Genomic DNA, 544,951 nt, shown 5'->3' on the forward strand with positions numbered 1-544,951 from the left:
CCCAAATCAGACTGAAAATTTATTTGCCTCTATAAAATTCAGAAAACCAGAATGAGAAGCAGCTACTTTTTAGACTTGAGACATTATAAATTTACAATTCAATATGAGATTTGGGCGGGGACACATATCTAAACTATATCAATACTTATGAAGTCCACCTCAGATCAATTACACACATTTTTTATCATTCCCAGTTCCCTGTCATTCGCAAAGTTTACGAGCATTTTTTATGTTCCCTCAAGCCCCAGATATAAATGTAAGACACAGCTTTGTGCCAGCTAACAAAATCTTTCATATATGCCCAAATAAATCTACTCTTCAGTGCCCAATGGTATTTTAATGGCTCGATAGAAATGTTTTGTACAAGGTTGTGAAGGTCTTTATGAAAGGATAAGGGTTTTTTTTGTTTTGTTTTTTGTTTCTGAGACAGAGTCTTGGTCTATCGCCCAGGCTGGAGTGCCATGGCGTGATCTCAGCTCACTGCAACCTCTGCCTCCTGGGGTCAAGCGATTCTCCTGTCTCAGCCTCCTGAGTAGCTGAGACTACAGGCGCCTACCACCACACCCGGCTAATTTTCGTATTTTTAGTAGAGATGGGATTTTGCCATGTTGGCCAGCCTGGTTTCGAAAGCCTGACCTCATGATCTGCCTGCCTCGGCCTCCAAAAGTGCTGGGATTACAAGCCTGAGCCACCACGCCTGGCGAAAGGATAAGGTTTTTAAAAGTCTTTTAGGATGGTTTTGTTATCAGGCATATAAGCTTAAGAACACTTTCTTCCAGCATCTGTATTTGTCAGAGTTTTTATGACATTGGTGATTTCACTTTGATTCTAAAAATTTTCATACATCTCATTCTGAAGCAATTAGCTTGTGTTCAGCTATAAAGAAGACTTTTGTATAGTATCAGAATATATGAGGTGTACTCTTACGTACTTGGGCAGCAGAACTATAGCATTGCAGTGACCTCATAGTTTACCAGTTTCTTTCCATTTCCTGTCTCTGAAATTGTCTACACCTGGTCATTGTGCTCAAGCTCACTCCTTCAGAGCCCAAATTGGCTGATCCACCTCCAGGCAGTCAAACCACATTCCAAACAGCAACAAGGAGAAAAATGTGAAGCTGATAGGACATAGGGAATTTTATTAAAAACCAGTGTTTTTTAATTCAGAGAAGGCCAACCTCTTCAGGCACTTCTCTCTGAATCTCATTGAGCAGAACACTATCACTTGGCCACCAATATAAGCAGAAACATTTCTCTGTAGCACAGCAGAACACATGAGAACACGACTGGGAGTGGCTGCTGCTACTTGCACTATCATGAGTTCTGACAAAAAGGCTATTTACCTTGTGCACTGGAACAGGGTGTTATGAAAAAAACCTCTCAAATTCAGAATACATTCATCCCAGATTCACAATTATGTATGCAAATGGAATGCTTATTCTTTACACATATAACTAAAGAGCTGTCTCATCATTTGATTACTTATGACTTTGTAATGAAAATGATCAAACACAACAGTGAGAATGTAGTATTCAATCCCACAATCAAACATAACCTGTTAATCTTTTGTAATGTTTTACATTTTGATAAAATGTTCAATAAATTACAGTGCTTTAATTTGCATTATGATGATGTGACACATAAAAGTGATTTACTTGAAGGGTGATCCCAGGAACAGAAGGAAGCAGTGAAGGAAGATAGGAAAGAGAAAGAAACCTATAAAGCCCGTGTTGTCAGTCAGACCTATTTTTGTTCACATATTTTTGGAGTTTTGAATCCAACTGTAATGTTACCACATGTGTATGGTGTATTCCTAGTATGATTACATTAACTCAGGATAAACTATGGCTTAGGTACTGCAGAGGCTGCTGCACGTAGAATGGACTGGAGCCACCTGGAGGGCTGTAGGATAACGGGTTGCTGGGCCTCTCCTTCATGTTACTCACTCAGCAGTCTGGTCTGCTTTTGTTGCAAATTTTTAGGTGTTTCCAAAGCTGCTTGTCCAGGGAAATGACTTGAAGAACTTGTCTGGCTGCCCAGTACGATGATGTTCTCCAGTAAAGACAGTGGCCCACATGGGATGCAGTAAGATACACAGTGATCATGAATGCTTTTAGGTGGACTCTGGTCTTGTTTATCCAAATGTGAGAAATGAGGTCATGTGTGTTGGACTTCTATGGTTTCACCTTGGAAGCCTGACGACCGTTCAAAGTCTACAGTAGTCAGGTACATATCCATTCCGGGAATACACATGTAACCTGGGCTAGGATCTGAAGTCTTTCCTCTGGAATCTGTCTCAGATCCTAGAGACCTGCTCTGTGTGAACACACCTGGAGGAAACACTGAGATCCAAGAGGGGAGATAATTCAAAAATAGGGTCCTTTGGGGGTTGTTTTTAGAATTGTTCCTGTTGCTTTGGGGGTGATACGGGGGAAGATGTGGAGAAGATGGTGGTGGTGACAATGGAGGTTTGAGGGGTATGGGACCACACCCAGGCCTAGAATACAGCCCTCATTTCTCCTGATTCTGCTTTTCACAGCCAGGATAGCATCCTGGGTAATTTACCTAATTAGAAGAATCTCAACCAGGGGACTGGGCTTTTGATTTTGCCATTTCAGGGAAGGATGTGCATCATACCACACAGATCCTTGAGGCCTCCTTCAGCTCTCCTCTTCTTTTACCTCCTTGAAAATTATTTTTCATTGATAGCCTCGGAAATGTTACTGAAATCTTTACTACCCATTCGCTAGGTGAAATTATCTAAATGAATTTCTCATTCCAAATCTAGTCATATTTCTTAAATTATGAATATGGTTGAGAAATTTATTTTTAGGCAATCTTTTTGTTTCATATAATTTGCTCATAATTGTTAGTTTTGAGTATTCTCTAAAATGAATTATCCCCATGACTAAATTATAATTTGACTGTTTAATTTTTCTAAAAAAAATTAAAATATGTCATTCTAAATAACTCGTTAAGTTTTACCTTGTATTTATAGAAGCCTTCCCAATTACTCACATAAAAATCTTATGCTGGCCAGGTGCAGTGGCTCACGCCTGTAATTCCAGCACTTTGGGAGGCCAAGGCGGGCAGATCACGAGGTCAGGAGATCGAGACCATCCTGGCTAACACGGTGAAACCCCGTCTCCACTAAAAAAAAAAAAAAAAAAAAAAGATTAGCTGGGCATGGTGGCAGGCGCCTGTAGTCCCAGCTACTCCGGAGGCTGAGGCAGGAGAATGGCGTGAACCCACTGCACTCTAGTCTGGGCAACAGAGTGAGACTCCATCTCAAAAAAAAAAATCCTTATGTTGTATTTGAATACATAATTTATCTATCAGTTATATATTTTTAAATGGCCTTTAAAGACTGATTTTATCCTTATAAAATGATACATTTAGTCACTTCCTAGTTATAGACCTGTACTATTTGGCTGTTATATTATACCTAAAGCTGTTAATTTCACTTTTTAAAGCAGTAATGAAATATGCAAACTATAATATTCCCCCCCCCCCCGACTTTTTTTTTTCCGAGACAGAATCTCGCTCTGTCGCTCAGGCTGGAGTGCAGTGGTGCAATCTCAGTGCACTGCAATTTCCATCTCCCGGGTTCTGGTGATTCTCATGTTTCATCCTCCCAAGCAGCTGAGACTGCAGGCGTGCACCACCACACACTACTGATTTTTGATTTTTTGGTAGAGACGGGGTTTCACCATGTTGGCCAGGCTTGGTCTCAAACTCCTGACCACAATTGATCCACCGGCCTCAGACTCCCAAAGTGCTGGGATTACAGCAGTGAACCACCGCACCCGGCCGAGTTTACCCACTTTTGAGTGTACATTTTAGAGGCATTAAGTGCGTTCACATCATTGTATACTCATCACAGCCATCCTGAAACTCTGAAACTATTATGAGAAAACATAAGGTAAAAGTACCATGACAATAGTCTGGGCAATAATTTTTTAGATTTAATGTAAAAATCCCAGGCAACACAAGTAAAAATAAATGAAACTTCTTTCAACTAAACAGCTTCTATTCAGCACCAGGTACAATCAATGAAATAATGAGACAACCAAAGAATGAAAAAATATTCAAATTATATGTCAGATGGGTTAATATTGAAAATACATAAAAACTTAAACTATATAACAGAAATATATTAAAAATGGGTAAAATATCTAAATATGTTTTTCAAAAGACCTACAAATGACCAACACATATATTTTTAAATGTTCATCAATAATCATCAAGGAAAGGCAAATCAGAACTGCTATGAGATATCACCTCACTCTTGTTAGAATGACTACAATCAAAAAGACAGAAGGTAAGTGTTGGCAAAAGTGTAGGAAAAGAAAAATGCTAGCACACTGTTGGTGTGAATGTGAACCAATACAGCCACTGTAAAAACCAGTATGATGATTTCTGCAAAACAAATTCAAAATAGAGCTACTATATGATACAGCAATTTTACTACTGGATATATATCTACAAAAATAAAATCAGTAGGTTGAGGAGACATCTTTATTTCCCAAATATTGAAAGAAATATTTCCCAAATTTTGAAATATATAATACTTGGGACTATTTGGGAAATAAATGTTTCTATCTTTCTCATAAACTCAGTGGAAAAGACTCAAAAATAAAGTTTTTGTGATGTTTTGGCTCTATTAGTCCGTCATCAGTATAGGAACTCAGGTACTTACCAGTGTGCTCAGGGCCTAGCACAGAACATGGGAAGGACCAAAGTATTTTAGAACTGTTACTTTAAGCTTGGGGTACCTGGAGTTGCTGTTCCTGATGGTGATGGTATAGAAAACAGTAAAGAAGCTGGCAGTGCTAATGGTTCCAATTTGGCTACTGTAGAAACATAGAAAAGAATTTAGCACCCAAAATCACTGAGGAAATGTTGGTTTGTTTTTTTTTTTTGTTTTTTTTTTTTTGTTGTTGTTTTTTTTGAGACGGAGTCTCGCTCTGTCGCCCAGGCTGGAGTGCAGTGGCCCGCTCTCTGCTCACTGCAAGCTCCGCCTCCCGGGTTCGCGCAATTCTCCTGCCTCAGCCTCCCGAGCAGCTGGGACTACAGGCGCCCGCCACCTCGCCCGGCTTATTTTTTTGTATTTTTAGTAGAGACGGGGTTTCACCATGTTAGCCAGGATGGTCTCGATCTCCTGACCTCGTGATCCGCCCGTCTCGGCCTCCCAAAGTGCTGGGATTACAGGCTTGAGCCACCGCGCCCGGCCTGTTTTTTGTTTTGTTGAGACAGAGTCTCACTCTGTCGCCGAGGCTAGAGTGCAGTGGCACTGTGTTGGCTCACTGCAACCTATGTCTCCTGGGTTCAAGCAATTCTCCTGCCCCAGCCTCCCCAGTAGCTGGAATTACAGGCGTCCACCACCACGCCTGGCTAGTTTTTATATTTTTGGTAGAGACAGGGTTTCACTATGTTGGCCAGGCTGGTCTTGAACTCCTGACCTCAGGTGATCTGCCCGCTCTTGGCCTCCCAAAGTGCTGGGATTACACGCATGAGCCACCACGCCCGGCCGAGGAAATGTTTTAATCCAAAAGCTACCATGATCTCTGAGATGTCTTTAGAGTGAATGACCAAGCAGTTGGCTAGTTAGGTGATTAAGAATGAAGACTATGGACTGTGAACTGCACCCAGTGAAATATAGGAAGAAATTAAAAAATTTCCCAAGATTGCAAAAGTAAATCTAAAAGAAAGATTATTTCACGCCAGGCGCAGTGGCTCATGCCTGTAATTTCAGCACTTTGAGAGGCTGAGGTGGGTGGATCACTTGAGGTTGGGAGTTCGGGACCAGCCTGACCAACATTGAGAAACCCTGACTCTACTTAAAATACAAAATAAGCTGGGCGTGGTGGCGCATGCCTGTACTCCCAGTTACTTGAGAGGCTGAGGCAGAAAAATCACTTGAACCCGGGAGGCAGAGGTTGCGGTGAGCCGAGATCGTGCCATTGCACTACAGCCTGGGCAATAAGGGTGAAACTTCATCTCAAAAAAAAAAAAAAGAAAAAAAAAAGAAAAAAGATTATTTCAAATTTTAAATCCACAGAAGTCATTCTATTATTGCTCAACATAACGTACACATTTAAAAATAGGTTCTGCATGGAAACATAAGGTGTGCTATAAGTGTTTCATGGAAAATTAAATTCAAAATTATCCATTTATTATTAACTCTCCTTAAGAATTTCTAAGATACATTTGCTCTTCAGAGATTTCCAAATTCTGACATGTTTATTTACACAGCGCTTACAATACATAGTCCAATGTTATTAAAGCTTGGCCTATTCTAATTAATTATATATTCACCATACTTTGTGTCAGGATTTTCAAATATTTTCTTTTAACAAACAAACAATGCTAACTGCCCGATTTAATTCTCTGGCCCATGGACAGTGCATCCCTCTCTTCCATTAAGAGTGTTGCTTGGCCAGGTGTGGTGGCTCACGCCTGTCATTCCAGCACTTTGGGAGGCCGAGGCGGGCGGATCACGAGGTCAGGAGACTGAGACCATCCTGGCTAACACAGTGAAACCCCATCTCTACTAAAAATACAAAAATTAGCTGGGCATGGTGGCGGGTGTCTGTAGTCCCAGCTACTCGGGAGGCTGAGACAGGAGAATGGCATGAACCCGGGAGGCGGAGCTTGCAGTGAGCCAAGATCATGCCGCTGCACTCCAGCCTGGGCGACAGAGCGAGACTCCATCTTAAAAAAAAAAAAAAAAAAAAGAGTTGTGTGTGGCCGGGCGCGGTGGCTCAGCCTATCATCCCAGTACTTGGGAAGGCTGAGGTAGGGGGTTGCTTGAGCGCAGGAGCTTGAGATCAGCCTGGAAAATACAGTGAGACTTCATTTCTACAAAACAATAAAAAATTTAGCTGGGCGTGGTGGCATGTGGCTGTACTCCTAGCTACCCAGGGAACTAAGGTGAGAGGATAACTTGAGCCTGGGAAGTTGAGACTGCAGTAAGCTATGATCACAATGTCAGTTTTGTAACACATAAATGACCTCAAACTCTCCAGTTAAAAATCAATCTATTGGCTGGCCACAGTGGCTCACGCCTATAATCCCAGCACTTTGAGAGGCCAAGGCAGGTGGATCACCTGAGGTCAGAAGTTCAAGACCAGCCTGGCCAACATGCAGAAGCCCCATCTCTACTAAAAATACAAAAATTAGCCAGGCATGGTGGCACGTGCCTGTAATCCCAGCTACTTGGCAGACGGAGGCAGGAGACTCGCTTGAACCCAGGAGGCGGAGGTTGCAGAGCCAAGATCACACCGCTGTACTCCAGCCTGGGCGACAGGGTGAGACTCAGTCTCAAAAAAACAAACCAACAAAAATCTATCATCACATTAAAAAATTTCAAATTTCCAGGCCAAGTGTGGCTCATACCTGTAATCCCAGCACTTTAGGACGCCAAGGCAGGTCAGTCACTTGAGCTTAGGAGTTCAAGACAAGCGTGGATAACATGGTAAAACCTCATCTCTACTAAAAAAAAATTAGCCAAGTGTGGGGGTGTACACTTGTAGTCCCAGCTACTCAGGGGGCTGAGGTGGGATGATTGCTTGAGTCTGGGAGGCAGAGGTTGCAGTAAGCCGAGATTACACCACTGCACACCAGCCTGGGTGACACAGCGAGACCATGTCTCCAAAAACAAACAAACAAACAAAAAACAAAAGAAAAAGAGAAAGTCTAAACTTCCTGTTAGAATGTACAAAGTACTATATAAAATGACATATTGTGTGGAGAACAGTGAGAAAGTGTAGCCATAACACAGGTTTTTATGAAGAAAAAAAAAAGGAAGAGAGCTAGAATACGTAAGTAGTTGAGAATAAAGAAAAAGAGACCACAAAAAAAGAGATAATTTGGAAATAAAAGCAGAATTCCTCTTTAGAGAGAGTCAGTTGTGCAGCCTGGGTACAGAAGTCCTTTCTCTGCATGCAGAATCAATGCCAGGTCTTCATCCTGGATATTTCCAATCTCTTATCTGGAGCCACAAATTCACTCCAATAGGAATATTTATTGCTAATTATGGAGCATCTATTACATATTTAGCACTGCCCTATGTTTCTTCACTTCATTTTTATGTCAAAATAACCCTATAACTTATAAAGCCTCCAAAGTGTTTACCTGAACAAATTGCCCAATAGAGTCAATAAACTCAATTACTGCAATTCAGAAAAGTGGAAGAAACGAACAAAAAAAGGTTGGCTTGAATAGTGTTCTCTAATAATGGAAAAATGGAAAAGTATTAATTAAGTACAATGAAAATACACGCACTATGGAATTACTCACATCTTAAGATTATTTTGGAAGCACCAATAAGTTTCATAAAATCATTATTATAATCCCTGAGATCACGTAAGAAATTCTTCATGAATTTTGGAACAAGAAAATTATATGTTAGCTCTAGCATGAGCAACATAAAAGTAAAAACAGGATTTTCACAGGGAAATTCTGAAAAAGGTGCAATAAGATTTTAGAGAAATGCATTCAATACAAAGCAGAGAAAACAGATTTGCCTTCAACATTTTTGAGGTTTCTAGTTTGCTAATAAATTATCCATACTTTAAAAATATGTTTGGTTCCAACATTTTTCTTTTATTCTGAAAACAGGTATGCACTTACTTCAAACATATTACTTGCTTCATAATTTCTTACACCTAACAATTATCTTCAGAGTAATATATTTATATATTTATCTCCATATAAACCAAAACTAAAAGTATGTATATGTTTTGCAAGCCAGAGAGGTCACATGTTAAAAGAAAAATGTAAGATAAAACTTTGTTAATAGTCCTTTAAGATTCAGAAATATATGGTCTTTGATTATAATCCTATATAGGCTTTATTATAGCCCTAATAATGACACTGTCACTACAAAAAGAGCAAACAGAATGAGAGTGTAACTTGTGGGAACAATATTTTTCAAGTTATTTGAAGTTTAATGCCACTGGGAGAAGGGATCATTAGAGATACTACTCCACCATGTCACCCACTATTGTATTGTTACCTTTAGTCACCCACAACCATAACACTAAGGTGAGATAGGTCAACGCTGGTGGCAGGATACACATCACTTAATATACAATGGCCTAAAGACAACTCAAATGTTTCTTTCTTAAATATAATGAAGAATATTACTCTGAAGACCTATCTCATGAATCACTTACAACTACCAAGAGCCTCTCCGGTTACATTTCTTCAGGAAGCTTAAAATGCAATGTCCATAATCTTCCAAAGAAAAGGAGATGAATGATGCCTGTCCAAATATAGAAGAAACTCTCACGGCTTTCATGTAGCAACAATAGGCCACATGCCTTCACACAGACACTAGAAATGAAGGCATGGTATCAAGTGATTTCAAACTTGAATTACATAAATATGTGCTTTTCAAAAAATCTAAAACTCTTTCAATGCACAGAGTATACTTTACTATTATTATGTTATTATTATTATTGAGACAGCGTCTTGCTCTGTTGCCCAGGTGGGAGTGAAGTTGCAAGATATCAGCTCACTGCATCCTCAACCTCCGGGCTCAAGCAATCCTCCCACCTGAGCCTTTGAAGTAGCTGGGACAACAGGCATGTGCCACCAAGCCTGGCTTTTATTTTACTTTTTGTAGAGATGAGGTTTTTGCCATGTTGCCCAGGCTGGTCCCAAACTCCTGGGCTCAAGCAATCCCCCCACCTCGGCATCCAAAAGTGCAGCAATTATAGGAAAGAGCCACCATGTCTGGCACCAAAAGGTATACTTTAAATATAATTAGAACTTCCCCGAAAGGTAAATCTCCTACTTATTTTAACTTTACTTTGGATTATTCTCTATAATAAACACTCAGATTTACAGTAATATCTGAAAGTGTTAGTGACTTAGTGCTTTTTACTGTGAATTCTTGGACATGTTTTGATGTAATTTTTGATTAGTTATTTTTTCACATTTACTGCATCTGGAAAGTAGTTCTTAGTGTGAACACTCCGGTGTTTTCTAAGGTATATATTTTGAACAAATGCCGTTTCTGCATTTATTACGATTGTAGGGTTTCTCTCCAATACAAAGTCTTTGAAGTTGAATAAAGTTTGAGCAACTGGAGGGTTTCCCTACAGTATAAATTCCTCTGTGTACAATAAGAGCTGTGATATCAGTGGAGGTGTTGAACTGGTCTTTCTATTTGTATTGTTCCTAGCCTGAACGTTTTAGTGCACTCAAAGGCTTACAGTTTGTAAATGGACTTTTGACAATCTTTACATTTGTAACACTCTTATTCAGTAAAAATACTCTGCTGTGAAGTTGTGAATAGGTATTAAAGACTATGCCATATTGTTTAGATTTGTAGGATTTTTCTCAGGTGTGAACTTTCTCATGTATGGCAAGTTGTGCAGAGTGGTTAAAGGCTGTGCCACATTCCTCACACTTGTATGGTTTCTCTCTGGTATGAATTGTCTTATGTTTAGAAAGGTGTGAGCTCTGGCCAAAGGCTTTGCCACATTCTTCACATTTGTAGGGTTTCTCTCCAGTATGAATTCTCTTATGATTAGTAAGATATGAAAACCAGTTAAAAGCTTTGCCGCATTCATCACATTTGTAGGGTTTCTCTCCAGTATGAATTCTCTTATGTTGATTAAGGTAGGAGAACCAGGTAAAAGCTTTGCCACATTCCTCACATATGTAGGGTTTCTGCCCAGTATGAATTCTCTTATGCTGAATAAGGTATGAGAACCAAGTAAAAGCTTTGCCACATTCCTGACATTTGTATGGTTTCTCACCAGTATGAATTCTCCTATGTTCAGTCAGATGTGAGCTCTGGTTAAAGGCTTTTCCACATTCTTCACATTGGAAGGTTTTCTCTCCAGTATGAATTCTTTTATGTTGAGTAAGGTATGACAACAATTTAAAGACTTTGCCACATTCTTCACACTTATAGGGTTTCTCTCCACTATGAATTCTCTTGTGTTGAGTAAGGTATGGGAACAACTTAAAGGATTTGCCACATTCTTCACATTTGTATGGTTTCTCTCCAGTATGAATTTTCTTATGTTTAGTAAGAATTGAGCACAGGTTAAAAGCTTTGCCACATTCTTCACATTTGTAGGTTTTCTTTTCAGTATGAATTTTCTCAATAATAGCAAGACTTGAGCAAGACTTAAAGACGTTATTACATTCTTCACATCTGCAATGTTGCTCTCCAACATGAATTCTCTTACAGTCAGTAAAGTATGAGCGCTCATTAAAGGCTTTGCTACCTCTTTTACGTTGGTAGGGGTTCTCTCCAATATGGATTCTCTGCTGTTGAGTTGTTATTAAAGACATGCAAGAGACATTGCCACATTCTTTGCATTTGAATGGTTTTTCTCCAGTATGGCTTATCTTATGTTTATTTAGATTTGCAAATTTACTAAAACCTTTCATACATTTATTGCATTGAAAGTTTTTGTTATGAGTAGTTGCTGAGCATAAGTCAAGTCCATTATAACTTGCCTTCTGCCCTTTCCACTCACCCACAATTTCCCAGTCATTCCTTAAGCGTAATTTCTCAAGACAACATCTTTCATATCTTCTCAGCATCACTTTTTGGAATGAAATTTGCAGGCCCTGCTCTGGCAAAATGTCTTCAGTAAGATAAGAAGACAAAGCTGGAAAAAATAAAAACAACAAATTATTCCACTTACTAGATAACATACTTTACAAATCTAAGGCATAAAATTATACAAGCACATTAGCAAGATAGCATAATGAAATACTACAGGCCCTTATTCCTTCATAGTCATAATCCTAACAAAAATATACTAAACAAAATGCCATTATGTGAACCCTAAAAGCAGCCGAAGGGGGAAAAAAAAGAAATAACATACAATGAAGCTCCAATATGCCTCATCGCAGACTTTTCACTGGAAACCTTACAGGCCAAGAGAGAGTGGCATGACATACTTAAAGTGCTGAAAGAAAAAAACCTTTACCCTATGATATTACATCCAGCAAAAATATCCTTCAAACATAAGGAGAAATAAAGATGGCCAAACAAAAGCTGAGGTATTTCATCAATACCAGACCTGTCCTACAAGAAATGCTAAAAGGAGTACTTCAATCAGAAAAGAACATTAATTAATAATAACATCATCTGAAGTTACAAAATTAACTGGTAATAGTAACAACACACAAAAACACAAAATAACACTATAACTCTGGTGTGTAAACTACTTTGGTCCAAAGTGAAAACATTAAATGAAGGCTGGGCACGGCGGCTCATGACCTCACTTGCAGCACCAGACAAACCTACTAGACAGAAAATCAACAAAGAAACATAGCGCTTATCTGCACTATATGCCAAATGGATCTAATAGATAATTACAGAACATTTCATACAACAGCTGCACAATACACATTATTTTCCTCAGCACATGGATCATTCTCAAGGAGAGACCATATGTGAGGTCACAAAACAAGTCTTAAAACATTCCAAAAATGGAAATAATACCAAGCATTTTCTCTGACCACAATGGAATAAAACTAGAATGAAAAGAGGAATTTTGAAAACTATATGAATACACGGAAATTAAACAATATGCTCCTGAATGACCTGTGAGTTAAAAGAAATTCAGGAGGAAATTTAAAATTTCTTGAGACAAATGATAACAGAAACAAAATACACCAAAACCTATGGGATACAGCAAAAGCAGTACAAACAGGGACGTTTATAGCTATAACTGCCTACATGAAAAAAAAGGGAAAACTTCAACTAAACAATCTAACAATGCATCATACAGAACTAGAAAAGCAAGAGCGAACAAAACCCAAAATTAGTGGAAGAAAAATAATGAGGCTCAGAACAGATATAAATGAAATTAAAATTTTTTGAAAAATGCAAAAGATCAATGAAACAAAAAATTAGTTTTTTGAAAAGTTAAAATTGAGAAAAACCTCGAAGACATTAGTCTAAGCAAAAATTTATTGAGCAATACCCCACAAACACAGACAACCAAAAAAAAAAAAAAAAAAAGGACAAATGGGAACATATCAAGTTAAAAAGCTTCTGCACAGCAAAGAATACAATCAACAAAGTGAACAGACAACCCAGAGAATGGGAGAAAATACTTGAAAACTACTCATTTGACAAGAGATTAACAACCAGAAGTTATAAGGAGCTCAAACAACTCTACAGGAAAAAAAATCTAATAATCTGAGCCAAAAAATGGTCAGGATATGTGAATAAACATTTCTCAAAACAAGACACAAATAGCAAACAGGCATATGAAAAGGTTCTCAACATCACTGACCATCAGGGAAATGCAAATCAAAACTACAATGAGATATCATCTCACCCCAGATAAAATAACTTATATCCAAAAGCCAGGCAATAACAAATGCTGGTGAGAAACCCTGTACACTGTGGGGATTTAAATTAGTACTACCACTATGAAGAACAGTTTGGAGGTTTCTCAAAACACTAAAAATAGAGGTACCATATGATCCAGCAATCCCACTGCAGATGTATATGCCAAAGAAAGGAAATCAGTATATCAAAGATAGATGCACTTCTATGTTTGTTCCAGCACTATTCACAATAGCCAAATTTTGGCAGCAACCTAAGTATCCATCAACAGGCAACTGGATAAAGATAATGTACTACTTATAGGCCAGGCGCAGTGGCTCACAACTGTAATCCCAGCACTTTGGAAAGCCGAGGCGGGCGGATCCCGAGGTCAAGAGATTGAGACCACCCTGGCTAACACGGTGAAACCCCGTCTCTACTAAAAATACAAAAACAAAACTAGCCGGGTGTGGTGGCGGCGCCTGTAGTCCCAGCTACTCGGGAGGCTGAGGCAGGAGAATGGTGTCAACCCGGGAGGCAGAGCTTGCAGTGAGCTGAGATCGCGCCACTGCACTCCAGCCTAGGCGACAGAGCAAGACTCTGTCTCAAAAAAAAAAAAAAAGAAAAAAAAGAAAGAAAGAAAGAAAATGTACTACTTATAGACAATGGAGTACTATACATCCTTAAGGATGAGATCCTGTCATTTGCAACAACATAGATGGAACTGAAGGTCACTATGTTAAGTAAAATAAGCCAGGCACAGAAAGACAAACATTGCATGCTCTCACTTATTTGTGGAATCTAAAAGTCAAAACAATTAACTCATGGAGATAGAGAGTAGAAGAATGGTTATCAGAGGCTGGAAAGGGTACTGGGTGAGTGGGTGGGGGAGGTGGGGATGGTTAATGGGTGTAAGAAATTACTTAAAAAGAATAAGACCTACTATTAAATAGCACAACAGGGTGACCATAGTAAAAAATAATTTCAGTTGTACATTTTAAAGTAACTTAAATAGTATAATCTGATTGTAACTCAAAAAATAAATGCTTGAGGGAATGGACACCCCATTTTCCCTGATATGCTTATTTCACGTTGCATGCTTGTATCAAAATATCTTATGTACCTCATAAATACATACAATTAAAAAAAAATTTTTTTTAAAGCCTTTCTGAGAACTCTAAAAATCAACGAAGGGTTTGCAGCACCCCAGGTGAGCACAATGCCATAAGCCCCATAGAAGTGGAAGGAAAGTGTGTTCCATTTACCCACCACAGCCCTTCCTTTTCCCCAATATGGTATGGTGCCCTTAGGAGTAAACTTCTGACTTCTCCCTCATAAAATAAAGAAAATAATGGCACATGTGTCCATACTTTTGGGGGCTTGAAAAAAACTGGTTTCTGTCTTCTATGACGGAGTACTGAACAGGAATGATGGTATACTTCGACCGGCAGGTTGGTTGTTTTGAAACCAATAATAAATGATTGTTACAGCAGACAAGAAACTGTAGTACCGGAGATGGACAACAGACATAACAAGTAATTACAGCCTCTTAAGAGGAAACATGTGAAAACCTCCGTAATTAAGAAAACAGCCGGGTGCTTGAACCCAGGAAGCAGACGGTGCAGTGAGCTGAGATTGCACCATTGAACTCCAGTCTGGGAGACACAGCGAGAGCCTCTGTCTCAAACAAAACAAATCAAAACACCATTCCAGAGAAGACATATCCCAAGAACAAGTTTGAGAGGCTCCCATAATCTCTAGCCTGATCAATTGGTGTCAGAATTTCCCAGAACAATGCCACTTTATAAAGATTGAAACAGGTGGTTTTTCGTTAATTTCAAATCTGAACAAAAGATTACAATGTATACAAAATATCAGGATACTTGTGGCTCCAGAAAGGAAAAAGAAATATCCAGATAGCAACCCTAAAGAAATGGAGATACATAAATTATTATTATTTTTTTTTGAGATGGAGTCTCACCCAGTCTGGAGTGCAGTGGCGTGATCTCGCCTCACTGCAAGCTCCGCCTCCCGGGTTCACGCCATTCTCCTGCCTCAGCCTCCCTAGAAGCTGGGACTACAGGCGCCCGCCACCACGCCCGGCTAATTTTTTTGTATTTTTAGTAGAGATGGGGTTTCACCGTGTTCGCCAGGATGGTCTTGATCTCCTGACCTCGTGATCCGCCCGCCTCGGCCTCCCAAAGTACTGGGATTACAGGCCTGAGCCACCATGCCCGGCATAAATTATTTTTAAAAACTCAAAATAACCATGTGAATAATATTAATAAGTGAAATAAGAACACAGACAACTAAATGAAATCAGGAAAATGCAAGATCAACCAAAAGATAAAAAGTATAAAAAGAAATAGAAATTATGGAGCTCAAGAATATAAGGTAAGCAAATGCTGAAAAAGTCATCAGTAGACCTACCCTCAAGAAATGCTAAAGGGGCTGGGTGTGGTGGCTCACACCTGTAATCCCAGCACTTTGGGAGGCCAAGGTGGGAGGAATGTTTGAGGTCGGAAGGTCGGGACCAGCCTAGCCAACATGGTGAAACCCTATCTCTACTAAAAATACAAAAAAATTAGCTGGGCCTGATGGCACGAATGTGTAGTCCCAGCTATAGGGAGGCTGAGGCACAAGAATCGCTTGAACCCGGGCGGCAGAGGAACAAAATCGTAAAAATAATTATAAATATCTGTTCATATAAAAAGATATGATCAATGACATCAGTAACCTAAAGTTCAAGGCAGTTGTACTGAGAAAAAAAATTTGTATGTAACTGAAGACACTACCAGTTTAAAATATATTGTTGTGGCCGGACACAGTGGCTCACACCTGTAATCCCAGCACTTTGGGAGGCCGAGGTAGGCAGATCACCTGAGGTCAGGAGTTGGAGACCAGCCTGGCCAACATGGCAAAACCCCGTCTCTACTAAAAATACGAAAATTAGCTGGGCGTGGTGGCACGTGCCTGTAACCCCAGCTACTCAGGAGGCTGAGGAAGGAGAAATGCTTGAGCCCGCGAGGCAGAGGTTGCAGTGAGCTGAGCTCACACCACTCCACTCCAGCCTGGGTGACAGAGCGAGACTCTATCTCAAAGAAACAAAACAAAACAAAAACCAAACAAACAAAAAACCAAAAATCAACAACTCAAAGGAGACAAAAAAGACAATAAATAAAAAGGTTTTGTTCACAGAAAACCTATAACAAATGTATGTCTGTTTGTGTATTTATATCTACATCTGTGTCTCACCAGGGTTTACAATATATAAAGCAAATATTTACAGAAATGAAGCAAGAAGTACACAGGGAACAGGGGACTTGAAAGCACCATAAAACAATGACAACTGGCCGGGCACAGTGGCTCACGCCTGTAATCCCAGCACTTTGAGAGGCCGAGGCGGGCGGATCACGAGGTCAGGAGATCGAGACCATCCTGGCTATAATGGTGAAACCCCGTCTCTACTAAAAAAAATACAAAAAAATTAGCCAGGCGTGGTGGCGGGTGCCTGTAGTCCCAGCTACTTGGGAGGCCGAGGCAGGAGAATGGCATGAACCCCAAAGGCAGAGCTTGCAGTGAGCAGAGATCAAGCCACTGCACTCCAGCCTGGGCTACTGAGCGAGTCTCAAAAAAAAAAAGACAACGACAACCAACAGACATCTAGAGAACACCCTAAACAACAGAATCCACAATATTCTCAACAGCTCAGAAAACATTCTCCTTGATAGACCACCTGTCAGGCCACAAAACAAGTCTTAACTAATTTTTAAAAATTGAAATATTATAGATTATTATTTATGACCAAAATGGAATAAAACAAGAAATTAATAACAGAAAGAAAACTAAAACATTTGGCCAGGCGCGGTGGCTCACACTTGTAATCCCAGCACTTTGGGAGGCCGAGGTGGATGGATCACAAGGTCAGAAGATTGAGACCATCCTGGCTAACACGGTGAAACCCCGTCTCTACTAAAAAATACAAAAAATTAGCTGGGCGTGGTGGCGGGCGCCTGTAGTCCCACATACTTGGGAGCTGAGGCAGGACAATGGTGTGAACCCAGAAGGCGGAGCTTGTAGTGAGCCGAGATCGCACCACTGCACTCCAGCCTGGGCAACAGAGTGAGACTCCGTCTCAAAAAATAAACAAACAAATAAATAAGTACATAAATAAATAACTGAAACATTCACAAATACACGGAAGTTCAACAACATACACTTGAGCATGTGCTTCTTCATGGGCTGGAAGACTTAATATTATGAAGATGTTCATATCACCCAAGTGACCTACTGATTCAGGGCAATCCTTTCAAGTTTACAATTTCATTTTTACAGAAATAGAAAAGGTAACCCTAAAATTACACAGCGAGTGAAGGAACCATGAAGAGAGCAATAATCTCCACAAAGAAGAACAATGTTGCAGGTATCATACTTTCTGATTTTAAAATACATTATGGCTGGCGCTGTGGCTCATGCCTGTAATACCAGCACTTTGGGAGGCGGAGATGGGTGGATCAACTGAAGTCATGAGTTTAAGACCAGCCTGGCCAACATGGTGAAACCTCGTCTCTACTAAAAATACATGCTGGCACATGCCTGTAATCCCAGCTACTCGGGAGGCTGAGGTTGCAGTGAGCCGAGATCGCACCACTGCATTCCAAGCTGGGTGACAGAGCTGAGACTCTGTCTCAAAAAAAAAAAAAAAAAAAAAAAAAAAAAAAATTATGAAGTTGTGGTAATTAAAACCATTTGGTATTGGCACAAAGGCAGACAATTAGGTCAATGAAACAGAATACAGAACACAGAAATAAACCTCCACATATATGGGCACATGAAAAGTTACCCATATTTATTGCAACATTATTCACAAAAGCTAATAAGGGAAAACAACCCAAACTTACCTCACCAAATGAATGGTTAAATATAATTCAGAATACACAAATAGGCTGGGAGTGGTGGCCCGTGCCTGTAATCCCGCACTTTGGGAGGCCAAGGCGGGTGGATCAGCTGAGGTAAGGAGTTTGAGACCAGCCTGGCCAACATGGCGAAACTCCATCTCTACTAAAAACACACACAAAAAATTAGCCAGGCGTGGTGGTGCGCACCTGTAGTCCCAGCAACCCGGGAGGCTGAGGTGGGAGAATCAGTTGAATCTGGGCGGCGGAGGCTGCAGTGATCTGAGGTCAGGCCATGCACTCCAGCCTTGGCGACAGAGAGAGACTCCTCACAACAAAATTAACTCACACTAGCACCACAGACTCCCAAGAAATCGAGATGTCTCAAAAAAAAAACCAAAAAAACAAAAAAACCCACAAACAATGCAATATTACTCAACTTTTAAAAAGCAGGAAATCTGGTAAAATCTACAATAAAGATGAATCTTTAAGTAAAGCCCTTTGTCCTGATGTGATTATTATGCATTGCATGCCTGTATCACAGTATCTCATGTACCCCATAAATATATACACCTACTATGTACGCTTACAAATTAAAAATGAAAATCTTGGTGACATGCTAAACAAAATAACCCAGTCCCAAAAAGATAGAGACTGTACGAATCCATTTATATGAGATATCTGAAACAGACCCTTAAAAACAAAAAATAGAATGGTGTTTCTAAAGGGCCAGGCAAATACACACACACATGTCATAAAGAAAATGTCCTGGCATGTCTATTGCCAGTACATTTATCTGTTTGCCTGTAACATTTATAAAGGCAAACCAACTTATAGATAAATGTACTGGTAATAGACAATGTGACTGTTGCATTATTCACTTTTGCACCATAATGTCTTGAAGTGTACAGAACTGAGTATGTTCATAAAAATTATAAAACATAAGTAAAAACTGTTCATGTGTGGTGGCTCAGGCCTATAATCCCACCACTTTGAGAGGCTGAGGTGGAAGGATTGCTTGAGGCCAGGAGTTTGAGACCAGCCTGGATAATAGAGTGAGAACCCATCTCTATAATAAATAAATAAATAAATAAATAAATAAATAAATAAACAAATAAATAAAAACTCCAGGCATGATGACTCACACCTATAATCCCAGCACTTTGGGAGGCTGAGGCAGGTGGATCACTTGACGTCAGGAGTTCAAGACCAGCCTGGCCAACATGGTGAAACCTCGTCTCTACTAAAAATGTAAAAATTAGCCAGATGCGGTGGTGGGCACCTGTAATCCCAGCTACTGGAGAGGCTGAGGCAGGAGAATCTCTTGAATCCAGGAGGCAGAGGGTACAGTGAGCTGAGATCGCACCACTGCACTCCAGCCTGGGCGACAGAGCAAGACTCTGTCTCAAGAAAAAAAAAAAAGAAAAGAACTACCATACAAGGCAGCAATCTCACATCTGTGTGTGTGTTTGTATAAAATCAACAGAAATAAAATCAGTATCTCAAATAAATATCTGCATCCCCATGTTCATTACAGCATTAGTCATTATTTTCAAGATATAGAAACAATGTAAATCTTTGTGAATGCTGAATGGATAAAGAAAATGTTTACATATACGTAATAAGAGTATTATTAAGCAATAAACATAATGAAATCCTGCCATTCTAACAACATGGTAAGTGAAATAAGCCAAATACAGAAAAACAAATACTTCCTGTTCTTCTCACTCACATGAAGAATCTTAAAAGGTTGAACTACAAGCAGAAGACAGAGGTGACTGCCAAGGGGGTAGGAAAATGGAAGATGTAGCATTAAAAGGGCACTATAAGCTTTCAGTTATAAAATAAATAAGCTTTGGAAATCTAATGAATAGCATTATGAGTACAGTTAATAATAATGTTTTGTAGGCTTAAAATTTGTATTAACACAGCAGACAAGTGTTTTCAACATAAAAATATGTGAAGTGACAGGTGTGTTCATTAACTTAACTGTATTAATCATTTCACTATATATAGATATCAAATCATGACCCTGTACACAATAGTTATCCAATTTTTATTTGTGTAAAAAAAATCCACATTATACACATACATATATACACACACACATATATAAATGACACAGACCCACGAAATTTCATACCAAACAAGAGAAAATTATAAAATGACAGTTATTTTAAAGGAAGGTAACAAGTGGGAGTTTACTATGTAATCGGTAATGTTCTACACTCCCCAACGACCCAGCGTATTTAAGAAATCTAGGATGTGAGTGGATATATTAAACTGAGAACAGCTGAGAAATTTGGGCACATAGGGTTTAAATTACAAATCTCAGTTCACACAAAAGAAATAACATTTTTAAGTAAACAACATTAGATTTTCTTATATTTAGGGAGATGCTTAGTCTTCTGATAAAATTACTATCAATTTCTGTAGAATCACATTTGAAATCTCCACAGGGTAAGTCATAAAGGAGAAAACATAACATCTGTTGTGGGATTTCTGAACCAAATACCAATATCACCATTACTCTCACATGTTCCAGATGCAATGCAAAAATATTTCAGGCTGGGCACGGTGGCTCACGCCTATAATCCCAGCACTTTGGGAGGCTGAGGCAGGTGGATCATGAGGTCAAGAGATTGAGACCATCCTAGCTAACATGGTGAAACCCCATCTCTACTAAAGTACAAAAAAAATTGGCTGGGTGTGGTGGCAGGCGCCTGTAGTCCCAGCTACTCGGGAGACTGAGGCAGGGGAATCGCTTGAACCTGGGAGGCAGAGGTTGCAGTGAGCCAAGATTGTGCCACTGCACTCCAGCTTGGGTGACAGAGCAAGACTCCATCTCAAGAAAATTATGTGTGTATGTGTGTGTGTGTGTGTGTGTGTGTGTGTGTGTATATATATTTTAACATAGAGTTCCTCAAAAATACGCAGACAGTTCCATGTCCCCCAAAGCAATGGAAGAGCAGTCAGATCATGCAGTCCCCTATGACCTACGAAGATGACTGTGACGCTCACTGTGAACTTTGAAGGAAAATCACTGAAGGGAAGTACAGTCCTTAGAGAATTTAAGAGCATGAGATAGAAGATGCCCCTATGTGAGAGCAAGAGAAAGAAACCCAAGCTTCTCAGAAGCCATTTCCATGGGAGTAGAGCTTCCCAAACCACATTTTAAAGTCTGGCTTCTTCCTTGATCCTCAGACCCCCTACGTATGTTTGCTTCATTCACTCCCACCTACCTGAGTGTTTGGCTGTCTTCTCTGTGTTCACCTTCCAGGGCTCTTTCCTTGCCTCCAGACAGATGATCAGTTCTGGCTTAGACATAGCAAGACCTGTTTTATTAGAAAAAAGGTGCATGATTCTTGTGGGGATTCTTGAACTACCAACCTTTCACTGTGCTCAGTAGAGAAGAGAAAACATCACATTAGATCCTAGAAAGTTAACTCCAGAATACTGTTTTCTGGCAGAGCCTTTAATATATTCAGGAAGTGTTTTAAATCTGTGAGTCCTCAGCTCTGATACCACGAACTATAATAACTGGATCAAAAATTGGTGGTGGAAACTGGATTTTGAAGTGGAGGCAACCATATTTGATACTACTGAATTTCCAGAATTACCACCAATCTAGAGCAAGGATGTACATCAGCTGAAGAGAAAGGTTGATGTCAAGGCAAAACATCTTGAAAGTTTTGTTTTCTACACCAAGGAATCCCCAAGGTTTTCTTGAAAGCAGGGATCTGAAACTCATTCATGCAAATCAGAAACTCCCAGAAAACATTCTACAAAGGAAAAAGATGAAATCCTTACGGTGAAATAGGAATTGCATATTGAAGTGATCCTCACCAAGGGAGAATAGGTTTCTGTAGTTCTCTAACATCACATCCCTGTACAAATTCCGCTGGGCAGGGTCCAGGCATTCCCACTCCTCTGGAGAGAATTCTAGAGCCACATCCCTGAATGCCAATAGTCCCTGAAAAAGAAAACATTTACCAAGTGGCCATGGCAGAGTTCGACTCCAGGCAGGGAGACACAGTGAAGAGAACTGGCTCTGACTTATATGAGTGACTAGAATTATCAAATAAGATAATTTTTAACACAGAAATATACTCTAGGCCAGGTGCAGTGGCTCACGCCTGTAATCCCAGCACTTTGGGCGGGTGGATCACCAGGTCAGGAGTTCAAGACCAGACTGGCCAACATGGTGAAACCCCATCTCTGCTAAAAATACAAAAATTAGCTGGGCATGGGGGCGCACGTCTGTAGTCCCAGATACTTGGGAGGCTGGGGCAGGAGAGTTGCTTGAAGCCAGGAGGCGGAGATTGCAGTGAGCAGAGATCGCGCCACTGTACTCCACCCTGGGTGACAGAGCGAGACTCTGTCTCAGAAAAAAAAAAAAAAAAAGGGTCGGGCGTGGTGGCTCACGCCTGTAATCCCAGCACACGCCTGTAATCCCAGCATTTTGGGAGGCCAAGGTGGGTGGATCACGAGGTCAGGAGATCGAGACCATCCTGGCTAACATGGTGAAACCCCATCTCTACTAAAAATACAAAAAATTCGCCGGGCGTGGTGGTGGGAGCCTGTAGTCCCAGTTACTTCGGAGGCTGAGGCAGGAGAATGGTGTGAACCTGGGAGGTAGAGCTTGCAATAAGCCGAGATCGTGCCACCGCACTCCAGCCTGGGTGACGAAGCAAGATTACGTCTCAAAAAATAAAAAATAAAATAAAAAGGAAATACACACTAATGTATTCTCTAACTCTGAGGAAACAAGATGGCTTAGGAGCCACAAAACCACCGGGCACGGTGGCTCACACCTGTAATCCCAGCACTTTGAGAGGCCGAGGAAGGTGGATCACGAGGTCAGGAGATCGAGACCATCCTGGCTAACATGGTGAAATCCTGTCTCTACTAAAAAATACAAAAAAAAAATTAGCCAGGCATGGTGGTGGACGCCTGTAGTCCCAGCTACTGGGGAGGCTGAGGCAGGAGAATGGCGTGAACCTGGGAGACGGAGCTTGCAGTGAGCTGAGATCGTGCCACTGTACTCTAGCCTGGGGGACAGAGCAAGACTCCATCTCAAAACAAACAAACAAACAAAAAGATCCACAAACCAGTGTAGATACTCTACTTTTGTGCATAACATAGTATAAAATAAGGGCATCAACTCAAGCACTGATATATTCACATCCTACAGGATAAGTTGTGTATTGTTCTCACGTGGAGAAGTCAGGGTGAGTTAGAAGGTACTTCTCAAATTTTAACAAGTATGTCAAAGAAGTAGAAATCTTGTTAAAATGCAGGCACGGGCCAGGTGCAGTGGCTCACACTTGTTATCACAGTACTTTGGGAGGCTGAGGTGGGTGGATCACCTGAAAGTCAGGAGTTCGAGACCAGCCTGGCCAACATGGTGAAACCCCATCTCTGCTAAAAATACAAAAAAATTAGCCATGCATGGTGGTGGGCACCTGTAATCTCAGCTACTTGGGAGGCTGAGGCAGGAGAATTGCTTGAACCTGGGAGGGGGAGATTGCAGTGAGCCAAGATAACACCATTGTACTCCAGCCTGGGCAACAAGAGCGAAACTTCATCTCAAAAAACAAACAAACAAATAAAATGCGTGCATGGTGGCTCATGCCTCTATTCCCAGCACTTTGGGAGGCCAAGGTGGGTGGATCACTTGAGTTCCAGAGTTTGAGACCAGCCTGGGCAACATGGCGAAACCTCATCTTTACAAAAAATACAAAAATTAGCCATGATGGCCCATGCCAGTGGTCCCTATGACTTGGGAAGCTGAGATGGGATAATTTCCTGAGCCTAGGAGGCAGAGGTTGCAATGAGCTCAGGTCACACCACTGCACTCCAGCCTGGGTGACAGAGTGAAACCCATCCCCCCCCCCAAAAAAAATTCTGTTCTTTTAGTGTAGACTTTGATTCAACAGATCTGGGATGAAGTCTGAATTTCTGACTTTCTAACAAGCTAGCCAGCGGCGCCTATGCTTCTGGCTCAAGAAGAATATTTTGTCAAACATCCAGTAAATGGCAGAGCCTACATTCATCCCAGTTGATTTGACCAGTAAGCAAACATGAGAGCCTTCATTTTCTAGAGAAAGCTGTATGCAAAGAGAATCTAAAGAGAAAAAGAAGCTTCCCGATTGTGATTATTTATGTACATCAATCAGTAAATCTCCCCAAAATACTTATTAATAACAAAAGGAAAAATAATTAACCCTATGGTGGAAAATTCCGGCAGACAGTGTTGTGCCCAGTCCATTTATTCCCTGAAGAAGACCACCGGAGTCCAGAGTCGAAGCTAAGCAGCAAGGATCTTTATTACAGGTTCGAACCCGGAACTCTCACTCACCCTCAGCATGAGAGGGTCCAGAGAGAGTTCCCTCCTTAGAGTTTTACACAGTATTATATAGTCTAAGAAAAGTGGTCATTGAATCATTATACAGATCAGATGTATGATTGGCTAGTATTTAAACAAGGCGATTTGGCTAGTTATGATTGGTTCCTGCCATTTTGGGTATTTCAGTTCAACATTTGGGACGGAAGAGCAGTTTCTACACAAAGGCAGTTAATCATATTGCGTCAGATTGCACAACCAGTTTATGGCAGCAGGGGTTTATCTTACTTAAACGTGTCTTGTGACCTAACCCCCGGGAAGAAAAACAGGTACTTACAGAACTTTCGAAACCTCTGGTGCGTGCAGAGATAAGAAAGCAGAAGCAGAACAAAGGGTGTAACCATAGGGAGCAAGGGAGCAAGGGGGTAGGTAAGTCTTTGTGTTTTTGTGTCCTTTCATTAGCACTTTATTCAAGTGAATAAAATTAACATAAATTACAATAGGAAAATCGGCATGGTGTGCTAATACACACAAGAGGTACAACATCACTGCTGCTTTCTTGGCCAGTAAATTATTACTGAATATAAATAAATAAATAATTGCCCAGTAAATTACTGAAAAAATTACATAACAATTACACAAAAAGTTACATTAATTAAATTACAATCGGCTGGGCACGGTGGCTCATGCCTGTAATAGCAGCACTTTGGGAGGCTCAGGTAGGTGGATCACGAGATCAGGAGATGGAGACAATCCTGGCAAACACGGTGAAACCCTGTCTCTACTAAAAAAATACAAAAAAATTAGCCAGGTGTGGTGGCAGGCGCCTGTAGTCCCAGCTACTCAGGAGGCTGAGGCAGGAGAATGGCGTGAACCCGGGAGGCGGAGCTTGCAGTGAGCTGAGATAGCACCACTGCACTCCAGTCTGGGCCACACAGCAAGACTCCGTCTCAAAAAAAAAAAAATCACAATCTGAATATAATCATTAAAAAAAAATCAGCTTTATGCAAAGTTCAAGCTCCAGATCTCTCCCAGGTTCAGGTTTTGTAATCTCTAATAATGTAAACATCCTAGAAACATTCTAGGATCCTTTTAGCATCCTAGAAAGTAAGTCTTTTCCAATTATTCTTTTGTTCAGAACTTTCTGAGCCATTCTTGGTCACTGATACCATCCTTTTTGAATGTGTGTTTCCTTACTTCCGTTCTGCATAGAGGTGAGGGAGCATCCAGATGAACCCTACACAGCACATGCTCCCCTTCCTCACCAATACCTGAGTTCCTGACCCTACCCGCACCAGAAACCTTGGGTGTCCACAGATTCCCATGTTGATCTGTCACTAAGGAAATATTTACAATAGTGCAGCTCATACACTCACGGTGAGATGTAGGTCAAGGCATGTGAGAATCCTGGATGGACAGAATGGAAAGAAGGATCTGGGCCAGGCACGGTGGCTCATGCCTGTCATCCCAGCACTTTGGGAGGCTGAGGCAGGCTGATCATGAGGTCAGGAGATCAAGACTATCCTGGCTAACACGGTGAAAACCCTGTCTCTACTAAAAATACAAAAAATTAGCTGGGTGTGGTGGTGGACACCTGTGGTCCCAACTACTCAGAAGGCTGAGGCAGGAGAATGGTGTGAACCCGGGAGGCGGAGCTTGCAGTGAGCCGAGATCGCACTGTTGCACTCAGCCTGGGCGACAAAGCAAGTCTCCGTCTCAAAAAAAAAAAAGAAAAAAAAGAAAGAAAGAAGACTCTGGAATATAGGGGAGAAAGAGTGTACAGAGCTCACTGACTATCACAATAAAAGGTTCGGGGGAGTAAGTTAGGCAGGAACATCAGAAGTAGAGACATATTTGTGGCTTCTAAACACATGACATTCCACAAAAAAAAAGGGGACACAGTCTCTGAATCGGGACACATTCTGCTGAGAACCAGCCGTTTCTTCGTCTTCCTCCTCCATTTCTGGGATTCCTTCTCAGGTGAGAGTCTCTGGGCCAATCACACCTGCATCCTGTAAGCCTTTAAAAGGGTCGGCACAACCCTTTCACCTTCTACCACCACATCCACAGGAAGAAAATCCTAGAGGTTCATAAAAAGTACACGTTCCCTGTCCTTTTATCACAGGAAAGTCAGGAACAATGAGCTCCTACATAAACATCGAAATGTGTGTTTCTTTGTTTTCAGGTGCCCTTGTCCTCCAAAGACTCCAGCAACTGCCACTGCAGCCACGGGAATACGGGCCACACTGACCCACCTCTACCAAACCCAAGCAGAGCACGCCCTGTAACCTTTCTTTGGAACAAAGGCTGAACCCAACTCTCATGACTATATCTGGGAGCCCTCATGCATGGCCCTGGCTTCACTTAGAATCATCTGGAACACTTAAAACAATATGAATGCTCCCACCCAGACCAACAGACAGAATCGGGGAGGGAAGCACAGAAGTGACAGTATTTCTTTAAACTGGCCATGTCATCCTAATTGAAGCCTGGGGTGAGAGCCACTTAGCTAAGTAAATAATTTGGTATTCCAGGCCCTAGTCTAAGTAATGTGATTCCAGAGGTTTAGAAGGGGTCTACAAATTGGCTTCTTGCATGCTGATGCTGCCTCTCCTAGACCATTATGGTAGCACTCAGCTAGAGAAAGCAGGCACAGCACTGAGTCCCTTACACTCAGCGCTGTGATCACAACACAAACACTTATGGTACAAAGTGAAGGTCACAAATCAGCATCCTTAAACATGGCATTTTCTGCTGGCCCTTATCAAGCTGGACCCCTATGGACTCCAGTAGGAATGGCATCATGTCCAACAGACCAAAGAAGAGAACTGGAGCCAAAAAATGAGACATAGGCTTTATTGAGGGGGACTGATATACACGGATGGTCCAGTGGTGGTGGGATGGACAGAAGAACCATTACTACTCGCAAAAACATGCAAGGAGAACCACAACTGCTTGCAAAAAGCAAGCAGTTCATATAGCATTTTCACTTAACACCCTCCACCTGGCAACCCCCACCTAGCAACCCCCATTGCTGTCAGCTACATCTGCCATACAGGCTCATTCTCAAGGGAGGCTTACGTTTAGCTGTTGCTGTCAGGTGTGTCTGCCATACACAGGTGCATCTACCATACACTCCACCCTCCAATACCCTTGAATACCCTCACATTCTTTTCAGGCCATTCTTTCATGATTTCCCTGGGGGCAGGTATATGGAGGAACATTGTGGCCAGATGCCACAGCAGCAATAGAAACTGTAACAACAAAAACAAAACCACAAAAAGGAGTAACAATCACACTGCATAGAAAGTCCTCCCAAGAGCTTGCAATTGGATCCCGAGTGCATTACAGCAAGCCTGTGGTGGTGGAGGAGGAAGACGGCAGCCCTGCAGACACAATAGTTCCTCCTGCTCCGGAGAGAGGCCACCATCTGCACCTGGTTAGCAAAATGGTTTTACTGCACACCATTCACCGGTGGAAGGTGCTGTGCTGACTGCCCAGCCTCTGTTTGCCAAGTGAGACAGCAAGGTTTGCAAGCTACGTGTGCCAGCTGGAGAAAGACTCAGAGGCCAACACGATATGCGATGAAACCCATGTCCCCACCCCGCCACCAGGGGCAGTCCATCAACCGGGGTCTGTTATCCTGTTACCCGAAGTTCCTGACAGACAGTGGGGTGTGTGAACATCCCTGAGGCAAGACGGTAAAAGGCAGAACACACTGTAATGTTTGATAGCAGAAAAGGATGAAAATACCCAGAAACATCCCAGGCGTGTACACTCCTCTCCCAGAGGAGACAGGGAGCCTATATTCAGCATCCTTAATCCATTTCCCATTAAAAAAAAAAAAAAAGTGCAGTCGTCTGCCAGTGCTCATTCAGTTTTACATAAGCACACTCCTTGAGGCTGAAGTAAATCTGACTGATTTTCTTTTTTTTTTCTGAGACGGAGTCTCCCTATGTCACCCAGGCTGGAGTGCAGTGGCACGATCTTGGCTCACTGCAAGCTCCGCCTGCCGGGTTTATGCCATTCTCCTGCCTCAGCCTCCCGAGTAGCTGGGACTACAGGTGCCCGCCACCACGCCCAGCTAATTTTTTTTGTGTTTTTAGTAGAGACGGAGTTTCACCGTGTTAGCCAGGATGGTCTCGATTTCCTGACCTCGTGATCCACCCACCTCGGCCTCCCAAAGTGCTGGGATTACAGGCGTGAGCCACCGCGCCTGGCCAAATCTGACTGATTTTCAATGTTAAGATATAATATAAAAACTGTCCTTGGAATTATTTCTAACTTGTCTCTAATCCTAATGCAACAGAAATATATATGATGTTACATTAGGATCAGAGACAGGACAGAAATGCAACGGAAATGTCTATGATGTTACATTAGGATTAGAGACAAGAGTATTCTCAGGGCGAATGAGAAATGGGTTAAAGAAAACAAATTTCAACCAGGAATTTTGTATGTAGCCAATCAAAACTTTGTAAGTGAAGGAGAAACAAAATTCTTTCCAGACAAGCAAATGCTAGGGGAATTCACGACCACCAGACTTGCCTTATCAGAAGTTTTAAGAGAATGCTGGCCGGGCGTGGTGGCTCACGCCTGTAATCCCAGCACTCTGGGAGGCTGAGGCGGGGGGATCATGAGGTCAGGAGATGGAGACCACCCTGGCTAACACAGTGAAACCCTGTCTCTACTAAAAAATACAAAAAATTAGCCAGGCGTGGTGGCAGGTGCCTGTAGTCCCAACTACTTGGGAGGCTGAGGCAGAAGAATGGCGGGAACCCGGGGGGCGGAGCTTGCAGTGAGCTGAGATTGCACTACTGCACTCCAACCTGGGCAACAGAGCGACGTCTCAAAAAAAAAAAAAAGAGAGAGAATGCTAAATATGGAAACAAAAGACCATTTCTGGCCACCACAAAAAACACACTTAGATACACAGACCACTTATACTATAAAGCAACCACACAAACAAGTCTAACAACCAGCTAACAACGCAATGACAGGATCAAATCCACACATATCAAGGCCAGGCATGGTGGCTCATGCCTGTAAGTCCAGCATTTTGGGAGGATAAGGCATGAGAACTGCTTGAGCCCAGGAGTTCAAGGCCAGCCTAGGCAAAATAGTGAGACCCTGTTTCTATCAAAAAAAAAAAAAAAAAAAAAGGTAAGAAAAAAAGAAAAAAACACGTATCAGTATTAACTTTGAATGTAAACAGGCTAAATGCCCCACTTAAAAAGCACAGAGTGCAAGTTGCATAAAGAAGACGCAACTCTATGGTCTTCCAGAAACCCATGTCACATACAGTGACATCCATAGGCTAAAAGTAACCAGAAGGAGAAAAATCTATCAAGCAATGAGAAAAGAAAAATGAGCTATTCTTATTTCAGACAAAACAGACTTTAAACCAACAATAACGAAAAAAGACAGGCCAGGAGCAGAGGATAGCATCTGTAATCAGCACTTTGGGAGGCCAAAGTGGGAGACTCACTTGAACCTAGGATTTCAAGAGACCTGCCTGGCCAACACAGCAAAACCCCGTCTCTACTAAAAATACAAAAATTAGCCGGGTGTGGTGGCATGCGCCTGTGATCCCAGCTACTCGGGAGGCTGAAGCAGCAGAATCGCTTGAACCCAGGAGGCGGAGGTTGCAGTGAGCTGAGATTGCGCCACTGCACTCCAGCCTGGGCGAAAGAGTGAGGCTCTGTCTCAAAAAAAAAAAAAAAAAAAAGGCAAAGGACATGAACTGACATTTCTCAAAAGATAGGCACATGGCCAATATGCATATGAAAAAATGTTCAAAATCACTGATCATTAGAGAAATGCAACACAAAACCACAATGATGCTATATTACACCATTCAAAATGGTTATAATTAGAAAGTAAAAAAATAACATGCTGGTGAGGTTGCAGAAACAAAGGAATGCCTATACACTGCTGGTGAAAACGTACATTAGCCACTGTGGAAAGCATTTCGGAGATTTCTGAAATAACTTAAACCAGGGCTGCCATTCGACCCAGCAATCCCATTACAGGGTATACACCCAAAGAAGTATAAATCATTCTCCAACAAAGACACATGCATGTGTACGTTCACTGTAGCCTTTTCACAATAGCAAAGACATAGAATCAACCTACATGCCCATCAACAATGGACTGAATAAATAACATGATGTACATGAACACCAGAGAATGCTATGCAGCCATAACAAACACAAAATCATGTTCTTTGCAGCAACATGAATGCCGCTGGATAATTTAATTAACACAGAACAGAGAACCAAATACTGCATGTTCCCTCTTATATGTGGGAGCTAAATATTGAGTAAACATAGACACAAAGATGGGAACAAAGACACTGGGGCCAACTTTAGAGTAGAAGGAAGGTAAGAATAGAAGCTACCTGTTGGATATTATGCTCATTATCTGGGTAATGAAATAAATAATTTGTGCACCAAACCACCATGAAACAAAATTTGCCAGTATAACAAACCTGCACACATACTCCCTGAATCTAAAATAAACGTTGGAAAAGAAAAAATAAATAAACTGTAAATAAATTATAGGGGAAAAAGTTTCTCTATCTTTATAGTTTTGGTAAACTAAATTCAGTGATGGATATTCATTAAATATCCAGATAATTTCCAAATAAGATGTAATGCTAAGATATTTAGCTACTAAATATGAGTTCATCTTATATATTTTGGGCTTTTTATTTCAGAAAAACAAAATATATTTAGATGTTGGTAAATACGTTATGTTCCACACTGAAACACTGTTCAATTAGAACTATATTTCTAAAAACGTGTATTCATAAATTCTTAGTATTTCAATGACAGTTAAAATTTCTTCTTAGGGCCGGGCACGTGGCTCACGACTATAATCCCAGCACTTTGGGAGGCCGAGGCGGACAGATCACCTGAGGTTAGGAGTTTGAGACCAGCCTGGCCAACATGGTGAAACCCCGTCTCTACTAAAATACAAAAATTAGCCAGGCATGGTGGTGGGCGCCTGTAATCCCAGCTCCTCAGGAGGCTGAGGCAGGAGAATCACTGAACCTGGGGGGCGGAGGCTGTAGTGAGCTGAGATTGCACCACTGCACTCCAGCCTGGGCGACAGAGTGAGACTCCATCTCAAAAGAAAAGGAAAGAAAAGAAAAAAACAAAAAAAGTGTATTCATAAATTCTTAATGTTTGAATGACAGCTAAAATTTCTTCTTAGGGCCAGGCATCTGGCTCATGCCTGTAATCCCAGCACTTTGGGAGGTCAAGGAGGGCAGATCACTGGGGGTTAGGAGTTTGAGACCAGCCTGGGCAACATGGTGAAACCCCATCTCTACTAAAATACAAAAATTAGCCAGGCATGGTGGCGGGCGCCTATAATCCCCGCTACTCAGGAGGCTGAGAATCACTGAACCCGGGGGGGAGCGGGCAGAGGTTGCAGTGAGCTGAGAGTGCACCACTGCACTCCAGCCTGGGCGATAGAGCGCGACTCCGTCTCAAAAAGAACAACAACAACAAAAAAAGAGCACTCACGATGACCACGTGGGATTTATCCCAGGGATGCAAAGATGGTTCAACATATGTAAATCAATCCATGTGACACATCATATTAACAGAAGGAGAAAAACCATATGATCATTTCAACTGATGCTGAAAAAGAATTTCATAAAATTCAACATAACATCCCTCAATGATTAAAAAAAAACCCTCGAAAAACTGAGTATAAAAGGAGCATACACAGTAAAATCATAAATGACAGACCCACAGCTAGTATTCTGAAGAAGGAAAAACTGACAGCTATACCTCTAAGATGTAGAACAAGAAAAGGATGCCAACTTTCACCAGTTATTCAACTTAGTATTGGAAATCCTAACTAGAACAGACAAGAGAACAAAACAAAGCTCTCCAAATTCGAAAGGAAGAAATGAAATTATCCTTGTTTGAAATGATATGATCTTCCACTTGGAAAAACCTAAATGCTCTACCAAAAAACTATTCAAACTGAAAAGCAAATTTGGTAAAGTGGTAGGATACAATACTAACATACGATAATCAGTAGCATTTTTATATGCCAACAGCAAACAATCTGAAAAAGACATGAAGAAAGTAATCCCACTTATGATAGCAACAAATAAAATACCTAGGAATAAACTTAACCAAAGAAGTGAAAGATTTCGACCACAGAAACTATAAACCATTGATGAAAGAAACTGAAGAGCACACAAAATAACTGAAATGTATTCCGTGTTCATGGATTGGAAGAATCAGTGTTGTTTAAATGTCCGTAACTCCCCAAAGCATTCTACAAACTCTGTGTAATACCTACCAAAATACCAAAGACATTCTTCACAGAAATAGAAAAACTAAGCCTAAAATTTTTTTTGGAATCACAAAAGATTAAGAATAGCCAAAGTCATCCTGAGCAAAAAGGAAAAAACTGGAGGAATTACTCTACTTGACTTCATATTATATTACACAGCTATAGCAACAAAAACAGCATGGTACTAGCATAAAAGAAGACACATAGATCAATGGAACAGAATAAAGAACCAAGAAAAAATCAGTACATCTACAGCAAATTCATTTGTGACAGAAGTGCCAAGAACATACTCTGGGGGAAACAACAGTTTCTCAATAAATTGTGCTGGGAAAACTGGATATTCATACGCAGAAGAAAATTTGACCCCTTGAACCCCTTGGCCGGGTGTGGTGGCTCACACATGTTATCTCAGCACTTTGGGAGGCCAAGGCAGCAGGGTCACTTGAGGCCAGGAGTTCGAGACCAGCCTGGCCAAGGAGTCTGACCAGCCTGTCCAACATAGTGAAACCCTGTCTCTATTAAAACACAAAAATTAGCTAGCTGTGGTGGCCCCGGCCTGTGGTCCCAGTTTACCCGGGAGGCTGAGGCATGAGAATCACCTGAGCCCAGGGGACGACAGAGTGAGACTATCTCCAAAAAAAAAAAAAAAACCAACAAAAAATAACAACAAAAAAAACTTGGCTCCCACCTCTCGGTATATACAAAAAAACCAAATCAAAATGGATTAAAGATTTAAATCTAAGACCTCAAACTATGAACAGAAAACATAAGGAAACTGTCCAGGACACTGGCTGAGCAAAGATTTTACAGCAGAGTGTCAAGTGATTATTCTCTGCTTTCTTCTCATGTGAAATGTTCAGAAAAGAAAATATTTTTTAAAAAGCCACTCATGGCCGGGCGCGGTGGCTCACGCCTGTAATCCCAACACTTTGGGAGGCCCAGGCGGGAGGATCCCAAGATCAGGAGATCGGGACCATCCTGGCGAACAGCGTGAAACCCCGTCTCTACAAAAAATACCAACAATTAGCTGGGCGTGGTGGGCATAGTGGCTCACGCCTGTAATCCCAGCACTTTGGGAGGCCGAGGGGGCCGGATCATGAGGTCAGGAGTTTGAGACCAGCCCGGCTAACACGGTGAAACCCTGTCTCTACTAAAAATACAAAAATTAGCCTGGCGTGGTGGCGCCTGCCTGTAGTCCCAGCTACTCCGGAGGCTGACACAGGAGAATCGCTTGAACCTGGGAGGTGGCGGTTGCAGGGAGCCGAGACTGTGCCACTGCACTTCAGCTTCGGCATTGGGCAACAGAGTGAGATTTCATCTCAAAAAAAAAAAAAAAAAAAAAAGGACAAATAGTTGATAATGTTGTGCTTGGAGAGGGGAAATTAGCATTTGGGAATGTAGAAAAGAAACTGGAGGCGGGGCGCAGTGGCTCAAGCTTGTAATCCCAGCACTTTGGGAGGCCCAGGCGGGCGGATCACGAGGTCAGAAGTTCCAGACCAGCTTGGCCAACATAGTGAAACCCCGCCTCTACTAAAAATACAAAAAATTAGCTCGGTGTGGTGGTGTGCACCTGTAATCCCAGCTACTCGAGAGGCTAAGGCAGGAGAATCGTGTGAACCCGGGAGGCGGAGGTTGCAGTAAGCCCAGATCCCGCCACTGCACTCCAGCCTGGGCAACAGTGCGAGACTCCGTCTCAAAAAGAAAAAAAAAAAAAAGAGAAAAGAAAAACGAAACTGGAAACAAGATTTCCTTCAGGCTTTAAAACAGGCTGGGGGAACAAAGCCCTGGATTTGAGGTCCTGTTTGCCATACATTTGAAAAATGCTGGGAAAACCAGTTCCCCTGTGAAGTGTTAGAATAATTAAATGGCAGGCAATTAGACTGAGTGGCTTTGATGTCCTGGGATTCTATCTAAGGAATCCTAGCTAACTTAAATAAATTTCTTATAAATTGTAAACTTGGAGAAAAACAAAACGTAGGCTTAACTACCATCAAATGCTAATAAATCTTATTACAGGCGGGCGCCAGCAGTCCCAGCTACTGGGGAGGCTGAGGCAGAAGAATGGCGTGAACGCGGGAGGCGGAGCTTACAGTGAGTCCAGATCGCACCACCGCACTCCAGACTGGGCGACAGAGGGAGACTCCGTCTTTAAATTAAAAAAAAAGAGGAGAAAGGAACCCACAGACTACAGCTCCTCCCACTTGTCAGGCCTCTGAGCCCAAGCCAAGCCATGGCATCCCCTGTGACTTGCACGTATAGGCCCAGATGGCCCGAAGTAACTTAAGAATCACAAAAGAAGTGCAAATGCCCTGCCTCGCCTTAACCGATGACATTCCACCACAAAAAAAGTGAAAATGGCCGGTCCTTGCCTTAAGCGATGATATTATCTTGTGAAATTCCTTTTCCTGGCTCATCCTGGCTCAAAAAGCTCCCCCACTGAGCACCCTGTGACCCCCCGTTCTGCGCACCAGAGAACAACCCCCTTGGACTGTAAAGCTCCTTTCCCAAATCCTCTAAAACGGCCCCCCCTTCTCTCCCTGCGCTGACTCTTCGGACTCAGCCCGCCTGCACCCAGGTGATTAAAAAGCTTTATCGCTCACACAAAGCCTGTTTGGTGGTCTCTTCACACGGACGCGCAGGACACCACTCAGGAACCTTTCACCGCAGTGGGAACTCTCCCGACAACCCCCGCCATCAAGGCACAATCCAGGGGAGACGCCGGCGGCGGGCGCGGGGCTGCCCCGGGAGGGCTCTGGGCCGGGCGGAAGTCACCAGGCAGAGACCGGACAGTCACCCAGCGGCCGGAATCCCGCTGCCGGCCCAGCCCCTACCAGCGCGGACGGGACTGAGGGCCGCGCACTCCGGGGCCCTCCGCGGGGACGCCGGGGGTCGCCAGCGCTGGTTCCAGTCAATTCCCGCCGATTCCAGTCAGACCCCTCTCCCTTCTCGGGACACCCTGCCCCGCACACTCACCATTTCCCAGCTTTTGGGTGTCCCGCCGGCCTCCCTATAAATCTCGCAGTACCTGCAGCAGTCACCGGGGACTCTCCGGCAGGCAGCCAACGCGAGCCCAGCACCCCGTTAGCCGCAAGGAGACAAAGGCCCCGCCAGATCCCCAAGGCCGCCCCTTCCTCTCTGGCTGCACGCCTGATTGGACAGTTCTCACACTGGTGCCGCTGATTGGATGGAGCTCCAGGCCCCGCCCCCTCAGGTCTTGAGTGACAGGAAGGGCGATCAGACACTGGGCTGAATGAAACCAGAGCCCCAGGTTTTGGGGTGCAGGCCTTTTGAGGCGACATTCCTCACGGCACTGAGACCTGGACGGACCTGCCTGGGTGATATTCGCATTTAACCTTGTATATAAGATTATATCCATTTATAAGTTTTATACACACACATATATATTTCACAAATTGAAACAATAAATGATCATTAAAGTTTTTGATTTCATAACCTTCCCGGCCTCTGGTCTTTTGACCAAGCAGCCGGAGCTGTGGAAAGTGAGGCAATCCACTCAGGCAGCAACGTGCAGTATAAATAAAACGTGAGCCACGCGTGTCATTTAAAGTTTTCCAGGATAGGCCGGGCGCGGTGGCTCACGCCTGTTATCCCAGCACTTGGGGAGGCCGAGACGGGCGGATCACGAGGTCAGGAGATCGAGATCATCCCGGCTAACACGGTGAAACCCCGTCTCTACTTAAAAAAAAAAAAAACTAGCTGGGCGCGGTGGCGGCGCCTGTAGTCCCAGCTACTGGGAGGCTGAGGCAGAAGAATGGCGGGAACCCGGGAGGCGGAGCTTGCAGTGAGCTGAGATCACGCCACTCACTCCAGCCTGGGCGACAAAGCGAGACTCCGTCCGAAAAAAAAAAAAAAATTTTTTTCTAGGATCTGGCGGGTCGCTGTGGCTCACGCCTGTAATCCCAGCACTTGGGGAGGCCGAGGCGGGAGGATCACCTGAGGCCAGGAGTTCAAGACCAGCCCGGCCAATATGGCAAAACCCGGTCTCTGCTAAAAATACAAAAAAAAAAATTAGCCAGAGTGGTGGCGATCGCCTGTAATCCCAGCTACTCGGGAGGCTGAGGCAGGAGAATCGAGCCCGGGAAGTGGAGGTTACAGTGAGCCGAGATCGCATCATTGCACTCCAGCTTGGTTAATAGGAGCAAAACTCCGTCTCAAAAAAAAAAAAAAAAGATCAGCTGTGAAGACATTTCCTCCTGCAGAAATTTAGCCAAACAGCTGAGTATGTCTTGAAGTCACTCTTTGTTTTTTGTTTTTTAACAGGGCAAAGCTATTTTCTAAGACCTAAACCCTGGACTGGCCATGGGGCAAACTCTCACAGCACACATGGAATTCATGCCCAGTTAATGCATCTCTTACCATAAACCAGCGGTTGCTACTAATTTTGTTTCTGATTCAGCCCAGTTCTACAACTGCCTGATATGCACAGGGCACAGTACTAGCTGTCCTGGCCTTAGGCTTAGGGTTAGGGTTAGGGTAGGACTTGGCCGGAAAACAGTTGCACCCCCCCAAATTGAAACTATTCCGCTTTCCAAATTGGAGTAAAACTAAAACTGAAAAGACCTGGGGGGTTACCCAAGGGTTACAACATGAATAAATCGCTCAGAATATTCAAAGCCATTTGATGGTGTCATGGGTGAGTGTCTCACTTCAAACACAATAAAACACTACTGTTATTCTGAGATTACAAATTAGGATTTATGTAAAAATATATAATTTTTTTTGATATACAACACACATACAAAAAAATACAAAACATTCATGTAAAGCTCTGTGAGTTATTACAAAGCGAATACAGTTGTGTAACCAAGAAATAGAACCAGCATCACTCATGTCTCAACAACTACTATCTCCCTCCCTTGTCTACTTCCCAAGTGGTAAGATTTTTTTTTTTTTTTGAGACCAAGTCTCTCTCTTGTCCCCCAGGCTGGAGTGCAATGGTACAATCTCAGCTCACTGCAACGTCCGCCTCCCAGGCTCAAGCGATTCTCCTGCCTCAGCCTCCCGAGTAGCTGGGACTACAGGCACCTGCCACCACGCCCGGCTAATTTTTTTATTTTTAGTAGAGACGGGGTTTCACCATGTTGGCCAGGCTGGTCTCAAACTCCTGACCTCGTGATCCACCCGCCCCAACCTCCCAAAGTGCTGGGATTACAGGTGTGAGCCACCGTGCCCGGCTGCATCTGATTTTCTCATGTGATTTTGCATCCTGCTCCTTTCCTGAATGCATTTATTAGTTCAAACAATTTATTGCTGTGGTCTAGTGTTTTTTTTTTTTTTAACATATAAGGTTATGTTGGGGGCGGGGCTCAGTGGCTCATGCCTGTAATCCCAGCACTTTGGGAGGCTGAGGCAGGAGGATCACCCAAGCTCAGGAGCTTGAGGCCAGCCTGGGCAACATGGCAAAAAACCCATCTCTACAAAAAATGAAAAAGTTACCTGAGTGTGGTGGTGCCCACCTGTAGTCCCAGCTCCTCAGGAGACTGAGGTGGGAGGATCATTTGAGCCCTGGAAGTGGAGGTTGCAATGAGCCAAGATCATGCCACTGCACTCCAGCCTGGGCAGGAGAGCAAGACTCTGTTTCAAGGGGGGAAAAAATAGATGTCATACACAAATAGCAACATTTTTACTCCTCCTTTCCAAGTCAGATCGCTTTTTAAAAAATTGGCTAATTACTGTGGTGCAAATTTTCAGTAATATATTAAAATAGACATATTGAGAGTGGGCACCATGTAGCCTTACATGGGTATCTGGATGTTTGAAGGAGCAAACATCTCCAGTTTTTATAAACCAGTTTTATCAGGTAAAGACCTCTTGCGGGGTCCTTGGGCTGATAGGATCTCCTCTTGAATTGCACCAAAGAGAGGTTATAGCTGGATCACAAGGCTGCTGCTGGGTCTAAGGTGGGGTCTGCCTTTGGTGTGCCTGTTACCAGGGACTTGGGAAGTCAAGGATCCCGTCTGGTCCCTGGGCAGACTGGATTGCCTTGAGAACTTTGATTTTTATAGGGCAGGCTCAAGGGCAAGGTCCTGCAGTTGGATCCGGGTGGGCCTGATGCCTGGTGCATGGATGGATTTTGGCTCCCACTAGGTAGTTAGCACCTCTCCTCCCAGTTCACTATGTCAGCCTCTGGGTGTGAAGAACTGGCCATGGATTGTAGCTGTGTGGGCTGGAACTGCGTCACAGTGCTTCTTAAGGGACTACAGCTGAGGCCAAGGTCTGTGGGCCTGCCTGCATGGCCACAGCTGTGCGTGTCTGCCCAGCTATCTCAATGGGCAGGACTGTTTCTGGATCATGGCTAAGAGGAGTCTGAGAGGGTTACCAGGTTGCTTCAGGATCTTCAGTGAGACCAAGTTCAATAGGTTATTTCCCGGTCTTTAGTCAGGACCTTGGGTCCTCCAGTGTGCCACTAGGTGGGGGCCTGTTCTCTCACAATAGTCCCCCTTGGTCTTGGGTGCGGCTGCAGTTTTATAAACCCAACTGTTGGCAAGCACCATTCTACTTTCTGTGAGTTTACTACATAGACGTGGAATCATACACTCTCTGGCACTTTGTTAGTGTCTTCCTTCACTTATAATGTGGTCAAGATTTATTCTTATTGCACTGTGTTACAAAGGTTTCCTTGTTTGAGGCTGAATGATATTCCATTCTGTGCATATGCCTATGTGCCACATTTTCTTTCTTTTTCTTTTCTCTTTCTCTTTTTTTTTGTAAGACACAGTCTCACTCTGTCACCCAGGCTAGAATGCAGTGGTACAATCTTGGCTCACTGCAACCTTTGCCTCCCAGACTCAAGTGATCCTCCTGCCTCAGCCTCCTGAGTAGCTGGGACTACAGGCCCGCGCTACCACACCTGGCTAATTTTTGTATTTTTGGTAGAGACGGAGTTTTGCCATGTTGCCCAGGCTTGTCTCAAGCGATCTGCCCCTCAGCCTCTCAAAGTGCTGGGATTACAGACAAGAGCCTCCATGCCTGGCCATATGCCACATTTTCTTTCTTCATTCATTCATCAAAGGAAACCTGGGTTGCATCGACCTTTCGGCTTTCAGGAATATTGCTGCAATAAACATGGGTGTGCAGATGTTTTTCAGGTCCTGCTTTGCATATTTTGGATGGATATCCAGAAGTGGGATTGCTATATCATATAATAATTCTGTTTGGGAAACCTCCATATGGCCGGGCGCGGTGGTTCACACCTGTAATCTCAGCACTTTGGGAGGCCGAGGCGGGTGGATCACCTGAGGTCAGGAGTTCGCAACCAGCCTGGCCAACATGGTGAAACCCCATCTCTACTAAAAATACAAAAATTAGCTGGGCATGGTGGCGTGTGCATGTAAACCCATCTATAGGGAGGCTGAGGCAGGAGGATCACTTGAACCTGGGAGGCAGAGGTTGCAGTGAGCCGAGATCACACCATTGCACTCCAGCCTGGACAACAGAGCAAAACTCTGTCTCAGAAAAAAAAAAGAGAAACTTCCATACTATTTTTTGTAGTAGCTGGATCAATAATTCCCCACCAGCAGTGCACAGGGGTCTCAGTTTCTCCATATCCTAGAGAACATTTATGGGTTCTTTATTTGCTTGATAGTGGCCATCTAATGGGTGTTAGCAAAGGAAATCTGGTAGATTAGCTTTGCATTTTTATTTTATTTATTTATTTATTTATTTATTTACTGAGGCAGGGTCTTACTTTTTCACCCAGGCTGGAGCAAAGTAGTGCAATCTTGGCTCACTGTAGCCTCAACCTCCTAGGCTCAACTGAACCTCCCACCTCAGTCTCCTGAGTAGCTGGGACTATGGGCACATGCCAACACACCCAGCTAATTTTTGTATTTTTATTATAGGTGTGAGCCATTGCGCCTGGCCACTTTGCATTTTTCTAAGGATTTGCATATCACTGGTCAGTTTTTTGCCCATTTTTAAATGGCATTATCTGCTTTTTCTTTGTTTACTTTTTGGAGTTGTTTATATAGATATCCTGTCAGATATCTGCTTTTCAAATATTTTCTCTCTTCCTTAGGTGGGATTTTGATTCCACTGAAGGTTTCCTTTGACGTGCAGTTTTTTAAGTTTAATGTAGTCCATTCTTTTAGTCTTTTTTGTTGTTGTTTATATATTTGATGTCGTAGACAAGAAAATATTGCCAAGACCAATGTTACCATCTTTCCCCTTATATTTTCTTCTAAGGATTTTAGAGTTAGAGTTTACTTCTGTTTATTTATTTATTTAGAGATGCAGTCTCACTCTGTCGCCCAGGCTGGAATGCAGTGGTGCAATCTCGGCTCACTGCAACCTCCACCTTACGGATTCAAGCAATTCTCCTGCCTCAGCCTCCTGAGTAAGTGGGACTACAGGCGCATGCCACAACGTCCAGCTAATTTTTGTATTTTTAGTAGAGACAGGGTTTCACCATGTGGGCCAGGATGTTCTCAGTCTCCTGACCTCGTGATCCACCCACCTCGGCCTCCCAAAGTGCTGGGATTATAGGTGTGAGCCACCATGCCTGGCCTAGAGTTACAGTTTTTATGTTTAAGTATTTAATCCATTTAAGATGGTTTTTGTATATGGTGCAGGGTAAGTCTCCAGTCTCGTTTTTTTCCCATGTGGATATCCAGTTTTCCAACATCATTTGTTGAAAAGACTGTTCTGGCCGGGCACGGTGGCTCACACCTGTCATCCCAGCACTTTGGGAGGTCGAGGTGGGAGGATCACGAGGTCAGGAGATTGAGACCATCCTGGCTAACACGGTGAAACCCCGTCTCTACTAAAAATACAAAAAATTAGCTGGATGTGGTGGCAGGCACCTGTAGTCCCAGCTACTTGGGAGGCTGAGGCAGGAGAATGGCGGGAACCTGGGAGGTGGAGCTTTCAGTGAGATCAGGCCACTGCACTCCAGCCTGGGCAACAGAGCGAGACTCCGTCTCAAAAAAAAAAAAAAAAGAAGCATTCAAGAGTGTGTTGTTATCTTTCACATACTAGTTTTGTCAGTTTTGCTTCAGCATTAGATTTCTAGTTTTATTTCACGTGGTCAGAAAAGATACAGTGTATGAGTCAATCCTCTCAAAAATGATGAGTTGTTTTGTGTTCTAACAGGTTGTCCTTGAAACAACTACCCATTTTCTCCTACCCCCAGCTCCTGACAAAGTGTATTTTACTTTCTTTTTCTAGGGGTTTGACTACTTTAGATATCTCACATAAACAGAATCATACAGTCTTTTTTTTTTTTTTTTTTTTTTTTGAGATGGAGTCTCACTCTGTCGCCCAGGCTGGAGTGCAGTGGCAAGATCTCGGCTCACTGCAAGCTCCACCTCCCGGGTTCCCGCCATTCTCCTGCCTCAGCCTCCCAAGTAGCTGGTACTACAGGCACCTGTCACCATGCCCGGCTAATTTTTTGTATTTTTAGTAGAGACGGGGTTTCACTGTGTTAGCTAGGATGGTCTCGATCTCCTGACCTCATGATCCACTCGCCTCAGCCTCCCAAAGTGCTGGGATTATGGGCGTGAGCCACGGTGCCCAGCCTAATTTTTGCATTTTTAGTAGAGACGGGGTTTCACCATTTTGGTCCAGCTAGTCTCAAACTTCTGACCTCAAGTGATCCACCCACCTCAACCTCCCAAAGTGTTGGGATTACAGGTGTGAGCCACTGCTCCTGGCCCAGTATCTTTTTTGTTACTTGCTTATTTCATTTGGCATAATGTCTTCAAGATTTATCTCTATTGTCAATATAACAAACTTTCAGCTTTTAAAAGATGAATAATATTCAGTTATTTGTGTTTTTCAAATTGTCTTTATCCATTCTTTCACTGAGGGAATTTGGGTGCCTTCCACTTGTTAACTTTTGTGAAAAATGCTGCAGTGAATATGGGTGTGCAAATAACACTTAATATGACCATATATGCAAGGGTTTGTTTCTGTGCTCTATTCTGTTTCATTGGTGTATTTGTCTTCCTTTATTCCGGTACCAGACTATTTTGATTACTATAGCTTTATAATCTGTTTTAAAATCAAAGCATGATGTCTCCAGTGTTTTTTCTTTTTGACAACTGTTGGGCTCTTCTGGTTCCTTAAATTTCATATGGTTCTTGGAATTGCTCTTTATATTTATGCAAAACATGACACTGGAAACTTTGATAGAGATTGCATTGGATCTGTAGATCACTTTGGGCCTAATATGGCCATCTTCACACTGTTAAGTCTTTTATCCCTTAAATTGCAGCATGTTCAAGAGTTTGTTAATTGTTATTTGAATTTTTCAGAATTACTTGTGCTTTTGGTTTCTAGTTTTATTTAACTTTTATCTGAAATCATACTTTGTAAGATTCCCACTTTTTAAAACTTGTAAAAACTTGCTTTGTGTCTTAACAGCTTATTTTCAATTAATTAATTTTTTTTCAGATGAAGTCTCACTCTGTTGCCCAGGCTGGAGTGCAGTGGCCCAAGCTCTGCTCACACAACCACTGCCTCCCCGGTTCAAGCGATTCTCCTGCTTCAGCCTCCTGAGTAGCTGGGATTACAGGCATGTGCCATCAAACCTGGCTAATTTTTATATTTTTAGTAGAGATGGGGTTTCACCATGTTGGCCAGGCTGGTCTCGAACTCCTGACCCTGTGATCCACCCGCCTCAGCCTCCCAAAGTGCTGGGATTCCAGGCGTGAGCCACCATGCCTGGCCGGCTTAACAAATAGTTTATACCAGAGAAGGTATTATAAGCTTATGAGAAGACTTGAGATTTTGATTATAATATGTCTGGTTGTGTATGTTTTTGCGTGTATTCTAGTTGAAATTCACTGAGTTTCTTGAATTTTTATGTCTAAGTTTGAGAATTTCTTAGACATTATTTCGTTTTTTTTTTTTTGTTTTTTTTTTTGTTTTTTTTAATTCTTTTTTTTTGAGACGGAGTCTCGCTCTGTCGCCCAGGCTGGAGTGCAGTGGCCGGATCTCGGCTCACAGCAAGCTCCACCTCCCGGGTTCACGCCATTCTCCTGCCTTCGCCTCCCGAGTGGCTGGGACTACAGACGCCCGCCACCGCGCCCGGCTAGTTTTTTGTATTTTTTAGTAGAGATGGGGTTTCACCGTGTTAGCCAGGATGGTCTCGATCTTCTGACCTCGTGATCCGCCCGTCTCGGCCTCCCAAAGTGCTGGGATTACAGGCTTGAGCCTGTTTTTTTTTTTTTTTTTGAGACGGAGTCTCGCTCTGTCGCCCAGGCTGGAGTGCAGTGGCGCAACCTCAGCTCACTGCAAGCTCCGCCTCCTGGGTTCACGCCATTCTCCTGCCTCAGCCTCCCGAGTAGCTGGGACTACAGGCGCCGCCACCACGCCCGGCTAATTTTTTGTATTTTTAGTAGAGACAGGGTTTCACTGTGTTAGCCAGGATGGTCTCGATCTCCTGACCTTGTGATCCGCTCACCTCGGTCTCCCAAAGTGCTGGTTACAGGCGTGAGCCACCGCGCCCGGCCGGTTACTTTGAATTTTTAAAAATTCTGCCATCATGCTCATGTTCTCAGCTTGGTATAATTTTATATTCGATTTGTAAGGTATACTCTACTAAATCCAGTAAGATAATCTGTTACATTCATTTCTTTCAGCTCTGTCATCTCGTTACAACCAAGCCCTTTCACCAAAGCAGGGCACGGATATTTTGTTTGGAAAAGTAATAGTGGGAAGCGATGAAGCTGTGATCTTGAGAATTTACACTTAAGGTAAAAGTGTGAAGATGCGGGTGGAGGTAAAGGCCAAAAACAATGTTATAATGTGTATCACCAATGGGCAACAACTACTCATAACAGAAATTTACCTGCCACAGGAGACCAAGAGCATAGAACATCTCAGAAGAAACCTCAGCTTACATCAGCTGCTTCTATATAGAAACATGTTTCTATAAATAAATATCAACATCGATTTTCGAAATAAACCTTTTGTAATGAAACTCAGAAAAACTTTAACCATCACTCAAATTCCAGTAAACATCAGAGTACTTCTTTTCCAGATAATCATTACAAATGTGACAAATATAGGAAAGTATTTTAACATTCCCCAAAACTTACCATCCATCAGAGTATCCATAGTCAAGAGAAGCCTTACAAATGTAAGAAATATGGGAAAATTCTAACCAGTTCTCACCACTTACTCAGTATCAGAGAATTCTCACTGGAAAAAACTCACACAGATGTCATAAAGGTAGAAGAGTCTTTAGTCAATCATCACATCTAAATATACATAAGAAAATTTATATTGGAGAGAAGTCATTAAAATGCAAAGAATGGCAAACCCATTAACTGCTACTCGATCCTTGCACATCAGGGAATCCATACTGTAGAGAAACCTTTGAAATGGAAAGAATATGGCAAAGCCTTTAATAGGTGTTCACACCGTACCAAAAATTAAATAATTGGTACTGGATAGAAATCCTACAAATGTAATTATTTTGGAAAGACTTTTGTCCAAAATATACACTTCAGAGAACACCACAGTATTTACCCTGGAGGGAAATTGTACCAATGTAAAAGCGTTAGCAAAGCCTTTAACCGATGCTTACATTCTGCTCAACAGAGAATTTCTATCGGAGAGAACCTCTACAAATGTAATAAATGTGGAAGGACCTCTACAAATGTAATAAATGTGGAAGTGGTGTCCAAAATACACCACTTAGAAAGCACCAGAAACATTACAGGTGCAGTAAGTGTGAGAAAGTACTTAGTGAAAAATCAAGTCTAAATGAAAATTAGAGGACTCGCCCTAGAAAGAACTAAGGTACTAACACTTTTAGACATTACTCTAAATCAGCGCATTTATTATAGAGAATAACCCAAAGTCAAAACAATTAGATAATTTAATTTCATGTTTCAAAGAAGAGAGACTGATAGATCAGTAAGTATAATTCTATTTAATGTATACTTTTTTTTGGTAATGACAGTATTTAAGATTATTTGAGCAAATATGATTTTATTTTTTATTTTTTGAGATAGGATCTTACTCTGTCACCCAGGTTGGAGTGCAGTGGCAATATCATGGCTCACTGTAGCCACAACCTCTTGGGTTCAGGTGATTCTCCCTCCTCAGCCTCCTGAGTAGCTGAGACTACAGATGTGCCCCACCATGTCTGGCTAATTTATATATATATATATATTTAGAGATGAGGATCTCACTGTGTTAGCTCAGGCTACTCTTGAACTCTTGGAATCAAGGTATCCTCCTGCCTTGGCCTCCCAAAGTGCTGAGATTATAGGTGTTAAGCCACTGCATCTGGCCTGAACAATTATTATTTATGTAATTCAACTTTCAAATTATTCAATGCTATTCTTTATTCCTACTTTGTATGCAAAAGCACGTGGTCAATGGTTGCTACCTCCAAGCTATGAGGTATATATTATGTGGGCATCATTCACATAAACTCACAAAAATGGAAGATGGAGGGCACTGAAATGTAGCACGTATACGGAAAATCTAGATTTCGCCTTCCTTTTGTTTGACTTATAACTGTTTTTTAAAAATTTAATTTAAAACACTCCTCAGCAAATGCAAAAGAACGGAAATCATAACAGTTGCTCAGACCACAGTGCAATCAAATTAGAACTCAGGATTAAGAAACTCACTCAAAACTGCATAACTACATGGAAATTGAACAACCTGCTCCTGAATCACTACTGGGTAAATAACAAAATTAAGGTGGAAATAAATAAGTTCTTTGAAACCAATGAGCACAAAGATACAACGTACCAGAATCTGTGGGACACATTTAAAGCAGTATTTAGAGGAAAATTTGTAGCACTAAATGCCCACAGAAGAAAGCAGGAAAGATCTAAAATCGACACCCTAACATCACAATTAAAAGAACTAGAGAAGCAAGAACAAACAAATTCAAAAGCTAGCAGAAGACAACAAATAACTAAGATCAGAGCAGAACTGAAGGAGATAGAGACACGAAAAACCCTTCAAAAAAAATCAGTGAATCCAGGAGCGGTTTTTTCTTCTTTTTTTTTTGAAAAGATTAACAAAATAAATAGACAACTAGCCAGACTAATAAAGAAGAAAAGAGAGAAGAATCAAATAGACACAATAAAAAATGATAAAGGGTGAAGGGGTGGCCTGCCCCTCCACACCTGTGGGTGTTTCTCGTAAGGTGGAACGAGAGACTTGAGAGAAGAAATAAGACACACAGACAAAGTATAGAGAAAGAGAAGCGGGGGCCCAGGGGACCGGCGCTCAGCTTACAGAGGACCCACGCCGGCACCGGTCTCTCAGTTCCCTTAGTATTTATTGATAATTATCTTTACCATCTTAAAGACAGGGGAGTGGCAGGACAATAGGATCAAAGAAAAAGAGGAAATCGGCAGTAAGACATATGAACAAAAATCTCTGTGACATGAATAAGTTTAAAGGAAAATGTTGTGCCTTGAGATGCATATGCAGACATCTCCATAAACCTTTTAGTAGCATTGTTTCAGTCTATCACATGGGGAGAAACCTTAGACACACCTAGCTTTCCTAGGCAGAGGTCCCTGCGACCTTTGGCCGTGTACGTGTCCTTGGGTAGTTGAAATAAAGAGAATGGTGATGACTTTTAACCAGCAAGCTGCCTTCAGGCACTTGTTTAACAAAGACACATCCTGCACAGCCCAAAATCCATTCAACCTTGAGTCACCGCAGCACATGTCTCTTGCAAGGACAAGGTTGGGGGTAGGGTCACAGATTAACAGCATCTCAAATACAGAACAAAGAACAAAATGGAGTCTCTTATGTCTACTTCTTTCTACATAGACACAGTAACAGGCTGATCTCTCTTTCTTTTCCCCATATTTCCCCCTTTTCTTTTCAACAAAACTACCATTGTCATCATGACACCGAGATTACATACTTCACAAAGTAATCAATCACAAGGCAAGTGGAGGCAGGACGAGATCACAGGATGGCGTTAAAATTAAAAATGAAATTTTGGGCATGCATAGTCATTGATAACATCTTATCAGGAAAACAGGGTTTGAGAGCAGACAACCTGTCTGACCAAAATTTATTAGGTGGGAATTTCCTCCTCCTAATAAGCCTGGGAGCGCTACAGGAGGCCGGGGCTTATTTCATCCCTTCGGCTTCAACCGTAAAAGGCGGCACGCCTCCAAGGGGGTCGTTTATAGGCCTACCCTCAGAGCGCATTCTCTTTCTCAGGGATGTTCCTTGCTGAGAAAAAGAATTCAGCGATATTTCTCCTATTTGCATAAGAAAAGAGAAGAAATATGGCTCTGTTCCGTCTGGCTCACCGGCGGCCAGTTCAAGGTTGCCTCCCTTGTTCCCTGAACATTGCTGTTATCTTATTCTTGCTTTCAAAATGCCCAGATTTCATATTGTTCAAACACACATGCTCCACAGACAATTTGTGCAGTTTAAGGCAATCATCACAGGGTCCTGAAGTGACATATACCCTCCTCAGTTTACAAAGAAGATGATGGAATTTAAGAGATTAAAGTAAAGACAGACATAAGAAATTATAAAGGCATTAACTTTGGAGAACAAATAAATGTCCATGAAATCTTCACATTTTATGTTTTTCTGCCGTGGCTTCAGCCAGTCCCTGCATTCAAAGTCCCTGACTTCCCGCAACGTTCTCCCTCCCTTTTCCTCTATATAAATGTGCCATGGCGATGAAGGCTTGTTCGTTCTCTCGATTCTGACGCAGGATTCTTCGACTGGTCCGGCACACTAAAAACAAGCCGATTAAACAGAGACACATAATTCCAAAATTTACTGCAGTAGAGTTCCCAATAGACTTAATCCAAGTCGTGGGGTTTGATCCATAAAGATTTTTTGCCACTTGATCTAACGCCTCAGCTCCAGGCACAAGATTTAAGTGACTTTGAGAGGCTTCAAAAATTTGTTCTTTTAATTTAGAAATGTCTAAAGTGAGATTATCTTCTCTTCCCTGAAGATGGCGTCTAACCATGTCCCAGTGATGTTTAGACTCATTATAAACTTGGGGTGTAATACAAAAATCTGACGTATTCCAGTCACACTGTAACTGGAAACGATGTTCCAAGCTCATGAGTCTATCTCCCATCCAAATGACAGTTTGTCTAAGATCATTAATTTGATTTGCCAATTTTTGATCAATGCCAGATTGTGAATTCCACAACCTTGTGGAATTCTTTTGCCAATTGTCAACAAAACTTACTGTCTGAACAGAAGAGTGCAATGCAACTCCTGCCACAGTGGCTGTAGCTGTGACTGCAATTAATCCCATAATCACTGCAATTAAAGTAAAAATGAATCTTTTGGATCTATTTAAAACGCCTTTTAATACTTCAGTCAAAATATGGATAGATGGTGAGGCCTCCCATGGTCGGTCCATGGACACAGGGATCCACACGCCTTCTCTTGCTCTCACCAGTAGAATACGGTGCTGCCAATCAAAAGTCGAATCAATGCAAGTAAACAATCTGCAATTTTCACAAGTTATAGTTTGGGAGTCTGGTTTAATAACTATATTTCCTATGACTAACATATAAAGGGGCTTTACACAACTTTGTAAAGGAACTGTTAGACTGGAATTTAGGTTGATAGAGTAAAATGGCTTATAATCTCTTGTTTCTATAGTTTGATTTCCAGACCAAATTCTAAGGCGGTATGAAGCCACAGTAAGCCTCCATAATTCTGGATGTTCAGGACCAAAAACAGGACTTATCATTTTTGGTCTTGGAGTAGAGATTCCTTTTTCTCCCCATATCCAAGGGTAGAAAGACTGTAATTTTTTGTGCTTCTGTTTGTCTAAATTTTCCGTTAAGTCACTATCAACAGTTGGACTCACCAGTGCACTGGGACAGAATTGATTTTGTCCTGTGCAATTGTGGTAGAATTGACCTCTAGGTGCCCAATCTATAACAGTTCCAAATGAATTGTTTTGTAATATTACCGCACTATCTGCCACACATTCTTCCCAAACTAAATCTTTTGATTCTCTGGAAATCTCCTTGGGGCAAGGTTTCCCTTTTGGCCTAAATTTTAATGATTTTTGATAAGAGAAGTCTTGTAAATAGTTTACCTGTGGTTTGAGTGACATTCCGCTTACCATGTGATAAGTAAATCTACTGGTGGGACTGACAGTAGGTACTTCTAACCAACCAATTTTGAATAGCAGGCATTAAACATCCTGGTGCTCTCCCTAGGCAAATAGGAGGATAACGATACCCAATGGAAATATTTATCATCATTCCTTCTTCCTCCGGTTTGGCAGGGCAACGATCATCTGTGGGACCAAGTACCCACACACTATTATTAACATATACTTCAATAGGATTATCCATCCATGTGACTGCCCGAATTAAGGGCGGGAAAGGCACATAGGCCCAATAGGTATAATTAGTTGCAGCTGCTCCTGCAGGCATGGGGAGACTTACCACCGTTGATACAATCATTAAAGCTGTAAGCAGCATTTTTTCTGGGGTTTGTGTCACCTTTGTGCTAGCTAGGCTTTTTCCAGCTAATGGTGTCAGCTTCTTTAACTGTGCCCAGGTCGGCAGCTCTGCCTTCTTGGTGCGTGGTGACTTCATCTGTTCTTCTGATATCATCACTTGGTTCATCATGGGAGTCAATGGTGCTCGATTGCAGTGTTTCCGTCTCCGTGGAGGTGCTTTTCTTTGCATCTCCGATGGGTTCATTGTAGAACTTCAAATGTCTAGTGGGTATCCAAACAGGAAGCTGATTTTCTCCTGGTGAAACACAAGCAAAACCTCTTCCCCAGGTTATCACCTTCCCTATTTCCCATGTCTTATTTTTGTTGTCTTTCCACCAAATCAGTTTTCCTTCATGTGGACTGTTCTTTTTACCAGTAAGATGTTGTTCTGCAGAAGTAGTAGTCTGATTTCTATAAATGTTTAAAAAATTTAAAGTATAGAGTGCTAGATTAAGCTGCATCTGAGGAGTGGTACACTCCTTACTGTCTCCCCCTTTTTTTTGTTTAATTAACTGAGTTTTGAGTGTTCTATTAGTTCTTTCAACTATGGCCTGTCCTTGGGAATTATAAGGAATTCCTGTTGTATGTGTAATATTCCACTGATTTAAGAATTTTTGGAAAGCTTTACTACAATAACCTGGTCCATTGTCAGTTTTAATTTTTTCTGGAACTCCCATTACAGCAAAACAAGATAATAAATGTTTTTTAACATGGGAAGTACTTTCTCCTGTCTGACATGTTGCCCATATGAAATGTGAATAAGTATCAACTGTTACATGAACATATGATAATTTTCCAAATGAAGGTACATGGGTAACATCCATTTGCCATAATGCATTAGGACACAGACCTCTGGGATTAACTCCTGCCTCTTGAGTGGGCAGGTGTAGTACTTGACACTGAGTACAGTGTTGTACAATATCTTTTGCCTGTTTCCATGTGACATCAAATTTGTTTTTTAATCCTGCTGCATTTACATGAGTTAAAGCATGAAGTTCTTGTGCTTTTAAGAATGCAGAGGATACCAGTAAGTCAGCTCGTTCATTTGCTATAGTTAAAGGTCCTGGTAAATTAGTGTGTGCTCGAATATGAGTGATATAAAATGGGAAATTCCTTTTTCTTACAGTTTGTTGTAATAAATTGAACAACTGGTTTAACTGATCATCCATGCTATATTTAATTAGAGCTGTCTCAACATCCTTTGTAGCCTGTACTACATATGCAGAATCTGATATAATATTAACAGGTTGATTAAAATCTTGTAACACTGTAATGACTGCAACCAACTCTGCCCTTTGAGCTGATTGATACTGAGTTTTGATTACTCGCTCTTTTGGTCCTGTGTAAGCTGCTTTTCCATTGCTGGAACCATCAGTAAATACTGTCAGAGCATTTTCTAAAGGCTCATGTCTGGTAATTTTAGGTAAAATCCAAGTAGTCAATTTTAAAAACTGGAAGATTTTTGTTTTTGGGTAGTGATTATCAATAACTCCCACAAAATCAGCAAGGCCAATCTGCCATGCACCAGAATTGATAAAGGCTTGTTTAACTTGTTCCTTGGTTAAGGGAACAACTATTTTGTCTGGGTCATTACCACATAATTTTATTATTCGTAATCTTGCCTGACCAATTAATGTAGCTATTTGATCCAAGTACAATGTAAAAGTCTTAATTGTACTGTGAGGAAGAAATGACCACTCCACAAGATCAGTATTTTGAATAATGATGCCTGTTGGAGAATGTGTAGTAGCAAAAATTAAAAGTTGGAGTGGGGCTAAAGGATCTATTCTACTTATTTGCGCTGACTGAATTTTTTCTTCCACTAATTTAATTTCTTTTGTTGCCTCTGGGGTTAATATTCTTTTACTATTTAAGTCTGGATCTCCTCTTAGGATAGAGAACAAATTTGACATGGCATAAGTAGGAATGCCTAGAGTTGGCCGAATCCAATTAATATCACCTAACAATTTTTGAAAGTCATTTAATGTTTTTAATGTATCTTTTCTTATTTCTATTTTTTGTGGCTTAATTTTTCTATTTTCTATCTGCATCCCTAAATAATGAAAAGGAGCAGAGGTTTGGATCTTATCAGATGCTATTGTTAGTCCTGCGCTGGCAACCTCTGCTTGCAGAAATGTGTAACAGTCAATTAATTTTTCTCTTGTTTCTGCAGCACATAAAATATCATCAATATAGTGAATGATATAACAATCTGAAAATTTTTCTCTAACTGGTTGAAGGACTTGACCCACGAAAGTTTGACAAATAGTTGGACTATTAAGCATTCCCTGAGGTAGTACTTTCCACTGAAATCTGGTGGCTGGTTCTTTATTATTTATGGCTGGTATAGTAAAGGCAAATTTTTCACAATCTTGCTCTGCCAGAGGAATGGTAAAAAAGCAGTCCTTAAGATCAATTATAATTAAAGGCCAGTCTTTTGGGATCATGGCCGGAGAGGGCAATCCGGGTTGAAGAGGCCCCATGGGTTGAATTACAGCATTTACGGCTCTTAAGTCCATTAACATACGCCACTTGCCTGATTTTTTCTGAATTACAAATACAGGAGAATTCCAGGGTGAGAATGAAGGCTCAATGTGTCCCTTTTCTAATTGTTCCTTTGCTAATGAATGTAAAGCCTCCAGTTTTTGCTTCGGTAGCGGCCACTGATTTAAAGCAATGATAGAGATATCCGCTCCAGTGTCCACCAACCCTTCAAACTGTTTTCCTTGAATAATGGCCTTACACACAGGTCTGCTCTCAGAGACCAGACTTACCCAATATGCAGCCTTTCCTGTCGGATCAGTGCTTCCGAACCCTCCTGTTCTTTTTATCTCACTGTTTCCAACTTTAATATAAGGTAGGAGTAATAATTGAGCAATCCTGTCTCCTGGACTGGCACTCCAAGGAATAGAGGAACTAATAACCAATTGAATTTCGCCTTTATAGTCTGAATCAACCACACCAGTATGAATTTGAACTCCTTTTAGATTTAAACTTGATCTTCCTAAGATTAGTCCTACAGTCCCCTCAGGCAATGGGCCATATACCCCTGTGGGGATTTTTTGTGGAGGCTCCCCTGGAAGCAAAGACTGCTTGTATGGTGCATACATCTACTGCTGCACTGCCTCTTGTGGCGGGGGATAATTGCTGTATTGTGATAACTGGCTTATTCCCTGAGACACTTGTGACAGTGGGGGTTGTTGTTCCTGAAAACCCTGAGGAACAAAGGGCTGAATTTGGAATGCCCCAGTTTGTTGCGGGGCCTGAGGCTGGCCCCTCCTCTCGTTTCCCGACAGTGGTTGCCCATTTTTATCAAATTTAGAACGACATTGATCACCCCAATGTTTTCCCTTTTTACATCTTGGACATAGGCCAGGTGGCTCTTTATCTGTTCTTGTAGTAGCTTGAGTAGTTACATTTTGTTTATTTGAGACTAGGCAATTCTTGTTTAGATGACCAATTTGACCACAATTATAACATCTTCCCCCAAATGTTCTAACCTGTCCTCCTAAAGCAACTCCTGTGATTGCTTGAGCCATGAGCATAGCTTTATGCATAGCTCCTCCAATTCCATCGCAGGCTTTAACGTACTCTGAGATTACATCTGATCCTGCGGGAACCCTTCCTTTTAATGGCTTAATGGCTGATTGACAATCAGGATTGGCGTTTTCATATGCCATCAACTCCACTATGACCTTACGGGCATTTTCATCAGTAATTGACTTTTGAGCAGCATCTTGAAGTCTTGCTACAAAATCAGGGTAGGGCTCTTTAGAGCCTTGTCTTATTGTATTAAAGGAGGGGCAGGCGGTTCCTGGGTCTTGGATTTTCTCCCAGGCCCTAAGGCAGATAGCCCTGATTTGCTCAATGGCCTCATTTGGCATTATTACTTGTTGGTCAACAGTGCTCCAATTTTGACCTATTCCTAATAGTTGATCTGCATCTATGTCAATTGGAGGATTGGCAGTCCTATTTTTTCGGACCTGTACTTGTGCCCCATCAATCCACCAAGTCTTAAATTGTAAAAATTGAGAGGGTGAGAGAGAGGATTTTGCCAGAATCTCCCAATCATAAGGAATGAGTCTATGTCCATGAGCAATGGAATCTAATAATGTTCTCATGTAAGGAGAGTTGGGTCCATACTGTTTTACTCCCTCTTTCATTTCTTTTAGCATTTTTATAGAAAAAGACTTATATCTGGCTTCAGCTACGGGAAGCTCTCCCTCTAGGGCTCCTTCTCCAGGTGGTCTTGCTTCTAATATTACTGGGAATTGCCACGCCTCAATATCTCCTTGTTTTCTTGCCTCATCAATAATTTTATGTAACGTACTACCCTGTGTACTAGGCGGTGCTGTAGGATTAAGTCTCATGGTGGGCGGCTGAGGATATGGCACCCTGCCCTGTGGCACTGGAAATGTTCCTGGCTGTCCATACTGATTTTCTGGGGGCTGCCGATACTGCAGTTCAGCTGGCGGCCAGTATTGATAGGCTACTGGCGGCTGGGTCTTATTTTCTATCAGCTGATATTGTGGACACTGCATTTGGATTGGCATTGCCATGACAGAGACTCTATCTTTTCCTATTTGATCTTCTTTTGGAGTTAGTACTTGTTTAACCTGCATTTGAGGTTGTAAAGTTACAGGCATCTGAGCTGCTGGAAGAGGAGTTGGCCATCGTGGTTTAGACTCTGATGGCTTTGCTAATTCTGGATCTTTTTCCTCTAATTTTAACGTTTCAGGATATATTACCTCCTGTAATTGATTATTGTCAACATTTTGCGTTGACTGAGCCATTACCGGCTCTGATACACATTCACAGTGTGAACTTTCCTTTCCTTTCCAGGATTCTATCCCTGCCTCTTTTTCACAATCTACTGCACAGCTTTTAGGGACATTAGAAATTGGAACGCTATCTTCTTCTGTTTGAAATGGTTCTAAAGCTACTTTAATAATGACCCAATCATTCCATACTGTAAGCGGAATGTTTTTACCTTCCCTACTTGCTTGTTTTAATTCTTTGCCAATTTTTTCCCAGTCTTTTAGATCTAAAGTTCCCTGTTCTGGAAACCATGGACAAAACTGTTCTATTGTTTGAAATAGCGTAATTAGATTTTTGGTAGAGACTTTAACTCCCCCTCTCTTTAAGAGAATTTTAATAAAGCTGCGATAAGAAGCATATTTACTCTTAGTTTGCCCCATTGTTACCCTAGGTTCTTCCGAGCGCACAAGCTTACCGCAAGGCTGACTGTAGACGTACTCGGGAGTCTCTCGTCGACTTGTCCTCAATGACCACGCTCCAGCGTACCTTCACCTTAGAGAAAAGCTTCCACGTTGGGCACCAGATGAAGGGGTGGCCTGCCCCTCCACACCTGTGGGTGTTTCTCGTAAGGTGGAACGAGAGACTTGAGAGAAGAAATAAGACACACAGACAAAGTATAGAGAAAGAGAAGCGGGGGCCCAGGGGACCGGCGCTCAGCTTACAGAGGACCCACGCCGGCACCGGTCTCTCAGTTCCCTTAGTATTTATTGATAATTATCTTTACCATCTTAAAGACAGGGGAGTGGCAGGACAATAGGATCAAAGAAAAAGAGGAAATCGGCAGTAAGACATATGAACAAAAATCTCTGTGACATGAATAAGTTTAAAGGAAAATGTTGTGCCTTGAGATGCATATGCAGACATCTCCATAAACCTTTTAGTAGCATTGTTTCAGTCTATCACATGGGGAGAAACCTTAGACACACCTAGCTTTCCTAGGCAGAGGTCCCTGCGACCTTTGGCCGTGTACGTGTCCTTGGGTAGTTGAAATAAAGAGAATGGTGATGACTTTTAACCAGCAAGCTGCCTTCAGGCACTTGTTTAACAAAGACACATCCTGCACAGCCCAAAATCCATTCAACCTTGAGTCACCGCAGCACATGTCTCTTGCAAGGACAAGGTTGGGGGTAGGGTCACAGATGAACAGTATCTCAAATACAGAACAAAGAACAAAATGGAGTCTCTTATGTCTACCCCTTTCTACATAGACACAGTAACAGGCTGATCTCTCTTTCTTTTCCCCACAAAAGGGGATATCACCACCGATCCCACAGAAATACAAACTACCATCAGAGACTACTATAAACACCTCTTCGCAAATAAACTAGAAAATCTAAAAGAAATGGATAAATTCCTGAACACATACACCCTCCCAAGGCTAAACCAGGAAGAAGTCAAATCCCTAAACAGAACAATAACAAGTTCAGAAATTGAGGCAATAATTAATAACCTACCAACTAAAAAAAGTCTAGGACCAGACGGATTCACAGCCCAAGTCTACCAGAGGTACAAAGAGTAGCTGGTTCTAATCTTTCTGAAACCATTCCAATCAATAGAAAAATAAGGAATCCTCCCTAACTCATTTTATGAGGCCAGTATCATCCTGATACCAAAACCTGGCAGAGACACAACAAATAAAAGAACATTTCAGGCCAATATCCCTGATGAATATAGATGCGAAAATCCTCAGTAAAATACTGGCAAACTGAATCCATCAGCACATCAAAAAGCTTATCCACCATGATCAAGTCAGCTTCATCCCTGGGATGCAAGGCTGGTTCAACATACTCAAATCAATAAATGTAATCCATCACATAAACAGAACCAATGACAAAAACCACATGATTATCTCAATAGATGTGGAAACGTCCTTTGATAAAATTCAACAGCCCTTCTTGCTAAAAACTCTCAATAAACAAGGTATCAATGGGACGTATCTCAAAATAATAAGAGCTATTTATGATAAACCCACAGCCAATATCATACTGAATGGGCGAAAACTGGAAGCATTCCCCTTGAAAACTGGCACAAGACAGGGACACCCTCTCTCACTACTCCTATTCAACATAGTGTTGGAAGTTCTGGCTAGGGCAATTGGGCAAGAGAAATAAATAAAGGTATTTAAATAGAAAGGCAAATTGTCTCTGTTTGCAGATGATATGATTCTATATTTAGAAAACCCCAGGCTGGGTGCGGTGACTCAGGCCTGTAATCTCAGCACTTTGGGAGGCTGAGGTGGGCAGATCCCAAGGCCAGGAGTTTGAGACCATCCTGGCCAACATGGTGAAACCCCATCTCTATTAAAAATACAAAAAATTAGCCGGGCGTGGTGGTGGGTGCCTGTAGTCCCAGCTACTTGGGAGGCTGAGGCAGGAGAATGGCCTGAACTCAGGAGAATGGCCGTAGCTTGCAGTGAGCTGAGATCGCGCCACTGCACTCTAGCCTGGGCGACAGAGCGAGACTCCGTCTCAAAAAAAACAAAAACAAAAAAACCCAAAAAAACCATTGTCTCAGCCCCAAAACTCCTTAGGCTGATAAGCAACTTCAGCAAAGTCTCAGGATACAAAATCAACGTGCAAAAATCACAAGCATTCTATACACCAATAACAAACAGAGAGCCAAATCATGAGTGAACTCCCATTCACAACTGCTACAAAGAGAATGAAATAACTAGGAATACAATTTACAAGGGACGTGAGGACCTCTTCAAGGAGAACTATGAACCACTGCTCAAGGAAATAAGAGAGGACATAAACAAATGGAAAAACATTTCATGCTCATGGATAAGAATCAAAATCACAAAAACGGCCATGCTGCCCAATGTAATTTATAGATTAAATGCTATCCCCATGAAGCTATAATTGACTTTCTTCACAGAACTAGAAAAAACTAATTTAAATTTCATATGGAACCACATACAGCCAAGACAACCCTAAGCAAAAAGACAAAGCTGGAGGCATCACACTACCTGACTGCAAAGTAAAATTTAATTTAATTTAAGATCTGGATACATGTGCAGGACGAGTAGGTTTGTTCCACAGGTAAATGTGTGCCATGGTGGTTTGCTGCACCTATCACCCCATCACCTAGGTATTAAGCCCTGCATGCATTAGCTATTTATGCTGATGTTCTCCCTTTCCCCACCCCCGACCATCCACAGTGTGTGTTTCTCCCCTCCTTGTGTCCATGTGTTCTCATTGTATAACAGTGTATTAAGTCACACATTAGTGGTGTTAATTCTTCTGTATTAAAGTGTGAGACAGGGACATTCTGAGTTTCAGAAGTGAATAGTTTTACCAATTACGCATAAAAGAGAAAAGTCTGGGTTGGGCGCAGTGGCTCACGCCTGTAATCCCACCGCTTGGGAGGCCGAGGTGGGCGAAGCACCTGAGGTCGGGAGTTCAAGACCAGCCTGACCAACATGGAGAAACCCTGTCTCTACTAAAAATACAAAATTAGCCAGGTGTGGTGGTGCATGCCTGTAATCCCAGTTACTCGGGACGCTGAGGCTACTCTGGACGCTGAGGCAGGAGAATCACTTGAGCCCAGTAGGCGGAGGTTGTGGTGAGCCGGGATCATGCCATTGCACTCCAGCCTGGGTAACAAGAGTGAAACTCCGACACCCTCTCAAAAAGAAAAAAAGAAAAAAAGAAAAGTCTGCTTAGTCCATTAATATTCTGATATATCTTCATAGTAGCAACAGTTAGAACTCCTGAATATTGATTGGTATGGTAGCAAGAAAGAAATCTTCACAGATAAGAGATAAAAGTACAGATAGGTCAGGCATAGTGGCCTCACACCTATATTCTCAACACTTTGGGAGGCCTAAGCAGGAGGATTGTTTGAGCATAGGAGTTCAAGACCAGCCTGGGCGACATAGTGAGATCTCATCTCTACAAAAAATTTAAAAATTAGCTAGGCATGCTGGCATATGCCTGTGGTCCCTGCTACGCAGGAGGCTGAGGTGAAAAGATATCTTGAGCCCAGGAGGTCGAAGCTTCAGTGAGCCATGAACACACCACTGCACTCCAGCCTTGGTGATGGGGCAAGATCCTTTCTCAAAAAGTGTAGATAACTCCTCTCTAGTGGAAAATAAATTTATTTTGAATTCAATTTTTTTAAATGCTTAGCCTCAGTTCAAAAAATAAAGGAAGCTTTTTTTTTTTTTTTTTTTTTTTTTTTGAGACGGAGTCTTGCTCTGTAGCCCAGGCTGGACTGCAGTGGTCGGATCTCAGCTCACTGCAAGCTCCGCCTCCTGGGTTTATGCCATTCTCCTGCCTCAGCCTCCCGAGTAGTTGGGACTACAGGCGCCCGCCACCTCGCCCGGCTAGTTTTTTGTATTTTTTTTTTTAGTAGAGATGGGGTTTCACCGTGTTAGCCAGGATGGTCTCGATCTCCTGACCTCGTGATCCGCCCGTCTCGGCCTCCCAAAGTGCTGGGATTACAGGCTTGAGCCACCGCGCCCGGCCGCAGGAAGTTTTTTTTTTGAGATGGAGTTTCGCTCTTGTTGCCCAGGCTGGAGCACAATGGCCTAATCTCAGCTCACTGCAATCTCTGCCTCCCGGTTTCAAGCGATTCTCCTGCTTCAGCCTCCCGAGTAGCTGGGGTTACAGGCGCCTGCCACCATGCCTGGCTAATTTTTTCTATTTTTAGTAGAGACAGGGTTTCACCATATTGGCTAGGCTGACCTCAGGTGATCCACCTGCCTCAGCCTCCCAAAGTGCTGGGATTACAGGCGTGAGACACTGCGCCCGGCCGCAGGCATATTTTTTACATAGATCACGGTATCAGAAGAACAAGAATGCTCCTTGAGTGTAATCTGCATTTTGGCCATTGGGAAAACAGTGGATTTTGAAATACTTTTTTCAGTCTCTTTGTAAACTTAATTTAATAAAGGAAATGGAATGGTTTTTACTGTTAACACTGTTGTATATTGACTGACATGTTACCTTACCAAAAATGTTAGCGTATTCCACCTTGCTCAAGGTCCTAGGTAGCAGATGGTTACACTGTACTATTGGGTAATACATGCCAATCGTCTCTAGCAATCCTTATTCCTAGTGGCATTACATCCCAAATCGTTTGGAGAATATTGATCTCATAAATTATATTTTTATTCTTTACTTGTGTGACTAATGAGATATTATGATGGTTATAATAAACATTTTAGGGCCAAGAGGTGTCACTCACGCCTGTAATCCCAGCAGTTTGAGAGGCCAAGGCGGGGGGATCACGAGGTCAGAAGTTGGGGACCAGCCTGGCCAACATGGTGAAACCCTGCCTCCAAAAATACGAAAATTAGTTGGGTGCAGTGGTGTGCGCCTGTAGTCCCAGCTGCTCAGGAGGCTGAGGCAGGAGAATCGCTTCAACCCGGGAAGCGGATCTTGCAGTGAGGGGAAATCGCGCAGAGTGAGACTCTGTCTCAAAAAAAAAAAAAAAAAAAAGTTTGATAATAAACTGTATCTTCCCTAATCTTGAATTTTACCGTCATTTTTTTTTCACAAGCCATCCTTCCAGGCCCACAAAACACATGCATATTTTGGGTTTTGATTTACATTAACAAATATACAATTGTATCAATCCAAAGATAAACTTTAGGGCTGGCTGCAGTGGCTCACGCCTGTAATCCCAGCACTTTGGGAGGCCGAGGCGGGCGGATCACAAGGTCAGGAGATCGAGACCATCCTGGCTATCACGGTGAAACCCCGTCTCCACTAAAAATACCAAAAATTAGCCGGGCGAGGTGGCGGGGCCTGTAGTCCCAGCTGCTTGGGAGGCTGAGGCAGGAGAATGGCGGGAACCCGGGAGGCGGAGCTTGCAGTGAGCTGAGATCCGGCCACTGCACTCCAGCCTGGGCCACAGAGCAAGACTCCGTCTCAAAAAAAAAAAAAAAAAAAAAGATAAACTTTAGAAGTATGAGAACTATGGAGAGTGTGTGTGAGAAAGAGGCGGGAGAGAGAGGAAAGATAGAATGCCTGTCTTTATAAGGAAAGGAAAACATTAGAAAAAAACAGATAATTTCAGAAAAAAAGAGTTGAAGGTATGCTAACAGACTAGAAACCTCACAGATTCTGTAAATCATCCCCCCCTCTTTTTTTTTTTAAGACGGTGTCTTGCTCTTATTGCCCAGGCTAGAGTGCAGTGGCGCAATCTCGGCTCACTGCAAGCTCCGCCTCCCAGGTTCCCGCCATTCTCCTGCCTCAGCCTCCAGAGTAGCTGGGACTACAGGCGCCGCCACCTCGCCCGGCTAATTTTTGTATTTTTAGTAGACGGGGTTTCCCTACGTTGGCCAGGTTGGTCTCGAACTGCTGACCTCAAGTGATCCGCCTACCTCAGCCTCCCAAAGTTCTGGGATTAAAGGTGTGAGCCACCGCACGCGGGTGGCAAACCTATTTTCTCCACACTGAATTGATTTCTCAAAATATCATGGCTTCTGGTCCAGAATCTCTTCATTCAAATACTGATTTTTTTCTGCTTTTTACTCATGCAAGAACTATTACATGATTTACTTATTTCAGCACTCATGAAATATCGTATATATGATATGCTTATGAATTTTAAGAATGTTTTTCATGAAATTTAATGGTGTTCAGAAATTTATCCAAAGATGTGAATAATTTCACAGTGAGTGTATTGTTGTTTTATTTAATACACTCCGTTTTTTTCTTCTCGATTGAAGAACTCTAAGCAAATTCTAAAAAGTTACTGTTCCTTTCCCTTTTTTCCTTTCAAAATAGCTTTATTGAGGTATAATTGACACACAGGAAACTACACAGTTAAAGTGTGTAATTTTATAAGATTTGACAAGCGTGTACACCCATGGAACCGTCGCCTCAGTCACGATGATAAATATCATCCCCCAAAAGTTTCCTTGTGTCTTCCTGTGATCCCTTCTTCCCGGAAACCTCCCCTGAACTCTCCCGCCTGCCCCTGTTGTCCCTGATCTGCTTTCTCTATTTACGGATTTTTTGCATTTTCTTTTTCTTTTTTTTTGAGACGGAGTCTCGCTCTGTCGCCCAGGCTGGAGTGCAGTGGCCGGATCTCAGCTCACTGCAAGCTCCGCCTCCCGGGTTCCCGCCATTCTCCTGCCTCAGCCTCCCGAGTAGCTGGGACTACAGGCGCCGCCACCGTGCCCGGCTAGTTGTTTGTATTTTTTAGTAGAGACGGGGTTTCACCGTGTTAGCCAGGATGGTCTCGATTTCCTGACCTCGTGATCAGCCTGCCTCGGCCTCCCAAAGTGCTGGGATGACAGGCGTGAGCCACCACGCCCGGCCGGTTATCACGTTTTTTCAGTGAGAGCATCCGAGCTCCACCGCTTCTAGTCAGCCATCTTGGCCTCGCCCCCCAGAATTCTTCACACAGAAGTAGGACAATGGCGGCTACGTTCTTTACATGGTAGACCAACTAACTGAAGGTCTCTGATTTTACGTTCTGAGGTTTCACTGCTGACACGTTTGGTGCCTAATATCTTATTTTCACCCTTATGACTCACTTCTCGAAAAGGCAAGCCCAGGTGCTCCCTTATTTGGTGCCAGCATGAAAATCGAACTGCACCATCTCCTGCCGGGGCTCATGTAAATACACTCTCTCACCATGGCCCCAAACAATAAACCTCTAAAAATGAAAATACAGGCCAATTTCTTTCTTTTTTTTTTTTTTTTAACTCAAACCATTTTGCACCTACTTGAGAGGCCTGGTCTCTAAATATGTCAATTACGAAGGTAATAAACACTTTATACCCTCTGGGTGCATAATTAGCATCAACTAGATGATGTGTACATTTTAAATACATTTTGCAAATTTGTTCTATTAATCAATCCCATAGATCTCTGCATATCAACGAATGCTGCTGCTCATTTTTATATAGGTGTGTGTAGTGATGACGCTATGCAACTGTTTATTTAGAAAGACACTTAAAAATGGTTTCTAATCTTTTGCTACCAAAACTTATGTTAACTCATGTTAAGATGGAGCAGGACATAGTAAAAATATGTTCTTTTAAAACTTAGTATTTTAAATGTATTGAAAGTGAAAATAAACCTTGTCAAAATTTCTGGGATGCAGTGAAAACAGTGCTTTGAAATTTAAAGCACTGAATATGCAAATATTTAAAAAATAAAATTAAGAATATTTCACTTTAAGAAAATAAAGGGCCGGGCGCGGTGCTGCTGTAATCCCAGCACTTTGGGAGGCCGAGACGGGTGGATCACGAGGTCAGGAGATCGAGACCATCCTGGCTAACACGGTGAAACCCCGTCTCTACTAAAAAATACAAAAAACTAGCCGGGCGAGGTGGCGGGCGCCTGTAGTCCCAGCTACTCGGGAGGCTGAGGCAGGAGAATGGCGGGAACCCGGGAGGCGGAGCTTGCAGTGAGCTGAGATCCGGCCACTGCACTCCAGCCTGGGCGACAGAGCAAGACTCCGTCTCAAAAAAAAAAAAAAAAAAAAAAAAAAAGAAACTAAAGGAAGAGCAATGTAAACCTAAATTAGTCAAAAGGAAAATCAAAACAATTGCACCGCAAGTAAATGAGACTGAAAATAGAAAATCAACAGAGAAAAATCAATAGAATGAAAACTGGTTGTTTGAAAAGACTAACAAAATTAATAAATATTAAGCCAGGATAACCAAGAAAAAAAGATTTAAAAAAAAGACAAATATAAAAAATGAATGACAGACCAGCATTGCTGACCCCATGGGCATTGAAAGGATAAAAAAAAAATACTATACACAGCTCTATTCCCACAAATATAACCCAGGTCAATGGAACCAATTCCTTCAGACATAATCTACCAAAACCCGCAAAAGGAGAATACATCTATTAATGAAATGGAATCAGTATCTACCTAGTAACCTTCGGAAAAACTTATGTTCAACCATGTTAACTTATTTTAACTAGTGGGATTCAGGGACTCCCTCTTTGTCAAGAACATGTAGGACTAGCAAACAATTGTATTACTCATTGGATCAGGGAATCCATGTCAGCTACGGTCTATTATAGCACAATGGGTGCTATGACTATGGAGAATTTAGGCTACATGATACTTGTTTTTTGATTAAAAGATAGCACACCTGTTTTATATACAGTAATTCCCTCTAAGATCATAGGGGAACCATAAATTTTGTGGCATCACCAGGTTTAATTCTTTTGTAACCTATATCGATTAAGGACATGAAGGTTTCCCAGTTGAGGCATTTCAACAGAGTTTTAAATTAATTCACAGGCCATTTTGCAGAAGCATAAAACCCAATTGGCACCCACTTATCTAGTTTTATATGTTATTTAGTAACCCTTCAGATTCCCAATCAGGTCAAATTGTAAAACTTTTTCTCTTGGGTAGGACCTCCTTTAAGACCAGTGGGTGAATGCCGGTGTACCCTATTTATATTTATAAATGTATTCCTCCAGAAAGGATAAAACCAACATTGTCATTGTTGCACGTCTCCTACAAGGTAATAGTTGTGTTGTGGGGTTTAAGAATTCTAGGTTTGGCTGGGCACCGTGGCTCACGCCGGTAATCCCAGCACTTTGGGAGGCCAAGGTGGGTGGATCACGAGGTCAGGAGATCGAGACCATCCTGGTTAACACGGTGAAACCCCGTCTCTAAAAAAATACAACAAAATTAGCTGGGCGTGGTGGCGGGCACCTGTAGACTCAGCTACTCAGGAGGCTGAGGCGAGAGAATGGCGTGAACCCAGGAGGTGGAGGTTGCAGTGAGCCAAGATCGCGCTACTGCACTCCAGCCTGGCAACAGAGCGAGACTCCATCTCAGGAAAAAAAAAATAGTAATAATAATTCTAGGTTTATGTTTGAATTAACTCCTTTGCTGTGTCATATGGGTGCCACGGTTGTTTCTCCCCAAAGCAGGCTCACTGTGTACTGTTATCAGCTTGTCTGAGGATGAGGAGAGAGAACACATTCATGCACATATTACATAAGTTGATTTATTATTTATAAAGGCATCAAAGAAGATGAGAAGTCTAAAATTCAATGTGGTGTGGTCCCCTAAGGTTCAGAGAAATTGCCTGGAAGGATGGAATTTTGGTTCCATGTGCCCCACTTGCAACACAGTTAAGAGACTCCAGAAAATAGCCTAGCCCAGGTTTTACAGCCCAGGATCACCTGACTCACTGAGCAAAGTGTTGAGACATTGTATTTCCCGTGAAGACTGTCAGTCTGGGCTGTTCTACCATTCTCTCCCGATTTCAGTAATGCTGCATTCCCAGCACATTCTACACTTATTCTTGAGAACTGCAAGTAAGAAAGAGGGTAGAACTGGGCCAGTCCAATACCACTTGGAGGATAGTTCTCAATCCTTAACAGTGAGGGATCAGGATATTTGTTGCGATAGAAACATAGGCGGCAGCAGTACAGAAATTTCAGTGTCCTAGTGGCCCATCTGCTATTAGGTTTCTGGACCAGAGCATGACACATGACTGCTTTTCTCTTCTATGAAAACTGCTTCAGACGACCTTTTAATTCTCATGCAAAGGAGCAGCATTTGATTTATCGTTAGTGTGGGCAATCTGTGTGGTTAAAGAAAACAGTTCAGGAGTCCATCAACCGACACTGAAGACCACCAAATCCTCCAGTGAGTGCCATTCAATCTTGCTGGTGTTAGCAACATACAGTAAGGTCATTTTGACTAAGGCCATCTAGGTTGCAAGGTTAGGCCTTTGGCATGCTGATCAGTAGTGCTAAAAGAAGCCCATACACTAGATGGAGGTTCTGCAATGAAAGAGGCTAATGCCAAATGCTGCTTCCCCTTTTCTTGACTCATCAGTGCCTGGACCATGAGGCACCATGGATGTGCACCTCATCAGAAGAATGCACATAAAAGCAGCAGCACAAGAAACACTCAAGGCCACTAGTCTTGCACAAGTCATCTTGTTAGACAATTAGGTGACATGCTTAATTCTCCCCAGCATGGGGACATTCCTCCTTTCTGCAACTTCACACACACAAAAGCCCTGGCGCTGTCCCAAGTGTGCACAGTAATAATGTTCACATGACTACTCCAAGCATCCAGTGATGGTAACCAAACGAGATGCAGCTACCACAGAGCAATAGTCTGACTTTTGATAATCAGGAATGAAGAACCCAGTGGTGAAGGTGCTGGATCACTGCCTCAATGTGGGGTACCTTGGAAACTGCCTGCCAAACACAGGTCAAGGTGGAACATACATCCTGCTGGGGAATGGCCAGTTAACCAATCACATCTAGGAGTTGAGAGTTTTACTGTGGGACGAGGTGGCAAATGCTGATAATGCAAAGTGCTGTGTAGACCAAAGTGAAAGTCCACCATCAATTGCTGGTTCTAATTTGGGTGATTTCTGTTACATTATGGAACCAGTTAGACAAAAGCAGGTAGTTAAAGCTGAAAAGATATCATCAGTCATTGTTGGTTCATTCTGTTGGTAATGCCAGTTGTTTCCACAGTCTCATTGGTGACAGAAGAACTAGGACCCTAAGGCTACTGGGAAAAACACGTGACACCCATGACTGTACAGATAAGATTGAGAGCAGTTATCAGTTAGATATACTCATAGACAAAAGAGGGAGGGTACTGTCAATGAGGCTGATCCACACAGGACTTGCACTGGCGAGCAGACAGAACAAACAGGGTGTGAGGGGAATGCTTTGTAGTATCTAGAACATGAGATGCTTCTTGGTTCTCATGAGGATGCAACTGGTTTGCTTAAATGAATATGTGGAATGGTAGGCAACTGAAATATGTTAGACTACAGACTGGTAAGAACAAAACAGTATAATGCCATAATCCTGTAATATACAATTTGTTGTAGTGCTAATTACATATAATATAAACTAGTTATGCAAAATTCATACTAACTTACAAAACTCTACTATACTACATATTACATAGCTATTTATACACATATAAGTATACATGTAGACATTCTATATATACTACATGATGCTATACTATATGGTATACTAGGGCACACCAATTTGACTATAAATCCAAAAGGCCCCAACAATACACTAGAAAATTGAATGTATCAACATGGATTGAGTGTTTCTTATCTGAAATACTTGGGAAGGGAAGTGCTTTGGATTTCAGACTTTAAAAATTTTTGGAATATTTGCAGAAAACTTTCTGGATGAGCATCCCTAATCCAAAAATCAAAATCCTCTAATGAGCATTTCTGTTGAGCATAAGGCTGGTGCTCAGTTTTTGACTTTGGAGCATTTCAGATTTGGTAGTTGGAATCTGGGCTTTACAGACGTTCAACCTGTAGATCAAATACTTATATTCCATGATGAAGACAGATTTCACCCCAATGACCATATTTGTATCTGAAAGCCAGTTAATGTGATAGACTATTAATACAATGCCAAAAACCATAAATCATCTCAATAGATGCAGAAAAAAACATGTGATAAGAGTTCAATACTCCTTGACCATGAAACAATAAATAAAAAACACAAGAAAACTTCCTGAGCCTGTTTGAGAATATTTCTGAAAAATCCACAGTATGCTTGATGGTAAGACTGAATGCTTTCACACTCAGATTAGACAAGCATACTGTCCAATCACAGTTCTCTCTTCTTAATTCAAAGTAAAAAGTAGGCCTCATGTCAGTACCCCCAACATGTGGAGAGGCTGAGGCAGAAGGACAGCTTGAGGCCAGGAATTCAAGACCAGCCTAGACAATACAGCGAGATCCCATCTCTGTAAACAATTTTAAAAATTATATAATTAGCTGGGCATGGTGACATGTGTCTGTAGCTCCAGCTACATAGGAGGCTAAGGTGGGAGAATCACTGGAGCCCAGGAGTTTGCAGCTGCAGTGAGCTATGACTATACCACTACACTTCAGCTTGGCTGACAGAGTGAGATCCTCTCTAAAAATATAACATTTTTTAAAAAGTGAACTATGCAAATAACAGCCAATAATGACAAAGAATAAAGGAAAGAAAATGAAAATAATACTGTACATGAGACTATATAAACTTCACATACACGCAAATTAATAACAATTTTTTATTAGCAAAGAAAATAGAAGAAAATCTTTACAACAAAAAAGTAGCTTTCCCATAAAAAGGTAGAATAAATATATAGATACATATACACACACACACATATATAAAATGGGGGAGGAATAACCAAAACTTGCCACATAAGATCAGTAAGAAATTTCCAACAATTAACAAGAACTCATTTTTCAATGGTCCATTAATCAGAGAACAATTAAAACCACCACATGGAAATTAAAATTGCCAACTATTAGAAATACATTTCAACTCAGTCTAGGGATCCAATACATTTTTAAATGAATAGACAAAAATTATGTTAACTGATGAGAAACAAAACAAAACACAGCCTATTAAGCTCATGTACGATGGCTTATAAAGTATCTATGAAATTGTCAGCTCCATGATTCCTTGCAAAAAATTGAAAATCTAAAGTATAGACACCTTCTTTAACAATGAATCACTGATAAAAATATATTTGTAAGTGACTGGGAAAATGAAGTGCTTTAACACATTTTTGGTATTTTATGAGGTTTTTTCCCAGGATGGGTTCTTCTAAGTTTTAGAAGGGAACTAGGAAAATTGCAACATTCTAATCTTCCTTACATGTGTTGGATTTCTCTCTAGTGTGAGTTTTTAATTTTTTTAAAATTAAAAACTCTGTTGCCCAGGCTGGAGTGCAGTGAGTGGCACGATCTCGGCTCACAGAAACTTCTGCCTCCCTGATTCAAGTGATTCTCCTGCCTTAGCCTCCTGAGTAGCTGGGACTACAGGCGCACGTCACCACGCCCGGCTAAGTTTTGTATTTTTAGTAGAGATGGGGTTTCATCATGTTGGTCAGGCTGATCTCGAACTCCTGACCTCGTGATGTGCCCGCCTCAGCCTCCCAAAGTGCTGGGATTACAGGCGTGAGCCACTGCGCCCAGCCTGAGTTTTTAATTTTTTCACGTGCTCTAATGAAACTAGAGTAACTGAAAGCTTTAACACACTTCTTACATTCACAGAGGTGTTTTATTGTTTTTTTTTTTTTTTTACCACATATAAGCTCTTTCATGCTTTCGAAGGGAACTGGAACAACTGAAGGCTTTACCACATTTCTTACATTCATAGGGTTTTTCTCCAGTATGAGTCCTTTCATGGCTTCGAAGGGCGCTGGAAGAAGTAAACGACTTACCACATTCCTTACATCCATAAGGTTTCACTCCAGTGTGAGTTCTTTCATGCTCGCATAGGTTACTAGAATATTTGAAGGCTTTACCACATTGTTTACATTCATAGGGCTTTTCTCCACTGTGAGTCCTTTCATGGACTCTGAGGACTCTGGAACATCTAAAGGCTTTGCCACATTTTATACATTCATAGGGTTTTTCTCCAGTATGCGTTCTTTCATGTATTCCCAAGTAAGTGGAACGACTGAAGGCTTTGCCACATTCTTTACATTCATAGGGTTTCTCTCCAGTGTGAGATCTTTCGTGTTGGCGAAGAGAACTGGAAAAAGTGAATGATTTACCACATTTCTTACATGCATAGGGTTTCTCTCCAGTATGAGTTCTTTCATGTTCACGAAGATAACTTGAATAATTGAAGGCTTTATCACAATGTTTACATTTGTATGTTTTCTCTCCGGTGTGAGTGCTCTGAGGCATTTGAAATACACTAGGAAAATCGAAAGGCTTCTCATACACTGGACCCTTATAAGGCCCATTACTAGTGTGTGTTACCATGTGTCTGTCAACACTGGTAAGAGAGATAAAGGCTTTCCCACATTGTTTGCATTGATATAACTTCTCTGGACATTCCTCACACTCAAATAGTTTGTTTCCAGTGTGAGACAGGATGTGCCTATGAAGGGCTGAATGACATATGAAGACTTTTCCACACACACTGCATTCACATGGTTTTACTCCAGTAGAAACTTTCTTATTCAGATTCAAATTTGAATCCTGGCTGAAGGTTTCTCCATATTGACTGCCTTCTTTAATTTCAAACAATCTCTCTACCACATGACTGCTGTAAAAATGATAAACACATCATTAATGGTACATTTATTCATGGTTTACATTGCTACTAACACCAGGGAAAATGCAAGTTTCCTGCCATGTCTAAATTGTTTTAAAGTAAATAAATTAATTACTGTTTAAGACATGGGCCCCCCATAGCTATTATCATTATTATCACAACTGTGATAGTCACATGTACAGTATTTTAGTGGTATTTCCAAGTAAAATATTCTGAAAATACTGAACATCCATGTTACATTCAGGTGTGTTTTTTGCTAAGACTTTTCTGGAAAAAAAACAAAAACAAAAAACAAAAACAAAAAACAAAAAAACAAAATTTCTAGTGGTTCTTATTTGTTTTGTCTGTTTATTATTATTATTATCATTATTATTATTATTATTTTTGAGATGGCCTCTTGCTCTTGCTCTGTTGCCCAGGCTGGAGTGCAATGGCGTGATCTCAGCTCACTGCAACCTCTGTCTCCCGACTCCAAGCAATTCTCCTGCCTCAGCCTCCTAAGTAGCTGGAATTACAGGCACGCACCACCACACCCAGCTAATTTTTGTATTTTTAGTAGAGACGGGGTTTCATCATATTGGTTAGGCTGGTCTCGACTTACTCCTGACCTCACAATCCACCCGCCTCAGCCTCCCAAAGTGCTGGGATTACAGGCGTGAGCCACCGCACCCAGCTGTTTTGTCTGTTTTAAAAACTTATGACATGCTAAGATTCCCTCAAGGGGCATTTTTTGCTCTTGTGAATGCAAATTACCTTAGATTTCTCCCAGGATTTTTGAAGTCATCTTGGATATTCTGGTCTTCTGATTTGTTTCCTAAAATGTACATCCATAAGATTATTACAAATGATTAGAAACTTGAAAAATTGCTAGATTCAAAGTTCACTATACACTGTGACCATGTCTAATTTTTTTCACCAAAGTATTCCCTTTCCACATGCCAAATCAGGAAACATTCATGACAAAGAAACACTTGTTTTTTCTTTTCTTTCTTTCTTTTTTTTCTTTTTTTTTTTTTGAGATAGAGTCTTTCTTTGTTGGCCCAGTTGGAATGCAGTGGCTCAATCTCGGCTCACTGCAACCTCCACTTCCCGGGTTCCAGCAATTAACTTATCTCAGCCTTCTAAGTAGATGGGATTACAGGTGCTTGCTACCACGCCTGCTAATTTTTGTATTTTTTTAGTAGAGATGGGGTTTCGCCATGTTGGCCAGGCTGGTCTCCAACTCCCGACCTCAGGTGATCCACCTACCTTGGCCTCCCAAAGTGCTGGGATTACAGGTGTGAGCCACCGCGCCCAGCCAAAACACTTGTTTTCTAATCAACTACATGAAAAAGTGTTGTTATTCTTACCTATGGAAGCCAGGTTCCTAAAGATTTCTTGCATCACATCTCTGTAGAGATTCTTTTGAGAAGGATCCAGCAAAGCCCACTCCTCCTGGGTAAAGGCCACAGCCACATCTTCAAATGACACTGAATCCTAGAATATCACACATATGCGGAGAGAAGGATGGCTTAGACAGACATGAAGAATCTATATTCATCTCATAAAATCATAACATAATTCTGCAGACTTCAAACATTTCTTCCATGACTTGGTCATCAGAACTTTACTCTCTGTCTGCACTTACTGCTTCCCACTCAACATTCTTCATGCTAAAATGAACTATTCAGAAAGTCAACAGCATAGTAGGAACACCTTTCTCATTGGCAGGTGGAGGGAATAAACTGTGCTGTAAGAAATGAGGTCACCCCTAATTTCTATGTGTAGATTTTATCTTGAGGGCCTCTTACAAAAAAGTCATGCTATCTGTTGCGTATAACAGTTAGTGTTAAGTCTTAAGACTACATATCCTTAGAAATACCTGCTCACAAAGTGAGTGTGAGAAAATAAGATTTTTTTGAGGGATCTCATCACCCTATGTGAACAATATGTAAACAATCTTATGCAAACAATATATTTATTATTCGCTGAACTCTGGCTTTGTTTTGTTTCTGAAAGCCTACTACTTCACTCCATTCTTGCAGTGGTACCTAGGGTATCAGCTCTGGAAAACACTCTGGGCATTAAGTCTCTAACGAGCATTCTTGGTAAACAATATTTCTCATATGCTGTTATAACTTGTTAATTGGAGAAATGAGGCATCAACGTGATTATAATAAGAAAATATTTGGGCTGGGAGCGGTGGCTCACGCCTGTAATCCCAGCACTTTGGGAGGCCGAAGCGGGCAGATCACGAGGTCAGGAGATCCAGACCATCCTGGCTAACACGGTGAAACCCCGTCTCTACTAAAAATACAAAAAAATTAGCCGGGCGAGGTGGAGGCGCCTATGGTCCCAGCTACTCGGGAGGCTGAGGCAGAAGAATGGCGTGAACCTGGGAGGTGGAGCCTGCAGTGAGCTGAGATCGCGCCACTGCACTCCAGCCTGGGAGACAGGGGGAGACTCCATCTCCAAAAAAAAAAAAAAAAAGAAAATATTTGGAAGCTTGCAAGTAGTTTACTCCAGACCAAATTAAATCTAGTTGTAAATAAGACTGATAATTTATCTTTAATAACACAAAACAATTTTAAAATTTCTATCAGATAACAACAAAGTGCAATGGAGTAAGCAGAAAGATAGTACATGTGCTTAGAAGAAACTCAATGTCATCAAGATATCACCTCTTTCAAATGGCCTTAAAAAATTCCATCAATCCTCAAAACAGACACTTTATTAGCAACTGAAAACTACTTTTCCAAACCTAATAAAAAAAAAAGTCTAAGAATTGTTAAAGTCTTCCAAACAATAGGGCAATGGCTTCCTCACCATGTATCAGAAATTTTCAAACTATAATATTCAGGACGGCATAGCATTAACATGGAGATAAACAAATAGTCCAAAAAGGAAAAAAGTTTTACATAAGCAGAAATTTTATATGTAAAGTTTACTGATGATAGAGCATTCCAGAACAGTGGAAGAAATCAAAAGCACTTTAGAGCAAACTGGTACTAACTGAAAAAGTACACTGCATTCCCCTCCATTCCATGAACAATAATCAATTTCTTTATTTCAAACGTGAAAGACAAAACTAAAATACTTGCAGACTTCAAAGGAAAATAGGAGTATTTTTGGACAGAAAAATGGGCGGAATTCATTTAAATAGAAAAAAAAAAGGAACTGACAAATTCAGATATATTAATACTCAGGAAATTAAAAGGCAAAAAGCAGTGGGAAAAAACTGTAATACATGCAATATAAAAGAATTAGTATGAAGTGTAAAAATGAACATGATTTAAAAATGAGAAAATAAGCAAAGCATACTTAAAAGAAGATGAAAGACCATCTATTTTTTAAAAACTCAACTTCCTTGGTAATGAGAAAATAGAAAATAGGTGCCTGACATTTGAAATTGACTAGAAGAAGAAATCAACTCCATGTGAGGAGGGCCATGGCAAATGGGTTACTCAGGAAGAAAGGAGGAGTCAACTGATACTCTCCGCTGCTCTAATTTGAATTTACCACAATGTGTAGCCCATTAATTTTTCTAAAATGTCCAGAGAATTTACTGTGCATCTGCACTTGGAAATGTGGCATAAAATTATAGGAGCATTATTTTTCCAAAAAAAGCAAAAAAACAAAAAAACGTGAAAAAGCCCTAACATCAGAATCATTAGAATGCACGGCTGAATTCAATGGTCCACAGCCTCAGGCACTAGCATGTGTGCAACATAATGACACAAGGAAATCACCAAATAAACCTTTTTGTTTTAATTCCATTCATACTCATTTACAGAAAGTTCCAGTAAAGCAAAATGGAACTGAAAAATTACAGATGATAAAAATGCAAAAAAACAGCCAAAGATTCACAACAGTGGTGAACTAAGAGACAAGTCCAGGTGAAACTATCAGAAAACTCCTAAGGACTGTACGGGGCCCAGTGAAGAATCAAAGTTGCTTCAACTATTATAACTAAAACTCCTGACAAATATTTTACTCATTCTTACCGTATTTCATAACAGAAAACTTCAAAATTAATTAAAGTTTAAAAGAGCGCAATTTTTCTGTTTCTTTGCCTTATAACATGGTGATCTGAGTGGTGATTTACAGATTTCACAGAAATCAGTAAATCGAGCGGCACAGCTCACAGTGCTAGCTGCTTAGTGAGCAGCTCGAGTACATACCAGATCCCAGGCGGCAGAGCCGATGAGCAAGTCATTGCAAGAGAAGACAGAACCACGCGGTGGTGGGCAATGTCTGAACATTCCGCTAGTGGTACTAAGTGCGATGGTCAAGTGCAGCGATGTGTTTGGAGAGGGGAGGAAATTATTACTCAGAAAATTGACCCTTGTGGATCCATCAGGTCAGGCCTTTCAAGGTGGTTTGATATGGTTTGAATGAGGTAAAAAAGGAGCCAGGCCTGTGTTTTCTGTTGAGAGTAGGTGGAAAGCTAGGGTGAGAATTCAGTTTCAAGGTAAAAGATTTACATAGTTTCAATCTGCTGCCAAAACCCAGAGAGAGCACCCAGGCTTGTTTTCACCATATCCTGATGTGAGGTCAGAACAAGAACAAAGAAAGTTTAGGATTAAAAGTTGACAGCAGTCAATTAAAAGAAAAAAACGGAGACAGACACTTCTGATTTTCAGTCGAGCAAGTAGGCATAAAAGGCAATGGTCAAGCTTCCTGGGTTGAGTTCTGAGCTCCACGAAAATGTCTGACCCCACCAAGCTGCCTAAGCTATTTAAACGTTATTACCAGAGGCTCTTTCCCTATTCTCTGTACTGTAACTGGCTCAACTACAGCAGCGTGGTGAAGAATTACTCCCAACGCTATGGATTTCATTCACATTGAAAGATGACATTTACATTCGATACCAATCCTTCAACAACCAGAGTGATCTAGAAAAGGAGATGCAGAAAATGAATCCATACAAGATTGATACAGGCACAGTATATTCCCACAGACCCAATCAACACAATACAGTGAATCTGGGAGCTTTCCAGGCTCAGGAAAAAGAACTGGTGTTTGACACTGACATGACAGACTATGACAATGTGAGGAGATGCTGTAGTTCTGCAGATACATGTTCTAAGTGTTGTATCCTCATGACAACGGCCATATGCATCACTGACACAGCACTGAGGGAGGACTTTGGATTTAAGCATCGTCTCTGGGTATATTCTAGAAGTAGGGGGGTATATTGTTGGGTCTGTGATAAATCAGAAAACTGTCTTCGGTGGTACATTCTGGGATAGTTGAGTATTTGAGCCTTGTAAAGCATGGTCAAGATGTTAAAAAGAAAGTTCAACTAACTGAAAAAATTCACCCTTTTGTCAGAAAATCTATAAACATAATAATAAAAACTTTGAAGACTATGCCTTCGTTAATCAAGATATTCTCAAAAACAACAAAAGCTGGGATAAGATTTTAGCCCTTGTTCCTCAAACAATTCAGGTTGAACTTCAACAAAGCTTCCAAAAGTCTCACAATTCACTTCAGCACTGGGTGCACCAGCAGATGTCAGAACAACATCCAAACTGAAAATGTGGACCTGGCTGGAGTGGGAGATTATGCTCCAGGACTGTTTCCACGACGGGGTATCAATGTCAGCAAAGAAATCAATCATTTACCGAAGAGCCCTTTTAGTGTTCATCCTAAAACAGGTCACATTTCTGTGCCTACTGATTTGCAGAAAGTGGATCGCTTTGATCCACTTACTGTTCTAACCATAAACCTCATCTGCCATGAACTGGATGCCTCTTCCACTAATGAAGAGAAAAAAGGAGAATTAAGCTGAATCAGATATTAAATATAGAACCAGAGATTGTAAGACCAGTCTAGTACCTTATGTGAAAGTTTTTGAACAATTTCTTGAAAACCTGGGTAAACCCTGAAAAAGAGAACTTCTTAAGAAGAGTGATTTACAAAAAGATTTCGGAAGACAATGCTCCTCAAACCAATGTGGGTATCTTCTGCCTTCAACCAAGGATCAAATGCTCCAAGAGTCATTTAACAAATACAGCAGAACTACGTATGTGTCTTAATGCTCAAAGTAAATTTTCCTTTGCTTGAGAAATAATTTATGTTGAAAAGATTTCCTGAGACCACCAAAGGGAAGTGTCAAGGTTCATGGAAGGAGCAATAAAAGGAGAAATAATTGGGGGGGAAAAAAAAAACCCCAAAAACCAAAGGCAACATTCGGGCTATTAAAGAGTCTTTAACAGATAGTGGTGAGGTAGCGCAGAAAATGGAGCACCTACACACTGCTGATGGGAATGCAAATTAGTTCAGCCATTGTGAAAAGCAGTTTGAAGGTTTCTCAAAAAACTTAAAACAGAACTACCATTTGACCCATCAATCCCATTACTGGATACAGACCCAAAGGAATATAAGTTGTTCTACCAAGAAGACACATGCACCGGTATGTCCATCACAGCACTATTCACAATGTCAAAGACACACAATCAATCTAAACGCCCATCAACAGTAGACTGGATTTTTAAAAAACTGGTACATATACACCATGGAATACTATGCAGCTATAAGAAATTAAATCATGTCCTTTGCATAAACATGGCTACAGCTGGAGGCCATTATCATAAACAAATTAACGTATTAACAGAAAACCAAATACCACATGTTCTCATTTATAAATGGAAGCTAACTGTTGAGTATACATGGACACAAAGATGGGAGCAATAGATACTGGGGCCTACCTGAGGGGGAGAATGGGAGGAAAGTGAGAGTCAAAAAACTACCTATCAGGCACTATGCTCACTATCTATGTGACAAAATCATTTGTGCAGCAAAACAGAAACATGAAATTTACTCATGTAACAAATCTGCATATGTACCCCCAGAACACAAAAGTTAAAAAAAAAGCAACATTCACATTCACAATAAAAGGCAAATAAATTTAACTAAACAACTCTAACCATTAAAGAACTGAGTTCCCAGTAAAAACTACCAAGCAAAATATAGAGAGACCGAGAGGCACATCCAGAGAATCAACACTCAGTTGATGAGAAAACTGTAAGAATCCTCTGCGAGTAGCAGTACATGTACAGGAAAAACCAAACTGAAATTGGTGAGCTGCTCAAGTTCGAGGACATCTCCTGGGTGCCCAGGCTTAGGGATCCCCACTAATGTATGAGTTTTACATCCAGAAACATTACCAGTTGATATGGTTTGGTTGTGTGTTTCCTTCAAATCTCCTGTTTAAATGTGACCTCCAATGTTGGAGGTGGGCCTAGGGGAAGGCATTTGGGTCATGGAGGCAGACATCTCATAAATGACTCAGTGCTGTCCTTCAAGTAATGAGTTCTCTGTTGGTTCACAGGGGAGCCGGGTATTTAAAAGAGGCTGGAACTTCCTCCTCCTCTCTCTTCCTCCCTCTCTCACCATGTGGCTTGCCTGTTCCCCCTCTGCCTTCCCTCTGAGGCATCACCAGAAGCCAAGCAGCAGATGGTGCCACGCTTGTGCAGTCTGCAGAACCGTAAGTCAAATAAACCTATTTTCTTTAAAACTACCCCGTCTTAGGAATTACTTTATACCAAAGGAAAAATGGAATAATACAGAAAATTGGCACTGCGGAGTGAGGTGTTGCTATAAAGATACCTGAAAATGTGAAAGCAGCTTTGTAACTGGGTAACAGGCAGAAGCTGGAAGACTTTCAAGGGCTCAGAAAAAGACAGGGAGATAAGGGAAGTTAGGACTTTTTAGAGAGTGATTCAATGATTGAAAGCAAAATGTTGACAGAAATACGGACAGTGAAAGCCAGGCCAATGAGGCCTTAGGTGGAAATGAGAAAGTTTCGGGGAGCTTGAGCGAAGGTCACCCATGTTACACCCTAGCAAAGACTTGGCTGCATTGTGTCCATGGCCTAAGGATTCGCAGGAGGTTTAATTTAGGAGTGATAACTTAGAGTCTCCAGAGGCAGACATTCCTAAGCAGCAAAGGATTCAAGAGGTGGTATGGTTGCTTCTTTGCTCCCACAATCAGAAGTGATTTAAAGTTGAAACTGATTAAAAGAGAAGCAGAGCACAAAAGTTTGGAAAACGTGCAACCTGGCCCTGTGGTGAAGGAATCCAAGCAGCCTGTGGAGCAGCCTGTGGAGCAGTGACTTGGAAGACAGAGTTGCACAACTAAAGGGGAACCAGGTACCAGCAGCCACGGCGCTAAGACAGACCTGTGATGCATTTCAGGAAACTCCGTGGCGGCCCCTCTCGCCACAGGCCCAGGGGGCCAAAAGGAAAAAGTCTGGGGTACCAGGTCGAAGGCATCACTGCCCTGTGCAGCCTTAGGACACTGTTCCTTGCATTCCAGTAGCTCTGGTTCCAGCTTTGGCTAAAAAGGCCCCATATACCACTTGGGCCACAGCTCCAGAGGGCACAAGCCATAAGCTTTGGTGGCTTCCACTTAGTGTTAAGTCTGCAGGTGCATAAAACACAAGAGTTAAGGAGGCTTGGTAGCTTCACCTACATTTCAGATGTATCAGGAATGTAGGTGCCCAGGTGCCCAGGCAGAAGCCTGACACAGGGGAGGAACCCCCATAGGCAGCCTCTACTAAGGCAGTGCCAAGAGAAACGTGAGGATGAAGCCCCCACACAGAGTCCCCACCGTGGCACTGCCTAGCGGAGCTGTGGAAACAGAGCTGCTGCCTTCCAGACCCCAGAATGGCACAGCCACAAGCAGCATGCACCTGAGCCTGGAAACACTGCAAGCATTAGACTCTAATATGTCAGAAGTCACATGGGCTGCACCCAGCAAAGCCACAGGAGTGAGGATGCCCAAGGCTTTGGGAGCCCAATCCTTGCATCAATGTGCCCAGGATGTGCAACATGGAGTCAAGGGAGATTTATTTGGAGCTTTAAGGGTTAATGTCTGCCCTGCTGGATTTCAGAGCCTGTTACCCTTTCTTTTGGCAAATCTCTCCCTTTTGGAATGGGAAGGTTTAGCCAATACCTGTGCCACCACTGTATCTTGGAAGTAAATAACTCTTTTTCTTTTTAATCTTACAGGCTCATTGGTGAAGGAAACTTTCCTTGAGTCTCAGATGAGAATTTGAACTTTTGAGTTGATGCTGGCAAGAGTTAAGACTTTGGGGAACAGGCTGGGTGCAGTGGCTTATACCTGTAATCCCAGCTACTTGGGAGGCGGAGGCAGGAGAATTACTTGAACCTGGGAGGCGGAGGTTGCAGTGAGCCAAGATCGCACCATCGCACTCCAGCTTGGGGCACAAGAGCAAAACTCTGTCTCGGAAAAAAAAAAAAAAAAAGACTTTGGGGAACTATTAAAAAGGGATGAGTTTTGCAAAGTGAGAAGACATAAGATTTGGGGTGCAAAGGGTGAAATTAGGTTTAGATGCATGTGTCCATGAAGTCTTGCTTTGAAATGTAACCTTCAGTGTTGGAGGAGGGCCTGGGGGAGGTGTTTGTGTCATGGGGGTTGAACCTTCATGAATGGCTTGATGCTGTTTTCATGGTACTGAGTGAATTCTCACTCTACTAGTTCACATGGGAGCTGGTTGTTTAAAACAGCCTGGAATCTCCTTCTCTCTCTCAGCATGTGACATACATGCCCTCTCTGCTTTTGGCCATAAGTAAAAGCTTCCTGAGGCCTCACCACCAACCAAGCAGATGTTGGTGTCACACATGTACAGTCTGCAGAACTGTGAGCCAAATAAACCTCTTTTCTTTATAAATGACCCAGTCTCAGGTTTTCCTCTATAGTAATGCAAAACAGACTAATACACCAGTGAAGATCACAGAAAAATCAGTCTCAGATTCCAGAAGGAGGAGGAAGAAAGTAGACATTTTTATTCACACCCAAATAATTATCTTCTTAATATTTCTGCATGCAAAATAAACAATTTCTCAAAGGCCTAACCAAATGGAATTTTACCAGAGCTAAACATGCTGTGGTAAGAGAAATACCCAATTCCATCCTCCTCTTACCACCTCTATTTAACATGGTAAAGAAGGTGCTACCGGAAAGTCAGTTAGAAAAAAAAATTCCAGAATTTACAAAGCGGATACAGACAGTACCCAGACATGCACCGCAACTGCACATACAGGTGGGAACACCCACACACAGACACACAAGCTCGCTAACCCTCAGAGGCAATGGCCCAAAGTCACCAATGGATTCTGAGAGAGAGACAACCAGCTCAGGCCTCTGATCGCTTCACCACCTTTGCCTCTCTTTTTAGCAAGACCAGCCTCTGAATTATTTTGTATATTACTTGTATCTTTCCTCTCCTGTTTCCTAGAACGTCAGTCGCAAGTGGACAGGGATGTTTATTGAGTTGGATTCACTGTCACACTTATTAAAAGGTCTGTTACACAGCAAGACATTAATACTTGATAAATCATGGCTCTCAAACATACAGATACGCATACACACTGCTTTGACAAAGACCTTATAATCAGCTCACTCTCACTTAAGTTTCACAACGTGAATTGTTCTCAACTCCATTCATGTCATAGAGAAGATATCTCCTAGAAGCCAAACCAATTCCAAAAGTTTTACTAAAATGAGTTAAAAATATAGATCCATACATGGTAAACCCTGTCTTTACTAAAAAAAGATACAAAATTAGCCAGGAGTGGTGGCAGGCGCCTGTAATCCCAGCTACTCGGGAGGCTGAGGCAGTAGAATCGCTTGAACCGGGGAGGCGGAGGTTGCAGTGAGCTGAGATCACGCCATTGTACTCCAGCCTGGGCACCAGGGCGAGACTCCATCTCAAAATATAGATATAAAATATAAATAAATAAATATGTTCACACAAAAACCTTCACAAGGACATTTATGGCACCATTATTTGTAATTTTCAGAAGCTGGCAACAACCAAGATGATGTGTTCACCAAAGTCAGAGGTAAAACACACAAAACTAAATTCCACTTCTATACTTGAAATATATGAAAATTCGAGTAAAGGAAACAAATCATTTACAATAGCACATAAAGAATAAGTACACAGAAATAAACTTACAAGAAGTAGTACAAAACTTCTACTCTAAAAACAACAAACCTTGTTGAAAAAGCTGACGATCTAAATGAATGGAAACTCATCCCATGTTCATAGCTCAATAGGCTTAATATTATTAAGATGGTTATACTCCCCAGAACACTCCATGTATTTAATACAATCCCTGTCAGAGCTCCAGGCAACTACTCTGTAAAAACTGAAAACTTGATGCTCAAGTTCATATGGAATTGCAAATGACTCAGAATATCACAACAATCTTGCAAAAAAGCAAAGTATGACAACTCACACTTTACAATTTCAAAACTGCTTCAAAGTAACAGTAAACAAGATAGACTGTGGAAATGGCACAAAGAAAATCATATAAATCAATGAAATACATCAGAGAGTCTAGTAAGAAAGAAGGCAGCAAAATGACAGAGCAAGCATAGCTAAACACCTGTCCCTCCCCAAAATATTTAAACAACAGGCAGAATTGTTAAAAACTTCTCAAAATTCTTAAAAGCCATCAAAGGCTTTGTAGCAAACACGCAAATACAGAATAAAACACAAAAACAAAAAGCAAAAAACCACAATGCCAAAAGCAGGAAAGCCTGATCAAGATTTTACTTTTCCTTGCTCCAATCCCTCCCTAACGTGGTGCCAGTCATGAAGACAAAATCACAAGTTTGCAGTGTGGAACCTTGGTCATTGGTTTTATAGGGAGTAGAGATGAAATATACAAATTACTGCATGGTTATGATCCAATTTGGCTGGAGGCTGCCAAATCTCTAAAACAAGACTCTCTTCTCTGTTCCAAGTAAGGCAGAAAGCAATCTGTGTGAAAAACTGGAAAGAATTACGTAAACAAAAAGTATGCTGCCACCTGAAACAACAGATTGTGCCTGACACATACAATAGACCACCTACAACCCAGGAAAAAGCTGGAGTAAAAATTTCTTTCAGAGAGTAGAGTACTAAAAAGCACAGGTATACTAGGGAATTCAGGAAACTGTGTGTCTGCCCAGAAGAACACATAACTTTTAGAAAAGATCTGAGAAAACCCTATTTTTAGCACCACATAATCTTTCTTTTGTGCTGTTTTTAACTTCAGTAGGTTTTGGGGGAACAGGTGGTGTTTGGTTACATGGGTAAGTTCTTTTGTGGTAATTTCTGACATTTTAGTATACCCATCAACCAAGCAGTGTACACTTACCCAATGTGCAGTGTTTTATCCCTAACTCCCACCCATTCTTTCCCCTGAGATCCCAGAGTCCATTACATCATTCTTTTTTTTTCCTGAGATGGAGTCTCGCTCTGTCGCCGAGGCTGGAGTGCAGTGGTGTGATCTCGGCTCACTGCAAGCTCCGCCTCCTGGGTTCACACCATTCTCCTGCCTCAGCCTCCCAAGTAGCTGGGACTACAGGCGCCCACCACCATGCCCGGCTCATTTTTTGTATTTTTAGTAGAGACGGGGTTTCACCGTGTTAGCCAGGATGGTCTCGATCTCCTGACCTCGTGATCCGCCCACCTCAGCCTCCCAAAGTGCTGGGATGACAGGTGTGAGCCACCGCAGCTGGCCCATTACATCATTCTTAGGTATTTGCATCCTCATAGCTTAGCTCTCACTTACAAATGAGAACATACAATGTTTGGTTTTCTATTCCTGAGTAACTTCACATAGAATACTGTCTCCGATTCCATCCAGGTTGCTGCAAACGCCATTATTTTGTTCCTTCTATGGCTTAGTATTCCATGGAGTGTGTGTGTGTGTGTCTCCACTCAATGACTGATGGACATCTGGGCTGGCTCCATATTTTTGCAATTGAGAATTATGCTGCTATAAACGCGTGTGCAGAAGTGTCCTTTTCATATAATTTCTTTTCTTCTGGGTAGATACCTCGTAGTGGCATTGCTGGATCAAATGATAGACTTTTAGTTCTGTAAGGAATCGCCACAGTTTTCCATAGCGGTTGTACTAGTTTACATTCCCACCAGCAGCGTAAAAATGTTCCCTTTTTACTACGTCCCCACCAACATCTATTATTTTTTCATTTCTTAATTTTGGCAAATTCTTGCCAGAGTAAAATGGTATTGCATTGTGGTTTTGATCTGCACTTCCTTGATCATTAGTGATGTTGAGTATTTTTTCATATGCTTGTCGGCCATCTGTATATCTTCTTTGGAGAATTGTCTATTCATATCTATTGCCCGCTTTGATAAAATTGTTTTTTTCTTGCTGATTTGAGTTTCTTGTAGATTCTGGATATCAGCACCTTACTGGATGCACAGATTGTGAAGATTTTCTCCCACTCTGTGGGTTGTCTGTTTACTCCGCGGATTATTTCTTTTGCTGTGCAGAAGCTTTTTAGTTTAATTAAGTCCCATCTATCTTTGTTTTGTTGCATTTGTTTTGGGGTTCTTGGTAATGAACTCTGCCTAAGCCAAGGTCTAGAAAAGTTTTTCTGATGTTATCTTCTAAAATTTTGATAGTTCTATATCATAAATTTAAGTGTTTAATCCATCTTGATTTGCAAGGTGAAAGAAAAGGATCCAGTCCCATTCTTCTACATGTGGCTTGCCAATTATCCCAGCACCTTTTTTTTTTTTTTTGAGGTGGAGTTTCACTCTTGTTGCCCAGGCTGGAGTGTAATGGGACAATCCTGTCTCACCACAACCTCCACCTCCCAGGTTCAAGCAATTCTCCTGCCTCAGCTGCCCAAGTAGCTGGGATTACAGGCATGCGCCACCATGCCTGGCTAATTTTGTATTTTTAGTAGAGATGGAGTTTCACCTTGTTGGTCAGGCTAGTCTCGAACTCCTGAGCTCAGATGATCCACCCGCCTCGGCCTCCCAAAGTGCGAGATTACAGGCATGAGCCACCGTGCCCAGCCTACCATTTGTTGAATAGGGTGTCCTTTCCCCACTTTATGTTTTTGTTTGGTTTGTGGAAAATCATTTGGCTGTAAGTATTTGGCTTCATTTCTGGGTTTTCTATTCTGTTCCATCAGTCTATGTGCTACTTTGATAAAAGTACCATGCTGTTGTGATGACAGCCTTGTAGTACCGTTTGAAGTTGGGTAATGCAATGCCTCCAGATTTGTTCTTTTCACTTCATCTTGCTTTGGCTACGTGACCTCTTTTTTGGTTCCACATGAATTTTAGCATTGTTTTTTCTACTTCTGTGAAGAATGATAATGCTATTTTGATGGGAATTGCATTGAATGTGTAGACTGCTTTTGGCAGTATGGACGTTTTCACAATACTGATTCTACCCATCCATGAGCACGAGATGTGTTTCCATTTGTTTGCGTCACCTGTGATTTCTTTCAGCCGTGTTTTGTAGTTTTCCTTATAGAGGTCTTTCACCTCCTTGATTAGGTATCATCCTCAAGGTTTTTTGTTTTGTTTTGTTTCATTCTCTCAGCTGTCAAAAAAGGTTGAGTTCTTTCTCTTTATTTTTTGAGACAGAGTCTTGCTCTGTCGCCCAGGCTGGAGTGCAGGGGCACAATCTCGGCTCACTGCAAGCTCGCCTCCCAGGTTCATGCCATTCTCCCATCTCAGCCTCCCGAGTAGCTGGGACTACAGGCGCCCGCCACCATGCCCAGCTAATTTTGTTTTTTGTATTTTTAGTAGAGACGGGGTTTCACCATGTTAGCCACGATGGTCTCAATCTCCTGACCTCATGATCTGCCCTCCTTGGCCTCCCAAAGTGCTGGGATTACAGGTATGAGCCACCACGCCTGGCCAAAAAAGGTTGAGTTCTTGATTTGATTCTCAGCATGGTCACTGTTGGTGTATAGCAGTGCTATGATTTGTGTACATTGATTTTGTATCCTGAAACTTTAATGAATTTATTTATCAGATATAGGAGCTTTCTGGGTGAGTCCGTAGGATTTTCTAGGTATATGATCATATCATCAACAAACAGTGACAGTTTTACTTCCATCATGCCGTTCTAACAATCCCCCCAATCTTAACTCATTCCAGCATTATCCCTTAAGTCCAAGTCCCAAAATCTCATCTAACACAAGGCAAGTTCCTTCCATCTATGAGCCTGTCAAATCAAAAGGAAGTTAGTTACTACCTAGATAAAATGGGGGTAGAGGCACTGGGTAATATACCTGTTCCAAATGGAAGAAATGGGCCAAAACAAAGGGGCTACAGGCCCCATACAAGTCCAAAATCCAGTGGAGCAATAAAATCTTAATGCTCCAAAATGATCTCCTTTGATTCCATGTCTCACGTCCAGGTCATGCTGATGCAATAGGTGGGCTCCCATGGCCTTGGACAGCTCCACCCCTATGGCCTTGCAGGGTACAGCCCCATTCCTGGCTGCTTTCACAAGGTGGCATTGTCTGTGACTTTTCCAGGTACACACTGTAAGCTGTCAGTGGATCTACCATTCTGGGTCTGCAGGAGGGTGGCTCTCTTCTCACAGCTCCACTAGGCAGTGCCACAATGGGAGCTTTGTGTGGGAATTCCAACCCCACATTTCCCTTCCACACTGCCTTAGCACAGATTCTCTACGTGGGCTATGCCACTGCAGCAAAATTCTGCCTAGGCGTCCGTGTATTTCCATACATCCTCTGAAATTGTGGCAGAGGTTCCCAAACCTCAATTCTTAACTTGGCTTTGTGTGGGGATTCCAACCCCACATTTCCCTTCCATACTGCCTTAGCACAGGTTCTCCATGTGGGCTAGGCCACTGCAGCAAACTTCTGCCTAGACATCTCAGCATCTCCATACATCCTCTGAAACCATGGCAAAGGTTCCCAAAACTTAATTCCTAATTTCTCTGCACCCACAGGCCCAACACCAAGTGAAAGCTGCCAAGACTTGGGGCTTAAACCCTCTGAAGCAATGGCCTGAACTGTACATTGGTCCCTTTTAGCCACAGCTAGGACACAGCACCAAGTCCTAAGACTACAAAAAGCAGCAAGGCCCTGAGGCCCGGATCATGAGACCATTTTTTTCTCCTGTGCCTCCAAGCCTGTGATGGGAGGGACTGCCGTGAAGACCTCTGACATGTCCAAAAGACATTTTCCCCATTGTCTTGGCAATTAACATTTGACTCCTCATTACTTACATAAATTTCTGCAGCTGACTTAAATTTTTCCTCAGAAAATGGATTTTCTTTTCTATCACATCGTCAGGCTGAAAATTTTCCAAACTTTTATGCTCTGCTTCTCTTTTAAACATAAGTTTCAATTCCAAACCATCTTTTTTTGAATGCATAAAACTGAATGCTTTTAAGTGCACCCAAGTCACCTCTTGAATCCTTTGCTCCTTAAAAATTTCCTCTCCCAGATACCTAAATCATCTCTCTCAATTTCAAAGTCCTGCAGATCTCTAGGGCAGGGGCAAAATGCTGCCAGTCTCTTTGCTAAAGTATAGCAAGAGCCACCTTTGCTTCAATTCCCAAGAAGATCCTCACTGCCATCTGAAACCACCTCAGCCTGGACTTAACTGTCCATATCACTATCAGCATTTTGGTCAAGGCCATTTAACAAGTCTCTAGAAAGTTCCAAACTTGCCCACACCTTCCTGTCTCCTTCTGAGCCCTCCAAACTGTTCCAACCTCTGCCTGTTACCCAGTTCCAAACTAACTTCCACATATTCAGGTACATTTATAGCACCACCCCACTCTCTACAGTACCAATTTACTGTATTAGTCCATTCTCACATTGCTGTAAGAAAATACCTGAAACTGGGTAATTTGTAAGGGAAAGAGGTTTAATTGACTGACAGTTCCACATGGCTGGGGAGGCCTCAGGAAATATAGTCATGGCGGAAGGTGAAGGGGAAGCAAGGCACCTTCTTCACGTGGTAGTAAGAAGAAGAATCACTGAAGGAGAAACCTGCCACTCACCAAATCATCAGATTGGTGAGAACAATTACTTCCACGTGGTCTCTCAATTCAAGGTGAGATACTGGGTGGGGACACAGTCAAACCATATCGCCATCTCCATGCTGCTCCTTGTTATCGGTCTGTGTAGAGTTTCTATTTATTTCTTATTTAATCTAGGAGAGTTTCACAATTCCAGGAATTCATAAATCTCTAGGTTTTCTAGTTTGTGCACACAAAGGTGTGGAAAGTAGCCTTAGTAATCTTTTGTATTTCTGCTGTATTGTTTGTAATATCTCCTGTTTCATTTCCTTTTTTTTTTTTTTTTTGAGATGGAGTCTTACTCTGTCACCCAGGCTGGAGTGCAGTGGCGCAATCTCAGCTCACTGCAACCTCCACCTCCCGGGTTAAGTGATTCCCCTGCCTCAGCCTCTTGAGTAGCTGAATTACAGGAATGCACTACCACGCCCAGCTAATTTTTGCATTTTTAGTAGAGATAGGATTTTACCATGTTGGTCAGGCTGGTCTTGAACTCCTGAACTCACAAACCGCCCACTTCGGCTTCCCAAAGTGCTGGGATTACAGGCATGAGCCACCATGCCCAGCCCTCCTGTTTCATTTCTAATTGAGCTTATTTAGATTTGCTCTTTTCTTGGTTAATCTCACGAATGGTCTATACATTTTGTTTATCTTTTGGAAGAACCAGCTTTTTGTTTCATTTATCTTTTGTAATTTTTGTTTGTTTCAATTTCATTTCGTTTTGCTCTGATCTTTGTTATGTTATGCCTAGACCGTTTGTTCCTCAAAGAAGACCACCAGAGTCTAGTGTCAAAGCCAAGCGGCAAGGATCTTTATTACAAGTTCGAACCTGGTCCTTCCATTCTACAGCATACAAGAGAGGGCCTTGAACAATGCGAGCGTTTGCTTTTTATAGCCTGAAAGTTACAGGGGAACAAAGAAATTCTTTTGGTTCCTGCGCTTTCAGTAAAAGTTTGAACGGCTGTCTCCTTATTGGAGGCTTTCCAGGTGGTGTTTATACTGGGCTCAGGGAGTTTGAGACATATATGGCGATATGTGGTGGGATGGGAGGATGGAATGTGTTTGTACTAGGCTCAGGGAGTCTTGAGCCCGGGGCTGAGGAATGTGCCCAGCTCCTTTCAGTTACTTCTTTTATTCTGCTGGGTTTGGGTTTGGTTTGTTATTGTTTCTCTAGTTCTTTCAGGTGTGACCTTAGATGGTCTATTTGTACTTGTTCAGACTTTTTTTTTTTTTTTTTTTTTTTTTTTTTTTGAGATGGAGTCTTGCTGTGTCACCCAGGCTGGAGTGCAGTGGCCGGATCTCAGCTCACTGCAAACTCCTCCTCTCGGGTTCACGCCATTCTCCTGCCTCAGCCTCCCGAGTAGCTGGGACTACAGGCACCCACCACTTCGCCCGGCTAGTTTTTTTTTTTTTGTATGGTTAGTAAAGACGGGTTTCACCGTGTTAGCCAGGATGGTCTCGATCTCCTGACCTCATGATCTGCCCGTCTCGGCCTCCCAAAGTGCTGGGATTACAGGCTTGAGGCACCGCGCCCGGCCTTGTTCAGACTTTTTAATCTAGGCATTTAATGATATAAACTTTTGTCTTAGCACCACCTTTGCTGTGTCTCAGAGGTTTTGATAGGTTGTGTCACTATTATCATTCCATTCAAAAAGTGTTTAAATTTCCATCTTGATTTCATTGTTGACCCAAGAGTCTGTCATTCAGGAGCAGATTATTTAATTTCCATGTATTTGCACGGTTTTGAGTGATCCTTTTGGAGTTGATTTCCAATTATACTCCATTGTGGTCTAAGGAAGTACTTGATATGATTTTGATTTTCTTAAATTTATTGAGACTTGTTTTGTGGCCGATCATAAGGTATACCTTCAAGAATGTTCCATGTGCTGAACAGAATGTATACACTGCAATTGTTGAGTAGAATGTTCTGTAAATATCTGTTAAGTCCATTTGTTCTATGATATAGTCAAGACCATTGCTTTTTGTTGGCTTTCTGTCTTGAACTGTCTAGTGCTGTCAGTGGAGTATCAAAGTCCCCCACTGTTATTGTGTTGCCATCTATCTCAATTTTTAGGTCTAGTAATAACTGTTCTATAAATTTGGGAGCTCCAGTGTTAGGTGCATATAGACTTAAGACTGTGATAATGGCCGGGCGCGGTGGCTCAAGCCTGTAATCCCAGCACTTTGGGAGGCCGAGACGGGCGGATCACGAGGTCAGGAGATCAAGACCATCCTGGCTAACCCGGTGAAACCCCGTCTCTACTAAAAAATACAAAAATCTAGCCGGGCGAGGTGGCGGGCGCCTGTAGTCCCAGCTACTCGGGAGGCTGAGGCAGGAGAATGGCGTGAACCCGGGAGGCGGAGCTTGCAGTGAGCTGAGATCCGGCCACTGCACTCCAGCCTGGGCGACAGAGCAAAACTCCGCCTCAAAAAAAAAAAAAAAAAAAAAGACTGTGATATTTTCTTGTTGGATTTGTCTTTTTATCATTACATAAGGCTCTTCTTTCTCTTTTTTAATTGCTGTTGCTTTAAAGTTTCTTTTGTCTGATATAAGAATAGCTACTGCTGCTCCCTTCTGGTGTCCATATGTATGGAGTATCTTTTTCCACCTCTTTACCTTAAGCTTATGTGAGTCCTTACGTGTCAGGTGAGTCTCTTTAAGACAGTTGATACTTGGCTGGTGAGTCTCACTCTGTCACCCAGGCTGGAGCAGTGGTACAATCTCAGCTCACTGCAACCTCCGTCTCCCGGGTTCAAGCAATCCTCCTGCCTCAGCCTCCTGTATAGCTGGGACTATAGGCACGCACCACCATGCCCAGCAAATTTTTGTATTTTTAGCAGAGACGAGGCTTCACCATATTGGCCAGGCTGGTGTTGAACTCCTGACCTCGTGATCTGCCCGCCTCAGCCTCCCAAAGTGTTGGGATTACAGGCATGAGCCACCATGCCCAGTGGTAAATTCTTATTCATTCTGCCATTCTGTATCTTTTAAGTGGAGGCATTTAGGCCATTTACATTCAACGTTAGTACTGAGATGTAAGGTACTCTTCTATTAATCATGCTACTAGTTGCCTGAATACCTCTTTTTTTTTTTTTTTTCATTATGTTATTGTTTTACAGTCCTGTGAGGTTTATGCTTTAAGGAGGTTCTATTTTGGTATATTTTGAGGTTTTCTTTCATGATTTAGAACTCCTTTTAGCAGTTGTTGTAGTGCTGGTTTGGTAGTGGTGAATTCTCAGTATTTGCTTGTCTGAAAACAATTTTATCTTTCCTTCATTTATGAAGCTTAGTTTCACTGGATACAAAATTATTGGCTGACAATTATTTTGTTTGAGGAGGCTAAAGATAGAACCCCAATCTCTTTTAGCTTGTTGGATTTCTCTGAAAAACCTGCTGTTAATCTGACAGGTTTTCCTTCCTAGGTTACCTGATGCTTTTGCCTCACAGCTCTTCAGATTCTTTCCTTCTTCTTGATTTTAGACAACCTGATGAGTATGCATCTAGGTGATTATCTTTTTGTGATAAATTTTCCAGGTGCTCTTTGAGCTTCTTGTATTTGGATGTCTAGATCTCTAGGAAGGCCAGGGAAGTCTTCCTCAATTATTCCCTCAAACAAGAATTCCAAAATTTTAGTTTACTCTTCTTCCTAAGGAACATCAATTATTGCTAGGTTCGGAGGCTTTGTTCTTTTTTCTTTTTTTTTGTCTTTGTTGCATTAGGTTAATTTGAAAGCCTTGTCGTCAAGCTCTGAAGTTCTTTCTTCCACTTGTTCACTTCTATCGTTGGAACTTACCAGTGTACTTCGCATTTCTCTAAGTGTGTCATTCATTTCCAGAAATTGTGATTGTTTTTTATTGATGATATGTGTTAGGAGATTTTTTCGTCCATATCCTCTATTTTTTTTTTTTTTTTAATTCTCTCAAATTGGTTTCCACCTTTCTCTGGTGCCTCCACGAGTAGCCTGATAATTGACCTTCTAAATTCTTTTCCTGGCAATTCAGAGATTTCTTCTTAGTTTGCATCCACTGCTGGGGAGCTAGTGTGATTTTTAAGGGTGTTAAAGAACTGTGTTTTGTCATATTACCAGAATTGTTTTGCTGGTTCCTTCTCATTTGGGTAGACAATGTCAGAGGAAAGATCTGAGGCTCAAGGGCTATGGTTCAGATTCTTCTGTCTCACACGGTGATGCCTTGATGTGGGGCCCTCCCCCTTACCCTAGGGATGGGCTTCCTGAGACCCAGAGGGCAGTGATTGTTATTGTTCTTCTAGGTCAAGCCACCCAGTGGAGGTGCTGGACTCTGGGGTGGAACTGAGGAGTGTCTGCAAAGAGTCCTGTGATGTGATCTCTTTGGGTCCCTTGGCCTGGACACCAATATCTTCTTCACTGATGTAGCAGGGGAGTCAGGTGGACTCTGTGAGGGTCCTTGGTTGTAGTTTTTTGTTTTTTGTTTTTGGTGCATTGTTTTTCTTGAATGCTAATTATGCTAGCAATGAACTTGTCATGTGGATGGACTCAGAACCTCTGGTTAGCCAGGATGTTACAGGTGGTGGAATTAGCTGTTGTTTGCTTCTTTCCTGGAGCAGGGTCATTCCGTTATGAGTTGCTGTAATGGCTTGCATGGGTTGGCCTCCAGCCAGGAGGTGGCACTTTCAAGACAGCATCAGCTGCGGTAATATAGGGGGATACCAGCCTGCCCTAAGGTCACCTGAATAAGTATTCAGGTTTCTCAGGTGATGTGTGGGGTCATAGAGTTCCCAAAAAATTGTCTTTTGTCTTTGGCTACCAAGGTGGGTAAAGAAGAACCATCAGGTTAAGGCAAGGTTAGGTGTGTCTAAGCTCAGACTCTCCTTGGAAGAAGCTTGCTGAGGCCACTGTGGGAGATGGTGGTGTGGTATTCAGGCCAATGGAGTTGTTTCCAGGGGCACTATGGCTGCCTCTGCTATATCATACAGGCTGCCAGGGAAGTGGGAGAAAGCCAGCAGTGACAGGCCTCACCCAGTTCCCAGGCAGCCAGAAAAGCCAGTCTCACTCTCACCATGCCTCACCACCAGCATCCAAGCTTATATCCAGGAAGCCAGTGAGCAGGGCTGAGATCTTGCCCCAGGCTACAACCCTCCCCACTGAGAATGCAAGTAGGGCTTTTAGGCCCCACTCCACCCCATCTGCTGTGACTTCTGTCCCCGTATCCGCACTTCCCTTTCACTGACCCCCAGATTTTGCCCATGAAAGTTCATGCTCAGTTGAAATTATTATAAAGTTCAGGCTGGCGCAGTGGCTCACGCCTGTACTCCCAGCACTTGGGGAGGCTGGGGCGGGCGGATCATGAGGTCAGGAGATCGAGACCATCCTGGCTAACACCGTGAAACCCCATCTCTACTAAAAAAAATATAAAACATTAGCTGGGTGAGGTGGTGGGCACCTGTGGTCCCAGCTACTCAGGAGGCTGAGGCAGGAGAATGGCGTGAACCTGGGAGGCGGAGCTTGCAGTGAGCCAAGATCAAGCCACTGCACTCCAGCCTGGGCAACAGAGTAAGACTCCGTCTCAAAAAAAAAAAAAAAAAAAAAAAAAAAAAAAAAAAAAAGAAAAGAAAAGAAAAGAAAAAGGAATTATTATAAAGTTCAGCTGGAAGTTTTCTTCTCCCCGTGGTCTTTCCCCCATTCCCCTGGCAGCCTAGCCCAAGGACTCCCATGAGACAAAGTAAGAAATAGCTTCCCTGAGGACCCGGCGTGCCCACAGGGCTCTTCTCACTGGTTCTTCTACCTTTTATATTTCACTTGGCTCTCTAAATTTGCTTCAGCTCTAGGTAAGGTTAAATCCTCCTCCTGTGATCTGGATTTTCAGGTTCCTCTGTGAAGATGTGTGATCAGAGATAGGCCTTGCCCCTCTCACACTATGGGCACTCACAGTTTTTCGGCTGTCTCATGGAGCTTGCAGTGGCAAGCCACTTCCTTCAAAAGGTCTGTGAATTCTTTTGGTTTTCCCGGTATGTGCCTGTGGTGGTTCCTGGATCAAAAGTTCACACTGTGAGCCTCCATGTGCTGCTCCATCCATCTGAGTGGGAGCTGCAACTTAGTCCTGCCTCCCAGCTGCCACTTTCCCTGGTTATCCTTCAGCACTGGATCACCTTTAAGCTTACTTCAGTAAGCCTTAAAGGCTGAGACAGAGTTTTAAAATGCCTAGCTACACATTAATGAAATACCCCAGGAAACAGACATATACAAAACATGGGAGACTGATTTTTGTTTCTTCTCCTTCTTTTACAGCTCCCAGCATTCAAGGAAATCTCTGCTAAAACACTGGCTATGCACGAGCTAAAAAAAGAGGAACTTCGGTGACTACATACAAAAAGTAGTACAGTCTCCTCAAAAATACTTTGGAAGAGTCTCTAAACAAATAACTACAGCCTTGAACAAAAATGGCAAACACTGGACGAGGGGGAGAAACCGATTTCCAGGGTTACCTCATTATAATATTCAAATTTCAACTTTTTACCAACAACAAAAACTTACAAAGAATACAGAGAAACAGAAAAATGTGGTATGTCAATGGGAACAAATGATGAGTTAAATCATCTCTGAGAACTTTAAACATTAGACTTACTAAACAAATACTTTTTAAATCAACTCTTATGTCTATATGTATGTACCTAAGACAGAAGGTTAAAACACATAATGCAAAAACATTTAAAACAGCAAAGAAAAATAGAGAAATCAAAAATCATAGTTGATTTCTATGCAAACACCTCTATATGTAACTGATAGATCAAGAAGGCAGAAAATTAGCAGTACTATAGTTTAAACCAAGAGTACATCTATCACATGTATTTTTTATTTGTAAAATGCAATAACAGCAGATCACACAAAAATTTGGCAGGATCAGGCCGGGCGCAGTGGCTCACTCCTGTAATCCCAGCACTTTGGGAGGCTAAGGCAGGTGGATCACGATGTCAGGAGATCGAGACCATCTTGGCTAACGTGATGAAACCCCGTCTCTACTAAAAATACAAAAAAAAAAAAAAATATGCCAGGTGTGGTGGCGGGTGCCTGTAGTCTCAGTTACTTGAGAGACTGAGGCAGAACAACGGTGTGAACCCAGGAGGCAGAGCTTGCAGTGAGCCGATATGGCACCACTGTACTCCAGCCTGGGCGACAGAGCGAGGCTCCAAGCCCCCACTCAAAAAAAAAAAATTGGCAGGATCACAAGATCTATTTACCAAGTTGGGTCACATTCTGAGAAATAAAACAGATGTTGAAAAATTTAAAAACAAAACAAAACCAACAAACAAAAAACCCAGTAAACAGGACAGTAGAGGAAGATGGCCGAATAGAAAGCTCCATCTGTCATCCATGCCCACAGGCACAACAAATTTAACAACTATCTACACCAAAAAAGAACATTCATAAGAACAAAAACTCAGGTAAGCACACCTGCTTTTAATTTCTTATCACTGAAAAAGGCACTGAAAAGATTAGGCAAGAGTCCTGAATTGCCAACACCACCCTTCTTCCATTACCTGATAGCAGACGCATAGCACAGAGAATCTGTGTGACTGGGAAAGGTAGAGCACAGCAATTGTGCCACTTTGCATTGGAATGTAGTGCTGCCAACACCAGGCAGAACTCAGCTAACTTCAGCAGAGGAAACATTTAGACCAGTCCTAACCAGAGGGTACTTGCCTATCCCAGTGGTCGGAATTTGAGTTCTAGCAGGCCTCAACACCAGGGGCTAAAGTGCTCTGCGGCCCTAAATACACTTGAAAGGCAGTCTAAGCCACAAGAATGGCAACTCCTGGTGTTCAGCTGGGCTCAGAAGCAGAGGACTTAAAAGGCACACAATCTACTGAGATGCTGGCTGGCAAGGCTAAGGGCTCATACCACCGCTCCTTCAGCCTCAAACAGCACAGCTCCAAAAGGGAACCCCCTTCCACCTGAGGAGAGGCGAGGGAAGAGTAAAGAGGACTTTGCCTTGCAACTTGGATAAGAGCTCAGCTCCAGTAGGATAGGGCACTGGGCAGGGTTGTGAGGCCCACATTTTAGGCCGTAGCTCTTGGAGGACATTTCTAGGAATATGCTGGGCCAGAAGGGAACCAACTGCCTTGAAAGAAAGAACCCAGTCCTGGGAGGACCCATTACTAGCTAATTTAAGATGCACTGGGCCCGGCCGGGCGCAGTGGCTCCCGCCTGTAATCCCAGCACTTTGGGAGGCCGAGATGGGTGGATCATGAGGTCAGGAGATCGAGACCATCCTGGCTAACATGGTGAAACCCAGTCTCTACTAAAAATACAAAAAACTAGCCGGGCGAGGTGGCGGCGCCTGTAATCCCAGCTACTCGGGAGGCTGAGGCGGGAGAATGGCGTGAACCTGGGAGGCGGAGCTTGCAGTGAGCGGAGATCCGGCCACTGTACTCCAGCCTGGGCGACAGAGCGAGACTCCGTCTCAAAAAAAAAAAAAAAAAAAAGATACACTGGGCCCTGATTAACCACAACTGATATACAGGTAGTAAGCCACGGGCCTTCGGTGACATTCTGAGATGTGCTAGCTTCAGGTGAGACCCAGCACATTCCCAGTTGTGGTGACAACAGTGACAGACTCCTGTTTGAGAAAGCAGAGTAAAAAGAACCCAGGAGGCGGAGATTGTAGTGAGCCGAGATCGCACCACTGCACTCCAGCCTGGGCGACAGAGTAAGACTCTGTCTCAAAAAAACAAAACAAAACAAAACAAAAAACTAAGTATAATTGGATTATTTGTAATACAAAGGGTAAATGCTTGAGGGGATGGACACCCCATTCTCCATGATGTAATTATTACAAATCGCATCCCTGTATCAAAACATCTCCTGTACCCCATAAATATACATACCTAGTATGTACCCACAAAAATTAAAAATAAAAAAATTAAGAAAAAAAAACAAGGCCGGGCGCAGTGGCTCAAGCCTGTAATCCCAGCACTTTGGGAGGCCGAGACGGGTGGATCATGAGGTCAGGAGATCGAGACCATCCTGGCTAACACGGTGAAACCCCGTCTCTACTAAGAAAATACAGGCCGGGCGCAGTGGCTCAAGCCTGTAATCCCAGCACTTTGGGAGGTCGAGACGGGCGGATCACGAGGTCAGGAGATCGAGACCAGCCTGGCTAACATGGTGAAACCCCGTCTCTACTAAAAAATACAAAAAAACTAGCCGGGCGAGGTGGCGGGCGCCTGTAGTCCCAGCTACTCGGGAGGCTGAGGCAGGAGAATGGCGTGAATCCGGGAGGCGGAGCTTGCAGTGAGCCGAGATCCGGCCACTGTACTCCAGCCTGGGCGACAGAGCCAGACTCCATCTCCAAACAAAAAAAGAAAAAAAACATCGATTAAAGACTTAAACGTAAAACTTGTAACTATAAAAACCCTAGAGGAAAACCTAGGACATACCATTATGGACATAATTCTTGGTAAATATTTCATGACAAAGTCTCCAAAAGCAATTGCAACAAAAACAAAAATAAATAAGTGGGACCTTATCAAACTAAAGAGCCTCTGCACAGTAAGAAAAACTGTCAACGGAGTAAAAAGACAACCTACAGAATAGGGGAAAATATTTGCTATCTATGTATCTGACAAAGGTTTAATATCCAGAATCTATAAGAAACTTGAACAAATCAACAAGGAAAAAACAAACAACTCCATAAAAAAATGGGCAAGAATATGGACACTTCTCAAAAGAAGACATACACATGGTCAAGAAGCGTGTGAAAAAATGCTCAACATCTCTAATCGTTAGAGAAATGCAAATCAAAGCCATCCAGTCAGAATAACCATTACATAAAAATCAGAAAATAACAGACGTTTGTGAGTTTGCAGAGAAAAGGGAATGCTTACACACCACTGGAAAGGATGTAAATTAGTTCTGCCACTGTGGAAAGTGTTTTGGAGATTTCTTAAAGACCTTAAAACAGAACTGCCATTCAACCCGGCACTCCTATTACCGGGTATATATCCAAGGAAATATAAATCAATCTACCGAAAAGACATGCATGTGTATATTCACTGCAGCACTATTCACAATAGCAAAGTCATGGAATTAACCTACACGCCCAGCAACAGTAAAATGGATACAGCAAACGTGGTATATATACATTAAGGGAATATTACGCAGCCATAGAAAAGAGCAACATCATGCCCTCTGCAGCAACATGGATGTAGTTGGAGGCCATTATCCTAAGCAAATTAACACAGTGGCAGAAAACCAAATACAGCATGTTCTCACTTACAAGTGGGAGCTAAATGATTGTCCGGAGCTGCGCGCCCCGGCCATAGCGAGTAATTATTGACGATTAGACGCCTGAGCGCTATTCATTTCCACCTCTCACCTCCTTCCCAGATTTGTCTTTTCCCTGTATTAAATACCTCGCACAAGATGGCGCTCTTCCTGCTTCTTCTTCACCCATCTTTCCCGCGTGCGCGAAAATTGTTACTTCGTAGCAAAATTGTTACTTCCTAGCGCAGGCGCAACATGACGACCGACCGTTGAAACCGAAACCTGCCTGGCCGCGCCCTCTGAAATGAGATCATTTCCGCCTTGGCCCAACCCCTTCCTCTCCAAGTGTATATAAGGCACTGCATTACTGCCATTAAACGAGACTTGATCAGAGCACTGTCTTGTCTCCATTTCTCATGTCTCTTGTTCCCCAAATTCCCACTCCCTCCTCCAGGGCCTGCTTCGACGATCCCGCGGGCCGGGATACGTGGCGCCTGGACAGGGACCTGGAAACGAGGGACTCCGTGAGGAAGAGGACGCCAAAGGACGGTCGACCGCTAACAAAGACAAAAGAAAGTGAACTCTTCCGATCACCGCGGGAACCTGCCGCGTCAGAATCGAAGGTAAGTGACGCGTCCGAAATGGGACAAGAATTAAGCCAACATCAGATCTATGTAGGACAATTAAAAGAGGCTTTAAAGATACGAGGAGTAAAGGTTAAAGGTAATGATTTGTTTAAATTTCTTGATTTTGTAAAAGATACTTGCCCTTGGTTCCCACAGGAAGGAACTATTGATATTAAAAGATGGCGTAGAGTAGGGGATTGTCTTCAGGACTATTATAATACTTTTGGGCCAGAAAAAATTCCTGTGACCGCCTTCTCTTATTGGAACCTCATTAGAGATTTAATAGATAAGAAGGAGGTCGATCCGCAAGTCATGGCTGCGGTCGCTCAGACAGAGCATATTTTAAAGGTTAGCTCCCGCTCTAACCTTACAAAGCCTCCGCAAGATACGGAGGAGGATCTCATTTCCCTCGAAAGTGATCATGAGGAAATCAAGTCTCCTTCTGTAACAGATAAAGAAATGCCACACGAAAACAAACCAAAAAAATACCCAATTTTACAGATGCTTCAAAAAGAGGAGGAAATGAATAAGCCTAATCAATCAGACATAAATTGGGATGATTTAGAGGAAGAGGCGGCTAAATATCACAACCCTGATTTGTCTCCCTTTACTTCATACCCGCCCCCATATAATAAGACACATAATGAGGCTTCTGCGTCCATTGTTATGGCAGCAATAGATCCCAAAGAAGAATTAAAACAAAAAATTGCTCAACTAGAGGAACAAATTAAACTTGAAGAGTTACATCAATCATTGATAATTAGGCTCCAAAAGCTAAAGACAGGAAATGAAAAGATACCCAACTCAGACGCTATGGAGGGTTCCTTGCGCCCACCTCAGCGGCCTGGACAACATGTTCCAAAAGGGGGGTTAGTTGCTAGCCGACATAGAGAAGACTCCTCCCCCAAAGACGTTTTTCCGGTCACTGAAACCATAGATGAACGGGGACAGGCTTGGAGGCATCATACTGGATTTGACTTTACTATTATAAAAGAGTTAAAGACTGCTGCCTCTCAGTATGGGGCTACTGCTCCATATACTCTTGCTATAGTGGAATCTGTAGCTGAGAATTGGCTCACTCCTACAGACTGGAATACCTTAGTTAGGGCAGTCCTTTCTGGGGGAGACCATTTAATTTGGAAGTCAGAGTTCTTTGAAAATTGTAGAGACACGGCTAAAAGAAATCAACAGGCAGGAAACGGTTGGGATTTTGATATGTTAACTGGTTTAGGTAATTATGCAGACACTCAGGCCCAAATGCAATATGATCCTGGATTGTTCTCGCAAATCCAGGCTGCCGCTACAAAAGCCTGGAGAAAACTTCCCGTTAAAGGAGATCCAGGGGCCTCGCTCACAGCAGTTAAACAAGGACCCGATGAGCCATTTTCAGACTTTGTGCATAGGCTTATGACCACGGCAGGTAGAATCTTTGGAAATGCAGAAACGGGTGTAGATTATGTTAAACAGTTAGCTTATGAAAACGCTAACCCCGCCTGCCAAGCGGCAATCAGACCTTATCGAAAGAAAACAGATTTAACAGGATACATTCGCCTTTGTTCAGATATTGGGCCCTCATATCAACAAGGCCTAGCAATGGCCGCCGCTTTTAGCGGCCAAACAGTAAGAGACTTCCTCATTAACCAAGGTAGAGATAAAGGGGGATGTTTTAGATGCGGTAAAAGGGGACACTTTGCAAAAGATTGCCATGAAAACCAAAATAAAAATCCAGAAGCAAAAATTCCAGGCCTTTGCCCAAGGTGTAAAAGAGGAAGGCACTGGGCAAACGAATGTAAATCTAAAACTGACAGTCAAGGAAATCCTTTATCCCCTAGGCAGGGAAACAGGATGAGGGGCCAGCCTCAGGCCCCGAAACAAGCATATGGGGCAGTCAGCTTTGTTCCAGCCAGCAACAGCAATCCATTTCAAAACTTAGTAGAGCAACCCCAGGAAGTGCAGGACTGGACCTCAGTTCCACCTCCCACACAGTACTAACACCTGAAATGGGACCACAGACCTTAAATACCGGAATATATGGACCTTTACCACCTAACACTCTTGGGCTGCTTTTGGGAAGAAGTAGTGTCACCATGAGAGGCTTACAAGTCCTCCCTGGAGTTATCGATAATGATTATGAAGGAGAAATTAAAATTATGGCCAGAGCTATTGATAGTATTATTACTGTCCCTCAAGGAGTTAGAATAGCTCAGTTAATCCTGCTACCTTTGGTCAAAACAAATAATAATATTCAACACTCTAATAGAAATATAAAAGGTTTCGGATCATCAGACATATATTGGGTGCAACCAATTACAAATCAAAAACCCTCTCTAACCTTATGGTTAGACGGGAAGGCATTCACTGGACTAATAGACACAGGGGCTGATGTAACTATCATTAAACAGGAAGATCGGCCCTCTCATTGGCCTGCTACAGAGACTTTAACTCACTTGAGAGGAATTGGACAAAGCAGTAATCCTAAACAAAGTTCTAAATACCTAACATGGACAGATAAAGAAAACAATTCAGGCCTTATTAAGCCATTTGTCATCCCTTACCTACCTGTTAACCTTTGGGGGCGAGATCTGCTCTCTCAAATGAAAATTATAATGTGTAGTCCAAATGATATAGTTACTGCACAAATGTTAACTCAAGGATACACCCCTGGTAAAGGTCTTGGAAAAGGAGAAAACGGTATTCCACAGCCTATACTGGTTTCAGGACAACTTGATAAAAAGGGGTTTGGAAATTTTTAGCTCAGGCCACTGACATACCTGCACCCCAAAGGTGCGCTGACCCCATTACTTGGAAGTCAGATGAGCCCGTTTGGGTTGATCAGTGGCCTTTACTCAATGATAAACTAAGTGCTGCCCAACAGTTAGTGCAGGAACAACTGATAGCAGGACATATTGCGGAAAGTAATTCTCCTTGGAATACACCTATTTTTGTTATTAAAAAGAAGTCTGGCAAATGGAGACTCTTACAAGATTTAAGAGCGGTAAATATCACTATGATCCTTATGGGTGCCTTACAACCAGGATTGCCTTCACCAGTTGCGATTCCTCAAAAATATTTTAAAATCATTATTGACCTTAAAGACTGCTTTTTTACAATTCCCCTTCACCCTGCTGACCAAAAAAGATTTGCCTTTAGTCTTCCATCTACAAATTTTAAACAACCAATGAAGCGCTATCAATGGAAAGTCTTACCTCAGGGTATGGCCAATAGTCCTACCTTGTGTCAAAAATATGTAGCTGCTGCTATAGAGCCAGTCAGAAAAACATGGACACAAATGTATATTATACACTATATGGATGATATTTTAATAGCAGGGGAAATTGGCGAACAAGTCTTACAGTGCTTTGCCCAACTCAAACAAGAGTTAACAGCAGTCGGACTACAAATAGCCCCAGAAAAGGTACAATTACAAGATCCATACACCTATCTTGGTTTTCAAATCAATGGGCCTAAAATCATTAATCAAAAGGCCGTTATACGTCGTGATCATTTAAAAACTTTAAATGATTTCCAAAAATTACTGGGAGACATAAATTGGCTTTGGCCATACTTAAAACTCACTACAGGAGAGTTAAAACCTCTTTTCGATATATTAAAAGGAGACTCTAATCCAAAATCCCCCAGGTCCATTACTAAAGAAGCATTAATAGCACTCCAACAGGTGGAATATGCCATTGCAACACAATTTGTTACCAGTATTGATTATTCTCAGCCCTTAATATTCATTATTTTTAACACAACAATAACCCCTACTGGCTTCTTCTGGCAGAGCAATCCCATTATGTGGGTACACCTGCCCTCCTCCCCTAAAAAGGTTTTGTTGCCTTGTTATGATGCCATAGCTCATCTAATTATCTTGGGAAGAGAAAACAGTAGAAAGTACTTTGGAATAGAACCCTCTACCATTATACAGCCCTACACTCAATCACACATCCATTGGCTGTTACAAAATACGGAAGCCTGGCCAATTGCTTGCGCTTCTTACACTGGCACAATTGACAACCATTACCCACCTAACAAACTCATTCAATTTTGCAAACTTCATGCATTTGTGTTTCCCCATATTACCCATAAAGAACCTCTCAATGACGCATTACCAATTTTCACTGATGGATCTTCCACAGGACTTGCCGCTTACACCTACAATAATGTAGTCGTTAAATTCCAGACCACTTATACATCAGCTCAGCTAGTCGAATTGCAAGCTATAATTGCAGCATTATCAGCTTTCCATTGTCAGCCACTTAACATTTACACAGACAGCACCTACCTGGCTCATTCAATACCCCTCTTAGAGACCGTGCCTCAAATTAAACATATTTCAGACACAGCTAACTTATTTTTACAATGTCAACAACTTATTCAAAAAAGGACTACTCCCTTTTTTCTTGGGCATATCAGAGCACATTCAGGATTACCGGGACCTTTAACACGAGGTAACGCAACAGCCGACATGGCAACAAAAACCATAGCCACAGTCACTACAGACAATTTACAACAAGCGCAAAAAGCACATGCCTTACATCATTTAAACGCCCAAACCTTAAGACTCATGTTTAAACTTACTAGAGAACAAGCTCGACAAATAGTTAAACAATGCGCCAACTGCATAACGTATTTACCTGTTCCTCATTTAGGAATTAACCCCCGAGGACTCATCCCCAACGAAATTTGGCAAATGGACGTTACTCACCACTTAGAATTTGGCCGACTAAAATATATCCATGTATGCATAGACACCTATAGTGGATTCATTAGTGCAACTCTCCAAACAGGAGAGGCCACCAAACATGTCGTAGCTCATTTATTACACTGCTTTTCTATTTTAGGAATACCCAAACAAATTAAAACAGATAATGGCCCTGGTTATATAGCCAAAACCTTTTTACAATTCTGCAATACCCTACAAATTAAACATACCACAGGCATTCCCTACAATCCCCAAGGACAAGGTATAGTAGAAAGAGCCCATCTGTCATTAAAAACTGTTATCACAAAATTAAAAGGGGGGAGCTGGTACCCCGTGAAGGGTACCCCCAGAAACATACTCAATCATGCCCTGTTTATCCTTAATTTTTTAAATTTGGACAGTCATGGAAAATCTGCTGCCGACCGTTTCTGGCATCCTGAATCTCAAAAACAGTTCGCAATGGTAAAATGGAAAGATCCACTTGATAATTCATGGCATGGCCCCGATCCAGTTTTAATTTGGGGAAGAGGCTCAGTATGCATCTTCTCACAAAAGAATGATGCAGCCAGATGGCTGCCTGAAAGATTGGTAAGACAAATAAATCATAACCATTGTCAGTCCAGGGAAGATAAATCTCCCTGAGAAGTTTCTTCCTTTTTGCTTTTCAGGAAATGAAGCCTAACATGAGATTCCTTTGGAGAATAATTGCTCTATATAACATAGTGACAGTCTATGCAGGTTTTGGTGACCCTTGTAAAGCAAGAGGATTACTACGAAAACAATACGGCCAGCCTTGTGACTGCAGAGGGGGACAAATATCTGAACCTCCGTCAGACAGAATCACCCAGGTGACTTGCTCGGGCAAGACAGCGTACTTAATGCCAGACCAGTCGTGGAAATGAAAAGTGCTGTTTTTACGCCAACAAATCCGGAATTGTCAGAGATAAGATAAAGACTTTACAAGAAGAACTAGAAAAGCGCAGAAAGGGCCTGGCCGCCAATCCATTGTGGACGGGACTCGATGGACTTCTCCCCTATCTCCTGCCATTTCTTGGTCCTTTACTTACTCTTCTACTCTTCCTCACTCTCGGGCCTATAATCCTTAATAAGCCTATGGCATTCATCAGACAACAAATCGAGGCCTTCCAGGCCAAACCTATACAGGTCCATTATCATCGCCTTGAGATGACTGAAAATGGTGAGTCTTATTTACCTCAATAAGACCACCTCCCCTGTGTGCTGAACTGGACAGTCAATGACGGGTAAGAGGACACTATCTCCACCGGAGCCTAAGACAGGAGGGCCGCCTTTGCTGCTGCCTTATCCCATGACGGGCCTAGAAGGTGGGGATGAGTTGACCCAACCTAAGACAGGCGCAGTTCCCCGGGGGGTCGTTTTCTTGTCATAAAACAATAAAAAGGGGGACCTGTCCGGAGCTGCACGCCCCAGCCATAGCGAGTAATTATTGACGATTAGACGCCTGAGCGCTATTCATTTCCACCTCTCACCTCCTTCCCAGATTTGTCTTTTCCCTGTATTAAATACCTCGCACAAGATGGCACTCTTCCTGCTTCTTCTTCACCCATCTTTCCCGCGCGCGCGAAAATTGTTACTTCGTAGCAAAATTGTTACTTCCTAGCGCAGGCGCAACATGACGACCGACCGTTGAAACCGAAACCTGCCTGGCCGCGCCCTCTGAAATGAGATCATTTCCGCCTTGGCCCAACCCCTTCCTCTCCAAGTGTATATAAGGCACTGCATTACTGCCATTAAACGAGACTTGATCAGAGCACTGTCTTGTGTCCATTTCTCGTGTCTCTTGTTCCCCAAATTCCCACTCCCTCCTCCAGGGCCTGCTTCGACGATCCCGCGGGCCGGGATAAATGATGAGTACACATAGACACAAAGAGGTAAATAAACACTGGTCATACTTGAAGATGAACGGTGAAAATAGGGTGAGGGTCTAGAAACTACCTATTGGTTACTATGTTCACCACCTGGGTGATAAAATCATTTGTACACCAAACCCCATGATGACATCTGACCCATGTAACAATCCTGCACATGTAGCCTCTAAACCTAAAATAAAAGTTGAATAAGAAAAACAAGAAATGGGCGAATGATGAAGGTCTGAATATGAAGGTAATAAATTCCATGCCTTAAAGTAATATGAAATCTTTTATGTTCTGTTATCTTTTATACTCCATTATTTTTTAATTTTGAGTTATCTCTTTTGAATTTTCATTAAAATGTAAGAACTCATTTATAAACTGAGTGAAATACCTGTTCCTAAATATTTGTATTTCCTTTCACAGTTTTATTCATTCTTTTTTTTTTTTTTTTTTTTTGAGACTGAGTCTTGCTCTGTTGCCCAGGCTGGAGTGCAGTGGCGCAATCTCGGCTCACTGCAAGCTCCGCCTCCCGGGTTCATGTCATTCTCCTGCCTCCGCCTCCCGAGTAGCTGGGACTACAGGCGCCCGCCACCACGTCCACCTAATTTTTTGTATTTTTAGTAAAGACGGGGTTTCACCGAGTTAGCCAGGATGGTCTCGACCTACTGACCTCGTGATCTGCCCACCCTGGCCTCCCAAAGTGCTAGGATTATAGGTGTGAGCAACTGCTCCTGGCCAGTTCTTTTCTTTTTTTTAGACAGGGTCTCACTATGTTACCCACGCTGAAGTGCAATGGTGCAATTACAGCTCACTGCAGCCTGGAACTCTGAGGCTCAAGTGATCCTCCCACCTGAGCCTCCCAAGTAGCTGAGACCACAGCTCCCCACCTCCATGCCTGGCTGTTTTTTTTTTTAAGTTCAGGCAGTGCCTCGTAATGTTGCCCAGGCTGGTCTCAAACTTCTGAATTCAAGTGATCCACCCACATCAGCGTCCCAAAGTGCTGAGATTACAGTGGTGAGCCACTGTGCCTAACCTTATTATTTCAAATAAAAATTAATATATACTTAAAAAAAGAAACCATAAGCTGGGCTCGGTGGCTCATGCCTGTAATCCCAGCACTTTGGGAGGCCGAGGCAGGAGGATCACCTGAGGTCAGGAATTTGAGACCAGTCTGGCCAACATGGTGAAACCCTGTCTCTACTAAAAATACAAAAAAATTAGCCTGGTGTGGCAGTGCATGCCTGTAATCCCAGCTAGTCAGGAGGCTGAGGCATGAGAATTGCTTGAACCTGGGAGTCGGAGGTGGTGGTGAGCCAAGATTGTGCCATTACACTCCAGCCTGGACAACAAGAACAAAACTCCATCTCAAATATATATATATATATATAAAACATATAGTATATGTTATATGTTATATAACATATAATATATTTATAATTATATAAATATATACTATATATAAAGAAATCACACAAAAATATCTTTTCAGCACAATATTTATGGTATATTAATAGTAACATTAAGCTACTAAAAACTCAAGAGGTAAAACTATGCAGCCATAAAAAAAGAGCAAAATTCTGATTCATGATAAATAGACAGTTAATCCACAAAGAATAAGAAAAAATAATCAGACCCGTGGTCACATCTCTGAGCAGAAGTTAGAAAAGATCAGAACACCAGAACTGTACAAGGTCTGTTTATTCACCCGGAGAGGGAGCCCAAGACCTTATAGTCTTATCATTTAAACTTAGCATAAAACAATTTATTCCAAGAATGATCTATGATTTTTTCAGGTCATATCACTCAGTTCACTCGTTTTCAATCAAGAGAATCAAAATCTCACATTCAAATCATGGAATAAAATTCTTAAATACTTGCCCAAACTGGAATTATGTCCCAGCAAGATTTTATAAAGAGGAATCCCATACTCAGTAGGTTAAATACGTTCCAAGCTTGGGGACCACTCTCAAGGTGGAGATACAGCCCAAGGTGGTTCATTCCTAGGGAATGAGTGAAGGAAGCCTGAGTGATTGGAATTTAATTCTGGGCGCTCCACACACCCATTTATCCCTGCAGGTGAGGAAATGCTCTCTTCTCCAGGTCTCAATTCTCACCAGTGACCAAACACTCTCCCAGAGTCGGGTGAAGGCTCTGATCTGTGAGTCCTTTTTCTGATACCAAATGTGTGGACTTTGCTGAACACCAACCAATTCTCCAACACCTACTAAGTGTCCAGCAATTAAATTCTGACACCACTCAGAGTCAACGCGTACCCCACAAGCTCACAGATCAGTGCCACAACACTGCGCACATTGCATATGCCAGCTGCAAGCCTCAGGGGCCCATCTATCCTTCTGAGTAATTGCTTGTAAGTCAGAGGTTCCCATCACCCCTTCCTCAAGTTTGATAATGTGAAAAAAAACTATGCTCGGAACTCGGCAAAAACAAGTTACTGATGTTTACCAGTTTATTATAAAAGATGTGACTCAGGAACAACTCAATGGAAGAGCTGTAGAGGACAAGGGAATGTAGCCGGTGAAGATGGGGTGAGTAGGTAATCCTGTTAAATATCTGCAACTTAAAAAACAAACAACAACAAAAACATTCTTTGTGTTCTTCGGGGAACAGCTTAGTGAAAACAAACACCTTCTCATTATGACTTAGATGATGCTTCCTTTACGGATAATAAAGCCAGAAACAGACTTTTTTTTTTTTTTTTTTTTTTTGCCTCTTAATTAGCTGACTAAATTTGTCTTCAGTGGTCAGAACAAAATACTTGTTAACCAAATTTTACTTAAGTTTCCCTCCTTCCCTCAGGCCCCTGAACTCTGATACACCCTCAGCCTGAGTCAACATACAACCCTGCTTTATTCCTCTCCTGTGAACAGGCTGACAGGCTGACCTCAGGGTGAAATGTTCTCTGATCTAGAATCCATCTGGCCCTCTTCTTCTCCCCTTTTCTTCTAATCTAGTTTGCCTCTTCCTAAGAAAGCAAGCCCTTTTTTGCCTAACCTTTAACATGCTTGCCGCTGTTATACGTGGTTTTTCCTCATTGCGATACTTCAGAATAAACTCCCTTCTCATATAACTCTGAATTTACTTTATTGCAGCAGTTCCCCACCTTTCTGGCATCAGGGACCAGTTTCATAGAAGACAGTTTTTCCATAGATGGTGGGGATAGTTTCAGGACCACACTGTTCTACCTCAGATCATCAGACATTAGATTCTTGTAAGCAGCACACAACCCAGATCCCTCCCAGGCACAGCTCACAATAGGGTTCATGCTCCTCTGAGACTCTAATGCCACCACTGATCTGACAGGAGAAGCTGCTCAGGTGGTAATGTTCGCTCACCTGCTGCTCACCTCCTGCTGCATGGCCTGGATCCTAACAGGTCACCTACTGGTACTGGTCCATGGCCCAGGGGTTGGGGACCCCTGCTTTATTGAATGATGTCTAGAAAGAATGCCAGGACAATGAACATTACACCCTTAAAAAGGGGATCCCATCCTTCCCATCCAGGCCCAACCACATCCACTCGTGAACACCAGATTTCCAGAACTCTGTAGCTTCTCTCAATATAAAGAGAGCTCCTTTCATGGCTGGGGTGAGCAGGCTGGGACATCTGTAAAGGCAGGCTCCCAAGGAAGAACTGAGTAGGCCTTCCATGATCTTTTTGCAGGCTTCAGATTGGCCTTCGCTGGCAGTCACTGAGCTCAAGCTTCTGTTTCTCAGTCAAGGTTATTTGGTTGGTTTAATTTTTTAAAAAATAATATTTGAAGAATCCAGAAAAATAACTCAAACTCAGTGTTCATGTTTATAGGAGGGGAGGAAATTGTGAGGCACTTACATTTAATACCTCAACTGGAAAAGCCAAAGTATCTATCCCTATCATACAATATGTCATTTATTTATTTCCATGACAACAAATCACCTCCAGGAGCTGCCAACTCCTATCCCATAAAACTTAGCATTAAACTCCAACTTCCAGATAACAAGATACAGAACAGGGTTCTCCACTGTTATAAATTCTCCACCCTGCAAAAAGGAGGGAGGTACTGATGTTTTGATAAGTATCTGTAATTAACCAATTTATCTACAACGCTTGCTTGTGAAAATGTAATCATTTTTCTGCAGCCATAATGAAAAAGAGATTTTTCATGTTTTTCCCTGGTAACATTTTGGTATAGTTTGGCTGTGTCCCACTCAAATCTCATCTTGAATTGTAACTCCCACCATTCCCACATGTGGGAGGAACCTAGTGGGAGGTAACTGAATCATGGGGGCAGGTCTTTCCCATGCTGTTCTTGTGATAGCGAATAAGTTTCATGAGATCTGATGGTTTTAAAAACTGGAGTTTCCCTGCACAAGCTCGCTCTCTCTCTGCCTGTCGTCATCCACATGTAATATGTGACTTGCTCCTCCTCGCCTTCCGCATGATTGTCAGGCTTCCCCAGCCATGTGGAACAATAAGTCCTTTAAATCTCTTTCTCTTATAAATTGCCCAGTCTCAGGTATGTCTTTACCAGCAGCATGAAAACAAACGAATACACATTCCCAAAGCAAAGCCCTAGAATTCCCTTTCAAATCTCCCTCAAAAAAGAACAGACTTGAGAAACTTACTACACTCACTCTTGGGAAGAAAAAGGTTAACAAGAATTTTTTTTTTTTTTTTTTTTTTGAGATGGAGTCTTGCTCTGTCGCCCAGGCTGGAGTGCAGTGGCGCGATCTCAGCTCACTGCAAGCTCCACCTCCTGGGTTCACATCATTCTCCTGCCTCAGCCTCCTGAGTAGCTGGGACTACAGGCGCCCGCAGCCTCGCCCGGCTAGTTTTTTGTATTTTTTAGTAGAGACGGGGTTTCACCCTGTTAGCCAGGATGGTCTCGATCTCCTGACCTCGTGATCCGCCCGTCTCGGCCTCCCAAAGTGCTGGGATTACAGGCTTGAGCCACCGTGCCCGGCAACAAGAATTTTTAACAAATGGAATATGAATAGATTTCCCCCCCCCCTGAAATCCACCTCTTTCTTGTCTCTTTGGAAATACTTTTTTTTAAATCTTTCAAGCTCTATGAATAAAACATTTTAAGGTTAACGAAAAACTGAAACTGAACTAAGTGAATAAATCTTTTCAAGGCAATAAACTCGGGGGGGGGGGGGGGTCAGGCTGACAGAACGTAGACATCTCCGGGTCAAGTGTCAAGTCGGGACACTTTATCACTTTGGATATCCTCACAGGCCCATTCTCCTCACAGAAATACTCAATGATCATCCTCCCAGGAGACACTGTACTGTGACCCATAGTGTGCCTGAATTTTTTTTGTTTTGTTTGAGACGGAGTCTTGCTCCGTCGCTCAGGCTGGAGTGCAGTGGCGCGATCTCAGCTCACTGCAAGCTCCACCTCCTGGGTTCACACCATTCTCCTGCCAGAGTAGCTGGGACTACAAGCACCCGCCACCATGCCTGGCTAATTTTTTGTATTTTTAGTAGAGACAGGGTTTCTCCATGTTAGCCAGGATGGTCTCGATCTCCTGGTCTGCCCACCTCGGCCTCCCAAAGTGTTGGCATTACAAGCGTGAGCCACCGCACCTGGCCTGTGTGCCTGAATTTCTAAGCCCTTTTCTGCCTAAACTTTAACATGCTTGCAGCTCTTATACCTGGTGTTTTTCCCCCATTGCAATACTTTAGAATAAACTCTCTTTTTTTCTTTTTGAGACTGAGTCTCGCTCTGTCTCAAAGGCTGGAGTGCAGTGGCACCATCTCAGCTCATTGCAACCTCCACCTCCTGGCCTCAAGCGATTCTCCTGCCTCAGCATCCCAGGTAGCTGGGATGACAGGCATGCACCACCAGACTGGGCTAATTTTTGTATTTTTGGTAGAGACAGTGTTTCGCCACACTGGCAAGGCTGGTCTCCAACTCCTGATCTCAAGTGATCCACCCCCCTTGGCCTCCCAAAATGCTGGGATTACAGGCGTGGGTCACGTCCAGCCAACTCCTTTCTTACATAATTCTGATGATGGTGCTTTTCTGGTTCTTGCACCACCTCACTGGGGGAGGGGGGTATTCCTTGTCCTTTGAGATAGTTTTTCTCCTTTTCCAAGTCCGAGAAAATCCAGAGGGCAGGAATCATTTCTAGCTTTTTCCCTTAATACCAGCGTCTGATTGGCTGCCTATCAACATATCTCCAAGGAACGATGAAAACTGGGGTTGGAGGAAGAAAATCCTAATGCACCAGGGACTTGTGTTTTAAACGAAGAGTATACTAGGAGACGTCTCTCAGCTCCAGGGCACCCAGATGCTGCCTAGAGAGGCTCTACTCCCATATTTTAAACTGTCCTCTGGGAGGAGATGACCCAGGAGAAGGTATTCATTAGATACTCCAAGAGATCTGGCCGCTAAACAGAGGACCTCTAAGAAAAGATATGAGGGTGGCTGAGGACATATCACCCTCTAACGTTTCCAAAGGGGAACTTCACCCCAAAGATATTCTGGTAAGATGTGCACACTCAAAAAAGATAAAACTAGGAGATACACAAAGACTTTTTTTTTTTTTAAACAATTGTCAGGTGATTATCATCTGCTTTCTACTCAGGTGTAACGTTCAGAAATATTTTAAGAGTGAAAACAAATATTTTCAAAACGACTCACTACTCTAAAAAAAAAAAACTGCATCTGTATGAAATGTACAATAAAAGACAAATACTTGATAATGTTGCATTTGAATGTAGGAAAAGAATTGGAAATTTAGGATTTTACTACAAGCCCCAGAAGAGTTGGGCTGTGGGAACACGGTCGTTGATGTGAGATCCTGTTTGCCATACACTTAGAAATGTGGAGTGTTATGTTAAAATAATTAAACACAGGTACTAGGGAGACTGAGGTGGGAGGATCGCTTCAGCCCGAGTCCGAGACTCCATCATATATATGTACATACACACATGAATGAGTAACCAACCAACCAAAATGTAACTCATGCTTGTCTTGTAAATTAATAACTTAAAGGCAAACAAAACAGCCTTAAACCACCACGAACCCACCAATTAACCTCTGATGACATAACCAGGAGGTATCTGGCTGCACAGTCTATGTGGGGTGACTACACAACTGTACACAATCAATCATTTAATTGGGTTTGCTTCTGGGTTCCTTATTAGAGCTCTTCCTTCCCCAAACCACAAACCACGCTGGGCGGCTTCCTAACTCACGACTCTCTGCTCAAATAAACCTTTTAATATTTTAACAGCGCTTCAGTTTTATTTCTAACAGGAGAAAGGAGGTTTTGGAGACTTCACCGATCACAGCTCCTCCCACGCAGGAACCCCGAACCCCAAGTGGGGACTCTCCCCTGCGGACCCTCCCGTCGGCTCCGCACGTTCCGAGGGGGACGCGGGTCTGCAGGCGCAGAGCTGTCCAGAGAGGTTCCGGGCCTGGCCGAGGCGGCGGGGCAGGGACAAGCCAGGCGGCCCGGGGTCCGGCTGCGGGTCCAGCCCCCCATCCTGTGCCACTAAGGCCGCGAGGCGACAGCGGAAACTCGGGTCGGCACCGCCGGGAGGTCCGGGTTCGCCACAGCGCTTCCTGCCGGTTCCCGCTTCCCCCTCCAGACACTGGCGGGGACACTCACCATTTCCCACTCTCCGGTGTCTCGGGTCTTCCCTAAGGACCTTCCAGGACCTGCAGGTCCCAGAGCCACAGAGGCTGCCGCGGAACCACTTGGACCTCCCAGGGATAAGGGGAAGGAGCGGCGGAGACACACCGAGCTCGCCAGAGTCTCGCTGCCCAACACAAAAGCCCCGCCAAGGCCCGGAAGTTGCCCCCTCCTTTCGCCGTGCGCTTGAGAGAACAGTCCCCTTCCCAGCGCCCGATTGGACAGGGCTTTAGGCCCCGCCCCTTCAGTCCTGAGTGACCGGAGCTGCCATCAGACAAGGCGCGGAGTGAGGCCAGTTCTTTCCGTGCAGTCCTTTTCCAAGGCGTGGATTCTGCCCCGTGCTGAGACCTGGCGCCCCCTGGGGGACTTTTCCATTCAACCTTGTACACAAGGTTATGTCCATTTATGAGTAGTATTTGTGATATTTATGATTGGAAACACTATGATGACAATTATTCTAAAATTTCAGATTTCGGCCGGGCGCGGTGGCTCAAGCCTGTAATCCCAGCACTTTGGGAGGCCGAGACGGGCGGATCATAAGGTCAGGAGATCGAGACCATCCTGGCTAACACGGTGAAACCCCATCTCTACTAAAAAATACAAAAAATTAGCCGGGCGTGGTGGCAGGCGCCTGTAGTCCCAGCTACTCGGGAGGCTGAGGCAGGAGAACGGCGTGAACCCAGGAGGCGGAGCTTGCAGTGAGTTGAGATCCGGCCACTGCACTCCAGCCTGGGCCACAGAGCGAGACTCCGTATCAAAAAAAAAAAAAAAAAAAAAAAAAAAATCAGATTTCACAACCTTCCTGGCCTCTGATCTTTTGAGGAGGCAGCCTGAATTTTTTTTTCTTGTTTCTAGTGGGATTAGAGGCAGCCTGAATTTTGAAAAGAGAACCTCCTCTCACGTAGCAATGCCCAATAGAAATAAAATGTGAGCCACGTGTGTTCTAGTAGCAATAGAAAAGAAAAAAACAGGTGAAATTGATTACAATGATTTATTTAACCAAATATAGCCAAAAATATTGTTTCAATCTATGATCGATGTTAATTAAGCTCGCGCCTAATTGAAGAGACTACCCAAACAGGTTAAGTGTGAGCAACAAGGCTAGTTTATTCACTCGGGTGCGAGCGGGCTGAGTCCGAAAAGAGGGTCAGCGGAGGGTGGTGGGATTGGAGTTAGTTTTATAGGTGAGGGGTCAGCAATGGAAAGTTACAGTTGGGGCCGTTTATTGCGGGCAGGGGAAGAATGTCACAAGGTACATAGTCACAAGAGGGAGGGGTCACAGTGTCACTAGGCTGACTGGTCAGTTAGGGTAGTGCACGTCACAATGGTAGAATGCTGCGAGGTTGGCTAATCAGTTAAGACAGAAACTAACCGTTTTTCTTCCTTTGTGGTTTTCCTGTTGTCCCAGACTTTCTGGCTCCGGAGACCTTCTGGGTGTATACATGTGGGTCATAGGGGTCACAATGGCTTGACCATGGCGCAGCCTGCTCAGAGGACCTTACAATCAATATATTATTATTAATGAAGTTAATTTCGGTGGGTGCTAAATCTTTCAGAATCACTCTCTGTATTAAGCTTCTGGCATGCTTCAATTCAGACTGCACATTTGGATACACGTGTCTGGTTTTACCACTTTATTTTAAGGTTGTTCAATGGGTCCAGGAATGTCTGCCTGTTCCTTTCATATAACTGTTCATTATTTATTGATTAGTATTTCTTAATTTCACTTATCTCAGGGAGAGTTGCCAAATAGTGGTTTTCTAATTATTTTCTCTACAGGTATTAGTTCTCATTCTTCTATTAAGAATTGCGTTTTCTCATGAACTCTCTCCATTACATTAAAAACTAGTCTATTAGGAAAGGAAGAGTGAAAGCTTGATTCTCCCTTTTATCAGTTGTCATAATAATGACGGTGTGGCCTCAGCAAACAAAAAAAATGTGAGTGATATTTTTTCTAACCTTATTTTTTGTGCATTTAATGAGATTTCATACACTGCAGTCTATTATTTTTTTGAGCTCAAATTATCCCCCCCTCTTTTTTTTTTTTTGAGACTGAATCTCACTCTGTTGCCCAGGCTGGAGTGCAGTGGTGTGATTTCGGCTCACTGCAACCTCTGCCCCCCGGATTCAAGCGATTCTCGTGCCTCATCCTCCTGAGGAGCTGGGATTACAGGCACCCACCACGACGCCTGGCTAAATTTGTATTTTTAGTAGAGACAGGGTTTCACCATGTTGGCCAGGCTGGTCTGGAACTCCTGACCTCAGGTGATCCACCCACCTTGGCCTCCCAAAGTGCTGGGATTATAGGCGTGAGCCACCACACCCGGCCAAATTGTCCCATCTTAAGTGAGGGCCTCTATACGTTGCCTCCTTTATCCTTGTATGGTATGTTTTGAGAGCTTTCTTATTTTCTGGAGCAGACGGAAATTGTGTGCTTCCCTTTTTCTGTTATATAAGTTGCAAAGAGATGCCCATTTGGGATTTTCCTTGTTACTTGGCTTATGGCGTTTCCTAACACGCACAATATTCTGGTTTTATATTAAACTGATAAAGATAAAAAATCTTTATGAATTTTTTAAATTAATATTTCTTGGTTTGAGTCATGAGCCTGATTTATCCTCACAGCTTGTAGAAGTATTTATCAATGTTTTCTTCTGTTTTTATGTTTTCTTTTTTTTTTTTTTTTTTTTTTGAGATGGAGTCTCCCTCTGTCACCCAGGCTGGAGTGCCGTGGTGTGATCTCAGCTCACTGTAAGCTCTGCCTCCTGGAATCACGCCATTCTCCTGCCTCAGCCTCCCAAAGAGCTGGTGAGAGGTGAAGCGGGCTGGGTTTCTGGGTCGCGGTGGAGGGGGGAGGGGGGGGGAGGCGGTGGACTTGGAGAACTTTTGTGTCTAGCTAAAGGATTGTAAATGCACCAATCAGCACTCTGTGTCTAGCTAAAGGATTGTAAATGCACCAATCAGCACTCTTTAAAATGGACCAATCCGCACTCTGTAAAATGGACCAATCAGCACTCTGTAAAATGGACCAATCTGCACTCTGTAAAATGGACCAATCAGCACTCTGTAAAATGGACCAATCCGCACTCTGTAAAATGGACCAATCAGCACTCTGTAAAATGAACCAATCAGGCAGATGTGGGTGGGGGCAAATAAGCCAATAAAAGCAGGGTGCCCGAGCTAGCTGGGATAAGGCCCTGGGATCCTTTCCCAATCTGTGGAGGGTTTTTGCTCCTCATAGTAAAGGTTGCAGTTACGCCGGGCTCGGTGGCTCAAGCCTGTAATCCCAGCACTTTGGGAGGCCGAGACGGGCGGATCACGAGGTCAGGAGATCGAGACCATCCTGGCTAACACGGTGAAACCCCGTCTCTACTAAAAAATACAAAAAAACTAGCCGGGCGAGGTGGCGGGCGCCTGTAGTCCCAGCTACTTGGGAGGCTGAGGCAGGAGAATGGCGTGAACCCGGGAGGCGGAGCTTGCAGTGAGCTGAGATCCGGCCACTGCACTCCAGCCTGGGCGACAGAGCCAGACTCTGTCTCAAAAAAAAAAAAAAAAAAAAAAAGGTTGCAGTTACTCAGTGTGGGTCCCTGTTGCCTTTATGAGCTGTAACAGTCATGGTGAAGGTCTGCAGCTTGACTCCTGAAGTCAACAAGACCGCAAACTGACGGGGAAGAGCAAACAACAACAGACACACCACCTTTAAGAGCTGTAACACTCACCGTGAAGGTTTGCAGCTTCACTCCTGAAGTCAGCGAGACCACGAAGCCACTAGAAGGAAGAAACTCTGGACATGTCCGAACATCAGAAGGAACAAACCCTGGACACACCATCTTTAAGAACTGTAACACTCACCGTGAAGGTTTGCAGCTTCATTCTTGAAGTCAGACCAAGAACCCACCAATTCCAGAGACACTGGCACTACAGGCGCCGCCACCACGCCTAGCTAGTTTTTTGTATTTTTAGTAGAGAAGGGGTTTCACCGTGTTAGGATGGTCTTGATCTCTTGACTTCGTGATACTCCCGGCTCGGCCTCCCAAAGTGCTGGGATTACAGGTGTGAGCCACGGCACTGGGCCCGTTTTTTTTTACCATTTAGATTTTTCCTTCATTTATTGCTTATCTTACTATAGCTTGTGAAGAATTAATGAATTTTAATCTTTTTATGGGCATGTTCAGTTGCCAAACACAATGTGTTAATAAAGGCTCTGTGGATTTTGTTGTATATCTTATGCGTTTTGGTGTATTTCTGATTTTTCTACTGCCCTGGTCTGTTCACCTAGTTTCACCACAACATCGCACTGCTTTAATTAAGATTGTAATGTATTTTAATGTTTTACAGAACCAGAAACCTTCACTGTGTTTCGTTTTGGCTATTCTTACATGTTTGCTCGTTCATATACACTTTGCAAAATTGTTCCTAGCTTTAAAGAATGATAAAATCAAATACAATGTTGACGTTAGCTTAAAAATAACCTCTAGTATGTTTTCCATGAGTATGAAAAAGACTTTGCTATCTTTGGGAAAAAAAATCCAAGTACTATTGTAGATGGTTTTAAATTAACAGCAACACATGCTAAGTTCTGCTAGACATTTTTGCATAAGCAGACATGATCAAGGGACTGTTCTATTTATCAGTATAAAAATGATGAACTTTATCAGTTGACTTCCAAATATTTAATCACTCTAGAATTCTAGGTATAAATTTCATTTTGTCATTATATGTTGTTTTTAATAATAAATTGGAATGTGCTAGTATTTTACATATATCTGTGTGTAGGCAGAAATGAGATTTTTCCGTATTATTCTACTTTGTACAACATTTGGAAATTTTGGGTACCAATGTTCTGTTTGATCTTCATAACCTATTTGGAGGTAATACTTCCATTGTAATATTCTTAAATTGAGTTAGAAGCATTGGTTTATGTGTTATTTGAAAAGACTGTAGAATCTCCCTGTTAAACTACTTGATCCCGGAACTTTATTTGTGAGCACTTGTTTTATAAACTTATCTACTCCTGTGGATGTTACTCTGTTTAGACTTCTAAACAGGGGTCTATACTGGGAAGAACTATATATGTTTTTCGCCAGGAAAATTCCATATCATTTTGCTTTCCAAATCAATGTGCATTAAGTTGTACTAATTATTCTTTAATGATTTTAATATAAATTTATGACAGCATAGTCAGTCTTCTACATCTAATCCACGGAGGCAATCTTCTTCATTCTTCTTAGTTTCTTCATGTCACCTTCTTTATCTTTTATTTTTATTTTTGTCACCCAGGCTGGAGGGCAGTGGTGTGATCTCAGCTCACTGTAGCTTCGATGTCCCCCGGATCAGCTGATCCTCCCATCTCAACCTTCCAAGTAGCTGGGACAGCAGGAACATGCCATCACGTCTGGCTAATTTTTGTATTTTTTGTAGAGACAAAGTTTCACCATTTTGTCCAGGCTGGTCTCAAACTCCTGGACTCAAGCAATCTGCCTGCCTTGGTCTCCCAAAGTGCTGGGATTACAGGTGTTAGCCTCTGCACCTGGCCTACCTAGTTTCTTGAGTTCAATGCCCACCAGGATTTGATACTCCCAAATCATGTCTCTTACTCTTTCATTTTTCAGCTTACACGCGCGCGCACACACACACACACCTTTCTTTTTGAAGTACACTCTTAAGAAGTTCCTGTTAGTAACCAAATTATTCAGTGTTTTCTCTTTTGAAACTGTATTAATTCCCCTTTTTTTGTTAAAGGTGTGTTAGGTAGGTAAGGATTCACTTCTTGCTTACATGACAATTTCTCCCAGGTCTGTTAATATTTATTTCATTATTTTTGGCTCTCCTCAAGCTGTGGAAGTTTTGCTGTCATCTCTGTAAATTATCTTTTTTTTTTTCCTCTGATTTTTAGTGTTTTCCTTCTCTTTGGTGTTATGCACCTTGACTATTATTTCTTTTAAGTAATTTTTTATTTTTCTTTTTTTTGACACATTGCATTTCTGAATTCAAGGATTTATGTCTCATGTTCAATTTTAAAAACTTACAAATCACCAACTCTTTGAGTACTTACTTGAATTATTTTAATATAGTCTAGAAGAGCAATTAGATTTGTTTTATTCCCTCTCATTTCACTTCTATGTTTAATTATGTTTGTATTTTATATTTTTTCTCCTTCTACTGTATTTATTTTGCTCAATATACCAGTTTTCATCAGCTCAGAATAATTTTAACATTTAACCCATATGTTGCATATTAAGCATATTAATTACATTTTCAATTATTTACTTCATATTTAGCTCTTTTCCAAATATGGCTTGTCAAGCTTCGAGTTTCTTGTTCTTTGCACATCATTATATTTTTTCTATTTCCCTCATTGTATTGAAAAACATTTTATTTTATTTTATTTTATTTTTATTTATTTATTTTTTTTTTTTTGAGACAGAGTCTCGCTCTGTCGCCCAGGCTGGAGTGCAGTGGCCGGATCTCAGCTCACTGCAAGCTCCGCCTCCCGGGTTCGCGCCATTCTCCCGCCTCAGCCTCCCGAGTAGCTGGGACTACAGGCGTCCGCCACATCACCCGGCTAGTTTTTTGTATTTTTTAGTAGAGACGGGGTTTCATCGTGTTAGCCAGGATGGTCTCGATCTCCTGACCTCGTGATCCACCCGTCTCGGCCTCCCAAAGTGCTGGGATTACAGGCTTGAGCCACCGCGCCCGGCCGAAAAACATTTTAAATGTAAGTTCTATAGCTGTAACATAAGTTGTAATTTGAATCTCCCATATGGGCACAATCACTTTCGAAATGTCTGCAGTCGGGTTATGGATTTTTCCATTTGCTTTATGGCATTGGGCAATCCTCATGGATGTGGTATATGTTTGATCACCAGTATGTAAAAGAAACACTTGCTTTTTTTTTTTTTTTTTTTTTTTTTTTTTTTTGCATTTTTAAATTATACTTTAAGTTCTAGGGTACATGTGCAGAACATGCAGTTTTTGTTACATAGGTATACACGTGCCATGGTGGTTTGCTGCACCCATCAACCTGTCATCTACATTAGATATTTATTTCTCCTAATGCTATCCCTCCTCTAGCCCCCTATCCCCCGACAGGCCCTGGTGTGTAATGTTCCCCTTCCTGCATCCATGTGTTCTCACTGTTCAACTCCCACTTATGAGTGACAACATGCGGTCTTTGGTTTTCTGTTCTTGTGTTAGTTTGCTGAGAATTATGGCTTCCAGCTTCATCCATGTCCCTGCAAAGGACATGAACTCATCCTTTTTTATGGCTGTGTAGTATTCCATGGTGTATATGTGCCACATTTTATTTATCCAGTCTACCATTGATGGGCATTCGGGTTGGTTCCAAGTCTAACATCACAACAGAATACTACTCAGTGATACAAAGGAACAAAAACAACTGAAGAGCATGCCCTAGATGAGCCTCATGAATTTGCTGAGTGAGACAGCTGGACATAGTATCTTTTGTATGATTTCAGGCAAAGTAAACCTGTGGTAAGAAAAAAGAAAAATAAAAAATCAGGACAGAGGCAGTTCTGTGAAGAATGTCAGTGTTAGTTTAATGGGAATAGCATTAAATTCAAAAATTCAAAAATTAAAATGTGGCCATTTTAATTACATTGATTCTTCTTATCCATGAGCATGGAATATTTTTCCATTTGTTTGTGTCATCTCTGGTTTCTTTAGCAGTGGTTTGTAGTTCTCCTTGTACAGATCTTTCACCTCCCTAGTAAACTGTATTCCTAGGTGTTTTATTATTTTTGTGGCAATTGCGAATGGGTGTTCATTTATGATTTTGCCCTCAGTTTAACTGTTGTTGGTATATAGAAATGCTAGACATTTTTGTCATTGATTTTGTATCCTGAGACTTTGCTGAAGTTGCTTATCAGCTTAAGAAGCTTTTGGGCTGAGACCATGGGGTTTTCTAGATACAGGATCATGTTATCTGCAAACAGAGTAGTATGACTTCTTCTCTTCCTATTTGAATGCCCTTTATTTCTCTCACTTGCCTGATTTACCTGACCAGAACTTCCAATAACTGTGTTAAATAGGAGTGGTGAGAGAGAGCATCCTTGTCTTGTGTCAGTTTTAAAGGGGAATGCTTCCAACTTTTGTTTATTAAGTATGATGTTTTCTGTGGGTTGGTCATATATGGCTGTTATGATTTTGAGGTATGTTCCTTCAATACCTAATTTATTAAGAGTTCTTAACATGAAGAGATGTTGAATTTTATCAAAAACCTTTTCTGCATCTATTGAGATGATCATGTGGTTTTTTTCTTTAGTTCTGTTTATGCAATGAATCACATTTATTGACTTGTGTACATTGAACCAAGCTTGCATGCTAGGGATGAAGCCTACTTGATCGTGGTGAATAAGATTTTTGATGTGCTACTAGATTCAGTTTGCCAGTATTTTGTTGAAGATTTTTGCATGGATGTTCATCAAGGATATTGGCCTCAAGTTTTCTTTTTTTGTTGTTGTATCTCTGCCAGGACTTGGTATTAAAATTTGTATTGAACCAAAAAAGAGACCAAATAGCCAAGACAATCCTAAACAAAAAGAACAAAGCTAGAGGTCTTGTGGAACCTGACTTCAAACTATACTACAGGGCTACAGTAACCAAAACAGCATGGTACTAGTATAAGAACAGACACACAGACAAATGGAACAGAATAGAAGGCCCAGAAATAAGATCACACGCCTACAACTATCTGATCTTGCACAAACCTGACAAAAATCAGCAATGGACTGGGTGCAGTGACTCATGCCTGTAATCCCAGCACTTTGGGAGGCTGAGGTGGGCAGATCGCTTGAGGTAAGGAGCTCGAGACCAGCCTGGCCAACATGGTGAAACCCCCATCACTACTAAAAATACAAAAATTAGCCAGGCATAGTGGCAGGCACATGTAATCCCAGCTACTTGGGAGGTTGAGGCAGGAGAATTGCTTGAACCTGGGAGGCAGAGGTTGCAGTGAGCCGAGATAGTGCCACTGCACTCCAGCCTGAGCAACAGAGCAAGACTTCATCTCAAAACAAACAAATAAACAAACACCTGGAATAACTGTCTAGCCATACACAAAAAATTGAAACTGGACCCCTTCCTCACACCATATACAAAAATTAACTCAAGGTAGATTAGGGCCGGGCTCGGTGGCTCAAGCCTGTAATCCCAGCACTTTGGGAGGCCGAGACGGGTGGATCACGAGGTCAGAAGATCGAGACCATCCTGGCTTATATGGTGAAACCCCGTCTCTACTAAAAAATACAAAAAACTAGCCGGGCGAGGTGGCGGGCGCCTGTAGTCCCAGCTACTCAGGAGGCTGAGGCAGGAGAATGGCGTAAACCCGGGAGGCGGAGCTTGCAGTGAGCTGAGATCCGGCCACTGCACTCCAGCCTGGGCGACAAAGCGAGACTCCGTCTCAAAAAAAAAAAAAAAAAAAAAAAAAAAAAAAAGGTAGATTAAAGATTTAAATGTAAAACTCAAAACTAAAAATCCTGGAAGACAACCTAGGCAATACCATTTAGGACATAGGCACGGGCTAAGATTTCATGACAAAGATGCCAAAAGCAATTGCAACAGAAGCAAAAATTGACAAATGGTATCTCATTAAACTAAAGAGATTCTGCACAATGAAAGAAACTAATAACAGAGTTAATAGCTAACTATTAACAGACAACCTATGGAATGGGGGGAAATTTTTGCAAACTATGCATCTGACAAAGGTCTAAGGAATAAAGAATTTTAGCAAATTTAAATAAGGAATTTAAGCAAATTTACAAGAAAAAAAAAACCCCATTAAAAAGTTGGCAAAGGACATGAACAGAAACTTTAAAAACTTTTAAGTTCCAGGATACATGTGCAGGATGTGTAGGCTTGTTACATAGGTAAATGTGTGTCATGGTGATTTGCTGCACCTATCAACCCATCACCTAGGTATTAAGCCCAGCATACATTAGCTCTTTTCCCTAATGCTCTCCTTCCCTGAATCCCATCTCCTGACAGCCCCCAGTGTGTGTTGTTCCCCTCCCTGTGTCCATGTGTTTTCATCATTCAGCTTCAATTTGTAAGTGAGATCATGTGGTGTTTGGTTTTCTGTTCCTGCGTTAGTTTGCTATGATAATGGCTTCCAGCTTTATCCATGTTCCTGCAAAGGACATGATCTCATTCCTTTTTACGACTGCATAGTATTCCATGGTGTATATGTGCTGTATTTTCTTTATCCAGTCTATCATTGATGGGCAACCACCTGAGCCCTCCTGCCCTGTTGTACTCACACCTGCAATTGCCCCCCTCACCTGCATTCAATACCAAAGCCCTGGCCTCCTCACAGCTCCTGGAATCCAAAGAGCCCTGTGCCTCACTCTCCTCATCTGCAGCATGAGTGTCTCCCTTCCACCTCCAGCCTGGCACACAGACCCCAGGGCCAGGGACCCAGAGCCATCTTGATGGCCCAGCCCCTCTTTCATCCTGAGGTGACCCAACCCTGGATTTGACCCCAGGGAGGTCATGCCCCAGGCCTCAGTCCCTCACCTGCCTGTGGAGCACAGGGCTTGGGTGGGAAGTCGGCCTCACCCCTGGCCAGTCTATGTGCCTGGAATCTGGTCTCCCCTGTGTCTTAGCCTCATCCTCCCATCTTCCTCACCTCCCGAGGATGGAGCAGCTGCAGGGCAGGAGAGGGTGCGAGTGGGCGGGGGCCCTGAGGCAGCCCATGCCCCGGTGCCTGCTGCTTCTCAGCTGGGGAAAGGGACTTTCACCCAAAGGGCTCAGTCTCTGACTTGTCCCACAAGGACCCTAGGCGCCCCTCACAAGTGGGAATGGAGCCCCTTGGGCAGAACCTCCTGGGGGTCCTCTCCTCTCTACCAATGACAAGCAAGACCTTCAGGGTAGGGTCATGGCAGCCACACCTCCAGAGACCCCTTGGCTGCTCCTGGACCACACAGCTGCTCAGGGAACTTTAACCTCTGGCCCCCTCCACACAGCCCGGTATGACCCCCTGCAGGCACTCGCCTGTCACTCGCACACAGAAGGGCACAGTACACACAGCCTGGGGGAGCCGCTGCCAGCAGCTGTTGGCCTCAGCGCTCTCTCGAAGGCATTGAGCACAGCAGCCACTGGGACCTCTTCAGAAAGCAGTTCAGGACACCAGCCCTGCCCCAACCTTGACCCAGACAGTGGGTGCCAGGGGACCACCTCAGGGTGGGTGGCAGCTCAGCTCTAAGGTATCCCTGCTGCCAAAGACCAACTGTTCCTGCTAGTTTGAATCTGGCCACAGGGTCTCTGTTGATGAGACAGATGACCATGAGCAAGACACCCTGAAATCTAGCACGACAGAGCTCAACGCCCCCATGAGAGGCACCATAGCATGCAGACTTTGCAGACATACTAGCGAAGGCCACAGCAGACCCTGAGTGGGGAACAATCTGACCAAGATCCTGGGGTCCTGCCACACAGCCCTTAAACCAGGGACTGGAAACTGTTTCCCTAAAGAGCCAGGAGTCAGTATTTTCAGCTTTGCCAACTGATCTTTGTCTCAAGGATGCAACTCTGCCATGGCTGCACGACAGCAGCCTTCTGCAGGTGGCCTGTGAAGAGATGGGCATGACTGTACCCCCATACATCTTTACTTATGGACATGGAAACTTCTCAGTGTCATGAGGTGTTACTTGTTTATTTGTTCAACCATTTGGAAATGTAAAATCCATTCTTGATTCACGGGCCACAAGAGCAGGCAGGGACAGGCTGCCCCTTGCCGACCTCTGGAATGAGCTTAGAGAAGGAAATGACAGGCTGGGCCAGCGCAGCCTCTCACAGCAGATTCGCTGCAGGAGGGTCCTTCTTAGCAACCACTTCTCATCCTTCGTCTTGGCTTCAAGTGCAGTTCAGGTGGAGAAAGAGAGAACAGAACCGGCCTCAGCAACAAGAAGGAAGGAGACGCAGGGTCAAGCAGCCCTGTGGATCGATCACACGTAACATTCACACCAAGCGGAGCACAGGCAGGACCAGCCCGGGGGGTCGAAGTGGAGGCTCTCTGGGGTGGGGAACCTCTGGGTGGGCAAGATTCTCTACCTAAAACTCATATAGAAGATCTACACAGCAGTAGTTACAGAAAACACACACTAAGAAAAAGGCCAAAATAAAAATAGGACACCAAGTTTGGCCGACTGGGTCTTACAAGCCAGTAGGTAAGAAAGCCCAGGAGAGCCCACCAGAGGAGCTGGGGGTGGGTTCCTGCCTGCAGGGGGCCTGGGACACCCCATTCCCACAGAGGAGGACCCAAGTTTTGGGGAGGAAGCTGTCAGAGTCACCAGTGAGCTGATCAGAGCTGGAGTCACAGAGCAGGTGAGGAGCCCTGGCCATGTCCCTGTGCAGGCTGAGAAGCGGGGGTTGGGGGCACACCCCCAGGGGCAGATGCAAACAGTGGACCCTGGGCCTTCCTCCTGCCCAGAGGATGCTCAGCTTCCAAGGGACCACCTAGGCCTGGAACCCAGGGACACACCACCTGACCATCATGTCCAGGCCTCCTGGACCAGGCAATGTCCAATACAGGCAGGCAGTCTGGGCTTGGGGCCAGGACAGGGGTGGATGGTCCTGCTAGGCAGGCCTCCTTCTCCCTACCAGCTGGGCTGGTTGCACTGTAGTTTTGGTTCAGGCAATATATTGCTGCCCACTTTGGCCACACCAGTCCCTGGTTCCCTGGCTAGGCCCGGTGCTGTCCAACCCACCTACACAGGCCCCACATACCCAGTGCCCACCAGGCTCCTGTCAGCCAGGAGGACCCATACTCATCCTCTGAAGTATCCGTGGGAGCCTGCATCCCACAGGGACCCACGGCTCAGGGCCAACCTCCATGGGGGCCTCTTGGTTGTGGTGGCAGGGGCAGGGGGGAGTTGACCTCCAGCCCTCCCATCCTGGCCACTGTGTTCTGTGGGGATCATTCAGTCCTGGGAGCTTCCTGGGGACCCCAGAAGGAAGGGAACAGGGTGGCCATGCAGCCTCAGCCCCAGGCTCTGGGCCCAAGAGCAACAGAAGGAAGAGAACAGTGTGGTCATGGCAGCCTCAGCCCCAGGCTCTGGACCCAAGTGCAACAGTCCTTTGATTCTGGTTTGATCTGGGTGATAACAACAGGTCATGTCATTCGCACAAGGATTGGCTTCAGTAAAATGCATCAAGGGACTGTGGAGGACACAGATCAGCCTCCAGGCCAGTTACACCTGGTGGCTTAGCCAGTGAAGGCTGGGGAGTAGAAAAGCTGACCCCTGACCTCCCCACCTACCCTGCCCTCCAGATGCCAGTAGCGGCCAGGGATCCCTGACTTCAGGCAGAGGCAGGCAGCACAGTTACTTCCTCCTTCGATCACATCCCACGGCCCACAGGGCCTGGAGAAACCTGGCAGGGGATGAGTTGGGAGAATCAGGCAGGGGGATGCCAAGTGAAGAATGTGAGGGACTGGGTATGAGGTGCACTAAGGGCACAGGGTCTGCTTCCCCTGGGGAGGTGGCCGCAGGACATATACTAGCCAAGCCTGTGCAGGCCCCACCCTGCTGCCAGGCACACGTGGTGCCTATACCCACCCCAACGGCTGCAGGAAGGTTCTTCATCGACAAAAGGGAAGAGGGCCGGGCACGGTGGCTCAAGCCTGTAATCCCAGCACTTTGGGAGGCCGAGGCGGGCGGATCACGAGGTCAGGAGATCAAGACCAGCCTGGCTAACACGGTGAAACCCCGTCTCTACTAAAAAATACAAAAAAATAGCCAGGCGCGGTGGCGGCACCTGTAGTCCCAGCTACTCAGGAAGCTGAGGCAGGAGAATGGTGTAGACCCGGGAGGCGGAGCTTGCAGTGAGTTGAGATCCGGCCACTGCACTCCAGCCTGGGCGACAGAGCGAGACTCTGTCTCAAAAACAAAACAAAACAAAAAAACAAAACAAACAAACAAACAAAAACAAAAGGGGAGGACGCACCCACACCCATATAGGCATTGGTACCCACACATATCAGAGAAGAAAATTCCTGCTGTGCCCAAGGTGTGGGGAAAGGGGCAATGTCCCCTTCCTCCCCATGGTGGGTCCCAAATTACCTGCTCCTGCCAGCACCCCTACCCCCAACTCCACAAGCTGCTGACCTCCACCACAGTGCCATGCCACGTGCCAACACCCCAACCCCAATTCCACAAGCTGCTGACCTCCACAGTGCCATGCCATGTGCCAACACCCCAACCCCAACTCCACAAGCTGCTGACCTCCACCACAGTGCCATGCCACGTGCCAACACCCCAACCCCAACTCCACAAGCTGCTGACCTCCACAGTGCCATACCACGTGCCAAGAACAGCTCAGCGGTACATCCTAAAGGGCGCTATCCTGGAGCGGCTGTGCTGGATGAGGGACACGTTTCTTGTAGTCACAGAGGTTTTCTTTCTTTACCGCTCACCGGCCCTGTGTCTCGGTTTCCCCCACTGTGGCACAGTGTAAAAATCCCATCTTGAAGGCTAGGAACCCAGAAAGGTCACCACACCTGATGAAATGGGGGATGAAACTCCCTGCCTTGGACCTCTTGCTCCAGGACTGATGTCCACTGGGACATGGCCAGGCCAGCATCCTGGGGAGGGCTGCATTCCCTGCCTGGGGAACCTTGCTCCCAGTTAGGGATCACTGGAGTTGAGGCTTCTAATGGATTGGGGGAGGCACAGGGGTAGAATGGAGGTAGCCCCATCATACGGGCCTGTGTAGACCCCAGAAAACAAGCATCGAGTTCAGACTCTTGTCTGAAATTGGCCACCTGAAAGTATTTGGGCTTTGGGGTGTGATGAGGGCCTGGGGTCAGGGAACAAAGTTTTCTGGTTTGGACACGCAGGAGGTTCTCTGCAGCTCTCTCGGGTATAGGGTATGTTGCTAAGTATATGCTTTTAAAAACCCTAGGAGGAGGGGGCATCCAGAAGGGGCCCTGAAGCCGAGGGCAAGGTCCAGCTTTTCCACTTCCCCAGCTGAAGACAGGCTGGAGGACAATTCTCCAGAGTTTCATAACAAAGAAGAGAAAAACGAAATCTAAAAGACCTGGAGGATAGGCAAGCTAATGAGGGCTTACTGGGATTACCCTACCTAATCCTCAAAACAAGCCTTCCCTATCTGTCATCTGGGCCAGGTGAGGAAACAGGTCACAATAGGACATTCAGACCCTGGGCAGGCAGCTTGCAGCCTGGAGCCCAGGAGGTCCAAACAGACTGCCCCAACCCCAGCCCTCAGCCAGGAGAGGCTCCGCCCACAGCTCATTCACTGGTAAATCAGGCTGACTGGGCTGCCTGCCCTTCCCCAATCCCCCTCGCTCACCAGGCCACAGCCTCCCTGCTCATGCCTGCCAGACTGCGGATGGCAGTGCACGCCCCCTTCATTCTGGCTTCTCAGCTGCCCACCAGGCCACCCCTCTCTGCCAGGCCACCTGGAGCCCGGCAGTGTGCATGCGGGGTGGACAGAACCTGGAATACTTGGGCCGGCTTGGCTGGGGGCTGCGGTTCCTGTGCAGGGTGGAGTTAGCGCCCCATCCTATTCCCTAGCTCCATGGCCCCTCTGAGAAGACCCTCCACATACTGCCAGGCCTTGACCACCAGTAGCCCCACATCCAGGATGCATCGACGTGTTCACCTCTGATTGGCAGTGGGCATGCAACCCTGGGGCAGACCCCTTAGAACCCCAGGTATGAGAGAGCTAGGTGAGGGCAAGGGTGGCATCAGAGAGAAGGGGGGCTGCCCCTCCACACCTGTGGGTATTTCTCAAAAGGTGGAGACGAGAGACTGAGAAAAGAAATAAGACACAGAGACAAAGTCTAGAGGAAGAAAAGTGGGCCCAGGGCACCTGCGCTCAGCATTCGGAGGACCCACACGGGCATGGGTCTCTGCAGTTCCCTCAGTATTTATTGATCACTATCTCCACTATCTCGGCAAGGGGGGTGTGGCAGGACTACAGGGTAGTGGTGGGGAGCGGGTCAGGAGGAAAACGTGTGAGCAAAGGACTCTGTCATAAATAAGTGTAAGGAAAGGTGCTGTGCCTCGATGTGCACATCGGCCAGATTGATGTTTGACTTTACACCAACATCTCCGTGCAGTAAAGAGCAGTATTGCCTCCAGCATGTCTCACCTCCAGCCGTGAGGCGGTTTTCTCCTATCTCGGTAAATACAATGTATGGTCAGGTTTTACCCCGAGACATTCCATTCCCAGGGATGAGCAGGAGACAGATGCCTTCCTCTTATATCAGCTGCAAAAAGGCCTTCCTCTTCCACTAATCCTCCTCAGCACAGACCCTTTACGGGTGTCGGACTGGGGGACGGACAGGTCTTTCCCTTCCTACGAGGCTATATCTCAGGCTGCCTCAGTGGGGAGAAACCTCGGACAATACCCAGGCTTTCTTGGGCAGAGGTCCCTGAGGCTTTCCGCAGGGCACTGTGTCCCTGGGTACTCGAGACTGGAGAACGGCGATGACTTTTACCAAGCATACTGCTTGCAAACACATTTTTACTAAGGCACATCCTGCACAGCCCTAAATCCATTATACCTTGAGTCAATACAGCACATGCTTCTGTGAGCACAGGGCTGGGGCTAGGGTTACAGATTAACAGCATCTCAAGGCAGAAGAATTTTTCTTAGTACAGATCAAAATGGAGTTTCTTATGTCTTCGTCTTTCGTCTTTCTACATAGACACAATAAAAGTCTGATCTCTTTCTTTTCCACACAGAGTGTCACCACTGTATGTCAGCCACTGGGGGACAGGCTTCAGCTTACACCCACCTTCCGAATTCCACCCTCTCACCTTGGCAGAAGCTGGCCAGGAATTGGGGCCGATGGACGGGTGGGGTCTGCAGACGACACTATGTTCAGGTCCCCATGACGGTCTCACACATGGGCGGTGGCCCTGCAGCTCCAGGTGCCACACACATGCCAGCCCCTGCTCGGGCCCTGATCTTTGAGGAGGGGGAGCAGCAGAACCCGGGCACTGACCCCACAGTGCCACTCACACCCACAGACGATTCACCACACAGGCATCAGGTCTCAGTCCTGGCCACCTCCTTCTGCAGGCCCTCAGCTCTTTCCCAGGACTCACATGGTCCTTCCTCACATGCGGCTCTGGTAGGATGCATTGCTCTGTACCCAGGGGCTCTGAGGTGACAATGGCCACGGTCATGCACAGTGCAAGGGCACAGGCTGGGTGCTCATTGTGGGGACCCTGACTGCAGCACTCCCAGACAATCATCGGGCATACTGGCCCTCAGGCTTAGCTAGGGCACCAGCGGTAGGAGTGCACTGCTCTGGACTCTGCAGGAGGAGGACAACTGTCACCATGTCTTTATGTTCTCCTGCTGTTGTCACTGTGCTTCTCATCTCCTTGTTGTAGGATTCAGGGCAGACTCTCTGAACACCTTGTGGGAAACAGCAGAGTCCAGCAGAGGAGAGGAGAAAAGCCCAGCTGCAAAGTTAAAAAAATGGCAGGTGTGACATGGGCCCCCATTCGGATTCTGTATTTAAATATGGTCTTCCGGAACATCTCATTGGACAATACTTCAAATATACATACATATATACACATATATATGTGTGTGTGTGTATATATGTGTGTGTGTATATATATGTGTGTATATGTGTGTGTGTGTATATGCGTATATATATATATATATATATATTTTTTTTTTTTTTTGAGACAGAGTCTCGCTCTGTAGCCCACGCTGGAGTGCAGTGACATGATCTCGGCTCACTGCAACCTCCGCCTCCCGGGTCCCGGTTCAAGCAATTCTCCTGCCTCAGCCTCCCGAATAGCTGAGATTACAGGCACGTACCACCAAGCCCAGGTAATATTTGTACTTTTTTTTTTCTTGAGACAGAGTCTTGCTTTGTCACCCATGCTGGAGTGCAGTGGCATGATCTCGACTCACTGCAATCTCCACCTTCTGGGTTCAAGTTATTCTCCTGCCTCGGCCTCCTGAGTAGCTGGGACTATAGGTGCCTGCCACTACGCCTGGCTAATTTTTGTATTTTTAGTAGAGATGGTATTTCACCATGTTGGCCAGGCTGGTCTCGAACTCCTGACCTCGTGATCCACCCGCCTTGGCCTCCCAAAGTTGCTGGGATTATAGGTGTGAGCCATCTTGCCTGGCCAGTTTTTGTATTTTTAGTAGAGACGGGGTTTCACCATGTTGGCCTGGCTGGTCTGGAACTCCTGACCTCATGATCTGCCTGCCTCATTCTTCCTACTATGTCTCACGGTTTTTCTTGTTTGTTTGTTTGTTTGTTTGTTTTGAGATGGAGTCTCACTCCATCACCCAGGCTGGAGGGAGTGCAGTGGCGTGATCTTGGCTCACTGCAACCTCCACCTCCTGGGTTTGAGCAATTCTCTCGCCTCAGCCTCCTGAGTAGCTGGGACTACAAGCGCCCGCCACCACACCCGGCTAATTTTTGTATTTTTAGTAGAGATGAGGTTTCACTATGTTGGCCAGGCTGGTCTCGAACTCCTGACCTCGTGATCTGCCCACGTCAGCCCCCCAAAGTGCTGGGATTACAGGCAGGAGCCACCGTGTCCGGCCACTATGCCCTACCTCTACACAAGGTGATAAGCAAGACTGGGTGCTTCCTCTTTTGGTGCCAGCGGAAAAAGCAAACTACTACACAAGGCTCTTCTTCGGTACATGCATATACAAACTCTCACCCTGGCCCCAAACTAATCTGAACAAAAACCTAAGCTTCTTTTCTTACTCTCTCAGGCCACTTTTCGCCTGTTTGAGAGTCCTGCCCTGCTCTCCCCAAAGACCAATTATGGAAGTAATAAACACTTTCTATTATCTTGATGTATAATTAGCATCATTAATCTCAACATCTGGCTCAAACTTGTGGCTGGGGGCCACCTGCCTCTGCAGATGACCATAACAGCTGTAGAAAGGTAGAATGGTGTAAACATTGTAATATACTTTGATTATTTTCAATTGACAAATCCTGCAAATCTTTTCATATCAATAAATGCTGCCCCTCATTTTTAAGTGTGTATGAGTTCATCCAAACCTTTCTAAATAGACACTTGAATTATTTCTAATCTTTTGCTATCACAACTGTGAATTAAAACTCATACTGTCATATCACAGAACAAACAATTGTTCCTTTCCACTTTTATAGTGCTTGAAATATATTGAAAATGAAAAAATATACATATACACACACACACAAAGCACACATGCACACATACACATCTAAAAGATGGAGTCTCGCTCTATCACCCAGGCTGAAGTGCAGTGGCACGACCATATCTCACTGCAGCCCTAAACTCCTAGGCTCAAGCAATCCTCCTGCCTCAGCCTCACGCGTAGCTAGGAGTTAAGTGCGTACCACTATGTCTGGCTAATTTTTTAAAATTTTTGTAGAGACAGGGTCTCTCTATTTTGCCCAGGTTAGGCTCTAACACTTGGCTCCAAGCACCAAGCAATCCTGCCTAAGACTCCCAAAGTGGTGGGATTATAAGCATGAACCATGTGTCCAGTCTGAAAATAAAAATATATCAAAACTTCTGGAATGCAGTGGAAGTATTGCTTAGAAATTCACAATGTTGAATGCATACATTACAAACAAAATTATACACTCAATGATGTAATCTACTTTAGGTCACTAAAGAAAAAAGAACATGGCCGGGCACCGTGGCTCACGCCTGTAATCCCAGCACTTTGGGAGGCCGAGGCAGGTGGATCACGAGGTCAGGAGATCGAGACCATCCTGGCTAACACAGTGAAACCCCGTCTCTACTAAAAAGACAAAAAAATTAGCCGGGCGTGGTGGTGGGTACCTGTAGTCCCAGCTACTTGGGAGGCTGAGGCAGGAGAATGGTGTGAACCCGGAAGGCGGAGCTTGCAGAGAGCTGACATCGCACCACTGCACTCCAGCCTGGGCGACAGAACGAGACTCCATCTCAAAAAATAACAAAAAGAAAAAAGAACAATATAAACCAAATTCACTCAAAAGAAATAAAAACAAGATGACAAGTCAATGGCACTGAAAACAGAAAATCAACAGAAGAACTCAATAGAACAATAGCTGTTTCTTCATAAAGATCAACAAAATTGGTAACTATCAGCCAGGCTAACAGAGAAAAAAAGAAATCACACAAATTACTATAAGGTGAGTACAAAAGTAATGGCAGTTTTTGCATTCTTGGAATTTGCTGTTTGATACTGGAATACCCTCTGAAATAAATGTGGTTATGTTATATATCATTTTAATGGGCATTTCTTGTCTTTTTTTTTCTTTTTTTGTGCTAATGACTTATTACTTATTTATTTTAGACTATGGAAATGATGGCAGACAAAAAGCAAATTCAAGCGACTTTCTTATTCGAGTTCAAAATGGGTCCTAAAGCAGGGGAGACAACTCACAACATCAAAGCATTTGGCCCAGGAACTGCTAATTAATGTACAGCGCCGAGGTTCAAGAAGTTTTGCAAAGGAGGCGAGAGCCTTGAAGATGAGGAGCGTAGTGGGCAGCCACCGGAAGTTGATAACGACCAATTGAGAGCAACCACTGAATTCGATCCTCTTACAACCACATGAGAAGTTGGCAAAGAACTGAATGTTGACCATTCTATGGTCATCCGGCATTTGAAGCCAATAGGAAAGTTGAAAAAGCTTGATAAATGGGTGCCTCATGAGCTGACCAAATATTTTAAAAATCATCCTTTTGAAGTGTCGTCTTCTCTTATTCTATGAAACAACAACGAGCCATTTCTTGATCAGATTGTGACATGCCACGAAAAGTGGATTTCATACAACAGTCAGCTCAGTGGTTGGACTGAGAAGAAGCTCCAAACCACTTCCCAAAGTCAAACTTGCACCAAAAAAAGGTCATGGTCACTGCTAATCAGCTGCCAGTCTTCTGATCCACTACAGCTTTTGAATCCTGGTGAAATCATTACATCTGAGAAGTATGCCAAGCTAATCGATGAAATGCACAGAAAACTGCAGCACCTGGAGCCGGCACTGGTCAACAGGAAGGGCCCAGTTCTCCACAATGCCTGACCACATGTCATACAACCAGGCTTCAAAAGTTGAGTAAACCCTCATCTGCCATATTCATCTGACCTCTCACCAACCACCTACCATTCAAGCATCTTGACAACTTTTTGCAGGGAAAACATTTACACAACCAGCAGGATGTAGAAAACGCTTTCCAAGAGTTCATTGACCCCTGAAAGCATGGAATAAACAAGTTTATTTCTCATTGGCAAAAATGTGTTCATTGTAATGGTTTCTTTTTTTTTTTTTTTTTTTTTTTTTTTTAGACAGAGTCTCGCTCTGTCGCCCAGGCCAGAGTGCAAATGTGCGATCTCGGCTCACTGCAACCTCTGCCTCCTGGGTTCAACTGATTCTCCTATCTCAGCTTCTTAAGTAGCTGGGATTGTAGGCACATGCCACTATGCCTGGCTAATTTTTGTATTTTTAGTAGAGACGGATTTCACCATGTTGGTCAGGCTGGTCTCAAACTCCTGACCTCCTGATCCACCCGCCTTAGCCTTCCAAAGTGCTGGGATTATCGGCGTGAGCCACTGCACCCAGCCCATTGTAATGGGTTCTATTTTGATTAATAAAGATGTGTTGCAGCCTAGTTATAAAAATTTAAAATTCATGGTCCAAAACAACAATTACTTTTGCACCAGCTTAATAATATAAGAATTAAAAGAGGCCTTTATATTAGAGAGCCCATGGATGATAAAATAAAGAATATTACAATCTCCATAACCCACAAACTTGGTAACTTAGACCAACTGGATGAAGTAAAAGACACAATCTATTAATACTAAAACACAGGAGAAATAGGTAATCTAAATATATTTATATCTATTAATAAAATGGAATCAATACCTAATAACCTTACAGAGAACTTATATATTCCAAAAATCTGACATTCTCTCATGTTATTCTAACTGGTGGGATTCGGGGATTTCCATTTTGATAAGAACATAGGTGAGTCGCACACACATAATTTTAGAGCTCATTGGTCAGGAAAGCTAAGTCCACTATAGGATACTGCAGAGCAATGCGTTATGGAGAATTTAGGCAAGATAATAGGATTTTTCAGAGTTAAAGGAAGACAACCTGATTTATGTACAGTAATTCCTCATAATATCATAGGGGATACCATATTTAAACTTTGGGGTATCCCCAGGTATAATGCTTATTTGAGCCACATGTGAATTTCAGACACGGAGGCTTCCCAACTTTGGTGGCTTTCAACAAACGTGGAAGTTAATTCACAACCTATTTTGTGGAGGCATAAAATTCAATGAGCATTCATTTAACCTTTTATTTTAAATATTATTTTTGTAAACTTTGCATTTCCAATTAGGTGAAATTTTAAACGTGTTTCAGTTCTTATACATTTTTTTTTTTTTTTGTCCTGAGACAGAGTCTTGCCCTATCACCCAGGCTGGAGCGCAGTGGCATGGTCTCGACTCACTGCAACCTCTGCCTCCCACATTCAAACGAGTCTCCTGCCTCAGCCTCCCAAGTAGCTTACAGGTGCCCGCCACCACGCCCGGCTAATTTTTGTATTTTTAGTAGCGGTGTGGTTTCCCCATGTTGGCCAGGCTGGTCTTGAACCCCTGACCTGGTGATCTGCCCACCTCGGCCTCCCAAAGTGCTGGGATTACGGGCCTGAGCCACCGCTCCCGGCCTCTCCACTCTTTTTAGGCGGAGGGGAGTAAGGGTTGCTTTAAGTTAGGAGGAACGCCCATGTACCCAACCCATTTGTGTAAATTTCTTCCTGCAGAGTTCTTCAAATCAGCATCACCATTGTTAAAGGCCTCCCACATGCTAATAATTGTGCTACAGGGTTTTAAGAACATTAAGTTTTTGTCTGGCTGAATTAACCTCTTTGCTGTGGCACAAGGGGGCCATAAGTGTTTTCACCAATTACGAAAGAGGGTTCACTGTGCAATGGCTACCAACTTTTCTGAGTACAATGAGACCAAACACATTCATACATAAATCCCATGAAGTGAATTTATTACTTACAAATAGCAAACAAAAGACAACAGAAGTCTAGGATTCAATATGAACCGCTACCACAAGATCAGGAAGGCTACCCAGAGCAGATGGATGGAGCTTTGACTGTAAACGCTTCACTTGCACTACAACTGAGGGACCCCAGAAAGCAGCCCACCTTGGGTTTTCTCCCAGGATGTGGTTTCCTGGACACAAACGTTAAAGGCCGTTCTGTTTCGAGCAGGGCCTATAACAGAGCCCGGGCTGTTCTGACCAATGGCACCTGATTATCAGGATATTGCTTTCCCAGCATATCATACAGTTATCTCGAGAACTACCAGTAAGAAAGGGAAGAAAATGGCCCTGCACCCTTAAAACTGAAGGATCAGGATATTTGCTGTGACAGAGGCACAGACAGTAGCGACAGAGTGTTCTTGTGAGCCATCTACTAGTTCTCTTGACCGGAGCGTGGCACCTGACTGCTTTTCTCTTCCCTTTCAATGGAAACTGTTTCAGAATATTTTGAGTTTCTACATCTATAGAGTTGTGGCACATGATCACTGGCAGTGTGGACTCTCTGCATGGTTAAAAGAAAGTGTTCAGGAGCCCATCAACCCACATTGGAGGAGACCACCTAATCCTCCAGAGAGTGTCACCCCATCTTCCTGGGGTTAGCTCCACATGCAGTAAGGCCATTATGTCTAAGGCCGGCAAGATTTGCAGTCCAAAGATAAGACTTCTGACATGCTGATAAGCAGCAGTGATAAGAAAAACCCACACACGGGCCAGGAATTTTTCAGTGAAAGCAGCTGAGATGCTTCTTCATATGCTTTGGCAGGGGCTAAGATCAAACTATTTCTTCCCATTTTCTTTGCTCATCAGTGCCTGAACCATGAGGCACCATAGATGTACACCTCATCAGGAGGGTGTATGGGACAGCACCAAGGGGAGCAGCAGCACAAGAAACAAACAAGGCCACTACTTCTGCCTACATAATAACTATTGTCTCGGGAGTGTACAATAATTAACAATGTTCACATGGCTGCCCTACGCATACGGTGATGGTGACCACAGTAGATGCAGTGACTACAGAGATACAGCCTGATTCTTGCTAATCAGGACTTAAGTGTCGGCTTATGTGCTGTGCTTTTGTGCATTAATAAGCCAGGGCCTCAAAACTGCTGGCTAAGCACAGGCCAAACGTCATGCTGGGGTGCAACTGAACATTCATGTCTAGGAGATGACAGCATTTTAGTGTGGGAGAAGATGAAAACACCTGAAGACCACAAAACACTGTGCAGACCAAAGGGAAGCCCATCGTCAGCTCACGGTTCTGACCCAGGTGACTGCTGATGTGTTACGGAACCGTCAGTCGACAGCAGGTAGGTCAAGCTGAGCAGGTGTCCTGCATGAGGGCTGGTCCATTCCATTTGTGCTGCCAACTGTTTTAATAGCGTCTCATGCACCCCACTGGTAAGGAAGGAATGAGCACCCTACGTTTACCGGCACCGTTAAATACATGACATCTATTACTAAACAGATAAGCTAAACATCAGTTATTAATTACATATAGGAGGATGGTGTAAGCTCCCACAGGCCCAAACAGGGATGAACTTGGGAGCAGAGAGCGGTATAGCATTAAACAAGTGAGGATGTTCCTTTTTATTTTTTTGAGACGGTGTCTTGCTCTGTCGCCCAGGCTGGAGTGCAGTGGTGCGATCTCGGCTCACTGCAAGCTCCGTCTCCCGGGTTCATGCCATTCTCCTGCCTCAGCCTCCCGAGTAGCTGGGACTACAGGCGCTGCCATCACGCCCGGCTAATTTTTTGTATTTTTAGTAGAGACGGGGTTTCACCATGTTAGCCAGGATGGTCTCGATCTCCTGACCTTGTGATCCGCCCGCCTCGGCCTCCCTAAGTGCTGGGATTACAGGCGTGAGCCACCGCACCCGGCTGAGGATGATCCTTTGTTCCTAGAAGAGTATGTGATTGGTTTGTCTATTGGCTGGTAGGGAACTGAATCATGTGACACTGACTGGTAAGACTGTAACACTGTAAAATACAATATATAAACTATAATACCATAATGGCGTAATACTATCTACTACAACACCAAAGGCATCGATGAAAAGTCCAATGCTATCATATGTGACTGAGAGACTTGATGCTTCCTCCCTCAGATTAGTGGTAACATATTGTCCTATCACAGTTTTCTCTCCTTCATTCAAAGTGAACGATCCAAATAACAAATAATAAAGAATAAAGGGCAACAAATGCAAAGAACTCACGAGATGATACTCTATGGTAAACTTTATGTACTTAGGAATTAACACCAACTCATCATTAGCAAAAAGTAAACATCTCTACATCAGGAGTAGTTTTTCCTTTAATAAAAAAAGGTGAAATGTGTATAATGGACAAGGGATAATCAAAATTTGCCAAATGAGGCTAGTAAGAAAAATTCCAACAATTAACAATCAGTATTCACTGGTCCATTAATCACAGGACAATACATACAAATTAAACTTACCTGGCCGGGCACGGTGGCTCACACCTGTAATCCCAGCACTTTGGGAGGCTGAGGTGGGCAAATCATCAGGTCAAGACCAGCCTAGCCAACATGGTGAAACCCTGTCTCTACTAAAAATACAAAGAATTAGCTGGACGTAGCGGTGTGCGCCTGTAATCCCAGCTACTTGGGAGGCTGAGGCAGGAAAATCGCTTAAACCCAGGAGGCGGAAGTTGCAGTGAGCCAAGATTGCACCACGGCACTTCAGCCTGGGCAACAGAGTGAGACTCCGTCTCAAAAAAATAATAATAAAATAAAAAAATTAAACTTACCTACATATTAGGAAAACATCAAAATTGAACCATGAATTCAGCACATTATCAAATGAATAGACAAAAATTCTACCAACAAACTTAAGAAAATATCATTACCTATGAAATTCAAGTACTACAGCTCAAAGAGCATTTACAGAACTCTCACCTCAAGGTTTCCCTGCAAAATAAGGTGAAAAGCATACTCAAGACTCTTTAAGAATGAGTCACTGATAAAAACAATATACTTGTAACTTGTGTAAGATTTCACACATTTTTTTCAAGCACTGCACGATAATTTGTATCAGACTTTCCAAATTAGAAAAGCTTCACTTATAGAACTCCTTTCCAGTGGGAGTTTTCACATGACTTTTCAAGTAAATGTTAAAACTGAAAATATTCTTGCAGTTTCTAAACTATTAGAGTTTGAATCCTGTGTACGTTCTTGTATTTACAAGGTCCAGCCAGCTACAGTGTGCATTTTCATATGTCCTTGAGTGGGTATGAGAGAAATGAAACACTCCCACATTCTGGACATTCATAGGGCTTTTCTCAGGAATGAGCTGATGTCTTCAGATGGAACTAACACAACTGAAGGCCTTACCATAAATTTAAATTCAAAAGGCTTTTCCCCACTCCGAGTCCTCCCAAATCTTCACAAACAGGAACATCTGAAGGCTTGACCACACTTCCCACATTCTTAAGGTCTCTCTGCAGTGTGAGCTCTTTCGTGTTTATGAGGGAACGGGAAAGAGTAAATGTTACCACATTTCTTACATGCATGGGCCTTTTTCTTTTTTTAGACGGAGTCTCACTCTGTTGCCAGGCTGGAATGCAGTTGCACAATCTCGGCTCACTGCAACCTCCGCCTCCCGGGTTCAAGTGATTCTCCTGCCTCAGCCTCCTGAGTAGCTGGGATTACAAGCATATGCTACCACACCCAGCTAATTTTTGTATTTTTAGTAGAGATGAGGTTTCACCATGTTGGCCAGGATGGTCTCGATCTCCTGACCTCGTGATCTGCACGCAGACGGCTTCCCCCCAACCCCCCATGGCTTTTTATGTCCTTGAAAAAGAACTAAGACAACTGAAATGTGCCACCATGCCCAGCAATGATTTTTTGTTGTTGTTGTTTTGAGATGGAGTCTCACGCTGTCGCCCAGGCTGGAGTGCAGTGGTGCAATCTCGGCCACTGCAAGCTCTGCCTCCCGGGTTCACACCATTCTCCTGCCTCAGCCTCCCAAGTAGCTGGTGTGAGCCACTGTGCCCGGCATTATTTTATTTGTTGTAGAGATAGGGTTTCACCATGTTGCCCAGGTTGTTTCACATTGTTTTAATCCAGGCTGGTTATGAACTCCTGGGCTCAAGCAATACACACACCTTGGCCTCCCAAAGTGCTGGGATTATAGGCTGAGTCACTACACCCAGCCTCTATATCATGACTTCTTTCATGGCGAGTAAGGTGACTGGAACGAGTGTAGGCTTTACCGCATCTCTTACATTCATAGGGTTTTTCTCCAGTATGAATTCTTTCGTGGAGGTGAAGGGAACTGAGGCGACTGAAGGCTTGGTCACATTGTTTACATTCATAGGGTTTCTCTCCAGTATGAGTACTTCTATGGTTACAAAGGGAACTCAAACGACTAAAGGCTTTGCCACATTGTTTACATTCATAGGGTCTCTCTCCAGTATGAATGCTTCCATGGTAACGAAGGGAAGTGGAACAGCTGAAGGCTTTATCACATTTGGTACATTTATAGGGTCTTTCTCCAGTGTGAGTCCTTTCATGTGTCTTAAAAGAACAAGAGAATCTGAATGTTTTTCCACATTCCTTACATTCGTAGGGTTTCTCTCCAGTGTGAGTTCGTTCATGTATTAGACAAGAACCGGAAACAGTGAACGCTTTACCACATTGTTTACATTTATAGGGTTTTTCTCCTGTGTGAGTTCTCTGATGTCTTTCAACTGAATTGAGAAAATAAAAAGCTTTCCCACATATTGTACATTTATAAGCTGGATTTCCACTGTGCATTATCATGTGTCTTCTAACACCTGGAACAGAAACGAAGAGTTTCCCACACTGTTCACATTTATATTGCTTCTCTCCATATGGTTTGTATCCTGAGTGAGCTAGGATGTGCCTGTTAAGGAGGGAATGACGTATAAAGGCTTTACCACAAATACTGCATTCACATTGCTTTAATCCAGCAGAAATGTTCTCATTCAGATCAAGATTTGGAATGTGGCTGACAACCTGTCCATACTGACTACCTTCTTTGCTTTCACACGGTCTCTGTACCATATGATTTCTGTAAAAAAAATGACAAGCACATTATTATTGGTTGGTTTAATAACTTTCTACTCATTCATAGGTCTTCGACTTACACTGCTACCAATACCAGGGAAAATGCATTTTTTTTTTTTTTTTTTTTTTTTTTTTTTGCCATGACTGAATTATTTGAAAGTAAATGGGTTACTACTGAAAACACAGCTACCACCTGCATGGCTATGACCAAAATAGTAATATTCATATACACAATTTTGTAGTACTATTTTCAAGTAAACTGTTTTCCAAACACTCACTGCTACACTGAAGTATGTTACATTTTGGGTGAAATTTTTCTAAAAAGAAATAAATTTCAAGCGACTCTTATTTGTTTTGATTGCTTGTTTTTAAGTTCATGACATGCTTAAGAAGACTTTTATTTCCTCTTCTCAGTGCAAATTACCTTATATCTTTCCCAGGTTTTTCGAAGTGATCCTCAATATTCTGGTCTTTCCATTTGTTTCCTAAAATGCAGACCCACAAAATTATCATGAATTATTACAAACTATAGAAACATTACTAGATTTGCCGGGCGCGGTGGCTCAAGACTGTAATCCCAGCACTTTGGGAGGCCAAGACGGGCGGATCACGAGGTCAGGAGATCGAGACCATCCTGGCTAACACGGTGAAACCCCGTCTCTACTAAAAAATACAAAAAACTAGCCGGGCGAGGTGGCGGCGCCTGTAGTCCCAGCTACTCGGGAGGCTGAGGCAGGAGAATGGCGTGAACCCAGGAGGTGGAGCTTGCAGTGAGCCGAGATCGCCCACTCACTCCAGCCTGGGAGACAGAGCGAGACTCTGTCTCAAAAAAAAAAAAAAAAATTACTAGATTTAATGTTCATTGTACACAGTGCCTATGCCTGATTTCTTCACCAAATCATTCCCTTGCCACATTCCAAATCACAAATAGCACTGATGATAGGGAAATACTTCTGTAATTAAGTGAAATGTGTTGTCATTCTCACCTACAGAAGCCAGGTTCCTGCAGGTTTCCTGCATCACTTCTCTGTAGAGATTCTTCTGAGAAGAATCTAGCAAAGCCCATTCCTCCTGGGTAAAGTTCACAGCCACATCCTCAAAAGCCACGGAGTCCTAGAACATTCCACACATGTGGATAGGATGGGTGAGACTGACAGCACTGGGAATGTACACTCAATTCATAAGCTGTTTACATGATTCTAAAATTTCCAAGCATTTATTCTATGACTTGATTGTCACAACTCTTACTCTGTTCACACATACTCCCTCCCACACAGCAGTACTAATGCTAGAATTGAACTATTCAAAAAGGCAACAGCAAAGTAGAAACACCCATCTCATTAGAGAATCCAGGGAGTAAGATTACGATATGCTGCTAGGAGTTACCTTTTAACTTCACTTTGTACATTTCTAGTATCTGTCATACTAAAGTCCTACCTAATGAGCGTAAGTGAGTTAATATTATCAGTCCTGAGACTCTTAGTCTTAAAAATGCCTGCTCGCAAAGTTCAATCTTTGTTTGTATTAGTAACTTACATTTTGAAAGGGATTCCACCAACCCAAGTAATAAGAATGACTCACTGCATCTAAACAGCTTATGCAATATATTTGCCAAAACTTTTTCTGCTGAAGGTCTATTATTTTATGTCACCGCAGTGGTGCTTATGAAACCAGACACCAAAACACAGTCTGAACACGAAGTGTTCAATGAGTTTCCCTGGAAGACAATATTTTACATGTGCTGTCACTTGTTAACTGGGGAGTTGTGCCCATTCCATGTGATTACACCAAGAAAGAATAGGCTTATTAAATTTAATTTAGTAAATAAAACCAATAATTGATATTTAACAATACTAATACAACAATTTTAAAATTTTCTATTGCACAATGTCAAAGCAGAAAGGAATAAGAGGAAATATGGCACATGTTTTTAAAAATGACATTAATGTCACCACTTCCAGATGCTATTCTTATGAAATCACATAAATTCCCAAATCAGGCTTTTTTAGGCAAGAAAAACTACTTTTTCATACCTAGTAAAAATGACCAATGTCTAATGATTTTTAGTCATCTAAAAAAAGAGTGATGGCTTGCCTAACATACTTCCAAGATTTTCAAACAAAAATATTCAGGACAGCACAGTATTAGCAGAGAGATGAACAAGCACAAGCAGACCAAGGCAAAAAAAGTCTTAATGACCCAGCATTTATATGGAAGGTTGATGAATGATAGAGTAGGCACTGTAGAATAGAAAAAGAAATCACATGCACTTTAAAATATGAGGCAAACCAGGCTGGCATCTACTTGGGAAAATGCATTGCATTCTTCTCTATTCCATGAATAATCAACTTATTATATATTCAAATATGAAAGATAAAGCCAGAACACTTTCAGAAGTCACAGGAAGATTTTTTTTTTTTTTTACGAAGGATTAGGCAGAATTTTTTTATGGAAGAAAAAAGTGATAAAGGAACAGACAAACTCAAACATATTAAAATTTAGGGAATAAAAAGCAAACAGAGTGGGCCAGGCATGGTGGCTCACGCCTGTAATCCCAGCACTTTGGGAGGCTGAGGCGGACAATCACCTGAGGTCAGGAGGTTGAGACCAGCCTGCCCAACATGGCAAAAACCTGTCTTTTTTGTTTATTTGTTTTTTGAGATAGTCTCGCATTGTCACTTGGGCTGGGGTGCAGTGGCAAGATCTTGGCTCACTGCAACCTCCACCTCCTGGGTTCAAACAATTCTCTTGCCTCAGCCTCCTGAGTAGCTGGGATGACAGGTGCCTGCCACCACACTCAGCTAATTTTTTTGTGTTTTTAGTAGAGACAGGGTTTCACCATGTTGGCCAGGCTGGTCTGGAACTCTTGACCTCGTGATCCACCCACCTTGGCCTCCCAAAGTGCTAGGATTACAGGCATGAGCCACCATGCCAGGCCTAAAACCCCATGTTTACTAAAAATACAAAAATCAGCTGGGTGTGGTGGTGGGTGCCTATAATCCCAGTTACTCGGGAGGCTGACACAGGAGAATCATTTGAACCCAGGAGGCGGAGGTTGCAGTTAGCAGAGATGGTGCCACTACACTCCAGCCGGGCTACAGAGCAAGACTGCGTCTCCAAAAAAACAAAAACCAACAACAACAAAACCTTCAGATATCCACGTAAGAGGATACAGATGTGTCCACTGTCATAAATTCTTCACCAAGCTACAAGAGGGGAACTGACATTTTGGTGAATCTTTGTAAATCATCCATTTATCTGTCACACTTTTATTTCACCAGTAGCATTTACAAAGCTAAGTCCTACAATTCCATTTGAAATTACCCCTAAAAAGAACAGACCTTTAAAAGTTACTACACTCACCCTGGGGAAGAAATAAATACGAATTTTTAGCAAATAAAATAAGAACAGACCTTTAAAACTTACCACACTCACTCTGGGGAAGCAATAAATATGAATTTTTAGCAAATAAAATACATCATTTTACCTTGCCTCTTTGGAAATAGTATTTTTATCTTTCAAGCTATACTGACAAAATGTATCTCACAGTCAATGAAAAATTGAAACTGAAATAAGCGGACAAGCCTTTTCAAGGTAACAAACTCAGGGAAGCAGTGCTGACTCCAACACAGACCTTTCTAAGTGTCACGGCAGGCCATTCTATCCCTCGGGACACCCATCCTGTTCAGTAAAGTACTCAGTGACCACCTAGGAGGCACTGGCACTGCTCTTTGTCCTCCTGTGTGCCTTGAGTGCATTTTCATATTCAGGTTCTTGCACATCCTCTCTGGGGTGGGTTTTCCTTGTCCTTTGGGACGGTTTTTCTCTCTTCACAAGTCTGAGACAAGCTAGAGAGCAGAAATCATTTCTGCCTTTTCCTCTCAATATCACCATCCCATTGGCAGACCATCCATGTGTCTCCGAGGAATAAAAGCTCCGGCTGGAGGAACAATTTTAATGACCTAACTTTAATGACATTACATTGTATTGTCCATTAATTTTAATGTCCTAAAATTTTAATGACCCTAAAGGGTCACCATTTTAGATGAAACTATATGAGGAGATTCCTCTAAGGCCAAGAGCATCCAGCTGCTCCCCTGAGAGACTCTACCCCCTACCTCAGGCTGTCCTTGGCGATGAGATGACCCCGGGGCTGATACTCACTAGACCCTCCAATAGACATGGCCACTGTGGGTATCCTGGGTCATCCCCAGACAGTTCTAAAATGCCAGGACTAGGAAAAGACAGGAGGGTGTCTGAGGACACAACACCCTGTCAAGTTTTCACGGGGGGACCTCAACCTAAAGACATTGAGGTCATACATATGTACACTTAGGAAAGATGAAAAGAAGAGAGGCACCAAGTTTTTTTTTACAGTAGAGTGTCAGATGATTTATTCTCCGCTTTCCTCTCATGTAAAATGTTTGGAAACAAAAATATTTTGGCCAAGGTGGTTCACGCCTGTAATCTCAGAGCTTTAGGAGGCCGAGGTGGGCGATCAATTAAGGTCAGGAGTTCGAAACCAACCTAGCCAACATGGCGAAACCCTGTCTCTACTAAAAATACAGAAATTAGCTGGACGTGATGGTGGCGCCTATAAGTCTAGCTACTTGGGAGGCTGAGGCAGGAGAATCGCTTGAACCCGGAGTCAGAGGTTGCAGTGAGCTGAGACTGCACCATTGCACTCCAGCCTGGCGACAGGGCGAGACTCCGTCTCAAAATAAATAAATAAATAAATAAATGGTTTGCTTCCTCATTGACCTTATCAAAGCCTCTCATTTACGCCCCTCCCGTGGACCCCAAACCACAAACCATGACTGCGGTACCCGTTTAAGAATCGCGTTTGCTCAAACACACCGTTTAACGTTTTAACAAAGCCTCAGGTTAATTTTAGGGGGAGAAAGGTGGGACTGGAAGCTCCATGAACCACAGCTCCTCCCACGCTGGAACCCCGCACACCGGGCCGGGCTCTCCCGGATCACCCTCCCGTGGTCACCGCACTAACTGGGTGGGGGAGGCGCAGGGTTCCGGAGAGGGCTCCGGCCGGCGGAAGTGGCGCCCACAGGTACAGACAGGACGCAGGGGTCCCGCTGCCCGCGCCGCCCGGCCCTGCGCAGAAGGGGACTGAGGCCCGGCTGCGCCTCCGCGACTGGGTCCGCAGGTTCCGCAGCCCATGGCTGGTTCCAGCAGGTTTCACCCAGCCCTCTTCCCCACTTCGGGAAGCCAGGCACAGTCCACTCACCATTCCTCGGCTTCCCTGGTGTCCTGGCGTCCGCTAGGGATGTCCCAACACCCGCAGGTCACAGGGTAGCCGAGGCTGCTGCCGAGCTACCTGGGCCTCCCAGAGCCAAGAAGCAGCAGCGGAGACTCACAGAAACAGCCTACGGTGGCGAAGGCGAGACAAAGCGCCCGCCAGCCAAATCCCGGAAGCCGCCCTCTCCTTTCCGGCGGCGCGCCTGATTAAACGGTCCCCACCCCCAGCTTCCCTGATTGTATGGGGCTTCAGGCCCCGCCCCCTCAGGCCCTGAGTGACAGGAGATTGCGATCTCACGTGAGGCTGGATGAGGCCCGAATGACCGTTTTGGCCCAGCGGTTTGTAGGGCGTGCGTCCTTCCTGCGCTGGGATCTGACCATGCAAGGAGGACATTCGCATTTAACCTTGTATACAAGGTTATAGCTATTTGTGCATAATATATATATAAAATTGCAAGCAATATAGTGACAATTCTGTAACTGCCCAGTGGGTTCACCTTGCCCGCTACCTAGACAGAGCCGATTTCTCAAGACGGGGGGAATAGCAATAGAGAAGGAGTAATTCACGCAGAGTCGGCTGTGCGGGAGATCGGAGTTATTTTATTTTTTGAAACAGAGTCTTGCTCTGTCGCCCAGGATGGAGTGCAGCCTCGGAGTTTTAGGATTATTCAAATCAGTCTCCCTGAGCATTTGGGGAAAAAAGTATTTAGAAAGTTTATTTTGCCAAGGTTGGGGATGCTTGTGCATGACACAGCCTCTGGATGTCCTGATGACAGCTGCCCAAGGTGGTCAGAGCACAGCTTGGTTTTGTTGGAGATAAATGCTGGGTGAGGCAAAGTGAAACCAGCACTCAAGCGAAAGTTTTCTCAGCAACGCAATTTACCTCTGCGGAAGGGTGCTGCTCGCATCAGTCACAATCGCAAGAGCACACGGAACAAAGGAAAGCAGGGGTTTTTATTCCTAATGCAATCCCTACCTCTGGCATGGGCTGGGCCCAGACCTCAAGATCTAAACTGACCCCGTTGGCTTTTTGTGACTATTTTCCCAAATAAGGAAGGGGGAAGGGGGTTGTAAGTTACAACGGTGGAACGTGTGGTTTCGAAGGGAGAAATGGGTGCAGAGCAGGTAACCAAGGGAACAGATGTGAGTGATTGATTAGAACTGAGGGGAAGGTTGTTTACAGTAACTAAGGGCAAGGAGGCTTGGAGAACAAGAAAGCTGAGTTCGAGAACGAAACACAAGAACTGTTTTGTTAACATGCCAAACCTTGGAAGCGAAACTGACTGTATCTGACAGTTTTACACATTTTAGGGAGACAGGAGACATCAATCAACATATGTAAGATGTACACTGGTTTGATCCGGTACAACCTGAAGCAAAAGCGGGTCAACTCGAAGCCAGGAGGGGGCTTCCAGGTCACAGGCAAGTAAGAGAGGAACGGTTGCATTCTTCTGAGTTTCTGATGAGCCTTTCCACAGGAGGCAATAAGATATGCATGCTTGTCAGTGATCAGGGGATGACTTTGAATAGAATGGGACGCGGGTTTGCCCTAAGCAGTTCCCAGATTGACTTTTCCCTTTATCTTAGTGATTTGGGGGGCCCAAAATATTTTCCTTTCCAATTTCCCCCTTTTTGTTTTAAAAATATTTTGGAGAAAGCTTTTCAGAAGGAAATCAGTCTCTGGTGGCAGGTTTTGTCTGACTTTTCATGGAGTAGCTGAGATTACAGGCGAGCGACACCACACCTAGCTAATTTTTTTTTTTTTGGTAGAAACGGGGGTCTCCCTCGGTTGCCCAGGCTGGTCTCTGGTGCCTACCGGGGGGCTCCCCGTAATCTCTACAAATAATCCAGTAAAGGAACACCAGAGCGTGGAAAGCGGAGGACGACCGACAAAGGACTCCCGAGTAGGTTTTCACTTCAAGCTCTAGGGTAAGTGGGCGCTCGGAGAATTCCAGGGAAACCTCGGGAAAATGTGGGTCAGGCTGAGAGTAAGTTCGCTAATTACTTAAGCCTTGTGCAGCACTTACTGCGCCGCGGAGGGGTAATTGTCAGTACCCCAAATCTCACATCTTTGTTCCGTCTGGTAGACAAGTATTCTCCTTGGTTCCCGGAACATGGAGCCATGAATGTAGAAGGTTGGGACAAGGTCGGATCAGACTTAAAACCAGCACAACAAGAGGGCCGCGATATTCCCGTCTCTGCTTGGTCTGTGTGGTCGTCAGTTAAAACAGCCCTGGAGCCCTTCCACACTGAGGAGGAGAAGGAGGAGTTCCAGGATGACATAGGAAAGTCGAATAATCAGGAGTCTAATTTTCAGCAAAGTGAACCATCATAGTCTAGTTTTAAAAAGGGCGAGAAACGGGAAGGTATGTATGCTAATCTCCAAAAACTTATAAAAAAACAGGGCCACCTACTGCGCTTTTAGGGGAAGGTCTGGAATGGCCACCCCCAGGCCAGCCTTAGGAATTTTTGGAAGGGGAGCCTGAGACGCGCCTTGCTGCTCCCATTGTTGCAGGCCCCGCCAGTAACTATGGCAAAGGGAAGCTTCAGGCTTGTCCAACAGCCAATTAGGATGAGGGAATGATCTAGGCTTGCCCACCTGTTAATTACGGTAGAGGAGTGCTGCCAGCCGGTCGGAATACAAATTATGGCACAGGGACAATCCAGGCATCCATTCGCCAGGCACAAGAAATGGGGGATTTGAATGTTTGGCAGTTTTTGGTCATTATTTCGCCAGCTGAGGAGGCCAGAGAACTTGCTCAAGCAAGCTGGGAGCCATTTCCTTTTAAAATATTAAAAGACTTAAAGCAAGCAATTGGACAATATGGGCCAAACTCTCCTTATGTTCATTCCTTGTTACAATGTGTGGCTTATAACAGACGTTGAATACCTGTGGATTGGGAGGCATTAGCCCGATCCACCCTGTCCTCCTCTGAATTTCTCCAATTTAAAATCTGGTGGACGGATGAAGCAACAAATCAGGCACGCAGAAATGCTCAAGCCCAACATCCTGTTAATATCACGTCTGATCAATTGCTTGGAATCGGACAGGCATGGGGTACTCTAAATCAACAGATGGAAATGGGTGATGAGGTTGTTGATCAGCTCAGAACTACATGCCTAAGAGCCTGGGAAAAAATTCACGACCCTGCTACTGCTTATCCTTCTTTTAACACAGTTCAACAGGGTCCAAGGGAGCCTTATCCAGATTGTATCGCCTGTTTGCACGATGCAGCTCAAAAGGCTATTTCCGATTCTCATGCCAAGAAAGTGATCCTTCAGCTGCTTGCTCATGAAAATGCTCAAACAGAATGTCAGGCAGCAATTAGACCTATTAAGGGAAAGGCAGATCTAAATGAGGAAAAAACTTTAAGTGAATACATTAAAGCCTGCGATGGCATTGGGGGGCACTTATATAAGGCCAGCCTCCTTATATAAGGCTGGGGGGAGAGGAGGAGAGGGGTGGCTATTACTCCCCATATCGCGGGGGGTGCCTCACCCCCCTGCGATGTGGATCGTAATAGCTAGGCAGGGAGAGGGGAGAACAATATTACAAAGGAGGTGTATACTTCCTGCGATATTGAGAGTAATATTATGCTCTCCCCTTCGTGATATTAGGAACAATATCGCAGGAGGTGTGTACAACCCCTGCGATATTGGGAGTAATACCATCCTCTCCCCCTGAATATAAGAAAAATCTTATTGGTCCTACATTCCATTCCCACCACTGGTTAGGCCTGTTACACGGTTAGACACCCCAGTGGAGGTTTATGTTAATGATAGTGTCTGGATGCCTGGACCAACAGATAACTGAGGTCCTGCTCATCCAGAGGAGGAAGGAATGTTAATGAATATTTCTATTGGTTATCGCTTTCCTCCCATCTGCCTGGGGCCGGCAGCGGGATGTTTAAATTATGATACACAAAGTTGGATGGCTTATGTTCCTGCACATAATGGATAAAAAGCCTTTATTCATGTAATCAGTGGAAGAACATTTCAATCTTTGGACACTATTAAATACCTTGAGCATGGCTATGTTATGACACATCGCCAGATTAATACATTTAAACCTAATAAGAACCTCCTGCCATTAAATGGCCTGAGAAGCTAGAGGTGCTAACCTCGGAAGATTGTATTGCAAACAGTGCTGCTGTACTGCAAAATAATTCCTATGGAATCATCATTGATTGGGCCCCTAGGGGACACTTTGCAGTAAATTGTACCGGACAGAGCAAAGATTGTAGAGTGACTACTTTTGCAAATGACTACCCAGATAATGCACCAAAATTACATAGAAGAATTGAAACAAATTACCCTATTAAGTGGGAGGAGAATGGTATGGCTCCCCCAAGCCCAAAAATGAGTGACCCAATTAAAAGTACAGAACATCCAGAATTGTGGAAATTAATGATGGCTCAAACCCCAATTCGGATTTGGAAAGGAGAATATAAAACAGAGACCCATAGTAAAAACTTCAATTTGTTGTAGCCATGACCTCTAATCGGACGGTCCCATTGCAGAGCTGTGTTAAACCTCCTTTTATGTTGGCAGTGGGAAAAATTAACATCCTACCTGACTCTCAAACCATATCATGCCTCAGCTGTTGTCTTTTTACCTGCATTGATTCTACCTCTAATAAAAATCGTGGTTAGGGCCTGAGAAGGAGTTTGGGTACCTGTTTCCCTCAATAGACCTTGGGAGACCTGTCCCTCCATACATAGTATCACCGAAGTACTAAAAGGAATACTTAGTAGATCAAAGAGATTCAGATTTACTTTAATAGCTGTGATCATGGGCCTTTTAGCTGTCATAGCTGCTGCTGCTGCTGGTGTTGCTTTGCACTCTTCTATTCAAACTATGGGCTTTGTGGATAGTTGGCAGAACAATTCTTCTAAGCTTTGGAATTCCCAAAGCCAAACAGAACAAAAATTGGCAAATCAAATGAATGATCCTCCCCGTCAAACAGTAATTTGGATGGGAGATCGGATTATGAGCTTGGAGCATAGAATTCAAATGCAATGTGATTTGAATACTTCTGACTTTTGTATTACTCCTAGCTCTTATAGTGCCACTGAACACCACTGGGAGACGATTAGATGTCACCTACAAGGAAAAGAAGATAATTTAACATTAGATATTGCTAAACTGAAAAAACAACTTTTCGAGGCATCTCAGGCTCATCTCAGCCTGTTGCCTGGAGCTGATATTCTTACTGGAGCTGCTGATGGCCCTTCTAACACTAATCCTTTAAAGTGGATTAAAACCATAGGTGGATCAACGATTGCAAATTTTATTTTGGTTTGTGTCTGTTTATGCTGTTTGTTTTTAGTCTACAGATGCGGACGCGCCTTGGGAGAGAAGTCAGGCACAGTGAAGGAAATAGCCACGGCGGTTATTAATAAAAAAAAAATACATATATATAATAGAGACAAAAAGAGGGGCACATGTGGGAAACAGAGTTTCTGGAATGCCAGATGAGTTGATCTCCCCTGTGTGAGACATTCATGGGGAGCCATGGGCGGTCTCTGAGGAGAAAAGTCTCCTTATTGCCTCCATGTCTTTATGCCCCACAGTGTAACAGCTCAGCCGCATGCTACAGGTGCTCGGGGAGATGACACTCCGTTGAAGTGGAGTATAATCATCTTGGCTCCTCCTGAAACCCACTCCCACCCATTTCAGTCCCAATCTTAAGTTAAAGATCTTAAGTAGTTTAGACACGCGCCTTTGCTCAAGGAAAATTCGCAGAAACCGCCACTGCTATACACCTTATCGAATGACTCACGAGTTCTCCTTCAGTATTTAATCCTTTCCCTCATCGCTTCTTACCCCTCCCATTTGCCCTAAGCACAAAGAGCTTGTTAACCAACAAATTGGGTGGAGGCCGAGAGCTCGGGCCGTGAACTAGCCTCCCACGTTCCAGTCCCCCGGACCCGCCTTTTAACTCTTATTCTGTCTCTTTCTAAATCCTTTGTCTCCGCTGGACTCGGGGTACCCGCCGGGCGGGGCGGGGCGGATTTCCCCAACGGGGCTTGAACTCGTGGACCGAGGCGCGCCTCCCGCTTCAGTCTCCCAAATTGTGGGGGTTACAGGCTGAGCCCCCGCCCGGCCAAACGGCCACACAGGACCGACTGTTTTCCCGACTGCGCACCCTCGTCCCGCACCCCGCGCCGGACCCGGGCCTCGGCCCCAGCGGGGGGGTGGAGAGGACGCGGGAAGGGGGCGCCCTGTGGGTCCCGCCGGGTCGCTCGGCCGCACTAGTGGGTCCCCGGGTGGGCGCGGGGAGGACTCGGGTTCACAGTCGCTCCCGCTCCGGAAAGTGTGCGGCGGCTGCCCGGGAGGGACCTCGGCGGGGAGGAGGCGGCCGGAGTCGGAGGGGTCCGTCCATTGCCGGAGACTGGGAGCGCGTCCTCCCCGCCTGCCGGGCCCGTGGTGGGGGCCGCACCCACCGCACCCACCGCTGCGTGGCCGGGACCGTCTTGGCTGGCGCCGCCTTGGAGCCGGCCGGCACCGCGCGTGGTCGGGGGAGCGGCGGGGGAGGAAGGACCCGGCGAGCCCGGGGAGGGCCGGGGTCCTGCAGAAGGAGGCGCCGGGGCAGGGTGTGGGGTCGGGGCCCGCGCGGCGCTGCTGCTGCTCCCGAAGTTTGCGGTCGGTCCGAGCTGGCGCGGCGGAGCGTGTGACCCCTGGAGCCGCGGGGCCACCCCGGAGCGCGAGGCCGCAGCGGGGAGTCCCTGGGCCCGTCTCCGGGACGGCTTTGGCTGAAGCAGGAGGACGGCGTTTGGAGGAGGGTGGGGTGGACGCGTCCTCTCAGCGGCCGGCCTGGACTCACAGCCTCCGCTGCGCCCACGCTGCCCTCGTGCCCAGGGTTCTAAGAAGTCCAATGCCAGGCGGAGGCGAGGGGCAGATGGCCCAGGGTTGGGAGGCCGCTGGCGGTCCAGGTCCCGCAGGAGGTGAAGGGTTTTCCAGGAGGGCCCAGGGCCCAGGGGCTGCAGGCTGCACAGGCGCACCTTGCACGGGAGCCACTGCCCGGGCCTTAGCTGGGCGGAGCAATTCCGGGGCCGCCGCTCCTTCCCTGCGCGGCCAGGCTCGGGTTCCAGGCAGGCTGCTGCAGGGGGCCTGATCCGGGGGACAGCCGGCTACCCACCCCGGCAAGGGCGCCCACCTCGGCCGCTGACAGCCTCGCAGGGAGGCCCCAGCGATGAGCAAGGGGGCTGGCGGGAGGACGGGAGGCCCAGCCGGCCTGAGTCCTGGACAGGTGATTGACAGGTGAATGAGCTGGAGTGGAGCGTGTCTGGCTGGGGGCCAGGGAAGATCTGCCAGGACCTCAAGGGCTGCAGGCTGCCAACTGCCCGCCCCAGCTCTGGATGCCCTACTAGAGCCTCAGTTTCCTCACCTGCCAGGAAGGACCCATATGTCAGGGGTGTTTTGACGATTAAACTGGACAATCCTGGTAAGCTCTCGTGAGCCCTCCTTGGCTGCAGATCTTTTTTACTTTTCTTTTCTGACTTCGCTATGGAACTCTGGAATGCCTACAGGTGGGGAGGCAGCAGGCCGGACCTTGGCCCCTGGCTGCATTGTCCCTTATGGGTGCCCCCACTCCTTCTAGGCCCTTTTAAAGCCCATACCTAGCGAAACATCTGGACCTCAGAGAGCTTCAGAGAACTTTATGCATTTCCAAAACCAAAATGCTTTCTTCCCTGACCCCACGTTCTCATCTCACTCCAAAACTCAAATTCCTTGGGCAGCCAACTTCAGAAAAGGGCCTCAATTTGATGCTTGTTCTCTGGGACCCACCCAGGGCCCTTTTGATGGAGCATCATTCCACCTCCATCCGCCCCCGCCCCCCAACGGGAGCTTCCCCCAGTACACTGGGGGCTCTTAACTGTAGCGACCTGGATCTGGCCACTAGACTTCAGAGGCAGGAGACAGGGAACACAGTCCCCCCAGGAGACTGGCCTGGCCATGGCCTGATGCACAGTGATCTCTGGGCAAGAGACCCAGGACAGGAAATATCTCCGCCCTCTGCTTTCAGACCCCCTAGCCTTCAGGGTGAGATTACCTTTGCCACAGTGGGGAAAACTGAGGCACAAGGCCAGTGAGCAGCAAAGTCAGGGAGACTGTGACTGGGAAACATGCCCAGGTCCTGAACAGCCCTTCCAGGTTGCCATAGCCTTTGGGCTGTTCTTGGCATGTGGCACCCTGGTTGGGTCAGTACCTTGTGGGGTGAGGGTGCTGGCAGGAGCAGGTGCTGTGGGACCCACAGCAGGAGGGGAACATTTTCACCCTTTCCTGGCACAGCAGTTTTGTTCTCTGATGTGTGTGGACTCCTGTGCCTATGTGGGTGTGGACTGGGCCCCTTTCTATTGATCGAAAAAAAACCATTCCTGGAGTGGCCAGGGGAGTATAGGTACCATTATGCCCGGCAGCTGGGCAGGTGGCAGTGGGGGATGTGGGGGCTTGGCTGCCCCGTGCTCCACTGCCACCTCCCCAGGGGGAGCCAGACCCTGGCCTTAGTGCCCATTCCTGCCCAGTTCCACACATCCTTCACTCAGCATTCCCCTGCCTCATTCCCCCAACTCGGGGCCCTGCCATGTGTCCCCAGGGGCCCTGGGGTGGGCTCACAGGAGGCAGTAACTCTGCCGCCTGCCTCTGCCTGAAGTCAGGGGTCCCTAATCTGGCCCCTAGTGGGCTGAGAGGGTGGGCAGCTCAGGGGTCAGCCCTTGGCTGAACATGGAGTCTTTTCCCCCACCCCTGCTTACACTGGTGGGGCTGGGGGCTACTGTGGGTCCTCCCCAGCCCCTCACTAGGCCAGTTTGAAGGAAATACTCGTACGGATGGCTTCACCTGTTGTCAGTTGCCCTCACCAAACTGGAACCAACCAGCTGTTGCCCTTGGACCAGGGCCTGGGCCTGAGGCTGCCATGAACAGTCAGTTTTCTGCCTTCTGGGGGGTGGCATCTCCCAGCTCTGGGTGGTCCCCACAAGACACAATGTCCAGCACTGGAGGGAAGAGATCAGGGCGGGAGCCCCTGACCACAGGACCTGGCCATGAGCTGTAGGTCCCTGTGGGATGCAGGCTCCTGTGGATGCTTCAGGGGGTGAGTGGGGGTCCTTCTGGCTGGCAGAATCCTGGTGGGAACTGGGCATGTGGAGCTGGCTTAGGCAGGATGGGCAGAATTCGGCCTGGCCAGGGAGCCAAGGACTGGCGTGGCCAATGTGGGCAGCGGGGCCCTTGGATCTAGGCCCAGTGTCAGCAGAATGGCAAGTTAAAGAATCGCTGGTCCAGCTGGATCTGGGGAGAGGCTTTCCCAGCAGAACCACCTTGTCTGCACTGGGTATTGTCTGACCTTGGCAGAGGCCTGGGGGTGATGGTCTGCTGGTGCATCCCTGCTATCAGGCCTTGGTGGCCCCTGAGGAGCTAGGTGCTCACTGGGCAGGGGGAGGGGCCCAGGGGCTACCTGTGTGTATCTGCCCTTAGATGTGCCCCCACCCCAGGTTCTCAGCCTTCAAGGTTGGGGCCCAGGACTGTTTACCTGCTCTATGGCTCCAGCTCTGACTAGCTCGCCTGGTGACTCTGACAGTTTCCTTCTCCCAGCCTGAGTCCTCCTCTGGGAGACACAGGGTTCCAAACCCCATGCAGGTAGAGTTTGCTATTAGCCACTCTTATGAGCCCACTTGGGCCTCCTCACTCCACTGGCCTGTCAGACCCAACTGGCCAGACCTGGTGTCCTGTTTGTATTTTGCTTTTTCTCAGGGTGTGTTTTCTGTAACTACTGCTGTGTGGAGCTATCATATGAGCCGCAGGGTATAGAACATTCCCACCCCCGAAAGCCCCCACTCTGGGCCCCTTGGCTGGTCAAGCCTGTTTGGCTTGGTGTTGACAGCCCCTGCAGTGTGCACTGTTGAGTGGATCTGTCCACACGGCTGCCTGGGCCTGCATCTCCATCCTTGGTGCTGAGGCCCGTTCTGTTCCCCAACTCTCCACCTGAGCTACTCCTGAAGCCAAGATGAGGGATGGGGAGGGGGTGCTGACAGGGACCCCTCCTGGGTGAATCTCTACTGTGAGGGGGCTGGGCTTGCCCCATCCCATCATTTTCTCCCCTGAACTCCACGTCAGCCAGAGGTCAGCCAGGCGAATCCTGTCCCCACCTGCTTTTGTGCTGCCCATGAACTGAGTGAATTTTATATCCCCAAGCAATAGGAAAAAAATCAAAAGAAGATTAACACTTTATGACACTTTCCAGTTAGAAGTTTCCATGTCCATAGTGAAGTTTTCCGGGAGTGTAGCCTTGCCTGTTCATTTACACATTGTCTGTGGAAGGCTGTGGTCACGCTGCAACTGCAGGGCCCCGTCCTTGGGACGGAAGCATTGACAAAGTTGAAAATATTGACCCTCCGCTCTTTAGGCAGTTTCCAGCCCATGCCTGGTTTTGAGCACTGTCTGCTGAGACCCCAGGCTCTGGGCCGGCTCCTTCCTCACTCAGGGCTCCAGTGGCCTCTGCTGGTGTGTCTGTAAAGTGGGGGTGCCACGGGGCCTCCCTGTGGGGTGTTGAGTCCTGCTGTGCCAGGTTTTGGGGTGCCTGCATCAGGCTGACTGTCACTGACAGAGATCCCAGTGCCTGATTCTGGCCAGTAGGAATATTTACTCTTAACCAGGGGGACACCTTGGAGCTGAGCTGCCACCCACCCAGCGGTGTCTGGGTCAAGGTTGGGGCAGGGCTGGTGTCCTGAACTGCTTTCTGATGTTCAGCAGTGGTGGCTGCTAGTGCTCAATGCCTTCGAGACAGCGCTGAGGCCAACAGCGGCTGGCAGCGGCTCCCCCAGGCTGTGTGTACTGTGCCCTTCTGTGTGCGAGTGACAGGCGAGTGCCTGCAGGGGTCATGCCGGGCTGTGTGGAGGGGGCCAGAGGTTAAAGTTCCCTGAGCAGCTGTGTGGTCCAGGAGCAGCCAAGGGGTCTCTGGAGGTGTGGCTGCCACGACCCTACCCTGAAGGACTTGCTTGTCATTGGTAGAGAGGAGAGGACCCCCAGGAGGTGCTGCCCGAGGGGCTCCATTCTCGCTTGTGAGGGGCGCCTAGGGTCCTCCTGGGGTGAGCCAGAGACTGAGCCCTTGGGGTGAAAGTCCCTTCCCCCAGCTGAGAAGCAGTAGGCACCGGGGCATGGGCTGCCTCAGGGCCCCCGCCCACTCGCACCCTCTCCTGCCCTGCAGCTGCTCCATCCTTGGGAGGCGAGGAAGATGGGAGGATGAGGCCAAGACACAGGGGAGACCAGATTCCAGGCACATAGACTGGCCGGGGGTGAGGCCTGCTCCTACCCAGCAAGCCCAGACCTCAACAGGCAGGTGAGGGACTGAGGTCTGGGGCATGACCTCCCTAAGTCGCCTCAGGGTGGAGGAGGAGCTGGGCCACCGAGATGGGTCTGTATGCCTGGCCCTGGGCCCTGGGTAGCAGGCTGGGGGTGGGAGGGGACACCCATGCAGCAGATGGGGAGACGGAGGCGCAGGGCTCCAGGAGCAAGGAGGAGGCCAGGGCTGGCCTGTGGGGACTTTGGTGTTGACTCTGGGTGAGGTGGAGCCCGCAGATGTGACTACAGCAGAGCTCAGGTGGCTGCAATGCGGTGAATGGACCCAGGCATTAAGGGCACCAGCAGATGACTGCCACAGCCCAGTGCGGGGGAGGGTGTCTATGGGGGGCTGTAGATTAGTGCCAGCAGGGTTTGGGTTTCCCAGCAGATGGCTGTGGGTGTGAGACAGCAATCAGGGGGACAATGCCCAGGGGTTCTGGCTTAGAACAGAGGCAGGTGCACTTTGCTCAACTGTAGATGGGGGCAGTCACACAACCTGGGGACCAATGGCGCATGGGCTGAGCCCCCATGCCCGCTGGACTGGAGCAGGCAAGGAGGTGAGGAGGAGCCAGCCTGGGAGGTGGAAGGTGGAGGTGGAAGTCGGGGAAAGCCCAGGGGGACCAGAGGCCAGAGCAGTGAGTCCTGGGATAGGACGAGAATTCTTTTGGCTGTGCTGTCCCCATGGCCCCTACTCCTGATCACATAATCCAGTACTCTTGCCCTGAGTCCCTGCTTGCCCCTGCCTACCTGACCATCCCAGGTAGGAGTTAGGCGTTTTCATCCCCTGTGAGCTTGGGCTGTGAGGGTCCCTGGACAGCAGCATTTCAGAAGGCATTGTCTGGCCGTGGACAGCACCGTTGAGTCACTGTAGTTGCCTGATCCTGAGAAAGAGCCCCTGGTGCAGTTTCCTAGGCTCTCACTGTCTTCTGGGGTCTCTGTCCCCCACCCCGGGAAGCCTGGGAGGGCAGCTTAGAGCTCTGGGAGGTGCCTCTTCCCAGCATCTGTCCATACTGTGCCCACCAGTGCCTTGGCATCATCCCCTGAGAGGTGGGCATATGTCTCTGTGGATGGGTGACAGCAAGGTCATCACAGGGAGGGGGCCTGTCCCTGCGGGTGGGTGACAGTAAAGTCATCACGGGGAGGGGACGTGTCCCTGTGGGTGATAGCAAGGTCACCATGGGGAAGGGTGTGTCCCTGTGGGTGACAGCAAGGTTACCATGGGGAGGGGTGTGTCCCTGTGGGTGACATTAAGGTCATCACGGGGAGGGGCGTGTCCCTGTGGGTGACAGCAAGGTCACCATGGGGAGGGGTGTGTCCCTGTGGGTGACATTAAGGTCATCACGGGGAGGGGCGTGTCCCTGTGGGTGACAGCAAGGTCACCATGGGGAGGGGTGTGTCCCTATGGGTGACAGCAAGGTCATCATGGGGAGGGGACATGTCCCTGTGTGTGGGTGGCTGCAAAGTCATCACAGGGAGGGGGCGTGTCCCTGTGGGTGGGTGACAGCAAGGTCACCTTGGGAGTGGGCATGTCTCTGTAGGTGGGTGACAGAAAGGTCATCATGAGGAGGGGTTATCTTCCTCCTGGGCTCCTGGTGCCCCCAGGGGAGAAAACCATTGGGCTGAGGGTAGAGGCTGCAGCAGCCCCGGACACCAGAAGGGGGCAGAGGCAGGGCCTCCTGGATGCCATCCTCACCTGGTACCCACCAAGCCCTGGAGCTCTACAGAGGGAGGCCTAGCGGCGCAGACTCCAGTGGGCCATCGCTGCCCAGCCGTCTCTGAGGCTCCCAGTTCTCCAGGCAGCCGGATTTCCCCTTCTGGTAAACTGCTCCCAAGGCCTGTCCTGGTTCATGCACCTAGCTGGGTCCCAGGTCTTCTCCTGGTGGGCCTGCCTCAGTGTGCTTCCTTGGGCAGGTGGGTACTCCCCTGGCAGATGCCCTTATGACCTGAAGGCCCCAAGGCCAAGGGGGGCACCCCGGACCTCTCGGCAGGAGCTGCCAGTTGCAGGAAGCAGATGGGGAGGGGACACATGGTCCAGCTCTGAGAAAGCCTGACGTGGGGGAACATGATGTCAAGGCTCCTGGGAGCCTCATCTACTTAGGCAGGGGTCTTTGAAAGGCCAACACTCCCTACACAGGAGGAAAAACCAAGATCGCTGGCGTGGGCAAGGGCAGCTTTGGAAAGGCATCGGGTCAGATGGGCCTCTGCTCCCCACCTTGGCTATGGCCTTCCCGTGCACTTCTGCCAGCAGGGACCCCACTGGACTCAGCTCCAGTGGGTGGACAGGAACCAGCTTGTGGTGCCAGACACCAACACCATTTGCTTCTGATGCCTGACCGCGGGCAACTCTATTCCCTCCATCTGGCTGAAGAGCCAGAAGAAGTTCCATGGAAAGCATCACACGCGAGCATCAAGGTGGGCCTGGAGGGTGGTGGGGGCAGGGCTGCCATCCTCTCTCCCGCCCTTCCACTTGGAGCTGAGGCACCAGCAGTAGAGTCTGGTTATGAAGAGTGCGGTGCCTTCAAACTGCTGTTTTCCACCCGTGTCATGAAGAACAAGCTCAGCAGCATTCAGCAAACTTACATGCTGGACATGCTGTGTGGGCTGTGGCCTTCAGGCAGGGAGCATGAAGTGAAGTAGCCCTAAGCCCAGCTGGGCCCCTCAACGTGCTCTCCTCACCAGCCCCTTCTGCTGGGCAGCGAGGTGCAGCTCCACGGCAGGTGTACAGCGCCTCAGCACATGGAGGTGAATGGCAGCAAGGCAGGCCTGGACAACACACTCTACCTCATTGCTCCCAAGGTGGGCACCACCCCCAGCTAGGTACAGGGTGGACAGCACGCCCTACCTCACTGCTCCCAAGGTGGGCACCACCCTTGGCTGGATACAGGCTGGACAGCACGCCCTACCTCACTGTTCCCAAGGTGGGCACCACCCCTGGCTGGGTACAGGGTGGACAGCACGCCCTACCTCACTGTTCCCAAGGTGGGCACCTCCCCTGGCTGGGTACAGGGGAATGGGCAGGCTGGAGGCCTGGCTTCACTTAAGTCTTAAGTTCACTGGTAGATTTCATTGAAATCTACTAGCATTATAGAATTTTTGGAGTAACCTATGAAAGACAAAATTATGTTGGAAGGCTGAAGCATGAGGATCACTTGAGTCCAGTAGTTTGAGACCAGTCTGGGAAATGTAGTAAAACCCCGTCTCTACAAAAAATACAACAGGGCCGGGCGCGGTGGCTCAAGCCTGTAATCCCAGCACTTTGGGAGGCCGAGACGGGCGGATCACGAGGTCAGGAGATCGAGACCATCCTGGTTAACATGGTGAAACCCCGTCTCTACTGAAAAATACAAAAAACTAGCCGGGCGAGGTGGCGGGCGCCTGTAGTCCCAGCTACTCGGAGGCGGAGGCAGGAGAATGGCGTGAACCCGGGAGGCGGAGCTTGCAGTGAGCTGAGATCCGGCCACTGCACTCCAGCCTGGGCGGCAGAGCGAGACTCCGTCTCAAAAAAAAAAAAAAAAAAAAAAACAACAAAATGAGCTGGGTGTGGTGGCACGTGCCTGTAGTCCCAGCTACTCGGGAGGCTGAGGTGGGAGCAATTTTCCCACTTGAGCCCTGGATGTCGAGGCTTCAGTGAGCCCAGATGGTGCCATTGCACTCCGGCCTGGAAGACAGTGAGAGCCTGTCTCACGAAAAAAAAAAAAAAAAAAAAGGCACCAGCAGGAAACAAAATCCTGTGCACTGAGTAGTTCTCTAGAATATGAAGTTGTTGGTTCATATAGAACCTGCTATGAACCAAAGTCCAAAATTAGATGTAGTTTCCCCTCAACAACGTGTCAATTCATAAAAGTGGGAATCACTCCTGTGACTGTCTCTAATAGGTTCAAAAACATTTGCTTTTCTCTCTGCAACTTTGTATATTTTTAAATTAATTAAATCTCTTTACTATGATATGTGTATTTATCCTATTTCATCTTGGGTTTACCTTGATAATTTGTACCTAATGAGATATTTATTCTTAATTTGTAGTATTCCATAGTATTCCATGTTTTTAGGTTTTCTGGGCAGTCGACATGGAAGATTTATGAGGGTAAGGCTTTGGTGTCATCAGTAAATGACCGAGAGTTTTCTTCTCTTTTTGTTTTAAGAGACAAAAATCTTGCTCTGTTGTCCAGGCTGGAGTGCAGTGGCGTGATCTTGGCTCACTGTAACCTCCACCTCCCGGGTTCTAGCAATTCTCCTGCCTCAGCCTCCTGAGTAGCTGGGACTACAGGTGCATGCTGCCATACCTAGCTAATTTTTTGTACTTTAGTAGAGACGGGGTTTCACTATGTTGCCCAGGCTGGTCTCGAACTCCTGAGCTCAGGCAATCCACCCGCCTTGGCCTCCCAAAGTGCTGGGATTACAGGCGTGAGCCACCATGCCCGGCGACCCAGAGTTTTCTCTGTTGTAGCATGACAAATATAAGGATAGCTGATATACTTAAAACTCATTTTATTGTGTGAGTCGAATAAGTTACTGAATCTAAAGGAAACCAGTGAAGCATGCCATCTGACTTTGGATTATTTCAAGACAGCACTGAAACTGAGCCCACCTCCACTGTTTCATTAATATTTAGATAGGACAGAAAAGCAAATGTTGATAAGAACAAATACTACACCACTTAATAAATTATGAATGGGATGAACAATGGAAATTTGATGAATCAGAGTGATAAGTACTTATTTAGTTTATACAATGTGTTAGTCATTATTATACCTATACACTTAATATGTAACCGTTTAACATGTATAACACAATGATTTATGGAGAATGCACATTGATAATCATATTAGGTGGCATTAAAACCACAGAAATAAAAATGTTTTGGTATATAACACATAAATGAATATAGGAAAGTTAAGTAACTTGATTAAAAAGTGTGACTTCAATAGCAAAGACACGGATTCAACCTAAATGTCCATCAACAGTGAAGTGGATAAATGCCCATCAACAGTGAAGGGGATAAAGAAAATGTGGTACATTTCTTTACCAGGGAATACTATGCAGCCATAAAAAAGTGAGGTCTCCCTATGTGTCCTAGGCACTGGAGTGCAGTGGCTATTCACAGGCACACTTCAGCCTCAAACTCGTGGGCTCAAGCAATCCTCCTACCTCAGCCTCCCAAATAGCTGAGATTTCAGGTGTATGTCACCATGCCCAGGCTGGGAGTTTTGTAATAACACCCTGTTGAAGTGCACAAGGCAATGACCTTTATGTCAGATCTTTCAAAACAGTTCAAGTAACAACGGCCATCCCCAATTACGTTCTCATGTGTTCCACGGTGCTACAGGGAGATGTTTCTGCTGATGGTGGCCACATGGTTGAGTTGTGATCCATGAGACTTAGAAAGAAGTGCCTGGGGAGGATGGTCTTCTCTAAATTCAAAAGCAATGGCTGCCAACCTAATTCCCCATGACCTGTCAGCTTCATGTTTCCTCCTGGTTGCTGTTTGGAATGTGGTTTGATACCTGGAAGTGGGACAGCCAGCTTGGACCATGAAGGAATAAGCATGAACACAATAACTAAGTACAGCCAATGTCAGAGAGAGAACATAAGAACAAACTTGTATCTCATAAGATCACTGGACTGTCTCATCAATCGTGGGCTGCTACCTTTTCAACAGTGTACATGACACACAATACACACATTATGTTCCTATGTATACAACAGTCTTTTTTGGTGTAATTGAACACAAACTATTAACTACAGAATGAGATCCGTTATTATATTTCAGTTGCACCAATCATGTGTGAACATAACCTGATACCCAAATTTGCTGTGTCTATTTCCACAATTGACAATTAACTTTCCATTACAGACAGGCTGGGGAAGGAACATGGGCTGTGAAAAACCATGGAAACTTTCCCGCGAAGAGCTACCAGGTGAAGTATGTGAGGTTGAAATGCTCACTGCATCTGACTGGCCAACTTCTCCTCTGCCTTTCCCAGTGCCTCTCACAGAGCCAGGACTAGACTGAGCAATGAGCAGAGTGGAAGTGAAGGAGGTAGGTCCCTGCCACCTGTGAGTCAGCTTCCCCGGAAGGTCACCCACATACAGTGAATCAAATCCAAGTTGGGGTTACACTTTGTGCTCAGCCACTGGGACACTGGAGTCGTGTAACCACAGCTCAACATCACTGATCATTAGAGAAATGCGAATCCAAACCACCATGAGATACCATGTCACAGCGGTCAGAATGGCTCTTATTAAAAAGTCAAAAAATAACAGATGCTGGCAAGGTTACAGAAAAAAAGGGAATGCTTATACACTGTTGGTGGGAGTGTCAATTTCCAACCATTGTGGAAAGTAGTGCAGTGATTCCTCAAAGACCTAAAACCAGAAATACCATTTGATCCAGCAACTCCATTACTTGGTATATACCCAAAGGAATATAAATCGTTCTGTTACAAAGACACGTGCATGCATATGTGCACTGCAGCACTATCCACCAGAGTGAAGACATGGAATCCACATAAATGCCCATCAATGACAGGCTGGTTTATATACACTGTGGAATAATAAACAGCCATAAAAAAGGTTGAGATCATGCCCTTTGCAGGGACATGGATAGAGCTGGAGGCCATTATCCTTAGCAAACTAACACAGGAACAGAAAACGAAATACCACGTGATCTCACCTATACATGGGAGCTAAACGATGAGAACACGTAGAAACACAGAGGCGAGCAACACACACTGGGGCCTCTCAGGGGGTGGAGGGTCGGAGGATGGAGGGAATCAGGAATAAGTGACTAATGGGTACTAGGCCTAATGCCTGGGTGATGAAATAATCTGCACATCGAAGCCCCATGACACACGTTTATGTGCGTAACAAACCTGCACATGTTGCCCTGAACCTAAAAGTTTATACAGATGGCAAATAAGCACGTGAAAAGATGTTTAACATCGTTATCCATTAAGGAAATACAAGCTTAAAATCACAATGAGGTACTACTGCATATCTATCAGATTTCTAACTTAGAAGACTCATCATGTCAAGTGTTGACAAGAGTGTGGGGGATGTGGAGCCCTCATACACTGTCGGTGGGGGAGCGGACTGATGAGGCTGCTTTGGGACATAGTTGATCAGTTCCTTAAAACGTTAAACATACCTACCGTGTGATCTAGACTTTCCAACCCTGTGTATTTACCTGGGAGTGGGGGAAGGTGTATGTCCATACTGGGGCTCATGCACGGATGTTCATGTTCATACAAGCTTGTTTTTTTTAATTTTTTATTTATTTTTCTTCTTCAGCTTTACTGAGGTATAATTGACACACATAAATTACAGCAGCTTTTTTTTTTTTTTTTTTTTTTGAGATAGGGTCTTGCCATGTTTCCCAGACTGGACTTGAACTCCTGTGCTCAAGTAATCCTCCTGCCTCAGCTTCCCAAGTAGCGGGGACTACAGGCACGTGCTACCCCACCTGGCTTGCAGTTTATTTATTTATTTAGAGGCAGGGTGTCACTCGGTTGTCCAGGCTGGAGTACAGTGGCATGATCATGGTTTACTGCAGCTTCAAACTCCTGGGCTCAAACGATCTTGCCGCCTCAGTCTCCTGTGTAGCTGGGACCACAAGCACAAGCCTCCAGGCCTGGCTCATTTTTGAATTTCTTTGTAGAGACAGGGGGTCTTGCTATGTTGCCTAGGATGGCCCACCTTGGCCTCTCAAAGTGCTGGGATTTTTAATGGGCAAGAGCCGGAACCAATCCAATGGCCAATCAACAAATGAATGCGTGGACAAACTGTGGTGTATTCACACAATGCAAGGAACTCAGTACCTGAGCCATTTTTTGGTAATAGCTTTATTGGGATATAATTCACACACATAAAATTTAGCCATTTAAAATGAATGACTGGGCCGGGTGCGGTGGCTCACGCCTGTAATTCCAGCACTTTGGGAGGCCAAGGTGGACACATCATCTAAGGTCAGGAGACCAAGACCAGCCTGACCAACATGGAGAAACCTCGTCTCTACCGAAAATAAAAACGAGCCAGGCGTGGTGGCGCATGCTTGTAATCCCAGCTACTCCGGAGGCTGAGGCAGGAGAATTGCTTGAATCTGGGAGGTGGAGGTTGCGGTGAGCCGAGATCCCGCCATTGCGCTCCAGCCTGGGCAACAAGAGCGAAATTCCATCTCACGAAAAAAAAAAAAAAAAAAAAGAATGATTTTGTGACTTTTTTTTTTTTTTGAGATAGAGTCTCGCTCTGTTACAGCCCAGGCTAGAGTGCAATGGTGCGATCTCGGCTCACTGCAACCTCCGCCTCCCAGGTTCAAGCAATTCTCCTACCTCTAAGTCTCCTGAGTAGCTGGGATGATAGGCGCACGCCACCACACCTGGCTAATTTTGTATTTTTAGTAGAGGTGGTGTTTCACCATGTTGGCCAGGATGGTCTTAAACTCCTGACCTTGTGATCCGCCCACCTCGGCCTCCCAAAGTGCTGGGATTACAGGCGTGAGACACCGCGCCGGCCCTGATTCTGTGGCTTTTAGTACCTCCACAGAGTTGGGCAACCACTATCACAGTCAATTTGAGATGATCACCCCACAAAGAAATTCTGCATCCTGTAGCAGCCAACTCCTTTTCCCCCAGCCACCCTTACCCCAGCCTATGCAACCACTAATCTACTTTCTGTCTCTATTTGCCAATTCTGGACATTTCATATAAAAATAAAATCATGCAATATGTGGGGTTCGTGTGTGTGTGTATGTGACTTCTTTTGCTTAGCCAAATACTTTCAAGGTTCATTCATGTTGTAGTATGTATCAGCATTTCATTCCTTTTGTTTTGTTTTAGAGACAGGGTCTCGCTGTCACCCAGGCTGCAGTCCAGTGGTGTGATCATGGCTCACTGCATCCTCGACCTCCCCAGGCTCAGGTGATCCTCCCACCTCAACCTCCCAAGTAGCTGGGACTACAGGCACACACCGCCATGCCCGGCTTTTTTTTTTTTTTTTGCATTTTTAGTACAAACGAGCTCTCATCATGTTTCCTAGGCTGGCAACTCCTGAGCTCAAGTGATCCACCTGCCTAGGCCTCCCAAAGTGCTGGGATTACAGGCATCAGCCACAGTGCCCCTTTGTTCCTTCTTATGGGTGAATAAGGTTCCATTGCAAGGATGGACCACATTTTGTCTATCCTCTGACGGACACTGGAGTCTTTTTCACACATTGGCTATTATGAATGATGCTGCTGTGAACATTTGTGTACTAGCTTTTTGGTGGATGTTTTCATTTCTCTTGTGTGTCTGTACCTGGGGGTGGAGTTTTGGTCAAATGGTACCTCTACGTGTGAATTTTTGAGGGGCTGCTAGATTGTTTACCAGAGTGGCTGCACCGTTATGCAATCCCACCAGCAGGGTGTGAGGTTCCAATTTCTCCGTATCTTCACCAACACCTGTTTTTGTCTGTTTTTTTTTTTTTTGAGATGGAGTTTCGCTCTTTCGCCCAGGCTGGAGTGCAATGGCACCATCTCCACTCACTGCAACTTCCGACTTCCGGCTTCAAGTGATTCTCCTGCCTCAGCCTCCTGAGTAGCTGGGATTACAGGTGTCTGCCACCATACCCGGCTAATTTTTGTATTTTTAGTAGTGATGGGGTTTCACCATATTGGCCAGACTGGTCTTGAACTCCCGATCTCATGATCCGCCTGCCTTGGCCTCCCAAAGTGCTGGGATTACAGGCCTGAGCCACTGCACCCAGCTGTCTGTCTATTTATTTCATTTTAGTCATTCTACTAGGAATGCAGTGGTATCTCACGGGAGTTTTTGGTAACAGCTTTACTGAGAGAGGATTCAAACAGCATATGATTCACCCATTTAAACCACATACAGCAATGTGGATGGATCTCAAATTAACTAGTCCAAGTAAAATAATCCAGATAAGTCTAAGGACATTTGAATAAAAGCTATTTTAACTGGGGAAAAGTAAATATTGTACAATTGTATTCATCTAAAATTCTACAAAATGCAAAATAGGCCAGGCACGGTGGCTCACGCCTGTAATCCCAACACTTTGGGAGGCCGAGGTGGGCGGATCATGAAGTCAGGAGTTCGAGACCAGCCAGACCAACATGGTGAAACCCCATCTCTACTAAAGATAAAAAAATTAGCCAGGCTGGTGGCGCATGCCTGTAATCCCAGCTACTCCGGAGGCTGAGGCAGGAGAATCGCTTGAACCCAGGAGGTGGAGGTTGCAGTGAGCTGAGATTACGCCACTGCACCCCAGTCTGGGCGACAGGGCGAGACTCCGTCTGAAAACAAAACAAAACAAAAAACATAATAAGCATGTGAATCCTTCACCGGCAACCAAAGTATTCAGGTTCTCTCATCAAAATTGCCTAGAACCATGGCGTGCCCCACGGACAGAGGGAAGAACGATGTGGTGCCCGCGGCCCATTTGAGAACATGCGGGGAAGGGGCACCTCCTCCCCCAGCCAAGGGAGGCGGTGAGTGACTGCGCTACCCAACCAGGGAAACTGTGCTATTTCCATGGAGCTGTGCCACCCACGGACGGGAAGATCCCACTCGCAAACCCACGCCACGGAGGCCCAGCGGCCCAACCCTGGAATGCCCGGATTCTTACAGCCATTCAGCTACAATCTACTTAAGCCCACCCACCTCCCGGGGGGAGGGGCAACCAGCACTGGCTGCTGCCTGCTGTCCAAGCCCTTTGAGCTCCTTGGGGGAGGGGCAGCAGCCAGCAAGGGGACTGCAACTGCCTAACGTGCGAAGCTCCCTGGGCGGGAGAAGGGTGGCACCCATTTCTAAAGCTCCAGGCTGCACTTTTCCCTGCTTCAGCCAGGGAGGCGGGGCAGCTCGGTCCCAAGACCTGTCCCTACAGCCCAACACAGGGCTGTGGCAGCCTAACCCATCCTTCCTCACTGGGCGGGGCTTCCCTGAGGGTCTCCAGTAACTCCAGCCAGAGGCCCAGGGACAGAATTTGGATCTCCCTAGGCCTGAGCCCCTAGGGGGAGGGGTGGCCGCAGTCTCTGCAGACGAGCAGACTTAGCCCCTCCTCCCGGTAGTTCTGAGGAATCTCAGCAGCCCAGATGAGTGGGTTTCCCCCCAGCGAAGCACACCCTCTCCACCAAGGAATAAAGTGCTTCGTTAAACGGGTCCTTCTCCCTGTTTCCTCCAACAGGGGTTGTCAGGCACCCCATTCAGGAGCGATCCTACTGGCATCTGGTTGGTGTCCTTTGAGGTAAGACGTCCCAGAAGAAGGAGCAGGCGCCCATCTTTGCTCTTCTCCAGCCTCCTTGAGTGGCATCTCCAGGCATGGGAGTGAATCAGATGAGTATGGCCTGAAGTGAACCCCCAGCAAACTGAGGCAGCCCTACAGAAGAGGGACCTGACTACTTAAAGAAAAACAAACACGCAGAAACCGACAGTGTCAACAACAACAACAACAAAGGCCCTCACAAAAACCCCATCCAAGAGTCAGCAGCCTCAAAACCGAAGCTAGACAAACCCACAAAGATGAGAAAGAATCAATGAAAAAATGCTGAAAACCCAAAAGGCCAGAGTGCCTCTTCTCCTCCAAACGATCACAGCATCTCTCCATCAAGGCCACAGAACTGGATGGAGGATCAGTAGGATGAACTGACAGAAGTAGGCTTCAGAAGATGGGTAATAAACACTACAATGAGCTAAAGGAACATGTTCTAACCCAATGCAAAGAAGCTAAGAACCTTGATAAAAGGTTAGAATAAGGGAGGAGACCACCCCTCATATTGTCTTACGCCCAATTTCTGCCTCCAAAGAAAAAAGTAAAAATTAAAAGGCAGAAATGAAATCCACAGGCAGACAGCCCGGGCACTGCGCCCTGGGCCTGGTTAAAGACCGACCCCTGACCTAACCGGTTATGTTATCTATAGATTCCAGACATTGTATGGACAAGCGTTGTGAAAATCTCTGTCCTGTTCTGTTCTGTTCTGATTACCGGTGCAGCAGCCCCCAGTCACATACCCCCTGCTTGCTCAATCGATCACGACCCCCTCACGCTGACCCCTTTAGAGTTGTGAGCCCTTAAAAGGGATAGGAATTGCTCACTTGGGGAGCTCGGCTTTTGAGACACAAGTCTGCTGAAGTTCCTGGCCGAATACAGCTCCTTTCTTCTTTAACCCGATATCTGAGGAGTTTTGTCTGCGGCCCCTCCTGCTACAAGACGAATTGTTAACTAGAATCACCAGTTTAAGGCCAGGAGCAGTGGTTTACGCCTGTAATCCCAACACTTTCGGAGGCTGAGGCAGGTGGATCATGAGGTCAGGCATTCGAGACCAACATAGTGAAACCCCGTCTCTACTAAAAATACAAAAAATTAGCCGAGTGTGGTGGTGAGTGCCTGTAATCCCAGATACTTGGGAGGTTGAGGCAGGAGAATCACTTGAACCTGGAAGGTGGAGGTTGCAGTGAGCCAAGATTGTGCCACTGCACTCCAGCCCGGGCGACAGTGCGAGACTCTGTCTCAAAAAAAAAAAAAACAGAAAAAAAAAAAAAAAAAAAAGAACCAGTTTAGAGAAGAACATAAATGACCTGGTGGAGCTGAAAAACATAGCATGAGAACTTCGTGAAGCACACACAAGTATCAACAGCTGAATTGACCAAGTAGAAGAAAGGATATCAGAGTGTGAAAACCACCTTACTGAATAAGACATGCAGACAAGAAGAGAGAAAAGAGAATGAAAAAGAATTAACAAAGCCTGCAAAGAATATGGGACTTCATAAAAAGACCGAACTCAAGGACTGATTGGAGTACCAGGAGAACAGGAAGAATGGAAACAAGCTGGAAAACACACTTCAGGATATTAGCCAGGAGAACTTCCCCAACCTAGCAAGATAGGCCAACATGCAAATTCAGGAAATACAGAGAACACCATTAAGATAATCCACAAGAAGAATAACCCCAAGACACATAATCATCAAATTCTCCAAGGTCAAAATGAAAGAAATACTGTTAAGGGCAGCCAGATAGAATGGCCAGGTCACCTACAAAGGGAAGCCCATTAGACTAATGGCAGATAGCTCAGCAGAAACTACAAGCCAGAAGAGATAGGGAGCCAATATTCAATATTCTTTTTTTTTTTTTTTTTTTTTTTTTAAGATGGAGTCTCACTCTGTCACCCAGGCTGGAGTGCAGTGGTGCGATCTCAGCTCACTGCAACCTCCGACTCCCAGGTTCAAGCAATTCTCCTGCTTCAGCCTCCTGATTACCAGGGATTACAGGCATGGCCACCACTCCTGGCAAATTTTTTGTATTCAGTAGAGATGGGGTTTCGTCATGTTGGTCAGGCTGCTCTCGAGCTCCTGACCTCAGGTGATCCATCTGCCTCGGTCTCCCAAAGTGCTGAGATTACAGGCATGAGCCACCGTGCCCAGCCTCAACATTCTTAAAGAAAAGAATTTTCAACCCAGAATTTCATATCCAGCCAAACTAAGTTTAATAAGTGAAGGAGAAGTAAAATTCTTTCCAGACAAATGCTGAGGGATTTTGTCACTAACAGGCCTGCCCTGCAAGAGCTCCTGAAAGAAGCGCTAAATACAGAAAGAAAAAACTGGTACCAGCTACTGCAAAAACACATCAAAATATAAAGACCAATGACACTATGAAGAAACTGCATCAACTAACAGGCAAAATAACAAAACAGGATCATGATGACAGGATCAAATTCACATATAATAACAATAACCTTAAATGCAAATGGCCTAAAGGCCCCAATTAAAAGACCCAGACTGGCAAACTAGATAACAAGTCAAGACCCATCAGTGTGCTGTATTCAGGAGACCCGTCTTATGTGCAAAGACACACACAGGTTCAATACAAAGGGATGAAGGAATATTTACCAAGCAAATGTAAAGTAAAAAAAGAAGTAGGGACTGCAATCCTAGTCTCTAACAAAACAGACTTTAAACCAACAAAGATCAAAAAAGACAAAACAGGGCACTGCATAATGGTAAAGGGAACTATTCAACAGGAAGAACTAACTATTCTAAATATATATGCACCCAATACAGGAGCACCCAGATTCATAAAACAAGTTCTTACAGACCTACAAAAGGAATTAGACTCCCACGTAATAATAGTATGAGATTTTAACACCCCACTGTCAGTATTAGATCAATGAGACAGAAAATTAGCAAGGATATCCAGGACTTGAACTCAGCTCTGGATCAAGTGACCTAGTAGATGTCTACAGAATTCTCTACCACAAATCAACAGAATATACATTCTTCTCCAGTGCCACATGGCACTTATTCTCAAATCAATCACACAATTGGAAATAAAACACTTCTTAGCAAATGCAGATGAACTGAAATCATAATAGTCCCTCAGACCACAGTGCAATCAAGTTAGAACTCAGAATTAAGAAACTCACTCCAAACCACACAATTTCATGGAAATAAAAAAACCTGATCCTGAATGACTGCTAGGTAAATAATAAAATTAAAGCAGAAATCAAGACGTTCTTTGAAACCAATGAGAACAAAGAGACAATGTACCAGAATCTCTGGGACACAGCTAAAGCAGTGTTAAGAGGAAAAATTATAGTACTAAGTGCCTACATCAGAAAGCTAGAGGCAAAAGCAAACTAATCCAAAAGCTAACAGAAGACAAGAAAGAACTAAGATGAGATAATAATTGAAGAAGACAGAGACACAAAAAACCCTTCAAAAAAATTCAACAAACCCAGGAGCTGGTTATTTGAAATAATTAACAAAAGAGACCCACTAGTTAGACTAATAAGAGAGAGAAGAATCAAAAAGACACAATAAAAAATGATAAAGGAGGTTATCACCACTGACCCCACAGAAATAAAAACTACCATCAGAGAATACTATAAACACCTCAATGTAAATAAACTAGAAAATCTAGAAGAAATGGATCCATTCCTGGATTCCTACCAAGACTAAACCAGGAAGAAGTCAAATCCCTGAATAGACCAATAACAAGCTCTGAAAATGAGGCAGTAATTAATAGCCCACCAACCAAAACAAGCCCAGGACCAGATGGATTCAAAGAATTTTATCAGAATACAAAGAGGAGCTGATACCATTCCTTCTGAGACTATTCCAAACAATTGAAAAGGAAGGACTCCTCCCTAACTCATTTTATAAGGCTAGCATCATCCTGATACCAAAACCTGGCAGAGACACAGCAAAAAAAGAAGACTTCAGGCCAATATCCCTGAAGAACATCAATGCAAAAATCTTCAAGAAAATGCTGGCAAACTGAATCTAGCAGCACATCAAAAAACTTACCACAATCAAGTTAGCTTCATTACTGGGACGCATGGCTGGTTTAACACGCAAATCAATAAATATAATTCATCAGGTAAAGAGAACCAAACACAAAAACCACATGATTCTCTCAACAGATGAAGTAAAGGCCTTCGATAAAATTCAGCATCCCTTCATGTTAAAAACTCTCGATCGACGAGGTATTGATGGAACATATCTCAAAACAATAAGAACTATTTATGACAACCCCACAGCCAATGTCATATTGAATGGGCAAAAACTGGAAGCATTCCCTTTGGAAACTGGTATAAGGCAAGGATGACCTCTCTCACCACTCCTATTGACACACACAGACTCAAAATAAAGGGATGGAGAAAGATCTACCAAGCAAATGGAAAACAACAAAAAAGCAGGGGTTGCAATCCTAGTCTCTGATAAAACAGACTTTAAACTAACAAAGGTCCAAAGAGACAAAGAAGGCCATTACATAATGGTAAAGGGATCAATTCAACAGGAAGAGCTAACTGTCCTAAATATACATGCACCCAACACAGGAGCAGCCAGATTCATAAAGCAAGTCCTTAGAGACCTACAAAGAGACTTAGACTCCCACACAATAATAATGGGAGACTTTAACATCCCACTGTCAACATTAGACAGATCAATGAGACAGAAAGTTAACAAGGATATCCAGGAATTGAACTCAACTCTGAACCAAGTGGACCTAATAGACATCTACAGAACTCTCCACCCCAAATCAACAGAATATACATTCTTCTCAGCACCGCATCACACTTATTCCAAAATTGACCACATAGTTGGAAGTAAAGCACTCCTCAGCAAATGTAAAAGAACAGAAATTATAACAAACGGAGACCACAGTGCAATCAAACTAGAACTCAGGATTAAGAAACTCACTCAAAACCGCTCAACTACATGGAAACTGAACAACCTGCTCCTGAATGACTACTGGCTACATAACGAAATGAAGGCAGAAATAAAGATGTTCTTTGAAATCAATGAGAACAAAGACACAACATAGCAGAATCTCTGGGACACATTTAAAGCAGTGTGTAGAGGGAAATTTATAGCATTAAATGCCCACAAGAGAAAGCAGGAAAGATCCAAAATTGACACCCTAACATCACAATTAAAAGAACTAGAGAAGCAAGAGTAAGCACATTCAAAAGGTAGCAGAAGGCAAGAAATAACTAAGATCAGAGCAGAACTGAAGGAGATAGAGACACAAAAACCCTTCAAAAAATCAATGAATCCAGGAGCTGGTGTTTTGAAAAGATCAACAAAATTGATAGACCACTAGCAAGACTAATAAAGAAGAAAAGAGAGAAGAATCAAATAGACGCAATAAAAAATGATAAACGGGATATCACCACTGATCCCACAGAAATACAGACTACCATCAGAGAACACTATAAACACCTCTACGGAAATAAGCTAGAAAATCTAGAAGAAATGGATAAATTCCTAGACGCATACACCCTCCCAAGACTAAGCTAGGAAGAAGTTGAATATCTGAATAGACCAATAACAGGCTCTGAAATTGAGGCAATAATTAATAGCCTACCAACCAAAAAAAGTCCAGGATGAGACAGATTCACAGCCGAATTCTACCAGAGGTACAAGGAGGAGTTGGCACCATTCCTTCTGAAACTATTCCAATCAATAGAAAAAGAGAATCCTACCTAACTCATTTTATGAGGCCAACATCATCCTGATTCCAAAGCCTGGCAGAGACACAACAAAAAAAGAGAATTTTAGACCAATATCCCTGATGAACATCGATGCAAAAATCCTCAATAAAATACTGGCAAACCAAATCCAGCAGCACATCAAAAAGCTTATCCACCATGATCAAGGGGGCTTCATCCCTGGGATGCAAGTCTGGTTCAACATACATAAATCAATAACGTAATCCATCATATAAACAGAACCATAGACAAAACCCATATGATAATCTCAATAGATGCAGAAAAGGCCTTCGACAAAATTCAACAATCCTTCATGCTAAAAACTCTCAATAAACTAGGTATTGATGGGACGTATCTCAAAATAATAAGAGCTATTTATGACAAACCCACAGCCAATATCATGTTGAATGGCCAAAAACTGGAAACATTCCCTTTGAAAACTGGCACAAGACAGGGATGCCCTCTCTCACCACTCCTATTCAACACAGTGTTGGAAGTTCTGGTCAGAGAACTTCTGGCCAGAGAAAGAAATAAAGGGTACTCACAAATGTCCATCAGTGACAGACTGGATTAAGAAAATGTGGCACATATACACCAAGGAATACTATGCAGCCATAAAAAAGGACGAGTTCATGTCCTTTGTAGGGACCTGGATGCAGCTGGAAACCATCATTCTCAGCAAACTATCGCAAGAACAGAAAATGTTCTTGTTCTCACTCATAGGTGGGAAATGAACAATGAGATCACTTGGACACAGGAACGGGATCATCACACACCGGGTCCTATTGTGGGGGTGGGGGGAGGGATAGCATTAGGAGATATACCTAACGTAAATGACGAGTTAATGGGTGCAGCACACCACCATGGCACATGTATACATATGTAACAAACCTGCATGTCGTGCACATGTACCCTAGAACTTAAAGTATAAAAAAAAAAAAAAGAAAGAAATAAAGGGTATTCAATTAGGAAAAGAGGAAGTCAAATTGTCCCTGTTTGCAGACGACATGATTGTATATCTAGAAAACCCCATCGTCTCAGCCCAAAATCCTCTTAAGCTGATAAGCAACTTCAGCAAAGTCTCAGGATATAAAATCAACGTGCAAAAATCACAAGCATTCCTATACCCCAATAACAGACAGAGACAAATCATGAGTGAACTCCCATTCACAATTGCTTCAAAGAGAATAAAATACCTAGGAATCCAACTTACAAGGAATGTGAAGGACCTCTTCAAGGAGAACTACAAACCATTGCCCAACGAAATAAAAGAGGACACAAACAAATGGAAGAACATTTCATGCTCATGGATAGGAAGAATCAATATTGTGAAAATGGCCATACTGCCCAAGGTAATTTATAGATTCAATGCCATCCTCATCAAGCTACCAATGACTTTCTTCAGAGAATTGGAAAAAACTACTTTAAAGTTCATATGGAACCAAAAAAGAGCCTGCATTGCCAAGACAATCCTAAGCCAAAAGAACAAAGTTGGAGGCATCACGCTACCTGACTTCAAACTATACTACAAGGCTACAGTAACCAAAACCACATGGTACTAGTACCAAAACAGAGATATAGACCAATGGAACAGAACAGAGCCCCCGTAAATAATACCACACATCTACAGCCATCTGATCTTTGACAAACCTGACAAAAACAAGAAATAGGGAAAGGATTCCCTATTTAATAAATGGTGCTGGGAAAACTGGCTAGCCATACTGGATCCCTTCCTTACACTTTATACAAAAATTAATTCAAGATGGATTAAAGACTTAAATGTTAGACCTAAAACCATAAAAACCCTAGAAGAAAACCTAGGCAATACCATTCAGGACATAGGCATAGGCAAGGACTTCATGACTAAAACACAACAAGCAATGGCAACAAAAGCCAAAATTGACAAATGGGATCTCATTAAACTAAAGAGCTTCTGCACAGCAAAAGAAACTACCATCAGAGTGAACAGGCAACCTACAGAATGGGAGAAAATTTCTACAATCTACCCATCTGACAAAGGGCTAATATCCAGAATCTACAAAGAACTTAAACAAATTTACAGGAAAGAATCAAACAACCCCATCAAAAAGTGGGCAAAGGATATGAACAGACACTTCGCAAAAGAAGACATTTATGCAGCCAGCAGACACATGAAAAAATGCTCATCATCACTGGCCATCAGAGAAATGCAAATCAAAACCACAATGAGATACCATCTCACACCAGTTAGAATGGCGATTATTAAGAAGTCAGGAAACAACAGGTGCAGGAGAGGATATGGAGAAATAGGAACACTTTTACTCTGTTGGTGGGACTGTAAACTAGTTCAACCATTGTGGAAGATAGTGTGGTGATTCCTCAAGAATCTAGAACTAGAAATACCATTTGACCCAGCCATCTCAATATTGGACATATACCCAAAGGATTATAAATCATGTTGCTATAAAGACATGTGCACAGGTATGTTTATTATGGCACTATTCACAATAGCAAAGACTTGGAACCAACCCAAATGTCCATCAATGACAGACTGGATTAAGAAAATGTGGCACGGGCTGGGCACGGTGGCTCAAGCCTGTAATCCCAGCACTTTGGGAGGCCGAGACGGGTGGATCACAAGGTCAGGAGATCGAGACCATCCTGGCTAACACAGTGAAACCCCGTCTCTACTAAAAAAAATACAAAAAACTAGCCAGGCGACATGGCGGGTGCCTGTAGTCCCAGCTGCTCGGGAGGCTGAGGCAGGAGAATGGCGTGAACCTGGGAGGTGGAGCTTGCAGTGAGCTGAGATCCGGCCACTGCACTCCAGCCTGGGCGACAGAGCGAAACTCTGTCTCAAAAAAAAAAGAAAATGTGGCACGTATACACCTTGGAATACTACGCAGCCATAAAAAAGGATGAGTTCATGTCCTTTGTAGGGACATGGATGAAACTGGAAACCATCATTCTGAGCAAACTATCGCAAGGACAGAAAACCAAACACCACATGTTCTCATTCATAGCTGGGAATTGAACAATAAGAACACTTGGACACAGGGTGGGAAACATCACATACCAGGGCCTGTCATGGGGTGGGGGGAGGGGGAGGGATAGCATTTGGAGATATACCTAATGTAAATGACGAGTTAATGGGTGCAGCACACCAACATGGCACATGTATACATATGTAACAAACCTGCACATTGTGCACATGTACCCTAGAACTTAAAATATGATGATTTAAAAAAACAAACAAACAAACATAGTATTGAAAGTTCTGGTCAGAACAATCAGGCAAGAGAGAGAAATAAAGCATGTTCAAATAGGAAGAGAGGAAGTCTGTTTGCAGATGACATAATTTTATATTTAGAAAATCCCATCAACTCAGCCCAAAACCGTTTTGAGCTGATAAGCAACTTCAGCAAAGTCTCAGGATACAAAATTAATGTGCAAAAATCACAAGCATTCTGTTACACCAACAATAGGCAAGCAGAGAGTCAAATCATGAATGAACTCCCATTCACAATCACTACAAAGAGAATAAAATACGTAGGGATACAGCTAACAAGGGATGTGAAGGACCTCTTCAAGGAGAACTACAAACCACTGCTCAAGGAAATAAGACAGGATGCAAACAAATGGAAAACCATTCTATCCTTATGGACAGGAAGAATCAGTATCATGAAAATGGCTACACTGCCCAAAGTAATTTATAGATTCAGTGCTATTCCCATCAAACTACCATTGACATTCTTCACAGAATTAGCAAAAACTATTTAAAATTTCATGTGGAATCGGCCGGGCACAGTGGCTCATGCTTGTAATCCCAGCACTTTCGGAGGCCAAGGCAGGTAGATCACTTGAGGTCAGGAGTTTGAGACCAGCCATGCCAACATGGTGAAAAGAAATAGGGAAAGGATTCCCTATTTAATAAATGGTGCTGGGAAAACTGGCTAGCCATACTGGATCCCTTCCTTACACCTTATATCCAGGCATGGTGGCGTGCACCTGTAATCCTTGCTACTGGGGAGGCTGAGGCAAGAGAATTGCTTGCTCCCGGGAGGTGGAAGTTGCAGTGAGCCGAGATCATGCCACCACACTCCAGCCTGGGCAACAGAGTCAGACCCATCTCAAAAAAAAAAAAAAAAAAAAAAAAAAAATGGAATCAAAGAAGACCCCATATAGCCAAGACAATCCCAAGTAAAAAGAACAAAGCTGGAGGCATCATGCTACCTGACTTCAAACATACTACAAGGCTACAGCAGCCAAAATAGCAAGGTACTTGTACCAAAACAGACATATAGACCAGTGGAGCAGAACAGAGACCTCAGAAATACCACCACACATCTAAAACCATCTGATCCTCGACAAACCTGACAAAAACAAGCAACGAAGAAAGGATCTCTGATTCAGTAAATGGTGCTAGGAAAACTAGCCAGCCATATGCAGAAAACTGAAACTGGACCCCTTCCTTACACCTTATACCAAAATTAACTCAAGATGGGTTGAAGATTTAAATGTAAAATCCAAAACCATAAAAACCCTAGAAGAAAACCTAGGGAGGCCAGGCACAGTGGCTCGTGCCTGTAATCCCAGCAGTCTCGGAGGTCAAGGTGGGTGGATCATGAGGTCAGGCATTCGAGATCAGCCTGGCCAACATAGTGAAACCTTGTCTCTACTAAAAATACAAAAAAAAAAAAAAAAAGAAAAAAGAAAAAGAAAACCTAGGGAATATCACTCAGGACATAGGCGTGGGCAACAACTTTAGGGCAAAAATGCCAACAGCAATTGCAACAAAAGCAAAAACTGACAAATGGGATCTAATTAAACTAAAGAGCTTATGCACAGCAAAAGAAACTGTTCTCAGAGTGAGCAGGCAACCTACAGAATGGGAGAACATTTTTGGAATCTATCCATCTGACAAAGGTCTAATATCCAGAATTTACGAGGAACTTAAACATATTTACAAGAAAAAACAAGTAACTCATCAACAAGTGGGCAAGGTATATGAATAGACACTTCTCAAAAGAAGACATTTATGCATCTAACAAACACATGAACAAAAACTCAACATCACTGATCATCAGAGAAAGGCAAATCAAAACAATGAGATACCATCTCATGCCAGTCAGAATGGCGATTATTAAAAAGTCAAGAAACAATAGATGCTGGTGAGGCTGTGGGGAAATAGGAACACTTTTACATTGTTGGTAGGAATGTAAATTAGTTCAACCATTGTGGAAGACAGTGTGGCGATCCTTCAAGGATCTAGAACCAGAAATACCATTTGACCCAGCAATCCCATTATTGCGTATATACCCAAAGGAATATAAATCATTCTACTCTAAAGACACATGCACAGGTATGTTTATTGCAACACTATTTACAACAGCAAAGATGTGGAACCAACCCAAATGCCCATCAATGATAGACTAGATAAAGAAAATGTGATAGGGGCCGGGCACGGTGGCTCAAGCCTGTAATCCCAGCACTTTGGGAGGCTGAAACGGGTGGATCACGAGGTCAGGAGATCGAGACTATCCTGGCTAACACGGTGAAACCCCGTCTCTACTAAAAAATACAAAAAACTAGCTGGGCGAGGTGGCAGGTGCCTGTAGTCCCAGCTACTTGGGAGGCTGAGGCAGGAGAATGGCGTAAACCTGGGAGGCGGAGCTTGCAGTGAGCTGAGATCTGGCCACTGCACTCCAGCCTGGGCCACAGAGCGAGACTCCATCTCAAAAAAAAAAAAAAAAAAAAAAAAAAAAAGAAAAAGTGATATATATACACACACACACACATATATATACACACACACATATATATATTAAAAACACTATGTAGACATATATAGAACACTATGTAGACATAAAAAGGAATGAGATCACGTCCTTTGCAGGGACATGGATGAAGCTGGAAGTCATCATTCTCAGCAAACACAGGAACAGAAAACCAAACACCGCACGTTCTCACTCATAAGTGAGAGCTGAACATTGAGAACACATGGAAACAGAGGGGGAACAACACACACCAGGGGCTGTTGGAGGTTGGGGGGTGAGGGGAGGTAACTTAGAGGACAGGTCAATAGGTGCAGCAAACCACCAAGGCACACGTATACCCATGTAACAAACCCACATGTTCTATACATGTATCCTGTTTCTGTTTTTTTTTTGTTTGTTTTAGAAGAAATAAAAGAAAAAATAAAAATTCTGTTCTAATTTAAAATGAACAATTCTCTGATCAACCATATGGCAAATCCTTGCCCCAAGAGTGCAGAGAAAGAAAGGTACATACATAGCCCCAAAACTTACTAGAGTAGAAACTCATGAGCACAACGTCTTCATGAACCAGTACATCTGCAGGAAAACTGAAAAGTGTAATTGGCAAATTGTTTAAGGCTGAGTGTGAACATGATTGACAGTAAGAAATAACAGGAAGTGTCAAGCTGGGAACTGCTTAGGGCAAATCTGCCTTCTGTTCTATTCAAAGTTACCCCTCTGCTCACTGAGATAAATGCATATCTGATTGCCTCCTTTTGGAGAGGCTAGTCTGATACTCAAAAGAACGCAACCATTTGTCTCTTACCTACCTATGACCTGGAAGCTCCCTCCCTTCAAGTTGTCCTGCTTTTGCTTTGAGTTGTCCTGCCTTTCTGGACTGAACCAATGTTCATCTTACATATGTTAATTGATGTCTCATGTCTCCCTAAAATGTATAAAACCAAGCTGTGCTCTGACCACCTTGGGCACATGTTGTCAGGACCTCCTGAGGCTGTGTCATGGATGAGTGTCCTCAACCTTGGCAAAATAAACTTTCTAAATTAACTGCGACTCATCTCAAGTTTTCATGGTTCACACCACTATGTAATACCCTTGTCAGTTTAAATCTTTGTTGGTTTAAATCTGTTCTGTCAGAAACTAGGATTGTAACCCCTGCTTTTCTGTTTTCCATTTGCTTGGTTGATTTTTCTCCATCCCTTTATTGTGAGCCTAGGTCACTGCACGGGTCTCTTGAAGACAACATACCATCAGGTCTTGCTTTCTTATGCAGCTTGCCATTGTGTGCCTTTCAAGTGGGGCATGTAGCCTGTTTATATTCAAGGTTAGTACTGACATGTGTGGATTTGATCCTGTTGTGTTGTTAGGTGGTTATTATGCTGGCTTGTTTGTGTGGTTTCTGTATAGTGTCACTGATCTGTGTATTTAAGTGTGTTTTTGTATTGGCTGGTAGCAGACCTTTCTTTCTATATTTAGTGCTCTTTTCAAGATCTCTCGTAAGGCAGGTCTGGTGGTAATGAACTCCCTCAGCACTTGCTTGTCTGGAAAGGATCTTATTTCTCCTTCACTTAGGAAGCTTAGTTTGGCTGGGTATGGAATTCTTGGTTGAAGAGTTTTTTCTTTAAGAATGTTGAATATAGGCCCCCAGTCTTTTCTGGCTTGTACGGTTTCAGCTGAGAGGTCTGCTGTTAGCCTGATGGGGTGACCTTTGTAGGTGACCTGCCCTGTCTAGCTGCCTTTAATAGTCTTTCTTTCATTTTGACCATGGAAAATCTGATTATAATGTGTCTTGGAGATGATTTTCTTGTATAGAATCTTACAGGGGTTCTCTGGTTTCCCTGAATGTGACTGTTGGCCTCTCTACCAAGGTTGGGGAAGTTTTCGTGGATGATATACTAAAACGTTTTCCAACTTGTTTGCCTTCTTTCCATCCCTTCCTGGGATGCCAATAATTCATAGATTTGGCCACTTTACAAAATACTGTATCTCTCAGATGTTTTATTCATTTTTTATTCTTTTTAATTTTTGTCTGTCTTATTTCAGAGAGCCAGTCTTCATGTTCTGAGAGTCTTTCCTCCACTTGGTCTATTCTGCTGTTAATACTTGTGATTGCATTATGAAATTCTTGCAGTGTGTTTTTCTGCTCTGTCAGAACCATTAGATTCTTTTTTATCTCAGTTATCTTGTCTTTCAGCTCCTGTGATTCTTAGTTTTTTTTGGATTGGGTTTTGCATTCTCCTGAATGTTGACGATCTTCATTCCTATCCATATTCTGAATTCCATTTCAGTCATTATAGCTAGCTCAGCCTGAGTAAGAACCCCTGTTGAAAAACTGGTGTGGTCATTTGGAGGACATATAACACTCTGGCCATTTGAGTTACTGGAGTTCTTTCCATGGTTCTTTCTCATCTCTGCACGTGGGTGTTCCTGTAACTGCAGTGTAGATTGAGTACAGTCAGTACACTTTTTTCTCCATGTTTTCACAGAGCCGAGGCTTTGTGCAGCACCTTCATTTGCAGCTGACTTGTCTTTGGTCTCACAGAGGGGAATGATAGCAAGGTGTTTCTGGTGTTGGAACTTTGGGATGTGATCCAGTAGGTGGTGCTTAGGCATACTGGTTAGTTGGTGGGCTCTTGCTTGGTCATGTGGCTCCCCTATATTTTCTGACAGTTGCAGTCATGCTCCTCTCAATGTTCTGAAAGTGCAGGCTTCTCTCCCACTTGAATGCTGGCTATAAGTTGCAGCTTGGCACCCTTGGGTTGCCCACCACAGCTCTGGGGCACTCTCAGGGTTTATGTTCCTCCTCTGGCTTGGAGGCAGCAGAGGAAGGGACCTTAATAGTGGTTGTGGCCAAAGGTCTTTTGCTTGTCTCCTGGGGGCTCCACCCCAGAGGTGCCAGTTAGCAATTGCTAAGTGCAATCAGCCCAGGATGGAGGGTCTGTGCTGTGGGCCCAAGCCCAGGGTTTCCTGTCTGGTGACAACCAGGGGTGTGGGTGGAACCCGTGGGAGATGAACTGGTCTCCTCTCCTTGGGTCAACTGCAGTTTGTTGTAGGTGTGGATAAGGCACTTATGGTATTTGTTCATTCATTTGTCTGAGGATAGCAAGGGCAGTTCCACTGAAGTGGTAGAAAGGCTTTTGGTTGCTCCTGGGGGCTCCACCTCCAAGAAATGCAGAACCACAGTTACTGGGGGTGTTCAGCTGGTGGGTGGGGCAGCTGCACTGCTGGCATAAGCTTGGGGTTCCACTTGTTGGGGAGCAATGGGATGAAGGCTCACAGGGAGAAAGACTAGTCTGCTCTCGGTATGGTGGCTGTAGTGGTGGCTGTAAGCTTGGCTGTAGTGGTGGCTGTAAGCTTGGCTGTAGTGGTGGCTGTAAGCTTGGCTGTAGCTCACAGGGAGGAAGACTAGTCTGCTCTCGGTATGGTGGCTGTGGTGGTGGCTGTAAGCTTGGCTGTAGCTCTCAGGTTCTTTGTTTCTTCCCCAGACCAAAGGCAGCAGGGATAGAACCATTACTGTGGCAGTGGCAGAGGGGCTTCCATATGCCTCTCGGAGCCTCTCCATGGGGAAACTCTGGGCCACTACTGGTGGGTACGCTCAGCCAGGGGAGAGGTGACTGTTCTGTGTTCATGAGCTGGGGGCCCTACAGCAGGAAAACTGAGCAGACCTGTGATGCCTGCCGTAGTGGATCCCCGAGGGTCGGCACTGGGTGCAGCAAGCAGCCCATATCTCAGTCCCCAGGAGATCACCTGCTGCCACTTCTGAAAAGCCTGATGACCTCTATGCTAAGTCTGAGGCCACTTATCAAGACCTAGCTCAGACACAAGCACAGTAGGTCCATTCTCTGATGACCTGGGCGCAGCTCTCTTAGCTCGCCAGCTCTGGGGGCCTCTGTGCTATAGTACAGATCGTCTACACCATGGACTCCCAGGTGGCCTGTGTTCCCTGCTGAGGGCTGGGAATCTCAGCCACACTGACTTGTCCCAGGGTCCAGCCCTGGCTGGAGAAGTGCAGAGTTCCTTCTGGGAGAAAGACAGGCCCAACCCTTTTTTGGAGCGAAGGTAACTCAGCCTATCTATAGATGAGAAGAAGCTTGACCTGGGGGTCTCCTGACCCTATTCAGCAAAGAAAACAGGTCTGGGAGTGAAGACAAAGACTCGCTGCTTCTCAGATTCTTCTGGATGACCAGCAGTGACAACTTTAGACACACCATGTTAATAACAGAACCTGAAGTGGTTGTAGAAAAGGAACTTGAACAATACACTGAAAATGGTAAATCCAGTTTTCTTTACGGCTGATTACTGACAGATTTTGTATTTCATATAAGACATCTGATGTCTTTTGGCTGTCTTATGACAGTCACGCATTTCTGTAAATCAGAAAATATATTAGGGTGTAATCATTCCTATGTGTTTGTATATTAAAAAGAGTAGCAAAATGAATATATGTTTATATCCTCCCCACTGGAACTCAGAAAAGGGTATAGCTCTTCACTCTCCCAGGCCGAGTCCTCAGAACACTGATATTCACCAACCTTTAATAGCATATTCTCCCTGGAGAAATGCTTCTATTTGTTCAGTTTGATGAAATCACCATGCCATTGTTATTTACTTTTCATTTTCTTACATAGAATCTAAAACAAGGTATATTAAATGCTTATTGATCCTATTCGTCACCTGGCTTATATCATTTGCCTAATTTTATTTTATTTTTATTTTTATTTTATTTTTTATTTTTATTTTTTGAGACAGAGTCTTGCTTTGTCACCCAGGCTGGAGGGCAGTGGCCGGATCTCAGGTCACTGCAAGCTCTGCCTCCCGGGTTCACGCCATTCTCCTGCCTCAGCCTCCCGAGCAGCTGGGACTACAGGCGCCCGCCACCACGCCCGGCTAGTTTTTTGTATTTTTTAGCAGAGACGGGGTTTCACCGTGTTAGCCAGGATGGTCTTGATCTCCCGACCTCGTGATCCGCCCGTCTTGGCCTCCCAAAGTGCTGGGATTACAGGCATGAGCCACCGCGCCCGGCCCATTTGCCTAATTTAAAATTTTCTTCTACTCTAAAAATTTCAATTCATTTTCTTTTAATTATTATACTTCAAGTTCTAGGGTACACATGCATAACGTGCAGGTTTGTTACATATGTATACTCGTGCCATGTTGGTGTGCTGCACCCATTAACTCGTTTCAATTCATCTTATGTATTGTAGGAGATTTTAAATCAAATACAGATACTGTCTTTTGTTTTTACATATATTCTATTGGCATTTTACACTGGGATCATGCAGTATTTCATTATATAAATTATTTAATTTTTATGTAGAAAAAATAAAAGTATTTTGGTGTTTGTTTTGTTCTTTGTTCTATATTTCCATTACACACTGATTAGATAATTTTTTGAGTATTTTACATTTTAGGTAATTATGCATTTTATCCATAAAGAATCTGCATGTGGGATAGAGAGCTGTTTTCTCCTCTCTTCTATTTCATCTCCATCCTGACCTCCCCAGAATCCTCAGCTCTTGGTGTAGTTGGAGGAGAGCAGTTGATAACTCCAGTAAATGGGCCTAATTCAATATACCACAAATCAGTCTGAAGCAGGACATGCCTTCAAAACACACCCAAATGCCTACATATGTATAATAATACCAATTTATAAGTTACAATTGATGTGAAAAATAAAATTACAAAAGGATTGTAAAAGTAAATTCAAAGGGAAATCAGGCCTAAAAAAATCCCTGAGGAAATGTGTGATCAGAGGCTTTCCCAGGCATACGCTGCTCTACAGCCCCACCGCACAGGTTTAACCAAGAATCTGACCCCAGAAGGTGACTCAGGAATGTGTGTCCTGGTATTCTGATCTACAGAAATCCTGCCCTCTCTTCGTGATCCTCTTAGTGATCCATCCAGAGCTCTACGATCGTTTCTAGATTTACTTACTACACACAGACTGGAAGCTTTTGACAGAAGCTTTGAACTGGGACCCTGCCCTGTTCCCCCAGCTTCCCTAGAATACAATGTTCTAATCACTCCTGAGAGACTCCACCTGAGGGGATCTCTCTGCGCCAACAAGATTTCAAATGAGAAGAGGAACAAGGTAAGAGTCGGACTATGTCTAGGGTTCCCTTACCTGATTTATGTCTTTGGTTTACCCAAGTATTGACAAGATTCGTCTCTAGATGGTAGAAACTAGATGGAGGAGCTCTAGCTCACAGAAGTAGACAATGGGATCAATGCTCCATAGACCCAGCTTAAGCTCGGCCATGAGATACTAAATCTCTCAGAAAAAAAAGTAATAGTTCCCTATCATCTACACCTGTAGCCTCAGACAGTGAGGCAGTGAGCATGCATGCTCAATAAAACTCCACATCCACATCACAGAGAGACGGAACAGTCCCAAAGGACCCTGAAGGGTGATGTGGAGAGACCAAAAGGATATGAACCCACAGCGCCTGCCCTACCACCTGCTCCAATACTAACCCTGTCCTTTCCCAAGATGATTTCCAGATTTTTCTTTGGCCCTCACTAAGGGTGATTCAGAAAGACAAAAAGTTATTAATGCCCTCCATTCTCCGTATCTCCTGAGGTCTGAGTTGTTTACTCTGCAGGTTTTGGGTAGCTATCCCTCCCCAACTACATCCACAAAATTAGTGTATCTCATTCCAGCACCAAGAATTTCACCTTGATTCTGGTCACTTCCTACCTTCTCCTAGACATTTTATCTAGAAAAGCCAGATGAAATAGGGACAAAAATGTTCACATAAAACTCAGCCACAACTAAGAGTATCATAATCCCACTTTGGGCTAGGCTGCCAGTCAGCCTACTACAAACTAGGCTTGGAGCAGTTAGGGGAAAGCTAGCGTTTAGTTAGAGCTGATGTGGAAGTCAGCGAAAAGCTTGTTACAGAGCTCCTGTCAAACTGAATCCTAACCCAAGGAGGACTGAGGGCTGTGTAGCTCTATATTCCACTTTTGAGGTGGGTCAATTGGAACTCTATGAAAGGCTGCAAAAGACTAGCTCTAAACCCTAGTCTAGTACGAACTAAGCTAGGGTTGCATTTAGGGGAAAGGAAGATGTATTCTCCTCCCCTTCCCTCCCTTCCATTCCCCTCCCCTCCTTTCTCCTCTCCTCTCTCCTCTCCTCCCCTCCTCCCCTCCTCTCCTTTCCTTTCCCCTTTCCTCTCTTCTTTCCTCCTCTCATCTCCTCTCTCTTCTCCTTCCTTCTTTCTTTTTTTTTTTTAATTTTTGAGACGGAGTCTCGCTGTGTCGCCCAGGCTGGAGTGCAGTGGTGCGATTTCTGCTCACTGCAAGCTCCGCCCCCCGGGTTCATACCATTCTCCTGCCTCAGCCTTCCCTGTAGCTGGGACTACAGGCGCCCACCACCACGCCCGGCTAATTTTTTTTGTATTTTTAGTAGAGACAGGGTTTCACTATCTTTCCTTCTTTCTTTCTCTTTTCTTTTTTTCTTTTTGAGATAGAGTCACGCTCTGTCTCCCAGGCTGGAGTGCAGTGGCCTGATCTCGGCTCACTGCAACCTCTGCCTCCCGGGTTTAAGCAATTCTCCTGTCTCAGCCTCCTGAGTAGCTGGGACTACAGGCCTCCATCACCACGCCTGACTAATTTTTGTATTTTTAGTAGAGACGGGGTTTCACCATATTGGCTAGTCTGGCCTCGAACTCCTGACCTTGTGATCCACCCGCCTCGGCCTCCCAAAGTGCTGGGATTACAGGCATGAGCCACCGTGCCCAGCCAGTAAGATGTATCTTTTCAAGTCGTCAGTGTGGAATCTCAAATTTGGGAAACAGATCTCTACAGCCCTCAACCATTTCATTCTTACCCTGGAGGCAGTCAAAAAGAGATTATTCCTTTTTAGAAAGAATTACATTCAATCAACAAATTGTAACATATGGATCAGAAGGAAAAGATGGTAAAACCAGTCAGCCAATTTCTAGTAGATTTGATGATAAAAGACACAACGTTGTCAGAGTGCAAAGGGTTCTGAAATTTGAAAAGGTGACAGAGATTAGTTTTGAGGGACACACGGTGTGTCTGGAGTCAGTTTTTATGCTGACGGTGTGAGCAGTGATGAGGTATTAACGATACCTTCCGAAGTGAGTCAAAAGGTCGGCGAAGTCATTCTGTTGAGAACAGTCGGGGGCCTCCCATATTGTGAGATAGAAAGATCACCTTTCACCAAGAACCACAAGTCTGGCCGCGGTGATGCCCTCGGCATTAGACATGGATTCAGACTCAACCCACAGCCTGGTTACAGTCAGACTCTTCAGAGAACAGGCTCTTATTAAAAACTTCTGCTTTTTTCTTTTTTGAGACGGAGTTTCACTCTTGTCACCCAGGTTGGAGTGCAGTGGTGCATTCTTGGCTCAGTGCAACCTCCACCTCCTGGGTTCAAGCGATTAAGCGATTCTCCTGCTTCAGCCTCCTGAGGAGCTGGGATTACAGACGCCTGCCACCATGCTTGGATAATTTTTGCATTTTTAGTAGAGACAGGGTTTCACCATGTTGGCCAACTCAAACTCCTGACTTCAGGTGATCCACCCGCCTCAGCCTCCCAAAGTGCTGGGATTATAGGCATGAGCCACTGCGCCCGGCCAAAAACTTGTAAATGAGTGACCTGACACAGCAGTAAATCAGTTGCTGAGGTTATTTCCAATTTGCAGTCTGAAAGATTTCCTTTTTTCAGACAGTCTATAGTTTTTAATGCAAAAGTCCAAACAGCTAGAATGTGAGCAATGAAACCTGAGTTCTAAGCATTGAGTGGTGTGACCACCCCACTCAGGTTCCGCATGGCTAGCACTGAAGTTCAAAAGCCACCGTAGACAGTAGCTCAGTGAACACCATGAGGTATCAGTTTCCCCGACCTATTGGTAAACCAGGGAAGAAATTTAGGGAATACTTAGTGAGGTGGGGGCCCCACAGAGCCAGAAGCTTTGCTCCAGATAGTGTAGCAGGGCATAAAATTCCCACCAGAGAGACTCCGATTTTCCCTTTAGAACTACTTCTGTGCCAGTCCAATTTCCTTCTAGAATACATTATTTATATTTAACAAGTAGTGTTTTGAGGTCTTTCATAAGCGTTCAAATGGACCCACCTCAAAATTGGAATACAAAGCTAGGCAGCCCCCAGCCCTCCTTGAGTTGGGATTCAGTTTGACGGGAGCTCTGTAGCAAGCTTATAAGTGACTAGCACATTAGTGTAACCTGCAGTCATGTCAGGGTGGCTATGAGTCAAACACGCCAAAGAATATGTTTAGGTGCAGACTCTTTTTGTCAAAGGCTCCAAATGGCAAAGTGATCGCGTTTTTCTTGACTGTTGGAAGAATTGAGCAATGAAAATATGCCCACTTAGCTTCACTAAACTTTATTTGGAAAGCAGAGCTCTGGGTTTTTTTCAGGTCTTCTTGTTATTGAGAAAACAGGGCTTACTACCCAATATGCTAGGGGCCAATACATTGAGTTGTCATTGGTTTTTTGTTTTTGAGAAAAGTTTTATATTGAAAGTTCATTCCCAAAGAGACAGGAGTCCCAAGCTGGAATCTGTCTCCCTCTGGTGGCATCACAGCAGAATTTCTACTAGAAAAGGTACGGGGGCAGCTTCTGAGCTTAGGAGGCGACTAGCAGATGATAACGGGAGGTCTGGAACACCCATGGGCATGCCCAGTTCTTCATGCTTCCTCATGGGGCATATGTGCAAATTTGGGGGGAGTTAGTAGGAAACGTGGTAGAAATCCAGGCTATGATGTCAGCAAGCTCACTCTGTGCACAGTCCCGTTGGTTATATTTGTTCAAACCAATTTCAGCCAGTTACTTTATCCCATAAGTGGAGGGAATTTCAGTGTCTTAGGAAGTTGTGTGTGTGTGTGTGTTTTGTTTTGTTTTAATTTGCCATCCTGTAAACTCAAGGATTTCTGTTCGTCATTGGCTTAACTTTTTTTTTTTTTTTTTTTTTTTTTTTTTTTTTTTTTGAGACAGAGTCTTGCTCTGTTGCCCAGATTGGAGTCCAGTGTCCTGATCTCGGCCCACTGCAGCCTCCGCCTCCTGGGTTCAAGCCATTCTCCTGCCTCAGCCTCCAGAACAACTGGGATTACAGGCATGCACCACCACACCGGCTAATTTTTGTGTTTTTGTTAGAGATGGGGTTTCACTATGTTGGCCAGGCTGGTCTCAAACTCCTGACTTCATGATCCACGCGGCTCGGCCTCCCAAAGTGCTGAGATTACAGGTGAGCCACCGCGCCTGGCTGCTTCTTTAACTTTCTGAAGCATAGTTTCAATTATCAGCTACATCTACTAGCAGAGTGATATTACCATTCTAGACAGGAGCACTGAGACAGACACCTCTGTCTTTGCAGCTAACAGCTCATGCAGGGTGAACATTTTGGACATCAGAGTGTAAAGGTTCTCATGATAAAGACTGACCTGCCCTCTGTGGCAAATGGAGAAGTCTGTCTCTCACCCAGACTGGAACAATCCCCGCCGGCACTCAGGGGACAGGGAAGCACACACACAGGTAACACAGTTCTAACTGTGAAGTTTGGTGTAGAAACACAGAGGACATTGAGTTAGCCCCAAAGGCTTCACCTCCATTGTTCTGTGGCATTTCTGCCCTCATGGTGAACCTGCCCAAGCCCTGCCAGTGGAGTTTTGGTATCAGCAAGTACATAGAGAGACTCTCTGCTTATAAGCAAGGTACCAACACCCACATTTTCTTTTAGTTGCTAGCAGCCTGTTGACTGCTTTCAGCAAAACCACAAGAACTTACAATATTTTCTATTTATCCTAAGTCTTCTATCAGCTTCGGGGACTCCTCATTGTTTCCTACCTTGGCTAGGAGAATGAACATATGAGGCACATTTAGACTGCTCCTTTCAATTCTCCCTCTCACACAACAGCCTCGCTAACAGGTTGGAGAATGGAGGGATCTTACTCTCACTTCACTCTCATTTGGGTGAGAGAATTTGCTGCTTGTTCCAGGAAGCCTTCTCATACGCCCTGGCCAGGTCTATGAAGAATCTTTCTACTTTCCTCTTATACAAAGTTATAAGGTTATAGATCTCTCAGAATCAATCTCATCATCATCCAAGCTGTCAAAAATGTGAACATTCTTGGATTTTTTTTTTTCTATTTACAAGCCAAAAAATTAAGACTGTCAACTTCATGGATATTAAAAGAAGGCATGAGATTCCTGGGCCTGATGAAAATATTTGATGATTCACCACACAAACGAAAGCAAGAACTCCATCTTTGCATTTGTTCCCCATTCCACTCCAAGTGACAGGGATGATACAAAGAGACCCAACTGGATACTTTCTGCACAGCAGATTTTGATCACAGCTGAGGCATCTCAAGGTTAAGAAATCCCAGTGCTTTAACATGTGTTTCAAAGAAAACCTGCCAACCAGTGCCTCAGAGAAAGGCATAATCTTTATTCAATTGTCCAAGTATTTATTTACAGACCTGACGAGACACATCCTTCAAGTCTGTTTCTTTCATTTAAAAAAATCCTGAAAAAGACAGCCCAGAAGAAACGCTTACACAAGATGTGGGAAAATGAAGTGAGAGATCCATGAAGAATTGTCTCCCAAAAGGGAGCAACATTCCCTTACATATATGAGAATATTGATACAGTCCGTATAAAAAACAGTAAGGCGGCTCATCACAATATTAAAATAGAACGACCATATTATCCAGCAAGCCCACGTCTGGGTATTACATCCAAAGGAAATAAAGTCAGTATCTCAGAGACTTCTGCAATCACAGGTTTATTGCAGCATTTTTCACAATAGTCAAAGACACGGAAACAACCTAAATGCCCATTCATAGGTGAATGGATAAAGAAATTGTGAGATGTACACACACACACACACAATGAAATATTATTCAGCCATAAGAAAGAATAAAGTCTTGTCATTTGTGAAAATATGGATGAAGCTGGAGAATGTTAAGTAAAATAAGTCAGATACAGAAAGACAAATGTTATATGATCTTACTTATAGATGGAGCTTAAAAACATTGAACTCATAGAAACAGACTACATAGTGGTTTCCGGGGGCCGGAAGGTAGGGGATATGGGGAGACATGGCTCAAAAGGTACCAACTTTCAGTTTTAAGATGAATAAGTTCTGGCAATCTAATGTACAGCACGGGTGGCAACAGATGTTGCCTCAGTCCATTCCTGCTGCTTTAACAAAATACCTGACTAGGTAGTTTATACGTGACGTAAATTCATCGCTCACAGTTATATAGGCCGGGAAGTGCAAAATCCAGCCATTGGCAGATTGTCTCTGGTGAGGACCTTGCTCTCTGCCTTCAAGATGACTCCCTGAATGTTACGTTCACAGATAGCAGAAGGGCAGAAAAGGCAGAACTCCCTCCCTCAAGTTCTTTTATGAAGTCATTAATCTCAATGATGAGGGCGCAGCCTTTGTGACCTCACCACCCGCTAAAGGCCCCACTTCTTAATATTATTGTTTTGGAGTTTAAAGTTTCAACACGAATTTAGGTGGAGGACGAACTTGTAAGTCACGGCAGACATTGGTTTTGTAACAATTACCACACAATGTGTCTTTGGAGATATCTTGAATATACCCAATATTATCTGTCAACTAATATTTTAAAATTAAACATACAAATAAAATATGAAAATAATTTATCCCTTGAGCAAAAAAGGCCCACTAAAGATTTCTGACCAAAACCACCACTGACTCTGGTGCTGTGGGGCTGCTGAGAACTGAAAGATGAAGAAAGGAGCAGGATTATATGTCTTCACCGAAAAGCCAGTTCTGAGGGTGAGATGATACTAACTTGGGTGAGACAATGACAGGTGACAGCAAATAAAAAAGAATTCATTATATTTTGTTAGCTTATTGGAAAAAAATTCCTGGCCACAAAAAAAATCTCAATTCTGAATAAACTGCTAAATCAAGTTTTAAATATACATCCTGATTAAAAAAACAAAAACATTTCTGTGGCCTTAAAATAGAGAAATATTTCTTAAATAAAACAAAAAAATTTAATATGCTGGGGGAAAGAACAACATTCTATTAAAAGTAACAACTTATCAAAATACAGAATAAATTATATTTTGTTAGTTTACTGGAAAAATTGAATTCCTAGCCACAAAAACACTAAATTCTGAATGAATTGCAAAATAAAATTTTAAATATACATCCTCATTTAAAAAACAAAATTTCTGTGGCCTTAAGAGAAATATTTCTTTTTTTTTTTTTTTTTTTTTTTGAGGCGGAGTCTTGCTCTGTCGCCCAGGCTGGAGTGCAGTGGCTCTATCTCGGCTCACTGCAAGCTCCGCCTCCCGGGTTCACGCCATTCTCCTGCCTCAGCCTCCCGAGTAGCTGGGACTACAGGCGCCCGCCACTGCGCCCGGCTAATTTTTTTTTGTATTTTTAGTAGAGATGGGGTTTCACCGTGTTAGCCAGGATGGTCTCGATCTCCTGACCTCGTGATCCGCCCGTCTCGGCCTCCCAAAGTGCTGGGATTACAGGAGTGAGCCACCGCGCCCGGCCGAGAAATATTTCTTAAATAAAAAATATTTAATATACTGGGGAAAATAACAAATACAATTTATTAAAATTAAGAGCTTATCAAAATACAGAGAGACTGAGAGCAATACCAAAGAAAGGACTCTTACCCAGCTTCATGTAAAGAACCACTATAAATCAAGAAGAAAAAGACCCCTAAAATAGTGGGAGATGAGCAAAATAAGTCTTCAAAATAGAGGTTATCCAATAACTGAAAAGTGTGCTGAAATGTTCAAGTCTGTTAGCAATCAGAGAAATGTAAATAAAGCCTGCGACCATCACACAGCAACCAGAAGACTAAATGAAAACGACAGAAAATACCATGTGTTGGGCTGGGCCCGGTGGCTCACGCCTGTCATCCCAGCACTTTGGGAGGCTGAGGTGGGCGGATCACGAGGTCAGGAGATGGAGACCATCCTGGCTAACACGGTGAAACCCCGTCTCTACTAAAAATACAAAAAAACTAGCCGGGTGAGTTGGCGGCGCCTGTATTCCCAGCTACTCGGGAGGCTGAGGCAGGAGAATGGCGTGAACCCGGGAGGCGGAGCTTGCAGTGAGCTGAGATCGCACCACTGCACTCCAGCCTGGGAGACACAGCGAGACTCTGTCTCAAAAAAAAAAAAAGAAGAAGAAGAAAAAGAAAATACCATGTGTTGGCAAAGATGTGGGTACCCTAGTAAATTCATACATTACTTGCTGTACACCATTTTTTTTTTTTTTTTTTTTTTTTTTTTGAGACGGAGTCTAGCTCTGTCGCCCAGGCTGGAGTGCAGTGGCGCAATCTCGGCTCACTGCAAGCTCCGCCTCCCGGGTTCACGCCATTCTCCTGCCTCAGCCTCCCAAGTAGCTGGGACTACAGGCGCCTGCCACCGCGCCCGGCTAATTTTTTCTATTTTTTGTAGAGACGGGGTTTCACCATGGTCTCGATCTCCTGACCTTGTGATCCGCCCGCCTCGGCCTCCCAAAGTGCTGGGATTACAGGCGTGAGCCACCGCGCCCGGCCTGCTGTACACCATTTAAAGTGTCCCTGCAATGTATTCATCACTGTTATGATGAGCAGCCATGTAGTAACTTTCTATTCTTCACAAATCTATGAGGTAGGTGCTGCCATTATCAGGATGAGAACTTAAACATGGAGACGGTAAGTGATTTGTCTAAATTCAGACACTGGGCAGGAGTAGAGTGGGGACTTGATCCTGTCTGGACTGAAGTCACAGAGTGCCTTTAACTGACATGCTCTATTATGATTGGTGAGTCATCTGCTATTAGATTTTTGGATGTGAGCACATCACATAACTAGCCTTCTCCTTTCTCGCTATAACAATTGCCTTATAACATTTTGGATTTCTACTCATGTAAAGTTACAGGTTTCAGGTTTCAGGTACAATCGCTACCTGGTAACAAACAGTGTAGACCATCTGTGTGGTTAAGGGAGAGTTCAGAAGCCCGGCAACCCACAGTGGAGAAGATCAGCTAAGCCTCCAGTGAGGTCTACTATATCTTGCTGAAGTTAGCGTCCATAAGAAGGTCATTTCGTCTAAGTTCATCAAGCCTTGTGGTCACAGGAGAATGCTGCTGAGCAGCAATGCTAAGGAAAGCCTACACTTTGGCTAGGAGTTTAGTATTGGGAGGGGTACTCTCCCATACTTTGGGAGGGAATAATATAAAATGATTATTTCCCTTCTCTTTGCTCATCTGCACCTAAACCATGAGGAACTATGCATATGCACCTCATCAGAAGAGTGCACTAACAGCAGCAAGAGAAAAAGCAGCACAGAAAACACAAGGTCACTAAGTTTTCCTACACAACAATCACTTGTCAGGCAACTGTCTGAGATGCCTAATTCTCCCCAGAGTGGATGTCTCCTTGTACACGCACACGTGTGACACACACACAGATACAGTTTGGCTCCGTGTCCCCACCCAAATCTCACCTTGACATGTAATAATCCCCATGTGTCAAGGGCAAGACCAGGTGGAGGTAACTGAATCATGGGGATGGTTTCCCCCATGCTGTTCTCATCGTGAGTGAGTCTCATGAGATCTGATGGTTTTATAAGCATCTGGCATTTTCCCTGCTTGTACTTCTCCTTCCTGCCACCGTGTGAATTTGTGAAGGTGCCTTGCTTCCCCTTCACCTTCTGCCAGGATTGTAAGTTTCCTGAGGCCTCCCTACCATGCTGAACTGTGAGTCAATTAAACTTCTTTCCTTTGTAAATTGCCCAGTCTCAGGAATTTCTTCATAGCAGCGTGAGAATGAACGAACGAACTACATATATACGAAATAATACTACATAGTACTATATGGTATACTATACAGTATACACCACTATCAGCTACGCTAGGGTACCCAAATTTCTTTCAATACAGATGCAAAAAGTCTCAAAAGATACTACAAAACTGAATTTACCAACACATAAAAAGACTTATACTTCATTACCAAGAGAGATTTAATCCCCCAAAAAAGCAATGTTGTTTTTGCATCTAAAAGTCAATTTGGCTGGGCACAGTGGCTCACATCTGTAATCCCAACACGTTGAGAGGGCAAGGCAGGAGAATCACTTGAACCTAGGAGTTTGAGACCAGCCTGGGTGACAAAGTTAGACCCAATCTCTTACTTTAGAAAGTCAATTAATGTAATACACCATGTTAACAGAATAAATTTCAGAAACCACAAGATCATTCCAATAGATGCACAAAAACCATGAGAAAAACTTCAACAATACTTGACAATGAAATATTCAATAATAATGGACAGCAGGAAACTTTCTCAATCTACTTTAAGAAATTTATTTTAAAAATCCTCAGCTAACATCATACATGATGGTAAGACTGGATGCTTTCTTTCTCAGATTAGACACAAGACACTGTTCGATCACAGGTCTCTCTCCTTAAACCAATGTGACCGGTGCAAATAGCCAAAAATAATGACAATGTAAAGAACAACAGATGAAAATAATAATTCACGTGAGAATATACTCTATAATAAACTTTACATACTTACAAATTGACAGCAACTCTATTAGCAAAGAAAATAGACTCATTTATCAATTATTAACAAAACAATTAACCTACACATAAGTTAAACCTACATACATATTACAAATACATTTCACACATCTACTATGTAACCCACAACAATTTTTAAAAAATATTTTATATTTTAAATATTTAAAAAATATTTTTAAAAATGGCTATGCAAGAAAAAAAGGAAAAGAAATACATTTCAATTTACCCATATATAACCAACATACTTTAAAATGGGGAGAAAAAGGAAATTTATTTACTAGCTTAAAAAAGAAGAACACATATTAACTCTTGTACTACTGCTTGAAGAATACTTACAGAAGTCTCGCCTCGGCTGAGTGCGGTGGTTCACGCCTGTAATCCCAGTACTTTGGGAGGCTAAGGCAGGTGGATCACGAGGTCAGGAGATCAAGACCATCCTGGCTAACACGGTGAAACCCTGTCTCTACTAAAACCACAAAATATTAGCCGGGTGTGGTGGTGGCACCTGTAGTCCCAGCTACTCAGGAGGCTGAGGCAGAAGAATGGTGTGAACCTGAGAGGTGGAGCTTGCTGTGAGCCGAGATTGTGCCACTGCACTCCAGCCTGGGCGACAGAGTGAGACTCCATCTCAAAAAAAAAAAAAAAGATGTCTTGCCTCAATGTGTTTTTTTTTCCAAAAGAAGCGAAAATCTATATTCTAGAGACTCTCTTTAAAAATTAGCAACTGATGGCCGGGCGCGGTGGCTCAAGCCTGTAATCCCAGCACTTTGGGAGGCCGAGACGGGCGGATCACGAGGTCAGGAGATCGAGACCATCCTGGCTAACCCGGTGAAACCCCGTCTCTACTAAAAAAATACAAAAAACTAGCCGGGCGAGGTGGCGGGCGCCTGTAGTCCCAGCTACTCGGGAGGCTGAGGCAGGAGAATGGCGTGAACCCGGGAGGCGGAGCTTGCAGTGAGCAGAGATCCGGCCACTGCACTCCAGCCTGGGCGACAGAGCGAGACTCCGTCTCAAAAAAAAAAAAAAAAAAAAAAAAAATTAGCAACTGATATATTCAATTTATTCATAGCTCCTAAAACATCTCATTCACACAGTGAATTTTCTTGAGAATTGTACTATAATTATTTTACATAAGGTTTTCCATAATACTTACATTTATAGGATTTATTTCCAGTAGGAGTTTTCACATGACTTTTAAAGTAATTGTTAAAATTCAGAATTTTCTGTATTTCCCAAACTACTAGGGTTTCAATCTGGTGGGCATTCTTTTCTTTATAAGGTCAAACTGCAGTATGTGTTACCATGTGTCTCTGAGTGAGTTATAGGATAAATGAAGGCATTCCCACATTTGATACATTCATAAAGTTTTTCTCTAGAATGAGTTATTTTATACCATCAGATACCACTGGAACAACTGCAGGCCTTACCACATTTTATACATTCATACGGATTTTCTTCAGTGAGTCCTTTCAAGTTTTCAAAAAGAAATGGAAAACTGAATGCTTTACATTATTGCTTATAGTCATAGGGTTTATCTCCAGTTTGATTCCTCTCATGTATTTGAAGAAATCTGGGGAAATTAAGTACTTTCCTACACCTTACATTCAGAGTTTCTCTCAAGTATGTGATCGTTCATGTTTTTGACAAAAATTGTAGTGATTAAAGCCTTTATATTTTTTTACATTTATAGGGCTTTTCTCCAGTATGAGTTTTTTTATGCTTCCAAAGAGTACTAGCACGACTAAAGGCTTTACCACATTTCTGACATTCATAGGGTTTCTCTCCAGTATGAGTCCTTTCATGGTCACGAAGGGAACTGGAACATCTGAAGCCTTTACCACAACTGTTACATACATAGGGTTTCTGTGCAATATGAGTTTTCTCATGTTTCTGAAGGGAACTGGCATATCTGAAGGCTTTCCCACATTGCTTACATGGATAGGGTTCTTCACCAGCATGAGCCTTTATATGTCCTTGCAAGGAACTGAGACAACTGAACGCTTTGCCACATTCCAGGCACACGTACGGTTTCTCTCCAGTGTGAGTTCTCTCATGGTAGTGAAGGCAATTGGAATAACGGAAGGTTTTCCCACAGTGCTGACATTCATAGGGTTTCTCTCCAGTGTGAGTCCTCTCATGGTCTCGAAGGTGACTGGAACGACTGAAGGCTTTCCCACACTGCTTACATTCATAGCGTTTTTCTCCAGTGTGAATCCTTTTATGTCTATTAAGAGAACGGGAAAAACCTAAGGCTTTCCCACATTCCATACATTCATAGGGTTTCTCTCCAGTGTGATTTCTCTGATGCATCTGAAATGAACTGGGAATATTAAAAACTTTCTCACACATTGTACAACTATAATGTCCATTTCCAGTGTGCATTACTGTGTCTCTTTGAATGCTTGTGACAGAAAGTTTTCTGACACCGTTTACATGTACACGGCTTCTTTCTGCATTCCTCACACCCATATGGGTTGTTCCAGAGTGAGATATGATGTGTCTATGAAGGGATGAATGACGTACGAAGAATTTTTCACACGCACTGCATTCACGTGGTTTTACTCCAGTAGGAATTATTTTGTTCAGATTAAAATTTGGCATCTGAAAGTTTTTCTACACTGACTTACTTAATTTTACATAGTATGTCTATCATATGACTTCTACAAAAAATGACAACCCCATCATTAATGGCTTACTAGTTATTTTCTTTTATTACTAAGTCTGAACTTACACTGCTACCAATATCAGAGAAAGTGCAGGTTTTCTAACATAAACAAATTGAACATAAATGGATTGATTAGTCTACAGCATGGTTCCCTCCCCTATAGCTATTAACAAAACAGTAATATTCTTATATGCAGTTTCTTAGTATCAAATACAGTTTGAGCATTTACTCCCTTCCAATTTCATGCTGAAATTTGATCCTCATGTTGGAGGTGTGACCTGGTGTGAGGTGTCTGGGTCATGGGAGCAGATTCCACATAAGGAGTGACTTCTCACTCTAGTAGTTCCTGAAAGATCCGATTGCTTTAAAAAAAATAAAAAATTGGCTGGGTATGGTGGCTCATGCCTGCAATCCCAGCACTTTGGGAGGCTGAGGTGGGCAGATCACTTGAGGTCAAGAGTTCAAGAACAGCCTGGCCAACATGGTGAAATGCTGTCTCTACTAAAAATACAAAAATTAGCTGGGTGTGGTGGTGTGTGCCTATAATCCCAGCTACTTGTGAGGCTGAGGCCACAGAATCGCTCGAACTTGGGAGGCGGAGGTTGCAGTAAGCCAAGGTTGTACCACTGCACTCCAGTCTGGATACCAGAGTGAGACTCCATCTCAAAAAAACAAAACAACAAAAAACAAAAACTTTGGCACTTCCTTTCTCTCTCTCTTGCTCCTTCTCTCCCCATGTGACATGTCAGCTCCCCTTCCCGTTCTGCCATGACTGGAAGCTTTCTGAGGTCCTCATCAAAGGCAGATGCTGGCTCTATGCTTCTGATAAAGCCTGCAGAACCATTAGCCAAATAAAACTCTTCGTAATAAATTACTCAGCCTAGATATTCCTTTATAGCAATGCAAGTAAACTAAAACAATACTGTTTTCAAGTGAACTATTTTTGCAAACACTTAACATCTATGTTACATTGACGTATGTATTTTTGGTAAAAACTTTGGGAATAAATTGATGTTGTCTTTAATTTATTTTGTTTGCTTGGTTTTTTTTTCCCCCGAGATGGTGTTTTGTTCTTGTTTCCCTGGTTGGAGCGCAATGGCGCAATCTTGGCTCATTGCAACCTCCGCCTCCCAGGTTCAAGCGATTCTCCTGCCTCAGCCTCCCAAACAGCAGGGATTACAGGCATGCACCACCACACCAGGCTAATTTTGTATTTTTAGTAGAGACGGGCTTTCGCCATGTTGGTCAGGCTGGTCTCAAACTCCTGACCTCAGGTGATCCGCCCACCTCAGCATCCCAAAGTGCTGGGATTACAGGTGTGAGCCACCATGGCTGGCCTTGTTTGCTTTAAACATATGATTATACACTGAAATTGTCCCCAAAGGGGACTGCTTCCTCTTGTGAGTGCAAATTACCTTAGATTTCTTGAAGAATTTTTGTACTGATCTTCAATGCTCTGGTCTTTCCCTTTGTTTCCTAAAATGTAGACCCAGAAATAGATTACAAATTATTTGAAATGATAGAAAAATTACAGATTCTAGGTGCTATGTTGGGGATATGGTTTGTACCCACCAAAATGAATGCTGTCATTTGGTCACCAATATGGCAACATCGTTCATGTTATGGGTACAGGTTCCTTATTAACAGATTAACGTCCTTGCTTGGGAATGCATGTTTTCTCTTACTCCTGCGAGACTGAATGAGCTGCCAGAGGGCAGGCTGTCACAAAAGCAAGTTCAGCTGCCAAGCATTGCTCTTATTTTCTCACTGTGTGATCCCTTTGCAGATGCCCACTCGCTTCTGCTTCATGCCCTGAGCTGAAGTAGCATCAGGTCCTTACCAGACACAAACCTGGACTTTCTAGCCACTAGAATCATAAATCATTATAAAACTATTTTTGTAAATTACCCAGAATCAGGTATTGTTATAACAATTAAAAAACAAACTAAGAAACAAGAGTCACTGCACGCTGGGTCCATGCCTCATTCCTTCATCAGCGTGTTCCCTTTGCATATTCCAAATCATGGAATGACACTGCAAACCATGAAACACTTATTCTCTGATTGACTAAGTAAGGAAATATTGTGACTCTTACCTATGGAAGCCAGATTCCTGAAGGTTTCCTGCATCACATCTCTATAGAGATTCTTCTGGGAAGGATCCAACAAAGCCCACTCCTCCTGGGTGAAGTTCACAGCCACATCCTCAAAGGCAACCGAGTTCTAAAACATTTCACATTTTTGTAGAGGATGGATGAGACTGAAAGCACTGGAAATCTGTAGTCAATTCATAAGATGTTAACCTGATTCTGCGGTGAACACTGATTCCACAATTTGGTCCCTAGAACTATGACTCTGTCTACACTTTTCTCCCACACAGCAGTCCTTTTTTTTTTTTTTCTTTTTTTGAGATGGAGTCTCACTCTGTCATCAGGCTGGAGTGCAGTGGCGTGATCTCAGCTCACTGCAATCTCTGCCTCCTGGGCTCAAGTGATTCTCCTGCCTCTGTCTCTCAAGTAGCTGGGACTAGAGGCACGCGTCACAATGCCCAGCTAATTTTTGTATTTTTAGTAGAGACGAGGTTTCACCATGTTGGCCAGGATGGCCTCAATCTCTTGACCTCGTGATCCGCCTGTCTGTGCTGGGATTAAAGGCGTGAGCCACCACGCCCAGCCAGCAGTTCTTATGCTAAAGTTGAATTATTCAGCAAGGCAGCAGCAGAGAAGGAACACCCTTCTTGTTGGTGAGTCCAGGGAATAATATTTGCTGTTATGATTTTTCTTTATAGAATATACCTGTAGCGCATATCATAACAAAGTCTTATTATCTGGTGTGCATAAGAGAGTTAATATTAGCAGTCACAAGATTACTTATCCTTAGAAATACCTGCTACAAAGTTCAAACTTTGCTGGTATCAGGGCACTTACATTTTAAGAGGCATCCCAACAACCTAAGTGATAAAAGTGGCTCACTGTTGCTCAATGGTTTATCTAAACAATCTGGAATTTGCTGAACTCCTGTTTTCCTTCCAAAAGTCTATTATTTTGTTTTATTGTAGCAGTGGTGCCTCACTGAGGGGATCAGCCTCAATAAACAAACGAAAACACACTCTGAGCACTGAGTATCTGATGAGCTTCCCTGGGAGACAATATCTCATATGTGATGTCACAACTTTTTAATTGGGAAATTGAGCCCAGTCTATGTGGTTACACCAAGAGAAAACGTGTAGAAGCTTATAAGTGGTTCACTCAAGCCCAAATTTAATCAAGAGGTAATTAACACTAATAATCAATATTCAATAATCTAAAAATAATTATTTTACAATTTCTATTGAAAAATGTCAAAGCAGAATGGAATAAGTGAAAAGGCATGCGTTCAAAGAAAAAAGCTCAATGTCATCTAGATGTCACCTCTCACAAATGATATTCATGTAAAATTTTGTAGATGCCTGAAACAGACTTTCTAGCAGTTCAGCAGAAACTACTTTTCAAAACCTACAGAAATAATAAATGCTTAACAACCGTCAAAGTCTTCTGAATAACAGTGTGATGACTTGTCTAACATCCATCAATGATTTTCAAATGTAATATTCAGGGCAGTGTAGTACAAGCAGAGGATAAAGAACTAGGCCAAGAGAAAGGCATATATAGTCTTTAACAAGCTGGAACTGATACAGGAAAGCTGACTAATAACAGAGGAGGCATTGCAGGACAGGAAAGGAAGTACCAAGCACTTTAAACATGGAACAAAGCTGTTATTTAATTGGAAAAGAAAAATGGATTGCATTGCCCTCTGTTAGGTGGACAATAATCAATTTGTTGTATATTCAAATGTAAAAAGTACAAATAGACCGCTTGCAGAAGTCACAGACAAGGTTTCTTCTGACAAATGAATAGGAGAAAAGGAGCAAACAACAGAGACCGACAAATTCTTTTTTTTTTTGAGACAGAGTCTGGCTCTGTCGCCCAGGCTGGAGTGCAGTGGCGCGATCTCAGCTCACTGCAAGCTCCGCCTCCCGGGTTTACGCCATTCTCCTGCCTCAGCCTCCCGAGTAGCTGGGACCACAGGCGCCGCCACCTCGCCCGGCTAGTTTTTTGTATTTTTAGTAGAGATGGGGTTTCACCGTGTTAGCCAGGATGGTCTCGATCTCCTGACCTTGTGATCAGCCTGCATCGGCCTCCCAAAGTGCTGGGACTACAGGCGCCGCCACCACGCCTGGCTACTTTATTTGTACTTTTTAGTAGAGACGGGGTTTCACCGTGTTAGCCAGGATGGTCTCGATCTCCTGACCTCGTGGATCCGCCCGTCTCAGCCTCCCAAAGTGCTGGGATTACAGGCTTGAGCCACCGCGCCCGGCAAGACTGACAAATTCTAATATATTAAAATTAGGGGAATTAAAAGACAAAAAACAGTAAAATAAAAATCTGCAATACATGCAATATAAAATAAATTAGTGTGCACAGTAAAAATGAATGAAAACATGATTTAAAAATGGGGAAAAAATAAGCAAAAGATACATAACAAGATAAAAGACCATTTATGGAAAGAGATCCATTTTCTTGGTAATAAGATAGCCAAATAGTATGGCATATAGATAATAGTTGACATTCTTTAGAAGAATGAAAATTAGACAATCTCAAGTGGTGATTACCACACCAAATAAACACGCAGAAATGAAGGCCAAGGCAGTGGATAGACTCCATTGCTATTTCCAGTAATTTGAACTTTATCACAATCTACAGTCCAGTAATTTTTCTCTAATGTCCAGAAAATTTATTGTGCCTTATCCAGGTTTATATTCGGCATTCTTAAGGAAAAGCAATTCCAACCATGAATTTCTCATCCAGCCAAAATAAGCTTCATAAGCGAAGGAGAAATAAGATCATTTTCAGACAAGTAGCTACTAAGATAATTTGTTACCACTAGCTCTGCCTTACAAGAGGTCCTAAAGGGAGTGCTAACTATGGAAAGGCCATTACCAGCCACCACAAACACACATTTAAGTACATCGACTAGTGACACTATAAAACAACCATACAAACAAGTCTGCATAATAACTAGCTCACGACACAATAACAAGATCAAATCCACACATAGAAATAGCCCAGGAGTTCCAGACCAGCTTGGACAATCTAGTGAGACATTGTCTCTACGAAACAATAAAAAATTAGCGGGGCCTGTCAGCACATGCCCATAGTCCCAGTTACTTGTGAGGCTGAGGTGGGATGACTGCTTGAGCCCAGGAGGCAGAGGCTGCAGTGAGCCGAGATCGTGCCACTGCACTCCAGCCTGGGCAGAACAAGACACTGCCTCAAAAAAATAAATAAATAAATAAAGTGAAAACAAAACAAAACAAAACAAAACAAAACAAAAAAACCAGATGCTTGTAAGGTTGTGGAGAAAAGGGAATGCTCATACACTGCTGGTGGGAATTCAGTTCACTCATTTTGGAAAGCACTGTGGCGATTTCCCAAAGACATTAAAACAGAACTCCCACCAACCCAGCAGTCCCATTTATTGAGTATATATCCAAAGAAACAGAAACCACTCTACCGTAAAGAAATGCGCATGCATAGGTTCACGGCAGCATTGTTCACAAATGTGTATACACCACATCTTCTTTGTCCAGTCTACTGCTCATGGGCATCTAGGTTGATTCCATGTATTTACTATTGTGTACATGTGCCCCTGAACCTAAAATAAACATTTACAAAACAAGCAGAATACATAGACAAGAAGAGTAAAACACATAATAAAAGAAATGTGTGTCTTAAATCTTCCGTAAAAAGTCTCTAAGGGCACACCAGCAAGTTGGATAACATTGATGAGGTGAACAAACGTCTAGAAATACACAGTGTACCAAGACTGAATCATGAAGAATTAGGAAATCTAAACAGACCCACAGTTATATGATATTGATGTAGTAATCAGAACCCCTAAATTATAAAAACCCAAGACCAAATTGTTTTACTGACAACATCTATTGAACATTAAAAAAATTAATACCTGGGCGCGGTGGCTCACACCTGTAATCCCAGCACTTTGGGAGGCTAACATGAGGCAGGCAGATCATGAGGTCAGGAGATCAAGACCATCCTGGCTAACATGGTGAAACCCCGTCTCTACTAAAAATACAAAAAAAAATTTGCTGGGCCTGGTGGCGGGTGCCTGTAGTCCCAGCTACTCGGGCGGCTGAGGCAGGAGAATGGCGTGAACCTGGGAGACGGAGGTTGCAGTAAGCCGAAATTGCGCCACTGCACTGCAGCCTGGGCGACAGAGCAAGACTCTATTTCAAAAAAATAAAAAAAAAATTAACACCAAGCCTCCTCAAACTCCTCCCAAAAAAATGAAGAGAAAGCAACACTTCTAAACTCAGTCTATAAGGCCAAAAATTTACACTTACACTAAAGATGGACAAAGACACTACAAAAGCTACAGATGTAACTATAAAATACAGTTATATAAAGTACAGTTATAACTACTAACTCAGAACTCTTCACTTAAGTACTAATGCAGAAATCCTCATTTAAGTACTTAATGCAGAAATCCTCACTTAAGTACTAACCATATTTAGCATCATAGTAAAAGGATTATGCACCAAAACCAAGTGAGATTTATTCCTAAAATAAAATGGTTCAATATATGAAAAATCAATCAGTGTAATACATAACATTAGCAAAGTGACTGAAATATCATAACTATTGCAACTGATGCAGGAAAAGTATTTGGCAAATTGTTAAGACCCATTCATGATACATACACAATAAACGAGGACTAAAAGGAAACTACAATATGAAAAACCAGCACTAACATCACCATCAATGCTGAAATACGGAAACGAACAAGTAAAAAACCCTTTTCTCCCAAGATGAGGAAAGAGCTATAGAGAACACCTGCTTTTATCACTCCCATTCAACACAGTATTGGAAATCCGGGGCACAGTGATCGGGCAAGATTGTTGTACAGATTTAGCATTAATGTGCCAAATGCTGGCAACAGAAAATAGCACAGACTTATCCACTCTAACAAATTCTTCATCCTGCAAGAAACAAACTGATGTTTTGGTTAATTTTTGTAATTCACCAATTTATGTATCATACTTTTGTGTGTGGAAACGTATTCACTTTTTGTAACCATAAAGGAAGAGAGATTTTTCCTATTTCTCTTCCCTAGTAGGATTCCTGATTAAAAGCCCTAGAATTTCATTTGAAATTACCCAAAAGAAGAGACCTCAAAAAATTACTACATATGCTCAGGGGAATGAAAATAACATATATCAAAAAAACTCTTCTAAACATTGGCTTAGGCAAAGAATTCATGACCAAGACTCAAAAGCAAATCCACAAAAACAAAAATAAACAAATGGCACCTAATTAAATTAAAAAGCTTCTGCACAGCAAAAGAAATCATCAGCAGAGTAAACAGACAACCCACAGAATGGGAGAAAATCTTCACAAACTATGCATCCTACAAAGGACTAATAACCAGAACTTACAAAAAACTCAAACAAATCAGCAAGAAAAAATTCCATCAAAAAAGTAGGCAAAGGGCCGGGCGCAGTGGCTCACGCCTGTAACCCCAGCACTTTGGGAGGCCGAGGCAGGTGGATCACAAGGTCAGGAGATCGAGACCATCCTGGCCAACATGGTGAAACCCCGACTCTATTAAAAATACAAAAGTTAGCTGGGCGTGGTAGTGGGTGCCTGTAATCCCAGCTATTTGGGAGGCTGAGCCAGGAGAATGGCTTGAACCCGGCAGGTGGAGGTTATAGTGAGCCAAGGTCATGCACTCCAGCCTGGCAGAGGAAGACTCTGTCTCAAAAAAAAAAAAAAAAGTAGGCAAAGGACATGAATAGACAATTCTCAAAAGAAGGTATACAAATGGCCAATAAATATGAAAAAAAAATGCTCAATATCACTAATTATCAGGGAAACGCAAATTAAAACCACAAGGAGATACCACCTTACTCCTGTAAGAATGGCCATAATCATAAAATAAAAAATAATAGATGCCAGGATGCTGGTGTGGATGTGGTGAAAAGGAAAATCCTCTACACTGCTGATGGGAGTGTAAACTAGTACAACTGCTATGGAAAACAGTATGAAGATTCCTTAAAGAACTAAAAGTAGAACTACCATTCAATCCAGCAATCCCACTACTGGGTATGTACCCAAAGGAAAAGAGGTCATTATATGAAAAAAACATGGCTGGGCGCAGTGGCTCACGCCTGTAATCCCAGCACCTTGGGAGGCTGAAGCGGGTGGAAGACCTGAGGTCAGGAGTTCGATACCGGACTGGCCAACATGGCAAAATCCTGTCTCTACTAAAAATACAAAAAAAAAAAAATTAGCCGGGCATGGTGGTGCATGCCTGTAGTCCCAGCTACTGGTAGGCTGAGGCATGAGAATCCCTTGAACCCACGTGACGGAAGGTTGTAGTGAGCTGAGATGGTGCCACCACACTACAGCCTGGGTGACAGTGAGACTCCGTCTCAATTTAAAAAAAAAAGAGAAGGCAAGAAAAAAACACTTGCACACGCATGTTTATAGCAGCACAATTTGCAACTACAGAAATATGGAACAAACCTAAAATGCCCATCAACCAATGAGTGGATCAAGAAAATGTGGTGGAATACTACTCAGCCATAAAAAGGAATGAAATAATGGGCTTTGCAGCAACTTGGATGGAGTTGGAGGCCATTATTCTAAGTGAAGTAACTCAGGAATGGAAAACCAATTATTCTATGTTCACATAAGGGGGAGCTAAGCTATGAGGATACAAAGGCATAAGAATGATCCAATGGACCTTGGTGATTTGGCAGGAAGGGTGGGAGGGGGTGAGGGACAAAAGATTACATACTGGGTACAGTATACACTGATCAGGTGACAGGACCAAAATCTCAGAAATCCCCACTAAAGAGCTTATCCTTGTAACCAAAAACCACCTGCTACCCCAAATTTATTGATATAACATTAAAAAAAATTTCTAATTAAAAAAACTATATATATACAAAGTGGATATAAAATATTGACATATGTGTATATAAAATACCTACATACAAATGTAGATATTTTAAATCTACTTCTTTCTTTGCCTCTTTGTAGATATTTTATCTTTAAAGCTCTATTGATGAAATACATTTCACGTTTACCTAAGGCACCAATAAATGAACAAATCTTTGCAAGAGGACAGCCCAGGAAGAAGCAGTGCTAACTGGAACACAGGCATGTTTGACTCACATGTCAAGTAAGACCATGACTAAAACAGGAGATTCTCTGGTCCCGTTCTCCTCGGAGACTAGGTACTCAAGGACCACCTTCCCAGTGCACTGCGCTGTGGCCCACTGTGTGCCTAAGGTGCAGTTTGCTTGGCAGGTTTTTGTGTCATGTTCCCGGGTATCAGTGGAACCCGCCCCCGATAATTCAACGTGAGTCCTTTTCTATTTTCCCTAAGTGTCGGCCGGTCTGAGAAATAAAGGGAAAGAGTACAAAAGACAGAAATTTTAAAGCTGGGTGTCCGGGGGAGACATCACATGTTGGCAGGTTCTGTGATGCCCGCAAGCTGCAAAACCAGCAAGTTTTTATTAATGATTTTCAAAGGGGAGGGAGTGTATGAATAGGGTGTGGGTCACAGAGATCACATGCTTCACGAGGCAATAAAATATCACAAGGCAAATGGAGGCAGGTTAAGATCACAGGACTGGGACAAAATTAAAAATGCTAATGAAGTTTCATGTCCCACTGGGCACGCATTGTCATTGATAACATCTTATCAGGAGACAAGGTTTGACAGCAGACAACCAGTCTGACCAAAATTTATTAGGCGGGAATTTCCTCGTCCTAATAGGCCTGGGAGCGCTACGGGAAACCCGGGCTTATTTCATCCCTTATCTGCAATCATAAAAGACAGACGTTCCCAGAGCGGCCATTTTAGAGACCTACCCCTAGGAACGCATTCTCTTTTTCAGGGCTGTTCCTTGCTGAGAAAAAGAATTCAGCAGTATTTCTCCTATTTGCTTTTGAAAGAAGAGAAATATAGCTCTGTTCCGCACGGCTCTCAGGCAGCCAGACCTAATGGTTATCTCCCTTGTTCCCTGAACATCGATCGCTATTATCCTGTTCTTTTTTCAAGGTGCCCAGATTTCCTATTGTTTAAACAATTTGTGCAGTTAATGCAATCATCACAGGGTCCTGAGGCAACATACATCCTCAGCTTACGAAGATGATGGGATTAAGAGATTAAAGACAGGCACAGGAAATCACAAGAATATTGATTGGGGAAGTGATAAGTGTCCACGAAATCTTCACTTCATGTTCAGACACTGCAGTAAAGACAGGCGCTAAGAAATTATAAAAGTATTAATTTGGGGAACTAATAAATGTCCATGAAATCTTCACAATTTACATTCTTCTGCCATGGCTTCAGCTGGTCCCTCCGTTTCAGGTCCCTGACTTCCTGCAACACTGGGAAGAAATTTTCTTGTTCTTTAAAGATTGTTTTTCTCCCTTCACAGGTGTGAAAGAATTGAGAGGGCAGGAATCATTTCTGTCTTTCCCTCAAAATACCAGCACTGGATTGGATGACACCAGTGTCTGTCCCAGGAATAAAAACTGGGGTTGAGCCTGTATGCCCAGCTCCAGTGATAATGCACACCTGGAAAGAGTGAAACAGGAGACTCTGAAAGAGGTGAGGAACAATGCACAAAGTCGAAGAGGAAGTAACTGAAGGCTTTGTGCAGGAGCTGAGGAAGCGGATTCTTCTTGACCACAGGGATCCAGAAGACCCGCATCTCCTTTCTGCACACCCCGCCTGTCACCCTGCTTTCCTGCCTCCCCTGGACTTGAAACTGGCTGAAGACTGCACAGGAATGCATCTTCCCCACACCCCATTCCACGTGAAAAACCCTAAGTGCATGTGGGTTTCCTGGCACAGCTGCCCACACTCATACTGGCTGCTGATTGGCTGGGGACTGGTACCCTGCCCACACTCATACTGGCTGCTGATTGGCTGGGGACTGGTACCCTGCCCACACCCATACTGGCTGCTGATTGGCTGGGGACTGGTACCCTGCCCACACTCATACTGGCTGCTGATTGGATGGGGATTCCTCACCCTTTGCTTCCTTCCCTTCTGCCATCACCTGGGGGCTGGTCCCTGGCTTAGGATGCACCAGTTAACCCACAATGACGGGGAAGGAAGGAGGGAATTTCACATTTTCTTGTTCCAGAATCACTTTAATGCTTAATGCTTCCAAATTTGTTTTGTCTCAGAAAAAAAAATTATATACATGTTTGTGTATATATATACACACACACACACACACACACATATATAATTTTAAAAATTATATATATGTATATATATACACACACACATAATTTTAAATATATATTTTTACATATATTATATTTTTTACATATATATATTTGGGTCTCAGAGAAAAAGGGATTTTTTTTTGTTTGGTTTTATAAAATGGGCTGTGGAGTTTTTAAATGCTATAGGCCCGCCCCATTTGAGGCAGCTAGTTAAGGGGAGGGGGTGTCCCACCAGCTTGGGGTACCTCCCCCAACTCCAGGGACTCCCTTTCCCTCTGGCTCCTCTCCCTTTTCTAAGTGAAATTAAAATGCTGTAACATTTTGGAACCTCAGTTTCTTCGTGTTTTTTGTGGGGTAGGTTTGAGGCTTCAGGCCATTTGTTTTTTTGTTTTTTTTTTTACCTTGTGGAGAAAATAAGATGAGGGAGAAAGGAAAAGGGGAGGAAACTTCTCTCTCACCTTCAGCTTCTTGAAAATGGGCCCCTGTGGAATAAATCTGCCAGTTTTTATTTAAAAAGAAACAAAAAAACAAAAAACACAAAAAACAGGTTGAGGAGAGACACTCGAATTGTCCTAAGACATGAGCTTCTGAAATGAAGGGCACAGCAGCTCCAGGGCCTCCAGATGACCCCCTGTGAGGCTCCACTCCCATCACTCACCGGTCCTTGGAGATGACTCACGGTCTGGCTTCCCTGGATGCTGCAGGGTCATGGCCACTGTGGGCTCCTGGGACATCACCAGGCAGTTCTGAAGCCCAGGACCATGAAAAGACAGAAGGGTGGCTGAGGCCACATCACCGTTGTAGTTTCCAAAAACAACCCTCAACCCAAAGACATTCTGATAAAGTATCTGCACTTAGGGGAGATGAAAAGAGGAGAGGCAACTAGATCATTTACAGTGCAAGAGTGGGAGATGATTCTCTGCTTCTCCCGCATGTGCAATGTTCACAACCAAAAAGCAAATCTTAAAAAGTAACATCTACTATTTAGTGAAAAAATAATAAACAATTAAAACTATGTCTGTGTTTGAAATGTATAATAAAGGACAAATAGTGGATAATGTTGTGAATTAATGAAGTCTAACTCAAATGTAACTCTTGCAAATTACTCACAAGAAAATTCAGGTTTAACCAACCACAAACCTCCAATTAATCTCTGCAAATATCTACGGAATAGTCCAAATAAGAGGACTACATAACTGCAACCAATCAGCCACTCTGTAAAAGCCTTCCCATCAGGCCCCTCTGATGGACCCTCAACTCACAAACCATGACCAGGAGCTCCCTCAAATCACAAACCATGGCCAGGTGCTCCCTCAAATCACAAACCATGGCCAGGTGCTCCCCGATGTATGAATCACTGTTTGTTCAAATAAACTCTTGAAAATTGAAAGGTGCTGTGTTTAATTTTTGACAGGAGAAAGGAGCGACTGAGAATCCCAGGAACCACAAGCTCCTCCCACACATGAACACCCCTCCCCAGCAAGCAGGGACTCTCCCCTGATGACCCTTCTGTTATCCTTGCAGGATGCCCAGGTCCCCACTGCAGACCCAGTCCCCGCCCTACAGCCAGGGGATACTGAGGCCAGGCTGCACCAGCAAGCAGGAGGGGCTGCAGACTCCGGAGCTGACTGCAGGGTGGCCTGGGTCCTGCTACAGCCGTTTCTAGCAGGTTTTACCCACACCTCGCCCACTTCTTGGGAGGCCTGGCTCTGCACATTCCTGGCTTCTGGGGTATCCCAAATTTCTTCCTAGGGCTCTTCCAGTTCCTGCAAGTCACGAGGTGACAGAGACCACAGCAGAGTCACCTGGGGCTTCCCAGAGCCCAGGAAACAGCCACGGAGATCAGACCACAAGCTCAGCGGGTAGAGGCACAAAGACAGCGGCCCAGGCAGATCGCCTCCTCTCTCACTGTGCTGCTGACTAGACAGTTCCCAACTCAGTGCCCCTGACTATACAGGACTCCCGGCCCTGCCCCTCCATCTGTGAGTGACAGGGGATGCTACCAACCATGTGACTAAATCAGGTCTGAACCCCAGGTTTTTGGCTACAGCTCTACTCAGGCAGGGCTTCCACCTGAGAGCTGGGGGAAGGGCCCCAGCCAGGGGACATTCGCCTGGAAGCCAGACTTGGCCTTGGCTTTCCACAGTGGGCCGTGTCTTCCTGCAGTCCTTGAACTCTTCCTGCTTCTTCCTCCTGAACACAGGATCCCACGTGTGCACAGGGAAGCACAGACTCAGTGACCAACAGAGCCATCCTGACCTAAGGAAAGGATGCTTGCCCGGACCAGGCTTTTAATTTGGGAGGAGGCTGCTGGCCCATAGCCAAGGCTTCCTCAAACCCCATTCCTCAACCTGCTCATATTCGGCCGCAGAAATAAAAAATAAAAAGACACTGACAAAGAACTAAATGTATGAAATATATGGAAAAACTAGAGTTATATGGCAGCAACAGTCTATACAGAAATTAAAAGAGAAGAAAACCAAACGTTTAAACTGGCTCAGAAGAGGACTCTGCTTCACCCACAGTTCACAATGAAAACCCACATTTGGAAAGTTAAATATATTTCATGCTTGGAAGCCAGACCCTGACTTCAGTGGGGACTGTTCCCTGGTGATGAGGCACGGAGACCCTAAGAGTTAACTCTGGGAGCTCAGCAAGCCCTCCTATCTATCAGGTTCTTATGTGAGAAAATAAAGCCCCAAAGAAAAGACTGACAAGTTTGACGGTTCTAAAATTAAGAACTGTCCATCAACTTATAGAATGAAGTGAAAAACAAAATGCAACCTAAGAAAAAGTATTTACAGTCTTTACAAATGAATATGGATTAGTGTTTGGAGTGTGTTTTACAAAAACATACACACACACAAATGACAAAAGCAATAAACATGCAAACAGGTAAAATGTGAGAAAATGATGAAAAACTATTTCAAAGAAGATGAAAGACCACACACACACAAATGCTCAAAGCAAATGGTAATTAGCAAGAAGCAATATACAACCACACAGAAATAAACAAGAATAATTTTTTTTAAAGACGAGGTATCTCCGTCACCCAGGATGGAGTGCAGTGGTTCCATAACAGCTCACTGCAACCTCAAACTCCTAGACCCCAGCAATCCTCCTGCCTCAGCCACCCCAGTAGCTAGGCAGGTGCTGCCATGCCAACTCATGTTTATTTTTAATTTTTTTGTAGAGATGGGGGTCTTGCTATGTTGCCAGGCTGGTATCAAACTCCTGCCTCCGTCTCCCAAAGCACTGAGATTACAGGCGTGAGCCACCACATCTAGCCTGAATAAATACTGAAAAGGAATAAAAGCACAGGCATGAATAGTCAAGCAGCAAATCTGTACATTCCACTGGCAGTTCTTAGTAAATCTGAATGTATCCATCATCTACAACCCAGCAATTTTTTCCCAATAAGTAATATATTTATAAACTGTTAGCACTTGGGGACAAAACCAAGAATAACATCGTCACATTAAAAACAAACTTGAAACAACTCAAGTCCCGTAAGCAACGGAATGGGTGAGTAAACTGGTTGACCCCTCCACCCTCAGGCAGCAGTATGTGTGCAACAGATTGAGGCAAAGAAACCACAAAAAGAAGCCACAAAGAATAAAAAAAGAGGCCAGGCATGGTGGCTCACACCTGTAATCCCAGCACTTTGGGAAGCTAAGGCGGGCAGATCACCTGACGTCAGGAGTTTAAGACCAGCCTGACCAACATGGTGAAACCCCGTCTCTACTAAAATACAAAAACTGGCCAGGCGTGGTGGCGGGCACCTGTAATCTAAACTACTCAGGAGGCTGAGGCAGGTGAATTGCTTGAACCCAGGAGGTGGAGCTTGCAGTAAGTCAAGATCACACCACTGCACTCCAGCCTGGGTGACAGAGCAAGACTCCCTCTCAAAAAAAAAAAAAAAAGAAAGAAAAGAAAAGAATAAAAAAAGAATCAGGACCGCGATCACCTCTGTGGGCAGAAGACAGGTGGGATCAGGGAGACACACCAGAACTGCCCAGGGCCTCTTTATTCCCCGGGTGCTGAATCCATGACTCTTCACATTCTTATTATTTGAATTTAGCATAAAACAATTTATTTCAATAATTATCTTTGCTTTTTCAGATCACATCTATTAACTTGATTTTCAAATAAGAAAATACGAATCTTATATACTCACGTTCATAAGCGTAGGGCTCACCCTCACTGTGGGGAGGCAGCCCGGGTGGCTCACTCCTAGGCAGTGAATGAGGAAAACTTGAGCAGCCACAACATTCAGTGCTGGGAGCTCCACACTCCTGACTGTCCCCTCCTCACAGGGTGAAAATGCTCCTTCCTCCAGGGTCTCAATTCTCACCACTGACCAGTCACTGAGAGTCAGTTCGAGGTTCTGACATGTGATGTCTTTTCTTCTGACACTAAATGTGTGAAGTTTGCTGAACACCAACCAATTCTCCAACACAACTGAACGTGCAACTCAATTCGGAACCAGTGGGGTCGGCGCAGACTCCACCTGTTTGGGGCTCATCCCACAATGCTCCCCCCACTCCCAAGCCCCAGGGCCATTTGGACTTCTGAGCTACTATGAACTACAGACTTCCATAACCCCCTCCTCAAGTTTAATAAATGGACAGAACTACTCACAGAACTCAGCAGATCACTTTATTTATATTTACAGTTTATTATAAAGGACACAACTCAGAAACAGTCAAAGGGAAAAAATGTATAGGGTGAGCAAAAGAGGCAGGGAAAGGTAGGGTGGGTGGGTAACCCTGGTGAACAGCTGTGATTAAAGAAATCCGCTATCATTTCCATGTATCAAGAGCAGCTTACTGCAAACAAACATCCTTTTCATTGTGACTTAGATGATGCTTTCTTTTTTACCTCTCACAAAGCCAGACACAAACTCCGCAAATTCTTTTTTTTTTTGGCCTCATAAACAATTAGATGAACATTTTTCTCTTCAGTAGTCAGAACAAAATACCCGTTATCCAAACTTTGCTTAACTTTCTCTCCTACCTCCAGACCCCCAAACTCTGACTCTTACTTAGCCTCAGTCAACATATAACCCCTCTTTACATCCTTCCTAAGAATAGGCTGACTTCAGGGTGAAACAGTCTCTGATCTAGGATCTGATTTTGCCACCTCCATCCTGCTGTCTCCCTCCCAACTCCTTTCTAATCATGTTCGCTCCTCCCTATGAAAGAAAGCCCTCTTCTGTCTAACCTTTGAGATGCTTACAGGTCTTATATTTGATCCTTTTCCATATCGCAATATTCCTTTAAAGTTACTTTTAACCTAAATTTGAAATTATTTGATAAGTAATAAGTTAATAATGGTGTAAATAGGAGAAGGGAAGCTGGAGTTTGAGAGTGTGGGGAAGGAACCGGAAATATAGAATTTTACTGCAACAGTCCCAGGACAGTAACAATTATACCCTTAGAAAGGGCATCACAACCCTCCTCCTATCCCAAGAGCAGCCACATCTGCCTGTGGATCCTCAGCTCTCCAGGGCCTTGTAGCTTCTGTTAGTATAAAGGGCTCCTTTCATGGTTGGTGTGAGCAGGACAGGCTCCCCAGGAAGAACGAACAGGCTCTTCAATAGCCTCCTCCCACAGGCTCAAGATTGGCCTTAGCTGTAAGTCACTAAGCTCAAGTTTCTGCTCTCCCAGTCAAGGTTATTCATTTTTTAAACCATAATAATAATTATATTTAATAATACTGTTACGTTAATATATCAATATGTATATGATGATTTAAAAACAATGATTATGATTTAAAAGAATTGTTATTATTCTTTATTATTATATTATTCTTGAGACAGGGTTTCAATATCACCCAGACTGGATTGCAGTGGTGCAATCATGGTTCACTGCAACCTCAGCCTCCTGGACCCAAGCAATCCTCCCACCTCAGCCTTCCAAGTAGCTGGGACTACAGGCATGTGCCACCAAACGTGGCGTTTTTTCTATTTTTTGTAGAGACAGAATCTTGCTATGTTGCCTAGGCCAGTCTCAAACTCCTGGGCTCAAGTGATCCTCTTGCTTCAGCCTCCCAAAGGGGTAGGATTACAGGCATGAGTCACCACACCCAGCCCACATTTTATTTATATTTTATTTTTTCAGACGGAGTCTTTCTCTGTCACCCAGGCTGGAGTGCAGTGCCATGATCTCTGCTCATTGCAACCTCTGCCTTCCAGGTTCAAGTGATTCTCCTGCCTCCGCCCCCCAAGTAGCTGGGATTACAGGTGTGCACCATCACACCTGGCTCATTTTTGTATTTTTAGGAGACACGGGGTTTCATCACGTTGGTCAGGCTGGTCTCCAACTCTTGACAAGTGATTCCCCCACCTCGGCTTCCCAAAGTGCTGGGATTACAGACGTGAGCCACCGCGCCCGGCCCCACATTGTTTTAGATGAAAAAATACTCAGTGTTTGAAGAGTCCAGCAAAATCACTCAAACTCAGTTTTTATGTTTGTTGGAAGGAATAAAATTGTAAGGCACTTACATTTTATACCTCAACAGGAAAAGCAGAAGTATTTATTTCACACAATAAACAAGTCACTTAATTATTTCCATGATAACAAATTATTTCATAAAGAAATTATTTCTATGTTAACACATCTAAAAATGCCAAGTCCCCACCCACAGATTTACCATTAACTTGGACATCCAGGTAACAGGAAACAGAGTCATCCACTGTCACAAACTCTCCGCTGGGCACAAAGGTGGAACTGATGCTTTAGTGAGTGTTATTCACTAATTTATCTACTATACTTTCTTGTGAAAACGTATTTTTCTGCAGCAACAATGGAAGACAGTGTCCCTATTTTTCCCTGGTAGCATTCCCAAAGCTAAGCCCTGGAATTGGGGTTGAAACTATCCCCTAGAAAAGAACAAACCTGTGAATCTTACTACGCTCCCTCTGGGGAAGATAAAAGGCATTTAAGAATTTTTAACAAATGAAATATATGACTAGATATGTAATATTTTTCTGATATACACCTCTTTCTTGGCCTTTTGAAAATATTTTCTTCTCTCTCAAGCTGTACTGATAAAATGTATTTTTCAATCAGTGAAAAACTGAAGTTAAAATAAGTGAACAAATATTTTCAAGGTGACAAACACAAGGAGTAGCAGTACTGACTGACACGGACATGGCTGACTCAAGGGTCAAGTCAGACCATCTCATCACCTGAATCCTCCCACCCCATCCTGCTCAGGGAAGTACTTAATGCCCATCCTCCCGCAAAAAGCTGCGCTGTGTCCCCACTGTGCCCTCCCACCCCATCCTGGTCAGGACAGTACTCAATGCCCACCCTCCCCCAAAAAGCTGCGCTGTGTCCCCACTGTGCCCCAAATGCATTTTGCTTTTTAGGTTCCTGCCTCACTGCGATGGTTGGCGGGCGGGGAGGGTGTTTCCTTGCACTTTGGAATAGCTGTTCTCCCTTTACAAGTATGAGAGAACTCAGAGGGCAGAAATTCTTTCTTCCATTAATACCAGTATCTGATTGCCTGACCAGCATTTTGTCTCTAAGGAGTGATAACAGGGGTGAGAGAAAAAAAAAATCTAAGACCCACTGGATTAGCTTTTTAGAGGAAGAGTATAGAAGAGTATCCCAGGAGACTCCTCTCAGTTCCAGGGGATTCATGCCATCCAGCTGTTCCTCTGAGAGGCTCTACCCCTAAACCTCACCTTGTCTTCTGGGAGAAGAGGACCCAACGGCTGACATTCACTATTTATGACACTCCAAGAGACATGGCCAGTGTGGGCACATTAGTCATCCTCAAACAGTTTTTGAACCCAGGACCCAGAAAAGACAGGACGGCGGCTGAGGACACATCGCCACGTCAAGGTTCCAAAGGGAAACCTCCACCCAAAGACCTTCTGGTAAAGTGTGTGTGCCTAGGGAAGACAAAAGGAGGAGAGGCACAAAGAATTTTTTCTAGTGGACTAGATCAGGTGATTATTCTGTTTTCATGTGAAATGTTCAGGAACAGCTCCTCACTGCTCAGTGAAAACATGATAAACCATTAAAATACTGCATCTGGTTCAAATGCACAATAAAGAACAAATAGTTAATAATGTTGTAAATTGGAGAGGGGAAGTTGGAGTTTGAGAGTATGAGGAAGAAACTGGAAATTTAGAATTTTACTCAAGTTCTAGAAGAGAGGCTGGGGAATACGGTCATGGATTTGAGACCCTGCTTGCCATACATTTGGAAAATGCAGGGGAAACCAGTACCCCTGTGGAAATAATTAAACAGGAAGAAATTAGACTGAAGTTGTAGCAGGACAAGCTGCAGACAAAACCCCTCAGACACCGAGTTAAAGAAGGAAGGGCTTTATTCCGACGGGAGCTTTGGCAAGACTCACCCAGCTCCCCGAGTGAGCAATTCCTGTCCCTTTTAAGGGCTCACAACTCTAAGGGGGTCCGCGTGAGAGGGTCATGATGGATTGAGCAAGCAGGGGGTACGTGACTGGGGGCTGCTGCACCGGTAATCAGAACAGAACAGAACAGGACAGAGATTTTCACAACGCTTGTCCATACAATGTCTGGAATCTATAGATAACATAACCGGTTAGGTCAGGGGTCGGTCTTTAACCAGGCCCAGGGCGCCGCCCGTGGATTTCATTTCTGCCTTTTAGTTTTTACTTCTTCTTTCTTTGGAGGCAGAAACTGGGCATAAGACAGTATGAGGGGTGGTCTCTTCCCTTAAAGTGACTAAGGTGCCCTGAGTTCCTCACCGAGAAAACCTAAAGGAACTTCATGCCTTCGTTGTAAAGTCACTTGAAGGGAACCAAAACTTAACCAACTCCAAATCATCAATTTACCTCTGATTACATAACCGGGAACCATCCACCGAAATAATCCGAATAACAGAACTACATAATTACAACCAATCAATTATTACATTGGGATCGCTTTGGGCTGGGCAGGGTAATCCTAGCACTTTGGGAGGCTGAGACCAGGAGTTCAAGACCAGCCTGGGCAACACAGAGAGACCCCCCCCCCAACCCGCCCAATCATTAAAAGAAAAAATAAATTTGGTTTGCTTCCTTACACACTTTAGAAAAGCCTTTCCATCAAGACCGTCCGGTGGCCCACAAACCAAAAACCGTGGCTGGGTGCTCCCCTACTCATGAATCGCTGTTTGCTCAAACTCTGCAACGCTTTAATTAAACCTCAGTTTAATTTTCAACAGGATTAAAGAGGGACTGCAAACGCCAGTGGCCACAGATCCTCGCAGGCGCGAGTTCGCACCCCGCGCTGGGCCTCTCCCCTGAGGACCCTCGGGTCTCACTGCAGGATCCCGGGGAAACGGGGCTGCGGGTGCCGGGCTGGAGAGGCAGCGGATTCGGGCAGGACAGAAGTCGCCATGCAGAGATGGGAAGGGAGCCCGGGGTGCCGCTGCCCGCCCAGCCCTGCCGGGCGCCAGAAAGGACCGAGGGCCGCGCCGCGCCAGCAGGGACCCGGGTCCTCCCTCGGGAGCCGACCGCTGGGAGCCCGGGGCCGGGGGCCGCCACAGCCCCTTCCCTTCTCCAGACCCCAGGCGGCGCAACTCACCATTTCCCAGCTTCCGGGGTGTCCCGACATCCTCCCTGCGAATCCGCCAGTACACGCAGGTCACAGGAGGACCCAGGCTGCGGCAGAGCCTCCTGAACCCCCAGGAGCGAAGGAGAAGCGCCGGCTACTGACCGCGCCACGCACGTGCGGACACTAGAGACAAAGGCCGGGCAGACCCGGAAGCCGCCTCGGGTTTTCCAGCGGAGCGCCTGATTAGGCAGTCCCCGCCCCGGTGCCCCTGATTGGGTAGGGTATCAGGCCCCGCCCCCTGAGGCCCTGAGTGACAGGTGACACGCTCCCACGCGTGTCTGAAAGAGGCAGCGTTTTGGCAACAGCAGTTTTCGGGGAGGGCTTCCTCTCTGGGGCTGGGACCCAGCCTTGCCTAGGGGACATTCATTTATACACACTTAACCTTGTATACAACGTTACATTCATTTGTGAATAATATATATGATATTTAAAATAGGAAACAATCTAATAATAATTCTTTTAACATTTCAGACTTACTAACCTTCATGGCCTCTGGTCTTCTGAGGAAGCAGTCCGAGGAGCCCGAGTTTTGAAAAGGGAAGCAGTCCTCCAAAGCAGCAATTTCCATAGAAATCACATGTGAGACATAGGTGTCATTTTTAAATTTCTAGTAGCGAAAGAAAAGAGGAATAAACAGGCAAAATTGATTGTAATACTTTAACTCAATATATACAAAATATTATAATTTAAATATATAATCAATATAATATTAATGAAGGATTTTTTGTCGTTCTTTGTTTTTTGGTACTAAATCTTTCAAAGTCACTCTGCGTTTTAAACTTCCAGCACGTACCAATTCAGACCAGCCACATTCTAGGTGCTAAGTAGACCCCTGTGGGCAGTGACTGTCACACTGAAGTGCAGTTTTGAGGGCTCTGGCTCCCCTGACCTCAGGCAGTGAAGGGCCCGAACCCCTCTTTTCTGCTAGAGGTGAGGGAACGCCCTCTTTCTGCTAACATCTCTCCGCAGGCCTAAGGGTGGCAGAGACAGTGCCCAGAGAGAGAAGTAGGCTGCAATAAAGAAGTATCTAGAGGGAGTCTACGATTTCCCACCTGCTCTTGCCAGGGGCCCTGCCTCTTCTATAGATAAGACAGTGAAAAAAGACGAGGCGCCCCGGGAGAAGAAAACCCATGTCTTCAGATTTGTCCACAGCCTTAACCTCAGGACTTTAGATGTGGAGGGAACACCTTCAAGATAAACTTCTCAGTTTGCAATTTGGCTTTGGCCCTAACGGGCAGGCTGTGGTTTTCTGTTTCCTCCTGTGGTGTGGAATTTAAGTGTGTGAGTTGAAGCACTGATCACATGCATGCATGTCTGCATGCACTTCTGTATGGCTCAACACTGTCTAACCAGAGATCCAACTTTACATAAAGGGAAAAGGAAATCAGTGCATACAGGGTGCCATGTGTTTGCCTCGTAACTTGTCATCAACATGTCACTGAATCCTGGCATCCTGTCTGCGCTAGGTGTACATATTACCTATTGCTTCATAGTAAAACTCCCCAAAACTTATTAGATTGAGCTGGTCCACCTTCTAGGCTGGGCTCAGGTGAGCCATTCTTTTGGTCTCAGCCAGGCCCTTTCAGGCACGTGTGGTCAGCTGCTGCTTGACCAGGCAATGCTGCTTCTGAGGGTGAGCTGCCTGTCAACTGTGGCACTTCAGTTTCTCCCCTATAGTATCTCATCCTCTAGCAGGCTGACAGGGACTTGTTATCGTGGAGATGACAGGGTTCTGAAATAAAAAGCAGAAGCATCCAAGAACTTTTGTGCCTCGGCCCCAAACTGGCACGTGGTCATATTCACAGCTTTCTACTGGCCAGGGCAAATCAGGCCAGTGAGATTCAAGGTTTGGGAAAGAGATTCTGCCTCTCAATGAAAGCAGCTATAAAAGCATATCACAAAGGGCATAAATACAGGAAGGGATGAAGAATTGCTGTCATTTTTGCAATCAGTGTCATGCCTTTTCTTGCAGATGAGGTTTACATAACTTTCCAAGACAAGGAAATTGTCCAAAGCCTCACAGCTACTAAGAGGCTGGGCTGGGCCTCAGGATTAACTTTTCCTGACTCCAAAGCCCATGCACCTCTGTAAGCCACACAAATCAAGCAGCTTCTCTAAACCTTTGAAGTCCTGGAAAGTAATCTTCTGCAATAGAAGTAAGAATCCTGTGAGATTCTGATCCATCTAGTACTCTTCACCATTTGGAACAGTTGCCTCCAGAGAATGCTTCTGAAGCATCTTGGAACAACTTGAAATAATTTGAGGAAATGGTTTATTTCCTAATTTAGGAAACCAACGTTCGATATATATTTTTTATTTAAAAGCAGAGATGATGCCCTCCACATGAACACAAATTCTATTCATCCCTTTTTGTTGTTTGTAGGCTATTTTCAACAAAGACTAAATCAAACCACTGTGTCTGAAATAACCTCTTACTCTGAAAGCAAGTGACATAAAAATAGAGCTGCTGAGAAAAATTTCTTCCTGCTGCCATTTAACAAAACAGCTGAATACAATTTGAAGCCATCCTTTGATTTTTTTTTTTTTTTTTTTTTTTTGAGACAGAGTCTCACTCTAGTCGCCCAGGCTGGAGTGCAGTGGCGCGATCTTGTCTCACTGCAAGCTCTGCCTCCCGGGTTCACGCCATTCTCCTGCCTCAGCCTCCCGAGTAGCTGGGACCACAGGCGCCGCCACCACGCCTGGCTAAGTTTTTTGTATTTTTAGTAGAGATGCGGTTTCATCATGTTAGCCAGGATGGTCTCCATCTCCTGACCTTGTGATCAGCCCGCGTCAGCCTCTCAAAGTGCTGGGATGACAGGCGTGAGCCACCACGCCCGGCCCATCCTTTGATTTTTAACAAGGGAAGGTTGTTTTCCAAGACCTCAAATAGATCATGTGAGTGTCAGGGCTACTGTATTGGCTCAGAAGGTGGACCAGATCCTCTGGAGATGGAGTGGTGAGAGCGCCTGCACCAGCAGGTGAAGGCCTTAGGTCCACAGGTGACATTCATTCACCAGGTGTGGTGTTTTAGGGTCCTGATGTTGATGACAAAAGTTATGTGTATATTACTAAAAGTAAATTGTAGAACATAACAAATAATCATATATAAACCAAAAATGTCGACAACTACAATTATTATTATGCATCATTATTCTAAGTATTTTTACCACAATTAGAAGTAGTAGCCGTTGTTGCTGCTGCCACTGCTGTTGTAGGAATGGTGATGAAAACATGGAATAAAGCTCTGCTGCCTCATCATGCTGCTGCTCCTGTGGCTGCAGATTTGCTGGTTCTGTGCAGACTTTGGACTTCTGTTGTGAAGCTGTAACTTAAGAGACTTTCAGTGCTCTGCTGCGGCAGGAAAAACGTTTGAGTCAAGACAGAACAACAATTCTGTGAATTTGAAGGTGGAGGCTAGGATGGGTCTGGGGTGCAGTTGAAGGGGAAGAAGCACACATCACTGAATGAAGGGGTGGAAGCCTATGGCGAATGGCAGGGCTTGGCCGTGAAGCAAATCAGATGTGGATTTTAGGACTGGTTACTCAGTGAAACGGACACACCTGCAAAGCGGGAAATGGAGGACAAATAAACAGGTGATGTGTCCAGCAGCAGACAGGAGGGTCTTCTAAGAACACACCTGCTCCTTCCCCCAGAACTTCTTCCTACAGCTCCAGCAGACATTCTCGTGTAGAAAACCACCATGTGATTTCACCACGTTCTGACTCCACGTTCTGACTGGTACAGTATCCTTTTCTCCATTCTCTTATCTTCCCCTTCCTCATTCCATTATTGCACATAAAGCATCTGGGGTAGGCACACAAGCATATTGCTGTTTTTGTGTGCTTGTTTGTACTAAACGACACGTGTTGATCAGCAGCCAGATGAGATGGGGCAGAAAAATACTGGCCCTGTGAAGACTGTTTCTCTACCAGTGGCTAGTCATTCGGCTCTTATCTCTGTATTTCAGGACTTTAACAACGATAACAAAAAAAAAAAATACCCTTGCATAGATTGTTCGATTGGTGAATTTTAATGTTTTTAATATAGCATTGTAACACCAAAAACAATTTCATAACTTTTTTATCTACATAGTTGCTACACATAGGGCGAATCTGTTCATACACAGGACTAAATGACATTTGAAAGAAAAGAATGAACCTCAAATACTTTTCCCTTCAAATCCAGTGTCTGATTGTTTAAATATACATTTTACATGTAATGAAAAAAATATGTAAAAATTAAAATGTACGGTTTATCTCACCATCCAGTATATCAGTTGGACCACAAGTGAGGAAAAAGGGGCATCTGTCTGCAGGAAGTTCTGGATTCTCCTGGGAGCCCCAGAACCACTTGCACCTCCCAAGCGGACCCCGTCCTTGGCCTGTTGCCACTGGCAGGGCATCGTGGTGAGGTTTCCATATCTTGGCCCAGGAGGCACAGGGAGGGTAGGAGGTTGTCTGTCTCACAACCAGGCCAACATCCCTGACCAGGGCCCTCTGGAAGAAGATTCCCAAGGTCCCCGTCAGCTTTCAGAAGGGTTATGCCATTCTAGAGAAATTATAAATGTTCTTGGGGGTTGACCCGTCGGTGAGCTGGGCATCCCTGTGCTCGTGGTAGCTGGAGCAGGCAGGAGCCCCATCCTCCTGGGCGCAGCCGCCACGGCTGCAGACCCAGGCATCGCTGAACTCTGGAGGGCCCAGGGAGGTCCCCCTCACCCCCACAGGCTCAGAAGTGCTGCTCCCACTGTCTGGCTTCTCCTCACTGTTGGCATCCACTCCAATCACAGAGAAAAGGGGAGTCTGGGCCCATGCACCTATCAACCCACCACCTAGGTATTAAGCCCAGCATGCATTAGCCATCTCCTCTTTGACTTTTAACGTGAAATTCTTATAATCATTTTATGTTATCAATGACCAGTCATAGGTTTTAAAATGCTGGCTGTTACTTGCATATAATAACAATGACATTTTTATTAATAAAACAAAACACGGAATACTTTTATTATAAAGATTATATTCTTAAATGACCACAATGATCACCGTACAGTCATTTATAAAATGACACCATCTATCACAAATAACAGTAAAAATTATATATTGTGATAGAGTTGAGGAGAGAGTTCTCAGCAAACTTTTTTTTTCAAAGAACACATTAGTTGCATGTAAAAGTTGCCTGTAAAATTGCTTCTGGATTTGTGTAAATGGCTTTTTCATTCTAGTATGCTCCTCTTTTCTTCAGATGTGTCGATTAAGCTCACAGATTTTATCATCAGTCTCTTGTGTCTTGTTCATTTAATGGTAAATTTTTCCCATCATTATTCATAATTACGTAAATACCTGGGACTTACAATACTTCGAATAGTCTGAGGTGAAAGCCAACGTGAGGATGAACTTGATCTGCATTATCTGTTTCCTGAGAGGCCTTGGGAGCTTCACCCTCAGCCCCAGCCACCCATGGCTGTCACTTCTCATAGGGAGGGCTGAGATGTGCATTAAATTGATCAGTTTTCAATGTATCATGTAAGACCCAATAGTCCTTTGCACTGTGATCCACCTAGAGATACGCTCTCTGCTTATGTTCTTCTATATTGTTTCTCCCAGCTCAGTACCATATTATTGCAAATCCTGGGATTCGTAGTGAAGTTGCCAGATTCATGAAGTAAAAAATAGGACAGAAAATGAACTTTAAAATTTAAATAAATAAATGATAATGACTTTTGGGTGCACATACATGTCTTTGACAATGATCAGCAGTTAGAGTCTGAGAGATAAATTTCCAAAAGAAATAATGAAAATAAATACACTTTAGCTGTCAATTCTAATCCGCAGGATTGTGATCCTTTCTTGTGTAGTCTCAACACCAATGACCTCAAGAGACTTGTTGGAGGGACTCCATCTGGTGATTCAGCAGATAAAGTATTTTTCAGCATGTGATGGTTATTTGTAGAGAGAAGGGTGTGAAATATGTGGAGTGAGCTAAATATATCTTAGGGTAAGAGAATAAAACATCAGATTTCCGATTTTATCTCTTTTCGTTATATGGCTTACATGTGTTTTATTAACAAAATTATGTGGACATGTAGTTTATAAATAATTGCACATATATTGATAGTCCAAGTCCAAGTATTCTTTTACTGGAGCTATACTCCTCCAAAGAGAGACCATTAAGCCTTTAAATCGATGATATCCTGGCTCTTTTCCTGGTGTTATCACGACAGCAAAACCAAGTTGTGCTGAGGGTAAAGGTGCATGTTCGTGGAACTGTCCGTTGTTTGGTTCTGGAAGTGTGTTCCTTTACTAAGATTTTGAAGAATTATTAACAATCATTTCAACAGATAAGGTTGAAATGATTAGCTCATACATATGAGGTTGTTTTAGAGAAATTTTCTACCTTAACCATTAATTTCTGAGTAAGAGGCGAAAATACTAATTGTCACCATTTCTGCATTGAGATATCTACATCTATCTAATCTATCATCTATTGCTCCATATATACATGGGATGGTACTGTGATAAGTGACCTTTAAAATATAATTTTGACAGCTGTCATCTCAGAAAAAAACTGAGTGGTGTGGAATGGTTTTCTAATTTTTTGTGTCATTAAGTTGACTTGTTCTAATCACTAGATTAATTTGATAAAACAATTATGCCTGCATCTTGGCCAATAACATTAGAGAGTAATTTCAAAATTGCTCAGTGAAATTATGCCAGGTGTTCTGATATTACAGGTGTCCTAACAAAACTAGAGGGAAATTACCTTTATTATTGGAGAAATAAGTGTTTTCAAAGCAAAAGAGGGGATCTGTCTATTAGGTGGAATCTCAAGAAAAGGACCAACATTTGATCATTTTGATGCAACTTTATGGTTGTCATAAAGTGATTACAACTAGTGTTATTCTATTGACAATTCACAGCTGGACATTGGGAATCCTCTGTTGAGACGTAGAAAATTTATTTTTGAGATGGAAACTAAACTGTAAGAGAGCCAGAGCCATTTTTATGTGATACAGCTAATAGGGTTTGGTAAGCACAGTAATGCCCTCCAAAGGTGCCCCTGTTCTAATTCTCAGATACAGCAAATATACACTTCATGGCAATGGGTATAAGAAGCTGCACATGGGATCAAAATTGCTAATTTATTGGCAAAAAATAAGGATACTATCCTGAATTACTATGGTAGGTTCAAACGTCTAATCACAAAGATTCAAAATGTGAGAGACAAAGAATTAAAAGCATTGAAAGGTCAGCATGTCAGAAAGACAACTAGATATTATTTTTTCAATTGTTTTGGTGATTCTTTTCCTATTAGCATAAATTTTATTCAGTTGCACTGTGCACATATGATTGGGTCTTTTTTTTATTTGTAGCATCAATGTGATAAATATAAAATGAGAATGCAGAACAAAGATACAATTTCTAGGCCGGGCACAGTGGCTCACGCCTGTAATCCCAGCACTTTGGGAGGCCGAGACGGGCGGACCACGAGGTCAGGAGATCAAGACCATCCTGGCTAACACGGTGAAACCCCGTCTCTACTAAAAAATACAAAAAAAAAACTAGCCGGGTGAGGTGGCGGGCGCCTATAGTCCCAGCTACTATAGCGCCTATAGTCCAGCTACTCCTGGCTGAGGCAGGAGAATGGCGTAAACTCAGGAGGTGGAGCTTGCAGTGAGCTGAGATCCGGCCACTGCACTCCAGCCTGGGTGACAGAGCGAGACTCCGTCTCAAAAAAAAAAAAAAGATACGATTTCTAAAGAGGGATGCCCAGGTACCATGGGTAACTATACCCAGGAATAGATAGATACATAGTGTGCATCTTATAAGAAATGTGTTGGTATTTCACATACTAATTGGTGTAGAAAATAATGCAGAGGCTGGATTATCAATATTTATATGAGATAGGGCTTATCAAGATTAAGAGGGTAAAACAATAAAAGTGATTTGTGATAATTTTCACTAATGCAGAATTAACAATGATGATGTGAGATCTTTTGGGATTTTTCTGATGTACAAAGCCAATTTCTGGCCAGGTGAGGTAGCTCACACCTGTAATTCTAGTGCTTTGGGGGGCCAAGGTAGGAGAATCACTTTAGGCCAAGAGCTCAAGACAAGCCTGGCAGCATCGCGAGACTCCAACACCACTACAATTAGCTTCACCTGGAATCCTGGCTGTTTGGGAGACGAGGCAGGAGGCCACTTGAGCCCAGGGGGCCCAGAATGCAATGCGTTATTATTGTACCACTGCACTTCAGCCAGGGTGACAGACCAAGACCCCGTCTTGGGAAGAAAAAAAAAAAAGTAAAACATGAAAAATACATAAAGTTCATTATTAAGAACACTTTATTTTCAAGCTGGGACAATGACTGGACATTGCAGTCCCAGTCAACACCTTTCTCCTTTTCTTCTTCATCTTCACACTCTTGGATCACAGGCCAAAGCACACAGACCTGATCACCTGTCACTTGACTTTTGTTCACTCAATGACGCACCCCACTCTAGTGGATTTTTTTCTCTTTAGACAGTGTTTGAGTCACTGCATTTTTGGGAGGACCTCAAATGTCAAGCACTATTCTACATGAACAAGGTGATGAGGGGTCTGGCCATCACCACCACCTGCCTCCTGAACATGCTCCAGGCCATGACCGTCAGCCCTCGCATCTTGTGGTAGGTGAGACTTAAACAAAAACATAAATTATCTTCCAGTAGTAGCATGATCATCTGCACTGTAGCTTGTTTCAGTGTGACCCAGACCAATTCAATTTACTGAGTGTCAGTGACTTCTGCTCACTTTCTCCAATGAGCTCCATTCTCAGGGGACTGTTTTTTATTCTAATATTATTTCAGAATATTTTCTTTGTAGGAATCATGCTGCTCTCCAGTATGTACATGGTCATTCTCTTGTTCAGGCATGAGAGGTGATACCGGAGCCTTTGCAACACCAGCCATTCCCCAAGAGCCTCCCCAGAGAAAAGGGCCACGCAGACCAGCCTGTGTCTTCTGGTGAGTTGCTCTGTGGTCATGTACTCAGTGGACATTATTACTTCATCCTCCTTAACCACGCGATGGGTTCCTGGCCCAGTCATCCGGGATGTCCAGATGCCTGTGGTCTCTCTCTGTGCCACTGTCTGTCTTTTGGTACAAATCAGTCCTGACGGAAGAATCATCAATATTCTAAAAAATATTTCTATCAAAGCGCCCCACCCATTTTTAACAAGATTGTACTGGGACAAAAATCTTCTGAAGAGAAATAGATTTTTTTGCCACCAGTTAAACTATGCAAATAGTACAGGATTTGTTAACTGACTTAAATGCAATCAATTAAATAGCAATTGCATTATATTTAAATAGTTTACTTGATGCTGCCAAAGTCTAATTTCTTTAGTTCAGTGTCCATCAGGGTTTGATATTTCCAAATCAAGTCTCTGACACTTTCTTTTTCTTTTTTTTTTTTGAGATGGCGTCTCGCTCTGTTGCCCAGGCTGGAGTGCAGTGGCGTGATCTCTGCTCACTGCAACCTCCACCTCCTGGGTTCAAGTGATTCTCCTGCCTCAGCCTCCTGAGTAGCTGGAATTAAAAGCGCACACCACCACGTCTGGCTAATTTATGTATTTTTAGTAGAGACGGGTTTCACCATGTTGGTCAGGCTGGTCTTGATCTCGACCTCGTGATCCACCTGCCTCAGCCTCCCAAAGTGCTGGGATTACAAGTGTGAGCCACCGAGTCTGGCCACACTTTCATTTTTAATCTTATACACAAAACATTATTTTTTCTTCTTGAAGTACACTTTTAAAAAGCTCCTATTGGTAAACAAATCACTCAGGGTTTTAAAAATATATTTTAATTTACCCTTTTTTGTTAAAGGTATTTTAGCCTAGTATCTACTTCTAGCTTTAATAAATAATTTCTCTTAGTGCCATTCCTATTTATGTTTTGAGATTTACAAAAGCTGTAGAAATTTTGCTCTCATCATTACACTGATTTTTAGTATTTTTCTTCTCTTTGGTGTTATCCAGCTTATTTCTTTTAAGTAATTTTTTTTTTTCACTTTTTGACAGACTGCATTTCTGAATTCAAGGATTTATGTCTGGTTTTCGTGTAGAAACTTACAAACCACCAACTCTTAAAGGCATTATTCAAATTATTTTAATATATCCCATAAAAAAAGAGATTTGTCCTATTCCTTCTCATTCTAGCATTCTAGTCTTCATAGATATATGTATTTGTTTTACGTTTTCTTTTTTTGAGATGGAGTCTTGGAGTGTCACCTGGGCTGGAGTGCAATGGTGCAATCTTGGCTCACTGCAACCTCCGCCTCACAGGTTCAAGTGATTCTCCTGCCTCAGCCTCTGTAGTAGCTAGGATTGCAGGCGCCCAACACCACACCCGGCTAATTTTTCGTAGAGACAGGGTTTCACTATGTTGGCCAGGCTGGTCTTGAACTCCTGACCTCATGATCCGCCTGCCTTGGCCTCCCAAAGTGCTGGGATTACAGGCATGAGCCACCATGCCTGACTGTTTTCCTTCCTTCCTTCCTTCCTTCCTTCCTTCCTTCCTTCCTTCCTTCCTTCCTTCCTTCCTAAACAAATATTTTAGTCTTATTTGTAAATCATTTACACATATTCTTATGAAGAAAAATAAATTTCAGAAAGGAATCTTGGGACCATGATAGTTAAAATATACATATATATATATGTGTCTGATCATTAGCCACTGAAGACAAGGCAAGAGGCTTAGCAGTCATTTCTGGGGGTTAGTGTATCTCCCCTTGCAGGGGACAATTGAGAGGAATCCAAGCTGCTGCCTCATTTTCCCTCAGTTTTCACCTTCTGAACACAATATGGGAGAAGGGGATTTTCTAATGCTTTCCCCTAGAAACATTTCAAGAGGTACAGCAAAGGCTTATGATAACACTGAACCTGCTCTTTACTAGAAATTTGGCAAGATTGCAATCTCTGAACCAACCTAGTAGAAGAGTTAGCCCAATTCCTATTCACAGGTACTTCTAAGAGGAGGAGGGATTGCTGCATTCATCACACCCCCTTCCCACTTGCTCTGTTCTCCCACCAAGGACCCAGAATGGAGCTCTTGATATCATCTGATCTAGTCCCTCCCCACTCCCACCCAGCCTCATTTCACAAGTGAACCTTCCTCCCACCCCACACCCAGACAGTCTGTAACAGTTGGCCCTGGCAGCTCCTGAGGACTGCTGGGATGACGACACAGCATTTTTGCATCAGCATCGTACTCACAGGGAATCGGAGCTCAGCCAGGAGAGGTCCAAGAATGACAGAACTATGAGCACCCCTACCAAAACTCAGCTCTGCAGAGCCAAATAAACAATTCCATCTGACAGGCCAACTCCTAACACCTGATCCCAGACAGTCATCATTAGAGGCCACAGCAGATGAAGCTCCTACTTACACTGAACTATTACCAATTCCCAGTAACAGTGGGGAAAGGAGAGACATGACGCGGTAGACCCTATCAGAAATGGCAGTTGATGACAACAGTTAGCCTAGATCATTGGGTCCTCCCCAACAAGCATCCTCAAGAATGATAAGCAGAGAGCTCTGTAGCTGGATGTACAGCCCTTCAATTATGAAGGGACGCAGAGAAAACAAGCTGTGTTTTCCTATGATTATGTAGGAACTAGAACAGCTTCTGAAAGGCCTTACCACTTAGGGTCATCAGCCTACCCGCTTGGTAGGTGCATTTGGGGAGAGGGACTCACATCACATCCAGAGGGGGGAACTGTCTAGGCAGACACTCACAGGGCAGCCCATCCCACTGTCACTGGGGCAGGCTAAACACGGTTAGGAGGGTGGACAGATCCCGGGCATCAGCCACCCCACAGGCGTCGCTCTGGCCCTAACACAGAAGGCGAAATGCAGGGTGCTCCAAGTGTTCTCTGACATGGCACCTCATTCACCCTGAGGGCCCTGGCTTTTCTTCCACATGTTCAGGGCCTCCAGAAAGTGCTCTGCAGCCTGCCAGTGAGCCCCAGATTGATGCAGCTGATGCCCAGGTTACAGTGGGACTGGATACAGCCAGGCTGGAGCTCAAGGGCCTGGCGGTATGCAGTTACTGCTTCTTCACTCTGGTTTCCATTCCACAGCAAATAGTCATTGGGACGAACACTGAGGGTAGCTGTGAAGCAGTTCATGGCCTTGTCATGCTCTCCACTCAGGTTGAAAAGGACCTGCAAGCCACACTGCACACTGGGGTCAATGGATATAGGGTCCAGTTGCACAGTTGCTAGGAAGAGCTCCTTCATTTCAAGAAACAGGGAGTCAGACAACAGAGATCCCAAGATATGCTTGCTGGTGCCCAGTCCTGCCCCACCAGCCCCTTCTTCAGCAGGTGTCACCAGATAGGCACAGGCTGGTGTGTAGCAGGGTTTCACAGGCCTGCTGCTGCAGGGGCTCGTTGGTAAAGCTTGCAGCCAGCGCCATCAGTGCTGTCAGTTATCTGGCTTTAGCTCCAGACACCTCTGCAATGCTCTGATGGCTCACAGTTCTTGTTCATTCTCTACCTGGGTGGTACCCAGGTACTGCCAAGCTTCCATATTCTTAGGATTCTGCTGCATAGCTGCCTCAAAATGCAGCATAGCATTTGGCAGGGACTATTGGGGGAACCTGTCCCTGATAATTCAACATGAGTCCTTTTCTATTTTCCCTAAGTGTTGGCCAGTCTGAGAAATAAAGTGAGAGTACAAAAGAGATAAATTTTAAAGCTGGGTGTCCAGGGCAGGCATCACATGTTGGCAGGTTCCATGATGCCCCCCAAGTCACAAAACCAGCAAGTTTTTATTAGTCATTTTCAAAAGGGGAGGCAGGATACGAAAAGGGTGTGAGTCACGGAGATCACATGCTTCACAAGGTAATAAAATATTACAAGGCAAATGGAGGCAGGGTGAGATCACAGGACCAGGCGAAATTAAAATTGCTAATGAAGTTTCAGGCATGCATTGTCATTGATAACATCTTATCAGGAGACAGGGTTTGAGAGCAGACAACTGGTCTGACCAAAATTTATTAGGTGAGAATTTTCTCATCCTAATAGGCCTGGGAGCGCTACGGGAGACCCGGGTTTATTTCATCCCTTATCTGCAACCATAAAAGACAGACGTTCCCAGAGCGACAATTTTAGAGACCCCCTCCTAGGAACGCATTCTCTTTTTCAGGGCTGTTCCTTGCTGAGAAAAAGAATTCAGCGGTATTTCTCCTATTCGCTTTTGAAAGAAGAGAAATATGGCTCTGTTCCGCCTGACTCTCAGGCAGCCTGACCTAATGGTTATCTCCCTTGTTCCCTGAACACCGATCGCTGTTATCCTGTTCTTTTTTCAAGATGCCCAGATTTCCTATTGTTTAAACAATTTGTGCAGTTAACACAATTATCACAGGGTCCTGAGGCGACATACATCCTCAGCTTACAAAGATGACAGGATTAAGAGATTGAAGTAAAGACAGGCACAGGAAATCACAAGAATATTGATTAGGGAAGTGATAAATATCCATGAAATCTTCACAATTTATGTTCAGAGATTACAGTAAAGAGAGGTATAAGAAATTATAAAAGTATTAATTTGGGGAACTAATAAGTGTCCATGAAATCTTCACAATTTATGTTCTTCTGCTGTGGCTTCAGCTGGTCCCTCCGTTTGGGGTCCCTGACTTCCCACAACAAGGCCAGCTCCTGAAGTCACTGCAGCCCTTCTTTGAAAGGCTGAGGGTGATCACGTGGGGGGTTCTCCTCCTCCAACTGGTACCCCTTATCAAAGGAAGCTGATGTGAGGTCATCATAGTCAGAAAGCCAGGGGTGAGCGTCAGCATCTCGTTTTGCCATCTCCTCCAACTCCGCCTGCAACTCTATAGCTGACTTGGCGCGTTCAAACTCCCTATCAAGGGCAGTTGTGTTTACTGGTCTTGTGAATGGTCAACCCAGGCATCTGATGTACTCAGAATTAGCCAATTTGGAGTCATCCCCTTTGGCCACAAAGTCATTGGCCATGTGCTGCAGATCCTTCTCAGGATGACATTCATGGTCCAACAATCAGCAGCTGCTGCTCCCTTAGGCTCTCCCAACCACAGCTTCTCCCCTGATTGCTCCAAATATGCCTCTGCCCAATAGGTGGGGAAAACAGCCAAGGGGTCTGTAACTTCAGAAATGAATGAATGGGACCAGTCTGTCTCATTACAATCCTGAATTACATCCACAGCATCTCCAGCTGCAAGACACTCTGGGCCCAGTTCTCAGACAAGGCCAAGTCGGCCATACCAGGGGCTCTCTGGGGAGGCTGGAGGAAGTTTGACTGTTCAATCTGCTGCATCTCAGCCAGTTCATCCATCGTGAATGTCTGAGGGGCATGGGATACAAGGGGTACATGGTGGTCCTGCAGGAATTCAACCACCAACTCATCTTCAGAAGCTACTCCCAAAGGCTTGGAGACTGCCTCAGAGGCTAGGGCTCCGGGCAGGGATGGGGGGCGGGGGCCAGGCCTTAGACCTTCTGCTGAGGTCGGGGGCTGTTTTCTCTTTTTACTGTATTTAACTACATTAATCATGCTCAGTATTTCGGTTCACTAATCTCATCAGCTGAGACTAATTTAATATTTAACTCATACGTTGTATGTTAAGTAGGTTGTTTGTATTTGGCTTTTTCAAATATGGCTTGTCAAGCTTGTAGTCTTTTGCTCTGTAATATATATATATATATATATTTCCTGTTTTTCTCATTGTGTTGACTTAAACATTTAAAAAATAAGTCCTATAACTGTGTGTAACATAAGTTTTAACTTTCTTTTCACTTATGGGAGATATTACATTTCAGACATCTGCCGTTTGTGTCTGTTTTTTAAATTTGCTTTATGGCAAGTTGGGCAACCCACATGGATTTGGCAACTCTGACCACCCATATCTAACAGGAGCGCTTACTTCTCAGTTGATTATTTTCCTAAATGATTTCTTTCGTTTGCTTCTCTAGTTGGAAAATTCTCATATTTTACTTTCACTTTCAATGCTATACAGTCGTTTAAAGATTCTTGTAACTTTCTGAGGATTTTAGCTTTCTACATTTAAAATGTGTAGAATCTATAGTATTTTTCCAAGCACAAATGTCAACAGTGTACACATGAAATATATTTTACACAATTTTTTTTTGTAATAGACAATAAATCTCAAGTTACTTTATATAGAACATATCCTTTCCTCAACATACTGTAAAGTAATAATTTGTAGAGTTTAACTTTAATACTAGGGAACTGATTTTACATTTAGCACAAATTTCTGAAATAAATGTACTCTACGTCAGAGAATAGTACCTATATATGGCCAAAACTACTGATTTTCTACACCATTGAGAACATATTGGCAGAATTATTTACCTGAATTCAGATTTTTGGCTTAATCACCATGCTTCCTCATGAGCACTTCCCTGAATCCATGAAAAGAATCTGAGTCTTCCATTTGAACTACAAATTTAAATATTTCAATGCAATTTTCATGTGGTGAGATAGTACTTGCTGGTAACATTTTAGTCAATAATTTCTATTGTTATTTACAATGTTCAGAAAATATGACCTGCTGGGTTTCTGGGATAATAAATTCAATGACATATTTTAGGCCTAAAACTTTACCACCTAAAATACTCATATCTAATATTTGAAAATAATGGGCATCCTTTGTTTACTGGCAAAAACAGCTGCCATTTATTCCTATGCCTAATTAGTATAACTTACTAACAAAGTTAACATTATTTATGTTCATTTAGTTGTGGGACACCAAAAAGTTAATTTCTATAATGACCTTAATGTTACCTAATATGAATGAAAATGTGACAGAGGCTAGGAGATGGAGTGAATAAAAAGAGGGGAAATGTTCTTCGACGTGTACCAAGTTTCAATTAGGAGAAATAAGATTTAGTGATCAATTGCACAGAATGGTGACTATAATAAATAATGTGTATTTCAAAACTGCTATAAAGACTATTTTCAATGTTTTCACCACAAAAATTATATGAAGCTATAAACATTAACTTGATTTAATCATTTTACAACATAAACATATATCAAAATATTACACTGTAGATAGATATATACTACTATTTTTCAATTAAAAATACAATTTCTTTAAAATTCAATTTTTTTTTTCAATGAATCTTTGATTTCTTCACTTTAAACTCTTAGGTATTAAGCATACAAATGTTTAATGGCTTAGAATAGTACCTAACATATTATATGAGCCATACACTAACTACTACTCCAAATTATCTTTTTCATAGCATTCTTCAAATACAAGATTATTCTGTATATCTTATTAAAATTTATTTTTCTGTCTTATCTAAATATTGATAAAAATAGAAGGTAGGGCATTTGCCTGTTTCATACATTCCAAAAATCAGAGGGCAGTTTCACTAATTATTTTTACATTCAGTAACTCATTTGTCTCACACAGTAAACACAAATATTATGTAACAGAACTATATTCATATTCTTCATCCTAAAAATGGAGAAAATTTTGAGTTATTTGTTGATTGTAGTACAGGACTCATTCTCTATTTTTTCAAATTATTCCATGTCAAGTGCCTAGAGTAATTGTTCATGACATACTATTAAATAAAAAATATTGATAGGGATGGATTACAAAAGCAAACTGAAAAAACATCCTATGAATTGTTTCATTTTATACATATATATATACACAAAAGAATATACTTATATCCATGTAACAAAAAATTAATTAAAATCTTTTTAGATAGAATAGTTGTTATAAACTGCTTAAGTTGTACATTTCATCAACATTTAATGAAAAACATCAATTTCTCACAAAAACTTCAAGCAGTAGAAGAGGTAACACTTCTTAATTCATCTATTAGCCAGTAATACCATAATACCCAAATGAGACAAAAGAATCACAAGATGACTATGAAACAACATCCTATTTAAATATAGACACAGACATTCCAAGAAATATTTAAAAAATGAATATAAAAAGGTATAAGAGTGATTACATACCATGACTAAGCAGGGTATTTTCACAATGCAATGTTGGTTTAATATGATACAACATTACTTGAACAAAGTAAAAATGTAATAATTTAAATAGAAAAGCTTGATAAATTCAACACCTGTGAATGATAGAACATCAAGAAAACTATTAGAAGAAAACTTTTGAGACCTGCTAAAAGGCCTCTATGAAAACCCAAAATTGGCCAGGTGCAGTGGCTCACACCTGTAACCCAGAACTTTGGGAGGCTGAGGTGGAAAGACTGCATAAACTCAGGAGTTCAAGACCATTCTGGACAATATAGGGAGACCCCATATTTACAAAATATTAAAAAAAAAAATTATCTGGGCATGGTGGTGCATGCCTGTTGTCCCAACTACTCAGGCAGTTAAGGTGGGAAGATCACTTGAGCTTAAGAGGTTGAGGCTGCAGTGAGCCAAGATGGAAAACCCCACACCAAAAGCTAATATACTTAATGGTGAATGACTGGGGGCTTTACATGCAAGTTTGAAAACAGGATGAGAATTTCTACTTTCACCACTATTCACCATTGTACTGGAGATACGAGCCAGAAAATTGTACTAGAAAAATCAACACAATTCTCCAGATTAGAAAAGAAGTGGAATAGTCTTTTATTGCCATAATGTTGTATTTTAAAAGTATAAGAAATTCATTAAAAACCTACTTGAGGCTGGGCACGGTGGCTCATGCCTGTAATCCCAGTACTTTGGGAGGCCGAGGTGGGCGGATCACAAGGTCAGGAGATGGAGACCATCCTGGCTAATATGGTGAAACCCAGTCTCTACTAAAAATACAAAAAATTAGCCAGGCATGGTGGCAGGCACCTGTAGTCCCAGCTACTCGGGAGGCTAAGGCAGGAGAATGGCGTGAACCCGAGAGGCAGAGCTTGCAGTGAGCCGAGATCCGGCCACTGCACTCCAGCCTGGGTGACAGAGTGAGACTCCATCTCAAAAACAAAAAAAAAGAAATTAAATAAATAGATAAACAAATAAATAAAAACCTACTTGAGCTAATAAAGTTCATCAATGCCACAAGATCAACATGCAAGGTTAGAGAGTACTTTTATATCATAGCAACAAACAAAATAAGAATTAAATTAAAATTTCATTAATAGTATCCTAGAAAAAAATTAGAAACAAACTTAAAATAACGGCACATACTATACACTGAAAATTATTTAAAATGCTGAAAGAAATCAAAGAGCTGAATAAACTGAGATATACTCAATATTCAAAGATAGCAATACTGAATTTGAAGATCAAAATACCCAACAAATTTATCTACAGATTCAATGCAAATTCCAATGTAGCTTTTCTTTAATATAAATTGACAAGCTCTTCCTAAAATCCATATAAACATGTAAAGAAAAACACACAAGAATTCTGAAAAAAATAACAAAATTCAGTAACTTACACTCCTGATATAAACTCTTACTACAATGTTACAGTAATTAAACAATACAGTACTGGCATACGGATAGATTTATGTAGACAAAAAAAAAAAAAAAAAAAAAAAAAAGACAGAGAATTAAAGTTCCATTAATGAACAAATTAATCTGTGGTAAAATTATTTTTTTCTGTGAAAGGTGTTTTGACAGTAATTCTTTAGTTCAACATGAACTCTGATCCTGAGTAAGACATGAACAGGTATTAAAGGCTTTGCCACATTTTTTACATTTGTAGGATTTTTCTCAGGTATGAATTTTCTCATGTTCATTAAGGTCTGAGCAGTGGTTAAAGGTTTTGCCACATTCTTCAGATTTGTTGCATTTCTCTCTTGCATGAATTCTCTTATGGTTTGAAAGGCTTGAACAAGATATAAAGACTTTACCACATTCTTCACATTTATAGGGTTTCTCTCCAGTATGAATTCTTTTATGTTCAGTAAGGTGTGAGCACCGGTTAAAAGCTTTGCCACATTCTTCACATTTGTAGGGTTTCTCTCCAGTATGAATTCTCTTATGTTTAGTGAGGTTTGAACACTGGTTAAAGGCTTTGCCACATTCATCACATTTGTAGGGTTTCTCTCCAGTATGAATTCTTTTATGTAGAGTTAGGTATGAGAACCAGTTAAAGGCTTTGCCACATTCTTCACATTTATGGGGTTTCTCTCCAGTGTGAATTTTCTTATGTTTGGCATGGTTTGAACTGTGGTTAAAAGCTTTGCCACATTCTTCACATTTATAGAGTTTCTCTCCAGTATGAATTATAATGTGATTAGAAAGGCTTGTGAACGATTTAAACACTTTGCCACATTCTTTACACTTGAAATGTTTCTCTTCATTATGAACTGTCTTATGTTCAATAAAGCATGAGCAGTGCTTGAAGGCTTCCCCACATTGTTTACACTTGTAGGATTTCTCTGCAGTGTGGATTCTCTGAAATGGAGTTAGAATTGAGGATATGTAAAAGGAATTGTCACATTCTTTACAGTTGGAAGATATCTCTCCAGTATGTCTTATCTTATGTCTATTTAGATTTGATGGTTTACTAAAGACGTTCATGCATTTATTAAATTGAAAGATTTTGGTATGGGTAGTTGACAAAGATTGGTTAAGTCCATTATAACATTCTTTCTGCACCTTAGATTCACTCACACTTTCCCAATCTTTCTTTAAGTGTAAATTCTCAGTGCCACAGCTTCCATATCTTCCCAGTATCACTTTTTGAAATGAATCTTTTATACCATGCTCTGGCAAGAGGTCTTGGGTGAAATGAGAAGAAACAGCTGAAAAAAATTAAAATAACATATTATCCAACTTACTGGACTTAGGTGAATATAATCTAAAAAGATAATGTATGAAATTATACTAAACACATTAGCGAGATAGCATAATAAAATACTACAGGCCCTGATTTTTTCATGAACATAGTATAACAAAAATATACTGAACAAAATGTCTTTGTGAGAACTCTAGAAACCATATTAAAAGCCACAGACACGGAGAAGGAAAGCTTGTTACATTTACCCACCACAACTCTTTCTTCCCCTCAATACAGCATAATGACTTCAGGAATAAACTCCCAACTCCTAGCTTCTCCTTCAATAGAAACAGTAGGGGCACATATGCCCATACTTTTGATGGAATTTCCAAAGACTAGTTTCTGTCTCCCATGACCCAAAGTGCTGAAAGGAATAGTGGTAGAATAGAACCAACCTTTGAATTACAGGTTGGTTCTGCTGAGACCAAAGGTAAATAATTGTTATAGCAGCAGAGAAGCTGCAGTACCACAGACAGACAACAGATTTAGCAAATAATTGATTAGAGAAGAAGAAAGAAAGAAGAAACAAGGGTAAACCTCTTTAACTGGAAATTAAACACAAAATTCCAGAGAACATACATCCTGAAAATAGGTTTGAGAGGCTCATGGAAACCCTAACCTGAGTTACTTGGTGTCAGACCACCCAGGACAAGGCCATTTTATAAAGATTTTGACAGGTGGATTTTAGTGCCCAAATCTCAACCAAAGATTGCTACATATACATTAGGATAACATGGCTCAATCAAAAAATAAATAAACAAACAAACAAATAAATAAATAAATGTTCAGAAATCAACCCTAAAGAAATGGAGATGTATAAGTTACCTGAAAAATTTGAGATAACCATCTGAATAATGCCCAATGAGTAAAACGGGAAAACACATGAAATTAAGAAAATGAGAAAAGTATAAAAAGAAATAGAAATTGTTGGGTTAAAGAATAAAAGAAAAAACCCTGACAAATTCTCAAATGTAAAAAAATAAATAAATTAAGAAGCTCAACACATTTCAAATAGGATAAACACAGACAGACCCATAACAAGATACATTATAAGCAGTTTCAAAAAATTACAGATGAGAAGAGAATCTCAAAAACAGAAAGGGAAAAGCAATGTGTCATCTATAAGCATGCTTCTGTGAGATTACCAGAGCATAGTTGTTTCATATATCATCATTCTAGTACTACAGAAATTTTTGTGTATGGGATCACAGGGCACACAGAGAAAATAGGAAACCTGCCCTACTTGAAGAAACAAATCTCTAGAAACTGACCCTTAAAAAAGGGAGATTTTTGCATGTTTTTGACAAAGAATTTAAAGTAATCATCTTAAACATGTTCAATAACCAAAAGTAGAACACACATAGATAACTATACAAAATCAGGTTGGGCATGGTGACAAGAGCAATATGGTTTACATAAAGTAAAATACTCTGCTTATTGTTCATTTAAAAATAAATCCTGGCTATGTACAGAGGCTCACACCTGGAATTCCAGCTTTTGGAAGGCTGAGGTGGGAGAATTGCTTGAGACCAAGAGTTCAAGACCAGCTTGAGTAACACAGTGAGACTGTCTCTACAATTTTTTTTTTCAATTAGCCAGGCATGGTGGTATACGCCTATAGTCTCAGCTACTTAGAAGGCTGAGGTGGAAGGATCACTTGAGCTCAGGAGTCTGAAGCTACAGTGAGCTATGATCATACTGCTGCATACCACCAGCCAGGATGACAGAGTGAAACCCTGTTTAAAAAAAAACAAAACAAAACAGAAAAACCATGCATGAGGAAAATAATACATCAACAAAGAGATTAAAAAAAAAGAAACTATAAAAAAGAACCCAACTAAGCTGGGTGTGGTGGCTCACGCCTGTAATCCCAGCACATTGGGAGGCTGAGGCAGGTGAATCACAAGGTCAGGAGTTCAAGACCAGTCTGGCCAACATGGTGAAACCCCATCTCTACTAAAAATACAAAAAAATTAGCTGGGCGTAACAGGCGCCTGTAATCTCAGCTACTCGGGAGGCTGAAGCAGAAGAATTGCTTGAACCTGGGATGCAGAGGTTGCAGTGAGCAGAGATCACTCCACTGCACTCCAGCCTGGGCAATAGAGCAAGCCTTTGTCTCAAAAAAAAAACCAAAAAACAAAAACCTAACTAAAATTGTTGAGCTGGAAAATACACTGTGTTGAAAAATTTACTAAAGAGCTAAAACAGCAGACTTAATGAGGCAGAAAAAACATCAGCAAATTGAAGACATATCGTTTATAAATATTGAGTTGTATGTAACATTTAAAAATGGAAAAAAATGAAGATGAAATATTGGACTTAATGGAAACCATTCAGTAGACCAATAAAAAGATACTAAGAAGATATAGGTGAAAGGTGGTAAGTTATTTTTTTTAAAAAGGGGGTGGTGCTGGCCGGGCGCGGTGGCTCAAGCCTGTAATCCCAGCACTTTGGGAGGCCGAGACGGGTGGATCACGAGGTCAGGAGATCGAGACCATCCTGGCTAAAACGGCAAAACCCCGTCTCTACTAAAAATACAAAACAACTAGCCGGGTGAGTTGGCGGGCGCCTGTAATCCCAGCTACTCGGGAGGCTGAGGCAGGAGAATGGCGTGAACCCGGGAGGCGGAGTTTGCAGTGAGCCAAGATCACGCCACTGCACTCCAGCCTGGGCGACAGAGCGAGACTCCGTCTCAAAAAAAAAAAAAAAAAAAAAAAAAAAAAGGGGGTGGTGCTGAGAACTTCTAAAATTCCAATGAGATAAAACCAAAGATATTACTAAGGATACTTGATCTAAAAGAAATTTACTTTCAAAAATAAGTGAAAAATAGACTTCCAAGATAAACAAAAGCTGAGAATGTTTGCTGCTACTAGTACGGTCCTACAAGAAATGATAAAAGCAGTCCATTATGTTGAACAATAAAATGATGCTGGACAACATCATAAATTCATATGAAAATATAAAGCTGTTAAAGGTAAATATATACACAGATATAGAATTGTCAAATGTTACATAAAACCAAAAATTTTGTACAATGTGAAAAACAACATAAATCTCCATAAATCTATTAATAAATGCACAATATAAAATGATATAATTTTTGACATTAATATCAAATGGGGAATATAAAGATAAATAATTCTCATACTCAATTGTAGGGAAGTTATAAGATAGATTATCAGAACTTTAATAAGTTTTATGAACTGTCCATTTCTCAAGGTGATCACAAAGAAAGTACTTATAGAAGTAATGCAAAAGAAAATGAGAAAAGAATCAAAGCATGTCACTACACAGTCAACAAAACAAAAAGGAAGTCAGTGAGAGAGGTGAGAGAGGAAATGAGGGACAACGTATCTACAAGGAACAGAAAACAATTACAAACAAGGTGGTAATAGTACTGCCATTTCCTTTAGGAATTATTTTAAATATAAATGGATTAAATTCCTTAATGAAAAGGAAATGGCTGAATGGATTAAGAACAAACAAGATTCTAAAATATGCGGTATACAACAGACTCAACTGCAGCTCTAAAGGAGTCAAATTGGCTGGAAGTAAAGAATGAAAAAAATATATTCCATGAAAATAGTAACTACAATTGGGTGGTGTGGCCACAATTATACAAGACACATTTTAAATTAAAAACTGTCACACAAGACAAAGATTGATATAATAGTAAAATAGGCCCATTTACCAAAAATCTTTAACAGTTTTATATACACACACTCCACACACAAACATACATATATATATAGTATATGTGTATATGTGTGTGTGTGTATATATGGAGCAATATTTGCTGCCACATATATGAAGTGAATATTGATGGAAATGACATAAGAAATACACAGCAACACAACTGTAGACTTCAAGATTCCACTTTCAATAATGAATAGAAAAATCACATAGAAGATCAATAAGAAAACAGAAAATTTAAGGATTATAGACTAATTAGACCTAACAGACATGTACAGAATTCTCCAGGAAAAACAGCAGAATACACAATATTATCAATTGTGTACTCATTCTGTTAGGACATGTAACAACTTACCAAATTTAAGAAGACTGAAATCAAACAATGTATTTTTTCCTAACCAAATCCAAAATATGTAGGAATTAAACACACTGTTGAACATATTCTTGCTCAAGGGTCAGATGATTTTTTGTTAAGATATCAGTACTGGCCGGGCATGGTGGCTCACGCCTGTAATCCCAGCACTTTGGGAGGCCAAGGCAGGTGGATCACGAGGTCAGGTCAGGAGATGGAGACCATCCTGACTAACGCGGTGAAACCCTGCCTCTACTAAAAACACAAAAAAACTAGCTGGGCGTGGTGGCGGGCACCTGTAGTCCCAGCTACTCGGGAGGCTGAGGCAGGAGAATGGCGTGAACCCAGGAGGCAGAGCTTGCAGTGAGTCGAGATCGTGCCACTGCACTCCAGCCTGGGTGACAAAGTGAGACTCCATCTCAAAAAAAAAAAAAAAAAAAAAAAAAAAAAAAGATACCAGTACCAACAGTGATGTACAAATTCAACGTAATCTCTATCAAAATCCCAATGGTACTTTTTTTGCAGAAATATTTTCCAAATCCTAAAATTTGCTTAGAAACTATGACTAGCTAAACACCATTTCAAAAAAAGAAAAGGATGGGTATGGTGACTTATGCTTGTAATTCTAGCACTTTGGGAGGTAAACATGAGAGGATCACCTGAGGCCAGGAGTTTGAAGTCAGATTGGACCCTGCCTCTATTATTAAAACAAAAAAACAAAACAACAACAACAAAAACTATAAAAGAAGAAGAGGCTTTACACTTCCTGGTTTCAAACACATTATGCAAAGCTATAAAAAGATAAATATTAATAAATAATGAAACAGAAGAGAGAACCTAGATATAAACCCTTTTGTATACAATCAAATGATCTTCCGCAAGGCTGCTATGACCACACAATAGGGAAAGGAGAGCCTCTTCAACAAACCATGTTGAAAACTGAGTATCTACATGAAAAAAATTAAGTTGGACCCTTCCTTTGCATTATATGCAAACAATATTTTAAAAGGATTCAATACTTAAACATAAAAATATAACAAAACTCTCAGGAGAAAATATAGAGGAGATCATGACATTGGTCTTTGCACTGTTTTCTTGGATATGATGTCAAATGCATAAGCAACAAAGAACAAAAAAAACTGAACTACACAAACTTCAGAATTTCTGAACATTAAAGGAAACAACTAGTGGAGTGAAAATGCCACCTTAAAAATGGGTGAAAATATCTACCTATTAGATATTTGATAGGAGTTAATGTACAGAATGTATCTCTCCTAAAACTCAGCCCCCAAAAAATAATAATTTGATTTAAAAATGGACAAAGGATTGAACTGACTTTTCTTTAAAAGATAATACTCAAATGGCCAACAGGTAATTGAAAGAATGCTGAAAATTACTAATTTGTAGAGAACTGCAAAGCAAAATCACAATGAGGTATCACCTCACATCCATCAAAATGGTCACTATTAAAAATTAACAGAGCCGGGCACAGTGGCTCATGTCTGTAATCCCAGCATTTTGGGAAGCTGAGGCGGGTGAATCACATGAGGCCAGGAGTTCGAGACTAGTCTGGCCAACATGGTGAAACCCCATCTCTACCGAAAACACAAAAATTAACCGGGCATGGTGGTGCATGCCTGTAATCCCAGCTACTCGGGAGGCTGAGGCACAAGAATCACTTGAACCCAGGAAGCGGGGATTGCAGTGAGCCGAGACTGCGCCACTGCATTCCTACCTGGGTGACAGAGTAAGACTCTGTCTGGGAAAAAAAAAAAAAAAAAGACCAACAGAAACTAATCTGTCAAGGATGTGGCGAAATGTGTGAACTGTTGATGAAAAAATATGACAACAGCCACTATTAAAAACCAGTATAGAGATTCCTCAAAACACTAAAAATGGAATTATCATATAATCCAGCAATCCCATTTTTGAGTATATATTCAAAGTATGCAATTCAGAACCTAGAAGATATATTGCAGCATTAGTCACAAAAGCCAAAATGCAGAATCAACCCTGATGTCCCCCAACTGATGAATAAAAATAAATGTGGCATATGCGTAAAATTGAGATTATCTAGCCTTAAAGAAGGAAACATTGTATGATAAGGATAAAGCTTGAGAATATTATGTTAACTGAAATAAGCCAGGACCAGTGACAGTGTATGATTCTATTTCTATATAATATCTTAAGTAGCCAAGATCGTATAGAAAGTTGAAGGGTGTTTGTCAAGGGCTGGAGAGAGAATAAAATGGGCAGTTCTTACTTAAGGAGTACTGAGTTTTGGTTTTACGAGATGTAAAATGTCTAGCAATCTTTTGCATGACAATGTCAATACGTGTAACGTTACTAAAAATGTATCCTTAAAGGTGCTCAGCATCACTGATCATCAAACAACTGCAACTCAAAGCCACGATGACACATCACCTCACACCTGTTTGGATGGCAAACACCAAAAATAAGAGAGATGTGTATTATTCAAGGGATGGACAAAAGCCCTGACTTCACTATTGCATAATCTCTCCACTTAAGAAAATTAATTTATACCCCATAAATTCATACAAATAAAAAAACTACAAAAGAGATAATGTGGCATATACATAAAATTGATATTATCAGCCTTAAAGGAGGAGGAGATATTGTCACGTTGTATGATAAGGATAAAGCTTGAGAACATTATGCTAACTGAAATAAGCCAGTACAAGTATTCACAAAGGTGTGAAGAAAAATAAATTCCATATATTGTTGCTGTGCTGTAAACTGATAGAGCCATTAGCAAAACCAGTATGGAGGTTCTTAATTAAAAAATGAAAAAGTAAAACTACCATATAATTCATCAATCCCACTTCTGTGTAAATAACCAAAGGAAATAAAATAATTATCTCAAAAGAAAAAAAACTGTACCCTCATGTTCACTGCAGCATTTCTCACAATTGCCAAGATATGAAAACAACCTAAATGTTTGCAGACACTAAAAATAAAAGTACACACATATTAGAATATTATTCAGTCATTACAAATAATAAAATCCTGCCATTTCAACAACATGGATGAACATGGAGGAAATTATGCTAAGTGAAATAAGCCAGGCACAGAAAGAAAAATACTGCATAATCTCTCTTATAAGGGGAATCAAAAAGGGTTGAACTCATAGAAGCAGAGAGTACAAAGATGATTGCGAGAGGCTAGAGGTAGCGAAAATAGGGAGCTGTTGTTCAAAGAGTACAACTTTCCATTATAAGAGAAATACATTTTGGGGATCTAGTGTATAGCATTGTGACTGTAGTTCTTAATAGTGTTCTGTATGCTTAAAATTTGCTAAGATAGTTGTATCAAATCATCACATTGTACACAATACTTACACAATTTTTATTTGTGAAAAAATCTACGTTACACACATGTACATATATACACAAATGTATACACACCAACATATATATGAATAACAGTTCCGGTCATACCAAACAAAATTATAAAATTACAGTTATTATAAACTAAGGTAGCAAGTGGAAGTTAAATATATGCTTAGCACTGCTCTAAGCTACCCAAATACATAGCATATTTAAGAAATCTAGGAAGTTGATATGGTTTGGCTGTGCTCCTACCCAAATCTCGACTTAAATTGTATCTCCCAGAATTCCCACATGCTGTGGGAGGGACCCAGGGGGAGGTAACTGAATCATGGGGGCTGGTCTTTCCCGTGCTATTCTCATGATAGTAAGTCTCATGAGATCTGATGGCTTTCTCAGGAGTTTCTGCTTTTGCTTCTTCCTCATTTTCTCTTGCTGCTGCCATGCATTTAGCCTCCCGCCATGATTCTGAGGCCTCCCCAGCCATGTGGAAATTGTAAGTCCAGCTAAACCTCTTTTCCTTCCCAGTCTCAGGTATGTCTTTGTTAGCAGCGTGAAAACCAACTAATACAGATGTGAATAGATACACTAAACTATACTACAGTTGAGAATTTTGGGCAGAGTTTAAATTACCAATCTCAGTTTATACTAAAACAATAAATGTTTAATAAAAAATAACAGTTTCTTACATTTAGGGAGATGTCTAGTGTTCTTATAAAATTACTGAGTATAAATTTCTAGAGAATGACGTTTAAAACCTCTCTAGAATGGGAAATCACAAAGCAGAAAACACGTAACATCTGTTCTAGTGTTCCTGGGATTCGGAGCCAAATCCCACTACTCTCACACACCTTGGACATAATGCAAAAAGGGAACTTAAAAAATAGTTTAACACACAGCTTTTCAAAAATACAGATATTCCTGTGTCCCCAAAGCAATGGAAGAACAATCAGATCATACGGTCTGTTCCAAGCTATGAAGACGACTTTGGCTCTCACTGTCATCTTGAAAGATCACTGAAGGGAAAGCAGAGCCCTAAAAGAATTTCAGAGCATGGGACAGAGGTGTTGCTTTGTGAGAGCAAGGGAAAGAAACGTAGGCTTCTCAGAAATCATTTCCATTGGAGCAGAGCTTCCCAAACCACATTTTAAGGTCTGGCTTCCTCCTTGATCTTTGAACCTCTCATCTGTATCATCTACTTCATTTACTCCCACCTACCTGGGTGTCTGCCTATTGTCTCATGTTTCTTCACATTCCACGGCTCATTCCTTTGCTCTAGACAGGTGATCAGGTCTGGCTTAGAGACAGCAATACCTGTTTTATTTAAAAAAAAATTTTTTTAAAAGGACCTGTTTTATTTTTTAAAAAGTAGCATGACTCTTGCTTGGATTCTCTAATTACCAACCTAGTACTGTGCTCAGTAATGAGGAAATAGCAGATTCTAGAAAATTAATCCCAAAATACTGTTTCCTGACAGAACCTTTAGAATATTTAGAAAGTATTTTAAATTTGTGAGTCCCTAGCTTCACTACCTATTGCTACTGAATCAAAAATTGGTGGTGGTAACTGGATTTTTTAGGGTGTAGCAACACTATTTTATGCCACAAAATTTCTGGAATTACCACCACTAGAGTATGCACATCACCTCAAGAAAGGAAAGATAATGTCAAGATAAAATACCTTCAAGATTATTTTTTTCTACACCAACAAATCCCCAAGTTTTCCTTGAAAGCAGAAACTCATTCATGCAAAGCAGAAATTCCCAAAAATATTCTACAACGAAGGAAATAAAATCTTTAGCGTGAAATAGAAATTGTGCATTGAAGTGATCCTCACCCAGAGAGACCAGGTTTCTGTAGTTTTCTAACATCACGTCCCTATACAGATTCTGTTGAGCAGGGTCCAGATAGCTCCACTCCTCCGGAGAGAATTCTATGGCCACATCCCTGAATATCAACAGTCCCTGGAAAAGAGAAAACACATACTTATCAAGTGGCCAAGGGTAGAGTTCTTAATTTGATTCCAGGCACAAAGAGAGACAGAGAGAACTAGTTCTTACAGAAGAGACTGAAATGATCAAATAATTGTAAACACAGAAATATTCTCTAACGTATTCTCTTAATTCTGAAGAAAGAGGATGGCATAAGCTCCACATAACCACTGTAGATATTCTACTCTTGTGAATAATACAGTATAAAATTAAGGGTATCAACACAGGCACATACATTTTTTTTCCTGCTATATTTACATCACACAGGATAAGTTGTAAATATTTCTCATATGTAGAAGTCATGATTCATCAGAAGGTACCCCTCAAATTTTAATGTGTACACAATAAACTAGGGATCTTCTTCTTAAAATGCAGGTTCTGATCCAGACCTAGGGTGAAGCCTGAGTTTCTGAATTTCTAAGTGGGCTATACTATGATGCCACTGTGTCTGGGCCAAGGAAAATATTCTTTCGAACATGCAGGAAGTGGCAGAGCCTGTGTTTATTTCAGTTTATCTAACCAATAAACAAACACGAGAGCCTTCATTTTCCAAAGCAAGCTATAAGCAAGGAGAATCTAAAAAGAAAGAAGAGCTTCCCAATTAAATGTGATGGCTTATTTATATCAGTCAGTAAATCTCCCCAAGGTACTAAATAATAATGAGAAAAATAACTCTATAGTGCAAAAATCTGACAGAGAGCACCTTAACAAGTAAATAAAATTAACATCAACTATAATAGGATAAATTGACATCAAGGATCACATACAAGGATCACATGACATCAAGGACACAACATCACTGCTCTGATATTATTGACCACAAAAATAGTAAATTACAATCTGAATCTAATCATGTAGAAACATCCGGTTTTTTGTTTTGTGTTTTTGAGACAGTCTTGCTCTGTTGCTCAGGCTGGAGTGCAATGGTGCAATCTCGGCTCACTCCAACCTCTGCCTCCTGGGTTCGATGGATTCTCCCACCTCAGCCTCCCAAGTAGCTGGGACTACAGGCGCACGTCACCACGCCCAGTTAATTTTTGTATTTTTAGTAGAGATGGGGTTTCACCATGGTAGCCAGGCTGGTCTTGAACTCCTGACCTCAAGTGATCTGCCCACCTTGGCCTCCCAAAGTGCTGGGATTACAGGTGTGAGCCACAGTGTCTGGCCAGAAACATCAATAGGACCCGGTGTGTGATGATCCCCTTCCAGAGTCCAAGTGATCTCATGGTTCAATTCCCACCTATGAGTGAGAACATGCGGTGTTTGGTTTTCTGTTCTTGCAATAGTTTGCTGAGAATGATGGTTTCCAGCTGCATCAGAAACATCAGTTTTATGCAAAGTTCAAGCTATAGATATTTCCCTGGTTCTTTAGTGTTTTTCAATAGTGTTTCTTTAGCATCCTAGACAGCAAGTGTCTTCTAATTATTCTCTTTTCAGAACTTTAAGTTATTCCAGGCAATGAATGTCATCCTCTTTAAATTCTCTTTTCTTAATTCTGTTCTGCATAGAGATGATGGAGCATGTGGATGAAATCTAAACAGTACATGGTCCCCTTCTTCACTGACACCCCAAGACCCAGCCCCATTCCCAGGGGTAATCCTGGGGATCCACACTTTCCCATGTTGATATGTCACAGAACATTTCAATACTGCCCATCATACATTAATGGTAAGATTTGGTCATGACATATAAGAAGCCTGGATGGAGACAATGGAGAGAAGGTTCTGGTATACAGGAGGAAGGATTTTACAGAGGTCCTTGATTCTCAATCATAAGAAAAAGCCGGGGGGGAAGTAGTTGGAAAGAAACACATTAGGCAGGTACATCAGAAGTACAGAAATAAAGGTTTGCAAGTTCTAAACACATAACGTCCCAGAAGAAAAGAGGACACATCCCCTGAACCCAGACACATTCACCTGAGAACCAGCCATTTCTTCCTCTTCTTCCTTCTTCTCTGGGATTCCTTCTCAGGTGAGATTATCTGGACAAATCACACCTGCATTTGAGAATATGCCTTTAAAGGTGTCAGCACAACCCTTTCAACTGCAACCAGCACACCTACAGGTAGAAGGCCCTGAAGTGCAGAAAAGGGAATACTCCCCTACTCTTTGTCATGGGAGAGAGGAAAAATGAGCTACCACATAAAGACCAAAAATTTCCTGCCTTCAGGTGATCTCCCCTGCTATGAACTCCAGCAATTTCTGGTACAGCAAAGGAAATACGGACCTTGGTGACCTACCCCTATCCAACCCAAGTAGAGCCCTTTGACCTCCTTTTGGAACTCAAGTCTCGTGACTGTATCTGGGAGCCCTCAAGCTTGACTCTCATCTCACCTTAGGATCGTTGGGGGGCACTTACTTAAAACAACAATTATGCTTCCATTCAGACCACAGACAGGATCTTTGGAGAGGACACGTGTGATGGTAGTTCTCCAAACTGGCTATTTGATTCTCATTGGAAGCCTGGGCTAAGAGCCACATAGCTGAATACTGTCTCTCAGGCTTCAATGTACATATAAATAATTTGGTATTCGAATTTGGTATTCCAGGCCCCATTCTAAGTAATGTGTTTCCGCAGGTGTGAAAGGGGTCTGCAAATTGGCTTCTATAACAAATCTTCTGATACTGTTTTCCCGGACTCCTTATCAGCACCACTCAGTGAGAGAAGGCAAACACAGCACAGAGTCCCTTGTACCCAACACTGGTATCACAACAGAAATGCTTTGGCCGGGCGCAGTGGCTTCCGCCTGTAATGCCAGCACTTTGGGAGGCCGAGGCAGGCGGATCACCTAAGGTCGGGAGTTCAAGACCAGCCTGCACTGGGAGAACAACATGGACACGGGCATTAATGCAATGTTCCATAATCCCCAGGATTTACATGAAGGGCCCAGCTGTTCTTTATCTGTTTCTCCATCACTGAGTTTTAGAAAGAAAATATATAGAATAAAAGCTAAATACAGACAGATGGGAGAGATACAGAAAGAAGGGGTTAAATGTAGTTGACAGGGATTTTTCGTTGTCGTGTTTGTATTTACTTTCTTATAAGTAGGAACTACTGGATCTGCAGGAATGAAAAACAACTTGACCTGCAGGAATGAACAGGTTGCTGAGTGGCAGGTCTCCAGCAGCACTGGTCTCAACGAAAAACAAAGGTCCCCAATCACACAGTTCTTTGTTCTCATTTATCTGCTTTTGGATTTGGGAAAACTGTGAGCCCCTCCTCTGGAGAGAGCACAGGAACCACCATGCAAAACTCTGATGTCCTCTAACGAATTCTGTGTGGGAGATTTCAGGGTGGGAGAAGGCCTGGGGAAGCAGGTTGATCTGGCAGAGCAGAGCCAAGAAGCAGGCCCTCAGCTTCTCATCTTTATGCCTCTGGGTACTACCGGTTCTGTTTTTCCTAAGCCTGCCCAACAGACACTTGACTCCCAGAGTTTGTGTAATTTTAACCAATTTTAGCCACTTCCTTGTCTACTTTATAAGATACAGTAATGACCAATTTAACCAACACCCTTCGAGCTTTCTAGGACAAATATATTAGAAACTAAATATTTATTCTTGGCAAGGAAAATGCAATAGAAATAAAGATAATAACAACTCTTTTGTCCACGGATAGCCCTTCAGGTGGCAACACCAGAACTCACAAAAGAACAAGAAAACAGAAGTGGCCCCAATGAAGCCACAATCCCCTGTATACCTCCCTACCTCCCTTCCTTGTACTGACCACAGGATGCTGAATTCAACCGTTTATCCACTGGCTCTAGACTGAAAGTGCCTGGTTGGTAAGGACCCATGACTGTGTCATCTGTTTTTGTAACCGACATATGAAATGGAAGCAACTGGTTTATCAGTTTGAGTCTCGAGATCTCCTCCTTGTTTTTTACCCAATACCAGGAAACTGGAGCCAGTCCCATCTGGATATCAATCAAAGAGATTCCTTTTGTGAGGCGGGGGGGAGAAGAAACATGCATGACTCATTTCTCTTCCTCTGAGATGGAAGCAGCTTTGTTTATTTATTTATTTTTAATGGAAAAAGAAAACAGGAAAAAAGCCTACAGCATCCAGTATTCCCAGGCCTGACCTTGCTTAGCTTCCAAGATGAGATGAGACTGGGCATGTTCGGAGTGGTATGGCCATAGACTGGAAGCAGATTTAGACCTTTTTGTCAGCCTGACCTTAGTCTGCACTAATGTTTAAAGACTCCTCGGTACCTGTGACAGGGTCCTCAGTGACCCTGGGCTTATGTCTCCATGGTGATCTAGGCAAGAGAGATTCCGGATGATTCTGTGGGGCAAAAATAGAAAACAGGCCGGCACGGTGGCTCACAACTGTAATCCCAGCACTTTGGGAGGCTGAAGTGAGCGGATCACCTGAGGTCAGGAGTTCAAGACCATCCTGGCCAACATGGTGAAACTGTGTCTCTACTAAAATACAAAAAAATTAGCTGGGCGTGGTGGCAGGCACCTGTAATCCCAGCTACTCAGGAGGCTGAGGCAGGAGAATTGCTTTAACTCAGGAGGCAGAGGTTGCAATGAGCTGAGATCACCCCACTGCACTCCAGCCTGGGTGACAGAATGAGACTCCATCTCAAAACAAAACAAAACAGATATATAGATATATATAGATATCTATATATATCTCAAATATAGATATATATAGATATCTATATTTGAGATGGAGTTTCACTCTTGTTGCCCAGGCTGGAGTGCAGTGGCACGATCTCAGCTCACCGCAACCTCTGCCTCCCGGGTTCAAGCGATTCTCCTGCCTCAGCCTCCTGAGTAGCTGGGATTACAGGCATGCACTACCACCCTAGCTAATTTTGTATTTTTAGTAGAGATGGGGTTTCTCCATGTTGGTCAGGCTGGTCTTGAACTCCCGACCTCAGGTGATCTGCCCACCTCGGCCACCAGGCTCTTTTTATACCAGGAGCTTCTCACACAACTGTTAACAGGTCACTGGACTTGGAAAACTCAAAGGGTGCCACTCTGAAACTGGGGCTTTAAGACGTCTGTGTCAGCACAGTGGCTCATGCCTGTAATCCCAGCACTTGGGAGGCCAAGGCAAGAGGACAGCATGAAGCCAGGAGTTCGAGACCATCCAGGGCAACAGAATTGAGATCTCACCTCTACACAAAATAAAAAATAAAATTTGCCATGTGGTGTGGTGTGTCCCTTTAGTTCTCGCTGTTGAGGAATGAGGATCACTTGAGCCCAGAAGTTTGAGGCTGCAGTAAGCTATGAATGTGCCACTGCACTCTAGCCTGAGTGAAAAGAATGAAACCATGTCTCAAAAAATAAAATAAAGTAAATAAAAGCTTTAAAAAAGGGGAGAAGAACAAAATTTATTCTCCTATTTTCTGGTGGGGGAATTAAGCCTCTTATTTCTAGCTACTCTCAGTATAAAGAGCTCCTTTCATGTTTGGGGTGTACAGACACCTGTAGGGGGTGCTCCCCAGGAAGAACTAACTGGGCTTTCAATGACCTGCCACAGCCCAGATTCCCCGGGAAGAAGTAACTGGGCCTTCAATGACCTTCCACAGCTAAGTCAAGGGCCATCATCTTGGACTCATGGATATCTGAACTCCAGTAGGTCTAGATTCAGGCACTTGAGGGTTAGCCTTGGACAAATTGTGCATATCAAAGAGGGTTTGTAGGAAAGAAAAAAATAGAAAAGTGCTAGTAAGTACCCATGTTAAGTACTCAGCGCAGGGTTAGTGAAGAAGTGGTTTGTGCCTACAGATACTGGCCCAAGTGGGGCTATGCTCCGGCTCACTCCTGTGTCCATGCAGGCGATGAGATGACGGTCGTATCATCCAAAAGCCTGGGTGGCTGGAGGGACCAGGTTGCTGGGGGTGGGGATAGGCCAGGAGTCTTCCAGGCACCTGTGTGGGTTTTCTGTGGGAAACTCTAGAAGCAAAGGTGCTGTGACGGGATTTCTGAGGGTGAGGCCTTGTTCTGGGAGGGATATGGCCATGTCAGTGCCTAGTGGGTATGTTTACAAGTGGGTGAAAATCATGCAGCAGAGTAAAGAGGGGGTCTGTCTTCAGAACTCTTTGCTTCTAAGTCCTCAGTCCTGTCTGATCCTGAGAGGAAAGCTGGAATCCCAGGAGAATGTGCAATGTGCGTGCAGCATAACGGAGCTTCCCAATCCTGGGACACCCTGAGATGCCTCCAGCCCTGGCCGCTGTGATGTCTTTTTTTTTTTTTGAGACGGAGTGTCGCTCTGTTGCCCAGGCTGGAGTGCAGTGGCGCAATCTGGGCTCACTGCAAGCTCCGCCTCCCAGGTTCACGCCATTCTGCCTCAGCCTCCCAAGTAACTGGGACTACAGGCGGCCGCCACCGCGCCCAGCTAATTTTTTGTATTTTTAGTAGACACAGGGTTTCACTGTGTTAGCCAGGATGGTCTCAATCTCCTGACCTTGTGATCTGCCCGCCTCCGCCTCCCAAAGTGCTGGGATTACAGGCTGTGATGTCTTTTTTTCTGACACCAAATGTGTGGAGTTTACTGAACACCAACCAATGCTCCAACACCAACAGGGTGTCCAAAAACTCAATTCTGACACTACCCAAAGTGAGCACAGGACCCACAGGTTCAGGACTCAGTCCCACAACACTGCCCCCATGGCAGGGGCCAGTCACACGTCCCCGGGGGCCCACCAATACTTCTGGGCTACTGCCTATATATCAGAAACTCCCATCACCCACTCCTCAAGTTCAATAATTTGATAGAGCTGTTCGCAGAACTCAGCAAAGCACTGTACTTATGTTTACCAGTTTACTGTAAAAGACACAACTCAGGAACAGTCAAATGGAAGAGCTGAATATGGCAATGGAAAGTCATGGGGGAAGACGGAGCGGGTAAATACAGCTGTGATTAATGAAATCCTTCAGCTCTGTGTTCTCCAAGAATAGCTTAATAAAAAGCAACACCCCTCTCATTATAACTTCGATGAAGTTCCTGCTTATACCTATCACGAGGCCAGGCACAGACTCTCAAATTCCCATTTTTCCCCCTATAAACAGTCAGCTGAACAATTTTTTCTTCAGTTGTTAGAACAAAATACTTATTAACCAAACTGCTTAAGATTCTCTCCTCCCAGGCCCCTGAATTTGTACCACCCTCTGCTTGAGCTAACATACAGCTCCTATTTATGCCCCTCTTAAGGCTGATTTGGGAGTCAAACTTTCTCTGATCTAGGATGTGATTTGCCACCCTGCATCTTGTCCTCTCACTCTCACCTTTGTACTCTGGTTTGTTCCTCCAAATGAAAGCAAGCCCTTGTCTGCCTAACCTTTGAGATCTTGGAAGATATCATACTTGGTGCTTTCCCTCTGTTGTAATACTTCTTTAGAATTAAGTAACTTCTTACCTAAATGTGAATTTGTTTTATTTGACAAAGTCTAGAAACAGTCCCAGAACAATAACAATTCCATCCTCAGAAAGAGCCTCCAGACTCCTTCCATTCCGACTCCAACAGCATCTGCCTGTGGATCCCAGCTCTCCAGGGCTATACAGCTCCTCTGGGTATGAAGTGCTCCTTTCATGCTGGGGTGTGCAGTCTGGGACACCTGCAGGGGAGGCCCCCCCCCGGAAGAACTAACTGGGCCTTCAATGACCTTCTTTTGCAGGCTCAAGATTGTCCTTAGCGTAGAGTCACTGGGCTCCGACTTCTATTTCCCAGTCCAGGTTACTCAAGTTGTAAATGAGAAAATGCCCAGTGTTTGAAGGATCCAGCAAAATCACTCAAACACAATGTTTATTTAAGAGAATAAAATTAAAAGGCACTTACATTGTATACCTCAATAGAAAAAGCAAAACTATCAGTTTCAGACAATAAACATGTCACATTATTTCCATAATTCAAATTATTCAGTAAACAATCACATACGAACATATCTAGGAGATGCCAAGTCCCATCTTCCAAAATTCAGTATTAAACTCAGACATCTAGATAACAGAGATACCAACTCCACAAGTCCTCTATCCTGCAAAAAAGAGGAACTCATATTTTGATGAATCAATGTAATTCACCAATTAATCTACTACTTTTTTTTGTGGAAATGTATTCATTTCCTATAGCCATACTGGAAGAGGATTTTCCCTGTTACTTTCCCTGGTAGCATTCCCACAGCTAAGTCCTGGGATTCTGTTTAAAATCACCCCCTAAAAAAAGAACTGGCCTGACAAACTTACTACACTCACTCTAGTGAAGAAAAAGGCAAATCAGAATTTTAAACAAGTGAATATTTGACTATATATTTAATGTCTTTTCTGAAATCCACCTCTTAAACATTTTCTTACCTTTGAAGCTCTACTGCTAAAATGCAATTGACAGTTAATAAAAAAACTAAGCTTGAAATAAGTGAAAAAAAATTTTCAAGGTGTAAAACCCAGGAAGTGGCAATGCTGATTGGAACACAGACAAATCTGACTCAAGTGCCAAGTCAGGCCGTCCTATCACTTGAGACATTACTCTGTTTCCATACTGCTCCCTGAACTGCTCACTGACCACCTTCCCCCCTTGCCCAGGAGTCACCACACTGTGCCCCAAATGGTTTGACTCTGCAGATTCTTGCACCCCCTCACTAGAGTGGGTTTTCCTTGTCCTTTGGAACAGTTTTTTTCCCTTCACAAGTCTGAGAGAACCCAGATGTCAGAAATCATTTCTGTCTTATCTTCTCAATATCAGCATCCAACTGGCTGACCAGCAATGTGTCTCCAAGGAACAGAAGCTGGAGTTGGGTGAAGACAATCTTCATATCCTAAGGGGTTAGCTTTGTAACTGAAGGGTAGAACCAGCTTCCTCTCAGCCCCAGGGCATCCATCTGCTCCCTTAAGAGGCTCCACCTCCATCACTGAGGCTGTCCTCTGGGAGGAAAGGAACAAGGTGCTAATGGTCACTAAACATGCCTTGAGACAGTCCTGGGTCACCCGCAGACAATTATGAAACCTAGGCACAGAAAAAGACAGGAGGGTGGCTCAGGACACATGACCCTGTACAATGTCCAAAGCAGAACCTCAAACTAAAGACATTCCGATAAGGTGTCTGTGCCTGGAGAAGATAAAAGAAGAGACGCAAAGATTTTTTTAAAGCAGTGTGTCAGGGGATTCTTCTCTGCTCACATGAAGTGTTTACAAACAGAAAACAGATGTCTAAAAAAAGTGCCATCCAATGCTTTGTGAAAAAATGATTAAAATACTATGTGTGAAATGTACAATAAGGGACAAATAGGCTGGGGGGACAGGATGGTGGATGTGAGACCCTGCTTGCTACACATTTGGAAACGCAGTGGAAAACCAGTCCCCCTCTGGAGTGTTTAAAATAATTAACTAGCAGTCAATTAGACTGAAGTAGCACTAGTACCACTGGTTCCTAAGGAAAAAAATCCAGCTCATAGGGGGAAACGATATTCAGGTTGAACCAACCGCAAACCTCTCATTACATAACCAGGAAATTTCCACCTGGACAGTCCAAATGAGGCGACTCCACAACTGTCACTGTAATTTCTGAATTTGGTTCGCTTCCTCACGCCCCTTACAAAAGCCTTTGCTCCAAGCACCCACAAACCATGACGGGGCGCTCTGCACTGATGAACAGCTCTTTGCTCAAATAATCTCTTTAACGTTAAAACCTTGACTCCCTTTTCATTTTTGCCAGGAGAAAGGAGGCCTGGGACCCCAGGCCCCACAGCTCCTCCCACGCAGTGGCTCCTCCTGGGTCGGGCGCTCCCCCAGGCCCCTGCCGCCGCCACCGCACAGCCGCCAGCCAGGGCCCGGGCCGGGCGGAAGTCGAGCACAGATGCGGACCGGACGCCGGGTGAGGCTGGCGGAAGCCCACATCCTGAGGCCAGGGGAAGCTGGGGCCGGGTCCAGCGGGGTCTCGGGTCTGCACACTCCGGAGGGAGCTGTGGGGAGGCCTGGGGCCGCCACAGCCAGTTCCAGCCCGTTTCCATCAGCCCCCTGCCCACCTCGGGACCTCGCCCACATACTCACCATTTCCCAGCTTCCCGGGTGTCCAGGCTTCTTAGCTATGGATCTCCTGATACCTGCAGGTCAAAGGGCAAGAGGCTGTGGCGGCCACCCGGGCTTCCCAGAGCGGAGCACGCCGAGCACAGAGGACGGCCCAGCTAGTGCTGCAGAGAGAGACGAAGGCCCCGCCAGATCCCGGAAGCCGCGCCCTTCTGTCCGGCTGCGCGCCTGATTGGACGGTTCCTGCGTCAGCGCCCCTGACTGGATAGGGCTCCAGGCCCCGCCCCTTCAGTCACTGAGTGACGGAGGACGTGATCGGACGCTGGGCTGAAGGCCACAAAGTGACGGGTTCTTGGCTGCAGGCTTTTCATGCAGGGCTTCCTGCTCGCGCTGGGCCTGGCCCAGCCCAGGGGTATTTTCATTTAACCTTTTGTATAAGGTTATATCCATTTATAAATAATATATATGTTATTCACAAATGAAAACAATATAATGGCAATGATTTTAACGTTTCAGATTTTATGACCTTTCTGGCCTCTGGTAGTTTGATCAGGCAGCCTGAAATATCAAAAAGAAGGCAATCCTTTAAGAAATAAAATGTAAGCCACGTGTGAATTTTAAATTTCCTAATAACCACCTTTTAAACATTAGAAGTAACAGGTGAAACTGATTGTAATCATTTAACCCAATATATTCAAAATATTATTTAAATGTATGATCAATATATTAATGAACTATATAATTTTCGGTAGTCAATCTGTGAAACTCACTCTGTATTTCACCTTCCCAGCACGTCTCAGTTCAGCCACATTCCAGGCCCTCAGTACACACACAGGGCCAGTGGCTGTCACACTGACGTGCAGCTCTGAGGGAAGTGAAGGGTCTGAACCCTCATTTCCTTCCAGAAGTGAAAGATCGGTGCCTCCTTATCAACATCTCTCCCTAGGCCAAAGGCTGAAGGGACAAGGCCCTAGAAACAACAAGGGCTGCAAAAAGAGTGTCCACAGGTTAACCACTGCTGCCCCGCCTGCTGTCCATCTTCCTTCCAAAAATCAGACAGTGAAAAAAAGAACAATGGAGCCCCCAGGAGGACCTAACCTCAAGTCTTCAGGTCTTCCACAGCTTTGCCTTCCAAGGTTTAGATATAGAGAAAATAGATTAAACAAACTTCTGATATTGGTATTTGGCCTTGGCCCTAATGAACAGGCTATTGGTTGTCTTTTTCCTCCTATGGGGTGGGAGACTGGGTGAGTTTATGCACCAATCACATGTACACATGTCGACCTATATCTTTACATAACTCACCACCGTCTAACAAGAGATCCAAATTTAAATACAGGGAAAAGAAAATCAATACCTATAGGGTGTCTACTGTTTGCAGGTAACTAGTAATCAATCTCTCATTGAATTCTGACAACCTGTTTGTAATGGGTGTGTGTGTTAGTTAGTTAGCGATGCATAACAAACCACCTGAAACTTACTAGCTCATGATTCAGCTGGTCAGCAATTTAAGCTAAACTCAGCTGGGCAATTCTTTTGGTCTCAGCTGGGATCCTTCAGACATGTGTGGTCAGATGCTGACTGCAGCTGTTTCTAGGGGTGAGTTGCCTGTCAACTGGGGCACCTTTGTTCTTCTCCATGTGGTATCTCATCTCCCAGCAAGTTAACATATGCTTATTATCACAGAGATAACAGGATTCTGAAAGAAAAACAAAAGCACTCAAGTTTTGCCCCTAGATCCCAAACTAGCACACTGTTACATGTTCAGTTTTCTGTTGACCAGAGCAAGTAAGACTCTAAACATTTTGAAATACAGATTTTGCCTTTCGAAGGGAGCAGCTATAAAAGCACTTTGCAAAGGACGTGTATCCAGGGAGGAATGAAGAATTTTTGCAATCAGTATCATTATGCCTTTTCTTGCAGATGAGGTTTATATAAGTGTTCCTAGTCAAGAAACTTCCAAAACCCCACAGCTACTAAGCAGCTGGGTTGGGATACAGAATCAACTGTAACTCCAAAGCCTGTGTACCTCCATAGACCATACTACTCATGCAACAAGGTTCCAGAGAGTTATACTTCTGCTGTCGAAGCAGAATTCTTTGATATTTGTGCCCATATGGTACTGTTTATCATTGGCATAACCCCTCAAGGAACTGCAGAAGCATGTTGGAAGGATATGGAATATTTTGGAAAATAGCTGAGGAATGAGTTTAGGAAATCAAAGCCAAACAACACATTATTTATTTTTCATCACAGGAGACTTTGAAAACATATAATGTATTCCATATATCTGCAAATTCTTTTCATCATTTTTGGGTATTTTTAGGCCGCTTATGATTTTTAACACAGACTAAAACTGCTGTGCCTGAAATAGCCTCTTATTCTGAAAGCAAGTGACGTAAAGATAGGTCTGCTGATAAGACATTTTCTCCTGCTGCAATTCAGCAAAGTATCTGAGAATGTCTTAAAGTTTCTCTTAGATTTTTAACTGCCTATAAACTGGCCAATTTATAGGCAGTAGCTCAGAAGTGTAGATGGTCCCACAGGGCTTGTGACTGGCATCTGAGTTGTTCAGACTTCTTTATATATTTTCACTAACAGTTCTTTATTAACTATGTCTTTTGCAATTATTTCATTTCATTCAGCAGCTTGTCTTTTCATTGTCTTAACATTATCTTTTGCAAAACAAGATTAAAGTCCAATTCGTCAATTTTGTCATTCAAGAATCATGCTTCTGGTGTTGCATCTGAAACCTTATTGTCAAACCCAAGGTGTCCTAGAGTTTCTGTTGTCTTATCTTCTGGAAGTTTCAAATTTTGCATTTCACGTTTAAGTTTTTTATTCATTTTGAATTAACTCTGTGAAAATGGCAAGGTCTTTGTCTCATTTATTTCTTTGCGTATAGACGTGTAGTTGTCAAGCAATATTTGTTGGAAAAAACCAGTTTTCATTAAATTTCCTTTACTCCTTTTTCAGAGATCAGTTGACTGTATTTTATGGGTTTATTTCTGAATTTTCTATTCTGTTCTATTGACCTATTTGTCTATTCTTTCCCAAATACCACACTGTCTTGATTACTATAATTTTATAATGAATCTTAAAGTCATGTAGTGTGAGTACTGGAAATTTACTCTTCCTTGTTCTGTTAACCATTCTGGGTCATTTGCTTTTCCATATAATTTTCAAGGTCAATTTTTCATTATTGACTACATAACTTATAAAGAGTTTTATTGGGATTGTTTTGAATATATAATTCTAATTGGGGCAAACCAACATCTTAACAATATTGAGGTTTCTTTTCCATAACATGGAACATCTCTCCATTTATTTAAATCTTTGATTTTTTCATTAGAAACTTGTAGTTTTTGTCATGAAGATCTTTGTCTCATATATATGTGTATATATATATATTTTGTCTGTTTTCTTGGTGCTATAAAAATGGTGTTGTGTTTGTAATTTCAAATCCAATTGTTCTTTATTAATGCACAGAAAATGGTTGACTTTTGTATATTAACCTCATATTCTACAACCTTTTTATCATCTTTTACTAATTCCAGCAGTTCTTTCTTCATTATTTGGAATCGTCTACATAGACAATCATATCATCTGAAAGCAAAGACAGTTTAATTTCTTTTTCCTTAATTTCAATATATTTTCCCTTTTTTTGCCTATGGTTTTTCTACAACTATTAATATAATAATTTTTGTTGTTTAGTTTTCTGATGTGATGGTTTACATTACTTGACTTTTGAATTTTGAATCAGCCTTTTCCATCTGTGATAATTCCCATGTGGGTTGTGGTGTATAATTTTTAATACATTTTTAGATTCACTTTGCTTGTGTTTGTTGAGAATCTTTGCAACTATGATCATGAGACTTCTTTGTCTATAATTTTCTTTTTTTATAATGTATCCATGTAGTTTGGTAGTAGGGTAATGTTGACCTTATAGAGTGAATTTAGAAAGTATTTACCCTACTTCCATTTTTTGGAAGAGATTGTGGCTTATTGGTGTCAGTTTTTCTGTTTTCTTTTTTCACTGTTTGGCACAATTCACCAGTGAGACCATCTGGACCTCTTTTTCTTATGTAAGCAATTATTAGTTATTGATTCGATTTCTTTAATACATATAGACCTAGTCATATTGTTTATCTCTCCATGTGTGACTTTTGGGAGATTGCATCTTTCAAAGAACTGGTTTTGTTTTGTTTTTGTTTTTTTTTTTTGAGACGGAGTCTCGCTCTGCTGCCCAGGCTGGAGTGCAGTGGCCAGATCTCAGCTCACTGCAAGCTCTGCTTCCCGGGTTTACGCCATTCTCCTGCCTCAGCCTCCCGAGTAGCATGTGCCACCTCGCCCGGCTAGTTTTTTGTATTTTTTAGTAGAGACGGGGTTTCACCGTGTTAGCCAGGATGGTCTCGATCTCCTGACCTCAAGATCCGCCCGCCTCGGCCTCCCAAAGTGCTGGGATTACAGGCTTGAGCCACTGCGCCCGGCAGAACTGGTTTTTTTCTAAGTTATCAACTTTCTGGTTATGAAACTGGCCTTTTGATGTCCATGAGATTAGTAGTGATGGCCCCTCTTTTATTTCTAATTAGTCATTTCTATGCTTTTTCTATTTTTCTAGCCTCACTATAGGCTTATTAATTTTATCAATGTTTATGAAAAACCAGCATTTTGTATGTTGATTTTCTCCATTGATTTCCTGTTTGCATTTTCATTGATGTCTTCTCTCATTGTTATTTTCTGTGCTTGATTTAGATTTACTTTGTTTCTCTAGTTTCCTAATGTGGGAGGTTAGGTTACAGATTTTAGATCTTTCATCCTTTCGAGCATATGCATTCAGTGCACTAAATTTGCCCCTATGCACTGCCTGTGCTGCATTCCACAAATTTTCATATGATATAGTTTCATTTTATTTCTTTCAAAATATTTAAATTACTCTAGAGATTTTTCTTTGACTCTTGTGTTATTTAGAACTTTGTTGTTTTGTCTACAATTATTTGAGGGCTTTACATCTGTTTCTGTTACTGCTTTCTAGTTTAATTTTAATATGTTTTTTGGGTATACTTTATATGTTAACTAGTCTTTTACATTTGTTAAGATGCATTTTATGGCTCAGAGTGTGGTCTATTTTGGTGAATATTCATTGATTTTCTATGAGAATGTGTACTTGGCTGTTGTTGGTTAAAATATTCTGCAAATACTAATTAAATCCGGTTGATTGATACTGTGGTGTTAAACTATATTATTACTAATTTTCTGCCTCCTTGATCTGTCAATTACTGATAGAGGTGTGTTGGTGTCTGCCACTGTCATTGTAAATATTTAATTTTTTAACAGTTTTAAAAGTTTTTGCCTCATATATTTTGATCTTCTGTTTTAGGCATGTACATATTAAAGATTTAATACATTGACTTCAAGTCTTTGTCTAGTAACTCTGTCTGGGGTTTTTCAGAAATGGTTTAGCTCAAATAATCTTTTTCATTCCTCAGTCATATTTTCTTGTTTCTTCATATGCTTTGTAATTTTAGTAGTTGAAGAGTGAACATTTAAATATTTTAATGGGATAACTCAGGAAATTATTCCCTCTTCTCTAGTATTTGCTATTCTTGTTTGTGGAAGAATGTAGTTGTTTACTTTTTAAAGTGACTTTTCCAAAATATTTTTGCAGGGACTGCATTACTTATATATAGTCACTAAAGTCTGATTTTTTTTTTGCTTGTGTTCAGTAGTGTTTTGACACATATCTCCTTGAATGAGAAAAGAGAAGAAGAAATAGAGAAAAGCCTTACCTCTTCTGGTTTGTGTAAACGGTTCTGTGGAGGGGTATTTCTTTCACACTTCAGCTGTTTAAAACTCTGCTTCAGCCTTCCCTTCCCACTGAACTAAGCCTAGAGATCAACCACTGCTGCAAATGAGTCTTCTCTAGTCTTTTCTGAAAATGTGTATTTCTTGGGCAGGCAAGGGGCTTTCTCAATTCTTCAGCACACAGAGAAATTGTAACATACAAATGCAAAAATTTGCAAATAAGATCTGTTTTTCTCCCTCTGAAACCAGACTCGCATAGGGAACCCAAGCTGCTGCCTAAGACTGGCCCTGAGAAAGGGAGGGGTTTGGGCAAAGACAAGTAAAAACTCTACAGTACTTTTCTCCTATTTTTCTTTGTTTTCCTTGATTCTGCATTCACATGATCACTGTAAACCTTTGATGGTTTTCAAGAGTATTGACAAAGTTGTTGCTGATAGTTGTGCTTTTTTTTATGTTTCTGTGCAGTGACAGGTGTGTGGAGTAGCTCACTCTGCCATTTTGCTGATGTCACTCTCTCTGGACTTTCTATCGTGTATCATTTATCTAAACGACTTTTCCTTGTGCCTTTATAACTACATTATCTTGTTTTTTGTTGCTTTGATGCACATTTTGAAATTGTGAAGTACTTTGCTCTTTTTCAAGATTGTTGGGATATTCTGAGTCTTTTGTAATTTCATATGTAAATTTCAGCATCAACTTAAAAATTTCACAAGGTAGTCACCTGGAATTCTGATAGGGATTGTATTGAATCTGTAGATATTTTGAAGAGTTATTGCCATCTTAATAATATTAAGCCTACTAATTCATAAATGTGGGATTGTTTTCCATTGATTTACAGCTTTAGCTTCTTTCAACAAGGTATGTAGTTTTCCGAGTCTATGTTTTGTACTTCTACCGTTAAATGTATTCCTATGTATTTATTCTTTGGATGCTGTTATAAATAACTTTTTTTCTTAATTTCATTTTTAGATATTTCTTTTCAAGTGTATAAAAGTGGAATTGATTTTTGTATTTTAATTTTGTAACTCTAGTGTTGGTAAACACATTTTCATCTTAGTTGCTGTCAGATTTTAAATTATGAATGTTTCTAAGAATATCTCTGTGATGTATCTATATCTCTCTCTACATATAGATATCTCAAATATATATATATATTTGAGATGGAGTTTCGTTCTTGTTGCCCAGGCTGGAGTGCAATGGCGTGATCTCAGCTCACTGCAACCTCCACCTCCCGGGTTCAAGCAATTCTCCTGCCTCAGCCTCCCAAGTAGCTGAGAGTACAGGCATGAGCCACCACGCCTGGCTAATTTTGTGTTTTTGGTAGAAATGGGGTTTCACCATGTTGGCCAGGCTGTTCTCGAACTCCTCACCTCAGGTGATCCACTCGCCTCAGCCTCCCAAAATGTTGGGATTACAGGCATGAGCCACCCACCGCACCCGGCCCCTGTGAAGGTTTTTGTGTGGATACACATTTTCAACTCATTTTGGTAAACTAACCTTTGGGAATTGGTTTGGAGTCCAAGAGACAGCTCTCTGCCACATGGGTTGAGAATAATTCACTGTGTAAAAAATCAAGTGGATGTGAGCCTGTGAGGAAGTTTGTGTAAAACCCATTTGTGTGTGTGTGTGCTTACACACGTGTGTGTCCAGTGATTTATTAAGTATAAACTATCTCCTGTGTAACAGATCTTCTAGTAGGTTTTGAGGTGAATAAAATGGACCCACTCTCTTTGTCCCCTTAAAGCGGACATTCTGGAAAACAGGAAATGAGAGCTATAAGGAGAATACACGTGTATCAGATGGTGGTTACTGTTAAATGAGAACAGTGTTAAAGAAAGCAGAAGCCTCGGTTGTGTGGTCTATCTGAGCATCTATTGCTGTCTTTGAGTGATTGTCTCTGAAGGTTAGTGAGTAACAAAGTCTGTGTAATCTGTGTCTGGGGAACTATGTATGTTTGTCCTTTAATAAAACTGGCATACTTCTATATATATATATATATATATATATATATATATATTTTTTTTTTTTTTTTTTTTTTTTTTTGGGCCTAATTTACCTGATAGCACCTCCCTTCCCTTGTTGAGTAGAAGTGGCAGGAGCAGAAATTCTTGTTTGTTTCTGATTTTAGGGATAAAGCAGTCTTTTATCATCAAGTACGATGTTACGTATGGGGTTTTTAAAGATGCCTTATGGCATCTTGAAGAAGATATCTTTTATTCCTAAATTATTGAGGTGTGTTTTATTGTAAAAGGGTGTTAAATTTTGTTAAATGCCTTTTCATTGCGAGTTTTGAAAATCAACATGTTGCCAGATGTATGATTTATAAATATTTTCTAAAATTATATGGGTTGCCTTTTCACTCTATTGACAATGTCCCCTAAGGGATGAATGTTTTTGATTTGATGACGTCAAATTTTGGTTTTATTGTTCTTTTCCATGCTTGTTGTGTCATATCCAAGAAATCATTGTAAAATTCAATATTGTAAAATTTTGCCCTATATTTTCTTCTAAGAGTTGTTAATTTTAACTTTTGCTGTTGAGTCTTTAATCCATTTTTTTTTTTTTTTTTTTTTTTTTTTTTTTTTTTTGGAGACGGAGTCTCGCTCTGTCGCCCAGGCTGGAGTGCAGTGGCGCGATCTCGGCTCACTGCAAGCTCCGCCTCCCGGGTTCCCGCCATTCTCCTGCCTCAGCCTCCCGAGTAGCTGGGACTACAGGCGCCGCCACCTCGCCCGGCTAGTTTTTTTTTGTATTTTTTAGTAGAGACGGGGTTTCACCGTGTTAGTTAGCCAGGATGGTCTCGATCTCCTGACCTCGTGATCCATTTTGATTTCATTTGTATGTGGTGAAGTTTAGGGTTCAACTGCATACTTCTAAATGGTAAATATTTATTTTTCCCCATGCCATTTTTTCCAAAGACTTCCTTTTTTCATGGTGTAATACTGGAACCTTGTTAAAACTCATTTTATTATGCATGTGAGGGTATATTCTGGGCTCTCTGTTCTGCTCCATTTGTATGTATTTCTGTCTTTATGCTGGTGTCAGCCTTTTTGTTACTGTAAGTCTGAGCAAGTTTTACAATCAGGAAGAGTGTGACTTCCAGCTTAGCTCTTTTGAAATTATTTGTGGCTATTCAGAATTTCCTGAGATTCCATATAAATTGTATAATGGTGCTTTCTGTTTCTGTGGAGCAAGACTTTGGGATTTTTATAGGGATTGCATTGAATTTGTAGACAGTTTTGGGTAGTATCAACATCTTGCCAATATTAAGTTGTCCATCTCATGAACACAAGGCGTGTGTCCACTTATTTGTATTTTTTAAAATTTCTCTCAGTGATATTTTGTGTTTTCATTGTACAGGTTTCTTGCCTTTTGGCTAATTTCTAAGTATTTTATTTTTTATGCTATTGCTCAATAAATTGTTTTCTTAATTTTCTTTTCAGATTATTTGTTATTATTGTATACAAGTGTAACTGATTTCTGCATATGATTATGTATTCTGCAATTTTGCTGAATTCATTTATTACTTCCACTTGTTTAAGGGTTTCATTGAGACTATTGTAATGTTTTGGGCGTATTGCTAATGTGCTGTTTAAATTGGTTGTTTTTGTATGTTGAACTATTCTCTCATTTTAGGGGTAAATTTCACTTAGTCATGTTTTGTAATTCTTGTATATGCTGCCAAATATGATTTGCTAGTATGTATTTGAGGATTTTTGCACCAATATTTATAAAGGACATTTATCAACATTTTTTTTTGTATCGTCTTTGTCTATTTCTGGCATCAGCACAGTTTTAGCCTCGTAGAATAAGTCTGAAAGTGTTCCCCTCGCTTCCGTTTTTTTTGGAAGAGCTTGAGGAGGATTCATGATAATTCTTATTTAAACATATGATAGATTTTAGCAGTCAAACTATTTGGTCCTAGGTTTTTATTTGTTGGGAAGCATTTAATTACTCCATTAATCTCCCACAACTGTTGGTCTGTTTAGATTTTTTCTTTATTATTCAGTTTCTGTATATTGTGTGTTTATAGACGTTGGTTCACCTCATCAATGTTATCCAATTTACTGCTGTACCCTTAGAGGCTTCTTAAACAACGTCTGAGGCATATAGCTTTTAAGATGGGTTCTGCTTTGATTATGTATGTGTTCTGCTGTTGTTGATGTTGTGGTAAGGTAGAAGGTGACAGGACATGGTCTACTGACCTATAATTTGGCCTCCTTTGTGGGAACTCTGTGTCTCCCTGGATTATGACTTTCATAAGTACTTGTCAATTTTACTGACATTAGTTGGCTCAAGAATGTTAGAGGGAGACAGAATTAGGTATTTCCATTAACCCAAGAATTTTGGCTCTGGTAAAATGTCAGTTAGTTTGGCTTTTGAGAAACAGGTGGTTGGTTTTTTTTGTTTGTTTTTGTTTGTTTGTTTGTTTGTTTTTGAAGGTTGGAACTTTAAGAACAGAATTATCTGGACATATTTGAAAACTGTTACTTTTCTCCTGCTGGAAGCAGGAGGCAATGCTGTGTTCTTCATGAGGACAGGGCTGAGAGTGTTTCTGGAGAAGAACTCATCCATTTGTGAGGACCCCTGAGAATGGATACTCTGGAGATTTTAACTCTCAAACTTAAGCAACTCACCAATTAGAGTTTAGATTTTCTTTCACTTGTACTCTTTCCCACAGAGGTTTATTATAGTTTTCTGATCAAGTAAGTTATGATTCTCTGAAAGTGCCTCTCTATCTTTCCAATTTAGGGCAGTGGTTTGCCCTGTAAACTCAATTCTCTACTGAATCTATGAAGCATTGTTGATTTCCATTTGTTTGCTTTTTGTGCTTCTGAATGTGAATGTTGCCTTCCATGTTTATACATGCAAGACTTGTGAGAAAACATTTTAAATGGTCCATTTTCAGCATGATAAATCTAAGCACTGGCAGCAGCCTGCAAATGTAACAGACCGCACGGCTTATGCACCTAGAAGTTCACGAGAAGTGAACAGAATGTAGAGGAGGGGTCAGCCCATAAAAGGGAAGAAAGTTTCATTATCGGGAAATCGAAACTTAAGCAGGGAAGGGGACAGCGGTATAATCTTACAAGGGGGATAATGAAACTTAGGTGACATCTGGGAAGATTGTAACCCCACAGTACTCAACCAATGAGGAACTGGGGGAGGGACTTGTGTGCTGGGAGATAAATTACCTGTTGTGACTGCCTGGTTGTGTCTGCCCACCAGACACCCCATCTTGCAAGAGCATTATTAAAAGTCTCCCTTTCGCTGCTCTTCTGGCCTCTAAGTCCATTCTTTGGGTTTGGACGGGTGAGTGTGTTTCTCACAAACCTGGGGGCCCATCTGGGATCCCTGTGCCTGTGAGAAGTGGGACTTTGGCCGAGAGGGGAGATGTGTCCCACCAGATTTAGGTGGCCTGCTTTGTCTGGGCATCCTGGCTCCCCACAGAAGCCATAGACAAACCCAAGACTGTTACTCAGGAGGCAGCAGAAGCAACACAGGGAGAAAAGCAGGCACCGCGGGAACCGGGCAAACTCATGCACCAGCCAAGGTAGGAAAATCGGACTGTAAGTACTGCCTTGGTGGTGGGGCATTTTTGGAGGTCTCGGGGCTTGCAAGAAACCTCCAGTAAGGGGCGTTGAGTACACAGGAAAAGACTCAGACACAGAGACTGGCAGAAAATGGGAGACAGGAATTCTAGGCCTAAGAGCCAAAGGAAAGAGGGAGACAAAGAGACTCCCTCTGACTTACCCCCGGATAGTCCTTTGGGGAGATTGCTGCAGGTTTGGTGGAACAACCTTCGAACCAGGGACAAGGAAAAGCAAAAGATGAAAAAGTATTGCTGTGTTGTCTGGTTCAAAGACCCCATTCCTAAGCCTTTGGTCTTCTGGCCTAAGTTTGGCTCAGATGAGGATTGGGTGTGCCAAGTTTCAATTCTCTATGTGAATAATAAAACCCCATCCTCACAAGAAGAGACAGGTTACTCTCTGCTGAATCAAGGAATTAGCCCCCATGATCCCCCTCAAAAAAGAAGAAAAAGAGCCTGGTGAAGAGCCCTCACCCAGTGAAAAGTCCTGGGACCCCTATCATGCTTGCCCCTCCATACGGCTCACAAAAAAGGGGACAGGAAGATCAAGGGGCAGCAGGAGGGTTAGAGGAAGAAAGACCCGGAGACCATGGGGGAGTCAAGCAAACTGCTCCTTTAAATCCTTATCCAAATTTAAGAAAAGAATTAGAAGAGTGTAAGAGGGATATTGAGAACTTCCCTATCCCTTCAGCACAGCAGGCATCTAGCATGTTCCCTCTTAGGGAAGTTCCCGTGGGACAGGGAGAGATTGGCTTTGTAAATGCTCCTCTTGCAAGTACTGAAGTTAGGAATTTCAAGAAGGAAATGAAACCACTCCTAGAAGATCCCCTAGGTTTAGCAGACCAGCTGGACCCATTCCTAGGACCCAGCTTTTACAGTTGGGCTGAAATGATGTCTATCATGAATATCCTGTTCACAGGAGAAGAAGGGAATGATTAGGAGAGCAGCCATGACCATCAGGGAGAGGCAACACCCTCCTGGGCAGGGAGTGCTGCCAGCTGAACAAAAATTTCCAAATGTCAATCCCAATAGGATAATAATGATCCCAGGGACCAGGCCCAAATGCAGCACCTCAGGGAAATAATAATTCAAGGAATCAATCCATTCCTAGGACATAAAATGTCTCAAAGGCATTTGAGATTCAACAAGAAAAAGAGAAAACTCCCTCTGCATTCCTGCAGAGGCTCAGAGATAAGAAAATACTCCAGGCTAGATCCAGATTACCCAGCAGGGCAAGGCATTTTGAAGATCAACTTTGTAACTAAGAGCTAGCCTGACATTACAAAAAAATTACAAAAGATTGATGGATGGAATGAGAAACCAATTGAGGAATTACTGAGGGAAGCTCAGAAGGTCCTTGTAAGGACAGAGGAAGAGAAGCAGAAATAGAAAGTGAAAATCACGGTTTCCACCGTGGAAGAGGTAGTCAGAAAAAGATTAGATCAAGATCCGCCTCAGAAGAGACAAAGCAATAATAGACTTCAAACCAAGAAAGAAGGGAAATGCAGGGAAAAGCTCCTAAGACTATGAGTGGATGTTACAAGTGTGGAAAGCCAGGGCATTTTAAGAGAGAATGTCCATTGTTGGACAATTGACCCTCAGGTTAAATTGGTCAACAACTGAATGAATAAAGACTATCTTAATTTTTGTTGTTGTGTTTTTGTTTTTGTTTGTTTTTTGAGACAGAGTCTCGCTCTGTTACCCAGGCTGGAGTGCAGTGGCATGATCTCAGCTCACTGCAACCTTCATCTCCCAAGTTCAAGTGATTCTTCTGCCTCAGCCTCTTGAGTCGCTGGGATTGCCAGTGTGTGCCACCATGCCCAGCTAATACATGGTGAAACTCCAAAAATATATGTGTATATATTTATAAAATTTACAAATATTTATTTTATATATATACATATATATAAAATATATATATTTTTTTTTGCAGAGATGGGGTTTCACCATGTTGGCCAGGCTGGTCTTGAACTCTTGACCTCAAGTAATCCATCTGCCTCAGCCTCCCAAAGTGCTGGGATTACAGGTGTGAGTCACCTCCTAGTAGCTACCTTTAAATAGATGAAGATGAGCTACTTTTTACTGAAGAAAGATGCTTCAGTGGAGGTGAACCTGGCAGCTCACTCCTGTTGGCAGTGGGTTACCAGTTGTATGGAATTTGAAACTAAGTTTTACGTTGGTGAAATTCTTAAATTGTGTGGTCAACCAGGGCTTCTGACAGGTGGAAGCCACCCTCCAAAAGGTGAATGATAGCGTGTGTTCAGCAGAAGCACTTAACGAGACATGGTACAATTTTAGATCTCCTCTTGGACTATGTTGGACACCTGTACGTGGTGCAAAACAAAACTGAATGTTGTATTTTTCTTCCCCTGATTTGCTACTACAGAAAGCTTAATTTAAAAGGTGGCTGATATCCCTGTTTCTTAAGACACTGATAATAAATACACTAAATAAAATCATCAAGAGAAAGGAATACAGGATGTGTTTATAGGAAAAGCTAACAGTTTGCTTGTGGGCATCCAAAATGGTGGATGACAAGCTTAACTTTAAAAGTTGTTTTAATATTTATGCTTTTTCTAGTGGGTCTCCAGGCTTCTATGACTTGTGTTACCAGGCTAAAGATAAAGATGGAATCCTCATTAAATCAGACCATGCTACAGTGAACTATGGTCCTTAATCAGCATTACACCTTGGACAAAGATGATGACCAATTGAACTCAAATACGGATGAATTGCCTGTATTGCATGAACTTGATTCTTTCGTAAATTTTAATCGGTTTCATTTGTGGGGATTCTATTAAGGCGTACACTTCAATCTATTGGTACTATCATCCTGACAGTCATCGTAATAGTCTTTCTTGTGTACTGTATTCTCTCAAGTGTCTTAAATGTTGTTTTGCAGCCCTCCATTGTTTGTTAAATGGTGTCACTGTGATTAAAACAGGAAGAATGTCAGGGATCATGTGACCAACCTATCATTGTGACTGTGAATTCCATACTGAGACTAAACAAGCCTATTATGATGGTCACAGAGTGGTTGCAATACCAAAGTTTTTGTCAGTCTCTTAGAATTGAGAGGCTGACCACAAGGGAGAAATTGTTAAATGAAATAAGTGGAAGACCACTGTTGTGATGCTGCTTTTCTACTTTCAGTTCCTGTGTAATAAACTACAACCTAACTTAGTGTGCAAACAAACGAAAACCCAACTTAGGAGTATATTTTTTGATATAGATAGTTAGGTCTCAGCTAGTCACAAGCACTGAGCTTCAGCCAATTCCAGGCAGCCAGCAGATCAGAGCATATCTAAATGAGGCACACACCTTACTGTAATCAATCCAGTTATTTTCACACTTTACTTCTGAGCTCTCTGAACATGTTGGTTGTGAGTGTTGACTAATTCCTGAATCATGTTTTGCTCAGATAAACTCTATTAAATTTAATTTGTTGGCTGGGAAATAGTCATGAGGGCTGATTAGAAGCAGCTGTGGTCCATGGATCTCGTGAAACAGTGAGTGAATTCTCCAACTTCAACTGAGGTATCCAGGACTGACTAGGAAGTTGGCTTAACCCGCAGAGAGTAAGGAAAAGCAGGGTGGGGCAACAGCCGACCCAGGAGCAGTACAGAGCCAGCGGAGTCCCCAACCCCAGCCAAGGGAGACAACTTCACTGGTGATACCTCCAGGTGCAGGAGGGACCGATACAACAACAACAAAAAGAAAATTTCAGGCCAATATCCCTGATGAACATCAGTGCAAAAATCCTCAATAAAACACTGACAAATTGAATCCAGCAGCACATCAAAAAGATTATCCACAATAATCAAGTTGGCTTCTTCCCCAGGATGCAAGGTTGGTTAAACATATGCAAATCAATAAATGTTATTTATGACATAAACAAAACCAAAGACAAAAACCACATGATTAAAAAAATGCAGAAAAGACCTTCAATAAAATTCAATATCACTTTGTGTTAAAAACTCTTAATAAACGAGGTACTGAAAGAACATACCTCAACATAATAAGAGCCATATATGACAAACCCTCAGCCAATATCACACTGAATGAGCAAAAGCTGGAAGCATTCCCCTTGAAAACTGGCATAAGACAAGAATGCCCTCTCTCACTACTCTTATTCAACATAGTATTGAATGTTCCGGCCAAGGCAATTAGGTAAAAGAAAGAAATGAAGTGTATTCAAATAAGAAGGGAGGAAGTCATATTATTTTTGTTTGTAGATGACATGGTTCTATATCTAGAAAACGCCATCATCTCAGCCCAAAAGCCTCTTAAACTGATAAGCAACTTCGCACGCAAAGTCTCAGGATACAAAATCAGTGTGCAAAAATCACTAGCATTCCTATACAACAACAGGCAAGCAGAGAGCCAAATTATGAATGAACTCCTGTTCAAAATTGTTACAAAGAGAATAAAATATCTAGGAATACACTAACAAGGGAAGTGAAGAACCTCTTTAAGAACTACAAACTACTGCTAAAAGAAATCCGGGCGGCCGGGCGCGGTGGCTCAAGCCTGTAATCCCAGCACTTTGGGAGGCTGAGGCGGGCGGATCACCTGAGGTCGGGAGTTTGAGACCAGCCTGACCAACATGGAGAAACTCCATCTCTACTAAAAATACAAAATTAGTGGCTCAAGCCTGTAATCCCAGCACTTTGGGAGGCCGAGACGGGCGGATCACGAGGTCAGGAGATCAAGACCATCCTGGCTAACACGGTGAAACCCCGTCTCTACTAAAAAATACAAAAAATTAGCCGGGCGTGGTGGCGGCGCCTGTAGTCCCAGCTACTCGGGAGGCTGAGGCAGGAGAATGGCGGGAGCCCGGGAGGCGGAGCTTGCAGTGAACCGAGATTGCGCCACTGCACTCCAGCCTGGGAGACAGGAGACACCGTGTCAAAAAAAATAAAAATAAAAAAAAAAAGAAATCAGAGAGGACACAAACGAATAGAAAAACATTCCATGCTCATGGATAGGATGAATCAATATTATGAAAATGTCCATAGTGCCCAAAGTAATTTATATATTAAATTCTTTTTCCATGAAACTACCATTGACATTCTTCATAGAATTAAAAAAAAAACTATTTTAGAATTCATATGGAAGCAAAAAAGAGCCCGAATAGCCAAGACAATTCTAAGCAAAAAGAACAAAGCTGGAGCATCACGCTACTTGACTTCAAAATATACTACAAGGCCAAACAGCAAGGTACTGATACAAAAGCAGACACATAGACCAATGAAATAGAATAGAGAACTCCAATATAAGACTACACACCTACATCCATCTGATCTTTGACAAACCTGACAAAAACGGGTAATGGGGAAAAGATTCCCTATTTAATAAATGATGCTGGGAGAACTGACTAGCCATATGCAGAAAATTGAAACTAGGCCTCCTCCTTACACCTTATACAAAAATTAACTCAAGATGGATTACAGATTTAAATGTAAAACCCAAAACAATAAAAACCGTAGAAGAAAATCTATACAATACTATTCAGGACATAAACACAGGCAAAGATTTCATGATAAAAACATCAAAAGCAATTACAAAAAAGGAAAGACTGACAAATGGGATCTCATTAAACTAAAGAGCTTCTGCACAGCTAAAGAAACTATCTTCAGAGTGAACAGAAAAACCTACAGAATGGGAGAAAAATTTTGCAATCAATCCATCTGACAAAGCTCTAATATCCAGAATCTACAAGGAACTTAAATTTACAAGAAAAAAAAAAAGAAACAATTCCATCAAAAAGTGGGCAAAGGATATGAACAGACACTTCTCAAAAGAAGACATTTATGTACCCAACAAGCATGAAAACCAGCTCAACATCATTGATCATTAGAGAAATGCAATTTGCCCATTTGACCCAGCAATCCCATTACTGGGTATATACCCAAAGGAATATAAATCATTCTATTATAAAGATATATGCACACACATGTTCACTGCAGCACTATTCACAATAGCAAAAACATGTAATCAACACAAATGCCTATAAATGATAGACTGGATAAAGAAAATGTGGTACATATACACCGTGGAATACTACGCACCCATAAAAAGGCACAAGATCATGTTCTTTGCAGGGACATGGATGGATCTGGAAGCCATTATCCTCAGCAAACTATCACAGGAACAGAAAACAAAATACCCCATGTTCTCACTTATAAGCGGGAACTGAAAATGAGAACCCATGGACACAGGGAGAGAAAAAAACACACACTGGGGCCTGTTAGGGGGCTTTGCACTACCTCCATTCAACATTGTATTGGAAGACCTAGTCAGAGCAATTAGGCTAGAAGAAATACAAGGCATCCAAATTGGCAAGGAAGAAATAAATTTATCTTAATTTGCAGCTGATATGATCTTGTGATATTATCTTACAAGTAGAAAATGCTAATGATTACACACACACACACTATTTGGATTAATAAATGAATTCAGCAAACTTGTAGGATAAATGAACATAAAAATCAATTCCATTTCAATATACTAACAATTACTAATCTGAAAAAGACATTAAGAAAACAGGTCAGTAGCTGGGCGCGGTGGCTCACACCTGTAATCCCAGCACTTTGGGAGGCCCAGGCGGGCTGATAGCGAGGTCAGGAGATGGAGACCATCTTGGCCAACATGGCAAACCCCCGTCTCTACTAAAAATACAAAAAAAAAAAAAAAAAAAAAAATTAGCTGGGCTTGGTGGCATGTGCCTGTAGTCCCAGCTACTCAGGAGGCTGAGGCAGGAGAATGGCATGAACCCGGGAGGCGGAGCTTGCAGGAGCCGAGATCGCACCACTGCACTCCAGCCTGGGTGACAAAGCAAGGCTTCATCTCAAAAATAAAAATAAAAAGCAGGCCAGGCATGCTGGCTTATTCCTTTATTCCTGTAATCCCTACGCTTGGGGAGAGGCTGAGGTGAGCCCAGGAGTTCAAGATCAGCCTAGGCAATATAGCAAGACCCCATCTCTACAAAAAATTTTAAAAAATGACGAGGTCAGGTGGCATATGCCTGTGGTCTTAGCTGCTCAGAGGCTGACGTGAGAGAATAGCTTGAACCCAGGCATTCAAGGTTGCAGTGAACTATAATTACATCATGTGCAGTCCAGCCTAGGTGAGAGTGAGACCTTGTCTCAAGAAAAAAAAAAGAAGGAGAAGAAAAAAATTACCTTAATAACATCAAAAAGAATAAAACATTTAGGAATTAACCAAGAAGGCAAATGACTGAAAACTACAAAACATTCCTGTAAGAAATTAAAGAAGATACAAATAAATGAAAAATATGCCACCTTACTCTCAGTCTGTTCCCAAGCTGTCCTGATGCCTTTTATTTTACCTCTCTCTGCTCAGAGGTCTGTTTATCCACTTTAACAAGCTGTACTTCCTTCCTCCTTTATTTCCTCCTACTCTTACTATGTCTTTTTTGTTGTTTCTTTTTTCCTTTCCTCAATAAAATAACAATTCCACTATGTACCATATTCATATTCACTTGGGAACCAAATATACCCCCCACTGTTTAGTATTTCTAGTTTTGAGAAAAGTGACATTTTGGAAAGAGAGCCAGCACCACTCGTCTCCATTAATGTTGAAAGTAGCTGAAGATTCTTTAGGAATTTCAGAGAAATATTTGTCTTTCTCACTTTCTTCTAATTTAATTAAGCTATTTTTTCTTATACCAGTATTCAAAATAATTTTTTAAAATTATTATGATAGCTATAAAGAGGAAGGAAGTATGGATTTGTGGTATGATTTGGAGGAAACTTGAAGACATTATGCTAAGTAAAAGAATCCCATCACAAACATCCACATATATGATTTTATTTATATGAAATGTTCAGCACAGAGACATCTAGATACAAAGTGGGTTACCAGTTGCTTAGCTCAAGGGAAGGTGTGTGGGAAAAATAGAAGGGTGATAGTTAAAGGGTACATATAATGTGATAAAAAAATTCTAAAATGACTGGTGTTGCTTGCACATGTATGTGAGCATATTAAAAACTTTACATTCTACACTTTGAATAATAAATGTATATGAATTACATCTCAAAGATTTTTATTTAAAAAATTAAAAAATTATTACAAACTATTTTATACATACAAATGCACACATACAATCATCTTGGTATTCACAGGGAATTGGTTCTAGAATTCCCCCAGATAACAAAATTCTGGATGCCAAAGTCCCTATATTAAATGATGTAGTATCTGCATATAACCTATGAACATTTTCCTGCACACTGCAGATTATCTCTAGATTACCTATACATTTAAAATGCTATGTGAATAATTTTTGTACTGTATCTTTTGTAATGACAAAAAGAAGCTTGTGTATGTTCAGTACAGACACAACCATTATAAGCCTAACTACATATTTGATCCAAGGTTGGTTGAATTCATTGATGTGGAAACCACAGACAGAGAGGGTCAATTGCATATATTTATTTTTCATAAATATGTGAAAAATAAAACCAGCATCTGCTTAATGCAACTTTCCCACTCTATTGCCCTTCCCAAGTATAACTCTTTGCCTCTCCAAAAAGAGTCATCGTTCATTTTAAATTCTGAAAAATCATAATACCTTTGACTTTCATCATAATTTTGCTACTTACATAGGTATTCCAAAATAATGCCTTGTTTAGCCTTTTAAGTTTTAAAATTTTCTACGAAGGTGTCCACTATTTATGCTACCGTAACTTCCTTTTTAATTCAACATTGTAGTTTTGGATGTTTTAGTTTCTTATTTAATTCTATATATTGTTTATGATTTAGCCCTCTAAATTGAAGACACTAAAACCTACCTCAGAGAGAATTCTTGAAAGGTAATGGATGAAAAGTGCTTGCAGCAATGCCTGACTCATTGTAGATGTTCCGTGGTACAGTAAGTTCTTACTTAAATCATCAGTAGGTTCTCAGAAACTGGGACTTTAAGCAAAAATGTGTATCGTTAAACCAATTTTACTGAAAGCTAATTGATATTGAAAAGAGTTAAGTTTCTATAGCATATTTCTGGTCACAAAAACATCACCAAGTTTCTAAATAAAGATCCAAAACACTTCTCATATTAAACATTGAAATAAATGACAGCTATGGAGACATTTAAGAAAGGTTAATACAGCTACTTGTGCAGCTCAGGCAGGAGGATCTCGAGCCCAGGAGTTCAAGGTTACAGTGAGCTACGAACATGCCACTATGAACATGTAAGATAATTACTTACCCAATTCTTAGTCAGTCAGTAAGTGATGGTGGTCATAGTGGTGATGGGTTAAATCAATGAATACATGTTTGGAAACCAGATATTGCAAAGAGCACCTCCTACCACCTCAGGGTTCAAAATAAAAAACATGTCAGCCTCGTCGATCGCGTCTGTACTCCATTACTGCATTGTTCATTGTTGTGTATTTGCATGGTTATTAAGCACTTTACACATATTGATGTTATAATATGTTTTATAAATTCATTCATTCATTTCCCACCTTACCAATTCTAATTCAGGGTCACAAGTAGCCAGAGGCTATCCCAGCAGCTCAGGGTGCAAGGTAGGAACCAATCCTGGACAGGACTGCATTTCATTGTAAGGCACACTCACACCCTCACCCACACTCATTCTTTTTTTTTTTTTTTTTTTGTGATGGAGTCTCACTCTGTCACCCAAGCTGGACTACAATGGCATGATCTCAGCTCACTGCAACCTCCACCTCCTGGGTTCAAGCGATTCTCCTGCCTCAGCCTCCCCAGTAGCTGGGACTACAGGTTCACACCACCGTGCCCAACTAATTTTTATATTTTTAATAGAGACGGGATTTCACCATGTTGGCCAGGCTGGTCTCGAACTCCTGACCTCAGGTGATCCATCTGCCTGGACCTCTCAAAGTGCTGGGATTACAGGTGTGAGGCACCATGCCTCGCCCACACTCACTCTTACTGGGACAATGTAGACGCGCCAGTTAACCGAATGTGCACATCTTTGGGTTGTGCAGGAAAACTGGAATACCTGGAGAAAACACACACAAAGAGACAAAGAGAACCTGTAAACTCTACACAGACAGTGGCCTTGGCCAGGAATTGATTTTTTTTTTCTCATCCACATAACTAAATGACACTGAACAAAATAACATTAGTTGAGGACCTGCATACCTATGTAATAATATGTACAATATTATATAACTATGAGTGATTATATATATAGTATTACGACAATTACCTAATGTAAATGACGAGTTGATGGGTGCAGCAAGCCAACATGGCACATGTATACCTATGTAACAAACCTGCACATTGTGCACATGTACCCTAGAACTTAAAGTATAATAATAACAATAAAAATTGATTATTTCTATGTCAGTGTAGATTATTTTGTCAACTGCATTATTTATTACAAGTTTTCAAAGTATAGTAAAATCTGACTTATAGACACCTTTACAAAAAGACTTGTTCGGGATATTTGAAGGTTTTGGATGGCTAAGGTTTTTTTTTTTTTTTTTTTTTTTTTTTTTTTTTTTTTTTTAGTATCGCTTTGTTTCTAAATGCATGCTTTTAAACTTAAACTGAAAGAATACATTGTATTTGAAAATTGTAATAGTTTTCAAATTATTTTGCAAACTTGTTTATGAACATGTATGGCACAGCTTAAATAAGACTGTGCAAACTCTTTTGTGTTCTACTTTTTAAATATTACTTTTTTTGTTCACTCCCCTATATTTGCAAGCCTCACATAGTTGCCATTTTAAATATGTTTTTGTGATTCACCAATTTTCTACCAGTCAGAGAGAAGCACAAGAGAGAGGAAATGAAACCATCTGACTTTGAGCCCTCACCAGGTGTGCTTGTGAGGTCCCAAATACTCACATGTGGTATTAGTCTATTTTCACACTGCTAGAAAGAATTACCCAAGACTGGGTCATTTATAAAAGAAAAAGTTTAATTGACTCACAGTTCCACATGGCTGGGAAGGCCTCAGAAAACTTACAATCATGGTGGAAGGGGAAGCAGGCATGTCTTACATGGCAGCAGGAGAGAGAAAGGAGTGAAGGAGGAACTTCCAACACTTATAAAACCATTAGATCTTGTGAGAACCCACTCACTATCACAGAAGCCGCATGGGGGAAACCACCCCCATGATTCAATGATCCCTCTGCCCAATTGTAATCCCTCCCTTGACATGTGGGGATTACAATTGGAGATAAGATTTGGGTGGGGACACAGAGCCCAACCATATCACATGGGGTACATGGTTGTTCTTGGTGTTAGCTTACAAGATCCAAGCTGTTATCGCAGGGTAACGTGAAAATTGCACCAGCAACTGCATTGGACAAAAAAAATCAGTGGACACCAAGAACAATCATGCACCCCACGTGATATGGTTTGACTCTGTTCAAAGAAATCAGAGATGACACAAACAAACGGGAAAACATTCTGAGGCAGGAGAATAGGGTCTGGAGGCAGGGAACTTAAGGCTGATTCGTGCTGACTGGACATCACAGGCTATTCCGCTTTCAATTCCTCCTTATTCTTTGTGGCAGTTGCTGCATGGTAGTTGGAAAATGCAAGTGCCTTTGATTGGTCCCTTCCCACAACCAACCAGACTGGTCATGGCCCACTACTTTATTTGCATAGACTGAACCAATGGGAAACCTCTAGAGGGCATTTAAACCCCAAAATATTCTATAACCAACGCTCTTGAGCTGCTTGCTTGAGCCTCCCCTGACTCTGTGGAGTGTACTTTCATTTAAAATAAATCTCTGCTTTTGCTGCCTTGTTTTGTTTGTGTGTTTTGTCCAATTATTTGTTCAAAATGCCAAGAATCTGGACAACAACCCTCAACAGTAACAATTCCCTGCTCATGGATAGGAAGAATCAGTATCACTAAAATGGCCATATTGCCAAAAGCAATTTACAGGTTCAATGCTATTCTTATTAAACTAACAATGACATTCTCCACAGAACTAGAACAAAATCTATTTTAAAATTCATACAGAACCATAAATGAACCGGAATAGCTAAGGCAATCTTAAGCAAAAAGAACAAAGCTGGAGGGATCAAACCACTCAACTTTATAGTAGAGGGCTACATTAATCAAAACAGCACAGTATTGGTACAAAAACAGACAGACATACCAGTGGAATTGAATAGAGAGCCCAGAAATAGGGCCACACACCTACAACCATCTGATCTTCAACAAAGCTGACAAAAACAAGCAATAGGGAAAGAACTCCCTATTGAATAAATTGTGCTTGAATAACTGGTAGCCACATGCAGAAGACTGAAACTGGACCTCTTTTTTTTTTTTTTTTTTTTTTTTTTTTTTACAAGATATACAAAAATTAACTCAAGATTGATTAAAAACTTAAATGTAAAACCCAAAACTATAAAGTCCCTGGAAGACAACCTAGGCAATACTATTCTGGACATAAGAATGAGCAAAATTTGTTGATGAAGATGCCAAAAGCAAAAACAACAAAAGGGGATCTAATTAAACTTATGAGCTTCTGCCTATCAAAATAAACTATCAACAGAGTGAACAGACAATCTACAGAATGGGAGGGAATATTTGTGAACTATGCATCTGACAAATATCTAATATTCAGTATCTATAAAGAACTCAAACAAATTTACAACAACAAAAACCCCCCAAAACCTCATTTAAAAGTGGGCAAACTCTGGGTACAGTGGTTCATGCCTGTAATCCCAGAACTTTGGGAGGCCAAGGCAGGAGGATCACTTGAGAACCAAGAAAGAGCCTGCATAGCCAAAGCAAGATGAAGCAAAAAGAACAAATCTGGAAGCATCACATTACCCAACTTCAAACTATACTGTAAGGCCATTGTCACCAAAACAGCAAGGTACTGGTATAAAAATAGGCACATAGACCAATGGAATAGTATAGAGAACCAAGAAGTAAAGCGAAATACTTACAGCCAACTGATCTTCAAAAAACCGAACAAAAACATACAGTGAGGAAAGGACACCCTATTCAACAAATGGTGCTGGGATAACTGGCAAGCCACGTGTAGAAGAATGAAACTGAATCCTCACCTCTCCCCTTATAAAAAAATCAATCCACGATGGATCAAAGACTTAAATCTAAGACCTGACACCATAAAGCTTCTACAAGATGACATCAGAAAAAAACCCTTCTGTCATTGAACTCACCTGCAGCTCTAAGGGTTTCTGTGTCTTTCTTTGTAGTTGGAGCCAGGACTACACACCAGCAACTATGTCGAAGGGACCTGCAGTTGATATTGATATTGGCACCACCTACTGTTGTGTAGGTGTTTTCCAGCACAGAAAAGTAGAGATAATTGCCAATGATCAGGGAAACGGAACCACTCCAAGCTATGTCACCTTTACAGACACTGAACGATTGATCCATGATGCCACAAGAATCAAGTTGCAATGAACCCCACCAACATGGTTTTTGATGCCAAACATCTTATCGGATGCAGATTTGATGATGCTGTTATCCAGTCTGATATGAAGCATTGGCCCCTCATGTCGGTGAATGATGCTGGCGGGCCCAAGGTCCAAGTGGAATACAAGGGAGAGACCAAAAGCTTCTACCCAGAGAAGGTACCCTCTATGGTTCCGATAAAGATGAAGGAAATTGTAGAAGCATACCTTGGCAATACTGTTAACAATGCTGTGGTCACAGTGCCAGCTTACTTTAATGACTCTCAGCATCAGGTTACCAAAGATGCTGGAACTATTGCTGGTCTCAATGTACTTAGAATTATCAATGAGCCAACTGTTGCTGCTATTGCTTATGGCTTAGACAAAAAGGTTGGAGCTGAAAAAAACATGCTGATCTTTGACCTGAGAGGTGGCTCTTTTGATGTGTCAATCCTCACTATTGAGGATGGAATCTCTGAGATCAAATCTACAGCCAGAGGTCGGGCGCGGTGGCTCAAGCCTATAATCCCAGCACTTTGGGAGGCCGAGACGGGCGGATCATGAGGTCAGGAGATTGAGACCATCCTGGCTAACCCGGTGAAACCTCGTCTCTACTAAAAAATACAAAAAACTAGCCGGGTGAGGTGGCGGGCACCTGTAGTCCCAGCTACTCGGGAGGCTGAGGCAGGAGAATGGCGTAAACCGGGGAGGCAGAGCTTGCAGTGAGCTGAGATCTGGCCACTGCACTCCAGCCTGGGCAACAGAGCAAGACTCCATCTTAAAAAAACAAACAAACAAACAAACAAAAAGCTCTACAGCCAGAAACACCCACTTGGGTGGAGAAAACTTTAACAACTGAATGTCAACCATTTGATTGCTGAGTTCAAGTGCAAGCATAAGAAGGACATCAGTGAGAACAAGAGAGCTGTAAGATCCCTCCATACTGCTTGTGAACATGCTAAGCATACTCTCTCTTCCAGCACCCAGGCCAGTATTGAGATTGATTCTGTCTGTGAAGGAATCGACTTCTATACGTCCAGTGCCCATGCCCAATTTGAAGAATTGAATACTGACCTGTTCCATAGCACCCTAGACCCCACAGAGAAAGCCCTTCAAGATGCCAAACTGGACAAGTCACGGATTCATGATATTGTCCTGTTTGGTGGTTCTACTCATATCCCCAAGATTCAGAAGCTTCTCCAAGGCTTCATCAATGGAAAAGAACCAAATAAGAGCATCAATCCTGATGAAGTTCTTGCTTATGGTGCAGCTGTCCAGGTAGCCATCCTATCTGGAGACAAGTCTGAAAATGTCCAAGATTTGGTGCTCTTAGATGTCTCTCTTCTTTCCCTCGGTATTGGAACTGCTGGTGGAGTCATCACTGTCCTCGTCAAGCGTAATACTACCATTCCTACAAAGCAGACACAGACCTTCACTACCTATTCTGACAACCAGCCTGGTGTGCTTATTCAGATTTATGAAGGTGAGCGTGCCACGACCAAGGATAACAACCTGCTTGGCAAGTGTGAACTCACAGGCATACTTCCTGCACCCTGTGATGTTCCTCAGATTGAAGTCACTTTTGACATTGATGCCAATGGCATCCTCAATGTCTCTGCTGTGGACAAGAGTAAAGGAAAAGAGAACAAGATTACTATCACTAATGACAAGGGCCGTTCGAGCAAGGAAGACATTGAATGTATGGTCCAGGAAGCTGAGAAGTACAGAGCTGAAGATGAGAAGCAGAGGGATGAAGTATCATCTAACAATTCACTTGAGTCATATGCATTCAACATGAAAGCAACCGTCGAAGATGAGAAACTTCAAGGCAAGATTAATGATGAAGACAAACAGAAGATTCTGGACAAGTGTAATAAAATTATCAACTGGCTCGATAAGAATCAGACTGCCGAGAAGGAAGAATTTGAACATCAGCAGAAAGAGCTGGAGAAAGTCCGCAACTCCATTATTACCAAGTGTACCGGAGTGCAGGAGGCATGCCAGGAGGAATGCCTGGGGGACTCCCTGGTGGTGGAGCTCCTCCCTCTGATGGTGCTTCCTCAGGGCCCACCATTGAAGAGGTTGATTAAGCCAGCCCAAGTATAGATGTAGCATTGTTCTACACATTTTAAAACACTGAAGGACCTAAATTTGTAGCAAATTCTGTGGCAGTTTTTAAAAGTCCAGCTACTATAGTAAGTTACTTGGCATTCTCAATACTTGAATATGGAGCATATGCACAGGGGAAGGAAATAACATTGCATTTATAAATACTGTATTTTAACCAGAAAATCAGTGTCTTAAATAAAAACTGTTCAAAATTGGCACCATAAAAAAAAAGCAAAACCCTTCTAGACATTGACTTAGGCAAAAACTTCATGACCAAGAACCCAAAAGCAAATGCAACAAAAACAAAGATAAATAGTTGGGACTTAATTAAACTAAAAAGTTTTGGCAGAGCAAAAGAATCAGCAGAGTTAACAGACAACTTACAGAGTGGGAGAAAATTTTCACAATCTCTACATCTGACAAAAGACTAATATCCAGAATCTACAAAGAAATCAGCAAGAACAAAACAAATAATCTCATCAAAAAGTGGGCTAAGGACATGAATTCTCAAAAACAGATCGACAAATGGCCAAGAAGCTATGGAAAAATGCTCAATATCCCTAATTATTAGGGAAATGGAGATCAAAACTGCAATGCAATACCACCCCACTCTTGCAAGAATGGCCATAATAAAAAAAAATAATAATAATATATGTTGGCGTGGATGTGGTGAAATGGGAACACTTTTACATGGCTGATGGGAATGTAAACTAGTACAACCAGGATGGAAAACAACGTGGAGATTCCTTAAAGAACTAAAAGTAGATCTACCATTTGATCCAGCAATCCTACTGGGTATCTACCCAGGGGAAAAGAAGTCATTATATGAAAAAGATATTTGCACATGCATGTTTATAGCAGCACAATTCGCAACTGCAGAAAAAAATGTCCCATCAACCAACAAATGGATAAAGAAAATGTGGTACATATATACCATGGAATATTACGTTAGCCAATGAAATAATGGCATTTGCAGCAACCTGAATGGAATTGGAGACTATTATTCTAAGTAAAGTAATTCAGGAATGGACAACCAAACGTCGTATATTCTCACTCATAAGTGGGAGCTAAGCTATGAGAACACAAAAGCATAAGAATGATACAATGGACTTTGGGAACTTGGGGGAAAGGGTGGAAGGAGGGTGAGGGATAAATGACTACACATTGGGCACAGTGTACACTACTTGTGTGATGGGTATACCAAAATCTCAGAAATCACCACTAAAGAATTTATTCATGTAACCAAACACCACCTGTTCCCCAAAGACATATTGAAATAAAAAATAAATCTTAAAAAACATGGTACATATACACAATGGAGTATTATTAAGCAAAAAAAAAAGAATGAGATCCAGTCCTTTGCAACAACATGAATGGAACTGGACATCATTATGTTTAATTAAATAATCCAGGCACAGAGAGCTAAATGTCGTATGTTCTCACTTATTTGTGAGATCTAAAAATCAAAACAATTGAATCCATGGAGATAGAGAGTCGAAGGATGGTCACTGAGGGATGTGTGTCGAGGGGAGGTGAGGCTTGTTAATGGATACAAAAAATAATTAGAAGCAATGAGTAAGACCTACTATTTGATGCCACAATAGGGTGGTTATAGTCAATCATAATTTAATTGTACATTTTAAAATAATTTAAAGGGTGTAATTGGATTGTTTGTGATTCAAAGGATAAATGCTTGAGGGGACAGATACCCCGTTCTCTATGCTGTGATTATTTCATATTGCATGCCTGTATCACACCCCATCTCATGTACCCCATAAATATGTATACCTACTATGTACCCACAAAAATTAAAACAAAAAGAAAGAAAAAGAGAAAAAGAAAAGTAAATAAAATATATTACAAGGCAAAAGTAACAACAATAGCATGGTATTGAGTTTAAAAGAGACACATAGTCCAATGGAACAGACTATAGAACTGAGAAATAAATCCATGTATTTACAGCCAACTGGTTTTCCACAAAGGCTCCAAGAACATACACTGGGTGTTGGACATTATTTTCAATTAATGGTGCTGGGAAAACTGGATATCTACATGCAAAAGTATGAAACTGGACCCCTATTTCTCATCATAAACAAAAATCAACTGAAGATGAATTATGAACTTATACATAAGACCTGAAATTATAAAACTATTAGATAAAAATACACAGAAAACACTTCAGAACATTAGTTTAGGCAAATATTTTATGGCTAAGACATCAAAAACACACACAATGAAAACAAAAACAAAAGCAGACAAATGGGAAAATATTATTAAATAAAAAACCTACAAAGCAGAGAAAACAATCAATGTAGCAAAGAAACAACTTGTTGAATGGGAGAAAATATTTGCAAACTATTCATCTGACAAAGAACTAACATCCAAAATATACTCAAATAGTAAAAATCAATCACATTAAAAAGTACGCAAAGAACATAAATAGACATTTTTCAAAAGAAGAAGTGCAAATGGCTAACAGGTTTTTTTTTTTAATGCTCAACATTACCAGTCACAAGGGAAATATAAATCAAAACCAGAATGAGATATTATCTTACCCCAGTTAAAATGACTATGATTAAAAGGAAAACATAAGAGATGTTGGCAAGAATGTGGAGAAAATAAAACTTATATACTGTTGGTGGCAATGTAAGTCAGTACAGCCACTATGGAAAAGAGTATGGAGATTTCTACAAAAACAAAACCTAACTAAAAATAGGACTACCATACCATCTAGCAATCCCACTACTGGGTATTTATCGAAAGAAAAGGAAATCCATATATGAAAGGGATGCCTACATTTGCATGTTTATCACAACAGTATTTACAATAGCAAAGACATGAGGTCAACCGAATTGTCCATCAATGAATGAAAATGTAGTGTATATGTACAATACACTACTATTATGCCTTTAAAAAAACTGAAATTTTGTTATTTGCAGCAACATGGATATAAATGGATGTCATCATCTTAACTGATATATGCCAGGCATATTAGGACAAATATTGAATAGTTTCACTTATATGTGGGAGCAAAAAAAGTTGATCTCATGGAGATAGAGAGAAAAATGATAGCTACCAGAGACTGAGAAGTATGTGTAGATGGGTGCTGATGGAAGAAGAGAGGTTGTTAATGGGTACAAACATACAGTTAGATAAAAGAAATGTTTTATTATTTGATAGAGTAACTGACTATATATTACAATGTATTGTATATTTCAAAATAGCTTGAATAGAGAACTGAAAGGTTTCCAACACATAGAAATAATAAACAGGCTGGACACTCTAGCTCATTCCTGTAATCCCAGCACTTTGGGAGGTCAAGGGAGTGGGATATTTGAGGACAGGATTTTGAGACGAGCCTGAGCAAGAGTGATATCCCAACTCTACAAAAATAATAATAATAATAATCAGCCAGGTGTGGTGGTATGCGCCTGCAGTCCCAGTTACTTAGGAGGCTGAGGTGGGAAAATTTCTTCAGCCCAGGGGGTTGAGACTACAGTGAGCCATGATTACACCACTGCACTCCAGCCTGGGTGATGGAGTGAAACCCTATCTCCAAAAATTTTTTGTAAAATTAAAAATAAAAATTTGGGTTGTTGAATACCCTATACAACAACTTGATCATTATACATTGTATGCATATAACAAAATATTATACATATGACATAAATATGTACACATATTATGTATCAACATAAAAATATAAAAAATAAATAAACTGGCATCAAAGCCATGAAAATAAATTGAATTGTTAAATGGCAGTTGATACAGACTTCAGGTAAAATGATAACTAAGCTACTTGGCTGAATAAAATGTTTAGAATGCAGCTAAGAAAGCAGAGAGATCTAAAATATATGAAAGAGATTAGGAGATACAAATAATCAAATGAGCAGGTCTAATTTAAATCATGTTGAAAATTCAGAAGTAGAGAAGAGGGAAAACAAAGATACAATATTTGAAATAAAGACTTTGAATTTTATAGAAATGATAAAGTCAGATCAGGAAGGATGGCTCATACCTATAATCCAACACTTTGAGAGGCCAAGGCAGGAGGAGTACTTGAGCCCGAGGAGTTTGAGACCAGCCTCAGCAACATAGCGAGACCCTGTCTCTACAAAAAAAATTTTTAGTTAGCCAGGTGTGGTGGCGTGTGCCTGTAATCCCAGCTATTCAGAGGCTGAGGTGGGAGGACTATTTGAGCCCAGGAGGTCGAGGGAGCAGTGAGACATGATTGTACCATTGCACCCCAGGCTGGGGCACAGAGAGAAATCCTGTCTCAAAAATATATATATAAAAATAAGTAAAAATAAAAACAAAGAAATAACAAAGTTGGGAATTGGAGGTACATATGGGAGATCAAAAAAGTGTGACAAATAAAACGGGATATTTATATACAAACGAGAATAGTGTGGCCAGTCGCGGTGGCTCACGCCTGTAATCCCAGCACTTTGGGAGGCCGAGGCGGGTGGATCATGAGGTCAGGAGATCGAGACCATCCTGGCTAACACAGTGAAACACTGTCTCTACTAAAAATAGAAAAAACTAGCCGAGTGTAGTGGCGGGCGCCTGTAGTCCCAGCTACTCGGGAGGCTGAGGCAGGAGAATGGCGGGAACCCGGGAGATGGAGCTTGCAGTGAGCTGAGATGGAGCCACCGCACTCCAGCCTGGGTAACAGAGCAAGACTCCGTCTCAAAAAAAAAAAAAAAAAAAAAAGAAAGAAAGCAAAGAAACAAAATCCTTATAGACATATGATTGATGTGCACAATTTACTCAATTGCATTTGCTAATCGTATTAATCATATTACAAAGATTGTTATAATTGATACAACACAGGGTTAGTAATAACCTTGAATGAATGTATTCAGAGAAATACCCTATGCAACATGTAAAACTATTTGGGGGACCTTCCTTCCTTCCTTCCTTCCTTCCTTCCTTCCTTCCTTCCTTCCTTCCTTCCTTCCTTCCTCCCTCTCTCCCTCCCTCCCTCCCTCCCTTCCTTCCTTCCTCTTTCTTTTCCTTTCTTTTTTTTCCTTCTTTCACTGGAGTGCAGTGGTATGATCTCTGGTCACTGCAACCTCCTCCACCTCCTGGGTTCAAGCAATTCTCCTGCCTCATCCTCCAGAGTAGCTGGGATTACAGGTGCCCACCACCACATCCAACTACTTTTTGTATTTTTAGTAGAGATGGGGTTTCACCATGTTGGCCAGGCTGGTCTTGAACTCCTGACTTTAGGTGATCCACTCACCTTGGCCTCCCAAAGTGTAAGGATTACAGGTGTGAGCCACTGTGCCCGGCCACATTCTTTTCTTTCTGATTGAAGTAATCCCTTTGGCATTTCTTGGAGGACAGTTCTGGTGTTGATGAAATCTGTTAGCTTTTGTCTGTCTGCAAAAGTCATATTTCTCCCTCCCAAATATTCTTCAAATATTTGAAGGATATCTTTGCCAGATATACTACTCTGGGATAAAAGTCGTTTTTTTTGTTTTGTTTTGTTTTTGTTTTTGTTTCTTTTTTCCTTCTTGTTCAGCATGTTAAATAAATCATGCCATTCTCTTCTGGCTTATAAGGTTTCCACTAAAAAGTCTGCTGCCAGACATATTGAAGCTCTATTGAGTGTTGTTTCTTTTCTCTTGCTTCTTTTAGGATCCCTTCTTTATTGTTGACCTTTGGGAGTTTGATTATTAAATGCCTTGAGGTAGTCTTCTTTGGGTTAAGTCTGCTTGATGTTCTAATATGTAACCTTTAGTTGGATATTGATATGTTTCTCTAGGTTTGGGGAGTTCTGTGTTGTTTCTCTGTATACACTTTCTACCTCTATCTTTCTCTACCTCCTCTTTATAGCCAACAATTCTCAGATTTGCCCTTTTGAGGCTGTTTTCTAGATCTTCTAGATGTGCCTCATTCTTTTTTATTCTTTTTTTCTTTAGTCTCCTCTGACTGCATATTTTAAAACAGCCTGTCTTTATGCTAATTCTTTCTTCTGCTTGATCAATTCTGCTATTAACAAATTCTAATGCATGTTTTAGTATGCCAAGTGCATTTTTCACTTCTAGGATTTCTGCTTGATTCTTTTTAATTATTTCAACCTCTTTATTAAATTTATCTGATAGAATTCTGAATTCCTTTTCTGTATTATCTTGAATTTCTTTGCATTCCTTTAACACATCTATTTTGAATTCTCTCTCTGAAAGGCCACATATCTCTGTTTCTCCAGGATTGATCTCTGTTGCCTTATTTAGTTCATTTGGTGAGGTCATGTTTTCCTGGATGATCTTGATACTTGTAAATGTTTGTCTGTGCCTAGACATTAAATAATTAGGTATTTATTGTAGTCTTTATAGTCTGGGCTTGTTTGTTCCCATTCTTCTTGGGAAGGCTTTTCAGATATTCAAAAGGACGTGGGTGTTATGATCTAAGTTGTATCTGCTTTAGGGGGCACCCTAAGCCCACTAATGCTGTGGTTCTTGCAGACTCATGGAAGTACTGCCTTGATGGTCTTGCACAAGATCTGGAAGAATTCTCTGATTTACAAGGCAAAGACTCTGGTTTTCTTTTCTTACTTTCTTCTAAACAGTCTCTCTCTGTTCTAAGCCACCTGGAGCTGGCAGTGGAGTGACACAAGTACCCCTATGGCCACCACTTCTAAAGCTGTGCTGGGTCAGTCCCAAAACAAGCACAGAACTGGGTCTTACCCAAGGCCTGCTGTAACCCCTTTCTCACTACAGCCTTTGTTTACTCAAAGCTCTGGGGCTCCACAATCAGCATGTGGCAAAGTCAGCCAAGCTTGTGTTTGTTCCTTCAGTGTGGTGAGCTCCTCCAGGCCAGGGACATGTCCAGAGGTGCTGTCCGGGAGGCAGGGACTAATGTCAAAAACCTTAGAAGACCACCTAGGGTGAAACTGTTCTGCAGCTGAGCTAGCACTCCAGCCACAAGATGTAGTCCTTCCCACTCTTCCTCTCTTTTCCAAAGGCAGAGGAGCCTCACCCCATGGCCACCGCCACTGGCCCATGGGCAGTACTGCAAGACTGCCGCTGATGTTCCCTGAAGGCCCAAGGGTTCTCCATTCAGCTTGTGGTAAATTTTGCCTAACCTAGACTCACCCTTCAGGGCAACAGGCTCCCCTCTGGTCCAGGGCACATCCAGAAATGCCATCTGTGTTAATTTATTCTTACATTGCAAAACATGCCTTCCCAACAGTGCCCCAAAGTCTAAACTCATCCCAGCATTAACTCAAAAGTCCAAAGTCCAAATTCTCATCTGTGACAAAGCAAGCCTCTTCCACCTATGAACTTGTAAAATCAAAAAGAAGTTAGTTACTCCCAAGATACAATGGGGATATAGGCATTGGGTAAATACTCCTTTTGTAAAAGGGAGACATTGGCCAAAAGAAAGGGGCTCCTTGCCCCATGCAAGTTTGAAACCCAGCAGGGCAGTCATAAATCTTAAAGCTCCAAAATAATCTCTTTTGACTTTATGTCTCAAATCCGTAGCACACTGGTGCAAGGGATGGACTCCCAAGACCCTGGGCAGCTCCACCTGTGACTTTGCAGGGTTTGCTCCCAGTGGCTGATCTCATGAACTGGTGTTGATTGCCTGCAGCTTTTCCAGATGCAGGGAGCAAGCTGCCAGTGGATCTACCATTCCAGGGTCTACAGGACGGTGGCCCCCTTCTTACAACTCCACTAGGCAGTGCCCTGGAGGGGACTCTGTGTGGGGGCTGCACATTTCCCCTCCACACTGTCCTAGTAGAGGTTTCCCATGTGGGATCTGCCTCTGTAGCAGGCTTCTACCTAAATACCCAGGCTTTCCTATATATTCTCTGAAATCTAGGTGGAGGCTTCCAGGCCTCAACTCTTGTATTCTGTACACCAACAGGCTTAACACCACGTGGAAGCCACCAGACTTACAGCTTGCACCCTCTGAAGCAGTGGCCTGAACTGTGCCTGGGCCTTTTTGAGCCAAGGCTAGAGCTGGAATGGCTGGGATGCAGGGAGTTGTGTTTCAAGGCTGTGCAGGGTGAGCCCTGGTCGTGGTCCATAAAATCATTTTTCCCTCCTAGGCCTCTGGGCCTGTGATGGGAGAGCCTCTTGCCAAGTCTCTGAAATGCTTTTCCCTATCGTCTTAGCTATCAGCACTTGATTCATTTTTACTTTTGCAAATTTCTATAGCATGCTTCAATTCCTCCCCTGAAAACGGACTTTTCTGTTTTGATTTCTTCTTAAAAAAAAAAAAAAAAGGAATACACATGCAGAATGTGCAGGTTTGTTACACAGGTATACCTGTGTCATGGTGGTTTGCTGCACCTATTGACCCATCTTCTAAGTTCCCTCCCCTCACCCCACAGCCCCCAGCAGGCCCTGGTGTGTGTCCTCTCTCTGTCCATGTGTTCTCATTGTTCAACTCCCACTTATGAGTGAGAACATGCAGTGTTTGGTTTTCTCTTCCTGTGTGTCAGTTTGCTGAGGATGATGGCTTCCAGCTTCATCCATGTCCCTGCAAAGGACATTATCTCATTCCTTTTTATGGCAGCATAGTATTCTATGGTGTATATGTGCCACATTTTCTTTATCCAGTCTATCATTGGTGGGCATTTGGGTTTGATCTACGTCTTTGCTATTGTAAACAGTGCTGCAATAAGCATATGTGTGCATGTGTCTTTATAGTACAGTGATTTATATTCCTTTGGGTATATACCCAGTAATGGGATTGCTGGGTCAAATGGTATTTCTGGTTCTGCATCCTTGAGGAATCACCATACTGTTTTTCACAATGGTTGAGCTAATTTACACTCCCACCAACAGTGTAAAACCGTTCCTATTTCTTCACATCCTCTACGACATCCGTTGTTTCCTGACTTTTTAAAAATCGCCATTCTGACTGGCATGAGATGGTATCTCATTATGGTTTTGATTTGCATTTCTCTGAAGATCAGTGATGTTGCGCTTTTCTTAATATGTTTGTTGGCCACATAAATGTCTTCTTTTGAGAAGTGTCTGTTCATATGCTTTGCCCACTTTTTGATGGGCTTGTTTTTTTCTTGTAGATTTGTTTAAGCTCCTTGTAGATTCTGGATATTAAACCTTGTCAGGTGGGTAGATAGCAAAAATCTTCTCCCATTCTGTAAGATGTCTGTTCACTCTGATGATAGTTTCTTTTGCTGTGCAGAAGCTTAGTTTAATTAGATCCCATTTGTAAATTTTGGCTCTTGTTGCAATTGTTTTTGGTGTTTTAGTCATGAAGTCTTTGCCCATGCCTATGTCCTAAATGGTTTTCTTTTAGGGTTTTTCTGGTTTTGGGTTTTACATGTAAGTCTTTAATCCATCTTAAGTTAATTTTTATATAAGGTGTAAGGAAGGGGTCCAGTTTCAGTTTTCTGCATATGGCTAGCCAGTTTTGGGGCTTTTCTTGTTTACCACATGACCATGCTGCAAATTTTCCAAACTGTTATGCTCTGCATCCCCTTCAAACATAAATTCTAACTTTAGATCATTTCTTTGCTCATGCATATGAGCACAGGTTTTTGGAAGTAGCCACTCTACTTCTTGAATGTTTTGTTGTTCAGAAATTTCTACCACCAGATACACTAAATCATCATTCTCAAGTTCAAAGCTCCACAAATTTCTAGGGCAGATACACAAAGCAGCCAAGTACTTTGCTACGGCATAAAGAAAGTGACCTTTGCTCCATTTCTTTTTTTTTTTTTTTTTTTTTTTTTTTTTGAGACGGAGTCTCGCTCTGTCTCCCAGGCTGGAGTGCAGTGGCCGGATCTCAGCTCACTGCAAGCTCCGCCTCCCGGGTTTACGCCATTCTCCTGCCTCAGCCTCCCGAGTAGCTGGGACTACAGGCGCCCGCCACCTCGCCCGGCTAATTTTTTTTTTGTAATTTTTAGTAGAGACGGGGTTTCACTATGTTCGCCAGGATGGTCTCGATCTCCTGACCTCGTGATCCGCCCGTCTCGGCCTCCCAAAGTGCTGGGATTACAGGCTTGAGCCACCGCGCCCGGCCTGCTCCATTTCTTAATAAGCTCCTCATTTCCATCTGACAGCCTGGACTTTCATGTCCCTATCACTATCAGCACTTTGGACACAACCATTTAACCAATCTGTAGGATATTCCAAACTTTCCATCATCTTCCTGTCTTATTCTGAACCCTACAAACTCTTCCAACTTCTGTCTGTTACCCAGTTTCAAAGTCACTTCACATTTTCAGGTATCTTTATAGCCATGCCCCACTCCTCAGTACCAATTTTCTGCATTGGGCTGTTCTTGCATTGCCATAAACAAATATCTGAAACTGGTTAATGTATAATAAAAAGAGGCTCAATTGGCTCAGGGTTCCACAGACTGTACAGGAAGCATGATGCTGGCAGCTACTCAGCTTCTGGGGAGGCCTCAGGAAACTTACAGTCATGGTGGAAGATGAAGGGGGAACAGGCATGTCACATGGCCATAGCAGCAAGAGAAAGATAGGGGAGAGGCTACATGCTTTTAAATAACCAGATCTCATGAGAACTCACTCACTATTGTGATGACAATACCAAGGGGGGATAGTGTTAAATTATTCATGAGAAACCACCCCCACGATGTAGTCACCTCTCACCAGGCCCCACCTCCAACTTTAGGAATTACAACCGAACATGAGATTTGGGTGAGGACACAGATCCAAGCCATATCACCATAAAAAAGCCAAGTCCTTGAATTGAGGACCCCAAAAGCTTGCTTGGTGCTCTACTCCCCTGTGGCCAACCTGATACTTAAGGTGCAAAATAAAGTCCCCTTTACTTTTCCCTCTGCTTTTCTCAAGCAGGAACTTGCCCCTTAGCCACACAAATGGTCATGTGCGGAGTCTCACCTAAAGCCAGAACATCTCAGAATCTCACCATGACATATTGCCTGGGTATCACTGCTTCTTATTCAGGGCCCAAGGGCTCTTCAGTTAGCAGGTGATGATTCCTGGCAGGGCTGTGTTCTTCCTTTCAAGGTAGTGGGTTCCATTCTGAACCCATGTGTGTCTAGAAATGTCCAGGAGCCAAGCCTTGGAAAGGGGGCCTCACAACTGTGACTGCTACCCTATTCTACTGTGGTTGAGTTGGTATCCAGGGTGCAAGACAAAGTCCTCCCACTCTTCCCTTTCCTCTCCTCAAGTGGAAGTAGTATTCATTTTTTAGAACTACAAACTCTGCAGCCTGGGTGTAGGGAAGGGGTAATGCCAGCACTCTCTTAATTGCTCCAGTTGGTGTCTCAGTAGGTCATGTGCCCCCACAGCCCACTGGCTATGAGCCCAGTTCAGCACTGGAACTTGCCTAGGAGTTGCAGCCCTTGAAGCCTAGATTGCCTTTCCAGTTTATTTAGGGCCCTGGAGCACTTTAGCCTGTGGCGGTGAGGCTTGCAGGTTCTGACTGCTGGGATTGACGATTTCCCTCTGGCTAGAACTTATTTATGTAGCCTTCCATTGATGGGCATCAGCTGAGTTTTGTCCCTTTTTGTTTTCTGCTCTAACAGGGCAGCACTGAGTTCAATGCCTCACAATTGTTGCACTTGCCTCTCTCCTGTGCACAGAATCACTCTTCGCACCATGCCGCAGCTGCTTGGGAATGGGGCAGGGACGGTGTTTGTGATTCAATACTGTTTTTCCTACCTCTTCAATGCCTCTTCCAGTAATATGAAGTTAAAACCAGGTACTGTGAGTTCACACTTGATTTTCAGTCCTTATAAAGGTGCTTTTTTGGTAGATAGTTGTTAAATTGGTGTCCTCGCAGGGAGAATGATTAGTGGAGCCTTCTGCCATCTTTCTCTGCCCTTCCCTTAATTTTGCTTCATGTTTAATTTTTACTTATGTTTACTTATATTTAGTTTTACTACACTTAAATGTGACTTATGCTTAATATTACTAAGCAGATTAGTTTAAAAACTCTATGTAGTCAAATATATTAATATTTTCCATCATTGTTTCAGGATGTGAGACATAGAAAGTTTTCTATGCTCCCATTTATACAATGATTATAAAAAATTAGAATGGAATACATGGAAACTTTGCTATTTGCATGCATTTACTTTTATGGTTTATAAAATTATTTAAGCTTTATTCTTATCCATATTACTATCTAGTTATTCCCACATGACTTGTCTTAATATGTCTTCCCTCATTGCTTTAGATATCACCATACATTTATTTGTTTTTCAAGTGGATCTATTTTTCTTTCTCTAGACTGGTTAATCTCTTTCACTGGAAAGTGTATTATTTTTAATAAGCTCATGGTTTACACTTATAATATTTTATGAACGGTTTTTTCATTGATGTTAATAAATATGAATGATCTGCTGTTTTTTTCTTTTGATACCATCTTTGTTAGTATTGGGTACCAATAATCTATTTACTTCATAAAACATATTTGGAATTTGATTATATAAATGTATCCAATTATCACATGTACCCCAAAAATATATACATCTATATATCAATAAAGGGTAAATATTTTTTAAAGTTTGTAAGTTTTCCTTTTTTTCTTTTTTCAAAAAGACCAATTTTATAATATTGCAATTTTTTTTTTTTTTTTTTTTTTTGAGACGGACTCTCGCTGTGTCGCCCAGGCTGGAGTGCAGTGGCCGGATCTCAGCTCACTGCAAGCTCCGCCTCCCAGGTTCACGCCATTCTCCTGCCTCAGCCTCCCGAGTAGCTGGGACTACAGGCACCTGCCACCTCGCCCAGCTAGTTTTTTGTATTTTTTAGTAGAGACAGGGTTTCACCGTGTTAGCCAGGATGGTCTTGATCTCCTGACCTCGTGATCCGCCCGTCTCCGCCTCCCAAAGTGCTGGGATTACAGGCTTAAGCCACCGCACCTGGCCAATATTGCTATGTTTTAAACAATTAAGGATTTCTTTATGACTAATATTTACTCTATTTTAAAAGTATTTTGTGTTACATAAAAAGAATTTTACTTTTGTTTAGTTTATACTTATTCATTTGAGATTAATAATCATGCCTTTGAAAATTTTTAATGTCTAGGAAGTCTTATTTAGCTGAATATATCCATCAGTCCTTAGGGGTATGGGCTAAATTTTCTCCCATAGGCAAAAATGTGGATGATTCACATGGAGAAAAGCAGCTCATAACAGTTATCTAATAATAGTGACATGGAGGAGGACTCCTCCGAGAGAGCTGTGCAGTTGGCAGGCAAGCTTATGAGGACCACACCAAGAACAGCTCAGCAGGCTTGAAGGCCTGGAGTGCTTTTAGCACTATCTGCAATGGAAAGGAGGGGACTGCTGTCGGATGTCTCATGGTTTCTTCAGCTGGTGGAAGTCCTCAGAGGAGAACAGAAGATGGTCTCCACATCGTAAGGTGTGTAGGCCAAGTAATTATATGCCTTTTTTATGTTTTCTTGTCAGTATGTTGAACTAATGTGGTAACCTGGTTAATTATTACCAACTCAGGATACAGGGAGGTTTAAACATCTTTGGTTTACTTAGAATCAGGGCAAGGATGAATCATGACTGAAAAAGTGTTGGGTCTAGGTAAATATGCCTTGTGACTATGCAGTCTCTAAATAGGAGAAGCCACTCCAACAGGAGTTGCCATGTTTCTTGTGAATGCTATAGGCTGCATACTGTTGGTTATGTAGAATAGCTAACGGCTTTCCCCTATAGGACCATAGCTAGCTAAATCCTACTGCTCTGCAGGGATGTGGTAGCCTGTGATGTAGGATGTCCACTATGGAACTATTTCCATTTTATATGGGAGACTGAGGTGGGTGGATCACTTGAGGCCAGGACTTCGAGACCAACCTGACCAACATGGTGAAACCTGATCTCTACTAAAAACACAAAAATTAGCCGGGCATGGTGGCACATGCCTGTAATCCCAGCTATTCAGGAGACTGAGGCAAGAGAATCCCTTGAACCTGGGGGGCAGAAGTTGCAGTGAGCCAAGATCGTGCCACTGGATTCCAGCCTAGGTGACAGAGCAAGACTCCATCTCAAAAAAAAAAAAAAAAAAAAAAAAGCTAGTGGAATAGAATAGGAGACAAGTAGAGAGAATGTAATGGAATAGAATAGAAAGAATAGAATTGGATTAAACTGAATTGAACAGAATGGTGTGAAGTGGAATAGAACAGAGCTGAATGAAATAGAATAGGAGTGGAGTGAAATGGAACAGAATGGAGTGGAATGGAATGGAGTAGGACAGGAGTGAAATAAAGCAGAATAGAGTTGACTAGACTGAAATATAATGGAATGGGGTGAAGTGGAGTACAATAGAGTGGGAAGGAATGGAGTGCAATGAAGTCAAGGGAGTGGAGTGGAAATGAATGGAATGGTATACAGTGGAAAGAAATAGAATAGAATGAAGTGGAAATAGAATGGAGTGGAAATGAATGGAATGGAATACAGTGGAAAGAAATAGAATAGAATGAAGTGGAAATAGAATGGAGTGGAAATGAATGGAATGGAATACAGTGGAAAGAAATAGAATAGAATGAAGTGGAAATAGAATGGAGTGGAAATGAATGGAATGGAATACAGTGGAAAGAAATAGAATAGAATGAAGTGGAAATAGAATGGAGTGGAAATGAATGGAATGGAATACAGTGGAAAGAAATAGAATAGAATGAAGTGGAAATAGAATGGAGTGGAAATGAATGGAATGGAATACAGTGGAAATAGAATAGAATGAAGTGGAAATAGAATGGAGTGGAAATGAATGGAATGGAATACAGTGGAAAGAAATAGAATAGAATGAAGAATCAATTAATTAGAATCAATTCAATTAATTAGAATCAACTAATTCAATTAATTAGAATCAATTAAAGTGTAATGGAATACAGTAAGATAGAATGAAATAGAATTGAATAGGATGGAATGGAGTGAAATGGAAAATAGAATGGAATGGAATGAAGGCAAGTGAAGTATAGTGAAAGACAACTGAATTGAACAGAATGGTGTTGAGTGGAGTGGAATACAATGGAGTGTAATGAAATAGAATGGAATGGAATAAGAATGAAGTGGAGTGGAGTGGAATATACGGGTGGATCACGAGGTCAGGAGATCGAGACCATCCTGGCTAACACGGTGAAACCCCGTCTCTACTAAAAAATACAAAAAACTAGCTGGGCGAGGTGGCAGGCGCCTGTAGTCACAGCTACTCGGGAGGCTGAGGCAGGAGAATGGCGGGAACCCGGGAGGCGGAGCTTGCAGTGAGCTGAGATCCGGCCACTGCACTCCAGCCTGGGCGACAGAGCGAGACTCTGTCTCAAAAAAAAAAAAAAAAAAAAAAAAAAAAAAAAGAGTAGAATAGAATAGAATGGAATGGAGTAAAATGAAATAGACTAGACTAGAATAAATTGAAATAAAATGGAATGGAGTGGTATAAAACAGAATATAATTGAACATAATAAGCTAGAATACAAAGGAGTGGAGTAGAATACAGTGGAGTGGAATGGCACAGAATGTAACAGAATGCAGTGGAAGGGAATTGAAAAGAATGAAATCGGCCAGGTACAGTGGTTCACTCCTGTAATCCCAGCACTTTGGGAGGCCGAGGTGGGCAGATCACAAGGTCAGGAGTTCGAGACCACCCTGACCAACATGGTGAAACCCCGTCTCTACTAAAAATATAAAAATTAGCCAGGCGTGGTGGCAGGTGCCTGTAATCCCAGCAACTCGGGAGGCTGAGGCAGAAGAATCACTTGAACCCAGGAGGCAGAGGTTTCAGTGAGCCGAGATCGCACCACTGCACTCCAGCCTGGCAACAGAGTAAGACTCCATCTCAAAACAAAAAACAAAAAACAAACAAAAAGAATGAAAGTGAATAAAATATAATAAATTGGAAAAAATGGGATGGAGTAGAGTGAAACAGAATATAATTGAATAGAATATAATAGAATGGAATGGAGTGATGTGGAATAGAGTGGAGTAAAATGAAAAAGAATGGAAGAGAATAGAAAGAATAGAATAAAATGGGATGGAGTGAAATGAAGGGAGTGAAGTATAATGGAAGGGAGGGGAATAGAATAGAATGGAGTGGAATAAAATGAAATAGTATAGAAGGAAATGGAATAGAATATGCAAAATGAAATACAGTGGAGTAGAAAGGGGTAGCATAGGATAGAAAAAGACAAAATGAAGTGGAGTGGTGTGTAATGGAATAGAACAGACTAGAATAGACTAGACTAGAACAGAATGGAATGCAGTGGGATGGAAACAAATGGAGTAGAATGGAATAAGTGGAATGGAATGCAGAGGAGTTGAGTGAGCTGGAGTAGACTGAAATGAATGGAATGGGGGGCTGCACTTTGTAAGGACTTCTTTCTAGTGGAGACTGCAGAGTTACAAGGTAGGGCAGGGCATCACAAAGCAAGAGGGCTGAGTGCGATAGCTCAGGTCTCTCTTCCTTTACTTATTAAGCTACCAGGTCCATTCCTATGATAACCCATTAATCAGGTAATCCATGAATAAGTAATTCATTCATGAGAGCAGAGGCTTCATGGTACCATCACCTCCTAAAGGTCCAATTTCTCAACACTGCCCCATTGGGAATTAGGTTTCAACATGATTTTTTGTGGGGACAAGCCATATTCAAACCACAGCACTGGAAGAGTACATTCTTACTTTAACATTGAAGGGATAGAGATTGCCTAGGACAATTTAAGTACATTTACCCTTTAAAGCTGAAAGGATAGAGATGGTCTAGGACATATAGCAGAGAAATCCACCAAGAAGAAAGTGGGTTTTTTTGTTTGTTTTGAAACAAGGTCTCGCTCTGTCACCCAGACTGGAGATTAGTGGCAAAATCTCAGCTCACAGCAGCCTCGGACTCCCAGACTCAAGAGATCCTCCCATGTCAGCCTGGGAGTCAGGCTGATTTCCATTCAGTCAGTAACTGGGATTACAGGTGCATGCCACCATGCCCGGCTAATTTTTGTATAAAAAAGTTTTTCAGCCTAGGCATGGTGGCTCACATCTGTAATCCCAGCAATCTGGGAGGCTGAGGTGGGTGGATCACTAGGTCAGGAGTTTGAGACCAGCCTGGCCAGCATGGTGAAACCCTGTCTCTACTAAAAATACAAAAAATAAAAATAAAATAAAATAAAAAATAGCCAGGCGTGGTGGCATGCTCCTGTAGTCCGAGCTACTCAAGAGGCTAAGGCAGGAGAATTTCTTGAACCCGGGAGGCGGAGGTTGCAGTGAGCCAAGATCACGCCACTGCACTCCAGCCTGGGCGACAGAGCAAGACTCCCTCTCAACAACAACAAAAGTTTTAAAATTTAATTCAGTGTTTAAAAATGTACTTAGGGGCCGGGCACTGTGACTCATGCCTGTAATTCCAGCATTTTGGGAGGCCGAGGCAGGTGGATTATCTGAGCTCAGGAGTTCAAGACCAGGCTGACCAACATAGTGAAACCCCATCTCTACTAAAAACACAAAAATTAGCCCGGTATGGTGGCATGTGCCTGTAATCCCAGCTACTCAGAAGGCTGAGGCAGGAGAATCGCTTGAACCCGGGAGGTTGAGGCTGCAGTGAGCTGAGATGGCGCCACTGCACTCCAACCTGGATGACAGAGTGAGACTCCACCTCCAAAAAAAAAAAAAAAAAAGAGTACTCAGGCTGGGCGCAGTGGCTCACGCTTGTAATTCCAATACTTTGGGAGGCCGAGGCAAGCAGATCACTTGAGGTCAGGAGTTCAAGACTAGCCTGGTCAACATGGCAAAACCCCATCTCTACTAAAAATATAAAAATTAGCCAGATGTGATGTTGTGTGCCTGTAATACCAGCTACTAGGGAGGCTGAGGCAGGACAATTATTTGAATCCAGGAGGTGGAGGTTGCAGTGAGCCAATATCACATCATTGCAACAGAGCAAGACTCCGTCTCAAAAACAAATAAATAAATAAATAATTTTTTAAAAACCTTCAAAATTAAAAAGGACAAACCAAAACATGAAAAATCTCCCAATGACCTTTTATCACCTAGACCTTCAGTTCCATTTTCCAAAGGAAATGATGTTAACATTGCTATGTGAATCTCCCCAAAATATTTTATACATACAATAGCATGTATATATAGCATATATAACTATAGCTATGTGTTGTATTAATTTCCTATTGGTGCTATAAAAATTAGCACAAATTTAATTGTTTAAAATAAAATATATTTAGGCTGGGCACGGTGGCCCACGCCTGTAATCCCAGCACTTTGGGAAGCCGAGGTGGGCAGATAACCTGAGGTAGGGAGTTCGAGACCAGTCTGACCAACATGGAGAAACAACATCTCTACTAAAAATACAAAATTAGCCGGGCATGGAGGCGCATGCCTCTAATCCCAGCTATTCGGGAGGCTGAAGCAGGAGAATCCCTTGAACCCGGGAGGCGGAGGTTGCAGTGAGCCGAGATTGTGCCATTGCACTCCAGCCTGGGCAACAAGAATGAAACTCCGTCTCAAAATAAATAAATAAATAAATATAAATAAAATATATTTATTATCTTGCAATTCTGGAGTCAGACATCTCACATGCGCCACAGTGGGCTAAAAATCAAGATGTCTGCCGAGCCTGGTGGCTCATGCCTCTAATCCCAGTGCTTTGAGAGACCTAGGCAGAAGGATCACTTGAGCCCAGGAGTTCAAGGCCAGCCTGGGCAACATAGCGAGACGCTCATCTCTACAAAGAAATTTTTTTTAACTCGCCAGGTGTGGTGACACACACCTGTAGTCCACAGGCTGAGATGGGAGGACTGCTTGAGTCCAGGAGTTCAAGGTTGCAGTAAGCCATGAACATGCCGCTGCACTCCAGCCTGGGTGACAGAGGGAGAACTAGTATCAAAAAATAAAAAATAAAATAAAAAAAAAAGAAAGAAAAGAAAAGAAAAAGAAGACATAAAGAAAGAAAAGTACATGTGCAATATATGCAGTGTTAGTTAAATAGATGAGTTGATTAGACATGTTTGTTTATTTATGTTTATGTATTCATTTTTGAGACAGAATCTCACTCTCACTGCCCAGGCTGGAATGCAGGGGCATGATCATGGCTCACTGCAGCCTCAACTCCCTGGGCACAAGCAATCCTCCCACCTTAGCCTCCTGAGTAGCTGACTACAGGTGCTCACCACCACGGCCAGCTAATTTTTTAAATTTTTAGTAGAGACTGGGCTTCAACACATTATGCAGGTTGGTCTCGAACTCCTGGGCTCAAGTGATCTGCCCGCCTCCACCTCCAAAGTGCTGGGATTACAGGTATTTGCCACGGCACCTGGCCTGTTTATTTATTTTTGAGATGCGGTCTGGCAATGTGACCCAGGCTGGACTTGAACTCTGGGCTTAAACTATCCTTCCACTTCAGCCTCCTGAGTAGTTGGGACTACAGGCTTGCACCACTACACCCAGAATATTATTAAACACCTCCCAGATCCAGGTGCTTTTTTGAGCCTGTGTGACAAAGACATGAGTTCACGATTATTACAGCATCCAGCCGAACAGCAAGGATTCAAACTGAATATGGGAAGATATCTCCCCAAACCACTGTCTTGTTTTGTCTTACGACTACAGCATTTCTCATTCTTAATTTATTCACAGACCACTTTCATCATATCGCCACTGTGAATGCCACCTGTACTGTGTCAAGTACAAAAAAAACTCCAGACTTGGTAAGAGTCACTTTTTAGAAAAGGATTATTGCAAGAGGAAGGGGAAGGGGCTGTTGTAATAGGAAGAGGGGGACTATTTCAATAGGGAGAACACTCCCACCATGAAATCTGCCAGCACCTCAAAGGTTGCGTAGAAAGGGGTTTTTCTTCTAGAGGGAAGAGTGACTAAAGCTAGGAAGAATGAAGTGTGGGGAAATGGGAGGAGCCTAATGAAGGGAGGGATGGGAGGTGGGGTGAACGGAGAGTAGATAGAGAGTGTTTTACCAGGCTTCCAGCCAGTTCTCGGGAGGGGCTGTCTGCTGCCCCAGGCTGAGGGTGGGTCCAGGATCAGGGGCCTGGGAGGAGAGTTTGGCTAACGAATACTCTGTTCTGATGGATCAGTGAGTTCAGGCAGTCAGCCTAATCATTTGTGGGACAATGAGTGAGAATTCGGAAGGTCTGTGTGTGGTCTTATGCCAGGTCAACAAGGGTGCATCTTCAAGCCCTCTCTAAGTCATGTGAGGAAGGGAAGTTCGTTGCTGTGTCAACTGAAATTAAGGCCGTGGAGGCAGACATAATTTTGATAAATGTTTTGTAAATCAAAGAGTGTCTGAGTCTCAGTCAATTAGGAAGTTTATTTTGCCAAGGTTGAGGACACACCCATGACACAGCCTCAGGAGGTCCTGATGACATGTGCCAAGGTGATCGGGGCACAGCTCAGTTTTATACATTTTAGGGAGGCATAGGACATCAATCAGCACATGTAAAATGTTCATTGGTTCAGCCTGGAAAGGCAGGACAACTTGAAGCGAGGAGAGGGCTTCCAGGTAATAGGTAGATAAGAGACAAAGGGTTGCATTCTTTTGAGTTTCTGATTAGCCTTTCCAAAGGAAGTCATCAGATACGCATTTATCTCAGTGAGCAGAGGGATGACTTTGAGTTCTGTCTGTCCTCTGTCCACAAATTGTGAGAAAGGTATGTCATTTTTTATTTATTTATTTTTTAAATCTTAGTAGCTTTTTTTTTTTTTTTTTTTGAATGGAATGGGAGGCATGATGAGATCTGAGGAACTCAACGCAAAGATTTTTAACTCAGGGACAGTATGTAAGCCACGAATCATAAAACCTTCTCCAGGTAGCTAATTTGGACCTGTAAGTTATCAGCTGGAAGCCATTTCCAGGACGCAAAGGGTAGGAGGATTGTTTTAATTCACACTCGCAGGGCTCAGGTAAAAGTAACCATTGTCAGCCAGTATACTTGATGTTCTTCCTTTTAATAACTGTAATCAAGTTCTTCAAAGAAAGTTTCAGATTGCCCATACAAAAGGACAACCGGTAGCATTTGCCATAAAGAAAGGGTGTCTAAGGGCCAGGAATGGTGGCTCACACCTGTAATCTCAGCACTTTGGGAGGCTGAGGTGGGCGGATCACAAGGTCAGGAGATCGAGACCATCCTGGCTAACACAGTGAAACCCCATCTCTACTAAAAATACAAAAAAAAAAAAAAAAAAAAAATTAGCAGGGCATGGTGGCAGATGCCTGTAGTCCCAGCTACTCAGGAGGCGAGGCAGGAGAATGGCATGAACCCAGGAGGCAGAGCTTGCAGTGAGCCGAGATCAAGCCACTGCCCTCCAGGCTGGGAGACAGCGAGACTCCGTCTAAAAAAAAAAAAAAAAGGTGCCTGAAGATGAACTCAGAACAAAGCAATGCTATTGAACTGTAGACACTGGAGTCCAGCCGGGTCTATGAGTTTGTCTTCATTAAATAATGGAGATTAGTAAGTGTCAAAGCAGCCATGAAGACATCCTAGCACTGAAGAAGGCTCACTGTGTGATCTCACCAGAAGAGTGGAAGAAAAGAATAACTTTTCAGTATATAACTTAATGTTTTTAATGCTACATCCACTCGCCAAACTAAAATTATCTCATTAATTCCCCACTTTGGGAATCCCAAACGATACGTTAGGATGCCATAGAAAAATTTCACATCAGTTTTTTAAAAAGTAAACTTTAGTTTTTAGAAGAGAGCTTTAGACATTCAGAAAAATTGGTAAGATAATGCGGAGAGTTCCCATAAACTCTACACTCAGTTTCTTCTATTATTAGTATTTTATTAATGTATTTGTTGGGTACATGTTATAATTAATAAATCAATATAGATATGTTATTAACTAAAGGCCATGCTTTGTTCGGATTTCCTCAGTTTTCACCTCATGTCTCTTTACTGTTCTGGGACATCGATCTAGGATGCCTCCTTGCACCCAGCTGTCCTGCCTCCTTAGTCTCTCCTTGACTGACAGTTTCTCACACTTTCTTGTTTTTGATGACCTTGATCGTTTTGAGGTATTGTGACATTTTGTAAAATATCCCTCAATCAAGGTTTGTCTGATGATTTTCTTTTTTCTTTTTTTTAAATAGAGACGAGATCTCACTATGTTGCCCAGGCTGGTCTGGAACTCGTGGGCTCAAGTGATCCTCCTGCCTCAGCCTCCCAAAGTGCTGGGATTACCGGCATAAGCCACTTTGCCCAGTCTGTCTGATGATTTTCTCATGGTTAGATGAGAGTTTTAGGGGAGGAAGGTTTGGGGTTGGAAGACCACGGAGGTAAAGTGCCCTTCTCAGCACTTCATTTTCTTTTTTTTTTTTTTTTTTTTTTTTTTGAGACGGAGTCTCACTCTCGCCCAGGCTGGAGTGCAGTGGCGCAATCTCGGCTCACTGCAAGCTCCACCTCCCGGGTTCACGCCATTCTCCTGCCTCAGCCTCCCCAGTAGCTGGGACTACAGGCGCCCGCCACCACGCCCGGCTAATTTTTTTTTTTGTATTTTTAGTAGAGACGGGGTTTCACCATGTTCGTCAGGATGGTCTCGATCTCCTGACCTCGTGATCCACCCGCCTCGGCCTCCCAAAGTGCTGCGATTACAGGCGTGAGCCACCGCGCCCGGCCTCAGCACTTCATTTTCAAGGGTTCAAACTGTCAACTTGACTTATCATTGTTGATGTTGGCCTTGGACACCTGCCTCAGGTAATGGTTGTCAGATTTGCCCATTATACAGTGACTCTTTCCTCCTTTCCACACTGTATAGATGGAGAGGCAGTCACTATAAACAATCCATACCTAAGGCCTGAAGTGTTATGCTCCCACTCCTCAATGACAGATCATCTATGTAAATCATTTGGAGCTCTGCACAGGTGATATCTACTCCCCATTTATTTCTCCAACCCTTTATCATGGGGACACCCCCACAATCCAATCACCTGCCCCCTTTAACCCATGGGGATTACAGGTTCCTCCCTCAACACATGAGGATTACAAATTGAGATGAGATTTGGGTGGGCACACAGAGTCAAACCATCTCAATACAGGTTTTTGCTCTGTCACCACAGGCTGGAGTATAGTGGCATGATCAAGGGCTCGGTGCATCCTCCGCCTCCTGGGCTCAAACAATCCTTCCACCTCACCCTCCAGAGTAGCTGGGACTACAGGCACATGCCACCATACCCAGCTAATTTTTGTACTTTTTATACAGATGAGGTTTTGCCATGTTGCCCAGGCTGGTCTCGAACTCCAGGGCTCAAGTGATCCACCGCCTTGGCCTCCCAAAGTGCTGGGATTACAGGCCTGAGCCACTGCACCCAGCCACTTGTCTGTGAGTGCTTTCTTCCCTGACCACCTCACGTACTCTGACAACTTTAATTACAGCAACAGGGCAAGACCCCCAACATTTTCCCAGCAGCTTAAAGCTCTCTCTGTTCTTTGGCTTTGCATGTTCAGCTATGTCCCGCCACGGCTACCCTTTCGCTCTGCATGTTCCACACTGAACTCCTGCTGCAATATTCCTTCCTCCCCAAGACATCGCCCCTGTGTTCACGTAGAAACCTGGAAGTTTGCCTCCCAGCTTGCCACCCAAATACTTCTCAAATCTCTGTACTTCTCTTCACCCATATGGTTGCCTCCAAACTGCTCTGTGCTGGAATTTCACCTGTCCTAGCTCTGTGGCCTTGACACTCACCTGAAATCCCCCAGTGCTGCCCTCTCCCCAGCATCCCACCATCTTCTCCCTTGTTCCCCACTGTCCCCTCCCCCATACCCCATTATCCTTCTGTACCCCATTTTTCTCTCCTCTGCACCCCACTGCAGCAGAGCCACCTTTAAAAATACAAACCTCAGCCAGCAAGGTGGCTCACACTTGTAATCTCAGCACTTCGGGAGACTGAGGCCAGGAGTTCAAGACCAGCTTGGGCAACATGGTGAAACCTTGTCTCTACAAAAAATAAATTAAAAAATTAGCCAGGCATGGTGGAGCATGCCTGTAGTACTGGCTACTTGGGAGGGTGAGGTAGGAGCATAGCTTGAGTCCAGGAGTTCAAGGCTGCAATGAGCTATGATGGTGCCACTGCACTCCAGCCTGGATGAGAGAGTGAGACCCTGTCTCAAAAAATAAATAAAGTAAAAATGTAAACCTGATTATGCTACCTCCCTGCTGTGATAGGGTCTCAAGGTACATTCCAACAAGATCTGTTGCCACTCTGTCCCTTGTTCCCAAAGCTACATGGGTCCTCCTGAAGTCCGTCCAGCCATGGACAGCCCTGCCTCATCCCATTCCTGTCCTGCCTTTTCTTCATCTTCCACATCTGCCTTTCAAAGTTACTTCTCTTGGAAGGCTTCTCTGCCCTACAGACTAAGAGAAAATTCCCTGATACATTCTCTATGTAATCCTAATCTGTAGCCCTTATCACAGTGGTAATTTAAAAATCATTTATTAGTGTTCGTTACTTTATGCCTCAAAGATTCTCCCTGGGGCCTGAAAGCTTAAGCAGATGAATAACTCCTCCCTCCTCAGGCCCAGTCCCAAGGTACAAGGCCGCTTGCGCCAGCAGCGTGCGTCAGCAAGATAGCAGAAGCCGGAAGAGGACCCGCCGGAAGACACGTACCCTGGCCGGAAGACACGTACCCTGGCCGGAAGACACCTACCCCGAAGGATGGAGAGAGGCCATTCAGGTACTACATAGCAGTCCGGTCAGAATGGGACACTTCCTGTTTACAGGACACTATAAAACCCCTGCCCCATCCTCATTTGGTGCTGACGCCATTTTAGGCCTCAGCCCGTCTGCACCCAGGTGCCCAATAAAACAGCATGTTGCTCCACACCACCTCGTGTTGTTTGTTGGCGCGCTCCCGGGGTTCAAATGATACTTTAATCTGGTGCTGAAACCCTGGAGGGGCTCAGGTCTGCCTCCCCTGTGGACCTATCCCTGCACCCCGGAGAGCCGGCCACAGCAGTGGGACAAAGGAAGCTCCTCAGCCTCCAATCGCCTCTCTGTGCAGGCATCTCACCTACCTGTAAGTTTCCCGGGAGCCCGGTTAACAGGGAAAAATCCTCATGGCCTCTCTTCGTTTCTCCGTTGGAAAATCCAACCTTGGTCTGAAGGCTCTGGCATGTGCCAGGCACTCGCTGATCATCTCGTCTTAGGGGGTCGCCTCTAAACCATTTGGTCCCCCGGGACGAAAAAGGCAGGTGTGATAATCACTCCTTTTATATTCTCCCTCCGGCTGTCCAGGATGGTCTCCTTTTCATTGTTCTCCAGAGCCTACCCTCTGTTATGGGAAATTCTCAGTCTTCCATTCCAAAGGACAGCCCGCTAGGCTGTCTTATAAAAACCTGCAAACCTTAGGCCTCAGGCAACATGTCCGCCCTAAGCGCCTTGTCTTTTTTTCAATTCAGTCTGGGCGCAGTACAAGTTAGATAACAGGTCCAAATGGCCCACAAATGGAACATTCAACTTTGCAATTTTAACTGACTTAAGCAATTATTGCTGATGACTGGAGAAATGGGGAGAAATTCCTTATGTGCTTATGTCCAGGCGGTTTTGCACTCAGATCACAACCCGACCTCTGCAGTTCTTGCTCACCCGTTTCTTCTCCTCCATTCTCACCGCCTTGATTGCGTTTCTCCTCCCAACCCTACCTCTTTTTCCACATGTGATCCAGCAGACTGCTGCCCACCCCTCCCAGCTCCTTCCTCTCCCTCTCAACCTTTTCTTTAACCCCCACAAGCCTCCTCTGTATCTTCGCAGCCGCCATCTTCCCAGTCAGCAGTATCCACTTCTTTTCCCACACCATCCCGTCCTCAGGACAATTTTAGTATCGCCTGTACCCATTCTCCTCCCCCATCGCCCTCTCCTGAGGCTTGTAAACCCTTCTTGCCACCTTACACCCCTATCTAGCCTCCACTGCCTGTTAACTCAACCCGGCTTCCCCCTTCAAACCCTCAGCAGGAACCACTTCCAGGTTCTTCCTTCTCTCCAGCCCATACTCGCTCAGGCGCCATCTTTGGCCCATGCCCCACCCTTACTTCAGTACCTGTGCTGGAGTGTCCCCTTCAGGAAGTAGCAGGAACTGAAGGTATTGTTAGAGTTCCTGTTCCCTTCTCCCTCACTGATCGCTCTCAAATTAACAAAAGACTCGGTTCATTTCCAGAAGACCCTACCTCTTATATTAGAGAATTTCATACCTCACCCAGTCTTATGAACTAACCTTGCATGACCTCTACTTTATCCTCTCTTCCACCGTCACCCCAGAAGACTGAGACCATATCTGGACCCTAACTCAGGCACCTGCAGATACAATTCATCACCAGGCTCCTGCCCAGCCTCCTGGCACAGAAGCAGTCCCCAACTAGGACCCCCTCTAGAATTATCAAGACGGGGCTTCTGGACACCTCCATCGAGACCACATGATTGTGTGTCTCCTGCAGGACTCAAAAATGGGGCCCATAAAGCAGTCAACTATGAAAAACTTTCAGAAATCACCCAAGGTCCTGACGAAAACCCAGCCCTTTTTCTCTCTCATTTAACTGAAGCCATAAGAACGTATACCAACCTAGACCCAGCCAGTCCAGAAGGAACTACTATTTTTAACCTTCGGTTCATCTCCCAGTCCACCCCTGATATCTGGCACAAGCTTCAGAAGGTTCACGATGGCCCTCAAACTCCACAACTAGCCTTCTTAATTTAGCTTTCAAAGTCTTTAACAATCATGATAAGGAAAATAAAAGGCAAAAACAGGCAGTTCCAAATGCTGTGCCTCTGCCATCAGGGGCCCTGCAGGCCCACGGGGCTGTGGCTCCACACGGAAGCCTCCTGGTAATCCACCTCCACCTGGCGCCTGTTTCAAGTGTGGCAATGTAGGCCACTGGTCCAGACAATGCCCAAACCTGGGTAAGCCCACCAGGCCATGCCCCCTCTATGGAAAACCCCACTGGAAGTTGGACTGTGAGCGGCCCCTGTAAGGGGGGACCGCCCCCATCCCTTCCTGAGCCAGCCAAAACCTCCTACTCAGATCTCATCAGCCTTGCTGCTGAAGACTGATGGTGCCCTGGAATGGACGCCCCGGCAACTACCATCACTTCATCTGAGCCAAGGGTAACCCTGATGGTGGCAGGTAGGCCAGTATGTTTTTTAAATTAATACCAGGGCAACATACTCTGCTTTACCTAATTTTTCAGGACCCACCCAGTCCTCCCAAGTCTCTGTTGTAGGAATTGATGGACAAGTCTCCAAATCCTGAACCACCCCTCCACTCTTCTGCTCCCTTCATGCCTTTTCCTTCACTCACTCTTAGTCCTGCCCTCATGCCCAACTCCGCTTCTAGGCAGAGACATCCTTTCAAAACTCTACACTACTCTCCACTTCCACATTCTCCATGGTACCCAACGCATCCACCCAGAACCCTCCGGTACTTCTAGCTTTCTTCTACTCCTCCAACCTCCCACCCTAAAACATGCAACCTTTCCTTATCCCCCATCCATATTTAACACTGTAGTTTGCGATACTTCCACACCCTCAGTTGCAAAACACCACTCCCCCATCTGCATTACCCTTAAAGAGCCCCCCAGTTCCTCTCACAGAGCAGTATCCCACCCCCAACCAGCTCTCATAGGCCTAAAGCCCTATTGTTTCTTGCCTCCTCGCCAGTCACCTACTCCACCCAACAGACTCCCCTTTTAACACATCACTTCTACCTGTTAAAAAACCAGATGGAACTTACCCCTTAGTCCAGGACCTCAGATCCATTAGCCAAGCTGTACTCCCAGTACGTCCAGTAGTTCCTAACCCATATACTTTACTTTCCACAATTCCCTCCAAAACCACCCATTTTTCTGTTCTAAACCTAAAGGATGCTTTTTTCACAATTCCTTTACACCCTGATTCCCAAAACCTCTTTGCCTTTACATGGGAAAACCCCGACACCCTCGGAGTCCCTGCGTATAACTTAAACATAGGAAAACGGGTTGTAAAAAGGTAGGAGGATGCCGAAGACAGCAAGAGGACGAGTGCCCGCCGCCAGGGATCATCGAATATTACGGTCCTGCCAGCCGGGCGGAGGATGGTTCACAGGGTCATCCCATATACACGCTAAATAGAATAATCAGACCACAGGCTGCTCTAGAGACCATCACCAACCAAACCGCCTCAGCCCTGGAAATGCTCGCGCAACAACAAAACCAAATGTGCGCGGCAATTTATCAACACAGGCTGGCACTAGACACTTACCAGCAGAAGAGGGTGGGGTCTGTGGTAAGTTTAATATCTCCAATTGTTGTCTTAACATAGATGATAATGGAAAAGCGGTTCTAGAAATCGCCTCAAACATCGGAAAAGTAGCCCATGGACCAGTCCAAACCTGGAAGGGATGGGATCCAGCAAACCTTCTAGGGGGTGGTTCTCTAATTTAGGAGGATGTAAAACGCTGACAGGGATGGGCATCTTCACCACTGGGGTCCTCCTGTTTCTCCCCTGTGTTAACCCAGTGATAATGAAAGCCATTAAAACTCTTGTTGAAACTACAGTAAACCGCCAGACGATCCAGTTGATGCTCCTGCTACAACGGCACCATGGATGCCAACCCGTCTCTCAAGAATCCCCAAAATTGGCCGGGCGCGGTGGCTCAAGCCTGTAATCCCAGCGCTTTGGGAGGCCGAGACAGGCAGATCACGAGGTCAGGATATCGAGACCATCCTGGCTAACACGGTGAAACCCTGTCTCTACTAAAAAATACAAAAAACTAGCCAGGTGAGGTGGCGGCGCCTGTAGTCCCAGCCACTCGGGAGGCTGAGGCAGGAGAATGGCGGGAACCCGGGAGGCGGAGCTTACAGTGAGCTGAGATCAGGTCACTGCATTCCAGCCTGGGCGACAGAACGAGACTCCGTCTAAAAAAAAAAAAAAAAAAAAAAATCCCCAAAATTAAGTTTTTTGTTTCCGAGGTGCCCAAGCCACCCTCTATGTCATGCCTGAAGTAGTTATTGAGAAAGTCGTCCCTCTTCCCTCTTCTACAGAAGACAAATAGACAGGAATGAAAGATTCTCCCCGGGGCCTGAAAGCTTGGGGGGATGAGTAACTCCTCCCTTCTCAGGCCCCGTCCCAGTGAGACAGCAGAAGCAGGAAGAGGGCTGGCTGGAAGACACCTACCCCTGAGGATGGAGAGAGGCCATCCGGGTACCACGTAGCAGTCATGTCACACTGGGACCCTTCCTGTTTGCAGAGGACTATAAAACCCCTGCCCTGTCCTCATTTGGTGCTGACACCATTTTAGGCCTCAGCCTGCCGGCACCCAGGTGCTCATTAAAACAGCATGTTGCTCCACACCGCCTCGTGTTGTTTGTTGGCACGTTCTTGGGGTTCGAACCAATACAAGAACCTTTCAATGCCTTTAATTACTCTGTTAGTATATAGCAGCTCCACGCACTATGAAATGCCCAGACTCTGGACAGGCTGCCTGAATTGAAATCTTGGGGTCTGCTGCATATCCCTCAGCAACTTCTTCTATCACTCTATGGCCCATCTGTAAAATGGGCGTGATGATTGTGCCTCCTTTGCAGGGTGATCATGAAGATTCAGTGAGCCGCTATGTGCCAAGCTCTTCCAAGAGGGCCTGGCGTTTCAGTAGGTGCCACGGGAGGTAAATGGTGAATAATGCAAGTCTCTTCTTCCCAGTCATAGGAAGGCTCCTAAGTCTTGTTCTGCTGGCCTGATCATCATCTACCAGAGGGAGGGCAACTTGAGGTACAGTTAAATCTTGAAGAAAAAGTGTCCCTCGCTACTCCCCTGCCTCACCCCTCCATCCCCCCAGCTCAGGTTAAGGGCTTGCAGGCACAGCTGCACCTCTGCCCAGGCAGCCCCAGGGCAGTGCCCTGGAGCTGCTTCTACAGACTCCTAGGAAATTGCTCAGAGCCACGCAGCAGTGTTGAGAATGGAATCCAGGCAGGGCTCCCCCCTGCATCTCCCTAGCGAGCACTTGCAGACCTCTCTGGAAAACAGACCGGCAGACTGGAGACTGGAGTTGGGAGAACTGAATACCCCCAACTTAGTGGTGCACAAATGGTGTTTCCATGACTTATGCCAGAAAGTCAATTCAGTTATCAAGACAACTATGGACTAGGATGCACCACCATACGCAGACCTGGACCCTGCCTGAGCCTCTACTGCAGCACGGTTGGATTAAACCCATCCCAAAAGTGATGCTTTGGGATTGCAAAGATAGCTGCCCCTCTGAGGAGACAGGAAGGGGCCTGTGAGGGTCACAGGGCAGCAGAGCCACGGCGTCCTGGACTTTCCTAAGCCCGTTTCCGATGGGGCTGGTGGCTGCGGTGGCTCTGACTGGGCAAATGAGAGGGCATGGGTGGCAAGAGTGGCTCCTAGGCATTTCCAGGCAAGGGAAGTCCTCCTCTCAAAAGTCCCTTCTCCCCGACCCCATTTCAAAACAGACCAGGGTCTTCCTTTAAAAACCTTTGTTTTCTTCTCTGGATGTGTCTTCACTTCACTGTTACTGTCAGGCCTGAGGCTCAGCAGACGTCCTCTCTTCAGCCACGTCCTGAGACTGAGCACAGCCTGGGGAAAGCCCACGCTCTGAAGCAGCCGCTCCAGGCTCTACCTGGAGCCGAGGAGGAGCTCAGGCGGGGAGGAAACTGGCCTGCTTCAGCCATGCTTTATCAGAAACTTCTTCCCATTCAGCCGTAAGATGCAGAAAAGTAATTTGCTTCTTCCTGCCTTTTTTCTTTTTTCTTTTTTTTTTTTTTTTTGAGACGGAGTCTCGCTCTGTTGCCCAGGCTGGAGTGCGGTGGCCAGATCTCGGCTCACTGCAAGCTCCGCCTCCCGGGTTCACGCCATTCTCCGGCCTCAGCCTCCCGAGTAGCTGGGACTACAGGCGCCGTCACCTCGCCCGGCTAGTTTTTTGTATTTTTTAGTAGAGACGGGGTTTCACTGTGTTAGCCAGGATGGTCTCGATCTCCTGACCTCGTGATCCACCCGTCTCGGCCTCCCAAAGTGCTGGGATTACAGGCTTGAGCCACCGTGCCCGGCCTCTTCCTGCTTCTTAAAACCCAGCTCAGAAAAATTTCATCCACCTCCATCCTGCCAAAAACAATGACAAAACCACTCACTCATTCAGTATTCTCAGACTGTCCCATCTGAGGCTTACTCCTCCTCCAGCTTGAAGCCACCGGAGGACTGTGGTGAGCAGCATGGCTTCACCGCTGCCCTGCTGAGGCAGTCTGAGGACAAGGCACTTACAGTCCCTGCTCTGAGTCCTCGCCTGCCGCGGCGACCGCAGGATCAGTCCCAGAACTGAATGAGGTTGCAGGAAACTCGGTTCAGCCCAAACTCTGTGACCTCAGATAAAACATTTAACTAAGTTGTTACCCCTGGCCAAAGGAGGGCTCTGGACAACTTACTGTGTTTCTTTCAGCTTTAACATTCTAGATTCTTTTTTGTTGTTTCTGTTTTTAGACGGTCTTACTGTCACACAGGCTGGAGTGCAGTGGCGTGATTGAGGTTCACTGCAGCCTCAACCTCCCAGGCTGAGGTGAACCTCCTGCCTAAGCCTCCCAAGTAGCTTGAACCACAGGTGCACACCACCACACCTGGTTACTTTTTGTATTTTTTGTGGAGACAGAGTTTTGCCATGTTGCCCAGGCTGGTTTCAAATTCTTGTGCTCAAGCAATTAGCCTGCCTCAGCCTCCCAAAGTGCTGAGATTACAGGCATGAGCCACCATACCCAGTAACACTCTAGATTCTTGACTAAATGTGAATAGCTGAGTTTCAAAATGCACTTTAAAACTTTTTTCTTTCCTCCTTTCTTTCCAGTCTCAAGATATAACCTTGAAACAAACTGTAAAAACCTTTTTTTCCTTAATCTTAAAATATAGCCTTGAAATGTACTTTGAAACTACAGCCCCTTCCCTTTTCCACTGCACACTTCCTTACCCCATGCACCTTTATCTAACCCTATGCTTGTTACGAAATTCCAGGGGTTAGTTTAAAATACACCAGGCATGCAGGTCCAGCTGCGAAATTCTCCCCCACTTACAGATTGCCTCAAGATGGATAATCTACAGCCTGATTGTAACCAGCAAAAAAAGGCTCTGGATGCTCGCCGCTTGTGGAAAGAAGTCAAAATAATAAAAAGTTGGCCCAGCATCGTGGCTCATGCCTGTAATCTCAGCACTTTGGGAGGCTGAGGCAGGCGGGTCACCTGAGGTCAGGAGTTTGAGACTAGCCTGGCCAACATGGTGAAACCCCGTCTCTACTAAAAAATACAAAAATTACCTGGGCATGGCGGCACATGCCTGTAATCCTAGCTACCAGGGAGGCTGAGGTATGAGAATTGCTTGAACCAGGAGGCAGAGGCTTAAGTGAGCCCAGATCATGCCACTGCACTCCAGCCTGGGGCACAGGGCAAGACTGTGTCTCAAAAATAAATAAATAAATAAATAAGTTATTATAGCTTGAGACTAGAAGGTTCAAGGAGGAAAGGAGAAAGGAAAAAAAAAAAGTTTTAAAACGTGGTTTGAGGCTTAGCTGCCAAGCTGCTCAGTTACATGGCCACGGCCACTGTGGAGATGGTGCCAGCCTGCACTCCAGGTGGACCATAACTCAAGGCAGGCATCAGGGCAAGACATAGCCCCTGCACCTGCACAACTCCAGCATGGCTTTCACATCAGGCTTCCCTTTTTTAAGCCCCTGCCCTCAGCCCAAACTTTGGAAGTGGTTTCTTTAAGGCCTTGGCATTTCCCATCAGATAGCATTTCATCAGTAAAGCTGCTTTCTTTTGAACACACCTTGCTTCTTGTGAGCAGCTGAACTTGAGTTGGTTACATGAAGACAACTATTTCCTGAGGGAGTATCACTTTACTGTGGAAACCAGAATGTGGAGGGCAGCTTTGGTTTCCTGGAGTGGTAGAACACTATTGATTACCTAACTGGTTTTGAGATTTAAATCCTCCCTTAAAAGAACTGTAGTGGTTTGAATGCGGCCCCCATGAAGATCTTTCTCTGGGACTTGTGAATGTGACTGTATTTGGAAAGAGTGTTTGCAGAATACCTAGTTGATGCCAGAGAAACAGTGTTTGCAGGGTACCTAGTTCATACCAGAGACTGGTGTCTAGGCAGTGGCAGCTCTCCCCAGCACCTGAACATGCTGGTTTTCAAGCACCTGCTTGGATGGGAGTTTTGTTTCTTTTGGAGGGCAGAAGCGATGGGGTGCAGCGCTATCCAACACATACCAAGCTCTCATTTTGCAGCACGTTGTCTTAGACTGCAAGCTGGATAATGTAAGCAGACACAGACAGAGGTCTCTGCCCTTGGTGAGTAACCATGGAGAAAGTGGTAAGAAAGAAATGCGTTGGATATCATCTGTCCTCTTCTTCTCAACTATAATGCAAGTCTGTACTTGCCATCTTCGAGCCCCAACACTGCACACCTGGCCATTATTTAATCTAACTGTGATCCACTCGTCCACTGCAATAGGCCAAACATCCACTCTGAGGTTTGTGGCAGGAGAAAGGAAGGTGTTTATTTGCAGGATGCCAAGTAAGGAGAATCAGGCAGCTCACACTTAATATCTGACCTCCACAGTGGCTTTCAAGAAAGGGTTTTTAAAGGCAGGGCAGCTGGTGCAAAGGTAATGAGTTATCATGATTGTTCACAGTCAGTTACACATCAAACGCCTTGTTCTACTCTTTCCCCGATTCTCACTACTGCATCTGACTAGTCATTAAAAAGAGAAAAGGAAGAAAAAAAAAAAAGAAAAAGAAAAGAAAAAGAGAAAAAAATAAAGGCGGGGTAAATTTTAGGGAAGCAGAAATGACAAGTAAAATTGTAAATCAATACATTGAAATTACGCATTGGTTTAGCCTCAGAAGGGACAGGACACCTCGAAGCGGAGGCTCACAGGTCATAGGTAGAATTCACAGATTTTTCTGATTTTTTTTTTTTTTTTTTTTTTTTTAGGCAGAGTCTCGCTCTGTCACTCAGGCTGGAGTGCGGCGGTAGGATGTTGGATCACTGCAAGCTCCGCCTCCCGGGTTCCCGCCATTCTCCTGCCTCAGCCTCCCGAGTAGCTGGGAATACAGGCGCCGCCACCTCGCCCGGCTAGTTTTTTGTATTTTTAGTAGAGACGGGGTTTCACCGTGTTAGCCAGGATGGTCTCCATCTCCTGACCTCGTGATCCGCCTGTCCCGGCCTCCCAAAGTGCTGGGATTACAGGCGTGAGCCACCGCAACCGGCCAGATTTTTCTGATTTACAATAGGTTATAGAAGAGAAGCTTTGTTTAAAATTTGGGGTCAGTAGAAAAGAATGTTAGGTCTGGCTCTTGGGAACGATTTCCTCCAGGCCCCTCAGGAGAAAATTTAAGACAATACCAGTTAGAGTTTAGTCCTTAGGCCTCTTATGTGAGGTTTATGTGCCAGTGAATCCTTGACCAGCAAGGAGCATGCCTTTGATATGCAAACTAACCCATTCAGACCCATACCTCCAATATCTGACAGGACACCCCAGGAGGCAACATTCCTCTGTCTTATGCATCCCAGAATCTGGTGCCAGGCAATTAGGAACCATCCCTGTAACTCAAAGCCCATAGAAATCATTCAAACTAGCCAATCCTACACTGTTCCCCTTGCCCTGCTTTGACTCTCTCCAAGAAAACCCCAATAAAGATAGTGGCCCAAACCTTCTCCTTGCTCCTGTCTTCTGCTTCCTGCCTCCTGGTGTCTTCACCATGTGGCCCTGCCTGGCCTGCTGTGCCTCCTGTCTCTAGGATCTGTGAGTAGAATACACTTCGTCTTTTCCTAAGACTCTCCTCCATCTTCTCTTGTGGCTATACCTGATTGATCATCACGTAAAAAGGTACAAAATAGCAGGTATCCAACCCCTCCGTATTTTGACAAGGCACAGGAAGACCAATCTAATGGGGGCAGGACAGACAAACCATACCAGAGCGTTTTTTTTAAAGCAGGTGATGGAAAAGGGTGGCTCCCCTGCCATTTGGTTGTGTGATTAGAAGGCAGCCCTTTGTCACATAATTGTTGGCCTGCCTGTGATATTCTTGGCTATGGCCAAGATGTGTGAGGTAAGCCCCTGGTTCCTCCCACTTCCGTGTATTCCTGAGGACTCTGCTTTCCCACACTTAGAGTTTTGCATCTTCTCACAGGGAATTTCTATGGCTTCTCTGTACTTTAGTGATTATATGCACATTAATCATGGTGACCTGGCTATAGGCTATGGTTTCAAGAGAAGATAAAGTTCCCAATTGGCCTCCGATGGGCAAAACAGGTACAGATGGACCCCCTGGGCTTTGCCCTTGACGAGCTCATGATCGCTAGAAACCATCCCCCAGATGCTGGACCACTGGCAGGCACTCTACCGGCTGCCCTATATATGGGTCTGGGCTGCTGGAGGTACCTGGTCTTCCAGTGGCCCCCTCAACACTCCCTTTCCTGTGGCCAGTCTGCCCTAAGCAAGTTTTCTAACCTCTAGCCTTGCTGCATGGACTAGTAGTGGGCACTGACCATCACTTTTAAGACCAAACAGTATCAGTGTTTGTTGCTAATATTAAGTGTGGCTGGAGGCTGGGTGTGCTGGCTCACACTTATAATCCCAGCACTTCGGGAGGCCATGGTGGGAGAAGCTCAGGAGTCTGAGACCAGCCTGGGCAAACTAGTGAGAGCCCGTCTTTAGGGAAAAAAATAAAATAAAATAAAATAAAATAAAACAAAACAAAATAAAAGTGGGCTTATTTGATGGAATTGCTGAAGTGCTATCATCATCGCTGAGTCGTCTACATAACTCTGCAAGCAGAAGTACTTGTGTCTGGTCCAACTGCTTTTGGCAGAGGAAGGGAAACCATCTCACAGGAGAAAAGTGACTTGGACAAGATCTCCACAGGCTTCAATGCTGGCCTTCTCTTTCCTTTGTACCACAGTATGATTTAGGACTGATAGGGACCCTCCCACCAGTGGCCTCATCTCTTTAATCTGTTTCTTCTTCTAGCTGAGGCAAGAGTTGGGGAGATAAAGAAAACAGAAAAAAGACCAAGGTTGGCTTAAAGCTGTGGTGTGACCAGGAGTACAATCTATCCCCAGTGTATGAAACAGTTATTTCTTCTTCTTTCTTTTGGGGAGGGGCCAGATCAGGTGACCAGAACTATCTAAAGCCTACAGGTCTTAGAAAACATCTTTTGGTTGTGCTTCACATTTTATGTTACTTTTTTTTGAGATGAAGCCTTGCTCTGTTGCCTAGGCTGGAATGCAGTGGCGCTCCACCGTTCACAGCAACCTCTGGGTTCAAGGGATCTTCCCCCACCTCAGCCCCCCAAATAGCTACAGGCATGTGCCACCACAGCAGGCTACTTTTTCTATTTTTCTTCGTAGAGATGGGGTCTCACTAGTTGCTCAGGCTGGTCTCAAACTCCTGACCTCAAGCAATCCTTCTGCCTCGGCCTCCCAAAGTGTTGGGATGACAGGAATGAGCCGCCATGCCTGCCCACATTTTACTTTTTAAATGAAAATGAAAAGCCTAACAGGAATGTTGACTCAGTGAGTTATTATGCACCTGTGGTTTTGTGGCGATGCCAAGGGATCGGAGGAACGAAGAGGGAAGATGTTACTCAGATGGGGTCTCAACCTCCAGAGCAAGGTGGAGACATAGCTCTAGCCAGCTACCCAGCCCCTGGGGTGGGAGGGAAGGACCGAGGGGTAGCTGTTCTCAGCTAAGGCCAAAGGTATCAGTGGCCAAAAGGGAGACAAAGATCACTGGGGTGCAGCCCCCTCCACCACCGTGGTGAAGGGTGTTGGGCTGGAGGGTTGGCAGACCTCTCCTGAGAGCTGGTTCCCCCAGCTGCTCCTGCTGCATGGCATCAACCTGGGTTTCAGCTACATTACCCAGGGGGATTTCCAAATCCAGAGGCAATTCTATTTCCTGAGGTGCCTTGGTTGGCTCTGCATCGGTGGTGGGGACTCAAGAGACAGCCTCCCTGTGGTTTCCAGTCCCCTCACATTCCCTTTGTCGCTTTCTCCTTCATGATGTGGTTTTACACAGAAAACACTCTGGCAAGTAGAACAATGTTCTTCTCTGAGTCAGACGTCTGAAGCAGGAAGGTGAACAACCTTCTCAAGGCCTCAGAGGTACTGAGAGAATCCTCAGGACAGGTAGGAGCACACAGGTAGGTGGGGTAAACGTGCACAGACAGCCTGGCTTCTACTTGGAATTTTCCCCTCCCTTGGCCTTAAAAATCAGATTTCTCCCTTTTCCAGTTATGTTGATACAAGAGATAAACTATTTAGAAAGCAAAAGCCTCAACCGTTTGTGTTAAAGTATAACCAAATGATTTTATTGCATTTACTGCTCCTGGGCACGCAGATGCATCTACACAGAAACAGTAGTTGTGGTTATAAAATCTTTTAACGAGTTTGGGGCAGAGGCTTTTAAATTATTTTTGAGACAGGGTCTCATTCTGTCATCCAGCTTGTGCAGTGGCGCAATCTTGGCTTACTGCAACTTCTGCCTCCCAGACTCAAGCAATTCTCCCACCTCAGCCTCCAGAGTAGCTGGGGGTGCAAACATGCACCATCACACCCAGCTAATTTTTTGTATTTTTGGTAGAGATGGGGTTTTGCCATGTGGCCCAGGCTGGTGTCACTGAGCTAGGCGATCCACCCACCTTGGCTTCCCAAAGTGTTGGGATTACAGGTGTGAGCCACTGCGCCCGGCCCAGAGTTTTCTTGATGTGAAAATTACATGAGTGACAAGGAGCACCAGGAGCACTGCCTGGCTCACTGCCTGTTGGTAGGATCTGACATATGAATAATACAAAATACCCGTCTGGTGTGACTTAGACAGATTAAGTCACTGCTAGACTACAGCCTTGATGCCCTCTCTTGCTGACCCCAGCCAACATAACCAGTCTTCCAGGAACAATACCACGTTTTAAATTGCTTGAGGTTTCACTACCCACTGTCACTCAGTCCAGAATCCCAGCAGGAGACACAGCTGCAGCTGGCCTGCCCAGCCCCCATCAGAAGTCAGGGAGGAGGGGAATTTGTCAGCCTTAAGGCTACTGAGTAAGATTCTTCCACGCAGGACACCTGCCCTGAATGCCAAACTTGGGTCTGAACACTGCCTTCGATGAACAGTGAGCAAGCCCACTCACGTTTGTATTGACTCGTCTGTGAATCAGGAATGACAGCACACCTCACGTTTATCCGAATGCTGTCCCTTTCAAATTCCAGTGTTGAAGTCCCAACCTCTAGTATCTCAGAATGTGACCTTATTGGTAAACAGCTGCTGCGGACACAGATGACATTATACTGGAGTTGGTGGGAAGGGCTCTATTCCGATATGACTGGTGTCCTTAAACAAAGGGAGGCTTGGGGACAGACACGCCACAGCAAGACTGCCATGTGGAGATGAAGGCAGAGAGTGCGTGACGCTTCCACACACCAAGGAATGGCAACTGCCAGCAAAGGCACGAAGCCACTTCTCCCTCACAGCCTCGGAAGGCTGTGGACATCCTGATCTCGAATGTGCAGCTCCCAGAACTGTCAGGGAATACACTCCTGTTGTTCTAAGCCAGCCAGTGTGCGGTACTTCGTTACAACAGACCTAGTAAATGGACACACCAGCACTCCAAGCTAATGTATATGTAAAGTGTGATGTTGGGGAAGGTTCTGTTCTGGAGCTTGGCTCACGGGACAGGAGAACCCCTCACTGGGGGCTGAGCTCCACATTCCCAGACAGGACAGATTGGAAGAAGGGACTTAAGTGCCTTTTAAACGATGACCACGCAGCTTCCAACCCGCAAGCATTTACCAAGGATCTCTGGGGTATAAAGACACTATGGGGTGGGTGTGCAACACAAATTAAAATGTAAGCTTTGTTTTTGGTGAGCTCCAGATGCTTAGTAACTGGCCCTCAGGAAAATGAAAAGGTATGATGACTGTTTCCAAACCTCAAGAAGGAACTCTGCAGACCCCTGCCCAAAAGACTCCAAGCCCAAAAGGGCTGCCTGATCATCTTGGATCTGCGGGGTGCTCCTGCCTACCTGATGGCCATGAATCTTGGGCTCAGACATGACATGTCTGGCTCAGTGTGCCTGACCCTGCTCCCCACTGAACCCCTCAGTCCCACCCTGCCTTCTTCCCTCCTCCAGTCCAACACCCTCCAGCAGCTTCTCAGTGGAAGTGCAGGCACCCTGAAGCTTCAGGAGCACATCCTAGCGTTCAGACAGGGAAGGGAGGGAGGGAGTATACTGAGGTTTGGTTGGTGACCAGGGTGCCGCCCCGACGGGGGATAACCGTTTTACTCCCCGAGCTTGGGGAGCATTGGGCAGGGGTCTCTAAGACGCAGAACACCTGGCATGTCCAACCTGGTGATGGCACATCCCCTCATTTTTTGGCACAGCAGAAACACAACACTCACTTGGCCACTCTTTCAATACCTGGGGGAGGGAGAGTGCTCCCACGGCCCCACCCGAACGCTCACTACCTGAGAGCAAGGACAGGAGGGAGGTGTGCTCTCTATCCTGGGGAAGGGGCGTCCTGGGTGGGGGCGCTGATCAGTACCAATGTGAGGGGGCAGCACCGGCCAGGGTGAGGCCACCCCAGGTGGGCAGGCTCAGTAGGAGTTCAGAGCCTGCTTGGAACGGCGCTTCATGTGTAGGCGCTCGTGGCGGAGGAGGTCATAGTTCTGCGTGAAGCTCTTGACGCAGTATCGGCACTGGAAGGGCCGGGCTTTGTCCTTCAGGTGAAAGTGGCTGCGGTGCCGAGCCAGGTGGTCGTGCCGCTGGAAGGCCTTCCCACAGTCACAGCACTGGAAGCTCAGCTTGGCCTTGCCATTTTCCAGCGGCTCTTTGGGACCCTCGTCCGCGTCCTCGGACGCCTCCTGCTCTCTCTTCTCCACCGGCTGGAGTCTGTCCGGCTGTAGGTGTATCCGCCGGTGGGACAGCAGGTGCGAGTTGAGTCGGAAGCTCTTCCCGCAGGCACCACACCGGTAAGGCTTCTGGGCCTCGTGGCTCTCCAGGTGCCCATCCAGGTCCTCGCTGTCACTGAATAGCTCCCCGCACACTGAGCACTCGTGCGGCTTCTCCTGCTCCCTGCGGCTTCGCAGGTGTCGGATGAAGTTGACCCTCCAGCGGAAGATTTTCCCACAGTTCGGACACACGTAGGACTTCTTGGAGGTCTGCACCTCGCCCCCAGCCTCGGCGCTGCCCCGGTGGGAGGCGGGGAGGCTGCGCTGCTTCTCTTTGGGGCTCTCCGGCTCTTCCGTGCAGTACGGGCCGTGCTGGGAGTCTTCGTCCCCAGAGCTGGACAGAACGATCTCGATGGTCACTTCTTCGTCCAGGCTGTTCTCTAGAGATCGCGGGTTGCCGCCAGCTACAGGAAGGCAACATGCAGGTCAGCGGTGCTGCACAGGCCACATCCCAGCCCCTACGACCCCGGCGCAGGAAGACTCAGCTTGGAGTTTACAAACCCTTATTTTTACAATGTTCCTTGGTGACCGGGGCGGCCTGGCCAGCCCGGCAGGGGCCACTGGTGTAGCCTGTGAGGAAGAAATCTTCAGCATAGGCCACGCTGTGTCCAGAGCACGCTGGACACTTTGCTCTCCCTCTTCCCAGCCATTTTCCCTTATCTTCACCCCCAACCCTTTTGATCTCTACCACCCCATCCCCCCAAGCTCTAGGAGTCTGTATTTATCCGTGCAAAGCCTTGGTCATTTACAGATCAGGTATTTAACGAGGCATGGGGGAAAGCTCTATCAGGAGAATGAAAGGCCTTGGGAGACGAAGACTCTACACCCTACACATATCATGTGCTGGGCACCTGCATGCTCCAGCGACTGTGCTAGACTTCTGACAGGCACATTCCTATCTGCTCCTGGATGCAACCCGATGACCTATTGGTTGCCATGTTTACACATAAACTAAGGTGATCTGTCCCAGGAAGGAGGGCTGAAATGCTACTCAGCCTTGCTGGGCTGCTCAACAGTCCCAGACTGCGGGTGCCCCACGGCTCCCCGGCTCCCAGTAGCACCGCATTTCTGAGGCTACAGGTGGCAGCGGGTAAAGCTGCTCTGGACTTCCTGCATCCTGAGTCTGTGATGCTGGGAAGGTGGAACCACAGGGAGGGGCTGGGTGGGCAGTGTAGAGCGCGGCCTGAGGTCCTGGCTTACGGAGCAGAGCCCATCATACAGGTGGTCTGTTTCCTCACTACTGTGAAATGCAGAAGTCAAATCTAGAACTTGGGGGAGTGAATCAGGCCCTCCTAGATATGAGTAGGAACATGGTTAGTCTGGGCTTCATGGCTGTGGGGAGGAGAGCCCTGACGGGTCAGAGCAGCTCAGGACAGGAGAAGCTAGACAAACACAAGCAGCGCAAGAAGACACAGAGGCTATGGAGAGCGGAGAGATGAAGAGCAGTGGTGGAAGCGGTGGGGGCATTTGTCCATCAGTCACAAGCGGGTTGGGGGAACATGAGTCTGTGAGTGGGTACTGAGTCTGCCAAGACCGGGAAATCACCAGATGAAGACATAGATTGTGTGTGTGTGTTTTAAATTTTCTGTAGTGATGGGGTCACACTATGTTGCCCAGGCTGGTCTCAAACTCCTGGGCTCAAGCGATCCACCCATCTCAGGCGATCCACCTGCCTCAGCCTCCCAAAGTGCTGGGATTACAGGTGTGAGCCACTGTGCCCCACCGAGAGGCTATGTTTGACGCTCATCTTGACTCTTGGTTTTCTAGCTACAGGTACCTCATTCCAGCCAGACAGCTTCTCAGAGCTTGGGTAACCTCGTCTATAAGGTGAGCATGACAGTGGCAGCCGGTCGCTCTAAGGTGCTGGTGGGGCAGGTGAGGTCATGTGTGTGATGTACTTTGTGGACCTCATGGGGTGGAGACAAGAGCAAGGTGTAACTTTTACCAGGCTGCCGACAACACGGTACCTGATCGGCAGTTGACTTCTGCTAATGGATCTGGGTGGAAGAAGAAAACAAAGTGACCAGGTGGGCCGCTAAGATCTCTTATTTGTTAACCGGGTGAGGAGATGGAATTATGAGAGCAGACAGTGTGTGTTATTGTGTCCCCCTGAAAATTCACATGATGAAGCCCCCACCCACAGGGTCTCAGAATGTGACTACTTGGAGACAGGGTCTTTCAAGAAGTAATTAAATCAAAATGAAGTCACATGGTGGGGCCAACCAAAATCACTGGTGTCCTTCTAAGAGGAGGAGACTGGAGGCAGACTTCAACAAAGGGGAGGACCCTGTGAGGACACAGCAGGATGGGAGCCATCTCCAAGTCAAGGAAAAAGGCCTCGGAAGACACCAGCTCTGCTGACGCTTTGATTCTGGACTTGCTGCTTCTGGAATTGTGAGAAAATAAGTCACCCAGCCTGTGGTACGCTATGGTAGCCACAGTAGACTAACATAGACTTTGGCCCAGGAAGTACGGTGCAGCTAAAACAAAGACCAAACACCGTCGAAGTCATTTTAGAACTAGGTAATGGGTAGAGGCTAGGAGAGTTTTGAAGTGCATATTTAAAAAGCCTTGAGGAGGTGGCTGGTAGAAATACAGACATTATAGGAAACTGGAGAAAAGGAGATCCTCCAATTATAAAGTGGCAAAGAATTTGGCCAAAATTCTGTGGAACAGAAATTGTAAGTGACGAATTTGGAGACTGAGCTGAGGAGATACCTAAGCAAAGTGTCAAAGGCAAAGACTAGTTTTTTGCTGCTTACAGTGAAACGTGAGATGAGAGAGAAACTCAAGGAGGAACTGTTATAGCAAAAAGGAACCATGACTTCAAGATTTGGAAAATTCTGTCTATCCATTCTGCAAAAAATAAGAAAGTGTGCACTGGAGAGACATCAAGAATGAGGCTGGCTCATCATCTGTTAAAGAGATTCTGAGTGTGATTCATGGATCCAATCTACCATCTCAAGAGAAGCCAGGAACACAGATGAGGTTATCCAGGAAGGTCTACGGAGGACACCCTTGTCTGACGGCCTGCAACCCTGTGAACTGCATGGAGGGCAGGGTTTCTGAGTATTATACACCAGCAGAAGCACTGCCAGTTGGGACTGAGAGGAAAAGAGATGGGATAAAACAAAAGAAGGCTATTGGACTTCTGGGATTCTACAAACTGGCCGACAGAGCTATCTGGCTATGAATATGGACTATCCTTCAGGAAAAGGGAAGAATGACTCCAAAGGTGGCTCAGAGGTTACAGGGCTGCCACTGCCATCACGGGACCAGAGGGTACAGGGCTGCCACTGCCATCATGGGACCAGAAGGTACAGGCTCAGGAGGTGAAGTCATTTCCTCCTGAGTTCCAAAGAGCAGGGCCAGTAGTAGCCTGCTGGCCCTGGAGAACAGAGAACTGAGCCAAAGGTTATTCCTGAGCCTTAAAATCCCATAGAAATGACCTGCTAGATTTTTATTTATTTATTTTTTTGAGATGGAGTCTCACTCTTGTTGCTGAGGCTGGAGTACAATGGCACAGTTTTAGCTCACTGCAACCTCTCCCTCCTGGGTTCAAGCAATTCTCCTGCCTCAGCCTCCTGAGTAGCTGGGATTACAGGTGTGTGCCACCACGCCTGGCTACTTTTTGTATTTTTAGTAGAGAAAGGGTTTCCCCATGTTGGCCAGGGTGGTCTCGAACTCCTGACCTCAGGTGATCCGCCCACCTCAGCCTCCCAAAGTGCTGGGATTATGGGCACGAGCCACCACACCTAGCCCTGACCTGCTAGATTTAAGACTTGCTTGGGACCCATTACCCTTTCTTCTCTTGGATTTCTCTTTTGGAACGAGAATGGTCTATGCTATGCTTTTCTCACAGTTGTACTTTGGAAGCAGAAAACATCTGGCTTCACAGTTCATAGCTGGAGAGGATTTTGCCTCAGGATGAATCATACTTCAAGTCTAACCCATACCCAATTGAGACGTTGATATTTAGACGAGATTCTGGACTTACAGTTGATGCTGAAATAGGTTGAGAATTTGGGGGCTGTTGGGATGAGGTGAATGGATTTTGCATGTGGGAGAGACATGAATTTTGAAGGTCCTGAGGGTGGAGGTCTTACGGGGGATGAATTGTGTTCTCCCAAAATTTCATGTTGAAGTCCTAACCCCAAAGGACCTCAGAATGTGACTGTATTTGAAGATAGGCTCTTTCAAGATGTAATTAAGTTAACATGAGGACATATGGGTGGGTGGGCTCCACAGTCCAATATTACTGGTGTCCTTATGAGAGAAGATCAAGACATTGACAAACACAGAGGTAAGACCACGTGAGTACACAGCAAGGTGGTGGCCATCTCCAAGCCAAGGAGAGAGGCCTCAGAAGAAACCAGCTCTGCTGACACCTTGATCTTCTATTAGTTGCCTCTGCAATAGTGAGAAAATAAAATTCTGTTGTTTAGGCCACCTAGTCTGTGGTACTTGTTATGAAAGCCCTAACAGAGTAATATAGCTCACAGCGGACAACATCACCTCAAATCAGCTAAAATGACCAAAATTTGACGCATAATTTCTACAAAAGGGGAAATAAATCAAGGATAGTCCTATTATGTGCTATCAACAAAATATGAAGAAAATTCCTTGGAGAAAGCAGATGAGACTGCTAGAAGTCTGCCCAAAACCCCAGAGGGTAAGCAACATCTGGGAGTGTCCTGTGTGGGCGTGGATATAGAGAAGCAGACCTGTCACCAGCTATCCGGCATCAGCTGGCGGGAAAAGCCTTTTAGGAAGGCAAGCTGGCAGGAGCTACCAAAATAAAAACAGTGCCCACTCTTTGAAATCTATCATCTCTCCCTTCTCAGTAGCAACCCTTGGCTTCTGACTGTTTCAGAGCAGTCTGTGTCAGAGTCCAACAAGGGAAGAATGGAGTTGAAAACTCCTGTGTACAAATGAACATCCATCCATCTTCTAAAAGTATATTAATGGGGCTGAGAGACATGCTATGGGCAGAAAGAAGCTGGAGAAGATTCAAAGTGCATCACAAACATCAAGCCTGCGCTTGAACTCCACGTGGACCCCAAATGAATGCATCACCCTTGGCATGCAGAGGTGGGCTTCTTAGAAAACCAGGGGTGGGCATCCATGCTTGTGGAGCAGGATCTCATCCTTTCAGATCTCCCACACTAGAAAAGCCCCTTTGTCCATGCATGAAAGGGGGCCAAGTACAAGATGCATGGAGCTGGGTCAAAATGGCACAAATCATGCCTTTAAAAGCATCACAGGTAGAACACATAATGCGTGTGAGTCGGTCTCCATAGCTGCAGAAAACTACAGTGACACGTGGGTTCCGGTAAGAAACAGAGGCTTGGGTTTGATATTTAGAAGAACTTATGAAAGATGGCAGCATTGCAGCCTCTGCTTCTGGAGGTGGTGACTTTTACCAAGACGACTCAGAGCCTACACTGTGGCTATTTCTCTGAAAGCAGGAAAGGAACATACACTTTCCAAGAGTCCTGTGCAGCTTTAGTACACTAGAAACCTGCTCTTTAATGCCGATTCCAAGACTCTGTGCCAGGATGCTGGCCATCCATGCTGAGAAGAAAAACACTCGCCCCATCACCAACAGCACAGCAGCAACACCCTGCTTTGACACACCCTCCCTGGCCCCCAGAAAAGGCAAGGAGGGTGAGCCCGGGACTGGGAGTGAGCTGGAGAATGACCCCAGCACAGAGGAATCTGGGCAAGCAGGTAAGAACACCACTGCAGCTGCCAGCGGGGATCCTGAGGAGTTCAGTTCCTAACTGTCCCATGCCCTCACCACCGCACATTTCCATCACACACCCACATGCCCCCAACACACAGGTGCACCTGGGAATGCACACACGCATACATGCAGCACACCACATACACCACGTATATGCACGCACACATGCATTCCACACCACCATCCCCCATGCCACACATGCACACATACATTCATGTGACACACCAGATACACACATGAACACACAGACACACAGGCATACCCCACCCCTCCCTGGCCCTTCTTTACCTGGGTAGGTGTTTTGAGGCACCACCGTCTGTGGGCAGGCCTGGAACCCCGGCACCTGCAGCTCCTCACGTTTCCTCCTTTCTTCTACCTGGAATGGCTGGAGACTTGGAGAGTCTTTCCAGAGGAGGAAACGGAAAAATTGATTTGTCTTGCACCTACAGCACTACCTGGGAGGGTGCTATCTGAACAGATGCCAGGCTGTGATCTGGGGGCGGCCCTGGGCTCCCTCCTGGGGACTGGCAGGGGGTGGTCACTCAGGAAGTGTCTACTGAGCGAATGAACTTGAAGGCAGAATGGGCCAACTCCACAAACATGAGCTCTGAAGCTAGACAGAGTTTACGCAGATCCGGGTTCTACTCTACTTACTCCATGGCAGAGACAAGTACCTGCCCGAGCCCCGCATTTATTCCCACTTTCTGTGGTGGGTTTTCCGTAGTCATCACCACAGGCTCCTGCATACTCCACACATCCTGCACAAACAGCTTGTGCAGAGCCTATGGGGTAGAGATGGGACAGGAGCTACTGTGCCACGCCATCTCTGAATGCTTGTTCCAGGTGGGGATGGTGTGTCAAAACCGTGTCTGCTTCATGCTCTAGGTCCCAAAGGGGAAGGTGGTGTGGAGCTGCTGATGATTCTGTCAAAGCTATTTCCTCCTGAAGGAGCAGGGGCCTCGAAGCACCATGGCATGGAGATCATGGGTGCAAGCACTGGCAACACAGCCTGAAGGAGGGCTGGAAACTGCTGCTGCTGAGCCCCGCACCTCCCCACACCCCAGTGTCCTCACAGCACCCCTGCACCAGGCAGATGGAAGACTAGATAGGTGAGGCACCTCAAAGGGCTGTGCTCGGTGCCCAGTTAGGAGGAGACACTCCCTCTGCAACCAGGCTTGTCGTGAGTATCTGACCTCACTCCTGGAGGGCTTGCTGTATGGTCAGCACAAACCAGATGTTACTTACAGGCAGAGGAGACAGACATTCCTATGATTTCCCAGTCCTTGGCCGAGGGAATACAATCCCAATGCCTGGCAAAACTAAGATCCCCCATTCTTTCTATGAAAAGTCAGGGACAAGGCAAGACATGCAAGACCCACATAGAGTCTGGGGAAACGAAGAAGGCAAGTAGGGGCTGCAGAGAGAAGCCAGCAAGTGGGTTCATCTCTGGCTGCCAGCAACCCTTCACCCTACTCTGTCCACTCAGTTCTGGAATCACTACTCACCCAAGTAGGAGACCTGGGGCACTTCTTTCCCCTGCAGATCCTGCAGCTCTGGAACGCGAGGCTCATTCTCCTCTCTCTGGGAGAGATCTGGCTGGGCAGCTAGCTCGTCTGTTCAAAGAAAAAGGCAGGATACATGTTTATTAGTAATCTGATCCTGCAGCAACCAGGGCTGGTCCAGAAGAGAAAAGGTGGAGGGATGCCCAGCAGGCGTGGCACCATCAGGGGCGAGAAGTGAAAAGGCCAGAGCCGGCAGCGCAGGGGCAGTGGGGGCAGCACACACAGGGAGAGCTATGGGCTTGGGGGTCTCTCTGAGGCTTTTGGGTATAAAGCAGACATAAAGGGACGAAAGGGTAAGAGTGATGGAAGAGAAATGGACATACAGCACATGTTCTATTTGGTTCTGATAAGCCTGATGAGGTGAGACGGCAGGTGATCAGTCGGACACACTGCCTATAGGGCCGCTGTGTGCAAATGACCTCCCATCCAGGTTGTGGGTGAACAGAGAGATATGATGCAAGCCCCGCTTCCCTGATCTTATGGGATGAAGTTGACTCTTACTCCAAGTGAGAACCCCCCTGCCCAGTTCCCTGGTCTTGAGGTACGGGGGGAAATTAAGTCTTACTTGGAGGAATTGAGACCCCGCAATCCTCCCCAATGATGAACTCTCCATAGAAGCCAGTCTGGGCAGGATCTAGAAGGGACCAATCCTCTTCAGAGAAGCATAAAATCATGTCCTTGAATGGAGAAACCCGATTCTGAAAGCACAGGAGAACAGGGATGCCTCAGTCCGGGACAAGCTAGGTGTCTCAGTCTTAGTCCACTGAGGCTGTGATAACTCAATGCTGTAGGACAGGCAGCTTCTACACAACAGAAATCTGTTCCTCACAGTTCTGGAGGCTGGACGTCCAAGATCAAGGCACCAGCAGGCTGGGTGCCTGGGGAGGGCCCACTTCTTGGTTCAAAGACAGGCATCTTCTGTGTCCTCACAAGATGGAGAGGGCAAGGGAGTTCTCCGGGGCCTCTTTTAGGAGGGACTAATCCCACTCATGAGGACTTTGCCCTTGTTACCTGATCATCTCCCCAAAAGGCTCCACTTCCTAATACCATCATCTTGGGGATTACAATTTCAACACAAATTTTGGGGAGATACAAACACTGAAACCATTGCATTCTGCCCCTGGTTCCCCCCAAATTCATATCCTTTTCACATGCCAAACAAATTCATTCCATCCCAATAACCCCCAAAGTCTTAATTAATTCCAGCATCAACTCAAAAGACCAAAGTCCAACATCACATTTAAATATTATCTAAATCAGTTACGGTTCAGACTCAAGGCACAATTCTACCTGAGACAAAATTTTCTCCAGCTGTGAACCTGTAAAATGAAACAAGTTATGTGCCTTCAAAATATAGTGGTGAGGCCAGCGTGGTGGCTCACACCTGTCATCTCAGCACCTTGGGAGGCCGAGGCGGGCAGATCACCTGAGGTCAGGAGTTTGAGACCAGCCTGGCCAACATGGTGAAACCTCATCCCTACCAAAAATACAAAAAGTAGCCGGGCGTGGTGGTGGGTGCCTGTAATCCCAGCTACTTGGGAGGCTGAGGCAGGAGAATCATTTGAACCTGGCAGGCGGAGTTTGCAGTGAGCTGAGATCATGCCACTGCACTCCACCCTGGGCAACAGGGTGAGACTCCGTCTCAAAAAAAGAAAAAAAAAAAAAAAAAACAAACCACACACACACACACACACACACACACACACACAAAGGTGGGACGGGCACAGGATAAACAATCCAATTCCAAAAAAGGGAAATAGAAAAAAAGAAAAGGAGTAACAGGTCCCAAGCAAGTCCTAAACCTACAGGTCACAGCACATTATGGTTTACAGTTTGAGATTAATCTCGAGAATAATCCTTTTTGTCTTGATACCGTGCTCCCTAGGCCCACTGTGTTGGGAGGTGACCACACCTTCCAAACCCACAGGTGGCACCTTCACTGGGCAAGAGTTGAGCCCCCAAGGCCCTGGGTGGTCCTGCCCCACGGCAGCTCCTAGTGAGGGCCTACCCTCAAGGGGGTTCTCTGTGGTGGCCCCATCTCTGTGGCAGCTCCACCTCTGTGGCAGCTCTGTGTCTCTTTCAGAGGCCCAAGGCTCTCTTGGGCTGGAACTTCGCTGATGGCCCTACCATCTAGGGCTTCAGGGGTGACTGAAGCGGGGCTCTCTGCTATGGTCCCCTGCTTGCTGCGGGTCTTGCGCTCTGGGCCTGTGATGGGCGGAACAGCTCTGATGATTTCTGAATTGCCTTTGGGGTCATTTTTCCATTTTCTTGGACTAGCTCCCAGCCTCAGTTTCAATGGCAAAACCTTTATCTTCTCTCCTAAACAGGCTGGCTCACTCTTATCAACACAGGCTGACAAATATTCCTGATCTTTAAGTTCTGCTTCCCTTTTAAGTAACAGTCCCATCTTTAAATCACTTCTCTCTTTTCACATTTCACAAGCTGCACCTTCAAAACTTTGCTTAGATATTTCTGTGGCCACATATCCAATTGCAGTGGCCTGTAAGTTCTACCTTCCACAACACACTAATACATAAGCACAGTTCGGCCAAGTGATTTGCCACTATAAGAAGGATGGCCTTTCCTCCATTGCCAACCACACATTTCTCATTTTCATCTGGGATCTCATCAGAATAGCTTTACTGTTCACATTTTCACCAACATTCTGGTTGAGAATATCAAATCTCCTCTTTTCTTTTGGAGCCTCACCAGAATCACCAGTAATAGTCTGTTCATGGGCTGGGCACGGTGACTCACATCTGTAATCCCAGTGCTCTGGGAGGCTGAGGCTGGCAGATCACCTGAGGTCAGGAATTCCAGACCAGCCTAGCTAGCCAAAATGGCAAAACCCTGTCTCTACTAAAAATACAAAAATTAGCCAGGTGTGGTGGTGCACGTCTGTAATCTCCGCTACTCAGGAGGCTGAGGTTGCAGCAAGCAGAGATCGTGTCACTGCACTCCTGCCTGGTGACAGGGCAGGACTTCATCTCAAGAAAAAAATTGCCTGCTCACGGCACACAGGCTTTTTCCAGCCTGCACTTCAAAATCCTTTCAGCCTCTACCCATTACCCAGTTCCCAAGCTTCTTCCATGTTGTATTTGTTAGAGTAGCACCCCAAATTTTTGGTGCTAATTTTCTGTCTTAATCCATTTGGGCTGCTCTAACAAAATACCGCAGATTGGGGACTCATAAACATAAATGTATGTCTTACAGTTCTGGAGGCTGGGACGTCTCCAGCTGATACCTGCATAGTTGGGTTCTGGTGAGGGCCCAGTTCCTTGCTCCATAGATGGCCATCATTTCATTGTGTTCTCACATGGTGGAAGGGGCAAGGCTGCTCTCTGAGGCCTCTTTTATAAGGGCACTAATCCATTTATGAGAGATTTGCCCTTATAACCTGATCATCTCTCCAGTGCCCCACCTCTTAATGCCAGCAGCTTGGGGGCTAGCATTTCAACATGTCAAAGTTGTGGGGAGGGGACACAAAAACATTCAGACCATAGCACTAGGGGAGCAGGGGGTGGAAGCTGGGGCTGAGGGAAGAGCCCAAAGCAACATGTGCAGATAGAAGGGAGAGAAAGGAGACTGACTACCCCAGGTCCAGGCTCCAGGGGACACACTGCTTTGTAATTTCTGCTCTTGAATCCACCTCATCCCTATCTTGTTTGGCAAAATCCAAATGGCAGCTACCTTGCTGGGTGGCCAAGGATGTGGAGAAACAGGTCTTCCTACTTTGCTGGGGAGGCTGCACATCCACCACTCCTATGGTGGGCTTCTGGACAATGTCCAGAAGTAACCAGCGTGCTCACCCCTCAATGCAGAGATTTCTTAAGTTTATGTCACACATGTGCAATGTGAAGTCTATAAAAGCTGCTTCATGCAGCATTGATCTAATAAATACTGGAAACCTTGACACACATCAACAAGACAGCGGATTAAGTAAGCTACAGAAACCTCCCAAGGGATGATCCTACACGCACAGAAAGAACGAAGGCCTCTGCACTGAGAAGGAATTCTCTTCGAAGTGTGTTGTTGCAGGAAAACACCTGTGCATGATGGAATCCAGATGGCCACCAAGTGCAGGGCGTCGGAGTTCCGAAGCTTCGCTGCCTCTGAAGAGGGACCTAGGACTCTGGGGTTAGGTGTAGCAGGGAGATTTTTTTCATACACTTTGAATCATGGACCATGGGAATGTGTCAAAAAACTGATTTTAATTTCTATTTTTATCTTTATATTGTTTTAGACAGTCTGTCACCCAGGCTGGGGTGCAGCTGCACAATCACAGCTCACTGCAGCCTCAACCTCCAGGGCTCAATCCTCCTGTTCAGCCTCCCAAGTAGCTGGGACTACAGGCGTGAGCCACCACGTCTGGCTAATTTTTTACTTTTGTAGACATGAGGTCTTGCTGTGTTACCCAAGCTGGTCTCAAACTCTTGGGCTCAAGCAGTTCTCCCACCTCAGCCTCCCACAGTGCTGGGATTACCAATATGAGCCATGGTGCCTGGCCTAATTTTTGTTTTAAAAATGATGGTATATCCATACAATACTAGGAAACTAGGAAAATAAAGCACTCCTTTATATAATTGGAAAGGACCACAAAATAAAATTTTTGTGGAAAAAATAAAATTAACTCATAGGACTTTTATATTACTAGTATCTATGTGACAAGCAAAAAAGGAACAGCACAATTTTTAAAACGTGCCTTGTATCTGCCTACCTCTCTGGAAAACCATCAGTTACTGTCAGATGGTTTCCCCAGGTGTTGGGGCCAGGCATCCAGGACAAGGCTAGGAAGGAGTGATTTTCTTTCTGTATTTTTTGAGGAAAAATTGAATGAGGGGGAGGGGTAGGTGAAGAAGAGAAAGAGATAATGGGGAAAGTGAAGGAAAGGGTATTTGGAAGTCTCTGTACTGTTCTTGCAATCTTCCCTAACTTTAAAATTAATTCCAAAGAAAAAATTTAAAATAAAAATAAAGAGAATACCTCAAAAATTCTAAAACTGCATCAGGGTTTTGGAACAAGGACTCTTGCCTGTACATATGAAACACAGGCATCTTGGTAAAAATTCTGACTCAGTAGGTCAGGGGTGGAGCCTCAGAGGCTGCATCTGAATGAGCCCTAAGTGGATGTGCTGCTAGGAAGAGGTCAGTGCGGAAAAGCCTCTGTCTTCCCAGGCGGTGCCACAGAATCCAAAACGGGCCTCGGGAAGCCACCGGGTTTCCTTACAAGGACTTGTAGGAGACAACCTGATGTTGGTTTCTTAAACCATGGTTGACAAATAATACAAAAGAATCCAGCACTCTGACAAGACTTCCCAGAAGGGTGTGTGCGTGTGTGTGCGTGTGTGCGTGTGTGTGTGTGTGTGTGTACGCGGGCAGAGTATACATTAACAACAGATCGGCTGCTTTTTCCTTTCAGCCTTAGTTAGGTGTTTGAGAATCTACTTGCTATAGTGTGAATGTGTCCCTGAAATGTCTTGTGTTGGAAACTTGATCCCCCACGTGGAAGGACTGAAAGGTGTGGCTTTTAAGAGGTGATGAATGGGTTGTCATGGGAGTGGAACTGGTGGCTTTGTAAGCGGAGGAAGAGAGACCTGAGCAAGTGTGTCAGGACACTCAGCCCCTCGCCATGTGACGCCCTGCACCCACCTCGGAACACCACAGAGCCCCCACCAGCACGAAGGCTCTCACCAGATGGAGCCCCTCGACCTGAATCTTCTCAGCCTCCATAACTATGAGAAGTCAATCTATTTTCTTTATAAATTACAGTTTCAGGTATTCTGTTACAAGTGACAGAAAACTGACTAGACATTCATGGCATCGCAGAAGCAAACCCAGGTCCAAGGGCCAGGTGGGTGGACAGACAGTACTCCAGTCACCTACAGAATCCGACACGGCCACTTGGCAGGATACCCAGGGAGCTTTTAGAACCATGAGGACCAATGCTTACCTGTTTGGGAGGAGCATAAAAACAGGACAGTGATCTACAGCAGGGTCCTTTTATTTGTGATAGATTTATTTGTGAGGCACACAAATAAACTGGCAGAGAAAAGTCCAGAAGGGAGTTCATTAGACCATGCAGAAGCTTCTCACATGACTGGGAACGAGTGCTATCTTTTCACTTCCTACATTTTGTTAATTTTTCACATGAGAAGGGATGGGGAAAATAGATAAACATGTTTATTTACGATTAAATCTTCAGAGGAGATTTTTCTAATGCCTCCCACCAGGCACAATGAAAACCCTGGCCATTGCGCATAAATGAGCGCAGGAGACTCTGACAGGTGGAGAGAGGGTGGCAGAATGGTCAGGGACCTTGGAAGAACATGTGCTAAGTCCACTGGTTTTTCTTTCCACCACGTATTTCCCTGACTTGAAGCCAAAGGAGCCAGCCACCAATAAATACCCATGGGCACAGACCAAAAAAAAGCTCCAACAAAAGCCTGCTCTCTCAGTACAGGACCCGGAAAGGGGCAGCCGAGCCAAACAGATAATAACTGCTCTTCTCCACTTAATCCCACTTGAGAAAACCGTGGCCCCTTCTTACCAGCACCAGCGGAGAATGAGTGGGCAGCCGAGACTTCCACCCTCACCGGGTACAATGAGGTACCCTGACACCCCTGCTGGGGTGGTCTCACAGACGGCCAAACAGGGAGCTGGGACCTCCCCCACGGCTAGCTAAGAACAAGCCCCCTGCCCGCCCGTGGAGACCATGTAGGGAGCTGGAACTCCACTCCCACGCAGGTTTAGGAGGAGCATCCCCACTTTGGTGCCCGTGAAGACCCAGGAGGAAACCTGACATTCTCTCACCAGGTAATAACAAGTGGTGGTCCACCTGCCCTTCTCTTGCTGGAGCAATGTCAAAAACAACACAGCACAACCAAACAAAACCAGCTACACCGAAGTTAAGGTCCAGAGTCTCATCACACAAAAATATGCAGGCAGAAAATCACTCACTATACCAAGAACTGGAAAGATCTGAAACAGAATGAACAAAGATAACCACCAACAGATCCCAACCCTCAGGCGACAGATATGTTAGAACTATCTGACAAAGAAGCCATCACTCCAAACAAACGAAAAAATAGACACAGAACGTCTCAGCAAAGAAACAGAAGATACAGAAAACAATTAACTAGAAATGTGAACAGTACACACCACAATATGAGAGAAGCAGCTCAGTGAATAGGCTCAGCTGAGGAGAGGACAGAAGAAAGACTCAGTCAACTTGAAGACGGAAAAATAAAGTTATTCAATCTGAACAACAGAGAGAATACAGGCTGAAAAAAAAAATGAACAGAGTCTCAGGTACCTTTATAAATGACACAGTTTCTAACAAGAGATCTAAAACCTGTCTCCTTAGCACTCTGGAGAGGAGAAAGAGAGGGAATAAAAAAGTACTAGAAAAATCTAGCTCAAGACTTCCCAAACTTGGAAAGAGACATAAACCTAGAAATTTAAGAAGCTGAGCAAACTCGCTGGGGCACGGTGGCTCACGCCTGTAATCCCAGCACGTTGGGAGGTCGAGGCGGGCGGATCACCTGAGGTCAGAAGTTCGAAACCATCCTGGCTAACACGGTGAAACCCCGTCTCTACTAAAAATACAAAAAATTAGAGCCAGGCATGGTGGCGGGCACCTGTAGTCCCAGCTACTTGGGAGGCTGAGGCAGGAGAATCACTTGAACCAGGGAGGCAGAAGTTGCAGTGAGCCGAGATTATACCACTGCACTCCAGCCTGGGTGACAGAGCAAGACTCTGTCTCAAAAAAAAAAAAACTATTAAAAAAAAAAGCTGAGCAAACTCTAAACAGGTTAATCTAAAGAAATCCATAACAAGACCCAGCATAATTTAACTTCTGAAAACTGAAGGCAAAAAAAAAAATCTCAGAGTAAAATAATACCTTCCTTATAGGGAAAAAATTTTTGAATGACAGCAGATTTCTCATCAAAAGCCATGGAGGCCAGAAGGAAATAACACAGTATTTTTCAAGTGCTGAAAGAAAACTGTCAACTGTGAATCTTTCATCTGGTGAAAACATCCTTCAGGAATGATGGGGAAATGAAGACCTACTAAGATGAGGAAAAAATAAGTAAGTCCATCACCAGCAGATCTATTTTAAGAGAATGGCTAAAGAAACACTCTAAACAAAAAGAAGGAACCTTGAAACATAAGAAGAAAGAAAACAGTAAGCCAAAATATGCGTAACAAATAGGTTTTCTTTTTCCTTTTGAGTTTTCTGAATAATGTTTGACAGTTGAAGCACAAATTACAACACTCTGTGATGTGGTTCTCAATGTACGTAGAGGAAATATTTAACACAACTGCATTATAATAGGGGAAGAAGGGTGATATTTCTTTCTTTCTTTTTCTTTTTCTTTTTTTTTCTGATGGGCTCTCACTCTGTCACCTGAGCTGGAGTGCAGTGATACAATCACAGCTCACTGTGCAGCCTCAACCTCCTGGGCTCGAGCAATCCTTCTGCCTCAGCTTCCCAAGAAGCTGGCACTATAGGAGCACACCACCATTCCCAGCTAATTTTTTTAGAATTATTATTTGTAGAGACAAGGTCTTGCTATGTTGTCCAGGCTGGTCTCAAAATCCTGGGCTCAAGCAATCCTCCCACCTTGACCTCTCAAAGTGCTGGGATTATAGGCATGAGGCACGGCACCCGAACAAAGGAAGTAAGTTTCTACACTTCACTCAAACTGATAAAATGATACTCAGTAGATAACTTATGTATATATAATGTAATACTTAGAATAACCACTAAAAAGGCTATACAAAAATATACATACACTCACCACCACACTAGGTAAATCGAAATGGAATTCTACATGTTCAAGTAACCCACAGAAAAATAAGAAAAAGGAAACAGAGAAACAAAAACAGAGCCAGAAAAATAGAAAGTCTTAGGCCCTAACATGTCAGTGATGACATTAAATACAAATGGTCTACACACATCAATTAAAACACAGTAAATGGCAGAGTAGATTAGAAAACATTATCCAAATATATACTGTCTAGGCTGGGTGCGGTGGCTCACACCTGTAATCCCAACACTTTGGGAGGACGAAGCAGGTGGATCACCTGAGGTCAGAAGTTCAAGACCAGCCTGGCCAACATGGTGAAACCCCGTCTCTACTAAAAACACAAAAATTAGCCGGGCCTGGTGGTAGTAGTCTCAGTTACTCGGGAGGCTGAGGCAAGATATTGCTTGAACCCAGGAGGTGGGGGTTGCAGTGAGCTGAGATTGCGCCACTGTACTCTAGTCTGGATGACATGAGACTCTGCCTCAAACAAAATAAAACAAAACAACAAATATATACTATTTAAAAGTAACTCACTTCAAATATAATAATCTACGCAGGTTGACTATAAACGGATGGAATAAATATATTATGCAATTAGTAATCAAAAGAAAGAAGAGAAGCTATATTAATATCAGATAAGAGTAGTTTCTTACAAAACTAAACACGTACTTACTTACCAACGATTGCATACCAGGCATTTATCCCAGAGAAATGAAGACTGATGTGCACATAAAAACCTGCACACAAATATTTAGAGCAGCTTTATACAATAATGACCCCAAAACAACCTGGATGTTCCTCAACCAGTGAATGGTTAAATGAACTGCTGGACCTCCATGCCAAGGAATACTACTCAGCAATGAAAAGCAATGGACTAGTAACACACGCAACAACCTGAATACAGCGCCACAGAATTGTGTTGAATGAAAACAGCCAATCCCCAAAGGTTACATACCTAACTAATCCATTTATATAACATTCTTGAAATGAAACGACATTATAGAGCTGAAAAACAGATCAGTGGTTGCCAGAGGTTGAAGAGAGGGTGAGGGTAGGAAAGAAATGAGTATGGACATTAGGTAACAGGAGATATCCTTCTGGTGAAGCACCTGTTCTGTATCTTGAACGTATCAATGTCAATACCTTGGCTGTGACATTGTACTATATTTATAGAATATAGATTTTTACTCTATATTTTACCACTGAGCGTTTAAAAAGTTCACAGGATCTCTCTGTGTTATTTCTTACAATGGCATGTGAATCTATAATTATGTAAAAATAAGAAGGTTAATTTAAAAAGAAAAACAAAATTTCACGTGTACCATGTTCGTAGCAGCATTATTCACAACAGTCAAAATTGCAAGCAATGCAAATGTCCATCGACAGATGAATGGATCAACAATGTGATATATACACACATAGGAGTATTATTCAACCTTAAAAAGGAAGGGAATTCATGGTCAGGTACAGTGGCTCACACCTGTAATCCCAGCACTTTGGGAGGCCGAGGTGGGTGGATCACGAGGTCAAGAGTTCGAGACCAGCCTGACTAACATGGTGAAACCCTGTCTCTACTAAGAATACAAAAATTAGCCAAGCATGGTGGTGGGTACCTGTAATCCCAGCTACTCGGGAAGCTGAGGAAGGAGAATTGCTTGAACCCGGAATGCGGAAATTGCAGTGAGCCGAGATCAAGCCACTTGCACTCCAGCCTGGGTGACAGAGCAAGACTCTGTCTCAGAAAAAAAAAAACAAAAAAAACGGAAGGGAATTCCGACACATACTACGACATAGATGAACCCTGAGGACAGTATGCTGAGTGAAATAAACCAGTCACGAACAGGCAAATAGTGCACAATTCCACTTATATCAGGTATTTATAGTCAAATTAGTAGGGACTGAAAGTAGAATGGAGGTTGCCAGGGGCTAAGGGAAAGGGTAAATAGGAGTTATTATTTAACAAACAGGGAATTTTGGTTTGGGAAGATGAAAAAGTTCTACAGATTGGGTGTACAACAATGTAAATGTACTTAACACCACTGAATTGCATACTTAAAAACAGTTAAGATGGAAAATTTTATGCTATGTATATATTACCACAATTAAAAATAGAAATTAAAAAAACACTTATAAACAAGATCTTCACGATGGCGACTTTTAGTGCACTGGGAAGAAACTATCAGAGTAACAAAACAACACTGACTTATCGAAATCTCTGTACTGTGCTCGCTACAGCATTTACCAGGGACTGCAGGAATTGAAAGATGAAGACCAAACCTCAATAGGTACGGAATGAACAGCATCCCCTTGTGCGTTATACTGGTTAAAGACGCAACTTTTAATAAGAAATACTGGTTTTACCTCCTTCATGTTTGGGAATGGTCACAGTATGTAGCAAATGCTGACATGTATGTGTTGAGCATCAGGGTAAACGGGCGTGTGTCACAGCTTTGGTGGGGCAGAAGCAAGTTATGGAGATGCCCCCTAACTGGGTAACCTGGCTAACTCCTTCCCATCCCTAGCCCTCCCTTCCCCAAGTTTAAAGTCATGTTGGCTGTGCACAGTGGCTCATGCCGGTAATCCCAACACTTTGGGAGGCTGAGGCAGGAGGATCACTTGAGGTCAGGAGTTCGAGACCAGCCTGGGCAACACAGCGAGACCCTGTCTCTACAAGAAAACACAAAACTTAGCTGGGTGTAGTGGCATGCACCTGTAGTCCCAGCTGCTCAGGAGACCGAGGTGGGAGGATGGCTTGAGCTCAGGAGTTTGAGGCTGCGGTGAGCTGCAACTGTGCCACAGCATTTAAGCCTGAGTGACAAGGCAAGACCCTGTCTCTAAAAATAAAAATATAATAAAGTCATGGCAAATGAACTGTGCAGAAAGCAAACTGTTCAGTTTCTGACATTCTGCTGAGATATGATAATAGTGTGTCTACTGTTTTTCAGTTTTCCGTTGCGTAAGGAGCAACTAAACAAAAACAGGAGCCACACCTCCTGTTCCCATGGGAGGGGATGATGCTGTCATAACTAAATCTCACGCCAGCCAGTGGAAAGTATTAGGAGGGAAAGTGAAGGAGATATGGCCAGAAAACATGGCCAAAGGCAGCAACTGGGCTAGAGAGAGGTGAGTAAGATCACCTGCTGGACTAGCCCCCAGCCCTGACTCTGACTCCTCAGAGCGCCCGAGTAAGCAAGTCTTATACAAAAACACAAACGAGAACATTCGAGGAAATTCTGAAATGACTCACCATATAGATCTGTGACAGGACTGAAATTATCTGTGCTTTCTTCCCTCCACTTCCTAACATTTCTAAAATACAACCATTGCTGCGATGATTATTAAATTGAAAAATTCTCTGTAAAATAGAAGAGCAGAGAGAGCTCCTTTTTCACAAGAGGGGAACTTAGACACGCTGAGGCCCATCAATGGGGACTCATGGGCCTGTTTCCTGCTGTCGTCTGCACAAAGCTTCCTGAAGGTGGCCTGATGACAGTCAACCCAGTGAGCGGCTGGGACCATAGGGCAGGAGGAGAAATGGGGCATCTCTTAAGCTCACTCTCTGCCTATTTTAGCTTTTCTGGGCCTGGACTGAACATCCTGTGTGGCAGGCAGAAAGCTGGCTGGGGCCCTAGGAAAGCTGCCCTGTAGCCTACAGAGGCAAACACGGGATTATCAAGGACTCCTGTAGAAACCACTCACCGGGGGTAGCTGGAGGGTGGTCACCTGCTGTGTGTCCCGCACATTCTCTTCCTGAAGGAGGAAAGCATCTTGCAGAACTGAAAGAGATCAGAAAATGGTGTCCCAAAGGGGACCAGGGCCAGGCCTGGTGCTGATACCTTCTGAGCTTCCCATGGCTCTTCACTTCCATTTTGGTAGCAAAGAAAATCACAAGAGAGGCACCAACAGGGAGCTGTTTCACGGTGCTTTTCATAACACCTCAGTCTCCGTTCTTACCTGTAAAATGAGGATTACAAAATGCTGCACATGAAAAGCACTCTGTAAACCACAAAGATTGCTGCGACCTTGTTTCCAGATATAACAAGGGGGGCTATAACAGAGAGTGCCTGGGTTCATGATGACATGGTCAATTAAATGAACTCTTTCACCTCGGGTAGGTCCCTGGACCTCAGCATTGTTACCCAAACTATGGGAAAATAAAGGTTAAAACTCCATGGAGTTCAGCCATGTGTGGTGGTACAAGCCTGTAATCTCAGCTATTCCTATTTTGGGGACTAAGGTGGGAGAATCACTTGAGCCCATGAGTTCCAGACCAGTATGGACAACACAGAGAGTATTTGTCTCTTAAAAAGAAAAAGAGAAAAAAAAAAAAGAAGAAGAAAAAGAAAAAGCCATAGAGTTGAGGAATCTATAAGAACTGTTAGGGTCTGGATGTGGTGACTCATGCCTCTAATCCTAGCTCTTTGGGAAGCCAAAGTGGGAGGACTGCTTAAGCTCGGGAGTTCAAGACCAGTCTGGGCAACATAGTAAGACCTCATCTCTACTAAAAATAAAAAAACTGGAAAGCTGAAACAGAAGGATTGCTTGAGCCTGAGAGATCGAGGCTGCAGTGAGCCACAGCTACACCACTGCATTCCAGCCTGGGCGACAGAACGTGGCTCTATCTCAAATGAAAAAAAAAAAAGTAAGGGGTATTGGCAATCAGAATTACTGTGGAACTCCATAAAAAAGAAGGAAAATCCTGTCGTTTGTGATGACATGGACGAACTTGAAAGACATGCTATGAGCAATAAGCCAGACACAAAAAGAGAAATACTCCATGTTCTCACTTAAATGTGGACTCTAAAAAAGTTGAACTCATAGAAGCAGAGAGTCGAATGCTGGTTACCAGAGGCTAGGGAATGGGGGACTGGGGAGACACTGGTCAAAGGGTACAAAATTTCAGTGACACGAGAGGAGTAAGTCAGGAGTCCTATTGCATAACATGGTGACTATCGGCAGTAACAACATACTGGGTACTTGAAAACTGCGAAGAGAGTAGATCTGAAGTATTTTTACCACACGCAGAAAAAGGAGAGGTGTATGAGGTAATGCATTATATTAATTAGCTTGACTTCTTTTTAAAGAGACTGGTCTCACCATGTTGCCAAGGCTGGAACAGAACTCCTGAGCTCAAGGGATCCTCCCACCTCAGCCTCCTGAGTAGCTGGGACTACAGGTGTGCCACCATGCCCAGCTAATCGGCTTGATTTAATCATTCACAGTGTGTATAGATATCAAAACCTCACACTGTTCACCGTAAATACATACAATTTTTTGTCAATTTGAAAACAGAAATTAAACAAAGAAGAAAAACTGTTACCACCGTAGGTACTCCTGAAAGAGCATTTGACACAGTGCCCTAAAGACCCTCATACAAAATGTAAAGTGTGGCTTTGGGACCATCTCACCAGCCTTATTTGGGCTATCAGGGACTCTGCCACTCTTGTCTCCTGAAATTGGAAACTACCCCTTGTTGAGGCTTCTGCCATGAGCTACATTCCCTGCCGGCAGGGCAGCCATGTAAACACGAGCTCTGTGTTTCCAACGGTACTGCTTTCTCAGATTAAGACTTGGAGAGCTGTGCTACAGTCTATTGGTTAACCCCAGGACATATGTTAAGTCACTATCAAAGCAAACCCCAGAGGTCAGTGTCCCTGGCCTTTCAGAGCTGGGACACAAAGCCTGCAGGAAACAGCAGCTGCAAGAGTGGCTACGTGGAACAAAGGATGGGGTCAGGAGCCCACACAGATGGCAGTGCCATTCTAGGGGTCTCAGTGGAAGGCAGCCTCTTCACTGTGTCTGAAGGGAAGCTCAGGCTGGATGGGTGTAGATTTGAGGAGGTGGTATTTTTGCGTGTGTATGTTCTATTTTAAGTTTCTATCTTCATCTTTATTTAACTTACTTTTACCTCCCAGTTTTATTAATGTATAATTGACAAAAATTGTATTTTGTGTATGAAAACTGTACAATGTGATAACTATACATTGTGAAATGATTAAGCTAATTAACAAATCTACACCTCATACACTTTTATGATGAGAACATTTCTTATTTACTTTCTTAGCAATTTTCAAGTATAAGATGCATTTTTTTTTTTTTTTTTTGAGACGGAGTCTCGCTCTGTCACCCAGGCTGGAGTGCAGTGGCAGGATCTCAGCTCACTGCAAGCTCCGCCTCCCGGGTTCACGCCATTCTCCTGCCTCAGCCTCCCGAGTGGCTGGGACTACAGGCGCCCGCCACCTCGCCCGGCTACTTTTTTGTATTTTTTAGTAGAGACGGGGTTTCACCATGTTAGCCAGGATAGTCCCAATCTCCTGACCTCGTGATCCACCCCTCTTGGCCTCCCAAAGTGCTGGGATTACAGGCTTGAGCCACCGCGCCCGGCCAAGATGCATTATTTTTAATCAACATCACCATGCTGTACCATAGATCTCCAGAATTTATTCATCTTATCTAACGGAAACTTTGTACTCTTTGACCAACATCTCCCAGGGGGGATGTTTTATTTTTTAGAGGTGAGTTCTCACTATGTTGCCCAGGCTGGTCTCAAACTCCTGGCCTCAAGTGATGCTTCTGCTTCAGCCCCCTGAGTAGCTGGAACTATAGGCGTGAGCCACCGTGCCTGGCTAGCAGGTGGTATTTTAGTTCTGCTTCCTCACACCTGCCACCTTCTGGGATATGTAGCTATCCCAGATATATATATGAATATGTAGCCTCACCCTATCTTTGGCCCCGATAAATGAATACATGGACCGTTTCGAGAACCACTTTGGAGAGCTGCAGACCCTACACAGAACCTAGGTTGTGGGGAAGATCTTCAAGATGAGGAACTATACAGCTATGACGGGTAGTGCCTTCCAATGATAAATTGTCCTAATAGTTAAGGTTTTCCTGATTGCTAACTCTTGTCACACCTACTTTGCCTATTGATTATCGCTCATGGAAATGGGAGAGCTGGCCCTGTTTTCCTAAACCCCATCTGTGGTTGCTGGCTTATCTCAGAACTTTATCAAGAAGCAACTGCACAGGCTGCTGTAGTTCCTGAAACTCTTCCCCTCCTCCTGCGTGCCTTCCCAGACCCCACTACAAGGCCTCTCACAGCCCCCCACTTCCTGCATAACCCAAGCTACTTGCACGTGCATTATGTGGGTGACTGGCTGCTTCCCTTATGCCTGTTGTTACGGGCTAAGTTATGCCCCTCTCAAATTCCTGTGTTGAAGCCCTAACACTTAGGTACCCCAGAAGGCGACTGTATTTGGAGACAGGGTCTTTAAAGAGGTCATTAAGATAAAATCAGGTCATATGGGTGGGCCCTAATCCTATAGGACTGGTATACTTACAAGAAGAGGAGATAAAGACACAGACACACACAAAGGAAAGACCATGTAAGAGACCCAGAGAGAGAAGGTGTCTGTTACACTCGCTCCGCAAACTTCTCTTAGTGTAAACATCTTCCTCTTCCTCTCCCTGAAAGAAAACTGCCCGTCACCAAGAGTCCTGGCACAAAGCTTGTCAGCTTTCAGGGCCAGATATTCATAGGTTTTTATGGGTCCCAAGGAGAGCCAGTGGCATAAGAGACTTCCCCTCCCAGCTCCTTCTTTTTTTTTTTATTTGTTCTGTTTTTGTTTTGAGACGGAGTTTCACTGTTTTTACCCAGGCTGGAATGCAATGGCGTAATCTCAGCTCACTGCAATCTCCGCCTCCTAGGTTCAAGCGATTCTCCTGCCTCAGTCTCCCGAAAAGCTGGAATTACAGGCACCCACCACCACACACAGCTAATTTTGTATTTTTAGTAGAGATGGGGTTTCACCATCTTGGCCAGGCTGGTCTCAAACTCCTGACCTCAGGTGATCCGCCCACCTCAGCCTCCCAAAGTGCTGGGATTACAGGCGTGAGCCACTGCGCTCAGCCCCTAGCTCCTTCTAAATGCCTATCTGCAAACTTCTCTTAGTGTTAACATTAGGCACGTCTAGAGCCAAGGAGAGAGGCTTCAGAAGAACCCAAGGCTGCTGATACTTTGACTTCAGACTTCCAGCCTCCCGAACTGTGAGAGAATATATTTCTGTTACATAAGCCATCCACTCTGTGGTACTTTGTTATGGCAGCAAACAACACACCAGCCTCCTGAACTGTGAGAGAATACATTTCTGTTACATAAGCCGCCCACTCTGGTACTTTGTTATGGCAGCAAACGACACACCAATCTTGACTTACGAGCAAGAAAAGGCTGAAGAGTTTGTATGATTTGTACAGAAGTCACTATAGTTTTTCCACACAGAGAAATTTAATAGGCATTTTGGTTTTATTACTGAAAAGCTTATCATAAGGCCAACACAACTTCTGCAAATCATAAGAACGCTCCCTGGCCCCCCAGACATTTTCTTTCCATTGTACCTATACAGCACTGTGACAAGTCCACCCAGAGTCCTAGGAAAGCCCCCCGGCCCCCTAGACACTCTCTTTCCACTGTACCTACAGAGCACTATGGAAAGTCCACCCAGAGGAACTCACGTGCCAGACTTCCTTCAACCCAAGAGTACTGGTTTCCCATGATATGTACTTAAAAGTTTTGGGCGGCCAGGCGCGGTGGCTCACGCCTGTAATCCCAGCACTTTCGGAGGCCGAGGCAGGCAGATCACCTGAGGTCAGGAGTTCGAAACCAGCCTGGCCAACATGGTGAAACCCCGTCTCTACTAAAAATACAAAAATCAGCCAGGCGTGGTGGCAAGCGCCTATAACCCAGCTAATTGGGAGGCTAAGGCGAGAGAATCGCTTGAACCTGGAAGGTGGTGGTTGCAGTGAGCCGAGATTGCACCACTGCACTCCAGCCTTGGTGACAGAGCAAGTCTCCGTCTCAAAAAAAAAAAAAAAAAAAAAGGTTTTGGGCATCTCAGGCCTTGTGCTCAGCCTTTATAGGTTGTATCTCATTTAATCGTCCAAAAACCCCAAAAAAGGTAATTACTATCTCTGTTGGACAGAGGAAGAAACTGAGGCTTTCGGAGTTCAGAAGCATGCCTCATGTCATACCCAGAAGATTCAAATCTAAGTTTCTCTGACGACAAAACTACTTTTCTGTAGCAACCATGTACTTCATACACATACTCAAACCATGTCTAGCTGATGTTCTGGTCCCACACGCTAGATACCATCCTGTGTTCTCCAAAATATTTTTATATCTCTTTGCAGCATCACAATGCTCCTGTAAATAGGAATTGTTTAGCCAAAGAAATAGAGGTTCCAAGAGACAAGAGATGGCCATGCTCCACTCATGCAGCAGGCCCTAGCTGTCATCGAACTGACAAATCCTGCAAAGATGCACCCTCAAAGAGATGAGAGGGCGCCACCTCAATGACACCCACTTACAGAAGAGTTAGCTCTGAGAGGATCTAGAACCATGAAGAGAACAAACATCCTGATGAGATTCTCGTTTAATTGCTCTAGGAAGGGACTCAGACCCTGATAACAGCTCACAGCTCCTCAGGGGACAGGAGAAAACTGCTGATGCAAAAGCCATCAGCTTAAAAACCACCCCAGTGTACAGTGGGCGGTGTGCGCTCCCCCAGATCACCCCTGCTACTCCCCAGGCTGCATACCTGGATCCCCGCTGAGCTGGCTTGGTGCTCTGCTTGGGAGCCCCAGGCACTGTGCCAGGGCTATGGGCTGGGCATCCTGGCTCTTTGCAAGGTCGCTGTGGGGCTCTACCGGCAGCTGCTCCTGCTCCTGGTCCAGAGGGCTGTCCCCATCATCAATCACCACAGGGTCTTCACAGTGCTTGAGCTGCAATCCCAGAGAGAGCTTTTCAGGGCTAGGTGAAGAGGTCCCATCTCTCCCTGGGCCTGGTGACCATCCACTCCACAGCTGCCTACCAAAGGCTCCACTTAGGCCTTGGACTGGGCCGTAAAGGGGCACGACACCATCATGCCCAAATTAGAGGCTTCAGGGAGTAAAACTGGCTTTCTTAGGAAACTCTAGTCTGGGCCTAACCAAAGTACACCGCTCTCAGTGGAATTCCTCATTCCCCGGCCAGTGCATGCATGGCCCAGTCAAAGTGTCTAAGCACCAGATCTCTACCCGTCCCAGCCCCACCTCTTCTACTCACCCACTGCCAGGGTCTCCCGGGCTCCCGTTCCAGTGCCTCCACCGCGGCCACAGCCTGCTCTCCGCTCTCAGGCTCCTGCGCCCGCACCCAGCTCTGGATCTCCCGGGGCAGGATGGCCAGGAACTGCTCTAGCACCAGCAGCTCCAGAATCTGCTCCTTGGTGTGCCTCTCAGGCCGCAGCCAGCCCCGGCACAGGTCCCAGAGGCGTTGCAGGGCCTCCCGGGGGCCCGCCGCCTCCTGGTAGCGGAAACGGCGGAAGAGGCGCCGAGAGGACTCGGGACTGGGAAGCTCCCCTTGGGGGCTAGGGTTCTCTCCAGGTGGGCTCCTCATTTTCCTGGGCTCCTCACTTTCCTTCGGAGCCAAGACTCGGGGGCACAGGGCTGTGGGCATGATGGGATTTGATGGGGGTCAGCAGCAGAAGACGACCCTATTTCCAAACAGAAATCACTGGCTTCAGTGTTCTGGTCTCCTGTGGTCATTTCTGGGGGACAGTGACAGGGAAACTGTCAATGCCCTCAGAGACCAGCCCTTTGGAGAAGCCCTGGGAAAGGTAGGGAGTGTCGGTGTGGCTGGTCTTTACACACAGGATGAGACAGACAGAAAGATACCCTCCCCCCATCAGTACCATTATGTGTGGATTCCCGTAAGCGGGTGACTGGATGAACAAGGCAGGAAATCTGGGAGAAAGTGGTGGCATTTCAACGTGACACTGGTGTTTTGAGCATCCCAGGAAACCAACAGCGCCACATGCAGATGTAATCAAGACTCTCTGGTACCTTAAGTGGCTGGGTCCTCCTGGAGAGACCCGAGATGGGCAGGCCAAGCTATATTGAAGCTCCGGAGCCAAAGTCACTGTTCTTGTTCTCAAGACCTTTACAAATAGAGCTGGAAAGACAAAGACAGACATGTATCGGATGAGCCTTCAAGCACATCCAGGAATGGAAAATCCATCCTGCTGGTGGCAGAGGGCTGATGGTGCTCAGTGCTGGATGGACAACCCAGCCAGAATCAGCTTTGTCCAACAGAGTCTGCGACGGGAGGCAGGGGAAAACACCCAGACACGGGGAACATCACATGAGACAGCCACATGCAGCCCACGAGGGACAAATAACACTGCATTTAGAAATACCAGTGGTTTCCTATGAGCCTTCTGCCAACTCTTGCCTGACGTTCAACCTCGCCTCCACCCTCTTGTCTACCCTTGACCTCTTCAAACCACATTCAAGGCAACGGCACACCCGCGAAAGCCGTTTCTCGGCCAGGACTGAAGAGTGGGTCCGTCACGGCACAGCTCAGCCCTCAAAGAACCCCTGGACACTGCAGCTGCCACACCCTCAAGGTGGGACTCAGGGGTCCCTACACCTCCCCGCTGGTGTGCAGACAACTAGCCGACACATACAGGGTGGCAAAAGAGACCAGCAACCAGTATACCTGGCTGGTGTTCATGACTCCCACTCTAGAACACTGACCCGTGAAAGGGCACATGGGGACACTCACAGTGCCCTTCTCTGCCATCAGGCCTCTGTGATCCTTAGGACCGGCAGTGCCTGCCACTCCTCCATCTGCAGGAGGTTGTCCAGCGTGGCCGCGCCTTAACCTCCAACAGTTCACAAGGGGGACTCGGGCCTCACTCCCATTTCACAGGAAGACAAGTGATGCCAGAAAAGCTACAAAACAACTCAGTGGTTCCAGAAACACCCACTGCTCTGAATCTCTTTGCTTTCCAAAGTAACCACACACACAGAAACGCATATGGGGGCCGTGGAGGCGTCGGGCTGGAGCATTACAGGGCTCCCCACCACCGGATTCCCTTCCAGGGCGGCTCCGGCATCTGGAGCCCGGGGTGGGCCCCGCCCGCCCTGCTCCGCGGCCCCCTGCGGCGCCCATCACACACCTGCAGCGCCCAGGACTACTCAGGTCCGCCCCCCCGAGCACCGGCGCCCACCCGGGCTGCCGCTCGGATCGTCTCCAACCAGACGGCCGCGTCCGTCTTTGTCACGGCGGCACCTGGCGCGTCGGAGGCTCGGAGGAGACGCCTGATGAATGAACTAACGTGAGCGAGGCGGAGGAGGGCCCCGCAGGGGCGGAGCGAGCTCCCAGCCGTTCGCGGAGGAGGGACCGAGCCGGATCGGCAGAAGGGGAAGGAGAAGGTCGCTGCGGGCCAGGGAAGGGGGAGCCCGCCCTCCGCGCCCTCGGTCTCCCTCACGCGCGTCTCCCGTCTCGCCGGCTCCGGGGCTCCTCACCTCACAGCCCGGAGCTCCCTCCCGGCGTCCGGCCGAAAGCCCTCCTGTGGCGGCGGAAGTCCAGGGCAGCCGTCCTCATCCTCCCAGCCCGCCCGGCCGGGCGTACTCGCTGAGGCGGCGTCTCCGCAGGCGCCCGGCTCCTTTCCCGGCCCGTCCAGACCGCGTCTCCCGATCATCCGGAACGCCACGGCTCGGCTCGGGGGCAAATGGAGGCGCCTGAAAAACAATGGTGTTGCTTTCTCCCCCGCCCGCACCTTCCTGAGCGCTGGGCTCTGGGCCGGGAGGCGGCGCCGCGGAGGCCGGGAGCGGGCCGAGGAGGGCGGGGCGGGGCCGGCCGCGGGAGCCGGGGTGCACTCACCGCCGCGGCTCGTCCCTGTTGGCGGGCGGCGCAGGCCTGGCCGCTGCCGGAGCCCGCCGGACGCCGAGGAAAGGAAAGGCCGGAGCCCTCCGGCTCCCTCCCCTGGGACACTTCCTGCTCCGCTCTAGGACCGGGGAGGTCTTCGCATCTCAGTGGTTCGCTCCCCCGCCCCCCGGCCGAGGTGTGCGCTGGGGGTGACATCCGACACCCCCGGCCCGCCCAGCTCCGCGCGCGCCTGGGCCTGGCTGCCGGGCCGGGGGCTTTGTGGGTCAGCCACGTCGCCGCGCCCGGTCCTCCCAGCGGGCCCGCCGGTCCGGAAAGTCAGCCCGGGGCTCTTTTCTCCGCTGTTCTCCTTCTCCGGCGCCCCCAGGACACGCGGGCCGGTGGACGCCCGGAACGGCAGACCGGGAGGCGCGGCTGGGATGGAAGCTGGAATTGGGGGTGCGGGATGGAGCGGAGGGAGGAGGCCCCGCGCGCCGTCGGCCGCCTCATTTCAGACGCCCCCTGCGAGCCCCCCGCCAGCCGAAGCCCGGGCCGCCCAGCCCCGCCCGTCGCTGCGGGACGCCAAAGGTAGCGCTCGCGCCCGCGCCTTCCGGGCCTGGCGCCCACGTGCGGAGTCCCCGCGTTAGGAAAGGCCGCGCACCCGGAGGCCACTGCGAGCCTCGGGACGACCGTGGGGAATGCGCAGGGGGTCTGCCGTGAGTCCTGGCCCTGAGTGGGGGTCCCGGGGCTCGCAGAAGTGAACACGGTTACCGCTGTGCGCAGTGGCGGAGGGAGAGATTGAGGGACTCTGACCCAAGGTCATGTGGCAGTGAGGGGCAAGCAGGAATGAGGGCCTCCGGACCCCACCCCGAGACAGGCCTGCTGGCCGCTACACTGTGCTGAATATAGCCCAAATTCTGACATGGGTCGTCCCCGGGGAGTGGTCATTTTTCAGGCTCCAGAGCTTGAGAGAAAGTGTGAACCCGGTCCCTGGGCAGGCCTGATTCCCATGGCCCCTTCTCCATCCGCTCTGCACCGAAATTGGATTCTCCCACGCACAGGAGAAGGCGGAGAAGGTTCTCCATCTTCCAAAGGGTAGCTACTGCCCATTGCTCCGATTTCCTTAGGATCTCCTTTCAAGGGCGAGCAGAAGGAAATCAGTTTCCCCAAAGAAAGTGGCCTGGCTGAGTAAGTGGGGACAAGGTGGTTGGACTGAGGCACAGGATCCTTCAGCGCTGTTACTCTTCTAATCCCGTGGCCCTGGGCACCACCACTTCCTCCTCTGAACTGCTGGAATAATCACTTCTGACTAGCAGAGTTACTGGGAGCCGCTGTTTGTCAATGTTCACATTCTGACTTTAGCAGGAGATGGACCAAGCGAAGGAGTGAAGCCCTTGTTTGTGAACAGTGATTGTTTCCCAGATGACAGCCAGATGCCCAGCAGGGCCACACAGATCTTAGCTGGAGCCTACAGGTGCAAGGAGGAGCCACCCCCTTTGACTTAACTGGACTGACATTTACAGGACTCATGTACAGCCTGCTCTCAGGAACACGAGCCAGGAACTGTGACATGGAGGAGAGGAAGTGGGAGGAACCCAGGGGTCATCAAAGTCTGGTCGGGCTTAGGTGCTTTGGCAAACATCCTAGTCTGTGGGTGCCACAGCTCCCAACCCTGTGACTGGCCCAGGAACTGGCTGTTGAGTGGGCATCTGTGTTCATAGCTCTGCCCCTTGCAACCCTAAAGCAGATAAAATGCAGGAGGCAGAAATGGCTGGCAGACAGTATCCAGTTAATCCCCACTACCCAATTCAGTTTCTTCCCCTGACCTGACACGTCCCTGCCCAGGTGTGCCTCTCACTGTTCACCTTTTGAGGCACAAAATGGGCTGTTTATGCTGCTTCTGCATTTAGCTCAAAACGGGGCTTAAGAGTCAAAGTTCTGGAGTCAGGCCCCTGGGTTAAATCCTGCCCCATCAATGCCTAGCCAGGTGACCTCAGGCCTACATAACCTTTCTGTGCCTCAGTTTCCTTATCCAGAAAACAGGGATGATGCTGTGTACCTCATTTGATGGTTGTGTGGGATCGAAGCTTCAGTCATTCAGCAAACCTATACCGAGTACCTCCTGTGCATTTATGAGTGCCAGGCAGCCTTCCAGGTGCTCAGGTAATCTGTGAACACAACTGGCTATTGGAGGAAGCAAAATCAGTAACATGACCTGCTCTCTTTGATCTGTGCTACAGAAAAAAAGGAAAGTGGAGAGAAAAGGAAAGGGAGAGGCATCAGGAAGTCAGGAGTGCTGGGGAGGGGCTGGTAACAGTCATGGTATTAAAGAGGAGGGCAGGCAGGCCATACTGTGAAGGTGGTATTTGAGATGAAGGAGTTGATCAGAGTCCCTGTTTCCCACATGGGGACCACCTTGACAGCAAAGGCCCTAAGGGGGAGTGGTGCACAGCAAGGTGGCGGGTGAACGAGAGGAGAGGGATGGTGTAGAGCTGGGTGGGGGCACAGGAGCCCGTGGGGAAGGTGTTTGCCGCTGGACGCAGTGGACGAGGTGGGGTTGTATCAGATGCCACGGGTGAAGCATCGGGAAGAGGACCCTGCATGTAAATCCTGCTCAAGGACCGCGCCATCATCATCCCAGCGTGTGCATGTATTCGGTTTGTATGAATATGATATTGCCAGTCGTATCTGTTTTTATGAAATGTTTGCTATGTGCCAATGATTCCATCCATGGGGAGACCATAGAAGAACGATCCAAGGAGCTGGGAGGGGAATCAAATAATAAATCAGCGATTCTGCAATATAACGCCATTGGTGATAGGTGTCATGAAAGAAATAGAACGTGGTAGGGAAGAGTGTGCAGAGGGCCTCTGTCAGGAGGTGACATTTGAGCGGAGAGCAGGTTGGGGGGGGCCCCTGAGCAGAGGAGTGTGGGAAGAGTATTCCAGCAAAGGAAACAGCGTGTGCTTGCTCAGCTGGGCAGAGGAACAGTGAGAGAATGGTGAGGCTGGAACCAGGTCACCGGATTTTATAGTCATTAGAGGGTTTCAAGTAGGAGTGTGGCCTATGGGAATCTTGATTTTATCAAGATCACTGTGCAGAACAGATGAAGCAGAGTCCCTGTTAGGAATCGCTGTAGAGATCCAGGCAGGAGATGCTTAGTTCCTGGAGTTCGCTGGTCGGGGCACAGCTGGTGAACAGTAGCCCAATCCAGGCTCTGTGTTGAAGGCATGCTGCTGGTGTTAGAGGAGTGAGGAACGGCTGTGACTGGGGCTGAAACTGGGTGACTGAATGGGCCCTCTAAAGATGGCAGATGCAAGGAAGCAGGTTTCTAGGAGGGGGCTGGGTTTGGGGTTGAGTTGGTGGATTTGGGACTTGCTGGTTTTCAGATGCTCGGGAGACAAGTGGGGATGACCCTCTGGGACAGAAAGCTGTGGCTGGAGGTGGAAATCTGGAGTCGCAGTGTGTAGCAGGAGTTGGGACAAGAGGATTGAGTGTGTTTTGAGAAGCAGCCCCAGGGAGGGCAGACCCTGTGAAATGCCAGCCCTGGACCCTGGGAGCCCAAGGGGTTAGTGGAAGAGAAGGGGAAGTAGGAGGAGGAAAGTGAGAGGGAGGACGAGGGCAAGAGAAGGGGGTAGGGAGAGCTGCTACCGCCTTGAGAGAGAAGGAAAATTGCAGGTTTGGAGCCCTGGAATCCAAGTGAGCATCTGTGTTTCAAGGAGAGAAAGAGGTCGGGGGATAAATCCAGCCCCAAGATCGAATCCAGTGAGCAAAGGACACTGCCTATTGAATCTGGTAGAGAGGCCCCTGAGCAAAGCAGACAGTGGAGGTCCTGGGCTAGGGTACTTTCTGGAGGAGAAGGGAGATGACAGAGTGGACACAGCCCCATGGAGAAAAATGGTCTCATCTTAAAGATGGGAGAAATTGCAGTGCATCGCCTGGAGGAGGGAGGGCTGGCGCCCAGGGCCCGTGGGGAGCCAGAAGGCAGGGAAGGCTGCGTCTGGACCCGAGGCAGGTCCACAGGATCTGGGCAGGGAGAGCCTGGGGCAGGCTTCTTCCAACTTTGTCAACATTCCAGTAAAATAAGGAGCGAGTGTGACATTTTATTTTATGAGCCAACTTGGCTAGCTGTGGTACTCAGTTTTTGTTCAAACACCAGTCTGGCTGTTTCTGTGAGGCTGTTTTTAAGATGTGATTAATATTAAATCTGTAGACTTGGAATGCAGCGGGTTACCCTCAATAGCATGGGCGGGCTTCGTCCAATCTGTCAAAGGCGGTAAGAGCAAAGACTAAGAGCAAAGACTGCAGTCTCCCGAGGAAGGAATTCCCCCTGCGGCGTGCCTTCCGACTTGCTATAGCCTCAGCTCTTTCTGGATCTGCAGCCTGCCCTGCAGCTTTTGGACTTGCAAGCCAATCAGTTCCTTAAAAGAAAACACTCTCTCTCTTATCTCTCTCTCTTGATCTCTGGCTCTATAACCCCCACCCCCTTCCCTCCCCCGACTCCACATGCTATTTGTTCTGTTTCTCTGGAGAACCCGGACTGCTTCACAGGGCCCTTAAGTGACAGGGAGAAAGAGGGGGTGAAATGTGAGAGCAGGGGGAAGAGGGTGTGAGATGGCCATCTTGCAGTGTGGAAAGGTGAATGGGCAATAGCAGAGGAAAATGTGAATTATGTATCACCTGGAAAGTGAAGTGTGCACAGGGAAATGTGATGTGTAACCTAAAGCCCAGTGCTTTGCAGGTGGGCAGCCATTCCACTGTGACATCAACCCCTGCAGAGGAGGTCGTCATTCCACATAATATGCTTGTAGACCGATGACAAATACAGGTGTGCAAATATGTGAAGCCCCATCACTGGACCAAGCGCACCTGCCTCCTCTGGGAGCTGTCAGAACCCACAGGCCCCAACCACAGCTTGTGTGGCTAACCAGGCACCAGGGATTTGCATGCTTTTTGCAGTGTGAGAAGCTCTGCTGTAAGCTGGGTATAGTAGATACTCAATAAACTGTGGCTTTAGGAACAGTCCTAGGAATAGTAGTGCTAGTTCTTACTGTGTTAGTCACAGACTTCTAGGGGGCACGGACAGCAAGGCATTAATCTGGTCCCTTATTATGGCCTGTGGAAAGGGGTCAGTGAGAAGCTGTTCAGCGAAACAGCTTTGTGTGATGACATTTTCTCACTATAGAGGCCTCCCAGCTGTCACAGAGGCCTGTTCATCTATTTTTTTTTCTTTTGTTGAAAGCAAAAACACTTTGAGATTTGCAGGTAGACTGACATAACCCACTCTCAGGGGCTCCAGTGAAAGTACCTCTGAAAATGGCCAAGTTGTCACTAAAGGGATGACATCTTTTTCCTTGAAATCAGCATTGGATGCTACAGTCAAGAAAATAAAACAAAGACCCCAAACATTGGTATTTGGGGGGAGCTATTCTTGAGCATTGGGTTGTTCATGCTTATTCAGCCAGACCATCAGGGACGAGCTTGTGCCTCGACAAATTCAGATTTGCTGAAAGGATCAGATTTATTGTCTTGATGCAGTGAACGGGGGCGGGGGCGGGGGGCACATTCAGAGGAGGCTTGATACCGGGAGAAGTATTTTTGCAAGGCTTGGCTCCAGATGGTGGGGGGAGGGGGAGGGGAGGAGGAGGATGTCAGGTGTGATATAAGTATGGGAGTAAGTCTCCCTTGTGAGATCTGTAGCAACCACTCCCAAGTGGCCGCAGCAATTACAGTCCGAGAATGATATGAAATTACAGGATTTATGATGCTCCAAGGTCCTGGAGAGGGCGGCACCGCATGCGTGCAGAGGCCGTGTTGGAGGAGAGCTAAGGGCCCAGGCAGTGCAGGTGGAGGGTTGAGAAAGAGAACCTGTGGGCGGGTACCTGTGTCGGGGGGTCAGCGTGGGGCACACAAGCAGAAGGTATGAGGGGATTTTACTGGTGCATTGGAATGTCACTGGGTCACAGTCATGGGAAGGAAAGAAGGGGACCTGGAGGCGGAGACCAGGCTTATCACACCAGTGTGCCTAGTTGCTTGGGGGACTCACTGCCTGTGTGTGATGTTGAGGCCTCACGGAAGTATGAAGTTTTAATAATGGATAATGTGTCAGGGAAGTGGGAGTCTTATCTGCACTGGTTGTTGTTTAGAGGTGGGCTCAGGATAAGTAGGGGTTCACTGAGGGTGATGGGCTGTCAGGAGGCAAGGATGCCTTAGTCATTGCGTTCCCCGAGTCATAAATGAGTTTAGCAAGTGGGTCTAGGGTGTTCTTGGTTAGAAAGCAGGAGTCCGTCTGTAAGTGGGCATTGTGGCGTTTCAAAGCTTCGGCAAGACCTTGGGGAAAACCATGTGTCCTGTGAATGCATGGTGGGTTACTCTTTCTCTTTAGTCTGATGAAAGGCAGGGCTGCCTGTTCTCTTTCCTCAGTGCTTGCAGATCTTGCAGATTTTCTCACGTTTGCTCCTGGAGAGGTTTTGTTTTGTTTTGTTTTTGTTATTGTTGTTGTTTTGAGATGGAGTCTCGCTCTGTCGTTAGGCTGGAGTGCAGTGGTGCCATCTCGGCTCGCTGCAACCTCCGCCTCCTGGGTTCAAGTGATTCTCCTGCCTCAGCCTTCTGAGTAGCTGGGATTACAGGCACCCACCACGCCTGGCTAATTTTTGTATTTTTTAGTAGAGACAGGGTATCACCATGTTGGTCAGGCTGGTCTGGAACTCCTGACCTCGTGATCCGCCTGCCTCAGCCTCCCAAAGTGCTGGAATTACAGGCATGAGCCACCGCATCCAGCCTGGAGAGGTTTTGACTCTCTTAGGAGGGAAACACCCTGATTGTTACAGTTCTGCAGATGTTTCCATGAATGTGAGTTTGATCTTTTGTGATTGTCTTTGCTGTCTGCTCCTTAAACGGGTTGAATCCCAGCATCCTGGAATTTCAGGAGAGAAACTGATGTTCAGAGAAAGAGGATAGTGGGACCCAGTGTTACAGGGGTATGTGTGTGTGTCTGAATGAGGGAGGGGTGGGGAAGTAGACTTTGTACAGAATATGTTCGGCATTTGCTAGGTATATTATCTGCATTGTATTGCTTAATTCTCACCACCATCCCAGGAAGTTGGAGCCCTGAGTAGAGTTTGGACTCTGCCTTCCAGAAAAGAAGGGTTTGCTGCAGGCCTCAAATGGTGTGATTGGTTCTTGGGCGAGTAAATGCAGACCCTCGGTATTGTAGGACAGTGTTTCAGTCGATCTAGTAAAGGAGGAAAACATCCTTACTCACAGTTATGGAATTTTATGTCCAGCTATTCCTTGTATGCCATGTCACTTAGGAAAATTTAAAAAGTATCTAGCTGGGCATGGTGGCTCATGCATGCCTGTAATCCCAGCACTTTGAGAGACCAAGGCAGGAGGATCACTTGAGTCTAGAAGTTTGAGACCAGTCTAAGCAACATAGCAAGAACCCATCTCTGCAAAAAATTCAAAAATTAGCTGGGCAGAGTGACATACACTTGTAGTCCCAGCTACTCGGGAGACCGAAGCAGGAAGATTGCTTGAGCCAAGGAGTTGAGCTATGATTGTGCCACTGCACTCCAGCCTAGGCAACAGAGCGAGACCCTGTCTCAAACAAAACAAGTAACTATCAATTCTCTTCAGCTTCTTGCCACCTTACTCTTTCCATAGCAATTTCTGAAATTCAAGTCATCGCTGACAACGTTGCATTTCTCTCCTCACATCTAGTATTTGCCAATTGATAAAAAGTCTGGGAGCCTCAATGCATCTTAGATTTATTTTTTTCTGTGCAATTCCACTTAGAAACCCTAACCCATATCCTGATTTCACCTCATAGCGCAGACTTCATCCTGGATCCCACACTCTGTTATGTGTCCTGATTCCAGACCTCATCCTGGATCCCACATACTGATGTGTGTCCTGATTCCATTGCATAGCAGAGACCTGATTCCATTGCACAGCAGAGACCTCATCCTGGATCCCAGACCCTGTTGTGTGTCCTGATTTCACCTTATAGCACAGACCTCATCCTGGATTCCACACCCTGATGTGTGTCCTGATTCCAGCTCAGAGCACAGACCTCATCCTGGACCCCACACCCTGATATGTGTCCTGATTCCAGCTCAGAGCACAGACCTCATCCTGGACCCCACACCCTGATATGTGTCCTGATTCCAGCTCAGAGCACAGACCTCATCCTGGACCCCACACCCTGATATGTGTCCTGATTCCAGCTCAGAGCACAGACCTCATCCTGGACCCCATACCCTGATATGTGTCCTGATTCCAGCTCAGAGCACAGACCTCATCCTGGACCCCACACCCTGATATGTGTCCTGATTCCAGCTCAGAGCACAGACTTCTTCCTGACCTCAGCATCTCTCTCCAGCCTGCTCACTAAGGTGCAGTTTAAGCCATGCTGTCCCTACCCTGGGTATTTTCCTTCTGTCAGACCCACGTACAGGCAAATTCTATTTCTGCCCCCTTGCTATGTGTGTTGCTTAAGTGGTGGGAAGTGATGGGTTAATATTTCCATTCATAAACTGTTGATACACCTGGTCCAAATGGATAGAACAAAATCTGGCACTTAAATACCCAGCGCAGAGTTTGAGATACTTAGCAGGTTCTTGCTCGTCACAGTCCTTCTTCCTCCATTAGCTGCATATAAACTTTTAAACTTTATAGTGTTTGACATTTCTCATTTTAGTGTGTCTTAATCTGCCCTTCTGCCATTGAACACTATAATAATTAATTTTCGGTGTCAGCTTGACCGGGCTAAGGGATGACCTGATAGCTGGTGAAACAATAACTCCAGGTCTGTCTGTGAGGGTGTTTCCCAAAGAGACTGGCATTTGAATCAGACTGAGTAATGAAGATTTGCCCTCACTGATGTGGGCCGGCATTATCCAATCTGTTGAATGCCCAGAGAGAGTGAAAAGGCAGATGAAGGAGGAATTCTCTTTTCTTCTTGAGCTGGAGCACCCACTTTCTCCTGGCCTTAGACACTGGGGCTCCAGGTTCTTGCAGCTTCATACTCTGACAGTGGTCCCCCAGTTTCTTAGGCCTTCAGCCTCGGACCGAGAGTTATACCAATAGCTTCCCTGTTTCTCCAGCCTGCAGATTGCATATCATAAGGCTTCTCAGTCTCTATAATCATCCAAGCCAGTTTCCATAATGAATGAATACCATCTTCATCTGTCTGTTTCAATCTGTATCCTGCTGGTTCTGTTTCTCTGAAGAACCCTAATGCAGATGCCACCTGCCTGTTATTTGTGCTCCCACATGAAGTATTCTGAATTCCTCTCAACCTCCAAACATTCCAAGTACTTTCTCTAAGTCTTTTATTTTATTTATTTATTTCTCTGAGACAGGATCTCTGTTGCCTAGGCTGGAGTGCAGTGGCACAGTCACAGCTCACTGTAGCCTCTACATCCTGGACTCAAGCAGTCCTCCCACCTCAGCCTCTCAAGTAGCTGGGACTACAGGCATGTGCCACCGTGCCCTGCTAAACTGTTAAATTTTTTGTAGAGGCAGTCTCACTATGTTGCTCAGGTTGGTCTCGAACTCTTGGGCTCAAGGCATCCTCTCACCTTGGCCTCTCAAAGTCTTGGGATTACAGGTATGAGCCACCATGCCAGGCCACTAAATCTTATAAGCATAGCATGATCTGTTGCAGGAATTCTTCAGCACTCTGTAGCTACTGTTTGTTGTTGTTTTTTTTTAACTTTGCTAGTCTTCTTCAGTCCCCGTTCCTTCAGGCCCAGTTCACTGCATGTGCAAATAGGGGTAGCAGGGAGAGTCCTTGGGTAAAATTGTGTCTCCTAACAAGGTTTATGTCCTAACTTTTGGTTCCTGAAAATGTGAATTAATTTGGAAACAGAATATTTGCAGATGTAATCAAGTTAAGATGATACTGAATAAAGGTCATCGTGAGTTAGAGTAGGCCCAACATCCAATGACAGGTGTCCCTATAAGGCCATGTGAGATGATAGAGACGGAGACTGGAGAGATGTGTACAAGGTCAGGAGCACCACAGATGGCTGTCATTCACCAGAGTCTAGGAGAAGCCAAGGAGGGAGCCATTTTCAGAGCCTTTGGAGACAGCATGGCCCTGCAGATGCCTTGATTTCTGACTCTGTTGTCTCAGGCCACTCAGTTTATGGCAATCATGACAGCAGCCCTGGGAAACAAACAGAGGCTTGTACCCACCCACCCTCTGACACCCACGGACTTGACCGACAGTCTTAGGAAACTTGCTGCCATCCTATATGCTTGTTTTATAATGATTGTTACCACAGACTGTACACATTAAATATTTGTGCTTGTTTTATAATGTTACCAGATGGTTCATATTAAATATAAACAAATCTGAAATGCTGCATTGAGACTTGAAACTTGTCACCTTCAGCTTTACCCACCAACACTTTTTTTTTTTTGAAATGGAGTCTCACTCTGTCACCCAGGCTGGAGTGCAGTGGCGCGATCTTGGCTCACTGCATCCTCTGCCTGCCGGGTTCGAGCGATTCCCCTGCCTCAGCCTCCTGAGTAGCTGGGACTATAGGTGCCTGCCACCACGCCCGGCTAATTTTTTGTATTTTTGGTAGATACAGGGGTTTCACCGTGCTGGTCAGGCTGGTCTCAAACTCCTCACCTTGTGATCCGCCCACCTCAGCCTCCCAAAGTGTTGGGATTACAGGCGTGAGCCACCGTGCCTGGCCCACTTTTTTTTTTTTTCTTTTTGAAACGAGGTCTTGCCACATTGCCCAGGCAATCTTGAACTCCTAGGCCCACATGATTTTCCCAAGTAGCCAGGATTATAGGCACACACCCCCATGACCAGCTTTTCCCCTGCCTTTTAGTTCCCACACCTCACTGGTTAAAATTTACAATGTCCCCCAACTCCGATCCATCAGCTCTTTTGAATTCTGGTTGCCTTTTGTTGAGTTGTCTCCTGGAATATCGAGATAATTGCCAACAGACCTTAGGGCCTTTATTTCTTTCCCTCTGAGTTAATTCAACTTGGCATTTACTGGGTATCAAATCAGACAGCAGCCTCACTCAAGCGTGAGCAAGTGGGGCTTATTCTGGATGACCTGGAAACCGCACGGGTGCAATCGGAAGATGAAATAAGTGAGACTGACAGTAATGCAAAGAGGTGGGCGGCCACCTCCCAGGGAGAGGAACAAAATGCCTCCCTCGTAAGTCTCCCCTCCCACCACCAAGACAGTGTAGCAGCCAAGGGAACTGCCCTCTGAAGGTTTGCTGAAAAATCAACTGACAAAATTCAGATGAATAGGAGAAAAGGCATACAGATTTATTCTATCATAGTTCTAAATGACTCAGAAGCCTTTAGAATGAAGACCAAAAGACACAAGGAAAAACCGTCTATTTTTTTATTTTTATTTTTCGAGATGGAGTCTCGCTCTGTCGCCCAGGCTGGATTGCAATAGCACGATCTCGGCTCACTGCAGCCTCCACCTCACGGGTTCAAGCGATTCTCCTGCCGCAGCCTCCTGAGTAGCTGGGATTACAGGCACGCACCACCATGCCCAGCTGATTTTTGTATTTTTAGTAGAGATGAGGGTTTCACCATGTTGGTCAGGCTGGTCTTGAACTCCTAACCTGTTGATCTGCCTGCCTCAGCCTCCCAAAGTGCTGGGATTACAGGCGAGAGCCACCATGCCCGGTGGAAAACTGTCTGTTTTTATGCTGAGGTTCAACAAAGTGTAGATAGCAGCGCAGAGAAATGAATGGGGAAAAGGGCATGATCTAAGGCTAATAGGCCGAGTGGGGAAACCCAGCAGGGCATCTGCTTAGATTCTTCCTGGCTTTCCCGTGCAGCATTTCTTCTGGCTACGGGGCAGGCCCTCTGTGGGATGGTGGCGGGGGTCTTATGACCTACAGTCCAAAAAGGTAGGTCAGATTATTTATTTATGGTCAGTTTTTATACAGAAAGGTGGGGGGAAGTTAGATTAATATTTTTAGGTATAATGGCTGGCTTTAGGGAAAAGGGATTCTGGTTTCACTTTGGAGAAGAATTCTAGTTTCTATTATTGGCCTCAGGGAAAAATGAGGGGCCAGAGACAGGAAGGCAGGAGAAGGTCTGAGAGAAAATTTGCTTCTGAGGCTGCTACTGAGGTCTTCATTTTGGGGTATCATCTTCTGAACCCCAAGAACAAGAAGCTTCATTCCCTACAGAGGTGTTCACAGCCAGGAGGGGCGGCCTGCAGGTGACTAGGGCACAGTGCATTTGGAGAAGAACCAGCAGGACAATCAGCAGGCCCACATTAGCTCTGGACTTCCCTGCCCTGTCATCAGCCAGGGATGGCTCCAAGGGGGCATCTTTTAGGTTTGTTTCAGGCTTATTGGGGATTCACCAGCTTAAAAGAAAGAGGGAAGGGCATCCCCGAGACCTATACAAAGGTGGGGTCTCTTTTTTTTCTTTTTTTTTCTTCTGAGACAGAGCCTCACTCTGTTGCCCAGGCTGGAGTGCGGTGGTGCGATCACCTCATGGCAAACTCTGCCTCCCGGGTGCAAGCAATTCTCATTCCTCAGCCTCCCAAGTAGCTGGAATTACAGGCATGCACCACCACGCCCAGCTAAGTTTTGTAATTTTAGTAGAGATGGGGTTTTGCCGTGTTGGCCAGGCTGTTCTCAAACTCCTGGCCTCAAGCAATCTGCCCACCTGTACCTCCCGAAGTGCTGGGATGACAGGCATGAGCGACCACGCCCGGCCAAGCCTCTTGAAAACACTATTTGGAGGGAACTGTGTGACAGACTTGGAGATAAGACCTGGAGGCCCCCTGGGTACCCCAAGCTAAAGAATTTGGATTTTACTCTGCAGGCTGGAGTTTATGGTTTTTTGCCGGCATCCCCAAGAAAGGCATGTGCTCTGATAATTCCTGCTCTACTCTGTTAGAAGAAGGCAGGACTAGGTCGGTGTGGTGACTCCCACCTGTAATCCCAGCACTTTGGGAGACACATGGATCACCTGAGGTCAGGAGTTGGAGACCAGCCTGGCCAACATGGTGAAGCGCTGTCTCTACTAAAAATACAGAAAATTAGTTGGGCGCGGTGTCAGATTGCTGTAATCCCAGCGATTTGGGAGGCTGAGACAGTAGAATCCTTTGAACCTGAGAGACGGAGGTTGCAGTGAGCCGAGATCACACCACTGTACTCCAGCCTGGGCAACAAGAGGGAAACTTCGTATCAAAAAAAAAAAAAGGCAGGACTGCTATTGACAAAGATTTTCTGAACCAAACTTTACTCATGCTCCTGAACTCTTCTCAAGCCCTGATTTTTGGGCTTCTGTGTTTATCTCTGCATTGTTTAATCCTGCTAAGTCAGGTTAGCCAGAATCCGGCACTACTGATACTGATCACCCTTGATATCTGATTGAGTTCCTCATTCTCCATCATGCCTCTGGTGATGTGATATCTGATCACCGTGATATCTGATCAGGTTCCTTGTCCTCCATCGTCCCCTAGGTAATGTCTGATCACCATGGCCTGCCTTCAGCAGGAGTCCTGTTAGGTCCGTTTAGCCAGAATCCCCGCCCCCGTGGTGTTTCTTCTTAGTAATTTTCTGCTGGCCCCCACCCTGCTCCTTGGCTTTAAATTTCCACCTTTATTTGTGTGCAGAGTTGAGCCAATCTCTCTTCCCCACTGTAAAACACTGTTGCGGTGGTCCCTATACTTATCTCAATTGGCCACCTGAATAAAGTCTGCCTAACTGTTCTTTAATCAGTAGCATCATAATTTTTTCATAAACACTGTCACATGTTATAATGGGTCTTTCAAGACAACAAAGTGGGCCAGGCATGGTGGCTCACACCTGGAATCCCAGCCTTGGGAGGTTAAGGCAGGCAGATCATTTGAGCCCAGGAGTTAAAGACCAGCATAGGCAAATCTCTACAAAAAACAAATAATAAAACAATTAAGTAGGCATGGTGGCTCACACCTAGATTCCCAGCTACTCCAGAGGATTTTTTTTTTTTTGAGACAGAGTCTTGCTCCGTCACCCAGGCTGGAGTGTAGTGGCACCATCTCGGCCCACTGCAACATCTGCTTCCCGAGCTCAAGCAATTCTCCTGCCTCAGCCTCCTGAGTAGCTGGGACTACAGGTGCGCGTCACCATGCCCAGCTAATTTTTGTATTTTTAGTAGACATGGGATTTCACCATGTTGACCAGGCTGGTTTCGAACTCCTGACCTCAAGTGATACCCCTGCCTCAGCCTCCCAAAGTGCTGGGATTACATGCGTGAGCCACTGCGTCCGGCCTTGAAAAGACTGTTTGAACTCAGTAAGTCAAGACTGCAGCGAGCTGTGATTGTACCACTGCATCTAGCCTGGGCAATAGTGAAAATCCTGTCTCTGAAAACAAACGAAAAAGACAACAAGGTGTTAGTGAAAGGTTCTCATCAGGCTAAGGGCATCTTAACGGGTAGCAGGGTTCAGTTAGCATATCTGAGGACAAACTGTAGCCCCAAGGCCAGGAGAGAGAAGCGCAGGTCTCTGGTTCACTGGCCAAATGACAAGAAAAGATGACGCCACAAGTGGAAAAGTGCACACTTGACCTTGTGATGGTTATATCATGTTCTTTAAAATATTGTACAAAATTAGCTTTGGGTTATAACTATAAGGTGTATATAAAACATAAATGAGCCAGGTGTGGTGGCATCACGCCTATAATCCCAGCACTTTGGGAGGTTAAAGCAGGAGGATTGCTTGAGGCCAGGAGTTTGAGGTCACTCTGGGCAATACAGGGAGACTGTATCAATAAACATTAAAAAACAAACAAACAAAAAACCAGCCAGGCACAATGGCACCTGGCTGAGCCCGAGTTTGAGACTGCAGCAAGCTATGACCCCACCACTGCACTCCAGCTGGGCCACAGAGCTTGCTTTTTCTTTTTTCTTTTTTTAAAGAAAGAAAAATGAATTTTATGTTTAGATTCGATTCCCGTCTTCAAGATATCTCATTATGTATTTGTAAACATTCCAAAATTTAAAAAAATCCAATATCCAAAATCCAAACCACCACTGCTCCCAGGCATGTCAGATAAGGGATACTCAACCTGTACCACAGAAGGGCCGACATGAACAAACGTTTATTTCTGGAGGCTTAGACGTCCCAGATCAAGGTGCCGGTATAATCAAATGGTGGAGATTCCCTCCCTGGTTCACAGAGGGCTATCTTTCTGTGGTGGGGGTGGGTAGAGCTCTCTGGGGTCTCTTTTATGAGGGCACTAATTCCATTTATGAGTGCTCCATCTTCGTGACCTAATCACCTTCCAAAGCCCCACCTCCTAATGCCATCACAGTGGGGGGTTGAGATCTCAACATAGGAATCTAGGGGGACATAAACATTCATTCCAGTTATGTCCCCCCAGATTCTTATGTTTGGACGGGGCGTGTTGGCTCACACCTGTAATCCCAGCATTTTGGGAGGCCTATGTGGGAGGATCACTTGAGCTCATGAGTTCCAGACCAGCCTGGGCAATATAGGGAGACCCCGGTCTCTACAAACAAAAAATAATAAAAAATATTATCCTGGCGTGGTGGTGTGGCTTATGGTCCCAGCTACTTGGGAGGCTGGGGCATGAGAATCGCTTGAACCCGGGAGGCAGAGGTTGCCGTGAGCCGAGACCGCACCACTCTATTCCAGCGGGGACAACAGAGCGAGACCCTGTCTCAAAAGACAAAAGCAAAAAGTTACTTTGCATGCTCATTTATTGTGTGTTGAATTAGAATTTACTTCCATCCTTCGTGTAGCTTTCAAAAATCTGTGTCTCACCATCATCAGTCTACTTGATAATTTCTTTTAAAAGTTTTTTCCCTCGCTCCTATGTAACTGCCCCTATCAGCAAATTCTGAGAATTCTGGGGACTCTGAGAAGTCCTCAGAAATTATCTGGTATCATATTATCTAATTGAGTTGAAACCAAGGCCAGGAAAGAGGAAGGACCTAGAGCGCTGGAAGAATTTCGGGGCCACAGTCCTTGGTTCTCACTGCCAGTTTCGGGTCTCTTTCTACCAGGGACTGGTGCAAGACTGTCTAGAATTCCAGAGCCTTCTCGATGGTCGGGTCAGACCTCCATGCTCTCCAGCACCACTGCTCCCCAGCCCTCTCCAGGGTCCCCTGGCCTCGCACGGTTCCCCCTCCCCGGCCTCCACCTCCCCAGTAAGTGCAAGCAGCTTTCGGGGCTGCCCTACAGCTGGTGCGTGCGGGGAAGTGGAGAGCAGGGGCAGCTGGCTGGGGCGGGGGTCTCCAAGGTGGGCCTGGAGCCCGGCGGGCTCCGGGGCGCTGAGCTCATCCCGCCACGCCCTCCACGCACCCGCGCAGAAATTGCGGAGGTGGGGTTGAGTCTCGCAGGCTCCTCTCCGCCAGGCTGGGCCGCCGCGGACGCCGCCTCCCCCACCACCGCGCTGCAGCTGCGGCCCAGGAAGACCCGCGGCCCTGGCTCCCTTGCAGGGGTGCAGCTGGGGTCTCACCCGGTTCCCGGCGTAAATGAATGGGAGAGGCCTAGGGGTGAACGTTTATCTCCACATTACTGTGCAGATCATTCAAATCGGGAATAACCAGAACCTCAGTCTTCCTATTTCTAGGGCTGGAAGTTGCTCGTATAAAATTTAAAGTAAATAAGTTTCCTAGAGGACCTCCTTTAAGGGGAAATCGGTATATTCACCCCTCAGTTGTTCCGGTGCCTTGTTTGTGTCAGAAATTTAATGAATAAGCCAGAGACAACCTCTTGGACCTGCTGCACTTAAATTCGCAAATGAAAAGCTCATCACCACTTGAGGGCGAGTGGCTTCTGGGGCTGAGCTCTCAGTCACCTCTAACAACGGCTCCTCACCAGGTTCCAGTGAATTGGAAAGAGGAATCCCCTTTTCTTTTTTCCAGGGAAGTCGCTGATTCCCAGTGTCTTTCCTACTGAGGGCTTTTTGAAGCCTTCAGAGTTCAGTTTCTCTGGATTGTTGTGGGCTCAGCTTCTGGGGCCCGCCCAGCACCACTCCATTTGAGAAGAGAGTAAATAGGCAGTTACGTTTCTTGGACAAAGACTTTCCGATCCATCCCCTCTGAACTTGGAAAGAAAACCCCCTTCTCAACAGGTCTTGCACGGTGGTTTTTCACCCTGTGAGTTGTGCATGGTTTATTCAACAGGGTGGGTCTCCACAGATGTTTTTTAATGAAAGAGGCTGGTGGAGATTAGATGTGAGAGCATATGGCTCTTTTTTTTTTTTTTTTCTTTTCCCCAGACGTAGTCTCGCTCTGTCACCCAGGTTGGAGTGCAGTGGCACGATCTCGGCTCACTGCAACCTCCACCTCCTGGGTTCAAGCGATTCTTCTGCCTCAGCCTCACCAGTAGCTGGGACGACAGGTGCCTGCCACCACACCCAGCCAATTTTTGTATTTTTAGTAGATTACGGGGTTTCACCATATTGGCCAGGCTGATCTCGAACTCCTGACCTCATGATCCGCCCGCCTCGGCCTCCCGTAGTGCTGGGATTACAGGAGTGAGCCACCACGCCCGGCCGAGTGTATTGCTTTTATCTGGGAAATAACCCATAGACGTATTTCTGAAGGTGGGCTTTTCACATCTGCCAGCAGGAAGCGTGAGGGGAGCATCCGCCCATCAGAAACCACCGCTTGCTTTAGCACAGCCCTTACCTCCAACAGTTTTACGGGCTCTCCTTTTTGAGGAAAGGAGACATCCTTCTCTAGTCAGTTTTGGTTGGGAGATCCAGCAGGAGGTAGATATGTTACAGGAAAGGGGACCCGATCCAGACCCCCAGAGAGGGTTCTTGGATCTCAGGCAAGGGAGAATTCAGGGCAAGTCGACAATGCAACGCAAAAGCAAGTTTGTTTGTTTATTTTATTTATTCATTTATTTATTTATTTTTGAGACAGTGTCTTGCTCTGTCGCCCAGGCTGGAGTGCAGTGGCGCAATGTTGGCTCACTGCAAGCTCCGCCTCCCGGGTTTGTGCCATTCTCCTGCTTCAGCTTCCCCAGTAGCTGGGACTACAGGCGCCCGCCACCACGCCTGGCTAATTTTTTTGTATTTTTTTTTTTTTTTAGTAGAGACGGGGTTTCACCATGTTAGCCAGGATGGTCTCCATCTCCTGACCTCGTGATCCGCCCGCCTTGGCCTCCCAAAGTGCTGGGATTACAGGCGTGAGCCACTGCGCCTGGCCAAGTTTATTAAGAAAGTAAAAGAAAAGAATGTTTATGGCTACTCCATAAACAGCAGCCCTGAAGGCTGCTGGTTGCCCATTTTTATGGTTATTTCTTGATGATATGCTAAACAAGGGTGTATTATTCATGCCTCCCCTTTTTAGGCCATATAGGGTAACTTCCTGATGTTGTCCTGGCATTTGTAAACTCATGGCGCTGGTGGGAGTGTAGCAGGGAGGAAGACCAGAGGTCACTCTCATCACCATCTTGGTTTTGGTGGCATTTAGCCACCTTCTTTCAGCCACCTGTTTTATCAGCATGGTTTGCATGACCTGTATTGTGTGCCTGCCTCTTGTCTCATCCTATGACTTAGAATGTCTTAACCATCTGGGAATGCAGCCCGGTAGGTCCCAGCCTCATTTTACCCAGCTCCTATTCAAGATGGAGTTGCTGTTGTTCAAACACTTCTGGCAGATCCACTCCTCAAAAGTCCTGGAAAGAAAGCATGCCTTTAACCTATCTTCAGAAAGCTATTCAAGTATACAACTTGAAAATCAGCCTAAATAACCATAGATACGTTGAAATATGCACTTGAACGTTATCTAGATGAGGCCGGGTGTGCTCATGCCCGTAATCCCAGCACTTTGGGAGGCTGAGGAGGGTGGATCACTTGAGGTCAGAAGTTCAAGACCAACCTGACCAACACGGTGAAAACCCATCTCTACTAAAAATACAAAATATTAGCTGGGTGTGGTGGTGGGCGCCTGTAATTAGAGCTACTCGGGAGACTGGGGTGGAAGAATCGCTTGAACCTGGGAGGCAGAAGTTGCAGTGAGTCAAGATCATGCCATTGCACTCCAGCCTGGGCAACAAGAGGGAAACTCCATCTCAAAATAAATAAATAAATAAATAAGTTATCCAGATGTACATTTTAACAGAAAAGGAGTTAGAGGTTATACTTACCCAATTGTTATAAATAGCTTAAAAGAAAAAAAAGGTTTTTTTGACTCTGGAAAGCAAAACATACAAACAGCAATGTTTCAAACAGAAAGAATTATTAAAAATTAATTTCAGTCCAGTGTAATTAATTCTTGTTCTGCTCAATGTGAGGTTAGCAATTTTATGAGTTCAGGTTTTTTGTTTTTTGGGTTTTTTTTAAGTTCTGGGCATTTTTACAATCTCAGTGTTGTCAGGCATGTCAGTGACTCAGGCCTGTCATCGAGCACTTTAGGAGGCTGATGCGGGAGGATCACTTGAGGCCGCGAGTTTAACACCAGCCAGGGCTTAGGCTTTGTGGACACACAAGGCTTTGCACTGTGGACTTGCCCTGAATTCTTTCTTGCCTGAGATCCAAGAACCCTCTCTGGAGGTCTGGACTGGGACCACTTTCCTGTATCAGATCTACCTCCTGCTAGATCCCCAAACTAAATCCAAGCCTCACCACGGCCACCTGTCTAGACCCCAGAATCTAAAGGCTCAACACCAGAGACATAAGCTCACGGACAAATCAAGCAAGTATCCAAAATGTCACAAAACAACTGTTTTATGACTTTGAAACATCTAGCAGAGTCTGGGTGTGGTGACTCACACCTGTAATCCCAGCACTTTGGGAGGCTAAAGCTGGAGGATCACTTGAGCCCAGGAGTTCTAGACCAGCTTGGGCCACACAGTGAGACCCTGTCTCTACAAAAAAGTTTAAGAATTAGCCAGGCATGGTGGCACCCACCTGTAGTCCCAGCTACGTGGGAGGCTGAGGTGGGAGGATCACTTGAGCCCAGGAGGTCGAGGCTGCAGTGAGCCATGATTGCACACTGCGCTGCAGCCTGAGTGACAGAGCGAGACCCTATCTCAAAAATAAAATAAAATTTTAGCCATGAGACTGAAAAAACTCACTCATTTTAAAGGACATTTGGGACCAGGAGTAGTGGCTCACACCTGTAATCCCAACTGATATGGTTTGGCTGTGTCCCCACCCAAATCTGACCTTGAATTGTAGCTCCCATAATTTCCCACGTGTTATGGGAGGGACCTGGTGAGAGATAACTGAATCATGGGGGCGGTTTCCTCGTGCTGTTTGCATGGTAGTGAGTAAGTCTCATGAGATTTGATGCTTTTGTAAAGGGAAACCCCTTTTGCTTGGCTCTCATTCTCTCTGTTGCCTGCTGCCATGTAAGATGTGCCTTTTGCCTTCCACCATGATTGTGAGGCCTCTTCAGACATGTGGAACTGTGAGTCCATTAAGCCTCTTTTTCTTTAGTTTTAGGTATGTCTTTATCCGCTGTGTGAAAATGACTAATACATCAGCTCTCGGAAAGGCCAAGACAGGAGGATCCCTTGAGGCCTGAAGTTTGAGACCAACCTGGGGCAAAATGGCCAGACCTCATCTCTACCAAAAAATTTTTAAAAAATGACATAACTGGGTGTGACGGTATGTGCCTGCACTCCCAGTTACTTGGGAGGCTGAGGTGGGCAGGGTCACTTCAGCCCAGAAGTTGGAGGTTGCAGTGAGGTGTGACTGCACCACTGCACTCCAGTGTGGGTGACAGAGTGAGACTCTGTTTCTAAAGAAAAAATAATAATAATAAAAATAAATGAAAGGACAGTTGGATTAAAACTGTGTCTCTGTAAATGGAACAAGTTAATCTGTCCCACATAGCTGAGTTGTGGAGAATATAGGGCAGCAAATCTATACCTCAGAGCATAGAGAGAGAATTTAAGAATTTTTTTTTTTTTTTTTTTTTTTTTTTTTTTTTTTGGTGAGACTGACTCTCACTCGGTCCACCCAGGCTGAAGTGCAGTGGCATGATCTCAGCTCACTGCAACCTCTACCTCCCAGGTTCAAGCTATTCTCCTGCTTCAGTCTCCCAAGTATCTGGGATTATAGGCGTCTGCCACCACACCTGGCTAATTTTTGTGTGTGTGTGTGTGTGTGTGTGTGTGTGTATATATATATATATATATATATTTTTTTTTTTTTTTTTGAGGCAGAGTCTCATACTATCGCCCAGGCTGGAGTGCAGTGGCGCGATCTTGGCTCACTGCAACCTCCTGGGTTCAAGTGATTCTCCTGCCTCAGCCTCCCAAGTAGCTGGGATTACAGGTGCGTGCCACCACACCCAGCTAATTTTTTTTTGTATTTTTAGTAGAGACAGGATTTCACTATGTTAGCCAGGATGGTCTCGATCTCCTGACCTTGTGATCTGCCCACCTCGGCCTCCCAAAGTGCTGGGATTACAGGTGTGAACCACCACGCCCAGCCTAATTTTTGTATTTCTAGTAGAGACGGGATTTTGCCACGTTGGTCAGACTGGTCTTGAACTCCTGACCTTAAGTGATCCACCTGCCTTGGCCTCCCGTAGTGCTGGGGTTACAGGCACAAGCCACTGCGCCTGGCCAAATTTAAACATTTTAAAGAATAAATTTGTGTGCGTTAGGTAAAGGGAGATTAAAAATGGATACCAAGGTAGCACAGAATCATAGGAATTTACAAGAGCATATAAGGAGACAAATTTTAGGTAGTTTCCAATTTAGTACCCATTAGAAATGGGTTCCCTTAATCATTGGATCCCTCCCCCAGTTCAGACAGAGCTGAACTCCCGTTTCCAAGTGGATAGTTTCCAATTTGGTTTTCATTTTCCAGCTGAACCACTGAGCTCAGTGCAGAGCCCATTAATGAGTAGGACCAACAAAGCATTTGCAGTTTTCAGGGCCTAATACTTACATCTCTGAAAAGCAAGCACAGCTGGAAGGCAGAACACCTAGGTCCTCAGAAATCAAAGATCCTGTTTTTACATGGAGTCCTGGGTGTCTCAGAGGTGTGTTAAAAGCCCAAGAGGGAAATGTCATGGGCCAGGCTGAACAACACTTCTACAGTGCTTCCACGGTGCACCTTGAGGCAAAGGTGTTCCCCGGGGCTGGTGGATGGCCCAGTACCAATCAGCCCACGGTGTGAGCAGCCCATCCCTCATGTGTACCTTTTTTTTTTTTCCCAGTATTAAGTGTCCCTACAGTCTCCAAGTTTCCAAACTTCACATTTCTTATCTAAATGTTCAAAGAAATGAGTAGTCCCCTATAGTAATAACCATGTGCTACAAGTGCAGTCAGCCACCTCCAAAATTACACGTGCCAGTGCGTCACCAGCCATAACACACCCAAAGGCAAAGTGCTCTCTTACAATCCAAAATACTCCTGGTACCCATAGAAGCCAAAAAATATCAGGAAACTCAGACTGGGTGCAGTGGCTCATGCCTATAATCCCAGCACTTTGAGAGGCTGAGGCAGGAGGATCACTTGAACCCAGGAGTTTAAGAACAGCCAGGGCAACATGGTGAAAACCCATCAGTACAAAAAAAATTAGCCAGGTGTGGTGATGTCTGCCCGTTGTCCCAGCTAATTGGGAGGCTGAGGTGGGAGGATCACCTGAGCCTGGGAGTTTGAGGCTGTAGTGAGCCATGATTGTCATAGGAACAGAAGGCAGAGAAATTCTGGGAGGGCAGTTCCCCAACCAGGCCCCCCCCACCCCGTTAATCTGAAAAGCCTGATACTGCGGCCCAAAGTGAGAACTTACATCCCTGTTTTCCCGTTCAAATGGTGCCTTTTCCAAAACCACCTGTGGCCCACCCTGCCCCCCATCCTGTGCCCATAAAAAACCCAGGCTCAACTGGCAGAGAGAGGGGAAGCAGCTGGACGTCGCAGACTGTGGTCGGATATCACTGAGAAGTGGCTTGACTTCAGAGGGACAGCTTGACAGCACAGCTTTAGAAAGGAGTCCAGCTGGGGATGGCCAGACTTCAAGGGAAGATTACCTTCCTGCTCCATCCCCTTTTCAGCTCCCTTTGCCACTGAGAGCCACTTTCATTGGCAATAAAATCCCCCACATTTACCATCTTTTTTTCATGTGACCTGATTCCTCCTGGACACCAGACAAGAACTCACGTGCCACGAGTGTGAGTGCAAAAGGCTGTCACACTGAGCCTCCAATGAGCTGGTAACGCTTAAGCTGGCCATGGACGGCAGAGCTAAAAGAGCACTGTGACACTTCTTCTGGGGTTTCAGGGATTGTGGGCACTCCCCCCCCCCCCCCGAATGCTGCTGTGGGGCCAGTATGGAGTTCGCTTTTGCCAGTGCCCAAAAGCGCTCACTCAGGCTTCTGCACCCACTCACTGGTGCTCCCTCTCCGAGGGGTGGAGCAGTGAGTGACTGGAGTTTGCCCCTGCTGGTGCCAAAGCAGCTGGCTGGTCTAGCACCCGTGCACCCCAGTTTCTGCCCACAAAAGGGTCAAGGAAATGCCCTGCTTCAAATGTGTGAGAAAGCATTTTCTCTGGTCCATTTTCAAGGCATGATAAATCTAAGTACTGGCAGCCAGTCTGTAAATATAACAAACCACATGGCTCATGCACCCAGAAGGTCACAATAAGCAAACAGAATGTAGAGGAGGGGTCAGTCCATAAAAGGGAAGAAAGTTTTGTTATTGGGAAATCGAAACTTAAGCGGGAGCCGGGTGCAGTGGTTCACGCCTGTAATCCCAGCACCTTGGGAGGCCGAGGCAGGTGGATCGCCTGAGGTCAGGAGTTCGAGATCAGCCTGGCCAACATGGTGAAACCTCATCTCTACTAAAAATACAAAAATTAGCCAGGTGTGGTGGCAGATACCTGTAATCCCAGCTACTCAGGGGGCTGAGGGAGGAGAATTGCTTGAACCCGGGAGGCAGAAGTTGCAGTGAGCCAAGATTGTGCCATTGCACTCCAGCCTGGGTGACAGAGTGAGAATCTGTCCCCAAAAAAAAAAAAAAAAAAAGAAAAGAAAAGAAAAGAAAAAAGAAACTTAAGCAGGGAGGGACTTGTGCACTGGGAGATAAATTACCTGTTGTGACTGCCTGGTTGTGTCTGCCCACCAGACACCCCATCTTGCAAGAGCATTATTAAAAGTCTCCCTTTGGATGTTCTTCAGGCCTCTAAGTCCATTCTTTGGGTTTGGACGGGTGAGTGTGTTTCTCACAAACCTGGGGGCCCATCTGGGATCCCTGTGCCTGTGTGAAGTGGGACTTTGGCCGAGAGGGGAGATGTGTCCCACCAGATTTAGGTGGTCCACTTTGGGCATCCTGGCTCCCCACAGAAGCCATAGACAAACCCAAGACTGTTACTCAGGAGGCAGCAGAAACAACACAGGGAGAAAAGCAGGCACCGTGGGAACCAGGCAAACTCATGCACCAGCCAAGGTAGGAAAATCGGACTGTAAGTACTGCCTTGGTGGTGGGGCATTTTTGGAGGTCTCGGGGCTTGCAAGAAACCTCCAGTAAGGGGGGTTGAGTACACAGGAAAAAACTCAGACACAGAGACTGGCAGAAAATAGAAGACAGGAATTCTAGGTCTAGGAGCCAAAGGAAAGAGGGAGACAAAGAGACTCCCTCTGCCCTTCCCCCGGATAGTCCTTTGGGGAGATTGTTGCAGGTTTGGTGGAACAACCTTCGAACCAGGGACAAGGAAAAGCAAAAGATGATAAAGTATTGCTGTTGTATCTGGCCCGAATACCCCATTCCTAAGCCGTCTATCTTTTGGCCTAAGTTTGGCTCAGATGAGGATTGGGTGTGCCAAACTTTAATTCTCTATGTGAATAATAAAACCCCATCCTCACAAGAAGAGACAAGTTACTCTCTTCTGGATCAAGGAATTAGCCCCCATGATCCCCCTCAAAGAAGAAGAAAAGGAGCCTAGTGAAGAGCCCTCACCCAGTGAAAAGTCCTGGGACCCCTATCATGCTTGCCCCTCCATACGGCTCACAAAAAAGGGGACAGGAAGATCAAGGGGCAGCAGGAGGGTTAGAGGAAGAAAGACCCAGAGACCATGGGGGAGCCAAGCAAACTGTTCCTTTAAATCCTTATCCAAATTTAAGAAAAGAATTAGAAGAGTGTAAGAGGGATATTGAGAACTTCCCTATCCCTTCAGCACAGCAGGCATCTAGCATGTTCCCTCTTAGGGAAGTTCCCGTGGGACAGGGAGAGATTGGCTTTGTAAATGCTCCTCTTGCAAGTACTGAAGTTAGGAATTTCAAGAAGGAAATGAAACCACTCCTAGAAAAGTCCCTCGGTTTATCAGACCAGCTGGACCTATTCCTAGGACGCAGCTTTTACACCTGGGCTGAAATGATGTCTATCATGAATATCCTGTTCACAGGAGAAGAAAGAGGAATGATTAGGAGAGTGGCCATGACCCGTGGGGAGAGGCAACACCCTCCTGGGCAGGGATCCCTGCCAGGGAAACAAGAATTTCCAAACATTGATCCCAAATGAGATAATAATGATCCCAGGGACTGGGCCCAAATGCAGGACCTCAGGGAACTAGTAATTCAAGGGATCAAAGAGTCCACTCCCAGGACACAAAATGTCTCAAAGGCATTTGAGATTCAACAAGAAAAAGAGGAAACTCCCTCCACATTCCTGCAGAGGCTCAGGGATGAGAAAATACTCCAGATTAGATCCGGAGGACCCAGTAAGGCAAGGCCTTTTGCAGATTAACTTTGTTACTAAGAGCTGGCCTGACATTACAAAATAAAAAATAAAAAATTACAAAAGGTTGATGGATGGAATGAGAAACCGAATGAGAAATTACTGAGTGAAGCTCAGAAGGTCATTGTAAAAAGAAAGGAAGAGAAGCAGAAACAGAAAGCAAACATCATGATTTCCACTGTGGAAAAGGTAGACCAAAAAAAAAAAAAAAAAGATTATCTCAAGATCCCTCTCAAAGGAGACAAGGGAATGATAGATTTTGACACAGAGAAAGAAGGGAAATGCAGGGGAAAGCTCCTAAGACTATGAGTGGCTAGATGTTATAAGTGTGGAAAGCCAGGGCATCTTAAGAGAGAATGTCCTAAATGAAAAAAAGAAGAAGAGATGATCCCCCTCATGACTGCTGATGAATACGATGGGGGTCAGGGCTTCCATCTGAGTAGGTCCTACCAAGAACCCTTGATAAATTGGAAGGTGGGACCTGAGGGAGAAGAAGTGACATTTTTGGTTGATACTGGGGCGGCTCACTCCTCCCCTAATCCGCCAACCAAAGGGTTCAGAACTCTCTAAGGAAAAACTGACAGTATTAGGGGTAAAAGGGGAGGGATTACAGGTTCTGATATTCAAGAAAATGTTAATTAGACTGGAACCAGAACAAATTGAGGGGTCACTCTTATACGTTCCTGAAGCAGGAACTAACCTCCTGGGTAGAGACCTGGTTGTGAGATTCAGTTTAGGATTAGGAATAGAGGAAGGACAAATGAAAGTAATGATGGGCCTCCTAACAGAGAAGGAGGGAAGAAAAATTAATCCCCTTTTGTGGGTTGGGAAACGCAACAGGGGAGGGTTAAAAATCACACCCTTTACAGATTGAACTGAAACAACCAGGAGAAGCAGTTTGCAGAAAACAATATCCCATTTCTATTGAAGGGAGAAAAGATCTCCAACCAGTAATGGAGGGATTAATTAAAAATGGACTGTTAGAACCCTGCATGTCACCATTTAATAATCTAAATTTTTTTTTTTTTTTTTGAGATGGTTTCACTCTTGTTATCCAGGCCGGAGTGCAATGGCATGATCTCGGCTCACTGCAACCTCCACCTCCCGAGTTCAAGCAATTCTTCTGCCTCAGCCTCCTGAGTAGCTGGGTGCGCTCCACCACTCCCAGCAAATTTCTTTTTGTAGTTTTAGTAGAGATGGGCTTTCACCACGTTGGCCAGGCTGGCCAGGCTGGTCTCAAACTCCTGACCCCAGGTGATCCACCCGCCTCATCCTCCCAAAGTACTGGGATTACATGCGTGAGCCTGTGCCCGGCCAGTACTCTAATTCTTTGTGTTGCTTATCTGGGAGGGAGAGATTCTGTGTCTGTTCCCAGCCATCTTTTTACTGCTGCAGGCATCTCCCACCTCCCCCCAACCCCAGTCCGCTTCCCTATCTTAATGTGCCTAAAGGGAAAGGAATGTGCTTATTAAGGCCCACTGTTTATACTGGGACCGACTGTATGAGTGTGAAGTTTGTTGTTTACCCAGGAGACTTCCCCCCACTCCTTCTGTGCTTGAGTTGTTTATCTGTAGTTTACAGCCTGAACTTTCAGGCTACCCTCTGTTAGAAGAGAAGTGATTTCTTTGAACTGCAGAGGTTAGAAAGGAAGCTATTTTGAGAGTGTTAAGGAGAATTATGGAAGGTTTACAAATTTAATGGGATTATCACACCCCTTGGCATCCTGTGGAAAGGTAAAAAGAATAAACCAGACTCTCAAAAAGCATCTCACCAAACTAAACTTAGAAACTGAAGTGCCTTGGACCAAATGTCTCCCATGGTGTTAGGATTAGGATTCAGACAGTCCCCAGAAGAGACTTGGGATTGTCCCCTACAAGTTATTATACGGACTCCCATATTTGGGCAGGGCTACAGATTCTCCCACTATGGAAACCAAAAACCAATTCTTAAGAAATTATATACTGGCTATATCCTCCACCTTGTCATCCCTCAGATTAAAAGGTCTTATGACTCAAGCTTCCCCTCTTGAGTTCATGGTTTACTACTTCCAGCCTGGCAACTTGGTGCTGACTGAGATTTGGAAAGAAGACAAGTTCCACCCAAGCTGGGAAGGTCCCTATCAAGTGTCCCTGCCCCTGAGACAGCCCTGTGAATGGGGGTGGACTCACTACACTGGAATCAAGAGACGGGTAAAAGAGCCCTGGGAAGGGAAGGAGAAAGAACAGTGGGAAGTGCACAGGTCACCTGACGAACCCTTAAAGTTAACTCTGAGAAAAATTAAAAAAGAAAGCATAGGCTGGCTGCATTTCTGAAAGGTAATATGGCTGGGATGGGTTACTATACAAAGAGCAGAAGGTCAAAATGGAAACTGGCAGGGAACTCCCCCCTACCCAATCAGGTTGGTGATTAATGTGATTAAGACGGTAGCACCCCAAACTTTAAGATTTGATGCCTGTCAGATTTTACCTTGTGGGAATTTAGAAAATCAGAGACAGATCTCACAGGCAGATAAATATCTTTGCCCTGAACCCGATGCAGGTTGCAGTAGGGCATCACCCTGCCCCAGATGGGAGGATGTATGGTGGGCTACCCAATTTCAGGGTTGGACAGTAAACATGGTGTGGGTAACTCCAAACTGGAAACCTTTGAAGCATAAACTACCTCTGTCCAAGCGCTCCCCACCAAATAACTGCCAGAATTCAGAATGCCATCCTACACTCATCACCCTTGACAATTCAGCCGTTCTAGACCAAGAACCAAAAGCAGCATCTCGGGTGTATGGGTTAGGAGAAGACATCCCAAGGAAAGACCCCCTAGGGCGATTTGTCCTCAAGCTAATCAAGAACTCAACCTCCCATTTGCCTGGAACGACTCCAACCCCAGACCCTAATACACACTTTAGTCTGCCAAATCTTAACCCTTAAATGGTAACAGTAATTGAGGTAAAGGATCTAAGGCAAACCTTAGAAATTGAGACAGGGTATGGGGGTGTGGATGGCTGGGTCAAATGGGTCAATGTTTCGGTACAAGCCCTCAACAAGAGTAACTACTACGCATCCACTGCAGGATCACCTCAGACACAGGTGGTTCCGTTTCCCCTGGGGTGGAATACTGATCCTAGAGGAATGTGTTGCATGTTGGCTCTATACCAGCACAAGGATGCACGGGAAAGTAAGACTTGTAAGAGTCTGTCATTGCTCTTTCCTGCATTGCGGAGCTCAGATCCCAGAGCAATCCCCTCGTTCTCTATAGGGAATAGGAACTACTCCTCTTGCCTCTCCAGGCAGGGGGCGGAGTTCCATAAGCTTATGGGAGAACGCTCAACTTGCACCCACATCCTAAACATCACTGGTCAGTCGAGCAATGGCAATTACTCAGCTCTCCGTACACCCCAGGCTGATGTCTGGTGGTATTATGGGAAAAGGAACCTACGTAACCTATCACTGTTCAGTTGGACCAGGATTTGTGCTTTAGTCTAACCGGCCATTCCCTTCACCCCGGCATTCCATAAGATACCCCAAAATATGCATGGCCACTGAAACCAGAGAGAGTTCACAAATTCTTTTAATCCTAATGTGTATATTGACTCAGTAGGAGTTCCCTGGTGGGGGTGGGGGTTGCCTAATAAATTTAAGGCCTGAAACCCAATAGGTGCTGGGTTTAAGTCAGCACATTACTGTTGGTCAACTATTAATAAGAATGTGAATTAAATTAACTACATCTATTATAATCAACACGAATTCATCAATTATACTTGGGATGCCCTAAAAGGGTGGCTAGCCAGTTAGATGCCACCAGCTAAAAGGCCTGGGAGAACACGCTTGCGCTAGACATGATACTAGAGAAAAAGGGGGCATGTGTGTTACGCTAGGTGGGAAATTTTGTACTTTCATTCCCAGCAATTCTGCCCCAAATGGGACCATCACAAAAGCTTTACAAGGACTAACAACTCTAGCCAATGAACTGGCAGAAAATGCTCAGAATTAATGACCCATTTGTGGACTGGCTAGAAGGCTGATTTGGAAAATGGAAAGGAATGGTAGCTTCGATCCTTACATCTCTCATAATTGCGGCAGGATTCTTAACAGCAGTGGAATATTGTATTATCCCTTGTATAATATTGTATTATCCTAGCACAGAAATTAATTAAAACAGCTATTAATAAACAAATGCCCGTGACTTACCAGCAAAATAACCTCCCACTATTAGAAACCAAATTAAACTCACTCTCCTATGAGGAAGAAAGTAAACAACTTCTAGAGTGATTCAAGGACCAAAAGGGTTTAAATGAAAATGAGAACAAAAGAAGTAAACAGAAAAGAGGAGGGAATTTGTGAGAAAACCTTTTAAATGGTCCATTTGCAAGGCATGATACATCTAAGTACTGGCAGCCAGTCTGCAAATGTAACAAACCACACAGCTCATGCACCCAGAAGGTCACAATAAGTGGACAGAATGTAAAGGGGTGGTCAGCCCATAAAAGGGAAGAAAGTTCTTTTTTTTTTTTTTTTTTTCCTGAGACGGAGTCTCGCTCTGTCGCCCAGGCTGGAGGGCAGTGGCCGGATCTCAGCTCACTGCAAGCTCCGCCTCCCGGGTTCACGCCATTCTCCTGCCTCAGCCTCCCGAGTAGCTGGGACTACAGGCGCCCGCCACCTTGCCCGGCTAGTTTTTTGTATTTTTTAGTAGAGACGGGGTTTCACCGTGTTAGCCAGGATGGTCTTGATCTCCTGACCTTGTGATCCGCCCGTCTCGGCCTCCTAAAGTGCTGGGATTACAGGCTTGAGCCACCGTGCCCGGCCGGGGAAGAAAGTTTTGTTATTGGGAAATCAAAACTTAAGTGGGGAAGAGGACGGGGTAAACTTTATAAGGGGGATAATGAAACTTAGGTGATGTCTGGGAAGATTGTAACCCCACAGGACTCGACCAGTGAGGAACTGGGGGAGGGACTTGTGCGCTGGGAGATAAATTACCTGTTGTGACTGCCCGGTTGTGTCTGCCCACCAGACACCCGCTCTTGCAAGACTGTCATTAAAAGTTTCCCTTTCGCTGTTCTTTGTGCCTCTAAGTCCATTCTTTGGGTTTGGAGGGGTGAGTGTGTTTCTCACAGATGCACCACTGCACCCCTGCCTGGGTGACAGAGCCAGACCGTGTCTCAAAAAAATAAAAATATCAGCGAACTCAGTGCAAAAGCCTGCAGTGCTTCAGCCTTGAGAGTAACCTGCCCATGACTCCTGGGGCTCCATGAGGGAGACAAAAGACCCCCAAAAGGAGAGTGTATGGCACCTTTTTCTGGTTTCTCAAGGGGTCCCAGGACTGTTAGAAGTCCCCTCTAGATCTCCCCCTGTATTATTGAAGGTGACAGGAAGGAAGAAGGGCTAGCAGTAAATGGGAGAACAATTCTTAGAGGGCTCAATTTGGGGAGATTTTAAACTTCCCAAAAGGGCCAAGGAAGTTTTACATTTTTCTCAGTAAAAATCATGCTGACAACAACAACAAAAAAGTGAACAGATGGAAGGAACATAAAATTGTTTTTTAACAAAACTTCAGCTGACTGAAAAAAATTCCCAGGGTGGGAACGGGATCCAAAGAGAAAAAGCATTGCTCTATATATTTGCCAGGGAAAAAGCCCTCAAACACTAAAAGAAAAAAGAAAAAGCAGAAGGGCCTTTTTAAAAATACACAAGCGCAAGCTTTCTGTTTCGTGAGCGCGTGGCCTAACACTGGAGTGGAAAGAATTTCGGCGTGGAGCTGCTCCACCCTCTCTGCTCATGGGAGCGGCCCGCCTCTCTTCAGTTTCCCAGCAGTGGTGGGAGACACACGTTTCTTCTGCCCACGGGAGGAAGCAAGACAAAAGAAAAAAGTTGCTATCACACTCTAAATACAAACCAGTTTTCTGTCAAAGGTATACCTAAACAACTGACTCAACGCCAAGTCAAATAAGCACAAAGGAGACCAGAACAAAGGAGCCCTTCATGGCTTTCACCAAGGTCTCCAGAGGGGGCAAAAGTTGCAACCCTGCCCAGATCCAGACCACTCCAGGCAGCTCAAAGAAAGGAGAGTTTTAGTAGCTGTAAATGGGGCTACTGTCTGGCCGTATTATCTAGGGTTTCAGCCTCTCAGCTGACTATCTGCACGCAAAGGCCTGACAACCCGTATGTCCCACAGATGGAAGATTGCATGGCAGTCTGTAAGATTGGAAGTCAAAAGCTGTCTGTGGGAGTAGACAGGATTGCAAAGTGAAAAGGTACCCCAAAAGGTAAGAGTTATGCAAATACCAAGCTAACTTTTTTTTTTTTTTTTTTTTTTGAGACAGAGTCTTGCTCTGCCGCCCAGGCTGGAGTGCAGTGGCGCGATCTCGGCTCACTGCAAGCTCCGCCTCCCGGGTTCACGCCATTCTCCTACCTCAGTCTCCCGAGTAGCTGGGACTACAGGCGCCCGCCACTGCGCCCGGCTAGTTTTTTGTATTTTTAGTAGAGACGGGGTTTCACCGTGTTAGCCAGGATGGTCTCGATCTCCTGACCTTGTGATCCGCCCGTCTCGGCCTCCCAAAGTGCTGGGATTACAGGCTTGAGCCACCGCGCCCGGCCCAAACTAACTTTTTACAAATGTTTCTTTTTATTTGTTTTGTCCTGAGTTAAAAGATTTGCATTTCCAAGAGACTGGTTTCCTGACTGGGAATCAAATCCAGGCTGTGGTGGTGAAAGCATGGAACCCTAGCCAATAGATTAGGGTGGCCCGTCTTCTTTATAAATCCCAGGGGGATCCAAAACAGCCAGCTTGGGTGCACTCTCTCTCTATATATAAAATATATATATAATCTACAATATATATATTTTATATAAAGTATGTTATATAATATATATTTTATATAATATGTATGTTATATATATTATATATATTTTATATTTTATGTGTATATATGTATTTTGAGACAAAGTCTTGTTCTGTCACCCAGGCTGGCATGCAGTGTGGTGTGCTCATGGTTCACTGCAGCTTCAACCTCCCAGGCTCAAGCAGTCCTCCTGCCTACCCACAGCTGAGTAGCTGGGACTACAGGTGTGTGTCACCATGCCCGGCTCATTTATTTATTTATTTTTTGTAGAGATGGGCTCTCCCTATGTTGCCCAGTCTGCTCTCCAACTCCTAGGCTCAAGCAAGCCTTGACCTCCCGAAGTGTTGGGATTACAGGCATAAACCACTGAACCCAGCTACACAAAGGATTTATAACTTAGTTGTAAATCTGATTTCTGCCTTAAAAAAAGAAATCTTGCTAAGGGAGTTTCTAAGCCTATATATTCGTTTTGTGTCTTTTCATAGGTACCGATAAGGTATCTGTTTAAGACAAGAGCTCTTAGTGGCTGGGTGCGGTGGCTCACGTCTGTAATCCCAGCACTTTGGGAGGCTGAGGCGGGTGGATCACCTGAGGTCAGGAGTTCGAGGCCAGCTAGCCAAGATGGTGAAACACTGTCTCCACTAAAAATACAAAAAAAAAAATCAACCAGGCATAGTGGTGCATGCCTGTAATCTCAGCTACTGGGGAGGCTGAGGCAGGAGAATTGCTTGAACCCAGGAGGCCGAGGTTGCAGTGAGCAGAGATCACTCCTCTGCAGTCCAGCCTGGGTGACACAGCGAGACCCTGTCTCAAAAAAAAAAAAAAAAAGACAAGAACTCTCTAAAAAGTCTTCTTTTAAAAATAACTTTTTAATTTATTTATTATGTTTTTTCAAAATTTCAACTTTTATTTTAGATTCGGGGGTACATGTGCAGATTTGTTACGTGAGTGTATTGCATGATGCTGAGGTTTGGGGTACAAAGCATCCTTTCACCCAGGTAGTGAGGATAGTACCTGATAGGTAGTTTTTCAACTCTTGTCCCTCTTCTCCCCTTTTCCCCCTCTCCCCCTCTCCCCCCTCCCCCTCTCCCCCTCCCCCCTCCCCCCCCTCTCCCCCTCTTCCCCCTCCCACTTTCCTCCTCTCCCCCTCTCCCCCTCTCCCCCTCTCCCCCTCTCCCCCTCTCCCTCTCTCCTCCTCTCCTCCTCTCCTCCTCTCCCTGCTCTAGCAGGCCCCAGTGACTACTGTTTCCATCTTTATGTCCATGTGTATCCAATGTTTAGCTTCCGCTTATAAGTGAGAACATGGCTGGGTGCGGTGGCTCACACCTGTAATCCTAGCACTTTAGGAGGCCAAGGCAGGCGGATCACCTGAGATTGGGAATTCAAGACCAGTCTGACCAACATGGAGAAACCTGGTCTCTACTGAAAATACAAAACTAGCTGGGTGTGTTGGTATATGCCTGTAATTCCAGCTAGTCGGGAGGCTGAGGCAGGAGAATCACTTGAACCCAGGAGGTCGAGGTTGCAGTGAGCCGAGATCGCACCGTTGTACTCCAGCCTGGGCAACAAGAGCGAAACTCTGTCTCAAAAAAAAGAAAAAAAAATGTGAGAACATGCAGTATTTGATTTTCTGTTTTTGCCTTAGTTCACTTAAGATAATGGCCTCCAGCTGCATCCACATTGCTGCAAAGAACACAATTTTGTTGCTTTTTATGGCTGTGTAGTATTCCATAGTGTATATGTACCACATTTTATCCAATCCACTGTTGATGGGCACCTAGGTTGATTCCAGCCAATTTATTTATTCCATAAGTGACTCAAACCAATAATCATTTTTTTATGTGAAGTTCTAGAGGTAGCTTTCCAGGTTTAGAAGAGCATAGGTGTTTGTGGTGTATTTAAAATGAGTAGGCTGGGCACGGTGGCTCATGCCTGTAATCCCAGCAGTTTGGGAGGCTGAGGCAGGCGGATCACAAGGTCAGGAGATCGAGACCATCCTGGCTAACGTGGTGAAACCTCATCTCTACTAAAAGTACAAAAAATCAGCTGGGCGTGGTGGTGGGCACCTGTAGTCTGAGCTACTCGGGAGGCTGAGGCAGGAGAATGGTGTGAACCCGGGAGGCGGAGCTTACAGTGAGCCAAGATCACGCCACTGCACTCCAGCCTGGTGACAGAGCGAGACTCTGTCTCAAAACAACAACAACAACAACAACAACAACAACAAAACCCAAAAAAAACCAAGCTAGCAAGAGGCTTGCTGCCATAGACAGCTAAGGATGGTTTATTCATGGGGTGCCTTAAGTATCCCACACATTTGTGAGAGGTTGCCAACCACAGACCTGTTAATCTGTGATACCTCCTGTGATTGAACTTTCCCAAGACTAATAGGGACTAACAAGCATTGCATTGACAAAAGTCCCTTATGTATGGGACTTAATACAAATGACCTTGAGCACTTGGCACATTCAGAACAGAGTGTGCTGCTTAGTATCTTACTTGTCACGGGGTTCCCAGTCTTTTTAGACTGGTGATGCGGTTTGGCTGTGCCCTCACCCAAATCTCCACTTGAATTGTATCTCCCATATTTCCCACATATTGTGGGAGGGACCTGGGGGAGGTAATTGAATCATAGGAGACCAGTCTTTCCCGTGCTATTCTCATGATAGTAAATAAGTCTCATGGGATCTGATGGGTTTATCAGGGGTTTCTGCTTTTGCTTCTTCCCCGTTTTCTCTTGCTGCCACCATGTAAGTAGTGACTTTCACCCTCCGCCATGATTCTGGGGCCTCCCCACCCATGTGGAACTGTAAGTCCTATTAAATCTCTTTTTCTTCTCAGTCTCGGGTATGTCTTTGTAAGCAGTGTGAAAACAGACTAATATAGTAAATTGGTACCAGTAGAGTGCGGCATTGCTGAAAAGGTACCCGAAAATGTGGAAGCAACTTTGGAACTGGGTAATAGGCAGAGGTTGGAGGGCTCAAAAGAAGACAGGAAAATGTGGGAAAGTTTGAAACTTCCTAGAGACTTGTTGAATGACTTTGACGAAAATGCTGATAGTGATATGAACAATAAGGTCTAGGCTGAAGTGGTCTCAGATGGAGATGAGGAACTTGTTGGGAACTGGCTGTTGCCCAGGCTGGAGTACAGTGGCGCGATCTCAGCTCACTGCAACCTCCTGAGTTCAAGCAATTCTCCTGCCTCTACCTCTCAAGTACCTGGGATTACAGGTGCGCACCACCATTCCCTGCTAATTTTTCTATTTTTAGTAGAGACGGCATTTTGCCATATTGGCCAGGCTGGTTTTGAACTCCTGACCTCAGGTGATCCACCCACGCTGGCCTCCCAAAGTGCAGGGATTTACAGGCGTGACCTTCCAAGTCCGGCTGACTCTTGTTATGTTTTAGCAAAGAGACTGAAGGCATTTTGCCCCTGCCCTAGAGATCTGTGGAAATTTGAACTTCAGAGAGATAATTTAGGGTATCTGATGGAAAAAATTTCTAAGCAGCAAAGCATTCAAGAGGTGACTTGGGTGCTGTTAAAAGCCTTCAGTTTTAAAAGGGAAACAGAGCATGAAAGTTTGGAAAATTTGTGGCCTGACAATGTGACAGAAAAGAAAAACTCATTTTCTGGGGAGAAATTCAAGCTGGCTACAGAAATTTGCATAAGTAGCAAGGAGCCTAATGTTAATCCCCAAGACCATGGGGAAAATGTCTCCAGGTCATGTCAGAGATCTTTATAGCAGCCCCTCCCATCACAGGCATGGACGCCCAGAGGAAAAAGTGGTTTCATGGGCTGGGCCCAGTGTGTCCAGGCTGTGTGCAGTCTAGGGTCTTGGTACCTTGTGTCCCAGATGAAAGAGGCCAACATATAGCTCAGGCTGTGACTTCAGAGGGTAGAAGAGGGTAGAAGCTCCAAGGCTTGGCAGCTTCCATGTGGTGTTGAGCCTGCAGGTGCGCAGAAGTCAAGAATTGAGATTTGAGAACCTCCGCCTAGATTTCAGAGGGTATATGGAAATGCCTGGATGCCCAGGCAGAAGTTTGCTGCAGGGGTGGGGCCCCAATGGAGAACCTTTGCTAGGGCAATGCAGAAGGGAAATGTGGGGTGGGAGCCCCCACACAGAGACCCTGCTGGGGCACTGCCTAATGAAGCTGTGAGAAGAGGGCCACCATCCTCCAGACCTCAGAATGGTAGATCCACCAACAGCTTCCACCATGCACCTGGAAAAGCAGCAGACACTCAACGCCATCCTATGAAAGCAGCTGGGAAGGAGTCTGTACCCTGCAAAGTCACAGGGGCAGAGCTGCCCAAGACCATGGAAACCCACCACTTGCAGCAGCGTGACCTGGATGTGAAACCTGGAGTCAAAGGAGACCATTTGGGAGCTTTAAAATTTGCCCCGCTGGATTTCAGACTTGCATGGGCCCTGTAACCCCTTTGTTTTGGCCAATTTCTCCCATTTGGAATGGCTGTATTCACCCAATACCTGTACCCCCATTGTATATAGGAAGTAACCAGTTGGCTTTTGATTTTATAGGCTCATAGGTGGAAGGGACTTTCCTTGTCTCAGATGAGACCTTGGACTGTGGACTTTTGAATTAATGCTGAAATGAGTTAAGACTTTGGGGGACTGTTGGGAAGGCATGATTGGTTTTCAAATGTGAGGACATGAGATTTGGAGGCACCAGGAGTGGAATGATACGGTTTTGCTGTGCCTCTACCCAAATCTTAACTTGAATTGTACCTCTCAGATTTCCCACATGTTGTGGGAGGGATCCAAGGGGAGGTAATTGAATCATGGGGGCTGGTCTTTTCTGTGCTATTCTCGTGATAGTGAGTAAGTCTCACAAGATCTGATGGGTTTATCAGGGGTTTCTACTTTTGCTTCTTCCTCATTTTCTCTTGCCGCCACCATATAAGAAGTGCCTTTTGCCCTTTGCCATGATTCTGAAGCTTCCTCAGCCCATGTGGAACTGTAAGTCCAATTAAACCTCTTTTTCTTCCCAGTCTCAGGTAGGTCTTTGTAAGCAGTGTGAAAACGGACTAATACAACTGACCAACACATATGGCCCAAAAGTCATGCCACCTCCCCAACCACTCCCTGGGTTGGCAGAGACCAAGTAAGAGTGCTCCCCACTTGGTCACAAGTCAGGCTTTTGAAAGCCTTGACATAAAAGGTATTAAACAAGATGAGAGGGAATCTTTATGACAGCAAGACAGAGACAAAGGAAAAAGATCAGACAACAAGAAATAGTCATACCAAAAATAAACCAGTGTTTGTGTGTCTAAAATTATCCTGTATAAATGCTTTTCTTGGCTGGGTGCAGTGGCTCATCCTGTAATTCTAGTACTTTGGGAGGCCAAGGCAGGAGGATTCCTTGAGTCCAGATGTCAGAGACATTTGAACAAGAGGGACTCCATCTTGAATATGGGCTAGTTAAAAAAAGCTGAGAACTGCTGGGCTCCCAGGAGCTTAGGCATTCTTAGTCACAGAATGAGTTAGGAGGTCAGCACAAGATACAGGTCACAACGACCCCACTGATAAAGCAGGATGTGGTAAAGAAGCCGGCCAAAACCCACCAGGACCAAGATGGCGATGAAAGTGACCTCTGCTCATCCTCACTGCTCATTATGTGATAACTATTATAATGCATTAGCATGTTAAAAGACACTCCCACCATCACCATGACTGTTTACAAATACCATGGCAACATCCGGAAGTTACCCTATATGGTCTAAAAGTGGGGAGGAACCCTCAGTTCCTGGAGATCCAGTCCTCTTTCCTGGAAAACTCATGAATAATTCACCCCTTGTTTAGCATACAATCAAGAAATAACTGTAAGTATACTCAGTTGAGCAGCTTATACCACTGCTCTGCCTATGCAGTAGCCATTCTTTTGTTTCTTTACTTCCCTAATAAACTTCCTTTTACTTACTCTATGGACTCGCCCTGTATTCTTTCTTGGGGGAGGTCCAATAACCCTCTCTTGGGGTCTAGATTGGGACCCTTCTCCAGTAACACAGGAGTTTGAGGCCAGCCTCAACAACGGAGACTTCATCTCTACAAAAAAATCAAAAAGTTAGCGGGGAATGGTGGAATGCACCTATAGTCCAAGCTACACAGGAAGCTGAGGCAGGAGGATCCCTGGAGTCCAGGAGGTCGAGGCTGCAGTGAGCCATGACTGTGCCACTGCACTCCAGCCTGGGCAACAGAGCTGATTCTAAATAAATAAATAAATGCTTTCTTCCCATTTATCTTAAATTTAGAAAAGGAAAAGGAAACACTGTTTACTGTCTGCTTGATTGGATTGCACAGACAGATGCTGTCTGAAATGTTTCTTCCTCGGTGCGGTAAAGAAATAGCACTTGAACATAAATTTAATTTATTTTGTAAGGCCATTTTTACTTCTTGCAGAAAGGGTACACTCGTCAGCAGTTTTGCCACGAGAGTACACTGAACAAAGGAGACAGGGTCATTTATAACCTGACGCGTCCACCCTACTGCTGTGTCTGGAATGGGCCCTCACATACTGTATTTGTCTCGATTGGCTAGCAACTTAGAACTTTTTAAAAGAGGCAAAGGCAGAGGAGAACAAAGGAAGGAGGAAGTAACTTGTGGAATGCTGAGAAAGGTAAAAACACTTTTAAATAAGGAAGAGGAACAGGCTATGACCTAATGCTTGCTTGGACCAGTGTCAGCATGCAAGGGCAAATATTTAGTCTAAATTGTGGGAGCGAAGAACATAAAGAACATTGATTTCTTTATCACAGCTAGCAGATATTTAAGAATGTTAGCACAGGTCTTTGAATAAATTTTGCTTCTAAGAGAAGTTACTATTTATTCCTAATTAGATGGGGAGGAAAGTCTTTGAAGAGGAACCTCTACTTTACTTTTTACAGATGCCAAGAATCTAACTACTCCCAAATTCTTCCCCTTCTGCTGGCCTGTCAGGCCTGGGACTCCTGGCTTCAGAAGAGCTAAACAGTTTTTGTGATCCTGCTCACAGCGCCAAATCTGTAGGGGCCAAGAGAAAGCTGTTTCACCCTCTGAAGTTTTGGCGCAAAATCAACTGACAAGAGGCAGATTAACAGGGAGATAAGCATACACAATTTAAACTCACACAGCATGGGTAATTGTAGGAGAATGATTACTGTGCCACTGTTTTTTTTTGTTTTTTGTTTTTTTTTGAGACAGAGTCTTGCTTTGTCGCCAGGCTGGAGTGCAGTGGCGTGATCTCCGCTCACTGCAACCTCCAGCTCCCTGGTTCAAGTGAAGCCTTCTGAGTAGCTGGGACTACAGGCATGCGCTACTACGACCAGCTAATTTTTGTATTTTTAGTAGAGACGGGGTTTCACCATGTTGGCCAGGATGGTCTTGATCTCCTGACCTCGTGATCCTTCTGCCTGGACCTCCCAAAGTGCTGGGATTACAGGTGTGAGCCACCATACCTGGCCCAGTATCTTTTTTGTTACTTGGTTATTTCATTTGGCATAGTGTCCTCAAGATTGATCACTATTGTCAATATAACAAAATTTCGGCTTTTAAAAGCTGAATAGTATTCAGTTATTTGTGTTTTTCAAATTGTCCTTATCCATTTTTTCATTGAGGGAGTTTGGTTTCCCCCACTGTATTTTAATGCAAAACAAAAGGAAAATGTCCCAGGCTGAGAGAAGCGGTAAAGCCTGAAGCATCACTCTCTGCGCAGACCCCAGTGGTGGGCTTTGGGCATTGTTAGGCAGCCCCATTTCCCTTAGGCACTTCCCCTTGCTTTGTGGATTAAAGGAAGAAACTGAGGCAAAATTAATATAAGTGGAGTTTATGTGGGCCAAATTTGAGGACTGTAACCCTGGAAAGATAGATTCCAGTTGCTCTGAATATATCCTCCAATTAGCAGCAGTCGCAAGTGAGTTTGTAAAGGATGAAAGAGGCAGTTCCTCAGCTGTTTATCAAAAATTTACATTAAAATAACATAAGCTATTGGTTAGCCACACATTTTTCTTTGTATCACAAATGCTGGGAACATGAAGATAATAGGTGATGCAGCTAGACAGGAACAAAATACCTTTAAACAATTGCCCCCTCTCCCCCGCCTCCCCATATTCCTGTCTCTCTGAGCCTGATAAATTAAATTGTTTGAACCCGGGAGACGGGGGCTGCAGAGAGCCTAGATTGCGGCACAGCACTCCAGCCTAGGCCACAGAGCAAGACTCTGTCTCAAAATAAATAAGTAAATAAATTTTGTATGCCTCACATAACTCAGAATGTTCTGGGCTACTTTCTCTTCTCACCTCCAGGCATGGGAAAGCGAAGATGCACTCCCAGTGGAGGGGGGTTTCTTACGGCTCCAAGCACAGTGTCCGCTCTTACTACCCATTAGCAGTCGTGTAGCCTATTCTAAAATTAAAGTGTCTCGAGTGGGACAAATACTGAAAAAAATGTGTTTTACAAGTAATGTGCTGCTACTGGGGATTCTGGGGTGATCCATCCTGGGACAGTCATCCTCTGCACCCTGTCTGGCCTGGGGCCAAGGAGTGATCTCGAGCAGTCACTGCAGCGGCTAACCGTGGAATCTAGGGTGAAAGACCAGGAGCCTGCCCAGAGTGCACATCCAGGGGCACTAGAATGTGGGCGACAAAGCCGTATTTGCACATCCAGGGGCACTAGAATGTGGGCGACAAAGCCGTATTTGTGCTTCTGTTACTGGAAAGGGGTCCCAATCCAGACCCTAAGAGAGGGTTTTTGGATCTCGCACAAGACAGAATTAGGGCGACTCCGTAAAGTGAAAGCAAGTTTATAAAGAAAGTAAAGGAATAAAGAATGGCTACTCCACAGACACAGCAGCCCCGAGGGCTGCTGGTTGCCCATTTTGATGATTATTTCTTGATGATATGCTAAACGAGGGGTGGATTATTCATGTCTCCCCTTTTTGGACCACATCGGGTGACTTTCTGACGTTGCCATGGCGTTTGTAAACTGTCATGGCGCTGGTGGGAGTGTAGCACGGAGGACAACCAGAGGTCACTCTCGTGGCCATCTTGGTTTTGGTAGGATTTGGCCGGCATCTTTACTGCAACCTGTTTTATTAGCAAGGTCTTTATGACCTGTATCGTGTGCCGACCCCCATCTCATTCTGTGACTTAGAAAGCCTTAACTGTCTGGGAATGCAGCTCATTTTACCCAGCCCATGTGCAAGATGGAATTGCTCTGGTTCCAAGGCCTCTGACAGTTCGGTATTCCAGCTGTGCAGGTGCTGCGGAGACCTGGCGTCCATTCCCGGGACCAGTGGGAACATGCACATGCACATTTGGTAAAGGGTGACCGTGGAGAGGCACAGGCCCTGTTTTTTCTTTTCTTTTTTTTTTTTTTTTTTGAGGCAGGGTCTCACTTAGTTGCCCAGGCTGGAGTGCAGTGGCACAATCTTGGCTCACTGCAAACCCCACCTCCTGGGTTCAAGCGATTTTCATGTTCCTGGTCTCATGTGATCCGCTCCCCTTGGCCTCCCAAAGTACTGAGATTACAGGCCTGAGCCACCGCACCCGGCTAATTTTTGTATTTTTAGTAGAGACGGGGTTTCACCATGTTGGCCACGTTGGTCTCAAACTCCTAACCTCGTGATCCGCCCCCTCGGCCTCCCAAAGTGCTGGGATTACAGGCGTGAGCCACGGCGCTCAGCCCCCTATGGTGGTTTTTAAAACAAATTGCAAGGTCATGCGTTTTCCTCCCGAAAGAGGTGTAACTCGATCCCCAGCACTGCCACATTTAGCTGGAGCGGGTTTTCCACAAGTTGTACTGGGCTGTGACCACCAGAGGGCGCCGAGGACAGTGCGGACGCCGCCGGCGTGTGGGTCAGGCCGGCTGGAAAATGAACAGGAAACCCCGGCCCTGAGGCTCGCGCCTGTAACCCAGCACGGCAGGGACGAGGCGGGCGGATCACTCCAACTCAGGAGTTTGAGACCAGCCTGGGCAACATGGTAAAGCCCCATCTCTACTGAAAATACAGAAAAAATGTGCCGGGCGCGGTGGCTCACGCCTGTAATCCCAGCACTTTGGGAGGCCAAGCGGGCGGATCACCTGAGGTCAGGAGTTTGAGACCAGCCTGGCCAACATGGTGAAACCCTGTCTCTACTAAAAATACAAAAGTTAGCCTGGCTTGCTGGCGCGTGCCTGTAATCCCGGCGAAGCTGAGGCGGGAGAATCGCTTGAGCCCGGGGGGCGGAGGTTGCAGCGAGCCGAGATCGCGCCACTGCCCTCCAGCCTGGGCAACAGGGTGAGACTCCGTCCCAAAGAAAAAAAAAAAGAAAACGACACGAATCGGGGTGTGTTACACCACCAAGCCTGGCTTGTTTAACAGCTTCCCCAGCGCCCCAGTCTGTATTACTGCGAGTGTGAGAGCGGCCAGCCCTGCAGAGGCTTCGCCGCGCCCCGGGACCCGCGCTCCGCGCCCCTCGCCAACCCCGGTGCGAGCCCGGCACCGAGCCCCGCAGTCGCTCAGGTCCACCCGCTGCCTGCAGCCAGCGCACACTGGGTCCTGGCACCAGCACTGAGCGCCTTTTCCGTTTTTTCTTACAAGGACAAGGTTGGGTTTCAGCCGAGCAAGTCTGAGCCCCTTTCCCGCGCCCTCTGGCGGGAGGTGTTCACTTTTCTGTACACCCGTGTGAAGGATTCACCGACTCCAGGGTGGCCGTTACTTTACAGGAGCAAAGCAAGGTACGGGACGCTGTTCCCTCTTTCTGTTTCTTCCTTTTCTTTCTCCTCCGCCCCCTCCCCGCCTCCACATTCCTCCCTCTTCCTCCTTATTTCTTCTTCCTTCTTCCTATTGAATTTGGGATTGAAAAGTTTGAAGCTCCTGAAGGAGGCCAGCTGGTTGGCCTCCTTCTTGCTGACTCTGGGCAATATCATGGCCTTGTTTAGAGTTGGTTGTGAGAAGTTAATAAACCCTAACACTTCGGTCCATGTGTGTTAATTGTTGATACACACGCGCACACACACAAATGTGAATGGGCGCTTATATATCATTTCCTTCTAGATATATCTTTATCTATATTTACATATTTTGGAGTCATACTTTTTATCCAGGATGGCTCTGTTCACAGAGGGTTGAGCTGTGGACCAGGCATCTCGGTTTCTTGTATTTTTGCAGTTTAAATTGTGTGTGGTGGGGTACATGTCTGTATTATCTGCACAAAAATTAAAACAATTTTTAAAAAATTTCAGTTGGATCAGGAGATACATGTACGTGTGTGGCACACAGCTTTCTTCACTTAGCAACACATCAGACGCAGTGTAGATGTGCGGATGAAACCACCATTGCAAAATTATCACTGAGACACTCAGAGAAACCTGACATGGCTGACTCCATCTTGCTTTTAGCCTCACAGGCTGGCTGTCTTAGCTCATTCCTAAGCATGGGCCTGAAACCGCCATTGCAAAATTGTAACTGAGACAGCAAAAGAGATCTGACCCAACCAACTCCATCTTGCTTCTAACCTTCAAGCTGTCCTTGTTCATTCCTGGGTGTAGGCTGAACTAACTTTGGGAGGAACTGAATTTATAGTTTAAAACAAAGATGATAACAGCCCTTTCTCAAAACAAACATCCTTCCTGCCTGGGGATTAGACTGCCTTTGTAGGATTAACAAATTAGCCACAAGATCAGAAATTACAGTTTAGGAGTCATGCAGCTGGAGGCTATAAGATTCTGACCCTCCCTAAACTGCTCAGTGCTTGAGATATTTTGCAGACCCTGCACTTAATGATCAGCTGGCACCACCCAGATGGATAAACTGGCTCATCTGATCTTGTGGCCTCCACCCAGGAACTGACTCAGTGCAAGAAGACAGCCTCAATTCCCTACGATTTAATATCCTACTAACCAATCAGCACTCCTGGCTCACTGGCTTCCCTTCACCCATCAAATTGTCCTTAAAACCTCTGATCTCCAAATGCTTGAGGAGACTGATTTGAGTAATAATAAAACAAGGCTCCCGCACAGCCGACTCTGCGCGAATTACTCTTTCTCTATTGCAATTCTCCTGCTGTGATAAATCGACTCCATCTAGGCAGCCAGCAAGGTGAACCCACTGGGTGGTTATAGGCCACGCTAACTTTGGGAGAAATTTAGTTTATGGTTTAAATGATAATAGCTCTTCCCCAAAACTAAACTGCGCTTGGAAAACTAATGAAAGGCCACCAAGTTAGGAGGATGACAGGGCCCTGAATTCTACTGAGTTGTAAGCATAGTTACCCACCGTTATTCCAGAGAACACAAGATTTGCAACTTCCCCAATTACTCTTGCAAAGAACATTGCTACTGTAGCACCTGAGAATGGCCTTTAGCGATGTCTTTTCAGGCTTTTGCACTTCTGACAATTGATGGCTGCACTTGGACTAGCCAGCCGGTCCCGCGTCCCCACCGGAAGCACAAGAGGACAGCTCCGACTCTCTAGGATTTCAGCTCTGACCAGTCAGCACGCCCGGCTCACTGGCTTCCCCACAGCCACCAAGGTGTTCTTAAAAACTCTGCTCCCTGAATGCTCACGGAGAGTGATTTGAGTAATAATGAAACTGTGGTCTCCCGCACAGTCGACTCTGTGTGAATTACTCTTTCTCCATTGCAATTGCCCCATCTTGAGAAATCGGCTCTGTCCAGGCAGCGGCAAGGTGAACCCACTGGGCGGTCACACTGATATGATTCCCCCTTTGCAGTTTTTACTCTCTTGGTGCTGCAAACAGTTCCTCACTGGGGACCCTTGTATATGTATCACTGTGAGCATGAATCAGAATTTCTTTAGGAGACATACATACTAGTGGGTATGTGCATGTTATTTAACTTCTCTGTAGCACTGTTTCCTCACACATCAAATGGGGATCAAGTAGTTCTCACCACACAGGGTTATTGTAGAAATAATTTAGTATACATAATATATAATTCAATAACAAGTACTGATGTCTACTTTTTTTAGGTTATATGATAATACCTTATACATAGTACATGTGTGATTATATATATTGCAGTATAGAGTACGATCTATAATTTATGGAACTGTTGCTTGTATATAACAGATGCTGTCCTTGCAAGATTTTGCTCAGAATGATGTTTTATGTATACATATGTAAGAAACCTGCACGTTGTGCACATGTACCCTAGAACTTAAAGTATAATTAAAAAAAAAACAAATGCTATAATTAATGTGGTGATTATTATCTATCAGTTACCTCAGCGATAGAATGAGGACGTTGTTAACAGTACACGCCAGACAGGATGGCTGTGAGGATTTGTGATAATAAGAATTAGATATTTGGTCTTTGTCCCTGTTTCCTGATGGAGGCTTCTAAACCCCCTGGAATTCCCTGATAGGCGCAAGAGGAAATCTTTTGTTATTCCTAACTAGTGCCTTTCATCCACACCAGCGTTTATGCTAATGAGGTGACTCCTGGAGGAGGAGGGCTGGTTGCCAGGGGAACCAACTTTGCCTTGATTGGAGGGTTGCAACTTTCAGCTCCAGCCCGTGACTTCCAGGGAAAGAAGAGGGACTGGAGATTGAGTTTAATCGTCAATGACCAGTGATTTAATCATTCATGCTTAAATAATGGAACCTTAAGAAACCTGAAGAAAAGGTTTGGAGAGCTGCTGGGCTCAGGAGCACACTCACGTGCTGGGAGGATGTTGTGCCTGGTGAAGGTGTGGAAGTGCTGCTTGTCCTGTCTGTCTTTCGTCTGGCTGTTGCTGAGTTGTGCTGTTTATAATAATAAACCGGTAACAGTAAGTAAAGCACTTTCCTGAGTTTTGTGAGCCCATTCTCTTGATTTATCAAACCTGAGATAGAGGGATTGTGTGTGGGAACCCTGTGATTTATTTTGCTGGTCAGTCAAAAGTGCTGGTGACAACCTGGTAAGGGGAGACCACCCCTCACATCGTCTTATGCCCAATTTCTGCCTCCAAAGAAAGAAGAAGTAAAAACCAAAAGGCAGAAATGAAATCCACAGGGAGACAGCCCGGCGCCGCACCCTGGGCCTAGATTGACCCCTGACCTAATCCGTTCTGTTATCTATAGATTACAGACATTGTATAGAAATGCACTATGGAAATCCCTATCCTGTTTTGTTCCAATCTAATTATCGGTGCGTGCAAACCCCCCACCAACCCCCTCCCCCCCCCCCCGTCACATACCCCCTGCTTGCTCAATCAATCATGACCCTCTCACATGCACCCCCTCAGAGTTGTGAGCCCTTACAAGGGACAGGAATTGCTCACCCGGAGAGCTCAGCTCTTGAGACAGGAGTCTTGCCGATGCCCCCGGCCAAATAAACCCCTTCCTTCTTTAACTCGGTGTCTGAGGAGTTTCGTCTGTGGCTCGTCCTGCTACACTGAAGCTTCCATGAAGTGGGGACAGTTTTGTGGGACCGAGCCCATAACCTGTGGGATTTCACTCTAGCCCCAGGTGGACATGTCAGAATTGAACTGTAGGATACCTAGTTGGCGCCTGCTAGGTAGAAGAAAAAAACGCACAGTTTGGTGTCAGATGTGTTGTGAGTAAAACTGTTACAGGAAGGGGGTCTCTACCCAGACCCCAAGTGAGGGTTATTGAATCTCACGCAAGAAAGAATTCAGGGCGAGTCCGTAGAGGAAAATCAAAGCAAGTTCATTAGGAAAGTAAAGGAACAAAAGAATGGCTACTCCATAGACAGAGCAGCCCCGAGGGCTGCGAGTTACCCATTTTTATGGTCACTTCTTGATGATATGCTGAACAAGGGGTGGATTTTTCATGCCTTCCCTTTTTAGACCATATAGGGTAACTTCCTGACATTGCCATGGGATTTGTAAACTGTCATGGCGCTGGCAGGAGTGTAGCAGTGAGGACGATGAGGTCACTCTCGTAGCCATCTTGGGTTTGGTGGGATTTGGCTGGCTCCTTTACTACAACCTATTTTATCAGCAAGGTCTTTACGACCTGTATCTTGTGCCGACCTCCTATCTTATCCTGTGACTTAAACTGCCTTAACCATCTAGGAATGCAGCCAAGTTGGTCTCGGCCTCATTTTACCCAGCCCCATTCAAGATGGAGCTGTTCTGGTTCCCATGCCTCTCTCTGACAAGGCCAGTTCAGAGAATTAAGTAGGGTGATGTTTGCAAAGTGCCTTGCATAGCTCTTGGACATAATTTTTCATAAGGATTGCATTAACATTATCAAGAAAAATGAATCGAGTTATTTTAAACTACTGCATATAAATCCAATAGGCATTGACCGTGCGCCTATTTGCAAAGCGTGGTGCTGCCCCCCGGAAGAGACGGGACAAGGAGGCAACTGTATATAGGGTGCCCTGTGAGTGTGCATATGAGAGGCGTAGATTAGGACAGACACATATTGAGGGAAGAGTATGTGAGGACACAGCAAGAGGGTGGCCATCTGCAAGTCAAGGGGGGAGGCCTCAGAAGAAACCAAACTTCCAGTAATGTGATCATTTTAACAGGGACAACAGATGGCTCTGGGTGGTTCCAGGCACCATGACTGACAGATTTGGAGGTGGAGGGGTGTTTCCAGGAGAGCAGAGGAGACTGTCCATCATCCTGAGGCTCTTGGACAGGAGCTTAGCTGTACACAAGCACCCTCTGTCAGGGAAGGGATGCCAGGCAGCTTGGTTCTTGTTATGGCAGTGGTAGGGGAGCTGATGGGAGAACAAGTTCCCATAAAGCAAACAGAACTCTTGCAATGTGAATGGAGAACCTTAGTGATTTGAATAATTTCAACATTTGGAGGGGTAAGGTAGACACCTGAAACCCGGAGAGTAAAGAGCATGCTAGCATCACATGTGGCCAACCTGGCCGCGCTGCTCTCCCCGCCCTCCCTGCACACGTGTCCCTTCAGGAGGGAGGAGGAAGGTCGTGCGATGCAGGTGTTGCTCCTTGGGTCATTCCCTGAGCTTCCTTTGTGTGTCAAGCAATCTGGGCACTGGGTATGCAGAGATGAATATACTGGGGCCCATGGACCCAAGGACATGGACTAGTTGGGGACCAGACATAAACAAGTACAATGTGAGACACACCCACATCAAAGAGCGCACAAAACACAGTGGCCGCAGAGGAGCAAGCCCTTCTTGTCCTGCCTCCAAAAGCCAACTCTGGTTTCTTTTTTTTGAGACAGAGTCTCACCCTGTCCCCCAGACTGGAATGCAGTGGCGCGATCTCGACTCACTGCAACCTCCACCTCCTGGGTTCAAACAATTTTCCTGCGTCAGCCTCCTGAGTAGCTGGGATTACAGGCACGTGCCACCACACCCCCAGCTAATTTTTGTATTTTTAGTAGAGATGGGGTTTCGTCATTTTGGCCAGGCTGGTCTCGAACTCCTGACCTCAGGTGATCTGCCTGCCTTGGCCTCCCTTAGTGCTGGGATTACAGGAGTGTGCCACCGCACCCGGCCACCAACTCTGGTTTCTAAAATATTTTAATATATGCAGGGATTAATTTTTCATCTTTACACTTACTTTTCAGTGTTTTCTGGCTTTTCTCACATTCTGTGTAGTTCTTCCTTTTCTCCCCCAACTAGGTTAACTATTTACATTAACTGGGGGAGAAATATTAGATTTATGGTGCTGAGCTGATATGGTTTGGATCTGTGTCCCTACCAAATCTCCTGTTGAATTGTAATCCCCGATGTTGGAGGTGGGGCCTGGTGAGAGGTGACTGGATCATTGGGGAGGAGTTCAGATAAATGGTTTGGTGCCATACCCTTGGTATTGTCTTCGAGATCCTGAGTGAGTTTTCATGAGATCTGGTCATTTAAAAGTGTGTGGCACCTCCCCTCACTCTCTCTTGCTGTGGCCATATGGTGTGTGTGCTCCCACTTTGCCTTCTGTCATGATTGTACATTTCCTGAGGCTTCCCCAGAAGCTAAGCAGATGCCAGCAGTATGCCTCCTGTACAGCCTGCAGGACCATGAGCAAATTACACCTCTTTCCTTTATAAATTAGCCAGTCTCAGGTTCTTTAGAGCAAGGCAAGAGCAGCCTAATACATGAGTCTTGTTAGCCAAGGGCATGGTTTACCTTGGCCTTTGTTCAAGCTTTCTTTGGTGACTCTCAGTACTTAAAACATTTCTTCATATAGATCTTGCACATTTCTTGTTAAGTAAATGTCTAGGTGGCATTTCATATTTTTGTTCAATTTCATAAAAGTAGTTTTCCTCCTTTTAACCTTTAACTTTTTTTAATTTTAAAATTTTATTTTTATTTTTTGACAAATTTTAATTATATAACCATATATAACTGTGGGGTACACAGTGATGTTACTATATGTACACAGTGTGTGGAATTATTGAATCAAGCTGATTACTGTGTTCATCACCTTAAATACTTATTTATCCTTCTTGTCTAACTGCAACTCTTTTTGAGTTGGGGGGCGGGGTCTTGCTTTGTTGCCTGGAGTGCAATGGTGGGTGCAATCAGAGTGTAGCAGGACGAGCCACAGACAAAACTCCTCAGACACCGGATTAAAGAAAGAAGAGGTTTTTTATTTGGCTGGGAGCGTCGGCAGACTTGCGTCTCAAGAGCCGAGCTCCCCAAAGACAGGGTTCCTGGCCCTTTTAAGGACTTACAACTCTAAGGGGTTCCACGTGAAAAGGTCGTGATAGATTGAGAGCACGTGTGGTTAGAGTGGGGGTTAATCTTTTAACCTCGGGCCTGGTCATCAGTGGCACCGGCTGGTCTTGCCACTGACTTCATTCCTGTTGTTTTTCAACTTTTACTTCCTCCTTCTCTTCAGAGACAGGAGACAGTAAAAGAAATGGCTTCTCTCCTCAATAGCTAGTGAACTGCAGCCCCCAAGCCCTGGGCTCAAGCGATCTTCCCACCTCAGTCTCTCAAGTAGCTGGGACTACAGGCACATGACAGCACACCAGGTCCATTTTTGAAATTTTTTGTAGAGACAACTTCTCAATTGTTGCCCAGGCTCACGTGATCCTTCTGCCTCAGTCCCCCACAGTGCTGAGATTACAGGAGTGAGCCACTGCATGTGGCCCAGCCACAATATTTAATTCTCCTAATTTATTTATTTTTATTTTTTTGAGATGGAGTTTCTCTCTTGTTGTCCAGGCTGGAGTGCAATGGCATAATCTTGGCTCACTGCAACCTCCGTCTCTCGGGTTCAAGTGATTCTCCTGCCTCAGCCTCCTGAGTAGCTGGGATTACAGACGTGCATCACCACACATGGCTAATTTTTGTATTTTTAGTAGAGACGGGGTTTCACTATATTAGCTAGGCTAGTCTCGAACTCCTGACCTCGTGATCCGCCCGCCTCCGCCTCCCAAAGTGTTGGAATTACAGGCGTGAGCCACCGCGCCTGGCCCTGGACAGATTTAATTCTTGTAAAATTTTCATTTGCCGGTTTCTTAATTGGATTTCTGGCTTAAGGGTGGAGCCCTTGGAGGAACAGGGCCAGGAAAGCTTGCATATCTCGGCCAAATAAGCATCAAAGAAGCAACTGACGGCAAAGACAGATCCCCAGAATTAAGGGTGCCATTTTATCCTGGGTTCTCCATCCCCAAAAGGAGTGAACTACTACAGGAGAAAACAGTGCAGTGCTGCTACCCTGCATTTCATTGCAAGGCAAACCAAAGCCGATCAGCCCATTTTGTGATCAGACCATTCCCCATAAGAGTCTTATCTCTCAGCGGGGCTGGGGATGTTTCCATATCCTCCAGGTGGCCAAGAGCATGTTTCTCTAATCCAAGTGTGCGAACAGTCAAGTATTCTTCCATAACTACTATTAGCCATCCCCTAAAGTATATTTCCTACCTAATTATTAGACACCAAGCTTTTTTAATAAAGGGAAGTAATTTCTGATACGCCTAAAACTCAAAACCATTAGATAACACAATGCAAAACAGAACTGAGCCTTTGATTTTGAGAGGGATTTATCTGCTTTTAATTGCTAGGGTTCTATGAGGAAAACAGAGTTTGTTTTTTTTTTTCTTTCTTCAAAATGGTTGGTTTGTGGTGCTTCCTGTTTTTCCCAGGAAGTCCCAGGCTACCAGAAGTTATCTCAGGGCCTCTCACGTGTGCATTAAGATTGGAAAGACAAAAAAAATGGAGGAAAATAATTCAGTCAGCTGAGAAGAGAAAAAATCATTTTCCAGGAAAAAAAAGATCCAAGAAGAGAAAAACATAAAGGCCTTTTAAATATATTTATACACCGGGCATGGGGCTCACACCTGTAATCCCAGCAGTTTGGGAGGCCGAGGCGGGCGAATCACAAGGCTAGGAGTTTGAGACCAGCTTCGTCAACATGTTGAAATCCTGTCTCTACTAAAAATACAAAAATTAGCCAGGAGTGGTGGCACATGCCTATAATCGCAGCTACTAGGGAGGCTGAGGCAGGGTAATTTGCTTGAGCCTGGGAGGCGGAGGTTGCAGTGAGCTTAGATCTCGCCATTGCACTCCAGCCTGCGTGACAGAGTGAGACTCTATCTCAACAATAAAATAAATAAATAAACTTCTAGCTTGTTTATCCACTTCTAATTAAGCTGACTTTTAACCATGGTGCTTTTTTTTAAAAAAAAATTCTTTTAAATTTTTTATCACCCAACGTTAGCCATGCCAAGTGGCCAATATTTTTGGCTTTTGAATTCCACAGGTAACTTTCCTCATGAAACTAATAAGTTTTAATTAAGGTTATAACTTAACCATGGAAACATAGGTGTCTCAAAGAGATGGTAAGCAGTTTCTTTCTTTTCTTTTTCTTTTTCTTTTTTTTAAGAAGCTTTAGCATTTCCCCAGGGTATTTTAGAGAAATAAAAATTCAAGACAGGGAATCAGAAGCTATCCATGGTGGGGGGAAACCTCAATAAATGGCAAAGTTACATAAGCGAAAAACCAGAAGGGAATCATTCCAGAAGCCAAGAATAGAACCCAGGCTGCTATTGTCAAAAGACAAAGCCCTAGCCACTGAGTTACAGCATTGAGCAGTTTCTATTGCTCTTCCCAGAAGGAGCCTAGAGAAGCCAATTTAAAAGTTGTAAAGACTTTTAGCTGCTTGAGAAAATTTTTAGGGCTATGACATGAATCCCCAACTTCCTGTCTTCTAGAAGGCGGAAACCAGGAGAAAGTATCCCCACATGGTCACAAAGTTAAGCTCTTAAGGACACAAAACAAGACAGAGAAATTTCATCTGCTACTGGTTTCAGGGACCCTTAGCAGTTTGTAGCTGAACAGCCTGCCAGGCTGGCTTGAAAAGTGAGCTTGAAAGTGGGTCCTAAACTCACATTCTATCCTGTGATACTCCTTTCTCCATTACAGAACACAGAAAGACAAATTCTTAGCACAAAGTACACCAGATTTGCTACCACCTAAGACTAGTTTCACAAATTCTTTTTCTATTAATCAAACCCTTGCAGAGAGACAAATAGTGAAGTTTACTGTTTACCCAGACAGAGAAAGAGAGAGACCAGAAAGTTGGCTGGTTAGATTTTCTTACCCTTTTTGCCAGCATACTAGGCTTCCTGGCTCCCTTCTCTGCAGCTTCCCGAAGAGTGGTTTCTAATGACCCTGCTCACTGCACCATGGCTGTGGGGATCAAGCCACTTTACAAGGGAAAGTCACCCTTTCCTGCTTTATGGAACCATAGACAAGATTCTTAATTTGCAAGATGCTGCCCAGAGGGCTGCATGGGGAACCAAATTAACATTTTCCATCCCAGCAAAACACACATAACAAAACACATATTAGTCACCTTGTTCAGCACCCAGTATCAGCCTGGCAAAGCTTAAAACCCTTCTCTCGTTGGTCCCTGTTGTCTTTGATCCACTCCAGGTGGGGAGGGATGACCTCGGAATGGTAATTCACAATGGGGTCTCTGGGCAAGACGAAGAGCAGATAGTCGCCCCAAGATAGGCCTGTTGAGCCTTCTCTGGGGCTCATCAAATGTGACCAGACAAATAAGGAGGGGTCTGAGTTAGGTCTGCTGGACTTCCATCAGCAACTTCTTCTGAGATCCCTTCCACACAGACAAACACACACAAAGACGAGAGGACAGAGGCCTTCCCAATCAGCTCACTAACCAAGAACTCCAGCAGTATTCCTTCCCAACTATCCTCCTATTCTCCTTCTGAGAAACCTCTTTGAAATCTTCCTGATTGAGGAGAAGTCTCCCAAACCTGGACTCTTCCTACTAGTTAGAAAAAGCCAACCGAGACCCCCCAGGAGCCGAACAGACACCCTGCAATGGGGCTACAGACACAGACACCCCATGGTGGAGCTACAAATAGACATCCAACCATAGGGCTACAGAACCAGTCAGAAGGAAGGAGGCATTGGCAGTGCATAGGATACTAACCAATCTGGATTAGACAACCTGCAGTGGGGTTACAGACAGACACCCCTCCATGGGGCTACAGACAGACACCCCATGATGGGGTTACAGTTAAGGGATGTCTCCCCGTGGCTATTTCTCCATTGCAATTAAATCCATGCACATTGGGTCAGCAGTGCCCTGCCAGTAGTGAGAGTATCAGGGTCAGCCTCCAGTCCAAGAGAACTAGACCACTGCTTGGGCAGGCTTCTGGATCCACTGCTGGAGGGGGCCACTGAACCATGGGCAGGTAGCCACAAGAGCAATCCTGGATGAGCCACCAAATTTGTAACTGCCCAAGGGGTTCACCTGGCACACTGCCTAGATAGAGCGTATTTATTAAGACAGGGAATTGCAGTAGAGAAAGAGTAATTTATGCAGAGCCAGCTGTGTGGGAGACCAGAGTTTTATTATTACTCAAATGAGTCTCTCTGAGCATTCAGGGAGCAGAGTCTTTAAGGATAACTTGGTCGATGGGGGGAAGCCAGTGAGCCAGGAGTGCTGATTGGTCAGAGATAAAATCTTAGGGAGTCAGAGCTGTTTTCTCGAATTCGGTCAGTTCCTGAGTGGGGCCCACAAGATCAGGTGAGCCAGTTTTTTGATCTGGCTGGTGCCATCAAGTGCAGGGCCTGCAAAGTATCTCAAGCATTGATTTTAGGAGTAGTTTAGGGAGTGTCAGGATTCTGTAGCCTCCAGCTGCATGACTCCTAAACCATAATTTCTGATCATCTGGCTGTTAGTCCTACAATGGCAATCTATTCCCCAGGCAAGAAGGAAAAGGGCTGTTTGGAAAAGGGCTGTTACCATCTTTGTTTAAACTATAAACTATACACTAAGTTTTCCCCAAAATTAGTTCAGCCTATATCCAGGAATGAACAAGGACCCCTTGGAGATTAGAAGCAAGATAAAGTGAGTTAAGTTAAATCTCATTCATTGTCTCAGTCATAATTTTGCAAATATGGTTTCATGTGTCCACTCGTGGCTTTGACTGGAAATCACTGTTGTTAGTTTTTTTTTTTGCTGCCCATGACAACACTTGAATGAGTCTTTTATAATTCTAGTTCAATTTCTCTGAAGAGAAAAGTAACCATTGTGTTGAAATGACTCATGGACTTCTCTTCTCAGTCTGACAGTCCTGACAGAATATGTTAGCTGTTCTCCAGATTTTATTTTAAAGTCCTAAAAAAATTTGATTTTTGGGGGTTACCTTTTACATATTGGTTTTCAAAATTAATATAATTTTTAATCGACAAATTGTAATTGTATACATGTATGGGATACATGATTTCAATACAGGTAAGAGACAGTGTAATGTATAATACTGCCATAAGCTAGAAAGGCAGCAGATGGAGCCAAGTGTGGTGGCATGTACCTGTAATTGAAACTACACAGGAGGCTGAGGTGGCAGGATAGCTTGAGCCCAGGCATTTGAGTCTAGCGTGTGCAATGTAGCAAGACCCATCTCAAAAAAAATTTTAAAAATAAAGGTGAAAAAAAAACAAACCCAGGGATTCTCCACAATTAGTATATAAAAATAAAAAATAGGCCAGGTGTGGTGGCCCACACCTGTAATCCCAGCACTTTGGGAGGCTGAGGAGGGTGGATCATTTGAGGTCAGGAGCTCGAGACCAGCCTAGCTAATATGGTGAAACTCCATCTCTACTGAAAATACAAAAATTAGCTGGGCGTGGTGGCACACACCTGTAATCCCAGCTACTTGGGAGGCTGAGGCAGGAGAATTGCTTGAACCCGGGAGGTGGAGGTTGCAGTGAGCCAAGACAGCGCCACTGCACTCCAGCCTGGTGACAGAGCAAGACTCCATCTCAAGATAAATAAATAAGTAAATAAAAATAAGTAAGAAATAAAATAAGAAATAAAGGTAGCAGATGGAGATTTAGGAGACAAAGACTCCAGACATGCTCTTGCTTATTCTATACCTATACTTCTCAGTGTGTGGTCGGGGGATCCCCATGGAATTCCTGAGATCTTTCAGGGGATCTGCAAGGTCAAAACTATTTTCATAATCATACTATGACACTGTTTTCACTCTCACAAGTGTAGACTAGAATTTTCTTTTTCCCTTCCTCCCTTCTTCTCTTTCTTTTTTTTTTGATAGGGTCTCACTTCATTCCCCAGACTGAAGTTCCATGGCATGGTCATGGCTCTCTGCAGCCTCAACTTCCTGGCCTCAAGCAACCCTCCCATCTCAATCTCCTGAGTTGCTGGAATCACAGGCCTGCATCCCCACACCCAACTAATTTTTAAGTTTTTGTAGAAACGGGGTCTCTTTATGTTGCCGAGACTGGTTTCGAACTCCTGAGCTCAAGCGATCTTCCCACCACAGCCCTCCAAAGTGCTGGGACTACAGGCATGAGCCACTGTGCCCGGCTTAGACTGGAATTTTCAACAGGCTAATGCTCTGTGATATTGCAACGGACTAAAGATGCAGAAGTATTAGAGACTCCAGCTGCTTTCTGCTGAGTAAGATGTGCAAACTGTAAGTCAGTGCTACTCTTCTCAGACTTTCAACAGTTTTTCTGTTTTAGCTTTTGATACAGCAAATATCAATAGATATAATCCTCACACAAAAGCCCCCTGGAGTCCTCATTTTCAAGAGTGTAATGTGGCCTCAAACCAAATCATTTGAGAGCCCCTGCCCTAGAAGTAACAGTGTTTTAAACCCGGAGCAAGCTGGCCTCTCTGGGTCTCAGGGTATCCTTTCCGAAAGGAAGGATAGGAGATGAGATGATTTCTAGTATCTCCAGCTCTAGACAGGTGAAGATGGCCTAATGTGGCTGGTGGGTTTATAAGTGAGCCTGACTTGTGAGGGTGAAGGGAGGGGAGGCCCCCGTACAGTTAACTGCTCCACAGTGTGGCGCTCTGGGTCTCAAGGAGATTCCTGCTTCCCTGTTTTGCTCAGTTTGGTGCTTTTGTGTTCTGCTATAAGCAACAGTGAACTGGGTCAAATTAAAATGTTGCTGGGGAGTGAGTGGTAGGAAAAATTAGGATCGTGTGCTATATTTTGGGGGGTTCTTCAGAGAAACAGAATCCATAGGATACATCTAGTATATGAGATTATGGGAATCAGCTCACACAATTCTAGAAACTCCACCACCTGCTCTCTGTAGGCTAGAGAGCCAGGAAAGCCAGTCGAGGAATTGAGTCTGAGCTTGAAGGCTGGAGAAGTGTAACTGCCCAATGGGCTCACCTTGCCCAGTGCCTAGACAGAACCAATTTAGCAAGATAGAGGAACTGCAATGGAGAAAGTGTAATTCACTCAGAGCCAGCTGTGCAGGAGAACGGAGTTTCGTTGTTACTCAAACAAGGAAACCTCAGTCTCCCTGAACATTTGGGCAGCAGAGTTTTTAAGGACAGCTTGGTGGGTGGGGGGAAGCCAGTGAGCCAGGAGTGCTGACTGGTCAGAGATTAAATCGTAGGGAATTGATGCTGTCCTCTTGCACTGAGTCAGTTCCTGGGTGGGGGCCACAAGATCAGGTGAGCCAGTTAATCAATCTGCATGATGCCAGCTGATCCATTAAGTGCAGGGTCTGCCAAATATCTCAAGCCACTGATCTTAGGAGCAGTTTAGTGAGGGTCAGAATCTTGTAACCTCCAGCTGCATGACTCTTAAACCATAATTTCTAATCTTGTGGCTAGTGTTAATCCTACAAAGACAACCTAGTCCCCAGGCAAGAAGGAGGTCTGTTTTGGGAGAAGACTTTGTTTTAAACTATGGTCTTTGTTTTAAACTACAGGCCAGACTAGGTGGCTCACCCTGTAATCCCAGCACTTTGGGAGGCCAAGGTGGATGGATCACAAGGTCAGGAAATCGAGACCATCCTGGCTAACATGGTGAAACCCCATCTCTACTAAAAATACAAAAAATTAACCAGACGTGGTGGTGGGCACCTGTAGTTCCAGCTACTCGGGAGGCTGAGGCAAAAGAATGGTGTGAACCCAGGAGGGGGAGGTTGCAGTGAGCCGAGATAGAACCACTGCACTCCAGCCTGGGCGACAAAGCGAGACTGTCTTAAAATAAAAAACAAACAAACAAAAACCCCAAAAAACCCCCCAAAAAACCCAAAAAACCAGGTAAATTATAAACTAAGTTTCTCCCAAAGTTAGTTAGTTCAGCTTATGCCCAGGAATGAACAAGGACAGTGTGGAGTTAGAAGCAAGAAGGAATCAGTTAAGTTAGATTTCTTTCACTGTTTCAGTCATAATTTTGCAAAGGTGGTTTCAGAAGCAGGAGCACTAATGTCCGAGGACAGGAGAAGGTGAATGTCCCAGCTCTGAGAGAATTTGCCTTCCCTCCACTTTTCTATTCGGCTCCTCAGCGGATGGAAAGATGCCTGCCCGTGTGGGTGAAGGCGGATCTTCCTTACCTAGTCTGATACAAATGCTAACCTTTTCCAGATTCACCCTTACAGACACACCTAATAATAATGTTTTACCACTTCTTTTGACATCTCTTCCCAGTCAAGTAGACACATAAGATTAACTGTCACAGCTGCTCTATCCAAGCAGAGTTTTGTCAGGGCCCTTGACCTCTAGAGACAGAAAAACCTGAGAGCACACTGGGAGACCATGTCACAGCCCTGTGAAGGGTGGGGAAGAACTCTCTGTCCATGTCCCTGGATTTCTAGATGTTCAGAGCTGCCTGGGCCCACGAGTCTTTGGCCCAACTTCCCAACAAAACAGGGGCTCGTTCTCCCAGCCTCCCAGGCAGGATTGCTGGGCCTTAATGTCAGGGAAACTGATGAGCTGGAGTGTGGCAGCAAAGCCTTCACTTCTTCCCTTCCTGGTCACAATCAGGAAAGGGAGTTGCTCCTGCTGACCTAGAGAATCTCGATTTCAAGATTGACTGATTCTACAACCAAACGAGAAAACAAGAATTCTTACATAAGTTCAGAGTAACAACTGTATGTGAGACTCACTCCCACCTGTGTGCTCCTTGACCCTTTCTTCCCCATCTCCTGTATTTCGGTGAGTAACAAACCGCCATGGACTGGGTGGCTTATAAACAACAGGATTTTTTTTGTTTGTTTGTTTTTTGAGACAGGGTCTCATTCTGACACTCAGTTTGGACTGTAATATGATCATAGCTCACCACAACCTCAAACTCCTGGGCTCAAGTAGTCCTCCAGCCTCAGCCTCCCAAGGAGCTGGGACTCCAAGCACATGCCATCATGCCCAGCTAACTTAATTTTTTGTAGAGATGAGGTCTCGCTATTTTGCCAGGCTGGTCTCAAACTCCTGGCCTCAAGTAATCCTCCTGCCTTGGCCTCCCAAAGAGTTGGGATTACAGGAGTGAGGTACTACACCTGGCCCAACAGAAATCTATTTCTCACAGCTCTGAAGGCTGGGAACTCCAAGATCAAGACACCAGCAGGTCTGGTGTCTGGTGAGGACACGTTTTCTGTGCTACTGATGGCCATGTATGTTCCTCAGTTATAATTTCACATGGTGGAAGGGACAAGGGATGGCTCCGTGGCCCGTTTTATAAGGACACTAATTCTCCCTTCAGGGGGTCCACTCACATGACCTAATCACCTCTCCAATTCCTCATCTCTTAATACCCTCATCTGGGGGGTTAAGATTTCAACATATAAATTTGGCAGAGACTCGGACATTCCATTTATGCCAGCACCTCTTTATATTAGGCTTCATGCAAGCAAGCCCCATCTTTCCCCAATATCCCACCCTTCGCTTCTGTCCTGGAAACTTCTGTGTCGCCAATCATGCACTCTTTTTTTACGGCAATTACATTTCTCCATCCGCCCGGTGCTCCTCCGCGGTCCTCCGCTCTTCCTCCTTCCTCTTAACCTTAGGGAGGGCGGAGGGATGATTGTCACTAACACCCATGACCAGGAGAGGGCAGAAGAGAGTAACAGGAGCCTCCATTGGAGCAAAATGAGGGACTCCCCTCTCTGTTAAGCAGGTGAGCCAAGGCCAGACCGCTGGGCTACATATAGGGTCCCAGAGGGGAGAGAGGACAGGTCTAAGGTGCGGGGATGCCCCAGCTCAAGATGTGCTGTAGCAGCAGCTGGAGTCGGGCTCCTGAAAGGAGTCCTGCTCAGAGTGTGATTAGGAAAAACATTGCAACAGCAGTTTCAGGCTACTTCCCTTTCCTTTCTTTTTTTTTGAGAAGCTCGGTATATTAAAAAAAAAAAAAAAAAAAAAAAAAGAAAGAAATGACAAAGCAGAGTTATGAAACTCTGGTGTGTTTTAAATGTTTACATAGAATACACTTCCTTTCACAGAAAACTCAAGATTCCAGTACACTGAGCAATGAGATAAGCTTATTTCTGCGAGCACAAAAAAGTGATGAAAATATTTGACTAATGAAAAACTTGGAAGTTTGGGGTTTTTTTTTTTGCAAAATGATTTCACTCTGGGACTTTTGATGTCATACCATTAGGAGCTTGAGTGACAGCCATTGTTTTATTATTATTATTATTATTTGAATTGAGGGCCTCGTTCTGCTACCCAGCCTGGAGGGCAGTGGCACAATCATAGCTTACCGCAGCCTCGAACTCTTGGGCTCAAGAGATCCTCCTGCCTCAGCCTCCTGAGTAGCTGGGACTACAGGTGCACACAACCATGCTTGGCTAATTTTTTAAACATATTTTTGTAGAGATACGGTCTTGCTATGTGTGGTGTGGCCAGCCTAATCTCAAACTCCTGGCCTCAAACAATCCTCCCTTCTCAGCCTCCCACAAGCACTAGAATTACAATTACAGTAGCCACCACACACAGCCACAGTCATCGTTAAAGCAAAAAATATTCTGTCCGGGCATGGTGGTTCACACCTGTAATCCTAGCACTCTGGGGGGCCAAGGTTGGTATATCACTTGAGCCAAGGAGTTCAAGACCAGTCTGGGGCAACATGGCAAAACTCTGTCTCTACAAAAAGTACAAAAATTAGCCTGGTGGATTTTGGTGTGCACTTGTAGTCCCAGCAGCCTGGGAGGTTAAGGTTGGAAGATCTCTTGAACTTAGGGAGGTCGAGGCTGCAGTGAACCATAATGAGTCACCACTGCATCCCAGCCTGGGCGGCAGAGTGAGACCCTTCTCAAAACATATTCCATTGCTTTTTGAAATAGTAACAGAGACTTTATTTAACACGATTCCAGCAGGGGTATTGTAATACGGGAGAGAGAATGGACTCAACCCTGAATGCAACAAGGGCACGTTGGGATTTATGGCTAGGGAGCAGGGCGGGAGTCAGTCGACAGAGATTACTAAGAGGAGATATGAAAGGTTCTCAGTTTGACTTTAATCAGGCTCCTGAACCTTCTCCTAGACCCATCTGTGCATTTCCTTATAAAATCCAGCTTTAACAAGAATCCTGCTAAGTCAGTTTAACAAGAATATCCTCATCCTTGGTATCTGATCATCCTCAATGGCGGATCGGGTTCCTTATTTTTCATTATCCCCCAGGCAATGTTCAATTACCCCAGTCCGCCTTCAGCAAGACTACTCGTAGGCCAGTTCAACCAGAACCCCCCTTACCCCTGATATTTTCTCTTCGTAATTTTTTATCTACTGACCCCCACCCTTCTCTTTGGTTATAAATATCCCCTCTTCTTTGTTGTATTTGGAGTTTGACCCAACCTCTCTCCCACTGCTAGATCCCACTGCCGTGTTACCTACACCTATCACAAGGGTCCAGAACAAAGTCAGCCCTCCCGTCCTTTAACAAGTACCATTGAATAATTTGTCCTTAACAAAGGTAGGGATATTCTTGCTAAATTGATCTAACAAGATTCTTGCTGAAGACAGGCCAGGGTGATCAGATATTACCTGGGGGACTGTGAGGGATGAGCAACCCAATCAGATGTGAGGATAATCAGATGTCAATGTGGGGAATGACTTAGCAGGATTCTTGCTAAAACTGGGCTAGGCAGGTTGATGAGAGGATGGGGGCCAATGTCAAGTCCTGGTTGAGGAGAAGATTCTGAGGAGTCCGACTGAAGTTTGGTAAAGGAGGGAATCTTTGTCACAGTTCACTGTAACATTAAAGTCTGTACTTTTTTTTTTTCTTTTCTTTTTAACATTCTATCACACTTGGAAATGTCTTGCAATAATATTGTACCTTGAACAACATAGTTACAGGACTATGAAAAAGAATTGTACACATGCTACACTGTAGGCAGCATGGCCTGGACATGGACCTGTGTTTATAGCTATATGGTAGAAAGAACCTGTGTGAAGGTGAGTTTAAGTATCTGAGTGCGAGAGGCCTTCTGAGGACACAAAGGTGTCCTCACCCACAAGGGTGTCTTGGTGAATGACTTTGAGACTGAGTGAGCATTCATCTAGTCTGAGACTTCTTATCTATTGCATTTTTTTTGGAGAAACAGAGGTCCCACTGTGTAGCCCAGGCTGGTCTTGAACTCTTGGCTTCAAGTTATTCTCCTGCCTCAGCCTCTCAAAGTGCTGGGATTATAGGCATGAGCCACCACGGCCTGGTCTGTCTACTGCATCTTAAAGGAGCAGATGCTTGCTTTTTTTTTTTGAGACAGGGTCTCACACTGTTACCCAGGCTGGAGTGCAGTGGCACAATCATGGCTCACTGTAACCTTAAACTCCTGGGCTCAAGCGATCCTCTCTGGTTGGTTTCTCACAGTGCTGGGATTACAGGTGTAAGCCACCACGTCCAGCCCCGTATCTTTTTTTTAAAATACAATCCTTTAACTTTCAACCTACCTGTATCATTGTATTTGAAATGACTTGCTTGTGGATGGCAGGGGACCCTGAGCATGATGGAAACGCACGGGGGAAGCATGCTCCACTGAAACCTTTTTGACAACATCTGTCCTCGGAGGTTGGGCATTGGGTGAACTGATCTATGGTTGGGGCCTGTTTTCTGTTGGTGTTTGGGTTTTCTGTTTTTAGTTTTTAGGGCACCCTTTCCTTGGTCCTTTGATTAGGGCAAGAAACTTTTTTTTTGTCTGTGTTGTGTTGGCCATTCTGGGTTGGGGGCTTCTGCAGTGCCTTGTCCAGGATACATGGGAGATGAGAAGCGGATCCAGGGACCTCACCACCTTATAGTTCCTATAGCCATGATGTCCCTGGCATCCATTTTTCCTTTAAATCTGTCAGGGTCTTCCTATGCTTGTTTCATGTGTTGTAAGCGAGGACCTCGAAGGATTTGGAATGGAACTACCTGCTCCATCTAAGTAGACCCAAATATCCCCACCTCAGTTTTTAAAAAAACCTATTAAAGTGTAAGTTATTTTATTGTTTTTAACAGGTGTGGAACATTCCATGCTATGGATATAAAATTTTTTTATTTTTATTTATTTTTTTTGAGACAGGATTTTGCTCTTGTTGCCCAGGCTGGAGTGCAATGGCACGATTTTGGCTCACTGCAACCTCTGCCTCCTGGGTTCAAGTCATTCTCCTACCTCAGCCTCCTGAGCAGTTGGGATTACAGGTGCCGGCTACCATGCCCAGATAATTTTTTGTACTTTTAGTAGAGACAGGGTTTTGCCATGTTGGCCAGGCTGGTCTCGAACTCCTGACCTGTGATCTGCCCGCCTTGGCCTCCCAAAGCGCTGGGATCACAGGCGTGAGCCACCACACTCAGCCAATGATTCTTTCTTTTAAGGGTTCCTATTTATTGTTTTTAATTATTAAAAATCTTATTTTTATTTGTACATACACAGGGCCTAAAAATTAAAATGCTATAAATGGAACACAATGAAAAACAATTTTTTTAAAAAAATTCAAATCTCTAGTTTCCCAATTTCTCAGTTCCTCTCTCCAGAGGCAAACACTGTTACTCAAATTCTTATAAATCTTTCCAGAAAGATGATTATGTTACTAAATACCCCTTTCCTTGTATTTGCACAAATAAAAGCATCTAAAAACTGAATTTTGGACACACAGACACGTGCTCAATTTTTTTTTTATAAACGTAAAACTAAATAACTTTTTCTCATCCTTTTTCAAAACCAAGTATTTTTTGGTTCTATCAAAATTGATTTATACACTCTCCTAAAAACCCATATGACTGAAAGTACCAGCGCATAAGGAGGCTAATCAAGATGTAAATCAACATATTGCTGTGGACTTTGAGACAGTCTTGAGCCGGGCGTAGTGGCTCATGCCTGTAATCCCAGCACTTTGGGGGACCCAGGGGAATCCTGGGCTCCCAGGACAACATAGTGAAACCCTATCTCTACAAAAAACACAAAAAAATTAGCTGGGTGTGGTGGCGTGTGCTTGTAATCCCAGCTACTCGGGAGGCTGAGGTGGGAGAATTGCTTGAGCCTGGGGGGTCGAGGTTGCAGCGAGCTCTGATAACGCCACTGCACTCCAGCCTGGGTGAGAGAGTGAGACCCTGTCTCAAAAAAAAAAAAAAAAAAAAAAAAAAGAGTCTTGTAACGTGCTTGGTAATGTAGTTGACACAGATGCTGGCACAAGTTCTCATCTTGTCACAAACAGGTTAAAAGGCAGTTCCCAGGCTGGCCCTTGCCTGGGAACCACACCAGATAGCAGACTGTCCCAGTTTTAAGATATCACAAACAGTATTTCAATGAACATCTTTGTATACATACACATTTTCTGTATTTATTACAAATATATCTGTAGGATAAATTCTTAACACATAGAAATACTAGTTCAGTGGATACATTTATTAACAATACTGATGGCTCTTGGTCAAATGGAGAAAATAGTCATGGCAGCATACATTACATTCTAAATGTGCAATGCTGCAGAATTTCCTCATTTTGCCAACATTGTGTTTTACCAAATCTCTTTTTTTTTTTTTTTTTTGAGATGGAGTCTCGCTCTGTCTCCCAGGCTGGAGTGCAGTGGTGCGATCTCGGGTCACTGCAAGCTCCGTCTCCCGGGTTCACGCCATTCTCCTGCCTCAGTCTCCCGAATAGCTGGTACTACAGGTGCCCGCCACCATGCCCAGCTAATTTTTTTGTTTTTGTATAGATGGGGTTTTGTAGAGACGGGGTTTCACCGTGTTAGCCAGGATGGTCTTGATCTCCTGACCTCATGATCCGCCCGCCTTGGCCTCCCAAAGTGCTGGGATTACAGGCGTGAGACACCAGGCCCGGCCCCAAATCTCTTAATCTTTATTTTATGAAATGGTAATAGATGATTATTATATTTGAAGATGGGGCCTCGTTGTGTTGCCCGGGCTGGGCTTGAACTGCCGGGTTCAAGTGATCCTCCTGCTTTAACCTCACGAGTAGCTGAGATGACAGGCAGCCCCCACTATGCCTGGCTGATTTATTGTTTTAATTTCTATGTATTTAATTATCAGTATATTAAGCATATTTTAAAGACATTTTGTAAGTCCTTTGTGTATTTTTCTTTTCTGTGAACTGCAGGTTTACACTGTTTTTTTTCTTTTTAGTGGAGAAAGGGGTCTCACTATATTGCCCAGGCAGGTCTCGAATTCCTGGGTTTAAGCTATTCCTCTGCCTCTACCTCCCTAAGAGCTGGAATTCCAGGCATAAACCACTGCAGTCGGCGAACTGCGTGTTTTAGTCATTTGCCCATTTTGCTAACAGAATATTAATCTTTATTGAGCTGATCTGTAAAAAACCTTTTGAACATATATAACTGGCTATTGAGTTGATCTGTAAAAACCTTTTAGATATATAAAACTGGCCATTGAGCTGATCTGTAAAAACCTTTTAGATATATAAAACTGGCCTGTTGCTGCTAATACCAAGCTTCCAATTGGACTTTTTCTTGCCTTAAAAAATGCCTAATTTTACATAGGTACCAGTATCTTATGGATTCTGCATTTCATATCTTAATAGGCATTTACCAATCTGATATTATGAATATAATCCTCCATTGCTTACTTCTACTATCGGTATACAGTTTATTCTTAACAGTGTAGAGGTTAAGGGCACTGACAACCCTAAACACACACACAGAGGTGAAAATCTACATATAAATTCTGACTCCCCCAAAACTTTACTAATAGCCTACAGTTGACAGGAAGACTTACCAATAACACAAGCAGCTGATTAACACATATTTTGAATGTCATACATATTATATACTATATTCTTACAATAAAGTAAGTTAGAGACTAGAAAATGTTATTAAGAAAATCCTAAGGAAGATAAAATACATTAGAAGTAGGTTGAAAAATAAAGGTCTTTATTCTCATCATCTTCACATTGAGTAAGCTGAGGAAGAGGAGGAGAGGTTGGTCTTGCTGTCTCAGGAATGGCAGAAGCAGAAGAAAATCCACATATAAGTGCACCTGCACAGTTCAAATCCATGTTGTTCAAGGGTGCACTGTATGTACTAAAATGTTCACTCTCTATGATAACAAATTTTATGGAGCAGAAGAAATTACTCTACCTATAGTGTGTTCAGAGGGAGATGAGATTAAGATACTACCTGTAGTGTGTGCAGAGGGAGATGAGATTAAGATTCTGCCTATAGTGTGTGCAGAGGGAGATGAGTTTAAGATACTACCTATAGTGTGTGCAGAGAGAGATGAAATTAAGAAGCCAGCGTAGGTACAAAAGGGATTAGAAGTCAACCTGCCTGGCTTTGCCTGGTGGCTCACATCTGTAAGCCCAGCACTTTGGGAGGCAAAAATGGGCGAATCTCTTGAGTCCAGGAGTTCAAAGCCATATTGGGCAACATGGCAAAACCCCGTCTCTACAAAACAAAGAAACAAACAACAACAACAAAACAAAACACACCAAAAATTAGCCAGGTGTGGTGGCGCACACTTGTAGTCCCAGCTACTCTGGAGGCTGAGGTGGGAGGATCACCTAAGTCTGGGAAGTCAAGGCTCCAGTGAGCTGTGATTACACCACTGCACTCCAACCTGGGTAACAGCGAGACTCAAAACAAAACAAAACAAAAGTCAACCTGCCTGACCACAGGACATCAGCAGCCAGAGGCCAATTGCTAAAGAAGGTTAGTAGACTCCTTTCCAGAGAAACTGGGTATATCCAGAGAAAATATCTCCTTATCCTGACATTTGGAGCATCCCCAATAAAATGGGTAGTTTCATACCCAGCTCTGCAAGAGAAGCTCCCCACTTCAGGTTGTAAGCTTCATCTATGTTCTCAGAGCTTTGTTATTTTAGTGCCTCACTGTTAAATTAATAGGTAAGGATCTAGAGATATTTAAGGAAAATGTGCAAGAGACAAGAAAATAAAGGTGAGAAAACATAATGCAACGGACAAATGAAACCAAAAGACAAAAGCTAACAGTAAACTTAAAGAGATAGATAAGCAACAGCAGGATTCTATCAAGAGTGGTCTGAAAGCTAGAACTCTTGGAAGTTGAAATTGTGAACCAAAATTAATAAGAAAATAGTAGAGCTGGAAATTAAAGTAAATAGAATATATCAGAAGATAGATTCAAGTAATAGTGGTTTTATCCAAAGATAGATCCAAATGATGAACAGACAAAACAGCCTGGGTGGATCAAGGCAGGGAGATTCATTTCATTTCATTTCATTTCATTTCATTTCATTTCATTTATTTCATTTCATTTCATATTTCATTTCATTTCATATTTCATTTCATTTATTTTATTTCATTTTTTCATTTATTTCATTTTTTGAGACAGAGTCTCGCTCTGTCACCCAGGCTGGAGTGCAGTGGTGCGATCTCAGCTCACTGCATCCTCCACCTCCCGGGTTCACGTCATTCTCCTGCCTCAGCCTCCTGAGGACAATAGGCGCCCACCACCGCACCCAGCTAAGTTTTTTTATTTTTAGTAGAGATGGGGCGTTGGCCAGAATGGTCTCAATCTCCTGACCTCATGATCTGCCTGCCTCGGTCTCCCAAAGTGCTGGGATTACAGGTGTGAGCCAACACGCCTGGCCAAGGCAGGGAGATTTTTAAAAGTCAATTATTAAGATTTAAAGAAAGAGAGGGAGGAGAAAACAGAGGAGAGGAAATTAACAAAGAAATCATGCAAAAGACTTTCTTAGAACAGGTGACATTTGATCTCAGGTTGAAATGCCTCCTTAAGTGTCAGTACATAAAAGACACACATGGCTCTGAAATTCTAGAACCAAGGAAGGAATGACCGTGTAAGCATCTAAAGAAGAGAAGAAAACTAACAAAGAAAAAAAATTAACATCCTTTCTGTCTCTATAGATTTGCCTTTCATGGACATTTAATATAAATGGGACCATACAGTATGTGGTCTTTTGCAAGTACCCTCTTTCATGCCATATATGTTTAAAGTTCAACCATGTAATTGAATATAACTGAACCAAAAAAAGCAACAAGAATCGGAATGGCATTGTGTTTCTCAAAAGCGACATTAGATGCCAGAAGAGAAAGGAGCAATGCTTTCAAAATTTTAAGAAAAAAGTACTATTGTCAGGCGTGGTGGCTCATGCCTGTAATCCTGGCACTTTGGGAGGCTGAGGCAGGAGGATCTCTTGAGCCCAGGCATTTGAGACCAGCCTGGGCAATACAGGGATACCTCATCTCTACAAAAAAAAAAAAAAAAAAAAAAAAAGAAATAAAGAAAAAAAAGTATTGTCAACCTAAATTTTTCAACCTAGATAAACTGCTATCAAATATGAGAACTAAGCATCAACACTCTCCAGCCTGAAAGGCTCAGAACATTTGCCTGATGATGCCTTTCTCAGGAAGCTCGTGGAAGATGTGCTTCAGCAAGACAAGAAGAGCAAATGAAGAAAGAGAAAGGTACAGAGTCCAGGAAATCTTGGCTCCAACTAAGGCGAGGGGCAAGGAGAAGCTTCAGAAGAGTGACCTCTAGAGGAACCAGTACAGAATGTGTCGAGAGATTGAGTGCCCCGAGAGTGGTCTGGAGGGAGTAAAAGGAGACCTTCCTAGAATTGATGGCTTGATAGACTGTCATGGTGTATCCAGACATAACAAGAAGATGCAGACAATTATTAAAAAAAAGGATTTATTAATTCATGAAAAAACAAAACAGTGGAAGAAAAAAAATCTTTGTTCAATACTTGGCTTTGCAGTGAAGAACCATTAACAATGATAAATTTGTAAACATTGAATGGTTTAATGTAAAATAGTAATTATGTTGGGGAAATGGGTGGAAGGGAGTTGAAGGGTAGGTGTAAAATAACTGCATCTGCAATGGTCTTATCAATCAGTAAACGATGTCTAAAATGGAAAAATCAAGAAATAGCAGTATAAGCTGAAAATAGGCCACAAAAACTTAGAAACTTAGAAACTTATAGACTTAAAAACTTAGAGACTTAGAAACTTATAGACTTAGAAACTTAGAGACTTAGAAACTTATAGACTTAGAAACTTAGAGACTTAGAGACTTAGAAACTTAGAAAGCTTAGAAAAGCCACACCAGGCTCTAAAGCACCCGCCCAATGACCAGGTGGCCATCTAAAGCACCCGCCCAACGTCCATGTGGCTATCCAAAACACCCACCCAAAATTCCCAGAACTCAAACAGAAAAACAAGTCCGAGAAATACCCCGCGCGGGTTCAAACCAACTAATCAGAGTAAGACACCTTGCTCAGGCCATAACCTGCTCCAATCATCTTGCGCCTCAAGCTTTGTGAGTTTCTGTGGTTTTTGCCTTTATAAACTGTCTGTACTAGGCATTCGGGGTCCTGTGGCCAACTTCGGACACAGGACCCTAGCGCGCTAGCAATAAATCTCTCCGCTGTGACTTCCGTGTCGAGTGGTCTCTCGCGACGACCCCTGCCCTGGGAGGAATCTAAAAACTAGGTTCCTACAAAGCCAATTTAAGTGTAAAGAGATAAGCAGCAGCCCCTCCCACCACTGCCAAAAGTGCTAAAAGCAGTGCTTCTGAACGTGGGATGGGATGGAGAGGGCAGGTGTTCATTTAGGATTTTCACTTGGCTGCATATGACAAGAAAGCACACATTACAGTGACTTACCAAGGCTATTGTTGTGTGCTGTCTGTCAAGAGAAAGAGCATCAGCTCATGAGGTCACCATAGTTCCAGACTCTTACTGTTCTTGCGCAGTCACTGACAGTGTGTAGCTTTTGTCCTCATAGGTTCAATATGGCTTTTGTATTCATTCCCAGGTTCTGTAGTAGATGAGGAAAGACAAAGTCTAAAAGGTACATTCCAAGGAAGTCTTCCTCTTTTATAGGACCTTTTAAAATTAATAGTTTTATTGATATGAGTCACTCTTCATTTCCTCCCAAATCCCCAGCCCTAGGCAAGCATTAACATCCTTTCTGTCTCTATAGATTTGTTTTTCATGGACATTTAATATAAATGGGACCATACAGTATGTGGTCTTTTGCAAGTACCCTCTTTCATGTCATATATGTTTAAAGTTCAACCATGTAATTGAATATATCAGTAATTGTTTACTTTTTATTGCCAAGTAATATGCCACTGTATGGATAGCCACACAATAAAATGGGGTATGCCACATTTTATTTATCCGTTTGGATGTTTGGATTGTTTCCACTTTTCTGCTTTTATGAATAATGCTGATATTAGCATCCATGTGGAAGTTCCTGGCATGGAAGCTCTACCCAGGGACTGGGGCAAAAGGCCCTTGGGGTTCAAATATTCTCAGCTTGCCGTGCTTAGGGCAAAGCTGGGAATTTACCCTCTGGAACTCAGAGTTGGAGGGGATGAGGAATACTGGCAGCTTCTGATGAGATTGAGAGGTGAAGGTAGAGGGGCCCCAACTTCTTGGTCCCACTCACCCAGAGTGGAGCTTCTGTCATGCTGAGAAGAGTAGGCAGGGTCAGGTTCAAGGGTAAGACTCTCACAGTTCTAACAGAGGAATTTTGTAGATTTTATGGAATAATGATTTCTTCATTTGTTGCCTGCCTTTTCGACAATTTTCAGGTAAATTAAATAGTTGATATTTTTATAATTATCATGAGTTAGGAATTTTTTTTTTCTTGGAATGGGTACACTGAGCTCCTCACACTGCCATTCTGGAAATGGAACTCTGTCAGAGGTTCCTTAAAAAAGTGACTCAATGGCTTCTGCCAGTGTCTCTCTGGCCAGTTTTGTGACAGATGGTCACTCCTGTCTGCAAAGGCGGCTTGGATATGAGCAGTTTAATTAGATACATAAGCACCCCAAGTAGGGATAGTGGAAAATGGAGTTTAACTAGCACATTGCCCACAGAAAGGCTGACTGCTTAGCAGTTTTTAAAAGTCATGTGCATCCATTAGTTTGATAAAAGTTAATTGTAAAATGTGAAAAAAAAAAAATCAGTGCCCACCAACATCATTTTTCAATATCTTCTCCTTTGATTACATAGTTGGCTTAAGGTTATACTCAAACTTTGCTTTAAGATTTCAAGCAGGCCTGGTGCAGTGGCTCACACCTGTAATCCCAGCAATTTGGGAGACCAAGGCAGGTGGATCACTTGAGCCCAGGAGTTCAAAACTAGTCTGGCCACCATGGGGAAACCCCGTCTCTACTAAAAATACAGAAAATAGCCAGGCATGGTGGTGCACACCCGTAGTCCCAGCTACTTGGGAGGCTGAGGCAGGAGAATTACTTGAACTGGGGAGGTGGAGGTTGCAGTGAACCGAGATCATGCCATTGTACTGCAGCCTGGGCAACAGAGTGAGACTCTGTCTCAAAAAACAAACAAAAAAATATTTCAATCAAATGACGTTAAGTAGAAATCCGTGGGTGGCTTCATTGTTCTCATTTATAGAAGCCTTGATTTGCCGATTTTTGTCCACAGAATAATTTCTCAGTCTTTGAAATATATTCCCAAGTGTGCACATCCTGAATCACTTCTTGAAACACATTGTGACTTTTAATTTATTTTTAATTTTATTTAAATTCTTAAAAATATGTATTTAGTGGGTACAAGTGCAGGTTTCTGAAAAGCATGTGTTGTGTTGTTGGGAAGTCAGGGCTCTTAGTGCACCTGTCACCCAATAGTGAACCTCATACTCAACCGGTAATTCTTCAACCTCCACCTCCCCACCCTTCCACCTTTTGTGTCTCAATATCTATTCCTCCACTCTGTGTGTCCTTGTGTACACATGGTTTAGCTTCCACTTATATGTGGGAACACACAGTATTTGACTTTCTAAGTTATTTCAGTCAGGATAATGCCCATCAGTTCCATTCATGTTGCTGCAAAAGACATGATTTCATTCTTTTTTATGACATTGTGCCATTTTATTTGGTAGATTGAAGCATACTTTAAGGAAGGATTTTTGTCTTCTGCTTTGTTTGCTTGTTTTTTGAGACAGGGTCTCACTCTTGTTGCCCAGGGTGCAGTGGAGGTTGCTCACTGCAGCCTTGATCTCCTGGACTCAAAGGATCCTCCTGCCTCAAGCTCCCAAGTAGCTGGGACTATAGGTATGTGCCACCACACTTGGCTAAATGTTGTAATTTTTTGTAGAGATCTGGTCTCACTATGTTGCCCAGGCTAAGTCTTGAACTCCTGGGCTCAAGTGATCCATCTGCCTTGGCTTCTCGAAATGTTGGGATTACAGGTGTGAGCCACTGTGTCTGGTGGAGAGTTTTTTCAAGTCCTTGACATTTATTCTCTTGTGTTTATTCTTGTCTTTTTTGTTTGTTTGATTTTTGAGACTGAGTCTAGTTCTGTCACCCAGGCTGGAGTGCAATGGCATGATCTCAGCTCACTGCAACCTCCGCCTCCTGTGTTTAGGCGCTTCTCCTGCCTCAAGCCTCCTGAGTAGCTGGGACCACAGGCACATTCCACCATGCCTGGCTAATTTTTATATTTTCAGTAGAGACGGGGTTTTGCCATGTTGGCCAGGCTGGTCTTGAACTCCTGGCCTGAAGTGATCTGCCCGCACTGGCTTCCTAAAGTGTTAGGATTACGGGCGTCAGCCACTGCGCCCGGCCTATTCTTGTCTTTGACTTAGATATCTTTCATTTGGCTTTAAAATGCTCTTAAACATTTTTTCCTCTGCTGTCTCATTTGCTCCGTTTCTCAATCATGTTCTCCACCACACTGAATGACAATGGAGCGGAGTCTGTTTTTCTTTTGTGCTGCTTTTATTGTGATCTTCATTTCTGGAGACTCTCTCCCTTTCTTTTTATCTGAGTTTGTCAGTCTATCATTTCATCTCCTTTGCATCATGTTGCCCTTGTTGTCCAACTCTTATGTTTCTTTTTCAGACCCTTACATGTGATGGACAAGACATTCTGTAAATTCTTCCATCTCACAGAGAACTAATTTTCCCCAATTGTATTAGTTTTCTATGTCTGCCATAAGAAATTTCTAGAAATTTATTGTCTGAAAAACCACAAAAATTATGATCTTACAGTTCTGCAGGTCTGAAGTAAAATATGGGCCTCACTGGGCTAAAATCATGGCACTGGCAGGGCTGCGTTCCTCTCTGTGTTTCAGGGGAGATTCTGTTCTCCTGCTTTTCCAGCTTTCAGAGGCTTCCGTTATTCCTTAGCTCGTGGCCCTTTTCATCTGAGTCCTTCACACGTCACATCCCTCTGACCCTCCTTTTACCCTCCTCTTTCCCTTGTAAAGACCCTTATATTCGGGTCCATAGATTAGGCTTACCTGGATGGTCTGAGATACTCTCGCTACCTTCAAGTCAACTGATTAACAAACTTAATTCCATCTGCTGCCTTAATTCTCCTTAGCTATGTGTCTTCATCTGTTTTATGTGGCTATCACAGAATGGCACAGCCAGGGTTATTTATAATGAACAGAAATGTATTTGGCTCATCGTTCTGGAGGCCCAGGAGACTGAGTGCACAGTGAGCACAGTGCTGGCATCTGGTGAGTGGTTTCATGCTGTGTCATCCCATGACAGAAGGCAGAAGGGGCACAGAGGGCAAGAGTAAGAGCAAGAGAGGCTGAACTTGCTTGTTTTTGTTTTGGTTGTTATTAAGAGACAGGGTCTCTCTCTGTCATCCAGGCTGGAGTGCTGTGGCACAATCACAGATCACTGTAGTCTGGAATTCCCAGGCTCAAGTGATCCTCCCACTTCAGTCTCCCACATATCTGGGATGATAGGTGTGCACCAGGCTGGTCTCGAACTCCTGGCCTTAAGTGATCCAGCTAATTTTTAAATCTTTTGTAGAGAGGGAGTCTCGCTGCATTGCCCAGGCTGGTCTTGAACTCCTGGCCTCAAGTGATCCTCCTGCATCAGCCTTCCAAAGTGGTGGGATTAGCAGCATGAGCCACTGCTTTTATAACAAAACTATTCTTGTAATAACGAACCCATTCCCTGGAATAATGACATTAACTCATTAAAAAGCACAGGGTCCTCGTGAACTAATCACCTCTTATGAGGCCCTTACCTTCCAACACCATTGCCTTGGTAACGAGGCTTCCAGCACATGACTTTGTGGGGGCCTAGTCAAACCAGAGCGCCGCGCTAGGTCATGAGAGCGCCGCATCACGTCATCAGCGCGCCGCCGCACGTCATGAGAGCGCCGCGCCACGTAGAGCGCCGCCGCACGTCATGAGAGCGCCGCCGTCACGTCATGAGAGCGCCGCGGCACGTCATGAGAGCGCTGTGTCATATGATGTAGTTATGGTTTATAGGGTTTAAGCTATGGGCATCTCTGGGAGCCATTATTGTGCCTGCTTTGTGGTATACCATCATCGCTCAGTGTTCTCCATTATCTTTCTGTCTGCTATATGCCTTTCCTCTTCTTGTTTTCTCCTCTGACATTATCTTTTATAGTTTTCATGATGGTTCTTTTAAAAAAATTGGTCACTGTTCTTGAAATAATGGAATTTTTCCTGGAGTAGCGCTCTTTTGGAGAGTAGTTGGGAGAAGGCTAGCAAATATCCCCAAGGAGTCTGTGGATATCGTTCAGGGGAGATCTGTGAGTTTGGATGGGAAGAATTTTCTCTTCTTTATTTTCTCTAATGAATGTGAGTGACACAGCCCATTATTATCGGTAGGTCCTATCTATTTTTCACATTAGTAATTAGATACTTTCATATTGTTACAGATTTGCTGAAATGTCAGCAAATGTCAGTTGCTGTCACCACAACTTTCAAATTATGCCAGTTATTAGGCCCACTGCTAGATATGATTAATTGCTGCATAAATATTACAAACTTTAAAAATGTTTGACCATTCCCTTTGTCATCTCTGTGTTTTATTTCACTCACTTGAAGTCCTTGTTCTGAGAAAGGATATATCTGCGTCATCGGTCATCAGACTGACAGCGAGTTTCGGGCAGTGCGAGGCCCAGGCCTGGGGACGTGCTGGCAGGGCAGGCAGCGTGAGTCCTGCCTTCCTACGTTCATCCTGTGCTCTTTGCTCCTCTTTGTGGGGTGTGGTCCTCTCCAGACTAACGGGAAGTCTCCTTGACTCACACCAAAACCTACATGTCACAGATTTGGGGTGATTTAACTTGCACTTCTCAGCGACTGGTGTCAGCATGGCTGAGGCTGGTCTCGACCTGCAGTTTCTCCCACACTGGGAACATACAACCACTTGCTCTGGCAGATACTTGTCCGTGTTTCCTCCCCACTTCCTGCTGTCATTCACAGTGTACAAAGAGGTTTCGAGGTTTGCCCATGGATTTGACCTTTGCCCATGGACTTGACCTTGTGGCTCCAAAGAGAGCGGGGCTCAGGGTTGACGATTCCACTAGTTTGTGCTTCAGCCCTAGAAAAACCTTGATTCTCTTTGCCTCCCCCAAGTTCTACAGAGGGTCTCCCTCATCTTGTCCCTCCTCTTCCTGGTCCCAGGTGCCGAGCACCTGGGGGTCAGTCCTCTGCTGAGTGGTGGCTTCATAGAAGTGGAGATTCCTTTTTTGTTTCTCTTTCTTGTTGTTTTTAGTTGATTTTAGAAATGACACAGGGGCTAGAGCTATCCCCCAGCTCTCTTTATCAGGAACTCTTTTTAGCTTTTTCTGTAACTTTTTAACAAATTACTGATGTTATTTGCAACAAATAGATGATGCAGAGTTGTGTGGAGCAGAAACTTCTCCCGACTCAGTCATCTCTTTTAGGGGTGACCTTGGAGGCAAAAATGGTATGTGTTTTCCATTTTTTTCTCTATGCTTATACATATATTTCAAGAATTCAGGCCATTTATTATTTATATTGGTATATCTGGTAAAGCGAAATACAGTTTCTTACTTTTAATACTCATATTCTTGCACAACCAATCTCCAGAATCCTTTCATCTTGCAAAAGTGAAACTCTGTACTCATGAAACACTAATTCCCCTTTCCTTTCTCCCCCATCCTGTCCCCCACCCTCCGTTTTTTTTTTTTTTTTTTTGTCCCTGGTTCTATTTTTTGTTTCTGTGAATTTGGTTACTGTAGAAACCTCATATAAATAGAATCGTACAGTGTTTGTCCTTTTGTCCTTTGGTGACTGTCCTGTTGCACTCAGCAAGTGTCTTCAAAGTTTGTCCATGTTGCAGTGTGTGTCAGAATTTCCGTTCCCTTTAAACTAGAGTATTCCGTGGTGTATTTATAGTGCTTTTTGTTTTTCCGTTCATCTGCTGAGGGAAGCTTGGGTTGTCTCTACCTTTTGGCTCTTGGGCATAGCCAACTGTTATGGACAAGGGGCACTAAAATAACCGTTTTTTTTTTTCCTGCAGATAACTGACTGCTCTCAAATGTCCCTTATCTCTGATGCAGGAACTTGAATTGTTTATTTTTTGATTATTTGTTTAAAGATAAGGCTGAAAGTCAGGAGCTGTGAATTCCAATTCCTAGAGTTTCCGGTGGGCAATATAAATGAGAGGTGTGGACGGAAAGTAGTAGGTAGTAGGGAGTGGTGGGGACTGTGGAAAACTTGAGTCTGTGCTCAGTGGGGCAGCCTATAGAAGCTCCTGGTGCCATGTTTGTTGAAGGGATGGTGGTTGACTTAGTTCTAGAATTCTAAGTTTTAAACAGAAACTAAAATCTGACTACTTTATGTAAAAGCCCTGATTTTACATCTTGGCAACAAACTTAGAGATGTAAGTATACTGTGAGACTGAGATTTTGTGTCTACACCTCACAATAAAGATGAATCAACTAAAAATGTATTCAAAAGGAGACAGGCTTTCCAAAATTGTGAAAAAGAAAAAAAAATGTAGGTGGGATTGAATTTATTCCGTCACGTGTGAAACTGTTTATATTTCAGCAATAAAATGAAAGTGACTCAGTCACTGGTTTTTAGTCAAGCCATGTACAGCTCACAAAAATCATACTATTGGCGTGGTAGCTCACGCCTGTAATCCCAGCACTTTGTGAGGCCAAGGTGGGTGGATCACCTGAAGTCAGGAGTTCGAGACCAGCCTGACCAATATGGTGAAACCCCATCTCTACTAAAAATACAAAAATTAGCCGGGTGTGGTGGTGGGCGCCTGTAGTCCCAGCTACTTGGGAGGCTGAGGCAAGAGAATTGCTTGAACCCAGGAGGCAGAGATTACAGTGAGCCGAGATAACGCCACTGCACTCCAGCATGGGCAATAGAGTGGATTCCGTGTCAAGTAAACAAACAAACAAACAAAAAACAAAATCATACTATTACTTTTGTAATGAAGAATTCTTACCTATTTTTCTTCTCTTTGTGAGTTTGCAATAAAGTCTTCTCAATTTGCTTTAACTTGGAATGTGTCTTTCAGAAGTATTGGAGAGCATTGGGAGACATTCCTTAAAGGTAGATGAGGCAAAGAACCATGACAAGGGGCTCTGACTCTAACACTCCTGGTGAGTTCTAGAGATCAGATTATGAACACAGGAAAAGGAGAAGATAAATGGGATTAAGAAGCCAATTCCAAGCATATGATGTAGCATGCTTATATTAAGGACTTGGCTCTCATAAAGTAAGAACTGACAGCTTTTTTCTTGATGGCCATCCACTTTATAGTCTGTCTCAGAAGGTGTAGAGGTCCAAGAATTGGGGACCACTGGAACTCTTGGGTCATAGACACATTAGGAAAACCCATCTCAGCTGGGGAAGCTGACTCAGCACCAGCCCTCCAGGCCCCAGAGGAGTAGTCATCCCTGGAAAGAGGGAATAGCAGTAGTGGCAACAGAAGGTTGCTTCTCCTCACAAGAACTCACAAAGTCTCGGTAATATTGTGACTGTACTTTCTGAAACCCAATTTGTCTTTGTTCATAACTTTTCCCTTCCTGCTAATCACATTTTTGCTGGTGAGAGAAAGTGAAATTGCCATTTTTAATATCAGCCAGTCACTTTCAATTTGAAATGCGGTCTTTTTCTTGGTAACCTCAGATCCTTTGGCACTCCCCACCTCCGACCTCTTCTGTTCTCTCTACTAGGGGAGGGTGTCTGGCTTCTGGGCTGATCTCTGCCTTTGCTGAGCCCCCCTGAGGTCACCCCACTTGGGCTTGTGTCTTAGTCTATTTGTACTACAAAACAGCTGAGACTGGGTGATTTCTAAAGAACAGAAATTTATTTCTTAGAGCTCTGGAGGCCATGAGGTCCAGGATCAAGGCACTGGCCTTGGTGCCTGGTGAGAAGTGCTCTCTGCTTCCAGGATGGTGCCTTATTGCCATGTCCTCACATGGCCCATGGCAGATAGGCAAGAGAAAGCACCACCTTGAACCTGGAGCCCTTTTACAAGGGTGTGAATCCCATTCATGAGGGCAAAGCCCTCATGACTCAATTACCCCACAAACACCATACCCCTTAATACTGTTGTTTTGGGGGATTAAGTTATTTTTAAATTTTTATTTATGTATGTATATTTATTTATTTATTTGGAGACAGGATTTGGCTCTATTACCCAGGCTAGAGTGCAGTGACACAATCTTGGTTCACTGCAAATCTTGACTTCCTGGGTTCAGAAGATCCTCCCACCCCAGCCTCTGAAGTAACTGGGGGCCACAGTTGCCCACCACCACACCTGGCTAATTGTTGTATTTTTTGTAGAGACAGGGTTTCACCATATTGCCCAGGCTGGTCTTGAACTCCTGGGCTCAAGAGATCCTCCTGCCTCGGCCTCCCAAAGTCATGGGATTACAGGCGCCCAGCTGGGGATTAATTTCTAACATGAATTTTGGAGGGACACCATTATTCAAGCCATAGCAGCTTGGGTACTAGCCTCCTTCTCCGCTGCATCTGGCACCACATCCTCACCCTAGCGTCAGGCCTCCTCAGATTCTCAGTCATCCCCCAAACTTCTGTTTCTTCCTTGAGTCTGAGCCATGCAGCGTTTTGTGAGTATGTCCTGGCCTGCTCACCTGGCACCTGGGTGCCAATTCCTTGTTGTTTTCGAAGCGAGGTTTCTTTCTCTGAGAGGCATACACTTTCTCTGGGCCACATCGGGACCACGAAGTGTGTTTTCCTCTGCTAGATCCTAGTAGGTTCTGTCCTTAATGGATGCTGGTCTGATCACCTATGGGATCTGCTGTACTCCTGTTAAAATACTATGCTGCCTCACAGGGCAGAACACATGCCTAGCCTTAGGCAATTTATGTCCTGACTTTAGGAAGAATTGGCACCTATTGGGGAAGGAGGACATTTTAAAAAGGGAGCACTGCTACATGGAGAACTGGTGTGATGAGAGGGGTTGAAGAGGCCAGAGAGACCCACTGTCAGTAGCATCTTATTTCAAAGCCACCAAAATCGTACCAACTTGATATCTGCTCTAGGAAACACCCCTTTTGTCTTGGTTTATTTATTTATTTAATTTTATTTTTTTTGAGACGGAGTCTCGCTCTGTCACGCAGGCTGGAGTGCAGTGGTATGATCTCGGCTCACTGCAAGCTCCACCTCCTAGGTTCAAGCGATTCTCCTGCCTCAGCCTCCTGAGTAGCTGGGATTACAGGTGCCCGCCACCGAGCCCAGCTAATTTTTGTATTTTTAGTAGAGATGGAGTTTCACCATCTTGGCCAGGCTGATCTCCAACTCCTGACCTCAGGTGATCCACCTGCCTCTGCTTCCCAAAGTGCTAGGCTTACAGGCATGAGCCACCACACCCGGCCTCCTTTTCTCTTTTTTTAATCACAAAGTTATGTATGCTTGTTGGAAAAAAGTCAATCAACACAGAAACGAATAAGGTCTAGAAAATATAAGTCCTCTCTGTTTTCCTATTTCCTGTGTCGAGTTTCAAAGATAGATCTTCCTGATTTGTCTACACATGTATTAGTGCAAATGTGTGTTTTATTTTTTTTCTCTTTTTATTATATTTATTTAAGGTGCACAACGTGATGTATTGGTATGCATATACATAGTGAAATGATTACTACAGTCAGGCAAATTAACATATTCATAGCCTCACAGTTTTTTGTTTGTTTGTTTGTTTGTTTTAGCATAGTAAGAACACCTAAAATCTCTCTTAGCAAATTTGTAATATACAATCCTATGAACTATGGTTCTCATGCTGCACATCGCATCTCTAGTCTTATTCATCCCTCCCATTTCCTCCTTCTGGTCACTACCATTCTACTCTGTTTCTATGTATTTGACCTTTTAAAGATTGCACATGTAAGACTGACCATACAGTATTTGTTTTTCTGTGCCTGGCTTATTTCACTTAGCGTAGTGTCCTGCAAGTTCATCATGTGATACATTAAAAAAATCTCTCCCTCTCTATATATAGCCTTAGCCCAACTTGCCTGATATCTGATAGAATACTATTGTGCCCTTGCAGGTGACAGAGCTGTCAGACCAGGGCTGACAAGCAGAATCCCCTTTGCAGTAGCAACTCCTCATGTGTGCTTACTAAGCCCTTAAAATGCTACTGTCTGGGGCAGTGTGGGTTTGAGCAAATGAAAAGCAACGCCAGCCTCTGCAGCCTAAGAGAATCTCTCCTTCAGGGAAGCAATATGTCTTCTTGTTGCTCACTGAGAAGGATAACCACTTCCTCCCCAGGCTGACAGTGGAGGGATCAGCACATTGCTGGACGGAGAGAGCAGCGGTGAGCAGTGGGAGCTGAGCTGAGGGTTATACGCAGGGTCAGCGCTGCACTGCAGGATCATTACCGTTCTGTTTTTTCTCACTATGTTGCCTGGCCTGGACACAAACAGTCCTCCTGCCTCAGCTTACTGCTCTGTTTTGGACTTTCCCGTGGAATCTTGACTTTCAACTTTGAGTGTTTTAGGTCTCGTTCCCTCACCTATACTTTCTTCTTCTTTTTTTTTTTTTTTTTTTTTTTGAGACAGGGTCTTGCTCTGTCACCGAGGCTGGAGTACAGTGGTGCACTCATAGCTCACTACAACCTTGAACTCCTGGGCTCAAACGATTCTCCCATCTCAGCCTCCCAAGTAGCTGAGACTATAGACGCACAACACCACACCTGGCTAATTTTGTTTTTATTTTCTCTTTTGTAGAGATGGAGGTCTCACTGTCTTTCCCAGGCTGGTCTTGAACTCCAGGGCTCAAGCAACTCTCCCACCTTGGCCTCCCAAAGTGATGGGATTACACGCATGAGCCACTGTGCCCCGCCCCACACCTATACTTCCATGTCTTGTGTCTGAATTTTGGGGTTCAGAAAGCTCCTATGACATTTCCTCAGCCTACTTCTACCCATGAAAACGGGGCTTTTCCCAGTCTCCGTACGACCGACCCAGCCCTGTTTCTTTTCCCCTTACCCTCTGGATCCTACACCAGCTATTCATTGCTCAGTCTGGACCTTACACCAGCTATTCATTGTTCATTCTGGATCTTGCACCAGCTATTCATTGCTCAGTCTGTATATTACACCAACTATTCATTGCTCAGTGTGTATTTACATTTTTGCTTGTTTGTTTCCTCTGCTGTATTCAACTTGAAATCATTCATGCAATTTTAGTTTGGAATTCAGTGCTGTGAGTTCCAGTCCGTTTAAGTGAGCTTCGGATATGTAATGGAAGTAGTTATTTTTCTTAAATGTACAAGAGTAAATTATTATTATTTATTTTTTTTGCATAAATGATGCATGGAAAATCACTACATTTTACTTTTGTGAGTTGACTTATTTATTTGTGTTGATTTTGATATTCCCAAATCTGAAACAAAATTTTTTCAGAATGCATAATAACACACAGAGTATGGTGATCTTTCATTGACAAGTTTTTATATATGATTAGAGTATCTTTTCAAGATTCTTAATCTGCCTTTTTTTTTTTTTTTTTTGAGACGGAGTCTTGCTCTGTAGCCCGGGCTGGACTGCAGTGGCCGGATCTCAGCTCACTGCAAGCTCCGCCTCCCGGGTTCACGCCATTCTCCTGCCTCAGCCTCCGGAGTAGCTGGGACTACAGGCGCCCGCCACCTCGCCCGGCTAGTTTTTTGTATTTTTAGTAGAGACGGGGTTTCACCGTGTTAGCCAGGATGATCTCGATCTCCTGACCGCGTGATCCGCCCATCTCGGCCTCCCAAAGTGCTGGGATTACAGGCTTGAGCCACCGCGCCCGGCCAATCTGCCTTTTTTTAAATATAGGGTCTCACTCTGTCACCCAGGCTGGAGTGCAGTGGCACAATCCTAGCTCACTGCAGTCTCAATTTCCTGGGCTCAAGTGATTCTCCCACCTCAGCATCCTGAATAGCTGGTACTACAGGCATGCACCACCACATCCATCTATTTTTTAATTTTTAAAATTTTTTGTGGAGATGGGGTCTCACTATGTTGTCCAGGCTGCTCTTGGCCTCCTGGCTTCAAGTGATCCTCCTGCCTCAGCCTCCCAAAACATTGGGATTAAAGGTTTGAGCCACTGAAACTGGCCTACAATTTGAATACTACTGTACACTTTACATTTTGCTGTCAGGTATTTTTTTTTTTCCTCTCTACAATAATGTATTGTAGATCAGGTATTGTTTTATTTGAACCTCACAGGCAAGCTGAGGTGAGGGTCACAGGCAAGGAGTCGGGCCACTGGAGTGGTTGCAGCATTAAGTGGAGAGTAAAGCAGCAAAGGCTGGAAACCTCATCCACTTCTCATGAACTTCCCACTGCCCCGAGTGACTGATGTCCTTACATAACTGCAGCCAGTTCACCAGCTGCATGATTGAAAGTGGCTTAATTGACAATTGCCAAAACCTGGAAACAGCCCAAATGTCATTTGCCTAGGGAATGGAAAACCAAATTGTGGCCTATCCATCCCATGAAATACTTTACTGCAGTAAAAAGGAATGAGCTACTGATCTGAATCTCACATGCATCATATGAAGTGAGCGGACTTGCTCACCAAAGGCTGCACACTGTTTATGTGACACTGTGGAAAAGGCAATGCTTTAGCAGGTGGAGGAAGTGGGGCTGTGGGTGGGGACAGAGGCTGACTATGCAACAGCACAGTGGGTGGGGACAGAGGCTGCACAGGGAACGTGTGCAGCTGATGCAGGTGCTCTGTGTCTTGGTTGTGGTGGTGGGTAGGTAGCTATATGCTTGTAAGTGCTCACAGGCCTGTGCATGAAAAAGGTGTGAATATATATTTTGTTGTGCATATTTAAGGTGTATAACATGGCGGTTTGATATACATAGTGAAATGATTGCTGCAGTCAAGCAAACTAACATGAGTTAACATAGCCGCCATCTCACATAATAATCTTTATTGTGTGTGGTGAAAACATCTTAAATCTCTCTTAACAAATTTCAGGTTTATAATATTTTTAACTGTTGTTCCCACACTGTTTGTTAGATCTCTCAGCTTATTTATCCTACATAACCGAAATTTTGTACCCTTTGACTGTCATTTTATTTCCTTTACCCCTGGTAACTCTCTATTTCTATATATTCAACTTTATTTTTTTTTGAGACAGGGTCTCGGTCTGTCGCTCAGGCTGGAGTGCAGTACTGTGATCTCGGCTTACTGCAGCCTCAACCTCCCAGACTCAAGCAATCCTCCCACCTCAGCCTCCCAGCCTCCCAAGTACCTGGGGTGACAGGTGCACACCACTGCACCCGGCTTCCTTCCCTCCCTCCCTCCCTTCCTCTTTTCTTTTCTTTCTTTCTTTCTTTCCTTTCTTTCTTTCTCTTTCTTTTTCTTTCCTTCCTTCTTTCTTTCTTTCTCTCCTTCCTTCCTTCCTTCCCTTCCTTCCTTCCTTTCTCTCTCTCTTTCTTTCTTTCCTTTCTTTTTCTTTCTTTCTCTTTCCTTCTTTCCTTCCTTCCTTTCTTTTCCTTCCTTCCTTCCTTCCTTCCTTCCTTCCTTCCTTCCTTCCTTCCTTCCCTCCCTTCCCTCCCTTCCCTCCCTTCCCTCCCTCCCTTCCCTTTCTTCCCTCCCTTCCCTCCCTTCCCTCCCTTCCCTTCCCTCCCTTCCCTCCCTTCCCTTCCCTCCTTTCAGATGAAGCCTCACTATGTTGCCCAGGCTGGTCTCTAGCTCTTGGGCTCAACTGATTCACCCACCTCAGCCTCCCAAAGTGCTGGGATTACAGGTGTGAGGCACCACTCCTGGCCTAACTTTTTTTTTTTTAAGATTCCACATATAAGTGAGATCATATAGTGTTTGTCTTTCTGTGCTTGGCTTGTTATGCTTTGTGTAATGTCCACCGGGTTCATTCATGTTGTGGCAAATGGCAGAGTCTCAATTAGTCAATACTAACTAATACTGTATTGTGTATATATGCCCTAAACTCTTTATTTATTAATCTGTCAACAGACACCTGGGTTGTGTGCCTATCTGGACCATGGTGAATAATGCTGCTATGAACATAGGTGCACAGATTTCTTTGTGAGGTGATGATTTTATTTCCTTTGGATATACACTCAGAAGAAGGATTACTGGATCATATGGCAGTTCTATTTTTAATTTCTTTAAGAACTTCCTTATTGTTTTCCGCAATGGCTGCACCAATCTGCATTCTCAGCAGCAGTGTACAAGGATTCCCTGTTCTTCATGCCCTAGTCAACGTTTGTCTCTTGTTGCTTTGATAATAGCCATCCTAACAGGTTTGAGGTGGTACCGCATTGTGGGTTTGATTTGCATATCCCTGATGATTAGTGATGTTGAGCACTTTTTCGTATACATGTTGGCCATTTTTGTTTCTTCTTTGGAGAAATGTCTATTCAGGTCATTTCTTCATTTTAAAAATCAGATTGTTTTATGCTATTGAGTTGGGTGAATTGCTTACATATTTTGGATATTAACTACTTATCTGATATGTGGCTTAAAAATATTTTCTTCCAATTTGTTGGCTGCCTTTTCACTCTGTTGATTGTTTCTTTTGCTATACAGGAGCTTTTTAGTTCGATGTATTCCCACTTATTTATCTTTACTTTTGTTCCTTTGCTTTTGGTGAGACATTAAAAATATCCATGCCAAGGCTCATATCAAGAAGTTTTTCTCCTCCATTTTCTATTTTTTATTTTTAGTTTTTAATTTGTTTAGAGATTGGGTCTCATTCTGTCACCCAGGCTGGAATGCAGTAGAGTCATTACAGCTCACTGTTACCTCAAATTCCTGGGCTCAAGTGACCTTCTTGTCTTGGCGTCCTGAGTAGCTGGGCTACAGGTGCACACCACCATGCCTGGATAAATTTGTTTTTATTTTGTAGAGACAAAGTCTCACTATGTTGCCCAGGCTGATCGTGAACTTCTGGCCTACTGTGATCCTCTTGCTTCAGCCTCCCAGAGTGCTGGGATTATAGGCATGAGCCACCCTGCCTGGCTTCTTCTCTGTAAAACTTCTAGGAGTTTTACAGTTTTAGATCTTATGTTTAGATCTTTAATCCATTTTGGGTTGGTATTTGTATGTGTCAGCTTTTATTCTTTTGCATGTGGAAATCCAGTTTTACCAAAACCTTTATCTTTTAAAATCTTATATTTTTCTTGATTTTTTTTCCTGTTTTTTTTTTTTTTCCCCCACACTTCTATAGCCAACATCTTTATTGAAGAGATTGTCCTTTCCCCATTATGTCTTCTTGGTGACCTTGTCAAAGAATTAGTTGACTGCATATACTTGAGTTTATTTCTGTTCCATTGGTCTATGGGTCTGTTTTTATAAAGGCATGGATTTTTATTGCATATGAATTATACCTAAATTAACTTGACTAAACAAACAAAAACAAAAAGATCCCGGGTTCAGCCAATGAGCTCTTTTTTTTTTTTTTTGAAATGGAGTCTTGCTCTTGTCACCCAGGCTGGAGTGCAGTGGCACGATCTCAGCTCACTGCAGCCTCCACCTCTCAGGTTCAAGTGATTCTCCTACCTCAGCTTCCTGAGTAGCTGGGATTACAGGTGCCGGCCACCATGCCCAGATATATATATATATGTGTGTGTGTATATATATATATATATTTTTCTATATATATACACAAATATATATATATTTTTCTATATATGTATAGAAATATATATATTTCTCTCTCTCTTTCTATATATATATATTTTGTATTTTTATTAGAGATGGGGTTTCGCCATGTTGGCCAGGCTGGTCTCGAACTCCTGACCTTGTGATCTGCCTGCCTTGGCCTCCCAAAGTGCTGGGATTATGGGCATGAGCCACTGCGCCCAGCCTGAGCTCCTTTCTTTTGGAGCATATTTGGTCTGCTTTCTTTCTAGCTTCAGCACCTGAAGTTTTTACTGCTCCTGCCCCGGCCCCAGCCCTGAATGACACCTTCATCTGGTTCACGGAGACTCAGGTCTGCTCTCATGCCCCTGAGCAGGACTAGATGCCTGTCTCATCCTGTAGGGCATTCTCTCTGCAATTCTGTAGAAAGGTGGTGGTCATCGGAACCAACTGCTTGTTCTAGCTTGTCTGTGCCAGGCTCTGTTTTGAAGGCCTCATGTTTAGCCATTCACTCAGTGTTTTCTGACAGCCTTCTAGGATAGGTGCCATTATTTGGGCTGGTGTAGTGCTTGGTCAAATGCAGCATAATGAAGGGATCAAGGAGGGAACAATTCCAAGCAAAGCCACTTGTTCACCCATCCTGAGTCTAGGAGATTTGGAAGATCTAAAGAAGTAGCAGGCAATTATTGTCACCATTTTACAGATATAGGCACAGGGAGACCCAGTCATTTGCTGACATCCCTCCACTGAACTGGGTGCTCATCCTTGTCTTTCACCCAGAGGCTGAGCGAGTGCCTCTCACCCACCAAGCTCTGTTGAACTTGTGCCTTTGCCAGGCTGTGATCCTGTGGCTGTCTCATGGAGCTGCAGAATAGGTCTGTGTGTGTCTCTTCTCAGGCTACTGAAGGTGAGGCTTTGTGTGCATGCCTGGCACATACCAGCCGTTCCATAAGTGTTAGTGGAACAGGTGAGTCAATAAGTCAGGGAGTAAAATTTGTGCTTTAAAAGTAGAACATGATGGAGAGAACTTGTACTGCCTTCTAGCCACCTTGCTGTGAGAGGACAGGGCATGGGCTCTGGAGTTTGAAGGCTGGGTCAGGCCATGCTCTGGATTCTTTACTTGCTCACATGGCATGTCCTTAGTTTCACTTCCCTCGCTGTCAGTGGAGCTGTTGCAGCGGGCAGTGTCAGAGGCAACATCCATTTAGTGCTGCCAATTCGACCCCCAGCCCCATCTTATACTGGCCTCCCACCCTGCTTCTGTGGGGTGCCTCAGAGGAGAGCAAGGTGAACCCAACTATGCAACCGAGATACGGCTTTGACAACACTGTTGATCCCATTTGGAAAATCCAGCTATGTGAGTAACCGTTAGTTTCTCTGCCTCTGCTATGATGTAAGTGGGGACCACATCCTTCCTGCCCCTTCTGGGGCTGTGACTGCTATAAATTCATTGCATTTCCTCTCTAGCTGTTCCTGAGGCTGACATCTGGGTAAGTCCAACTCCGTGGGGCAGGGTAGGCGACAGGACCGGGAGAGCAGTGGGGGAGGTTGTGTTGAGAGGGCAGAACTTGTCTTGGTTAATGCACTAGCAATTTCTTCTGCTAGCCTCCAAGTTTGTGCTTCAACAACATTTCTGGAATGTTCTTTTATCATCATTTGGGCTCTACGTGTGCAAGTGCATGTGTGTGTATGTGGTGGGGGAAAGGGGAGAGGACGGGGCAGCAAGCATAGTTTACACCCATGACTTCAGCAGATTTGCCCAGTATCCCTCCCAGGGGAGAAGATGGATGGGATACATAGAAGGAAACAAACCTCCTTAAAAACCAAAGGGCGGCAGCTATTGTGCTGGTGTTAGGGTGGAAGGAGCACAGAAGAAAGGCAGAATCCTGATGCGGATTGAAGGACTGATGGGGCAGGAGCTGGGAGGGTACGCAGAGCTCACAGGGCTGTCTGGAGAGCAGCCGCCTCAGGATGCACAGGGCTGGGTTTGTGGGGCTCAGGAGGAGATAGGCAGGAATGGAGGAGGAGATAGGCAGGAATGGAGATGGGACGGGAAAGATGAGTGAGTCTGGGGTGTCTTGACATTGAACTGCAGTCACAGAAATTCCAATTTGGAGAGCTCCACTGTTTTCCAGATTCTCTCCCTCCCTTGAGTATTATTTATGGCTTTAGGTTGAGGTGCTTTGCCAAATACAGTGTAATCAAGGGATCAAGGCGGGAACAATTCCAAACAAAGCCAGCTTGTGTGTCCAGCCAGGCTCTAGGAGATATGGAAGATCTAAAGACACAGCAGGTGATTGCTAGTTTTTGTGGAACTCAAGGTCTAGTTGGGAAGACTATGTTGGTGAATGCTGCAGTGAAATACCTGTGATAAATGCTGGGAAAGTGTGTCTTTTAGTCATCTATTTTGTTGTCTTTGTCTTTGTCTGACTGAAACAAGAGATAGAAGACATGGTCTCACATCTCTTGTCAAAATCCTGGCTCTGTTCCTTCCTGGCTCCAAGCCCCTCGGCAGGCTTCTTAGTCCCCCTAAGACTCAGTTTATGCATCTATAAAATGGGGCTAGGGATAGATGCACCTCACAGAGCTCTGTGCAGGTTAGATGGGGAAAAACAGTGAGCGCCTAGCCTGTGGAAAGCTCTAAATTAATGTGAATTATAATGATAATTGCAGATTTTGCAAGGAGACGTTAAATAGATGTATGTTTTTATTTATTTTATTTTATTTTTTGAGACGGAGTTTTGCTCTTATTGCCCAGGCTGGAGTGCAGTGGCGTGATCTTGGCTTATCGCAACCTCAGCCTCCCAGATTGAAGCGATTCTTCTGCCTCAGCCTCCCGAGTAGCTGGGATTATAGGTGCCTGGTACCATGCCCAGCTAATTTTTGTATTTTTAGTAGAGACAGGGTTTCTCCATGTTGGTCAGCCTGATCTCTAACTCCTGACCTCAGGTGATCCGCCCACCTCGGCCTCCCAAAGTGCTGGGATTACAGGGATGCATATTTTTATTATTCTCCGTTATGCACTCCCAACTTCATCTTACTTCAATCCACTGGTTGATAGAAGTGCAGTCAAAGACCGTCCCCTCCTCCGCAAGCTTTTATGTTCTCTCTCCTCTTTCCCTAGCCATGTCCTGCTCTGCTATCAACACAGTTACTCACTTCCTGGCCTTCTCCTTCTATTGTCTCTCATCCCTCTTCCCTCATGAAAACAGAAGCAAAGAGCTAGAGCCTTCAGTTTGGAGGAACTGAGAACATTCTCTTCTGCTTTCTCGTTTTATAGATGAGGAAACCGAAGTGGAGGAATAGTGAAGAGTTTGTCCAATGTTGTAGCCCCGTAATCAAAGGGACGAAAGTTTTCTTGCTGATGTGTCAAGATGGCATCATGAACTGGTTGTTCACCGTAAACTGTAATACAATCCTGTTTATGGACTTGTTTACATATTTTTCCCTCCATAGGGAAGCCTTTCTTCCATGGCTCAGAACACACTCCTGGATCAAGCCAACAGGAGAACTTTCTGGTAAGCATTTGGCTGATATTTTTTTTTTTTTTTTGAGGTGGAGTCTCCCTGTGTCACCCAGGCTGGAGTGCAGTGGCGTGATCTTGGCTCACTGTAACCTCCACTTACCGGGTTCAATCAGTTGTCCTACCTCAACTTCCTGAGTAGCTGGGATTACAGGCACCCACCACCACACCCAGCTAATTTTTGTATTTTTAGTAGGGACGCAGTTTTGCCATGTTGGCCAGGCTGGTCTTGAACTCCTCAGCTCAGGTGATCTGCCTACCTCGGCCTCCCAAAGTGCTGGGATTACAGATGTGAGCCACTGTGCCTGGCCTTGGCTAACTTTTCAAAATTAAAGATTATGACTTGTTACAGTCATGTGACATTTTTTTCTGTCTGTTTGCTGAGTTTTTGATAATTTATCTCTCTCAAAGTGGAGACTTTAAAAAAGACTCATCCGTATGCCATGTTCACTGCCTGGTATCTTAGTGAGGACTGAAGCGCCTAAGGACCCTGAGAACGGCTGCAGATGAAGATGGCAAGCACCCGCTGCAAGCTGGCCAGGTACCTGGAGGACCTGGAGGATGTGGACTTGAAGAAATTTAAGATGCACTTAGAGGACTATCCTCCTCAGAAGGGCTGCATCTCCCTCCCGAGGGGTCAGACGGAGAAGGCAGACCATGTGGATCTAGCCACGCTAATGATTGACTTCAATGGGGAGGAGAAGGCGTGGGCCATGGCCGTGTGGATCTTTGCTGCGATCAACAGGAGAGACCTTTATGAGAAAGCAAAAAGAGATGAGCCGAAGTGGGGTGAGTGGAAGGAAGACTTTAAAAAAAATTGTGGCAAAGTGCACATCATGTACAATTTTCCACCTTAATTTTTTTTTTTTTTTTTTTTTTTGAGACGGAGTTGCTCTTGTTGCCCAGGCTGGAATGCAGTGGCGTGATCTTGGCTCACTGCAACCTCCACCTCCTGGGTTCAAGCGATTCTCCTGCCTCAGCCTCCCATGTAGCTGGGACTACAGGCGTTGCGCCTCCATGCCCGGCTAATTTTGTATTTTTAATAGAGATGGGGTTTCTCCATGTTGCTCAGGCTGGTCTCAAACTCCTGACCTCAGGTGATCCGCCCGCCTCGGCCTCGCAAAATATTGGGATTATAGGTGTGAGCCAATGCGCCTGGCCTTAATAATTTTTAAATGTACAGTTCAGTAGTGTTAGGTACACTCACGTTGTGCAAGCAATCTCCAGAACTGTTTTCATCTTGCAAAACTAAAACTCCTCACCCGTCGGACAGTAACTCCCCCTTGCCTCATTCTCCCAGTCCTGGTAACCACCTTTCTATTTGCCATCTCTGTGAATCTTACTACTCTGGGTACCTCATATAAGTGGAAACATACAGCCTTTTTTCCTTTATGAGTAGTTGATTTCACTCAGCATAATGTCCTCAGGGTTCAACTATGTTGTATCATGTGCCAGAATTCCCTTCCTTCAAAAAGACTGTATAAGTACTCCATGGTACGCGTATACCAAATTTTGTTTAGTTATCTGTTGATGGACACCTGGATTACTTCTACCTTTTTGTTATTGTTAATGCTGTTACGAGTGTCGGTGCACAAATATCTCTTCAAGACCCTGCTTTGAACTTTGGAGTGTATACTGAGAAGTGAAATTTCTGAATCATATGGTAATTCTGTTTGATATTTTGAGGAACTGCTTTACTGTTTTAGATACGATCTGTGCCATTTCCCACCAATAGCACACAAGGGTTCCAATTTCTTCATATCCTAAGAACACATGTTATTTTTATTTATTTTTCCTTTTTTATAGTAGCCATTCTAATGAGTGTGAGGTGATATCTCACTGTAGTTTTGATTTCCATTCCCCTAATGATAAGTGATGCTGAGCACCTTTTCATGTGCTTGTTGGCCATTTATAGAGCTTCTTCAGAGAAAGTTCTGTTCAAGTTCTTTTCTCATTTTCAGATCAGGTTTGGTTTTTGTTGTTGCCTTGTAGGAGTTCTTCATATATTCTAGATATTAACCCTATGTCAGATACATGATTTACAAATATTTTCTCCCATTCTGTGGGTTGTCTTTTCATTCTGTTAACTGTGTCCTTTGATGCACAGAAGTTAGTGTGTGTGTGTGTGTATGTATATATATATATATATATATATATATATAAATAAAATAATTTCTTGGCCAGGCGTGGTGGCTCATGCCTGTAATTCCAGCACTTTGTGAGGCTGAGGTGGGTGGATCACCTGAGGTCAGGAGTTCAACATCATCCTGGCCAACATGGCAAAACCCCATCTCTACTAAAAATACAAAAAAAATTAGCCGGGCGTGGTAGTGGGAGCCTGTAATCCCAGTTACTCAGGAGGCTGGCCTGAGGTAGGAGAATTGGTTGAACCCAGGGAGCGGAGGTTGCAGTGAGCTGAGATTGCACCGCTGCACTCCAGCCTGGGCTGAAGAGCAAGACTCCGTTTCAAAAAATAAAAATTTCTTGTATTGTCTTGGTTTCTTCCTCTTTTCCCCTCTCATGGTAGTGCTATGAGAAGGTGGAGGTAAACTGTTTGTTTTCTCTAACTCCTTTAAAAAGCCAGTGCAGATTGTACCTATCCCCTGGGCACCTGCCATGATTAGTTCCTCTTTATCTGAATCTCAGCAGTGCCTGGACCTACCTCCAGTTCTCCATCCAGCTCCTCAGATCACATGTTTTGTCCAGTGTCTGCTGTGTGGTCAGCAGGCTTGGTCCTCTGCTTCCTGTGGCCCAGAGGGCAACCTTTCTCCTCGAAGAACCGTGGAGTTTGCGGCAGAAGCTGTTCCTTTCACCATCACTTTGGGAATTGGAATGTGAAAGAAATTCTCTTAATCCCCATGTACACATTGAGGATAAGGTTCTTTCTTTTGTCTTGTGTTCTAGGCAAAGGCAGGGCTCAGAGAAGGGCAAGGTGTTGCAGGATGATGATGTGGGGCCGGTAGTGATGGGAAGGAGGAGTAAAAATGAGTCAGTGGATAGGGAGACACACGTTAAGGCAGGGCAGCAGTGTGGGTGTAATGACACCGGGGAAACAGACAGGCGTGTGCAGCCGGCGGAGATCAGAAACCGACTTCCGCAGTGACTCTCACCTGTAGTCCCAGCTACTCAGGAGGCTAAGGCGGGAGGATCGCTTGAGCCCAGGAGTTCAAACCCGGCCTGAGCAACATAGTGAGACCTCATCTCTGAATAAATAAATAAAGCAATTATCATTGTGTCAGTACTTATATACTCACATACCCAAATGAAAGTGTCATAATCACAACTGTAGAAGTACTTTGCTAGGCAGTTTTTATGGATTTTGTGGCACATTCAAGAACCCCATGAAATAGCTTCTGGTTTTATCCCTCCTGCAAGTGAATGAAGTGAAGCTGGAAGAGATTCTGACTGGCCCACGGCTTCTTTCTAGCCATACCCAGAGCTGGGGTAAAAAGCAGGACGTGCCTTTGATCAAAGCCCAGCTCTTAACCACTATACCATCTTAGCTTCCATGTCTGGATTTTGAGGCAGAGAAGTTATAACTAGGGTCAGAAGTTTGTTTGTTTATTTCTTGGGGTGGGGTTAGGTTTCAGGTAATAGACTTTGGCTAATCTACTGTGATGGCTCATACCCGAGTCCCAGTTACTCAGGTGCTGAAGTAGGTGGATCACTTGAGCTCAGGAGTTCCAGGCTGGAGTGAGCTGTGACTGTGCCACTGCCCTCCAGCCTAGGGAACAAAGCAAGACTCTGTCTCTTAAAAAAAATAAAAATAAAAAGAATAAGGTTTTGGTTTTGGCTTAGATTGTTTGGATTTTGTTTTGTGACATGGTTACCAATACCTTTCTTTACTTTCAGAATAAGTAGACAGCTGTCAGAGGTCTTTTATGTGCTGGGCACGGTAGCTCATGCTTGTAATCCCAGCACTTCAGGAGGCCAAGGTGGGAGGATTGCTTGAGCCCAAGAGTTTGAGACCAGCCTGGGCAACATAGTGAGAACCTGTATCTACAAAAAATGCAAAAATTAATTGGGCATGGTGGCACGTGTCAATAGTCCCAGCTGTTCCGGAGGCTGAGGCGGGAGGATCACTTGAGCCCAGGAGGTTGAGGCTGCAGTGAGCCGTGATTGTGTCATTGCACTCCAGCCTGGGCAATAGAATGAGGCCCTGTCTCAAAAAAAAAAAAAAAAAAATCATTTATGTTCTTCATATATTCCTGCCCAACTGAAGTTATCTGTCTTATGTATTTCCCCTAGTGACTAACTCTGGTTTTACCTAACCTGAAGTTCTCCTATAGAATGCCGCCTTAGGATGTGCTATCTAGTGACTGTTTGGGTTTGTGATTCTCAACACAGATGCATGTTGGAATCACCTGGAGCTTTTAGTATGTAACGGCTCCTGGGCCTCACCTCAGAGGGACTGAAAAAAAAACCTCTGGAAATGGAGTCCTGGAGTCCGTATTTTTAAATTTAAATCCTGGGTGATTCTAACGCCAGCCAGGATGCCCAGCTGCCAGATTAGGCATGGAATAGACTGGCCATTCTCACTCTTGAAGAACCAGACATCTCGACCTGACAATAGAAGATGTGTGTGAAATGGATTGCAGGGAACTGGGGCCAAGGAAGGGTGACCTTTCTTAGTCCACGGCCGCGCTGGGGATACAGGAGAGCTTGGAGATGCCCTCACAATCAGGCAGCCAGGGTCAGGCAAAAGCAAACGAGGGTAAAAGAAACTTAGCTTGCTTCACACGTTTGCTGATTGTTTTCCGGGCCTGAGGAAGAGATTCTGAGACTGGGAACAGTGGGGACGCGTGCTTGGCAGGTAGACAGCAGAAGTTGTTTTGAGACTAGGAGTGCGGAAATGCTCCCAACTAGACTTTTGACTGGACACCTGTCCTCTGCAACTCAGAGCCATGTTTTGATTTGGGGGATGTTTGGGGTCTCTTCTCTCATGCCAAATATTAGGCCAGGTTTCAGCTGCATCCTCTGTGATAATAGTTCTGAGTGTTGACACCTTTTTTCCCCTTTTAGGTTCAGATAATGCACGTGTTTCTAATCCCACCATGATATGCCAGGAAGACAGCATTGAAGAGGAGTGGATGGGTTTACTGGAGTACCTTTCGAGAATCTCTATTTGTAAAAAGAAGAAAGGTAAGCACCTGGGGTGGTGCTTCTAGTTGAGCTTTAAGGCCTGGTTCAGGAGGCTCTGCGAAGCCGAGCAGCTGGGTGACTTGGCCACACTATAGGCTCCTGCTCTTTGGGATGCAAAGGCCTGCCTCAGGAAATCCATTGTCAGTTGAAGAAACACATTCATGTTTGTGTGGCTCTTGCAGCCCCAGAGCCAGCAGGGGTGATTAGGCATTTCAAGTTTGATAAGGCGTGGGATGCAGATTATTTAAAGGAATAAGATTGATTCAAAGAATCTTTGGGCTGGTGGCTACACATACAGACAGGCCTTCTGCTCAACTGTGTATCTGAAAAACTTGACACCAGAGATTCTTGGCAGCTTTCCCACCCAGTGGAGAGAAGCTGCACCTTCCATTTCTCCATTCCGGTTACCATTTGCTTCCGACGACAGGCCCCTGTTGAGAGCGCATCTTAGGTAGATGTGTGTGGCCTTTCCCCCAACTTCCTGTCTTTGCCGTAGATTACTGTAAGAAGTACAGAAAGTACGTGAGAAGCAGATTCCAGTGCATTGAAGACAGGAATGCCCGTCTGGGTGAAAGTGTGAGCCTCAACAAACGCTACACACGACTGCGCCTCATCAAGGAGCACCGGAGCCAGCAGGAGAGGGAGCACGAGCTTCTGGCCATCGGCAAGACCAAGACGTGGGAGAGCCCCGTGAGTCCCATTAAGATGGAGTTGCTGTTTGACCCCGATGATGAGCACTCTGAGCCTGTGCACACCGTGGTGTTCCAGGGAGCGGCAGGGATTGGGAAAACAATCCTGGCCAGGAAGATTATGTTGGACTGGGCGTCGGGAACACTCTACCAAGACAGGTTTGACTATCTGTTCTATATCCACTGTCGGGAGGTGAGCCTTGTGACACAGAGGAGCCTGGGGGACCTGATCATGAGCTGCTGCCCTGACCCAAACCCACCCATTCGCAAGATCGTGAGCAAGCCCTCCAGAATCCTCTTCCTCATGGACGGCTTTGACGAGCTTCAAGGTGCCTTTGACGAGCACATAGGACCGCTCTGCACTGACTGGCAGAAGGCCGAGCGGGGAGACATTCTCCTGAGCAGCCTCATCAGAAAGAAGCTCCTTCCTGAGGCCTCTCTGCTCATCACCACGAGACCTGTGGCCCTGGAGAAACTGCAGCACTTGCTGGACCATCCTCGGCATGTGGAGATCCTGGGTTTCTCCGAGGCCAAAAGGAAAGAATACTTCTTCAAGTACTTCTCTGATGAGGCCCAAGCCAGGGCAGCCTTCAGTCTGATTCAGGAGAATGAGGTCCTCTTCACCATGTGCTTCATCCCCCTGGTCTGCTGGATCGTGTGCACTGGACTGAAACAGCAGATGGAGAGTGGCAAGAGCCTTGCCCAGACATCCAAGACCACCACTGCGGTGTATACCTTCTTCCTTTCCAGTTTGCTGCAGCCCCGGGGAGGGAGCCAGGAGCACCGCCTCTGTGCCCCCCTCTGGGGGCTCTGCTCTTTGGCTGCAGACGGAATCTGGAACCAGAAAATCCTATTTGAGGAGTCTGACCTCAGGAATCATGGGCTGCAGAAGGCGGATGTGTCTGCTTTCCTGAGGATGAACCTGTTCCAGAAGGAAGTGGACTGTGAGAAGTTCTACAGCTTCATCCACATGACTTTCCAGGAGTTCTTTGCCGCCATGTACTACCTGCTGGAAGAGGAAAAGGAAGGAAGGACCAACGTTCCAGGGAGTTGTTTGAAGCTTCCCAGCCGAGACGTGACAGTCCTTCTGGAAAACTATGGCAAATTCGAAAAGGGGTATTTGATTTTTGTTGTACGTTTCCTCTTTGGCCTGGTAAACCAGGAGAGGACCTGCTACTTGGAGAAGAAATTAAGTTGCAAGATCTCTCAGCAAATCAGGCTGGAGCTGTTGAAATGGATTGAAGAGAAAGCCAAAGCCAAGAAGCTGCAGACCCAGCCCAGCCAGCTGGAATTGTTCTACTGTTTGTACGAGATGCAGGAGGAGGACTTCGTGCGAAGGGCCATGGACTACTTCCCCAAGATTGAGATCAATCTCTCCACCAGAATGGATCACGTGGTTTCTTCCTTTTGCATTGAGAACTGTCATCGGGTGGAGTCACTTTCCCTGGGGTTTCTCCATAACATGCCCAAGGAGGAAGAGGAGGAGGAAAAGGAAGGCCGACACCTTGATATGGTACAGTGTGTCCTCCCGGGCTCTCATGCTGCCTGTTCCCACAGGTAAGGAAACTCGGCTTCCAGCTACTTCCTCCTGCTTCCTCACCAGCTTCTTCTTGGCACTTGCCTCCTCTCATCTCTTTTCAACTGTCTTCCAAATACAGTTGCCACAGCTACATAATGCCACCACCATCTGTTTTAGACCCCTTGATGAGTAAAGACTGACGTATGGTAGGTGGATATATGGGATGAGGAAAAAACAATAAAACAAGGAACAAATGTTTGGGAAATGCCAGTTTAGCACAAGGTAGGATTGCCTACAAATGTTTGTCAACTGAAACTGCTTGTAAGCTACTTGGAGCGCTAGTGCCTAAGAGTCAGTCAATGTCTGTGGGGCAGAACAATGCCAGAGAGCCTGTGTCCCAGGAGCACAGGGGATAGAGGGCCTCAGAGCGGGAGGCTGGGGGGAGGTTTCTTAGAAACGTGCAATCTAAGCCTGCCTTTAAGGAATGGTGGAACCTGGGTGCATAGAGAAGAAATGAAAGGAATTCTGGCACTGAAGACTGCTGTGAGCCAAGTCAGGAATGCAGTCTGAGAAAAAGTGTGTGCAGGTGACAGTGGAGAGAGACACAGTGTCCTTGGGAAGAAACACGGTGAAGGTAAACCAAGGGAAATAGAGCAGAAACGTCGAGACCCTCCGTCTAGGCCCGCATGTTGCTCTGCACTGGGCTGTGGCCGAAAGCCCGTTTTCGGGGCTGTTCACACACTTGCTGGGTGGTTGGAAGCTAGTGGCCAAGTCTGTGCAATGAAGTGGTTAAGTCACCTGACTTCTGAGTCCCGTCTGGGTTTATCATTCAGTGCCTCCTGCAGAAGGACCACCTCAGTGGTTGTAGGAAGGTGGCCACCCTGTAGTGATGTGTGAGTTTAACCTGGATAGAAGATACTAGACATGGGGCACAGTTAAGGGAAACAGGAGGCTCGGCCCTTCCATGGGCAACAGTGAGTTTCAGCTTTCTCGATCCCTTGACATTACCACAACCAGGACCACCTTCGTAGTCATGGTTTGGCCATGAAGGACTGACTGCCCATGGGAACCAGTGGTGGCGAAGACCCAGGTCCTGGTCACAGGGACTTGGGTCCGGCTGTGGGACTGTCCGGAAACAAAGGCAGATGTCGGGGGGACGGGGTCATGGACTCTGACAAGGAAACTTGCAGAGTATCCAAAGCACAAGGAGACGGACCTGTTGACCAGTGGGGCATGGGTATCCCCGCTCAGCCAGCTTCTGGAGGATGGGCAGTGAGAGAGTGAGAGAAGGCGAGGGGCAGCCAGGCTGGGAGTATACAGTGTTTAGAGAGAGGGCAGGCATGGGAAAACAGCAGCAAACAGTTCCGAGTGACTGGAAAAAAGACAGTTGTCTTCATCCATCAGGCTGCCATAGCAAAACACTACAGGCTGGTTGGCTTGTAAGTGAAAGGAATCTTCACCTTACAGTTCTGGAGGCTGGGAAGTCCATGATCCAGGCTCTGGCAGATCTGGTGTTTGGTGAGGGCCTGTTTCCTGATCCCTGGTGCCTTCTCACTGTGTCCTCACATGGTGAAGGGCCAAGGCAGCTCTCTGGGGTCCCTTTCCTAAGGACAGCAATCCGACTCCTGAGGGCTCCAGCGTCGTGACTTAATCACACCTCAAAGGCCCCATCTCCTAATATGTCACATTGAGGGTGAGGATTTCAGCATATGGATTTTGGGGCACACAAACATTCAGACCGTAGAAATGGGAGAAGAAGAGTAAGACAGAGAGAGAAGTAGGCAGAGCTACTCATTAAGAGTGAGGTGGAGAGGGCAGGGAGACCTCATGAAGATCACACACCTGTGAGGACGGCTTGCACACTCTCACTGAAGCCCCGGTGGGAGGCTCAGCACCCATCCCTCTAGGTGCCTTCCTCTGAGGACAGACTCTGACCGGAGCCCTGGTAGGGGGCTCAGCATCCATCTCTTTAGATGGCAGCTGCCTTCCTCTGAGGGCAGGAGCTTGCTTTGTATGTTCCAGTCCCTTCTGAGAACCAGAAGCCCGAGCATCTGTTAGAAATGCAGGATTGTAGACCCAATCTTAGACCTAGGGAGCTAGACTTTGCATTTGAATGAGGGCTACAGGTGATTCAAAGGTGACTGCATGTGTGGGTGCAGCGGCTCATGCTGGTAATCCTAGGTTTTTGGGAGGCCAAGATGGGGGGATTGCTTGAAGCCAGGAATTCACATCCTTCCCGAGCAGCAGAGTGAGGGCGCTTCTTTACAGAAAAACAAAAGCAAAACGTGACGGCACGTTGGAGTCACCTGGACATTTAAAAAAGATCCATATAGCTGGACACAGTGACTCATGCCTGTAACCTCAGCTACTCGGGAGGCTGAGGCAAGAGGATTGCTTGAGCCCAGGAGTTTAAGGCTACAGTGAGCTGTGATCGTGCTACTGCATTCCAACTTGGGTTACACCTAAAAAAAAAGTTTAAAAAATTCGTCTGGTTGCACCTCAGAGATTCTGATTTTATTTCCATGGATGTGGCCTGGGCTTGGGATTTTTTTTTTTTTTCGAGATGAAGTCTCGCTCTGTTGCCCAGGCTGGAGTGCAGTGGCACGATCTTGGCTCACTGCAACTTCTACCTCACAGGTTCAAGTGATTATCCTGCCTCAGCCTCCCTAGTAGCTAGGATTACAGGCTCGTGCCACCACACCCAATTAAGTTTTGTATTTTTAGTAGAGAGAGGATTTCACCATGTTGGCCAGGCTGGTCTTGAACTCCTGACCTCAAGTGATCCGCGCACCTCGGACTCCCAAAGTGCTGGGATTGCAGGTGTGAGCCACCATGCCCAACCTGGCCTGAGGATTTTTGTGAGCACTCCTGATGCTATTGTGTAGCCCAGAGTGAGGACTGCTCTCTGGTCACCCAGCACAGAACGTTCAGGGCCATGTTGGGACAGTGGTAAGGGCGAGAGAGAAGGACACTGGGGAGTAGGCTGCAGGGTCCACAGTCAGCCACAGTCACAGGCTCATGCTGTCCATCCGAGAGGAGGCAGAACTGGTTTTACCAAGGCTCATGCAGCCCTCTTCATTTCTCTGGGAGTAATTTTTGGTTTCGTGACCCATTTCTTAATCCCCAGAAGGCATTTCTCTGAACTGGTGCCCCCAGCTCCAGTTAGTTATTATTCAAGGCTGATTTCTTTTCTCTCTGTCTTCCTTCTCATTCCTAGATTGGTGAACAGCGATCTCACTTCCAGTTTTTGCCGGGGCCTCTTTTCAGTTCTCAGCACCAGCCAGAGTCTAACTGAATTGGACCTCAGTGACAATTCTCTGGGGGACCCAGGGATGAGAGTATTGTGTGAAACGCTCCAGCATCCTGACTGTAACATTCGGAGATTGTGGTGAGTCCCCGTGCGTGTGATCTGTGTGACTTCAAGTTCATATGAGAGAGAGAGAGAGAGAAACAGACTGGAGAAAGATCTTCAGGACCAGATTGCTGGTGTGGTTTCTTCTTTTTTCTTTTCTTTCTTTTTTTTTTTGAAGCGGAGTTTTGCTCTTATTGCCTAGGCTGGAGTGCAGTGGTGCGATCTCGGCTCACTGCAACCTCTGCCTCCTGGGTTCAAGTGATTCTCCTGCCTCAGCCTTCTGAGTAGGTGGGATTACAAGCACCCGCTGCCATACCCAGCTAATCTTTTGTATTTTTAGTAGAGATGGGGTTTCATCATGTTGTCCATGCTGGTCTCAAACTCCTGACCTCAGGTGATCCGCCCGCCTCGGCCTCCCAAAGTGTTGGGATTACAGGTGTGAGCCACCGTGCCTGGCCGGTGGTGTGGTTTCTGCTGTAACAAAGTGCCATAGACTGAATGGCTTCAACAACATAAATTTATTTCTTGCAGTTCTGAGGCTGAAAGTCTAAGATCAAGGTGTCAGCAGGGCTGGTTTCTTCTGAGGCCGCCCTCCTTGGCTTGTAGATGCCTCCTTCTCCCTGTGTACTGACGTCGTCTTCCCTCTGGGGGAAGAGTGGCCTAGTCTCCTCTTCTTACAGGGACAGTCTTGATGGATTAGGGCTCACACGCATGACCTAATGTTAACCTAGTCACCCCTTTTAAGACCCCATTTCCCAAAACAGCCACATTATGAGGTCTTGAGGATTAGGGTTTCAACATGTAAATTTTGGGCGGGGGGCACAGTTCAGCCCAGAACAAGTGAGAAGGCAAAATGGATTGGAGGCCAGCTGGGGAAGTTTTGTGTGGGGAAGAATGAAGGAGGAACTGAAAAAAATGTCATTTCTTGAAAAGACCATGATGCTCAATTCCATTTCCTCATGGGCCGTGTTCATAGATGAGAGTTGGAGAATTTGCCATTTACCACAATGGTAACCTCAGCTAAAAACTATGAAAATACTTTTTTTTTTTCTCTTTGAGACTGGATCTCCCTCTGTGACCCAGGCTGGAGTGTAGTGGTGTGATCACGGCTCACTGCAGCGTCGACCTCCCAGGCTCAAGCAATCCTCCCACATCGGCTCCCCCGAGTAGCTGGGACTACAGGCATGCGCCGCCACGCCGGCTAATTTGTGTATTTTTTTTGTAGGGATGTGGTCTCATCACGTTGCCCAGCCGGGTCAGAACGCTTTGCGTGGGTTGAAATGTTGCAGGGTGCTTGCTCTCGCCTGTTGTCCCAGCTACTCAGGAGGCTGAGGCAGGAGAATCGCGTGTACCCGGGAGGCAGAGGTGGCAGTGAGCGGAGATCGCACCATTGCACTCCTGCCTTGGTGACAGAGCGAGATTCCATTTCAAAATAATAATAATAATAGTCATGATGATGATGATGTGCTCGCTCCCTCCCACACCGTGACTCAGATCCACATGCCCCAGGTGCTGTGCCTGGGCTGTCTCACCAGCTCTGTTTCGTTGCCTGCTCTGTGGATGCATGCAGGCGTCTGCATTTTTGAGGAGCCACACAGCCAGTGTTAAAGCCCGCCACTCTAGGACATTTTCCTACCTCCCTCTCCGGCTCAGCACACTCACCGTGTCACCAGTCTTATCCATTTTTCCTCCTACCCGAGCTGTTTTCCACTTTTCCTCGTCCTCACCCCACCAGCCCAGGTCCAGCAACCGTCACCACTTGCCTGGACACGCGGTGACCTCCTGGACCATCAGCTCCCCGGGGATAGGGTTTGCGTTTGCTTGTCTTGCCGTCCTCTTTGCCACGCCTGAACAGGCGTCTTAGTCCCTGCCGGTGGTCAGAAACGCACACTGAATGGATGTTGGCTCTTTGGTCTCGCTGTGTCTGCCTTTCTCCCTCATCAGACCGTTCTCCACACAAAAGTAAGATAGTCATTTAGAAAATTCTGATTTGATTGTGCTGTTCTGTGGCTTAAATGCTTTCTCTCTGCTCTGCTCCTTATATTTTACTTTATTTATTTATTTTTGTTGATGTAGGAGGCGCAAGCGCAGCTTTGTTCCATGGGTATATTATTGCACAGTGGTAGTGTCTGGGCTTTTACTGTAACCCCCCCTTTTTTTTTTTTTGAGACTGAGTCTCGCCTTGTCACATAGGCTGGAGTGCAATGGCGCGATCTCGGCTCACTGCAACATCCACCTCCTGGGTTCAAGCGATTCTTCTGCCTCAGCCCCCCGAGTAGTTGGGATTGCAGGCGTGGCCACCACGCCCAGCTAATTTTTGTATTTTTAGTAGAGACAAGGTTTCACTACATTGGCTAGGCTGGTCTCAAACTCCTGACCTCGTGATCTGCCCGCCTTGGCCTCCCAAAGTGCTGGGATTACTGGCGTGAGACACCGCACCCGGCCTTTGTGTAACTCTTACCCAAATAGTGAACATTGTACCCAATAAGTAATTTTCCAGCCCTCACCTGGCCCCCACCCTCCCACCCTTCTGAGGCTCCAGTGTCTATCATTCCACGCTCTGTGGATGTTACCCTTTGTTTAGCTCCCACTTGTAAGTGAGAACATGTGGTATTTGACTCTTTGTTTCTGAGGTGTTTCACTTAAGATAATGGCCTCCAGTTCCATCCATGTGGCTTCAAAGATGTGACTTCCTTCTTTTCTATGGCTGAGCAGTATTCCATTGTGTATATAGATCACACTGTCTTGATCTTTGCTCTTTTGATAAATTTCAAATTCTCCTACCATGGAGACTGGCTCTTTGGGACACTTAACCTTATTTCTCCAACTTCATCCCCAAGTTCTCTCCCCACTGCCATTGCCCTGTGTGATTCTGGAGAGGGAGACACAAACAGGAAAGGGTAGGTGACAACGAGATGTTCTGCAGATAAGTAGAGATCCATTTGTCCATTTGCTTGAAGTTGGTGTAAGGATAGGGACAGAAAGGAAGGTGGCTCCAGGACCTATGAACTGTTGCCCTGGAAAGAAACTAGAATGTCGTTCTCGCCCCTACGACAGGAATAAATTTTTGTTGCTGGAGGTGGTGGTGACGGTGGTAGTGATGTGCGTGTGTGTGTTTGTGTGCATGTGTGTAATGGTGAAACCAATAAAGAATCAGAGCTGCAGCGGGTGCGGAACCCCAGCACTTTGAGAGGCTAAGGTGGGCAGATCATAAGCCCGGGAGTTCAAAACCAGCCTGAGCAAGCTGGTGAGACCTTGTCTTTACAAAATAATAAATAAATAAATAAGTAAATAAAATAGCTAAGCATGGTAGCATGTGCCTGTATTTGCAGCCACTTGGGAGGCTGAGGCAGGTGGATCCCTTGAGCACAGGAGTTCTAGGTGGCAGTGAGCTATGATCTCGCCATTGCACTCCAGGCTGTGCGACAAAGTGAGACCCTGTCTCTAAAAAAAAAGAAAAGAAAAAGAAAGAGAAAAAGAATCAGAGCTGCTTTTCCTTTCAATATAGATGGATGGCTGGGATGAAATCATCAAGCACAATGGGGTGACAATGTTGGTAAAGACAAGAAATAGCTGAGTGCAGCGCTGGCGAGGGCAGAGCCGACTGCGGGTACATCAACAGTTAGGAACACGAGGGCAGGAGGTGGAGTGCACAGGCCCACACTGCCCGTTTCACTTACAAGCCAGGAGTGCACCATTCACTTGTCTGGGGGGTGACTGCAATGCACCCGGCACTGTTTATGGTCGGGAGTTCACTGACGGGTGCTCCCTCTGCTGTGACTGGGGAGCCTGAGGGCTGACCTTGTGCTGTATTCCGGAGTTCTCTGGTCAGATGTGTTCTGACGCTTTCTGCCTCTGTTCTTCGCATGAAGGTTGGGGCGCTGCGGCCTCTCGCATGAGTGCTGCTTCGACATCTCCTTGGTCCTCAGCAGCAACCAGAAGCTGGTGGAGCTGGACCTGAGCGACAACGCCCTTGGGGACTTCGGGATCAGACTTCTGTGTGTGGGACTGAAGCACCTGTTGTGCAATCTGAAGAAGCTCTGGTGAGTTGAGCCCATTCCCCGAAGGAAGCCAACAAGGCATGTTTCGCACTCTGGCTTCAGTGAGGCCTGGTAGGCTGGAGTTTGAGTGACAGTGGCCTCGGCGGCTCAGGTGGCTGCGTGTGCTTGTCTCTGGGTGTCTGTAGCATTTCGGTCAGTTAGTGTTTGTTGTGGGGAAAGTCACACACTCAACCCTGACAAGGAGCATAAGTAATTAAAAAAGAAGATGACTGCCTGTACGGTGCCCACTGCCTAGCTGAGAAGAAAACCAGTGTAATGCATTGCTTTAGAGGAGTTTTAGAATTTCATGACAAGCCCTGGGTCCTCATGTTGTATAAGAAAAATGGTGCTAAAGCAGTGCAGACACTCGATGTTGTACGCAGCCCTTCCCTGAATGCTTCTGGTGCTAAAGCAGTGCAGACACTCGATGTTGTACGCAGCCCTTCCCTGAATGCTTCTGGTGCTAAAGCAGTGCAGACACTCGATGTTGTAGGCAGCCCTTCCCTGAATGCTTCTGGGAGACTTGCATTTTGAAGGAGAGAAAAAAACACTTAAAAATGGAAGGGCCAATTCTCACCCATTAGGATGGCTATTATTAAACAAAAGCAAGAAAACTAGAAAACAAGTATTGGCATGGATACGGAGACATGGAAGCCATTGTGTATTGCTGGTGGGAAAGTAAATCATGCAGCCAGTGTGGAAAACAGCACGGCAATTCCTAAAACAATATAGAATTACTATTGAAGCCAGCATTTCCACTCCTGGGTATATCCGCAAAAGAGTTCAAAGCAGGAACTCAGCCAGGCGCAGTGGCTCACACCTGTAATCCCAGCATTTTGGGAGGCCGAGGCAGGTGGATCACTTGAGGTCAGGAGTTTGAGACTAGCCTGGCCATCATAGTAAAACCTTGTCTCTACTAAAAATACAAAAATTAGCCAGGCATGGTGGCACATGCCTGCAATCCCAGTTATTCGGGGTGGAGGCAAGAGAATCGTTTGAACCTGGGAGGCGGAGGTTGCAGTGAGTCAAGATCACGCCACTGCATTCCCACCTGGGTAACAGAGGAAGTGTTAAAAAAAAAAAAGAAGGCAGGAACTCAAACATGTTATTTGTACACCCATGTCCGTAGCAACACTATTAGCAATAGCCAAAAGGTGGAAATAACCCAAACGTCCTTCAACGGATAAAGGGTGTTGAAAAGTGCTATATATGTACATTCAGCTTTAAAAGGAATTCTAGTACACACTACAACATGGATGAGCCTCAGGGACTTTATGCTAAGTAAGATAAACTAGGCTTGAAAGGGCAAATACTCTGTGATTGTCCGTATAGGAGGTGCCTAGAATAGTCAGATTCATAGAGACAGAAAGCAAGGTGGTTGCAGACAATGGGGGAGTGGGGAACGGGAAGACGTTGTTTAATGGTTATGGAGTTTCAGTTCTGCAAGATGAAAGGAGTTCTGGAGACGGTGGTGAAGATGGTTGCACAACAATGTGAATGTGCTTAAGGCCATTAATTGTGCACTTAAAAATGGTTAAGATGGTAAATTTCATTTTACACGTATTTCACCACAATAGAGCTGAATGTAGGGAGCTGGGAAGATGTAGTATTGGTGCGAGCTTGGAGAATGCTTACTTGTTATTCCGCCAGATGGAAGAGGAAATCAGAAGTGTACGTAGAGCTTGTGTCCACTCGCTTTCCGTGTGTAAACTGGAGTAGAGGCAGTGGCAGGTACGGGTGCCTCCTTGTTCGTGGTGGAGCGTGGGTGAGAGACGTGACTGACATTCTGCCGTCTTTATGGAAGGCTGGTCAGCTGCTGCCTCACATCAGCGTGTTGTCAGGATCTTGCGTCAGTATTGAGCGCCAGCCGTTCCCTGACCAGACTCTACGTGGGGGAGAATGCCCTGGGAGACGCAGGAGTCGCAATTTTATGCGAAAAAGCCAAGAATCCACAATGTAACCTGCAGAAACTGGGGTAAGTCTTCATGGGTGTCTCAGCAGAAAAGTAACTTCTTTTCAGAGGTGAATTATGTGGAAAATGTGGATGGGGGTTACTCTGGTCAGGCAGAGTTGAAGGTAGAGTAAGGAGGTAAAAACATCAGAAATGGTTTGAAGGACTGGATGCATATAATGTATACTACTGCTAATGAGATAATTTATGCTAATTTATGATTATAGCATTAGAGTTTCTTAGTGTTGGAAGAAACCCTAGAGATTGTGCAGCCCAATTGCCCATTGAGGGAAAAACTTGCTTCCAAGGCACTCACATGGTTAGTCACCCATTTTATGTGTGCATGCTTGCAAGCATGCAAGTTATCGCACAGTGCGTGCAGCCTCTGCACTAGGAGAGAGCTCTTACCCTGCAGCCTCTGCACTAGGAGAGGATCTTACCCTGCAGCCTCTGCACTAGGAGAGGATCTTACCCTGCAGCCTCTGCACTAGGAGAGGATCTTACCCTGCAGCCTCTACACTAGGAGAGGATCTTACCCTGCAGCCTCTGCACTAGGAGAGGGATCTTACCCTGCAGCCTCTGCACTAGGAGAGAGCTCTTACCCTGCAGCCTCTACACTAGGAGAGGATCTTACCCTGCAGCCTCTGCACTAGGAGAGGGATCTTACCCTGCAGCCTCTGCACTAGGAGAGAGCTCTTACCCTGCAGCCTCTACACTAGGAGAGGATCTTACCCTGCAGCCTCTACACTAGGAGAGGGATCTTTTACACTGCAGCCTCTGCACTAGGAGAGGGATCTTACCCTGCAGCCTCTGCACTAGGAGAGGGATCTTACTCTGCAGCCTCTGCACTAGGAGAGGGATCTTACCCTGCAGCCTCTGCACTAGGAGAGGGATCTTACCCTGCAGCCTCTGCACTAGGAGAGGGATCTTACTCTGCAGCCTCTACACTAGGAGAGGGATCTTACCCTGCAGCCTCTGCACTAGGAGAGGGATCTTACCCTGCAGCCTCTGCACTAGGAGAGGGATCTTACTCTGCAGCCTCTACACTAGGAGAGGATCTTACCCTGCAGCCTCTTTATCCTCAACAGTGTCATGGCTCAGCACCTTCACCTGTGTAGCCATGCTCTCCCAGGTACACAGGCTGGTTTGTTAGTGTCTCTCTTTGAAATTTAGTGCCCAGACCTGATGATGCGTGGTGGATGTTTTAGCTCCTGTTGCAGAGAACTGTGGTTTCACTGGTGGAGCCTCTGATTTCCTTATGCTTTTTGGCAGTTACATAAACCTTTTGGTTCATGTTGGAATTCTGCAGTAAACAGTAGTAGAGAATACCCACTAATAATCATGCACTTTCCCTGTACCACTTTCCCGTATCACCTGCTCTTTCCTGTTCTTACATGGATTTTCTCAGTTGGCGTCAGAAAGATGCTATAAGGTGGGTATCTGTGTCTCCAATTTAAAGAGGAGAAAATAAAACTCAGGGAGCCTCATACCTTTTTCCAAGGACACTCAGAGAGAAGGTAGTGGAACTCAGTGAAGATAAACGTCTGTGACCCCCCCAGCCACTGCCTTAATTCCCAGTGCATTGCCTTAGGAGATGTTGCTAATGGGCTCTCTACGGGGCTTCTTCATCTGGCTCTCAGCCTAAGGGTGGGACCTCCAATTTAGCTTTGCTAAATCTCATCTTACCTGTCTTTTGACCCATTGACTAGGCAGTTTCAAATCTTGATTCTGTCAATGATATCTACAAATACAACAAGCAAATTGTATAGGTTTTTATTCATTCACATTATTAGTATATGTACCAGCCAGATCAGCATTCAAGACAAAATAGAGCAGGAAAGGTCTTCCCAAAGGAGTGATCCACTAATCCGTAATTAACAACCAATATCTGTTCACAAAGCTCTGATCCTTCCTTGGGCCTGTCCCATCAGCCCATCCTCAGATGTGACCATGTCTCTTTCTGTGAAGTCTTCGTGCAGGGCCTTCATTTCCTTGCCTTAGGGCGTTACCCTTCCTTAGAAAACTGCCTTAGGGCGTTACCCTTCCTTAGCAAACTGCCTTAGGGTATTACCCTTCCTTAGCAATTTGACTTCTGCTTCTCTAGGTTTGTTCAACAGACATGACTGGTTCCCTTTATTTTGCAGGCCCTCTGGGGGCTCTGTGGTGGGCACCCACAGTAGCCGTGAGTAAAACAGACCACAACCCTGTTTTCACAACCATTATTTTAGGGAAACGATAACAGATAATAGACAAGCTAAACAATATACAGTGTGTATAAGAGCTGTAAGAAAAACTAGAGTGACGGCGAGGGGTGCTTCTCTGCTCAGGCTTGGCGAGTGCCTCTCTGAGCGGGTGACATCGGAGCAGGTGCTAAGTGAAGTATGGGATGGGCTGTGAAGGAGCCGGAAGAGCCCTCCAGGCAAAGCAGATGGAACCGAAGGGGCCCAGCCATAGGTGCTCAGGTGACTCTCAGTGATCCTGGTTCCAAATTCCAAATGACAAACAAGCCAATTACAAATGTGCCTGTTGCATCTGTAATACACTCTATGTAGTCAATACCCAACCTGGCAGAGCTGCTGTAATAAAGTATCACAAACAGAGCGGCCTGAACAACAAGAGTTTATTGCCGCTCAGTTCTGAAGGCCAGAGTCTGAAACTGAGGCATCAGCAGGCTGGGTCCTTGTAGGTCGTACAGGTCCTTCCCAGTCCTTATTTTAGTTAATGTCTGCTGCCTTTAATTTACTTCTCTCTTCCTCTTCGGAAGCCTTATTCTCTCTTATGTTTAGGTCACTGCTCAGTCTTTCCTGCTAATGTTATAGCTTCCCCCTTCCTGGATCCTGCATTGGCTTCTCTTCCTGTGGTCTGGGGATTTTACCACTGGTTTAGTTTTGTTGTTTTGTTTTTTTTGAAATGGAGTCTTACTCTGTCACCAGGGCTGAAATGCAGTGGTGCAATCTTGGCTCACTGCAACCTCCGCCTCCTAGGTTCCAACAATTCTCTTGCCTCAGCCTCCTGAGTAGCTGGGACTACAGGTGTGCACTGCCATGCCTAGCTAATTTTTGTATTTTTAGTAGATACGGGATTTCACTATGTTTGCTAGGCTGGTCTCGAACTCCTGACCTCAGGTGATCTGCCTGCCTTGGCATCCCAAAGTGCTGGGATTACAGGCGTGAGCCACACACCCTGCCTGGTTTACCTTTTTGTTTGTTTGTTTGTTACTAAATGTTTCTACACTCCCTGAGAATTCTCATATACCTCTCAATTTCAACAACAATAGGTCTTAAACCCAGATGTCATTCACAAACTTTTTATTAGAAAAGTAACACATGCTTGGTGTAAACATATCATAGTACAGACAAAGTGGAAAGTGAAAGCTCCTTCTCAGCCCTCTTCTGAGAGAGCCATTTACAATAGTCTGATGAGCAACCATCCAGACTTTTTAAAATACAATAGATTGTTATATAATCCATCCATCTGTCCATCCATCCGTCTGTCCGTCTGTCCATCCGTCTGTCCATCCATCCATCCATCCATCCATCCATCCATCCATCCATCCATCCATCCAAGGGAGTATCAGAGCTTTGTGAACACATATTGGTTGCTAATTATGGACAAATGAATTTCCTGTATATGCTGATCTGGGTGGTATTTATATCAGTAATGTAAATGAAGACCTATGTGATTTTCATGTTGCATTTGTAATACATTGTTACATAGTATTTTAAATGCCTAGTCTGTTAGAACTGCTGTAATAAAGTATCACAAACAGAGAAGCTTAAACAACAGAAATTTATTGTCCCTCAGTTCTGGAGGCTAGAAGTGTGAGATTAAGATACCAGCAGGCTGGGTCTTTCTGAGGGCTGTGGGGAATCTGTTCATGCTTCTCTTTGGTGTATGGTGGAATGTCATCTTGCTGACACATTTTGACATTCCTTGACCTGTAGATGCCTCTCCCACACCATTGCCTTTATGTCTACGTGGCGTCTTCCCTGTGTCTGTGTGCGTCTTTCTCCATGTCCCACGTTTCCCTGTGAAAGAACACAAGTCATGTTAGATTAGTAACGACCTCATCTTAACTAATTACGTTTTCAGTAACCAATATCCAAATAACGTCACGATCTGAAGTACTGGGGCCTAGGACTTCCACATATAAAGTCTTGGAGGAAACAGTTCAATCCATAACACCCTATCTATTGAAACTGGAACCATGATATAAATATTTTTCTGTGATATCCTTTTTTTCATTTATCATGGATAAATTTCCACGCTGATTTGTGTAGATCTATTGATTGGGGCATAATATCCCATAGTGTCCTTTACCGTAATTTATTTCATCAAATAAGGCATTTTGGGATAACTGTTCTTTTCCACTATTACAAACAACTGCAAAAATCACATTTTTATATATAGTTTTATGCATGTGTATTTGCTTTTGAGATAGATATCTACAAGTGGCATTAATAAGTCAAAACTTTTATGCATTTTATGTGTTAGGTGTAGCCATACATGTGGCTGTGTGTTAGGTATAGCCTATGTGTTAGGTATAGCCACATTTTTTTTTTCTTGAACTTTAGGTCCTCATGTCTGGCTGCATATTGTGTGCTGCCTGTCTCAGTATTGCTCAAGGTCACACATGCTGAGCGTTTGCAACATTGGTTTAATTATCATACCCCACCTTCCACCCCCGTTCTCTGACCTGCTCCTGCCCTCTTCCTCCCGCCTCATTGAATGGTGGGGCTTTCCAGGAGGCTGCCAAGTGAGTACATGGAGGACAGTCCTAAAGCTCTGCTTTCAGTTCCCTCTACCACTCATCGTTACACCAGAGGGAACTTTTTTTTAAAATGCAAATTTGAAAATATTGACCCTTTGTTCAAAAACCCTCAAAAGTTCTTCTCTGTTGTCAGAGTGACATCTTAGCTTGGCACAGAAGGCTGTCCCTGATACTGCCCTCTCTCCTACCACACCTTGCACTCAATTTTGAGTCATGTTGAATAAGTTTTGTTTTGCTGTTTTAGAGATGCGGACTTGCTATGTTGCTCAGGCTGAATTTGAACTCCTGGGTTCGCCTACTGCCATACCACCCAGGGCGCCCGATCTCATCTGAACTCCTGGGTTCAAGCAATCCTCCCATCTTAGCCACCCAAGTAGCTGGGACTATAGGTGGACATCACTGTGCCTAGCTATAAATTAGTTTTGAAACACCTTGGTGGTTCTTTTAATCTTCCTTATCCTTGCATACTCTTTTCATTTTGCCTGGAGGGTTACCCCCACTTTCCCACTTTCTACCATCCATCTAAGAAGCTCCTACTTATTTTTTAATTGCTGTGATCCTCATTTTGTCCATTTAAAAGTAGGGATAAAAATAACTTTCCAATCTTGAGGTTGTGATCATTCAATGAGATAACCCTATTTAAAGTCATCATCCATGTCAAGCACACAATAAATACTGTGTGTGCTGCCTGTCTCAATATTGCTTAAGGTCACACATACTCAATCTTCTTCCTCAGTTTCCTTCCTTCCTTCCTTCCTTCCTTCCTTCCTTCCTTCCTTCCTTCCTCTCCTCTCCTCTCCTCTCCTTTCCTTTCCTTCCTTCCTTCCTTCTTCCCTCCCTCCCTCCCTCCCTCCCTCCCTCTCTCTCTCTTTCTCTCTCTTTCTTTCTTTCCTTTCTTTTTTTAAGACAGGGTTTTTTCTCTGTGGCTCAGGCTAGAGTGCAGTGGTTGGATCATAGCTCACTGTAGCCTTGAACTCCTGGGCTCAGGCAATCTTCCTGCCTCAGCCTTCTGAGTAGCTAAGACTACAGGTGTGTACCACCATGCCTGGGTAATGTTTAAAATGTTTAAAAATTGTTTTGTAGAGGCAGGATCTTGCTATGTTGCCCAGGCTCATCTCAAACTCCTGGCCTCAAGTGGTCTTCCCACCTTGACCTCCCTAAGCACTGGGATTCAGTTTTCATTATGAGACATTTTTGTGACATAAGCAGATAGTTAATAAATAAAAATCCCCAACAAATTAACTTAATACAGTACATGGCAAGATATCTAGCTTGGTAAATGTAGAGTTCAGTTAGGTGGATTTGTTCAAATCAAGATGTTATGTCGATCACATTCCTCTAATCCAAGGATTGGTTGGTGGGACATGGTTGTTTGATTCTCTAAACACTTTATTATGTGTTTAGTGTAACCATTGCTTAATAGTTACCAGCATTTTCACAATCTGGGTATGACATGTTCTTAACAGAACTACACTGTCTGTTGCCACTTCTATTACTACTACTACTGTGTAGTGCTCCCCAAACATCTGTTGAATAATCCATTCTACTCCTTTTTGGAAATAGTGGTAAAGCCTGCATAACTTTAACTACATAACTTTAAAAATATTTTCTCTTTTTCTCTTTGAAGACCATTCCCATTCTACTGGAATGTCCCTGGCCTTTGCCAGGAATCCTACAAATCCCTTCTGCATGTTCATTAACAACAACCCTCTAATAGAATTCTTACCTGGGGATGAGAGCTTAGTAGAAACCACTCAAAACTTGCTTTGTTTTTGTCTGTCTCTCTTGGGTTTCATTTCCCTATTAGTCTTGCTTACTGTGTCTTTTCAATTTGATTCTTCCTTAATTGGGAAGACAGAAATCAGTGGGTGGATAATCGCTTTTTCCTGCTGGTCATCTGCTCACACTTTACTGTCTGAATAAACTTTTTCTGTATTTCTATTTTTCCTGCCTCTTAGACACCAAAGAGTTTAAAAACATGCCATTACCAAGGACTCTGGCAGGAAGGAGGCTACTCCTGGCTTTGTGGAAGGGCTGGAGTATGAGGCTTTCTGTGTACCGTAGGCTACCCTCTGAGCATCTATGCTCCTAGGAATTACCCACTAGTGATTTAGAGCTCTTATGCTCTTCCTGGGTGACAGAATGGGCTTAATTTGACTCAAGAATAGTACATCAAAACTCTTAATTCCATTGAGATTAACAATTTCTGGGGTTTTATGCTCTAAGAGGCCCTTTGCTGTGCAGAAGGAAGAGAGAGGTGGACAGAAAGGGCAGTGGGGAGACGATGAGACTAAAACGTGGAAAGTCCGGGTCTGGATCCCTCCCCACCACACACCTGCTCTGTGGCCTTGAGAGAAACATGTAATCTTTATAAGCCTTTGATTTCTAATCTGTAAAATGTATGTAATAGTTTTAGCTGCACTTCTTCCTTGCCAGGTTGATATAATAATCAAATAAGACTGGTCTCTGGGTCAGGCACAGTGGTTCACACCTGTAATCCCAGCACTTTGGGAGGCCAAGGTGGGTGGATTGTCTGAGCCCAGGAGTTTAAGACTGCAGTGAGCTGTGCACTCGGCCTGGGTGACAGAGCAAGAGCCTGTCTTTTTCTTTTATTTATTTGTTTTTGAGACAGAGTCTCGCTCTGTCACCCAGGCTGATGTGCAGTGGCAATCTCGGCTCACTGCAACCTCTGCTTCCCGGGTTCAAGCAATTCTCCTGCCTCAGCCTCCCCGAGTAGCTGGGATTACAGGTGCCCACCACCACCCTGACTAATTTTTGTATTTTTAGTAGAGACGGGGTTTCACCATGTTGGCCAGGCTGGTCTTGAACTCCTGACCTCGTGATCCACCCTCCCAAAGTGCTGGGCCTCCCAAAGTGCTGGGATTACAGGCATGAGCCCTGCACCTGGCCTTATTTATTTATTTAGGCAGGGTCTCACTCTGTCGCCCAGGCTAGAGTGTGGCAGCGCAATCATGGCTCACTGCAGCCTCGACTTCCTGGACTCAAATGATCCTCCTACTTCTCCAGTGTGGTTGAGGGCTGCAGTGAGAAAGAATTGAAAGGGGCATTTGGGGTAGCAGGAAGGCGGGAGGTGGCAGTTGCTAAGGGCCCCATAGTGTTCCTGTCACAGCCCTAGCTACAGCTTAGAAGGTCACAATGGACGTTCACCTGTTGTCTTTGATGTTTAAATCTGCACCGACTTCCCATGAGGAGGACTTTTTTTTCCTGTCTCTCTTCAAAACAAAACAAAAAACAAAACAAACCAAAAAACAGGTGTCTGCAGTGTTACAGGCATTATTAGTCGAGGATAACCACTGGGATGTCTTTCTGGAAGGAGTGGTGCTGAGGAGCACTCCTGGCTGGAGGAAAGCTGTGTGAGAAGCAGTATGGGGTAACTGGCTCAGTTTGCCTTGGCTCTCTTTCTGTCGGAGTGATACGTCTGCTGAGGCATCATTTGTGTCTCCTGTGGCAGCCACAGACAGCAGGCCATGCTCTCCCCAGATCATATCCGAGATGCTGGCTTCTACTCTCTGAGCTAAAGGCTGCAGCTGCTGAGAGAGGACAGGGCACGGAGTCGAAGGAGCTGCACAGTGTTGGGGAAGAGCTGGGCACTGAGGACTCTTCTCCCCGTCCTTCTACAGGTTGGTGAATTCTGGCCTTACATCAGTCTGTTGTTCAGCTTTGTCCTCGGTACTCAGCACTAATCAGAATCTCACGCACCTTTACCTGCGAGGCAACACTCTCGGAGACAAGGGGATCAAGCTTCTCTGTGAGGGACTCTTGCACCCCGACTGCAAGCTTCAGGTGTTGGAGTAAGTCCTTCCGCTTATTACAGCAATGAGAACACATGGTGGCCAAGGTTGGAGGGAAGTTTAGGCAGAGTGGCCACAAGATAATCTGTATCTTAGAAGTGAGGTGTCTTCTTAGAGTTTGCCTTGTTACAGGATCATGGGACTGGGAGGAGTCCTTCTAGATGATATAAAGGTAGGAACTTGAGTCCTTTCCATCAGTTTTCTGTGCCACAAAACAAGGGGGCAGTATGACACTTATATTTAATGGAAATGTAGGGAAGGGCACAGAATTTGGTAAATCGGTGAACAAACCACTGTTACTAATTTGATCTGTGCAATGCAGTGGATTTGAAAGAGATGCTCTTATCTGAAAAGGAGAGAGAAGAATCATGACTGGCATACAAGGCTGCTTCAAGCTAGTTAGTCCTGTGCTCTTTTTTTTTTTGTACCTGAAAGAAGACAGACTAAGATGCTAAGATCTTGGGGAGCCGGGGGGATGGTTAAGGGGACGTTTTCTTTAAATCACCCCCTTTTGCAGATTAGACAACTGCAACCTTACGTCACACTGCTGCTGGGATCTTTCCACACTTCTGACCTCCAGCCAGAGCCTGCAAAAGCTGAGCCTAGGCAACAATGACCTGGGCGACCTGGGGGTCATGATGTTCTGTGAAGTGCTGAAACAGCAGAGCTGCCTCCTGCAGAACCTGGGGTGAGTGCGCTTTGCAGAGATGCCCGTGGCGGGACTCTGAGTTCTCAGGAAATGTTGACGGTTATCAAAATCCAGGATGGCTCTGGCTTCATTTGCAGCCACTCAGGATTAGGTTGGGCCTGGGTCAGCTGTGTGGATTTTTAAAAATAGAGAATATGGGGCTTAAACTACACATTCCGCTTCATTGAGACCATTAGAACAACCAAAGTTAAGCTGGATTTCATCCATATTCCCTAAAGAAACACAAGTCCTAATGCAGTCATGGCCAAGGAGGATTCTGTTCTACACAAGGAACCGTACTTTGTAAAACTCGTCTATGGTTCATCCGAATTGGAAGGGTCTTTACATAGTGGAGATCTTGTTGTTTTGTTTCTGAGGATTTCTAAATGGGAGAAGAGTACTCCAGGAACAGCAAGATTGGAAATTACATGAAATTCAACAGTGTGTCAGGACATTGCCGACCCACCTCTGTGATACCACTGAGGTAGTCGTCTCCTCTCTAGTAAGAGCTTCCTGGCGAGTCCCACGGTTCTGCCAGCTGTGATGATCGCACTTTTCCCTGAAGACGTTTTCACTGCTTGGCTTTAAGGCCAACATGTTCCCCTGGGTTTTCTCCTATTTCATCAGCTCTTTCTACTCAGTCTCCTTTCTGGTCTTTTCTTCATCATCCTGACCCTTATATGTTGAATCCTCAGAGCTCAGTTGCTGGGCTAATTTTTCTTCCCTATACTTTCTCCCTCATTTAAATTACCTGGTCTTCTGGATTCATGATATATGTGCTGTGGCCTCCAGATTACATGTCTGTAAATTCTGTGTCTGCGTGCTTGTCTGATCTTTCTTCTTGGAGGTTTAATAAACCTCTCAAACGTCACATCCAGATCCACACCCATGCTATTCTTTTCTACCTGAAACCTGATTCTTCCCCATCTCAGTCAATGGTCACTTCTTCCAAGTTGTTCAGGCCAAAACATTTCTGGTTCTGTCGTCACTGTCTCTTTTTTCTTATAACCACGTCCAATGTGTCAGCATATCCTGTGAGCTCTGCCTTCCCAGCTTGGCCACTCCCTGACCACTTCTGGCCAGCTTCGTGGCTTCTTCCCTGGCTCAAGCCACCATCACCTGGTGTCTGGATTGTCATGGTGGCATTCTGACAGGCCACCCTGCATCTGTTATTCTGATTTTAGCAGACAAGGGATTCAGCTAAAATGTAACTCAGATCATACCACTCTTGCCAACATCGTCTGGTGACTTATCACTTTCATAATCAGAGCAACAAACTCATGGTGTATTCCATGCCCCACATAATCCAGCCTCTCCTGCTTCCGAAGATTCCGCTTCTCCCAACCCTTGCTTATTCTACCCCAGTACAGTGGTCTCCTTGCTGTTTTGCAAGAACACTGTCATCTCTGGATTTTTGCACTTGCTTTTCTTCCTGCCTAGAACTGTCTCCCCTTCAGTATCCACATGCATTATTCTCTGTACATTCCTAAATTCTCTCTTAAAGGTCTTCCTCTCTGCGAGGCTGTCTTTGACTCTTCTACTGAAAATAGAAGCAAGCGCTTTCTTCTTCTCATTCTCCTCTGCAGTGAAGCACATCTTATGTACTATGTCGTTTTCTTGTTTGTTTATTATCTATCTTTGCTCCCAAAATATAAATTCCTTTAGTGCAGGGACTTCTGTCCATATTAATGATCTCAAGGCTGAGAACCTGTTGGAATGCAGGTTTGAATAAATACAAGTTTGAATCAGCCTTGCATCCTTGTGCTGGCGTAATGGAGCACGTTTGCTGCAGGACAAGCCAACATTCCCAGAGCTAAGAGAGATGGGGAAAGAAAAGAAGGATTGGTCAGGTCAAAGCTGGGGACACTGCTACATGTAGAGTCACTGACCTAGCCCTGAGGGACATTCAGGACCCAGGCTGAGGGACAGCCTCAAAATAGATTGAAGAATCCATGAATGCAATCAACCTGTTTTCTCAGGCTGCGATAACAAGCTGTTCTAGACTGTGTGACTCAAACACGGAGATTTATTTTGTCACAATACTGGAGGCTGGAAAGTCCAAAATCAAGTCTCTGATGAATTTGGTTGCTGGTGAGAGTACTCTTCCTGACTTGCAGATGGCTACCTTCTTGCTATGTGATTGCATGGAGTGAGGGGAGGCAAGGGAGAGAAGACAGGGGAGAAAGAACAAACTCTCTGGTATCTCTCCTGTAAGGGCACTCACCCCTTCCTGAGGGCCCCACCCTCACAACTTCATCTAACTCTACCTACCTCCCAAGGGCCTCACCTTTAAGTACCATCACATTAGGGGTTTGGGCTTCATCATGGGAAATTTTAAGGAAGACAAGCATTCAGTATATAACACCACCACATTGAGATGGTTAGAAATGGTGCAGGACAAATGGGCGGATTTACTAGTTAAGTTGCAAGGGAAACTTTATTAAAGAGGAGGAAGAACTTACATCGAAGAAAATGTGAGAGGCATCCTGGGCAAATGCAATGTGTAGAATTTGTTGGGTTCATGACTAAATGAACATAAGGTAAAAAAATTTACAAGACAGTTAAGGAAGTGTAAATGCTGACTGGACATACAGTGATACTAAGAAATTATTGTTAAACAGTTTTGGTGTGATAGTGATATTGTAATTATATTTTAGTGTCACAAAGTGAATTATTGACAGATGCATTAAATGCAATATTTAAAATAATCCATGGGTGGGAGGAGTGGGTGGGCAATAGAAGAAACAAGTTGACATGACCTGTTTAATAGTCGAACTTGGGTAATGGAGATGGGGTTCATTATACTATTTTCTATACTTTTATGTATGCTTAAAAAGTTCCCAACTAGATAGTTAAAAATATAACAGGACCACATCGGGCACTTAGAGCTTTTTTTTTTTCCCCACATTTTTATTGGGAGCTGTGGGAGGGGCCTCCTCTGTCATTGGGGGTGCTCACAGTTTCTTCAGCCACTCCAGGCTGAGGCCCTGGGGGTCTGGGGGTGGCTGGGCACGCCAGGCTGTTCCCATCATCGCGGACGGGCACTGGGTAGTTGTGGGGCGTGGCCTCGTTGATGGTGATGGAGTACTTGGTGCAGGGGCTGAACGGGGGCAGAATTACAGCGAGGCTCCCGACGACGAAGGACACGACGAGCGCTGGCTCCTCGGCCCAGGCATTCTTGAGGAAGCCGCGGAGTCTCGCGGCCATCTTGGTCTCGGCGGCGGCGACAGCGGCGAGCACGCGGAGCACGCTGGGAGTTGTGGTCCCTTTTTTTTTTTTTTTTTTTTTTAAACATTTTAGAAGTGTGTGGAGTTTAGGGAAATGGAGAGAAGACACTTTTAAGGTTAACGACGCTGAGAGAGTTATCTGAAGTGTGCAACCCAGGCTTTCTATTTGCTTTTACAGGTTGTCTGAAATGTATTTCAATTATGAGACAAAAAGTGCGTTAGAAACACTTCAAGAAGAAAAGCCGGGGCTGACCATCATCTTTGAGCCTTCGTGGTAGGGGTGGAGCAGCGCTGCCAGACGCCGGCGGTCTCCGGGCCCTCCAGCCGGGGGTCCTCAGGTGGAGCGAGCTGCGACCCATGCAGGCCAAGAGCGCAGCTCGGTGATCCCTCCGGGGCAGTGTGGGAGAGGAGAGCGCGCCCACCGGGCCTTCGTGTGGAGAGCTGGGGCGTCTCCTTTGCGCCCGGGTGAGGGAGACACCAGGGCAATGACAGCAGCGGATGTTGTTCTCATCACAGCGCCTCAGTTAGAGGATGTTCCTCTTGGTGACCTCATGTAATTAGCTCGTTCAATAAAGCACTTTCTTTGTCTTTATTTTTCTCGTCTCACTGTCTAACTTTCTTTTTCCTATCTTTTTTTTCTTCTTTGTTCTGTTTACTTTTGCTCATATCATCATTCCTGCTATCTTTCTGTTAACTGACCATAACACAGAACTAGTTGACTATATATTATGTTGAAATTTTATGGCAGCTATTTATTTATTTAAAATTTTTGTAATACTGTTGTTTTCTAATAAGAATAATCCATGCTTTGTGTAGCTAGTTGAAAATTCAGGAATATGTAAAACTTTTTTTGTATTTATTTAATTAAATTGTTTCCTTTTCTTAATTTTAAAAAAGAGTACCTAGAAATTTTTAAAATTATTTCTCTAAAGCTCTAAAGGTAAATTAAATTGCTTGGTGCATTTTAAAAGTCACTTTGGCAAATGGTTCTATTGTAGATAATTTTTAAAAAACTACCTCACTCTAACTGTAATGAGTGGAATTTCATCTTTGCTAGGATAGAATTGAAAATCATGGAGTGAAAGATTTGAGAGTATCAGAGCCTGCACTCCTAACTAGAAGTATTATGCAGAAGATGCATCTTGCTTTCAGTTGATAACAGCTTATTTTGGATTTATCCCATCCGAGAAATAGTTCATCTATCATACTTCACAGAGCATTAAGTTTTAAGGAAATACTTACTAATTGCTTCTCAACACATGGACAACTCTTAAACCGCATGGAATTGCTCAGGATGGAAATACTACTTCCTCTATACAATTAGCCATCAAAGTAGCCACACTTTGCTATAAACTGTCAACATAGGAGTTCGTATAAGAATGTAAAACAATCACATTATTAAACATGCCTTTTAGATGAGCTGACATTTAAAAAATACCCTTAAGACTGTTTCTATAAGGGAAACAGTATGAGATGTACATTCTATTGCAAACTGTCTTGTTAGCATTTCTGAGCAGCACCAACTGGAGATTGGGTTTCTGCATGTTGGTGAACTATTACCAACTGCCTTCCTGCTACAAACACTTTGATACCCTGTATAAATAATGTAATCAGAAACAAATAGCTGAGCTTGAAAGAGAGAAAGATAACTTTTGGGCATTAGGACTTTAAAACTGGCCAGGTTGCTGAAAATGCCATTATTTCATTCCTTTTTATGACTGAATAGTGTTTTTCCATGGTATATATCTCGCATTTTCTTTTTCTTTTTCTTTTTTTTTTTTGAGATGGAGTCTCACTCTGTCGCCCAGTTGGGAGTGCAGTGGCACGACCTCAGCTCACTGCAACCTCCGCCTTCTGGGTTCAAGCAGTTCTCTGCCTCAGCCTCCTGAGTAGCTGGGATTACAGGCGTGTGCCACCATGCCCAACTAATTTTTGTATTTTTAGTACAGACGGGGTTTCACCATCTTGGTCAGGCTGGTCTTGAACTCCTGACCTCGTGATTCACCCGCCTTGGCCTCCCAAAGTGCTGGGATTATAGGCATGAGCCACTGCGCCCGGCCTATCTCACATTTTCTTTATTCACTAGTTGACTGATGGGCATTTGGGCTGGTTCCGTATTTTTCCAATTGCAAATTGTGCTGCTATAAACACGCATGAGCAAGTAACTTTTTCGTATAATGACTTATTTTCCTCTGGGTAGGTGCCCAGTAGTGGCATTGCTGGATCAGATGGTAGATCTACTTTTAGTTCTTTAAGGAATCTTCACACTGTTTTCCATAGTGGTTCTACTAGTTTTTGTACTAGTTTACGTTTCATGGAAAAACTTTCTATAGAAGAAAATGTAAACTACAGAGAAAAAAAAAAATCCAAAATCACAGGAAAGAGATAGCAATCTACTTAATTCCTGGAATTGTTTGAAAAAGTCATGTAAAATTTGTGGAGATTTAAGTATATGGAGAAAAACACATATTCATTATAAGTAAAATAAGATTGTATTTCAGCTTCATCTTGTGTATACTTAGGAGTAATAGAAAAGACACAAATGGGGAGAGAATAAAAGAAATACAGGAAGAGGAAAAGAGAAAAGAATCAGGAAATTGGAAGTTAAATAATTCCACACATACTTATTGAGGTCTATTTAAACAATGCTTAAAAACATATGGCCTCTGGCCGGGCGCGGTGGCTCAAGCCTGTAATCCCAGCACTTTGGGAGGCCGAGATGGGTGGATCACGAGGTCAGGAGATCGAGACCATCCTGGCTAACACGGTGAAACCCCATCTCTACTAAAAATACAAAAAAATTAGCCGGGCGTGGTGGCAGGCACCTGTAGTCCCAGCTACTCGGGAGGCTGAGGCAGGAGAATGGCGTGAACCCAGGAGGTAGAGCTTGCAGTGAGCCGAGATAGTGCCACTGCACTCCAGCCTGGGCGACAGAGCAAGACTCCACCTCAAAAAAAAAAAAAAAAAACATATGGCCTCTTAGAATTACACTTTTAAAATGAACTTTGTCGCTATGGGATTTGGGGTATTATGACAGGAAGTGAGATGTTTGAAGACAGAGTTTTTGAGCTCTCTGGGTATTAACTCCTTAAGTGAAAGATGCTCTGAGTGCACAATAGACTTGTGCAGTGCTCTTTAATTGATGGAGATGCTACATCTCACGTCCTCATCGTCCACAGAGCCTCCAGATCCTGGCCAGGAGTCTCCTCAGAGCCCCCTTCACATCTTTATTTCTCAGGGTGTAGATGAAGGGATTGAGAGTGGGGGTGATTATGGAATAGAAGAGAGAAATAAATTTGCCCTGCTCTTGGGAGTAGCTGGAAGGGGGCTGAAGATACATGTAAATGGCAGGTAGGTAGAAGAGGGAGACGACCATCAGGTGGGAGGAACACGTCCCAAAGGCCTTGTGTCGTCCCTTGGAGGATTGGATCCTGAGCACTGCGCGGGCAATAAAGCCATAGGAGAGAAGGATGAGAGCCAGGGGCACCAACACGAAGAAGGCCACCAGCACAGCCAGCGTGGCATCATTCACAGCTGTGTCGGCACACGACAGCTTGATCATGGCCGGCACCTCGCAGAAAAAGTTGTTTAGCACCTGCCGCCCACAGAACGGCAATTGCACAGTCAGGACCACCTGCACGAAGGAGTTGCCGAAGCCACTGAGCCAGGCCAGAGCCACGAGCTGCTGACAGAGAGCACGGTGCATGAGAACAGCGTAGTGCAGGGGCTCGCAGATGGCCACGTAGCGGTCCAGGGCCATGGCGGCCAGGAGGATGCACTCCGTGCATCCCAGCCAGTGGAAGACTGCATACTGCACAGTGCAGCCTCCGTAGCTGATGGTCTTCTGGGAACTGCCCATGTTGACCAGCATCTGAGGGACCGTAGTGGTGGTGTAGCAGAGGTCCAGGAAGGACAGGTGGCTGAGGAAGGTGTACATGGGGCTGTGGAGTTGAGGATCCAGCTGGGATGCCAGGATGATGGCGACGTTCCCCAACATGGCCAGCACGTAGGACAGCAGGAGGACCACAAAGAGAGGGAGTTCCAGCCATGGCCTGTCAGACACACCCAGAAGGATAAAGGCTTTAGGGGGGTCCCCTGAGCAGCTCTGGTTGTCACTTTTCATGTTGCGGCATTTTCTGGCACCTGTGACAAATTGAGAAAATCGGAATGAATAATACCTGAGAAGAGGAACTGATCGCTTTCCTCTGTCTTGCATCCACTCTTCCTTCCCCAGGTGATAGCCTGTTTGATTCTCCTTACCTCTGTGGAGACGCTGGGATGTGGAGGGATCAGAACAAAGCGCCCCAGCAGCAGTCTCTGTGTCTTTGCTCTCCTTCCTACTCAGTGGCCTCAACTAGAGCCATTTAATCTCCCTGAACTTCTGCATCTGTGAAATGGGGAGAAATACCTGCTTCAACTGCCAAGACTTGGGGACGATAGAGACATTAAGTATGTGAGAAGAACACCTCATGAATGACAGTTGTGTTCCAGGTAGAGTGAAGCCTGCCACAGCTCCCATCACCGTCAGAATGTTCGATTTCTGTCTACATCCACATTGACAGGGAATTGTCCACCTTTTTAGGCTTTCCCATTTTGGGAGGTAGTGGTAGGAGGCAGGTGGGTGGTGACATAAAGCAAGCAGAAGGGCTTTGTGAGCAGCTGGGGGCTGTATTGATAGAACCACCCCCCATCACCTGCTCACGCTTGCATCTGGCTCCCCGATTCATGCTGATCTCTGCTTTCAAGACCGCTCACGCACAGGCAGCCCTGTCACTCACACTGGTGGTAAAAGCAGCACAGTTGCTAGGTCCTGTGAGTTTCTGGAGTGGAAGAGCCAAGTCATATGTTACTTCAGCCCCTGAATAGGCCATGGTAGTTAATGAGACCCCAGAGCATGGAATTTTGAGCACAGGGAGAAAGCTCTTGATTGGCATGAGAAAGGTAATCCCTGGAACTGTCTACGGAAAGATCAGACTGCCCTCTATGGCTAGGTTTTATCTGATGGCTTGAGTGACATTCCAATTTCCTGCACAATTTCTTTGCCAAGCAGCTGTCACCACTCAGCGATAGAAAACAGCCAATTTGATTTCTGAAACCATTGTTGTTAGGAAGCAGCTGGGTTGCCACCTGCTGATTCGTGGCTCCTTTCGACTGCACCCTTGGCTTCTCACCTCCTACACTCGCTCCAGCACTGCACACCTTCCAGTTCCTGCTGGGGATGATATGCTCCATGATAGGATTGAAAAATATTATTAATAAACAATAATTAATAATTTATTAATAAATCCTGCAAGCAGATAATTTATGAAGGATTTTTATTCTTGATGTGGTACCTTATGCATAGACTGTAAAACTAATGGAGATCTGCTCAGCTTAGATGTTGCAAGAGGTGTGCCCCGCTGCCCCAGTTGATATTCTGAAGAACTCTACTGTTACTGGAAAACAACTCAAACTCCAGGGTTTCAATGGAGGAATAAGTTCAAAATTTCCCTCCTGCTTCTCTAGTTTCAAAACTACACACGGTTTGTTAGAAAGTTCCCAATATTCTTGGAAACACTCAATTATTGTACTTCCTCCCAGATTCTATCAACAATACTTACGATATAAACTTCACAGAATGTGATCTTATCTCCAACGAGCTCAACATGCCAGCCAAAACAGTGAGCTGTGGCTGAGCAAAGTCAAGCTAGCACATGTTCAAGCCTAATTATTAAGAAGTAAAGGAATTAGGACATTTCTCCTTCTGAGATTTCTGATTCCAGAGTTTCTTTTCAGAGCCTAACCTGGGAGAAAAGGGAGAAGTTGTAGGGATAGTGAAGAAAGAAATGAGAGAATGAAGGAAGCAAGAAAGATAGAGGGGTAAACGTAGGCGGCAATTTATAAGAAAGACAAGTTATTTGCCACTCACGACGAGCCAGGTACTGTAATAATAACTTGATGTTGCTTTAATATCTCAGCAAGGTCCATGTTTTCACCCCTAATTCACTGAGTGACTTGGGAGGATAGCTGGTCTACCTTAGTTACACAGCAGCAAATGGTAAAGCCAGGACTGAAAGCCAAATTCCTGCTCTTAACTACTATTCTTTCCAGAACTTTGCTTTAAAAAAAGAGCAGCTGGTGACATGGGAGCAGCAAGGGCAGTCGCCTAAACGACTGAGACAAAAGAAGATGCTGGGAAGGGGAGATGAGAGAGAGGAAGGTCACAGGAGAGAAAGCGGCTGGGATTACAGAGGAGAGATTTTCTTGTAATTCTAGTCCACTGTACATGTGCACACCTACGTACACACGTGCACACACCTGCATGCGCGCGCACACGCACACACACACACACACACGGTTTCTCAACGGCAAAGCTGGATCGTCCCCAGCCCTGCCCCTCATGCCCTGGATCTGATGCCCTTCTATTCAGGCCTTTCCACATGGAGCTTTCCTAGGTGTCTGGCCTCTGCGCTCCTTGACCTTCTTTCATCTTCCAAGTACAGGTGCCCCCCATGGCACAGCCTTGCTTCCCTGGATGGACACAATCATTCCCACAAATGTCGCCGTCGCATTCAAATGGAATCCCTCCAGGCTGTTTCTACATCTGCCAGTTCCTCACTGACCTCTAACCCCCTTTTTGACATTGTGAACTGAGGCATCCCAAATTTCGCCTGGCAGCCATCCTCCCAGACTCAAAGCAGCTCCTTCACCTTAATTCTGGCTGACTTCCCTTCAGTCACGGTGACGCCAAGTACTGAGGTTCTTTCTAATCATGTTCTACTCCTCATTCACTCTAGTTCAACACCAAGTTAAATAATTCAACACCCACACAGTGCTGTGATCCCACCCATACAATGTTGCTTCGTTGCAGGCACGCACCGTCTGTATCCTCACCACTGCCATCCTGGGCAGAAACCCTCACCAGGACCCCTCTTGGAACTTGCTACCTGCCTCTCTGCAGGCAGCTTAAACCCCTCACTCACCCTCACACGAAGTCATCTTTCTGAGACTCAGGTCTTAAGAGCAAGGATACCTTTAGGTGTTTCAATTACCAAAAATATAAGAACCCATCGCTCAAGGAGTTACCTGCTGATTGTATCATGTTCACACTGAATTCCTGTAGTTTCCTCTGAGACCCGTCATGTCCCTCTGCCTTGGCAGCCACCACATGGTATTTTAACAGCAGCACTAAGGCCACGGCTGCTGGCAGGCTAGTCTGTGAACCCGCGAGCTGTGATACATCCTTAGATATATATTGTTCCCTAGAGGATATATAATCCTTATGATTCATATATCTATATTATCTATCTCCTATCCCTGACATTTGCTGCTGAAATCTCTGCTGAAGCTTGACGGAACGCATTGTTACCTATTCCACCACACAAGATCTAAAATCAAATTCATAGCAGTGTGTGGAATTCCTAGAAAGCAGCTTATGAGATGGGCAAACAGAATTTTATGGATCATAGATTTTATTGCTTATTAGTCCAAAGGGTGTCTTTCTTCAACCCAGAATGCAGCCTTCCATCCCACAACCGGGATAGCCTGGTCCAGGCCCTGTTCAGCTGCAGAGGCCATCATTGGGATTACACTCAAGAGAGTCCTGGGGACGAGGCGTAATGATAGCAAGGTTTTCCTGAACTGATAGTAACAGGGACTCTTCCGTCACAAAAAGAGAAAGAGCCCCTTTCTCCTTATTTGAGAGCCGCTTTCTCCTTATTTGTTTGCATTTGCCATCCTGGTTCAATGGCATGCTTTTTCTTAGACAGGAGTCTGACAAGTACAATCGAGACGTTAGCTGGCACAAGGGCTTGAGAGCACACAAGCCCAGCCTCAACTCCACCTCTTCATCTTTATTTTCAGTCTCACTCAGCAGCCTCTGCAATATAGTTAGTGTCCCTGGCACAGCCCTTTCTCATCCTGTGCCAGGGTCTGGGGAAGTGCACATCCTCCTGCTGGGAATAGCAGGAATGTCTTGGGAATCTTACCTCCTTCCCTTCCCTTCATGTCCCGCCTCTGGTTTCGGGACAGTCGTTTCTTTCCTTTAACTGTCCTCACTAATTTAACACTATTCATCGTCTTCTGTAGCTCCCACAGTACAAGGGGGTTTGAGGACCATGAATATCCCTATTGCCACAGCGGACCTGAGGTCTAATTTTTCATAACACTTTAATTTGAAAGATTAAACACATTCCTAGCATTGAGAGGAGAAGGGAAGTAAGTCAGCACTGAATGGGCACCACCAGCTCTGTCTCTGCACCAGGCACCGCATATGTGCCCTCCCACATCCCGTTTCAATAACTCTGGAAAACTCAGAGGTTCAGAAAGATTAAGAAGTTCACCTCGTTCAGGGACTGGGGTACGAGTCCATGGGGTAAGCTATTTAAACACCCAATGCTGGTTCACACAGAGGGGAAGTTACTTTCTCGTAAGCCTCTGGATGTCATAATCTGTCACTCTCAAAAGTAACAGTTTCCCTTTTAAAAAATTTATTTTATATTTACTTAAAATAAATAGAGATGGGGTCTTGCTATTGCTCAGACTAGTCTCGAACTCCTAGACTCAAGTGATCCTCCCACCTTGACCTCCCAAAGTGCTGGGATTACAGGCATGAGCCACCTCGTCCAGCCCAGTTTCCCTTTTGCATGCACAACTTTGTTAAACACCCTGTAAACCTGAAAAATATTAAAGACCTCATCTAATGGAAAAATTTTAAATGTGCTGTTATCATTTGGTAATCATTTCCAATATGTTAATTTTTTACTTTTTAGGGAGATTGTAATTTCTTTTTTTTTCTTTTCTTTTTTTTTTTTTAAATTATACTTTAAGTTCTGGGATACATGTGCTGAACGTGCAGGTTTGTTACACAGGTATACATGTGCCGTGGTTGTTTGCTGCTGCATCAACCTGTCATCTGCATTAGGTATTTCTCCTAATGCTCTCCCTCCCCTAGACCCCACCCCCGACAGACCCCAGTGTGTGATGTTCCCCTCCCTGTGTCCATGTGTTCTCATTGATCAGCTCCCACTTATGAGTGAGAACATGAACATATCTTACTTATTATGTCATTCACAGCATAAATAATGCAATTAATTCACAAAAATGATCATTGATTTTGGTAGCAAATCTAAAAGCCTCACCCCTCAAATAGCTCCTTATTCGGGAGGGTAGGTAGAGTCCTCAGCCTCATCAGTTATTCCTTCTAGTGCTGGGGAGGAGGGGAAGAGGAGAAGGAGCTGGGGCCCAGCAGTGATGGCCTATGGGAGGGAGGATACAGCTGCACAGCCCTCAGCGCACGGCTCACGCAGGGTCGGCCCCTCTGCACATGCCTCCCCCCTACCACCACCACACTTCTTCGCCTTTTTATGTGGTCTGATTTTTTCAGATTTTTCAATTTGAAGCTTGCTTTCTCGGGGACTGATACTATTCAGCTTTGCATTCTCTTTTTCTCTCTTTGCATGGCCCTGCTCAGCTCAATACTGCCCTTGTGACTGCAATTCAGCATCCTCAAAAATAGGGGGAAGCAGAGGAAGGGGCTCAGGGTCCCCATACACTGTGTGCAACGTCCGCTATTCCGATGAGTGTCAGAGAGCATGCCTACCTACAGGCAGAGCATCCTGTTCTGCTCCCGGCTCCCTTTTCTAGGTAAAACGACCCAACACGATTTTACACTTGCTGCTGAATGTGTGGTCATTGTTCATCGACTCATCCATCCTCCACCTCATGTGCCCGTGGTCTCCAGCATAGACCAGTGTTAATACTGCCGCAGCCTGCACCTCCACTGCACTGTACAGATTTTAGCTTGACTAGAGTTGAGGATGAATCACTTACCTCCAGGGTACCTGGCTCCTACAGAAGACTTGGTTTAGGACTGAAGGCTATATTGCAGCCTGTACTGGCCTTAGTTGCGGAGGGATATTTACGGATGGACTTACTAGAAATGCTCTTCATATTCCAGGAAGACACAGCTTATTTCCTCTGATGGGCCACTGTGGCCTTGCCATTTACTGGAACCCCCGCCCTCTGAGCAAGTCTGCGAGATTATTCTCAGTCTAGAAGGAGTCTTTTTCCGTTGCAACAGGCTTGCTGGGGAGACTCAGGCTTTTTCGGACTCTCCCTTGGCAGTGCGTGAGGTCCGTGGATCTGCCCTAACCTTGGTCCCCCAGAGTGTCTATAGACACCTGGACATGCTGGAGGTTACTTCCGAGGATAAAGCTTTCAGGCAATACACCGTGCCCTTGTCACGTTCCCTGTTCACTTCAAAATTATCCCTCAGGTTTAACTTGATCTCATCCTCTCCACTGTTTTCTATAAGGGCCCTGCTCGTTCTCCCAAGACTTGCTCTCCTCTGGCTGTGAAATTATCCCTAACCCTGATGTTTTATTTAATTAGTGTCTAAGGAGTTAGCTGATAATTGAGGTGGTGTGAGAGCTTGGAGTTCTTGCAATTAATGGCAAATCCCAGAAGACCAGAAAACCAGAGAAAATGGATCAATAATGGGGAATGAGAACTGTGTGTGTGTGTGTGTGTGTGTGTGTTGAACTCTTTAGGGTTGGTGCACGGTGGGGTGATTACTGTAACATCAGAGTGGAGTAGTAACTAGAGTGTGTGATTCAGTTAAAGCATGAGACCTGAACTGGCTTCAGCACCAGGCTCGGTCCTCATGCTGTGTGTCTTTGAGCAGGTTACTTAACCTATCTGTGCCTCACTTGTGTCATCTAAAAAACACAAGAAACATTAGTATGATTTTGCACAGTCTGTTACAAGGGGGAATGAATTGGCGCTGGTAAAGCTCTCAGAACAATGAGTGGCATAGAGTAATACATGTTGAGGGGTTTTTGTTGTTCTTGTTGATATATTGTCTCAGCACCCTATTCTGTTTTTCACATGGAGGGAATAAAATAGTCGTAAGAGAGCCCGCAAGAAGTAGTGCAAATTTTATTTTATTTATTTTTTAATTTTCTTATTTGTATAAATTTAAGGGCTACTGGTGCAATTTTGTTACACGGATATATTGTGCAGTGGTGAAATCTGGGCATTTAGTGTAACTATCACCCGAATAATGTACGTTTTACCCCACGTAATTTCTCCTCCCTCACCTCCTGACACCCTCCTACCCTCCGTAGTCTCCAGGGTCTCTTACTCCATCCTCTGCATCCCTGTGGACACATCATTTCGCTCCCACTTGTAACTGAGAACATGTGGTATTTGACTTTCTGTTTCTCCGTGGTTTGGCTTAAGATAGTGGCCTCCAGTTCCATCCACATTGCAGCAAAGACATGACTTCATTTTTTTATGGCTGAATAGAATTCTTATAGTGCAAGTTTTAATTCATGCGCAATAATTCATGTGATTAAATGCTGCTACAGGAACCACTGTGAATAGCAGCACCTTGGTGCAGTTACTCTCCCTCTCTAGGCTTTGGCTTGATCATCTTTTCTCTCTAGCTTTAGATGTCTAAGCGGACATGCTTAGGGTGAGTCATGGTCATGAGTTAGGGCTCTATTTTTACCTTCTGGGGATGGAGGGAGGAGAGAGAATATGTATCAGAGGAAGATAGTGCGACTGTGCTTTGGCGATGAAGTGGGAGCTGTCCCTAATTCTAAGCATGCTCTGTTGTACTCTCTCCCACGGAGAGCCGGATGAGGCACCAGGGACATCTTGGACACTGTCTTTTTTTCTTTTTTTTTTGAGACAGAGTTTCGCTCTTGTCCCCCAGGCTGGAGTACAGTGGTGCAATCTCGGCTCACTGCAACCTCCACCTCCCAGGTTCAAGTGATTCTCCTGCCTCAGCCTCCCGAGTCTATGGGATTACAGGTGCCCGCCACCACGCCCGGCTAATTTTTTGTGTTTTTAGTAGAGACAAGGTTTCACCATGTTGGCCAGGCTGGTCTTGAACTCCTGGCCTCAGGTGATCTGCCTGCCTTGGCCTCCCAAAGTGCTGGGATTACAGGCGTGAGCCACCATGTCCGGCCTTAAACACTGTCTTGTTATCCAGCTGGGATAATTTCCAGAGGTGGAGAGGCTTACATATCTGTGCAGTTGGGGGAAGAAGGGTTGAATAGGCAGTTTTGTGCTGAGAAAACCGAGATGCAATTGTAGTTGGAAACTCTCATGACTGAGACTGGCACAGGGTCCCACTGGAATTGTGCTAATTGTCATCTTGATCATCTTTCTTCAAATATCTGTTCTCCCACTCTTATTGTTGGCACCCCATTTTACTCCATGCAGCAAGTTACTCCGTGATGTGATTATATTTTCCAGGCTTTCTAACAGATAGGGGAAGCTAATGAGATAAAATTACTGGGAAAGCTTGGAAAAATATTAGCCAATCCTCCTTTCTCTATTTTTGTGCATGGAACGTAGTCTTGATGGCTAGAGCCCTAGCAGCCATATTTGATCTTAAAGAAGAAAGGCACATACTAAGAACAGTGGAACAGGCCAGCCACAGGGGCTCACACCTGTAATCCCAGCACTTTGGGAGGCTGAGGCGGGCGGATCACCTAAGGTTGGGAGTTTGAGACCGGCGTCACCAACATGAAGAAACCCCGTCTCTACTAAAAATACAAAAAATTAGCCAGGCGTGGTGGTGCATGCCTGTAACCCCAGCTACTCGGGAGCCTGAGGCAGGAGAATCGCTTGAACCTGGGAGGTGGAGGTAGCAGTGAGCTGAAATTATGCCATTGCACTCCAGCCTGGGCAACAAGAGCGAAACTCCATCTCAAAAAAGAAAGAAAGGAAGAAAGGAAGAAAGGAAGGAAGAGAGAAAGAAAGAAAGAAAGAAAGAAAGAAAGAAAGAAAGAAAGAAAGAAAGAAAGAAAGAAAGAAAGAAAGAAAGAAAGAAAGAAAGAAAGGAAGGAAGGAAGGAAGGAAGGAAGGAAGGAAGGAAGGAAGGAAGATTGAGAAGGAGCCAGCGTACTTGATATTTGATGGTCACATAGGTGCCGTGAACTGTTGGCTTCCAGTTTCTTTGACATAAAAGTAATAAGCTTCCATCTTATTCACAGCACTGATCTGGGTTTTATGTCTTAGGAAACTAAACTCAATTCTGGCAGTGATTTCAGGAAGATTTTCCGAGATTTCTTTTGTAATATTATTGTGTTATAAGATATAATAAAGCACAGATATTAGTAATTCCAACCTCTAGAAGAATGTGATCTAACGCAGTCTGTGTTGATATCAATGTCACGGATTAACAACTGAAAAACAAATGGATACATTTAATGATCAAATAGATGATGACAAATACTTAATGCAGCTGCAGTCAGAAGAGATTGAAGATGAAGGCAGCCAGGAGTCAAAAACTGTTTTATAATTCCAGGCATTCTAGAATGAGAAAAGAGAAGAGTTGCTCTGCTTGGTGTGAACTGGGGGGGGTTCCCTGTGGAGAGGGCAGGCGTGATATGGATTGCCTGTATTTCTAGAATTGCATGTTATTTCAGCTGTGGTTAGGATTTGAGTACAGAAAAGAAAGAATCATACTAATATCCACAAGGAATATATTTAGGCTGATATTTATTTAACATGAGTCCAATAGATGGAAGTGGTGAAAAATGGGCGTTTGCAGCCAAATGAACTGGATTCAAATCCCGGGCCTCATGTGTTAAGCTTGGGACCTTAAATGAGTTGCATAAGTCTTCTGAGGCTCAGTTTCCTTTACTGGTACAATAGCAATAATAATTTCTGACCACTGCATTGATAAAAGAATAATGAAATAACATATGCAAATATATTAGTACAGTTCCTGGTACAAAACTTAGTAAGTGGCAGTCCACACTTTCCTTCTTGCTTTCTTTCCTTCCATTCACCCATCGACAAATATTTAAGAAATTCTTTTTTTGTTTTTGAAATGGAGTCTTGCTCTGTTTCCCAGGCTGGAGTGCAGTGGCGTGACCTCGGCTTACTACAACCTCTGCCTCCCAGGTTCAAGCGATTCTCCTGCCTCAGCCTCCCAAGTAGCTAGGATTACAGGCGCCCGCCACCACGCCTGGCTAATTTCTGTATTTTTAGTAGAGATGGGGTTTCACCATGTTGGTCAGGTTGGACTTGAACCCCTGACCTCATGATCCACCCTCCTTAGTCTCCCAAAGTGCTTACACGTGTGAGCCACCGTGTCCGGCCAAGAAATTCTTATGATGTGCCATGTGCTGTGACTAACGGTGAGATGTAGTGTAAATGGAATTATTTGTGCCCTTAAGGAAACTTTGGAGTGATAGAAGTGTTTTACTACTTGTTTGGAATGGTAGTTGCAGGACTGCTTACACTTAGTAAAACTCATCAAACTGAGTATTAAAATGAACAAATTTTGTTATATGCAAATTATATCTGAATAAAGCGATAAGAAAGTATTTGGACCCATGTGGAGCTACCAGAATGGTGTAGAAAAAGAGACATTAAGCAAATCGTCGCATAACTATGAAGTATAGCTGTGAGAAGGATTAAGAAGGAAAAGGACGGACAGCAAAGAATGCCTCAGAAAGGACCTATTCCTGGCTGGGAGAGGTGGAGGGCCAAGAACAGTTCCTTATGGATGGGACGTTCAACCTGATCATCATTATCGTCATCAAGTTTAATGACTTCTGAGACGTGCACTGGTGAATACTAATCAGGATGAAACACAGTCACACCTCTGAGCTGTATCCGTGCTAAACCCGTGAGGATGTTAGAACTGACCCACCTGCAGTAACAGAGTTTTCTTGCCTTGCAGTATCCTCAGACTGCTCTGATAGACGGCAATGTCCATAGCATCCATGCCACGGAATTTACTGATTGATATAATAATGTCTTCACTAGATTTATGGGCAAGACCTTTGTTCAGAAATAAATAAAGAAGATCAGACCAGAATTAAGTATCATCTATGATTTTTGCCTCTTTGGCATCTAATCAATTAAAATGAAAAATAACCCAGGCGTCTTTCTAAGATCCCACAGTTTGATTTTTGATTTAATAAAAATCACATAAGTAACAAAGTCGTCGATGTTGTAACTAATTTCAGGCTATGTAATGGAAGTCACTCTGGGTGCAAATCAGTGGCTGGCTATGACTTCATTTCTGCAAGGTATTGTAGATACAAACATGTGGTTAGCTACAAATGAAAGGAAAATGAAGGACTGCTTCAGCAGGAAAGCATTGCAAAATTAGATTTCATGTATAAGGACTACATTTTCAGATTAACCAGACAGGAAAAACCATGTTGGAAAAAAATGAAGTCTTATAATGTAAGATCTGGGAATTAAGAAATATTAAGTAAAGTAAGATTTAAAAAACAATATTTAAAGTAAGATTTAAAAAACAATATTTTTTTTAAAAGGAAAAGAAAATGAGAATAGGAGGAATGGTAAAGAAGGAAATAGAAAGATTAAATAGTACCCTTTGTGAGAGACGTAGTGTGACAGATAACTTACCACAACAAATTTTAATTTGTGTTTGTGAAACATTATACTTTAAAAAGCATTTCAGGTCATGTGAGAGTATGGCTCTGAATTATAAACTTCAGTAACTCTTCCTATTTGCTGACAGATTATAACTAGTGAGATTTTTCCAAAATAATTAATTTATAATTACCTCCAAATAGTTTCTATAATTGTTAAATAAATCTGACAGAGTCCAGGGCTAATACGTGATGTAGAAAGACGGTAAAATGCTTTATGTGAGTCTAGAAGAAAATGCAAATAATAGTCTTACTAGCTTTAGGATGCATTATCACTGTACCACAGTTTGTCACTTTTCATACTTAACAATGAATTAAATAAGGTATTAAGTTAAAATTAAAAATTCTAGTTCGACAAATGGGTGGGAAGAGCTTTACATGAAAAGCTTTATTCTTTTTTTAAAAAATAAATTTTGTTGTGCATGCTTAAGGCATACCACATGATATTATGGGATGCATATAGAGGTAGTAAAATGGTTACTATGGTGAAACAATTACCATAGCCATCACCTCATAGCTATCTGTGCCAGCTGATGGCAAGAGGAGAAAAGCAACTGTAATCTACTCAGCAAAAATTCTGAGCCTAATATGCTTTATTAACTCTGGTCCTTAAGTTATGCTGTACATTAGATCTTCCAGCTTGTCCATTCTGCATATCTGCTACTTTGTATCCTTTCATCTACCTTTCTCCATTGCCTGAACCCCAACCACTGTTTTATTCTCTCAATCTGTATATTTGACCTTTTTTTTCAGATTCCATATATAAGTGAAATCATGCAATATTTTTCTTTTTCTGTCTGGCTTATTTCACTTAGCATAATATCCTCCAGGTCTATTCAAATTATGGGTAAATGGCAGCATTTCCTTCTTTTTTTTTTTTTTTGGAGGGTGGTGAATACAGAGGATTTTATTGTTGATGAAAGTGGCTTTCAGTGGGAAGGGGAGCTGGAAAGGGTATGGAGTGGGAAAGTGGTCATCCCCTGGACTCTGGGTGTCCCCGGCCAGGCTCTTCTCTGAAGTCCCACTGTCAAGCCGTCCCTCTGAAGTCAAGCTGCTTCTCTGACATCTGGCTGCTTCTTCTCTTCTCTTCTTTTCTGCCGTTCCTCTGCCAGTGGAGCCTGGGGTTTTTATGGGTACAGAATGGGCAGGCCAGGGGGCTTTGAGAAAAGGCAACATTTGAGCAGAAAAATGGGGATGTTCTCACTTTGGGCCATGGTTCTAGGCTTGAGGGTGGGGCTTCACCAGGGACGCCACCCTTTTCTGCCTAGAATTTCTCTGCCTCCTGTCCCTATCAAAACCATAGTGTAAGGGAGCATATCAGTGGTTAATCTGAAGCCAGAAGTGTGGAGAGAGGCATTTCCTTCTTTTTAAGGCAGTGAGATGCTTATGTCTATCTAGCTGTCTAGCTGGCCAGCTCACAGTCTGTCTATTCCTTCACTGACAGACGCTTAGGTTGTCTTCATTCCTTGGCTATTGTGAATAATGCTGCAATGAACATGGGAGAGCAGAAGTCTTTATGAGGTGGTTACTTAATTTTCTTTAGGTATATACCCACACGAGGAATTGCTGGATCATATAGGAGTTTTGTTTTTAACTTCTTTAGGAATCTCCAAACTGTGGTCCATAATGGCTGCACCAATCCACATTCCCACCCACAGTGTACAAGCTCCCCCTTTCCACATTCTCATCAACACTTCTTATCTCTTGCCTTTTTGACGATAGCAATCCTAACAGATGTGAAGTATTATCTCACAGTAGTTTTGATTTGCATTTCCCTGATGACTGGTGACATTGGGCACCTTTTCGTATACCTATTGGTCATTTGTATGTCTTCTTTGGTAAAGTATCTATTCAGGTCTTTTACCCATTTTTCGTTGAGTTATATATTCTCTTAGTTTTGAGTTGTAAGAGTTCTTTATAAATGTTGGGTGTTTACCCCTTATCAGATATTTTTTTCCAATCCATAGGTTATCTTTTCATTTTGTTAATTGTATCCTTTGCTGTGCAGAATCTTTGTTGTTTGAAGCTCTATTACTATTATACTTTGTTCTATGGTGTTTATCAACTAGGGCTTTGCAGAAATGGAAGAAGTGGTAAACCGGTGAAAAATGCTGTCCAAGCGTCAAAAGTCCTTTGGGCAAAATCAGGGGCTCTCCAGATTTCTAGACTTGCCTTTCTCTCTCTTTGCTCAAGAACTGTTTCTCTGGAACACTCTGTCCTCCTCAGCCCTGAAAACAAATATATACTAGTGTTCTTCAATACAGTTCTCCATGCTTATAGAATTATATACATATGTGCAAATAAAATGTGTTCCTTTATATGACAAATTATATCATATAATATAAATATAAATTATATGCATAAAAGTTTAACTTTTCTCTATTTCTCATCTCTCTACAGTATTTACTTTAGAATTGTCATTCAGACTTTAGAAAGACATCACAGGAATGCATATTTAACAGTTATTTAATAAAAAAGAAATTCAGTGGATTTTCAGATAAAAAGTAAATTTTATAATTAAATTATATGTTACAAATCAAGGGCCAATAGCAGCTGTGAATGCATATTACCTGTTTCACAAAAGAGTTATTTCTTGTGCTGAAAAGCTAGTCAAAGGTGAACATACTAATACGTAAGTTTGGACCTTATTATTAATTATTTGCCAATTAAGAATGAGATTTACAAACGCCTTTTGTTGAGAAAGAGATTTCTTCCAGGATCCTCAGTACCAGGGTTTACTGAAAAGTACTCTGTTGCACAGCAAGGTGTCTACAGTTAAGAATAATATATTGTATATTTCTGATCGGGTGTGGTGGCTCACACCTGTAATCCCAGCACTTTGGGAGGCTGAGGCAGGTGGATTGCTGGAGCTCAGGAGTTCGATACCAGCCTAGGCAACATGGTGAGACCTGCCCTGCAACTCCCATCTCTATTTAAGAGAGAGAGTAAGGACAATAATATATTGCATATAAAAAAAAAAAAGCTAAAAGAGGGGATTTTAAATGTTCTCATCTCAAGAAATAATAAATCTTTGAGGTGATGGCTATGCTAACTGAATCACTCCACAATATATACACATATATTGAAATATTGCATTGTAATTCATAAATATGTACAGTTATTATTTGTCAATTAAAAATAAAATAGAACTTAAAAAAGTTACAGTATTTAGCTTAAAAATAAGTGATATAAATTATATGCTACATTGTGTATTAAATTAATCATAAATATTATATTTATTATATATAATGTGTATTATATTATGCATTATATTATATATTATATGGCATATATTAGTCAGCATGCAAAGAAATGGGTAATATCATGTAGCTTTCGTGTACTTTGCTTTATTACTGTGGGAAATGGAGGGAAATCCCTTTACGTGGGCTGGGTAAGATCATACTCTTTTTTTTTTTTTTTTTTTTTTTTTTTGGAGTCTTGCTCAGTCGCCCAGGCTGGAGAGCAGTGGCCTGATCTGGGCTCACTGCAAGCTCCGCCCCCCAGGTTCAGGCAATTCTTCTGCCTCAGCCTCCCGAGTAGTTGGGATTACAGGCCCCGCCACCATGCTCAGCTAATTTTTGTATTTTTAGTAGAGACGGGGTTTCATCATGTTGGTCATCATGTTGGTCTTGAACCCCTGACCTCAGGTGATCCACCCACCTAGGCCTCCCAAAGTGCTAGGATTACAGGTGTGAGCCACCACGCCCGGGCGGTACTCATCTTTTATAGTGGCAGGATCCTTTCCTCCCCAAGCTATGCAGTGGTGAAATCCTAGTGAATTTTCTTGACATGGCAGTGATTTCAGTGTGAAATGAGCTGCCATTTCATATCTTCATGGTGTTGCTGGTTTTACTCAGGGCTCTTTGGTTACTCTGCAATTCCAGTTATCTGATTCTGTTGAAATCCTGTGTGTTGCTGCCTCTGCCGCCCCTTCTTCCTCATTCTGCCCTGGGGAATATGTCAGATATTCAAGGCACACAGTACTGGCAAGGCTCGCTTACTAAAAACCCATTTCCACCCCCACTCAAGTTTTAAGATCAGAAACGAGGTGGTACTATCCTCTGTTTTCTTTCATTCTAAAGTAAAATAATTTCTGAAATTCCCAAATGATGCAGGAGAAGTATTACAAGGAAACCGAGAAATCACGTTTGAGAGAGACTGTAGACGATTTGCTTCAACTTTCACGGGTTACTTCTTCCCCCCTCCCTCTTCACAATCACTTTTCTTCCACTTCACAGTAAAAAAGTGTTCCTTTAACCCTTCCTGAAGACGACTAAGAAGCACTGCTCTATGGTCCAGAATCCTCACTAAAGGGATACTTAAAAAAAAAAAAAAGTATCATTCACGGCAGAGAGAAAGCGCTGAGAGAGCTTACGTAGAACTGCTGGAGGCAGCATCACCTGACGCCCACCAGGGGGCGAGCACGCGGCGGCGCCGGGGCCCCCCATCCATCCTGGGTATTGGTTTCCTTTTTCCTCCTTCTCATCTCTCTGTTAATACCTATCCTAGAGTCAGAATGCAGGCTTGAAAAAAAGTCACGGGGATGCATTTGTTTATTTGTATAAATTACTAGGGATGTAAGTGCACCTTTGAGACGTGGCTAGACTGCTGGTGGTGAATGAGGGCGTTTAGCGTAATCATCACCTGAAGAGTATGCACCACACTCGGCAATTTCCCATCCCTCACCCCTCCCACTCTTACACCCTTCCGAGGCTCCGGTGCCTATTATTCCACACTCTGTGTCCATGTGTACACAGGCTTTGGCTCCCACATGGAAGTGTTTAACACGCTTATTTAATTAAGAGTCGACAGAGGCCTTTTCAGGTGAAAAGTAAGTCTGGTTGGCCTGACTGGTTTGAAAATGAGGACTGGGTTTGCTAACGAGGATAAAGGGAAGGAGTTTTCCAAAAATGAAATATACCTTTTAAATGCTCTTTCCTCTCTTGGAATATTCTCCCCACTTCCTCTCTCATCCAGGACATTTCACTGCATTTCATAAGGCTCAGCTCAGTGTTATCTGCTCACGCCAGTGTGAGACTAAGAATCAGTGAGTGGAAGAATCTGCCTTATAGTCCCATTCTGCTTATTCCATTGTGTGCACCATTAGACTTTGGGGACTCGAAGAAACTGAGAGCTTCACTGGGCTCTCCAAAGCTGGGAACCACGTTTTCTCTGTAAGGAGACCTGTCTTTACTCCCATCACTCTGTTGAAGTCCTAGTGTCTTTTGTGCATAATTGGTTTAGGGATCACAGTACTTGCGACAGGAAATTCTAGAGTAATTCTTTCAACCACCTTTTGTTAAACCTTTGGCTTTGTGGTAGATTTTAAGACTGGGGTCAGTGGTGATAGAACTGACCAAAATTAACTAATTAATGATTTTGGATTGCTGTAGAATGACTGTATTAATTTCATGTGGGGGCATTCTAAGAACTCCAAGTGTGTGGAAGTGAAGCTGCAACTTTCCATAAGGAAGGTATTTCTGTAAAGATTGTAGAAACCTAAAATAACCTAATTTCTTTTAAACACATATGTATATACACATGCCAAATTGCAGGGCATTGCAGAGCACCTTAGTATCTGTTGTTTTTTATTTTTTAAACTTAGAGACAGGGTCTCATTTTGTTACCCAGGTTGGAGTGAGGTGGCGTGATCATAGCTCAGTGCAGCCTTAAATTCTTGAGCTCAAGAGATTCTCCAACCTCTGCCTCCCAAGCAGCTGGGACTACAGGCACACAGTACGATGTCCAGCTAACCTGTTGGTTATTTATACCCTGGGTGATCTGTTGCACAGGTGCACCTGTTCTCTCACTTATTTCTCGTGGCTTCACAGTATCCTCTAATGTACTGCTCAATTCCCAGAGGTTTATTTTAAGCCTTCATGTATTACCTCTTGAGACTCCCTTTCATTCCCAGTGGTTTTGAATTGCCTCTGTGGATGGGAAGCCAAATGCCCTCATCTCAGAATATAGCAGGCTGCAAGTTCCAACCACAGGGAAATGAGGTGTCTTCAGTCCATGTGTAGGGAGTGTCTTAGTTTGCTTGGGCTGTCTTAAAATAAATACTGCACACTGAGTGGCTCAGACACCAGACATTTATTCTCTACAGTTCCAGAGTCTGGGAAATCCAAAATCAAGGTCCTGGAAGATTCAGTTTCTGGTGAGGCTCCTTACAGATGACTGCTTTCTTGCCTCTGTGTGTGTGTGTGTGTGCACGCGCGTGTGTATGAGAGACAGAGAGAGAGAGAGAGAGGGAGAGAGAGGGAGAGAGAGAGATCATCTTTCGCATTTCTCTTCTTGTAAAGGCCCTAATCCCATCATGAGGACTTCACTTTCGTGACCTAATTACCTCCTAAGAGTCCCACCTCCAAATGCCGTCACACTGGGGGTCAAGGCTTCAACATATGAATCCTGGGAGAAGCTAAATATTAAATTCATAGCAGGAAGCCACAGCAAGTCTCTCCATCATATTGGAGATAAATGAAGACACACTCTGAGAATCATTTGATCATTTGAGAAAAGTCACTCAATGGCTGAGATGAGTCATGAGGATATATGATCTACTTTCATTACTATTTATAAACATGCTTCTGTTATCAAGCCAAGCAAAGTGTCCTTCTTTGTACCTAGAATGTAACCAAGGAAAGCTAGAAAATGAACCATCAGCTTTTTTTTTTTTTTTTTTTTTTTTTTTTTTTTTTACAATGGCAGAATAGCAAACAATGGAATGGATCTAAGGAGTCCAAAGGCAGAGTTTTATCATCCAGGGAAGGGAAGCCCTGCACTCTTATCACATAACAGAAACATTCTCACAGTGGAGATGGATGTAGCTGGATGAATAAAGCTCTCACAGTTGGTGAGACACATCAAGCCACTGCTGCTTTTGGTTTTTGATTCCTTGTGGACCACTGACGTTTGGCATTTCGGGGAGATTTGGTAGGGTAGAGAATGCATTGGCTTACTGACGGAAGGACTACACTCTTATCTTCTATCACCTTTTCCAATCACTTCTCTTCTATAAAGCTGCTTTCTTGTGGGTTTTTATAAAGTGTTGCACAGACTCTGAGCATATGCATTAGTGGTTTATACTCAAGATGGAAGTGCATTCCTAACAATCTTCTGCCCCAGTCTGAGCGGCCGGTTGGCTCTACTCTTTGATATCTCCCTTTGTAAATCAATGCTCACTGGTTCAAAACATCTTTTCTCAGAAGTAAACCTCTCTTCTTGTCAGAGATCTCGCTAGTGTACCCTCTGGCACTCTATTGTTCAATTTCTCATGAAGGATCCTGGGCCCTTAATGTTTTCTCTCTCTTTTGGAAAACAAGTTAGTGTTAATAATCTGACAATAAAATTGTTTACAGCAAGATTTTTCTGAACCCTTTCCACACAGAAAATTTCAAAAGTTACAACAAGTAGAACATGTCAAATGTTCAAACTTTCTGAGAAAAAAGTATACTTGCTTTCTCTTTGAAGTTATAATGATAAGAGAGGAACCTGCCCATCAAATTTAGTCCAAATGAACTATGGAGCTGTGATTTGATACCACTCCTGTCTTCTCTGCCTTAGGAAATGTTAGCGAGGGATCAGATGTTCAGAACCATGCCCACTTTGAAGCAGATGCCTCATTATGAGCAAAGCATTTGTCTTCATCTCAACAATGTTGGGCTGGGAAGTCAATTTCTGTTTAGATACATGGAAAAAGGAAAGCATTTCATTTAGCTGGGCATCATGGTGCCCACTTGTGGTCTCAACTACTTGGGAAACTGAGGCAGGGAGCCTGAAGCAGGAGGATGACTTGAGGCCAGGAGTTCAAGACCAGCTGGGCAACATAGTGAGATCCTGCCTGTGCAAAATAAAAAAGTTAGCCAGGTGTGGTAGCATGCACCTGTAGTCTCAGCTACTTGAGAACCTGAGGTGGGAGGATTGCTTGAACCCTGGAGGTCAAGGCTGCAGTGAACCATGATCCTGCCACTGCACTCCAGTCTGGGTGCCAGAGTGAGATCTTGTCTCAAAACAAACAAACAATAAAAAACAAACAAACAAATGCAAAATGCACACACACAAAATAAAAACCAAAAAGGCAAGTCATAGACTCTAAAGGATAATCAGCTTTAAACTTAAATTAAATTAAATTTTTTGAGCCCAGGAGGAGTTCAAGGATGCAGTAAGCTATGATTGTGCTACTGTACTCCAGCCTGGGTTACAGAGCCAAATCCTTTCTCTTAAAAAACAAATAAAAAAGAGCAAAAGGAAGGCATTTCATAAAGGAGAGGCTTGGACCTAGTTTTTGATCGTATCTACTTTTAAATAATATTACGAGTAGGGAATAAATGGATAGTATATATATTTTTTGCTGTAAGTTTCTGGTTAAATTCCCCTCTATTTGTTATGAGAGATCAAAAGTAGTTATCTTCCAGCCCAGGCACAGTGGCTCATGACTGTAATACCAGTATTTTGGGAGGCCAAGCTGGGAAGATTGCCTGAGTTTGAGACCAGCCTGGGCAATACAGGAGGACCCTGTCTCTATAAAAAAGAATTTAGGCCGGGCTCAGTGGCTCACGCCTGTAATCCCAGCACTCTGGGAGGCTGAAGTGGGTGGATCACCTGAGGTCAGGAGTTCAGGACCATTCTGACCAACATGGCAAAACCCCGTCTCTACTAAAAATACAAAAATTAGCCAGGTTTGGTGGTAGGTGCCTGTAATCCGAACTACTCGGGAGGCTGAGGCAGGAAAATCACTTGAACCCAGGAGGCAGAGGTTGTAGTGAGCCGAGATGGTGCCATTGCACTCCAACCTGGGCGACAGAGCGAGACCCCATGTCAAAAAAAAAAAAAAAAAAAAAAAAAGATTTTAAAAATACATACTTTAAAAAGTAGGCATCATTCAGAAAAGGGAGTCTCCTATGGCTTTGGCAAGCGGTGAAAACAAATTCGACAAGGACATTATGTGCTTCTGGAGTCCAAATAAATTGGGATCCCCTTTGTACTCTATTAATCCTTAGTTTAAATCTCTGTTCAATCACTGTTCCATGTCTTATGTCTTAGGCATTTAGAGCTTAACATTTAGTGATCAGTATACAATGGAAGAAGGCTGTCTAATCTCTAGAAGCATACAATGAAACAGAGAAATTAGACGAATGCAGATGATGGCTCATAAATATATAAAATAAGATATATCGAATCAAATTTGTCATAAATTAGTTGAAAGAAGTAAATCTGTTATGGTGAGGCTGAAATTATTATCTCATAAATGAATGAGATGGATTGTGAGGGCATGGATGAAGTAAGAATGGAATAAATTGTAGGGTGACAAGGTGTTGGAGGAAGGAGGGAGGGCATGAGTTGCTTGGAAACAGGAGAGGTTAGAATGAGTAGTTGAGTAGGACACATATCAATCCAATAAGTCTTATTTAGAAATCTTCTTGGGACCTATTCAAGTGTTCTAGCAAATTTACTTGAGAGCATCTGGTAAAAGGGAGAAGTTACAGGAAGAGATTTGAAAAGATGGTGTTGTTCACCTTCGCATAGATGGATGGACCATGCTGCCTATTGTGTCCACTGAAAAGGAAGACATTTGGGAAGGGTCAAGAGAAGCACAATGGCTCTACTTGGGATTTCAGAAGATAGCACTTTCTAGTCAAAAGAGCTTCTGCAGACATCAGGGTAGCTCATGTTGAGAGATGGGAACTCTTTCCTTGGAGCTTGTGGACACTCATTTGGAAAGCCGACATGCTATTATTAATGGATGCATGCAGGCAGAGATTATCTGGCTTTTCAAGACCACCCTACCCTAGGATAGTAGGATCCTACTCCATGCCCTCTTCACTTTCTTATTTCTCAGGGTGTAGATGAATGGTTTGAGCAGTGGAGTGACAACAGAGTAGAAAAAAGACATGAACTTGGCTTGAGTATTATTGGCAGAGTGCTGGACGTACATGTAGATTGCTGACCCAAAGTACATGATGACGACCACCAAGTGGGAACTGCAGGTGCTGAGAGCCTTGTGCCTTCCTTTGGCTGAAGATAACTTCAGTACAGCCCTCACAATGAAGGCATAAGAGATGAGCACAAGCAGGGGTGCCACCAGTGCAAAAGGGATAGCACCCACAGTCAGGGACAGGTCATTAGCAGTGGTGTCACCACAGGCCAGCTTGATCAGAACAGGCACCTCACAGAAGTGATCCAGGGTGTGGTGACCACAGCATTGAAGCTGGAAGGTGAGCATGGCTTGGATCAGGGAATTGGCCAGGCCACTGGAACAGGCTGCAGCTGCCAGCTGCACACACACCCAGGGACGCATAATGAGTGTGTACCCGAGGTGCTGGCAGATAGTCACATGGCGATCAAAAGCCATTACTGTCAGCAGGGCACATTCAGTGCAACCTGTCCAGTGGAATAGGTAGGCCTGTGTGATGCAGCCCCAGGAAGCAATTGTCTTCCCTGGTCTCCAGAGGTTGGCCAGCAGCTGTGGTACAATGGTGAAGGTGACACAAAGGTTGAGCACACAGAGATTGTCCAGGAAGAAGTACATGAGGGTCTGGAGTCTGGGCTCCATGAGGGAGAGAAGGATGATGGAGCTGTTTCCCATCAAGGTGAGGATGAAGGAAACCAGGACCACTCCAAAGAGAGGAATCTCTAGCTATGGATGCTCCGAGAAGCCCAACAAGACAAATGTGCTGGAAAAATTCACATTTTCTCCTTGCATGGGATCCACCTTACATACAGCTAGAGGGAAAGAGGCAAGATTTTGAGGATAAATGTGATTTTTATTTTTTTATTTTCTTTTCAACTTTGATTTAATGTTCGGGGGTACATGTGCAGGGTATTCAGGCAGTAAATGTGTGCCAAAATCCCACTTTCATATTTCAACCACTCCATAGGAACCTCCCCAAGTCTTCAGTTATTTGGTGGGATAATCTGCATAATTGCTCTGGGAAGTTCTTAAAATATGAGGCAGATTCTGTATAGCACTTCCCTAACAGTTGACATTGAAGTAGGGATTAAGGTGTAGTATTCTAGACATGGTGAGAAACGCTACAGAGCCCAGCCAACTCAACTACATATCTGTTTATATAAAGATTTCTCTCTCTTTTTCTCTCTCCCTCTTCCATCTTCCTCTTCCCCACCATTGTCTTCCAGTTCATTCATAAAGCTCACTAAAAGAAAGACATGCAGTCCTTTGCATTTAGCATGTCTCTTTCAGAAAACTGGTTATAGGAAACACTGCTTAATGTTTCCTTTCAGTCAAGTTAGATGGAAGATATTTGGATTCTCAGATAGGTTAGAAATTGTGGGTGTTCTTATAGCTGCAAAACAGCACAAACTCTTTCTGTAGTGAACAGGCCATTCAATGGTAGTTTATTTTAGGCAATCTTCTCTCCTTATCTTTTTCCTCCCAGTTTTAATTATGGTAAAACATACATAACATAAAATACACTGTCTCAACCATTTTGAAGTACACGGTTCAGTGGTATTAAGTACATTCATATTGTTGGGCTACCATCACTGCCATTCATCTTTAGAATCTTCATCTTGTAAAACACAAACTATACATATTAACCAATAATTCTCTGTTCTCCCCTCCTCTGAGGCCCTGGCAATCACTACTTTACTTTCACCTATCCTCAGCTCACCACCACTTAATTGTGAAAACAGCTCATTTCCCCTGACTCATTTACTGTGCTTGGGGAAATCACCTTTGTTCCACCCTCCAAAGAATGAAATTATCTCCCAACTAGGCCAGAGAGGCAGTTACTGCTGTGGTGTAGTTTTAAAATGCTGAGTACCACACTATCAAATACATTTCTGTTATTAGTGTGCTCATACTTCTCATCTCATTTTATATTACAAAATTTTACCAGGATGGGTCATGATGAGGAGTTGTCACATAATAACTCATAACAACTGCAACTGTCAGTTTTATGGGTGTTTATCAAACTAATGTTATTTAGAAAGACTCACACCTTTGTGTGTGTGTGTGTGTGTGTGTTTTTTTTTTTTTGAAATAGGATGAGTAAGATTGATTGTAAGAGACAGAGAGATTCTGAGACAGATGGGCAGATTGTCTTTCCAGATTTCAAAATCAGAGTGATTGCCATTAGTTATAACTTGAACTAATCTTTTAATTACAGTTTTAGACTCAGTACTCCTACACTAGCTTGAAACTTCAATATTTTGAAGAACGTGAAAACTAGCAAAAGCCACTACATAGTTCTTGTACTTCATTCTTCTAGCCATAGGTTTTATTTGGATATAACAAATTTGTATTTTTGCCCTTAAACTGTTAGGTCACACAGTTGTGTGTGGATGCCAACCCCATTAAACAAATGTAGAATCCACTCAGTTTTTATATACCTGCAGTATTAATCATAACAAGATTGATGAGACTATTACGAGGTTGTAAGCATTTTCAACTGTTTATGAAAAACATAATGTATAACTTTTAATGAGCAATTTTTCTCAATGTTCTAACAAATACAGCTTCACATTGCTAACACCCAGAGTCTAGTTTTAGGAAATATATATGAAATCCTCTGTATTGTATCAAAAATATTTATAATTTATCATGTAGAGATTACTACAAGATATGAAATTAGAATGAGAGCTAAATAATTCAATAGTTCGATGTAGCCATTCTCTAAATATACCTCTTTTCTTTCTAAACAAAAGGAAATCATTCACCAAATCCTCTTCCTACTCAAAGGCTTTTGTGTTGACAATTTTCTCAAGATTTTCCATTAAATACGATTCAACTTTGTGGATATGGTTCCAAATAGAATTTTAACTGAGCTGTATAATGATTTTATTCCATATAATTTCACTACCCTTTGGCTTTTAAATTATGTTAAAACAATATATATACACACATATATATGCTTAAATATATATATTTATATATTATTGTAACATAATTATATATTTAAACATATATATGTATATTTAAAAACTGGCTGATTAACTAGTAAATATAACCTTGCCTTTGGGAATTTCCTTACTTCTTAAACTTCTGTGGAGAATAAATGTATTGTGGACCTTAATTAGCACAATTTCCTGAAGAATTAACTTTTGAGTTCCATGCTTAGAAGCAAAGCTTGCATGAACAAAGAACATCTGTTGCCAGACATTTTATAACAATGATCAGTGTCACTACTTGACAGCAGCACTGCTATTGTCACTGTTGTATTGTACTCCCCATACTCTGGCTTTCCACCCAGAAGTCAGTCTGATACAACTGGCAGGTTGATTTTATCTACACACTCCATTATCATATGCTATGGACTGAATTGTGGCTCCCAAAATTCACATGCTGAAGCGCTAACCCCCAGTGTGACTGCATCTGCAGATAGGATCTTTGGGAGGTAATTAATGTTAAATGAGATAATGAAGGTGGCACCCTAATTCAATAGGACTGTGGCCTTATTAGAAGAGGAAGTGCTCTCTCTCACTTGCTCGCATGCTCTGTGTTTCTGTCTCCCTTTCTCTCTCTTTCATATTCTTTCTCTCTCCCCACCATGTGAGGACACAGAGAAAAGGTGATCTTTCGCAAGCCAGGAACAGTCCTTACCAGAAACCAAATCCTGACAGAAACTTCATCCTGGACTTTTTGGTCTCCAGAATGGTGAGAAAGTAAAATTCTATTTTTTACACTGTGGTGGTAATTTGTTATGGCAGCCCAACCAGGCGAATGCATCACCTTCATTATATTGTCTCTCTCTACCTCATTCATTCTTCCATCCTTTTCATTTCATCAAAAAACAAATCATTATGTAACATAAACTGTGGATACACAGCAAATGTTTTCATTTGTTCCACATTTTGAAGGACTTTTAATCTCACACATGGGAAGAGTGCATATAAACTAGTTTCAGAAAACAAATAGCATGAATTTGGAAATATAATTTCCTGAAGGCTGAAAAAACTAAAAGTATGAGTTTTTAGAAAATGCTACAAAATTATATTTTTTTCTTTATGCGGAAATAAAAACACACAAGGAAGACGTAGAATAATTGCTAATTACAATCTTATTTAGAAAAGTGAGTTCTAGAAGAGCATTTCAGCACTATACTGTCAAGCAATTAGGAACAAGCACCTTGCGTTGAACATGTGTTTAATTCTTTAGAGTCACAGATATTACGGCACAATATCTTCAATTAACTTGTAAATGATTATAGTCATGGAAAATTCCTATCAGAAAAAGTATCGGCCCGGCGCAATGGCTCACGCCTGTAATCCCAGCACTTTGGGAGGCGGAGGCGGGTGAATCACCAGAGGTCAGGAGTTCTAGACCAGCCTGGCCAACATGGTGAAATCCCATCTCTACTAAAAATTTAAAAAAAAAAGAAAAGAAAAAAAAAATTAGCTGGGCATGGTGGTGCGTCAAAGCAGAATCCTGGAATTAAACATTGACTAAGTTTGTGATAAACTCTGGGGAGACCTGGAGGAGAAACTAAATACATAATCTTGTAATTTTATAAGCATTTTGAGAAAGTGTGAGCAGTAGTAGCAAATGTAGGCAACTCTAAACAAACATGAAAAATAGCATGATTTGCAGAATGTGGCTTTGGATGTTGGTTGAGAGTGGGCACCATGGACATGGTTGGGGCATCTGGTTTAGGGGGATGAGCATAGTGTTTGTATCCAGAGTACATCTCTCTGGATCTGTGACACAGACACAGTGACACTACATACTTAGGGCAAGAAGTATCAGCACTTTGAGCCTCAGCCTTCTTGCACAAAAATGCAAGAAATAACGTTCGCCTCCTAGGGTTTGGAGATGATTGAATGCTTTAATGTATGGGAATAGAAGGCATGCTGAAACTGATTATTTCTTCATTCCAAAAATGATTATTTTTTGTAAATAATAAACAAAAACAAGCAAAACCGTAACAGCATGCAAGAATCAGTGTGGGAAGAGCAGAAATTATGTTGCCGTGTTCCAAATACTACCGCCTGCATTTTAACAGTTGTTGAGCCCTGTGCAATTTAGTTAGCTTCCAGCTGAGCCTCTATTTTCTCACTTCTAGAGCAAGAATTATCACAGTTTATATATTATTTGCACTTTAACTTGGTGCTAAATAACTGGGAAATATATGTAGTCAATGTAGAGGAAACTGAAGCACAGAGAGATCAGGAAAGCTGCAAGAGAAAGCAGAGCCACACCATGACACAGCTGGAGATTACACTCAGGCCAGAAGCCAGGCCCTTTCACTGCACTGCCTCATAAAAGAGATGCAAATCTATGATGATGCAAAGCTGGCAGGGACTGCTCATGCACGTCACCCCAACAATGAAGAAGCTGATTCTGAGTAAAAAAGATAAAACATAAACAGGATGTTGCTTTAAAATTCAACTGCTCCATTATAGGCTACGGGAAAGCTGGTTGGGAAATTGCACGTGCAATAACATTCTGACAATCTCTCTCTCTCTTTTTCTTCATTCAGTTTAGAAGGTTCTATGAAAAGTTTTCTTTGATTACACATTTTAAATAAATAAAGCAATAGAGAAATTGTGAGAAAACCTAATGAATTGTTTTCAATAGTAAAAATACCATTCATATAAAAATCTAGTAAAACTATGCATTCTATACTGTTAAACCACGTGTTTTTTTTTTTTGTTGTTGTTGTTGTTTGCTTGTTTTTTGTTTGTTTATGTAACAAATTATTTTAGATTCAGGGGAGGTAATCTTTTCAAATTGAATTTTAAATTGACACACTGGAGTGTTTGGGAGGGGAGTCTGGAGACTTGCTGTAGAACACTCTCTTTGAAGGATTTATTATTGGCAGGGCCAGTGTTACACAGAAATAATATCATTTTCTAAATGAGTTCACGTTTGGGAGAGAGGGACATACACCTGAACATTTTTTTCAGTAGGAAACTACATTAAAACACAATGAGAGCCAGGAGTGGTGGCTCACGCTTGTAATCCTAGTAGTTTGGGAGGATAAGGTGGGCGGATTGCTTGAGGTCAGGAGTTTGAGACCAGCTTTGGCAACATGACGAAACCCCATCTCTACTAAAATCACAAAAATTAGCTGAGTGTGGTGGTGTGCGCCTGTAGTCCCAGCCACTTCTGTGGCTGAGGCAGGAGAATCACTTGCATCTGGGAGGCAGAGGCTGCAATGAGCTGAGATCGTGCCACTGCACTCCAGCCTAGGTGACAGAGTGAGACCCTGTCTCAAGAAACAAAACAAAAATCCCCCCCGCCCCGCTGCAAAAAAACAAAAAACATTTAGAGGTCAATTTTGGATAAGTAGGAGTTATTTTTTTTTCCAAGGATTTTCTCTGTGCAATACCATTGAAAATAATTTGCTTTTGGCTGGGCCACCAACTTTTGGGAATAGTCCAAAAAGAAGACTACTTCATGAAATCCAAGAGCAAGTTAAATGGACACCTTTTGCCATCCCCTTGCTGCCACAATGTTAGAATTCTTACCTATCACTGAGATACCTTGTTTCCACAGACACCTAATCTAATCCATTCTTCATGTTTACCTGCTTGAATAATCTTCAGAAATTGCAATCCTCATTTTATGATTCAATTATTTTAAGGCCCATACGGAGCCTCCAAAGAGCAACATGTGACACCTGGAGCCATCTCTGACTTGTCCTCTATGTCACCCCATGCCTCTTCTCTCACCAACCTCATTCTCTTACCACTTGTTCCAGTGTTTAAAAAGCACATGCTAGTTTCAGACAGAGAGGAGGAAGAGGCTTTGAGATCTATTGCACAGCAGAATGGCTATAGTAAATAATAGTGTATTATGTATTTCAAAATGACTGAGGGTACATTTCAAATGTCTCACCATAAAAAATGATAGGCAGGTGAGGTGATGGATATCTTATTAGCCTGACTTAATCATGCCACGTTGTATAAATGTATCAAAACATCACATAATTATACCTCATAAATGTATATAATTATGATTTCTTAAACCAAACTAATAGTAATAATAAATTTAAAAAAATGAAAGAATGAGCAAAACAAAAAGGGGAGAAGCACACACTCTAGGCTGGTTTCTTTGCATATGCTCGTTTCTCTGTCTTTCTCTTGCATTAACTGGCTAGAGTCCTACTTATCCTCTAATACTTGGATCAGTCTCATTTCCTTCTATGAAACTTTCTGTGATGTCCCTGTCTTTGTCTCCAAATTCTGCTTTGCTTTCCTGTGTCATTACTGTCCCCTGCTGGCCCTGCTTTCTGCCATGTTTAAATTCCCCTTGCCTCCTCAGGACCTAGTTTTGGTCTGTAGAAGTTATTTACTAAATGCATAAGTAGATTGATTCCGGGGTTACTGATCAAAATATTTGTTTCTGTAATGTCAGTCTAATTTTGTTGTCAACTATTGTCCCAAATAAATGCTCATGCTGGCCTGCTCTTGTCTACCTTTTTATAGTTTACTTAGTCATTGTCGCCTCAATTCATCCGCAAATACATTCTTTCTCTTGCCATACAAACTTCTTCGTATTTTTTCCCCCAATTCTACTCAACACTCTAGACTTGGTTCAAATTTGACTTTTTCTTTAGCCATTTGTCTTTACTATTGTGTAAGATACAGGATGGTAGAAATTTTTTATTCTATTGTCTTGATTTTTAAATATAATACCTGGTACAATGCTTGATGCCTATTAGAGGCTCAATATGGGCTTGGAAAATTATCGTTTTTTGTCTGTTTGGCTGTTGGCTTTTCCTTTGCCACTGGCTTTTAAAAAAATGTATACACTCAGTCCTAATCTGTTCCTGGACCTGAAAACTACTGTGATGATTCTGGAAAGGGAGTCATAATTAGGTTTGAGAGGACTGTCTCCTTAATGCTTTTATTTGAGGTCCCATTATTTTACCTCCCATTACCTAGAGTAGTCCATGCTCCTTGGGTGAGTGAGAGAATCTCCTTCATCATTCTGGGAATTCAGTAGAAAAGAAATGAGTGTTAATTCCTGTGCTCAAACCCAACCTAAACCTAAGTGGCCCTTCCACTCATTTTACCTTGAGGTTGAAGAAGGAAGAGAGGTGGGGAGCCAGCAGTAGGAATGTTCAGACCTAGGTCAGGAGATGCTGATTCTCTTCAGGGGGTCTGGAATTTAATGGTCAGATGGGTGAGACTAACCCAAATTCAGCCAAGAGAGAAAAAACTTGCTGACATTGGAAGGGACCTCCTGAGGTTTATTCTTTTGACTCCTCTGAGACCTGAGCAACTACATGTAGATAATAGTTCAGGGGCTTAGTAGGTAAAAAGGATGGATTTCTGCTCCTTCTAATTTATTGTCTTTAAAATAATCTTTGCCTTAGGGAATAAACCTGAGTGAGCTGAAGGCAAGACCCTGAAACAATAAAATTGTTGTACAACAGGATTAAAATAGAGTCTTTGGCCACATCATGTTTTCATAGGCTTCCTATTAAAGAATATGCAGAGGGACAGAATGATGTCCATCAGAGGGGAATTTTTGTTTAAAATTTTATAGTTAATTACATGTGAAGCAATAACCTAAAAAGAATAAAATATCTAGGAATATAGTTAACCAAAGAAGTGAAAGAGCTCTACAATGAGAATTACAAAACACTGCTCAAAGAAATCAGAGAAGGCATAAACAAATGAAACAACATTCCATGCTCATCGATAGGAAGAATTAAAACTGCTAAAATGACCACACTGTCCAAAGTAAGTTATAGATTTAATGCTAATCTTATCAAGCCACCAATGACATTCTTCACAGAATTAGAAGAAACTATTTTAAAATTTATATGAAATAAAAAAAGAGCTTGAATAGCAAAGGTAATCCTAAGCAAAAAGAAGAAAGCTATAGGCATCACATTACCAGACTTGAAACTATATTGTAAGCCTACAGTCATCAAAAAAGCATGGTACTCATTCAAAAACTGATACAAGAAACCAAAGGAACAAAATAGAGAGCCCAGAAATAACATTGCAAACCCACAACCATCTGATTGTTGACAATGCTGACAAAAACAAGCAATGGGGAAATGATACCCTATTCAATAAATGGTGCTGGGATAACTGGCTAGCCATACGCAGAAGATTGAAACTGGACCCCTTCCTTACACCATATACAAAAATCAACTCAAGATGGATTAAAGATGTAAATGTAAAACCTAAAACTATAAAATCCCTGGAAGATAACCCAGAAAATGCCATTCTGGACATAAACCCTGGCAAAAATTTCATGACAAAGATGCCAAAAGACACCAAACAATTATTGCTCTTTTTGCAATAAGAGCAAAATTGACAAATGAGATCTAATTAAATGTAAGAGCTTCTGCACAGCAAAAGAAACTATCAATAGAGTAAAGAGATAGTCTATAGAATGCGAGAAAATATTTGCAAACTATGTATATGACAAAACGTCTAATATGCAGAATCTATAAGGAACTTAAACAAAGTTACAAGCAAAAAAACAAAACAAAACAAAACAAAACAAAAAAACACCAAAACAAAAACAACCCCATTAAAAAGTGAGCAAAAGACATGAAAAGACACTTTTCAAAAGAAGACATACATGTGACCATTGAGCACATGAAAAAGTGCTCAACATACATGGAGCACAGTGGCTCACACCTATAATCCTAGCACTTTGGAAGACTGAGGAGGGAGGATCACTTGAGCCCAAAAGTTTAAGACCAGCCTGGGCAACATAGTGAGATTCCATCCCTACAAAAAATATAAAAATTATCCAGGCGTGGTGGCTACTCAGGAAGCTGAGGCGGGAGGATCACCTGAGCCTGTGGAGGCAGAGGTTGCAGTGAGCCGTGATCAAACCACTGCACTCCAGCCTGGGTGACAGAGTGAGACCTTATCTCAAAAAAAAAAAAAAAAAAAAAAAAAAAAAAAAAAAGACAAAAAAAAAAAAAACCAAAACCAAAAACAAAACAAAAAACCTCCACATCAGAGAAATGCAAATTAAAACCACAATCTCACACCAGTCAAAATAGCTATTATTAAAATTTCAAAATACAACAGATGCTGGCAAGGTTGTGGAGAAAAGGGAACTCATATACGTGACTGGTGGGAATATACATTAGTTCAGCTCTTGTGGAAAGCAGTTTGGTGACTTCTCAAAGAACTCAGAACTACCATTTGACCCAACAACTATTCACAATAGCAAAGACATGGAATCCATTTAAAAGCCCATCAACTGTAGACTGGAGTTTTTAAATGTGGTACATATAGACAATGGAATACTATGTAGCCACAAAAAGAATGAGATCATGTCCTTTGCGGTAACATGGGTGGAGCTGGAGGTCATCATCCTAAGCAAACCAATACAGGAACAGAAAATCAAATACTGCATGTTCTTACTTATAAGTGGAAGCTAAACTTTGAGTACATGTGGTCACAAAGAAGGGAACAACACTCACCAGGTCTTACCTGAGGGTGAAGGGTGGGAGTAGGGTGAGGATGAAAAAACTACCTGTCAAGCACTACAGTTAGTACCTGGAAGACAAAATAATCTGTACACCAAAACCCTGTGAAGTGCAATTTACCTGTATAACAAAGCTGCACATGTACCACTGAGCCTAAAACAAAAATTAAAAAAAAAAAAAAACCCATAAATGTTAAGAGAACGAAAAAAAGTTTAGAATGATAACATCAGTATTATACCATTTATGTAAAGTTTTAAAGTGTGCAAAAATACTATATTATTTTTGAATACATGTATGAATTAAAATGAATTTAAATACGTTTGAAAATGATAAACATAAAATTTATTTTACCTCTGTGGAAAGAGGGAAATAATATGTTCTCAGGATCCTTGAATATACCTATGTTTTATTTCATAAAAGACCTGGAACACGTAACGCAGATGTTAAAATGTCATAAAGCTGAGTGGTGGTTAGTCTATCCATTGTTATCTTATTTTGTGTATGTATCTATATATCCAAAATATTTTATAAGTTTAAAAAATCTACCAACATAATGCCAAATAATCAGTTTTACTGACATTTTCTTGAATTGACTGAAATAAACAGGTTTTTTTTTGAAAAAAACAAACAAACAAACTTGTGAAGCAGTATACTTTAAACATTAAACACATCAATTCAGTGGAAAATTGAGAAGTTCTTTAGGTGGATAGATATTTATTTTCTTGCCATTGGGGCAACTTTATGGTATCTTTATGAAATACTGTATTTCACAGTACAGTTTTTCTTGAACTGTACTTTTTCTACAACGAAAACCATTATTTTGTTCCAGTCTTCCAATGTTAACTATTATCACCATCATTCAGAGAACTTCAGAGAGGATGAAACTGCTTAGTTTTACTTTATGAACAAGTTATTGGCTGCAATGACTTTTCCCCACCATGGTGGAGCTGGTGATGAGCTTATGCACTCCCAGCTTGGGAGACAATTGTCACAAACACGTTTTTTATTGTATAACTGTAAGGGGTACAAATGCAGTTTTGTTGCATGGATATATTGCACAGTGGTAAAGTCTAGGTGTTGGCTGTAACCATCACCCAAATAGAGTACATTGTACCCATTAAGTAATTTCTCATCCCTTATCCCTGTTTCACTGTGAACCTAATGGACTTCATTCACTCCTTCAGGAAAGGGAAATACTGAATCAAGGAACAAATTGTAAACATCAATACTGTAGAAGGTGTTGTGTTAAACTCCAAATGCAAAAATTCTCTTTCATTTTGACTAGAAATAGCCATTTTCAAAGTTCTAGAAATGACAGAATCCCATGCAGTAAAAACACAATTATATATTTTAAAAAACTTAAAATGTTAACTTGGAGCCTGAAAAACCATAGTTTGAATCTCTTTACTAATTACCCTCCACCTCAATAGTATCAGTTGCATTTTGCTTAATGTAATGGGAAGGATAAGAGATAAAATGATTGGTGAGAGGTGGTTCCAGTTTGGGCAGCCAGTGGCTACTAGTTATTTGACCTTGAGTAAGTCAGTCACCTCAGTATAGTTGGAAATTAATTTTTTCTTATGTAAAATTAGAAATTAAGGTTTTTTTCAAACTATGAAAGTTTTTTTAATCAATAAAGGTTAACAGTTGACATTCAAGAAAATTGGAGATATTCTATTTTCTGCTACTTCTTAAGAGATTCCTATTTTGACTTAATACACCAATTGGAATGGAGGGAAGAATTGAAGTTTCCCGTAGCCTCTTAACGTGGCAATAACAAACCCAAGAGTTTCCTATATCAGTGTCCCCCTTACCTCATTCTTTCTTATACTGGAGGGTGTACATTCTTTGGGGATGCTTGCCTCCCCACATTTTCATGATTTTAATTTTGTGAGTCCAGGACCAAATGAAGAAATTGATCTACTTCTGTTTTGACATAGAACCCAGAAATTAATTCTCTTTTCAAGAATACCTGAGCCCCATGTTTGGGAACTTTCTGTGTTGCCTCCCCGGTGAGTTTTGTGTTTGTGTGTGTGTGTGTTGTGGGGGGTTGGGGGGGCCCGCTGGGCCAATCTCTAGATGACAACACCAGTTTCTGAAGTCTTAGCTCTGTAAACAAGCTGATGTCAGTTTTTCTCATGCTCCTAGATGATTCCAAATCCCCAAGGTGACATGACATTAAAGTTGTCCTCTTATCCACTTAGTATGAACCAATAAAATGACATCGTCTATATTCTCAAAGCTCTTAGAACTAAGTGTGCTTTCCTTTATCCCTGGGGGTGATCTGCCATCTCCTTAACCCTAGACTACCTGTATATATGGACGTGAGATAAAACATGTTGACCTGAAATGTGGCACTATGCCATACCACTCACTTAGCTTGTCATTCCTGCCCACAGTTCATCATTTCTCTTCCAAGCTCTGCTACTTAAAGGCTTATTAACACTTAAATGGGACAGACATTATTTTTGTGCTCAATCTCCTTTCAGGGTTTTCATTAGAATTTCCTCTGGAAGATCTGGAAACTAAAAGGGACCAGAATTAGCTGCCTTATCCATGAGAAAACTCCTGGTTGATCTCTGGAATTGAAGTAAGGAGGGTTGACAGAATCATAGGTCTTCTACTTTCTGGGAAGAACAAGGGTGAGATTTTAATGCAAGCTTTGTCATAGCAATGAGATTTATATCTGTATCTTCAGTCTTCTGTATGCAGATATAGAGTTATCTTTGTAATAGTTATGATTAGAGTTTATATCTGTTGGAACACCAGAGTAACGGGTTTCTCAATGCCAACTTATAATTTGGAACTCAATTTTGGAAAAGAGACATTGTATCCAACTCGGAAACAATCAAATGCACCAAATCCTAACAAAGTGAATCTAAAGTAGATTAGGAGTGATTATGTGATTACTCATTATCCATTTGTCCATTGCTAGCTGAGCCAATCCTAGGGCCTCTTCTGAGCCTACATGCACACACAATAAACCAATCTTTTTAGTCTCTTGATAAAATGATAGCTGATTTGAACAGAAAACCATGTGATTCTGTTTAAATCAAGCTTTGCAAATCTCTGGCGAATTTTAGAGTGATCGCAAGTTTCTCTCTGAAAATGGCTCATGATGATGGATTTTATTGTTAGGATTGTAATGTGTAGGTTAATGGGAGTGCAGTAATGAGTGATTGACTTTAAACAACTACAGCATTAAGTGGGTGAGAAATAGATAGGAACAGGGAGGAAGGAAACTTGAGTTAATGCGTAGGGCTGGCACTATAAACCTTGCTCTGATATGAAGCTGTAGTGCAAGCATTGGCTATTCTTTCTTCTTCTCTGTTATTGAGGTTGATAATCTCTAACATAGAGATTCTAATGCCTGTCCTGTCCACCTTTCAGGGCTGCTGTGATGATGGTTTGAAACTAGAGTGTGAAAGCTCTGTAAAAGTCTAATATATAGTAATATGAAAGGGTTGTGATTGTTTATGATGTGCTCTATACCTAAGCCAGGCAAAAATAGTTCTACTGCTTGGCATTGTTAAATCCTGTTCAGTAAGCACAGAGAACCATTTGGTGGATTCTCCTCTACATGAGTTGGTACAGTTTTGGGTATAACCTTCAACCAGAGAATCAACCTAATTCAGACCTTGGGGCCTAAGTTTTCAAAATTAGTAAACATTTATAGTATTATGTGTCAACTGAACTACTAAAGGTATTTGGGCATTTCTAAGAGCTGCATTCCTTGCAATTTCATGGTTCTGAACTAAAGAGCTAAGAAACGTGAGAAGACAGGGTGCATTAATTTATAGTTGAATACGTGTTAGGTGAAACAGAGAAGAGCCTCTGCATATTTGTTATAAGGGTTAGCAGTGGGACATTTTGGATTCAAAGAATAAAGCATTGTGAAAAAAAGTAGTTTTGAACAGATGACTACAAGGTAAACTTGCAGTTTTGGCTAAGGAGTCAGAGCCAAAGTGATAAACTTTGCTATGATCACCCAAAGTGATCACAACTTTATCACCCAAAGTGATGAAGTTGCTGAGCAATTTGTGTAGCTTGTCATTGCCACTCTTGGGGTCTTCTGAACCTGGGAGAAAACTTATGATGGGTCTGAGGATACAGAATTACAAGTTGTTTTTAATAACCAATACCTGTAAAATGTGAGTCTGTGAGTCTCCTTTGTGAGTACTCAGGAAGCCTCTGAAAGTCTTCCATTCTTTGATACTTTGCTGGCTACTTCTGATAGACCCTGCACCCTTTTACCCTTTCATAGGGCTTTGCAGAGGGTCCGGTGCCTGGACCAATGGATGGGAACTACCGAATTCCCAATTGCAGCTCCAACAGGATACAGCTCATAGCATGTCAGTTGTCAGGATGGACAGGTGGTGACAGCGGCTGCATAGACACATGTCCTTCAACGTATTTCTGTGCCCTCATTCCCACAGCTTTCTTCTTGTGTGTTGCCCAGATGCTGTTTGCTATTATCACAGCGGATACAAGTCTGGGTGGACATTGGCTGTATAAGGCAGAGTTCCCATCAAAGCTCTGGGCTTAGACTGGAAATCATCAATAGCCGAAAGGGCTGAGGGTATAAACTCAGTGTCACCAGTTACATAGACATGTGAGGTCTGAGTGGGGACTTAGAGAAGATCTAAACTCTTTCCCATGTTGCACAAGAGAAGTCAAGTTAGAGAGAGATGAACTGGATAGCCGGCCATACATTTGCAGACCTGTGTTTTACAGAGGCAGAATTAAACCTATCATCTCAGTCCTTTCTTGTAGGGTCAAAAATCACTGTGTTTCTTCTTAATAAAATTACATGCCATTAAGGAGTTGCCTGGTATGTACATTCATGGCTTCCCTAAGCATCATCCATAAATGTGGTCCTTCATGACTTTGCATATACTACCTCCTCTTTGTGAAACATATTTAGCTCAATCTGCCACATGTCAAATTCTTACTTATTATTTGGAACAACCAAAAAAAAACTCTTAGACTCAGTAGTCTCCCTTAATGCAAACTGTTCACACAGGCCCCCCTGGTCACTTGGGAGTGATCTGCATAATACTCAGCCTTTTAACAAATCTTCTTTGAGAGAACTTTCTCTTTCTCCCTTCTTTGTCATTATTCATACACATTATTCACCAAGGAGGGAAGCTCCAGAGTCAATTCATCCCATCTTCCTGGGGCATCAGGCACATGACTTTGCACGTAACAGGTTTTAATAAGTGTATTCTAAAAAAGCAAAGAAAGGGCAAATGGCCCTCTTAACTTCACAGACCTGTAAATGGAAATTGGAGAGTGCCAGATGATCTGCATCTGCCCCCTTATCTAATTCTTTCATTGTTTCTCTGTAATAGCTGGTGGATTATGGGAAAGGACAATGCCAGTGACCTACAGGCATTCATCCTGGTGGGCTTTTCTGATTGGCCTGGACTGGAGAAAATTCTCTTTGCTGTTATCTTGATCTTCTACATCCTGACCCTGGTGGGCAACACTGCCATCATCCTCTTGCTGGTCGTGGATGTCAGGCTCCACACACCCATGTACTTCTTTCTTGGGAACCTGTCTTTCTTAGACCTCTGCTTTACAACAAGCATTGCCCCTCAGCTGCTGTGGAACATGTGGGGTCCAGAGAAGACCATCACCTACCACGGCTGTGTGGCCCAACTCTATATCTTCATGGTGCTGGGCTCCACCGAGTGCATCCTCCTAGTTGTCATGTCCTATGACCGCTATGTGGCCGTCTGCCGGCCCCTGTACTACACGGCAGTCATGCACCCACGTCTCTTCCTGCAGCTGGTGACTGTGGCCTGGTGCTGTGGCTTCCTAAACTCCTTCATCATGTGTCCTCAGACGATGCAGCTCTCACGGTGTGGACGTCGCAGGATGGACCACTTCCTGTGTGAGATGCCTGCTCTCATTGCCATGTCCTGTGAGGAAACCGTGCTGATGGAAGCGCTCACCTTTGCCCTGGGGATGGCTCTCCTCCTGGTGCCCCTCTCCCTCATCCTCATCTCCTATGGTGTGATTGCGGCCGCGGTGCTGAGGATGAAGTCAGCAGCAGGGCGAAAAAAGCCTTCCACACCTGCTCTTCTCACCTCACAGTGGTCTCTCTCTTCTACGGAACCATCATCTACGTGTACCTGAAGCCAGCCAACAGCTACTCCCAAGATCAGGGGAAGTTCCTGACTCTCTTGCAGTAATGAGTGATTGACTTTAAACAACTACAGCATTAAGTGGGTGAGAAATAGATAGGAACAGGGAGGAAGGAAACTTGAGTTAATGCGTAGGGCTGGCACTATAAACCTTGCTCTGATACACCATTGTCACTCCCAGCATCAACCCCCTCATCTACACTCTGAGGAACAAAGATGTGAAGGGGGCCATGAAGAAACTTCTGGGGTGGGAGAAAGGGACTGGCAAGCCTCAGTGAGGGGAACACTCTAGTAATGTAGACAGTTTACTGGAGTTATTCTCTTAGATGTGTCTGTGGCCATGTGGAGAACTAATATTCAAGCAGTAGAGTGAACGTGGGTGGGAAGATGCTTTCGAGTTTCACCCCGTCCTCTGCCCTCTGGATGTGAAGTGGTTTCCTTCTGTTTGAAGGTGCCTGCTTCAGGATATCTCTGCTGTATCTTGCACTTTCCTTATCTTTTTGATTTATCCACAACCGCTGAGAACTTATAGAACTAATTCAATCACACAAAGGCACTGGGCAGTCTGCAGATTATGTCATGGATGTCAAATAAAAATTGAGACAACATGAGTGGCCTTTTCTTCAAGCCCTTTTATTTGCTTCTGTGGCAGTTTTTCAAAGAGAAAGGGGTCAACATCAGTCAAGTTATAGTGCCCTGTCCTGGATACAGGTTGGTTCTGTATGAGTAGGGAATATCCTTTGAGTTGCTTTTTGAAAAAGACGAATTTGCTCAGAGTTATTTGCATCTTCTCCTTGACCTTTTCTCATAGCCAAAGTACCTACAAAAGAGCTGACTTTAGTCAGGAATGCAAGCCTTTGCGAAGAACAGAGCAAATGATACACATCCAGATAGAATGAATGACTTTGTTCTCTTTAACAGGTTACTTTAAACAGCTGTAAATATTCTACTTCAAAGACAGCTGTCCTATACTCAAATTAATCACTGATCCCCAACTTCCACAAATAACTCTGATGACCAATCTTGTAAAATCAGTGCATGTTGGAATGGGGCGTTACTGAAAGCAGTGTTTCCAAAACTTGATCGTGCATCAGAACGCTTAAGGCACAAATTTCCGAGAACTCTCCAAATTTCCTGAATCAACGATGCCAGGTGTGGGTCTAGGCATCTCTGTTTTTAAAAAGCTCTCTAGGTGTTACTGATGATAGATTTTGAAATCATTGTTTTAGAGATAATAAAAATCCAGCTCCTCACATTACCCAGGACTCTTCCTGTAGCATTCTGAATCCATGGCTGCCTTAACTGGGTATGAATGATTCCGTGCACCAGGCATGGGAAAGACAGTATCATCCATATCTGGATTTGGAACTGATTTATCTTCTCACCAGTTAACTTTCAAAGCCTAGCCTTTTTCATGTGTATTATGGAGGTCATACTCCTCACCTTAGAGGGTTGTAGTAGAGATTAAGTAAGACAAGGTGTGTTAAATATGAGGTGGGTGGTCTCTCAGTAATACTTACTTTTTTTCCCCCATGTACTACAGGCATTGGGCAATCTTCTTTTGTAGGTCTTATGCAATTGTTATTTAGATCTTGTTTTTAGTAAAATTCTGCTTCAGTATTTTTCCATTTATTATCTGCAAGATGCAAAATGTTCTTCTCTTCCATGTGTAGACAACACCCTTTGCTTGCTTCTTTCACATTAGGTAGATAGGATCCCTCATAAACTCTCAGAGGACTTTGCTTCCTACTTTTGCACCCTAATATAAATGTGGGTTGGGGGGTGTGGTGGCGATTCAGGGTAAGTGTGCAGATTTCACATTATTTGTAGATAATACCAGTTCAGGCTTTTTGAATTATAGGGCAGAGTGTGTCCATAGACTATCACAGAGGTTAAATCTATGAGATAACAAAAATACCCAGACAGAAATGGAAAAAAATTCAAAGTTGTTTAAACAGGTGTTTTGGAACTATTGCATAAAACATTTCAAAACCCGTTGCTCCTGTCATCTTCCTGAATAAAGATGATCATAGGACATGCGAAAAGTAGATATTCTTTACCCTATTTGCAAATAATGTGACTAAAACATAGGGAGGCTAAGGGAGTTGCTTAAATTACAAGGCAATTGAATACCTAAGATGGCATTCATTATTTGTCAAACATTTCCCATGGAGTTTTTCATTCCATTAATTACTGCTTACACATTTAGGTCCTATGTGGTTAAATTTGGACTATTGGACTATTTAGTAGCCAAATGCTATTTTTTATTGATAAAAAAATTTAAGTTTTTCTTTTAAAATCATCCAAGGGCATCATCCTAGAGATAAAAGATTAAAAAGATTTTGTCTGTTAATCCAAATACCAGTCCTTTTCTTTACTCCAATTCTCCTGGTTGAGTTTCTGTGGCATAAAAACTGCCAGGAAAGCACCCCCATATATCTAATGAGTATATTTTCAGCTTATGTGGAGGAGGGTACTGACCACAGCTGTTAATATCATTTCCCACGTGGTTTTTTCCTTTATATTAATGCTATTTCTGTGATAAATTTTTCAACGGATCAAGTTAAGGAGTATTTATTAAATGCATATAATACCCTGGAAATTCCAAGGAAATCAAAGAAATTGACATGGCTATAGGAGCTGTCCACTGACAGCTCCTAGGGTACACTACCACTCAGATCCGTGTCATTTGTCCTAGCACTGACACTGCAACAGTGGACGTTTTCATTCAATAACACCTTTATCTTGGATACAGTTAGTGACGACTTGGAGTTTCAGGGTATGGAGAGGAATCAATTAACCCATCTACAAATTGACCATTGACTTATGTGCTTTAGTTTTGTCAACTTTAAATAATCAGATTCAGAAAATACGATTAAATATAGAGTTTATTTGAGGGCAAAACTTGAGAACTAGCCACCTGAATAACACAGACTCCAAAGAAATCTAGTCAGTACTCCAAAGTGGAAAAGTTAAAAGTTCACTGATTTAGGCAGAAGCAGAGGAGTTTAGCAGAGTTACAGTATTTTTCATATAAAGTCAATAAATACATTATGGTGATTTGATTATGTTCAGTTGGCTACATGCCAAGGAAAATTGTTTAACATGAACATTCCACAAGAAGGGGTAACGGTCTTGAGGAGTCTTATCTCTGGTACGATTTAGTCTTTCCTAATCATTTACAGGAAAAAGCAGAAGTTGTAGCTGTATGCTACGACTCAGGCCACATAGTCACATTCCTCTTAAGGCTCAAAATAATTTAAAGTTCCAACAGCTTAAGTTTGAATTGCTTATTTCACAGTTTGATAAAATTTGTTAATCTGATTTCCCTATAGGGGCTTAGGAAACTGACTCAAAGATACTCCCCCCAAATTCTCATCAACTGGAAAGAAAATAGAATACTACTATAATAAAATTGGACAAAGTATTGATATAATACAGAGTAAGGTAGAGATGGAATAGTAAGAAAATATTTGACCAGAGAATTGAACTAGAACATAAAATTGTGAAATTCTGATGCTCTTTAAAAAGTATTTGGGAAATACAGAAAGACAATAATAGTACATAAAAAAAGTATTTCTGTCTGAAAAAAAGTTTGTGTATGGAAGGCAGGTAGAGTAAGATTGATTGTAAATGATGTTGAATCTGGCCGGACGTGGTGGCTCATGCCTGTAATCCCAGCACTTTTGGAGGCTGATCACTTGAGGTCAGAAGTTTGAGACCTTGCTGACCAACATGGTGAAACCCCATTTCTATTAAAAATACGAAAATCAGCCAGTCGTGGTGGTGGGCACCTGTAATCCCAGCTACTTGGGAGGCTGAGGCAGGGAGAATCCCCTGAATCAGGTAGGCAAAGGCTTTCTTCCTTCCTGGCTTCCTTCCTGGTTTCCTTCCTGGCTTCCTTCCTTCCTTCCTCCCTCCCTCCCTCTCTCCCTCCCTCCCTTCCTTTTTTCTTCTGTCAGCAAGTATACTATGCTGGGACAATGGAGATATGTATATTAAAGACTTAAAGAAAAATGCAATCTGATGCTGACAATGTGGTGTGGAATGAATGAGGTGGGTACTTGACTTGATCATTAAAGTTTGGGTGTTTCTATAGGACATGAAGTCTGTTCTGAGTCTTAAAGAGTGAATAAGTTAGAAAGGAAAAGAATGAGAAGGAAATGCTATGTGTAAAAAATAAGAAGACTGTGCTAGTCAAAGAGGAGATGAAAGGTATTTTGAGTTCAGTAGTTTGACATGTTTGTTTGTAGGGTTCTTATGGGGAACTGCCATGGGTAAATAATGGAGGCACAGGCAAGAACAAGGTTGTTGAGCACACTCTTCTAACCTAATACCAAGTTGAGGAACTTGGATTTTATTTTCCCTAACATGGAGAGAAAATGAATGCATTTAGGAAAGAGTGGCATAAGTAGGGTGTATTTTAGGCAGATCATTTGCTGCAATGTAAAGTATATCTCTGAACAGGGAAGAAGAAAAGCACCTTAATAACTCAAGAGAGAAGTTGTAACAATTTAATTAAGAAAACCAGAGTGTGAGTGAAGAATAGGAATTGGATTTTGGAGATGTTAGGGAATAGAATTTTCAGAATTTAGGATTTGACTGGAAGTGAGAAATGAGTAAGAGAATAAACACGACTTAATCTCTGGTATGTGATTAGCTTTTCTGGATGTAGAAAGAGCATATTGGGTGGTGGCTGAAGACTTTAATTTTACATGAGTTGATAATTAACACAGTTTTCTCCCAAATTAGAAGGAAGCATCTCAAGAATCATTATTTTAAGACTAAGGGTCCAAATCCTGTGAAAATAATGATCTCAGATTCATCAAGTCCTCTGAGCCATCCTGGCACAGAAGGACTTATTTAGCTTTTGCTAACACACTCCAAGCTATGGAACTAAGCCATTAAAAACTGTGGTGTTCTTATGTCTGTTTTGGGCCTCTGAGGTGAAGGTTTCTTGGGGATTGTCTCTGTTGTCCCTACGGGAATGAGCTCTGAGGTCTGGGTGGATGATGACAACCCCAGTGAGGGATGTGGTTAACAAGTCAATGTGTCTGGAATCTCATTGCCCTGGGCAAAGGCAGAGATAGTTTGATCCTGATCTGCCTGACTTAATTCTGTCTCTGAGCAGTACATCTATAATGGATCAAACCATATAATTCCTTAAAAGTCCAACAGCTGGTGAGTTAAGTCAGTAAATGGTCCAGTTCAAACTGACTTTATTTTTATTACCCAGGTTATTTGACTGAGCCGATCCATTCTTTTACTTTTGTCATTGCAGATATAATTACACTATCAAAGCACTGTTTCTTCCATCCCACCCAGTGAGAATATAGGTGTTTATCTTTCTGTGCCTGATGTATTTCACTTAATATAATGCCCTCTGGATTTATTTGTGTTGCCGCAAATGACAGGATTTCAAATCTGTATCAGTGAGGAATTTTGTTTGTAATTTCACTTTTGTTCTATGCATTATTATTATTATTTTTCAGATAGAGTTTTGCTCTTGTTGCCCAGGCTGGAGTGCAATGGCGCAATCTCGGCTCACTGCAACCTTCGCATTCTGGGTTCAAGTGATTCTCCAGTCTCAGCCTCCCGAGTAGCTGGTAGGTGACTGACAAATGCTTCAAAATTAGCCAAAACTTAAAATTAAGTTAAAGTTTACCTTCAAGATTCAACCTGAATGAGTTGCTCTGTATTGCTGATAATAAAAAATAACCTTTAACGGTATAAAAGCAAACCTCAGAGAATGTTTTTTTTCCCCAGTTGACATCTAAATGGGAAGCTGTAAAACATTTGTATGGCCTTATGCACTTTTTACTTTAGAATTTCAACTTTTTCTAGTTAAATTTTTTCTAAACAGATTCTTGCGTATTTGAAAGACAAATGATTTTTTAATTTAAATGCTTAAGCAGTTTTTAAGAAGTTAAAGCTGTTGTGCTTATTCTTTTAATAGTTTATTTAATATAACTACATTTTAAGAGTTTGATTTAATGTTAAGTTCCTCTGAACTTTGGTTAATAAGCAGAAAGCATTACATGAGATTCTTGACATATGCTTTCAGGAAATCTCTTTAAAAAATGTTAAAGGTAGAAGTATTGAAATTTTAATTACGTATTTGCATAATTTGAAAAATTATGTCTTGCAGCTTTTTAAATGCCGAAGTATGATACATATTTTCCCTTAGTAATATGATAATAACTGTAGTTACCATGGGCTAACTATATGCTACACGACATGCTAAATTCTTTATGTATATTTATCTTCTAATCTTTAGAATTGCCTAATAAGTTTGGCAGTTTTATTGTCTTCATTTTTATAACCATTATTCTTGATTCATTATATAGTCATTTTTCTGTGCTTGATTCTTTATGTATGTTTATGTTTGTTCATGCACTTTTATTTCTAATAATGTAATAAACATTTAGAAATTAGAAAACTGAGATTTAAAAGTGGAATAAATTGTCCATGGGACACCCAGCTATAACACGCTCAGAGCCAGGATTAAACTGGCATCTGTCTGATTCTAAAACCTGCGATGGTAATGACCGTGACTGCAGAAATCTTCCTTGATCATTCTACGTCAATTGACTTACCTGTCTCTTTCTCCTCTCAGTCTTCTTTATTTTTTTCTCATACTCATTACTATTTGACGTGTGTGTAGTTTTTTTTATAGAGATGGGGTCTTGCTTTGATAATCATACATGTATATTTTTAATATACTATCTGTCTCTTGCTTTTTTGTTCACTGTTCTCCTAAAACAAGTCCAGGCATTTGTATGTGGTTTGTAGGTATTGGTTGATACTTAAATGAATGAATGTAATTAGTGTACTCTGTACACCTTCAGTGCATATATTATTAAAGATGTGATAGATTTCGTGTTTTCCTTTCTTTATATTGTTATTCCTATATTTCAGCAGTCCCCAATCTTTAGCACCAGGGACTGGTTTCGTGGAAGACAACTTTTCCATGGACTGGGCAGGGGGACGGTTTCAGGATGATTCAAGTACATTACATTTATTGCATACTTTATTTTATTATTATTGCATTGTAATATATAATGAAATATAAAACTCACCATAATGTAGAATCAGCGGGAGCCCTAAGCTTGTTTTCCTGCAACTAGACAGTTCCATCAGAAAGTGATGGGAGACAGTGACACCCGAAATGTGGTGCTTATGTCCAGTCTACTCCGTAATCTTGGCTGCTGTCACTGCAAAAAACCCTGCTTCACAAAGACAGGATGTTGGAAATGGAAGCAGGTGTTTCAGTGATACTATTGACAAGGAAATGTCAGTCCTCCTGTGGAGAACAGCAAAGGCTTTGCTGTCCTTAAATTTTACGTAACATTTTGTATTATTGGTCCTTCTCTGTGTTTTTTTTTTTTTCTTCTGATATCTCTCCTCTCTTCTTCCTCCTCTTAAATGGTACATCTAATCCTGTTCTCTTATTCTAAATTTTTAAATGCTTTTTCAATGCCTGCAGGTCTTTACTGAATACCTCTATAATCATTTAACTCCAATTCTATTTCAATAGCTAGGCTGCCCATCTGCTATTTCCATTGGTTATTATACTTATCACAAACTTGATAAATCTGAAATTCTGTGCAATAGATAATTTTCTTGTGGTAGTTAAAAAATATGTTCAATAATTATTTGAAACTCTTCAAAAAGTATGAGGTATCTTCAAAAAGTTCATGGGAAATGCATATTATGAAGAAATCATGCATAGATTTCAGAAATATTTTACACCTAAATAAACTTGTACTAACTTGTTATAACATGTCTGAACAGGATCTAATTTGAGGAATTATAATAAGAAAACTAAGACACCAATTTGAAAAGAGGTCCTATTACAGCAACATGAATTCTGCCAAAATTAATGCAAGAATAAACATCAAATTTATGGCAATTTTGGGTGAAATAGTAAAATCACTGGTTCTTTATGACAAGTTTATGAGGACAATGCCCTCCAACATTTGCAAGTTTACAAATGAATAACTCATTTGAAGAAGGGATGATAAGATATTGAAGATAAAGCCTGCAGTGGCAGACAATTCACATTAGTTCACCAGAAAAAAAAAAAAAATCTTGTTCATGTCCTGCTTTAGGAATAACAATAGCATAAACAACAGTCAACACCATAGCCATCTCAATTGGTTAAATTTACACAATTTTGAAAAATTTTCCATTCAATAGTTTCAAAAACTCTTGTTCCCAGATCAACTGCAGCAAGAGCAGAGCTTTCAACTGATATTTTGCATAAGTGGAATCAAGATCCTGAAGCATTTCTTCAAATAATTTTAAGAGGAGGTCAAATACAGCTGTTCCAGTGAAATCCTCAAGACTTTCTAGAGGGCCCAAAACAAAAAAACCCCAATAACACATGCTATTATGAGAGTATTTTGAGAAAGTTAGCCAAAGTTTTAGAAGAAAAACTTCCAGGAAATTTCACCAGAGAATTCTTCTCCACCATAACAATATTCCTCCTCATTCCTCTCATCAAAAAAAGACAAATTTGCCAGAGTTTCAATAGAAAATTATTAGGCATCCACCTTATAACCCTGATTTTGCTCCCACTAATTTCCTTTTTCTTTTCTGATTTAAAAAAAAAACTTGAAAGGACACCCATTTTTCTTCAGTTAATAACGTAAAAAGACTGTCTTGACATGGTTAAATTCCCAGGACCTTAGTTTTTTGTAGGGATAGACTAAAGGCCAGTATTATTGCTTATAAATGTGTCTTGAACTTGATGAATCTTGTGTTGAGAAATAAAGTTTCCGTATTTTACTTTTGTGTTTTACTTTCATTTTTTCACAAACTTATTGAAATCCTTTCATAGACCCTAATTCTCTTCCTCTTGAAGGTATGTCCAGCTTCAGCATCCTTTCTTGTGAATAGAATGTGACAGAAGTGACCATGTGTGACTTCTGAGTCTAGGTCATCAAAAAGTTTGCCACTTATGCTTTCCTTTTTTCTAAGCCACTCACGCTGGAAGAAACCAACAACTATTTGGTGAGAATAATCAAGCAGCCAAGCAGCCCTACAAAAACATCCATGTGGAGAGAACCTGAAGCCTTCAATGACAAACACCACCAATTCGCGGGCCGTGAGTGTGAGCAAACTTGAAAGTAGATCTTCTACTTTCGGTCAAGCCTTTGGATGACAGCCCCAGTTGAAATCTGACTGTAACCACATGAGATATCCAGAGGCACAACCACCATGATAAACTGTTCTTGAATTACTCGTTTACAGAAACTCAATTAGGTAATAAATACTATGAGTTTATGCCACAAAATTTTGGGGTTATATGTTATGAAACAATAGATAGCAATTTCACTCTTTCAACATCCATTTTATTTTTATACAATAATGCATTTTTAATAATGGGATATGTATTGAGAAATGCACCATTGTGTAATATCATTGTTGTGTGAACATCGTAAGATGTACTTACACAAACCTAGGTGGTATAGCCTATCATACACCTAGAGTATATGGTATAGCCTATTGCTCATAAACTACAAACCTGTGCAATATGTTACTGTGCTGAATACTGTAGGCAACTGTAACATAATGGTTAGCATTTGTGTATATAACATAGAAAAGGTAGAGTAAAAATAAGGTATAAAGATTAAAAAATGGTACACTTGAATAGGGCATTTACCTCAGGTGGTCTGCTAATTTTCATGGTCACATGTAGATTCCACTGAGATATATTTTCCCATAGGTGACAGCCTTGACTATGTGCACCACCCAAGAAGGTCCCCTTTGCCTTGCTTTTCCTGACTTGTCAAGTGCATGATGATGTGGCAAGCCAGCGCAAGAGCTGAACTCTGTTCTCTTTCTATTGAGTTCTGCAGCTATTTATTCTGAGTTTGGTACCTAGACTTTGTAGACCCCATTTCTTTGACATTCTTGGTAGAATCAGGTCATCTTCATCCCACTGTGCTATCCTTATGTTACTGTTATGTTTTATGATGCCTAAAGTTATTTTATAGAAGAATAATCTGAGGGTGGACCATAGGCATAAAACCTTTGAGCCTATTGTTTGAGCCAGCCTCACAGAGAGGACAGTTAGTGGTTTTCCCTGGATCAGCATCAATTTGGATAAACATTGCTGTCAGTTACTATGAAACTGGTTACATTTTCTATTCGGGTTTTTTTTTTTTTGTCTTAAGAAAACATTTTTAATCAGAGCATGTTTTCTATGGTTTACACCCACTAGGGTCATAGGCTTTTTTCTGCCTTAAGATATGGCCAATGATTGCATTGGGGCCTAGACATTAGGTGCACAGAATTACATACAAACTGTACTCTAAATACTCTTCATTTTAGGATAAAACTATTGGTACATATATACTTTTATTACAATTCTTATGCTTATTTTTCTGAATAGCATTACTTCATCAAAAATTATTTGAACCTTTAATAGCCACACTAACGAATGTTGACCAGAGAAACATTGTTCCTTTGAGTGGCATTTTAGGAAAACAAAGATTCCTTGGGTCCAATGGGCAGTATTTTTAGTTGGTAGGCAGAGGATTCCACATGAAATCCTGAATCAAACACTGCTCCACTAAAATATTCTGTGGCTAAAGATGAAAAATTTTACAATCAGAAGCAATAAAAATGAGACACATTTCTTAGTAAATCTTTCCCTTTCTTGTCCTTCGGTTGCCTCCTGGCATGCAGCTCTCCCTCCTGTCTCTTATGATTCTGTTCTCTCTTCTTCTGCCCCACCATTGACTTTTCCTTCTTGCTTTCTGTCCTGAAATTATTTTCCCGTCATAAATTCTCAAATTATTTGTTCCATCTAAAGATCCATCTTTACCATGAGCCAGATATGTGAGCAACTGCAGAATTTAAATCTAGTGCACGAGTTCAGAGTCATACATGAACTAAGAAGTTATAATGAACAATTTTTAAAAACTAGACAAGGAAATCAAATATTAATCAAATGATTTAGAATTATTTAGCGCACATATGGCCCAGGTTTGCTGGACATATCAACTTGTACACCTGTTAACTGAAACATCAGATGCGAAATCCTGGATGACAAAATGTGATTTGGTCTGACCTGGTGGTCAGCATTGTGCCATACCTTTGGAATTGACAGATAAAGACAGGAAACATGTAGAATTCCTCTTTCCAAAATAAATATCAGGGTCAAAATCATTCATAAAAACAATAAAATTATTAAACTATGGAAGAATTTGGAGATAGACTATAAAATTTATTGTCACAACTCAGAGTTAAATAAAACAGGTTTTCATTAAAAATCAAATTATGTAAAAGTTGTAAAACTTAAAATCTTAATAACAGGAATAATTATATAATAAAAGCTATCATAAATACTCAACAGGAAACCAGAAATTTTAATTATTTTGCCATTTGTTTTACTATCAACTCTGATTATTGTGTTTCTTAAAAGAAACAAATATACCATTATGAGGTGATCAGAAGCAGACAAGGAGGTTAGACATTCCCTCATTTATTCACTCAGCAACCCTGCCACAGAACTAAACCTATGCCAAGTGCCCTGGTGGGCCCAGCATGTGGTGCTGAGAAATGATTGTATTGCCCTTTCCCCCACTCAGGGAGCCCACAGTCTGAGGATATATGGACAAAAACACTAAAGCAAGTACATATAAAAGAAGAGTAAATGCTATAATAAAGTAAGATGTTGGGAGGGAGGGCAGGGGAGCCATGGCATTCGAGGGACCCAAATGCCTCATTGAGGTGACATTTATGCCATGACCAGGATAACAACAGAAGGCCAGCCCTATACGAGTCTGGGAACAGTATGTCAGGGAGATGCCACTCCTGGTGCAGAGACATGCAGGCAGAGGTGACATTGGCAGAGGATGTGAGAAAGAGGCCAGTGTGGGCTAGAGGGAGCCTGGGGGAGAGAAGAAGAGGGAGGATGACTCTGGGGCCTGGAAGAAGACAGTGATCTGCCTCTCTCTGACAACATTGTCCCCAAACTTAGCACCTTTAAACAACAAATGCTTACTATCTCATGATTTATGTGGACCAGAATCTGGACACCGCTTTGCTGGCTGCCTCCACATGGGGCTCCATGAGGCTGGGGCTGTGTTCTCAGCTGAAGCTGGGCTGTGGGAGGATTGGCTTCCAAGCACACTCACGTGGGTACTGTCCAGGTTCAGTGTGGACTGAGAGCCTGAGTGTCTCCTGGGGCCTGGGCACTCCCTCATTCTCTGTTGTGTAGGCCTCTGCCTGGGGCAGCTCATAACACTGGAGCTTGCTTTCTGAATTTGAGGAATACAGCAGAAAGACAGGGAGATAATTACATATTGACAGAGAAAGACAAAGACACAGGCAGAGAATGAGGGAGAAAATACTGGACAGAGTAAGTAGATGAGAGAAATAGAGAGATTGAGAGAGGAAACACAGAAGTGACTAGGAGAAAATGACAGCTTTTTTGATAATAACATAATGATAATTGCAATAGACTGAACATTTCCCCACCAAAAACTGTGTACGTAGAAATCCTAGCTCCCAGTGTAACAGTGCTAGGAAGTGGGAGGTAATTAGGTTCTGAATCCTCATGAATGTGATTACCGGCTCTATAAAAGAAACCCCAGAGAGCTGCTTACTCCACTATCTGTCAGGTAAAAATACAATGTAAAGTCTACAGTCTTCAACTCAGAAGACAGAGTTCTCACCAGAGCCCAACCACGCTAGCGTTCTGATCTTCAACTTCTGTCCTCCAGAACTGTGAGAAAGAACATTCTGTTGTTGATAAGTGGCTCAGTCTATCTTTGCTATAACAGCCTGACCTAAGACAGAAATGTTATCCCATTACGTCCACTGCATTCTGTTGGTCAGAAGTGAGTCACTAACCCCTTAGTATTGTGAGCCTTCCTGTAAGCCTTGCCCACCACATAGGCCAAAATGAAGGACATGGGTCTGATTCTGAATATAATGAGAAGGCACTGAAAGGAGTAATGTCAGAGGATGACACTCTGTGAATTCCATTTCATCTCAAACTCTTACTGATGCAGAATGAAAAATGAGGCTGAGAGGGGAAGTGACTTCCCAATATCACATTGCTGGATACAGGCCTGTTTGAGGTGTACTCTATGCTACCTTCCATTCCTTCTTATAGTTCCTTTATCCCTAAGTGTGCGCATTATCTACATGGGATGCCACACTATGAGTTTTACAAGTTTTATCTCATACACACCTGATGAGTTCCCTAGGAAGAAGATGCTGGCATGTTACTCACTGTATGTGTTGAAAGGCCCCTAAACCCACAATAACTTTGCTAGTGTCACAGAACTGTAAGAAAGAGTAGGTTCTTACCCACATCTGTGACCTCACACCTGAGGCCCTGGCTGTATTCAGGTCTTTCCAGGGAACTGAGGGCTGTGTTTGCATAATTGCACACAGGTAAAGAGTTAACATGCAGGGATAGTGAGCAGTCAGTGGCCCAGCAGGGCCTTGGGGTAGGTCTTATGGAAGCAAGGAGCCCAGAGGATGAAACTTTGAAAAAGTGATCTTACTTCCTTGGTGACAGACCCCAACAGAACTTAGAATTCTGGTAACCAAGCACCCACATCCTAGAGACAGCCCTGTATCCAGGTGGGAAATGCTTGGTTGAAAATGCTTAAGAGAGCACAATGTGTACCTGCTAGATCCCAACTCTCTTAGGCTCTTGCTTCAGGAAGGCCTAAAGTGAAAATCTTTTCGGAGATGCTGACATTGGCTTATTCCTCACCGTAGAAGTCTCTGGAGATTTTGCAGGGGTTGCCCAGAGGTAATATGTTAAGTCTAGGGCGGGCTCCTCCAGCCTAGGTCTCATCAATGCTTTCATTGTCCTTTGCTTTAGAATGTAAGGAAAAATCAGGAACTTAAAATAGGAAAAATTGACCAAAACTACATTTTTGTGAGATTCCCTAAGGTTCGTTGTTGTTGTTGTTATTTTGTTTTAGACAGGACCTCACTCTGTCACCCAGGCTGGAGTTCAGTGGCACAATCGCAGCTCACTGCCGCCTAGATCTTCTGAGATCAAGCAATTGTCTCACCTCAGCCTCCGAAGTAGCTGAGGGACTACAGGTGCATGCCATCACACTTGGCTAATATATGTATTTTTTATCTTTAGCAGAGATGAAGTCTCATTATGTTGCCCAGGCTTGTCTTGAACTCCTGAACTCAAGCAATCCTCAATTTTTGATACATAGCTTTGCTAGGTGTAGGATTCTTAGTTGACAGTTTTTTCTTTTTTTCTGTGAGCACTGGCTAAAGAAAGTTTAAAAAGAAGAAATAGAGAAACTTCAAGTAAGGCAATTAAATGAACAAATTAAGAGCTAAGAAACAACAAAGACTGAGTACTGAGGTTGTAATTACGGCAGCTAATGATAGAATGGATCCAGTCAGAGAGTTTAGGCAGAATCGTACTTGCAGAGAGTAGAAGTCTGAAGGTGAAGGTGTCCTAAATGAGGCCAATTGGAAGACTTGTTTATTACAGAATCAAAGACAATGCATGGGAACACACCATGCCAAACCCAAACAGGTTCAGGTGGTGCTCTGTGCAAGGGTATATAGGTTTATGGGAAGAAAAGCTACCACTATAACATCAAGTTTTTTTTTTTTTTTTTTTTTTTTTTTTTTTTTTTTTAATTAAAAGAATCACAAATGTGGCAGTCATAATCAGGGTTAAGGTTAAAGTTAAAGTTGTATTTCAGGTTTGGTTGGTGGGTGTCACAAAGAAAAAGTATGTCTGTTGCCAAGAAGTGGGTGTTCTAGTTTGTGAAATAAAACATCCCAATGACTAGAAACAGTAGAGGAGAAAAAGGGATGGGACGGCAAACACAGGTTCCTGGAAATTTATATTAAAATAAGGTTTACAAAGGAGGACAGTGTGCATCTCAGTCATCAGTGCTGCCTGCAATGGAGTATTTCTACCCATGATAAATACACCATAATATGTGAGAGGTGAAAAGCAGCCTACATTATGCTTCCCATGCCAGATGCCTTGATTTGGGGCTCTGTTCCCAGGGAAAAAGAGTACATCTTTGAAGTAGTTTTGGAGTAGGAGGTATCTTCCAAATTCCAACGAAGTATCTTATATTTCTAGGTGATCCTGAGACCTCTGCAGAAGAAATAAATGAAGGCCATGAAACTTCCTTGAACTAGTGGAAATCCATGAGAAAATCTGACATTATGTTCTATTCTCTTGGAAGGTAGAAATATTGTTTGACTTCTGTTTTGTTGACAAGAAGTGAGGCCAGACCACCCATCTGAACAAGGCTACCTGGGACAATTACCTCACACGTGGAAAACATTGGAGTCCATCTGTTTCCAATCTGCTGTTTTCCAAAAATTAGAGAAGTTCAGTTTTCCCTTTGATATCCTGTTTCTAACAATCCCAGTGCCAGTGCTGTCCTGCTTCCACAAGTGACAGTGACAAATATGAGCCTGAAGGAAGATGAGCTGATGGCATTCCCAGCTTATTATGACTCCTTGGGGGCCTTATCTTACATACATGGATTCAATTTGTAGACTTAGCTGGGTGAGTATCTATTATTCAGCTGCATTAGAAGTGACTACTTAAGACTTAGGTGTGTGGTGAAATGAGGCAGGATTTTCTCCTCATGATTGCCATCTTACTATCACTGAATCATAGCTAAAATCAGGAAATTATTCACGAAGAAATAGAAATGTAATATTATGAGGACATATATTTAGAGATTGGTGGAAAGGCCTTCATAATTTTGTGGCGTGCTCTTTGAGCTGGAATTATAGTTGATATTTCATTATATTAGCTATACTAGACTTTATGCATTATTATGGATTGCACTGGGAGTTATACCTGATGTAAATGACGAGTTGATGGGTGCTGACGAGTTGATGTGGTGGTGACAAAACCTCTCAGCATTTGCTTGTCTGGAAAGGATTTCATTTCTCCTTTGCTTATGAAGCTTTGTTTGGCTGGATATGAAATTCTAGGTTGAAAATTATTTCCTTTAAGAATGTTGAATATTGCCCCCTACTCTCTTCTGGCTTGTAGGGTTTCTGCAGAGAGGTCCACTGTTAGTCTGATAGGCTTCCCTTTGCGGGTAACCCGACCTTCCTCTCTGGCTGCCCTTAACATTTTTTCCTCATTTCAACCATGGTGAATCTGAGGATTATGTGTCTTGGGGTTGCTCTTCTCAAGTGGTGTTCTAATGGTGTTCTCTGTATTTCCTGAATTTGAATGTTGGCCTGTCTTGCTAGGTTGGGGAAATTCTCCTGGATAATAGTCTGAAGAGTGATTTTCAACTTGGTTCCATTCTCCCTGTCACTTTCAGGTACACCAATCAAATGTAAGTTTGGTCTTTTCACATAATCCCATATTTCTAGGAGGCTTTGTTCATTCCTTTTCATTCTTTTTTCTCTTTGTCTTCATGATTTCATTATGTTGATCTTCAATCTCTGATATCCTTTCTTCTGCTTGATCGATTTGGCTATTGATACTTGTGTATGCTTCAAGAAGTACTTGTGCTGTGTTTTTCAGCTCCATCAGGTCATTTATGTTCTTTTCTAAACTGGTTATTCTAGTTAGCAATTCCTGTAACCTTTCTTCAAGGTTCTTAGCTTCCTTGCATTGGGTTAGAACATGCTCCTTTAGCTGGGAGGAGTTTGTTATTACCTACCTTCTGAAGCTTACTTCTGTCAATTCATCAAACTCATTCTCTGTCCAGTTTTGTTCCCTTGCTGGTGGGGTGTTGTGATCCTTTGGAGGAGAAAAGGCATTCTGGTTTTTGGAATTTTCAGCCTTTTGTACTGGTTTTTCCTCATCTGTGTGGATTTATCTACCTTTAGTCTTTGACGTCGGTGACCTTCGGATGGGGTTTCTGTGTGGACATCCTTTTCGTTGATGTTGATGCTATTCCTTTTTGTTTGTTAGTTTTCCTTCTGACAGTCAAGCTCCTCTGTTGCAGGTCTGCTGGAGTTTGCTGGAGGCCCGCTCCAGACCCTGTTTGCCTCATTATTGCCAGCAGAGGCTGCAAAACAGCAAAGATTGCTGCCTGTTCATTCCTCTGTAAGTGTCATCCAAGAGAAGCACCCACTAGATGCCAGAACAGGCTCTCCTGTATGAGGTGTTTGTCAACCCCTGCTGGGAGGTGTCTCCCAGTCAGAAGGCATGGGGGTCAGGGACCCACTTGAGGAGACAATTTGTTCCTTAGCAGAGCTTGAGCACTGTGTTGGGAGATCCATTGCACTCTTCGGAGCTGGCAGGCAGAAAGGTTTAAGTCTGCTGAAGCTGTGCCCACGGTCACCCCTTCCCCCAGGTGCTCTATCCCAAGGAGATGGGAGTTTTATCTATAAGCCCCTAACTGGGGCTGTTGTCTTTCTTTCAGAAATGCCCTGCCCAGAGAGGAGCAATCTAGAGAGGCAATCTGGCTACAGTGGCTTTGCCGAGCTGTGGTGGACTCTGCCCAGTTCAAATTTCCTGGTGGGGTTTTTTTTTTTTTTTTGGTTATTTATTTATTTATTTATTTATATTTTTATTATTTTTTTAGAATAGCTAAATCTGTGTATCTTTATTTATTTTTTTTAAATTTATTTATTATTATTATACTTTAAGTTGTAGGGTACATGTGCATAACGTGCAGGTTTGTTACATATGTATACTTGTGCCATGTTGCTGTGCTGCACCCATCAACTCGTCAGCACCCATCAACTCGTCATTTACATCAGATATAACTCTCAGTGCAATCCCTCCCCCCTCCCCCCTCCCCATGATAGGCCCCGGTGTTTGATGTTCCCCTTCCCGAGTCCAAGTGATCTCATTGTTCAGTTCCCACCTATGAGTGAGAACATGCGGTGTTTGGTTTTCTGTTCTTGTGATAGTTTGCTAAGAATGATGGTTTCCAGCTGCATCCATGTCCCTACAAAGGACACGAACTCATCCTTTTTTATGGCTGCATAGTATTCCATGGTGTATATGTGCCACATTTTCTTAATCCAATCTGTCACTGATGGACATTTGGGTTGATTCCAAGTCTTTGCTATTGTGAATAGTGCTGCAATAAACATACGTGTGCATGTCTTTATAGCAGCATAATTTATAATCCTTTGGGTATATACCCAGTAATGGGATGGCTGGGTCATATGGTACATCTAGTTCTAGATCCTTGAGGAATCGCCATACTGTTTTCCATAATGGTTGAACTAGTTTACAATCCCACCAACAGTGTAAAAGTGTTCCTATTTCTCCACATCCTCTCCAGCACCTGTTGTTTCCTGACTTTTGAATGATCGCCATTCTAACTGGTGTGAGATGGTATCTCATTGTGGTTTTGATTTGCATTTCTCTGATGGCCAGTGATGATGAGCATTTTTTCATGTGTCTGTTGGCTGTATGAATGTCTTCTTTTGAGAAATGTCTGTTCATATCCTTTGCCCACTTTTGGATGGGGTTGTTTGTTTTTTTCTTGTAAATTTGTTTGAGTTCTTTGTAGGTTCTGGATATTAGCCCTTTGTCAGATGAGTAGATTGCAAAAATTTTCTCCCATTCTGTAGGTTGCCTGTTCACTCTGATGGCAGTTTCTTTTGCTGTGCAGAAGCTCTTTAGTTTAATGAGCTCCCATTTGTCAATTTTGGCTTTTGTTGCTGTTGCTTTTGGTGTTTTAGACATGAAGTCTTTGCCCATGCCTATGTCCTGAATGGTACTACCTAGGTTTTCCTCTAGGATTTTTATGGTATTAGGTCTAACATTTAAGTCTCTAATCCATCTTGAATTAATTTTCGTATAAGGAGTAAGGAAAGGATCCAGTTTCAGCTTTCTACTTATGGCTGGCCAATTTTCCCAGCACCATTTATTAAATAGGGAATCCTTTCCCCATTTCTTGTTTCTCTCAGGTTTGTCAAAGATCAGATGGCTGTAGATGTGTGGTATTATTTCTGAGGACTCTGTTCTGTTCCATTGGTCTATATCTCTGTTTTGGTACCAGTACCATGCTGTTTTGGTTACTGTGGCCTTGTAGTATAGTTTGAAGTCAGGTAGCGTGATGCCTCCAGCTTTGTTCTTTTGACTTAGGATTGTCTTGGAGATGCGGGCTCTTTTTTGGTTCCATATGAACTTTAAAGCAGTTTTTTCCAATTCTGTGAAGAAGCTCATTGGTAGCTTGATGGGGATGGCATTGAATCTATAAATTACCTTGGGCAGTATGGCCATTTTCATGATATTGATTCTTCCTATCCATGAGCATGGTATGTTCTTCCATTTGTTTGTGTCCTCTTTTATTTCACTGAGCAGTGGTTTGTAGTTCTCCTTGAAAAGGTCGTTTACATCCCTTGTAAGTTGGATTCCTAGGTATTTTATTCTCTTTGAAGCAATTGTGAATGGAAGTTCATTCCTGAATTGGCTCTCTGTTTGTCCGTTACTGGTGTATAAGAATGCTTGTGATTTTTGCACATTAATTTTGTATCCTGAGACTTTGCTGAAGTTGCTTATCAGCTTAAGGAGATTTTGGGCTGAGACAATGGGGTTTTCTAAATATACAATCATGTCATCTGCAAAGAGGGACAATTTGACTTCTTTTCCTAACTGAATCCCCTTGATTTCTTTCTCTTGCCTGATTGCCCTAGCCAGAACTTCCAACACTATGTTGAATAGGAGTGGTGAGAGAGGGCATCCCTGTCTTGTGCCAGTTTTCAAAGGGAATTTTTCCAGTTTTTGTCCATTCAGTATGATATTGGCTGTGGGTTTGTCATAATTAGCTCTTATTATTTTGAGGTACGTTCCATCAATACCGAATTTATTGAGCGTTTTTAGCATGAAGGGCTGTTGAATTTTGTCAAAAGCCTTTTCTGCATCTATTGAGATAATCATGTGGTTCTTGTCTTTGGTTCTGTTTATATGCTGGATTATGTTTATTGATTTGCGAATGTTGAACGAGCCTTGCATCCCAGGGATGAAGCCCACTTGATCATGGTGGATAAGCTTTTTGATGTGTTGCTGAATCCGGTTTGCCAGTATTTTATTGAGGATTTTTGCATCAATGTTCATCAGGGATATTGGTCTAAAATTCTCTTTTTTTGTTGTGTCTCTGCCAGGCTTTGGTATCAGGATGATGTTGGCCTCATAAAATGAGTTAGGGAGGATTCCCTCTTTTTCTATTGATTGGAATAGTTTCAGAAGGAATGGTACCAACTCCTCCTTGTACCTCTGGTAGAATTCAGCTGTGAATCCATCTGGTCCTGGACTTTTTTTGGTTGGTAGGCTATTAATTATTGCCTCAATTTCAGAGCCTGCTATTGGTCTATTCAGGGATTCAACTTCTTCCTGGTTTAGTCTTGGAAGAGTGTAAGTGACCAGGAAATTATCCATTTCTTCTAGATTTTCCAGTTTATTTGCGTAGAGGTGTTTATAGTATTCTCTGATGGTAGATTGTATTTCTGTGGGGTCGGTGGTGATATCCCCTTTATCATTTTTAATTGCGTCTATTTGATTCTTCTCTCTTTTCTTCTTTATTAGTCTTGCTAGTGGTCTGTCAATTTTGTTGATCTTTTCAAAAAACCAACTCCTGGATTCATTGATTTTTTGGAGGGTTTTTTGTGTCTCTATCTCCTTCAGTTCTGCTCTGATCTTAGTTATTTCTTGCCTTCTGCTAGCTTTCGAATGTGTTTGCTCTTGCTTCTCTAGTTCTTTTAATTGCGATGTTAGAGTGTCAATTTTAGATCTTTCCTGCTTTCTCTTGTGGGCATTTAGTGTTATAAATTTCCCTCTACACACTGCTTTAAATGTGTCCCAGAGATTCTGGTATGTTGTATCTTTGTTCTCATTGGTTTCAAAGAACATCTTTATTTCTGCCTTCATTTCGTTATGTACCCAGTAGTCATTCAGGAGCAAGTTGTTCAGTTTCCATGTAGTTGAGCGGTTTTGATTGAGTTTCTTAGTCTTGAGTTCTAGTTTGATTGCACTGTGGTCTGAGAGACAGTTTGTTATAATTTCTGTTCTTGTACATTTGCTGAGGAGTGCTTTACTTCCAATTACGTGGTCAATTTTGGAGTAAGCACGATGTGGTGCTGAGAAGAATGTATATTCTGTTGATTTGGGGTGGAGAGTTCTATAGATGTCTATTAGGTCTGCTTGCTGCAGAGATGAGTTCAATTCCTGGATATCCTTGTTAACTTTCTGTCTCGTTGATCTGTCTGATGTTGACAGTGGAGTGTTGAAGTCTCCCATTATTATTGTATGGGAGTCTAAGTCTCTTTGTAAGTCTCTAAGGACTTGCTTTATGAATCTGGGTGCTCCTGTATTGTGTGCATATATATTTAGGATAGTTAGCTCTTCCTGTTGAATTGATCCCTTTACCATTATGTAATGGCCTTCTTTGTCTCTTTTGATCTTTGATGGTTTAAAGTCTGTTTTATCAGAGACTAGTATTGCAACCCCCGCTTTTTTTTGTTCTCTATTTGCTTGGTAAATCTTCCTCCATCCCTTTATTTTGAGCCTATGTATGTCTCTGCATGTGAGATGGGTCTCCTGAATACAGCAGACTGATGGGTCTTGACTCTTTATCCAGTTTGCCAGTCTGTGTCTTTTAATTGGAGCATTTAGTCCATTTACATTTAAGGTTAAGATTGTTATGTGTGAGCTTGATCCTGCCATTATGATATTAACTGGTTATTTTGCTCGTTAGTTGATGCAGTTTCTTCCTAGCCTCGATGGTCTTTACATTTTGGCATGTTTTTGCAATGGCTGGTACCGGTTGTTCCTTTCCATGTTTAGTGCTTCCTTCAGGGTCTCTTGTAAGGCAGGCCTAGTGGTGAAAAAATCTCTAAGCATTTGCTTATCTGTAAAGCATTTTATTTCTCCTTCACTTATGAAACTTAGTTTGGCTGGATATGAAATTCTGGGTTGAAATTTCTTTTCTTTAAGAATGTTGAATATTGGCCCCCACTCTCTTCTGGCTTGGAGAGTTTCTGCTGAGTGATCTGCTGTTAGTCTGATGGGCTTCCCTTTGTGGGTAACCCGACCTTTCTCTCTGGCTGCCCTTAAGATTTTTTCCTTCATTTCAACTTTGGTGAATCTGGCAATTATGTGTCTTGGAGTTGCTCTTCTCGAGGAGTATCTTCGTGGCATTCTCTGTATTTCCTGGATTTGAATGTTGGCCTGCCCTACTAGGTTGGGGAAGTTCTCCTGGATGATACCCTGAAGAGTGTTTTCCAACTTGGTTCCATTTTCCCCCTCACTTTCAGGCACCCCAATCAGACGTAGATTTCGTCTTTTTACATAATCCCATACTTCTTGCAGGCTTTGTTCATTTCTTTTTCTTTTTTTTTCTTTTGGTTTCTCTTCTCGCTTCATTTCATTCATTTGATCCTCAATCGCTGATACTCTTTCTTCCAGTTGATCGAGTCGGTTACTGAAGCTTGTGCATTTGTCACGTATTTCTCGTGTCATGGTTTTCATCTCTTTCATTTCGTTTATGACCTTCTCTGCATTAATTACTCTAGCCATCAATTCTTCCACTTTTGTTTTCAAGATTTTTAGTTTCTTTGCGCTGGGTACATAATTCCTCCTTTAGCTCTGAGAAATTTGATGGACTGAAGCCTTCTTCTCTCATCTCGTTGAAGTCATTCTCCGTCCAGCTTTGATCCGTTGCTGGCGATGAGCTGCGCTCCTTTGCCGGGGGAGATGCGCTCTTATTTTTTGAATTTCCAGCTTTTCTGCCCTGCTTTTTCCCCATCTTTGTGGTTTTATCTGCCTCTGGTCTTTGATGATGGTGATGTACTGATGGGGTTTTGGTGTAGGTGTCCTTCCTGTTTGATAGTTTTCCTTCTAACAGTCAGGATCCTCAGCTGTAGGTCTGTTGGAGATTGCTTGAGGTCCACTCCAGACCCTGTTTGCCTGGGTATCAGCAGCAGAGGCTGCAGAAAATAGAATATTTCTGAACAGCGAGTGTACCTGTCTGATTCTTGCTTTGGAAGCTTCCTCTCAGGGGTGTACTCCACCCTGTGAGGTGTGGGGTGTCAGACTGCCCCTAGTGGGGGATGTCTCCCAGTTAGGCTACTCAGGGGTCAGGGACCCACTTGAGCAGGGAGTCTGTCCCTTCTCAGATCTCAACCTCTGTGTTGGGAGATCCACTGCTCTCTTCAAAGCTGTCAGACAGAGTCGTTTGCGTCTGCAGAGGTTTCTGCTGTGTTATTGTTTACTGTGCCCTGTCCCCAGAGGTGGAGTCTACAGAGACAGGCAGGTTTCCTTGAGCTGCTGTGAGCTCCACCCAGTTCGAGCTTCCCAGCAGCTTTGTTTACCTACTTAAGCCTCAGCAATGGCGGGCGCCCCTCCCCCAGCCTCACTGCTGCCTTGCCGGTAGATCACAGACTGCTGTGCTAGCAATGAGGGAGGCTCCGTGGGTGTGGGACCCTCCTGGCCAGGTGTAGGATATGATCTCCTGGTGTGCCTGTTTGCTTAGAGCGCAGTATTGGGGTGGGAGTTACCCGATTTTCCAGGTGTTGTGTGTCTCAGTTCCCCTGGCTAGGAAAAGGGATTCCCTTCCCCCTTGCGCTTCCCAGGTGAGGCAATGCCTCGCCCTGCTTCAGCTCTCGCTGGTCGGGCTGCAGCAGCTGACCGGCACCGATCGTCCGGCACCGATCGTCCGGCACTCCCCAGTGAGATGAACCCAGTACCTCAGTTGAAAATGCAGAAATCACCGGTCTTCTGTGTCGCTCGCGCTGGGAGTTGGAGACTGGAGCTGTTCCTATTCGGCCATCTTGCTCCGCCCCTCTTCCTGGTGGTTTTAACACTGTGAGAGGAAAGCTACCTACTCAAGCCTCAGTAATGGCAGAAACCCCTCCCCCCACCAAGCTCAAGCGTCCCAGGTCACCTTCAGACTTCTGTACTGGCAGTGAGAATTTCAAGCCAGTGTTAGCTTGCTGGGTTCCATGGGGGTGGGATCCACTGAGCTAGACCACTTGGCTTCCTGGCTTCAGCCCCCTTTCCAGGGCAGTGAACAGTTCTGTCTCACTGGCATCCCAGGCGCCACTGGGGTACAAAAAAAACCTCCTGCAGCTAGCTTGGTGTCTGCCCAAACGGCCACCCAGTTTTGTGCTTGAAACCCAGGGCCCTGGTGGCACAGGCACCCGAGGGAATCTCCTGGTCTGCGGGTTGCAGAGACAGTAGGAAAAGCATAGTACCTGGGGCTGCAGTGCACCATCCCTCAGGGCACAGTCTCTTGCGGCTTCCCTTGGCTAGGAGAGGGATTTCCCTGACCCACTGCGCTTCCTGGGTGAGGCAATGCTCCACCCTCTTTCTGCTCACACTCCGTGGGCTGCACCCACTTTCTAACCAGTCCCAATGAGATTAGCTGGGTACCTCAGTTGGAAATGCAGAAATCACCCGCCTTCTGCGTTGATGTCGATGGGAGCCGCAGACCAGAACTGTTCCTATTCAGCCAACTTGCCAGTGACTACACCCCCCCACCTTTTTTTTTTTTTTTTTTTTTTTTTTTTTTTTTTTTTTTTTTTAATGGAGTCTTGCTCTGTGGCCAGGCTGGAGTGCAGTGGTGTGATCTCGGCTTACTGCAACCTCCACCTCTTGGGTTCAAGTCATTCTCCTGTCTCAGCCTCCCAAGTAGCTGGGATTACAGGTGCACACCACCATGCCCAGCTAATTTTTGTAGTTTTAGTAGGGACAGGGTTTCACCATGTTGGCCAGGATGGTCTTTATCTCTTGACCTCTTGATCCGCCCACCTTGGCCTCCCAAAGTGCTGGGACTACAGGCATGAGCCAGCACTCCCAGCCTGGATATCTCCTTTTAAGAAATGTCTATTCGTGTCTTTAGCCCACTTTTTTTCTCTCTCTCTGGTTTGAGTGCTTTGTAGATTTTAGATATTAGTCCTTTGTCAGATGTGTTATATATTGTGAAGACTCTCTCCTACTCTGTCAGTTGTTTGTTAACTCTATTTCTTTTGCTGTGCAGAAGCTTTTTAGTTTACTTAAGTGCCATCTAGTTATCTTTGTTTTTGTTCCATTTGCTTTTAGGTTCTTGGTCATGAAGTCTTTGCCTAAGCCGATGGGTTTTCCAATGTTACCTTGTAGAATCTTTATGGTTTCAGGTCTTAGATTTAAGTCTTTGATCCATCTTGAGTTTTTTTTTTATAAAGTGAGAGATGAGGATCCAGTTTCATTCTACATGTGACTTGCCAATTATCCCAGCACTATTTGTTGAATAGGGTGTCCTTTCCCACTTTATGTTTTGTTTGCATTGTCAAAGATCAATTGGCTGTAAGTATTTGGCTTTATTTATGGGTTCTCTATTTTGTTCCATTGGTCTATGTCCCTATTTTTTATACCAGTATCATGCTATTTTGGTGACTACTGCCTTATAGTATAGTTTGAAGTCAGGTAACATAATGCCTCCAGATTTGTTCTTTTTGCTTTGTCTTGCTTTGGCTTTGTGGGCTTTTTTTGGTTCCATATATATTTTAAGACTGTTTTTTCTAGTTCTGTGAAGAGAGAAGGTGGTATTTTTATGGGAATTGCATTGAACTTGTAGACTGCTTTTGGCAATATGGTCATTTTCACGATATTGATTCTACCCATCCATGAGTATGGGATGTGTTTCCATTTGTTTGTGTCAATGTCAGTATTTTAAAAATGCTGCCGTTTGACTATCTCAGAACCAGAATATGTGGACTATGAACCACATGAAAGCTAAGGAGCCACCAGACAAGGCAGCCAGATAATGAGGTAAGTAATGAGAGCATGGAAAATGAATAAAAGCCTTTCAAATCTCTGACAAAGTAACTGAAGACAAGGACTTTTCCCCTGTGTGAAGTTTGTGGTTGACACATTGTGGCACTGCAACAGTAATTTTAAGTTTTAATATGCAAGAATATATTTAGAAATACAGTTTAAAATGTTTAAGAAAAATGAATGGTAACTGATTAATATATAATAACTCTGTACCTTGATGAGGTCCTTGTAGGTCCAACAGCTTCCTGTGTTAATAGACGTAGTGTATTATTCCATTCTCATACTGCTAGAAAGAACTACCTGAGACAGGCCAATTTATGAAGAAAAGAGGTTTAACTGACTCCCAGTTCTGCAGGCTGAACACGAATCATGACTAAGAGGCCTTAGGAAACTTACAATCATGGTGGAAGGCGAAGGGGAAGCAAGCACTCTTAACACGATGGGGCAGGAGCAGAGGGAGGTGCCACACACTTTTAAGGAACCAGATCTTGTGAGAACTCATTCACTATCATGAGAACAGCAAGGAAGCAATCTGCCCCCATGATCCCGTCACCTCTCACTAGGCCCCTCGTCCAATTCAACATGAGATTTAGGTGGCGACACAAATCCAAGCTGTATCACATAGCAGCGATCAGACTCAGGAAGCACATTTATTATACTGACCACACCTACACATAGTTAGCTGATAAGACTGCTATCTGTTGGTTGAGGGGAGAGGAGACCCAAAGAAGGACCAGAATATTGTCATTTACGGTATGATGTTTAGGCTATTAGGTGGACACCAAAAATGGCAGAGGAGGGTAGGGTGGTACAATGAGTGATAGATGATCCAATGTGAATTGAAGGCCTGAAAACTACAAGAACAGGTGTGTTTTGCTACCTACAGTAAGAACACTCATGTCAATAAGGCAGAACCACTCCTTCTTGTGTATTTCTGAAAACACATACAGGAATTCCTAATCTCTCATTCCCTCTTTTCTAAATGTCATAAGACAATTTGTAGTCCTGTGTTCACATTATGGATTTTGGTTTAGAGTTTAGACATTTAAAAGATACTGGACCCTAGGTCTGTTGACAGTGCAGTTAGTGAACACAGGTGATGAGTATCAAACAACTTGAGTAAATGATTCCTTGTGTCCATGTTACAACTTTCAAGTTCCAATTCATGCTGACTTAGTTTAGTTGTAGATGTGTATTCTCATGATGATATCTGCAGATACAACATGCTCATAATAGATTCAGTTTCTAAACTGTCCCTTAAACTGGTTTCTCTATAACTTTCATGTTGACTGTTTTTTTAAAAAACTCCAGATCTAATTGCACTTTATATATGGCTAGAGATCAGACAGTAACCCTTTTCTGAGTTTAAGGTCTACAATCCTTTCAGATTAGACCTCAAATGGACACATCCTGTACCTGTACAGCAGAGCTCTGGAAAACCAGAGGTGTAATTGTAACCCTCTGTTTACACTGCATCCTTACTTCTTCAGCAGCTGAGTCAAGCCAAAAGCAGTGATAGTAGAAAATTATATTCGTACAGCCAACATTTAATTGTTGACATATAGAAAATACCTTTTTTCAGTTAATTTCTTAGTTTATAGGTGAGATCTATGTTCCCAGCCCAAATACTCGACGGGTGTCTATTTAATAATGTGAACATTTAGTTTGCTTTCACTGAAGGAGTGCAGGTCATAAGACACACTACCAAAATAAACCTCTACAATGATCCTGATTATTCTGTTTAACTGATCTCTGGGCACTGTATAATATTGACTGGAAAGGCACAAAAGAACATTCCTTGCTTTTCTGCTCTTTTGTGAGTGGACATGGCAAGGAAGAAAATCCTTTCACCTTTGCACAATCAAAGCTGTTCTTTTGGATAATGTTAGACTAATCACTGAGTAAGAAGACTGGACCAAATCTTTAACAATTCAGAGGAAAATGAATTTAGGGCTCCCTTATTCTCAAGGGCCCCCAGGCTATTTTCCCCAAAACGTACAGGTATTGTGGGTAACTTATTACTAGGTGTCTTGTCTCTTTCCTGTCTAAACCTACAGTTCACAGTGCAAGGCTGGCACAGAGTGTGAGACAATACTCTTTATGCAGTGGATTTTAAATCATTGGAACACAGAAGTGTAAAATGTGGAAACGTGAGAGCTGATCATATTAATTGAAGCTATTGTTCCACAAATTTTAGGAGATTGTATCCAGTAGCAGAGAAATTGGTTCATGGTTAGTAGATTCTGACAAAACATTGGTTTTTATATTATTTACTTTTTTCTGAAAAGAACAAAAAGTTTAAAATATTTTTACTTTTAAAAGTCTATCCAGTTAACTTGCTTGACTAGATCAGAGTGCTGAGAAAAAAGTCTTAGCTTCCTTCTCTTCACAAATATCTTTACTTAACGTCTTGCCCTTCAGTGCTAGATAATCAGCAGGCAAGAGACACCTGCTAAAAACTGTGGGTGGTGGAATGGATCCTCAGCACAGAGTACAGAACACGTGCCATTTTCTAATCATTGTGTGTGTGGAATTAGTGGGTTCTTGGTCTCACTGACTTCAAGAATGAAGCCGCAGACACTCGCGGTGAGTGTGTTACAGTTCTTAAAGATGGTGTGTCCAGAGTTTGTTCCTTCAGACGTTCAGATGTGTCTGGAGCGTTTTCCTTCTGGTGGGTTCATGGTCTCCCTGTCAGGAGTGAAGCTGCAGACCTTCGTGATGTTACAGCTCTTAAAGGCAGCGAGTCTGGAGTTGTCCATTCTTCCCGGTGGGTTCATGGTGTCATGGCTTCAGGAGTGAAGCTACAGGCCTTCCCGGTGAGTGTTACAGCTCATAAAGGCAGCATGGACCCAAAAAGTGAGCAGCAGCAAGATTTATTGCAAAGAGCAAAAGAACAAAGCTTCCAAAGTGTGGAAGGGGACCCCAGCGGGTTGCCACTCCTGCCTGGGGCAGCCTGCTTTTATGCCCTTATCTGACCCCACCCACATCCTGCTGATTGGTCCATTTTACAGAGGGCTGATTGGTGCGTTTACAATCCTTGAGCTAGACACTGCTAGACAGAAAAATTCTTAGTCCCCACTAGGTTAGCTAGACACAGAGTTAGCTAGATACAGAGTACTAACTGGTGTATTTATAAACCTTGAGCTAGACACAGAGTACTGATTGGTGTATTTACAAACCCTGAGCTAGACACAGAGTGCTGATTGGTGTATTTAGGATCCTCTAGCTAGACATAAAAGTTCTCCAAGTCCCCATCAGATTAGCTAGATACAGAGTGCTGATTGGTGCACATACAATCCTCTTTTAGATACAAAAGTTCTCCAAGTCCCCATCAGGCTCAGGAGCCCAGCTGGCTTCACCTAGTGGATCCTGCAGGGGGCTGCAGGCGGAGCCGCCCGCCACTCCCGAGGCGGGCCTGCACTCCTCAGCCCTTGGGCGGTCGATGGGACTGGGCGCCAGGGAGCAGGGGGCGGCGCCCGTCGGGATGGGAGCCCACCTCAGGCGGGGAGGTCAGACATGGCGGGCTGCGGGTCCCGACCCCTGTCCCGCGGGGAAGCGGCTTAGGCTCCGTGGAATTCAACCACAGCGCCGGCGGGCAGGCACTGCTGGGGTACCCCGAGTACCCTCTGCAGCTGCTGGCCCGGGTGCTAAGCCCCTCACTGCCCTGGGCCGGTGGCGCCGGGCCGCTCCGTGTGGGGCCCGCAGAGCCCGCCAGAACTCACACTGGCCCGCGAGCGCCGCGCGGAGCCCCGGTTCCCGCCCGTGCCTCTCCCTCCACACTTCCCCGCAAGCAGAGGGAGGCGGTCTGGCCTCAGCCGGCCCACAGAGAGCCTCCCACGGTGCCGCGGCGGGCTGAAGGGCTCCTCAAGCGCCGCCGGAGTGGAGGCCAAGGAGACGCTGAGAGTGAGGGCGGCTAGCACATTGTCACCTCTCAACTGCGCCCCTGAACCTCTCTAAACAGGCAAATGAGACCAAGGGTGATGGAGGGTCAGTGAGAGCTCGCGGGGAGACGCCATTCTGCTGGGGTTCTGGAGAGGCCAAAGCTGAAGACGTTCCTGTTTGCGGTCGGCAGGGCCTTTTACTTTCTGGCCATTACTGGCAACTGCACCAACCTCCTCCTCTCGCTGGTGGCGCCTCCACTAAACATTCCCACTTCCTCAGCGCCCGGGCCCTCCTCCACCTCCTGCCACAGCACTCGCAGCTTCCCCCCAGTGCTGGTTAACCTCGGGGGCTCAAGCAAATCCATGGCCCGCGGGGT

At 43.9% G+C, this 544,951-nt stretch overlaps 13 protein-coding genes and 5 pseudogenes across 31 annotated transcripts; 5 read left to right on the forward strand and 13 right to left on the reverse strand.

Moving 5' to 3' along the window:
• Nucleotides 1-6,722: 6,722 nt before the first annotated feature.
• On the reverse strand, nt 6,723-36,011 carry ZNF695 (zinc finger protein 695). 4 transcript variants are annotated; one of them, XM_037986112.2, is made up of 4 exons: nt 35,848-36,011; nt 22,056-22,182; nt 21,452-21,544; nt 6,723-11,638 (listed from the first exon to the last, which is right to left on the reverse strand). In XM_037986112.2, the coding sequence occupies exons 1-4, from the start codon at nt 35,848-35,850 to the stop codon at nt 10,350-10,352; spliced, it is 1,512 nt and encodes a 503-aa protein (XP_037842040.1). In that variant the 5' UTR covers nt 35,851-36,011; the 3' UTR covers nt 6,723-10,349. The 4 variants fall into 4 exon arrangements, with proteins under 4 accessions (XP_037842040.1, XP_007988231.2, XP_037842043.1 ...); XM_007990040.3 differs by having other exon boundaries at nt 22,020-22,182; nt 35,848-35,994; XM_037986115.2 differs by lacking the exon at nt 22,056-22,182 and having other exon boundaries at nt 35,848-35,994.
• An 11,735-nt stretch (nt 36,012-47,746) lies between these two features.
• LOC140710302 (endogenous retrovirus group K member 25 Env polyprotein-like) lies at nt 47,747-50,633 on the reverse strand (annotated as a pseudogene).
• Nucleotides 50,634-53,259: 2,626 nt separating this feature from the next.
• On the reverse strand, nt 53,260-446,976 carry LOC140710301 (endogenous retrovirus group K member 8 Gag polyprotein-like). Its single transcript, XM_073011921.1, is given in 3 exon segments — nt 53,260-53,520; nt 53,523-55,639; nt 446,965-446,976. Coding segments are annotated over 2 exon segments (2,169 nt in total). The 5' UTR covers nt 55,528-55,639; nt 446,965-446,976; the 3' UTR covers nt 53,260-53,356.
• Nucleotides 65,077-112,381, reverse strand: ZNF670 (zinc finger protein 670). 3 transcript variants are annotated; one of them, XM_037986120.2, is made up of 5 exons: nt 112,073-112,378; nt 107,808-107,909; nt 71,511-71,637; nt 70,915-70,975; nt 65,077-70,152 (listed from the first exon to the last, which is right to left on the reverse strand). In XM_037986120.2, exons 3-5 carry the CDS (start codon nt 71,542-71,544, stop codon nt 69,174-69,176), a joined length of 1,074 nt encoding a protein of 357 aa, XP_037842048.1. In that variant the 5' UTR covers nt 71,545-71,637; nt 107,808-107,909; nt 112,073-112,378; the 3' UTR covers nt 65,077-69,173. The 3 variants fall into 3 exon arrangements, with proteins under 3 accessions (XP_037842048.1, XP_007988234.2, XP_007988233.2); XM_007990043.3 differs by lacking the exon at nt 107,808-107,909 and having other exon boundaries at nt 65,077-70,149; nt 112,073-112,381; XM_007990042.3 differs by lacking the exon at nt 107,808-107,909.
• Nucleotides 73,644-78,874, forward strand: LOC140710303 (DNA primase small subunit pseudogene; annotated as a pseudogene).
• On the reverse strand, nt 133,362-145,664 carry ZNF669 (zinc finger protein 669). Of its 5 annotated transcripts, XM_037986122.2 has the most exons (5): nt 145,462-145,664; nt 143,854-144,159; nt 141,206-141,332; nt 140,644-140,704; nt 133,362-140,223 (listed from the first exon to the last, which is right to left on the reverse strand). In XM_037986122.2, the coding sequence occupies exons 3-5, from the start codon at nt 141,237-141,239 to the stop codon at nt 139,278-139,280; spliced, it is 1,041 nt and encodes a 346-aa protein (XP_037842050.1). In that variant the 5' UTR covers nt 141,240-141,332; nt 143,854-144,159; nt 145,462-145,664; the 3' UTR covers nt 133,362-139,277. The 5 variants fall into 5 exon arrangements, with proteins under 5 accessions (XP_037842050.1, XP_037842049.1, XP_072868025.1 ...); XM_037986121.2 differs by lacking the exon at nt 143,854-144,159; XM_073011924.1 differs by lacking the exon at nt 140,644-140,704.
• LOC119619752 (putative uncharacterized protein C1orf229) lies at nt 150,529-154,615 on the reverse strand. The gene is made up of 2 exons (XM_037986220.2): nt 154,334-154,615; nt 150,529-152,605 (listed from the first exon to the last, which is right to left on the reverse strand). The coding sequence occupies exons 1-2, from the start codon at nt 154,613-154,615 to the stop codon at nt 151,727-151,729; spliced, it is 1,161 nt and encodes a 386-aa protein (XP_037842148.2). The 3' UTR covers nt 150,529-151,726.
• Nucleotides 195,870-219,835, reverse strand: ZNF124 (zinc finger protein 124). 4 transcript variants are annotated; one of them, XM_007990044.3, is made up of 4 exons: nt 219,645-219,835; nt 200,861-200,987; nt 200,181-200,241; nt 195,870-198,420 (listed from the first exon to the last, which is right to left on the reverse strand). In XM_007990044.3, the coding sequence occupies exons 1-4, from the start codon at nt 219,672-219,674 to the stop codon at nt 197,769-197,771; spliced, it is 870 nt and encodes a 289-aa protein (XP_007988235.1). In that variant the 5' UTR covers nt 219,675-219,835; the 3' UTR covers nt 195,870-197,768. The 4 variants fall into 4 exon arrangements, with proteins under 4 accessions (XP_007988235.1, XP_007988236.1, XP_072868026.1 ...); XM_007990045.3 differs by having other exon boundaries at nt 200,861-201,041; XM_073011925.1 differs by lacking the exon at nt 219,645-219,835 and adding an exon at nt 204,318-210,027.
• LOC103230922 (peroxisomal targeting signal 1 receptor-like) lies at nt 231,353-235,582 on the reverse strand (annotated as a pseudogene).
• Nucleotides 235,683-259,021, reverse strand: LOC103230923 (uncharacterized). 4 transcript variants are annotated; one of them, XM_073011923.1, is made up of 5 exons: nt 258,837-259,021; nt 250,758-250,822; nt 248,688-248,814; nt 248,070-248,165; nt 235,683-239,424 (listed from the first exon to the last, which is right to left on the reverse strand). In XM_073011923.1, exons 2-5 carry the CDS (start codon nt 250,770-250,772, stop codon nt 238,388-238,390), a joined length of 1,275 nt encoding a protein of 424 aa, XP_072868024.1. In that variant the 5' UTR covers nt 250,773-250,822; nt 258,837-259,021; the 3' UTR covers nt 235,683-238,387. The 4 variants fall into 4 exon arrangements, with proteins under 4 accessions (XP_072868024.1, XP_037842047.2, XP_072868023.1 ...); XM_037986119.2 differs by having other exon boundaries at nt 250,758-250,837; XM_073011922.1 differs by having other exon boundaries at nt 250,758-250,855.
• Nucleotides 283,403-285,712, forward strand: LOC103230925 (heat shock cognate 71 kDa protein-like). The gene is given in 5 exon segments (XM_007990048.3): nt 283,403-283,592; nt 283,595-284,104; nt 284,424-284,459; nt 284,462-285,580; nt 285,583-285,712. Coding segments are annotated over 5 exon segments (1,938 nt in total). The 5' UTR covers nt 283,403-283,432; the 3' UTR covers nt 285,696-285,712.
• On the reverse strand, nt 322,972-354,193 carry ZNF496 (zinc finger protein 496). Of its 3 annotated transcripts, none has more exons than XM_073011920.1 (10): nt 354,085-354,193; nt 352,618-352,726; nt 351,842-352,221; nt 351,336-351,519; nt 345,442-345,518; nt 344,990-345,097; nt 333,499-333,631; nt 332,877-332,984; nt 331,660-331,773; nt 322,972-326,029 (listed from the first exon to the last, which is right to left on the reverse strand). In XM_073011920.1, the coding sequence occupies exons 3-10, from the start codon at nt 352,169-352,171 to the stop codon at nt 325,272-325,274; spliced, it is 1,812 nt and encodes a 603-aa protein (XP_072868021.1). In that variant the 5' UTR covers nt 352,172-352,221; nt 352,618-352,726; nt 354,085-354,193; the 3' UTR covers nt 322,972-325,271. The 3 variants fall into 3 exon arrangements, with proteins under 3 accessions (XP_072868021.1, XP_072868020.1, XP_007988240.1); XM_073011919.1 differs by having other exon boundaries at nt 351,842-352,268; XM_007990049.3 differs by lacking the exon at nt 344,990-345,097 and having other exon boundaries at nt 351,842-352,268.
• Nucleotides 353,497-358,307, forward strand: LOC140710174 (uncharacterized). The gene is made up of 2 exons (XM_073011410.1): nt 353,497-353,825; nt 353,904-358,307. Exons 1-2 carry the CDS (start codon nt 353,497-353,499, stop codon nt 354,568-354,570), a joined length of 996 nt encoding a protein of 331 aa, XP_072867511.1. The 3' UTR covers nt 354,571-358,307.
• On the forward strand, nt 441,798-473,635 carry NLRP3 (NLR family pyrin domain containing 3). Of its 2 annotated transcripts, none has more exons than XM_007990053.3 (11): nt 441,798-441,821; nt 443,612-443,849; nt 444,266-444,643; nt 448,877-448,996; nt 449,493-451,242; nt 454,422-454,592; nt 458,429-458,599; nt 460,401-460,571; nt 468,960-469,130; nt 469,648-469,818; nt 473,224-473,635. In XM_007990053.3, exons 3-11 carry the CDS (start codon nt 444,361-444,363, stop codon nt 473,321-473,323), a joined length of 3,108 nt encoding a protein of 1,035 aa, XP_007988244.3. In that variant the 5' UTR covers nt 441,798-441,821; nt 443,612-443,849; nt 444,266-444,360; the 3' UTR covers nt 473,324-473,635. The 2 variants fall into 2 exon arrangements, with proteins under 2 accessions (XP_007988244.3, XP_007988246.3); XM_007990055.3 differs by having other exon boundaries at nt 444,321-444,643.
• LOC140710304 (NADH dehydrogenase [ubiquinone] 1 alpha subcomplex subunit 3 pseudogene) lies at nt 472,758-473,232 on the reverse strand (annotated as a pseudogene).
• Nucleotides 473,636-476,011: 2,376 nt separating the features above from the next.
• Nucleotides 476,012-477,257, reverse strand: OR2B11 (olfactory receptor family 2 subfamily B member 11). Its single transcript, XM_007990061.3, has one exon. It carries the CDS (start codon nt 477,166-477,168, stop codon nt 476,212-476,214), a length of 957 nt encoding a protein of 318 aa, XP_007988252.2. The 5' UTR covers nt 477,169-477,257; the 3' UTR covers nt 476,012-476,211.
• A 20,985-nt stretch (nt 477,258-498,242) lies between these two features.
• On the reverse strand, nt 498,243-499,255 carry LOC103230931 (olfactory receptor 2C1-like; annotated as a pseudogene).
• A 14,933-nt stretch (nt 499,256-514,188) lies between these two features.
• Nucleotides 514,189-515,472, forward strand: LOC103230932 (putative olfactory receptor 2W5). The gene is given in 4 exon segments (XM_037986249.2): nt 514,189-514,777; nt 514,780-514,890; nt 514,893-515,012; nt 515,132-515,472. Coding segments are annotated over 4 exon segments (957 nt in total). The 3' UTR covers nt 515,269-515,472.
• The last annotated feature ends 29,479 nt before the right edge of the window (nt 515,473-544,951 follow it).

Source organism: Chlorocebus sabaeus, chromosome 25 (genome assembly GCF_047675955.1).
Source record: "Chlorocebus sabaeus isolate Y175 chromosome 25, mChlSab1.0.hap1, whole genome shotgun sequence".
Taxonomy (NCBI): domain Eukaryota; kingdom Metazoa; phylum Chordata; class Mammalia; order Primates; family Cercopithecidae; genus Chlorocebus; species Chlorocebus sabaeus.

Coding starts and splice junctions, on each gene's coding strand:
- ZNF695 (XM_007990040.3), bottom strand. Junction 21,545..22,019: donor TATGCAATTCCTATTTCACC/GTAAGGATTTCA, acceptor CTAATAAAACAG/GTCTTGCTATGTCTAAGCCA. Junction 11,639..21,451: donor GAAGACAGCCAAACACTCAG/GTAGGTGGGAGT, acceptor TATTTTTTCCAG/CTTTGTCTTCTTATCTTACT.
- ZNF670 (XM_007990042.3), bottom strand. Junction 70,976..71,510: donor TAGGAACCTGGCTTCCATAG/GTAAGAATAACA, acceptor TGTACATTTTAG/GAAACAAATCAGAAGACCAG. Junction 70,153..70,914: donor AATCCTGGGAGAAATCTAAG/GTAATTTGCATT, acceptor TCATTTTTACAG/CAGTCATGTGGTAGAGAGAT.
- ZNF669 (XM_037986121.2), bottom strand. Junction 140,705..141,205: donor CAGGAACCTGGCTTCTGTAG/GTGAGAATGACA, acceptor TCTGCATTTTAG/GAAACAAATGGAAAGACCAG. Junction 140,224..140,643: donor AAACCTGGGAAAGATATAAG/GTAATTTGCACT, acceptor TTTTTTTTACAG/AAATCATATGGTACAGAGAC.
- LOC119619752 (XM_037986220.2), bottom strand. CDS start 154,615: ATGCCCAGTTCCCACCAGGATTCTGCCAGCCAGAAGGACCCCCACTCA. Junction 152,606..154,333: donor AGCTGGTTGGTTCCAGTTTG/GTGAGGGCAACT, acceptor CGGGGTGGGTAG/CCGGCTGTCCCCCGGATCAG.
- ZNF124 (XM_073011925.1), bottom strand. CDS start 204,380: ATGTGGTGTATACACATTTGTGAACAATGCTGCCGTGAACCTATGCAT. Junction 200,988..204,317: donor TGCATGCGCATTTCTTTACG/GTAGAGTGGTTT, acceptor GAAATGTTTTAG/AACTCGGTTGCCTTTGAGGA. Junction 200,242..200,860: donor CAGGAATCTGGCTTCCATAG/GTAAGAGTCACA, acceptor TCTACATTTTAG/GAAACAAAGGGAAAGACCAG.
- LOC103230923 (XM_073011923.1), bottom strand. Junction 248,166..248,687: donor CAGAAACCTGGTCTCTCTGG/GTGAGGATCACT, acceptor TAAATAAAACAG/GTATTGCTGTCTCTAAGCCA. Junction 239,425..248,069: donor GACAATAGGCAGACACCCAG/GTAGGTGGGAGT, acceptor AATTTTTTTCAG/CTGTTTCTTCTCATTTCACC.
- ZNF496 (XM_073011919.1), bottom strand. CDS start 352,231: ATGCCCACAGCCCTGTGCCCCCGAGTCTTGGCTCCGAAGGAAAGTGAG. Junction 332,985..333,498: donor CGGGGTCTCAATTCCTCCAA/GTAAGACTTAAT, acceptor TTCTTTGAACAG/ACGAGCTAGCTGCCCAGCCA. Junction 326,030..331,659: donor GCCTCAAAACACCTACCCAG/GTAAAGAAGGGC, acceptor GCCTTCCTGTAG/CTGGCGGCAACCCGCGATCT.
- LOC140710174 (XM_073011410.1), top strand. CDS start 353,497: ATGCCAGAAAAGCTACAAAACAACTCAGTGGTTCCAGAAACACCCACT. Junction 353,826..353,903: donor GTCTCCAACCAGACGGCCGC/GTCCGTCTTTGT, acceptor AACGTGAGCGAG/GCGGAGGAGGGCCCCGCAGG.
- NLRP3 (XM_007990053.3), top strand. CDS start 444,361: ATGAAGATGGCAAGCACCCGCTGCAAGCTGGCCAGGTACCTGGAGGAC. Junction 454,593..458,428: donor TGTAACATTCGGAGATTGTG/GTGAGTCCCCGT, acceptor CTTCGCATGAAG/GTTGGGGCGCTGCGGCCTCT. Junction 458,600..460,400: donor TGCAATCTGAAGAAGCTCTG/GTGAGTTGAGCC, acceptor TCTTTATGGAAG/GCTGGTCAGCTGCTGCCTCA.
- OR2B11 (XM_007990061.3), bottom strand. CDS start 477,168: ATGAAAAGTGACAACCAGAGCTGCTCAGGGGACCCCCCTAAAGCCTTT.